The sequence below is a fragment of the Tursiops truncatus genome, chromosome 19, assembly GCF_011762595.2.
Source record: "Tursiops truncatus isolate mTurTru1 chromosome 19, mTurTru1.mat.Y, whole genome shotgun sequence".
NCBI classification, from domain to species: domain Eukaryota; kingdom Metazoa; phylum Chordata; class Mammalia; order Artiodactyla; family Delphinidae; genus Tursiops; species Tursiops truncatus.
Window position 1 is genome coordinate 44,544,963 of NC_047052.1, and position 569,606 is coordinate 45,114,568.

At 47.2% G+C, this 569,606-nt stretch overlaps 14 protein-coding genes, 1 non-coding gene and 5 pseudogenes across 100 annotated transcripts in view; 11 read left to right on the plus strand and 9 right to left on the minus strand.

Annotated features, from left to right (window-relative positions):
- The first annotated feature begins 2,408 nt into the window (after positions 1 to 2,408).
- LOC141277193 (glycine cleavage system H protein, mitochondrial-like) lies at positions 2,409 to 4,382 on the plus strand (annotated as a pseudogene).
- Positions 4,383 to 30,406: 26,024 nt separating this feature from the next.
- Positions 30,407 to 69,674, minus strand: LOC109550857 (large ribosomal subunit protein P1 pseudogene; annotated as a pseudogene).
- LOC117308969 (uncharacterized) lies at positions 32,345 to 35,621 on the plus strand (annotated as a pseudogene).
- LOC101326725 (eukaryotic translation initiation factor 1 pseudogene) lies at positions 63,562 to 63,995 on the plus strand (annotated as a pseudogene).
- Positions 69,675 to 70,319: 645 nt separating the features above from the next.
- On the minus strand, positions 70,320 to 90,076 carry ZFP30 (ZFP30 zinc finger protein). Of its 17 annotated transcripts, none has more exons than XM_019941127.3 (8): positions 89,924 to 90,076; positions 89,413 to 89,483; positions 87,995 to 88,134; positions 87,422 to 87,582; positions 84,484 to 84,571; positions 81,115 to 81,241; positions 80,030 to 80,128; positions 70,320 to 74,122 (listed from the first exon to the last, which is right to left on the minus strand). In XM_019941127.3, the coding sequence occupies exons 5-8, from the start codon at positions 84,490 to 84,492 to the stop codon at positions 72,753 to 72,755; spliced, it is 1,605 nt and encodes a 534-aa protein (XP_019796686.1). In that variant the 5' UTR covers positions 84,493 to 84,571; positions 87,422 to 87,582; positions 87,995 to 88,134; positions 89,413 to 89,483; positions 89,924 to 90,076; the 3' UTR covers positions 70,320 to 72,752. The 17 variants fall into 17 exon arrangements, with proteins under 17 accessions (XP_019796686.1, XP_033700162.1, XP_073652659.1 ...); XM_033844271.2 differs by having other exon boundaries at positions 87,995 to 88,279; XM_073796558.1 differs by having other exon boundaries at positions 87,995 to 89,041.
- A 12,730-nt stretch (positions 90,077 to 102,806) lies between these two features.
- On the plus strand, positions 102,807 to 141,537 carry LOC117309116 (uncharacterized). Its single transcript, XM_073795783.1, has 5 exons — positions 102,807 to 102,886; positions 120,945 to 121,027; positions 124,067 to 124,193; positions 125,290 to 125,388; positions 134,982 to 141,537. The coding sequence occupies exons 2-5, from the start codon at positions 121,019 to 121,021 to the stop codon at positions 136,025 to 136,027; spliced, it is 1,281 nt and encodes a 426-aa protein (XP_073651884.1). The 5' UTR covers positions 102,807 to 102,886; positions 120,945 to 121,018; the 3' UTR covers positions 136,028 to 141,537.
- LOC109550837 (small ribosomal subunit protein uS10-like) lies at positions 122,539 to 122,908 on the minus strand (annotated as a pseudogene).
- A 21,552-nt stretch (positions 141,538 to 163,089) lies between the features above and the next one.
- WDR87 (WD repeat domain 87) lies at positions 163,090 to 179,118 on the minus strand. 2 transcript variants are annotated; one of them, XM_019941153.3, is made up of 7 exons: positions 178,990 to 179,118; positions 176,843 to 177,201; positions 174,293 to 174,413; positions 173,134 to 173,304; positions 169,888 to 172,763; positions 169,145 to 169,416; positions 163,090 to 168,752 (listed from the first exon to the last, which is right to left on the minus strand). In XM_019941153.3, exons 3-7 carry the CDS (start codon positions 174,365 to 174,367, stop codon positions 163,270 to 163,272), a joined length of 8,877 nt encoding a protein of 2,958 aa, XP_019796712.2. In that variant the 5' UTR covers positions 174,368 to 174,413; positions 176,843 to 177,201; positions 178,990 to 179,118; the 3' UTR covers positions 163,090 to 163,269. The 2 variants fall into 2 exon arrangements, with proteins under 2 accessions (XP_019796712.2, XP_033700728.1); XM_033844837.2 differs by lacking the exon at positions 173,134 to 173,304.
- A 606-nt stretch (positions 179,119 to 179,724) lies between these two features.
- On the plus strand, positions 179,725 to 415,496 carry SIPA1L3 (signal induced proliferation associated 1 like 3). Of its 16 annotated transcripts, none has more exons than XM_033844840.2 (22): positions 179,725 to 179,887; positions 274,010 to 274,132; positions 317,404 to 319,233; positions 323,084 to 323,214; positions 331,237 to 331,425; positions 332,657 to 332,831; positions 334,904 to 335,007; positions 337,832 to 337,989; positions 343,831 to 344,407; positions 350,979 to 351,253; positions 358,673 to 358,924; positions 359,746 to 359,883; positions 368,367 to 368,494; positions 373,769 to 373,887; positions 376,472 to 376,899; positions 389,286 to 389,507; positions 400,796 to 400,961; positions 401,828 to 402,071; positions 406,722 to 406,865; positions 410,040 to 410,175; positions 411,888 to 411,969; positions 413,252 to 415,496. In XM_033844840.2, the coding sequence occupies exons 3-22, from the start codon at positions 317,712 to 317,714 to the stop codon at positions 413,393 to 413,395; spliced, it is 5,334 nt and encodes a 1,777-aa protein (XP_033700731.1). In that variant the 5' UTR covers positions 179,725 to 179,887; positions 274,010 to 274,132; positions 317,404 to 317,711; the 3' UTR covers positions 413,396 to 415,496. The 16 variants fall into 16 exon arrangements, 12 of the variants coding, with proteins under 12 accessions (XP_033700731.1, XP_033700729.1, XP_033700735.1 ...); XM_033844838.2 differs by having other exon boundaries at positions 274,010 to 274,076; XM_033844844.2 differs by having other exon boundaries at positions 274,010 to 274,076; positions 410,079 to 410,175.
- TRNAR-UCU (transfer RNA arginine (anticodon UCU)) lies at positions 290,180 to 290,252 on the minus strand. Its single transcript has one exon. It is a non-coding gene; the product is annotated as a tRNA-Arg (tRNA).
- Positions 415,497 to 417,931: 2,435 nt separating the features above from the next.
- On the minus strand, positions 417,932 to 430,906 carry DPF1 (double PHD fingers 1). 8 transcript variants are annotated; one of them, XM_033844849.2, is made up of 12 exons: positions 430,793 to 430,906; positions 425,062 to 425,222; positions 424,880 to 424,987; positions 423,341 to 423,468; positions 422,971 to 423,060; positions 422,498 to 422,576; positions 422,171 to 422,302; positions 421,223 to 421,273; positions 421,012 to 421,131; positions 419,816 to 419,928; positions 419,183 to 419,264; positions 417,932 to 419,047 (listed from the first exon to the last, which is right to left on the minus strand). In XM_033844849.2, the coding sequence occupies exons 1-12, from the start codon at positions 430,822 to 430,824 to the stop codon at positions 418,977 to 418,979; spliced, it is 1,167 nt and encodes a 388-aa protein (XP_033700740.1). In that variant the 5' UTR covers positions 430,825 to 430,906; the 3' UTR covers positions 417,932 to 418,976. The 8 variants fall into 8 exon arrangements, with proteins under 8 accessions (XP_033700740.1, XP_033700739.1, XP_073651889.1 ...); XM_033844848.2 differs by having other exon boundaries at positions 419,183 to 419,294; XM_073795788.1 differs by lacking the exon at positions 430,793 to 430,906 and adding an exon at positions 426,636 to 427,200 and having other exon boundaries at positions 419,183 to 419,294.
- Positions 430,907 to 442,651: 11,745 nt separating this feature from the next.
- Positions 442,652 to 447,149, minus strand: PPP1R14A (protein phosphatase 1 regulatory inhibitor subunit 14A). 2 transcript variants are annotated; one of them, XM_033844528.2, is made up of 4 exons: positions 446,680 to 447,142; positions 444,443 to 444,523; positions 443,792 to 443,824; positions 442,656 to 442,902 (listed from the first exon to the last, which is right to left on the minus strand). In XM_033844528.2, exons 1-4 carry the CDS (start codon positions 446,878 to 446,880, stop codon positions 442,774 to 442,776), a joined length of 444 nt encoding a protein of 147 aa, XP_033700419.1. In that variant the 5' UTR covers positions 446,881 to 447,142; the 3' UTR covers positions 442,656 to 442,773. The 2 variants fall into 2 exon arrangements, with proteins under 2 accessions (XP_073651895.1, XP_033700419.1); XM_073795794.1 differs by lacking the exon at positions 443,792 to 443,824 and having other exon boundaries at positions 442,652 to 442,902; positions 446,680 to 447,149.
- Positions 447,150 to 452,929: 5,780 nt separating this feature from the next.
- Positions 452,930 to 479,540, plus strand: SPINT2 (serine peptidase inhibitor, Kunitz type 2). Of its 2 annotated transcripts, XM_033846289.2 has the most exons (7): positions 452,935 to 453,290; positions 471,674 to 471,844; positions 475,064 to 475,117; positions 476,362 to 476,415; positions 476,981 to 477,142; positions 477,503 to 477,538; positions 478,867 to 479,540. In XM_033846289.2, the coding sequence occupies exons 1-7, from the start codon at positions 453,185 to 453,187 to the stop codon at positions 479,031 to 479,033; spliced, it is 750 nt and encodes a 249-aa protein (XP_033702180.1). In that variant the 5' UTR covers positions 452,935 to 453,184; the 3' UTR covers positions 479,034 to 479,540. The 2 variants fall into 2 exon arrangements, with proteins under 2 accessions (XP_033702181.1, XP_033702180.1); XM_033846290.2 differs by lacking the exon at positions 471,674 to 471,844 and having other exon boundaries at positions 452,930 to 453,290.
- Positions 479,541 to 487,189: 7,649 nt separating this feature from the next.
- C19H19orf33 (chromosome 19 C19orf33 homolog) lies at positions 487,190 to 488,143 on the plus strand. Of its 2 annotated transcripts, XM_033844747.2 has the most exons (4): positions 487,194 to 487,348; positions 487,470 to 487,564; positions 487,690 to 487,818; positions 487,936 to 488,143. In XM_033844747.2, the coding sequence occupies exons 1-4, from the start codon at positions 487,327 to 487,329 to the stop codon at positions 488,104 to 488,106; spliced, it is 417 nt and encodes a 138-aa protein (XP_033700638.1). In that variant the 5' UTR covers positions 487,194 to 487,326; the 3' UTR covers positions 488,107 to 488,143. The 2 variants fall into 2 exon arrangements, with proteins under 2 accessions (XP_033700639.1, XP_033700638.1); XM_033844748.2 differs by lacking the exon at positions 487,690 to 487,818 and having other exon boundaries at positions 487,190 to 487,348.
- A 95-nt stretch (positions 488,144 to 488,238) lies between these two features.
- Positions 488,239 to 498,970, minus strand: YIF1B (Yip1 interacting factor homolog B, membrane trafficking protein). Of its 8 annotated transcripts, none has more exons than XM_033844740.2 (8): positions 496,055 to 496,384; positions 491,530 to 491,768; positions 491,344 to 491,448; positions 491,116 to 491,194; positions 490,938 to 490,995; positions 489,770 to 489,925; positions 489,591 to 489,684; positions 488,239 to 488,606 (listed from the first exon to the last, which is right to left on the minus strand). In XM_033844740.2, the coding sequence occupies exons 1-8, from the start codon at positions 496,104 to 496,106 to the stop codon at positions 488,451 to 488,453; spliced, it is 939 nt and encodes a 312-aa protein (XP_033700631.1). In that variant the 5' UTR covers positions 496,107 to 496,384; the 3' UTR covers positions 488,239 to 488,450. The 8 variants fall into 8 exon arrangements, with proteins under 8 accessions (XP_033700631.1, XP_033700636.1, XP_033700632.1 ...); XM_033844745.2 differs by having other exon boundaries at positions 496,064 to 496,381; XM_033844741.2 differs by lacking the exon at positions 496,055 to 496,384 and adding exons at positions 497,407 to 497,457; positions 498,836 to 498,970 and having other exon boundaries at positions 488,468 to 489,684; positions 491,344 to 491,768.
- KCNK6 (potassium two pore domain channel subfamily K member 6) lies at positions 497,471 to 510,032 on the plus strand. The gene is made up of 3 exons (XM_033844746.2): positions 497,471 to 499,106; positions 505,432 to 505,827; positions 505,993 to 510,032. Exons 1-3 carry the CDS (start codon positions 498,785 to 498,787, stop codon positions 506,214 to 506,216), a joined length of 942 nt encoding a protein of 313 aa, XP_033700637.1. The 5' UTR covers positions 497,471 to 498,784; the 3' UTR covers positions 506,217 to 510,032.
- Positions 510,033 to 512,355: 2,323 nt separating this feature from the next.
- On the plus strand, positions 512,356 to 540,226 carry CATSPERG (cation channel sperm associated auxiliary subunit gamma). Of its 28 annotated transcripts, XM_033843940.2 has the most exons (28): positions 512,367 to 513,176; positions 513,264 to 513,317; positions 517,934 to 518,078; positions 518,430 to 518,556; positions 518,720 to 518,792; positions 519,782 to 519,937; positions 525,183 to 525,354; positions 526,588 to 526,725; positions 528,445 to 528,504; positions 528,736 to 528,855; positions 529,444 to 529,494; positions 529,600 to 529,729; positions 530,267 to 530,378; positions 531,335 to 531,493; positions 531,570 to 531,682; positions 532,470 to 532,683; positions 533,022 to 533,084; positions 533,187 to 533,373; positions 533,458 to 533,576; positions 533,719 to 533,799; positions 533,887 to 533,943; positions 537,156 to 537,312; positions 537,516 to 537,579; positions 537,722 to 537,817; positions 538,087 to 538,176; positions 539,352 to 539,444; positions 539,534 to 539,633; positions 539,718 to 540,226. In XM_033843940.2, exons 1-28 carry the CDS (start codon positions 512,922 to 512,924, stop codon positions 540,000 to 540,002), a joined length of 3,471 nt encoding a protein of 1,156 aa, XP_033699831.1. In that variant the 5' UTR covers positions 512,367 to 512,921; the 3' UTR covers positions 540,003 to 540,226. The 28 variants fall into 28 exon arrangements, 20 of the variants coding, with proteins under 20 accessions (XP_073651911.1, XP_073651907.1, XP_073651904.1 ...); XM_073795797.1 differs by having other exon boundaries at positions 512,365 to 513,176; positions 533,022 to 533,373; XM_073795801.1 differs by having other exon boundaries at positions 512,368 to 513,317.
- An 8,518-nt stretch (positions 540,227 to 548,744) lies between these two features.
- On the plus strand, positions 548,745 to 554,455 carry PSMD8 (proteasome 26S subunit, non-ATPase 8). Its single transcript, XM_004330150.4, has 7 exons — positions 548,745 to 549,122; positions 550,160 to 550,232; positions 550,360 to 550,462; positions 551,678 to 551,843; positions 552,816 to 552,916; positions 553,442 to 553,553; positions 554,220 to 554,455. Exons 1-7 carry the CDS (start codon positions 548,760 to 548,762, stop codon positions 554,355 to 554,357), a joined length of 1,056 nt encoding a protein of 351 aa, XP_004330198.1. The 5' UTR covers positions 548,745 to 548,759; the 3' UTR covers positions 554,358 to 554,455.
- Positions 554,456 to 554,930: 475 nt separating this feature from the next.
- On the minus strand, positions 554,931 to 559,202 carry GGN (gametogenetin). 2 transcript variants are annotated; one of them, XM_073795813.1, is made up of 3 exons: positions 558,988 to 559,202; positions 556,356 to 558,227; positions 554,932 to 555,436 (listed from the first exon to the last, which is right to left on the minus strand). In XM_073795813.1, the coding sequence occupies exons 2-3, from the start codon at positions 558,206 to 558,208 to the stop codon at positions 555,319 to 555,321; spliced, it is 1,971 nt and encodes a 656-aa protein (XP_073651914.1). In that variant the 5' UTR covers positions 558,209 to 558,227; positions 558,988 to 559,202; the 3' UTR covers positions 554,932 to 555,318. The 2 variants fall into 2 exon arrangements, with proteins under 2 accessions (XP_033700429.1, XP_073651914.1); XM_033844538.2 differs by lacking the exon at positions 558,988 to 559,202 and having other exon boundaries at positions 554,931 to 555,436; positions 556,356 to 558,981.
- Positions 559,203 to 559,337: 135 nt separating this feature from the next.
- Positions 559,338 to 569,606, plus strand: part of SPRED3 (sprouty related EVH1 domain containing 3) — a 12,396-nt gene continuing 2,127 nt past the window's right edge. Inside the window, exons 1-6 of one of the 9 annotated variants that reach the window (XM_033844592.2) lie at positions 559,338 to 560,079; positions 561,628 to 561,808; positions 562,953 to 563,121; positions 563,231 to 563,310; positions 565,461 to 565,604; positions 566,340 to 569,606. The exon at positions 566,340 to 569,606 is cut by the window's right edge and continues 2,127 nt beyond it. In XM_033844592.2, the coding sequence (XP_033700483.1) occupies positions 561,632 to 561,808; positions 562,953 to 563,121; positions 563,231 to 563,310; positions 565,461 to 565,604; positions 566,340 to 567,005 (1,236 nt within the window). In that variant the 5' untranslated portion in view covers positions 559,338 to 560,079; positions 561,628 to 561,631 and the 3' untranslated portion in view covers positions 567,006 to 569,606. Of the gene's footprint in view, positions 560,080 to 560,778; positions 561,418 to 561,627; positions 561,809 to 561,860; positions 563,122 to 563,230; positions 563,311 to 565,460; positions 565,605 to 566,339 lie in introns of those variants that run through there. The other 8 variants (XM_073795817.1, XM_033844594.2, XM_073795820.1 and 5 more) reach the window with 8 other exon arrangements.

Below are 569,606 nucleotides of genomic sequence, written 5' to 3' on the forward strand. Positions count from 1 at the left end.
TAGAGAGGAGGTCAAATCGTTGGGGCTCGTGCTGTAGCACAAGGGAGCAAAGACGAGGAACAGGCACCCTTGCTCACTCCCTGAGAGGAGCTGCTTTGGTCCTTAAATGGGGTAACAATGGGAGCAGATCCATGGGTTGGGTAGGAGGCGTAGCCTAGGTGGTCAGCCCACCCCCTTGGTTGTGCTGTGTACCACGCTTTTGCTCCCAGCCCCTCAGAAACGGCAGTTGGTTTGTGGCTTTTTGTATTTTTGTTCATAATTGCCCCAACTGCGTGTGTGTGCAGTTATTGTTAGTCCCTTATAGTTTCGTTGTATTCCGTTGCTCAAGGAGATGTCTGTCCAGGTGCACGCACTCTGGTAGAGGGTCCCAGGTCCCAGCCTATCTCAGAAGGACCCATAGGACATTTCTGGAGAAACGAAGGCAGTGAACGGCCTCAGGGGTGACCAGCTGCAGTGTCAGAACTGCAGCGTATCCAGAGCTGTGAACCCAGACATTCTAGTCTTCTACTTTCTTTGCGTGCATGTGAAAGTGAGGGGCAGAGATGGTAGTGGAGACTGGGTTTTGACCAATCTTCAAAAAGACCAGATATCTCAGGCAACCCTTTCCCTGGCTACTGCCATTCTCCACAGAAGTCATGTGAGAAGGAGAGAATTGCTGCTGTACATCAAAAAATCAAATTCAAGGTGAGTTTGTGCTTCCTCTTTGTTCCATGAAATGCATTTCGTGTTTCAGTATGTGGAAACATCTGGTGTCCTCCTGAAACATTTTCATTGATTTACCCTTAAGTCTTCCTTCCACAGGGAAAGTCACAGGTCCTGGGGATAGATCCCATTCCCCAGTGCACCCAGATGTCCTTCTGGTTAATTATTTGCATTTTGCAAATAATTTAATTCTTCCTGTTGACTCTCTTTTATTAAACATTTCTTAGGCTGTAGAGATGCAACTCTGGAGGATAATAGACTATTATTTTAGACAGTGATTTATTAATGAAGAGAATATACCTGCTTGGAATCACACTGGATATTCTTAATCTTCTACAAAGGCTTGAGATCAAAAGTAAATAGGGTAGGAGATGGTTTGACTCATTTCAATCAGTGACAAGGACCTTGCTTTGTGAAACTTTTAAGAGTACAAATGTAATTGGTGGTTTGAGAGGTCTGTTTCAACTAGGGTGTAGATCCCACCACCACTCTACTCCAGAATACCTAATGGTAGTTTTTGTAGTACTGGCCAGGTCTGCTTCCTGGTTTGTCAGCATAACTTTGTTTCAGGTCACATTTTTGTGTGATGTGTGAGCAGTATGGTATAATGGCTAAGAGTGTGGGTCTAATACCTGGGTTAAAATCCTAGCTCTAACGCTTGCTAGGTGTGTGAGCTGCTTGGGTAGTTTATTCAACCTCTCCTTGCCATAGTTTCTTTTTTTTTTCCAAAATATTTTGTAAAGACTATTTTTTTTTAAGAGCAGTTTTAGGTTTACAACAAAATTGAGAGGAAAGTACCGACATTTCCTATATATCCCCCGTCCCAATACATACATAGCTTACCCCATTATTAATAACCCCCACCAGAGTGGTACCTTTTTTTTTTTTTAACCAAGGATGAACCTACATCAACGCATAAGTCACCCAAAGTCCATAATTTACCTTACTGTTGTACCTTAGTGTTGTACATTCTGTGGTTTGGGACAAATGTATAGTGACATATATCCATCATTCCAACGTCATAGAGTGTTTTCATTACCTGAAAAGTCCTCTGTGCTCTGCTGATTCATCTCCACCCACCCCCCACAAACACTGATCTTTTTATTGTCTCCATGGATTTCCTTTTTCCAGAATGTCATATAGTTGGAAGCAGACAGTATGTAACCTCTTCAGATCAGCTTCTTTCACTCAGTACCGTGCATTTAAGTCTCCTTCATGTGTTTTCATGGCTTGATGGCTTATTTCTTTTCTAGCACTGAATAATAGTCCATTGTCTGGAGGGACCACAGTTTATCCATTCACCTACTGAAAGTCATCTTGGTTGTTTCTAAGTTTGGGCAATTATAAGAAAGCTGCTGTAAACACCTGTGTGCAGGTTTTTGTGTGAATATGTTTTCATCTACTTAGGGTAAATACCAAAGATCTTTATTACTGGGTTGTATGGTAAGAAAGAGTATGTTTAGTTTTGTAAAAAACCACCAAACTTTCTTCCAAGGTGGCTATGCCATTGTTTCTTAACTGGAAAATACCTACCGTGTAGCATTATTATGAGGGTTAGATGAGTTAATAGTGTAAAGTCCTTAGAATAGGCCCTGGCACATACTAAAAGCTCAGAAAACATTGCCTGTTATGATGTGGTAATTCTGGGTCGTTCCCCCTCAGCTTTGTGCAGATCAGGAACAATGACAGTGTAAACTTAAATTTCTTGGCACTTGTAGGTAAGAAAATGAAGCAAATGCCAAAGTCCTGTAGAGTGGCATTTAACTCTATGCCATTTACCTTCCTTTATGGGATTCCAGGCAAAAACTGAATCCTTGATTTCCCCCCCCACACACATTTATTGAGATATACTTGGCATATAACATTGTGTAAGTTTATGGTGTACAGTGTGAAGATTTGGTAAATGTATACATGGTGAAATGATTACTACATAGTTAGCTCTGTGCGTGTATGTGTGGTGAGAACGTTTAAAATCTACTCTTTTAGCAACTTTCAAGTGTACAGTACAGAATTGTTAACTATAGTCACCAAGCTGGACATTAGATCCCCAGTTAGATCTTCTAACTGGAAGTCTGTACCCTTTAACCAACATCTTCCCATTTCCCCAGTGCCCTAGCACCTGGCAGACTCCATCCACTTTTTGTTTCAATGAGTTTGGTTTTCTTAGACTCCACATATAAGTGAGGTCATACAGTATTTGTCTTTTTCTGACTTATTTCACTTACTGTAATGCTTTCAAGGTTCATTCATGTTGTCCCAAATGACAGGATTTCCTTCTTTTTTTGGGCTAATATTCCATTGTGTGTGTTTATATCTATATAAAGAAAATGTGTTGTATGCACATATCACATGTACATTTAACCCATTTTCTTTATCCATTTATTGGTGGACAGACAAGCTGGTTGCATGTTTTGGCTACTGTAAATAATGCTACAGTGAGCACCCCTGCGAACATGGCATTGCGAGCGGTGCGGAGCGTGCGGCCCGTGGTCTACAGCCTGTGCGCCGTCTCTGCGCCCAACGCGCCCTGCCCGCCGCGGCCCTGGGGACTGCGGGCAGGCGCCATCAGGGCGCTGCGCACCGGACCCGCTCTGCTGTCGGGTCGTAAATTCACAGACAGACATGAATGGGTAATAATAGAAAAAGGTGTTGGAACAGTGGGAATCAGCAATTTTGCACAGGAAGCTTTGGGAGATGTTGTTTACTGTAGTCTGCCTGAAGTTGGGACAAAATTGAACAAACGAGGAATTCGGTGCTTTGGAAAGTGTGAAAGCTGCTAGCGAACTATTCTCCTCTATCAGGAGAAGTAACTGAAATTAATGAAGCTCTAGCAGAAAATCCAGGACTTGTCAACAAATCTTGTTATGAAGATGGTTGGCAGATCAAGAATACACTCAGTAACCCTTCAGAACTAGATGAACTAATGAGTGAAGAAGCATATGAGCAATACATAAAATTTATTGAGGAGTGAAAATGGAACCCCTAAATAAACTAGTTTGAAACAACTTAATCTAGCATAGTTGTCTTAAATTAATGGTGGATAGATTTTTTAAAAGAACCTTTTAGCAAAAGAAACTACTTGCAACAATGTTGCCTGAAGAAAATACCCCTAAACTGCCTAATGACTTCAGATAAACACCACATCTTTTTCACAACACCCTATAATTTTTTTTTTTTTGGCGGTACGCGGGCCTCTCACTGCTGTGGCCTCTCCCGTTGCGGAGCACAGGCTGCGGACGCGCAGGCTCAGCAGCCATGGCTCACGGGCCCAGCCGCTCCGCAGCACGTGGGATCCTCCCAGACCGGGGCACGAACCGGTGCCCCCTGCCTCGGCAGGCGAACTCTCAACCACAGCACCACCAGGGAAGCCCCTCAACACCCTATAATTTTTAGGCTAATCTCCAGTTATAATATTTAGAATTCCTGAAATTATCTGTGGTAAAACTAGTTATAAAAATTATGTAATTCAAGAATAACATTGTTATCTTAACCTTGTATAATATTGTAACTTGCTTACAGCCATCCCTGGATTTGGGTCAAAATACTCAATGAACTTCCCACTGGAAATAAATGGCAGTGGAGAAAAGTTTGTTAGTTGTATAGTGTCCAGTGAAGAACATTACTATCTTAATTTTGCAGTATACTGTGTTTGCTTGTGCTACTTCTATACAGTGAAGCAACAGCCTTGCAGGAAAATAAGAAACAGTTTAATAATAAAATATTCAACTTCTTAATAAAAAAAATAATGCTGCAGTGAACGTGGGGGTACAAATAAATCTCTTTGAGATAGTGATTTCATTTCCTTTGTGTATATACCCAGAAGTGGGATTGCTGGATCATTTGATTGTTCTATTTTTAAGTTTTTGAGGAACTGCCATACAGTTTTCTATAATGGCTGCACAAATTTACATTTCTACCAACAGTGTACAAGGGCATCCTTTTCTCCACATCCTTGACAACACCTGTTATCTTGTCTTCCTAGGGATAGACATTTCTAACAGGTGTGAGGTGATATCTCATTGTGCTTTTGATTTGCATTTCCCTGATTAGTGATGTCAAGCATCTTTTCACATACCTGTTGACCATTTGTATGTCTTTGGGAAAATGTCTATTTAGGTCTTCTGCCTTTTATTTATTTATGTTTTGGTTGTGCTGTGCAGCATGTGGGAATCTTAGTTCCCCAGCCAGGGATTGAACCCATGCCCCCTGCAGTGGAAGCACAGAGTCTTAACCACTGGAAGGGAAGTCCCTTCTGCCCATTTTTTAATCAGATTTTTTTCTCTTGAGTTGTATGTGCTTCTTATATGTTTGAGTTATTAATCCCTTATCACATGTATGGTTTGCAAATATTTTCTTCCATTCTGAAGCCTGCCTTTTTATTTTGTTAATGGTTTCTTTTGCTGTGCAGAAGTTTTTTAGTCTGATGGAGTCCTACTTGTTTATTTTTTCTGCTGTGGCCTGTGCTTTTGGTGTCATGTCCAAAATATCATTGCCAAGGGAATTCCCTGGCAGTCCAGTGGTTAGGACTCCCCAGTTCCACTCCTGGGGGCCTGGGTTCGATTCCTGGTTGGGGAACTAAGATCCTGCAAGCTGTGCAGTGCAGCCTATATGTATGTGTGCGTGTGTGTGTGTGCGTGTGTGTGTGTGTGTATCATTGCCAACACCAGTTTTCCTAGTGTTTTCTCCTAGTAGTTTTATGTTTTCAGGTCTTACATTTAAGTCTCTAATTCAATGAATTAGAGACTTAATTTTTGTTAGTGGTGTAAGATACGGGTCCAGTTTCATCCTCTTGCATGTGAATATATCCAGTTTTCCCAGCACCATTTATTGAGGAGGCTTCCTTTCCCTATTGTGTATTTTTGGCTCCTTTATCAACTATCAGTTGACTGAATATTTGTGGGTTTATTTCAGAGCTCTTAATTCTATTCTGTTGGTCTATGTGTCTGTTGTTATGTCAGTATTAAACTGTTTTGACTAGCTATGTAGTATAGTTTGAAATCAGGACATGTGATGTCTCCAGCTTTGTTCTTCTTTTTCAAGATTGTTTCGGCTATTCAAGGTCTTTTGGTTTCCATACCTATTTTAGAATTGTTTTTTCTATTTCTGTGAAAATGCCAGTGGAATTTTGATAGGGATTGCATTGAATCTATAGATAACTTTGGGTAGTATGGACATTTTAACAATATTAATTCTTCTGATCCATGAACGCAGAATATCTTTCATTAATTTGTGTCTTCTTCAGTTTCTTTCATCAGTGTCATAGTTTTCACTGTACAGATCTCTCATTTCCTTGGTAAAATTTATTCCCAAATATTTTCTTGTTTTGATGCTATTTTAAATGGAATTGTTTTCTTTATTTCTTTTTCAGATACTTCAGTGTTACTGCATAGAAATACAACTGATTTTTGTATGTTGGTTTTATATTCTGCAGTTTTACTCAATTTGTGTATTAGTTCTATCAGTTTTTGGTGGAGTCTTTAGGATTTTTCTACATATAAGTTCATGTCATCAACAGACAAATTTTACTTCTTCAGTTTTGATTAGGATGCTTTTTATTTATTTTTCTTGCCTGATTGCTCTAGCACTTCCAGTACTATGTTGAATAGGATTGGTGAGAGAGGGCACCCTTACATTTTTCCTGATCTTAGAGGAAAAGCTGTCAACCTTTCACTACTGAGTATGATATTGGCTGTGAGTTTGTTGTATATGGCCTTTATTATTTTGAGATATATTCCTTCTATACCCAGGTTTTTTTTGTTTTTTGGGGTTTTTTTTGTGGTACGCGGGCCTCTCACTGTTATGGCCTCTCCCATTGTGGAGCACAGGCTCTGGATGTGCAGGCTCAGCGGCCATGGCTCACGGGCCCAGCCGCTCCGTGGCATGTGGGATCTTCCTGGACCGGGGCATGAACCCGTGTCCCCTGCATCGGCAGCCGGACTCTCAACCACTGCGCCACCAGGGAAGCCCTATACCCAGTTTTTTGAGAGTTCTTATCATGAAAGGAATTTTAATTTTGTCAATGCTTTTTCTGCATCTAATAAGGTGATCCTATGGTTTTTATCCTTCAGTCTATTAATGTGGTACACCACATTTATTGATTTGCATCCCAGGGGTTTATTCTTGCATTCCAGGGATAAATCCCACTTGATCAATCCCACTATGATCCTCTTAATGTACTGTTGAATTGGGCTTATTAGTATTTTGTTTAGAATATTTGCATTTATATTTATCAAAGATATTGGCCTGTCATTTTCTTTTCTTGTAGTGTCCTTATCTGGCTTTGGTCTCAGAGTAATGCTGGCCTTGTAAAATGAGTTTGGAAGTGTCCTTTCCTTTTCCATTTTTGGAAGGGTTTGAGAAGGCATGACATTAACTCTTCTATAAATGTTTGGTGGGATTCACTACTGAAACCATCTGATCCTGAGCTTTTCAGTATTGGGAAGTTTTTTGTTTTTTGTGTTTTTTAAAATATTTATTTATTTATTTGTTGCACTCGGTCTTAGTTGCAGCAGGCAGGCTCTTTAGTTGTGGCACACGGGCTCCTTAGTTGTGGCATGCATGTTGGATCTAGTTCCCAGACCAGGGATTGAACCCAGACCTCCTGCATTGGGAGTGCAGAGTGTTAACCACTGCACCACCAGGGAAGTCCCAGTATTGGGAAGTTTTTGATAACTGATTCAATCTCCTTACTTGTTGGTGGTCTATTTACATTTCCTATTTCTTCATGATTTAGTATGGGTAGGTGTATGTTTCTAGGATTTATTTCTTCTAGGTTATACAGTTGTTTATGTATAATTGTTCATAATAGTCTCTTATCTTTGATATCAGTTGTAATGTCTCCTCTTTCATTTATAATTTTGTTCGAGTCCTCTCTTGTTGAGTATAGCTACAGGTTTCTCAATTTGGTTCATCTTTTCTAACAGCCAATTCTTAGTCTCATTGATTTTTTTTCTGTTTGCCTTTCTAGTGCCTATTTCATTTCTGCTCTTTTGATAAGATTTTGCTCTTCTGTCTGCTACTTTAGTCCTACTCTGTTCTTTTTCTAGTTCCTTGAGATGTAAAGTTAGGTTAATTATTTTGGATCTTTCTTTTTTCTTAATGTAGACATTTATCACTATAAACTTCCCTCTTAGAATTGCTTTTGCTGCATCCCACTTGCTCAGTTCTCTTAATGAATAATATGCAGAAAGGAGCATACTTATTAATTTAAAGGAGACCAGGACTTCCAACTAGTCAATTAAACCTCTGTGTGTGTAAGAAGGAAATACTAGTAATCCTCATCTGATTTGACAAGCCTTATACGTATTTACACCTTAAAGATTATAGAGATGTCACTAGAATAGCAAGTTACCAAGATAGTCATTCAGAATTTCTTACTTTTTTAGAGATGTGAGGTTATTCTCATAGATTTTAGCAATAATCTCTGAAGTCCAGGTATCTTACAAGATTCCATGATAGGAACAATTCCAAGGATATATTTTTAATAATATTAGAAAACATAGTAAGGTGCTTATAGTTATAAATATTCACGTGCTCTGTATTGGACAGGGTAACAAAGCTAAGCCTTTGTTAATATTCTCTATTTGTCATTTTATCACATCAGAAATTTTATAAGGTAAGAATGATATCTCTTTCATTGTAAATTCTAAGGTTGGGGAGGGGACATCACCTTTTTCTTCTGAGAAACTGTTTTGCTAATATTGTTAATTAAATAGGTTTGCATTCTCCAGACAGATCTCTGAAATTTATTAATTAGTATTATTAGACATGGCTATCAAATCCCACAGAACCTACAAAAAGGATTCTTGGAACTAATAGAAATTTTAGCAGGATCACAGAGTACAAAATCAGTATACAGAAGTCAGTCATGGACTTCCCTGGTGGCGCAGTGGTTAAGAATCTGCCTGCCAATGCAGTGGACACGGGTTTGATACCTGGTCCAGGAAGATCCCACATGCTGCAGAGCAACTAAGCCCGTGCACCACAACTACTGAGCCTGCGCTCTAGAGCCCACAAGCCACAACTGTTGAGCCCATGCACCACAACGACCAAAGCCCACGCACCCTAGAGCCTGTGTGTCACAACTACTGAGCCCATGTGCAACAACTACTGAAGCCTGCGCACTCTAGGGCCCGCATGCCACAGCTACTGAGCCTGTGCTCTGCAACAAGAGAATCCACCACAATGAGAAGCCCGTGCACTGCAGCAAAGAGTATCCCCCACTTGCTGCAACTAGACAAAGCCCGTGCACAATAATGAAGACCCAATGCAGCCAAAAAAAAATCTTTTTTAATTTAAGAAAAAGTCAATCATCTTTGGGACTTCCCCGGTGGTCCAGTGGTTAAGAGTCCACCTTCCAACGCTGGGAGCAGGGGTTCAATCCCGGTTGGGGAACTAAGATCCCACGTGCCGTGCAGTGTGGCCAAAATCTTTTAAAAATAATAAAAAATTTAAAAAACAGTCATTCTTTCTATACTAGCAATGAACACCTAGAAGTTGAATTTAAAAAAACAATACCTATATGTGTATGTATAACTGATTTACTTTGCTGTACACCTGAAACTAACACAACATTGTAGATCAACTATACTCCAATAAAAAATTTTTAAATATAAACATTTTTTAAAAGACATACTTAGGAAATTTCAAGTATTCGATACAGTATGGTTAACTGTAGTTGACATGCTGCACATTATCTCTCTAGAATTTCTTCATTTTGCACAACTAAAACCTCGTACTCCAGTTATTTGTGTTAAATGTAGATTCTGTTCATGTCTTGAAAATATTAAATATTTATATTCAATAAAATATAAGTTTAAAAAAAATAAAAAACAATACCATTTTCAATAGCAACCCAAAAGGTGAAATGCTTAGGTATAAATCTAACAAAATATTTACAAAATCTATGTGGAGAACTACAAAAGAATGATAGAATTCAACTACCTAAATAAATATATTTATTTATGTTTTCACATATAGATTTTTTTGTTCGTGAATATTCAAAGCAGTTTTATTATCACTGGACAAAAACTATAACTCAAATGTCCATCAAAAAGTAAACGGATAGGGCTTCCCTGGTGGCGCAGTGGTTGAGGGTCCGCCTGCCGATGCAGGGGATGCGGGTTCATGCCCCAGTCCGGGAGGATCCCACATGCCGTGGAACGGCTGGGCCCGTGAGCCATGGCCGCTGAGCCTGCGCGTCCGGAGCCTGGGCTCCACAGCGGGGGAGGCCAGGGCAGTGAGAGGCCCGCGTACCACCAAAAAAAAAAAAAAAAGGATAAAGACATTTTTGTACATCCACAAAATGGAATACAGAACAGCAACATAAAAGGGATGAATGTCAAAATAATTATGTTAAATGTAACAAACAAAATACCACTTACATAAAATTGTCTAAAATTTATACTAATATATAGTCACAAAGATCAGTTCTTGCTTGGGGATAAGGAATAGAAAGGAGGATATATACAAAAATGCACCAAGAAACTTTTGCAGGTGATGAATACATCCATTATCTTGATATTTTTGCAGGTATATACACATGTAAAAACACAACAGACTACACTTAATTTTTTTTTTTTTTTTTGGCTGTATTGGGTCTTTGTTGCTATGCACAGGCTTTTCTCTAGTTGTGGTGAGTGGGGGCTACTCTTCGTTGCAGCACGCGGGCTTCTCATTGCAGTGGCTTCTCGTTACAGAGCATGGGCTCTAGGCGCGTGGGCTTCAGTAGTTGTGACACGTGGGCTCTGGAGTGCAGGCTCAGTAGTTGTGGCACATGGGCTTAGTGGCTCCACGGTATGTGGGATCTTCCCAGACCAGGGCTCAAACCCATATCTCCTGCATTGGCAGGTGGATTCTTAACTACTGTGCCACCAGGAAAGCCCTATTTTTAAAAAATTTTTATTTTATACTGGAGTATACTTGATTAACAATGTTGTGTTAGTTTCAGGTGTACAGCAAGGTGATTCAGTTATACATATATATGTATCTCTTCTTTTTCAAATTCTTTTCCCGTGTAGGTTATTACAGAATATTGAGCTGAGTTCCCTCTGCTATACAGTAGAACTTTGTTGGTTATCTATTTTAAATATAGTAGTGTGTGTATGTCAATCCCAAATTCCCAGTTTATCCCTCCCCCACCACATATAGATTTTTATTCATGTATTGGATCACTCAATATTGTTAAGGTGTCAGTTCTTTCCAATTTGAGCTATAGATTTAAGTCAATTCAAATGAAAATACCAGAAGTCTTTTTTGTAGATATCAACAAGTTGATGCTAAAATTTTATGGAAAGGCAAAGGAACAGAAATAGCCAATACAATTCTGGAAAAAAAAGTTGTAAGATTCACATTATCTGATTTCAAGACTTAATGTAAAGCTACGATAATCAAAGCAGCATGTTATTAGTGAAAGAATAGACATATAGATCAAGGGAATAGAATAGAGACTCCGGAAATAGACTCATGTCTATATGGTCAATTGATTTTTTTTTTTCAGTATAGCACGAAGGCAGTTCAATGGAGAACGGCTAAGTCATTTCAAAACATGATGCTGGAATAATTGAATGTCCATATGCAAAAGGATAAAAAAAAGTAACCCTGACACAGACCTTATCCCTTAATAAAAAATTAACTCAAAATGAATTATAGACCCAAACATAAAATGCTATAAAACTTAGAAAATAGGAAAAATTCTGCATGGCTTTGGGTTTAGCAGTAAGTCAGGTATTTTGTAGGATATTCATCAGTTTGGATTTATCTAATGTTTTCTCATGATTAGATTGAATTGATAGATTTTGAAGGGAAGAATACCTCAGTGGTGATGTACCCTCTTCAGCACATTACATCAAGGGATACAATATGTACTATTACTGGTGATGTTAGCCTTGATCACTTGGTTACTTGATCACTTGTCTGTTAGATTTTCCATTGTAAATTTACTGTTTTTCGCTTTGGAGTTAATAAATTTGGGGAGATACTTTGAAGCTACATGACTATCTTGTTTCTCATTAAACTTTCATTCACTGATTTTAACATTCATTAGTGGATCTTGCCTGCAACAATTAAAATTGTGATTAGCTAATGATGACTTTTTTTACCTTCCTGATTTCTTCTATATTTACTAATAAGAATCCTTCTATAAGGAACTGTTGTTCCTACCTCATTTATATGTGTGTATGTCATTTATATGTGTATGGGTCCATAAATATTTATTATAATACACAGACAGATACACAATCCAACATTGTTATTGGGGGGGTGTCAAATTGTTCCTTTAGCCTTCAGGAGCTATTCTATTTTTTATTCTCTTAATTTTTATTTTATATTGGAGTATAGTTGATTTACAATGCTGTGTTAGTTTCAGGTGTACAGCAAAGTGATTTATTTATACATGTACATATATCTATTCTTTTTCAAATTCTTTTCCCATTTAAGTCATTATAGAATATTGAGTAGAGTTCCCTGTGCTTTACAGTAGGTCTTTGTTGGTTATCTATTTAAAAAAAAAAAAAAAAAACTGGTATAGGGAAGTTTATAGCAGCTTTATTCATGATTGCCAAAACTTGGAAGTAACCAAGATGTCCTTCAGTAAGTGAATGGATAAATGAACTGTGGAATATCCAGACAATGGGCCATGTGGCATGAGGGGTCTAGTTCCCTAAGCAGGGATCAAATTCATGCCCCCTGCAGTGGAAGCATGGAGTCCTAACCACTGGACTGCCAGGGAATTCCCTAGTTATCTATTTTAAATATAGTGGTGCATATATGTAAATCCCAAACTCCCAATTTATCCCTCCCCACAACCTTTCCCCTTTGGTAACTGTAAGTTTGTTTTCTAAATCTGTGAGTCTGTTTCTGTTTTGTAAATAAGTTCATTTGTATCTTTTTTTTTTTTAGATTCCACATATAAGTGGTATCATATGGTATTTGTCTCTCTGACTTACTTCACTTAGTATGATAAACTCCAGGTCCATCCATGTTGCTGCAGATAGCATTATTTCATTCTTGTTAATGCCTAAGTAGTATTCCATTGTATATATGTACCACATTTTCTTTATCCATTCATCTGTCAATGGACATTTAGGTTGCTTCCATGTCTTAGCTATTGTAAACAGTGTTGCAATGAACATTGGGGTGCACGTATCTTTTCGAATTACGGTTTTCTCCAGATATATGCCCAGGAGTGGGATTGCAGGATCATATGGTAGCTCTATTTTTAGTTTTTTAAGGAACCTCCATACTGTTCTCTACAGTGGCTGTACCAATTTACATTCCATCCAACAGTATAGGAGGGTTCACTTCTCTCCATACTCTCTCCAGCATTTATTATTTGTGGGTTTTATTTATTTATTTTTGGCCGTGCCACATGGCATGTGGGATCTTAGTTCCCTGACCAAGCATCCATGCCATGCCCCCTGCATTGGGAGCTCAGAGTCTTAACCACTGGACTGCCAGGGAAGTCCTGTTTGTGGATTTTTTGATGATAACCATTCTTACTGGTGTGAGTTGATATCTCGTTGTAGTTTTCATTTGCATTTCTCTAATAGTGACGTTGAACATCTTTTCATGTGCTTCTTGGCCATCTGTATGTCTTCTTTGGAGAAATGTCTATTTAGGTCTTCTGCCCATTTTTGAATTGGGTTGTTTGTTTTTATGATATTAAGCAGCATGAGCTGTTTGTAAATCTTGGAGACTAATTCCTTGTCGGTCATGTTGTTTGCAAATACTCTCTCCCATTCTGTGGGTTGTATTTTGAAAAAGATACTGTTGCAATTTGTCAGAGAGTGTTCTGCCTTAGTTTTCCTCTAAGAGTTTTATAGAAACTCACATTTAGATCTTTAATCCATTTTGAGTTTATTTTTGTATATGGTGTTAAGGAGTGTTCTAATTTCATTATTTTACATGTAGCTGTCCAGTTTTCCCAGCACCATTTATTGAAGAGAATGCCTTTCCTCCATTGTATGGTCTTGCCTTCTTTGCCATAGATTAATTGGCCATAGGTGTGTGGGTTTATTTCTGGGTTTTCTATCCTGATCCATTGATCTACATGTCTATTTTTGTGCCAGTACCATACTGTTTTGATGACTATAGCTTTGTAGTATAGCCTGAAGTCAGGGAGCCTGATTGCTCCAGCTCTGTTTTTCTTTCTCAAGATTGCTTTGGCTATTCAAGGTCTTTTGTGTCTCCATACATATTTTAAGGTGTTTTTTTTTTTGTTGTTCTAGTTCTGTGAAAAATGCCACTGGTAAGTTGATAGGGACTGTATTGAATCTGTAGATTGCCTTGGGTAGTATAGTTATTTTGACAGTATTGATTCTTCCAATCCTAGAACATGGTATATTTTTCCATCTCTTTGTGTCATCTCCCACTTCTTTAATCAGTGTTTTATAGTTTTTAGAGTATGGGTCTTTTGTCTCCTTGGGTAGGTTTATTCCTAGGTATTTTATTCTTTTTTGATGTGATGGTAAATGGGATTGTTTCTTTAATTCCTCTTTCTGATCTTTTGTTGTTAGAAATGCAACAGATTTCTGTGTTTTAATTTTGTAACCTGCAACTTTACTGAATTCATTGATGAGCTCTAGTAGTTTTCTGGTAGTGTGTTTAGGATTTTCTATGTATAGTATCATGTCATCTGCAAACAGTGACAGTTTTCCTTCTTCTTTCCCTATTTGGATTCCTTTTATTTCTTTTTCTTCTCTGACTGCCATAGCTAGGACTTCCAAAACTATGTTGAATGAAAGTGGTGAGCATGGACATCCTTGTCTTGTTCCTGATTTTAGAAGAAATGCTTTCAGCTTTTCACCACTGAGTATGATGTTAGCTGTAGATTTTTTGTATATGACCTTTATTGTGTTGAGATTTGTTCCCTCTGTGCCCACTTTCTGGAGAGTTTTTATCATAAATTGGTATTGAATTTTGTCAAAATATTTTTCTGCATTTATTGAGATGATCATATGGTTTTACTCTTCTGTTTGTTAATGTGGTGTGTCACACTGATTGATTTGTGGATATTGAAAAATCCTTGCATCCCTAGGATGAATCCCACTTGATTGTGGTGTATGATCATTTTAATATATTGTTGGATTTGGTTTGCTAGTATTTTGTTGAAGATTTTTGCCTATGTTCATCAGTGATATTAGCCTGTAATTTTCTTTTTTTGTGATATCTTTGTCTGGTTTTGGTATCAGGGTGAGAGTGGCCTCATAGAATGAGTTTGGGAGTGTTCCTTTCTCTGCAATTTTTTGGAATAGTTTCAGAAGGATAGGAGTTAATTCTTCTCTAAATGTGTGATAGAATTCGCTTGTGAAGCCATTTGGTCCTGGACTTCTGTTTGTTGGGAGTTTTTATTTTATTTTATTTATTTATTTTTGGCCACATTGGGTCTTCGTTGCTGCTCGCAGGCTTTCTCTAGTTGCAGCAAGTGGGGGCTCTTCTTTGTTGTGGTGCGTGGGCCTCTCATTGTGGTGGCTTCTCTTGTTGTGGAGCACAGGCTTTAGGCATGCGGGCTTCAGTAGTTGTGGCACTTGGGGTCAGTAGTTGTGGCTCGTGGGCTCTAGAGCACAGGCTCAGTAGTTGTGGCACACAGGCTTAGTTGCTCCGTGGCATGTGGGATCTTCCAGGACCAGGGCTCAAACCCGTGTCCCCTGCATTCGCAGGCGGGTTCTTAACCACTGTGCCACCCAGGAAGTCCCTGTTTGGGAGTTTTTAAATCACGGTTTCAATTTCAGTACTTATGAGTTGTTCATATTTTCTGTTTCTTCTTGGTCCAGTCTTGGGAGATTGTACCTTTCTAAGAATTTGTCCATTTCTTCTGTGTTGTCCATTTTATTGGCACATAGTTGCTTGTATTAGTCTCTTATGATCCTTTGTATTTTTGTGGTGCCCATTATGACTTCTCCTTTTTCATTTCTAATTTTATGGATTTGAGCCCTCTCCCTTTTTTTCTTCATGAGTCTGGCTAAAGGTTTATCAATTTTGCTTATCTTTTCAAAGAACTGGCTTTTAGTTTCATTGGTCTTTGCTATTATTTTCTTCGTCTCTGTTTCATTTATTTCTGCTCTAATCTTTATGATTTCTTTCCTTCTACTAACTTTGGGGTTTGTTTGGTCTTTCTCTGGTTGCTTTAGGTGTAAGTTTAGGTTGTTTATTTGAGATTTTTCTTGTTCCTGAGGTAAGTTTGTATTGCTATAAACTTCCTTCTTAGAACTGCTTTTGCTGCATTCCATAGGTTTTGGATCATTGTGCTTTTGTTTTCATTTGTCTCTAGGTATTTTTTGATTTTGTCTTTGATTTCTTCAGTGATCCATTGGTTGTTTAGTAGCATGTTGTTTAGCCTCCACATGTTTGTGTTTTTTACAGTTTTTTTCTTGTAGTTGATTTCTAATCTCACAGCATTGTGACTGGAAAAGATGCTTGATATGATTTCAGTTTTCTTAAATTTACCGAGGCTTGCTTTGTGGCCCAGTGTATGGTCAATCCTGGAGAAAGTTCCATGTGCACTTAAAAAAAATATGTATTCTGCTGCTTTTGGATGGAATGCTCTATAAATATCAGTTAAGTCCATCTGCTCTAATGTGTCATTTAAGGCCTGTGTTTCCTTACTGATTTTATGTCTGGATAATCTGTCATTGATGAAAGTGGGGTGTTAAAATCCCCCACTATTATTGTGTTACTGTCGATTTCTCCTTTTATGGCTGTTAGTATTTGCCTTATATATTGAAATGCTCCTGTGTTGGGTACATATTTATTTAAAATTATTATATCTTCTTGGATTGATCCCTTGATCATTTCGTAGTGTTCTTCTTTGTCTCTTGTAACAGTCTTTATTTTAAAGTCTATTATGTCTGATAAAAGTATTGCTACTCCAACTTTCTTTTGATTTCCATTTACATGGAATACCTCTTTCCATCCCCTTACTTTCAGTCTGTATGTGTCCCTAGATCTCAAGTGGGTCTCTTTTACCCATATATATGGGTATTGTTTTTGTATCCATTCAGTGAGTTTATGCCTTTTGGTTGGAGCATTTAATCCATTCACATTTAAGGTAATTATCGACATGTATGTTCTTACCGCCATTTTGTTAATTGTTTTGGATTTATTTTTGTACATCTTTTTGCTCCCCTTCCTCTTTTGTTCTTTGTGATTTGATGACCATCTTTAGTGCTACGTTTGGATTGCTTTTTCTTTTTTGTGTGTGTATCTATTATAGTTTTGGGGTTTGCTGTTCCCATGAGGTTTTGATATAGCAGTCTATAAATGTATTGATACAAGATTGTTTTAAGTTGTTGTCTCTTTCCTGCCTAGAGAAGTACCTTTAGCATTTGTTGCAAAGCTGGTCTGGTGGTGCTAAATTCTCTTAGTTTTTGCTTGTTTGTAAAGTTTTTGATTTCTCTGTTGAATCCGAATGAGAGCCTTGCTGGGTAGAGTGTTCTTGGCTGTAAGTTCTTCCCTTTCATCACTTCTAAATATATTGTGCAACTGCCTTCCGGCCTGCAGAGTTTCTGCTGAAAAATCAGCTGATAATTTTATGGGAATTTCCTTGCATGTTATTTGTTGCTTTTCCCTTGTTGCTTTTTAATATTTTCTCTTTGTCTTTATTTTTTTTAAATAAATATATTTATTTATTTAGTTTTGGCTGTGTTGGGGCTTTGTTGCTGTGCATGGGCTTTCTCTAGTTGTGGCAAGCGGGGGGCTACTCTTTGTTGCAGTGCACGGGCTTCTCATTGCGGTGGCTTCTCTTGTTGTGGAGCACGGGTTCTAGGCACGCAGGCTTCAGTAATGGTGGCACGTGGGTTCAGTAGTTGTGGTTCGCGGGCTCTAGAGCACAGGCTCAGTAGTTGTGGTGCGTGGGCTTATTTGCTCCGCAGCATGTGGGATCTTCCCAGACCAGGGCTCAAACCCGTGTCCCCTGCATTGGCAGGTGGGTTCTTAACCACTGCACCACCAAGGAAGCCCTTGTCTTTAATTTTTGTCAATTTGATTAATATGTGTCTCAGCATGTTCTTCCTTGGGTTTATCCTGCCTGGTACTCTGTGCTTCCTGGACTTGGGTGACTGTTTCCCATGTTAGGGACATTTTCAGCTATTATCTCTTCAGATATTTTCTCAGGTACTTTCTCTCTCTCTTCTCCTTCTGGACCCCTATAATGAGAATGTTGGTGCATTTAATGTTTTTCCAGAAGTCTCTTAGACTGTCCTCATTTCTTTTCATTCTTTTTTCTTCATCCTGTTCCACAGCAGTGATTTCCACCATTCTGTCTTCCAGATCACTTATCCATACTTCTGCCTCTTTATTCTGCTGTTGAGTCCTTATAGTGTAGTTTTCATTTCAGTTATTGTATTGTTCATCTCTGTTCCTTAGATCTTGTAGCTGTTTATTAAACATTTCTCATATCTTCTCAGTCTGTGTATCTTAACTCTTACATGGCCAGGGTGGAACTTTTTGACATTCCAAAACTGATTCTTGCATGCCTAATTAGAGAAAGTGGGCTTAATAAAACATCTTTTCAAAATTCTGACCCTGAGAGAACAAAAGTAATTTTGGGAGAAAGTTTGAAGTTGTAACTCTTATCATGTCCTTGAAATGTAAACACATCCTACATTTCCTGAGACTACAGTCTTAGCTCAACTAGTAGAAACTAAAACTGAAAAAAGAAAAAAAAAGGGAAAAGAGGCCTTTTAAAACTCGAGCAGGAAAACTATGAGACCTCTGTGTCTATTTGGATATATGTATGTCTGTGTGTACATTATAAATATGATATGTCCCTACCTCCAGATGATATTACCAAAAATAATTTGTAAAAGAGCTGTATTTAATTGACTTAAAAGTGAGTACTTAGAAATCAAATACTTCTGAATGTAACTCAAGCTATCCAAAATTTTTAAGTGTTCATATGATCTAAGATTAATCTTTAATAAGTGAAAACAAGTTTTAGTTGATGGTTTAATTAATATAGACACATCTTTAAAGTAATCAACATTAAATATAATACTTTTATTGTACCTAGGTTTACTAAATGCCAGTAAGCTCATGTTACCTCTGTTATAAAATTTGTCAACAAGATAATTAACTTGGTATGATGATACTTTCATAAGTAATGAAATAGAGATAAATGGGATCAAAGTATTTGGGTGAACTCTTTAAGAATGATTACATTTTATGATGTGTCTACCTGAAAACAGTTTCTCCAGATTTTTGTTAACTTGAAACTTCACAGTTCTGCTACATTAAGTTAAATGATGGCAATTCATTGACTGTCTAGATCACTTTTTTTTTTTTTTGCGGTACGCGGGCCTCTCACTGTTGTGGCCTCTCCCGTTATGGAGCACAGGCTCCGGACGCGCAGGCTCAGCGGCCATGGCTCACGGGTCCAGCCACTCCGTGGCATGTGGGATCTTCCCGGACCGGGGCACGAACCCGTGTCCCCTGCATCGGCAGGTGGACTCTCAACCACTGCCCCACCAGGGAAGCCCTAGATCACTTTTAATAGGATAAAATACTGAAACATTTATTGCTAAAGAAATCTATATTGACCTACTTTAGACCTCTTATTACAGAGAGACTAAATATGTTTGAGATTATTAATAAATAATTTGTGCATTATTTTTGTACATGTATCTTTTGCATTATTATTGAAAGATTGTACTATGAAGTGGCATATACTTCTAGAAATTCATTTAAAAAAGGGAACTGTGAGGGACTTCCCTGGTGATCCAGTGGTTAAGTCTCCATGCTCTCAGTGCAGGAGGCCTGGGTTCGATCTCTTGTCAGGAAACTAGATCCCACATACCGCAACTAAAGGATCCTGCGTGCCGCAGCTAAGATCCGGCGCAGCCAAATAAATAAATAAATATTTAAAATAAAAATACTTCAGGACTTCCCTGGTGGCACAGTGGTTAAGAATCCACCTGCCAATGCAGGGCACATGGGTTCGATCCCTGGTCCAGGAAGATCCCACATGCCACGGAATAACTAAGCCTGTGCACCACAACTACTGAACCTGTGCTCTAGAGCCCACGAGCCACAACTGCTGAGCCTGTGTGCTGCAGCTACTGAAGCCCATGCACCTAGAGCCTGTGCTCTGCAAGAAGAGAAGCCACTGCAATGAGAAGCCTACGCACCACCACGAGGAGTAGCCCACGCTCTCCACAGCTAGAGAAAGCCCACGCTCAACAATAAAGATCCAATGCAGCCAAAAAATAAATTAAAAAATTTTTAAATAATAAAAAGGGAACTGTGAGAAAAGAGTTTTAGGCATGGTCAGGACTAAGATTAGATTGAATTTAATTAAAGGGATGAATTTTAATATTGAAAATAAAATGGTACAAAACTAGAATTTGTTTTTTTCTCTGTAAAGAGGATAAAATTTTCTTGTACTATTGATCTGATTTGATAGCATATTGTACAGTTTCTTTACCTCTTAGGCAGTCTGTTGTATCTTTCTGAATTTGCCCTTGAAATCTTTTATTGTCACTTTGGTTAAATGAATAAGTATTGTTTCACAGTGACTTATGATCTTACTTGGCCACGTGTTTAAAACCTTTTGATATCTTTGAAAAACTTCCTCAAATCAAATTCTAAATGAAGTTCTTCTGATCTCTAGCTAACTTTGGGATGCTTCAGAGGGCCCCTGAACATCTCAAAGGGAAATATTAAACTACTTAGATTTATCTGGTATGTTAAATTACCTGGGAAATGTGGTGAAGTGAGTAATGATAAACCTTCTTAGATTATATTGTATGGGTTGTTAATATAAATATTCTAGAAATTATATGAAGTTCCTAAAATTTGAAATGTCCTGGTGTGTAGTCAGTCATAATTCTAGTTATTATCTTAAAATGTATGTCACAGAAATAGTGAAATTTCCATGACAGTGGCATTGTAATCAGGTCTTCAACCATGTTTTGTGTTTTTTTTAATATTTATTAGTCTGCGCTGGGTCTTAGTTGCAGCATGTGGGATCTTCGTTGCCATGTGCAGGATCTTCACTCTGGCATGCAAGATCCTTCAGTTGCTTCATGCAGGATATTTTAGTTGTGGCATGTGGACTCTTAGTTGTGGCATGCATGTGGGATCTAGTTCCCTGACCAGGGATTGAACCCAGGCGCCCTGCATTGGGAGCATGGCATCCTAACCACTGGACCACCAGGGAAGTCACTAACCATGCTTTAAATTTTAAGTCTTTTTTCATTTATAGGCAGTTGCTGTCTTACTCTTATGCTTTTGCAAAAATGCTTATAGATGAATTGCCTTTATGCTCCAAAGCAAAATTAGACCCAGAAGTGAAAGGACTTTCACTTTTTATGAGGGCTGTTTCAACAGTGGCTTGCTTGTGTAAGGTTACTGAAGAAATAGAAATGGGGTCTCCTTTAACTATTTATTTTATGTCCCACACTCAGTTGAGAGTCTTCTAAACTCTTACCACACTCAGCAGTATTCTGTAAGCTGACTTAACTTCTTATGAAATATTGTTGCTTTCTGCACCTAATATTACTTTGGTTCAATGTAATAACCTTAACCTTGCAACTTTGCTTCCAGAACCACAGAAAGAAAACACATGACTTCATTTTGTTAACTGATTATCATCTTGCTCCCAGGAATGAATTACAAAAAGCTCCTATTGGTAATGCTGGTCTAATTTGAATTACAGATGGGTCCTACTTAAAGAATGAGCAGGTACATTATGAAGTTGGATATGTAGTAATGCCCACAGTGGACATAAATGAAAGCTCTTATATACCAAAAACAAAGTCAGCAGAATAACCTCTATTAATTGCCTTAACCAGAGCTTGCCAGCTAAGACCAGATAGCAATTATACTGACAGTCACTATGCCTTTGGAGTAGCACATGACTTTTGAATCCTATGGAAACAATGAGATTTTTAACCTCTTCAAGACAACCTATTTTTTTTAATTTTTAAATTTAATTTTATTTATTTTTTTGTAGAGCAGGTTCTTATTAGTCATCAATTTTATACACGTCAGTGGATACGTGTCTATCCCAATTGCACAATTCATCACACCACCACTCGCACCACCCTGCCGCCTTCCCTGCTTGGTGTCCATAGTTTGTTCTCTACATCTATGTCTCAATTTCTGCCCTGAAAACTGGTTCATCTGTACCATTTTTCTAGGTTCCACATATATGCATTAATATACGATATTTGTCTTTCTCTTTCTGACTTCCTTCACTCTGTATGACAGTCTCTATATCCATCCACGTCTCAACAAATGACCCAATTTCGTTCCTTTTATGGCTGAGTAATATTCCACTGTATATATGTACCACATCTTTATCCATTCATCTGTCGATGGGCATTTAGGTTGCTTCCATAACCTGGCTATTGTAAATAGTGCTGCAGTGAATATTGGGGTGCATGTGTCTTTTTGAATTTTGGTTTTCCCTGGGTATATGCCCAGTACTGGGATTGCTGGATCATATGGTAATTCTATTTTTAGTTTTTTAAGGAACCTCCATACTATTCTCCATAGTGGCTGTACCAATTTACATTCCCACCAACAGTGCAAGAGAGTTCCCTTTTCTTCACACCCTCTCCAGCATTTGTTGTTTGTAGATTTTCTGATGATGCCCATTCTAACTGGTGTGAGGTGATAACCTCACTGCAGTTTTGATTTGCATTTCTCTAATAATTAGTGATATTGAGCAGTTTTTCATGTGCTTCTTGGCCATCTGTATGTCTTTTTTGGAGAAATGTCTATTTAGTTCTTCTGCCCATTTTTGGATTGGGTGGTTTGTTTTTTTAATATTGAGCTGCATGAGCTGTTTATATATTTTGGAGATTAATACTTTGTTGATTCATTTGCAAATATTTTTTCCCATTCTGAGGATTCTCTTTTCATCTTGTTTATGGTTTCCTTTGCTGTGCAAAAGCTTTTAAGTTTCATTAGGTCCTATTTGTTTATTTTTGTTTTTATTTCCATTACTCTAGGAGGTGGATCAAAAAAGATCTTGCTGTGATTTATGTCAGAGTGTTCTTCCTATGTTTTCCTCTAAGAGTTTTATAGTGTCTGGTCTTACATTTAGGTCTCTAATCTATTTTGAGTTTATTTTTGTGTATGGTGTTAGGGAGTATTCTAATTTCATTCTTTTACATGTAGCTGTCCTGTTTTCCCAGCACCACTTATTGAAGAGGCTGTCTTTTTTCCACTATATATTCTTGCCTCCTTTCTCAAAGGTAAGTGACCATATGTGCGTGAGTTTATCTCTGGGCTTTCTATCATGTTCCATTGATCTGTATTTCTGTTTTTGTGCCAGTACCATGCTGTCTTGATTACTGTAGCTTTGTAGTATAGTCTGAAATCAGGGCGCCTGATTCCTCCAGCTCCGTTTTTCTTTCTCAAGATTGCTTTGGCTATTCGGGATCTTTTGTATTTCCATACAGATTGTGAAATTTTTTGTTCTAGTTCTGTGCCAGTGGTATGTTTGATAGGGATTGCATTGAATCTGTAGATTGCTTTGGGTAGTAGAGTCATTTTCACAATGTTGATTCTTCCAATCCAAGAACATGGTATATCTCTGCATCTATTTGTATCATCTTTAATTTCTTTCATCAGTGTCTTATAATTTTCTGCATACAGGTCTTTTGTCTCCTTAGGTAGGTTTATTCCTAGATATTTTATTCTTTTTGTTGCAGTGGTAAATGGGAATGTTGTCTTAATTTCACTTTCAGATTTTTCATCATTAGTGTATAGGAATGCAAGATTTCTGTGCATTAATTTTGTATCCTGCTACTTTACCAAATTCATTGATTAGCTCTAGTAGTTTTTTGGTACCACCTTTAGGATTCTCTATGTATAGTATCATGTCATCTGCAAACAGTGACAGCTTTACTTCTTCTTTTCTGATTTGGATTCCTTTTATTTCTTCTCTGATTGCTGTGGCTAAAACTTCCAAAACTATGTTGACTAATAGTGGTGAGAGTGGACAACCTTATCCTGTTCCTGATCTTAGTGGAAATGGTTTCAGTTTTTCACCATTGAGGACGATGTTGGCTGTGTGTTTGTCATATATGGCCTTTATTATGTTGAGGAAAGTTCCCTCTATACCTACATTCTGGAGGGTTTTTATCATAAATCGGTGTTGAATTTTGTCAAAAGCTTTCTCTGCATCTATTAAGATGATCATATGCTTTTTCTCCTTCAATTTGTTAATATGGTGTATCACATTGATTGATTTGCGTATATTGAAGAATCCTTGCATTCCTGGGATAAACTCAACTTGATCATGTTGTGTGATCTTTTTAATGTGCTGTTAGATTCTGTTTGCTAGTTTTTTGTTGAGGATTTTTGCATCTATGTTCATCAGTGATATTGGCCTGTAGTTTTCTTTCTTTGTGACATCTTTGTCTGGTTTTGGTATCAGAGTGATGCTGGCCTCGTACAATGAGTTTGGGAGTCTTCCTCCCTCTGCTATATTTTGGAAGAGTTTGAGAAGGGTAAGTGTTAGCTCTTCTCTAAATGTTTGATACAATTCACCTGTGAAGCCCTCTGGGCCTGGGCTTTTGTGTTTTGGAAGATTTTTAATCACAGTTTCAGTTTCAGTGCTTGTGATTGGTCTGTTCATATTTTCTATTTCTTCCTGGTTCAGTCTCGGAAGGTTGTGCATTTCTAAGAATTTGTCCATTTCTTCCAGTTTGTCCATTTTTTTGGCATATAGTTGCTTGTAGTAATCTCTCATGATCCTTTGTATTTCTGCAGTGTCAGTTGTTACTTCTCCTTTTTCATTTCGAATTCTATTGATTTGAGTCTTCTCCCATTTTTTCTTGATGAGTCTGGCTAATGGTTTATTGATGTTGTTCATCTTCTCAAAGTACCAGCTTTTAGTTTTATTGATCTTTGCTATTGTTTCCTTCATTTCTTTTTCATTTATTTCTGATCTGATCTTTATGATTTCTTTCCTTCTTCTAACTTTGGGGTTTTTTTGTTCTTCTCTCTCTAGTTGCTTTAGGTGTAAGGTTAAGTTGTTTATTTGAGATGTTTCTTGTTTCTTGAGGTAGGATTGTATTGCTATAAACTTCCCTCTTAGAACTGCTTTTGCTGCATCCCATAGGTTTTGGGTCGTCATGTTTTCACTGTCATTTGTTTCTAGGTATTTTTTAATTTCCTCTTTCATTCCTTCAGTGATCTGTTTGTCATTAAGTACTGTATTGTTTAGTCTCCATGTATTTGTATTTTTTACAGATTTTTTTTCCTGTAATTGATATCTAGTATCATAGCATTGTGGTCAGAAAAGATACTTGATATGATTTCAATTTTCTTAAATTTACCAAGGCTTGATTTGTGACCCAAGATATGATTTATCCTGGAGAATGTTCCATGAGCACTTGAGAAGATAGTGTATTCTGTTGTCTTTGGTTGGAATGTCCTATAAATATCAATTAAGCCCATCTTATTTAATGTATCATTTAAAGCTTGTGTTTCCTTATTTATTTTCATTTTGGATGATCTGTCCATTGGTGAAAGTAGGTTGTTAAAGTTCCCTACTATGATTGTGTTCCCATTGATTTCCCCTTTTATGGCTGTTAGTATTTGCCTTATGTATTGAGGTGCTCCTATGTTGGGTGCATAAATATTTACAATTGTTATATCTTCTTCTTGGATTGATCCCTTGATCATTATGTAGTGTCCTTTTATGTCTCTTGTAATAGTCTTTGTTTTAAAGTCTATTTTGTCTGATATGAGAGTTGCTACTCCAGCTTTCTTTTGATTTCCATTTGCATGGAATATCTTTTTCCATCCCCTCACTTTCAGTTTGTATGTGTCCCTAGGTCTCAAGTGGGTCTCTTGTAGACAGCATATGTATGGGTCTTGTTTTTGTATCCATTCAGCCAGTATGTGTCTTTTGGTTGGAGCATTTAATCCATTTACATTTAAGGTAATTATTGATATGTATGTTCCTATTACCATTTTCTTAATTGTTTTGGGTTTGTTATTGTAGGTCTTTTCCTTCTGTTGTGTTTCTTGCCTAGAGAAGTTCCTTTAGCATTTGTTGTAAAAGCTGGTTTGGTGGTGCTGAATTCTCTTAGCTTTTGCTTGTCTTTAAAGGTTTTAACTTCTCCATCAAATCTGAATGAGATCCTTGCTGGGTAGAGTAATCTTGGTTGTAGGTTTTTCTCCTTCATCACTTTAAATATGTCCTGCCACTCCCTTCTGGCTTGCAGAGTTTCTGCTGAAAGATCAGCTGTTAACCTTATGGGGATTCCCTTGTGTGTTATTTGTTGTTTTTCCCTTGCTGCTTTTAATATTTTTTCTTTGTATTTAATTTTTGATAGTTTGATTAATATGTGTCTTGGTGTGTTTCTCCTTGGATTTATCTTGTATGGGACTGTCTGTGCTTCCTGGACTTGATTAACTATTTCCTTTCCCATATTAGGTAAGTTTTCAACTAAATCTCTTCAAATATTTTCTCAGTCCCTTTCTTTTTCTCTTTTTCTTCTGGGACCCCTGTAATTCGAATATTGGTGCGTTTAATGTTGTCCCAGAGGTCTCTGAGACTGTCCTCAATTCTCTTTATTCTTTATTCTGCTCTGCAGTAGTTATTTCCACTATTTTATCTTCCAGGTCACTTATCCGTTCTTCTGCCTCAGTTATTCTGCTATGACCCCTTCTAGAGAATTTTTAATTTCATTTATTGTGTTGTTCATCACTGTTTGCTCTTTAGTTCTTCTAGGTCCTTGTTAAACGTTTCTTTTATTTTCTCCATTCTATTTAGAAGATTTTGGATCATCTTTACTATCATTATTCTGAATTCTTTTTCAGGTAGACTGCCTATTTCCTCTTCATTTGTTAGGTCTGGTGGGTTTCTGCCTTGTTCCTTCATCTGCTGTGTGTTTCTCTGTCTTCTCATTTTGCTTAACTTACTGTGTTTGGGGTCTCCTTTTCGCAGGCTGCTAGTTCGTAGTTTCCGTTGTTTTTGGTGTCTGTCCCCAGTGGCTAAAGTTGGTTCAGTGGGTTGTGTAGGCTTCCTGGTGGAGGGGATTAGTGCCTGTGTTCTGGTGGATGAGGCTGGATCTTGTCTTTCTGGTGGGCAGGTGCATGTCTGGTGGTGTGTTTTGGGGTGTGTGTGGCCTTATTATGACCATATAATTTTATCATATGATTTTATGGTTTTGGGGTGTGTGTGGCCTTATTATGATTTTCTGCTAATGGATGGGGTTGTGTTCCTGTCTTGCTAGTTATTTGGCATAGGGTGTCCAGCACTGTACCTTGCTGGTCATTGAGTGGAGCTGGGTCTTGGTGTTGAGATGGAAATCTCTGGGAGATATTTGCCGTTTGATATTATGTGGAGCTGGGAGGTCTCTTGTGGACCAGTGTCCTGAACTTGGCTCTCCCACCTCAGAGGCACAGCCCTGTCACCTGGCTGGAGCACCAAGAGCCTGTCGTCCACACGACTCAGAATAAAAGGGAGAAAAAAAAAAAGAAAGAAAGAAAGAAGAAGATAAAATAAAAAAGTTATTTAAAAAGATAAGTATTTAAAAAAATTTTTTTATGTAATTAAAAAAAAGAAGGCAAGAGAGAAGAGAGCAACCAAACCAAAAAACAAATCTACCAATGATAACAAGTGCTAACAATTATACTAAAAACAAATACAAACCAAAAAAAAAGGACAGACAGAACCCTAGGATAAATGGTAAAAGCAAAGCTATACAGAGAAAATCACACACAGAAGCATACACATACACACTCACAAAATGAGGAAAAGGGAAAACAATATATATGTCGTTGCTCCCAAAGTCCACCTCCTCAATTTGGGATGATTCGTTGTGTATTCATGTATTCCACAGGTGCAGGGTACATCAAGTTGATTGTGGAGATTTAATCCGCTGCTTCTGAGGCTGCTGGGAGAAATTTCCCTTTCTGTTCTTTGTTCGCACAGCTCCTGGGGTTCAGCTTTGGATTTGGACCCGCCTCTGCGTGTAGGGCACCTGAGGGCGTCTGTTCTTTGCTCAGACAGGATGGGGTTAAAGGAGCAGCTGATTCGGGGGCTCTGGCTCACTCAGGCCATGGAGAGGGAGGGGTACGGAGAGCAGGGCAAGCCTGCGGCGGCAGAGGCAGGCATGACGTTGCAGCAGCCTGAGGCATGCCGTGTGTTCTTCTGGGGAAGTTGTCCCTGGATCACGGAACCCTAGCAGTGGCAGGCTGCACGGGCTCCCCAGAAGGTGGGTGTGGATAGTGACCTGTGCTCGCACACAGGCTTCTTGATGGCAGCAGCAGCAGCCTTAGCGTCTCATGCCCGTCTCTGGCGTCTGCAGTGATAGCTGCGCCTCGCGCCAGTCTCTGGAGCTCCTTTAAGTGGCGCTCTTAATCCCCTCTTCTCACGCAACAGGAAACAAAGAGGCAAGAAAAAGTCTCTTGCCTCTTCGGCAGCTCCAGACTTTTTCCCAGACTCCCTCCCGGTTAGCTGTGGCGCACTAGCCCCTTCAGGCTGTGTTCACGCAGCCAACACCAGTCCTCTCCCTGGGATCCCCCTGAAGCCAGAGCCTCAGCTCCCAGCCCCAACCCATTCCGGCGGGTGAGCAGACAAGCCTCTCAGGCTGGTGAGTGCTGGTCAGCACTGATCCTCTGTGCAGGAATCTCTCCACTTTGTCCTCTGCACCCCTGTTGCTGTGCTATTCTCTGTGGCTCTGAAGCTTCCCTCTTCCCCCACCCGCAGTCTCTGTCCATGAAGGGGCTTCCTAACGTGTGGAAACCTTTCCTCCTTCACAGCTCCCTCCCACTGGTGCAGGTCCCGTCCCTATTCTTTTGTCTCTGTTTTTTCTTTTTTCTTTTGCCCAACCCATGTATGTGGGGAGTTTCTTGCCTTTTGGGCAGTCTGAGGTCTTCTGCCAGCGTTCAGTAGGTGTTCTGTAGGAATTGTTCCACATGTAGATGTATTTCTGATGTATTTGTATTTCTTGCCTTTTGGGCAGTCTGAGGTCTTCTGCCAGTGTTCAGTAGGTGTTCTGTAGGAATTGTTCCACATGTAGATGTATTTCTGATGTATTTGTGGGGAGGAAGATGATGTCCATGTCTTACTCTTCTGCCATCTTGAAGCTCCTCCTCTTGTTATATTCTAATTGGCCTTACATTACATTTCTTAATGAACTAACATCTTTATGATGTTTAGTCTTCCAATTGTTTACCTAAAACAATATATCAGCTAGTTATTTTACCAGCAAAATGGGTTTATTTGGGAACAGCAAAGAATTGCGATTCAGGACATGCAATCTATGGCAAACCACAGGCAAGTCCAAAGGAGAGTTGTTTTGTTTTGTTTTGTTTTATAGAGGAGAAGAGGGAGTGGGAGTGGGTATTACGAAGAGTTCATTGGAGGAAACCAGGAATTTGAAGTGAGTGGCATTTTATTGGCTGAGTTGTGACAGTCGCTCACTGGCTGGGCTGTTGCCAGGAAAGGAAAAATTCTTCCTCCTACTTGGTAGTAAAGTAGTATCCTTCTTCCTGTTGGAGATGCAAAGTACCTCTCTTCCTATTGGGTATGCAATTGACATGAGTGGTTGGTTTTAAGAACTCCGCCTCCTGGCCTCCCAACTCCTTTTAAAATTAGTTTGTTAATTTTCACATTTTCCCCTTTTGATCATGATCTTTCTCTGACACCTGAAACTAACACAGCATTGTAAATCAACTGTACTTCAGTTAAAAAAATAAAAGATCTCTCTGAAAGCATTGCTGATCAAGAGTCAGGTTTTTCCTGGTTCAGCAGCCTTTTCTCCCTCAGTGCCAGGAAGGACCTTTCCTGGGTGTCCTCACACTGGATGGAAAGTGCACAGATTGGAAATCTGTTGAGATTTGAGTAACAAATACATTTGAGTAACAAGGAGTATATTTACAAATTTTTGTTAAGTGTCTACTTAGGAGTGGAATTTGGTGACACTGGATATATATGTTGAACTGTAATACTTTCAATTTTCCTAAGCAGCTTTGCTAGCGTGCATTCCCACTACTAGTGTATAAGAGAATTCTTCTTGTTATGCAACCTTAAAGGCATTTGATATTGTTTCTCTCCCATCTTTTCATTTTAGCTATCCTGTTGAGTAGTTGGTAGCATTGTGTTTTAATTCGCATCTCCCTGAAAATTACAGTACTGCTTTATTTTTGTTGACTATTTGGATACCCTCTTTTAAGAAATGCCCATTGAAGTCTTCCACACAGTGTTCTGTTTGGCTGGCTGGGGTTTTTCTTACTGGTTTTTAGGAGTTGATTTTTATTCTGGGTACAACTTGAGATATATCTGTATCTATATAGCTAAATATCTATGTATAGCTATCCCTATCTATGTATAACTATATCTCCACACATTAATCTACCCATCACCCATTAATCTTTGAAATCTTCCTTGCTTTTTTGGTACAGGAAATCCTGGACTCAACTCATACCTTCTCTGCTTCAGATCAGAAATCCACAAGTACTCCAAAGAAACTAGGGTTGGGGTGTATGTGTGTATTTCATATATAATATCTTGCATATGATGGCTTACCTTTTACTTTCTTATTGATGACTTTGAACAGTAGTTCTTAATTTAGAAAAGCAGAAAATGTGCTTTTTTTTCCTTTTGAACTATCAACTTTCCAAGTACAGTTATTTAAATAGCCACCTTGCTGACATTGGAAATGCTCTTTCACATATATATATATATATATATATATATATATATATATATATATATATATATTCATTGATTAAATGCATTTCAATGAATGATCATCCATCTCCCTCCCTCACTCTTGGTCTCTCCTGTTGTCTCACTGTTAGCCTGGGTTGCTTCTTAAGCTGTTTCCTATGTTATTTTGACATCACTCACTAATCTGTGCAATCTTCCTTACTTTTTGGCATGGGAAATCATGGACACACATACCTTCCTTGCTTTAGATTAGGAATCTGCAAATTCTCCAAAGAGCTCAGGTTGATATTAGTAGGGAATAATACTTAAAGACCACAGTTTGGATGATAGGAATGTGCATTACTGTTACCTTTCCTAGGGAATAATTCGTTGACAGGCTTCTCTGTTCCTTCAAGAGAAGTTGGTCTATTTACATTTTATTTTTTTATTTTATTTTTTTGCGGTACGCGGGTCTCTCACCACTGTGGCCTCTCCCATTGTGGAGCACAGGCTCTGGACGTGCAGGCTCAGCAGCCATGGCTCACGGGCCTAGCTGCTCCACGGCATGTGGGATCTTCCTGAACCAGGGCACGAACCTGTGTCCCCTGCATCAGCAGGCAGACTCTCAACCACTGCGCCACCAGGGAAGCCCAACACTGTATCTTTTTTAGAGTTGGTTTTGATCAGTTCTTTTCCTAAAAATAAAAAACTATTTCACATATAGATTAAAATTTATTTACAAAATAATCTTGCATAATTAAAAATATATATTCTTTTAGACATTTCCCCTTTGTCATTTAAAAGTTTTCTCTTCCTCTTTTTTCTTTATTAGGTAGACCAAGAATTTATTTCTTACTGATTTGTTTTTAAGAATGAGCTATTTTATTTGTTTACCCCATCTTTTTGTATTTTTTGACTGATTACATTTTGTCTTTATTCCTTTCTTTTGCTTTACTTCAGCTTACATTCCTTTTTTATCTTTTTTTAGGGTGCTTAGTTCAGTCTTATATTTAGGTTAATATAACCATTTAAGTCTTTGACTTTTTTTCTGAGCACTAAATTAGTCTGCCATCCATTCTGATGTTGTTTTTGTCTCAAAATTTTCTAGAAAGTCTGATATTTTAATTGTTTTTAATATTTATTTATTTATTTAGGCTGTGCCGGGTCTTAGTTGTGGCACACAGGATCTTTGCTGCGGCATGCAAACTCTTAGTTGTGGCATGCATGCAGGTTCTAGTTCCCCAGCCAGGGATCAAACCCAGGCCCCCTGCATTGGGAGCACAGAGTCTTACCCACTGGACCACCAGGGAAGTCCCTGATATTTTAATTTGTATTTCCTCATTGAAACAACAGTGGCTTAGTTAAGTACATTGTTTACAAATAGAAAAGCTTTTAATTTTTTGCTGTTATTATTTAAATTTTTATTGTGTTATATTCAGAGATTGTTTTGTTTCAAACACCCTCCTTTTAAATTTTTTTTAGTTTTTTATTTTATTTTATTTTTTTGGTGGTACGCGGGCCTCTCACTGTTGTGGCCTCTCCCGTTGTGAAGCGCAGGCTCTGGACGTGCAGGCTCAGCAGCCATGGCTCACAGGCCCAGCCGCTCGGCAGCATGTGGGATCTTCCCGGACCGGGGCACGAACCCGTGTCCCCTGCCTCGGCAGGCGGACTCTCAACCACTGCGCCACCAGGGAAGCCCCCTCCCTCCATTTTTATACTTATATTGTAATCACAGAAAATTTCTTCTCCATTCATTTCAAATTGAACCTTACATCCACTATTTAGATTTTTCGTAGGCTCTTCTTTTATCTAGATTGCCACCCTCCAGGTTTTATCCCAAATATCCTTTTTAATAGATTCCCTGACACTCCTAGTTTCCCCAGACAATTTCCTCATACCATTCACTTACTCTCCTCTCTCCAAAATTATGGTCTCCTTGTTCAGTTTTTAAATAACTGTTCAATATGATACATAACTGCTATAATATCTAAAAATCATTCAGATACTTTTCCATAAAGAATAAGAATGGTTGGTTCTAGATGTAAGGGGATAGAAGGGAAATCTGTGAAATGTTATGAAGTAAGCAGACTGAGCATCTAGGAGGGTTGAATAATAGTGAAACTCAACTGAATATATGTTAATTATACACATCTCTATGCACAGCAGGGAATGAACAATATTGGTGGAGACATCTGTTTGATTGGATAACTGCTTAAAGAATTATTAGGTAAAACAAGGACCTTTTTCCTTTTACACATTTGGCTGAGCTACCTTGAATTTCCTTTAGTCCCTATATATATATAGGAAGTAAAGTAGGAAAAAGTGCACTTAATCACTGCAGTAATGTATGAGAGATTAGAGGTAGGGAGAAATGTCTTTTGAGTGTTGTGAAATTATTTAAGTGATTATTATGATATTCAACTGCATTACAGTGACTTTGTAATATTTTCATCTAGTATCATAGTTTGACAGTTATCATTTTATTCTAAATTTATTATTCTAAATTTATTTATTCTAAATAAATTTATTATTTATTCTAAATTCTAAAGTTAATCATTTAACACCTGCTATGTCCCAGTCAATTTACTTATTTTGAACGAAATAGGAATTATATCTTCCTTTGGGATGGTTTGGGAATCAGAAACAGCAAAGCAAAGCGAAAATTTATGTATATGTGTTGAAAACTGTGACATGAAGAAAAGAATCATGATGTTGTGATTGAGAATAAACATGGATCTGCTTATAGTCAGCAGGGCAAGCATTTCTTTGCAAGAAATGTTTAACCTAAGATGAAAGGATGAATAGTCAGCCTTTCATTGAGCCCAGGAGAGGTGATTCTTAGGAGATGAAATAGCCTGTAAAAAGCTGTATGAAATGGAAAGGTTGTGGGCATAATCTAGGAGCTGAACAGTAGCAAGTGTCCTAAGAGAGTAAAGAGGACAGTTTCTTCCAGAGAAGTCTTTAGGTAAGCAAAGGCCATATTATATTCTATGGTAACATGTTTGGATTTTATTCTAAGAGTAAAGGAAATGATTAATATTATTAAATGGGAACTCCTAAACTTTGATTTATATTGGAATCATCTTGTGAAGTTATTAAACATGTAGATGCCCAATTACTCCTTTAGATTTGATTCACCTTGGTCTGGGGTGGTACCCAAATAGCTGTACTTGTAAGAAGCTCTCCAGATTATTCTGATTGACACCTAAATTTCAAATCACCACAATCTTACATAATCTCTCATTATTCTCTCAGCTCATATTGTTTTGATTTAAAACTACCTAATTATATTGAAAGTTCTTTAAGCCATTTATTTCTTTTCAAGAATTGTTTTCATTTTGTATCCTATTTTTAAGATAGAAACTGTATGTTTTGCTGGCTGCTAGAAAGTTATCTTTGTTTGCTTTTTTGTTTTCTTTTAGGTTTACTCTCCAGGTATAAGACCAAGAAGTTATCGCCAGAGGACATTTATGAAATCAGTTTATCCTGATGGAAGATAATAGGAGGAAGTAAAACTCCTTGTCTTAAAGGATCTATTTTGAGAAATGAGTGGCAGAGCAAAAGTGAGTTTGAGGGTCAACAGGGACTTCGAGATAGATATTTCAGTCAAATGAAAATCATCTATAACATGCCAACATGTAGAAAACATTCATCTTTTACTCTGAATCAGAGAATTCATAATAGTCAGAAACTTCATGAATATAGGGAATGTGGAAAACCCTTTAGTTGTGGCTCAAATTTTGTTCAACATGAGGAAATTCATTCTGGTGATAAACTTTTGATTGTAAAGAATGTGGGAATACCTTTAATAGTGTCTATCGGGAGTTCCCTAGCTGTCCAGTAGTTAGGACTCGGTGCTTTCACTGCCGTCGGCCCAGGTTCAATCCCTGGTCGGGGAACTAGGATCCCGCAAGCTATGCAGTGTGGCCAAAAAAAAAAAAAAAAAAAAAAGTGTCTAAGTGTACATCAGCAAATTCATACTGGTGAGAAACTATGAATGTAATGTATATGGGAAGGTCTTTAGTTGTAGCTATCAGCTTACTCTGCATCGGAGATTTCATACTGGTGAGAAACCCTATGAATGTCAAGATTGTGGAAAAGCTTTTCTACTTGTTTTTTTCCTTACACAGCATCAGAAAATTCATACAGGCAAGAAACCCTGTGAATGTAAGGAATGTGGGAAAACTTTTAGTGCATGTGGTCAACTTACCTGTCAGCAGAAAATTCATACAGGCAAGAAGCCCTGTGAATGTTAAGGAATGTGGGAAGGCCTTTAGACTTGATTTTTACCTCATTGAACACAGAAGAATACATACAGGTAAGAAACCTTATGAATGTAAGCAATATGAAAAAACCTTTAGTGTGTGTGAACAGTTTAATTGACATAAAACAGTTCATACTGGTATAAAACCTTTTGACTGTAAGGTATGTGGGAAGGCTTTTAGTTGTAATGGCAACCTTAGAGTACATCATAGAATGCATACTGGTAAGAAATCATATGAATGTAAGGAATGTGGGAAGACTTGTGGGAGTATATTCTCAAGCTAGTGTACATAAGAAAATTCATACTGATGTGAAACCCTACAAATGTATAGAATGCGGGAAGGCCTTTAAATTTAGTTTCTATTTTACTGAGCATCAGATAATTCACACTGGTGAAAAGCCCTATGAATGTAAAGAACGTGGAAAGGCCTTTATTCATAGAACAGATCTAAAAGAACATCTGAGAATTCATTCTGGTTTAAAACTCTATGTATGTAAAGAATGTGATAAGGCCTTTAGTTGATGTGGACAGTTGACTCAACAGCAGAAAATTCATACGGGTATAAAACCCTATGAATGTAAGGAATGTGGAAAGGCCTTTAGTCATAGTGGAGACCTTAGACCATATCAAAGAATTCATATTGGTGAGAAATCCTGTGAGTGTAAAGAATGTGGGAAGGCCTTTAGAATTAATTCATACTTTACTGAACATCAGAGTTTTCTACTGCTGAGAAACCCTATAAGTTATGTAGGAAGGTCTTTAGACAACATTCACATCTTTATTGGCATCAGAGAATTCAGAATGTAACGGAATATAGGAAAGCCTTTCCATGTCATTTTCTGTTTACAGAATAGCAAAATATTCATGCCAGAAAGAAATTCTGTGAATGTGACTCTTTCCAGACATGTTAATTTAATAAGTGTGTAACAGCCTTCTAATACCTCTCAATCCTTCTTAAATTTTAGGAAGTTCGTATTAGGAAATAAACCTGTTAATGTAACTGTTAACCAAGAATTCCAAGAACAGAGACCTGGTTGAAGAAAAAAAGGAAAAAAGCGCTTTTATTTGGGGTTTGTTAGAACTGCAGCCCAAGAAACACAACCCACTCGAATTGTGTTCTGCTGGACTATAAAATGGGGTAGGCTTAAAAAGGTAAAAAACTGCAAAGTTACATAAGTTGTCAAGAATTAGGATGTGAGCTGGCAAGAGGTAAGGGTGCTTGTTAAACAAGGATGCTTTGGGGTTACATAATTGTGTCGGGGGTGGGAGACTTTTAAACTACAAGGTTGCAACTAGCAGCTGCTAGCAAATACTGTTTTGAAAACAGCTGGTGCTGTCCTTGAGTTTAATACAATTCAGAGAAAATTCAAGTTCTCAGTGATGCATGAATGTGTCTCAGACCAGATCCTCAGTGTCTGCCAGATTACATTTTTGTATGCCTGAACTATGAATACTCCATTATAATTTCAATTTGTCATCAAAATAATTGTGGGGAAGTTTTTAATCAATGACATATACTTATCATCATTGCCTTTACTATCTGTGTGATAGTGGGCAACACATTTACCCTTCTGTGTGTCATTTATAAAGCGGTACCCACCTAAAAGTGTGGTTGATAGTTTATAACATGTACAATTTTGCAAAAACTACCTGGCCAAAAAACTCCTTTGAATGAAAAATAGATATGATAATTTTTATTATTATCAACATTATACTTAATGAGTTTCTTAATATAAAGACATAATGAAGGTAACAAATTTAGAAAGCCATTCATCACTTATTGTATTTCAGGAAATTCATCTTTGATAAAATCCATAAGAATATAAAGAACATGTAAAGATCAAATGCAGACTTCATTGCTTAAGTTCTACCAGAAAATTAGAGCTGAAAAGTAACCCTAAGGATTTAATGAGTGTGAGAATATTAAGAATATAGCTGGTGAAACATCAGGGAATGGTGTGAAGGATTTTACCAATAATATAGAAGTTAAAAGGATAACAAAGAGCAAACTGCCTAGAAAATATTTACCAACTTTATTATGAAAAATTTCTGACAAAAACGTAGAACACATTCTGTAATGAACATCCATTTACCCTTCACCTAGATTTGAAAATTTACACTTTGTATATTTGCTTCATTTTTCTATAAAATATAATTTTTGCTGTACCATTTAATAATAAATTGTAAACATTGTATCACTTTACCCTCAATAAATCAGTTTGTATCCTAGAAGTTAGGATATTACCAAAATATTATAATCATACCTTAAAAATTAATTCTATACATTCTAATATTCTGTCCATATTTAATTTTCCCTAATATTCTCAAGAATATCTTTTAACAAGGATTCACTCTCCAGGCTCATACTTGTTAGTTGTTATGTCACTTTTAAACTGAACAGCACTCCCCCATCTTTGTTTCATGGTTATGTTTTTTTGAAGAATCCATCACAGTTGTCTTAGAATGTCTTAAGTTCTTGGTTTGTCAAATTTATTTCCTCATAATGTTGTTCATCTTGTTACACTGTTTCTAAATTGGAACTTAAGTAGAAGCTTGATTTGCCTCTTGTTAAACATTTTTAGCAAGAACACTTCACAGGTATCTGTGACTGCCAGATCTCTCATTATAAAAATAGCTTATTTTTTTGCAATTCGTAAGTAATTGGGTAATAATTTGCACCTCCTGTTGGAAATGTATAATAATCTATATGTATAAAACAAGTAATAGATTAAACTGAAAGTCAAATTTTAAATTATAACCCATTCAGAGAGGACTGGTACTAAAATGTTTGTATTTCAAAATTTGTGAGATGTAGCCAAACCTCTACTCAGTGTGAAATTAACATCCTTCGATGCATACAGAAAACTAAAATTAAGGGATGGGACTTTTTGTTATCTCCCACCTCAGCTCCTATTCCAGTGTCTTTCTCATATATTAGGCACTTGATAAAACTTGAAAAAAATAAGCAGTCAAGTGAAAAAGTTAAAATAAAACGAATGCTAACAGAAGGAAGTAGTTAATGCAATTTAAACTAGAAATTAATTTTAAAAAACACTCGTAGACTTACCCAATTTTTCCAATTTAAATTAGAAATTAATTTTAAAAAATACTCGTAGACTTACCCAATTTTTCCAATTTGATAAAAGAAAAATGACACAATTATAGCAGCATGAATAACAAGAGGGATATTATTAACACAGATACTGATGTTGTTCTTTGTGAGGAAATATCATGTAAATTTATTTCAATATATACAAAATTCCAGTTAATGAATTATTGTCTAGGAAGTGAACTTTATTGAAATTGATAAAACATAATCAAGCCTGAAAAGACCATTAATGAGTGGGAAAGTTAAATTTAGCAAAAAAGCTCCTTTTTATGAGCCAGCACTTACAATCTGTTAGCTCCTTGGATAAAAACTTCAAGGAGATAATCCTTAACAGAATTTTCCCAGTTCATGCTGCATGACTGATGTAATCCAGATGACAAAACTAGAGAATAGTTATTAAAAGGCAAATCTAGATGAGTTCTAATTAAATAGAAAAGGCAAAAAGCTAAATAGAATATTTGTCAGCAAAATGATATAAAAACATTATGCAGTAAATTCTCATTTATTTGAAATAAACCAGCATTGGAAATTTCTAATTATGTACATATCTAGCTTAAATGATTGAAAACAGAACTTGATTAATTCTCTTTTATCTTCTAGATTCATTCTCTTAGCCTTACTATCACTGATATTGTCCTGATTTCTCAAAATGAAAAAGTGCTCTCTCATTTTAACATTTTGAAGGTGATACAATTTAACAATCAGTGGCATCCTGTAATTACTTTCAAGTAAATACCAACCAAGATTTTTATGTGTATGAAAAGCTTTCATTGGTATTTTCTGGTAAGATCAACAGTGTTCCAGTATCAAAACATTTTATATTTGATGGAATGTATTGTATGTATATACACTTGCCTATACACACTCTAGACATAAGGATTTAAATTTAATTCTTTATAAGAGTTTCTTGAAAACAACCGCCAAAACAAAGGCACTTCAATGTTTTTGTTTAGATTTTAATAAATGGTGCTGGGACTCTTATACATACAATGCATACCACATACAGGCAGCTCCTGAAAATCTAAATAACTTCTGGTGAATATCAGAGAATACCTGAAGTACTTGGCGTTAGATCATCTAAGGAAAGCCGATGATCTAAGACCAGAACACGAGAGAATATACACCACAATTTAAAAAGTAAGTGTGGCATAATGTGATCTATGTCTAGGGTTTGTCACAAGGAGCATGAGTGGAGACAATGGCAACAGTGAGATTGCTGGGAGAAGTAATTTCACCTAGCATATCACCCTTTCTTAAACTAGTTAGTAAGTACTATTGTTTGCTTCTGGGAGAATGTGAGAGGCTACTGATTGGTGGTATTCTGGAAAAAACAGGAGCATCCCTATACTTAGGACTAGCTGGCAAGGAATTTTGTACCACATTAGCCCTCCTGCTAGCCTGTCTCTCTCTAAAAACAAATCAGAGTACAAATCAAGGCAGCACATCCTAGTCCTGCCCTGAGGCAGATTACATCAAAAGGATCCTCAAGTGTAAAACTGAGTATATGTCAGAATACCAAACATTTGATAAAAGTAGATTCTCATATAATAGAGAAACAAAGCTAACCAACTGGAAATACTACCAGTAGAATAAACAGAACAGGACTTTTAAGTATGAATAGCATCCTCAAAATGATGTGAACATATATACTATATCCCCAAAACAGAATCTACTAGAGATTACACAAGTTATTTAAATGTTTTTGCGAAAATAACTCAGTAGAGGGACTTCTGTTTCTAAAAAGATGGAATACATGTCCTTTTCCCTGTTCTTCCTGCTAAATACAACTCAAAACTCTGGACATTATATATAAAACATACAAGATGACTCTCAAAGATGAAGAGAAGCTAGGGACCACAGGACCTAAGGAGCAACATGGGGTGAGTTCCACAGGTTTCATTTTTATCCCAAACTTGGAGCTAAAGAAGCTGGTAATTGAAATGCTAATGTGCAGAGACTGAAAAAAAAGTCTCAAGAAAAGCCTGTTCTCTCCAACCAGAGAAACAGGAAAGGACAGCCTAACAAGACATGAAACTTTTAAACAACTGCTCTACTTCAGGCAAACACCACCAAAAAATCTGTGGCCCTATCCCCACCACTGACACCAGAGGCCAAATGGAGACTCTAGCCCTCTGACCTTTATTAGGTTGTAAAAAGTATCCCCAATGTCCCCACCAGATTGTGTCAGAAAAAGTTGAGCATGAAGTCCACCCTTTAATGGGCCCCTCCACTACCAGTACAATGTCAATGGTGCCTAAATGGGGAGCCTGACCTTCCATAACCAATGAAAATATTGTTCAGGAAATGAGAAATCGAGAACAGCCTCAGATGAAAATGATTTTTAACAACAGGCATACCCTCAAAGAATGACTTCCAGGATTTGTTGCCAACAAAACTATCCCCAAAGAATGCCTAAAGAAATACCTGTAAACAAAAATGAAACATTAAAGAATTGTGGAAAACAAGGAAGGTAGACAGAACACCATAAGAGCAAAACTGTGGGTAAAACAGATTTTCCTTTCCTTAATTATGTTTGACAGTTTAAAAAAAAATCATAACACTGTCTAATGTGGTCTTCAAGAAATATTCAAGTCAATTAGAAATGAGAGAGAAGAAAGGAAAGTAAGGTTTCTACACTTACAGTGGATAAATGTTGAACCATTATACTTCAGTATGTACAGCTGGCCCTCCATGTCTGTGGGTTCCATATCCACAGGTTGAAAATACTTGAAAAAAAAATTCCAGAAAGTTCCAAAAAGCTAAACTTAAATTTGCCACATGCTGGCAACTATTTACATAGCATTTACATTGTATTCCCAACTATTTACATAACATTTATATTTTATTAAGTATTATAAGTAGTCTAGAGATAATTTATAGTATACAAGCATGTGTGTAGGTTATATGCAAGTACTACACCATTTTATGTAAGTAGGGAATTGGGCATCTGTGGATTTTGGTATATGCAGTGGGTCCAGGCATTAATACACTGTACCAGGGGACAACTGTATATATTATGTCATGCCTAGAACAACTCCTAAAAAAAAATATAAGAGACCCCACAAATACTCTAAACAGAAAAATAGCAGAGTAGGAAACAACAGCAGTCCATCCAACCACAAAAAGTAATTAATAGACTGGCAAAAACAGAATCAACTTTTTCAAAAATCTGGTAACTAATCAGAAGTGAACAGCATTCAGAGAACTTCTGAATCAAGAGAAAAACAAGTGTTATCATAATAAGTGAAGTAAGAAAGACAAATACCATATGATATCACTTACATATGTAGTCTAAAATATAACACAAATGAACTTATCTATGAAACAGAAACAGACTCAAAGGTATAGAGAACAGACTTATGGTTGCCAAGCGGGTGGGGTGGGGTGGGGTGGGGGAGGGATGGATTGAGAGTTTGGGATTAGTACATGCAAACTATTATATATAGAATGCATAAACAAGTTCCTACTATACAGCACAAAGAACTATATTCAATATCCTGTAATAAACCATAATGGAAAAGAAAAAATAACCAAGTGAATCTCAGAGCTTTGTGGTATTTTAATTTACCCTGGTCCCATGCCTCATTCCCCAGCTCAGCAGCAGTCTTGACTACAACAGCCCACACTCCCAATACTGCTACCTAGAATCTATAGGAAAGGGGAAATCACAATAGGAAAGGCAAATATATATTAAGGATTGAAGATTACTTAAATAACCCAGTATGTAGATTAAAAATAAATTTTTAAAATTGTAAAAGTGATAACTACAATAAACAGTAAAAGGATAAACATGAAGATATAAAAGAGAACATCAAAATAAAGTCTGGGAGGAGGGAAATATAAAAATATATATCTTTTAGAACATGACTAACTTGAATGATTATCAGTTTAAAGCAAGTAGATATAGTTATGGGTCAACATACTTGAACTCCACAGTAACTACAAAGCAAAAACATACAATAGATTCACAAAATATAAAAAGAAAGGAACTCAAGCATATCACAAAAGAAAATCATCAGAAAAAAAAAAAGGACTGCAAAAACAACTGCAAAACAAGGATTAAATGGCAATAAATATACACCTATCAATAATTACTTTAAACATCATTGGACTAAATGCTCCAATCAAAAGATATAGAGTGGCAGATTGGGGGAAAAAGAAAAAGAACCTGCAATATGCTGCCTAAAGACACTCACTTCAGGGCAAGAGACACAGACTGAAAGTAAGGGGATGGATAAAGATATGTCATGCAAATAGAAAAGAAAAAGGGGGTAGCAATACCCATATCAAACAAAATAAAGCCATAAAGAAAGACAAAGGCATTACATAATGATATAGGGATAAATACAAGAGGAGGATATTACATTTGTTAACATGTACATACCCAAAACAGGAACACCTAAATATATACAGCAAATACAGACATAGAGGAAGAAATTGACAATGCAATATTATGAGACTTTAACACCCCACTAACATCAATGGATGGATCATACAGACAGAAAATAAATAAGGCAAGAGAGATCCTAAATGACACCAGTTGTACTTCATTGATATCTACAGGACACTATATCCAAAACAAACAAAAACAAACAGAATACACATTCTTTTCAAGCACCCATGGAATGTTTTCTAGGATAGACCACATACTAGGTCACAAAAGCCTTAGAAAAGAAGAGGATAGAAATTATTTCAAGCATCTTTTCTGACCACAACGTATGAAACTAGAAATCACTGACAGAAAGAAAACAGGAAAAGAAGGAAAACATAGAGACTAAACAACATGCTACTTTAAAACCAATGGATCAATGATGAAATCTAAGAAATCAGAAAACTTGTGGCAAAAGAAAATGAAAACACAACATTACCAAATCTATGATGCACCAAAAACAGTTCTAGGAGGGAAGTTCATAATGATACAGGACTTCCTCAAGAAATAAGAAAAAAATCTCAAAAAAAAAAAACCCAAAAAACAACCTAGGGACTTCCCTGGTGGTCCAGTGGTAATGAATCCACCTTACAGTGCAGGGGACATGGGTTCGATCCCTCGTCAGGGAACTAAGATCCCACATGCCGTGGGGCAACTAAGCTCGCACGCCACAACTACTGAGCTTGCATGCTTCAACTACAGAGGCTGCAAACTACTGGGCCCACACACCCTGGAGCCTGCGCACCACAACTAGAGAGAGAAAACCCACATGCCACACCTAGAGAGAAGCCCACACACTGCAACAAAAGATCCCACATACCTTGACAAATATCCCGTGTGCCACAACTAAGACCCGACACAGCCAAAAATAAATAAAATAAATAATAAATGAATCTTAAAAAAAAAACCCAACCTAAACTACCACCTAAAACAATTAGAAAAAGAACAAACAAAGCCCCAAGTCAGCAGAAGAAAGGAAGTAATAAAGATCAGAGAGGAAATAAATAAGAGATTTTTAAGGTTCCCTGGTGGCACAGTGGTTAAGAATCCGCCTGCAGGGGTTCGAGCTGTGGTCTGGGAAGATCCCACATGCCACGGAGCAACAGCCTGTGCACCACAACTACTGAGCCTGTGAACCACAACTACTGAGTCCACATGCTATAACTACTGAAGCCCGCGTGCCTGGAGCCTTGCTCTGCAACAAGAGAAGCCATCGCAGTGAGAAGCCCACGCACCGCAATGAAGAGTAGCCCCCATTCGCCACAACTAGAGAAAGCCTGCGAACAGAAATGAAGACCCAATGCAGCCAAAAATAATTAAATTAAAAAAATAGAAAAGATCAATAAAACCAATAACAGGTTCTGTGAAAAGTTTTTAAAAATGGACAAACCTTTAGCCACACTCACCAAAAATAAGAGAGACAGGATCCAAATAAAATAATGAAAGAGGAGAAATAACCAACACCACAGAAATACAAGAAATCATGACAGAATACTATGAACAGTTATATGCCAACAAATTGGACAAGCTAGAAGAAAGGGACAAGTTTCTAGAAACAGAGAGCCTGCCAAGAATGAGTCAATAAGAAACGTAATTTGAATAAACTGATCACTAGAAGTGAAATAGAATCTGTAATTTTAAAAACTCCCTACAAACAGAAGTCCAGGACTGGATGGCTTCACTGGGGAATTCTACAAAACATGTAAAGAAAATTTAATACCTATCCTCAAACTATTCCAAAAAATTTAAGAGGAACACTCCCAAATTCATTTTTACAAGGCCAAAACGGGACAAAGACACTACAAAAAAAGAAATTACAGGTCAATATATTTGATGAATATAGATGCAAAAATCCTAAATGTATTAGCAAACCAAATCCAACAATACATAAAAAGGATCATACACTGTGATCAAGTTTGATTTATTCCAGGGTCACAGGGATGGTTCAACATTAGCAAATCAATCAATATGATACACCACATTAACAAAAGGAAGAATAAAAATCACATGATCATCTCAACAGACACAGAAAATCCATTTGACAGCATTCAACATCCATTCATGATAAAAAATTGCTATCAAAGTATGAGAGTGTATATGGAACATATCTCAGTAAAATGAAGGCCATTTATGACAAACCTACAATTAACATAATACTCAATGTGAAAAGCTGAAAACCTTTCCTCTGAATATTCAGAAACAAGTAAAGGACACCTGCTCTTGCCACTTCTATTTAATATAGTGTTGGAAATCTTAGCCACTGCAATCAGATAAGAAGAACTAAAATGTATCCAAATTGGAAAGGAAAGGAACCATTTGCAGATGACATGTTAATCTATATAGAAAACGCCAAAGTGCCTACCCCAAAAATATAAAAAGTAATAAATGAATTCAGCAAAGCTGCAGGATACAAGATTAATATACAGAAATCTATGGTGTTTCTTTAATAATGAAATGTAAGAAAAAGTGGAAAAAAATCCCATCTAAAAGTGTCAAAAACAATAAAATAACTAGGAATAACCTTAACCAACGGGGTGAAAGACCTATACACTGAAAACTATAAAACACTGATGAAGGAATTTGAAGATGATACAAAGAAATGGAAAGATACCACCATTCTTGGAAGAATTAATATTGTTAAAATGGCCATACTTCCCAAAGCAATCTACAGATTCAATGCAGTCCCTGTCAAAATACCCATGACATTTTCCACAGAACTAGGACAAATAATCCTAAAATTCAAATGGAACCACAAAAGACCCAGAATCGCCTAAGCAATCCTGAGAAAAATAACAAAGCTGGACGCGTCACCTTCCTTGACTTCAGACTATACTACAAAACTCCAGTAATCAAAACAGCATGATAAACTTCACTGTAGCACTATTTACAATAGCCAAGACATGGAAGCAACCTAAATGTCCATCAAGACATGAATGGAGGGGGCTTCCCTGGTGGCACAGTGGTTAGAAATCCACCTGCCAATGCAGGGGTCACAGGTCCAAGCCCTGGTCCGGGAAGATCCCACATGCTGCAGAGCAACTAAGCCCATGTGCCCACAACTAATGAGCCTGTGCTCTAGAGCCTGTGAGCCACAACTACTGAGCCCGCATGCCACAACTCCTGAAACCCATGCACCGCACCTAGAGCCCATGCTCCGCAACAAGAGAAGCTACCGCAATGAGAAACCTGCATACCACAACGAAGAGTAGCCTCCACTTCCTGCAGCTAGAGAAAGCCCGTGTGCAGCAACGAAGACCCAATGCAGCCAAAAATAAATAAATTTTAAAAAGAGAGAGAGGAATGGATAAAGAAGATATGGTATATATATACAATGGAATATTACTCAGCCATAAAAAAAGAATGAAATAATCCTATTTGCTGCAACATGGATGGACCTCAAGATTATCATACTAAATAAAAGTAGTAAGCCAGACAGGAAAAGGCAAGTATCATATGATATCACTTATATGTGGAATATTAAAAAATAATACAGGGACTTCCCTGGTGGTCCAGTGGTTAAGACTCCATGCTCCCAGTGCAGGGGGTCCAGGTTCAACTCCTGCTCAGGGAACTAGACCCTGCATGCTGCAATGAAGACCTTGCATGCAGCAACAAATATGCTGCACACCGCAACTAAGACCCAGGGCAGCCAATAAATAAATAGATAAATATTGTTTTAAAAAGATACAAATGAACTTATTTACAAAACAGAAGTATACCCACAGATACAGAAAACAAACTTATAGTTACCAAAGGTGAAGTGGGGGAGAGATAAATTAGGAGTTTCGGATTAACATGTACACACTACTATATATAAAACAGATAACCAACACGGGTCTACTGTATAGCACAGGGAACTATACTTAATATTTTGTAATAACCTATAAGGGAAAAGAATCTGAAAGATGTTATATGTATAACTGAATCACTTTGCTCTACACCTGGAACTAACAACATTGTAAATCAACAATTCGTCAGTAAAAAAAAAAACAACAACAAAAACAACAACAACAAAACAGCATGGTATTGGCACAAAAATAGTCATGCAGGTCAATGGAGCAGAAGAGAGTCCAGAAATAAACCTACGCACCTATGGTCAATTAATCTATGATAAAGGAGGCAAGAATATACAATGGAGAAAAGACAGTCTCTTCAACTAGTTGTGCTGGGAAAACTGGACAGCTAAATGTAGGACAATGAGATTAGAACATTTACCTCACAACATATACAGGAAAACTCAAAACGGATCAAGAACCTAAATGTAAGACCGGAAACCATAAACTCCTAGAAGAGAACCTAGGCGAAACATGTTTTGACATAAATCATCACAATATTTTCTTAGATCAGACTCCCAAGGCAAAAGAAATAAAAGCAAAAAAAACCAAATGGGACCTTGTTTAACTTAAAAGCTTTTGTACAGCAAAGGAAACTTTCAAAAAGACAAAAGGACAACCTACAGAGTGGGTGAAAATATTTGCAAGCAATTCAACCAACAAGGGGTTAATATTCCAAAATACACAAACAGCTCATATAAATCAATATGAAAAAACAAACAACCCAATCAAAACATGGGCAGAAGACCTAAATAGACATTTCTCCCAAGAAGACATACAGATGGCCAACAGGCACATGAAAAGATGCTCAACATCACTAATTCTTAGAGAAATGCCAATAAAAACAACAATGAGATATCACCTCACAATGGTCAGAATAGTTATCATCCAAAAGTCTACAAATAAATGCTGGAGAGAGTGTGGAGAAAAGGGAATCCTCCTACAGTGCTGGTTGGAATGTAAATTGGTACAGCCACTATGGAGAACAGTATGGAAGTTCCTCAAAAAACTAAAAATAGGCTACCATCTGATCCAGCAATTCTATCCCTGGTATATATTTGGAAAAAACTAAAAACACTAATCAGAAAAGGTACATGCACCCCAATGTTCACTGCAGCACTATTTACAACAGCCAAGCTATAGAAACAACCCAATTGCCCATGAACAGATGAATGGATAAAGAAGTTATGGTAGAAAACAAATGCTGGAGAGGGTGTGGAGAAAAGGGAACCCTCTTGCACTGTTGGTGGGAATGTAAATTGGTACAGCCACTATGGAGAACAGTATGGAGGTTCCTTAAAAAACTAAAAATAGAACTACCATATGACCCAGCAAGCCCACTACTGGACATATACCCTGAGAAAACCATAATTCAAAAACAGACATGTACCACAATGTTCATTGCAGCACTATTTACAATAGCCAGGACATGGAAGCAACCTAAGTGTCCATCAGCAGATGAATGGATAAAGAAGTTGCGGCACATATATACAATGGAATATTAGTCATCCATGAAAAGAAACGAAACTGAGTTATTTGTAGTAAGGTGGATGGACCTAGAGTCTGTCATACAGAGTGAAGTAAGTCAGAAAGAGAAAAACAAATACCATCTGCTAACACATATATAAGGAATCTAAAAAACAAAAATGGTTCTGATGAACCTAGGGGCAGGACAGGAATAAAGACACAGACGTAGAGAATGGACTTGAGGACATGGGGAGGGGGAAGGGTAAGCTGGGACAAAGTAAGAGAGTAGCACTGACATATATACACTACCAAATGTAAAATAGATAGCTAGTGGAAGCAGCTGCATGGCACAGGGAGATCAGCTCGGGGCTTTGCCACCACCTAGAGGGGTGGGATAAGGAGGGTGGGAGGGAGATGCAAGAGGGAGGGGATATGGGGATATACATATGCATATAGCGGATTTACTTTGTTATACAGCAGAAACTAACACAACACTGTAAAGTAATTATACTCCAATAAAGATGTTTAAAAAAAGAAAATGTTATGGTAGAGATTGGTTCAAGATGGTGTAGTAGAAGGACGTGTGCTCACTCCCTCTTGCGAGAGAAGTGGAATCACAACTAACTGCTGAACAGTTATCAACAGAAAAACACTGGAACTCACCATAAAAGATACCCCACATCCAAAGACAAAGGAGAAGCCTCAATGAGATGGTACAAGGGGTGCAATCACAATAAAATCAAATCCCATAACTACTGGGTGGGTGACTCACAAACTGGAGAACAATTATGCCACAGAAGTCCACCCACTGGGGTGAAGGTTCTGAGCCCTACAGAGGGTTTCCCAACCTGGGGGTCTGGAAATGGGAGGAGAAATCCCCAGAAATCAGACTCTGAAGGCCAGTGGAATTTGATGGCAGGACATCAACAGGACTGGGGGAAACAGAGACTCCACTCTTGGAGGGCACACACAAAGTAGGACCCAGGGGGAAGGATCAGTGACCCTATAGAGACTGAACCAGACCTACGTGCTAGTGTTGGAGGGTCTCCTGCAGAGGCAGGGGGTGGCTGTGGCTCACCACAGGGACAAGGACACTGGCAGCAGAAGTTCTGGGAAGTACTCATTGGCGGGAGCCCTCCCGGAGTAGAGTCCACACACCATTAGCCCCACCAAACAGCCTGTAGGTTCCAGTGCTGGGTTGCCTCAGGGCAAACAACCAAAAGGGAGGGAACTCAGCCCCACCCACCAGCAGAGAAGTGGCTTAAAGTTTTACTAAGTTCTGCCCACCAGAGCAACACCCAGGTCTACACACCAACAAGTCCCTCCCATCAGGAAGCTTGCACAAGCTTCTTAGCCTCATCCACCAGAAGGCAGACAGGAGAAACAAGAAGAACTACAATCCTGCAGCCTGCAGAATGAAAACCATAATCACAGAAAGAAAGACAAAATGAAAAGGCAGAGGACTATGTCCCAGATGAAGGAACAAGATAAAACCCCTGAAAACAACAAAATGAAGTGGAGATAGGCAAACTTCCAGAAAACAAAATTCAGAATAATGACAGTGAAGATGATCCAGGACCTCAGAAAAAGAATGCAGGCAAAGATTGAGAAGATGCAGGAAACGGTTCACAAAGACCAAGAAGAATTAAAGAAAAAACAGAGATGAACAATACAATAAGTGAAATGAAAAATACACTGGAAGGAATCAGTAGCAGAATAACTGAGGCAGAAGGATAAGTGACCTGGAAGACAGAATGGAAATCACTGCCACAGAACAAAGAAAAAACAATGAAAAGAAATGAAAACAGCCTAAGAGACATCTGGGACAACACTAAACACACCAACATTCACATTATAGGGGTCACAGAAGGAGAAGTGAGAGAGAAAGGACCCAAGAAAATATTTGAAGAGATTATAGTCAAAAACTTCCCTAACATGGCAAAGGAAATAGCCACCCAAGTCCAGGAAGCAGAGAGTCCCCTACAGTATAAAACCAAGGAGAAACACACCAAGACACATAGTAATCAAATTGATAAATAAAAGACAAAGAAAAATTATTAAAAGCAACAAGAGAAAAACGACAAACAACATACAAGGGAACTCCCATAAGGTTAACAGCTGATTTCTCAGCAGAAACTCTATAAGCCAGAAGGGAGTGGCAAGATATATTTAAAGTGATGAAAGGGAAGAACCTACAACCAAGATTACTCTACCCAGCAAGGATCTCATTCAGATTCAGCAGAAAAATCAAAAGCTTTACAAACAAAAACTAAGAGAATTCAGCACTACCAAACCAGCTCTACAACAAATGCTAAAGGAATTTCTCTAAGTGGGAAACACAAAGAGAAGAAAAAGACCTACAAAAACAAACCCAAAACAATTAAGAAAATGGTAATAGGTACATATCGATAATTACCTTAAATGTAAATGGATTAAATGCTCCAACCAAAAGACACAGACTTGCTGAATGGATACAAAAACAAGACCCATATATATGCTGTCTACAAGAGACTTACTTCAGACCTAGGGACACATACAGACTGAAAGGGAGGGGATGGAAAAAGATATTCCATGCAAATGGAAATCAAAAGAAAGCTGGAGTAGCAATACTCATATCAGATAAAATAGACTTTAAAATAAAGAATGTTACAAGAGACAAGGAAGGACACTACATAATGATCAAGGGATCAATCCAAGAAGAAGATATAACAATTGTAAATATTTATGCACCCAACATAGGAGCACCTCAATACATAAGGCAAATGCTAACAGCTATAAAAGAGGAAATCAACAGTAATAAAATAATAGTGGGGGACTTTAACCCTCACTTACACCAATGGGCAGATCATCCAGACAGAAAATTAATAAGGAAACACAAACTTTAAATGACATAACAGACCAGATAGATTTAATTGATATTTATGGGACATTCTATCCGAAAACAGCAGATTACACTTTCTTCTCAAGTGCACATGAAACATTCTCCAGGATAAATCACATCTTGGGTCACAAATCAAGCCTTGGTAAATTTAAGAAAATTGAAATTGTATCAAACATCTTTTCTGACCACAATGCTATGAGATTAGAAATAAATTACAGGGAAAAAAAAGTAAAAACACAAACACATGCAGGCTACATGATACGCTACTAAATATCCAAGAGATCACTGAAGAAATCAAAGAGGAAATAAATACCTAGAGACAAATGACAATGAAAACACGACAATCCAAAACCTATGGGATGCAGCAAAAGCAGTTCTAAGAGGAAAGTTTATAGCAATACAATCCTACCTCAAGAAACAAGAAACACCTCAAATAAACAATCTAACCTTACACCTAAAGGAACTAGAGAAAGAAGAACAAACAAAACCCAAAGTTAGTCGAAGGAAAGAAATCATAAAGATCAGAGCAGAAATAAATGAAATAGAAACAAAACAATAGCAAAGATCAATAAAACTAAAAGCTGGTACTTTGAGAAGATAAACAAAATTGATAAAATTTTAGCCAGACTTATTAAGAAAAAGAGGGAGAGGAGTCAAATCAACAAAATTAGAAATGAACAAGAGGAAGTTACAACAGACACCACAGAAATACAAAGCATCATAAGAGACTACTACAAGCAACTCTATGCCAATAAAATGGACAACCTGGAAGAAATGGACAAATACTTAGAAAGGTATAACCTTCCAAAACCAGGAAGAAATAGAAAATATGAACAGACCAATCACAAGTAACGAAATTGAAACTGTGATTAAAAATCTTCCAACAAACAGAAGTCCAGGACCAGATGGCTTCATAGGTGAATTCTATAACACATTTAGAGAAGAGCTAACACCCATCCTTCTCAAACTCTTCCAGAAAACTGCAGAGGAAGGAACACTCCCAAACTCATTCTACGAGGCTACCATCACCCTGATACCAAAACCAGACAAAGATACTACAAAAAAAGAAAATTACAGACCAATATCACTGATGAATATAGATGCAAAAATCCTCAACAAAATACAAGCAAACAGAATTCAACAACACATTAAAAGGATCATACACCATGATCAATTGGGATTTATCCCAAGGATGCAAGTATTCTGCAATATACACAAATCAATCAATATGATACACCATATTAACAAATTGAAGAATAAAAACCATATGATCATCTCAATAGATGCAGAAAAAGCTTTTCACAAAATTCAACACACATTTATGATAAAAACTCTCCAGAGGGACTTCACTGGTGGTGCAGTGCTTAAGAATCTGCCTGCCAATGAAAGGGACATGGGTCCGAGCCCCGGTCCGGGAAGATCCCACATACCATGGAGCAACTAAGCCCATGTGCCACAACTACTGAGCCTGAGTGCCACAACTACTGAAGCCTATGTGCTTAGAGCCCGTGCTCTGCAACAAGAGAAGCCACTGCAATGAAAAGCCCGTGCACCACAACAAAGAGTAGCCCCTGCTTGCCACAGCTAGAGAAAGCCCACACGCAGCAATGAAGACCCAATGCAGCCATAAATAAATAACCAAATAATTTTATTTATTTATTTATTTAAAAAAAGAGTCTCCAGAAATTGGACGTAGAGGGAACCTACCTGAACATAATAAAGGCCATATATGACAAACCCACAGCAAACATCATTCTCTATGGTAAAAAACTGAAAGCATTTCCTCTAAGATCAGCAACAAGACAAGGATGTCCACTCTCACCACTATTATTCAGCATAGTTTTGGAAGTCCTAGCCATAGCAATCAGAAAAGGAAATGAAATAAAAGGAATCCAAATCAGAAAAGAAGAAGTAAAACTGTCACTGTTTGCAGATGACATGATACTATACATAGAGAATCCTAAACATGCCACCAGGAAACTACTAGAGGTAATCAATGAATTTGGTAAAGTTGCAGGATACAAAATTAATGCACAGAAATCTCCTGCATTCCTATACACTAACAATGAAAGATCAGAAAGAGAAATTAAGGAAACAATCCCATTCACTATTGCAAGAAAAAGAATAAAATACCTAGGAATAAACCTACCTAAGGAGGTAAAAGACCTGTACTCAGAAAACTATAAGACACTGATGAAAGAAATCAGAGATGATACAAACAAATGGAGAGATATACCATGTTCTTGGATTGGAAGAATATTGTGAAAATGACTATACTGCCTAAAGCAATCTACAAATTCAATGCAATCCCTATCAAATTACCAATGGTATTTTTCACAGAACTACAACAAAAAAATCTTAAGCTTTGTATGGCAACACAAAAGACCCCAAACAGCCAAAGCAATCTTGAGGGAAAAAGTCTGAGCTGGAGGAATCAGGCTCCCCAATTTCAGACTATACTACAAAGCTACAATAATCAAGACAGTATGGTACTGGCACAAAAACAGAAATACAGATCAATGGAACAGGATAGAAAGCCCAGAGATAAACCCATGTACCTATGGTCAACTAATCTATGACAAACGAGGCAATGATATACAATGGAGAAAAGACAGTCTCTTCAATAAGTGGTGCTGGGAAAACTGGACAGCTACATGTAAAAGAATGAAATTAGAACACTCCCTAGACCATACACACAAAGAAAACCTCAAAATGGATTAAAGACCTAAATGTAAGATTGGACACTATAAAACTCTTAGAGGAAAACATAGGAAGAACACTCTTTGATATAAATCACAGCAAGATCTTTTTTGACCCACCTCCTAGAATGGAAATAAAAACAAAAATAAACAAATGGGACCTAATGAAACTTAAAAGCTTTTGCACAGCAAAGGAAGCTATAAACAAAATGAAAAGACAACCCTCAGAAAGGGAGAAAATATTTGCAAATGAATCAATGGATAAAGGATTAACCTCCAAAATATATAAACAGCTCATGTAGCTCAATATCAAAACAACAACCCAGTCAAAAAATGGGCAGAAGACCTAAATAGACATTTCTCCAAAGAAGACATACAGATGGCCAACAAACACATGAAAAAATGCTCAACATCACTAATTATTAGAGAAGAGCAAATCAAAACTACAATGAGGTATCACCTCACACCTGTTAGAATGGGCATCATCAGAAAATCTACAAACAATAAATGCTGGAGAGTGTGGAGAAAAGGCAACCCTCTTGCACTGTTGGTGGGAATGTAAATTGATACAGCCACTATGGAGAACATTGTGGAGGTTCCTTAAAAAACTAAAACTAGAATTACTGTATGACCCAGCAATTGCACAACTGGGGATATACCCAGAGAAAACCATAATTCAAAAACACACATGCACCCCAATATTTATTGCAGCACTATTACGATAGCCAGGACATGGAAACAACCAAGATGTCCATCAACAGAGGAATGAATAAAGAAGATGTGGTACATATATACAGTGGAATATTACTCAGCCATACAAAGGAATGAAATTGGGTCATTTGTACAGATGTGGATGGACCTGGAGACTGTCATACAGAGTGACGTAAGTCAGAAAGAAAAAAACCAAATATTGTATATTAACACATATATGTGGAATCTAGAAAAATGGTACAGATGAACCGGTTTGAAGGCAAAAATAGAGACACAGATGTAGAGAAAAAATGTATGGACACCAAGGGGGAAGGGTGGGGGAGAGATGAATTGGGAGATTGGGATTCACATATATACATTAATATGTATAAAATAGGTAACTCATAAGAGCCTGCTGTATAGAAAAACAAATAAAATTCAAAAAAACCCAAAAACCTGCTGTATAGCACAGGGAACTCCACTTCACTGTACAGTAGAAACTAACACAACATTGTAAAACAACTATACTCTAATAGAAAAAAAAGTTATGCTATATATACACAATAGAATACTTTTCAGCCATAAAAACGTATGAAATTCTGCCATTTGCAGCAACATGGATGGACCTAGGGAATATTATGCTTAGGGAAGTAAGTCAGAGAGTGAAAGACAAATACTCTATGATACCACTTATATGTGGAATCTAAAAAATAAAAGGAGAAACTAGTGTATATGTAAAACAGAGACTGACTCACAGATAAAGCAAAAAAAAAAAAAAAAAAAAAACTAGAGGGTACCAAAGGGGAGAGGAAAGAGGGAGGGGCAAATTAGGAGTATGGGATTAAGAGATACAAACTACTATGCATAAAATAGATAAGCAATAAGGATATATTGTATACACAGGAGATTATAGCCATTATCTTGTAATAAACTTTAATGGAGTATAATCTGCAAAAATACTGAAGCACTATGCTGTACACCTGAAACGAGTATGATACTGTGAATGAATTATACAAATAAATAAATAACAAGGCATAATAAATAAAACAATAAATGAATCATATTACATGGATCAATTTAATGAAAAACAAATGAATACTAATCATTATGAAATAGATAATTTGAATAGCCCTATATATTAAGGAAATTGAATTCATAATTTAAAGTCTCCCCCAAATACAATCTATAGGCTCAGATAATTTTGGTAGAGAATTCTACTGAACTTTTTTTTTTCCTTTCATTTTAGCTTTCCACAGGATCAGTTGAACTGCCAAACATTTAAAGAACCAACTCCAATTCTAGACAATCTCTTCAAGAAGCATAGGATCACTTATGAAGCCAGTAAGAACTTTATACCAAATGCCAGTATTCATTCTATGAAGCCAGTATTGACATGACACCAAAACCAGACAGTCCAAAAAAGAAAACTACCAACAAATATTTCTCATGAATATAGATGCAAACTCCTTAGCAAAATACTAATAGAATTTAGCAGCATATAAAGAATTACTATTAACCATGACAAGTAGGGTTCATTCAATACATGCAAGGCTGGTTCAATATTTGAAAATCAATGTAATCTGCCATATTAACAGACTAGAAAATTACTTGATCATATCAATTGATGTAGAAAATGTATTTGACAAAATTCAAAACCCATTCATGATTTAAAAAAAAAAAACTTTCTGAAGCTAGGAATGATTGGGTAGCTTCTTCAACTTGATAAAGAGTATCTACAACAAATCTACAGTTATCATCATAGGTAATGGTGAATGACTGAATGCTTTACCCATAAGACTGGGAACAAGGCAAGGATGTTCACTCTCACCACTGCTACTCAACATAACTCCGTAAGTTCTACGCAGTGAAGTAAGGCACAATAGGGATTTAAACATTTACAGCTCAGAAAGGAGTGCCTAAAACTGTCTCTTTTTGCAGATGATGTGATGATTTATGTAGAAAATCCCACAGAATCTACTACAGATGAACTTCTAGAAATAAGTGATTTTAGCAATGTCATAAGATACTAGATCAACTTGCAAAATCAGTTGTATTTCTATTACTAGAAATGAACACGTGGAAACAAAAATACAATACCATTTACAACTGTGTCAAGAATTAAATACATAGGTGCAAATCAAACAAAACAAGTACAGAACTTATAAGCAGATAAGTACAAAACACTGATAAGAAATTTAAGATCTAAATAAATAGGTATTCCTTGTTAAGAGATTGGAAATTCAACATAGTCAAATGTCAGTTCTCCCCTAACTGATATACAGGTTTAATGCAATTCCTATCAAAATCTCAGCAAGGTTTTTAATACAATATTCTAAAATTTATGTGGAGAGACAAACAGCAGTAGCTAATACAATTCTGAAAAAGAAGAATAAAGTGGTAAGACACCCTCTACCCAGTTTTAAGGCTAATTACATAGCTATAGTACTCTACTGTATGATATTGGCAGGGGTTGGGTATAAAGTCAATGCAACAGAACAGAGGATAAAGAAATAGCCCTACATGAGTATGGAAAATGGATTTTTGACAAAGATGTAACTCAGTACAATGGAAGATGGATAGTCTTTTCAACAAATGGTGCTGGAACAATTGAATATCCATAGGCAAAATAATCTACCTAAAAATTACACCATATACAAAATTTAGCTTACAATAGATAATAAATTGTAAAAGTATAAAACTTTTAGAAGATAAAACAGAAAATATTTCTGACCTAATTGGTGGTGACACGTTACACATGACACCAAAAGCATGATCATAAAAGAAATAAGGGATAAATTAGACTTTATCAAAATATAAAACTTTTGCTCGGCTAAAACCTTGTTAAGCAGATGAAAAGACAGGCTACAGACTGGAAGAAAGTATTTGCATGTCCAACCAGAAATCCAACAAATCCCAATAATCTAACAGAGAACTCATAAATAGAATATATAATGCGCCCAAAACTCAGCAGTTAAAAACAACAACAACAACATTATATTTAGAAGATGGGCAAAAGGCATGAAGAGATATTTCACCAAAGAGAATTTATGGATGGCAAATGAGTACATGAAATGATATTCGGTGTCACCAGCTATTAACTAAAAGCAAAATTAAAACCACAATGAGAAACCACCACATGCCTATTAGAAAATCCAAAATTGAAAATAACAACAATACTATAAATTCTGACAAGGATGTTGAGAAACAGATCTCTTGCATATTCCTGGTGGGAATGTAATATGGTACAGCCACTGTGGAAAAATAGTTTGGCAATTCTTTAAAAAATAAATGGCGGGGGTGGGGAGTAAATTAAGAGTTTGGGATTAACAAATACATACTATATGAAACAGATAAGCAAGGACCTACTGTATAGCACAGGGAACTATATTCAGTATCTTGTACTAACCCATAGTGGAGAGGAATCTGAAAGAGAATATATATATGTACACACACAAACTGAATCACTTTGGTGTACACCTGAAACTAACACAGCACTGTAAATCAACTATACTTCATTTTAAAATACATATATATATATATATATATATATATATATATATATATAAACTTACCGTATAACTCAGCAGTTGTACTCCTGGACATTTATCCCAGAGAAATGAAAGAATTTGCCCACATAGCATTGCGTGCCTGATTGTTCATAGCAGCTTTATCTGTAGTAGCCTAAAATGGAAACAACAAAAATGGTTCTCCATACCATGTAATACTACTTAGCATTAAAAAGGAATAAATTATTGATACATGTAACAATTTAGATAGATCTCAAGAACATTATGTTTAGTTCTGGAAGCCAATCTCTATGGGTCATGTACTACACAATTCCATTTATATAACATCCTTGAAATGATGAAATTATAGAGATGTGAAACATTAATGGTTTCCAGGGATTAGGGATGGTGGGGTGGGGTGCAGGTGTGACTTATAAAGGGGTACAGAAACATCTTTGTGGGGGTGGAATAGTTCTGTATGTTGATTGCAGTGGTGATTACATGAATCTATGCACATGATAAAATGACATAACTATATAAACACATTGTACCAATGTCTAATTCTGGGCTTTGATATTGTACTGTAATTATGTAAGATGTAACCATTGGTAAAAACTGCGTGAAGTATAATCAGGACTATCTCTGCACTATCTTGCAACTCCCTGTGTATCTATAATTATTTCAAAGTTTAAAAGTTAAAAAAAAAACTTCAATAAATGGGCTGAAAAGCAGAATGCACACAGCTGAATTGTGAACTAGGAAGCCAGGGGTTAAATTGCTATACAGCCCAGAAGAAACCAAATGTAACAAAGAGATGCAATGTATGGAACAAAACGACATAAAAGATAGAAACTGATTTTCCTCCAACCATTTAATATAAGTCCCGGAAGACAATAGAGCTAATTGAGGAGAGATAGTAGTAATCAATGAAAATTACCTCAAAATAAAGAAGGATGTAAGTCCTTAATTTGAGAGAGGCCTACCAAGTTAATAAAATTCTATTCAATAATTATTCTGACATATTTTTCATTTTAACATCTATGAAACTGAAATGCATCTTTATATCCGAGACATGTCATAGTTTAATTCAATGTTTTCTTTCCTTTTCAATGGTACATAAAATAACTGTGGTCCTAAACGTGACATCTATGAAAAAATTAAGTAAAAAATAAGTACCAGGCTTCCCTTGTGGCGCAGTGGTTGAGAATCCGCCTGCCGATGCAAGGGACACAGGTTCGTGTCCCGGTCCGGGAGGATTCCACATGCCGCGGAGCGGCTGGGCCCGTGAGCCATGGCCGCTGAGCCTGCCCGTCCGGAGCCTGTGATCCGCAATGGGAGAGGCCACAACAGTGAGAGGCCCGCGTACCGAGAAAAAAAAAAAAAGTACCTACATCTAGGCACATTTTAGCAAAATTTCCAAAGAGAAATAAAAAGATAAAATACTGAAAGCTTCAAGAAAGATTTTTAAAGTTTACTTTCATGGGAATAAGAAATCAGTTTGGGACAGAAATCTGTTTGCAGCTGAACTTGGTCCTCTCCCTCTCAGACTGCAGTGAAGGTGTCAGCTGGGGCAGCAGTCACCTCAAGGCTCAAATGGGGAAGGATCTGCTTCAAAACTCACTCATATAGTTGCTGATAGAATTCGGAGTGTGAGCCTTGGTTCCTCACTGGCTGTTGGCCAGAGATCATCCTTAGATCACAGCATGGAAACTTGCTTCATCAGAGAAAGCAAGAAGAACCAGAGTGTTGTGAGCAAGACAAAGTTACAGACCCTAATCTCAACAGTGAGCTCCCATCACTTTTGCCATATTTTATTCATTAGAAGCAAGTCACTAAATCTAACCCACACTAAAGCAAAGGAGATTACAGAAGGATGTGAATACCTGGAAGCAGGGATCAGTGGGAGCCATTTTAGAAGCATCCTATCTATCGTATCTTATTACTTGCTACTCCATCTCCCATCCCCCCCAGACAATTTTCTCATTTCTGAGCCAGAGAATACTGTTACAGGTTAATCCAGAGTCACACATATATCACCTGAAATCAGGACATGCTCTTCAGATACAAAATGGACCCTACTATAGGTTTTCACCTCTCAGGAATTCCCAGCATGGATCTGTAAGCAGGCTCTAAATCATTTCCTTGCCCACCCCTAAAGGCCTCACAAAGCCTGGGATTGCACCACATTCTTTTTTTGTTTTGTTTTGTTTTAGAGAGTTCAGCTTTTTATTGAACATGTAACAAAAGAGGTTTAGTCAAAGAGATCAAAGCCCATGTCAACATCAGACTCCTCAAATTCTTCTTTCTTTGCTTCCACTTTCTCCTCCTCAGCTGGGGCAGAAGTGGTGGAGGGGGGAGGACCTCCTGCTCGTGCAGGATCAGCTGCTGGGACAGGTCCCTTAGCCCTTATATTGCAGATGAGGCTCCCAATGCCAGAGCCTTTGCAAACAAACCTGGCTAGAAAGGTCCAACATTTACACTGGCTGCTATAATTAGGGCATTGATCTTATCCTCCATGACTGTAACCTCATCGTTGTTCAGGATGAAGGCCCAGTAGATGCAGGTGAGCTCTGAGATGGAGGCCATGGTGTGGGCGAATGCTAAGCGGGGAATGCTGGGCGCAGTGCTAGCCTCAGGATGAAGTGAGGGCCTAAAGCCTAAAGCAGCCTGCAGCTTCCTCAGAAGGACTGAGCACCTTAGCAGCAGCTGAGGCCAATCAACACTAAATCCTATTTTATCTACAGACATGGGTCTATGGAAAAGTTCAGAACTTTCCCATGTGCAAACGAAATCATCCTTTATCATCAAATTGCAGAACTGACAAGAGATGGTCAAGTATCTCTCTGAAGGGACTTTGTTTTTGCTTCACCTCTGGTCTAGACAGAAGACTGAGTACCTAGGAGATGCTGATTTCTCCAGTACACATTTGAACAGTGGTTTGAGAAGATGGGGGCACAGAGGAGGGACCTGGAGTGCATTCCTCCAAAAATAGGAGGAACTGGGGAAGTTTCAGAATAAAAAATTAAGGTCTTCACATAACCTAAAAAATGACAGAATTTAACACCGAAAACCAACTTACATGACCCATGAGTTTAGAATTGCAAGAATTAGACAGTCTTCCTTGGAATTCATCTACTCAAGAATCCTAGAATCCAGGGAAGTCTTATCTGGGAGGAGGAAAAAAATAAGGCAATGAGACCAGATTTGCCATGGAGTTCACAAAATGTCAAGGTTTTTCTCCTCCATTTTTTTCTTCCAAACCACCCTCCCCCCATATATACATTGGGAAGATAAGGTGGAGCCTAGGGACCTCTATGCTTTCTGCAAACCCCAGGGAACGCTGATGTAAACAGATGGATTCCTAGCAGATGTTCTCCTACATTAAAACAAAAGTGTGGGCACTTTAACAGGATTTCCACCAGTACTGCATTCTGGGATGCTGAGCTACGCTTGGGACTAGACTGTTCAAACTTGCTCTTCCAGGCCAGAGGAGGGGCCGTATCATCCATATAGAACTTCCTTTAAGGTTTCTGGAGCCTGGTTGATCTTCCACATCTGAAGTGAGAAAACTGCACAGACCATGCATTCTTCTAAGCCTACATTACAACTCTCAGATTCTCATGGCTCATCACTCTCATTTAGTATCCAGACTGGGAAGGATGAAATCATGCCCACTGTAGCCAGCCAAAAATGAATACATTTTTGTCTTTTTTTCTCTTTTAGTCCTAATCATCAGACCCTGCAATGAGATTAAGAACCATCAATTAGCAGGCTTTGTTGAAGGGCCAGGTGTCCATGAGCCACACACATTAATCTACACTAGGGAGACATCAAGAGTCTATTATTAAATGCCCCCATCCTTCTCCCCCTTGATTATTTAAATTGAAGTATAATACACATAAAGTATGTAAAAGACACTGATCTTAAGTATACAGCTTGATTATTTTACGTGTATAGGAGGGTGACTACCACCCAGATTGAGATACAGGGTTTTTCTAACATACAAGTTTCAGTCATGCCCCTTCCTGGTCTATACCACCCGGGTGACAAATATTCTGACTTCTATCATAATTGGTTAGTTTTACCTACTTTTGAACTTCACATAAATGAAATCATACAGTACATACTCTTTTGTGACTGACTTCTTTCACTCAGCATAATACCTTTAAGATTCATCTATGTAAATGTACCAGTACTTTCTTTTTTCATATTGTTATGTAGTACAATTTTCTTATGCATCCTGCTAGGGCATTTTGGTTGGTAACATTTTTGGGTTAAAATAAAGCTGCTATTAACATCCTTACCCATATAACTTTGTGGATAAATGTAATCATTTCTCTTGAATATATACTTAGAAGTGGCATTGGGACTTCCCTCGCGGTGCAGTGGTTGAGAATCCGCCTGCCAATGCAGGGGACACGGATTCGATCCCTGGCCTGGGAAGATCCCACATGCTGCGGAGCAACTAAGCCCATGTGCCACAACTACTGAGCCTGCGTGCCACAACTACTGAAGCCCACGTGTCTAGAGCCTATGCTCTGCAACAAGAGAAGTCACCACAATGAGAAGCCCACGCACCACAACGAAGAATAGCCTCCGCTCGCCACAACTAGAGGAAGCCAGCGCACAGCAATAAAGACCCAATGCAGCCAAAAATAAATATATAAATTATATAAAAAAAGAAGTGGCATTAAGGATCATAGGATAGTATATCTTTCTCTTGATTTCGTAGAAAAGTTAAAGATACTCTTATAAGAGCTAGTGTATTTATGCTGAATGACTTTTCTTTACCCCTTCGTGTTCCAAATACATATCTGAACAAATCTATGTTTCCTAAGTATAACTATGTTGGATTACTGGGTAGAAAAGTATGGCTAGAAGTTCCTAAGTAATGAATGTATTGATTAAGTCTCATTGCTGTTTTTCTTCATATCTTCCTGATCTTCTAGCCGTAATGTTCTTCAAAAGCTGCTGAAACATCTTATACTAATAATCTCACTTTGCATCTAACATCAGTGTAATACAAAATGTAAAAGACGTGTAGCTTGCTGCATGAATCCATTCATTTCCAGAGAGTCCATGAATTCAAAATAATTTTCAGCTTGCTAGAATGTCTTCCATCTATATCTTCAGAGGTATATCATCTTAATTTAGTCTAGAGGTCTTTATCACCCCCTACTTTAGATTTATTCCTGTAAGGATTACATTTTTCTTGCTCAATTATAAAGATCTGAAGGATAGCAACTACACTTTTAATGCTAATCTTCAAACACTAGCCCAGGGCCTGCCATATTGTTAGCAATTACTAAATACCTGATAGTCATTCAGAAATATAACTTCTAGGAAACTGTCATTGGGAAAGAGTTATAAAATGCACAGTGATACATGCACAAGGATGTATATCAAAGAATGATGTACAATAAGCACAAGTTAGAAACGTAAATACCTAATAAAAGATTAAATAAATTATTATCACCAGTAAGGTGATATATTATGCCATCAATAGTGATGGCATATTCCACAGATCTGTTAATTCATCATATTCCTGATGAAGTACTGAGATGGAAGGCATTAAAAAATGCATGACATTGAGAGGTGATATTCAATCATAATTTTTTTTAATGGGCTTTGTCAAACTTCTCAGATGTGAATCTCAGCTATCACAATAACCATGTGCCCTTGGACAATTTAGTTTTGGGGGCCAATTTCATCATCTTACTTTAAAATGGAGATAATAATTTAGGGCTAAGTAAAATACAATGAACAGGTTTTAAACACACACAATTGAAGACGCAGAGGGAGAAAAGGGGCAGAAGAATATTTGAAAAAATATTAGCTGAAAAATGTCCCAAACTAAATCCATCAGGCCATAGTTCAAAGAAGCTGTCAAAAGGCCAAGAAGAATAAATACAAAGAAAACTCTGTTGAAAAACCAAAGAAAAAGGAAATCATAAAAAGTAGTGAATGGGGCTTCCCTGGTGGTGCAGCGGCTAAGAATCCACCTGCCAATGCAGGGGACACGGGTTCAAGCCCTGATCTGGGAAGATCCCACATGCCGTGAAGCAACTAAGCTCCTGTGCCACAACTACTGAGCCTGTACTTTAGAGCCCGTGAGCCACAACTACTGAAGCCCGCGCACCTAGAGCCCATGCTCCGCAACAAGAGAAGCCACCGCAATGAGAAGCCCGCACACCGCAACGAAGAGTAGCCCCCACTCACTGCAACTACAGAAAGCCGGCACGCAGCAACGAAGACCCAACGCAGTCAAAAATAAAATAAGTTAAAAAAAAAAAGTAGTAAGGAATCACTAAGCCGCTGCCATGGACTAAGCAGCCTCCCCCTCGAGCCCCCTCGCTTCCCGACGCTCAGTCCTCCGCGCCCGCTTTCTCCAGCCGCGGCCTTCCGCAGGCCGTTTCCACAGAGGAAAAGGAATTGTATCGTATGTCTGCTATCCAGAACCTCCACTCTTTCGACCCCTTTGCTGATGCAAGTAAGGGAGATGATCTGCTTCCTGCCGGCACTGGGGATTATATTGATAAAAGAATTCAACGGAGAACCGGCAGGAAGACCCTTACTACAGTCCAAGGGATCGCTGATTACGATAAAAAGAAACTAGTGAAGGCATTTAGGAAGAAATTTGCCTGAAATGGTACTGTAATTGAGCATCCAGAATATAGAGAAGTAATTCAGCTACAGGGTGAAAAGTGCAAGAACATATGCCAGTTCCTTGTAGAGATTGGACTGGCTACGGACGACCAGTTCATGGGTTTTAAGTGCGTTTGGCTCACTGAAGCTTAAGTGAGGATTTCCTTGCAATGTGTAGAATTTCCCTTCTGGCCCTTGTCACAAGTTTAAAAACCTCACAGCTTGTATAATGTAACCATCTGGGGTCTGCTTTTAACTTGGACTAGTGTAACAAAAAAAAAAAAGTAGTGAGAAGTAACACTAAGACTGAGAACTGACTTCTCCAAATCAACAAAACTAAAGCCGTAACAATTAAGTAATCTGGGACTTCCCTGGCGATCCAGTGGTTAAGACTGTGCTTCCACTGCAGGGGGCACAGGTTCGATCCCTGGGTAGGGGAAATAAGATTCCACATGCCACGGGGTGTGGACCAAAAAAAACAAAACAAAACAAAACCAAAAAAAAAAAAAACATTAAGTGATGTCTTCAATATGCTGTATAAATGTCAAACCAGAATTCTATACTACATAAAAACAGCCTTCAAAGAAGTGGACTGGGCACTTATTCTTGAATTAGGTTTGCCTTATCTCACTTATAATTCCACAAAACTGAATGTATTGTTCATCATATTATCCCACTCAACACTGATTTTGACGATGGAACTTACTGTACAGAAAAAGTGAATCAATGAGCTAAAATCCATGGATTCACTAGGTTTAGGTATACATCTCCTCAATTAACTGATATTATACAATGGTGGAAAGAACTACTAAAGAGTCAATTATGTTGTCAGCTAAGAGGAATACCATGTGATGTTGGGGCACTATCCTGTAAAATGTATTTACTTGAACCAGAGATCAGTACATGGTACTATTTCTCCAATAAACTTTTATACATGGATAGGTTCAGGTAGCAAGGGTAGAAGGAAGTCAGACTAGATATTCTGTGGCTCACCACAAATTTTGGTTCCCATCAATATTGGGTTACGCTAATTTAGAGATCTTACTGGTATTTCGATAAAATTGAAATTCTCACTTTCCATTCCTAGCCAAAAAGAATCACAATATACAAGATAAAGACCTTTTGTACTTTTTGATACAAGCAGATGCTATCATTCGTGGAAGATGTGCCAGATGGCTAAAACGGTCACCACCCTCTGCCAGCAATAATGAGGCAGCTCCATGACACAGTCTATGGAAATCTGCTAAGGCTGTGAGTTTTGAGCAGAATCCTGACTGCCAATCTGTCCCAGGAATAACCTGCCTATGTCTTCCTCCCAGCTGGTGGACAACTTCAAATGCTACGTGTACATGGAGCCTGTCTACTACCCTGACCTTGCAGTAACTAGGAACATGATTTAAGTGTGAAATAGAGACTCATAAAATAAAACCCCAAATATCCAGGATACAATAATTACACACACACACACATGCGTATCAAGAACTAGGGAAAATCTCAAAGTGGATGATAAAACATAATCAACGGGTATCAACAGGAAGTTAACACAGATATTGGAATTATCTGACATGGATTTTAAACTATGAAAACTCATCCAGACGAATAGTCTGATAACTATTAATTAAATCCATAATTTACCATCTTCAGAAGAAGAAATCTCCAGGCCTGTATTAGGGTTCTTCAGAGAAACAGTACCAATATGATATCAAAGGAGATTTGTTTTAAGGAATTGGCTTATATGATTATGGAGGCTGAGAAATCCCACGATCTGCCATCTGCAAAATGGAGACCCAGAAAAGCCAGTGGTGTAATTCAGTCAACAGCCCAAAGGCCTGAGAATGAGAGGAGCCAATGATGTAAATAAACCCCAGTCTGAGGGCAGAAGATGAGGTGAGATGTCTCAGCTCAGAAAATAGGGGAGGGGAGAATTCCTCTTTCCTCTGCATTTTTGTTCTATTCAGGCCCTCAGCAGATTGAATAATGCCCACCCACATAGAAGAGGGCAAACTCACTTTACCAAGCTCACTGATTCAGATGCTGATCTCATTCGGAAACATCCTGACACACCCAGAAATAATGTTTAGCTCGGTATCTGGGCATCCTCTGATCCAGCCGAGCTGACACATAAATTTAACTCTTACAAATGCACACTGTCAAATCGGCACTCATACCGCTCTCCTTAAACCATACTTAATCTCCAAATAAAAACAATAACAAGGTCATAATTTCACCTAACATGATACAGCTATTCTGGGTACAACTGAAAACTCAGTAAATTTTTCCCAGAAGAGGATGCAAAGTCCTTGGGTGATCTTTACACTTCTTCTAGGTACCCTGTAATTTAAATATGATGATGTAAAATTAACAACGTTAAATACTATGATATAAAGTCAATACTTGAATACTGTGATGTAAAGTTACAAGGTATGGGATCAAGAAAGAAAAGACTATAAGCATAAACAAACAGGTTCATAACAAAACAAGGAGGAATACTCATGACAATTACAGTCCTCATTTCTGTAACTGGTCACATGATTATGCTTCTTTACCTGGTGGAGTGACACAAATTTTCATTCCTGCAGGGTCTGGATCATTGGTAGTCCTGCCCGGATTGGGTTGTTGTTTTCCACTGACCTTAGTCACAGGGCCATGGTGATAAGAGATGCCCTAAGTGATCTCTTGTATTCCAGATGTATTCTTCCTTACCTCCATTGTGGGATAGTAGTCCAATTTCCCCTCAGTAGTCAGGATCGATCATCCTAGCCAACACCGTAACTCTCCTTTGCCTGTTGATTCAGAGGTATGAGACCAAGGTGGCCAGGTGGCAGTCTGAACATCCAATTCACTGGAATCATTACTGTGCCACCCGCTGGAAGCAGTCTTCCTTCTGGAACTAAAACCTCTAACCCAGAAGGGCATAAAGTCATGGGAATGGGAAGCAAAAATTTTGATAGTGGATCACTAGGGGTAATAGTTTTACCACTACCATTTCCACCTGTAAAGGAAAACCCACAGTTCTTCCCTGTGTTTCTTCCTTGTGCGTCTTCTTTACTATTCACACAGAACACTTCACTTCTGGTCGCCAAATGTCGGGGGTGGGGCCGCGGTGCATGGCGGGGTGGGGGGGGTCAGCTGGGTGTCCTACAATTTAGTGTCAGACACACAGGTTAAGGGCTCAGTCCCACAAGGCTGCGCACCACTTCAGATGCCAATTACAAGTAGTAGGTCCCCATGTTACAACTTCTGTCTGATTTGGCTACAAATTCAAGGTTCCCACGACCCCCTCCTCAGGTTCAGGTAATTTGCTAGAGCAGCTCATGGAACTCAAGAAAGCACTTACATTTACCAGTTTACTGAAGGATGTGATAAAAGGATACAGATGAACGGCCAGATGAAGAGAAACACAGGGTAAGGTGTGGGAGGTCCCAAGCACAGGAGCTTCTGTCCTTGTGGAATTTGGGTGTCACCCTCCCAGTGTGGATGTGGTCACCAGCCTGGAAGTTCTTTGAACCCTGTATTTTGGGGATTTTTATGGAGGTTTCTTCATGGAGGCATGATGGATCATTAACCCCATTTCCAGCTATTCTCCCTTCTCAAGAGAAAGGTGAGCAGGGTTGAAAATTCCAACGTTCTAATCATGCCTCCTCAGTCTTTCTGGAGACCAGCCCTCATCCAAGGACCATCAAGGAGCCCACCCAGAGTTGCCTCATTAGAACAGAAGATACTCCTATCACCTAGGAAATTACAAGGATTTCAACAGCCCTTTGTCAGGAGCCAGGTCAAGGACAAAATATTAGAGTAAGAGATGCCCCTAGTGTTCTTATCACTTAGGAAATTACCAGAGTTTTAGGAGCTCTGGGCCAGGAACTAGAGGCAGAGACCAACATATATACAGTTAACCCTTGAATGGGTTTGAACTGTGAGGGTCCACTTATACATGGATTTTTTTCAATAAATACCACAGTACTACACAATCCAAAGTTGGTTGAATCCACGGATGCAGAAACACAAATACAGAGGGCCGACTATAAAGCAGTATGCAGATTTCTGACGGCACGGGGTATCGGCACCCCTAAACCCTGGGCTGTTCAAAGGTCAACTGAATTTTGTTATCTCACACTATTCCTCGACTCCTGTATCCATGAATCCTGGCTACTAGAGAAACTATCACATATTGGATTCTGCTTCAGAGCATATACAGCCTTCTGGAGAACCCAGACTCAGCCTGCAAGGTACTGCCACCAGCTGGATCTATAACTGAGTCTTCAAAAGGCCATGCCACCATTCTATCAAGCTAGCTGCTTCAGGATGGTGGAGAACATGTTAAGACCAGTGGATTGCATGAGCATGGACCCATTGCTGCAGTTATTTTACTGTGAAAGGAGTTCCTTGATCAGAGGTGATGCTGTGTGGAATACCATGACAGTGGATAAGGCACTGTATGTATGTAAGTCCATGGATGGCAGTTTTGGCAGAAGCACTGCATGCAGGGATGGCAAATCTGTATCCAGAGTAAGTCTCTATTCTAATAAGGACAAAGCGCTGCCCCTTGCACAATGTAAGTGATACAATGTACTCAACCTGCCACCAGGTAGCTGGTTGAACACCTCTCAGGGAATGCTGCTATATTAGGGATTCAGTGCTTGTCTCTGCTGGCAGAATGAGCGCCCAGCAGTGGCCACAGTCAGGTGGGCCCTGGTGGGTGGAAGTCCATGTTTCTGAGCCCATGCATAATGTCCATCCCTGCCACCACTATGTTCCTAAGCCCACTGGATGATAATGGGGGTAGCTGGGAAAAGAAACTGTTATCCACAGAACAGGCCATCCTATCCACTTGATTATTAAAGTCCTCTCTGCTGAGGTCACCCTTTAGTAGGTATTTATACAGGGCACAAATACCTTCAAATGTTTTGCCCAGAGTGGTCTATCCACACATCTCTTTCCCAGATTTCACTGTCACCAAGTTTCCAATCATGTTCCTTCCACCATTATTCCACATCCTTAGTATCCATTCCCATACTTGTTCCCTAGATTTGCCTGTAAAAATTAGAAAACTCAAGTAATTCTTTTGGAGTGTAGCACACCTCCTCCTGGGTCACACTTTGTACTTCACCTTTAGGAGTCTGCTGGGATTTGAGTCTAGTGATAGGCCCATCACCATCATCTTGCATGGCCACTGCCTCAGGGGAGGTCATGGTTTCTTCAGGCAATGCGGGCTTAATCCCCTCAAATGGAGGTGGAAATGCCATTGCCACTGTGGATGGGGATGCCACTTCCATTAGTAAAGCAGACTCTAAACTCAGGAGCTCAATGTCCCCAGTTTCATCCCACATGTCTCCCAACCAACTTATAGGATGCTATTCTTTCCCAATCTATGCCCTCACTTTAACACTATTTACTCAGCTAAGAATTTTCCAAATCTTTACATTCTGCTTCAAAAACTCCATCTTTAAGTCATTTCTCTCTTCTTGCACTTCATTATAATCAGCCAGGAGGAGGAAAGCCACACATTAAATTTCATTGCTCAGAAGATCTACTTTCCACAAAATACTAGAACACAAACACAATTTAGCCCTGTTCTTTGCCACTATAAAAAGAATGACCTTTCCTCCAGTTTCCAATAATACGTTCCTCATTTCCATCTAAGACTGCGGCAGAATGGTCTTTACTGTCCATATTTCTACTAACATTTTGTTCATGATTATTTCCTAAGACTGAGGTTTTCTCTTCAGCTCTCCTCTTTTCTGAGATTTCACCAGAATCACCCTTAACATCCGTTATTTTTTGCATGCACGTCAAAACTCTTTTCAGCCTTTATCCACTCACTATTCAGTTCCAAAGCCACTTCCATGTCTTTTACATTAGTACCCACTTCTAGTACAAACTTGTCTTATTCAGCTTGGGCTGCTATAACATGGTACCACAGACTGGGTAGCTTGTAAACAAATTTATTTCTCACAGGTTTGGAGGCTGGAAGTCTGACATTAGGGTGCTAGCACAGTTAGTTTTGGTGAGAAACATCTTCCAGATTGAAAACTGTCATCTTCTTGTTGTATCCTCCTCACATGGCAGGAGAGGGTGAGAGAACTCTCTGGGGTCACTTTTATAAGGGTACTAATCTCATTCAGAAGGGCTCCACCCTCATGACCTAATTATCTCTTGAGAGGCCCCACCTCCTAATACCATCACATTGGGGGTTAGGATGTCATCACATTTTAAGGAGACACATTCAGTCCATTGCAAGGCCCAAATGGTTTCACTGGAATATTCTACCATTCAAAGAATAATTAACACCAATTCTACACTACCTCTTCCAGAAATTAAAAGGAAGCAACATTTCCAAACTCACGTTATGAGAACACCATCAACCTGATACCAAATGAGACAAAAATAGAACAAAACTATAGACCAGTATCCTTCATGAATACAGATGCAAAAATCCTCAACAAAACATTAGTAAATCATAGCAATCACAGCAAGTACAGCAATATATATATATATTTAAAGTACACACTACAGACAAATGGAGTTTACTCCAGTGATATAAGGCTTAATATTTGAAAATCCATGAAGGTAATCCATCATATTAACAGAGTAAAAAAAAAATCATTCTATTCATTATATCGATTGGTGCATATTTCAAGTAGAATTTCAAGGAAATAGAGGGTTCATGACAGTGTTTACAGGTAGCAAAGGGTTCTCAAAGTTATAATGGGCCTGAGAGGGGAGGAAAACTCAAATATGTGGTGCTGTCCTGAAAATGTCACCCCAGGGTAAAGATAAAGCCAACTTGCATCCTTTCTGTGAAACAGCGTGGCTTCTAAGAATTTCAAAGTCGTTTTTCCACAGTAGCCTCACAGGGAACCCAATACAGAGAAGAGCCTGTTGATCTTTTGTCTAATTGAATGAACCCTAATAAAAATCATAGAAAATACAGTCTTAAAGAGAATTGTACTACTTGAAGCACTGCAAGCTTGAACTTAGTGGGAAACAGTATAAAGTAAAAAAGTGCCTTTGGATGCCGAAACATCTACAGGCTATAAACAGTCTGAGAAAACTACTCAGCTGTAAACACAGGCAACGTTTTATGAAAAGAAAAAAAAATTCAGCATGACTTGGGGTAGAACCAAAGAGACCAAAGTGTGTAAACATGCTGCTACTTGGGAGCAGAGACATACTTAAATTGGGTTCTGTATTATGCAGTAATGCAATCCGCTGAATATCACAGCTTCCCAACAACAGCAGAGAAATGCTGTGAGAAACTGACCTGTTAGATATTTTTTTAGAAGTATTCAAAACCTGTGTGTTTTTTACACTTAACACCATCTTAATTTGTACTAACCGCAATTCAGGCTCTCAATAGCTCAATTTTAAGTGTTCAACATGTTGCCAGCAGCTACCTTATCAGATAAAACAGTTCTATTCCATTAATTTCCACAAGTAGTTGTAATTGCTCTTTTTACTCACTCTTGAAATATACGAAGTACCATGGGACAGGCACTACAACAGATGTAGCATTAGGTGAACTAGATAAAATCTGGATCCTCAATCTTAATTTCCCAAATACATTATAGCACATTTAATATCCCTGTGTGTAAAACTTTAGCAACATCCATAAGTTCTGATATGTAGCCATTTACAAACATCATTCACTTTAAGTGGGTTATAATTTCACAGATACTTTATCTTTAAAAAAAATTATGGAAAATTTAAAATACATGAAAATAGAGAAAAGAGCAAAAACAAAATAAGCAAAAACCACACACCTGACTCATCTTACCATGATTTTGACAAACAAGTTATCCATCTTCAATTTTCTTTTGCATGAGCATTTTAAAGGTAATTCTAGACATATCATTTCATGTGTATAAACTTGCTAATTTATCTCTAAGACACTTTTACATAAACACAATGCTATTTGCACATCTAACAAGAACATAATTCTTAATATTATCTAATACTGTCAATAGTCCCATTTCCCCAACTGTCATAAAAATGTCTTTTTTACACTTGTTCAACTTGTGATCTAAATGAGAACCACTCATTCATTGCATTTGGTTGATACACCTCTTAAGACTCTTAATATCTAAGAGTTCCACCTCCCTTTTTCAATCCATTTTATTGGTTGAGAAGCTGTCATTACTCTTGTAGAATTACCCACATTTTAGATTTGTCTGCTTCTTGCTGTATCATGTAATTTGTTCCTGTTTCCTGAATTTTCTCTAAACTGGGAGTTAGATCTTGATGCTTTAATTAGATTCAGGTTCAATATTTTTTGTCAATGGTATGTCTTATTGTATCATATCAGGAGGCACAAAATGTTTTGTCCTATTTTTGATGAGATTAAAATTGATCAGTGGGTTCAGATGCTGTCAACCTGATCTATTCACTATGAAGTTGACATCAACCATTCACCTAATGGTCTTAACACCTCTACTGAGAATTGTGCCTAGATCCATTATTTCATTATGTCCTATAAAAATCTCTAATAAAGAACTTTACCTCATCAACTTCTAGTTGCCTTGAAATATAGTTTATACAGGAAATGCAGGCTAAATCACATTTCCTTCCTTTTATTTATCAATTTCCAGAATGAGTTGGTGCCCTGGCAACTTCCATAGGTATACTGTACAGATGAAAGAACAGAGGTGATAACAGGTAAGATCAAAAGCTTTTCCACATTCACTCCTTTAAGAGAGTTTCTTTCTAGAAAGAACTTCCTAAGGTTTAACATGGTTTGAATGGTGACGAAATATTTCTATATATTAATTAAATTAACCTATTCTTTTAAAACCTCTTATTTTAATTTTGAGCATGAAGCAAAAGGGATTCCTACATTCAAACACTTTTCCTCCAGGATTTATTTTCTACTGCCCCTTAACACAAAATTCACAATGGATGGCTTTCTAATAATTATTTAGTGACCTTATGAACTCGCTGATGGTAAGTAAGATGTGAATGTTGTCTAAATGCCTTCTTACATTCCTTACATTTGTATGGTTTCTCACCAGAATGAATTCTCTGATGTTGAATAAGTGATGAATGTAGTCTAAAGGCCTTTCCACATTCCTTACAGTCATAGGGTTTCTCACCAGTATGAATACTCTGATGTTGAGTAAGTTGGGAGAGCAGTCTAAAAGTCTTCTCACATTCCTTACATTTATAAGGTTTCTCACCAAAATGAATACTCTGATGTTGAGTAAGTTGTGAGAACAGTCTGAAGGCCTTCCCACATTCCTTACAATCATAGGGTTTCTCTCCAATATGAATACCCTGATGTGAAATAAGTTCTGAGTAACGACGAAAGAACTTCTGACATTCCTTACATTCATAAGGTTTCTCACCAGTATGAATTCTCTGATGGAGAGTTAGATGATAGGCACGACTAAAAGTCTTCCCACATTCCTTACAATCATAGGGTTTCTCGCCAGTATGAATTCTCTGATGGAGAGTAAGTTGTTGCCGTACTCTAAAGGCCTTCCCACACTCCTTACAGTCATAGGGTTTCTCACCAGTATGAAGTTTGTGATGTACTCTAAGGCCTGTACTACACAGAAAAGCCTGCCCACATTCCCTACATTCATAGCATTTCTCAGCAATATTAAGTCTTTGATGTCGAGTAAGGTGTGCATATTGTCTAAAGGTCTTCCCACATTCCTTACATTCATAGGGTTTCTCACCAGTATGAATCCTTTGATGGAGATTAAGTTGTCCTCGCACTCTAAAGGCCTTCCCACATTCCTTACAGTCATAAGGCTTCTCACCAACGTGAATTCTCTGATGTACACGAAGATCTGCACCACATGTAAAGATTTTTCCACATCTTTTACATTCAAGGAGTTTGTCAGAAGCATGAATTCTCTGATGTCGACTAAGGTGGGCACACTGTCTAAAGGCTTTTCCACATTCTTTACATTCATAGGGTTTCTCACCAGTATGAATTCTCTGATGGAAAGTGAGTTGTTGGCGTACTCTAAAAGCCTTCCCACAATCCCCACATTCATAGGGTTTCTCTCTAGTGTGAATTCTCTGATACAGAGTAAGAGATGTGCGTTTTTTGTTCTTGGGCATTTTTTCAGAGGTGGTTTTTTTCACTTGCCTGAAATACGCCTCCTGAGGACCCTCTTGTCCCTCAAACTTTTTATATTCACAATCTTTCCTGAAAAAGGAATCTTCAAGGCCACAACTTCTAATTCTTTCCATTATCTCCCACTGAAATACATTCATTTCACAAACATCCTTTACTTCAAATAATTTTTTAGTGCCATATCTGGATTCCAAATCTGAAAGAAAATAAGATAAACACATGTTATTTTCTTATTCTAGAAAAAGTAAACAAATAAGCAAATAAAAATTTTATAATAGGAAAGTCCAGTTGAAGAAAATGTGCTTAAGAACTCTTTAAAAATCATGTAGCTTGAAAAAAGCTAAGAGGAATAAAGAAAATGAGTTAAGACCAGATAATTCAGAAGCAAATCAAAGTCTGAGATCTCTACCTAAACTTTTTAATGATTTCTCTTTTTAATAAGAATACAGTAGAAACACTTTATTATGAATAACATGGCCTTTGTTTACCAAAAGATGTCATCTCAAGCTACTGCCCCCTTTGCACCCTACATCTGTCACACTTACCTCCTTTCAGTTGCTAAAATATGTTACAATCTTTCCATTTCTTAGAGCTTTTTACTGGCTGTTAAATCTCCCAGGAATGCTGGCGGGCTCTCCACATGGTTGGGTTCCTTTCATCCTTTAGGTATCATGATAAAAGTCAGAAAAAATACCTGTGCTGACTTCATCTAATTTATATCCTTTATTTTCTATCCTAATAACTTGTTCCTTGCTTAAAACTTTTTTTCAATTCTGCTGTGGTATATTCATTAACTTTCCCAGTTTTTATTCTATTTTCTTACCCCAAGGGCAGAAACAATCTTTCACTTATCACTGAATAACAAACCCATAGCACACAGTAACTATTAATTATTAAATTTCAATAATTAGTTAATAGTAAAAATGTATATTTTGCCTTGCCTCCAATCTTACACCTTCTTTTTTATCACTTCCTATAGAGATGGGAAACAAAAGCACATCTAAGCTATCTCAATCAAATACATACATGGAAAAATTTCTTTACACCTGATCATCCTTCCAATGGCCTCTCCACTTTCACTTGCAGATATCTCCACTTCAGTTCATTTTCTACGTTGCATAGTTGTGAGTGAACCTCACTTTCACGATCAAGGTAATAAAAGGTTCTACTTATTTATCTTCATTTGAGTTTATTAACTATACACACTATGTTACAAATACTCAACCTGTTTTGTTCCTTCATACCCTTTCCTATATTCTCCCTGAAGTCTTCATAGCCAATGCCATTTAGGTACTGCCTAAAAATATATTAGTGATTTTTCAGTCACAGCAACAGGTTTACAAAAGAGTAACATGCTAATGAAATTCTGAGCAGAGACGTATTTTTCTCAAATGTATATTTTCTCAAAATTTTTGAAATAAGATTTCAATATTTTTCAAAAAGAAAAAGGTATTTTAAAAAATCTACAATACAGCAACATTATTTTTAATATACCCAAACTGGAAAGAATCTAAGTGTTCATCAACAGAAGAATGACAAAGAAAATTAAGATATGTGGATACAATGCAATAAGAGCAATGAGACAAACTGTAACAGCAATGAGAATGAATAATCTACAAGTACACACAACAACATGGATCATTCTCACAAACATAATGGTGAGTAAACAAAGCCAGGCATAAAAGAATTTATACTATTCCATTTTTATAAAGCTTGAAAACAGTAAAACTAATCTATGGACTTGTTAGAAGTCAGGTTAGTAGTTAACTTTGGTAGGGAGGAATGACTGGAGAAAGTTAGGGGGGAGCTTCTGATATACTAGTAAAGCTCTATTTCTGAATCAATGTGTAATTACTTTGTGACAATTCAGTGAGCCACATATTATAATTCTGTATTTTTTATATCTGTTCGTATTTCAATAAGTTTACTTTAAAAAGGATATACTAAAAAGACGTTAAAAGGCAATAATGATTTAAATAGTGTAGATAATTTGTGAGCAGAGACAAAAAAATGAATGGCACAGAAAATACTCCTATGAAATCTGAGTGTCTTTCTCCATGCTTCCCCCTCCCTTCCCTCTCTCCTGTTCTCCTTCCTTTACTCCTCTCTTTCTCTTTCTCCCCCTCCCTCTCTCTCCTCCTGTCTGTCTGTCTCTATCTCCCCATTCAAGAAAGCAATATAAAACTACGACAATTTTGTAGAAATTTGGGGGAAAAAAACAATTTAAGGTCTCATTAAGACAAATAAGATATAAATTATACATAAAATGAACAGTAATTAGCTAGTCATAACAGTAGTAAATAAGCAGGCAGGTACAAAAGTATGACAGTTGTTATTAAGATGGTGATTTCAAAGGATTTACTTGCAAATTAAAAATTAAAAACCAGTGATCTAAAGGAAAGTCACAGTCAAAACCAAAAGTGAAGGCCCAAACATTTGTAAGAAAAATGAGAAATTGTATACAGCAGAAAAGCCCATACAAACTGTATAAGAAACATTAAACAATGGAAAAAGTAATGGAATAAAGGAAGTGAGTAGAAAATGCACAAAATAAAAGTATAAACAAACTTAGGGCAAAATGTCCATATTCACTCATAAAAAACAAAGCAGAAGTTATAAAACTTATCCTATAGAAGTTGAACATTTTAATTTAAAGAACAAACAAAATATTCCCAGTGTGGATATAGAGACGCTTATATGGCTTCCCCACCTAAATGACGTGTCAGATTAAGGCTTTGGCACGCTGAACATTCTCATCTAGGAGACTATACTACAGTTGACCCTTGAACATAGGGGTTAGAGGGGACAATACCACCCCCTCCCCCGCCCCCCCACTGAAAATCTGTGTGTAACTTTACAGTTGGACCTCCATATCCGCAGTTCTGCATCCACAGATTCAACCAACCCCAGGTCATGCAGTACTGTAATACACATTTATTTTTTTAAACCCATGTATAAATGGACCCATGCAGTTTAAACCCATGTTGTTCAAGGGTCAGCTGCATAAACAACTGAAGTGTTATCTTAAGATTTCTGTTAAAAGTCAGCCATAATTGTTCCCAAATTTGTTTATGCCAGTTCTTTCCCCTTCAAGAAACTGAAAGACAACCATTTCTATCTATGAAAACTAGGTTCAGTGCTTTGCAAGTTCTGGCTAGGGATGCACATTGCATTGTTCTCAAAATAGGCATGAGTGAGAAAATAGTAAAGATTGATGGGAAATGTAAAGAGTCATGAAGGATTCTGCACACAGTTTGCTTTACAAGTATCTTTAGATTCTTGTTCTACTTTAAATAAATTGAAACTGGAAATAATAGCCTATGCATTATATGTATGATTTAATCAAGAAAAAACTGACTGGACCAACTCTAAAACAAAAGGCCAAACTAAACATCAAAAGACATATATAAAATATTTAACTACTCAAAATTAATAAACCAAATATTAGTTTGTATTCTACTGAATCAAAGGACTTTATTCTAGTAAATAATGCTAATGTGAAAGCAAAATATTAACCTATCTTAAAGCAATGTAAAAGGAGAAATATTATTTCCATTTGCAGGATACCAGCTTTAATTAAAAAGAAAATATGAATTACCTGTTCATAGAGTTAATTAGTTTCCTGAGATACGATGTCTTCAATAACCTTTGCTGATACAAGATGATACGGATACAGAATATTTATGACAGAGGCAGTTTTAGGCACATTAACACCAGGGTAAATGCAACCAGAGATCTGTAAATGTTAAAACCCTATAACCACAGAACTGTACTTCTGAAAATCAAAACTGATCAAATATGGTGTTGGCCTAAAAGTTCATTCCGGTTTTTCCATAAGATGTTATGGAAAAACCCAAATGAACTTTTTGGCCAACTCAATATTAAATAATCCATACTGAATTCCAAATAACCTTCACATTCTGCTGATAATTTTACTGCTAATTTCATTAAGAAATAAGAAGCAATTTAAAGAAAAATGTTATTCTCCCCTTCACCACGTTATCCAACCAACCTGTGTCCATATTCTTATCATATGCATTGGTTTTCCTTCATAAATTGATTCCTACCCATTTACTGAAAGCCATTGCTTACAGAATTCCCTCTTTCTCTACTCCATCAATTTTCCCTCTTTGAAATCATTCCCTTCAGCCTATATACATGTTCTAATACCTCATCACATCTTAAGATACTTTCCCTGTACCCCATGTGTCTGCTTTTATGGCAAAATTCCTCCAAGAGTTATATATATTTATTTTCATCACTGCCTCACTTCTCACTTTCTTTTCAACTCCCAATAACTTTAAAAGAAACAAAATTTTATTACAGAGCATATCTGACATACACAAAAGGAGAAGAGTAATTATAAATGTCCATGTATCTATGGCCAGCCTCAGCAACCACCAACCAAGCCCAGTACTGGCCTATGCAGACCCTAATCCACTCTCCTCACATTTTCTGAAGCAAATCCCATAATCTAATGTTTTTTGTTATCACTTCAGGATGTATCTCTAAAAGGATTTAAAAAAATAATCATAATACCATTATCCAAACCTGAAAAAATGAACAGTAATTCTTTAAGAACATCAAAAGTCAGTGTTCACACTTCCAATTACCTCATACATAAAATTTTAAACAATTTAAAAATAATAACTGATCCAAAGCCCATAATGTACAATGGTTGACATGTCTTCTACATGTCTAAAACCTACAGACTGTCCTACTATCTTTTAAAAATATTTATTTATTTATTTATTTATGGCTGCATTGGGTCTTTGTTGCTGCACGCAAGCAGGTGCTACTCTTCGTTGTGGTGCACGGGCTTCTCATTTCAGCGGCTTCTCTTGCCGCGGAGCATGGGTTGTAGGCGTGCAGGCTCAGTAATTGTGGCATACGGGCTTAGTTGCTCTGCGGCATGTGGGATCTTCCCGGACCAGGGATCAAACCCATGTCCCCCGCATTGGCAGGCAGATTCTTAACAACTGCGCTGCCAGGGAAGTCCCTGTCCTACTATCTTTTGATTTCCCTTACAATTTATTTGTTGAAGAACTGTTTTTGACCCTATAGCATTTCTCATATTCTGAATTTTTCTGACTATATTCCCAAGGTGTAATAGAACATGCTCCTCTATCTTCCTCCAATAAATTGGTGGCTTTAGATGCTCCATTAGACTTAGGCCCACTTCATAGGTCATATTGTATCCTTTCATTCACCCCTTCATTCATTGTCTCTATTTCTATGACGCTATCAGCACTGATGTTCAGTGCCTAGAACCAATAGCTCACTATGGGTTCCAAAGTGATAATATCCTATCATTCTTCATTTATTCACTGAATACTTTTATTAAGAAAAACATCCCTCCATCTATTACCTATTGGTACAGTTCTTACAAGGAAGACAGGATAAACGCTTCTTTTTTCTTTTAAATTTATGCTTTCCAAATAAGTTAGTTCTTTAGTAGTTTCCAATAGTGAACAATCTGCTGTTAGCATCATTAAGAATTTATGGAATTAAGCATGCGGTATTTTATGTGGTTGCAATACATTGCAGTTATGTATACAGATGCTCAAATGATTCCATCTTTGACAAGTTGAAGAGCCTCTGCTAACTGGTTCTTCTTCCCTGACCACCCTATCTAAAATTACCCCATTAACCCATCATAATTCTCCATATTCTTATCCTACTCACTTTTCTTTATAATACTTAATCACTTCATGATATTTAGTAATCCACTTGTTTATTGTATGATTACCCTACTAAAACGTAAACTCCATGAAAAGAAGGCAATGAAGAAATACATACATAAAAGCCAAATACAAAAGATGAGCTGGAAAGAAATTAGATGCAAAATACAGGTAAAATGGTGGTCTTTGGTGAAGAAAGCTTTCCCCCATTGAAATGAGAAAGAAACAGGACAGTGAAGAAAGAAGAGGTAAATGGAAGTAAAGATGGAATTTCTTTGGTGGTTGAGGCTGAAATCTAAGTTTTCTTCCCAGGTTTCAGGTCTCTCCTTCATAATCAACACCTAAGTGGTGTGTCTCCTTCCCAACCAGCAGGAATATGCCATGCCACAATAGCTTACCTTTCCTTATTATCACTTACTCACCTAGGCTCCGTCTTCTTTTCTCATCCCTCACAACCATCCAGGGTTCTTTCCCTTGCTCTAACAGAGTAATTACATCTGGTTTAGAAACGGAACATCCTCCTTGAGAAAACATAATACAGAAAGGATATACTTGACTAAGCCTTCAGAACAAAGAAGAGTAAATGAACAGAAAAACATTGATATTAGAGTTACTTCAGGATCACAAGAACAGAGAGATAGGAATAGTGCCTTATTTTAATTGCCAATTCATACAGCCTCTGTCTCTTGAGAAAGTAACCACTGACAGCAGTGGTTTCAAATCCTGCCTCTGTCACCTGAACAACTTACGGCTTCAGTTTTCTCAGTTGGAAAAATAATATATACCCATATGTAAATAATATATAAAATAATACATAAAAATATATAAAATAATAATGTATACCATTATTATAATAATGTATAGGATTGTGTGAGGTTTGACTTAATAAACAAAGTGCTTGGATGAGTGCCTAGTACATAGTAAGCAGTCTACATGTTTATTAGGTACTATTTTTGCTTTTCTTTAAATACTTTGCTAAAAGGAATATAGTTTCTTGCCAGTATATTCATCCAATGTTAAATGCAAAGTTCATATATTTTAAACTTTTAATCGTAAATCAATTAAAAGATAATGTTTGTTGCAATAAATTGAATGTGTCCACTTGAGTTTTTACAAACTACTGATTTAACCCAGTATCATATACATTGTATAAGCTTTTTCAATAGGTATGTAGAGCCAGACACCTCTGTCTTCCTACTCACATTGCAGGTAAGTTAATAGATAATAGACCATCTACAGCAGTATGAAACCAGATTTCTTTGAAAATGGTTTTGCTCTGAGCGTCTAAGAATTTATATCAAACTGTCATTCAAGAGAAGCAATTATGGAAAAGGCAAAGGAAAATGTAAATGTCACTGATTTATGGGGAAGCTAAAGGTGCTATTTAATAGTTTAACAGCTGAAGGTGCCTATTCCCAAACTACAAAGCAGACATTTAGCTTTTAGAAGGATAGCCCTGAAATTCAGTCATGTGAATTTCTACATTACTTGACACAGATAAACTTACCCAGTGACACCAGGTTGCTATAGTTCTCTAATATCACATCTCTGTACAAATTCCTCTGATTTGAGTTCAGACATTCCCACTCTTCCTGAGAAAAGTCTACAGTTACATCTCTGAACATCACCAAATCCTGAAATGACAAACCCATGTTTTATTTGTAAAATTATTTATTTCTGTATAGGGCCACATGCCACATATTGTCACTATTTGTATATCCTTCTCCTTTCCCTACTTTTTTAAAACAATTCTTTCAAAAAGTAATTAACTCATAGATTGTACAAAAACAGGCCATGAGTTGAATCTGGCTCACAAGCTGTAGTTTGCCTACTACTGCTACAGACGAAACTTCCTATATAACTGTGGGATACCTAATTTTACTTATTTCCAGATACGTTCAGGTAATTAATCAGAGTTTCACTAAATTGTAGCAATATTTTCTTAGATCAGTCTCCAACAGCAAAAGAAATAAAAGCAAAAACAAACAAATGGGACCTAATCAAACTTAAAAGCTTTTGCACAGTAAAGGAAACCATCAATCTTCTGTTGATGGGCACAAAAGGAAACAAAACAAAAAGACAGCCTACCAAATGGGAGAAAATATTGGCAAACGAAGTGACCGACAAGGGGTTGATATACAAAAAATACAAACAGCTCATACAACTCAGTACCAAAAAAACAAACAACCAAATCAAAAATGGGCAGAAGACCTAGCTAGACGTTTCTCCAAAGAAGACATCCAGATGGCTAACAGGCACATGAAAAGATGCTCAACATCACCAATTATTAGAGAAATGCAAACCAAAACCACAATGAGGTATCACCTCACACCAGTCAGAATGATTATCATCCAAAAGTCTACAAATAATAAATGCTAGAGAGAGTGTGGAGAAAAGGGAACCCTCCTACACTGTTGGTGGGAATGTAAATTGGTGCAGCCACTATGGAGAACAGAATGGAGGTTCCTTAAAAAACTAAAAATAGAGCTACCATATGATCTAGCAATCCCACTCCCGGGTATATATCTGGAGAAAACAAAAACTCGAAAATACAAAAATTTGAAAAGATACATGAACCCCAATGTTCATAGCAGCACTATTTACAATAGCTGAAACATGGAAAACAACTCAAGTGCTGATCAACAGAAGACTGGCTTAAGATGTACAACTGAATGCTAGCCATAAAAATGACTGAAATTTTGTCATTTGCAGCAACATGAATGAATCTAGAGAATATCACACTAAGTGAAGTAAATCAGAAAAAGACAAATACTATATGATATCACTAATATGTGTAATCTAAAAAAATAATACAAATGAATTACATACAAAACAGAAACAAACTTATGGTTACCAAAGGGGGGGGGGAGGGAGGGAGAGACAAATTAGGAGTATTAACAGGTACAAACTACTCTATATACATAAAATAGATAAGCAACAGGATTTACTGTATATCACAGAGAATTATATTCATTATCTTGTAATAACCTATAATAGAATATAACCTGAAAAAAAATAATTGAATCACTTTGCTGTACACCTTAAACTAACACAATATTGTAAATAAAAAAGAAAAGAATTTCACAATTAATTGAAAGTGTCCATAAAAATACTGCTAGCAACGGGCCTAAAAAAAATAAATATGATTTACTATAGGGACTTCCCTGGCGGTCCAGTGGTTAAGACTCCACACTCCCACTGCAGGGGGCATGGGTTCAAAACCTGGTTGGGGAGGTAAGATCCCACATGCTGCAAGGTGCGGCCAAAAACAGAAATGTGATTTACTCTAATCGCTTTCCCTTTAAGGGTTAGAAAAAAATAATCAATGGAATTTTTCCCCCCAGATGAACCATAAAATCTCTATTTTTAAAAAGTAGAGTTTGCACAAAATTAAAGAATTTCTTCCAGACCCAATTTCATCACTATATGTATCATTAGCACTTTCCCTTAATATAACAAATCTTTTTTTTTTTTTTTTTTTTTCCGTACGTGGGCCTCTCACTGCTGTGGCCTCTCCCGTTGCGGAGCACAGGCTCCAGATGCACAGGCTCAGCGGCCATGGCTCACGGGCCTAGCCGCTCCAGGGCATGTGGGATCTTCCTGGACCGGGGCATGAACCCGTGTCCCCTGCATCGGCAGGTGGACTCTCAACCACTGCGCCACCAGGGAAGCCCTATAACAAATCTTTTATTGAATATTTTAAACTTATTATAAAATACTCCATTTAATAGATATGTTGGACTTAATAATGACTCTATTTAGATTATTTCTATACTCTTAAACATATTAAATTATATTTACAATTTAGGTTACACAAAATTTCTAAAGCTACAATGTCCAATATGCTACCTTAGACACATGGTTACTGAGCACTTGAACTGTAGCTAGTACAAATTTAGATGTGCTGTAACTATAAAATATACACCAGATATTGAAGACTTTAGAGAAAAAAAAGAATGTAAAATACCTCAATAATTTTTATACTGATTACATTTTGAAATGATAGTATCTTGCTATATTGGGTTAAATAAAGCATTAAAATTAACTGCACGTTTCTTTTTAAAATATGACACTAGAGACTTCCCTAGTGGCACACTGGTTAAGAATCTGCCTGCCAATGCAAGGGACACTGGTTGCAGCCCTGGTCTGGGAAGATCCTACATGCCGCGGAGCAACTAAGCCCATGTGCCACAACTACTGAGCCTGCACTCTAGAACCCTTGAGCCACAACTACTGAGCCCATGTGCAGCAACTACTGAAGCCCACGCGTCTAGAGCCTGTGCTCTGCAACAAGAGAAGCCACCGCAATGAGAGCCTGCGCACCACAAGAAAGAGTAGTCCCTGCTCGCCAAAACACTAGAGAAAGGCCCACGCGCAGCAACGAAGACCCAAGGCAGCCAAATAAAATAAAATTAATTAAAAAAATTTTTTTAATAATAAATAAAACGTGACACAAAAGATTACATATGTGCCTTGCATATTATTCTCTACTTATTATGAGACTGCCATGAGGCCTACTGTGCTAATAAGGCACGAATTTTGTATTTTTAATATTGGACAGTGCTGCTCTAAAGTGTTCTCCAGTCCTGAGAGTCTCCTATCAGTTGTCTCCCTCTAGGGACTTCATTTCTGCTTTATCTCTGCTCTAGACAAAGAATGAACACACAGGAGACCCTGAGTAATTTGGTCAATTCACACAGAGAGGGGCACACAGGAGGGGCCAGGCTGTCTGGCTCCATCCTTCACTAGAGTGGGAGCAACTAGGGAAAAGCTGTTGGATGGGGCTCTGTTAGGAAGTTTTGGGATAATTAATGAAAATGCTTACATAACCTGAAAACAATTACAGCATTTCAAAAAGAGAGAAATATCAACTTACATGAGCCATGATTTCAGATTTGCAAGAAACTGGTTAGTTTTTCTCAAGGGTCATTTGCTGGAGAAGCAGAGTCCACAGAAGCTAAGAGCTGGGGGAAGAATATGAAGCCATAAGAACAAAATTGCCTCACAGCTCCCAAATTTTAAAAACTCACACCACTTTTCCATTCCTACATGCAACACCCCTCTACCCGCCCCTCCCAACACACAAACAAGTGATGAAAGGTAAGAGGTAATCTAGACAAATACATGCCCTCCCCAAAATGACAGGAAAATCGTTGCACAAGGATAGACATAGAGCAGACGCCCCTGCATGGTAGGACATATCCAGCCATTTTAGCAGGAGAGATTCCAGTTACTTCCCCACCCCAGCGAGGCCCATCTGGACCTGAGCATAGGCTGTCCAGACCTGTCCTGAGCAGAGCCACCTCCCCTCGTTCCCACCTTCCCCAGCTGAGAAGTGGCTACATCATCTAAACCAGAACTTCCTTCTGAGAGTCAGGAATCTGACTTGCCTCCCTAACCCTGAAGGCAGAAAACAGTACAGACAAGAATTTCCCAAACTTTGCCACACACTGGAATCACCAGCAGATCTTTAAAGTATACTGATGCCTAACTCCCATCCCCCAAACATTCTGATTTAATTAGCAGGGAGTGTGACCCGGGAATCAGAATTTTTAAACCTTCCCCAAGTGATCATAATGGGCAGGTTTGGTAATCAAACTTTGTATGCATCAGATCATCTGAAAGGCTTATTAAAATACAGTTTGCAGGCCCCCACTCCTCAAGGTTGGCATTTACTAGGTCTGGGGTTGGGCTTGAGAATTTGCCTTTCGAAAAAATTCCTAAGTTGATACCGATGCTGCTGGTCCAAATGCCACAATTTGAGAATCACTTGCACAGATCATGCCTAGCAGTTTTTATAATGGCAAGACTACTTGCACACTGGGATCCCATCCTCAAGGCTGAACTATCTTTCCCAGAATCCTCAGAGCTCACTGTTCACCATTTTCCTATTAAGAATCATCAATACTGCCTACATGATCTCATTTACCAACCCAGTTCTCTTGGTATCCAGGCTGGGGAAAAGTGAATTTGTAAAAGTGAGTACAGATAATTCTCTAGAAAGTAGAAATAACCCACTAGTTAAAACTGACTAGTAACTAAGGAGTTGAATTTAAAGGAATTTGATTAGCAGATTTTAAAAACTGATAATACTTCAGAGTATCACTAAGGCTGTGGAGAAATGGACACTTGTGGTATGCAGTAAAAAGAATGAAATGATATGTGGAAAATGGTTATAATGGGACCAAAAAAGCCAGAAAGAACCTAAATATCCTTCAACAAGGTTAAATAAATTATCATGCATTCACACAACAGAAAACTAAACACCCACTAAAAATACAAAGGTAAAATTCTTATTTGATGTCATGGAAAGATGGTCACTACATATCGTTGGGAGAAGAAGATAGTTTAGAAAATAGTATTGTGTGTGATTCTATTTTTGGCAAGAAAACTACATACATATGCATACATGTATATATTATGCATGTGCATGAAAGTCTGTGGATGGACTTGGAATAAAATTTTATCATGTTACCTCTACTGGATGGTATCCCAGGTGATCTTTATTTTGTTCTCCTCTGGAGTCTCTTAATTTTTTAATCAAAAAATTTTAAATTTGTATCACTTGTACCTGGCCATAAATTTAAAACAACCCTACAAGGAATATCACAAAAAGCCCCAACAATTCCATCCCTGCTACTCTTTCTCCCATCTTCCAAATCAAGAGGCAACAATTTTCACCTCTTTTAGCTTTTTTTTTTGTTACTTAAACACCATATATTCAAATAACATGCTAATATTGCTACCTCTGAATTTTCAGTTTTAACCATTATCTACTGACTTCCTACTATGGAAAGCACAGTTCTGGCTGTCTTTTATCCACCCATCTCCCACTGCACGTATGCGTAGCTCCATCTCCCTATCCTTCCAATATGGTTTTGTTCTATTACAGGGTAAATGGATATTCAATTTCCATTATTATGACTATGTAAATACCATTTCCAACTGAGCTATACAGTATAATTAGATTATTTCGCCTTCCTTTCCCAAGTCTTCTCTGAGGTTAAAATAATTTTGTTTTTTGTAAGATTATCATTAATTCATTTCTCAAACTCTCACTCAAATGAAGGATCAGGAGGATGAAGCTTCTGGCATAAAATAGCAGAACTGTCCATTTCATATTCTAAGACTCTTTCAGAAATTCAGCCAAATACTTCAGAGTTATCACCTGAACCCCAACTTGGCAAAAGTCAATGCCATGTTCCTAAATGTTCCTACCTCTGAAATCCCAAGTGACCTTGAAGTGAAAAGCTGATTAAGTAATAGGACCTAAGAAAGGCTGTTTAAGGAATTGCTTAGGCAGTTTTGAACATCACTTCCCAACAACTGATTTCTTAAATAATTTATAAAACATCCACAAAATAGAATAAAGTAATCATTAAATGCTAAGTTTTAGAAAACTGTTAAGGAATGGAAAATATCCAAGAAACAAATGAAAAAAAATCAGTTTAAAAAATATATGGGGCTTCCCTGGTGGCGCAGTGGTTGAGAGTCCGCCTGCCGATGCAGGGGACGCGGGTTCGTGCCCCGGTTCAGGAAGATCCCGCATGCCGCGGAGAGGATGGGCCCGTGAGCCATGGCCGCTGAGCCTGCGCGTCCGGAGCCTGTGCTCCGCAACGGGAGAGGCCACAACAGTGAGAGCCCCGCGAACCGGAAAAAAAAAAAAAAAAAAAAAAAAGCTATTCCCATTAAAAATAATTTTTTAATGATTTGGGAAGGTGGGTACCTTATAGTCATTAAAAAAAACTGATTAAATAGGCCTGCATAAGTAGTAACAACAGGGAACTCAATGTCACTGAAAAAATAATTCTTACCAGTTCTTCAATGTTGTAGTTCATTAACACCCAGAGATCCTTCTGTGAAGGATCACAAAGCTGGTTCGTGACATTTCCAAAGATTAAGAGACAGTATGCACAGCAGACAGAAAAAAATGCTTATTTCACAGCAGCTGCTCAATCATTTGAGTTAACCCCTCCTGCGTGCCAACGAATAACCAATTATTAAATCCTTGCAAAAGATCTTGTTAATCCTTACCTTAGCGTTCAGGACACATATGTAACTTAACAATTTCTTTAAAATTTTTTATTCAGAACAATAAGTACTTCCCAATATTACATTATATGGTTTTTTCTTATGACTTTATAAACCTAATCTTTATTATCGCATAACATTCCATCACATGTATGGACTGTGAGTTACTTAACCAAATTGCTAGATACTAATTTTTTAAGATTATCCCAAAAGTCATTCCCAGTTATCCCAGACTTTGATTCTAGACCAGTGAGAATCAATCTTGTTGGGTCTTATACAACTCTGATAATATGAAATGATAGACTTCTTCCCCCAAATTACCCATTGACAAATATATACAATATTTCTGTATATACCTTAGATTTTTCTTGTCCTGAAAACTCATAAACAGAGTCCAAAGACTTCATATTAAGAATCCCTGTTCTGGTCCACCTGAGCGGGATTCATTTTCCTGCTTGCAAGTATTCATCCTAATTAACTTCACGTTTTCATTATTCTTGGGAATATACAAAGTTGATAGGGAAAGACTAAGAATCATCACTAACAGCAACAGCTAATATTAATTAAGCACTCTTCTAATGTGCCAGGTAATCTTCTAAGAGGTTTAACGGATATTAATTCAGGTAATCTTCAAAACAACCCTGTGAGGTATATAATAATTCCGATTTTACATATTAAGAAACTGCAACACAGAAAGACTGCCCAAACTCACTCAGATTTAAGTGGTTGTCAGGATTAAAACTCTCTAGGTTCAAAATTTTCAACCACTACACACACCTCTCTTCCTCTATCCAAAGACATACCCAAAACAAACTACAAACTTTCAGTTATAAGATAAATAAGTTCAGTTATAAGATAAATAATGCACAGCATGGTTACTATAGATAATAATAATAATGTATTATATACTAGACATTTGTCAAGACAGTATATCTTAAGTATTCGTGTCACACACACAAAAAAAGGTAACTAAGAGAGGTAATGGATATGTTAATTAGTCGGTGTGGTTAGCATTCCATTCCACAATGTGTACATATATGAAAACATGTTGTACACCTTAAATACATACAATTTTTCATTTGTCAAAAATAAATAAAACAAACTCATGCTATCAAACCTCTAACTACATCAGGCTGGTACCAAAAATTTCCACTCATGGATTCCCCTGGGAAAAAAAAATCCCCACTCATACTCCGTAATAATTACAGATGTCTAAAGCCCTAAACTACTACTCAACAAATCACAGTCAAAAAGAAAACATAGGCTTCCCTGGTGGCGCAGTGGTTGAGAGTCCGCCTGCCGATGCAGGGAACACGGGTTCGTGCCCCGGTCCGGGAGGATCCCACGTGCCGCGGAGCGGCTGGGCCCGTGAGCCATGGCCGCTGAGCCTGCGCGTCCGGAGCCTGTGCTCCACAACGGGCGAGGCCACAACAGTGAGAGGCCCGCGTACCGCAAAAAAAAAAAAAAAGAAAACATAAACGTTAACTTCCAATAGGGCTATTTCCATCATTAGAATCCTTGGAAAAGCTGTGCTCACAGAGCAACTTAATTTATAGCACATGGTTAACTAACTGCAGAACTGAATTAAGTGGGCACTAGAATGAGAATCTATAAATTAGGTCCCTGCCCTTAATGAGGTAGAGAAATCCTCAGGCCCAAATCAATAAGTAGATCATTCTTTTAAGCAGGATATTCCAAGGGAAGGAAATAAAAAAATCTCGTGTCCTGAAAACCAAATGCATTTCACGGAAACAAAGAAGCAGCACAAACTCACAAAGAACCTGGCTTTTAGAGCTGCAGCAGCGATTCGGTTCACTTCACAGGCCTCCTCTGGAGACTGACGGGCTGGGGAAGCAAACAGGGTTCATTACACCGCAGGCGTTTCTTGTCTCGGTCAACAAACGTCCACGTCCCCTTGACCCTCGCTACCCACCACCTGCATACAGGAAATGGAAACAGGGAGACGGAGGAAGGTCCTTGGTCACCCTTGTCCGGGTTCGCGGCTCTGGGTCCGCTGTAGTTCCGACACCACAACCGCCCACCCCCGGGGCTGCCCACCGCGTCTTTGCAGGGCACTTTCACCCAGAGGCTCCACCTCCCACTTCCTTCCCAGACCTTTTCTCTACGCCTGGGCCTGGGTAGGTGAGGCGAGGAAAGTGAAGCGCAGGACCTCCGGGTCGCGCATTACAGAATAGGCCGGGGAGGCGCCCGATTACCGCCGCCAGAGCTTAATCCCGCGGCTCCCGGTCTCAGAACTACAAGCCCTCACTCCGGAGGAAACGCACAGTGGCCTGAGGCCCTCGATCTCGTCCGCAGAACCTGGCCTGTCCCGCGCTCGTTTCCTTCAGAAGAGAAGCGGCCGCCTCCGAGCCTGCCTCGCCTGCCTCGCCTGCCTCGGAGGACAGCCCAGCGCTCAAGACTTCGGCGCTGGAACTCCGGGGAGTTCCTTCTCAGTCCCGGGTGCGCAGGCGCGCAGGGGGCGGGGGCAAGTCCCCAGGCTCCTCACTTAGCGCTTGGAGAGACGGATGGGGCCAGATCCCCGTGGGGCGGGGCGGGCAGAGAAGCAGGGTTTCCTAATAGGCCGGCTCCCCGCCTGTAAAGGTGACCTTGTGAGTGACCCATGCTGTCGAGCTGACCTGCTCCCCTATTGGAACTGTAGTCCAAAATCAGAGCAACTGTATATTCCGCCTTTTCTCACTTGGTTCTTGGCTCTGCAACGGGCGCAGGCCCGGAGCTCCGCCCCCACCCACGAGAGTCCTGCGCTCAGGCTCCTGGGAGGTGCTGTTTCTGTCCCGCGTGCGCAAGCGCACGGGTGGACCCGTTCGAACCTGGGGTTCTCCGTGGGGCTGAGGATGCTCTTGCGGCGACACACGTTGAGGGCTGGAGGGTGGGATGAGTAAGGGGGGCCGGTATGAAGAGGTTGGGGCCAGGATTCCAAGTTGGTCTAGGGTGTCCAGATCTTTAGGCTTTTAAGAGTGATTGTGATATCCCAGTGTCCCAAGCATGGTCCCTGTGATATTTGCCAAGGGACTGGCGTTGGCGTGGTGCCCCGTGCGCCTGAGTGTGTGATCATGGATGGGGTTGTGTTTTCATGCATGGAGTTGTTTACTGAGTGTGTGCCACTCATTGGATGCTGGACTGAAATGGTGCCACAGAGAAATGAAACTAAGCAGGACACTGTGGGGCCCTCCTGGCTGCAAAACCCTTTCAGTTTCAGCCTCCTACAACTTTCCAGAGTACCAAAGGGCAGATTGAAACAGTTGCTAATCAGAAAAGTGAGGCAATGCAGAAACAAAGGAGAAGCAAATCAAGAAATGATAGTGCAGGGACTTCCCTGGTGGCGCAGTGGTTAAGAATCCGCCTGCCAATGCAGGGGACATGGGTTTGAGCCCTGCTCCAGGAAGATCCCACATGCCACGGAGCAGCTAAGCCCGTGTGCCACAACTACTGAGCCCACGTGCCACAACTACTGAAGCCGGCGCGCCTAGAGCCCATGCCCCACAATAGCAGCAGCTACCGCAATGAGAAACGTGCACACCACAACAAAGAGTAGCCCCCGCTCGCCGCAACCAGAGAAAGCCGCACGCAGCAACGAAGACCCAATGTGATGAAAAATAAATTAAATTAAATTTTAAAAAAAAGTGCAGCAGTAAAACAGTGCTAGTCCTTCCTCGAGGAATACACATAATAATATATCTTTGAGTTCTTCTGCAGGAACTAAACCCACCCCCACCCCCCCACCTCCCAGTTGGAGGATGGCAACTTCAGGCTGAGCACAAATGTCCTGGGACATTGTCCTGTTCTCTCACCACCAACCGATCAGAAGAAAGTCACACACCATGCAGCCCTCACCCCAAATTTTGCCTATAAAAACTTCTCCCAGAAAACCATTAGGGAGTTTGGGGTTTCTGAGCACGAGCCACCTGTTCTACTTGCTTGTCCCTACAATAAACCTTTCTTTGTTCCGACGTTTCGGTTTGGCCTCACTGTGCTTTGGGTGCACAAACTTGTGTTGGACGACAGAAGGTTGCATGCTTTTACGCTGGACTGTGACGCCGGGTTTAGGGGTGTCTGGTTGTGTCGAGGAGGAGGAAATTTTCCTCCATGCTTCCAAGTTCTGTCTGGTCTTATTACCTGAAAACTGGGTTCGCCTCTTGGTGGGTGTCGAGCCCACCAAGACACAACCAAGCCAAAGGTTGGGAGAAGGAAGGAATTCTTACTTGCAGCATGTAAGGAGAATACTGGGATCTTTCCCAATGTAGTGTCTCCCTAAACAGCAAAACTGGGGAAGTTTTAAGTTAAGGGTACATGCATATTCATGAAGGGGCTTGAGCAGAGGAGAATTCAACATAGAATTGGGGCAAAGGTCAACAGAGTCCAAGCTTTAGTTGACTGGTCAACATCATCATTCTGTCCTCCACCTCAGGTGGTGGGGCCTTAATTCCTGCAGAACTCAAAGATATGTTATTATTCATATCTGAGGCAGGAGACAGATGGGCTTCAGGCTGGGCATTTACAACTGACCTCCTGTTTACATTTCTTGGGGCAGAAAAAGATGCCTTCAGACTGGACACTTAGAACTAGCCTCCTGTTTGCATTTCCTGAGAACAGGAGATAGGTGGGCTCCAGGTTAGATATTTACACCCAGTCTCCTGTTTGTACTTCGAAATAGAAACAACAACAGAAACAGAGTAAATAGCCAGGCTTTGCCTCCTGAGGACACTTGAAGATAACGGTCATGGCAGGAACAGAGAGGGGCTAAACCCTGTCTGGGTAAAGGATCAAGAGGTCATAGATCTCCCATCCTTGGGGCAACAGAGACATTGCACATGCACAGAAAGCCTCCTCAGGGTCAAAAAGGAGCGGTCACCGCCCCAGAATAGGTGGTGCCAAGGCCTCCCACAGGCCTCTGGGCTGGAATCCATCTTGGAAAACAGTTGCACACATATGTTGGGGAGGGTCCTAGGGCAGGTCAGGTGCGGAAAAAGAAATCATATAGTTGGCCAAAGGTAAACAAGGAGAGGATGACCACATCCTTTCTCTCTGGGTGTGTATCTCTGCCCTGCTTCTGTCTTAACTAAACAAAGTCTTTCTCTGTGTGCTCTCCCACTTGTTGTGCTGTGTCTCTAATAATAAACTTTGGACCTGTTTTTACAGTTTTTGCCTCGAGAAATGCAGTTTTCAATGGAGGTGAGAGCCAGGGAAATTTTGCTTCTAGCCTCTAGCCCTTGCTGGTTTAGTGGCTAGGATTCCTGGTTTTCATCCAGGCTACCCAGGTTCAATTTCTGGGCAGGGAACTAAGATCTCGCTTCACGCCACCGCTCACTGCTGCTGCCTCTCCAATATCATATCCCTTGAGGAGGAACTAGGACTCTGTTTTATCACTACACTATTGTTTGACTGCCTTTTCTCTGTTCCTACATTCCTTTGTTCCCTTAAGATCATTTATTACTTAGCCTGTTCAAGAGCAAGTATTGTGGCCAGGCTCAGATCACAAAATGGCTTAGGCCAAAATTGCCTCTCTTATGTCAAGAAAGCCATTCCTGGTTCTCTTTCTCCAGGGACCCCTTACCCTATCTGCTTACAGTCTAAGAGTTAAGTTGACATGAGACAGGTTAACAGAATAAAATCAAACAAAATTTTAATAACATGTATACTTGGGAGAGATCCAGGAAAACTAAGTAACTTGCCAAAATAGCTGAAGCCCTTCAGCTAAAGACAAAAGAGGATGTTGGGGGTAGTGGTTTGGGACTTCAAAGGGAAAGAAGGCAATTCACACGGAAAAGCAAACATTTGGTAAGCAAATGTTTGCTGAGCTACTCAGAAACAATGGGACTTGTAGTGGACTCATCTCCAGCCCCTGCCAAGAGTTTCCCCACCACACTTAGCCCCTGTTCTTTGCAGATATCTCTGGTGAGATATCTGCTCTATTCTGGGAACAGCCCTTTATCTAAACTCTTTAGGCAGCTCAGGAGGAGGTAAAAAGAAAAACTTCCCAAGTCTTCTGTTTCTTAAAAATAATCTGCCTGAATTAATCCTCATGCCAAAGATACACATTTTGGCGTGGCAAAGTTTGCTGCCCTACAGTTGCTTCCTCGTGAAGTGCCTGAGATTATGTGTATCTGTGAAGACTGTGCCCTGAAGGAAACCACAGTGTGTCACCCCAACATATGCCTCTTTGACATAAAAATAGTTTTAAGGGCTTCCCTGGTGGCGCAGTGGTTAAGGATCCGCCTGCCAATGCAGGAGACAAGGGTTCGAGCCCTGGTCCAGGAAGATCCCACATGCCGCAGAGCAACTAAGCCCATGCGCCACAACTACTGAGCCTGCGCTCTAGAGCCCGCGAGCCACAACGACTGAAGCCCGTGTGCCTAGAGCCCGTGCTCTGCAACAAGAGAAGCCACCGCAATGAGAAGCCCACGCACCACAACGAAGAGTAGCCCCCGCTCACCTCAACTAGAGAAAGCCCACACGCAGCAATGAAGACCAAACGCAGCCAAAAATAAAAATAAATTAATAAATAAAAATTTAAAAAAAGAACAGTTTTGAGCCAAGGGCAATTTAGAAGCATCAAATGCAGGAAAAGCTCTCTCTACCCTCCCCCATTTCTGCCTAAAAGCAGGATATAAATTCTCCTTTACTGGAGACAACTCTAGATTCTTAGCCCATAGATGGCACCAAAGGAATCTACAAATAAACTTTACTCCATTAGTTTCCTCCCACAGTTTGCCACCCTTGGAAGCTGAAAACTGCTTTTCTTTATCCTGTCATTTCTCTATAAATTTATGTTCTTTGTTGAAGATGCTATAAGAGATGGAGTTCTAAGCCATACTTTGAATTGCTCTTGTTAAGGCTTTCCCATATGACATGTGCACACAAATTAATAAATTGTTTTTCTCCTGTTAATCTTTTTTAAAGGGCCCCTGCTGAGAACGTAAGATGGCTAGAGGTAAGATTTTTCTTCTCTTATAGCCCTATTGTGTGTTATTTCTGGGATGGTTTTGATAGGCCAGCACTTCTGGTTCTTGCTTTCCATGGGCACTGTGTTTGAGGGTCACTGTGTTACTGGGTGTTAGATTTTTGATGATCAGTGTCTTAAGCGTACCCTCAGGAATGTGGTGATTTGGCAGTTGGATGAGTAATTGCAAGCACAGGCAAGACTGGAAAAGAAGAGGCAAGGTTATCATTATTGCTGAGACCTAGAATTGTAGGAGTATACTGATGAGAGAGATTTTCACACATTGAGGTATGGGGAAATCCTTCTGGCTTATACATGATTTAACTCAAACTTTATGCTAACTAAAACAGGCTGTTTGTGGCCTATCAAACATACATTGTACATCTGCTTCAGTTATTAAAGAAAAAGGTGCCGTGATCAGAAGAATGTCTGCTTTAAAGATAAATATTAAATGCTTCCCTTCCTGAGATGCCAATGTTGGTACTCCTTTGACAATAAGACAATAAGACTCACTTCCTCGGTGCCAAGGCCATACTGACTCACTGTGTACATGCTGATCTGTTTTTGTTTTGTTTTCTTGAAACCTTGAAGGAATGTATCCCTGACTTGTTTGGTGTTCTTTGTTCTGACAAGATATAAAACTGTGCTGAAAACCATGTTTCTCCAGAGCAGTTCCTCCAAGTTATCTGAGAGGCTGTCTTCAAGAATATAGTCAGTTTGGCTCAAATAAAATTCTTTTCTGTTCCTATTATAGTTTATTCATCATTTTTGTGGACAATTAATCAGAAAGTAAAGTTGAAATTAATAGGACTTCATAAAACAAAAGAGAGGGGCACTTTATTTTCTCTCATAATTGCACTTGTAATACTCCTCTGTGGTTGAGGGGTATTTTTCCCCCTGCTCCTAGATGAAATCTTGGATGAATTCAATGTCTTCACTGGATAATAAAAGTTTCTTTGAACAGTTTTTGTTTGTTTGCGGTACGCAGGCCTCTCACTGTTGTGGCCTCTCCCGTTGCGGAGCACAGGCTCCGAACGCGCAAGCTCAGTGGCCATGGCTCACGGGCCTAGCCGCTCCGCGGCATGTGGGATCTTCCCGGACCGGGGCACGAACCCGCGTCCCCTGCATCGGCAGGTGGACTCTCAACCACTGCGCCACCAGGGAAGCCCTCTTTGAACAGTTTTAAGTTAAAAGATCAGTCTCATTTTAGTAGTTAAAAATATCCTTAGTGTCAACTGAAAAAAAATATGTACAACCTAAATGTTGAGAATTTTATTCAGGACATTACTGAGGAAGATAGCCTGGGATACAGCCTCTCAGGTAGCTCTGAGGAATTGTCCCAAAGAGGTAAGGGAGGAGCCAGGAGGTATAAGAGTTTTTTGCTGAAAGAAAACAAAAATCAAAAACAATAAAAGGAGTCAAACATCAAAATATTACTGCTAGGGCTTCCCTGGTGGCGCAGTGGTTGAGAGTCCGCCTGCCAATGCAGGGGACACGGGTTCGTGCCCCGGTCCGGGAAGATCCCACATGCCGCAGAGCGGCTGGGCCCGTGAGCCATGGCCGCTGAGCCTGCGCGTCCAGAGCCTGTGCTCCGCAACGGGAGAGGCCACAGCAGTGAGAGGCCCGCGTACCGCAAAAATATATATATATATATTACTGCTAATCACAAAAACCAGATATGTCAAGTTAATGATTTTAGTGCTTTTCTGTGTATGGGAAGATGCAAGAGTCTGGGTTCATTGAGATGATTCCTTTGATATGCATCTTGACTATCTAGGGCCAGTATCCTGTTTTCCTCCATCCTGAATTCTCCACAGGTCTCACCTTCGGGTGTGGCTGCAATGGCAGATGGCTTGATGGTGGGCAATATTTTCTGTTTACTGAAACGGCAGGCAACATTTTTTTGTCCACCTTAGCAATAAAAATGTACAGTGTAACAATCAGTACTTCATTTAAAGCAAAACAACTTCTACCTTCTTGTTTCTCCTTGACCACCTTCAAATATGGTTATATCTCAATTATTGGTTATGTCAATATACTAATTATGTAAATTATTTTAAATTCAAAACCAAGTATATTTTTTCAAAGATACATTTTTGTTTATTAAGGATTTAGTTAGCTTCCTTTGTACCTGTTGCTAGTTTTTAGAGATGTTCCAGTGGATGTGTTAAGTGTCCACTGATTTTTTTTTCAGTTGTTCAAATATCCAATTAGAATCTCTCAGGCTTCCATTCTGTGGCTCTCATTTCAAGACTGTACACTTATCATGAAACTTACTTCCATTGTCTTCCTGAATTGGATTCCTGTTTCCTGGAATTAAGTTAATTTTCGCTAATTTTTCATTTCTGCTCAAGTTCTTTTTCCAACAGCTTCCTTAAGATGCACGTGTTAGAGGGAATTCTCTGGCGGTCCAGTGGTTAATACTCTGCCCTTCCGAGGGCCCGAGTTTCAATCCCTGGTCGGGACACTAAGATCCCACAAGCCGCGCTGCCCAAAAAAAAAAAAAAAAGATGCGTGTGTTACAGATCAATTTTTGAGTCTTTTGTGCTTGAACATGTCTTTATTCTACCTCACACTTTGCCAGTATTCACAATTTGGAAACATTACTTCAAAGTTTTCTGGTAGCTCATGTTGTCAAGTCTAATGCCAATTGTTTTCTCTTCCTTTGTATGTAATCTTATGACTCCTTCTCGTTCACCTCCCAATACTTACTGCTATTTATATCCCCAATATACTGAGATTTCATGATTTATGTTGTGGATTTTTAAACATTTTTTATGCTAGGTATAAGTGAGCACTTTCAGTCTATAGGATCTAGTTCTGTGGGTGTTTCTTGTATTTTTGCTTTTTGACAGTCTTCTCTATTTCAAGTTTTTTGTTCTCTTCCTGGAATTAGTATTTGATAGAAGAATTTTTCATGAGTTGTGCCTAATTTTTCCTTCTTCATAGCTTTCTATTCTTATTTACAGAAGCAATGTAATCTCTGATCTCTCAGAGAGTAATTATACTTGTTTAAACTTTCCTTGTCCATTTTTGCCTTTTATGTCCAAATCAAAAAAAAAATTAATTTTTTGAATTCTTCTCTCCCTTTTACATTGAATACTTTCCTGAAACGTGTAGCAATTCTTGCCTCCAGTCAGGAGGTAAAACTTCTCAACTGGTAGACTTCAGAGCCAGCCTTTTCATTGGGATACTGCCAGAGCTCTGTTCTCTGTTTTTTAGTTTAGAGCAGAGAACAGTTCCAGTCTCCTAAGTTACTGGTGTTTGGGGCCAGGATGGGGAAGGTCCTGAGAGGACCAAAGTCTGGGGTATGGTTTTTCACTCTGTCTATCCCTCAGTACTGTCTTTCTTTGTGCAGGTATACGTCCTCTCCAGGTCAATACATCCAGAGATCAAACCCCCCGTTTAGTGTATTTGATTACATAAGACAAGAAAGTAAAGCAGGAGAGCAACCAGTTGTGTACAAATCTTCAACCACTCTCCTGTTTTCAGATCCAATATCTCTACAGGGTCATCACTTTCGTACCTGAGCCTTCAGAGGTTTTATACAGTTAAATTGCCTCACAAATAGATGTCTAACTGTGTAGGGCCTTTGATACCAGAGTTCTTCAACAGTTCCTATTTGCTGTCATCCTCATTTTCTTTGGTTCTCACATGTTAATACATTTTGTATTTCTCAACTAAATGAACTCACTTTAATCTTTTTTTTTTTTTTTTGCTAAAGGAAAAATGGGAAATAAATGCATCCACTTGTTCTGTTTGTGGGGAAGCCTTTCTTACTCTTCTTAAATAATAAGATTTTGCTTTTTGACTAGAAATTTTTTCTCTTATACCACATTTGTTCTTTTAGCTACTGCTTTCCTTATCCATTTCATTAATTTCCACTTACATCTCTATTAATTTCATCTTACCACTCTCTCAGAGTATATTTTGTCAATGAAAAACAAATTAATACTCAATCTAAGAAAGAAATAGAGGGACTTCCCTGGTGGTGCAATGGTTAAGAATCCGCCTGCCAATGCAGGGGAAACGGGTACGAACCCCACTCTGGGAAGATCTCACATGCAGGGGAACAACAAAACCCATATGACACAACTACTGAGACTGTGCTGTAGAGCCCTGGAAGCCACAAATACTGAACCCGCGAACCTAGACCCCATACTCCACAACAAGAGAAGCCACTGCAATGAGAAACCCCTGCACCACAAAGAAGAGTACCCCAGCTTGATGCAAATAGAGAGACACCCTCGCAGTAAGAAGACCAAACGGAGCCATAAATAAATAAGTAAATGAATGAATGAATAAATAAATAAAGCATTGATTATAACCCCTGTTGACAGAGGAAGGTGCCAGGAAAATCGTGTGCTCCACTTTGGCTCCAAACAAATGACTTTAGCTCCAATAACTCTGTTCTTTTCCTATAATGGATTGTTTCTTGATGATAATCATCATCAGATGGATGTATGGTTCAAAAGGCAAGAAGGACTGACGGATGAGTAGATGGACGGATTGTTGGGGCTCCCAAGAGTGGAGGAAAGGCCGGCAAGGGCCAGCCCAGGCTTACCAAGCAGGATGGAGTGGGAGGGGCGCCGGGGGGCGTAGAAGGTGGGGGCTAGTTGGGAAGAACTGTGCGGAGTAGGGCCTTGCATCACATCCCTGCAAGGCACTGGGAGAGGCAGAGGCAGGGACCCCCGTCTCACCCGCCACCCCAAACCAGTGTGGCACCAGGGCATGGGCCTCCTCTGCCCACGTCTAGGGGAGGTACCACTTTCGGGGTCACTGGATTTTCTGGTGACACGACCACAGTTCACATTTCGAGCCGGGACTCTGGGATGTTCCTCGCCCCCGCCTCACCAGATGAGATCGCACACCCTCTTCCCATTTGACACCATTCCCACCCATGCCGATCGACATTTGGATACGCAGAGGTACCCGGCGTGCTTTGGTCTGCCCACCAGCTTTGGCAGCCACTGGCGGAGACGGTGGCAGAGACCAAGAGATCTAGGATGTCCAGAACCTGAGGACAGGAGGGCTGGCGCACACTCCCTACATCCCTCGCTGCCCTCCGTCCTCCTCTCTCCCCTCCCTGGGCTCTGACAACCAGCATTCTACTGGTGGAAGTCTGCCCTCGAACCACGCGGGCGCAGACAAACGCCTTCGTTGCCCCGGGTTTCCCGTTTGTTGCACTGCCAGGTTACTCAGTAAACGGGGGCGGGGCTCTGCGTGATAAGGGCGCGCCCTCTGGCGGCTGGCCGGCCTAGGGGCAGGCGCCGCCTGCGGCCCCTGTGCCTTTGGCACATGGATGGAAGCAAGGATAAATGAGCGGATGGAAGCAGGTAAGGAAGGAAGGGAGGAAGGAAGGGAGGGAGGGAGGGAGGAAGGAAGGAATGAAGGAAGGAAGGAAGGAAGGGAGGGAGGGAGGAGGGAAGGAAGAAAGGAAGAAGGCTGGCTGACTGGCTGGCTGGCTGGAAAGAAGGAAGGAAGGAGGGAAGGAAGGAAGGAGGGTGGGAAGGAAGGAAGAAAGGAAGAAGGCTGGCTGGCTGGCTGGCTCGGGCCGTGTCCAGTGCTCTAGGAAGGGCCTGGGGCCTAAGTCTTCCAGTGGTCTAGCAGATCGATAGACGGAAGAAAGGATGGACGGATCCACGGCTCAATGGAAGGCTGGAGGAATATACGGACCGATTGTTGGGGCCTCGCAGAGTGGAGGAAAGCCTTGCCGAGGGGCGGCAAGGGGAAGGGAGGAGAAGAGAGGGGACTGGATGGGAGGGGAGAAGGAGGCGGGGAGAGGTTGGGGGCCTAGTGTGGAAGAATGGCGGAAAGAAGGGGCTTTCCACAGTTTCCTGCAAAGCAATGTAAGAGGCAGAGAACCCGCCCAGTGTGGTGGCAGGGCACGGGCGGCCTCTGCCCAAGTCTAGAGGAGGTTACCGCGCTCTCTCCGGGTCAGTGGTTTTCCCGGCAACGTGACCGTCAGTTTGAGCGGGGACATGGGGATCTTCATGCCGCTCGCCGCCTCACCAGGCGCCAGATTCCAAGCCACTCCCCTTTCTCCATACAATGGACTCCAACAGTATCAACTTATTAGGCTCATAAAGAGGATGATCCAGCTGCACTCAAGCCTTCAGAAAACTGCAGCCTCATGGGAAACCCCAAGCCATAATTGCCCAGCCACCTATTCCCAAAATTCTGACCTGTAAAAATGATGAGAGATAATAAATGTTACCGGTGTTGCTCAGGAGTAGATATTACAGAACGTGTTAATTAAATTAAAATATCCGACAGATCTCATGGTGTGAATGTTGCAGGCATAAACAAGCAAGAATCCCTATCTTTTGTGAATTTATCTCTATTTCAAATTGTCTGATATTCGATTAATACATGAGTGACAATTGGAAGCTCTTTTATGTTGAGTAGATTATATTATCAATTCTTTGATATGAGAAAATTTGGAGTATTTGCTAAGAGTTGGAATATTTGCTGAAGGCCTATCAATATAATTCATAATCAGAAATTTCCCAGTAGTAGGAATTATCTGATGCTAAGCAGAGATTGGCTATGCCTAAAGGAATTCCTATATTCCTTATATTCTAATCAATTCAGACCAATATGAATAACTCGATGTGCTTTAAGGGCTGAACCATCTCTAATGGCCAACCCACATTTCTTTCACCTATAGGTTTTATCACTAATATGAATTTCTCATGTTGAACAAGATGTGAGACATGATGAAAGGCCTTCCTTCATTCCTTTCATTCATAGGGTTTCCCACCAGTATAACTTTTTGATGTTAAGGCTCCCATGTACTCTAAGCACCTTTCCACATTCCTTACATTTCTGGAATTTTACATAATTTTAATTCTCTTTTGTATAATAAGGGTTGAAGTAAATGCAAAAATCTTCCAACGTTCAAAGTATTTCAGATCAGTATGAATATTCTCATATTCAGGAACTTGACAGTCACTTATAAAAGCCTTTCCACATTTCTTAAATTTATAGGGTCTTCCACCAATATGAATCCACCTATGTCAAACAGGTCGAGAGGCATATGTAATGCTTTCCTACATTCCTCATGTTTAGATTTTCACACCACTATGAATTTCTGTGTTGGGTAGGTTTTTCATGCATTCTGTATTTCTTTTCACATTTCCTATATTCACAAGGTTTTATATCATCATGAATTCTTTTATGTGCATTAAGGTTTGAACTAAGTTTAAAGGCCTTCTTGTGCTTCTTGTGATCATTTCTAACCAGGAAATATTTTTCCATGCTTCAATAAGAAATTAACCCTTACAAAGGCCTTCCCACAGCGTGTTTCTTTTTTTTTTAATAGCTTCTCTTTTTTTTCCTTTAATTTTATTATTTTTTAAATTTTTGACTGCTTTGGGTCTTTGTTGCTGTGTGTGAGCTTTCTCTAGTTGTGGTGAGGGGGGCTACTCTTCGTTGCAGTGTGCAGGCTTCTCATTGCGGTGGCTTCTCTTGTTGCAGAGCACAGGGTCTAGGCACGTGGGCTTCAGTAGTTGTGGCTGGCGGGCTCTAGAGCGCAGGCTCAGTAGTTGTGGCACACGGGCTTAGTTGCTCCACGGCATTTGGGATCTTCCCAAACCAGGGCTCGAACCCGTGTCCGCTGCATTGGCAGGAGGATTCTTAACCACTACACCACCAGGGAAGACCATCATTAACTTTGAAAAAAGATTTCAACCTTTGTATTTGATGTGAACTCTCAAGGGGAGTTAAGTAAATAAAAACTCAGTATCTCATTTGAAAAGAACACATGGCTGTGCATAAGAGGGAGTGAACCACAGTGGGGGAGACATTTGTAATTTTTAGTGGCATTGTAATTATAGAATCACCATGGTAGGAGTATTTACACTGTGAACACTGGTAAGCACTAAAAAACAGGGGTGTCTCTCTGTGTGTGTAGAGCTGGTTGTTAAATACTTAACAGCACTTCACTCCATAAAATGTTTTTTTGAGCTCTCCTTTCAGTATTTCAAATTTTATAACTGTTCTCTGACCCATCTCTACTGGGGAAGATTTTGAAATTTCTATTAATTGTACTATAGAACATTTCCTTTTTCTTGCCATGGAATGGTAATACTTTTTTTCTCATTTAGTTTAGATTTGGATTCAAGTTATATAATAATCAGCCATAGAAGAACGTTTATATATGAAAAATATTCATCTCTTTTTCTGTATCAGATAATTCATAGTGGTGAGAAGCCCTATGAAGATGAAGAATGTGGGAAGGCCTTTAGTTGTGCCTCAAACCTTGCTCAACATGGAAGAGTTCATATTGGTGAGAAATCCTGTGTATGTAAGGAATGTGGTAAGGCCTTTAGTGATGCTCCAATTCTTAGATTACATCATAGAATTCATAGTGGTGCGAAACCTTTTGAATGTGACAAACGTGGGAAATCTTAAGTACATTTCAAGCCTTAAAGCACACCTGAGAATTCATACTGGTGAGACAACCCTATGAATGTAAGGAATGTGGGAAGACCTTTAGTGTATATGGACTTACTCGGCATTAGTATTTGTACTGATGAGAAACCGTATGAATGTAACACGTGTGGGAAGTTCTTTAGTGCAAGTTCAACCCTTAAAATACATAAGAGGATTCATACTGGTGAGAAACCCTATGACCATAAGAAATGTGGAAAGGTCTTTAGAAGATGTGAAGGACTTATTTGACATAATAGTGTTCATACTGGTGAGAAGCCCTATAAATGTAACAAGTGTGGGAAGTCCTTTAGTGCCAGTTCAACCCTTAAAGTACCTCAGAGGATTCATACTTGTGAGAAACCTTATGAATGTAAGGAATGTGGGAAAGCCTTTCACACTGCCTCATACCTTGTTATATATAAGAGAATTCATACTGGTGAAAAAACTTTTGTGTGTCAGGAGCTTTGGAAAGCTTTTAGTTACAGCTATCAACTTACTATACATTATGGAGTTCATAGTGGTGAGAAATCTTATGAATGTAAGGAATGTGGGAAGACCTCTGGTCTGTGTGGAAGACTCACCAGGCATCAAACTACTCATAGTTGTAAGAAACGCTTTAGGGCTTCCCTGGTGGCACAGTGATTGAGAGTCTGCCTGCCGATGCAGGGGACGAGGGTTCGTGACCCGGTCTGGGAGGATCCCACATGCCGCGGAGCGGCTGGGCCCGTGAGCCATGGCCACTGGGCCTGCATGTCTGGAGCCTGTGCTCCGCAACGGGAGAGGCCACAACAGCGAGAGGCCCACTTACCGCAAAAAAAAAAAAAAAAAAAAAAAAAAATTGTGATTTGATATAGCATATTAACACATATATGTGGAATCTGAAATAATTGTTATAGACGATCTTATTTACAAAGCAGAAATAGAGACACAGATGTAGAGAACAAATGTATGGATACCAATGGGGAAACAGGGGGTGGGGGTGGGATGAACTGGGAGATTGAAATCAACATATATACACTATTGATATTATGTATAAAATAGATACCTAATGAGAACCTACTGTATAGCACAGGGAACTCTACTCAATCCTCTGTGGTGACCTAAATGAGAAGGAAATCCAAAAAAGAGGGGATGTATGTATAGCTGATTTACTTTGCTGTACAGTATAAGCTAACACAATAATGTAAAGCAACTATACTCCAATAAAAAATAAATAAAATAAAAATTGTGATTTGACTTAACATAAATGTTAGACAAAATTTGATATTTATTTTTAACAATTAAAATGAACACACAGATAATTTTAATATTTTTCATTCAATAAGATAATGGTGAATAGTCTAAGAATAGGGAATGAGGATAAGTTCACTATTTAAAACACTAGAAATACAAATTATCAAGGTATATATCAGTGTCAAAATTAACCATTTAGGTTCATCCTGCTCTCCATAATGAGTAACTTGTAAAATGTTGATGACTTCTTTTTCCTCAACTCACTTCATGCTCCTGGATCAATAGATGAATTTTCATGTTCTATTTTTTTTTAGCATTTTATAAATTTATTTATTTATTCTTGGCTGCATTGGGTCTTTGTTGCTGCGCAGGCTTTCTCTAGTTTTAGTGAGCGGGGGCTACTCTTCATTGCAATGTGTGGGCTTCTCACTGTGGTGGCTTCTCTTGTTGTGGAGCACAGGCTCTAGGCACGTGGGCTTCTGTAATTGTGGCACACAGGTTCTGTAGTTGTGGCTTGCAGGCTCTAGAGCGCAGGCTCAGTAGTTGTGGCGCACGGGCTTAGTTGCTCTGCGGCATGTGGGATCTTCCCGGACCAGGGCTCGAACCCATGTCCCCTGCATTGGCGGGCGGATTCTTAACCACTGCGCCACCAGGGAAGTCCCTCATTGTTTTTCATAATTACTTTCTGTAGCTTCTTTCTCCTCAGCTGAGACATTGCCTACATTCTCTATACTTTTTAATAAGTCATGCAGTCTCCTCATTAGCATCTTTAGTGAATTCCATATGTGTGATGACAGTAAAAGGATAAATTATCAATGAAGTTTCCCTTCAGTTCTTCCCATTAATGAAGAAACTCCTGCACCTAGCAACAGTCCAGGAGGTATTCATTACACTTTAGTCAGGTTAAACAAGAAAACAAAATCTGAACTCTTCCTTTCAGTTTTCAAATGTAATGAGCATGGAGTCACAACGATAAGTCAGAAATACCTGACGCATGGTTAGGCAGAGTGAGGACTTTGTGCTCTCTCACAAGAAGATGAGGTTGTTCAGTCATATTGAGGAAAGAGCATATCTCAAATGGAAGTAAGAGGGTTAGGTTGTGAGGTCTTGAGAAGTGGTTCCAAGCCCTGACCAAATCAGTGGCCTCAAGTACTATGAGTAGAGTAAGTTGTTGGAATTGAGAGGCAACCTACTACCCTTCCACATTCACAAATCCTGACATGGGGCATACTTAGGGAATAAAAACAAAAGGAGAACCTGGGCAAATTAATACCTCAATCATCACCACACACACCAGAGGCTAATTTTAAAATTTGACAGTATTAACTGTCAAAAGAAAGTGATGTTTTGTGAATTATGATATATTTTGGGACTGTGAATAGTTTATTTACTTTGGGGGAAATAGAGCAACATCTAGTGAAGCTGAAGATAGTAACCAGGATACATACACGAGAATGTTCACAGCACTGTTTTTTTGGTAAGTTCCAAAAATGGGAACCACATTCATTATTAATCTTTTTTTATTTTGCATAATTTTATTTCTTAAAAGCAGTTTAAGTTTTAGAACAAATTTGAGAGGGAGGTACGGAGATTTCCTATAGAGTCACTGCCCCCACACATGCATGGCTTCACACATTATCAACATCATTCACCAGAGCGGTACATTTTTTACCAAGGATGAACACATCATAACCACCTAACGTCCATAGCTTATCTTAGGGATCACTCTTGGTGTTGCACATTCTATGGATTTGAATAAATGCATAACGATATACATACATTATACATACATACATTATAATACCAAAGTTTAACGTGTGTGTGTGTGTGTATATACACACACAAATACAATATACAGAGGATAGTCACTGCCTTCTAAATCCTTTGTGTTGGGACTTCCTTGGTGGTGCATTGGTTAAGAATACGCCTGCCAATGCAGGGGACACGGGTTCAATCCCTGGTCCAGGAAGATCCCACATGCTGCAGAGCAAATAAGCTGGTGTGCCATAACTACTGAGCCTGTGCTCTAGTGTCTGTGAGCCACAACTACTGAAGCCCACATGCCTAGAGCCCACACACTGCAACAAGAGAAGCCACCACAATAAGAAGCCTGCGCACCACAACGAAGAGTAGCCCCTGCTTGCCGCAACTAGAGAAAGCCCGTGCATAGCAACGAAGACCCAAAGCAGACAAAAATAAATAAATTTATTTTTTAAAAAATCCTTTGTGCTTTCCCTATTCATCTGTCTCCTCCTTTGGCAACCACTAGTCTTTTTATTGTGTCCTTTTCCAGAATATCTCATAGTTGGAATCATAGCAGTATATGGCTTTTAAAACTTGGATTCTTTGACTTAGCAATATGCCTTTAAGGTTCCTCCATGTCTTTTTATGGTGTGATAGATAATTTCTACTTAGTGCTGAATAATAATATTCCATTATCTGGATGTTTCACAATGTATTTATCCATTCACCTACTGAAGGACATCTTGGTTGCATCCAAGTTTGAGCAATTATGATTAAAGCTGGTATAATCATTTGTGTGCAGGTTTTTGTGTTGACATAGTTTTCAACTACTTTGGGTAAGTACCAAGGAGTGCAATTGCTGGACTGTATGCAAAGAGTATGTTTAGTTTTGTAAGAAACTTCAAAATCTCTTCCAAAGTAGTTGTAGCATTTTCCATTCCCATTAGCAGTGGATGACAGTTCCTGGTAATCCACCTCCTCACCAGTTTTTGGTGTTGTCAGTATTTTGGAATTTGACCATTCTAATAAGTGTGTGGTGGTATTTCCATGTTTTAATTTGTACTTCCCTAATGACATATGATGGTGAATACCTTAACATATGCTTATTTGGCATCTGTATATCTTTGGTAATGTTTCCAGGTGTTTTGCCCATTTTTTAATCCATTTGTTTTCTTTTTCTTTTTTTATAACTGATAGAATTAACATGTAACACTATATTCGTTCCAAGTGTACAGCATAATGATTCTTGCGTACGTTGTGAAACAATCAACACTATAAGTCTAGTTAACATGGGTCATCGTTCATAGTTACAATTTTTTTCTTGTGATGAGAACTTTTAAGATCTCTCTTAGGAGCAGACAGCCAGGACTCCAAGGTGGCATCAGTTGTACCACTGAAGAAGCTCCTGGATGTCAAATTAAGGGAGCTGCCAAGCTGGATACTAATGCAGGATTTCATCCCTAAAGGCATTGCTGGAGCATTCAAAGAGGCCAGAGCCTTATGGGCATGTGTAAATAAAAGCAAATCTCTGGGTATTTCATGTCTCTTTTTGCTCTGAATTAATCTGGCCAGTAAAAGCCTTCTCAGATCAGTAAGTTATGTAGAGAAGGACAGGGTGAGATTGTTAGCTCTTGAATTTCCATGTTTGATGGGTCCTATCAAAGGCTGGCTCTGAGGTATTTCAGACAAGGAATGTTTTCTGTTGCTTAGAATCAGTACCACTGCCTCCATCCATCTTAAAGAAATGTCATAAGACTTGGGGAAAATGAGTTTGAAACATAAGGAGACATCATTCTGTCTCCCTGCCAGACAAAACTGAGACGAATATTTGAAATGGTCTATCCCTCAGCTCTGTGCATTTTAAAGTGCAGGACTAGTCAGATCAGTCCTGTGGAAGCCACGTCATCATCCTTTAGGGGCCTGCGTGGTCGCCAGCCTCCTCAGGGCCCCCCCTCCTTCTGTGTTTTTCTTTATAATTTTGGTCACCCTGTGGCTCTCTTTTGCGTACTGTTTCCTCCTTCCCTGAGGCCTTTCCTCAGCTTTGCCCTCTCATATTAGAAGGTGTAGAGTGTGCCCTCAGAGAAGTGACTTCCTTTCCTGTTTGCAGGTTATTACTGGTATTACAACAAGTACTTCAACATGAAGAAAGGGAGCGTTGCTGGGCCTTCTATGGTGCCGGCAGCTTATGTGCTTTTCAACTACTGACATTCTTACAAGGAATTTAGTGAGTCTCTTGGGTTGCTTTGTCTTTGGTGGGGTTTCCCTTGACAGGGTGGTATTGGTTCCCTGTCAAATTGACAAGTCCTTCATTCTCCTGACAACTGAAGAATTGGAAGGACTTATCAGAATACAGCATACTTTAAGTGAGAAAATTGTGGCAAAGACAAAGATAGGAAAAATAAGATGAAGCTGGGATAAAGGTAATACTTAGGAAGCATTCTATAAGATACTGTAGGCTCTACCAAAGGTTGGTGGAAAACTTGGCTTTATCTTCCTAGCAGCCAGTGTGAAGAGGGAAATAGGTCAGTGCTACAGTCCGATGTCTGTGTAGTGCTCTGGAAAAGCCTGGCTATTCCTGGTTCTGAGACCTGAGGGGAGTTTGTCCGGCGGGAGATGCTGGGAACAGTTTCAGTGGTGGCCACTGGCTGGGCTTCATGGGCCCTTTCTGACAGCATTCAGCCCCTTGCTAGTCTGTTGCATCCAGAGCAATGAAAGATGGGCTCTTGGGTGCTGTTTTTCTGAGTTGGGTGTTCCTTCAGGGAAGGAAGAAGCTGGCCAGGTGGCAGATCAGCTCCTAATTCCTCAAGCGGGTTCTGGATCATCTCCTGAAAGGAATTTTCAGGATGGCTTCATGTGATCTTAGCCTGTTGCCTTCCCCGGCATCCTGTGCTTTCACCATACCTTTGAAGAAACTTACCATTTTGCCCTTCTAACTTCAGAACATGATCGGCCAAGCGAGTACCACTGAAGAGGGCGCACTCTGCATTCCTGACCATGACCTTTGCGGGGCACCCCTGAATCCTTTCATAACCTAATGGATAGCTAACACCCAATAAAAGATGACTGGTTAAAAAAAAAAGATCTCTCTTAGCAACTTTCAAGTATGTAATACAGTATTATTAACTATAATCACCATTCTGTATGTTACATCCCCGTGACTTATTTTATAATTGGAAGTCTGTAGCTTTTGGCCACCTTCACCCATTTCCCCCGCTGCCTCCGGCAACCATCAATCTGTTCTCTGTATCTATGGCTTTGGTTTCGTTTTTTTGTTTCTGATTTTTTTTTTTTTTAGATTTCACATATAAATGAGGTCATACAGTATTGGTATTTGTCTTTGTCTAACTTCACTTAGTACAATGCCCTCAAGATCCACCCATGTTGTCACAAATTGCAGGATTTCCTTCTTTTTATGATTGAATAATAATTGTATATATGCCACATTTTTTAAAAATCCATTCATCTCTTGATGAACTCTTGTTGTTTCCATGTCTTGGCTATTGTAAATAATGCTGCATTGAACATTGGAGTGCAGATATATTTTCAAGATAGTGATTTTGTTTCCTTTGGTTAAATACCAAGAAGTGGAACTGCTGGGTTATATGGTAGTTCTAATTTTTTTGAGGAATCTCCATACTGTTTTCCATAATAGCTGCACTAATTTACATTCCCTCCAGCAGTACATAAGGGTTCCCTTTTCTCCACATTCTTTCCCACACTTATTTCTTGTCTTTTTGGTAATAGACATTCTTACAGGTGTGAGGTGATATTTTTATTGTAGTTTTGATTTGCATTTCCCTGATGATTAGTGATGTTGAGCACCTTTTCCTGTACCTGTTGGCCATTTGTATGTCTTCTTTGGAAAAATGTCTATTCAGAGCCTCTCCCTATTTTTTAATTGGGTTGTTTGTTTGCCTTTCTATTAAGTTGTATAAGGTTTTATTTCTTAATATATTGTGGATTGTAAATCAACTATACTCCATTATAAAATAAAAATTAAAAAAATATATTGTAGAAATTGTTTTATCATGATACTTAGTGCCAAAAGCAGGAGATATTATATACTAAGTAGCAGTGCATTTAAATGTACATCAAAAAAATCCTTGTAAGAAACATTTTGAAATGTTCACACAGGTTTTTATACAAGAACTGTATTATGCATTTGATTCTCCTTTATGTTGTTTTCCAAAATTTCTTAGATAATTTTATTAATTTTTGTTATGAAATCACAAGAGAGCAAACATTTCACGTGCTTCCCTCCTTCTCTTGTATTGCAAGGCCTAAAATTTCATGTGCTGTCTTAATATCTTTGAACCTCTCAGGGCCCGTAGGCCTAACCATGAGTTCCCCTCTTCTCACCAGACATGCCCACCAAGCAGTGGGAAGAAAACTAACCACGCTGTTAGTTCCCGTATCAGCCAAATCATGTCCCTGTCAGCCACAAATTAATCAAAGAAGCCAATCACATCCTTGCACAGCAACCAGGGGGCACCTCATCCTCTTGTTAGTAGAAATCCTGCTCCCAAGTGACACCACCCTGTGACATGTTGTGTCCTTCTCCTGTAGGATTTGAGGATACTCGACTCAGACTGCTGTCAATCTCATCTGTCTAGAATCTAGGTGTGTGTTAGGATATCTTCAGAACCCTAGGGCAGGACTCTCTCCATCACCGCTAGCTGAAAAAACACCTGCCTACTCATTTTTACTGCTGTTCCGTGAGTTTTCAGTACCTACACTGAGAAAGATTTTATAAAGCTCAAGTAACCTTCAAATAGGAACGCTAGATCATGTTGTCAGCCTGTATGTTTGTGATTGAAATTTTATTTTGCTGAGCCTACAAACTAATATTAAACTTTTGCCCTATTTGTAAGACAGATAAGGCTAAAATTATAGGTATTATAGGTACGTATCCCTCATTAAGCTTGGACTCAAATGGAAAAGGAGTCTTTTAGATTATTTCTTCAGGTTGGGTGAAAGTGGAGCTTTAGAATTAGAAGTGCGAGTTAAAGGGGGAGAGAGGGAAAAAAAGAACTAAGCGTTAAAATGGGAAAATGTTGGTAGCAGAAACAGATATTCTTACACTGCTGTGAATATGTAAAATGGTATAATCACAGTGAGAAATTTGTCAGTATCACAAGTTAATGTGCAAAAAGCAAGACCACTTTCGAGAACTTAAGTTACATGTAAGCCTACATAGGTGCAAACTGAAGTTTATGGAGGGATATTAACTGAGCATTGGTTGTGAGAAAAAAATAGGAAAATCCATAATATTTATTTGTAGAGTTTTGTTTCTTAGAGAAGGTTTCAGCTACACATACTGTGGTCTATTTTGCAGTTGTTGAAAATGATGACACTCCTTAAGTACTGATATGGAAACACATTTGTGTGAAGAAAAAGAAATACATACTTTCATATGCATATAGCATACATAGTATTTGAAATTACATATACATTTTGTATTCATATGTGTGTGTGTAACATTGTATATTTTATTTTAAAATAACTTATCTGGGGGCTTCCCTGGTGGCACAGTGGTTAAGAATCCGACTGCCAATGCAGGGAACACGGGTTCGAGCCCTGGTCCGTGAAGATTCCACATGCCGTGGAGCAACTAATCCTGTGAGCCACAACTACTGAGCCTGCAGTCTAGAGCCTGTGCTCCGCAACAAGAGAAGCCCGCGCGCAACGAAGAGTAGCCCCTGCTCGCCGCAACTAGAGAAAGTCCGCACGCAGCAACGAAGACCCATTGCAGCCAAAAATAAATAAATAAAATAAATAAATTAATAAAAATAAAATAACTTATCTGAAACAACAAGGTCCTACTGTATAGCACAGGGAACTAAATTCAATATCCTATGATTAAACCATAACAGAAAAGAATATGAAAAAGTATATATATATATGTATAACTGAGTCACTTTGTTGTACAGAAATTAACACAACATTGTAAATCAATTTTACTTCAATAATATTTTTTTAAATGTCAAATTATTTTATGAGAAAAAAATAAAATAACGTCTGGAAGGCTATATACACTAAAATCAAAATGCTGTGCATGCTAAGGTTAGCTACTATATGTCTGAAATATATGGCAGAAGAGGTTGATCGCATTTTTAGTTAAACTTTATATCCTTTTGAAATGTTAATCTATGCGTGGATTGCATATTTAAAATATGTTGTAATGCTGATAACTGAAATATGGGCATCCTTTGATGAGAACTTTACATTTCCCATTTGCTTACTCATGAACTCACTCATGAATCTAAATATATATATGTGTAATGCAACCTTAATTCTTCTGATAGCCCAGAATAATCTTCCTCCTTTCAGATTTTGAGTCTGATTTATCTTCACTGCCCAAACAACTGAGAAGCAAAGTATTTTTCAATGAGATGTCATGACCAGGCATTACGAATTAAAAGATGTTTCTCAACCTGTGGGCTTTTAAAAATGCAGTCAAGCTCGCCACTTCACAATAGAGCAGAGAGGGATGAAAAGAATCGCTTAACAACAATTTCTGGTGGACATAATATTGTAAAATGTAAATAAGGTATTGCTTTTTGTTCTAGTTTTCAGAGAACTGCAATCAGTATTCTTGAAAAAGGGACCAAAACTCATTCTCCCTTTTTCTACAATGAGAATATATTATAAAGTCTCACTGTATCCAGGTTTTCTCACCTGGAAACACGTCTTTGCTAATCAACAGTATAATGTTATACACCTTATGTAAACTCAGAGGCTTCAGCTCTAAAACCGGAGTAGTCAGCACCTGTGGCATTGCGAGTGGAATGAGCGTTTTAGGGAAGGGATACATTCACCTGCACACTCGTAACACACGACACAAACACGCACAGTTTGGTTGGATCATGAACCCACTTCAAGAGCTCGCACTGGATGGCCCTCGAGGTCATATTACTTGATTCAACGGGACAGACCCTTCACACGCAAGCCTGAAGCCTTGGAAAAGAAGAGCTCCGCAGGCCCCTCCTCACAATCCTCTGGTCCGGCCGCACCCTCACTCGCCGCCTCCTGGCCCTGGGAACAGCTGAACCCGCCTTCCGCCTCAGGTTGGGCCTCCGGGCGTTGGGACACCAGCGCTGCGCAGGCGCAGTGGGGCGGTCATTCCCAGAAATCTCCAGGCCCGGCCCGGCAGTTGCTTTGCTTCAGGACTTTAACAACCTGGAACCTCACGTCCCACAGACGGCGAGGTGACTTTGACCTCCGGTTCCTTTTCCGTGTCCCGTGTTGCGTACTGCGCGTGAGTGGCACCCGTCCGAGGAAGAATCCGCTTGGGTCGCCGCGAAGACGGCTGCGCAGACGTAGCTGGCGCCCATGAGGGACAGCCAGTGGCGGTGAGACTGGGATTGCGGGAGGCGCTCAAAGCGTGGACGGCCGGAGCGCAGCCACGCGAGTCCGCCCGCCCCGTCGGGGCTGTGGGCGCTTGAGCAGCGGGGAGGGTGATTTTATCTCTTAGAGTGAGTGCGATTGTGAGACTGAGAGAGGTGTGTGTTCCTCCTTGTGTGACGGAGACACAGGGTGCATGTCCTTTTTGTGAATGTGGATTGCAGTGGCTCTACGGTGTCATGTGACACATAGCTCTTTTTCCCCTTTGCTGCTTCTAGGCTTCTCTCAAACATGTACTTCTCCCAAAGAATGTGGGCGCAGTTGGGAAATCTGGTTTTGAGTCCTACAAGACACCTTCCAGCAAGAAAGTACATACCAGCTGCTGAGATCGGAATTTTAAATCAACAATTGCCCCTGAGACAGGCTCCTAGGAACGTATGGATAAAAAGACTCCCAAGATTAGGATTCCTTCCTCGGATTACCCTCCCTGGCACTTCTCTGGGGCTCATTTATGTATTTGAGTATGAAAGCATTTGAGTATGAAACTATGAGCTCTGACGGGAGAAACCTGTGAGCCCTGATACAGATCGCACAATCCTACTTAATTCTGGTTATAGGTATGAGGTCACAGCGGGTTTAGTAGTCTTGAAGGATGGCACACAATAAATGCTCAACATTGTCTTTATTCTGTGTCATTCACCCTTCAGATTCTATAAATCAGTGATGAAAATATGGTGTTAATGTGTTGAGTGCTTGCATGTCAAAGGGCTAGTGGACGCTAGTTTTCCAGAACAAGTGTTCTGATCCAGGGATCCTTTGTATTTTGGGGCCTACAGGGGACCACAAATCCCTTGTGCTTGTATAGAATTACTGCATATATTTGGAAAGATGCATTTTTCAAAGGTGTGATAACCCAAAAGATTAGACCTGGGTAATTGATATGCAATTAAAGACTGTTATACCTTGGGATGGTTTTGCACAAAATTAATGATTATACTAATGGAATGGTTAAGAAAATCACACGATATCCATGAGATAGAATATTATGTAGATAATAAAATTCCTGTTTATAAGAATTAGCCGTTACAAGAAAAAAAATGGCTATGATCTAATATTAAGCAATCTTAATATGTAGATAATAGTAGTCAAGAAAATTTGAAATTATATATGCAACTCATTTTAAAAAAAGAATTTTGTAAAAACTTTTGCAAGGATTATATCCAAAATGATAGTTTAATTGGTTTTTCAGAGAAGAATGAAAATGTTTAGCCACACTTATTGAGCATTTTCTGTGTACCCAGAACTTTTCTACCTATTTGGTATACATATTCACATTAATTTGCAAAGGCAATTTCCTTTTCCATTGATGTTAGAGTGTTTATAGGGAAATGTCTCTAATTATATCAGTGCAGTACAGCTAAAGGATATTCAAGAAGTGAATATACTTAAGTGGTATTTATTTTATTTATTTATTTTTATTCGAGTATAGTTGCTTTACACTGCTGTGTCAGTTTCTGCTGTACAGCAAAGTGAATCAGCCATACGTATACATACATCCCCTCTTTTTTGGATTTCCTTCCCATTTAGGTCACCACAGAGCACCGAGTAGAGTTCCCTGTGCTATGTGGTTGGTCCTCATTAGTTATCTATTTTATACATAGTGTATATATGTCAATTCCAATCTCCCAATTCATCTCACTCTCCCTCCCCCTTGGTATCCATACGTTTGTTCTCTATGTCTGAGTCTCTATTTCTTCTTTGCAAATAAGATCCTCTTTACCATTTTTCTAGATTCCACATATATGCGTTAACATACGATATTTGTTTTTCTGACCTACTTCACTCTGTATGACAGTCTCTAGGTCCATCCATGTCTCTGCAAATGACACAATTTCATTCCTTTTTATGGTTGATATTCCATTGTATATGTACCACATCTTCTTTATCCATTCCTCTGTTGATGGACATTTAGGTTGCTTCCCTGTCCTGGCTATTGTAAATAGTGCTGCAATGAACATTGGGGTGCATGTATCTTTTTGATTATGGTTTTCTCCTGGTATATGCCCAGTAGTGGGATTGCTGGGTCATATCGTAGTTCTATTTTTAGGTTTTTTTTTAATAAACTTATTTATTTATTTAGGGCTGTGTTGGGTCTTTGTTGCTGTGCGTGGGCTTTCTCTAGTTGCGGCGAGAGGGGCCTACTCTTCTTTGTGGTGCACGGGCTTCTCATCACGGTGGCTTCTCTTGTTGCGGAGCACAGGCTCTAGGCACATGGGCTTCAGTAGTTGTGGCATGCAGGCTCAGTAGTTGTGGCTCATGGGCTCTAGAGCACAGGCTAAGTCGTTGTGGCACATGGGCTTAGTTGCTCTGCGGCAGGTGGGGTCTTCCTGGACCAGGGATTGAACCCGTGTCCCCTGCATTGGCCGGCGGATTCTTAACCACTGCGCCACCAGGGAAGTCCCCTATTTTTAGTTTTTTAAGGAACCTCCATACTGTTCTCCATAGTGGCTGTATCAATTTACATTCCCACCAACAGTGTAAGAAGGTTCCCTTTTCTCCACACCCTCTCCGGCATTTATTGTTTGTAGATTTTTTGATGATGGTCATTCTGACCGGTGTGAGGTGGTACCTCACTATAGTTTTGATTTACATTTCTCTAATAATTAGTGATGTTAAGCATCTTTTCATGTGTCTGTTGGCCATCTGTATGTCTTCTTTGGAGAAATGTCTATTTAGGTCTTCCACCCATTTTTTGATTGGGTTGTTTGCTTTTTCGATATTGAGCTGCATGAGCTGTTTGTATATTTTGGAGATTAATCCTTTGTCAGTTGCTTCACTTGCAAATATTTTCTCCCATTTTCTTCTCGTCTTGTTTATGGTTTGCTGTGCAAAAGCTTTTAAGTTTAATTGGGTCCCATTTGTTTATTTTTGTTTTTATTTTCATTACTCTCGGAGGTGGGTCAAAAAAGATCTTTCTGCAATTTATGTCAAAGAGTGTTCTGCCTATGTTTTCCTCTAAGAGTTTTATAGTGTCTGGCCTTACATTTAGGTCTTTAATCCATTTTGAGTTTATTTTTGTGTATGGTGTTAGGGAGTGTTCTAATTTCATTCTTTTACATGTAGCTGTCCAGTTTTCCCAGCACCACTTATTGAAGAGGCGGTCTTTTCTCCACTGTATAGTCTTGTCTCCTTTGTCATAGATTAGGTGACCATAGGTGCATGGGTTTATCTCTGGGCTTTCCATCCTGTTCCATTGATCTATATTTCTGTTTTTGTGCTAGTACACTACTATGCGGATTTTAGTTCCCTAACTAGGGATCGAACCCGGGTCCTCTGCAGTGGAAGCATTGGGTCCTAACCACTGGACGGCCAGGGAATTCCCTTAACTGGTATTTATTTTATTTTATTTTATTTATTTATTTTTTTTGGTATTTATTTTAATCACATTGATTTTTTTTCATTGTCATATTAACAGATTTTTAAAATGAGGAATATATGGCCTCTTCCCAAGTGATGTCTATACATATTTTAATACTTTGAAATATCTTTATATATTTTATTTATGATGATGGAATTAATACAGGCTTATTGCAAAAAATTTTCATTTCTTTAGGGAATTTACTGAGAAGAAAGCAAGGATAACCCATTATCTCCCTGCTTAGAGATAGTCACTTTAACATTTTGGTGTATATTTTTCCAATTTTGTGTGGTTTTGTTTTGGCAGAATAAAATTGATCAAATAAAGGAGATAAGGTTCAACTCATAGTTCAAAAAAGAAATCTAATCCAATGATAGTTTTCTTTATACCCCTGTACATGTAGGGAGAAGAGGGAAGGGCAGAGAATCTTGTGTGAAAAGCATTACAAGTAGTTAAACCTTTTAGTTATTACAAATGTTATTTAAAACTTAATTACCAGGGCACCATATTACTAAGTAAGACATGCTTTCAGAGTTAATAATTTAGAGATTTAAGCTTGTTTTCAGAAAAAATAACACTAATCTCTGATTTCCAGGTGTCTTACAAGTACAAACAATATTTCCAAACATTGTTGTTATACCAGAAAATAAAGATTATATTTATAAATATTTACATAAATCTCTATACTGTGCAAAGAATAAGATTCCATTCTCCAGTTAGTTTTCCCAGTTTTATCATGATGTTCTTTGAACAGGTTTATGATTCTGAACAGTTTTTCTTGCTCTCTATAGCTGCTGGGGACTGAGGAAGGGGACATTTTCTCTCTTCTTGTCTGATCTCTCTCTCTCTCTTTTTAATTAATGATTTTATTAAGCAGAAATCTGCTTTTTCAAACGTACCTCCTAAAATTTTAAATACTAGAATTAGAAGAAAGAGGACACCCAAGAAGCACAAGTTTTAATATAATAAAACCAGGAAGCACCAGAATTAGCTTCCTTTTATAATAAAAGATTAAGGAACATGGAATGATTTTGTTCTTCAATAATGATAGATAATTTACATTAGTCATCATGATATACAATTTAGTGTGTATTTGAATTATTTTGCCTAGTCTTCAAACTAGTCATATATCGTATGTGATATTTTTATCCCTACTTTGCTGATGAGGAAATCGGCATTGAAATATTTTTCTTAATTTCAACGGGATGCCACCTCTTAAATTATGCATACTTTTTTAGACCTGCCTTCTTCACCGAGCAATTCTTTTAATATTGTTTTCCGTCAATTATATGGTTTAATATCGTTCTTATTAAGAATGGCATGGGGGGACTTCCCTGGTGGCGCAGTGGTTAAGAATCCTCCTGCCAGTGCAGGGGAAAGGGGTTCAAGCCCTGGTCCGGGAAGATCCCACCTGCTGCAGAACAACTAAGTCCATGAGCCACAACTACTGAGCCTGCGTTCTAGAACCCACGAGCCACAACTAGTTAGACCTTTTGCCACAACTACTGAAGCCCGCGTGCCTACAGCCCATGCTCAGCAACAAGAGAAGCCACCGCAGTGAGAAGCACACGTACTGCAACGAGGAGCAGCCTCCGCTCGCTGCAACTAGAGAAAGCCCATGCAGCAACAAAGACCCAATGCACCCAAAAAAAAAAAAAAAAAAAAAAGGCATAGTATGTCACAATATAGCAGACTATAATATAGTTAACCTGTTTGCCTGCTGTGAGATTTTTATGTTTTTAATTTTGGACTATCAAAAATTATTCTCTGATGAACATTCTTGTGCATATACCTTGTGAACTTCTGTAAGTTATTTCCTTTAAAATTTTTCTAAAAGTGGTATTTTGTAGTCAAAAATCATACTTCTTTTAATTGTTTAAAATATGTCAGACCTGGAAAGTATAATATTTGAAGTAATACAGCCACTAAAAAGACATAATTACGTCCTTCAGAGTACATATAATCTGTGAAGGAAGTTAAAATCTGAATATGAATAATTGAAAGCTAGTGTGTGATAAAGGCCACTGGTGAGAGTTAGGTGACCTGCCTAAAGGAGACATCAGTGTGACTATAGTGACAGTAAGCATATAAACAAGTAATACTGAACACATGGGATCTGTATGGCAATAAGTGGATTTTTTTACTATAACCTTTATATTTTGTAGATTTCATTCTAATGATATTAGATGTATAGCAAAATTAATAGGTAAGATAATTCAGCAGCTATCTGGAGGATATCACGACAAAACTGACAGGTTCAGAAACAAGATAAATTCTTCTGTTGAAAAGATCTGAAATAAAGCTGTATTGAGACTGTCATCACTTCACAAAAGAGATTACTCAGGGACTGTTCCCAAGTTTTTTGTGGTCAGAATTCCAACATAACTGAGAAGAAATTATAAAATGAGATATTGGGATCCAAAGGAAACAAAATATAAGCCATATAGTAAAATGATCTGAATTTATTTATTTAAAATAATTGTTTTAAAGTTTTTTGATGTGGACCATTTTTAAAGTCTTTATTGAGTTTGTTACAATATTGCTTCTTGGTTTTTTGGCCCCAAGGCATGTGGGATCTTAGCTCCCCAACCAGGGATCGAACCTGCACCCCCTGCATTGGAAGGTGAAGTCTTTTTTTTTTCTTAATATTTATTTATTTATTTGGTTACCTTGGTCTTACTTGCGGCAGAAGGGCTCCTTAGTTGTGGCTTGCGGGCTCCTTAATTGTGGCATGTGAACTCTTAGTTGCGGCATACATGTGGGATCTAGTTCCCTGACCCGGGATAGAACGTGAGCTGCCTGCATTGGGAGCATGGAGTCTTATCCACTGTGCCACCAGGGAAGTCCCTGAAAGGTGAAGTCTTAACCACTGGACTGCCAGAGACATCCCAATGATCTGAATTTAAAGAACAAAGAACTTTGTGGACGTCTTCACCTTAACAAATTTAGAAAAAAACATATTTTGGACTTCCCTGGTGGCACAGTGGTTAAGAATCCTCCTGCCAATGCAGGGGACATGGGTCTGAGCCTTGGTTGGGGAAGATCCCACATGCTGAGGAGCAACTAAGCCCCTGCGCCACAACTATAGAGCCTGCCCTCTAGAGCCTGTGCACCGCAACAAGAGAAGCCACCGCAATGAGAAGCCCGTGCACCGCAATGAAAAGTAGCCCCTGCTCGCCGCAACTACAGAAAGCCCATGTGCAGCAACAAATAAATTAAAAAAAAAAATTTCAAGTTCTTATGTCAATTGTTACAATGATTATGAAGTAACCTTAAAAAAAAACCCAAAACTCAAGATCTAAGCAAAAAGATAGGGATTGCCGATGTCAAATTCTGATCATGGCAAAGGTATAATTTATGTCTTCACTAGTTTTGATTGTTTCATGTATGAACTAAAAACAACTGAATACCCAGTACTTCATTCCTAAAAACACCCCCTAAAAAACAAAACAATAAAAACATAACCAAAAATATAATAGCTGTTAATATATGGCCATATATATTTCCAGACTTTTCTATTTTCTGTTTTATGATTGTCATTCTTTTCTCTGTATTGATTAATATGCTCTTATATTTTATAAATAGAAATATATTAGTCAACCTGATTTTTCTATTGACATTATATATGGAACATTTTCCACGTCCTTAAATATTCTTCCCAATTTAACATTGAATGACTACTTGTATAATCTAGTATAATATTGGTCATATATTTAACTAATAAGCTTTGCTGGACTCAGAATGCTGAACATTACTTGTCCATCTCTAATATTTTGATCAACTTCACCCACTTTCAAGCCCAGAAAGAGGTTCTGATTTGGATTATGTGGCCTCTTTTCTCTTGAAGTTGGGAATGGAGAGAAGAAGATCTGCTCAGAGCAGGACAGAGCTGCCCAATCTTAGTTTCACGTCAACCTGGTAACAATGGTACATTGGCCAGAAAATTTTCTACTGAAGTATCTGGGTCTGGTTTCAATGCAGAAATGACTGCAGCTGAGACTCCTAGGAATTGAGTGAGGAAATGGATTTGTCCAGAATCCTAACTTACCCAAGTTGTGTGTGATATGAAGTAATTTGGAATCTGGAATGGAAGAGCATAAATGGTAATATTAACTTAAACCCAGTGAGGAAACACTAAAATACAACTGGTCTCAAGGTCTTTCTCTTCTCCCAGGTCTGGATTTTCTGGACTCTGCTTTTCTGGTAGAGGAGCCCAGAGGACTGATCATCTCTTGCAGGTCTAAAACCATGGCCCATGTAAGTTGATGTTTCTCTCCTTCTTGAAATATGTGTATTTTTTTTTTTTTTGGTCATGTAAGTATTTTCATTAATTTTCCTGATGTTTCCTAACAGAAAGTTCCCTCAAATAACCTGTTTCCTAGCTATTGTTCCAGAGAAATATGTGGCCAAATTACCTGGCACTGTCTCCGTATGGCCCATTCAAAACTAACTAGTGTTCATGTAATTATTGTCCAAAATTTTCAATATATTTTAAGTGCCCATTCTTCAATTAAGGGCAGTGATGGAACAGTGGGGTAAGTTCTTTGAAGTAGAAATTTATGCTATGCAGGTCAGATCTGTAGTTTGGAGATGGAGACAATGGTTCTGTTTAACTATCCATGGTAAGACTTTGAAGTTTTCCACAGATCCGAGATTTCCAGGTAGATGAGGTGGAACTTATCATTGAATGACCTGAATCTTAATATGGTATGAAATTCCTGCTTTGTATGGATGAGTAGTATATGATTGGGGCTTTGAACATGGAGGTCATGGATTTGGTAGGAAAGCCATGAGACATAAACACTAAGGCTATTTTGTTGTTGAATGAGACATGCTAAGTTTGTGTAACATCTATATAATTGACCAGCCTTCTTCAGTATCATTTAAATCAATGAATTATCTTTTAGTGCATAATGAGTTACTCTGAAACATAGCATCTTAAAGCAGCAACCGTTTATCTCACAGTTTCAGTGAGTTAGATATCTGGATGTTGCTTAGCTTGGCTCTCCTGCTCTGTGTCTCTTACAGGGTTATAATGTGTTGGTCAGGGTTTGCAGTCATTTTAAAGCTCAACTTTGAGTGGATCTGCATCCGAACTCATTGAAGTGGTTGTTGACTTGATCCAGTTCTTCATGGCTGTTGCATTGAGGGCCTCACTTCCTCAGTAGCTGTTGGCTGGCGACTGCTCTTCGTTTATTGTTTTTTTGTTTTGTTTTGTTGTTTTTTGTCTATAAAATTTATTAACAAAGTTTCAAAAACATTTTGAAATTTTTCAAATTTAAAAGGAGTTATGACAAACTGGCAGAGCCAGGGCTGGAATTTAAGATCTATTTTCCCTGAGTTACTTGCCCTCTAGTACCTTAGGTTCTTAACCATGGCTGTACACATTAGAATCACCCCAGAAACTTTTGATAGTACCCCATATCAATTAAATCGGATTTTCCAGAGTAGAACCCAGACACATGTTCCCTGGAAAAGCTCCAATAGGCAGCCAGAACTGTATATATTCATCATCAACACAAGGTCTCACATGTTATTTAGCTAAGACATTTCAGTTTTCAAATAATGTCAAATGTAAACTAATTTAGTGGCCCCTGGAAAATATAATGAAAAAGAGTAAAACATAGGTTACCCATCTAATTTTAATTATTCTACTTAAAAGGTGGAATGAATTCCATAGCACAACTCTATTCCCAAGACCTGTCAGTATTATGAATAAAAGTCAACAATATTTAACAACTGATTATCAATTTATTAAAAATGTTGATTTAAGCATCTGCAATGGTGACTTCAGCCTCGACTCCTGGCTCAATACTGATGGAAGTGATCTGCTTGACAATCTCAGAAGGACTGCAGGTCAGTGAGTCGCTTGTGGATCCTCATCTGGAAACGATCCCAAATATTAGAACCTTCACCACAAGGAGTTTTCCTTGTAGTTATTCTCAGAGTCTTGGTAGGCATCCGAACCGGTCCTTTCACTTTGAGATTCTTTTCCTTCGCGCCTCTGCTCAGATCAGCACATACCTTCTTCAAAGACTTCACGTTGCGACTGGTGAGGGTGATTCTAATCCAGTGAATCGCCACCTCGGGCTCCACGGGAGTCTTCCCGGTATCTTGACGCGCAGGCTCAGCGGCCATGGCTCACCGGCCCAGCCGCTCTGCGGCATGTGGGATCCTCCCGGACCGGGGCACGAACCCACGTCCCCTGCATCGGCAGGCGGACTCCCAACTACTGCGCCACCAGGGAAGCCCCTTTCCCGGTATCTTTAAAAGCCATAGCTGCGGTGCGGCTTCCTGACCAACTTGTTCCTCCGCGAGAGCGAACGGCAGTGAATCAGGAGCAGGAGTGGACGGCCCGAGGCTCCGCTACAGCGGCGACCGCGTCTTCCTCCAAAAGAGGTTTATTATGTGGGGCTTTCCTTAGGGCAGCTCACACGTGGTAGCTGGCTTCATCAGAGTGACCGAGACAGCAAGAGAGAATAAGCAATGTGGAAATCATAGTTTTTTATAAGCTAATGTTGGATGTGACATTCCATCACTTTTCTATATTTGTTGGAAATAATTCTCTCTCACTGGGTTCAGACCACATTCAAAGGGAGAGGATTACATTAGGACATAAATACCAGGAAATGGAGATCACTGGTAATCAATGAGGTTACCTACTACACTCAGAATCAGGAAAGTGTTCAGTGAGAAATGGTAGATGGCAACAAAAATGCATATCATTATATGTAGTTGGTGAAAATAGAACCTTACAATTGTGGAAAACCTTCCAAATGTGCATCTAATTGTATAAATTATTAAATCTGATTTATTTATAAAATACAATGTCATATGCCAAAATAATAAATGGATTTATTGAATCAAGCAAAAATGCTTATGGCAAGATCTAACATAATAGTACTTGATACTTGAAGAAAATCGTATTAATTTTATGCAACCCAGTTTTTAAAATTTGGAGAAATATTTATTTATTGAGAATTTTTGAGGCAGATACCATTTGGACATTACTCTTGTATATACGCTTTTTAATTTAGGAGGGAAACATTATTTTGCCCATTTCCAAATGGTTCAGATATTTAGAAGTATCCCAGAATACTGAAGACATTTGACCTGTGTTGGCAGGCTTCTTAAAAAATATGTATACTTTGTGCTTAAGTCTCCTTCCACATCATAGATTGCCAGCCTACATACTTTCATTTTCTCTTTTCCTATGGAGAAGTCCATCAACGCCTGCTTCTGCTTTCAAAGTATTTTCTTTAATTTGCCCAGTGATACATGTGTTTACTGTTTCAGGGATCACTGACATTCAGTGATGTGGCCATAGGCTTCTCTCAGCAGGAGTGGGAATGTCTTGACCTCGTTCAGAAGACTTTGTACCGGGATGTGATGATGGAGAACTATGGTAACTTGGTCTCACTGGGTATGTTCATCCGCTTCAAATAATTTAGATTAATTTAGAATCTGCTCTATAGGCTGTGTATTTTTTTCTACTGTAATTTTCAGGGCTGCCTTTCCAGAAACTAGTTAAATTTGCTTTTTTTCCTCTTCCCAAAAACATGGTCTGAGCTTTGTCAGGTTAGAAATGGCAGCTCCATTAAACACTTTTATCTTCCCTATCCTTCAATCATATTCACATCTCCATGTGTTCTTTTTTTATATTTGCATCTCTTCCATAATGACCAAGCAGCTAAATTAGGTATTTGTGGCATATACTGTATAACCATGGTCAAAGGATCCAAGTTTTTTATTCATTTGTGCTCCAGATTGCTCTAATACTCCATTTTAAGATCTGAAACAGTTTCAGGGATATCAGCTTGACAGAGGGTCCTAAATTGCTCTCGGTATCAAAAGAGCCTCTACAGTTTATATGGTGATGGATTGCATAATTGGGATTTATTTAAAACTGTACCAAAAGCAGTTCATTTCTTAAAACGAAGTTCATCTGATTTGTGGTTGCAAGTTGTAATACATGAAAATTACATTCAAAATGGAATGAATATCTTATAGCTCTCTTTTCTTGTATCCTCTAGTGACATTAGAGCATAAGAATAATGTTAATAGCTAACATTTTGATTACTGTGTAGTAGTCATTATTCTAAGCACATTATGTGATTTAACTGATTAAAATAACTGAGAGTATTAACTGATTTAATTCCCCCAGCAGTACTATTATTATCCCCATTTTATAAATGAGAATACTGAGGTATAGTGGGTTTAAGTGAATTATTCGAGGTTATACCCACCTGGAAGGTAGCAAAGGCAGGAATTGATCCCAGGCTTCAAAATATGTTTTTAACCACATTATGTTTGCTCTCTAGAGTTAGAGGACATATGAGTTTGAATTTTAAATACAGCAAAACAACAACTTTGCCTTACCTAACTGACTCTTATCCTTTAATTTTCTCATTCTCTAAAATAGTCAATATCATTATGATCTTTTATTATCATAATTATAATTTTACCTTGACTAGTTACAATTTATTTCTGCAACCTGTGGCATTCTGTTTTCTTTAAAGCAGGCCATTCCATTTCTAAGCCAAATGTAATTACCTTACTGGAGCAAGGAAAAGAACCCTGGATGTTTATGAGAGAAAAAACAAGAAGTTGGTGTACAGGTACGTAAGAGCAGGTCAGGCAGAAGTCATTTGTGCAAGTGATAGCCCAGGTGGTAAATACACTTGGTAAACACATCCTTGAAACATTAATTGGAAAGCTCTCTTCTCAGTGAAGGAAAGTCTTGTAATGTGAAGAGGAAGTATCTCAACTTCATCTTAAGCTCATTAATCATTCACCATGTTATTTTTCTCATATTCCCCTCCCAATTTCAGGCTAGTCCCTTTCCTTCCATGGTGTAGCCATTTACCTGTATTTTGGACCAGATTCTTTCCAGATCCTCTTTTTCAATGTGACTCTTGTCTAAAAATACATTCATTCCTATACCTGGAAAATATTTGAATAGTCTGAGCTGGCACTGTGCTTGGCATAATCAACCCAGTAATACTGAATAGGGCAGATAATGTTCTTGCAGTAATGGAGATTATACCATGTTAAGGAAGAAATTAACATGAAATAAATAGATAAATAATATAAGGTAGTGAAATATGTTATAAAGGACACTAACAAAGAACACAGCAAATTTAGGTAAGGTAGCATGATCAAGAACCCTTTCCTAACGTTTGTGCAGAGACAGGAAGTAAGGTCACAGGCTTTTTGACTGTATGAGAAAGCACAACCAAGGAGAGTGAACCACACATGCAAAGGCCCTCAAGGGGGATGAGGTTTGCGTGTTTGAGTAGTAGCATCTAGATCAGTTAGTGAATGGTGACTAACAGGACATGAAGCTAGTATGTTAGGAAGGAAAAGATCCTATTAGATTTTGTGGATCCTTATGAAGAATTAGTAGAATTGTTTTCTAAGAGTAGTTAGGATCCCTAATGTGATTTAGGTTTTTTGTCTTCGTTTTTTAAATATGATTTTCACCTTTTCTTTAATCATAAGACTTACACAGAAGCCTAGATAAAACAACTATAGGTTAAACTGTAATTCATTTTCATATCCTTCTCAAATATTTCTTTATTCTTATTTGTGTTAACATTGATCTGTTGGATTTATTCTCATATTCTTTCTAGGTTCGTATTCTTTCATTATTTTTCATTTATTTGAAATTTACTTGTGAGCTCTATCACCCAATTCTGAGTTTTTCTAATTCTCATTTATGATTTTTCTTATCTAAAAGTTTTTTCTTGTCTTTTAGCATGTTATTGAATAGTATGGTATAGTATTTTTCCTTGTTTTCAGGGCATTTGCTTTAGATGTATATATATATTGTCTCTATAACTGTCATTAACTTTAGTCATATAATTTCTTGTATAGAAGTTGACCTTGGGCCTTTTTGGGGGATGGGGGGTCATTTATATATGAGATTAATTTTCCTCAGTTTTGAGAAAGGAGTCAAGATTCTGGATGCCTTTTCTAAATTTGTGATTTTTAAGGGCTCCCTCTTCTGTTTATTTTATTTTATGGTTTTTTATTTATTTATTTTTTTTTGCGGTACGCGGGCCTCTCACTGTTGTGGCCTCTCCCGTTGCGGAGCACAGGCTCTGGATGCGCAGGCTCGGCGGCCATGGCTCACAGGCCCAGCCGCTCCGCGGCATGTGGGATCTTCCCGGACCGGGGCACGAACCCGTGTCCCCTGCATCGGCAGGCGAACTCTCAACCAGCGCCACCAGGGAAGCCCTGTTTATTTTTTTTAAGCATTCAAATTATCTTGGCTTGGGGAATGAATGGAACTATTCAGTAGCATAGTTTTTTATAATATTATAATTAAGATGGTATTGATCAGATTTAAATTGTTACAGATTAAGATGTTAATTGTAATTCCCAGGAAAACCGTTAAGAAAATAACTAAAAAATATATAGTAAAAGAAATAATAAAGGAAATCAAATGGCATCCTAGAACATATCTATTTAACACAAAAGAAGGTAATAATTAAGAGATAGAAGGGGAAGAAAGGCTTAAGACACATAGAAAATATGTAACAAATTTTAACCATAAATTCTATCAGTAATTATATTAAAGGTAAATTGAGTGCACACTCCATTTAAATGACCAACGTAGGCAGAATGGTTTAAAAATAAAAAACATGATGCAACTGTAAGAAATACATTTTAGAGTCAGAAACACAAATAGGTTAAAATAAAGGTCCAGCCACATGGGGAAGCAGCTGGTCAGTTTCTTAAAACGTTAAACTTGGAGTTACCATCCAGTCAATAGGGTGCACTCCCTTATAGTCTTTAGATCTTTGCCCAAATATCATCCTTTTAGTGGGGTTTTGCAGTGAGCCTTTCCCCTGATCCTAGCCATCCTGAGTCTTCTTTCCAATTTCATTTTCTTCTTTAGCAATTTCCATCTTCTGGCATGCCATGTGATTTACTTATTTTTCAAGCTAATGAAGGTCATGCTTTTCTTCTCATCACTTTCCTTCATAGCTAGCTACCTACTCTAGAAAATTGGAAATGTACATCTCACAAAAGCTTGTACATGGTTGCTCACAGCAGCATTGTGTATTAATGGTCAAAAAGTGTAAACAACCCAGATTTCCCACTATAATCAAGATACACAACATTTACAGTACATGAAAGGTTTCCATTGTTTCCCTTCCCAATTAATTTCCACGCCCCATGCCCACTCCCATTCAAACTACCACTGATCAACTTTCTGTCAATGTACATTAGATTAGCCTTTTAAAATAATTTTATAAATATGGAATCATACATTATATATTCTGTTATGTTTTGCTTCCATTGGTCAGTATAATGACTTTGGGGTATGTCTATATTGTTGCGTGTATCACTACTTTGTTCAATTTTTTGTTAAGTAGTATTCTGTTGTATGGATAGACCACAATTTATGTTTCTGTTCACCTACTGATGGACTTTTGTGTTGTTTCCGGTTTGGGACTAGTTATAAGTAGAACTGTTATGAATATTTGTGTACGTGTATTTTTATAGGATGAATACCTAAGAGTGGAATTGTTGAGTAGTAACTACATGTTTAACAATTTTAGAAATTTTGCACTGCTCCATTCCACTTACTCCATTTTCTTTCCAACACTTGGTATTGTCAGTCCTTTAAATTCTAGACATTATAGTTGGTATGTAGTGGTATCTTTTTGCATTTCCATGATGACTAATGATCTTGAGTTTCTTTTATTTACTGATCATTCATATTTTTTGGAGTGTTTATCCAAATCTTTAGCCATTTGAAATCATTATTTTCTTATATTTGAGGGTAACTGTTCTTTATTTTGAAACAAAAGGAAGTCCTTTTGGAACATTAAAAACTTTTTGCCACAGTGTGACTTACCTATTAATTTTATTAACAATATCTTACAAGGAGTTTTTAAATTGTTATGAATTCCAATTTATCAAATTTCTCTTTAATGATTTTTTTGGGGTATACTATCCAAGAAATCTTTGCCTACCCCAAGGTGGCAAAGATTTTTCCCTGCTTTTGCGTGACTTTTTATAATTTTTGCTTTTATGTTTAGTTCTATTATATATCCATTTTGAGTTAATTTTTTATTACGGTGTGAGTAGGGTTCAGGACTCATGTTTTCCCTATGGATACCCAGTTATTCCAGCACCATTTAAAAAAAAAAAGAATTTCCTTTCCCCTTTGGATTGCTTTGGCGCCTTTGTCAGAAGTGAAATCACTGTATGTATCTGTATCTGTTTCTGGTCTCTACTATGTTTTTCATGTTGGCATAGAAAGTGGAAGTCTTAAAAAAAAGGAAAGTCTTGTAGGTTTTTTCATTTGTGACCTTTGTTGAATTGAGGTAGTTTTCTTTTGTTCCTAGTTTGCTGATTTTTTTTTTTAAAACTATGAATGGGTGTTCAATTTTGTCAAATGCTTTATCTGAATCTATTAAAATGATTTTTTTCAAAACTTTGCATTTCTTGTCCCTTCGTAATCTTCCTCCTCTGTCTTCCTCCAACTTCCTTAGGTATGCAATGATCTACTTTCTACTTCTATCACAATAGAGTTGATTGCATTTTCTGTGGTTTTATACAAACAGAATGATAGTGTGAAGTTTTTCATCTTCCTTCAGTCAGCATAATTAGGTTGAAGTTCATCCATGTTGTTATGTGTGTTTTACTCAGTACTATACCAGTATTTGGTTATACCACAATTTGTTTATTCATTATCTGCTGAAGGACATTTTTGGTCTTTAGCAATAACAAATTAAGATGCTGTAGACATTTGTTTATAAGTCTTTGAATGAATATATGCTTTCATTTCTTTTGGCCAAATACCGAGCAGTTGAATGCCTGGATTGTATGGTTAAATTTGTAAGATTTTAAATTTAGATTTAGATAAATAAGATTATAAATTTAAATTTGTAAGAAACTATTTTACAGTGTTTCTATACCATTTCACATTTCCACCAGCTGTAAGAGAGATCTGGATCCTCCATATCTTATGAACAATTGGTATGGTCAATCTTTTTAATTCTGGCCTTTCAAGTAAGTATATAGTGTCATTTTGTTGTGGTTTTAATCTGTTTCTCCATAATAACTAACGATGTTGAGGATCTTATTTGCTATCTTCTTTAGTGCAGTATCTTTTAAAATCTTTTGTCTGTTTTATCAGGTTGTTTGTTTTCTTATTGAACTTGTAAGTTATTTTTCATATTCTACATTAAAAGATATCCTTTTTGAATATTCTCTTGTTTACTGTGATTTTTCCTTTCATTCTTGTAGCAGCGTGTTTGGGAGAACAGAAGTTTTGAACTTTGACACAATCAAGTTTATCCATTTATTCTTTATGAATCTTGGTTTTTGGTGTTGTATCTAAGAATTCTTTGCCTAGCCCAAGGTCACACATTTTTTCCTGTTTTCTTCCAAAAGTTTTACAGTTTTATGTTTTACATTCAGGTCTGTGATCCATTTTTTAGTTCATTTTTGTTTATCAAAGTATGGATTCTTTTTTGGCATATGGATATCCCAATTGTTCCTGCATCATTTCTTGAAAAGACTATCCTTTCTTCACTCTATTGCCTTTGAAATGATGAAAGTAAGTTTTTCATATATGTATGGATCTATTTCTGATCATCTGTTCCATTAATTGACATGTCTTGACACATAAATTTCCTGATTAGTGTATCTTCATAAGTCTTATAATTAAGTAGTGTTATTTAGTCTTTGTACTGTGTTCTTTTCAAAGTTGTTTTGACTATTCTAGATCCTTTGCATTTCCCTATAAATTTTAGGATCAGCTTGTCAATTTCATCATAGACCACAAAAAAGTCTGCTGGGATTTTTATTGGAATTACATTGAATCTATAAATCAATTCAGCAATAATTATTGACAGCTTAACAGTATCAAGTTTTACATTCCATAAACATGATATGTCTCTCCATTTATTTATACCTTTAACTCTTCTCAGCAGTGTTTTATAGTTTATAGTGTACAGGTCTTACATATCTTTTGTGAGATATATCCCTCACTATGTCCTATTTTTGATACTACTTTAAATTGTATTTTTAAAAATTGAATTCCTGAGTGTTCGCTCATATTTACATATTGGTTGTATATACTTCAGCCTTGCTAAACTCAATTACTATTTTCTAGTAACTGTTTTATAGTTTACATTTGACTTTCTACACATATGATTAAGTAATCTATGATTAAGGACATTTTTGTTTCTTAAATTTTCTCCTGCATGCCTTTATTTATTTTTTGATTTATTGCACTGCCTGGAACCTCTAGTCCAATGTTGAGTAGAAGTGGTGAGGGCATAACTTTTTATTGTTCTGATCATAAGTGGTAGGCATAATTCTCTCACCGTTGGATATGGTGTTAGCTGTGGGTTTTTTGCAGATGATCTTTATTAGGATAAGTTCTTTTTATGAGGGATGGATGTGGCTTTTATTAAATGCTTTTTTTAAAAAAAATTTTAGACCTGATCCATATGGGTTTTATAAATTTTATTGTGTTAATATAATAAATTATATTGATGAAATTTTCAAATATTAAACCAATCTTGTATTCCTGAGATTGATCATCACTACGGTCTGAATGTTTCTACCCCCCAGTATTATACTGAAATCCGAACCCCCAAAGATGATGGCCTTAAGAGGGAAAGCCTTTGGGAGATGCTTAGGTCATGAAGGTGGAGCACTCATGAGTGGAATTAGTGTTCTTATTAAGAGTTACCACAGAGATTCCTCACCCCTTACACCATATGAGGATGCATTGAGAAGGCACTGGCTATGAACCAGGAAGAAGGCCTTCACCAGAATATGACCATACTGGTCCCTTGATCTTGGACTTCTCCGCCTCTGGAACTGTGAGAAATAAATTTCTGTTGTTTATAAGCTACCCAGTCTTTATTTTTTGTTATAGTAGCCCAAAAGGACTAAGACAGGCATTACGTATTACCTTTTTTATATATTGATGGATTCTGTTAGTTAAGATAGTGTTTAGTATTTTGCAGATATGTTTACAAGGTTTTATAGTATGTAATTTTCACTTCTTATACTGTTTTTCTCCTGTTTGGTATCAGAGTAACTAGCTGCATAGACTAATTCACTCCTCAATTTTCTGGAATAGTTTTGTTTAGAACTGGTAGTACTTCTTCACTAGGTATTTGAAACAGTTCACCAGTGAAACTGCCTGTGCTGGGAATTTTCTTTGTGGGAAGGTTTTCAAATTGTTTACTAGGTATAGTGTTGCCACACTGATTCATATCCTTCTCATGCATGTGCTGTTGTTGGTAAGAGTGAATGTTGTACTGATCTATACCCAAATACCAAATTAGGAAATCTTCTCTGGCTGTTTTTGTCCCAGCATTCCCCCCCTTTGCTTTCCAGTTTGGCAGTGCTCCCTCTCATTGTTCTTATAGCCAGAAACATTGTGGAGTTTCTATTGGAATTTTTGTAGCCCATGCTTACCCCACAATAACTGGGATCTGCCCTTGAAGCAAGGACATGAGAGTGAGTTAAGCAAGAAACTCAGCTCAGTCTGGATTGCTTTGTATAGTCTGACTCCTTTCCAAAGCCCTCCTGCTTTTATTTACAGCCCTTATGTAGTTAATTTTTGTATTTTGTCAAGTGTTAATAGTTGAAATCAGAGAGGGGGCAGGCTGTAGGAACTTCATGCTACCATACTGGAACTAGAACTTCTTCAATTAAGGAGTTATTTAATGATGAGAAATAATTTTTTTCTCTTGTATCATTGCTGATTTCATTGCTTTTTATTGCATGGTTTATTATCTGTCACAATCATTTTTATGCTACTGTCTTTTTAGTTTTGGCCAGTCAAAACTCTCCAAGCCTTTGAATTCTTCCTCTCTTTTTGGCATAAGATTTCTAGGGTTATGCCTGCTGGCTTCCTAAATTTTCCCTTTGTCCAGTTATGCTGTATCCATATTTTAGATCTAGATATTGAGAAATTACAATATAGGTGTTGAAGTATGCTTATGACACTTCTTCTTAATTTTTTCCTGGCAGCTGTTTTTCTGTTTATTCTGTAGCATCTGGTTGATTTAGGCTTTCTCTTCTGTGTTCAATTTTAATAAATTTTCCTAGAAAGTTATTCATACTTTCAAAAGTATTCACATAGTACCCTTGTAATTTAAATTAATTCCTCTGTGGTTCTTTTTTTTTTTTTTTTTTAGATTATTTATTTATTTATTTTTGGCTGTGTCAGGTCTTAGTTGTGGCATGTAGGATCTTCTGTTGCGGCACACAGGTTCTTTGTTGAGGCATGCAGTGTTCTCTCTAGTTGTGACATGCAGGCTCCAGAGCACATGGGCTCAGTAGTTGTGGCACATGGGCCCAAGGGTGCGTGGGCTCTGTAGTTGTGGTGCACAGGCTCCACAGTGTGTGGGCTGCATAGTTGCAGCACATGGTCTCTCTAGTTGTGGCACGTGGGCTCAGTAGTTGCAGCACGTGGGCTTAGTTGCTCCACAGCACATGGGATCTCAGTTACCCGACAAGGGATCGAACCCGCATCCCCTGCATTGGAAGGCAGATTCTTAACCACTGGACCACCAGGGAAGTCCCCCTCTGTGGTTCTTGTTTTCCTCTTTTCTTATTTTTATTTGTTTTTAACTGTCTTTAATTGGTTTATCTAATATTTCTTATAATGATTTTTTTAAAGCACCAGCTCTTTATTTGTTAATGTTACTGTTTTCTAACTCATTATGTTCTCCTTTTATCTTTATTTTTATGCCTTCCTCTATTTTGTTGTTTATTTTCTACATATTAGGCTTTGATTCTCAACTCACCTTTTTTTTTTTTTTTTTTTTGGTGGTACGTGGGCCTCTCACTGCTGCGGCCTCTCCCGCTGCGGAGCACAGGCTCCAGACGTGCAGGCCCAGCCGCCCCGTGGCACGTGAGATCCTCCGGGACCGGGGCACAAACCCACACCCCCCGCATTGGCAGGCAGACCCCCAACCACTGCGCCACCAGGGAAGCCCTCAACTCACCTTTTTTATAGAGATAATTATTTTAAGTTTTGAGTTCTCTGCATGGTGAAATTGAATGCCCAAAATTCTGATATGTGCTTATTTTCTGTGTAGTCCATTTACTAGAACTCTTTTAGTTCAGTTTTTTCTTTCCATAGTGATCTAGCATTTTTGGAGAGGGCATTTCCATTTCTAGATGAAAGGGTTTTTGGTTTTCTAATATTTATTAATTTCTATTGTTACTCAATTTTGAAGATTGTTGTTAATATTATTTCAACTTTTTGTACACATACCATACTCTAGTTACAAGAAGATTTTTTTTGCCCTCAACTCATAGCTCCCTCATTAAACGCTTTGGATTTTGCTCACGGTACTTCATACAGATTTTTGTCATTCAGCCCACAACTGCCAATTCTTTTTAATATAATTTTTGGCATTCTTCTAGACTTTTCTATATAATTCAAGTTCCCTCTTTTGCCCAAAGTCCCTAAATGTTCAAAATACCATACAACTGGTATACCTGGTATATGTCAGAGAATTGATGGACATACTTTTCTGGGGATGACCAGAATGGTTGGCCTTGGTTAAAAGGGAAAGCTAGAGAGGACCTGAGAAAAGATATGAAGGAATGAAACAGGTTGAACATATGTAAGGATCATAAATAATAAAGTGTCAGGGGAGGAATAACTAAGTAAAGACTCTCAATATCTTAATGTGTTATGAAGAACAAATAAAAGCACACATGGCTATGCATAGGAGGGAAAGAGTCACAGTGGCAGAAATGTGTATTTTTAGGGGAATTGTAATTGAAGAATGATCAGGTATAATTGCTTTTTTAAATTTTATATGTGTATATATTTATATTTTAGATGGAAGTGGTATTTAGAGCTGGCTGATACTGGCTCTCTAGGGACAAGATTTTACTTATCATCCCTAAGTCCAGGTTCAGTTACATTACACTGATAGCTTGGAATTGCCTGTGGTGGGAGTATTTACACCATAGACATTGGCAAACACTACAAATCAGGGCTGGATGTGTTCTGTGCGTGTCTTTGTCTACCAGTGCTCTACTGCATAAATTTACTTTTTCTGAGCCCTCCTTTTAAATTTTCAAGTTTTATAACTGTATTTTAGAGTTCTTTAAACCATCTCTAATGGGTGAAATTTTCAGTTTTCTCTTAATTCTATAAAATGTTTTGTGGTCAAAGAAACTTTTTTTTTCCTATTTGTCGTAGATTTGGACTCAAGATACGAAATAATCAGCAATGGAAAAACATACATTTATACAAAATGTTCATCTCTTACTCTACATCACAGAATTGATAATGGAGAGAAACCATATGAATGTAAGGAATGTGGGAAGGCCTTTAGTCATCATACAGACCTAAGAGTACATCAAATAATTCATACTGGTGAGAAACCATATGAATGTAAGGAATGTGGCAAGGCGTTTAGTCGTCATACAGACCTAAGAGTACATCAAATAATTCATACTGGTGAGAAACCATATGAATGTAGGGAATGTGGCAAGGCCTTTAGTCGTCTTACAGACTTTAAAGTACATAAGAGAATTCATACTGGTGAGAAACCCTATGAATGTGAAGAATGTGGGAAGGCCTTTAGTCGTGCCTCAAACCTTGCTCAACATGGAAGAGTTCATACTGGTGAGAAATCCTATGGATGTAAGGAATGTGGGAAGGCCTTTAGTGACGTTGGAACACTTAGAATACATCAGAGAATTCATACTGGTGAGAAGCCCTATGAATGTAAGGAATGTGGGAAGGCCTTTAGTCAAGCCTCAAACCTTATACAACATGACAGGATTCATACTGGTGAAAAACCCTATGAATGTAAAGATTGTGGGAAGGCTTTTAGTCATGCTTCACATCTTGTTAGACATGAGAGAATTCATACTGGTGAGAAACCCTATGAATGTAAGGAGTGTGGAAAGACTTTTAGGAGTAGCCATCAACTTACTATACACCACAGATTTCATACTGGTGAGAAACCCTATGAATGTAAGGCATGTGGGAAGGCGTTTAGTGTGTATGGACGCCTTACTCGACATCAGAGTATTCACAGTGGTGAGAAACCTTTTGAGTGTAACAAATGCGGGAAGTCCTTTAGGCTCAGTTCAAGCCTTAAAGTACATCAGAGTATTCACACTGGTGAAAAACCCTTTGGATGCCACAAATGCGGGAAGTCCTTTAGACTTAGTTCAATGCTTAAGGTACATCACAGAATTCATACTGGAGAGAGACTTTATGGGATATATGTATAGTAGACAGTGGAATTATACCACTTGAGAAACAATTTAAATGAAGAGAATATGAGAAGGATTTTACATGGTTCAGTTCTTATAAAGCATCAAATAATTTAGGCTGGCAGGAACTCCTTGGAATTTAAACAATGTTTTAAGTTTTTCAGTTATGATCCAAATACTGTTCACCTTCAGAGAATTTATACTGTACTTTATATTAGAAAGTCATTTATGGCATTCCCCCTTTTTCACTATTTACTGAGTGTCCAGGCTCTTTGGCCAAGGTTGCAAGGCAGATAAGTGCCACCAAGAAAAAGACCAGTGCATGATTTGAGGTCATGGAGAATAGTAAAAATACACCCCAGGATGAAGTAGAACAGCGTTTACTTATAGCAAGAGAGAAGATAGGATGCACAAGTTCTAGTTCCTTGCAATGTGTCAGTAACCCATAGCCAGCCGATCAACTCCACATCTGACAACGGCAATACAGTTGCACACAGCCCACTTTGTTCTGCAGTGGCAGGACACAAACTCCTTCCCTGTGGGGTGTGACATCCAGAAAACTGGGGGCATGCCTGAGTGCCACTAACACCCGTGATTAAGCAGAACAAAGGAGTACGCATTAAGTCTGACACAGAGATAGCTATTCATGGCAGTAAGCCCAGCAGAGGCTGTGAGGTTTCTGTATTTTTTGGTAAAGACGTATACAGCCCCAACAAGGACCATCTTTTTTTCCCACCAGCTTTACTGAAGTATGATTGACAAAGAAAACTAAATTTAAGGCATACAAGTGGTGCTAAAGGGGAATGTTTGGCTATAAATGCTTATATTAAAAAACAAGAGAGGTCTCAAATTAGCAACCTAACTTTACAGCTTAAAGAACTAGAAAAAGAACAAACAACACAAAGCTAGCAGAAGGAGAAATAAAGAATAGAGCAGTGGTATATGAAATAAGAGAACAGAATAACAACAGAGAAAATCTTGAAACCAGAAGTTCTTCAAAAAGATCAACAAAATTGGCAAACCTTTAGCTAAATGAGCTAAGAAAAAAGGGAGGAGACTCAAATTACTAAAATCAAAAGTGAAAGTGGGTAAATTAACTATACTTGAATTAAAAAAAAGTTGTGATACAAAATTAAAAAATAAATTCACACACAAAAAAGTGTAAGTGGGGAGACATTACTACCAATTATACAGAAATAAAGGGATTATGAGAGTACTATGAACAATTGTATGCCAAAAATTGGATAGCCTAGGTGAAATGGACAAATTCCTAGAAACAAAACCATGGAGTTAAACATGAATAAATAGAAAACCTGAATAGCTGGTAACTACTCTATAAGTAGTAAGGAAATTGACTCAGTCACAAAAAAAGTCTTCCAATAGGGAGTTCACTGGTGGCCTAGTGGTTAGGATTCCAGGCTTTCACTGCCATGGCCTGGGTTCAATCCCTGGTTGGAGAACTAAGATCCTGCAAGCCATGAAGCATGGCCAAAAAAATACCTCCCAACAAAGAAAAGTCCTGGATCTGGTGGCTTCACTGGTGAATTTAAACAAGTACTAATACTAATCTTTCTCAAACTTTTCAAAAAAGTTGAAGAGGAGGGAATACTTCCTACCTGATTCTTTGAGACCAGCACAACCCTGTTACCAAAGCTACTCAAAAACACTGCAAGAAAGAAAACTACAGAACATTGTCTCTTATGATCATTGATTTTAAAATCCTCAACAGAGTACTAGCAAAAAATTCAGCAGCATATTAAAAGAATTATACAAAATGACCAAATGGGATTTATTACTGAAATGCAAGGATGGTTCATCATATGAAAGTTCATCAGTGTAATATGTCACATCAACAAAATGAAGGAAGAAAACGATCATCTCAATTAATGCAGAAAAAACATTTGACAGAATTCAACACCCTTTTATGATAAAAACACTCAACAAAATAGGAACAGAAGGAAATCATCTCAATCATAACAAAAGCTATATATGAAGCTATCTCCACAAAATAAAAGCTATATGAAAGACCCACAGCAAACATAATATTTGATAAACGTCAAGATTTTATCTAATATCAGGAAACAAGACAAGCATGCCTGCTTTCACCACTTCTATTCAATGTAGTACTGGAAGTTCTCAGCAGATCATTTATGCAAGAAAAATAAAGGCATCCAAATTCGAAAGGAAGAAGTAAAATCATCTCTGTTTATAGGTGACATGATGTTATATGTAGAAAACCCTCAGGATTCCATAAGAAAGCTGTTAGATCTAATAAATGAATTCAGCAAAGTTTCAGGATGCAAAGTCAACATGTAAAAATCAATTGCGTTTCTATACACTAACAATGAACAATATGAAAAGGAAATTTCAAAAACAAGTCCATTTACAGTAGCATCAAAAAGAATGAAATAGTGGAATTAACCAAGGAAGTAAAAGATTTGTACAATGAAAGCTGCAAAACATTGCTGAAAGAAACTATAGAAGACATAAATAAATGGAAACACATCCCACGTTCATGGATTAGAAGACTTAATGTTATTAAAATGCCAGTACTAATGAAAGCAATCTACAGATTCAATGCAATTCCTATCAAAATCCCAATGATGTTTTTGGCAGAAATACAAAAACCCACTCTAAAATTCATATGGAATCTCAAAGGACTGCCAGTAGCCATAACAATCTTGAACAAATCTGGAGGACTCACACTTCTTGATTTCAAAACTTACTACAAAGCACCAGTAATCAAAACAGTGTGGTACTTGCATAAAGACAGACATATCAACAAATGGAATAGAACAGAGAGCCCACAAGTAATCCCTTATGTATATGGTCAAGTGATTTTTTTTTTTTTTTGCGGTACACGGGCCTCTCACTGTTGTGGCCTCTCCCCTTGTGGAACACAGGCTCCGGATGCGCAGGCTCAGCGGCCATGGCTCACGGGCCCAGCCGCTCCGTGGCGTGTGGGATCCTCCCAGACCGGGGCACGAACCCGTGTCCCCTGCATTGGCAGGCAGGCTCTCAACCACTGTGCCACCAGGGGACCCCGAAAAGAGGACTTTTAAAACTCAAATGAGTAAACTTAAACTTATTCCAACTGTTGTTTATAAACTAATAAGTTTTATATTGAAATACTTGATTCATGACTAGGTTTTAAAATGAAGCTATGAGATCTCTGATTCTATCTTTATGTAAAAATTAATTCATAAATGAGCTCTAATTGGCTTAAAGGAAAATAAGTGCTTACAAGTCAAACATTTCTAAATACAACAAATTAAAGTTTGAAAGGATCACATGATCCAGGACTGATTTTTAATGAGTGAAAACACGTTTAAGTTTGTTGGTTTAATTAATACAGACATGTTTTTAAAGTCATCAATACTAAGTATAATACGTTGGATGTACTAGGTTTACTGAAAGTCTGTAAATTCATAATATTTCTGTCACAAAATTTATCAGTAAGAAGCGTTGTTATGATAATATTTACATAAATAATAATAGAGATAAATGGAATAGAAGATTTTAGGTGAACTCTTTAGAAATAAGTATGTTTTAGTTTTTCCAGATTTTTGGTAACAAAACTCTAGAAGATGTAATAGGCGTACAGAAAGGGATGCTTTGTGAGGCTTCAGTGTGAGCTCTGCACTTCAGTTAAGAGAAGGGAACTCAGCACACCGGGGGAAATGGCACCTGTGTAACTAGTAGATTTTTTGTTTTGTTTTTCTTTGCTTTTATTGACATGAATCATTGTTTACTACTCATTTAAAAATTTCTAGAAGATCCAACTTTTTTTTTTTTTTGGCCTCGCCGTGCTGGCATGTGGGATCCTAGTTCCTCAACCAGGAATTGAATCTGCGTGCCCCCCTTACCCCCCATCTCCATCCCCGCAGTGGAAACTCAGAAACTTAACCACTGGATCGCCAGGGAAGTGCCCAATACAACTTTTTTTGATCAAAGAAAATTCCTGTATTTCTAGTAGATGTGGACACATTCACAAGTATCCCTGAAGCTTTGAACCTTGTTGAATTCTTTAAGGAGGGCTGGAGAAAGTTTTCCTCAGCAAACTGCCTAAAATCACCATTGTTAACTGCTTCTGCTTCCAGTCTACAGCTCCACATATCTGATTCTGGCTCCTCAAAAATAAGTAATAGGTTTTCAAAATGATTTAGGAGTATTAGGAATTTCTCTGCTTGAGACATTATCCCTATGGTAGAAGCCTGTTTTGGGAAAAGATCTTGAAATCAACTTAATGCATCTGTCTGTTGTCTTGTTCATTCCATTGCAGTTGAGATAGAAAATGTTATGAAACTTACCCAATATCCCCTTTCAGTCCCAGGTGGTTTTTTCCAATTCCAGAAATTACTGGGGCCCCCGAGTCTCAGATTATCTCGCTGTCAAGGAAGAAATAAATAAATCAACTAGTTCAATGTGATTCTGATGAGATCTAGTTCTTCTGATGTTTAACACGACCTGATGATGTATGCCCATTCCAGAAAAGAGAATCACCATAGATGCAGTAGTTCTGTGAATATCTTGTGGGAGGAGAATATCTATTATTTAATGTTGTTTTTTTTCTTTTATATTTAAACTAGTAAAAGGGTAAAAGAAAAAGAATTGGCATAAAATAAGAAAGGAGTGGGCTTCTCTTTAGCTTTGAGTAGAGTTCTTGAAATCTATATACCCCAGGTGTTCTCTCCTGCAATGATTCCCATTGTAATTGCATTTCAAGACTAGAGCTCCAAAATTATTCTTAAAAAAAATAGTAATTAGTTATGGTAGCACAGCTGAACTCAGAATTTTTATAGTTCTGGTGGAAATTTTAATTAGGAGTCATTAAAAAATTATTTCTCTGGTCATTTTATCTTACCAATCTATCGTAAGAAAGTAGTCCAAAATATGCAGGGAAGTCTTCTGTATAAATATATATTAATATCAGCATTGTTTACAACCACATAATATTGGAAACAACTAAATGCCCCAAAGATTGGGATTGTTAAATAAATAATGAAACACCCCTAATATAATTATTCAGTCATTAAATGTTTGTTAATGTGCTTTTTTTAATGAGAAAGTTTTGTTTGTTTGTTTGTTTTTGTTTGCTTGGGGTTTTTTTGCTATGGTACTAAGGGCCAAAGCAGGAGATACTACATACTAAGTACTTGTGCTTCAAAATGCACACCAAAAAATCCGTAGAACACACATACTAGAAAATTCTGGGAAGATGATATAGTAGAAACATCAGGAATCTGTCTCTCCACGTAGACAACAATTGCACTGCAGAATCTGTCTGGATGTAATGATTTTGGAACTGGAGTCTATTAAAGGCATGCAACTTACAACTGAAGGCTTGGTTAATTTCAGGGATCTGTGCCCTAAAAATGGTTAAGATGGTAAATTTTATATGTGTATTTTATCACAATAAAAAATATCGGAAAAAACATTAAAATATTTATATTGGTTTTTATTGTACAGGTGTATTATGAATGATTAGTCTCTCCCTGTTTTTTATGTCCACATTTTGAGATACAGTATTCCCCGCTTCAGAGTGGTGGCGCTTTCCATGGTCACATGCATTGTGAAATAATAAATGGAAATCTTCAGAAATAGACAACTCATGTCTTAAATTGTGTGCCTTTCTGAGTAGCGTGATGAAATTTCACACCACCTGCTCTGACCTAGTCTGGATACGAATCATTCCTTTATCCAGCATACCCTGCCTGTTGGACACTTAGTAGCCATCTCGAATCGAGAGTCACCGTATCACAGTGCTTGTGTTCAAGTATTAAGTAACCTTTATTTTACTTAATAATGGCCCCAAAATGCAAGAGTAATAATGCTGGCAGTTCAGATATACCACAAAGTGCTGCTTTCAAGTGAAAAGATTAAAATTCCCCACATAGTAAGGAGAGAAATAAAATCATCTTCTGAGGTTGCTAAGATCTATAATAAGGACAAATTTTCCACGCATGAAACTGTGAAGAAGGAAAAAGAAATTCATGCTAGTTTTGTTGTTGTACCTCAAAGACAGAGACTGAACTGAAAGGAAAATGGAGACACAAGACGCTGCAGACAAACGTTACGGCAACAGTGCATGATAAGCACTTAGTTAAGATGGAAAAGGCATTAAACTTCTACAATAAAATATTTCGAGAGAGAGAGAAAGACCACATTTACATAACTTTTATTACAGTATATTGTTATAATTGCTCTATTTTATTATGAGTTATTGCTGTTAATCTCTTACTGAGCTTAATTTATAAACTTTATCATAGATATTTATAGAAAAAAACATAGTATATATAGGGTTCAGTACTGTTCATGGTTTCAGGCATCTACTGGGGGTCTTGGAACATCTCCCCGGAGGATAAGGGGGGACTACTGTAATATTAATTTTTATAATGAAATCACTAAAGAGCAAATATTTCATGTTGCTTCCTTCTTTCTCCTGTATTGTAAGGCCTAAATTTTCATGTGTTGTCTTAATGTATTTGAGCCTCACAGGGTCTCAAACCCCTAATCATTACATACATATATATAGAAAGTACATATTTGTATATGATAATAACTTCTCCAGAAGGATACACACCAAAATCAAATTGTTGTTGACTTTAAGGTGAGCTGATGTATGACTGGGATACATGTAAGGAAATGTTGCTTATCTTTTATTTAAACATTTCTATGCCTTTTGAATTGTTATGCGTTACACATTTCAAATACATAATAGTGGTGACAACTAAAATATGGACATTCTTTGATGACTGACTTTATATTTCCCATTTGCTCAACTTCCTCATGAATCTAAATACATATGGATGTAACCTTGATTCTCCTGATAACACCTTCTTCTTCCCAAATTTTAAGTCTGTGTCCACAATTTATATTACTGTCACATGCCTAAGAAGCGAGATATTTTTCAATGGGATCTCATGACCAGGAATACAAATTAAAGACGTTTCTCCATCTATGGGCTTTTATGTAGTCAAGCCCACCCATGCATAAAACAACAGAGGGCTGAAAAATTTCACTGTAACAAAAAGTTTCTGGTGGGCATAATATTGTGAAATGTGAAAAAGTATTTATTTTCCTAAGTTTCTAAGATTTCCTACAGTCGGTGACCTTAAAAAGGACCCAAACTCACTCTCTCCTTTTCTACAATGAGAATACATTACACGGTAGAGTCTTACTTTATCCAGCTTATCCCAACCTGGAAACATGGTTTTGCCACTAAACAGTGTAACTTTGTACCTGTTTTGATCTCAGAAGCATCGACTCTAAAATGGAAATATAGTAAGCACCTGTGATTTCAGGTGTAATGGGAATTTTAGGAAAGATACATACACCCCAACATGCATACACACACAAATACATACACAAACATACAGCATGGTTAGATCATAAACCCAAGTTCAGGTGCTCACCTGTCAAGTGCTCCATAACCCTGGTGGGGGAGGGGGTCACATCACTGACTCAACAGGGTGAACCCTCACACACAGGCCTGAGCCCTCGGAAAATAAGAGCTCCGCCGTCCCCTCCTCACAATTCGCTGGTGCGGTGCCACCAGGACTAGCCTCCCCCTGGCCGTGGGAACCAGTGAGCTCGCCCTCAGCCTGGGGTCAGGCCTCCAGTGGACCTAGATCTGTGCTGCGCACGCGCAGTCCGGAAGTCACTCCCAGAAGTCTCTCGGCCGGGCCGGGGCGGCAGCTTTGCTTTAGGAATTTTGCTACCGTGTACTGTACCTCCCACAGTCGACGAGGTGTCTTTGACTTCGGGCCTTTTTTCCGTGTCCCTTGTTGCGCGCTGCGCGAGTGGCACCCGTCCGAGGAAGAAACCGGCGTGGGTCGCCCCGGAAACGACTGTGCAGACGTAGCCCGAGCCCGTGGGGGATGGTGAGTGGCGCTGAGGGTGGGATTGCGGGAGGCGCTCAAAGCGTGCGTGGACTTTGGGAGCGCAGCCTTGCGAGTCCGCCCGCCCCCTCGGGGCTGTGGGCGCTTGAGCAGCGGGGACGGTGGTTGCAGCCCTGGGAGAAAATCGGGAAGCGTGCGTGTTTGTGAGAGGCCGTATTGCGTGCGAAGGGCCGCGGGGTGGTGTCGGGCGGTGAGTTCCCGTAGTGAGACTGAGAGGTGCATGGTTATCCTTGCATGACGCGGACGTAAGATGCGTGTCCTTTATGTGAGCGTGGGTTGCGGTGGACTTGTGGGGAATGTCTCAGGGACCCATGGCCCTAGGTTCTCTGCTGCTTTCTCCACCCTCCTGTCAGGCACATACGACTGCCACGGAGAAATGACTCCAAGGGGGAAACCACATGCTAAGCCCTCGATGAAGGTTTTTGGTGAGAAGGCACAGAATGGCTTTTAGGATGGGAATTTTAGATTAGGGATTGCCCCTGAGTCAGGATTCTAGAAACGAATGGATAGAGAGACTCCAAGAATGGGATTCTTTCCTGGGATTGTTGTTCCTAGGAGTCCTCTGAAGTTCATTTGTGTATTTGAGGATGACAGCGTTTCTGGAGCTCTGACGGCAGGAACCTACTGTGAACGCCCATTTCTTACTTCATTTTGGTTTTATGTATGAGGTCACAGCGGATGTAGCCACGGAGGATGTATTTTAATACACGCTCAGCGTTGTGGTGACTGATTATTCCCCTGCAGGTTTCAGTAGTTAAGAAGCAACGAAAATGTGAGGTTAATTGTGACTTGTGCTTGCAAATAAAGCGACTGAGCCAGAATTCAAGTGTCCAGAACAGGAGTTCTTAACCAGGGTTCCTTTGTGTGTATTTATGGGTGTAGAGGGGACCACAACCCCCAGAATTTTATAGATAATCGCTGTATATTCGTACATTTCCATTCTTCAAAGGTGTACACAATTCAAAAGATTTAGACCTGGGTTTTTATCTAGAATCAAAAATTGTTATACCTTGGGACAGTTTTGTACAAAATTAGTGGCCAAACAGCAGAAATTAACACAACATTGTAAAGCAATTATATGCCAATAAAAAAAAAAGAAAAAAAATTAGTGGCCAGGATAATGAGAATGATTAAGAAACCCACATGACATCCATGAGACAATATTATGTAGATAATAAAATTTCTGTTTATAAAAGTTAGTCATGATAAGGAAAAATGGCCATGATCTAATGTTAAATCATCTTCATAGTTGTAGATAATAGTACCCAAGAAAATTTAAAATTATATATGGCGTTCATTTTTTAAAACAGAATTTTGTAAAACCCTTTTGCAAGGATTGTATCCAAAATGATATTTTAATAGGTTATTCAGAAGAGAATAGAAAGTGCATAGTCATTTATTGAACACCTTCTGTGTATTCAAAACTTTTCTGCCCATTTTGCATACAACCCTAATCTGCAAAGGCTATTTCCCTTTCTAGTAGTGGAAAAATCTTTATAGTGGTATGTGTCTGGTTATATAAGTGTGATACAGCTAAAGGATATTCAAGAATAGGTAAGTGGTAGTTGTTTCAGTCATAGCAATACTTCATGGCAGGCCTGCTATTTATAGACTTTTTTAAATGATGAAAATATAGCCTCTGCCATAATAATGACTTAAAATATTTCGAATACTTTGAAATATCTTTATGTTTTATTTATGATGATGGAATTAATGCAGACTTATTACCAAAATTTTAATTTCCTAAGAAATTAGGAAGAAGAAATTAAGAATACCTCTTATTCCCACTGCCTGGAAATAATCCACCTGCCAATGCAGGGGACACAGGTTCGAGCCCTGGTCCAGGGATATCCCACATACTGCGGAGCAACTAAGCCCGTGTGCCATAACTACTGAGCCTGCGCTCCAGAGCCACAAGCCACAACTACTGAAGCCTGTGCACCTAGAGCCTGTGGTCCACAACGAGAAGCCACCGCAATGAGAAGCCCGCACACTGTAACGAAGAGTAGCCCCTGCGCACCACAATGAGAGAAAGCCCGTGCACAGCAACGAAGACACAACGCAGCCAAAAATAAAATAAATTTTTAAAAAGACTGTTATAAATTTAAGATATTTTATGTAATCAAAATGGTAACCACAAAGAAAATATCTATAGAATATACACAAAAGGAAATTAGAAGGGAATCAAAGCATGTCACTACAAAAAAATCAATGAGGGACTTGCTGCGGGGCCTGCGGCCAGGCCGGGACCAGATTCGCAGTTGGGTTGCTGGAAACAGCCGTGTGGATGAAAGGCTCTTGGTGCTGCAGCCAGGAGTCAGTGCTGTGCCTCTGAGGTGGGAGAGCCAACTTCAGGACACTGGTCCACACGAGACCTCCCAGCTCCATGTAATATCAAATGGTGAAAATCTCCCAGAGATCTCCATCTCAACACCAGCACCCAGCTTCACTCAACGACCAGCAAGCTACAGTGCTGAACATCCTATGCCACACAACTAGCAAGACAGGAACACAACCCCACCCTTTAGCAGAGAGGCTGCCTAAAATCACAGTAAGCCCACAGACACCCCCAAACACACCACCAGACGTGGACCTGTTAACCAGAAAGACAAGATCCAGCCTCATCCACCAGAACACAGGGACTAGTCCCCTCCACCAGGAAGCCTACACAACCCACTGAACTAACCTTAGCCACTGGGGACAAACACCAAAAACAATGGGAACTACGAACCTGCAGCCTGCAAAAAGGAGACCCCAAACATCTCATATCTCATTTTGATAAGCAAAATGAGAAGACAGAAAAACACACAGCAGATGAAAGAGCAAGATAGAAACCCACCAGACCTAACAAATGAAGAGGAAATAGGCAGTCTACCTGAAAAAGAATTCAGAATAATGATAGTAAAGATGATCCAAAATCTTGGAAACAGAATAGACAAAATGCAAGAAACATTCAACAAGGACCTAGAAGAACTAAAGATGAAACAAACAATAAATGAAATGAAAAATACTCTAGATGGGATCAATAGCAGAATAACTGAGGCAGAAGAACGGATAAGTGACCTGGAAGATAAAATAGTGGAAATAACTACTGCAGAGCAGAATAAAGAAAAAAGAATGAAAAGAACTGAGGACAGTCTCAGAGACCTCTGGGACAACATTAAACGCACCAACATTCGAATTATAGGGGTTCCAGAAGAAGAAGAGAAAAAGAAAGGACTGAGAAAATATTTGAAGAGATTATAGTTGAAAACTGCCCTAATATGGGAAAGGAAATAGTTAGTCAAGTCCAGGAAGCATAGAGAGTCCCATACAGGATAAATCCCAGGAGAAATACGCCAAGACACATATTAATCAAACTGTCAAAAATTAAATACAAAGAAAACATATTAAAAGCAGCAAGGGAAAAACAACAAATAACACACAAGGGAATCCCCATAAGCATAACAGCTGATCTTTCAGCAGAAACTCTGCAAACCAGAAGGGAGTGGTAGGACATATTGAAAGTGTTGAAGGAGAAAAACCTGCAACCAAGATTACTCTACCCAGCAAGGATCTCATTCAGATTTGATGGAGAAATTAAAACCTTTACAGACAAGCAAAAGCTGAGAGAGTTCAGCACCACCAAACCAGCTTTACAACAACTGCTAAAGGAACTTCTCTATGCAAGAAACACAAGAGAAGGAAAAGACCTACAATAACGAACCCAAAACAATTAAGAAAACGGGAATAGGAACATACATATCAATAATTACCTTAAATGTAAATGGACTAAATGCTCCAACCAAAAGACACAGATTGGCTGAATGGATACAAAAACAAGACCCATATATTTGCTGTCTACAAGAGACCTACTTCAGACCTAGAGACACATACAGACTGAAAGTAAGGGGATGGAAAAAGATATTCCATGCAAATGGAAACCAAAAGAAAGCTGGAATAGCAATTCTCATATCAGACAAAATAGACTTTAAAATAAAGACTATTAGAAGAGACAGAGAAGGACACTACATAATGATCAAGGGATCGATCCAGGAAGATATAACAACTGTAAATATTTATGCACCCAACATAGGAGCACCTCAATACATAAGGCAAATACTAACAGCCATAAAAGGGGAAATCAACAGTAACACATTCATAGTAAGGGACTTTAACACCCCACTTTCACCAATGGACAGATCATCCAAAATGAAAATAAATAAGGAAACACAGCTTTAAATGATACATTAAACAAGATGGACTTAATTGTTATTTATAGGACATTCCATCCAAAAACAACAGAATACACATTTTTCTCTAGTGCTCATAGAACATTCTCCAGGATAGATCATATCTTGGGTCACAAATCAGTCCTTGGTAAATTTAAGAAAATTGAAATTGTATCAAGTATCTTTTCTGACCACAATGCTATGAGACTAGATATCAATTACAGGAAAAGATCTGTAAAAAATACAAACACATGGAGGCTAAACAATACACTACTTAATAATGAAGTGATCACTGAAGAAATCAAAGAGGAAATTAAAAAATACCTAGAAACAAATGACAATGAAAACACGACGACCCAAAACCTATGGGACGCAGAAAAAGCAGTTCTAAGAGGGAAGTTTATAGCAATACAATCCTACCTTAAGAAACAGGAAACATCTCAAATAAACAATCTAAACTTGCACCTAAAGCTATTAGAGAAAGAAGAACAAAAAAACCCCAAAGTTAGCAGAAGGAAAGAAATCATAAAAATCAGATCAGAAATAAATGAAAAAGAAATGAAGGAAATGATAGCAAAGATCAATAAAACTAAAAGCTGGTTCTTTGGGAAGATAAACAAAATTGATAAACCACTAGCCAGACTCATCAAGAAAAAAAGAGACGACTCAAATCAATAGAATTAGAAATGAAAAAGGAGAAGTAACAACTGACACTGCAGAAATACAAAAGATCATGAGAGATTACTACAAGCAACTCTATGCCAATAAAATGGACAACCTGGAAGAAATGGACAAATTCTTAGAAATGCACAATCTGCCAAGACTGAATCAGGAAGAAATAGAAAATATGAACAGACCAATCACAAGCACTGAAATTGAAACTGTGATTAAAAATCTTCCAACAAACAAAAGCCCAGGCCCAGATGGCTTCACAGGTGAATTCTATCAAACATTTAGAGAAGAGCTAACACCTATCCTTCTCAGACTCTTCCAAAATATAGCAGAGGGAAGAACACTCCCAAACTCATTCTATGAGGCCACCATCACCCTGATACCAAAACCAGACAACGATGTCACAAAGAAAGAAAACTACAGGCCAATATCACTGATGAACATAGATGCAAAAATCCTCAACAAAATACTAGCAAACAGAATCCAACAGCACATTAAACGGATCATACACCATGATCAAGTGGGGTTTATTCCAGGAATGCAAGGATTCTTCAGTACATGCAATCAATGTGATACACCATATCAACAAATTGAAGGAGAAAAACCATATGATCATCTCAACAGATTCAGAGAAAGCTTTTGACAAAATTCAACACCCATTTATGATAAAAACCCTCCAGAATGTAGGCATAGAGGGAACTTTCCTCAACATAATAAAGGCCATATATGACAAACCCACAGCCAACATCGTCCTCAATGGTGAAAAACTGAAAGCATTTCCATTAAGATCAGGAACAAGACAAGGTGGCCCACGCTCACCACTCTTATTCAACATAATTTTGGAAGTTTTAGCCACAGCAATCAGAGAAGAAGAGGAAATAAAAGTAATCCATATCGGAAAAGAAGTAAAGCTGTCACTGTTTGCAGATGACATGATACTATACGTAGAGAATCCTAAAGATGCTACCAGAAAACTACTAGAGCTAATCAATGAATTTGGTAAAGTAGCAGGATACAAAATTAATGCACAGAAATCTCTGGCATTCCTATACACTAATGATGAAAAATCTGAAAGTGAAATCAAGAAAACACTCCCATTTACCACTGCAACAAAAAGAATAAAATATCTAGGAATAAACCTACCTAAGGACACAAAAGACCTGTATGCAGGAAATTATAAGACACTGATGAAAGAAATTAAAGATGATACAAATAGATGCAGAGATATACCATGTTCTTGGATTGGAAGAATCAACATTGTGAAAATGACTCTACTACCCAAAGCAATTTACAGATTGAATGCAATCCCTATCAAACTACCACTGGCATTTTTCACAGAACTAGAACAAAAAATTTCACAATTTGTATGGAAACACAAAAGTCCCTGAATAGCCAAAGCAATCTTGAGAACATTTCTCCAAAGAAGATATACAGACTGCCAACAAACACTTGAAAGAATGCTCAACATCATTAATCACTAGGGAAATGCAAATCAAAACTACAATGAGATATCGTCTCACACCAGTCAGAATGGCCATCATCAAAAAATCTAGAAACAATAAATGCTGGAGAGGGTGTGGAGAAAAGGGAACACTCCTGCACTGCTGGTGGGAATGTGAATTGGTACAGCCACTATGGAGAACAGTATGGAGGTTCCTTAAAAAACTACAAATAGAACTACCATATAACCCAGCAATCCCACTACTGGGCATATACCCTGAGAAAACCATAATTCAAAAAGAATCATGTACCAAAATGTTCATTGCAGCTCTATTTACAATAGCCCGGAGATGGAAACAACCTAAGTGCCCATCATCGGATGAATGGATAAAGAAGACATGGCACATATATTCAATGGAATATTACTCAGCCATAAAAAGAAACGAAATTGAGCTATTTGTAATGAGGTGGATAGACCTAGAGTCTGTCATACAGAGTGAAGTAAGTCAGAAAGAGAAAGACAAATACCGTATGCTAACACATATATATGGAATTTAAGGAAAAAAATGTCATGAAGAACCTAGGGGTAAGACAGGAATAAAGACACAGACCTACTGGAGAATGGACTTGAGGATATGGGGAGGGGGAAGGGTGAGCTGTGACAAAGCGAGAGAGAGGCATGGACATATATACACTACCAAACGTAAGGTAGATAGCTAGTGGGAAGCAGCTGCATAGCACAGGGATACCAGCTCGGTGCTTTGTGACCACCTGGAGGGGTGGGATAGGGAGGGTGGGAGGGAGCAAGATGCAAGAGGGAAGAGATATGGGAACATATGTATGTGTATAACTGATTCACTTTGTTATAAAGCAGAAACTAACACACCATTGTAAAGCGATTATACCCCAATAAAGATGTTAAAAAAAAATGAATAAAGTATAGTTGTATGCTGTTAGTAAGAGACAAATCTAAAATTCAAAAACATAGACGCTTTAAAGTATCATTATTACCATGGTCTTCTGTTCTGAAAATCATCTAAAAGCAATAAAGAGAATGAAAAGATCTTTGCAAACTCCACATTCAGCAAAACCAGGAGATAAGTATATTTGGTAGATAATAAATTACATGTAAGGGCTGACAAAAGCAGCTGAAATCAGGGGCAGTTATGAAATAGAAACTGGAAACAAGAAACTATACAGAGAAATTTGAGCGTAAAGAGGGACAAATAGAGGCAGATCTAAAAAAAAATGAGGAAAATTACATGTCCTAAAGGAGAGGTTTCCACCATCAGGGACCTCCTACTTGTAACTACAACTGCAAGAAACTGGGAAGCAGAAGAGGAAGAGGGCTATTCAATCCCTTATAAAAGCCTTATATGTGACAGAGGACAAGAAGTGAGCTTTAATGTTGTGAAAACCAGATGGCCAGGAACTTTACCCTGACCCCTTCAACACACCCAGGAACTTCTTACAAAGAACTAGTCCAAGAAAACCCAACTCACACAATGATGTGTAAGAAGAAAGGAACAAGTACAACATTAATCCAAAGCTACAAAAAGAACTATGAAGGAACAAAGAAAGAAAGAAAGAAAAAAACAAAACCATTCACTAGAAAACTGCTACAATGGATCAGATAAAAATTTAAGTAAATATTTTTCATGAATTTTTAAAAAATAATAATTCAATTGACTCTATGATGGAAGACCAAAAAGCAAAAATGTAAGAACTTAGGAAAGAGATGGTGAAACAACAGAGTAAGATAAAAGGTGAGCAGGCAGAAGTGGAAGAATAATCAAATACCACAAATAGAAGGACAAACCTGGAAGAAACACAAAGGAGAAAAACTCAAACATAGAGAATAAAAATGGGAAAAACAAAAAGAAACAAAAATAGAAAGAATTACTTAGAAAATAATATATATTTTCAACAAATGGTACTGGGAGAATTGACTATCCACATGCAAACGAATGAATTTGTACCCCTATCTCACACCATACACAAACATTAGCTCAACATGGATCGAATACCTAAATGTAAGAGCTAAAACTCTAAAACCTTTTAGAAAAAAACATAGGTATAAATCTTTCTGACCTTGGAGTAGACAATGGTTTCGTAGATATGATATCTAAACCACAAGCAACCAAAGGGGGAAAAAAAAAAGATAAACTGAACTTCATCAAAACCTGCTGTACATCAAAGGACACTATCAAAAAAGTAAAAAGACAACCCACAGAATGGGAGAAAATATTTGCAAATCATCTATCTGATGAGGGTATAATATCTAGAATATATAAAGGACTGTTACAACTGAATAAAAAGCCAAATAACCCAAATTAAAAATAGGCTAAGGATTTGAAAAGACATTTCTCCAAAGAAGAAATACAAATGGCCAATATCCACGTGAAAAGATGCTCAACAACATTAGTCATTAGGGAAATGCAAATCAAAACAACGAGATATCACCTAACATCCACTAGAATGGCTATAATTTATTTTAAATGGAAAATAAGTGTTGACAAGGATGTGGAGAAATTAAAGCCAAACTGTCAAAACTTGGAAGACATCCTTTGATAGATAAATGAATAAATAAACTGCAGTACCTCCAGACAGTGGAATATTATTCCATTATACTTTGCCCAAACCTGTAGGATGCACACCAAGAGTGAACTCTAAGGCATGGACTTTGGATGATTATGATGTATCAATCTGTAGGTTCCTCCTTGATTAAAAATGTACCATTCTGGTGAGTGATGATACTGAGGGGGAGGTGGGGACAGGGAATATATGGGAAATCTCTGTACCTTCCTCTCAATTTTGTTATAAAACTGAAAGTGCTCTAAAAATTAGTTTTTAAAATATCTTCACTCAAAAACTTTTATATAAGTGTTCGCAGTAGCATTATTCATAATAGCCCCAAAGTATAAACAATCTAAATGTCCATCAACTGATGAATGAATAAAAAATTTTTTTTATTCAGCCATAAAAAGGAGGGAGTACTGGTACATGCTACAACATGGATGAACCTTGAAAATACTATATTATGCTAAAATATTATGTCTGGATGAAAGCATCCAGACACTGAATAATTACACAAAAACTAATTACAATGAATTTCAAATGTGAAATTCGGAGCTGTGGGGTCATGAGTATTTGCTCTATTATTTATACTTTTCTGCAACTTCTCTAAATTGTAAACAGGGAATTCCCTGGTGGTCCAGTGGTTAGAACTTGACGTTTCCACTGCCGGGGCCCGGGTTCAGTCCTTGGTCGGGAAACTAAGATCCCGCAAGCCGTGCAGTGCACGGCCAATGACAACGAGAAAAGCTAATTCCAAAATAGTCAACAAATGTTTGTTGAGATTCTACTTTATAAGATGTATTTCGCTATCCACTGGATATCCTAAGATCAAAATCAGTCACTCTCCTCAAGGAACTTCAATTGTTAAAATTTGGTAATTGCTGTAATGGAACACCTGAAGCTGCATGGGACAGACTCTAGGGAGGAGATGCAGGTACTCAGCGTGGGAGAAGCATAAGGGGGCTGCCAGGCAGATAAGGCTTACTAAAGCATTCCAGGAGGAGAGAATGGCACAGACACTTCAAGTGTGATTTATGCCAAAAACTACATAGGAGTTAAATATTTGTACAGCACAAAGTTCAAGAGGGTAGGGGAAGAAAAATGTCTAGATAGGTGGGAGTCAATATTAAGTACCATATTAAGGAGTTCAGTTTTTATCCTGAGTAGGTGTTAGAGAAACACCAAAAACAACTTTATATAATCTAATTTAGAGCAGTGGGAAAGGCAAAGCCAATTATGAGAGCAATATAAAATACTTAGAGGTTAGACTCTGTGGGTCTTGAAGATTAGTTGGGGTGGAGAGTCAGGAAGAGAGAAGTCTGTAATGGTTCGTGGGTTTCTGAGCTAGGCTCTGAATGCAATTTTGTGCATTCAGATGGACTAAAGAGTAAGAGTAAAAAAAAAAAAAAAAAGTAAGAGTAGGTATGGAGGAGAGAAGGTCAGTTTGATTTTGGATTTGTTGAGGTGGTTATGGAATATCTAAATGAAGGCAACTGGATATGTGGGTCTGGAGATCAGGAAAAGGTCTGGGTTGGAAACAAATATGAAAATGATCAACCTATAGGGACAGCTGAAGCCAGGCACCTGGAGGAGTATGCCCACAGGGGAATACGCAGCATGAGAAGGAGACTTGATAACAAGATAATTATGGGAAGCACTCTGAGAAAGAACAACTATAGAAAGATAGGATGTTCTCTCAGAAACCAGAGGAGAGTTTCATGAAGGTAAATCAACTGTAACAGAGAGGTCAAGTAAGATGAACCAAAGAGTGGATTTGGTAAATGATACTGGTGTCTTTCATGAGAACAGGATCACAGAAGAGTGGTTCTTGAAGTTAGATTGGAGGGAGCTGAGGACTAAATGAAAAGTAAGAAACTTAAGTGCAGCTCTTCAAAAGCTTGGGGATGATGGGGAGAGAGGGAGGAGGGGAGAAAGTGAGAGAGAGGGAGAGAGGTAGAAGAGAATATAGGGTCAAGGAAAGTTTTTTTTAACTCCAGATTTTTCATTAAGTTCAATAGACATAAGATTACTCTGTCAAATTGCTATAAAAGTTACTAAATACTTTCTCTGAATTTCTGTACTTATCTTGTTGAGGACCAGAGCAAACAGCTCTTGGATGGCACTAGAGTGCTAAGGGATTACTATTCCTTAGGGATTCCTATTCCTAGCTGAACAATTCCACCTAGCAACAGTTACTACCTCACTTCAATTTCTACCACGAGTAAACTTTAAACTTTCCGAAATCCTGCATATGACTCTCAAAGACATGGGAAGACCAAATGATTGGCCCCTGGAGAGAAGGATTGTTTTAAATGAGATAATTAAACATGTTTAAATGTCAGGAGGGAGAGTGCAGATACAGAAAAGAGAGGATGGGCTGCTACATCAAGCTGATGTAAAGAGAAATGATGGTCAGATCCCACAATCTCAGAGACTCCCTAAAGTTTCCTCTGGTTATTTAAGACTTGGAGCTCTGGCTAGGGAAATGGAATATGCCCGACACTTCTGTCTAAATCCTGGGCTAGGGAATTCCCTGGCGATCCAGTGGTTAGGACTCAGCTCTTTCACTGCCAGGGCTGGGTTCAATCCCTGGTAGAGGAACTAAGATCCCGCAAGCCTCGTGGCAAAATAATAATAATAATTATCCTGGGCTAACAGTACATTTCACCAGGTTTGCCGTGAGAGTCAGGCATTTCCCTTTAACCCCTCTTGGCCTCAGAGAGGAATGCCCCTCTCTTTTTCCCTATGAAAGCCTTTAAAAAGTAAAATGAGATAATGAAATTCAAGAGGCTTTATAATGAAAAAGTACAATATAAATTCAGGTGCTATTATTGTGAGAGAAATGAAGGGGTATGCTGCGATTGATGGAGAATAGGAGAGATGAAAAACGACATTTGAGAATCAAATAGACTTAAATTTATAATCCTAGGTTCTGCCACTTCAGTGTCTTCTTTTTTCCTTTAGACGTCTCAGACTGAACAAAGTCTTCTTTCACATATGAGACATCTTAATGAGCTCAGTGGGAAGAATGCCACTCAATATACATTCTCCAAGTTGGGAACCTGTTACTAACATCCTATAACATCAAAGCCTTCCCATTCCCTCTGTATTCCCTCCTAGCTCACACACCTTTATCCTCCTCAGAAGATAACATGCCCCTAATTCTATAAGAGACGGACTCTAGTCACAGCTTCCTGTGGAAAGAGTGTCACTAGCTCCAACATCATAATGGTTCAGCCCCCCCACCCCGGCCCACTTGTGTCCAGTGATGCAGCACCAACATTACTAAGAACCTCAGAATCCTCACATGCATGTGAGGAGTGCTGGGAAGCAGGGAGGATCTGGCCCTTTGTGAGAGTGGAGTGGGGTCACTATCATGCAGTGGGGTAAAGGGGGCGTGTAAGCTGGCCTCGTGTGACAGAGTGGCTTTCTGAGGGCTGGCCATTTCAGATAGTACAGCCAGATGACTAAAGACACTAATGTGCTGGGACGTGATGTGGAGTTTGGCCGTTTTATATAACCTTTATTGCATGTTTATACATGCCAGGCACTATTCTAAAGTCTGTTCATGCACTGCTGCAATAATGCCTTAAATCAGGGTTGCCAGATAAAATACAATTATATTTGAATTTGATTCCCAGTTAAAATTTGAACTTCAGATAAACAATATTTGGGACTTACTTATGCTAAAAAAATTATCTGTCTTTTAACTGAAATTCAAACTTAACTGGAGACCCCGCATTTCCCTACTTTAAGGTACTGTGATGCCTTCCTCCAGCCACACAGCTAGAACGTGGCAGGGCCGGAGAGTCAGAGTCCAGTCATGTTCTTAGCTGTTATGCCACTGTCACCGGATCTGCGGAGATGCGCGTGGGAGGCTCTGGCTTTTATGACAGAGGCTGTGCATCAGCGGCCTGCGTGCGCAGCTGCCCCTTTGTGGTTATAAAGGGGCTCCTCGAGCCTTGTACGACGCCAGTGCCCGAGCCCCACCAGGCCTGATGAAGCCACAAAGCAAAACCTTTTATAAAAACACCGGTGGTAGGAAACAGAGCAGACAGTACCCAGACATTTCTCTGTCTTCTTGCTGCACCACCCCTCACAGAGGCAAACAGGCAGGGCGGCCACTGGAAGCGCTGAGACAGTGCGCCCCGGCCCCCTCCCTCTTGTCTCTGCCTTCGGTGTAGAGTACCTGAGGAAACCGATATCTGGAGCGGGTTGGTCTGGACGCACGTCTGAATCGCAGCAATCGCTCCCTTCCGCGCCGCCCAGCCCTCTGCGAGGGCCTCACTCCCACCGTACTTGGGCCCGGAAGCGCCGCGACCGCATTTCGGCGGGAAAAAACGCGAGACCCACCGACTACGCGTGCGTGTGGGCACGGGGGCGGACTAGGACTAGCGCGGAGACCAGGAGTGAGGAACGCGCGTGCCCACGCTGGCGACATGCGTCGCCGACCCAAGGGCCCTGCTCCACCCCACACTCCACTTACCACACCCGAAGCCCCGCGAGGCTCGCTTCGCCTCCTCCCGCTCGACGGCTTCCTTCCTTGGGCTTTCTTGATCTCTCAGGCACTCTTCTGCCTTCTTTCTCCACGGGTCTCGAGGATTTCCCCCTCTTCAGTTTGGAGACGCCAGAAGCGAGGGACAGGGAGAACGGTGTGAAAGGGTGGCTAGTAATGCGCTATCTCCCTCAGGGCGGGAGACTTCGTCCCTCCGCGCAGGGGTCTCAGAACAACACCCACGACGGCAAATGGACTCTTAGTTTGGGCCGGAGAGGCGGGACTGCATTTCCCAGCGTCCGTGCAGCGCTTCCTAGGCTAGGCCTCTCTCCGTCTCCTGGGGACGAGGCGGCTAGAGGATTGGATTTTCCAGTGTGCAGCTCTGTCCGGCGCTGGGGAAACTGCAGTTTCCAATACCATCCGTCCCAGGTTCCGTAAGTTCCGCCTTTCCCTTCAGTCTAGCCTGTTCCCCAGCGTCCCCGGGCCATAGTAGAGGAGGGAAAGGCCGGGGGACTGAAGTTCCCAGCATGCCTCTCCTTGGGGACTACAATTCCCAGTATGCTCGTGGGGAAGCTCCTTGGACTTTACCTCTCCATCAGACCAATGCACTTACCCAGTGTTGGCCTGCGACAAGTATCAACAGATAGCGGTGGAGGCTGTGTTGGGAGTGGACGGGAACTATAGCCCCTAACATACGCGATGTTGGGAAACGAGTTCCCAGTGTGCGTCTTCTGTAGTTCCTGGTGTTTTGTGGAGGTGGCAGGTGGATGTCAGCTCTCAGGAAATCCTGGGAGAGAGGGAGCTTTCCCAGCAGGTCCCGCGTGGTCATTTCTCTCCCTAAGTAGCCCAACTGGACCCTGGCCCGAACCTCAAATCATTCTTAACGCTTCTCAGCAAACACTCTGTTTTTTGTTTTTCTAAGTCCATTCACTTACATACACAACTTTTCAAACACATACTCCCATTCCCTTTCCCTCTACTAACAAACTCTGCTTCTCACTTCACTGAGAAAATGGAAGTTGTCAGAAGAGAATCTACACAGACTCACCCACCTACCTACCAATCTACATCTTTGCCCATTTATGTACGTACGCTCTCATCCCACAGCTGAACTAACTATATATATAGTTTTTTTGCGGTACACGGGCCTCTCACTGTTGTGGCCTCTCCCGTTGCGGAGCGCAGGCTCTGGATGCGCAGGCTCAGCGGCCATGGCTCACGGGCCTAGCCACTCCGTGGCATGTGGGATCTTCCCGAACCGGGGCACGAACCCGTGTCCCCTGCAATGGCAGGCGGACTCTCAACCACTGTGCCACCAGGGAAGCCCAAACTAACTATATTTTTTATCTAACTCTAGTCCCTCCACTTGGGCACTAGATCTCACCGTCTTTTGTTTATCAAGTGTTTTTTTCTTTTTTCTTTTTTTTTTGGCTGTGTGGCTTGTGGGATCTTAGTTCCCCCACCAAGGACTGAACTGCGGCCAGCAGTGCAAGCGTGGAGTCCTAACCACTGGACAGCCAGGGAATTCCCTATTTATCAAGTTCTTGACTCCAGCAATCCCCTCACCTTGAAAACAAACAGCTCACACAGCTTTTATTTATTCCCCTTCTCTCATCAACTACTGTCTCATTTCTAACAAAACTCCTAGAAAATATTATCTATATTTCCTGCTTCCAATTTCTTTTCTTGCGTTCTCTTTTGAAAGCAGTCTAATCAGACTTTTGCACCCATCACTTTACCAAAACTGCTCTGGTCAGGGTTACTAATAATCTTCATCTTGCTGAATCTAATGGTTGACTTTCAATTATTTTCTGCTTGACCTGTTAGCAGCACTTGACACAATTGATCATTCCCTCCTCCTTGGTACGCTTTCTTCACTTAGTTTCTGTGACACCAAGGGTTTCTTGATTTTCCTTCTACCCATTAGTGCTCCTCAGTTTCCTATGCTGACCTCTCCCTGACCTCTTAATGTTAGAGCTTCTCATGCTACAATCCTTATTCCTCTTCCTTATCCACATCCACTCCCTTGGTCATCTCATCCAGTCTCTTGGCTTTAAGTATCATGTATATACCAGTGATTGCCAAATTTATGACTCCAGTACGAACCTGTCTCCTGAACTCCAGACTTATATACCCAATTGCCTACTAGACATCCTCTCTTAAATGTTTAATAGGCATCTCAATCTCAATTTGCCCAAAACTGATCTCATGAACTCCTAGTCTTCCTCCTAGTACCAACTCCCTTGTTAATCTTCCCCAACTAACCTGATGGTGTCTCCAGCTTTCCACCTGGTCAAGCCAAAAACCTTGGAGTCGTCTTTGACTCCTTTCTGTCACATTCACATCCAATCTATCAGCAAATCCCGATGGCTCTACCTCCAAATAGGTCCAGAACTGCCCAATACTCCTCACTTCTACTGCCTCTTTCTCCTCTGTTCAAGTCCACTACCTTATTTCCTCTGAATTATTGTAGTAACCACCTCATTCATCTCCCTGCTTCCATCCCTGCCCCCAATCTCTGACTCCCTTACCACAATACCACAGCCATCAGGGTGCTTTTTGAATATGTAAATTAGGTTTTTTCTGGCCGAGCTGCACCAGGTTTGTGGGGTGTTAGTTCCCCGGCCAGGGATCAAACCCACGCCCTCGGCAGTGAAAGTGCAGAGTACTAACCACTGGACCACCAGGGAATTCCCTGTAAATTAGATTTTTATCACTCATCTGCTCAGAACCTTCCTATGGTTTCCATCAAATGCAGAGTAAAAGCCAAAGGCCTTAAAATGGCCCCAAAGCCATTATAAGATATAAGAAAAATCTATATGTTACCCTAGAACTGAGAGAGAGTACCCAAAGCAGAACAAACTTGGAAGGATGCTCCCTCTCCAAGGCAGTGGGTGGGGGAATACCTAGCACATACGAACAATTCTTTTTATCTAATTTCAGGAGTTTCATACCCTTGAAGCACATCCAGATCTCATTTAGCAAAACTCTGCTCAATCAGAAAACTACATGGGAGGGGCTTCCCTGGTGGTGCAGTGGTGGAGAGTCCGCCTGCCGATGCAGGGGACACGGGTTCGTGCCCCGGTCCGGGAGGATCCCACGTGCCGCGGAGTGGCTGGGCCCGTGAGCCATGGCCACTGGGCCTGCGCGTCCGGAGCCTGTGCTCCGCAACGGGAGAGGCCACAACAGTGAGAGGCCCGCGTACCGCAAAAAAAAAAAAAAAAAAGAAAACTACATGGGAGAAATCTACAGGATAATTGATTCAATGTCTTCAACAAAGACACTGAATGAAAAAACTGAAAAACTGGAGAGAGGGGAGTATAAATATTTAAGATTAAAATAGTCTTAGGGGGACTTCCCTAGTGGTCCAGTGGTTAAGACTCCAAACTTTCACTGCAGGGGGTGCGGGTTTGGTCCCTGGTCAGGGAATTAAGATCCCACATGACGCACGGCACGTCCAAAAGAAAAAAAAAATAAAGTCTTAGGAAGCATAACAATAAAATCCAGTGTGTAGACCTTGTTTGAATTCTGATTCAAACAAATTAAGCATAAAAGGACATTTTTTGGGACAACCAGGAAAATCTGCATAGAGCATTGGATAATATTAAGGAATTATTCATTTTGTTAGATGTGAAAATTATTATATAAGAAAATTTTATTTTTTAGAGATGAGTATCAAAGTATTTAGGGTTGGAATATCATGATGTCTGGGATTTATTTTAAAATACTTCAACAAAGGAAAAGTTAGATGAAGCAATTTTTAAAAAATATTTATTTTTGGCTGCGTTGGGCCTTTGTTGCTGCGCGCGGTTTCCCTAGTTGCGGCGAGTGGGATCTACTCTTTGTTGTAGTGCACAGGCTTCTCATTGAGGTGGCTTCTCTTGTTGTGGAGCACGGGCTCTAGGCGCATGGGCTTCAGTAGTTGTGGCACGCGGGCTCAGTAGTTGTGGCATGTGGGCTCTAGAGCACAGGCTCAGTAGTTGTGGTGCACGGGCTTAGTTGCCCCGCAGCATGTGGGATCTTCCCGGACCAGTGATGGAACCTGTGTCCCCTGCATTGGCAGGTGGATTCTTAACCACTGCACCACCAGGGAAGTCCCAGATGAAGCAATTTTTGCAAGATGTTTACAATTAAATGATGGGGGTCTGGGGGTTCATTACAATACTCTCTTCTACTTTAGTGATTGAAATTTCTCATAATAAAAAGAAAATACAAACAAGCCCTAGTCTCTGCAATTCTGGCAAAGGCAAAATAATATCTAGGTTGTTGTAGCCAGTACCAAGGTTTTGAGGCTTCCTGAAGAGCCATCCATAGACTTCCTGACCCTGGGACAACAGTTAAGACTATTTTTGTCACTGTGTTTTGTTTGTTTGTTTGTTGACCAGAGGACCCACTGATATCCTGCAAAATGAATTTGTTAGGTATTACTATTCCCTTTCTGGATCTTTCAAGGAATTTGTCCTTTTCATCTGTGTTGTCAAATTTATGGCCCTAGAGTTGTTCATATTGGTCTTCATCCTTTTAATGTCTGTAGGGTCTGTAGTGATGTCCCCTCTGCCATGCCTTATATTTGTAATATGTTCATTTTCCTCTTTTTGACACAGACAAATAAACAGAGGCCAAAAAGGAGAAATGATTCAGGTCAAGGCTGCAGAGCCAGCTGGACCATCCTTACTTCTGCTGCCTTGCCTGGCTGCTGCGTCAATCATCCTTTTTGAGGCTCCCTGTCCCCAGCCCACAGCTTTCATATACTCCATGTGGCCTGATATGTAGTCTGACATGGAAGAGCCCAACTACACACTCAGGGCTCTCATTACCCTTGGCCTTCAAGGTGAATCCAACTTCTCAAAATGTTCTCTTGCCCTCTATTCCTGGCTTCCCCACAAAAGCAAACTCAGGTGGAGGGAGTAGAATAATAAAGGAGAGGTTGGGATGGAGGGTGGCAAATGGCATAGATGGGCTACTTGCTAAAATCTGTTGGCTCAGCTTACCTGGAAAGAGGCAGTTTTGAAGTCTCTATAGTGGGGAGAGGAGATCGGGGAGGAACAGTATTACTGGCAGTGACAACTTCCTCCACTTTACTACCTCTTTCCCTTTAACTGTTGTCTTCTATATTGCTAGAGGGAATGATCATAAGTCCCTAGATAGCTGGGGGCCTATGTGAGCTTACACCTAATCTTTCAAATTCTCATTCTATCATCCTACCCAAAACCCATGTCCAGGTTGGCAAAGGAAGTGAAAGATATAGGCTTCCCTCCTTTTCTTCCTGCTTTAACCTCAAATGGCCTCATCTCTTAATGCCATCCGGTAATGAGGTCACCAGCTGGTACTGGCTAGAACTTACTGAAGTTTTTCCTGTTCTCTGAGGATCTCCTCAACACCCACCATAACTGCTGTTTGGTACTCAAGTCATCAGCATGCAGAACTATGGTCAGGAAAGAGTCTGCCTCCACTGTGTACCCCCCAAAACCAAGGGGCAAAATACTGGGTCTTCTGATCCTAAAATCCATTTTCTTTCCATTATATCAAGGCCTCTTATATTAATGCCAAATATACATTTTTGTGCCAGGTGCTTTCCTTCCTATGGTCTTTAAGGGAGAATGGTGAGGGGCAAGGAAGGAAGAGGACAAGGACAGACTCTTCTGCCTGAAGGCCTCCAGAGGGTGAGTGAGCACCACTGGCTTTGGGGAAGTCTTCCCACTCTCAAGAGTATGTGAGTATCTGGTCTCCCTGGCTACCTTTCTGGAGAAGCAACATTTGAGGAAAAGGGACACATCACAGTGCTTGTTATAAATGAGAATCTCCTCTTTATTCCACATATAAAAGCTGGTTTCTGGAACTAGATAGGGAAAGAACTTTGGCATGGCTCTACCTCTGTGTGGGCCCTAGGGATAAAGGTCTAAATTCTGGTGACAAGGCCTTTCTCCAGGTGGGAATGAAAAGTCCTGCCCCTTCAGTCCCAGATTAGGGGGTAGGAGCAACGTTGTAGGGCAATTCCTTGGTGAGGTGTACATCAGCTTGCGGCAGGCTCTTCCAGGCAAGTTCTAAGATCCCATACTGGGCAATGCCCATAGGGAGCATGGTACGTACATTGTTCTTCCCTGGGAGGGGAACCACCTCCTGGAACTCCAGAGGACCTTTAGGGGTGTGAGAGCCACCACAGAACAGGTGGTAGAACAACCGCTCCCCAGGAACTAGCTCCGTGGCCTTTAGGGCCTCTTTGTAAATGATCTCTTGGGATTGGGGTGCCCCTCTCAATAGCAGTTCCTGTAGTAGCCTCTGGATTCGGGGGGACTTAAGCTGGTACAGGTCCATGAGACGGTAGAACTGTTCCATCCAAGCAGCACTGTCTTTCGCGTATCGCTCCTGCAACATCCGCAAAACATGGTACATTGCCACAAATGTCTCCCATAGAGGCACCTTGTCCTTTTTTTTAGAGATGGGCTGTGCCTTCTTTTCCAACTTGGGCAATTTGGCAGACCTGCCCTTATCCTTAAAAGCCCAGAAGTCCTTTTGAAACATCAGTGCTAGGGTTTGTTTTTCCACAGGGTCAAGGGCACCTGTGAAAATGTCTCTTGTTGGAGGATAATGGTGTTGCATCTCCATCTCCTTGCGAGCAGTGGATATCTGCTCTGCCCGCACACTCCTGTAAGGCTCTCCTAGAAGATGCCAATTTATAGCTTTCAGGTCTGGAATCATTTTGGTAGCTAATGGGGACTTTGGTGTGGTGACAGCCAAAGGTTTTAGCCAGCTTTCCTTTTCCTTTCCTTTTATAGGAGGGATCACTTTCAGGTATTTTGGACCCATGGGCTCCTTACTGGGTTTTGAGATACTTGTGCTTCGTGATTCCAAGTTCTGCTTGTGACGGTACACAATGGCTTCAAGTTTGGCCAGATGCATCCACTCTAAGTTTTCCTTTGCAGTGAGGTCTTTGAGAAGCTGGCACAATCTGTGGAAACTATCCCTGGAAAGCGGTTCTCCTGCCTCCATCTGTTCTAGGACATGGTGGATCCACTCTACATCTGAGAGGCTGATGTCTGCATATATTTCCTCAGCCAGGATTTTGGACACAGGTAATTGTACCTCAGTCTGTCCCTTCAGAGATGGATGACGCTGCAGAAGCCACTGCCACTTGGCCCCTAGTTGTTTGCCTTGGAGTTTATGAGCTTCCATGGTCTTCTTCAATATGTAGGATAAATATGGGGTCTTTAAGTCAGGCTCTTGGGACTCCAAAACTGTATCCAAAACTTGTAGAGGTATGGGCTTATATTTCTTCAACAGTTCTTCTTGTTTATCCATAAACCCTGTCCCTGGGAATACCCTGGACGTCTCAAGTACTGTGGCCTTATCTTCCCAGGATATTTGTTTAGTTGACCCTGGCACTGGTATCTTCTCTTCCCTCCCCAGAACTACTGAGATCAGTTGCTTGGGAGGGCTTTTGAGAACTTCAAGTTTTATAGCTCTGCCTTTGACCTTGGGGATTCTTTTCTCAGTAGAAGGGACTGCTTCTCTTCCTTTTAAGTCCTTTTTTCTTTCTCCTGGTAACTTAAATAGTTTTTCTTTTTTAAAGATCTCTTTCTTCTTGTCTACCTCTTCTTCCAATGAGCTTCTCTCCTCTTCCTCCCCCTCTTTCTCACTCAAACGCTCCATCTCTTCCTCACTCATGCTTTCCTCCTTCTCAAACACTTCCTCCTCCTGCACCTTCTTCTTCTTTTTCTTCTTCTTCTCCTTCCCTTCCTCTTCTTCCTCCTCTTCCATTTCCTCCTCTTCCTCCTCCTCCTCCTCTTCAGACAAACTCTCTCGCTCTATTTCATCTAATAAGCTTTCCATTTCTTCAGAAAAGCTCTCTTCACTTTTCACACTTTTCACCTCATCCTCTTGACTGAGAAACTCTTCCTGTTGCAAATCAACTCTCTTTAGCTTTTTTCTCTTTCTTGACCTTTGTTTAAGGAATGGCTTTGCCTCTTCTTCCTCTGTTATTTCATCCTCCTCTTCTTCCTGTATGACTTCTCTGTGTTGCCTGGCCAATCTGCTTTCTTCCTCAGTCATCTTTTTCTCTTTCTTTATCAGTCTTCTCATTTCCTTGGCCAGTTCTCTCTGCCTCTTAGCCAGTTTCTTCTCATCTGTGGCAATTTCTGGTTGTTCCTCAGAAAAATCCCACTCCTTGGCATCAAGTTCATTCTGTACCTTGTTCAATTCCTTTTCCTTAGTAATGAAAGACCTCTTTAACTTTGTCATCTCTATTTCTTCCTGGGTTAGTTTCCTTTCTTTTTTGATAAGGCCTTGAAGTATCTTTAAGATTTTGCTGCTTACTTTTAATGGTTCCTTGGAAATGCCCTTGCTTTCTTTAGCCATCTTCCTTATTAATTTGGCTAGCTTCCTTTCTTCCTGGGCACATACTCTCCCTCCTCTAGTAAACTCCAGTTCTCCTTTGGTAATGTCTGTTTGCTCTGTGGCCAGTATCCTATCTTCATAGACCAGTATCTTTTCCTCTAGTGACAATTTCCTCTTAATTAGTTCTAGTTCATCCTTAATTGGTCTTCCCTGTCTTGAAGTTTCTTGAGTCTCTTTTTTAAAGAGAGTTGCCTTTCCCTCAGCCAGTCTCACCTTCTCCCAGGCCAATTTCTTTATTTCCATGCCCAATGCCTTTCCTTCCTTAGTAATAGACCAGTCACCTCTGAGCTGTTTCAGTGCTTGGAATATCACCCTCTTTTCCATAGCTAATTTCATTTTGTCCTGGGCTATTTGGTGCTGTTCCTCAGCCAGCCTTTCCTCTAATTGGGTCAGTTTTTCCTCTATAGCAGCCAATTTCTCCTTCTTCTGGAAAAGTTTCTCCTTTTTCTCCATCAGCTTCTTCTCTATCTGAACCAGTCTCTTCTTGTACATGTCCAGTTTCTCCTTTTCTTGGTCTGATTTCTTTCTCTTCTCAGTGAGGCTTTCTTTGAGCTGGATTAAGTTTTCTTTCCTCTGAGCCAGTTTCACCTTCTCCTGAGCCAGAGTCTTCTGCCTCCAGGCTAGTATCTCCTTGGTTTTGGGGAGTTCTTCCTTGCTCTGGACCAATTTATTCCTTTCCTGGGCCAGTTTTTGCTTATTCTTTATCAATTGTTCCCTTTTCTGGACAAGTCTTGCCTCCTCCCCAGGCAGTGTTTCCATGTCCTGGGTCAGTTTCTTCTCATCCTGGATCAGTAGCTCTTCTTCTTGGGCCAATTTCTGCTTGTTCTCCATCAGTTGCTCCCTTTTCTGGCCAAGTCTTTCCTCTTCTTCAGGAAATTTTACATTGTCCTGGGCCAGTTTCTTCTCTTCCTGGATCAGCAGCTCTTCTTCCTGGGCCAACTTTTGCTTATTCTCCATCAATTGCTCCCTTTTCTGGCCAAGTCTTTCCTTTTCCTCAGCCAGTTTTTCCTTGTCCTGGACCAGTTTCTCCTCTTTCTGGATCAGCAGTTCTTCTTCCTGGACCACTTCTTTCTCTTCCACATTTAGTTTCTCCTCTTGAGAGGCCAGTGTCATCTCCTCCTGATCCAGTCTCTCCTCTTCATTGACCAGTTCCTCCTCTTCCTGATTCAGTTCCTCCTCTTCCCATGCCAGGTCCTCCAATTCCTGGGCTAGTTCCTTTTCTTGCCATGCTACATCTTGCTCCTTCTGGGCCAGTTTTTCCAATTTCTGGACCAATATCTTTTTTACCTCAGCTAGCTTCCCTCCTTTCTTTGCTTTTTTCTCTTCTTCTTGAGCCAGTTTCTCCAATTTCATGGCCAGTTTCTTCCTTTGCTGGGCCAATTTCTCTGCTTCCTGGGTTAGCATCTCCTCTCTTTGGGCTAGTTTTTCCTCATTCTGGATAAACTTCCTCTCTACCTGGACCATTTTCCTGTCTTTCTGGGCCAGTTTCTCATAGTCTCTGGCCATGTTTCTCTCTTCCTGAGCCAGTTTTCTCTCTTCCTGTGCTAGCTTCTCTACTTCTTGTGCCAGCTTCCTCTCTTCTTGGGCTCGTTTTATTTCAACTTGGGCCCGTTTCCTCTCAACCTGTGCCTGTTTATATTCTTGATGGATCTGTCTCTGCTCTTCTGTCATCAGCTCTTCTTCTTCTTCTGCTGCTGCTGCTTCTTCTCCTTCCCACTCCTGAGACAATTCTTCCTCCAGGGTCACTTCCTCCTCATCCTCCAACAATTGCTCCCTGGCCCTGGCTGACATCTTTTCCCAGATCTGTGACCATTTATCCCATGTCTGCTTCTTCTTGTCCCTCTCCAGCTCTTCCTCATCTGGGAACAGCTTTTCTTCTTCCTCATGGAGCTTCTCCTCTTCCTGAAGACGCCTGCTTTCCCAGGCTTTCTTCCATTCATCCCAGGATATCCTCGTCTCACTGTTGGCCTGTTTCCACTGATCCCAGAGCTTCTTCCACTGCTGCCAAGACAGTTTTGTCTCTTCCTTAACTGGTCTTCCTTCTTGCTCAACCACTTTCTCCTCTAATTTGGCCTTTTCCCCCACTTCCTGACTCACGTCCGTCTCCTCTTCTTTGGTTTTTTTCCTCTCTTTTTTATCCACTTTTATTTCCTGCTGGACTGCTTTCCCCTCCTGCTTAGAAGGCTTCTTAGAGGGTTTCTTCTCTTCTTTCTTTGATATTCGTTTTCCCTTGGTTACGTCTGGTTCTAAAAAAACAACTTTCTTTTTCTTGCCTTTGTCTGGAATCACCTGGGTTTCCCACAAGTCCAGCACATCCCTTTCTTTCTTTCGCTCTTGCTCCTCTTTTGTCTCCTCTTCCTTGTCACTGATCACCATGTCCTCTCTAATTGCTCCTGCATGAGGAAAAACTGGTTTCTCCTCTGGCCAGGCTACATCCCAGTCAAGGTCCTCAAGCCGTTCCTTACTTTCTTTCTTCAACAGGGGGCAGATCTCCTGAAAGAGCTCCCAGCTGGGCCGTCGATCTGCCAGCACCGCCTGAGCCATGGTCACTAGCTCAGTGTTTAGAGCTTCTGACATTTTTGTCTGGGAACCAGATATCCTCAGGGTCACAAGACGACATAGATCGTCCCGCCATGATGAGCCATCTCCAGGGGTAGTCCTGTGGCCAGGAGCTCCAGAGGCACTCTGCCCTCTGACTTCCACCAGCTTCCCAACTGATTCTCTCCTTATAGGATATGGAGGGTCCTCAACTGTAACTTCAGCGTCTATTGTCTTCCTCTTGCGCCTCTCTATGGGTTTCTGAAGTGTTGCTTTCCTGCCTCTTTTGTCATGTATCTTCCTCAGCATCTTCAATGCAACATGATCCTTTGAGGCATCTATCCCTGGAGGCTCTTGTTCGTCATCTTTTGAAATCTTTAGTGTACTGGAGGTTGAAGACCTACACTCCTCCCTCTCAGTTGGTGCAGCTTCACTCTGATCACCTTCACCCTCTAAGGGACCTGGCTCTGTGCCAGTCTCTTTCATCTTCTTGAGGCTCTGCAAAAATTTTCGGGCTATAGGGAGAATCAGGAGATGTAGATAAGGGAAGCTTGGGAGGCTTAAATGAAGCCCTTCCCAAAATCTGATATGAGCTAAGAGATAGCCATAACAGATGTAGCAACAGAGGGGGCTGAGGCCTTTTTTTTAAAAAAAAGGCATTCTCCTTGCTTTATTCCCAGTCCCTTCCCTCCTCCCTCCCCTGCCTCCCCGACTTCTGTCAAGTCTTACAGAGATAGGTTTTGGAGTCTCTCTGAATTTGGGTGGATTCTTCCTAGGAAGGTTCTTTTCTGTGAAAGGATCTTTCCACTTACCTCTGTTCCTATCTGATACCTCTTGACCCAAGTTAGCCTTAACTACCCTGCCTCTTGGGGACCCTGAGGCATTAACCAGATCACCCCATACATACTATGCTTTCTGCCGCCTACTCGGCCCCATCTTTGGCCTTTGCTGGGCTTGTAGGCAACTTCAGGTTCTTCAGGAGCTGTATCAAGTTGGTTGGAAAGGGCGGTAAGTTCAGAAGCCCCTGAGACATCTAAAGAAAAAGTAGGCTTTTCATCACCCAGTGATAAGATCAGGTTTTCATTCAATCGCTGCTCCACTTGGGTATGAAGGATTTGGAGATCTGTGGCCTGCATTCCCAGCAGATGGTCCAGGGTTTCTTCCCCAATCATTTCCTGCCTATGAAAGTCAAAGGAGAGGAAGGACCATGCTGAATCAGGGACAAGAGGGAGAATGAGAAGGAAAGAACAGCTATGGAACAGGCAGGGGACTTGACAACATGACCAACAGAGACAGAGTATGTAGAGGTAAAGAATGGCGAAGAAGAAAGAAAAAGTCTAGGAAGCCAAGATGGTAATGCATGGCGTGACCTGTATGGGGCCTTCAAGGGTAGGAGAAGAGGGTGAAAAAGGGGCACTTGAAGAGGTAGGGGACAAACAGGAATAGGAGAAGAAATGGAGAAAGGAGTGAGCAGTTAGGGGATCATCAGGATAGTATAGGAATGGAAAAAGACTATGAACAAGGAAAAAGGACAGAAAGAGCTAATGAACAGAGATGAAGAGACAGTGAAGGCAGAGAAGGGAAAAATGGGAAAGGGGAAGAAGAAAATCAGAAGCTAGTAAAGAACTGAGGAAGGCACAAAGAACTTACTGCATCTCCCGGAAAGTATCTTCGTTCTGGATCAAGTTTAAGAGTGAGGTCTTAGAGTGGATTCCAGTCTCAGCCATGAGGCTCAGGGCCTTATTCCTTACTCTTTCATCTTTGTCCATTAGTCTTTGGGCCAGAGGCACGGCAAAGAGATGTGTAATCATTCCTAGACACTTCAGCCCTTCCCAGGCTAGCTCTCGGATCAGTGGATTGGAATTGGTTGTATCATCCAACAGACGACGGGCTGTTTCAGCACGCAGGAGTGGAGGAACCTGGTAAGAGGCAAAGATTTGCCCTAGTGTACCAATACAGCACTGGTACTTCAGTGGAGAAGCATGGATCATAATATTGAGAATTGTCTCTATCAGGCTATTGATAGCTACTTCACTCATCTTTCTTCCCAGCCAACTGCAGTTTGCTGAGTCTGTAAGGACACTGTAAGTTATATCCTTTGACGCTCTTATTTCAAGGAAGTCTTCATCCTCCTTTTCACGTGCATATTCTCCTACATCACTTATAGCTCTTGCCCTACCATGCCAGAAGAAGAATTGTTGAGAATTGTCCCGTTCCAGGTCCCGCATGGGTGAGTGCAGGTTGCACTGTAGGTATATTGGGCTGCCCTGTGGCCAAAGACGGGCACGAATCACTGAGTTAGGAATGTAGCAATCAGGAGCCAAGAGCCATTTCTGCCCATGGCCAAAGTAGTATTGCAGTATCTGGTAAGGGTTGAGTCCATCCCAGGTAGTCAGCTGTAGCTGGGGAGGAAGAACATAATGGGAATGCAGAGGTTTTTTCACCTGTGTCCAATCAGCTTCCTTATACAAGGAATCGTGTCTGAAGGAAGACAGTAACACAGGGCTCCCTTGCTCATCTTCTATGACGTGTGGCACATTATGATCAAAGGCGATGGCCCGATTATTGACAAGGTTCTCCAGACCCACTAATTGCTGTTGCCCTTGTCCAAAGTAGATATACTTGGGCACAAACATGGTCTCAAAGGAGAAGAAGAAGCTTGGTATGAAAGGCTTAGGAACTTCTAGCACTTCATCTGTCAAACCTATAAGGGAAAGGCGAGCCAGCAGGGCTGAGGGAAGCAGTTTTAAACAGGACACCAGATAAAGACTCTGGTTGAAAGTGACTAGCAGGTCACCCCGGTCATTTGCAAAGCAGAGTGGGCCAAAGTGCAATGATGAGTCCAGCATGGCTATGAGTCTACCATGGAAGTTCCAGATCCGGACAGAGCCATCACTGCCACCCGTGACAAAAAGACTCAAGGATAGGCAGACATCAAAAGATGTGATGGTACACTGGTGCAGAGGCAATGTGTCTATGAACGTTGAGCCTTCCTGTGACCCAGAGGACAGAAAGTCATGGAACTTCCAGAGACGCAGGCAGTTAGTCTCCGTGATGGCACTCACAGACTTGGGCAAGAGTATCAAGTGTGTTAGCTTACAGCTGCTGAGAATGCTGGCAAGGGGCTGCAGCTGCACTCTCACCCCTTCAAGCACAGCTTCTGATAGGTGTACATAGTCATCCATTCCATAGGAACAGAGCAAAGAGTTTTCTCGGCAACCAGAAAGCCCTCCAGGCAGTGTAGAGAGTGCTAATACAGCCCCGAAGTGCGTGAGTTTCTCTATTTGGGCACAGCTGTGCTGGGAAAGCACTCTGATCACACCACTCTGGTGTCCAGAGAACATTAGTCCTTCTAGACCCCGACCCAGGTGGAAATGCCCATAAGCCAGGCATTGTACCAAGTCCTGAGAATCTGGTGAGGTGCATATAAGATACTTGGCTGGGCAAGGGCAGCGGGTTGTGTCAAATACCAGCACATCTGAGCTGCCTGTTGCTACAAAGAGCTCCTCTTTATCTGGGTCATAGGCCCAATCCACAGCCCGGTCCAGGATTGAGAAGGGCCAGGTGATAACCAGAAGATTCCCTGTTAGTGGGGACACAAAGCGCAACAAGCCATCCTCAGTAGTGCACAGGATCCGGAACCAGTTATTGCCACAGCGGACCCGACGTATCTGCTTGGGAGCAGAGCCACAGACATTGAAGAGGTTATAGAAGCACGGCAGACTGCGCAAGGAGAAAGAATGGGTAGTCTGGCAGAAGAAAGTAGTGCTATCAATAAACTGGAGTTGATACAGTTCCTCGCCAAGTTCTAGCTGCCGCAGCAGACTCCCTGAAGTCAGGTTCCACTCCTTGATTAAGCCTTCTTGGCCAGCTGTTAGCAGGGTGTGGGCTTCTGGCCGGCTGCGGATACATATCACCGATGAGAAATGGGCCTTGAAACTGTGGAGTGCGTGCCCCTGATTGAGGCTCCACACTTGGATTTCCCCAGTCCTGTTTCCAGCATAGAGAAAGCCCTGCTCAAAACAGGTGAAGCAGCAGGTGATTGAAGAGCCACTGGTGGTGGAAGGGAACCTCTTCACCTCTGCCAGCCGGCCGTGGCCCTGGCGCTCAAGGACCCTCACCACAGTCTCACATAGGGCTACAAGGGAGCCATTGGGGCCGTTCAACATGATGTTGTGGACAAGCTCATCACCAGGCATGGAAACCATGTGGGCTATTTGGAGACCCTTGCCACTCTGCTCCATGATCCAGGTGACCACTGCCCCCAGGATTCCCGACAGAAGCATCTTCATTTCTGGGTCATAGCAGAGGCAGCTGATGTTAAAGCGGCAGGGCACTATACCTAGGGGTTTGAATGACTGAAAGTGGTCCCCAAAGAGCCGCAGGAGCAGGTCACCACAGTAGACCACGAGGATATGAAAGGAACCTGTGTGAACCATGGACTGGATGGGCGGCAGTCGTTCAGTCATGGAGAATGTTCTCTTCTGCACCATGTCCTCAGTTTTGCTCTTCATCCATACCACAGCCTAGAAGAGAAAAAGATGGGAACTGCCTAGAAAAGATAGTGGAAGAAGAAAGGGCAGAATACTCAGCTATTTTTCTCTTGCTAAGGAGAAACTGGAAGACTCTAGAGTGATTTTACCCCCTGGTTTTGGGAGTTGGAAATATTGTAGAAGCAGGAAACCTAGGACTCTTTCCCTAACCTTGGCCTACTTTAGGAGAACCATAAAATCTGTTCAACACAGAGACTGTAATTGGAGAAAGGATGAACGGGGAATCCTGGATCCAGGTCACTTTCATTCAAGGGGTGTATCTTTTTGGGTTAATCTAGGGTCAGAACTTACATGGGCATGGCCCCTGTAGAATGGGCTAAGAAGAAAGGCTGGGTAGTTTTACCTGTATTTCTTTTGTGCTTGTTATCACCCACGGGAGGGAAGCAAAGAAGTGGGCATCACTGAAGTAATAGCATATAAGTGGCATATTTTGAGGATGGCGAGACTCTTTGAACAGGATCTGGGACCGGTCACTCAACACAACTACATCAATCTTTGGGTCATCTAAAGTTTGCTGGGGAGAGGCATGGCATAAACTAAGAGACCAGGACACATATACACTAAATATATTCTCATGCAAGTCACAATTAAAGCAGTTCTCAAAGTTATGCCTCAGCCCCAAGAATCACTCCTGTGGCTCCCACACAAGGACAATTTATCACCTGTGGGACACTATACTTCACAAGCATGTAACAAAACCCCCAACACAATAGCGAACCAAACCGCTATAGGGCCTGTATGGGCAAACTTTATGGTGTGAGCACAGGAGAAAACTGATGTTCTTCCCAACATGTCCTCTAACATTCTCCCTCCTGTCTAAAAGGTACATATGTCATAAAAGACACATTTAACAGATTACAAAGGCAAGTGCACTGCCATATGCCCACATGTAAAGTAACACAGTATCCCAAAAGTCAGCACAGCTTTATTAAAGCCTAAAACTGCACTAAGTAAGACTTTTAGGACACCCTATCTGGCCTTGAAGTTTGACAGAGGAAAATTTTTTTATGTATATATATATATATATATACACACACACACATACACAAATACATATACACACACTTAATATATATATATAGACACACACTATATGTGTGTGTGTGTGTGTGTGTGTGTGTGTATTATCCCACTGTGATAGAGCATGTGCTATGAAACATGCACCTGGGATCCTTTTACACAGAGCCAGCCATAGCAAAACTGAGGTTGGCAGATGTTCTCTCTGGTGCCTTCTCCATTCTCTTTTAGAAAAATCTCTCTTCCCAGAGGGTTGGTTCTTCTGAAATGCTTCAAAGTGTTAACCTCTCGCCATCAAAATGTCCTTGCAAGAGGCCTCTAGACTCATTTGGAAGTTGATGGCCCACTTTCTACTAAGGGGACAGTTGTCTTTATCATCTACCCTGCCTGCTTCCTGCATAGTGGATCTATGCTCCCCTGAAGTGCTCATAAATCTTAAGATAGATAGAGGCCAGTAACATGTTTATGTTCTACATATACATTACCTTGCTTTTATGTATCATGTCATTTATAAGGTATTTAAAATCCTTCCACACGGGAATGAGTCTGGGGGAAGTCATCACCTTGATTATCCCCTGGTCCTCCTCAGGACCACTGTTTAAAAACCTGTAGGAATACAAAAGAGGCCAGCTTAGCCACTGATACTTTTTGAGGAGCTAGAAATCAGAAGGCAAGGTCCATGAACTCATGTTTATTGGACACTTTTTGAATGTCAGGAACTATGCATAAGATACCCTCTCATTTAATCCTCACTGCAGCCCAGTGAGGTAGGTATTACCTCATTTGAGAAAACTGAGGCTTGGAGAGGGTAAATAAAGGAGTTGGAAGTTGAATCTTAGCATTGGCTATCATCCAATAGGATATTATGGGGGAGGGAAGCAGAGAAATTTAAGAGGGGCTGGAAAGGAATACTGTCACAGGCAAATAATTGTTCCTTGCTGGTGATGGGCTGTCAAGGGATCTTTTTGCAAGAACTAGTAGTTCCCAAAGTGTGGACCCTGGACCTCCTGTACCGGGATTCCTGGGGGAGAGGTACATCTTAAAATGCAGATCCTTAGGTACTGAAGCAGAACCATGGTGGTGGGCCCCTGAGCGCTTCCCTTGTAACAAGCTCCCTAGGTGATTCTGTGGACCTTGAAGTCTGACTACTGAAACAGGAAATCGAGATAAAGGGTGCCCAGGACAAAGAGTCAGCTCCGTGTAGCCCAGCTGGAGAAAGGATCCAGCCATTGGGCCTTGCAGGCTTTCCCAGGCTTGTGGAATCAAGTAGCTCTCTTGAATGTGATACATCTGCTATTCATCCTCCTCCTCCCCATTCCCTTCTCTTTGGCCTTCATGAGGACAAACCTCTACTTTTCTTAGTTGGATGGTGAATAAATCCTACTTTTAACAAGTTCCCTCTGTCAGGGGGTCTGTCATTACTGATCTGACGATGCGCTTGTTTTCCTCATTTGTAAAATGAAAATGCCAGATCCTTGCAACTTCACAGGATTGTTGCAAGGATAGACTAAGATAATTCCTGTGAATACTTTTTAAAGTATACTCTAAAGCAACAAACAATTATGACTGCTGTTTTTAGGCTGGTTTGGTTCTCAGAGAAGTACTAGTTTTTTCCTTCCAACCTATACTTTGTACTTTTCAGTTGCTCTGGAAACATTACAGCTAAATTTAATAGTCTGGCCAGCAGAGGGCAGTGGAAGCCATCCTTGCGCCTGCCAGACGAAGGAAAACTGATGGACTTTCAGTTTAAAGTGGTCCCCAAACTGCGATCCTCAGGACAGCAGCATCAGCATCACCTGGGAACTTGTTAGAAATGCAAATTATCAGGCCCCACCCTAGACCTACTAAATCAGAAACTCCGAGAGTAGGGCCCCAAAATCTGAGTTTTAACAAGTTCTCCAGCTGGTCTTAAAGTCTGAGAAACACTGGTTTGGAGAGCTGTTGGAGTTCCAGATCATTTGGCCTGGGCCTCCTGAGGCAAGGTCAGCAGAACCCACCCTCTGGCACGGCTAAGACTAGGCCCTGTGTTGCCACAGAGACTTGATGGCTGGATCTGCGGGGGGGAAGCAACAGGTAAAACTTATCATCATCTCATGTGTAGGGTGGTTTAGTGCCCACAAAAAAAAGCTTTCACAGGGACTTCCCTGGCGGTCCAGTGGTTAAGACTCTGCGCTTCCACTGTAGGGGGCGCGGGTTGGATCTGTGGTCAGGGAACTAAGATCCCGCATGCCTCACGGTGCGGCCAAAAAAAAAAAAAAAAGCTTTCACATCAATCACTTCATTAGTTCTTGAAAGAATTCTGAGAGGCAGATACCACCGTCTCCATTGTACATATAAGGAATGTGAATTCAGAGAGGAAGAGGGATGTGTTCAAAGCTACACAGGGCAGCTTCAAGACTAAGATCCAACTCACAGTTCAAGATTCTTCTATCATTTGAGAGAAGTAAAAGGTTCTCCCAGCTAATGCTAAGTGAGCTCTCTTCCCCACAAACCCACTAATGGGAACTGGGGACTGGCTTTCAGACATTAGCATCCCCTATGTCTTTCCACTCTCCCCAAGGCTGCATGCTGCCCTCCTGCCATATCTTTTTCCATTCTATTCTCCTGTAACCCTGCACTTGCTGCTCTTTTGGACCACCTTTCAGGAGCCACTGTGATCAGCTGAAATGGATCGGTGGATGGCCCTACGGGCCAGGGCCCCACAGCTCAGATTTACCCAACCAGCTCCTTCTTGGGGGCCCAGAGCTGCTGAGAGAGTAGTCATTTGTAGTCAACAAATTTGCAGTCATTGACATCAGTTTCCATTTTTCCTAATTATCTCCTCTGGGTCCAACTTCTCTTGACCAGCCTATAAAAAGCAAGCGGTTGGAACCCTTTGGGGGCATATTCTTTGGAGGTTAAGTGAGAAGGAAGGCCTTCAACCCCCATACCTATGTTTGTTGTTGTTGTTGCCACTCTCTCCCATCCCATATACCAGTTTCCTTAGAGGAAACCTCTCCTAAAATGCCCCACATTTGATTCCCTAATCCCCTTACCTGTCCTTAAAAGCAAGTCCATAGAGAGCGCCAGATGCCTTAATCCCAAATGGTCTTGACTTTTTAATATCTTGATAACCCAAAGATGATCTAAAGGGAGAATTCAAGTCCTGCAGCCAACTGAGAGGAGTCAGAATTTGGGGGCTGAGATATGGTATCTGACTAGCTGACTATAGAGACAAACCAGGTCTATGATTGGGCATTGATGCTGGTGCCACATCCTTTTTCTTAGTTGCAGTCCATTCCAAGGTACTGTGTCGGTGGTGGTGGGATGGAAAGCCAGCATCCCATGAGCCCTGCCTTTGTAATACAGAGAATTGGCTCTAGGGGGTACTGCACTCCGTGACACTATTGGGCCCCTGTTGAAGAAGGAAAAGAACAAAGTATTGTGAGTACATATAACAAGGAGACCTGACCACCCAAAAGAAGAGTGATGTGTGCTCCACACTTTGAGGTAAAGCCCAGCACGGATCCTACAGCCTTGCAGGTGGCTCTCACGTTTGGGGACAAGGATGCAGAAAGCCCAGCTGGCATCAGTTGACTGTAAAGTCAGAGGGACTGTAAAGCCCGAGGGCAATCTTGGCTTACTCTGTTTTTTTGAATTACTGTTAAGGAGCCCAAGTCTGTCCCCAGGCCTGGGACTGCTACTCTGGCCTTATAAGTGAGTTCACAGCTAGGGCTGGGACTGGAATGCACTTAACTTTACAGAAAGAAACAATTTTCCAGGACACACATATATTACCAGGGTGGGCTAGTTTCTATTGAGTGAAGAATTATCCAGCATGGGAGTAGTGATAGCATCCAGAACTGATTAAGGTTGTAAAGTGGTTGCCAGGCATTTTACATACATTGTTTCATTTAATTCTTATACAATGATTCTATGACTTAGCTATCATCCTCCATTAATGAAACAACTTTTAAAAATGGACATGGTAAAAATACTCAAAACATACCAAGGAACATATACTGAAGAGAAAGTCACCTGTCCTGTTCCCCTTCAGAAAGGTAACCCTGGTTGTGTCTTTCTTCAGCTGTTCTGTACACACACAAGCATGTATGTAAAAAATATTATTTTTCTTACACAAATGGTAGTATGCTATATACACTTTTCTCACTTAATAATCTTAAAGATTAACTCATATTAAAACATACAGCTCTGTCTCATTTTTCAACAGCTGTCAGCTGCAGTGTATTCCACTGCGTGGCTGAACTACCATTTATTTATTTAAACTTCTATTAATGGAAATTGGGCAGTTTCCAACCTTTTGCTATAACCCATGCCACAAATGAATATCTTTTTAATGCCTCAGAGTTTTAATTAACTTAAATTTTAAAACTGAAGCAATGTACATCTTTTATTCATTAAGCATAACTTATTTTAGGTATACTGGCTTAAATAAATTATTAAAATTAATTTCACCTGTTTCTTTTTAATGTAAATTTTAAAATTGCATATTTGGCTTGCATTATATTTCTATTAGATAGTACTGCTTTAAATTATCACCGTCTGGTGGTGGTGTGGATTTCACTCCTTGAGAGTAGGAACCCAATTTATCTTGATTTCTCCCGTGTCCTCATTATCACCCAACCTGGCATGAAGTAGGTGCTTAATACATTTTTGTTGAATGAATGAGCAAATGAATGACCCTCTGCCCTCTCTCAGGAAGAAGAAATATATGCTTCCCAGCTCAAGTCTTACTGAGCATCTTCTTGGAAGGAAGATGAGGTGCGAAGGGTATTGACTGGGTTTTCTTGACCAGAGAACCTTGCAATTCTAGCCAGTTCCCTCGGTAACCTCTAGTGGAGTAGGAGTGGCAACATTCATTTTTTGAAAAAAAGAGTCGGATCCTTGATTATGCCAGCAGGTGGACTAAATTTGAACAAAATTTTCCAGGCCGTAAGTACTCAACAAACACTGGTTACCCTAAGAATGTGCTATAAACGAATGAATGGTAGGTAACCGGGCCTCCAGGGCAACCCCCTGGGTGATGGTCATGAGACTCCCGTCGAAGGCAGAGTTCCGGAGCCGCCTACTACGGGGAGAGGCGACCAGACACGAATCCCAACACATTCGGTCGTCCCAGCTCTCCGCGCCGGAGGGAAGAAGGGCGTGTCCGCCTCTTCAAGACCGGGGCCGCGCCTGTTACCTGCGACGACTGCATTCCCGACTAGGGAGGGCACGGCGTGTGTGGCGGCTCTCAGAAGCTACGTGAAGGATCAGACCTAGAATAGGAGGGCCTGACGAGCGACCTTGGGGATGCTGCGAGAAGACTCTGCCAACAGGACGGTTAGCTCCCCAGCCCCGCGCCCGGTGGACGGACCGAGGCGAGGGGAGTGAGCGCGCGTGCGCACTGGCGCGCGCCCGGCAGGAAAAAGCCCAGCGCGAGGCCCCGCGCGCGCTCGAAAGGAAAAAAAAAAAGTCCTCCCCGTGGGGGCCCGCGGCAATTTAGGCCGGAGTTGGCCGGCGAGCGCGCGTGCGCGAGCGCGCATAGACGCCCTTCTCCACGGCTCCCCTCGGTTGGGGGTCTAGCGCGCTGCTCCGCTATTCCCGCCTCTCCCGAGGCTCGCGCCCTCGGTGTAAGTATCTCGCGCGCGCTTTGCGGAGAGGGAGGAAGAGGGTCCACTGAAGGAAGGGAGGAGGCGGACAGGGCTTGGAAAAAGGGAAAAACCGCCCTCGCCGAGCGAGGAGCGCGGTCAACGGGCTGGAGTAGGCAGAAGACACGCCTCTATCCCTCACGCCCCTCGGGGCTGCGGAAGTACTCTGGAGACTCCAGAGGCACTGAGGCGACAGGTGGACTACAATTCCCAGAAGGCAGCGCGGCCCCGCGCCTACAGCTCCCGGCAGCACCTGGGCACCAGGCCTTTTTCAGCTTGCTGCCGCCTAGGGCGAAACTACAGTTCCCAGGAGGCGTCGCGCGAAGCGGCTTGGAAGTGGGCAGCCTGGAAGTCACTCGGGCCACAGGAGCTGGCGGCGTCTCCAGCAAGCGGCGCGGATCTGGATACCGTGGTCGTGGGGCCCGCTGCGCGGGCAGCTGGGACGCCCAGGTATGTGGCTCCGGGTGCAGGGTCGGCCTCGCGCAAGGGTGGTGGGGAATCGGTGTCCCCTCGGACCCCGAGGGTCAGCGCGGGCGGGCGACTGGGCGGACGGCCGGGTGTGGGGACCGGTTGTTGGGGGCGGCGGCGGCGGCGGCGGCGGCGGGACTCTAGCCCTCTAGACCTGGCCGGTCTCTTGCCCGCATGCTTCAACTTTCCAGACGAGCTACCTGGCGCTGTTGCCGAAGAGCGTGGCATGGGAGTCGGGTAGCAGTGAGTTCGGGTCCTGGCTCTGCCACTCTGGAGGTGCGATATAGGGAAACGGCGCCGAACCTCAGTTTCCCCTTTCAGTCTAACCGGGGAAGAATAGTGTCTGTCTTTTGTTGGGAATTCTGTTGAAATGTTGAGATCTGGTGAATAAAGCATTTGGCACATAGAAGGCACTTATTACGTGTTTGCATTATTGTTAGCTCCCGAGAAATGGTGTGAAGGTATTATCCACCGAATGTGGTAAGTTGAGGGTGAGCCGAGTCCATAGTTAGCCTTCAATGCAGGGTGACTGCTGTTAACTGAAATTATTTTGTTAAGAGCTTTGGTTTGGGAGGCAGAACCAAGTTCAACCATTAGGTTCTACCATTTACTAGCTGTGTGACCTTGAGCGACAGACTTCACTGCTCTGTGTCTTCGTTTCTCTGTCTATAAAATGGGATTTTAATAGCAGCCACCTCGTAGAGTCGTTTTGAGGATGCAGTGAGAATACCATTTGTGAAGTGCTTAGAGCAGCAGCTGGCACATAGTCAGCGTTTAATAAATGGTACCATTTATTCAGCGTTTTCCCAGTTTCTCAGAGACCCCCCTGAGGGTGGGGCTCTGGCTGTAGTGTTGGTCTTCCAGTGGGCCAGACTCAAAACTGGTCTGGTTGACTTCTCCTGCAGCCTCAGGTTCCATCTATGTAAAATGGGGTAACAATATCAGCCTCAGAGGGTTGTAAGGATTTGCTGAGATTGTATTCCTAGTCCAGAGCCATCTCTCACTAAGTAGCAGCTCTTATATATTATAATTGTTCTTCTTCAATGTTCTCCATCTGGCCCAGAGACTGCCTGACTATGGTGGGATGTGACATGACAGCTCTGAGCTACCCCACATGTTCCCTCCCAGCCTCAATGTCCCATCTGTGAAATGGTAGTGATAGGACATTTGTGCTAGGGTTGTTTTGATGATCCTAGGAGACAATTCATATTTAGTGTTCAGCACAGGGCCAGGTGCATAGTAAGCACTTAACAAACATGTCTTCTTTTTCTTGATAGGTCTTTGCTGCTTATGTTTGTATTTACAGGGCAGAGCAGGGACAAGGTTAATGTCTCCCCCCCGCCCCCACCGCCCCAATTTTTATTCACCAGAGGTTAAATTGTGGAACATACTGCAGTATAAGGGCCTGAGAAGAAATGGTACTGACTTGCTCTCAGCAGCCCCCTGCTCAGCTCTCACACACTCCTCCCCGCAAGCCAACACATTCACTCTAGGGCTTTATGTACTGTACCACTGCTGCCAGCACTTGACTCTGTCTCAAAGCCCTGTTAGCACCCTCAGCTCCAGTTCCAGATGTGGAGCCTGTGCTCCTTGATGTCCTCTGGTGACTGTTCCCTTGGGTACCATGAACTCAAAATGTTCAACCTAAACTCCTTTTTCCTCTCAGACCCAGTAGTCACCATCTTGGCAAATGGGCCAAGCCAGAAACTTGGGAGTTGCTCTTCTCCCCCAGGCTTCCCGGGTCTAATTCATTGGCAAGAAGGATGGAGCTGTCTTATTTCATAGCAACCATTTCATTGGCCCTTCTTGATCTCCCATCTTGTGGGCACTGAAATTCTCCCTTGGCCACTGAATATGGACTTTTCCAACAACGTTGAGTTGTTTCTTTCAAGTCACCAAGGATTGATGTATGTGAAACATTGTATTCATAGGGTGCCGAGAAGGCACTATGGACTTGGCCAGATTGCAATGGCCACAAGTCGGGAGTAAAGCCCTGGCTTTCAGGGGGCCCATTTCTACAGTTTTAGCCTGGCAAAGCTCGGCTGAGTTGCTAAATTTCTTTCTGAAAAGTTACACCGTGTCAGCGGCTTAGAATATCCTCTGTGGGAAGGGCCATCCTGGGCATTTTGGGAGGTAGCATACATACCAGGGAAGAGGCTGGGCAGGGAAATTCATTAGCTCTCCGTTTAGGGTGAGTCTGTTGTCAGATCTTTCATTGTAATTTCACTTGGAGATGGGAACCGGTGGTCTCAAATTTGTGCTGACCACTAAATTTGCCTAAGTGCTTTTTTATTATTTATTTATTTATTAAGTTAATTAATTAATCATTTATGGCCGCACCACAGGGCTTGCCAGGATCATAGTTCCCCAACCAGGGATCGAACCAGGGCCTGGACAGTGAAAGCACCGAGTCCTAACCTGGACTGCCAGGGAATTCCCCCTAAGTGCTTTTTTAAATCTGAGGAAATAAAGCAATGGCTTAAAAAAATCTTGGTCTTAATTGTTAGTGACAACAGCATGTGGGTTTTTTAGCAGTCTGTGTGGAATGGTCAGAGTTAAACATGAGCCTGTTTTTCAGACATTGCAGTTGTTAGGCGGTAAATCAAAAATGGAATTTAGAACGTGCAGTGATTGGTGCCTTTTTTTCCCTGTAAAAGGTATTTTGCGGTTATATTTCAAACTTCGGTGTAAAAAAATGACACAGGTTATGATAACAGCTTAACCTTGTTATGTGTTTAATTCCCCAAATCTAAATTAAATGTATGTTTTAATAAAAGAATTGAACAGTCATTTCCTCTAAAGTAAAGGGTTTGTTTTTAGCTGTTAGAATCAGATGCTATTGGACCAGTTTGTGCATTTGTGCTTTCTTTAAGACTGACACTGCTGTTTCTTAGAACTGCTCTGGTCATGGCTTTAATTTGTGTGTGTGTGTGTGAATTGGTTGAATTTGGCTTTTCAAAAGTTATGCTGAGATATACATGCTCATAGTAACATGTCAATACAGAGATACGTAAAGAAGACGATAGGTGCCACCCTCCACTCCAAAATCCCATCCCCCGAAGACAACCATTTATTCAGACAGTGAGTATTTACTGAGTATCCAGTGTCAGGTTTTGGAGATGTCTGAGAGAACAAAGTAGATTCTCTGCCCTTGGAAATTCGGGTAGATGCTCTCACTTACCTCTTTCTATACTTATATGGATGTATGTATGCAAATATTGACTGTTTTCTTCCTTCTCCCTCACCACTCCCCAAAAAAGGAGGGATCAAGACACACATATTTGTAACTTGATTTTTAAAATATTTGATAGGGCCTATCTCTTCAAGTCATTACATATCTGAATGATTCTTTTTTTTTTTTAAATATTATTTATTTATTTGGCTGCACCGGGTCTTAGTTGCAGCATGCGGGATCTTTAGTTGCGGCGTGCGGAATCTTTTAGTTGCGACATGAGAACTCTTAGTTGCAGCATGTGGGATCTAGTTCCCCAACCAGGGATCGAACCCGGGCCCCCTACATTGGGAGTGTGGCGTCTAAGCCACTGGACCGCCAGGGAAGTCCCTGACTCATTCTTTTTAACAGCTAGACACGCATTCTTCAGTGTGGACAGACCATGCTCCACACCACCGTCTCCCTATTGCTGGACATTTAAGTTCTTTCTGGGATTTCTTTTACATTCACAAACACACATCCAGTAAGCATTCTGGTACATAGTCAGTGTAGTGTAGTGGCTAAAAGCATAAACTCTGGATAGTGAACAAGACAGACAAGATCCTTGCTCTCCTAGGGTTTACATTCTAGCTGAGGGGACACACAATAAACAAGGAAACTTCCGGTGGTTTTAATTTCAGATGGAGGAAATAACAGGGTGGGGGGTATGGAGAGAGGGGTTGGGGCAGACTGGCGGTGGGGAAGGGATTTTTTTTTTTAATGAAGTATGCTTTCCTCTTCAAATTTTTTTAATGTTTATATTTTATTTACTTATTTTTATGGCTGCATCCGGTCTTCGTTGCAGCACGCGGGCTCTTCGTTGCGGCACACAGACTCCCTAGTTGAGGCACGTGAGCTCAGTAGTTGCAGTGCGCGGGCTTAGTTGCCCCACAGCATGTGGGATCTTAGTTCCCCGACCAGGGATCGAACCCGAGACCCCTGCATTGGAAGGCAGATCCTTTACCACTGGACCACCAGGGAAGTCCCAGGGATGGTTACTTTAGCTTGTGTGGCCCGGGAAGGCCTCCCAGGCCTTTCTGAAGGGGAGTCACGTGAGAAGAGGCACCAGCTGTGCCAGGAGCTGGGTGGAAAGACCATTTCCAGGCAGAGGGAACAGCAAGTGCAAAGGCTCAGATGTGAGAATGAGTTTGCTACAAAAACAGTATCGTGGCTGGAGAAGAGTGAACTCCCATTGTTTGAGTTCACACTACTTTAATTTTTGTAAAATAATAATGATGATGATAATAGCAGCTAACATTTCCTAGTACTTTACTCTGTACTTGGTGTTCTTCTAAGCATTTCACACTTTTCCTCAGTTAATCCTCACAAGAGTCCGGGATAGATAACTCACTTTACAGACGAGGAAGCTGACTCCAGGGTCCAGGCTCTTCCCCATATGCCAAACTCCTCTTCCCAGGCCCTCCTTAGCAGGCTGAGGCAAGTTTAAGAAGTGGATGCAGCATTTCCCTTCCATGTTGTTTGACATGCAAAGCACTGTGGACTATATTTAGTACCTCATTCATGTGGCAGCAGGAGTGGTCTGGGGATGTGGCATCGTTTCCACTGACAGTGAGACACGATGGGGTCAGTTTCTGTTGGGATGTTTAATTGGTTGTTTCAAAACTGAAGGCCCTTGAGCAGAGCCTGTCCTCAAATAAAACAAGGTTGACTGCGTGGCTGCCACACCAGACGCAAGTTAGCAAGAAATGAGGTGTGGTGTCGAAGGAGCATGAACAAGGCGGTGTCCCATTTGGGTGAGCTTTGCAAGAGGACTTGGGCCAGCCAGGGAAAGAGTGTTTCTAAGCACCAGACCAGCCTTATGGACTGTTAAAGTATTAAAATACAGTCCAGTAATTAAGGTGGTGATGCCTGGCCCTGCAGGGGCTCTGGGACCCTGTTCCAGCCACCATGACTATGTCCATTTTGATTTGGTGTAGCTTTGACCTTAAGGGCTGTGCAGTATTTTGAATGAAGGGCAGGCCTGGTTAGATGTGAAGATGGCAGTGGTTGCTTTTAAGACTAGGAAAAGTATGGAGAGCATCTTTCATCCAGCCATCTGTGAAACATTTTTTTCTACCCAGCCTATGTGCCGGGCACCATGCTAGACACTGACGGTATGAAGTCAAATAAGACTCTGGTTCTCAAGGGTCTGCACCAGTACTGTCCATTAGAAATATAATGTGAGCCACCAATGTGAGCCATATACATAATTTAAGATTTTATGGGGAATCACATTTAAAAGAGTAAAAAGAAACAGGAAATTGATTTTAATACTATATTTTATTTAATCCAAAATAGTATCATTTTGGACTTCCCTGGTGGTCCAGTGGTTAAGACTATGCTTCCAGTGCAGAGGTCATGGGTTCGATACCTGGTCAGGGAACTAAGATCGGTGTGGCGTGGCCAAAAAAACAAAAAAAACCCATCATTTCAACACGTAGTCAGTATAAAAATTATTGAGATACTTTACATTCTTTTTTTTTCACATTAAGTCTTCAAAATACAATGTGTATTTTACACCTTCAGCATCTCCATTTGTACTGGCCACATCTCAAGTGCTCAGTAGCCACAGGTATTGGACAGTGTGGACCTAGGGTATGAGACTCATACCCTAGGTGATAGGTCAAAGATGCCATCCCTGTTTTATCTTGGTGAATAAGGGCAGATGAATGATGAAAAGCATATTTATCATAGGCAGGGGTCGCTAAACTCACAGCTGTCATCATCAAAGGCACCTTCTGGGCCTGGCAGTGTGCTTGGCGTGTGTGACCTGTATTGTGAGGTGGCAGGGACTCTAATCATCCCCGCTCTACAGATGAAGAAGCTGAGGTCTGGCAACGAGAGGCCACTTGCTCACGGTTAGGAAGTGATGGAGGCAGAATTTGAACTCAGGTGCGTACTCTTAAATCTCTTCAGTCTCTGTTGTATATGTTGTGTTCGTGTTTGTTTGAGGGTTTGAGGGATGGGGTCTGAGCTTTGAGCCACAAAAACCATAGGAAGGACTCATCACACAAAATGCATTCCCAGAGCTTGTCAGCGTCGATCCTCGAGTTTTATATTGGTGCTGGAGTGCTGGTTTAGACCTGAGTGACTGGCTGATCCCCTCCTTACGATGAGCTCGAGGTTTCCTGGGAACAGGTCTTTGCTTCCCAGGAAGGAGAAGGGTCTTTGGGCACTGAGGACGGTGGGCAGGGTGAGTGAAGGAAACGAGAAAAGGACGCAGCCTACTGAAAGCCCATTCTGAGCAAGCAGCTTATTTGGGTGTGAAGCCTCTCTTCTCTTTTGTCTGCCTCCTGTGGGAGCTGTGTGGCCTTTTCCTGTGAGCTCAGCGATAGCAGAGTTTACCCAGTGTGTGAATCTTGCCCTTGCTGTGATCCAGAGGCATTGCTGGGTTGGGGGATAGCAGGAAGGGGACTCTTTCATCTATGGGAGTCATTGTTCTAGACCTTTAATTACTCTCTTGGTTCAGGGCTCCCCATCTCAGGAGCAAGGAGTGCTTGTTTCTCCTACTCAGACAAGGCAGGTGCTGGAGATTCTGAGTCTGTTCATGTCCTCAGGTGGTTGACCTCGTGCCAGCCCCTGTTTCCAGGTGGTAATTCATGAGAGCTTTAACCTCGTAACCACCCTTATCTCCTACTGCTGGACAGTGCCTGGCATGTAAAAGATGCTCACTGAGTGTCTGTTGGCTGAATTATTAATACGACCCAGCATTCATTGAGCTCTTACTGTGTACAAGGCACTGCTCCAAGTGCTTTTCATGTAATAGCTCACTTAATCCTCAAAACTACTCCATGGTGTAGGTACTCTTATTATTCACATTTCCTACATAAAGAAACTCAGATCTTCAGAAGTGCAAATCACAAAGCTGGTGAGTGTGAAAGTCAGGATTCAAATCCAAGCCAAGTCCAGGCTCTTAAACGCTCATTCTGCGGTCTCTCCGTGGACGACAGACAACCGAATGGGGTGGTCAAGCAAGACCACACTGACTAGTTGCAGCCTCTCTATTCCACGTGTGGTCTCTGCTCTCCTGGTCCAGGTAGCCCCGCAGCAAGTCTCAGGCCCCTTTGGGCCTGGAGGCTTGACCATCACTCTGGTTGTGGGGTTTTTCTGTGATTTTGGAACCTGCACTTCCCCTTTCTTTATTCTTTTATTTTTAATTTTTTTTGGGCCATGTTGTGTGACATGTGGGGTCTTAGGTCCCTGACCAGGGATTGAACCTGCACCCCGCTGCCTTGGAAGCGCAGAGTCTTAACCCCTGGACTACCAGGGAAGTCACCCTTTTAAATAACAAAAACGCACTGGATATTTGACATTATTAAGGAATTCTTGTTAATTTTTTAGGTGTGATAATGATACTGTGGTTCTGCTTAAGAAAAAGTCCTTATCTTTAAGACTTATATTCTTTTTTTTATAAGTTTACTTATTTTATTTTTGGCTGTGTTGCGTCTTTGTTGTGGCGCACGGGCTTCTCATTGCGGTGGCTTCTCTTGTGGAGCACGAGCTCTAGGTGCACGGGCTTTGGTAGTTGTGGCACACAGGCTCAGTAGTTGTGGCTCGCGGGCTCTAGAGTGCAGGCTCAGTAGTTGTGGTGCACAGGCTTAGTTGCTCTGCAGCATGTGGGATCTTCCCAGACCAGGGCTCGAGCCCGTGTCCCCTGCATTGGCAGGTGGATTCTTAACCACTTCGCCACCAGGGAAACCAAGACTTATATTCTGAAATACCTATGAACTGTTAAAGACATCTGAGATTTGCTTCAAAATAATATGGATGGATGGGCAGGGAGATGGAGGGGGTTTATTATACTCTTCTTTTCACCTTTGTGTGCTTGAAACATCTCACCATGAAAAGTTAGAAGCAAGTATAACAAATTTCACTCAGCGTTTGTGTGTTTCAAGCTCGAGTGTAGTATGGAGGAATTCCCTGCCTCTGCCCAGTTCACTTACATAATAAAAAGGAATTTTGTTTTTTCTTTTCATCATACGAGTCAATACTTGGCTCAGAGCTTTGGAAACCCCTTTGGTAAAGCAGCATCTGGCCACAGCGAGGGCATCAGTGAGCCTGCAGAGGCCACACGCTTCCCCAGCTGCTCTGAGCACTGACCACGAGGGTGCTCGTTCTCTGAGTCAGTTTGCAGAAGTCCCTCTTCCCTGAGATCTGGTTCCCTCCAGCACCTGACCGTGGGGCGCCTCCCACATTTTTTCCAAAGACGTGTTCCAGCAGGAGGCCTCAGATCCTCCTCCCATTCTCCCCTCAGGACAGCCGTGCACAGATCCTTCCTCTGATGTGTCTTTGTCAGGGCCCCACATGGAACCAGAATCCAGCATTTGGTTTGCCTCCAGCCCTGCAGCGGGAGGCAGGGAAAGTGCCCCCTTTCAGTTCTGACTTTTGACTTTTGACAAAGCTGCAAGATGCAGCATGTGCGGGTGCTGCGGACCTGATGATATTTCTCATCAAGACAGCAGATAAAACTCCTTGACAACAAACGTTCACTTTGCCCCACTTCACATCAAGCAGAGACTCCTGTTGCATTTGTTCTTTTGGGGTCTCTAACTGAACAGCAAGTCAGTGCAGGGCAGAAACCCTTGTGTGAAAGTGGCAGGAAAAGAGGGCACCCTTATTTGGGGGTTTCTGCTCGAGGTTTGCTTGCTAGATGGGTAGCAATGGTTGATGTGAACAGGAGCTCGGCACTGATCCTGCCCGAGGCTGGCGGCATTTGTTCTGATGCTTAGCTCTTTATACCACGGTGGGGAGGAAGGCAGGCGGAGTCCTGCAGCCCCTCCGGCTCCCTCAAGCATCTGCCTCCAGCACCTTCATCAGTTCTGCCTTTACTTTTCCTTCACAGGCTCTGAGGTGCGTCCAGCATGGAGAGAACATTAGTATCACTGTCACCAGTTTAGGCAGCTTGCTTTTTCCGGGTTTCCCAGTATAGACCTGGCACATGTTGGATCTGAGGGTGGCAAACCCCAAACACTGACACCAATTCTGAGTTTTTATTTATTTATTTATTTTTATATTATTTTGGCTGCGCTGGGTCTTTGTCGTGGTGTGCAGGCTCTTCGCTATGGTGCATGGGCTCTAGAGCGCCGGGCTCAGTAGTTGCGGCGCGTGGGCTTAGTTGCCCCGTGGCATGTGGGATCTTAGTTCCCCGACCAGGGATCGAACCCGTGTCCCCTGCATTGGAAAGCGGATTCTTGACCACTGGACTAGCAGGGAAGTCCCTGACTTTTAAACTTACTCATTCAACAGGTATTCACCCAGCTGAATGCTCTTCTAGGTACTAGGTTTATAGCAGTGAGCAAGGCAGACATGGCTTCTCCCCTTCCGGGGCTCTCATTCAAGTGGGGAATTCAGACAGTAGATAGATAAACAAGATGTATACTGTGTTAGATGGTAATAAATGCTAAGCAGAAAAAATTAAGAAAGGGGATGTGAGGTATTAGGGTGGAGGGTGTTTAAATTTTAGACAGGGTGGCCAGGGATGGCCTCCCTGGGAGGTGGCTTGAGTTCATGCCTAAAGGTGAGGCAGTGTGAGCAGTGGAGGTTTCTGGGCAGAGGGAGCAGCCAGTGCAAAGGCCCTGAGACAGTGGCTAAGAGCAGAGTGGAGGAGGATAGAGTGGGAGGGCACGAGGGCAGAGAGGTGTCGGGTTTGCATCTAGCGCAGCCTTGTCTTTTCTCTGAGATGGGCCATATTGCAGGGTTGATTGAGTTATTGAGAAAGTTGTGTCAGTTGGTATGCCTTTGGCTGCAAACGATAGTTAATAGTAACAACAGCAGCAGCAAATAGGTCATTTATACAGTGTCTGCTGTATGCTAAGCACTGTGCTCGGCGCGTCCCACAAAGTGACTCATTTAAGCCTCCCAACAACGCTGTAAGTATGTTTATTACTCCCCTTTTGCAGATGAGGCAACTAAATTTAAATAACTTGCCCAACAGCTAGACAGTGGTGGTGACAGGATTTGGATCCCAGGAACCTGACTCCAGAGGCCACACTCTCAACATTTTATCACTTTGTGCTACTCAAACCTGAGCAGGCTCCGGAGTCCCCTGGAGGGCTTGTTAAAACACATTGCCGGGCCCCACCCAGTGTCTCTGATTCAGTAGGTCTGGCTTGAGAATTTGTATTTCTAACAAGTCCCCCGGTGATACTGGTGCTCCTGGGCCTGGGAGCACATTTTGAGAACTGCTGATCTACTATAATTAGGAAGCCCAAGTGAAACTGGCCTGAAATCAGGAGTTTACGATCTGTAACAAGCCCATAGATAGGCAGCACCAGGGTAGAATAATTAAGCAGTTCCACAATGCCTGTAAGAAGCCCAGCCCTCTCTACCATCCTTGGCGTGTCTTCTGTGTCCTCAGGATGTCCTCGTGGCCACAGGATGACTGTCACAGCTCCGGTCATCACACCCTGACAAGGCTATATCCAGCAGCAGAAAGAGAGCATCTCTCACTGTGTCTCTCTTAGGAGCATGGAAACCTTTCAAAGACGCCCCGCCTCCCAGATTCCCCTCATATCTCATTGGCGAGCATTGTGACACATGACCATGCTTGGGCAAATCACAGGCGAGGGCCAATCAGGATTTACTGTCCCCGCTGGGGCTAAAACCATCCTCACCTGAAGCACAGGACTGCCGGGAAGAGTGCTGCTACAGGAATAAAATTGGAGTACTATTTAGGAAAAGACTGGGAGAGGGGTATGGATATTGGGTAGGCAAACAATTGGATCTGCTACAGAAGTTAGGGAAACAAAGTGGAAGCATAGTACCTATATGTTTTTGTGCCATTGTCCTTACCAACTTCATTTTGTAATTACCTGATTCAGGACATAGCTTTTTGTTCTCTAATCATTTCTACCTTCAAGAATGTGTATATAGGGCTTCCCTGGTGGCGCAGTGGTTGAGAGTCCGCCTGCCGATGCAGGGGACACGGGTTCGTGCCCCGGTCCAGGAAGATCCCACATGCCGTGGAGCGGCTGGGCCCGTGAGCCATGGCCTCTGAGCCTGCGCGTCCGGAGCCTGTGCTCCCCAACGGGAGAGGCCACGACAGTGAGAGGTCTGCGTACCGCAAAAAAAAAAAAAAAAAAAAAGAATGTGGCCCCTCTGGGCATATACCCAGAGAAAACCATAATTCAAAAAGACACATCTACCCCAATGTTCATTGCAGCACTATTTACAATAGCCAGGTCATGGAAGCAACCTAAATGCCCATCGACAGACAAATGGATAAAGAAGATGTGGTACATATATACAATGCAATATTAGTCAGCCATAAAAAGGAACGAAATTGGGTCATTTGTAGAGACATGGATGGGCCTAGAGACTGTCATACAAAGTGAAGTCAGAAAGAGAAAAACAAATATTGTATATTAACGCATATATGTGGAATCTAGAAAAATGGTACAGATGAACCAGTTTGCAAGGCAGAAATAGAGACACAGATGTAGAGAACAAACGTTTGGATACTAAGGGGGAAAAGTGGCAGGGGTGGTGGTGGTGGTGGGATGAATTGGGAGATTGAGATTGACATATATACACTAATATGTATAAAATAGATAACTAATAAGAACCTGCTGTATAAAAAAGTAAAATAAAAATTTTAAAAATGGCAAAAAAAATTTTTTTCTTGGAATTAAAAAAAAAGAATGTGGCCCCTGCTATTAACGTATTAAATGTGACATTAATTGAACAGTTATAATTTAATAATTCCACCCTCTCCTCCCAACAACACGTGAAAGTGACCGTTCATTTTGCAGACTGACATTTCCTGTGGGTGCCTGTTGCTACTGCTTATGGACCCAGTGTAAAGCCGTTGCCCTGCAGGACTGCCGAGGGACTGAGGAATGAAGCGCAGGTTGTGGAGCCAGACTACTTGGGCGTAAGTCCTGGTTCCATCTCAGGCTCCCATGTGACCTTGGGCAAGCCACTAGCCTTGCAGTGCCTCAGTTTCCATATCTTTAAGGTGGTAATGGTACTGTCCTCCTAGGTTGTTGAGGGAGTTCAGTGCATTCAGGCACGTAAAGCATTTAGAGCACTGCAGCGCCGGGCCCACAGTGACCACTCAGTACACGTGCTGTATCTGTTGTTCTTGCAATATTTTGTGCCAGTTTACTCACAGGGAACTGTTAGCTCCCTGAGGGCAGGGTTTATGTGGTTTTTGTTTATCACTGTGTCCTAGTGCAGGACTCAGAGTAGATGTTTTGTATATTTTTTCTGTGGACGAAAGGAAGGGCAGTAAGTGTCGGTTTTTTGTTTTTTTTTTTTCATTCCCTTCAGCTGCCCAGAATTTAAACTCCGTGACTATAATTACCCCGTTTTGAAGATAAAAGCTGAACCTGATTGAATCTGAGGGCAGCATGTGATAACTGCAGCTGGTATTTATTGAGCATTTTTGTGCGTTAGGGCTAAGCGCTCACTCTAAGCTCTCACTGATACCCCGTGCTCACCCCATTTTACGGATGAGGAAACTGAGGCCCAGTTGGGGGGACCTGTCTTTCCTCTTGAGAGGAGATGTAGTGCAGTGGTTAACAACTGGAAACCCAGAGTTGCTCTGCTTGGCTTGACCCTCTGCCCCACCACTTTCTTGCTGGGTGACCTTTAGCCTGTGACTTCTCTGTTCTTGAACTTTCTTTTATGTAAAATAGGAATGCTAATAGTGCTGACTTAGAGGGTGGCTGTGAGGGTTGGGGGAGGTAATTCACGTGAGGTGCTCAGAACAGTGTTTGTGCAGAGTGAGCGTGGGTGGCAGGGTGCGGGGAGGGGTTTGGGGTTCTGGGGGCTGTTATTTTAGGTAGAACCGTTCCGTTGTGCTTCCCAAGCTGGCTGGAGGAGTCCAACAGCAGTGCTTAATCCTTAAGCGACGCTGCCCCTGCGAGCTAGCAGGGGAAAGGAGCCCACCTTTGGTTTGTGCGGCTGTGAATGAAGCGGGCAAGCCCAGGGCAGGCGATGCTGTGGGCGCCGATCCAGCCCCGGCTCTGTCAGCGAACAGGTGGCCCGTTCCTGGATCCCAGGTAACCGACCAGCCGCCTTTGTTACCTTGAGCTTTCACTTAAGCCCATTCAGGCTCCTCAGACCACGTGCCTGATGAGTAAGGAGTCCTTTTATTTCCCGCCCGCACAGGGACCCTTGGCAAAACAGCCCGCTTTGGGAACTCGCCTGTTCGCAGAGACCAGCCATCTCTCGGGGAACTCCGGTGGCTGGCGTGTTGTTCTCGCGGCTGTTGAGTAAGTCGCTGTTAGAAGCCGGCACGGCAGGTTCCCGTTTCCGCATTCCAGACACCCAGAGCGGGCTTGGGGGAGGCACCACCCACCCAACGGGGAGGGCGAGGGCGGGACGGCCTGCTGAGCGCAGGCAGGTGGCCTTGGCCTGGACGGGACTGGAGCCGAGAGCCTGGAGCTCCCCTCATAGTCACCTGCCTACTTTGTGATCCAGGCTGTGCTCGGGACATCTTTCAGGTGAGTGGTGTTTGTTAAGTTTGGTAGTGACTTGTAGAGGAGAGGAAGTTAATAGTGTGTTTTCTCCTTTCGGGAATTAGACCTGTGGTTTTTTGGTTTTCTTTTTCCCTCCTCTCCCATGAAATGTTTACCTGTCTGCTGCTAACTGTGAAGAAGGGGTGGACGGAGCGTTGAGGGAGTGAGAAGGAAATGGGGGACATTTCTCCCTGGAGAAGGCATCGTGAATGTTGAGCTCCTAGGGGATGCAAACTTATGTACCAGTGGGGCATCCCAGCCTGGTACAGATGAGCTGTGTGGTCTCAGGAGAGTTCCTTTCCCTCTCAGTTTCCTCATCCGATGAAGTGAGAAGTAGCAGTACCCACTCACCTTTCCAATGAATCACCTATGTAAAGTGCTCACAGCCTGGGCACAGAGTGGTGCACAGTGTCAGCTATTCCCGCCCCCAGCCCCCCAAATTCCCTGTCTGACCTTGTCTCTGACTTCTCAACTGCTGCTGGCTGTACTCCAGCTACACTGGCCTCCTGCTGTTCCTGCCTCAGGGCCTTTGCCCTGGCTGTTCCCTCTGCCTGGAACACTTCCTTGGTATCCCCAAAGCTCCCACCCGCTTCAGGTCTCTGCTCAAATGTCACCTTCTCAGTGAGGCCTCTCTTCTCGTTAAATAGCACCTTCTCCATCACACTCTGGCCCTTTACTCTGCTTTAGTTTTCTTCATGGCATGACCACTTGATATGTTTATTATCCCCTCCTCCCCCACTGTAGGCTCCAGGAAAGCACAGGTACTTCTGTCTCTCCTTGTAGAACAGTTCCTGGCATGTGGTAGGTGTGGGATAAACTGTTTTATGAGTGAATTTATGATGGTGTCCGAGCAAAGGGCTGTTCCTATCTGGGTTTTGAGGAGAAAGTCAACACATCCTCAGATCTGCAACTGAGGGTGGGGCGGTAGCGTGCACACACACACCCCCTTGGTCACCCACTGGTCCTCTGGCCTCCCTGCAGTGTCCGGCCCTCCGACTTCCCGTCTCTCAGCCCCTCCCGTCTGTGCAGCCTGGGCCCTGGCAGTGGCATGGGTGCATGTGGCATGGAACAGACGGCCTTGGCCCTAGTGAGTGCAGAGGATGTGTGCAGGTTAGTTCAGGTGAGGAAGGCTTTATCAAAGACACCACACACACACACACACACACACACCCGTGTATATGGAACGCCGGCTTTATTATCAGGCCCTCTTGAGTGTTCCTGCAGTAGTGGGGGTCAGGGAATGCCTTGGAAATAAGAATTAACTGTCCAGGCAGAGTTTATCGGTCTCCCCTGCTTTAAAAGGCAATAATTCTTGCTCTGGGGCTGAACAGGTTTTAACTAAATGGTGAACCTCCAAGAGTCTGTGTAATAGCTGACACCTCCTCATCTGTTTCCTCCCGGTGTCAGCAATCGATTCTGTAAAAATATCTTGGGCAGGGCTTCCCAAAGCTCCACAGAGCGAGCTCAGCAGCCCTCTCGGGTTTCTCCCAACAGCATGAGGTACTGAGGGACTGAGGTGTGTGCTGCCTTCACGCACATCAGCACACCTCAGTGCCTGCTGCTGCTAGAAGAATGTGCAGAGTGTCAGAGGAGCAGCGCCTACAACATCTGACTGTGTCCTTTGAGCTCCAAGTGCAGTGGTTTTGGAGTTGTGTCGGGGACCCTCTTGCACATAATGTTCAAGTCCCAGCACTGCCCGAGCTCTAGGCATAGCACTTATCTTCACTAAACCTCGGTTTCCTTATCTGGAAAATGGGAATAATTAATAGTACCCGCCTTAAATGAGAAGTTAAAAGTGAGATGGGGTGACCTAGTTAGCAGTGCGTCTAGTGCATTGAGCACTCACTAAATGGGGATAATAATTATTTTTATGAATTGGTTTCAAGCCCTTTAAAATTTTTTCCAGTCCCTTTTTTTGTGGGCTCCTCTCTACCCCACCCCCATGTCAAGCATCTTCCCACAATCCTTCACCCTTGGGAACAATCGAGTACTGTATGTGTCTTTCTACATAATTTTCCATGGTTATATAATCCTATGGGGGAAATATTATCCTATAAGGGATAATATTGCTGTCAATTTCCCACATTTTGCTTTTCTTACATGGCAGTACTGTGTGGAAATGCCTCCAGGTTCTCAGGGAAATACTTGAATTTGCTCTTTTTAAGGGCTGTGTAACACATGGAGGTGTGGGTGTACCATAATTTCTTTGACCTGGCTGTTACTAATGTGCATTCCCTTTGTTTCCAGTTGTTTTTTTCCCTCCAAATTATTATTTTTATTGATAGCTTTTAAAAATTAGATTGCAGACATCCAGGCTGCTTAGCCACTTTGTTAAGCTCTAAGCCTTTGAGAATGAATAGGAAGTAGCATTAGTATAATGAGGCCTCTTGCCCAGATAGGAGATGTATTTTCTGAGGGTTCTCACCAGGTCCAGCACAATGTTGAACCACGTACTTTATTTTTTTATTTTATTTATTTTATTTATTTGGTTGCATGGGGTCTTATTTGTGGCAGGCGGGCTCCTTAGTTGCGGCTTGCCAGCTCCTTAGTTGTAGCATGTGGGCTACTTAGTTGCAGCTCCAGGGCTCCTTAGTTGTGGCTTGCCAGCTCCTTATTTGCAGCACGTGGGCTCCTTAGTTGCGGCATGCGGGCTCCTTAGTTGTGGCACGTGAACTCTTAGTCACGGCATGCCTGTGGGATCTAGTTCCCTGACCAGGGATTGAACCCGGACCCCCTGCGTTGGGAGTGCGGAGTCTTATCCACTGCGCCACCAGGGAAGTCCCTGAACCATCAACTTTAAATGCTTTTTAATTACAAAAGTGATTAATAGATTCCTCATGCTTAATATAGATTAGTTGTGCTTAATGAGTACTTATTGCCAAATAAGAGAGAGAAAACTTCAAGTTTTTTCCTATTTCCCAATCTTTGTTGGAAATCAAAACGCACGAGAGGAGTTTGTGATCTATTGGCAAGTTTCTTTTTTAGGTGGTACTTTACTTAAGAAATATATTTGGTTTCCTGGAACTTGTGCAGTGGCGTACCCACTTAGAGGTCTGTTTCAGTTCTCTGCTGCTATATAACAAGCGACCCCAAACTTAATGCCTTAAAATGACAGCAGTTTATTATTTCTCATGAATCTCTGATTGACTGAGGCTCGATGGGTCTTCTGCTGGGTTTTTTTTTTTTTTTTCAGTGTTTATTTATTTATTTGGCTGCCCCGGGTCTTAGTTGCGGCATGTGGGATCTTTAGTTGAGGCGTGCAGGCTTTTCACTCGCGGCATGCAGACTCTCTTAGTTGCGGCATGCATGCGGGATCTAGTTCCCCGACCAGGTGATCGAACCTGGACCCCCGGCATTGGGAGTGCGGAGTCTTAGCCACTGGACCACTGGGGAAGTCCCTCTTCTGCTGGTTTTGATTGGGGTCTCTCGTGTGGCTGGAGTCAGAAGATGGATGGGCTGGAATATGCTCAAGATGGTTTTACTCACATGGCACCTTGGAGATGGCTGGACCCCTCTCTCTAGTCTCAGAACCTCTCCTTCCACATGGTCTCGCCAGCCAGTAGCTGGATTTAGAACGTGGCAGCCCGGGGCTTCCTATACCTTCTTATGGTGTAGGTCCAGCATCAGCCCAGATTCAGTGTGGGAAGGAAGACACAAGACTTGAATTCTGGAAGGTGGGGCCTCTTGGGGCCCCTCTTTGGAGACCAGCACAGCCTTTGTTCTCTCACACAAGGAGAAATGCAGAGGTCATCAGGACCAGGTGGTGCTGCAGTTTAGCATCTCCAGTGCCCCAGGCTCCTGTTTATCTGCATTGCTGCCCTTAGCCTAGTAGGGATAAGAAGGCGGCGCCCATCTCCAGCCCCACATCCTACTACAGGCAGAAAGAAGCAAAGTTCTGAGGAAAAGAGATAGCACCTCTGTCAGGAAACCAAAGCCTTCCCTGAAATCCTTAGCAGACTTTTGCTTCCGTCTCTTTGGCTAGAACTTTGTGACAAGACCATCCCTTGCCAAAAGGAAGTCTCGGAAATGCAAGTTTTAAGCTGTGCTTATTACCACCCCTGACAGAGGGGCAGTTAAGGAAGCAACGGGGAGAAAGGACATGCTGGGTAGGCATCTAGGAGTGGTGTGTTCAGACAGCCAAAGACATGATGGGTAAACTGAGGCAGCGTGCATTCATTTATCAACCGTTTAGTAAGTACCTGGAATGGGCGAGGCACTGGGCTTCTTACAGAGGCTACAAGGATCGGAGAAGTGGACACATTTGGGGCTAAAACTGACCAGGATCATTTGCTGGTCTGGACCAGATACTTGCTTAGCTCTTGTCTCCCATGTAGATGTTTGGAGTTGACTAAATATCATAACAATAGCCAATCTCATCAAGGGTTTAATTTGTGAAGAGGAGCTATGAACCAACTCATTTAATCTAATGGCCCAGTAGGCACTGTTATCATCACCCCCTTTTCCGAAGCAGAAACAGAGGTACAGAGAAATTAAATAACGTGCCATACGGCTAAGGAGTAGTAGAGTCGACATGCAGTCTCTGGTGGTCAGGCTCAAGAGTGTGTACTGAACCACTGCGCTCTACTGCTTTTGTTTGTTTATTACGAGAAACGATTCTTCCTGAAAGAATATGTAAGTGACAGCAGAACAAAACATGAGATAGAAACCATTTACTACTCCATCCCTCACTCCTGCGTCCTGCCGCATTGGTCTTATCTGTCAGTAACCTGGTGTATGTTCTTCTCACCTCTTTGTAAATGCATTCCGTTTTTTAAAGACGGCCTTTGGACACACAGAATCAGATTAATCATAATCCTTGGTGCATGGTACAATGGTGTTTTTAGTCTGTACAGAAATGTCTATTACAATGAATAGCCTTTAACCTACTACCTGCCCAAGAACTAGAACATTACCTACCAGTAACTTATACTGTGGTATTTCCCATTCAATCCCCAGTCTGCTCTCCCAGGGGTGACCACCATCTTGAATTTTTTATCATTCTTTGTCTTAAAATAATTATTTTTGAACTTTTACAAATGATATTGTAGTCTTCTGGGACTTGCATTTTTCAGTTAATACTGTGATTGATCCAGACCATTTGGTATAGTGGTATTTCATTTTTTACTGCTATGTAATATTCCACTGGCTGAATATACCACATCTTTGTTTAAGTCATTTCCATGACAATGCACATTTCAATAGTTTCCAGATTTTTTTGCTATTCATGGGCTACTGTGAATGTTGTTACACACATTTCCTTATGTGCACGGACAAGAATTTCTTTGAGGTATGTACTAGGCACAAGATTGGTGGGTGTAGGATATGAACATCTTTAACTTTGCCAAATATCATCAAACTGTTCTCTAAACATTCTCTCCGAGGATGTATAAGAGTTCCTGTTGTTCTGTGTCCTGTTATACTTGGTTTTGTAAAAGCTTTTTTTATTTTTGTCAGTCTGATGGATATGAAATGAAATCTCATTGTGGTTTTAATTTGTATTCTTCTGAAGACTAGTAAGGCAGTCTTTTCATTTATGTTTCTTCTTTTGGATATAGGCTGTTCATGCTTTTTGCTTCTTTTTCTTTTTCTTATTGGTTTGTAAGTGTTCTTTATATAGTCTGGTTACTCATCCTGGGGCTGCAGCCTATTTAACCTAATGAAAGTTTTATGATTCTCATGTCCCCGTTTCCTTGGTTGTCTCTGCTTGTTCTCTCTCTCCCCAACTTCATGATACCTCTTTGTGTACTCCAGCTCACAGTGACTCTCTCTGGAACGGTTCTCAAATTATGGGCATTTTTATACATTTGTATAGATATATGACTATACTTGTTCCACCCACTGTAACATAGCTTTGTAATTCCAGGTGTATCAGGATTAGGTTCAACTGTATATAACAGAATTATTTATTTATTTCTCTCTCACATAAAGGAGCCCAGTGATAAGGAGGCCAGGGCTGCACTCTAATCAGGGACTCAGGTTCCTTCTCCCTTTTTGCTCCACCGTCCTTGTGCTGTCACCTCATGGTTCAAGATGGCTGCTCAAGCTCCAGCCATTATATCTCAGCAAGCAAGAAAGAAGGGATGAAGATGGGCACCCCTACTTAATGGAAGTTGCACACAATAATTCTGCTTACAGACTCTTGCCCAGAACTTAGTCACAGTACCATATATAGTTATAAGGGAATCTGGGAAATGTGTTTCACATGGCCTTGTTCTTAGTTAAAAATCAGACAATATTACTAAGTTAAAAGGGGAGACTAGGGCTTCCCTGGTGGTGCAGTGGTTGAGAGTCCGCCTGCCGATGCAGGGGACATGGGTTCGTGCCCCAGTCCGGAAGATCCCACATGCCGCGGAGCGGCTGGGCCCGTGAGCCGTGACCACTGAGCCTGCGTGTCCGGAGCCTGTGCTCCGCAACGGGAGAGGCCACAACAGTGAGAGGCCCGCGTACCGCAAAAAAAATAAAAAAGGGGGAGACTAAATACTGGATTAGGCAAACAACAACTTTACTAGTTCTGAAATGTTCCCTAAAAATGGCTCTTAAAGGAGTTGCCACACACCAGGATAGTACCTCTAGATGATGCACCCACCTTTTTTTTAAAATTTATTATTTTTGGCTGCGTTGGGTCTTCGTTGCTGTGTGCAGGCTTTTTATAGTTGGGGCGAGCAGGGCTACTGTTTGTTGTCTGCGGGATTCTCATCGTGGTGGCTTCTCTTGTTGTGGAGCATGGGCTCTGGGTGCATGGGCTTCAGTAGTTGCAGCACGCGGCTTCAGTAGTTGTGGTGCGTGAGCTCAGTAGTTGTGGTGTGCGGGCTCAGTAGTTGTGGCTCACGGGCTCTGGAGCGCAGGCTCAGTAGTTGTGGTGCACGGGCTTAGTTGCTCCACGGCACGTGGGATCTTCCCGGGCCAGGGATAGAACCCGTGTCCCTTGCATTGGCAGGTAGATTCATAACCACTGCACCACCAGGGAAGTCCCATAAATATCTTTTTAGAATTGATTTGTTCCAACCAAGACCCAACAAGTTTCACTGTTGGATTTGGTTCACATGCCTATTATGTGTTGTTTAGTCTGCAGGTTCCCCCCCTCCCTTTTTTTTTTTCTTTTATAGTTTATTTGTTGAGAGAAGCCATGTCATTTGTCTTGTAGATTTTGTACATCTGTGTCTGGCTGATTGTATACCTGTGGTGGTATTTTAACGAGTTCTTCCGTCCCTGTGTTTCCTATGAATGGGTAGTGGATTCCGAGACCAGATCAGATTCATATTTGAGATGTACACACACACACACATGTGTGTTGCTGGTGTGTGTATATCCATTAGGGTACGTAAAGCCTGTTTTCTCTTTCTGTGATGTTCTGTAGAGTTAACTGTAAATGACCATTGCCTAGACCCATGCTTTCACTTGGGGTTTGCAAAAATTGCAAACCTCCTCTTCATTTATTAGCTGGAATATTCCTCTAGAAAGAAACCTCCCTCATCTATTATTCAGTTATCCTGAGGGTACTGACCCTTTTGACTTTTGTTTACATTAGAAATGAGTAGTGAACAATTGGGCTGGTGGTTTCTAATCGGCCGATTTTTCCTTCACTGATTCCAGTCTTCTGTCTTTGTTTTTGTGTTGTTTGTGATATTTACTGGTTTCTGCTACTGCCCACGTCCGTCTTGGATTTGGGAACAAACAGATGCGCCATGGTCACAGTCATCTCAATGTGTAGGCATGGCTGCCTCAGGCCTTACCTTTGACCAGGTGGAGCCCTACGTGCTTGTCAGTGTAACCAGGGAGAGTCGGCTCTAGACTGTTGACATTTTCATTTTTTCCCCCCTCTCTTTCCTGGCCATGTATTTTCAAACCTACAGCCTCTGGAGAGTTCCTGCTCTGTGCCAGGGTATAAACCTTTATGCTTGGGGCAAGAGGTGTTCGAGCGTTTGAATTTATTCTGGTCTGAAACTGCATTCCTAGACAAAAGAACAGTAAAGGGCTGTGCTCCATTGGAAAGGCCAGTCCTTCTCGTAGCCTGGCCGGGGCGAGCTCTGACTCCAGCCACTGTTGTCTGGGTCATAAATTCTTAAGAGCGCAACACGCTTGAAATCATTTGGGTGCCTTGGGATCAGTTACACACTATATACCTGAGGATTTTCTTTCCTGCTGGAGATTACAACACATTTATTCCCTCTGGGTGGGGAGAGAAGATTTGATGTGGAATGATGCAGAATTCCTTCGTTCATTCAGTCAGTGACTTGTTCATTTGGCAAATATTTATTGAGCTTCACGTGCTCCAAGTGCTGGGGTCAGAGCCCGCGAAGGTCCATACTCTTGGAGTTTATGTTCGCGTTGAAGGACACAGATGATAAAGTAGTAAACAAATTGATCCGATATTGTACTTTCGGGTGGGGACGAATAGTGCTCTGAAGTCACTGAAGCAGAATGTGAGAGGACACACCTGGTGGAAGGTGGAGGGGGGCTGTGGGAGGCTGGATAGCTGGGGTGCTTGGGGGAGAGCTTTGCCGGGGTAGTGGTATGTCAGCTGAGTCTGGGATGGTACAAAGGTGGCAGCCTTGTGAACGACCTGGGGGAAGAGCCTTCCTGACAGAAGGAGCAGCGAATGAAGAGGTGGGAGTGAGTTTGGCGCGGCAGGGAACAGCAGAGGACACAACATGGCTGGAGCGCAGGAGGATGGGGTTGGAGGATGGACAGGGATGACAGCCTGGTGGAGAATTTGGGTTTGATTCTGAGCGTCATGTCTCTCATTCCCTCTGGCTGCTGTGAGGAGCATAGATGGCAGAGGTGGGGGTGGAAGTGAGGTGATGAGGGTGGTGGAGTGAGCAGAGGGGTGTGGTGTCAGACCTGAATGGTCTCATTGGTGCTGGAGAGAAGCTCACAGCTGGACAGAACTTGCCAGGGGATTGGTCAGAGTGGGCGGTGAGTGAGGTGAAAGGTTTTCCAGGGGCTTTGGGCTTTGGTCTGCAGGTTTGGGTGGCAGTCATAACAGTCCCAGGCCCCCTTTAACGTGGGCTGAGGGTCCTACTCACACATGTCTCGTTTAACCATCATTGCAGTAGACTCTTATTCCCCATTTCACAGATGAGGACACTGAGGCCCAGGGAAGGGAAGCCCTTGATCCTTGTCATCCAGCTACTTGGGGCTGGGCTTGGAACCTGGCTAGCCCGACCCACAGTCTGACCTTGCTCCCCTTTTCTCTCACTGCATCCACAGCAGTTAATTCATTATGTTGACACAGTCTGTGCCTAGGAGGAGCTGAATGTCAGTGTCCTACGTTTATGAAATCGGGGTGGAAGGGATCAAGTCTACATCGGTGGCCCTTCCACCTTCCTGCTAACCTGGATGCTGACACGCCTTTTATTACAGTATTTATTACAGGGCAGAAAACAGGGACTTTCTGGTTGCTGACACAGATGTAACTTGATGTTTGTAACTTGACACTTGGGCCAGATAAGGTGTATATAGGCCCCGGACTTTGAGCTCCCGAGCCTGCTTCACTGATGGGGCAGAAAGTCTCCCCAATCATCAGATCCTTTTTATCTTCTCCTCCAGAGCTCCACGTGTCAAGGGAGCTCACTCCCCACGAGGTGTGTCCTGTGTGATGCCTCAGCCAGACACATGGCTTTGCTTGGTGTCCTCTAGGGGAGAGGTGTGACCCCCACCTCCCTCTGTGTCGTGGCTCCTGGGAAAGGTGGCGTGGAGTCTGGTCCCGCTCACCACCTACCCTTTAACAGCACTGATAGCTGCTGATCAGCTGCTCCCACCTGCATTTAGGGCAGGTGGCAAAATTTTGTATTGATCGGTCTTTTAAAATTCTACTTAAAAAAATCTTTGTTGATTTAACACTTACAGAAACCATACACTGGTTGTAAAACAGTTCACAGAGTAGAGCAGCACGTAAAGCGTGGAAGTTCCGCATTCCCATTGTGGCCCCGGCACCTGGCCTTCTCCTCGCCTCCCTCACCTGCCCAGAGGGACATGAAGTGCACGCTTCCTTGCTGTGTGTACTGTGGATTGTGTGTGCTAAGAGCCCGGGCTCTGGAGCCACAGTGCTTGGGTTCAAATCCCAGTTTTGCCGTGTGCTGACTTGGGCCTTGACTTAATCACTCTGTGCCTCAGTTTCCCCATCTGTAAAATGGTGGTGATGGTTCTTGGCTAGTAAGGATTCATTGCATTGAGTATGTAACAGAGTGGCACCTTGCGAGTGACATGCACTTACACGTTAACTATTTTTACTACACACATATATGCATATGTTGTTTTACACACATATTTCTTCTGGGTATATTGTTCTGCAGGTTGCACTTTCCTTTAATAGTCTATCTTGGAGAGCCTCCTGGGTCAAGGTCAGCCACATTCCCCCCCCCCCCCCCCCCCCCCCCCCCGCCGCTTTTAAAATTTATATATATATTTATTTAAAATTATTTATTTATTTATTTATTTATTTTTGGCTGCGTTGGGTCTTTGTTGCTACGCACAGGTTTTCTCTAGTTGTGGCGAGCGGGGGCTACTCTTGGTTGCAGTGCACGGGCTTCTCATTGTGGTGGCTTCTCTTGTTGTGGAACACAGGCTCTAGGCGCGCAGGCTTCAGTAGTTGTGGCCCGCGGGCTCAGTAGTTGTGGCTTGCGGGCCCCAGAGCTCAGGCTCAGTAGTTGTGGTGCACGGGCTTAGTTGCTCCGCGGCATGTGGGATCTTCCCGGACCAGGACTCGAACCCGTGTCCCCTGCATTGGTAGGTGGATTCTTAACCACTAAGCCACCAGGGAAGACCTGCCGTGTTCTTTTTAATAACTTCACAGTGTTCCATCCTGTCAGTGCCCTGTTATCAAACACAGTTTGTTTCCAACCTTTATTGTTATAACTCTGAACATCTCACACACAAAAACCTTTGTTTGCTTCTTAGATTTTTCTTGGAACAAAGTCCTGGCGTTGCAATTACTGCAACAAAGTGAATAAATATATTTAAAGACTTGTGATATTTATTGCCAACTTGTCTTCTGGGATCTGTTTATTAACCATATGTATTCCTTGTTCCTATTTTTCTAGGGTTTTTTTTTTTCTTACAGATTTGTAGGGGATCTTTACATTGTTGAAGGTATGAATCATTTGTTATATGTTGCAAATTTAATTTTTTTTAATTAAAAAAATTTTTTGGCCATGCCACGCAGCTTACAGGGACTTAGCTCCCCAACCAGGGATTGAACCCAGGTCCGGCAGTGAAAGTGCTGAATCCTAACCACTAGACCACCAGGGGATTCCTTATGCTGCAAGTTTATATTCCTACTTAGTTTACTTTTAAATTTTTTTATGTTATTAAACATACTGAGACTTTTTTTTTTAAGCTTTGACCTTTAAGATAAATATATTCCTAGTTATTTTATGGCTTCATTTTTTACATCCAATATCTGTAAATTTTTTTGGTGTTAGGTGTGGGATAAAGATCTTAAATCCACTCTTCACCCACCCCCGACCAGTAGTTAAGCAGTTATCCCCATCATATGGTCTGAATAATCCATCCTTTCCCACTAACTTGAAAATCTTATTAGCCAGGCCCCAGTCTAAGTGTTTGAACATTTACCTTTCGGTCCCCTGCCATAACTCGGTGAAGCAGGTTGGTAATATCTCCATTCTCAGGGAGGAAACTGAAGCACAAAGAGGTGACCTTGCTTGCTTAATGTCTCACAGCATGGATGAGGCAGAATCTGGCTTGCAATATTGTGGATTTATTCAGTAATGAGCTTCCTTATTTCTAATATATTTTCAGCAGCTTTTCCTGCAGTTTCTTGGCAGACCTTCCTTTTGTCCACTAGTAATAGGCATTTCGATTGCTCCTGGGCTCTTCTCTGCCTCATTGCCCTGGACAGGACTTTCGTGACAGTGTTAAACACCAATGGGGGCTGCAGACAGGCATGGGTACCTCAAGATGTTTTATCCTTCAGGTCCCCCCTCCATGGGGGCCTAGTTAGGCAGGGACCAGAAAAGTGGCAATGTCAGTACAATGAAGGACTCATCTGTCCCCATGGCTGGGCCAAACCAGGGAAGAAGCTGGCATCAAGGGTCATAACTTGAGTACAAGCGGCAGTGGACAACATTCTGGGGCCTTGATTAATACGAAGGGGGGAGAAAAAAAGGGTCCAGCAGCGAGGATGTGTGGAGCCCAGCAAGGAGCTAGCACAGTGAACCCAAACGTGGGGAGGGCAGCCTCAGAGTTGGCTGCTGGCTCTGTGGAACTGGTTCCCCACCTGGATCTCATGAGGCCTGACATCAGACTACCAGCTTCACACTGCACCCTTGCCTCGTCCAGGCGGGTGGCCTTGGACAAGCATCTTACCGTCTCTGTGCCTCAGCTTCACCTTCTGTAAAATGGAATAATTGGAGCTTTTACCTTAGGTTTTTGTGAGGATTAAATGATCCATGTAAAGTGCTTGGAACTGTGGTTGGCACATAGTAAACACTCAAATAAATGTTAGTCATTATTTCTTCTCTGCTAAGAATAGATCAGGGCAAAGGCTGGAGAGTGTCTGAGGCTCCTATTTCAGCAGAGGTGATCAAGGCAGACCTCTGAATGTTTGGTCAAGACCTCAGAGATAAGGAGCCAGCTATGGAGACATCAGGGAAAGAGCATTCCAGACAGCGTGGCAAGTGCAAAGGCCCTGAGGCCGGAGCTTGCAGAGCATGTTCTTAGAAGTACAAAGAGGCCACTGTGGCCAGAGGGGAGTGAGGGAAGGGAAGATAAAGGAGATGAGGTCAGAGAGGATGCCAGCTGGGAAGTTCTTAGCCTAGGTTCTTTTGGTTGAAAATAACAGAAACCCAGGTCAGATCCACTGAAGCCTAAAAGAGTTCTGAAATGCCTTTTGAAACCTGGACTGGTATCATCATCGGCTGGTGTCATGATCAGTAAATAGGCCCAGGGCCCACAGAGTTTTCTCTCTTCCCTTCCCACCTTTGCCTCTTCTTTCTCTTTGCTTCCTTCCCTCTCTGGGTTTCTCCAGGCATTTGGCTGTTCCATAGCTCCTTCCTTATATGGTCTCCAGTTCCCAGCCACCAGCAAAGACTCGACTGGCTGTCTCCATCCCAGGAAGGGGGCCTGATTGGCCCAGCTTTGGTCAGATGGCTCTCTCTCATCCAGTGAGCTATGGTGAGGCAATAAGCATGGCGCACACACTTCTCATAAAATGAGGGCTTTCGGAAGCCCAGCAGACCCACTCCTGTGCTCTCTTGGCCTAGGGCATCACTGCTCTTCTTACGTATGAAACATCATCATGCTGTTGAATATGGACCAGATGGCCTGGATTCAAAGCTCAACCAGTTGCTAGTTCTGTGACCTTGTGTCTATCACTTCACCTCTCAGGGCCTAAGACTCCTTACCTGTAAAATATGGATGATAAAGACTTCTACCTAAAGGGGTGACTAAGAGTATTAAATACACTTATGGAAAGTATTTATCGATAGTTTAAGCCTGATGCACTGTAAGCACTCAGGAAGTATTAGTTATCATCCCCATCATTATCCTTATTTTTTCTTCCCAAGACTGGATAGTGTGCTATTGTTCAGGCTGGGACTTGGGGATGAAGAATCAGGAATTGATCTCAGCTCTACCACCAACTAGCTCTGTGACCTTGGCCAAGTGAGTAACTTCTGAAGGAGCTTTGGGTTCTTCATCTGCAAAGTAGGGAGAATAACAAGTGGACAGGGCTCATTCCCTGGATGTATGTGTGTTGTCTGAGGTTTGGGGTGACTGTGGAAATTCAGGAGATCCCAGGTGTTTGGGCTCAGTGCAGCCCAGGTTCCTGATCATACACCCCACGAATGTGAGCTGATGGCGAGGGTGGTGTTAGGACCTGCCTCTCCTCCTTCACAGAGGTTTGTGCAGGGCTCTTCTGCACGTGGCGTGGCACCATACCTGTTCCCTGGAAGCCCATCTGCTGCCCCCGGACTGTGAGAGGAGCACCATGTCTGACCCAGCCGTTCCCAGTCCCCTGGCATCAGTGCTGAGCGGGAATTCAGGACGCTCACCCTCTTCAGGCTTCTTCTCTGGTGAAAGACAGATCTGGAAAACAGAGTCTCAGGAAATGCTGTGTTTGTATCTGTTCATACCCATTCCCCAGACAGTGGTGCTTCTGAAACCTGGCTGGGAATTCGCCTCACCTGGGGAATCTTATTAACAGTTGGGCTTGTCTGGCTTCACTCCTGGAGCTCCTGTTTGGGCAGGCGTAGAAGATGACCGTCTGCTGGTTTGGCCGCCTGGCAACCATTCACCGTTCTTTTGAGGTTTTCCTCTGGGGAACTGCTTCCTCCATCATCCGATCCATTCATTTACTGAGCCCTACTGTATGTACGATGCCACGTTACTCTAGCACCGGGGCTGGGGCAGTGAATCAGACACTGAAAGCCCTGCCCTTGAAAATGGAATGAGATGACAGTATCTTGTAAGTTATAAATTATCTTGTAAGTTAAATATTAAGTAATTATACATTAGATAACAGTCATTTTCTGATTTCATATCACCGTCACTTTCTGATTTCAATAATTGTACCATGATTGGGCATTTTCTTTGGAAACAACCACTGACTTCTGTAGGGGATAAAGAGAACAAATTCTTAGAAAAAGGAAGGCAAACCAGTATTAGCTGAACAATCATAAAATTGACTAAAAATATTTATCTTTTTTCAGTTTGTGGGTATTGTCATGAACACTCAGCCATAACAAAATGCTTTGTTGTACATAATACGTTTCTGTTGAAGAAATCAGTGCTCATATGCACAGTTTTGAGTTTAAAGGTTCTAAAAACATTAGTTGGTAGGAAGTTTATAGATTCTTTTCTTTCTTTACACGTCTATGTATTTTTCACATTTTCTAGAAGGAACTTCCGGAAATAGGAGTAAAAAACAGCTTTTAAAAAAAAAAGCCCCTCCCGCCTCGTGGACCAATCTGGTCCTTGTGGTTTGGCTGTGGAACCGCCTCAGGAGCAGGCATGGGCCCTTCCCATCGGTCCCCCCCTCCCATCGGTCCCCACCACAGTGATTGGCTCCCCGCCACAGTGATTGGCTCAGGAAAGGGCTCCCATTAGACCACTCAGAATTAACACGTCTTCTGCTGGAAAGCACCAGGAAAGAGGTGCTTTCTTTCTGCTTAAGTCCTAAGTTGTGGGGCAGAAAACTAATGCCGCTGGGGACCATTTTTCCCAAAGGGTCAGATAGAAGGGACACGGAAATGATTGGTTCCTGATAAACTCTCTGGGTAACTGGGGACTTCCATGATGGCGCAGTGGTTAAGAATCCGCCTGCCAATGCAGGGGGCGTGGGTGCGAGCCCTGGTCCAGGAAGATCCCACATGCCACAGAGCAACTAAACCCGTGCACCACAACTACTGAGCCTGCGCTCTAGAGCCCACGAGCCCCTACTACTGAGCCCACGTGCCGCAACTACCGAAGCCCGCGCCCTCTAGAGCCCGTGCTCCGCAACAAAGGAAGCTACCACAATGAGAAGCCTGCGCACCGCAACGAAGAGTGACAAAGTGAGAGAGTGGCATGGACATATATACACTACCAAACGTAGAATAGATAGCTAGTGGGAAGCAGCCGCATAGCACTGGGAGCTCGGTGCTTTGTGACCACCTAGAGGGGTGGGATAGGGAAGGTGAGAGGGAGGGAGATGCAAGAGGGAAGAGATATGGGAACATGTGTATATGTATAACTGATTCACTTTGTTATAAAGCAGAAACTAACACACCATTGTAAAGCAATTATACTCCAATAAAGATGTGGAAAAAAAAAATGAGTGGCCCCCGCTCGCGGCAACTAGAGAAAGCCCACGTGCAGCAACAAAGACCCAAAGCAGCCAAAAAGTAAAAATAAATAAATTTTAAAAAACCCAAAAAACTCTTTGGGTAACTGGAAGTTGGAATAACCTCTGCACTTGTCAGTATGGTGAGCCAGAAAGTTGCTTTTTTTTTTTCCTCGAGCCAGTTTGAGTTGGGTCTTGGCCACTTGCAACCAAAAAAGCCCTGTAAGTAACACAATAATCTTAGTGGGCCCTAGAATCTGTAGCTTAAAAATTTTCCACAAACGATTTGTATGAAGTTTGAGAACCTCTTTGCTGGAGTTTTCTGAGTGGTGGTTCTCAGACTTAAGTGAGCAGCAGACTTGCCTAGGGGGTGGTCTCATTAAAACTACTGAGCCTCTATTCCAAACTGCTGGAGATTCTGATCTGGAGCCTGGGGCCAAGGGATCTGAGTATTGAGCAGCATCCTGGGTGATGGGATGCACATCAGAGTTTGAGAACCACTCTGATAAAGGGCAGGGATCATGCCCCGTCTAAGGCTTTACCTGTAGAGGGGGCCCAGGGTCTTTCTCAAATGAATGAAAGTAGAATTTGAGTTTAGATCTTCTTTGGAAAATCATTCCTTTCCTGCCTGTTACCCAGCCTTGCACGCTACGTCATGTTTTAAAAAATCTAACCAAAGGAACTATGGTTAGATACGTGAGCTTTATTAATGTAATGGTTTAACCAGCGTGGAACCCCTCAAGTAACTTGGAAACAGGTGGATTATTGTGTCTGCTGAAATTGTTGCTTCAGATTCAGAACAAAGTCTGCTCTTGAGGAAAGATTTTGGTAGTGGCGGAAAATGTTCAAGAGGGTAATTACTGACTTAGTCTGAGGTAATTTACGGTGAATGCTTCCCTCACGTGTATGTGTGTGTGTGTGCACGCGCACGCACGCGTATGTGTACATGTGTACCCATACTTACTTGGCTGTGAAGGAAGGGCCACAGCCGTTTTACTTGGGTGAAAGGGAATCTTTTGAGTTGACCCATTAGGCCAGAAAATCCCTTTTCAAATACTGTCTTGTAGCAGCTTTGCTTTTGAGACCCCTGAGAGCAGGGGGAAAGGGGGTGTGGAGCCTGAATGACATGCCCTGTTGGCCCTAACCCCAGGCACGTGTGACTTTGCCATTGTCTGAAGTATTTTTTCCCCCAGGCCTTGTACCCCATGCTGAGTTCCTGTAGCTCAGCCATCAGGAATTAGGGTGTGGGTTGGCCAGGATTATGCAAATTTAAACTGATCATCTTCAAATATTTTTGTTTGTGTCCCCTCAAGAGAATTTTATAGTGTACCCCTCCGTGTACATTATAAAGCTAACATCTAAAATAATTTTATGGGAACTTAAGATTTTTCTTATTTGTGGGAGAAAGAAAAGAGCGCATATTTTGTAAGGCGAGGTAAGATGAAGATTGACTGTAACTGAAATCAATATTCTAGGATATGATTAGATAAAGTAGGTTTTCACTACCTTATTAAATAAAGCCCACAGAATCTGAAAGAAATCAATTTTTTCCCTGGGAATTTTTTCTGGTGGATTTCAAAAAGTTTGGTGGTCCTGAAAAACATTCCATTTAAATGAATTCCAAGGCCACTAACCTATACCGCTTTGACTGTTCTGAATTTATGAGATCCCAGCATAGGCCAAAATATTATGTTTTTAAAGCCAAGTTTCATATTTAACAGAAATAAGTCGGGGAAAGACAGGCAAGTCTAGGAGCTTAAGGAGCTTTATTATTCATTAAAGACTACTTCCCTGAAACCAGTATTTTGATGCTTCCTGTTGTTTGGAGTCCTAGAGATTTTATACACCCACCCTGGGGTGCTTTTTGGGAAGAGGTGGGCGGTTGTGCAGTGGGGGATGGACAGCTGAGAAGGCTGATTGCTTCACAGATCAGTTTCAGGAAAGGAAACTTGTGACAATGGAGGATCTCTTCCCTGAGAGACAGTTGTCCTCTGGGATCCATTGAAAGTCTCTGTAAACCCCTGGGGATAAGCACTTCCAAGCCTGAAGACTCAGCTGAAAGAATCTCACTGTTTCTTATCTCATAGAACAGGAAGTCCAGAGGTAGCTAGGTTACAGAGATGGTTGACTGGTTCACCACCACCACTACCATCATCCTTGCAGATCCAGTTGATCTCATCTCCTGGCCCTACAGACTTCCTCCTCCTGTGTGCCGCCCCAGCGTGGTCCAGGGAGTACTTGCTTGGACATCCTGGCCAGATAGGATAATGTGTAAAGGAGAAGGAAGCCGGCATCTGTCTCCAGAAACCCCAGCCAGTCTCTTCTTGCTTCTTCTTGGCCCCACTGGCTTAGGCCAGCCCATCTCCTACAGATAAGTAACAGACTATCATGTTAGTATGTAAAAGTTCAAAACATCACTTCTTGATCACTAATCAATATGGTGGCTAAAAAACAGCTGTCACATGCCTTCACACCATTATTCCCCTCCAGTCAACAATGTCTACATTTGCATCACCTATGTTTGTCTTGATCACCTGTTTCGTGTCCACATATGGTTCTGACCTTCTGATTGTATTTAAAATGTAACCCCTTGAGTCTTTTTCTGCTCATCATTTTGTTAAAAATGTTGTAATGAGGGACTTCCCTGGTGGCACAGTGGTTAAGAATCCGCCTGCCAATGCAGGGGACACGGGTTCGATCCTTGGTCTGGGAAGATCCCACACGCTGTGGAGCAACTAAGCCTGTGAGCCACAACTACTGAGCCTGCACTCTAGAACCCGTGAGCCACAACTACTGAGCCCATGTGCCACAACTACTGAAGCTGGTGCGCACCTAGAGCCTGTACTCCGCAACGAGAGAAGCCACTGCAATGAGAAGCCCGCGCACCGCAACGAAGAGTAGCCCCCACTCACCGCAACTAGAGAAAGCCCACACGTAGTAATGAAGACCCAATGCAGCCAAAAATAAATAAGTAAATTAATTTTTTTAAAAAGTTATAATGAGTTTTGAGAGCATAAATTTTTCCTACATAAAAATTAGGTGAGAACACATCAAGAACTATTTACACTCCGTGAAGTTCAAGTATTAAAAACCAAAGAGGCATTTTACTGGGAAAAAAACGTTAACCTGGAAGACACTCTTTGCAGTGGTACCTGCAGTGGTACCTGGCTCATAATAAGCCCTCAATAAATGTTAGTTGTTATTTTTACTGGGAGGGTGTTTGTTAAAATCTGTAATACCCTTCTTCCCCTAAACTAACAGTGTCTAATAAAGTAGCCATTCAGAAAATATTTGTTGAGTGAATTAGGGGGAAGCAAAGGGTAGTGATTGAATTGACAGCACTGGAATTAGACCTAAATTCGAATCCCACCTCTGCCATCTTTTAACTGTGTTTTTGAACAGATCATTTAACTTATCTGAGCCTTGGTTAATTTTCTAGTAAGAACAGGATTAACTCAAAGGGTACTGAATCAATAAGGATAGGCTAGTTTATGCTGCTAACAAATAACGCTAGTATCTCAGTGACTTAAAAGACAGGGATCGAGTTCTCATTACTACCCCATGTTCCTCATGGATTGGTAGCGTTTCCCCGTTCTACATCATCCTCGTTCAGGCCCCCAGGTTTCACCATCTGGAACAGGTTCACTCATGGAAGAAGGGGAGGATAGGGGATTGTACATCAGCTCTCAGAGGATCCCACGCGGAGCCAGCCCACATTGTTTCTACTCATATTTCACTGGCCAGTGCAAGTCTTCAGGGTGGTGGGGAATTGTAGTCCTACTCTGTGCCTGAAAGGTGAATCAGAACTAATACAGTTGCTAATGATGTTTAAATAAGGTAAAATTGTGAAGCATCATTTTTTTAAAAAATAAATTTATTTATTTAGTTTTGGCTGCGTTGGGTGTCCGTTGCTGTGCGCGGGCTTTTCTCTAGTTGTGGCGAGCCAGGGCTACTCTTCGTTGCGGTGTGCAGACTTCTCATTGCAGTGGCTTCTCATGTTGCGGAGCACGGGCTCTAGGCACGTGGGCTTCAGTAGTTGTGGCATGAAGGCTTCAGTAGTTGTGGCTTGAGGGCTCTAGAGCACAGGCTCAGTAGTTGTGGTGCACAGGCTTAGTTGCTCCACGGCATGTGGGATCTTCCCAGACCGGGACTCGAACCCGTGTCCCCTGCATTGACAGGCATTCTTAACCACTGCGCCACCAGGGAAGCCCGAAGCATCATATTTTAAGTAGGAAATGTAAGTGCTATTTTGTTATGGTTGACAATGATGATAGGAGAATAAGTGGTTTTTATATTAATCCTGCAAATTGCAGTGAGGTCTGGTGGGTGAGCTTGGTGACTGAGGTGTTGGCTTGGGTTCCAAAGTCAATTCCCCTACTTGCTAATAACCCTGTCATTGAAGAGTGGTTATAGTAGTGAACTCCTGGGGACGTGGGGATTTGATGTTCGTGCATGGAAGGGATCAGTCCAGAGCCTGCGTTAGACACAACCAAAAGTAGATTGTTACTGTTGTCACCTCTTAGCTGGCCCTGAATTATCCTACATAGAGTAAATTTAAAATTACTTACCTTTTCTCTTCTGCTGCTTTCCCCCTATACCCCATTCACTCCACCCATATCCTACAGGTTTTGATATGTCATTTCTCATGAATCATTCATTTCTAAATGATTAGCAATTTTTAATTACCTTTATTGAGGTACAACTTTTTATACCTGGCTTCTGTCACTTAGCAATATGTTTTTTAGGCTCTCCATGTTATAACATGTATCAGTTCACTCCCTTTGTTGCTGAATAGTATCCTATTGTATGGGTATACCACACTTTGTTTATCCATTCACCAGTTGATAGATATTTGGATTGTTTCCAGTGTCGGGCTAGTATGAGTAATGCTGTTATGAACATTCATGTAGGAGTCTCTGTGTGGACATATGTTTTCACTTCCACCTAGGAGTGGAATTGCCAGGTCATTTGGTAACTTTGTGTTTAACTTCTTAAGAAACTGCCAGATTGTTTTCCAAAGTGACCACACCATTTTATAGTCCCACCAGCAATGTATTGAGGATTCCAGTTTTTCCGTCTTCTCACCAATACTTGTTATTATAGTCATCCTGGTGGATGTGCAGTGGTATCTCATTGTGGTTTTGATTCATTTCCCTAATGTCTAAGGATGCTGAGCACCTTTTTATGTGCTTGTTGGCCATGTTTATATCTTCTTCAGTGAGATGTCTCTTCGAGTCTTTTACTCATTCTTATTGGGTTGTGAGACTTCTTTTATGTTGTGGATAACAGTCACTCATCAGATACATAATTTGCGAATAATTTCCCCCAGACTGGGATTTGTCTTTTCATTTTCTTAATGATGTCTTTTGAAGTGCAGAAGTTTTAAATTTTGGTAAATCAAGTTTATCAACTTGTTCTTTTATGGAACCTGCTTTTGTGTCATGTCTAAGAACTCTGCCTGCTCCAGTGTCACAAAGATTTTTTTCTTATGTTTTCTCCTTGAAGTTTCAGACTTTTAGTGGAATCTTACCTAAAGCTCTGTAAATCCATTTTGACATCGTTTTTGTGCATTATTTGAGGTAAGAGTCTAAATTTATCTTTTTGCATGTGACTATCCAATTGTCTCAGCACCATTTGTTGAAAAAAGACCATATTACCCCCACTGAATTGTGTTGTGGGCACTTTTGTTGAAAATAAGTTGACTTTTCATATCAAGTTATGTTTCTGGACTCTCAGTTTTTCTGTTGTTGTTGCTTTTTTTTTTTGGTTGTGCCTCACGGCTTGTGGGATCTTATTTCCCTGACCAGGAATTGAACCTGGGCCACCACCACAGTGAAAGTGCCGAGTCCTAATCACTGGACTGCCAGGGAATTCCCTGGACTCTCAGTTCTGATCCATTGATCTAAATTTGTGTTTACAGATGTTAAATCAACTTTGCATTCCTGGGATAAATCCCTCTTGGTCATGTTGCTGGATTCAGTTGCTAATATTTGTTGAGGATTTTGGTGTGTATATTCATGAATCATATTGGTATGAAGTTGGTTTGTTTGTTTTTTTATGATTTTATCTGACTTTGGTCGCAGGGTAACACTGGTTCCACAGCATGAATTGGAAGTATCCCCGCCTCCTATATAGTCTTTAGAAATTTGTGAAGGATTGGTGTTATATCTTCTGTACTCCTTTCATAGAATTAGCCAGTGAAGGCATCTGGGCTGAGCTTTTCTTTGTGGGAGGATTTTAAGTTACTAACTCATTTTCTTGTTAGGTCTACTCAGATTCTTTTCTTTTCTTTTTTTTTTTTTTTTTAAATGTAAGTTTTGGTAATTTGCATCCTTCTAGGAATTTGTCCACTTCATCTAAGTTGACTAATTTCTTGGCATAAAAGTTGTTCTTCATAGTATTCCCTTATATTCCTTTTAGTTTCTGTAAGGTTGGGATATTTTTTCATTCCTCATATTTTCTATCTTTTCTCTCTCTCTCTCTTTTTTCTTTTTGGTTAGTCTAGCTAAAGATTTGTTCATTTTGTTGATCTTTTCAGCAAGAACCAACTTTTAGTTTAATTGACTTTTCTGTTTTGTCAGTTTTTAATTTTATTGATTTATTTTTTTATTGAAGTATGTTGACATATAACATTATATTAGTTACAGGTTTCAAATCATTACAATATAATATTTTGATATTTGTATGTATTGTGAAGTGATGAACACCGTAAGTCTAGTTACATCCATTATCATACATAGTTACAAAAATTTTTTCTCGTGATAAGAACTTTTAAGATTTACTCTTAGTAACTTTCAAATATGCAATATAGTATTATTAACTATATTCACCATACTGTATGTTACAGCCCCATGACTTATTTATTTTACAAGTGGAAGTTTGTACCTTTTGACTAACTTCATCCATTCTGCCATCCCCACTCCCCACCTCTGGCAGCCCCCAGTTTGTTTTCTGTATCTGTGAAGTTGTTTTCTGTTTGTTTAGGTTCCACGTGTAAGTGAGATCATACGGTATTTGTCTTTTTCTGACTTATTTCACTTAGCATAATGCCTTCAAGGGCCATCTGTGTTGTCACCAATGGCAAGATTTTGTTCTTTTTACGGCTGAAAAGTATTCCTTTGTATATATACCACATTTTCTTTATGCATTCATCCATTGAAGGAAACTTATGTTTCCATATCTTGGCTATTGTAAATAATGTCTGCAGTGAACACGGGGGAGCATATATCTTTTTGAATTAGCATTTTTGTTTTCTTTGGATAAACACTGAGAAGTGGAATTGCTGGATCATATGGTAGTTCTATTTTTAATTTTTTGGGGAACTGCCGTACTCTCAATTTCATTGATCTCTGCTCTGTCCTTTAATATTGTCTTCTTTCTGCTTGCTTTGAGTTTAGTTTGCTTATCTATTTCTAGTTTCTTCAGATGAAAGCTTAAATTATTATTTTTTAAAAATTTATTTATTTTTGCCTTCATTGGGTCTTCGTTGCTGCGTGCAGGCTTTCTCTAGTTGTGGCGAGCAGGGGCTACTCTTTGCTGCGGTGCTCAGGCTTTTCATTGTGGTGGCTTCTCTTGTTGCAGAGCATGGGCTCTAGGCATGCAGGCTTCAGTAGTTGGGGCACGTGGGCTCAGTAGTTGTGGCTCGCAGGCTCTAGAGCGCAGGCTCAGTAGTTGTGGCACACAGGCTTAGTTGCTCCACGGCGTGTGGGATCTTCCCAGAGCACGGCCTGCATTGCCGGGAGGATTCTTAACCACTGCGCCACCAGGGAAGTCTGAAAGCTTAAATTATTGATTTGAACTCTTTCTTCTTTTCTAATGTAGGTATTTAAAGCTATAAATTTCCTTCCAAATACTGCTTTAACTTATATTCCATAAATGTTGATGTGTCGTGTTTTTTATTTTATTCAGTTTAAAATATTTTCTAATTTCCCTTGTGATTTCTTCTTTGACTCCTGAGTTATTTAAAAGTATCTTGTTTAATCCAAATATTTGGAGGTTTATCAAATTTCTTTCTGTTGTTGATTTTCAATTTAATTCCATTGTGATGGAATACCATTCTTTGTATCATTTCAGTCCTTTTAAAAAATTATTTTACTTAAGAAAATTTTTAAGTCTCACAAGAAAATATAAAAATACCACAGGTGGAACAAATGGTTATCTACATGCCAAAGAATGAAGTTAGATCCTTACCTCACTCCATATACAAAATTACCTCAAAATAGATCATAGACCTAAATGTAAGAACTAAAACTATAAAGCTCCTAGAAGAAAACATAGGAGTATGTCTTCATGACCTTGGGATAGGTAGTGGTTTCTTGGTTTCTTATTTATTTATTTATTAAAATTTTTTTTTTATTTATGTATGTATTTATTTTGGCTGCTCTGGGTCTTAGTTGTGGCACGTGAGGTCTTTGTTGTGACATGCAAGCTCCTTAGTTGTGGCATATGAACTCTTAGTTGTGGCATGCATGCAGGATCTAGTTCCCTGACCAGGGATCAAACCCGGGCCCCCTGCATTGGGAGCTCAGAGTCTTACCCATTGGCCCACCAAGGAAGTCCCAGGTAGTGGTTTCTTAGATATGACACTAAAAGTACAAGCAACAAAAGAAAAAAAATAGATATATTGGACTTCGTCAAAATAAAAAATTTTTATGTGATTCAAAGGACACATCAAGAATGTAAAAACACAAACCATAGAATGGGAGAAGATATTTGCAAATCATATGTCTCATAAGGGATTTGTGTCCAGAATTTACAAAGAACTCTTGCAACTTGACAATATAAAAACAAATAACCCCATTTAAAAATGGACAAAGGATTTGAATGGATATTTCTCCCCTAAAGATATATAAATGGCTTATAAGCACATGAAAAGATGCTCAATACCATTAGACATTAGGGTAATTCTAATCAAAACCACAATGAGATTCCACTTCATTAGAATGGCTGTAACAAAAAAGATGGACGATAATAAGTGTTGCCAAGGAGGTGCGGAAACTGGAATCCTTATATATGGCCGGTGGGATTGTAAAATGGTGTAGTCACTTTGGAAAATAGTTTGACAGTTCCTTAAAAAGTTACACCAAATTACCATATGACCCAATAATTCCACTCCTAGGTATATACCCAAGAGAAAACATATGTACACACAAAAACCTATACACAAATGTTCATAGCAGCATTATTCATAATAGCCCAGAAGTAGAAACAACCCAAATGTTCATTAACTGGTGATAGGATAAACAAAATATGGCATATACACACAACAATATATTATTCTACCATAGAAAGGAATGAAGTACTGATATATACCACAACGTGGATGAACCTTGAAAACGTTATGGCAGATGAAGGAAACCAGACACAAAAGACCACATATTATATGATTCCATTTATATGAAATGTTCAGAGTAAGCAAATCCATAGACAGAAAATAGATTAGTGTTTGACTAAGCTGGGAATGAATGGTGTGAGGGGTGAATGAGAAGTGATTGCTTTTATCAGTTTATTTTTGGGGTGATGAAAATGTTCTAAGCTTAGGTTATGGTGATGGTTGCACAACTTTGAATATACTAAAAACCAGTGAATGAGTGAATTTCATTCATTCACATTTGATGTAATTATGGATATATTTGGATTAACATGTCTTTTTGCTATTTGTTTTCTGTATGTCTCATGTCTTTCTTTTTCCCTCTGTTCCTCCTTTACTGCCTTCTTTCCGATAAGTACATATTTCCTAGTGTTTTAGTTTAATTCCTTTGGGTTTTTAAAAACTCTTTTTCTTATTATTTCCTTAGTAGGTCTCTAGGGATTACAATATGCATCTTAATTTATCACAGTCTACTTCAGATTAATATTAAAACTTAGAGTTAGGGCTTCCCTGGTGGCACAGTGGTTGAGAATCCACCTGCCAATGCAGTGGACACAGGTTCAAGCCCTGGTCCGGGAAGATCCCACAGGCTGCAGAGCAGCTAAGCCCGTGTGCCACAACTACTGAGCCTGCTCTCTAGAGCCCACAAGCCACAACTACTGAGCTCATGTGCCACAACTACTGAAGCCCGTGCACCTAGAGCCTGTGCTCCTCAACAAGAGAAGCCACCGCAATGAGAAGCCCATGCACCGCAACAAAGAGTAGCCTCCGCTCGCCACAACTAGAGAAAGCCCAGGTGCAGCAATGAAGACCCAAAGCAGCCAAAAATAAATAAATAAATTTATAAGGAAAAAAACCAACTTAGAGTTAAATATAGAAACTTTGCTCTGATATAGCACCATTTCCTCTTCCCTCTTTTGTGTTATTATTGTCATGTATATTTTTATATGTTACAAGTTTCACAGTAGAGTTTTATAACTGTTTTATGAAATATTACATCTTTTAAATCAGTCAAGAAAGGAAAAGAAAAAATACTCTTGCAGTCCTTTCTATTTACTACCTATTTAGCCTTTCTGGTATTCTTTATTTCTTCTTGTCAGTTTGGAGTTACCATATGGTGTCTTTTTCTTTCACCCTAAAGGACTTCCAGTAGTATTTCTTGCAAATAAAATCTGGTAGCAGTGAATTCTCTGTCTTTGTTTGGTAGTGCCTTGATTTTTGAAGGATAGTTTTGCTGGATATAGAATTTTTGTTTGATAGGATTTTCTTTTTTTCAGCATTTTGGATATGTTATCCTGATGCATTTTGGCCTTCATTATTTTTGGTGGGAAACTAGCTATCGATTGCACTGATGCTCCCTGTGCATGATAACCTGTTTCTCTCTTCCTACTTTAAAGATTTTCTCCTTTGTCTTTCAACAACTTATGTGTGTCTAGATGTGGCTGTCTTTTTAGTTATCCTATGTGGAGTTTGTTGGACTTCCTGGACATGTAGACTAATGTTTTTCATTAAATCTGAGATGTTTTGGCCATTAGTTATTCAGATTTTTTTCCTGCCCTTTTCTCTTTCCTCCTCTTCTGGGGCTTCCATTATGCCTATGTTAATGTCCTTGATAGTATCCCATATGTCTCTGAGATTCTGTTTATTTTGATTCATTTTTCCCCCTTCTTTGTTGCTGTTTCAGATTTGATAAGTTTTGTTGATCCATCTTTAAGCTCACTGGTTATTTCTTCTGCCATTTGAAATCTGCTGTTGAGCCCCTCAAGTGAATTTTTCATTGCAGTTATTATAATATTCAACTTTAGAAGTTCCTTTTCTTAAAAGTTTCTATTTCTTCATTTCTCTACTTTTAATTCTTTTTTGTTTTTTTAATATTTAGTTAGTTAGCTAGTTAGTTAGTTAGTTATTGGCTATGTTGGGTCTTTGTTGCTACGCACGGGCTTTCTCTAGTTACAGCGAGCAGGGGCTACTCTTTTTTTTTTTTTTGCGGTACGCGGGCCTCTCACTGCTGTGGCCTCTCCCGCTGCAGAGCACAAGCTCTGGACGCGCAGGCTCAGTGGCCATGGCTCGTGGGCCCAGCCGCTCCGCGGCATGTGGGAATCCTCCCGGACCAGGGCACGAGCCCATGTCACCTGCATCGGCAGGTGGACTCTCAACCACTGCACCACCAGGGAAGCCCGGGGGGCTACTCTTCATTGCAGTGCATGGGCTTCTCATTGCTGTGGCTTCACTTGTTGTGGAGCACGGACTCTAGGTGCACAGGCTTCAGTAGTTGTGGCACGTGGGCCCAGAGTGCCTCGGCTTCAGTAGTTGCGGTGCATGGGCTCAGTAGTTGTGGCACACAGGCTCTAGGGCACGTGGGCTTCAGTAGTTGTGGTGTGCAGGCTCAGTAGTTGTGGCTCATGGGCTCTAGAGCACAGGCTCAGTAGTTGTGGCGCACGGGCTTAGATGTTCCATGGCGTGTGGGATCTTCCCGGCCCAGGAATCGAACCCATGTCCCCTGCATGGGCAGTTGGATTCTTAACCACTGTGCCACCAGGGAAGTCCTCTACTTTTAATTCTTTAAACATGATTTCCTTTAGTTTGTTAACATATTTGTAGTAGATATTTGAACTCTTTGTTTGCCAAGTTTAACTTCTGAACCCTCTCAAAGACAGTTTCTATTACCTGCTGCTTTTCCTGAGTGTGGGTCACACCTTACTGTTTCTATGTGTCTGTCACAATTTTTTTGTTGTTGAGAAAATTTCAGATCATATATTGTAGCAATTCTGGATTCTGATCCCTCCTTCCACAGGCCATTGTTATTATTTTTTTAAGTTGTTTTGTTCTTTTTGTTCATTTAATGACTTTCATGGCTAATTCTTTGTGTCTCTTTCTCTCTTTCGTGGTACCGAGACTGATGGCTATGCTCTTAAAAAAAAAAAAAAAAGTCTTACCTTAATTTTAATCTTTAGTTGCTAGGGGTTGCCCTTGGTTCAGTATGATTTAGTGGTCAGCTAATGCTTGATCATAGGTTGTGCTGAAAAACCTTGAGCCAGTGGATCTCTGTGTGGGTTGGGGAATATTTTCAAAGTTCAAGCAGTCTATGAATTTGCCCCAGTTACTGCTTTATGCCTGGCCATCTGGTGTCTTCTTTGCACACTCTGAAGGGCTCATGTTCAGCCACACATATATGGATAGCTAAGGCCCTCTCTAGTCTCTTTGGAGATTGCATACAGCCTTGTATATATGTACATTCTTCCAGACCAATAGGGATACACAGGAGCTTACCAAGGCCCAGTATGGCTGTCTCATTCCCTGGATCTTCCTGTGACATTTCTGGTTAGTCTGCAGGTCTGTTGCTTGCTCCAACCAGATTGTAACCACAGTCCAGCTGTGATGGTAGTGTTTCCCATCAGTTTGCCACTGAGACTGCTGCTGTTTCAACAATGCCCAGGGGTGTGGGGTTTTGCCTTGCCCCGCTCCAATTCAGTCAGCCTCTCCAGCAGTGAAGTTTTCATAGCTTGCTCTGCTTTGGTTAAACTATAGCACAGATGGAGCATGTGATGGAAGTAACCTAAGTTAAATATCACATACTCCCACTGTTCTTACTCAGAGTTCAGCAGTTTTTCTTGAATAAATGCTTCTCAGGTTGTTGTATGCCTATGGGTGATTTCTAGTTTCCTCAAATATTGTATTTAATAGTTTTATCCATTTTTTTCATTGGTTTTTGGGAAAAAGAATTTTCTGAGCTCCTCATTTCACCACTCCAGAAGTTTGGTTGGCTCTTTTGACTTTTGATTTCCTCTTTAACTTAAGACATACCCACAAGTATTTACAAATTTACAGATTTCAATTATGTAACCCTGGCTATACATTTTGATCCATTGGAGAACTTTTAAAATTGTTTTTGGTTTTTTACATTTTACTTTCTATCATGAACAATTGCAAACATGTAGAAGTACAGCACATGTAATCTAATCATGACCGATCTTATTAATGTTCTGATTTCGCCTGCCCCCCCACCCATTATTTTGAAACAAGTGTTATACATCATATCCAAACCACAAATATTTCAGTATGTAGTTCTACAAAGAGAAGGGTCACTTTTTAAAAACATAACCACAATACCATTATTACAACTAAAACAATTAATAGCAATTGCTTAATATCATCAAATAGATTTGGGGAACTTTGAAAAATAAGGTGCCCAGTCCAATGAAATCAGACCCTCTGTGGATGAGCATCAGGATATAGTATTAATCTCCCCAGGTAATTGTGACATGTCACTGAGGTTGAGAACCATTAAGTTCGATTTCTCTTTATCCTTTTCCAAAATTGTGTTCATTTCTAGTTTAAATGCATTAGGGTCAGTGTATTGTGATAGGAAAAACTCTCTTTGGGGGGAATTTGAGAATTTTCTTAACATAGGATCAGTTTTTATGAATATTCAGTGGGTATTTTATAAAGAATGAATCTCATCTGCTTTCTGGTAAAGCGTTTTATATCAGCCTTTGAAACCAAGTTGCTACCAACAAGGACCTACTGTGTAGCACAGGGAACTCTGCTCAGTATTCTGCAGTAACCTAAATGGGAAAAGAATTTGAAAAAGAATAGATACATACGTATGTATAACTGAATCACTTTGCTGTACACCTGAGACTAACACAACATTGTTAATCAACTATAATCCAATAGGAAAAAAAAAAACATGTTGCTGATTTGTGTTATTCAGATTCTCTCTAGCCTTATTTTTGGTCGATGTATCTATTGTCACTCTCCTGAAGCATGTGTGTATTTCCCACAGTGATCATGATTCTGTCAGTTCTTATATTTCTAATGGCTTCTGTTTTAAATGGTTAGATTCATATTTCCCTCATAACTTTTTGCCACGAAAAGTTGAGGCAAACCACAGCAGACTGTCTCCTACCCAGCCCCCAGTTCCTTCATTTCCAAATCCTTAATTGTAGTTGGAATGTTCTCTGATGTCGGTGTCATCAAATGTGTTGGGTGACATCAAATGCCATTTCAGTCCTTTTGTAATAGGCCCTGTCAATCCAAGGTTCATCTTAGGGTCCCAGCCTTTGACTGTGCCTCAGTATGTCTGGACATTGCCACCTCCTGCCCACCTCAAAAGCACCTGCCGCATTTCTGATCTTTGTGCGTGGTGGGCGCTTTGGGGAAGTGTGCACATTAGAAGCAGCAAGCTGTGATTTAACACCTGATTTTGCATGGCTCGGGTGTGTGCTGGGCTAGCTCCTCACCCCCTCTGTTGTTACCATTTGGTCCAGACACAGAGTCGTCGGCCCCCCACCCCACTCCCCTGCAGTGTGATCCACAGCTCACTGTTTTTCCCGAAATAAGTGCTAATTGGTTTTCAATTCCACTTGGAGTTTAAAAACTGCCCACTTCAGCCTTGTCCAGAAACACTGATCTGTTTGAAGAAATGCTCCTCAGGAGAAGGAATCAGCATTGCGGGGAGCTGGCAGCCTCTGCTCTTCCCAGCTTGCTGTGGTGGCCATGGGCCTTTGCCAGTCACATGTGCCACCTGCTTAGGCTCAGCAAGGGATGTTTTGCAGAGACTTGCTCACAATGGCGAGGACAGGTTTGGACAGAGCTCCTTTTCCTCCATGTGTGGAGAGTGACCGGGCCTTGGTTGGTAGGCGCTGGAGGAATGTCATTCGACCAGCTTGGGGTGGTGGGTCGTGGACTCCTGATCTGGGATCCAGGAGCATTCCTGTGTCTTCTGGACAGCTCCTGCAAGAGGCTAACCTCCCTCCGCATCCCCCATCTGGGGCCGGCTCCGTTCTCCGGTCTGCCGCGGAAGAGGCTGGATCGTGCCGTGCCAGCCATCTGCGGTGGGGAGGTGATTTTGATCTGCCTCCACCCTCCTCTCTAGTGTTTACTCCTGTGCAGAATACTGTCCAGGATTGCCCCGCTTCTGTGCTGTTTCCAGAGGCCTGCACCTCTGCAGCTGTTCTTTCATTCTTCTCATTCATCCAGGCTTTGCGGGGGCGGGGAGGCAGATGTCAGTCGTTCAGATGGAGAACTGGAGGGGCCTGGGGCTTTTCTAGACCCCAGGGTGGGGGATGGAGCAGTTCCCACAGGCCGGAGGAGCAGTGCAGTGGTTGGAAACATGGCCTCCCAAGGTAGAAGACCTCGCACCTCCACCGGTGGCTGGGGAATTTGGTGCAGGTGACCATACCCCTCTGGGCCTCAGATTCCTCTTTATGGTATTAGTTTGCTCAAGCTGCCGTAACCAAGTACCATGAACTGGGTGGCTTAAACAACTAAAATGTATCCTCTCACAGTTCTAGAGGCTAGAAGTCCAAGACTGAGGTGTTGGCAGGGTTAATTGTTTCTGAGGAGCATGAGGAAGAATCTGTGCCATGCCTCCTCCTAGCTCCTGGTGCTTTGCTGGCAGTATTTGGTGTTCCCTGGCTTCTGGTGCATCACTTCGATCTGTCTTCATCTTCTCATGATGTTCTCCCTGAATGTATGTGTGTGTCCAAATTTCTCCTTCTTCTAAGGACACCAGTCATACTGGATTAGGGGCCCACCCTGTTCCAGGATAACTTTATTCTAACTTAACCAGTTGTATCTACAACAACTCTATCTCCAAATAAGGTCACATTCTGAGATACTGTAGATTAGGACTTCAGCACATGAATTTTGGAGGGACACAGTTCAACCCATACCAGAAAACAGCAGCATTAATACTACTACTCATGCACTAGGGTTGTTAGGTTATAAATTAAAGCACTTACTTCCTATTACATAGTAAGTGCTCAGTAAATGTTAGTCTTATTAATGGGCTCTGGTGACCTCATCTCTCAGTGAGACTATTAAAGTAGCCTCCTAATTGGCTCACTGCTTCTCTTCTTGCTTCCTTGATTCATTCTCCAAATATAGAAATAAAGTCATGTTATACCCCATATGTAAACCCTTCAGTGGTTTCCCATTTCTAGTAGTCAGGAAATCAGGGTCGCAAGTGACAGAAAACCCAATCCAAACTGGCTTAGGGAAATTCAGAAATAATTGGCATGACATAATTGAAGTCCAAGGGCAATCTGCTTTAGGTGCAACTTGATCCAGAGCTCAAATCATGCTATTACCAATACTGAGTTTTTCTCCTTGATCTCTCAGTTGGTTCCTCTGAGCTGTTTTTACTCATAACAGTTCTGACACCAAATGTGTGGGTGTTTCCCTCATACCAACCAATTCTCCAGCTCTCTGGACACTAACTGGGTGTCCAACGATTCAATCGAGTTCTGAAAATAGCTTCCCCGGGGTTGGTGCAGACCCCACAGGTGAAGGGCTCAGTTCCACATCGCTGCCCTCACTTCAGATGCCAGGTGCAAGTCCCAGGTTGCCACCTGTCCTGCTGACCAACCGGCTATAAATCGGGGCTTCCAGTGACCCTTTCCTCAGGTTTGATAATTTGCTAGAACAGCTCACAGAAGTCAGGAAAACACTGTGCTTATATTTACCTGTTTATTATAAAGAATACAACACAGGAAGAGCCAAATGGTGGAAGGGGTGCACGGGCCAGCACATGGGAGGAGGGGCACAGAGCTTCCATGATTTCTTGGCACCACACTCCCAGCGCCTCCACCTGTTCACCAGCCTGGAAGCTCTCCAGACCCGTTGTTTAGGGTTTTATGGAGAGCTTAGCATGTAGGTGCGGTTGATTAAATCATTGGCCTTTGGTGATTATCTCAACCTCCAGCCCCTCTCCCTTCCTGTAGGTCAAGGGGTGAGGCTGACAGTTCCAACCCTTCGATCGTGCCTTGGTCTTTCTAATGACCGACCCCCGTCCTGAAGCTCTCCAGGGGCCTCTCTCTCAGTCAAGAGTCACTTTATTAGTGTCAGCTCACGTATAGTTACACATAGCACAAGTTGTGTTCCTATCACCCCTGTCATTCAGGAAATTCCAAGGGTTTTAGAAGCTCTGTGTCAGCAACTGGGGACAAAGACCAAATATATATTTATCACAGTTCCAGTCTTAAATTGGTTGTTCTCTGATAGTTATGATTACAACAACTCTAGCCTCAAATTATGAGGCTCAAGTCCAGCGGTAAAAGAGCTTTCTTGAGCCTTTTTTTTTTTTTTTTTTGGTATGTGGGAATTTCTACAAAAGTTCTGAAGTTCACTATGAGCCAGCGTAGGTCATGTGAGCAAGTATTACCATCACCATGACCAGGGGAAGTTGGGACACCTTGATGGGCTTAGTCCTGGGTCAGGGCTAGAGCCCCACTGACATCTTCTGGCCTGAAAGTGGGGGCCATCTGGGCTCCAAGTGCAAATAAGGTGCTTTGTGGGAAAAGAGACAGTGGCTTCCAGTGGGGAACAAAGAACAGTTACCTACTAATTTACTCCTGTACTTAAAATAACTTTGAGAAATCCTTATTGTGGCCAGGACTTACCTGGCAGTCCAATGGTTAAGACTCAGCGCTTCCACTGCAGGGGCACGAGTTCTGTCCCTGGTCGGGGAACTAGGATCCTGCATGCCACGTGGTGTGGCAAAAAAAAAAAATTCCTCATCGTGGCCTACAAGGTGCCCCACGATGCAGCCCCTGCTGGCCTCATGGCATACCAGCCAGTCTTTCATTTAGTTTCTCAAACAAGTCAAGCTTTTCTGACCTCAGAGCCTTTGTATGTGCTCTTCCTTGTCCTTGAAATGCTTTTCCTGATGGCTTTTCTCCTAGCCTTCTTTTTCATCCCTTAGACTGCAGCTTAAATGGCAAGGCTTCTAAGAGGCCCTCCTTAGACCATCCTGAACCTAAACCACGTCCCCTGTTATCCTTGCCTGGCAAACCTTCAGAGCAGTTATCATAATATTTAATTATATGTTATGTTTGCCTTCACATGTTTAATGTCTGTCTTCTCCACTGGGCTGTAAGTCTCAGCAGGTCAAGCCCAGGCCCATTTTTATTTCCACCCATTGCATCCCCAGTACATACTAGATGCTTCAAAACAAATCTTTATTAAATGAATATGGTTGAAGTGGAAAGGTTTACTCATTTAAAATTAGGATTAACCTGTTATTGAACTGAGTTCAATAACAATGAACTGACAGGAACAGGAAAAAATGACTGACCGGAAGTTTTTAAAAGCCTGGCAGTGAAATTTCAAAGTGAAAGTTTTACTAGTAGATTAAATGAAATGCCTGCTTCAGCCGTGTTTTTTATAGGCTTCTTGGTATTAATGATGCCCAAAGTGACCTTCCTTTTGGGGTCTTAGGGCCAGTTGAGGTGATATATCTCCTAACAATAAAAGCTTCACCACCGTTAACTAGAGAAGGATGATTAACACACATTTTTAATTAGCCTGTTAGTCATTTTGTATCTGAGGAGGTCAGGGAGTGGGAAGCTAAGGTCAGGCGTCTTAACACTTGGTTATTCAAATACCTTCAAGGAACTATCCCATGCTGCTGGCACTGACACCATCCTGAATCTCTGCAGGCCATCAGGGCTCCTGCAGTCAGAAGCCTTTTTCCAGATGGGTCTGTTCTCTCCTAAAGCCACAGTCAGCCTCTCAGTGCAGAGTGGAGAGGTCACCAACCTGGCATGACAGCCAAGGTTGCTGAACCCTCCTTTTCTGCAGGAGGCAGGGGTGGGGACACTTGAGGTTGGGGGTGTGCATCTCATGGAAGAGTTAGTTTTGGCTAAGAGAATTAGTCATCGAGTAAAAGCAAAAGTGCTGTAGAGTCAGATCACCTTGGGCTTTCTCTTAAGATATTGGGTATTATTGGACAAAACTATAATTCAAAAAGATACATGCACCCCTATGTTCACAGCAGCACTGTTCACAATAGCCAAAACACGGAAACAATCTAACTGTCCCTCACAGATGAATGGATAAAGAAGATGTGGTACATACATACAATGGAATTCTACTCAGCCACGAAAAAGAACAAAGTAATGCCATTTGCAGCAACATGGATGCAACTAGAGATTATCATACTAAGTGAAATAAGTCAGAAAGAGAATGACAAATACCATATGATACCACTTATGTGTAGGATCTAAAATATGGCGCAAATGAACCTGTCTACAAAACAGAAACAGACTCACAGACATAGAGAACAGACTTGTGGTTGCCAAGGGGGGAAGGGGGAGAGGGATGGACTGGGAGTTTGGGGTTGGTAGATGCAAACTATTACATTTAGAATGGATAAACAACAAGGTCCTAATGTATAGCACAGGGAACTGTATTCAATATCCTGTGATAAACCATAATGGAAAAGAAAATTTAAAAAAGAATGTATGTATGTGTATCACTGAGTCACTTTGCTGTACAGCAGAGATTGGTACAACATGGTAAATCAACTCTACTTCAATTAAAAAAAAAAAAAAAAGGTGTCGGGTATTAGTTGAATGTAGGTTTGGCTGCTGTAACAGACCCAGAATAGCAGTGGCATCAACGAGAGAGCAATTGATTTCTCTCTCCTGAAACGTTTGACAGTGAGCAGCCCAGGGCCAACAAGGCAGCTCCATAGTCTTGGGGACCCAGGCTCTTGCCATCTTCTTGCTCCCCATTCCTGGGATTTTGCCCTCATCTCCATGGTCCAGAATGACTCTCCACCATCACCACGTGTACCTTGCAGCCCATGAGAAGGGAAGATGTAAGAGAAGAGGGTGCCTCCCCTTCTTCTTAAAGCAGGAGTTACTTCTGTTTTGAGAGAGAATTCACGTACCGTAAAAGTTACCCTTTTAAAATGTACAGTTCAGTGGTTTTTAGTGTATTCACAAGGTTGTGCAGTTATCTAATCTGGTTGCACAACATTTTCATCAACCCCAAAAAAGAAACCCTGACCCCATTTACTCCCCATTTCCCCCTCCTCTCAGCCCCTGGCAACCACTAATCTACTTTGTGTGTCTGTGGATTTACCTTTTCTGAACATTTCATGTAAACTTAATGATGAAATATATGGCCTTCTGTGTCTTCTGTGCCTTCTCTAACTTAGCATAATGTTTTCAAGTTTCATCCCTGTCGTAGCATGTATCAATACTTCATTCCTTTCTATGCCTGAATAGTATTCCATTGTACAGCTACACCATGTTCTGTTTATCCATTCATCAGTTGATGGACATTTGGGTTGTTTTCACTTTTCGGCTTTTATGAATAAGTAATGCTGCTGTGAATGTTTGTGTGCAAGTTTTTGCATGAGCATATTTTTCAGTTTTCTTGGATATATACCTAAGAGTGGAATTGCTGGGTCATGTAGTAACTATGTTCAACTTTTTGAAGAACAGAGCAGAGATTCTTAACATTTGTGTGCCATGGACTCTGTGACATCGACTTCTCACCGTCATGTTTTCAGATTCATAAAATACGTGGGATTACAAAGTAAACCAGTTGTGTTGAAATATAATTTTCGAAATAGGAAGATAACAAATTTGTGTTGCAGTATGGCAAAACCCAGTGACAGGCCTAATAACTACATGATTTCAAAGTACTAAAGGGCATCGACACTATTTTGAGATGGTTGTAAGTACTCTAGTGTGATTTAAAAGAAAACCCTGTGATTTCTGTTGTTGGTGACAAATTCACAGGTGTGAAAACTACTGTGGTTTGCCTATGTTAATAATGGAAGGAAATGCTGAATTTCAGTTAGAAGCTAGTGAAAAGAAAGAGGTAATTTCACCCCTCTAAATTAATGGAGCTCCTGAATTCTATCGCACTTCCAAGGGTTGATCCAGAAGTCGAATATACCTCTTCCACTCTGTCCTGTTGGGCTGAACTTAGTCACATGACCACACCTAGCTGCAAGGGAGGCAGGGAAATGCAGTCTTCATTCACATCAGCCGTGTCTGGCTAAAATGTAGGAGTTCAGTTATTAAAGAAAAAAAAGGAGAACGTGTATTGAGGGACAACAAAAAATATTACACTACACTCCCTACAGCCAATTTCTTGCCCCGGTTCAGAACATGCATTCTTCTTTCTGATGAGCACCTGCCAAAGGAGTTGGTTTGCCTTTAGAGGCCGTGTTGTATGGAAAGTGTGCATCTTGAAACACCGGGATGCTGCTCAGAGTGGTGAGCTGCTCCATAAGGAAGAGCTGAGCCTGCCTGAGGGAATAGCATATGCTTGACTCCCATCTCACATTCACACCAGAGCAAATGCTCATGAAGTGGAAGGCTGGACATCTGTTCCACCTTAATGATTTGTCCTTTGAAGGGGAGGAGGGGTCACTTGCATCATTAAGTATGTGTGAGGTAAATAAACATTAGATGCAACCCCTTGGTACCTCTTGACTGTGCCATAAGATGTGCAGTTGGCTTCTGAAATGGCTGGAAGTTGATGTTATATTGGAACGCTTGATTTTAGGTGTCAGAACTCATCTTAGATCACCCAGGGCAGAAGAGGGACTAATTTGTTGGCTCTGAATCCAAGGTCAGCAACAGAGAGTGCGGACAGCTTAGGCATCAAAGGTAGGAGGTCACAGGACACGTGCGGCCCATTGGCAAGGTGACCTCCCATTATCTCGGTCGTAGGCGTAAAGAGCAGTGATGCTGATCATGATAATGGTAACAGGTAGTCTTTACTGAGCGCTTACTGTGTGCCTAGCAGTGTTCATGGGTGAACTAGTTTTACAACAACCTTATGAGCTGGATCCTGCTGTATCCCCATTTTCCTGATGCATGGGGGTTAATTGGCCCGTGCAAGATCACATAGTTACTTATTCATGGCAGAGATGGGATTTGAACATAGAAGATGCGGTTCTGGCCTGTGCTCTTAATTAACCCTATTGTCATGAGGACAGCAGGCGAAATGCAGGAGTAGAAAGCTTGAAATTCTGGACGGAGGAGCATGTTTACTTTCATGCTTTTGTTTCCCCCAGTATTTATTTTTATTCTGACTTATGAGTTTCCATGGTGGCGCCACCACAGACTCCCTTCCCTCTGTTCCAGCGCCCAGTGGTGCATCCCCACTTCCTCAGCTCCGCCACTCAAATGCTCAAGCATCTCTGTTGATCTCTGTCTCCCTCGGTTCTAGGCCAGCCCTTCACCCTGGTTTCAGTTTTAAGGGCCAGTGTTTTGCTGTCCTAGTTTTAAATGTGAATTTTTAAAAAGTGGTTGATTTGTTACTCAGCTAGTATTTCCAGGGGCCAGATCTGGGCCACCAGACACAGGTACATCATTAAAAAAGTCCCTGCCTTCATGGAATTGACAGTCTAGAGGGGAGGCGAAATACTCAGGCACTCAACAGATTACTTCACCTGCACTGATTGCCGCTGTGACAAATGCCATTAAGGAAAAATACAGGGAGCTCGGAGGGCATATGAACCTGTGGAATGCAGGTCCTGGGTCGGGGGAGGGCGGTAGGAGGGCTTCCTGAGGAGGCGCACGTCTGTCTGTGCCGAGGCCTAAGGCTGATCGGTGGTGAGTGGGCAGCATCCAGACAGAGGAGAAGCAGACCACCTGCTGGGCGAACTGGAAAGCCCTGGACACTGGTCATAATCCTGGTCCCACTGGACTCTGAGGAGACTGCCTCCAAGCGAGGCCCCCCCACCTACGAGCAAGTCCTGCAGCCTATCCAGGCCCGGTTTCCTCATCTGTAAGATGGCAGTGACCTTGGTCATGGTGCCCACTTCATTGGTGGCTGTGAGGGTTAAATGAGTTGCTAGATGTAGGACGTTTAGAACAGCTCCTGGCATGTAGCAGGGGCTCTCTCCTTGTTAACAAGTAATGAAAACTTGTGTGTTGTGGGACTAATAGAAAATCAGAGAACCCAGCCTAAGGCCAGAATCCAAGTTCGGAAAGAGCTGGACAGGGGCTACCAGACCGGGGACTTGGTGTGGGGCTCAGGGCTGCAGCCATTGGAAACCATTCCCAGGAGGCATTCAGCAGTGTGTGGGGTGGTTTTGGTCTCACAGTGAAGTGGCAGCGACACCACAGGAGTTTAGGACCTGGGGACCAAGGATGCTACAATGCAGAGGATTGGTCTAGTAACAAAGTTGTTCCACCCCGAATGCCAACAGCAGTCCCTTGGGGAGAGTTCTCCCCTAATGTTTCTCCTTGATTCTCCCCTTGCTCTCTGTTTCCTGTTGGGTTCTCCCCCTGCCTTCCCCCCCTTTCTCCCCGCTGTGGAAAGAGGCTGCTCTTGCAGCTGCAGGCTGCCCCCAAATGCCCTGACCACCAACCTCACCTCCTAAAATGTTTATAAGCTGCCCCTGCCCTGTAGCACTTGGAAGCATTTTCTGCCCATCTGGCAGAAAGTGTGAAACCAATTCCTGGTTTATCAATCAGGGTTCTTGGGTTGCAAGCAACAGAAACCAGCTTGGGCCACCTGCAGTAAAAGAGAAACCGGGGTCAAGCAGCCCTGGGGCACCTCGAGGTGGGTGTTCAGGGCCAGCCCAGGGGTAGAGGAGCCAGTGGAGAGTAGCAGTGAAAAGCTCTGACTCTGGAGCTGGCCTCCTGGGCATGAATCCCAACCTCACTACTAATTCATAAGTTCCCCAACCTTTCTGTGCCTCAGTTTGTCAGCTGTAAGATGGGGATAAGAATAGAAGGGTCGGGCTTCCCTGGTGGTGCAGTGGTTAAGAATCCGCCTGCCAATGCAGGGGACACGGGTTTGATCCCTGGTCTGGGAAGATCCCACATGCCGCGGAGCAGCTAAGCCCGTATGCCACAACTACTGAGCCTGCGTTCTAGAGTCCTCATGCCACAACTACTGAAGCCCATGCGCCTAGAGCGTGTGCTCCACAACAAGAGAAGCCACCGCAATGAGAAGCCCGTGCACCACATCGAAGAGTAGCCTCGCTCGCTGCAACTAGAGAAAGCCCACACGCAGCAACAAAGACCCAACACAACCAAAAATAAATTTAAAAAATAAAATAAAATTTCCATCCTGTTGGGAAGAAGTCTCTTGATTCTCCCCTCAGCTTTAAAAAAAAAAAAAAGCAGCTGATTGGCCTAAGCTTGTATTGTGTGGGTGGGCAGGGTCTCATGATTGACAGCCCTCTCCTCCCCAAGCTAGGAGGAAATGGGGAGGAACTGTTGTCCTAGGAAAAGTGGGCTGCTGTCACCTGAAGTTGGGGCACAGATAACAGGTAGGCCCAGACCCCAGGTGTCCTCCATGCTCAGTAATTTGACCCAATAAATGTTGTTATTTGCATGCTTTGTACCATGGCCGGTGCTAAGTACAGAGGACAGAGAAGGAACAATGATGTGCAAGATCTTTTCCTGACAGGTCTCAAAGTTCAGAGGGAAACAGCTGAAAAATGAGGGTCCTGGTTAAGACCAAGAGCTTAGAACAATGCCTGGCTCTTAGGAGGTCAGTATATATTTGTTGAATGAATAAACACACAGAGAAATGCAAGAGGTTTGCAGGAGCACACAATCAATGAGTCTACCCTCCCTCTGGTCTCATCAGTTGTTTTAAAAGAAGCCCATGTTTGCACCTGCAGCCCCTCCAGGGCAGGGTGCAGAGGGGTGTCTACCTGCATATCCTGGCACACTGTAGGCGTTTAATAAATGGGCACTGAGTGATCTCATGGGTGCACGGCCCTGCAGTCCACCCAGTGTGATAGTCAGGGACAGACCCTGGGTTGGGAAGCTGTCTGCTTTCTCTGCTGAACAGGATGTGCAGACGTGGCTCCAGGATGCATCTTTGTGGAATGTGGTTGCTAATACAAATGAGCTTCCTCACGTCGTCACAAGGCATCCATTATGTGGACAGTTGGATGACTCGCTGTGGGACTGGGAGGCTCTTGAGGGGAATTTCATAGCCGCAGTCGTGTTTCAGGCTTCCCTTCGGAGAAGGGCTTTTCCCCATGAATGACTCTTAATGAGAAAGATAATAATAGCCGGCACTTTCCAGGTACCTGACACTGTGCAGAAGGCTTAACCCATGGAATCTCCCAACAGCCCATGAAGCCAATGCTAATATTATCCCCGTGTGCTGAGGCTCAGAGAGGGAAAATAACTTGCCTGTTGGGTTCACAGCAAGTGAGGAAAAGTTTGGGATTCTTATTCCAGAGCGTGGGCTCTTAACCCCATACACAGCCTCCTTTCTCGTTTAAGTACTAACTTTATTTTATTTTATTTATTTATTTTTGGCCGCATCAGGTCTTAGTTGTGGCACGCAGGATCTTTCGTTGCGGCAGGCGGGCTCTTCATTGCAGCACGCAGGCTTCTCTCTAGCTGTGGCACGTGGGCTCAGTAGTTGTGGCGTGTGGGCTTAGTTGCCCTGAGGCATGTGGGATCTTAGTTCCCCGACCAGGGATTGAAGCCCCGTCCTCTGCATTGGAAGGCAGATTCTTAACCACTGGATCACCAGCAAGTCCCAGTACTAACTTTAAAGCAATATTTCGTTAACTTGTATGTGGTACATTATTTAAGAATAAAAAAGTGAGCTTCCTTCCCATCTCTGAAGCCTCCATAAAATTAGCCATTGTGACCTAACTCCTTCCAGAAATTCTCTGTGTATATACAACAAACATAAACAAGGTAGCTGTTTACACCAAGGGCAGCAGTCTGCAGCCTATTGGCCATTCGGCCCACCTCCTGTTTTGTTTTGTATTGTTTTTATTTTTTTATTTTATATTGGAGCATAGTTGATTAGCAGTGTTGTGTTAGTTTCAGGTATAGCAAAGTGATTCAGTTATGCATATACATATATCCTTTTTCAAATTCTTTTCCCATTTAGGTTCTTACAGAATATTGAGCAGGGTTCCCTGTGCTATACAATAGGTGTTGTTGGTTATCTATTTCGAATACAGCAGTGTGTACATGTCAGTCCCAAACTCCCAATCTATTCCCACCCCCCCACACCGCCCTCCACTGCCTGTTTTTGTACGGCCCAGGAGCTAAGAATGGTTTTTTACATTTTTAAATGGTTAAAAAAAAAATCAAAAGAATATTTTGTGACATGTAAAATTAGATGAACTTGGGGTTTCAGTGCCCATGAGTAAAGTCGTGTTGGAACACAGCCACGCTTATATTGCCAGGGCTGCTTTCACACTGCAGGGCAGAGTTGCGTACTTGAAACAGAACCGTGTGGTCCCCCCAAACTTAAAATATTTACTCTCTGGCCATTTACAGGAAAAGGTTTCTGATCCCTGCACGAGGCAGTGTGTCTTCGAGCTCTTTTCTTGTGCAGTAACTGTGTTCCCGTCCCCCTCACCCATTAATTTATTTCACGGAAACAGGCAAGCAGTGAGTGGGCTAAGCCCAGGTGTGTGGCTAGAGGTGGGTTGGATGGTGTGTCCACTCCCGCTCACTCTGAGCATTTCTCGGGCACCAGCTGCGTGGGAGGCCCCTGACTGGCAGCCCGAGCATGTCCAGGCTTGACCTCAGGAGTCCGCAGGCCACTGGGGGAGTCAGACATTATCAAGCAGTCCCACAGATGGATGTATTCTGATCTGCGGTCACAGACCACCTCTGACTCTCTGCCCATCGCTTCTGCCTGGTTTTTATTTGTGACACTTTTAAAAAAGTAGGTCATACGTCTGTATGCTTCAAAAGTCAATTCTGTGTGCATGCCTCTGTGTGTGAGTGCGCATGTGTAGATGTACACACTGAGCAGCTCTCCTACCCCTTTCCCTGCCCACCTTGTTCTCCACCCCTTAAGTAATCATTTGTATTAGTCTCTTGCATATCCTTTTAAGGTTTCCTTATGCAAATACGAATGTCTATTTTTATCTTCCCCTCCTTTCTTATACAAAATGCACCCTACTCCATACCCTGTCCTGCACTTTGCTTTTTTTTTTTTTAACTTACCGGCACAACCTGAGATCTCTCGTTATCCAGCCCAGTGGCTAAACACTGAAGGATGGGTAGGAGTTAATTAAGGGAGAGGGAAAGATGTGTACCAGGGCAAGGGGGGCATGAGGAAGAGCATTCTAGGCCAGGAGAACAGTGTGTGTCGAGGTCCTGGGGAGTGTGGCTTCCCCCAGAGCAGAGAGGAGGCCTGTGAGACTACAGCAAGAGGGGAGGGGCCTACTCTAGCTGCAAGGGCCTGATGGTCAAGGGAGGGACTGTGGCCTTGATTCTAGGAGCACCTGGGTGTGGGGTTCTGCTCTGTTTCCTTTGATGCCCTGCTTTTCTCTGGGGCCAAGTACACATGGCCTTTATCACACATGGCCAAGGAGAGGCCAAGAATGTCCTTGAGAACAGGTTACTGAGTGTGGTTAATAATGAAAGAAAATGTCTCCTGCCAGCTGTTTCCAGGAGGCGTGATCTGGTGTCTAGGGGTTTACAGTCCTGTACCTCCGACCTCCATGGTCCTTAACAGTCAATCATGTGACAGAGGTCAAGTCCAATCACCTCTCAGCTTTTCAGTGGACATGGTCATGGTGTGTTTGGAGGGTAACACACACTGGGCTTGGTTCTAAGGTTGCCACATAGTAGTGGCTCAGTATGTGGCAGTGATAGCTTCGATTATTTTTACAGGGCTGCCTCAGGCTCAAACTTCGTTAGTGTAGCTCACAGTGAAGACTTTTGATTGGGAAGCCTGGTCACCTGGGTTCTAGTAGTCCCTCTACATTTACTGTCTATGTTGGGCAGGTTACTTAAACTCTTTGTACTTGATTTTGGTCATCTGTAAATGAAGGTGGTAATACCTGCTTTTTGGTCCTGTGCTAAAGATGAAATGAGGTAACATTTGTATTGCACTTAAAATAGTGCACAGCAAGTAGTGACATCAGGGGATGCCAGCTATTATTATCACATTACTGTACACCCTCTGCTTTCCATCCGGAGGTCTGTCCACTGTATACTCAGGGGAACTTGATGTCAGTGATGGCAGTACCACCACCATTTCAGGAGAGCAGTTCCCTTCATTTGCAGTAACATCTTTTCCAAAGAACATCTGCAGATACCTGGAGAAAAGGAATGTCCATTTAGTCAGGAATGATAATTCCACCAGACTTCCCTTTATGTTATTGGCCATATAAAGTCACGTGACCACTCTTAACTGCAAGGAGGGCTGGGAAATAGTTTCCTAATTGTCTCTCCCAGTAGAATACAAATAACATAATCACAGACATGCTCAGTGAATATTTGCAAGCATATAAACTCATTTACCAGTCTAGCCATCATGAGGCATCCCAGCATTTTACACGTGTCCGTGTTGTGGTCAGTTTGCAGAAAGTGACCCGTGGAATGTGGCAAAACAGCTGGCCCCCAATCTAAAGTGCTGGAAGGAAGCTTGTGAGGGACACAGTTTTAAAGCCTCCTGAGTTGTATCTATCTAATCAGGGAAATAATTATACCTCCTAGACCAAAGTCGAGGGGTAGGCTCTGGGAACTGGGCCCAGAGCAGCCAGAGAAAGGCTGCAGAACCGGTTTCTTAAATTTATGATTGCCAAGGGGGGAAAGCAGGGGAGGGACAAATTGGGAGATTGGGATTGACGTATACAGGCTACTGTATATAAAATAGATAACTAATAAGGACCTACTATATAGCACAGGGAACCCTAAATACTCTGAATTTGAAAGAATCTAAAAAAGACTGATATATGTATAACTGATTCACTTTGCTGTACAGCAGAAACTAACACAACATTGTAAATCAACTATACTCCAATTAAAAACAAAAACAAAAACTGGTTTCTTGGGGCAGGTCTGTTTACCTGCTTGTCTGATTCCTAGTGAACAATCCCATTGGCTCCCAGAGGCCTCCCAGATCGGCTCCTCCCTTGGGCTGGACCTCTCTTTGCAGATGACTAAGCCCCCTGGGGCCACGGAGTGCCTACTGTGTGTCTGGTGCTGTCCGAAGTGCTGGAGATAAAATAATAGGTAACATTTACTGGGTGCTCACCGTATGCCAGGCATTGCAGGTGCTTAACTCATTTAATCTTCTCAGTAGCCCCATGAGGTGGGTCTTGTGTTAGGCCCATTACAGATGTGTAAAAAATAAAGTTTGTTTGTTTGTTTTTTCCTTTATTAAAGTATAGTTGATTTATGATATTGTGTTAGTTTCAGGTATACAGCAAAGTGATTCAGTTATTTCAGATTCTTTTCCCTTATAGATTATTACAAGATATTGAGTATAGTTTTCTGTGCTATACAGTGGGTCCTTGTTTGTTATCTGTTTTATGTATAGTAGTATGTATATGTTAATCCCAAACTCCTAATTTATCTCTGCCTCCCGTTTCCCCCTTAGGTAACCATACATTTGTTTTCTATGTCTGTGAGTCTATTTCTGTTTTATAAATAAGTTCATTCCTATCATTTTTTTAAGATTAAGTTTGGGGTTTTTTAATTGAGGTATAGTTGATATAACATTACATTAGTTTCAGATGTACAATGTAGTGATTTGATACTTGTATATATTGCAAAATGATCCTCAAGTCTTTATTTAAAAACCCTTATTTTACATAATGCTCAATGTTTTAAAATTATATTTGTTATCTCACAATAACATAAGCCTTTTCAATGATGGCTTATTTTGTTAGATTGATTTTTTTAAAAATAAACTTTTAATTTAAAAAATTAATTAATTAAATTTTGGCTGCGCTGGGTCTTTGTTGCTTCATGAGGGCTTTCTCTAGTTGCGGCGAGCAGGGGCTACTCTTCGTTGCAGTGCATGGGCTTCTCATTGCGATGGCTTCTCTTGTTGCAGAGCATGGGCTCTAGGCGCGTGGGCTTCAGTAGTTGTGGCACATGGGCTCAGTAGTTGTGGTGCATGGGCTTAATTGCTCCGCAGCATGTGGGATCTTCCTGAGCCAGGGTTCAAACCCGTGTCCCCTGCATTGGCAGGTAGATTCTTAACCACTGTGCCTCCAGGGAAGCCCCTCTCCTATTTTATCTTCTAAGAGTTTCATAGTTTTTCATTTTACATTTAGGTCTGTGACCCATTTTGAGTTTACTTTTGTGAAAGGTGTAAGCTCTGTGTCTAGATTTTTTTTTTTTTGCATGTGGATGTCCAACTATTCTAACACCATTTGTTGAAAAGATTATCTTTGCTCCATTGTATTGCCTTTGGTCCTTTATCAAAGATCAGTTGACTGTATTTATGTGCATCTATTTCTGGGCTTTCCATTCTGTTCTGTTAATCTATTTATCTATTCTTCAGCCAATACCACACTGTCTTGACTATTGTAGCTTTGTAGGGAGTCTTGAAGTCAGTTAGTGTCAGTCTTCCCACTTTGTTCTTCTCCTTCAGTATTGTGTTGGCTCTCCTGGGTCTTTTGCCTCTCCATATAAACTTTTGAATCAGTTTGTCAATATCCATAAAATAATTTGCTGAGATTATGTAGAATCTATAAATCAAGCTAGGAAGGACTGATATCTTGACCATATTGAAGCTTACTGTTTATGAACATGGAATATCTCTCTCCTTATTTAGTTCTTTGATATCTTTCATCAGAATTTTGTAGTTTTCCTCATATAGTGTTCTTTTTTTAAAAAAAATACATTTATTTATTTATTTTTGGCTGCATTGGGTCTTCGTTGCTTCACGTGGGGTTTCTCTAGTTGCGGCGAGCAGGGGCTAATCTTGGTTGCGGTGTGTGGGCTTCTCGTTGCGGTGGCTTCTCTTGTTGCAGAGCATGGGCTCTAGGCACGTGGACTTCAGTAGTTGTGGCACACGGGCTTAGTAGTTGTGTCTCACGGGCTCTAGCGCGCAGGCTCAGTAGTTGTGGCGCACAGGCTTAGTTGCTCCGCAGCATGTGGGATCTTCCTGGACCAGAGCTCGAACCTGTGTCGCCTGCATTGGCAGGCGGATTCTTAACCACTGTGCCACCAGGGAAACCCTCATATAGCACTCTTATATGTATTTTATTGTATCTTTACCTAAGTATTTCATTTTGGGTGGTGCTAATGTAAATGATAATTGTGCTTTTTTTGTTTGTTCTTTTGGTGCTTTGGGTCTTCGTTGCTGCATGCAGGCTTTCTCTAGTTGTGGTGAGCGGGGGCTACTCTTCATTTTGGTGCATGGGCTTCTCGTGGCAGGGGCTTCTCTTGTTGGGGAGCACGGGCTCTAGGCATGCGGGCTTCAGTAGTTGTGACACACAGGCTCAGTAGTTGTGGCTCATGAGCTCTAGAGTACAATCTCGGTAGTTGTGGCACACAGGCTTAGTTGCTCTGCGGCATGTGGGATCTTCCCGGACCGGGTGTCGAACCAGTGTCCCCTGCATTGGCAGGAGGACCACTGCACCACCAGGGAAGTCCCGATAATTGTCTTTTTAATTTCAGATTCCACTTGTCAGTTGCTGGTATATAGGAAAGTGATTGACTTTTTTATATTAACTTTATATCCTGCAACCTTGCTATAATCACTTCCAGGAGGTCATTTTTTCCCCCCTCAATTCTTTAGGATTTTTGACATATGATCATGTCATCTGCAAACAAAGGCAGTTTTGCTTCTTCCTTCCTAATCTGTATTTTTAAAATTTCCTTTTCTTGTCTTATTACATTAGCTAGGACTGCCAATACAATGTTGAAAAGCAGTGGTGAGAAGGGACATCCTTGTCTTGTTCCTGATCTTAGTGGCAAAGCTTTGAGTTTCTCACTATTAAGTATGATGTTATGAAATTGACTTTTCTCTCATTTGTCCCCCTAAGCCAAACATTTGGAGGGTGGGGGTGTTGCATCTACTTCCCTTAGCCCAATCCTGACCATGTAATCGGTTTTAAAAACATGTCAATGAATGAGTAAATAATTGACTCTAGTGGTACAGCGAACAGCTAAACAGAACTTACTTGCAATATTTTCTGGGCAGATGTCAAATCAGAGTTAGATAGGCAGTGGAGGGTAGTGATTGTCAATAGAGTTTGGAGCCATGGGCTGGTGTTCAAATCTGTAGTTGTGAGGTTTAAATAAATTGGAATTTTAAAGTGTCTGGAAAACAGGCACATGTGTGAGAGTTATCTACTGCTGTTAGGTGTTATGTGGTAGTTTTGACTGTGAAGAATAGTTGAGTCTTAGCTTCAGGTGTGTAGAGAGACAAGCTCAATTCCAGGGGAGATGAAGTTCAACTCATGAACCTGAGAACAAGTGATTTCAGCCAAAAATGGCTGCTTGGCACTGATGTGGAATTGTAAATCCAGCCCTGATCAACATGTTTGCTTAGTACAGGTATGATTAGAGTTGGAATTTTTGGAGTTGTGTTCTTTGTGGGAGAAGTTGGGAGAAAGACACAGCCTGGCTGAATCTCCTGAGAACAGTGAGTCACTTTCCCAGATGCCCTGTCGTTCCAGTCTTAGGGAGCACTGCCATACACCCTGTGCAGCGTGGGGCAGGGCAGTGGGTAAGGGCTCTGCACTGTATTCAGTCCTTGATAAAGTGTGACCTTGGGCAAGTGACATAGCCTTTCCAAGCTTTGGTGTCCGTCTCTGCAAAACAACGAGAAAAACAAGATACTACATCTCAAGCCTATTAGTGAACTTTGAACTAGTAAAGCACCTTGCACAGTTTCTGACACGTAGTAAGTACACATTAAATGTTAGCCGCAATACTGTTATTATAATTGTAATTGTTACTATCATGCTTTAAATTGCTGTGGAACATGGCTGGTCTGCTATTCCACAAATATCTCCTATGCAGGCCACTCTGTAGCAAACCAGAGTGTCGTAGTCTTGGTGAACCCGCAAGAAGATAATAGTTATTTATTTCATTAACCTGAATAGAAATAAAGATTCATGTATTCATTCAACAAATATATATATACACACACACACACATATGTATGTATGTGTGTGTGTGTGTATATATATATGTGTGTGTATATATATATATATATATATATGCCTTCTACTCCACGCCAAGCACTGTTGTAAGGTTGTAAGCCCCAAGTACACAGTGGACAAGACAGGCCCAGTCCCTGCCCTCCTGGAGTGCAAGGTCCGGTTGGGGAGGCAGACTAGAAATAAACAGTGTATATCGGAGGTGATTGGTAGTGCTAAACTAAACTGAAGCAGGATACTGAGATGTGAGCGGTGGTAGGAGGGCTACCTTGGCTAGTGGGGTCAGGAAGATGTCATTTGATCTGAGACTTGAAGGATAAAAAGGTGCCAGCCATGCAAAGAGGTGAAGAAAGAAGGTGCCTGGCAGAGAGAACAGCAAGTGCAAAGGCCCTGAGGTGGGAATGAGCTTGGCAAGTTGTAGGAAAAGAAAGGAGGCTGTCCTGGCTTCAGTTAGGTGAACAAGGGTGAGAATGTGTGGGAGGGATTTGTAGGCCCTGAGTTTGCTCCCTGAAGCCTGTGCTTTCTTCCATCCCTGGGAGTGTTTAAAGAGAAGGGCTGTGGAGGGCTGACTTCAGCACCTAGAAGGAGGCATGCGGGGACCAGAGGCCTGGCCCCTGCCTCACTCTTACCGACTTTCTCAAAGCCCTAACCCAGGGATTTCAGGCCATGAGGAAGAGACCCTTTGCCCCACGGCTGAGTTCTCCGACTTCCCAGCCAAGAATGCGGTTTGCATTTTTTTTTGTCTCAAAGGTGGCCTAGCCATGCTGTTGTGCACAGCAAAGTCTCAGTGCTGTGTGCCGGAAGCCCACTTTCTTCTTCCGCAAAGGAGGACAGCTGAAAGCTAGCTGCCCTGGAGAAGTGCCAGGAAGCAACCTGGCCACACCGAGCCTGCTTCTTGAGGATGTGGGGGATTCTTCGTACTGAAGGTGAGGAAGGTATTAAAGCCCCAGGTCTTGGTGGGAGAGACCAGAGCAGCAGGGAGGAGCCTAGACTCTGGGATTCCACTCTGGCTTCACCACCTACCAGCTGTGTGACCTTTGGGCAAGGAGCTCACCTGTGCCTTGCCTTAGCTTTCTCATCTGTAGAATAGGGAAAATAGCTCCTATGCTTAGAAACGTGCACACAGGAAGTGCTGGCTATCATTATCATTACCTTCCGATTTGAAACCACAGTGAGATAAGTTCCTCTTCCTTCTAGTTTCTTGTGCACAGTTAAGACGCTTGGATTTACTCCTGTTTCTCCACATAGGCCTAGTTCTTGCCCAGGAGCTTGGCATCTGGCAGACAGCCAGGCTCTGGGTGCCAAAAGCACCGCTGCTTCTGGGGGACAGGTTATTCAATGCCAGGAAGCTGAGAGTTGATAGGGTGTTTGTCACCAGGGGTCAGGGGTTGTGTGGCGCCTCTACAGGGTGACTGCTCCTACCTGCCAGGGAGAAAAGACTGCTTCCTCCAGGGCAGTGCTTCTGTGCTTCTCAACCCTGAGACTGAGTTGTTATTGAATTGGGAGGGTGGAGCTGGACTATTAAAACCTAACCCGCCCCCCCCCAAAAAAAAACTTCCCCAGGCCTTCCCCCGCCCCCCACCATGTGAAGGGCCTGAGGCTCAAGCAGGGAGAATCTTTTCAGTGCTCCCTAAGGTGCCACCAGGATTTCCAATCACTGAATGTACCTGGGAATCTTGTTAAAATGCAGATTCTGATTCAGCAGGTCTGGGGAGGGGCGAGTGTCTGCATTTCTAAGGCGCTCCCAGGTGTTATTGATGCCGCTGCTCCCTGGACCACAACTCTGAGGTTCAAGAGTCTAGAAGTTGGCGTCACAGCCTGCAGAATCTCAGACCCCCACACGGAATCCCAGTCTGCATTTTTACCGACTCCCCTGGTGATTCAACCTTCTTTACAGTTTGAGAGCCTAGACCCAGGGTTGCTCAGCTTCGACACTGTCGACCGTTGAGGGCAGATCATTCTTTGTTGTGGGGCTGTCCTGTGCATCGTGGAACAGTTAGCAGCATCCCTGGCCACTACCCATGAGACGCCAGTAGCAGCCCCCCACCGCCAGCCATGATATTCAAAAATGCAACTGTCCCTGGGGTAGGGGTGGCGAAATTGCCCTCAGAAGCAAACCAGTGGCCTAAAGCCCTCAAGCTTAGCCATGCCTGGGAATCTCTGGGCCAGGTGGGCACACAGGTGTGTGTCCAGGCCCCGCAGCAGAGGTCATGGCTGCTTTAGTTCTGGGTGGGGTCAGAATTCGTACGAAGAATAAACACACAAACCTCCAAGCAAGCCAAATAATTATAAGTGGACCATAATTACTGCTGTCTCACAGCTGGTCAGCAGGAGCCAAGAACCCTACCCCAACTCTAGGCGACTGTGCCCTTTGCCACCAGCAGGCCAGTGGGCTCCTTTGAGAGAATCTGCTTTTTTAAAAAATATGTAGCTGGTGGGTAATCACAGCGTCTTAGAGGCCGGGTGGAAATCTCTGCCCTCGCAGTGGGTGTGAATGTGCTTAACTGGGCCACTCTTAACTACAGTAGCAAACACTTATGTAGCTCTTAGCACCAGGCCCTACTCTAAGTGTTTTTTTTTTTTTTTTTTGCGTTACGCGGGCCTCTCACTGTCGTGGCCTCTCCCGCTGCGGAGCACAGGCTCCGGACGCGCAGGCTCAGCGGCCATGGCTCACGGGCCCAGCCGCTCCACGGCACGTGGGATCTTCCCGGACCGGGGCACGAACCCGTGTCCCCTACATCGGCAGGCGGACTCTCAACCACTGCGCCACCAGGGAAGCCCCCTAAGTGTTTTTAAATCCCCACAACAACCCATGACATTGGTACCATTATTATCCCCTTTTTCCAGATGAGGAACTAAGACACAGAGAGGGGAGATAACTTGTCTGAGGTCCCACAGCTGGTAAGTGGCAAAGTTGGGATTTGAACCCAGGCCATCTGGTTTCAGAGTCCTTGCTCTTAAGCACCCTGTGGACATATCGGGAGGTTGGACAGGACTGAGATTGCTCACTGCTTGATCTCTCTGGGGATGTGAGAAAGGCCCTGCCAGTGCAGCAAGGAGCAGTCCCAATTCCAGACCTTCAGGGAAGAAACAGCTCCCCACGTCCCCAGAACAAAGGCCGTGGAGTACACCTGAAAGTAGCACAACATTGTTAATCAACTATACTCCAATATAAAATAAAAATTAAAAAAAAAGAAAATTAATAGGAAAAAGTCAGGCAAGATTATTCATTAAAAAAGAGAGAAGGCTTAAAGAAAATTAAAAAGCAAAAAAGAACACAAGTATAGATGCTGCAGAGATTAAACATATATTGTGAATAACTTTATGCCAATCAAGCTCAGAATTCACAGGAAACAGATCCACTCCTAGAGAGAGAAAACTTACCCAAAATTACTCTGTAGAAATAACAAACTGAACAGTACTAAAATAATTAACAAAAATTAATTAGACACTGATGGTTGTACAACATTGTGAATGTGGTTAATGCCACTGAATTGTATGTTTAAAAGTCATTACATTGCAAATTATATGTTATATATATTTTACTACAATTTAAAAAAATAAAACCCTCAGTCTAGAAGACAACAACAACAACAACAAAGGCCGTGGAGAAAACTTAAGGGCAGGGCTGGGGAGAGAGCATTGTCACTGGCCGGTCATCTTCATCCTGGAAAGCCCTAGCCTGGCTGCTGGGCCCCACCTGCACCTGAGTTCAGTGGGCTCATTACTGAGAAGGGGGAACAGCGCAGAGCAGCAGTTACCAGGCGGTGTGCAGCTGCCGAGCTGTATCCTGCCCTCGGAATTGACCAGGGCTCCCTGGCACTGTGATGCCCTGTAGCAGAGATGACAGTCCACCGTGATTTCTTGGAATTAGAGACCGATTTCTCTTAGGGGGCTTGCTGGAAACAGGGTGGAGATTTGGGACGTTTGGAATTTGGGTGTGAGGCTGCAGAGGCTTTCAGCTAATGGCTTTGGAGTCACACTGTAGGCACTAGGCTCTTTGTTTTTATTTATTTTTATTTTATTATTATTTTTTTTTAATTATTTTTTTGCGGTACGCGGGCCTCTCACTGCTGTGGCCTCTCCCGTTGCGGAGCACAGGCTCCGGACGCGCAGGCTCAGCGGCCATGGCTCACGTGCCCAGCCGTTCCGCGGCACGTGGGATCTTCCCGGACCAGGGGCATGAACCCATGTCCCCTGCATCGGCAGGCGGACTCTCAACCACTGCACCACCAGGGAAGCCCTATTTTTAAAATATTTCTTTATTTCCTTATTTCTTTGGCTGTGCCACGTCTTAGTTGCAGCTTCAGCCTCTATGGAGCCACATTTGTTCATCCTAAAACAAGGATTATGCTAGTCCCTACTTCATAATGATGCTGTGAGCATTCGGTGAGCCAGAACCTGTGAGGCAGTTAGCACAGGGCCTGGTGCTCATAGCCCCACAAGCATTAGCTATCATGATTTAATTATCAATCAAGAATGGGCCTGAGGCCTAGCAACCAGGGGAGGAGAAAACCTTGCACAGAATAATGTTATGAATGTGCCGGTTTTAGAAAACTCCACTTTGGTCAGCCAGCTTCCCTTTAGGCACAAGAGACAGTGACATGAGGCTCTGTCTGGTTGTGTCAGGGACTCTTTTCCTCCTTTGAGAGGAGAGTTGGCCTCTTGGGGCTGAATAACTTGAGCTAAAAGGGGACGTGAGGAAGCCGGGGAGTGGAGGTGCACCAGGGCCTCAGGCCCGAGTTCCACTCCGGTTCCCTTATGTGCTGGCTGCGTGGGCAGTTATGCAGGGCGAGGGTGAGCGTGGGGATTGGCCAGCCTGGATTCCAGCTCCTAGCTGCATGACTTTAGGCAAATTCCTCAATGTCAGTGTTCAGTCGGCACAGAGCTTGGTCAGCGCTGGCTGTTCTGGGGGCAGCAGGGTAGTGAGGAGGTTAGGAGGGTGGGCCCCTGGGTTAGTCACCTGGATTCAACCCCGGCTGTGTCACATCCACACTGGGGGACCTTGAGCAAGTGACTTAATCCCTTCTGAACCTCAGTTTCCTCATCTGTGAACTGAGGGTGATACTGCTTTACATGGGGCCATGTGAGGATCATGCGTTTTTCTATATAAAGTCCTTAAAGCAGTACGTAGCGCAGGGGAAGTCTTTAGTGCACATTGGCTATTATTATTATTATTATTAAAAACCCATCCTGGAAGACAATGTAAGTGAAAAGTATGAACCATGGATCTATTCCAGGGGGACAGAGCCCGAATGAGGGAGTTTGGGAGAGATCTCAGTCTCCAGAGGGGTTGTTTACAGCTAGCATTGGAGCTTTTGTGTTTCTAGAATGTAAGTGGAAGAATGTGCAAAGGAAAGGGGAGCGGGGTAGGAGCTGCTGACTAGCAATGATGTCCTATTGCCATAGGGACAGGTTTCCCAAAGTCAGATCATTCCACTAGATAATTTGAGGTGGTGGTATGAATAAACACCTTACACATTTTAATAGCTGTACTTTTATTTTCATGTGTAACAGGAAAAGAATTTCAATAGCTCGTCAAACCCAGTATCCCATGGCTGTTTCTGCTTTGGGTGAGGCTAACGATGGTATGCAAGCCAAAATAAAAGTGAGTGCAGTTAAAGAAAAATGCAAAGTAAGTCATATTACAGGTGGTCTGAGGATATGGCAAAAATGGTGTCAGTGCGTACAGATTCTTTTAACCTTGTTTTTCAGCCTTGGAAAGCCTGAGCCTCCCTCGGGAGGCTGCTGAGCTTTTAGACCCCCTTTGCCTCTCTTCTCCTTGGCTGTCTCATGCCACTGAAGGAGGGGTTGTAGCTGCCTCAGCGTAGGGCAGCAGCCCTGGTGACTGTAGTTCCCTCCGTCAGAGGCAGCAGGACGGGTGCTGAAATGTACCAGGTGTCTGCAGCTGGCACCTGCTCTCTCTGCCATGGGATGTGGAAGCTGTGGTATGGCCTCGAGCAGCTTATTGTGATAATGGTAATGATCTTTAACCAACATCGACTGAGCGCCAACAAGCACTCATACTAAGCACTTTACACGCATGATGGCGTTGAAACCCCGCTCTGTGAGGTGATATGTCAGTGAGGACACGTGGGGCTGCAAGAAACAAGATGCCTGGTGAATCTTGGCTGAGCGGTAGAGACGAGTGATTCTCTCATTGCAAAGTGTGGTTGGCTCCACAGTGGGTACAGAGGTTCAGTGACACCTCCGAGAACTGGGTGCTTTCTCTCCTTCTGTTTCACAGCCCTCTGTGTACATGTGTTTCATCCTGATGTTGCATGGTCATGGGATGGCCACCCCAGCCCTATGATCACATCCTTATGCACAGTATCCTAAGTAGGGAGAAGAGGCAGGGGGAAAGGCTTTCTCTTCTTGTGCCTTTCCTCTCTAAAGGGAATATGTGCCCATAGACACCCCTAACCCCAGCAGACGTCTCTGTCTCTCATTGGTTGTAAAGGAGTCACTGGCTGCCCCTAGCTGCAAGGGAGGCTGGGAGAGTGGATGCCTGTATGGTGGGAGGAAGCACAAGAAGTGGGAGTTGGGAATGGCCATAAGCTATACCACCAACTGTCTGCTGCGGGTGTGTTCTCTTACTACCCCCTCGGAGGATGAGAAAAATCAAGGATCAGAGAGGTGAGAAGATGACTTGCTTGCCCAGGATCTCATAGAGCTTGTGGTGGCAGAGCAGGATTTGAACCCACGTCTTTCCTTCTGCGGAGCCTGCGGTCTTAACCTCTGTACGGTACTGCCTTGCCGGCAGGGGACACCCAGATGGTTGTAATGCAGGGTGTTGAGTGGTGAACCCCAGGTGCTGGGAGAACTCAGAGGAAAGAGAAATTCTGCTTGGGTATGGTCAGGGAGAGCGAGCTGTAGAGAAGAGAGAAGAGTGTGTAGAGAATCATGGCCAGTATTGGGCTGGCCTTTGAAAGGTGCATTGGGGTTCTGCCAGGTGCATAGGGATAATGGCATGAGGAGGGTGGGCCCCAGGCAGAGGGTACAGCATAAACAAAAGTGGGGGGATGGGACAGTGCATGCTGGGTGGGTTAATCAAGGCTCTTTTGATTGTGAGATGAATTTGTCTTCTGTCACTGGGAAGTCTGGAGGGCGGAGCTTCACACCTAGCCGGATAAGGGGGCTCTGTCGCTTTTCCTTGCTCTGCTTGGCTTCACTGTACAGACTGTCTGGGTTCAGGTGAAAATTCTCCTGCTTTATCAACCCAGTGAAAAGAGGCTTTCTTGTCCTCAGGTTCTTTAAATCTGCTCTGACAAAAATACCATAGACTAGGTAACTTACAAACAATAGAAATTTCTTTTTTCACAATTCTAGAGCCTGCGAAGTCCAAGGTCAAGGCGCTGCAGATTCGGTGTCTGGTGAGGATCCACCTCCTGGTTCACAGATGACCATCTTTTTGCCATGTCCTCACATGGAAGAAGGGGCAAGCGAACTCCCTGGGACCTCCTTTATAAGGATACTAATCCCATTCATGAGGGCTGTGCCCTCCAGGCCTAATTACTTCCCAACGGCCCCACCTCTTAATACCATCACATTGGAGATTAGGTTTCAACATATGAATTTGGTGGGGGGGGGCACAGAACATGCAGTTTGTAGCAGTAGGTCATGTGCCTATCTCTGAAGGTGGTGTCTAAAGCAGGGTTGAAGGATGAGCAGTGCGCCACAGCCTTGCCAGGATAGAGGAGTGTGACCTTCAGCCGCCGTACTCAGTTTCCTCATCTGAAAAATGGGACTAATATAATTATCCCTACCTCATACGTAGGGTCTGCGGTAGATTCCACATAGAGAGTGTTCACCAGTGCAGGTAGGAAGTGTTCTGTGGAACCTAGAGCAGTGGCCTCCCAAGTGTAAGGCCCTGAATGCTACCTTGCCGGGACCCGGCGTTGTCATTTAAACCTTGCTTGCTTGCATACGACTATCAGCTCTGGCACGTAAGAGCTGTGCAACCCTGAGCAGATGACTTTGCCTCTCTGTACCTCAATTTCCACATCTGTACCAGGGAGAAAAATGCTTAGGACACTGCCAGGCACATGGTAGACATCAGTAATTTTTTTTTTTTCTTTTTTTTGGTCTTTTGGTTTGGCCACACTGCGCGGCATGTGGGATCTTAGTTCCCCAATCAGGGATCAAACCCACTCCCCCTGCAGTGGAAGCACAGAGTCTTAACCACTGGACTGCCAGGGAAGTCCCAGTAAATATTTTTTTTTTGATGAGTACATGAATAGAAGAGCTGAGTCAGAAGATACATGCAGGTTGTTAAGCCTTTTTGGATCCGCATTGCCAAGAGGTCCTGCAGAAAGGCATTACTCCATCATAGAAGCTGAGATGACCCATTTCCCTACTCCTTAGTCAACACTAGGTCTTACCTTCTAGGAAAAAATTCATTGTTATTTTGGTCAGTAAAGAAACCAGCTTAATATTGTGGACACATAAGAAGGTATCTGTATATTTCAGACCTGCAGACTGAAACATGTAAAGGTGAGATGACGTAATGTCTGGGATTTACTTTTCTAAAAAAATATTTATTTGTTTGTTTGTTTATTTGTTTAGCTGCGACACACGGAATCTTCGTTGCCGTTGCCGCGTGCGAGATCTTTGTTGCAGCATGTGGAATCTTTTAGTTGCTTCATGTGGGCTTTTAGTTGTGGCATGCATGCGGGGTCCAGTTCCACGACTGGGGATGGAACCCAGGCCCCCTGCATTGGCAGTGAGGAGTCTTAACCACTGGACCACCAGGGAAGTCCCTAGGGTTTACTTTAAAGTACTTCAGGCGGAAGAAGAAGGGAAGAAAAGGAATGGATAGGGAGTAGATGAAGCTAATAGGGCAGACTTTTTGATAACTACTGAATCTTCATTTGAGTACATTGGGAGTTCATTGTACCTTTCTCTCTCTACTTTTTTAGAATGTTGACAAAATTGAGAAAACCAGCACCCCCAACACACACACACACACACACACACACACACGCACACACACACACACACACACAGAAAGCCTGAAGATTGGACAGTTGTGAAACATTACTGAGCCCCCGCTGTACACAGGCATTGAGAAGTACCCCGGGGCCCAGGTGGGTGTTGGAAAAATGACAGCCTTATAGCCCTCTGTTACCCCAGCCTTTCTCTGCATGGATCCCCTTTGAGGGGAGATCCTTTTGGCTCAGCACCTGGAAGGATAGTAGCTCTCAGACCCCAAGGCGCAACTTCTCATCTCCTTCCCTGATGCAGGCATTCAGGGACCTTTTCCTGAAATGGAGGTTTTCCCTTCCTAGCCTGGAGGGAAGACAAACTCTCTAGTGATTACCTCCTGGGAAAACCCCTCTTGGTTGTGCATCTGGTTTTGACTTGGGGTAAAGGGAGTCAGGAGCTGCTTTTCTCCAAAGATCTATGTGATGTTGGCAAAAACATAACTGGCTGATCCTCCACAGTGACTAAATATTGACTCTAGCCCTACTAAGCCTCTGAACATGCAAGAGCAGTCCTTGCCCATCCCTGTCAAATAGCTGTGGTCCCTAGCCCTTTCTCCAGATTCACATGTAAATAGGTGGTAGGCTGTGAGTTTTCCAGGCTGTTCTCTATCCCGTTGCGAGGTGAAGTTAGGGTGGGGCTTTCACAACCCATCTGACACTGGGTGGGGTCTCAGTCAGTGGAGGGTGATCCACCCAGTAACTGACCCCTGGTCCCCTCCAGAAAGGTCATCTTTTAAGAATGTTACTTAGGCAGCTCAGCAGAGATCCACGTGTGCATGTGGTCAGCTGTAGCTTCCGGCTGTCTCACTTCTGCTGAATTTCAGCAATTTCTTATTTCCTTTGGGAAACAAAATGAGTCTGGAGAGAAGTATGAATAATCATGATGACAAACTTGGCAATAGGGACGTTGGGAACCTTGCCCTGAAGCTCATAGTCGGTGTCATTGTTACCAGGTTCTTGAGCAGTTGGACCAGGGGAAAGAGGGCACCTGGGGCCAGATGGCCTGGGTTCAAATCCCAGCACCACCACTTAACGGCCATGTGACCTCGGGAAAGTCGCTTAACCTCTCTGCCTCAGTTTCCTCATCTATAAAATGATAATAGTACCTGCCTTATAGGACTGTAAAGGTTAAATTAAATACTCTGTAAAATGTTTAAAATGGCATCTTCTAAAGTAGTTGCTCAGTTAATAGTGGTGGTGGCGATTATTATATCTTACTGTTACGGTCATGCAGAGTTAGGATTGAGAACCACTGGTCTGTAATAGTGGTTCAGATGGAAACAGAAGTTGGAGGATCAGCAGAGGGGAGCATTCTTCCTTCCCGAGTCTGTAGTTTGGGGAAATAGACTTAATTTCGCCATTTAAAAATATTTTTCATTTGATGTTTAAAATCTAGAAAAGAACAGGTGAAAGACTTAAAGGGGAAAAATCTCTTCACTTCTCTGTACATGTACCACACACACCAGAAAAAAAAGACCAGGAGGAAATGAGCTAACGTCTTTACAGTGGTCGTTATTTGGTGGGGAGATTATGCATAACTTCATAGTCTTCTTTGCACATTTATTTTCCAAGTTTTTTGTATGTATATGTAAGCATATACCACTTTCATAAGCAAGAAAAATATTTAAAAAGGTAAGGAATCATGTGAGCTCTGGCTTTTGGGGAAGTTGGGTGGAATTCTCCCAGAATGGAGCTGTCTGTTTAATGTTTTTTTGTTTGTTTGTTTTGTGGTATGCGGGCCTCTCACTGTTGTGGCCTCTCCTGTTGCGGAGCACAGGCTCTGGACGCGCAGGCCCAGCGGCCATGGCCCACATGCCCAGCTGCTCCGCGGCATGTGGGATCCTCCCGGACCGGCGCACGAACCCGTGTCCCCTGCATCGGCAGGCGGACTCTCAACCACTGCGCCACCAGGGAAGCCCCTGTTTAATGTTTGAGAAGCTTGTGTTCTAGCCTTCCTTGACGAGATGTCCTCCGGCCCTAGAAAATTTCTACTCAGAAAATTCTTGATATCAAAGCTAGTTCCTCAACATCCATCCCTCCAGCTGCCCAGCCTTGCTGTAGGTATTCACGCTGTCTCCCATTCTTCTCTTGAGATTAAAGAACTCCAGTTTTTTTGTGGCTCTGACCTTGAGGAGGAGGCTTATTTTTTAAACAGGCCTGACAGTAGTAAGTACCTCATGCATGAGGTGTCGTGCATCTCAGCTCACTACCCTGTGGATACAGGTGCTTGCCTGTTAGCTGAAGTTATGAATAGCTATAAAATTGGAAACAAAGCAGTTGATTTATTTATTCGCTGAACATTGAATTGGTACCTAGTTGAAGACTAGGTACCAGTGAGCAAGGCAGACACAGTCTGCCCCATCACAGAGGGGGAGGACGCAAGAAACACTTGGCTACACTGCTAAGCCCCAGGTTCGGAACATTCAGAAGAAGGATAAGACTTTTTGAGCCATAGAACAGAGGCTTCCCAGAGGCTCTCCAAGTAAGTAAAGTTTAAGTAACATATTCCGGATGCAAATGGAAAAAATGGACTTGGTGTACATCTCTAGATAAGCTCGCTTCCGAATGTTTCCAGCTGTGGGCAGGGATCTCCAGATGGGCGTTGCTATGGAAGCATCTTCCAGTTCTCACTTCCTGACTGAGTTTATTTCCGACTTTCCTGTGCCCATGCCAGTTCCCAGCTGTAGATACAGACGTGGCAGGGTCCAGTCTTCCTGCTGCCTCATAGCTGTGCGGACAACGGATGTGGCTGGAAGCCAGCCAGGAGCCTCCTCCCGACTGAGTTAGTTGTGGAACCTGCCATGTCGTGGTTTCACTTGCATCCGGGCTCTTTCCTTTGTCCTCTCGTGGGACTGTGCCAGCATGTTCCAGCCTGTGTTTTGAAACTTTAGACGCCAGCTTGTATTTGATGGAGAAATGAGCTCATGAGGGCTTCCTCCGCCACCAGCTACAGGAGAAGTTGAGTCAAATCTCTTTCATTCAGATCCCCCACTGAGGCCAGATTTGCCACCCTCCTGACAGAAACTGGGCTGGCTGTTTGTTCTTTGGGACTGTTTGTGAATAAAGGACTTGATGACCTAAACAAAGGAATAGCAAACAAGATGGGGGAGGGCTGTAGCTAATTGCTTTCTGGGCTTGAGACCTTTCAGCTACCCTTCAATGCTTTAGAGTAATCATTGCTAACCTGTTGAGAATTTACAATGTGCTAGGTATTCTTGAAATCATTTGTAATCCTCTTAACCCAATGAAGTGTTTATTATTATTATCCCCATTTTACAGCTGGGTAAACTGTGGCAAGAGACAAGTTATGTTGTTGACCAAATTGCTGTATTGCTCTCTTAGAGCTCCTTAAGGCCTGCCATTTTAGCAGCTTAGGCAAAACAGGAGGATTTAACTAGAGGGTGCTGGGATGGCCCAGAGAACCAAAGCAAGACCTCAGGAAGGACTGCGTACCAGTTACTTGGTTACAAGTAACAGAAACACCATCTCAAATGGGCATAAACCCTAGGGGAAAGGATTGACTCTCAACCAGAAAGCCCAGAGGTGGGGCAAGCTTCTGGGCTGGTTGGCCAGAGCTCAGGGCCATCACCAGTGACCCACTTTCTTTCTGTCCTTCCATTCTACCCTCTGCTGTCCGCGTCATCCTCAAACCTGGCTCCCTTGGAAGTAGCAGACTGGCTGCCAGCACTGGTCCAGGCTTTTGTCTTCTCATCCTTGGCCTGAGAGATAGAGAGGGTGTCTTGTCCTTCAGCCATAGTGCAAAGCTTCAGAGCTCCTATCTTGTTGGACTAGCACAGGTTATGTGACCCTCCCTGAACCAATCCCTGTGGCAAAGGGGTGGGGCATCCTACCAGGCTGGTTGCTCCCACCCAAAACCACTCATGGGGAAGGGTGGCATGGGTGCTGGGAAGCAGCCGACCTGTGGATTGGAACCAGAACACAAATGCCACGAGCAGGATTCTCTTCCTTGTTACTGCCCTGATTCCTTGTCTGCCTTATTCATTCTTTCATATCCATAGTCTCTCTTTCTGCCTTTCCCTCTGCTGTGTGACGACCACCCACAGACTAAGCTGTACACCTTGCAGTACAGGCTCAAAGAGCCCAAAACAACCCAAGGAGAGGAAACTGTCTCCCTTTGGACTCATTAACCAGGGCCAGGGAAGGGTTTCTTGAGACAGGCCAGTTGAGGTCAGGTGCTCTTTCTGGGCCAATCAGCTGTGGGCAGGGTTGGGGTCATTGTTCCCTCTGTCCAACCCCGCCCCCCCCGCCCCCCTGCCCCGTACCTACTGTATCCTTTTCCCAGGACCTCTGGGCTGGGAGTCATTTAAGCAGGACCCCTGAGGATACCAGTTGGGCTGCACTTCCTGACTGACTGTAGTGACACTAAAACCTCATTTTATTCCCAAGCCCCTGGAGGATGAAGGGTGTCCCTTGTGTTTTCCACATTCCCAGAGCAGTTCTCTGCGGAAAGGCCAACTCTTCAACACAGCCCGGCAGGCCAAGCTTGCTACGGTCCCCGCTGGCTGCCGGCCGCTGGTCCCCAGCCTCATCCCGCAGCGCACTCATGGCCCTCCAGCCACCTGGCCATGCTTTCGGTTCCTTCAACGCATGGCATTTGTTCCCTATCCCTGGAGTCCTCCCTCTTCTCCCCTGTCTTGCTCCCCACACCCCACCCCCATTATGGCCTACCCGTGCCACTCCTCTTTTAGGTCTCCCCTGAGACATCTCTTCAGGGGGCCTGCCCTGACCGCACACCCCACTCTTCTGCCCTGAACTACTCAGCTTGCATATTCAGGGCCTTTCATCCTCTCGGTGATGTCAGCTCCATAAAGGCAGCGATCAGATCTGTTTGGTGAAAGGTGTAACCCCTTCCGTCAAAGATATGCCTTACTAAGTTTTGCTGAGGGAATGAATGAGGCCATAATAGTAACATAATTAACAGTAGCTGGCTTTTGAGTGGCTGCTTCCTAATAGGCACTGTACTAAGCTCTTTTACCTACAAAACCTTTAAATGGTTACTCCCATTTAACAAAATGTAATGATGATGACAGTCATTGATTGAGCCCTGTCAGCCATTGTCCCAAGTCCCTTACCTGTGTCATCTCATTGAATCCTGACAACAGCGCCCTGAGGCCAGTATTGCCATCATCCCAACTTCACAGTCAGGAAATGGTGCACAGTGACCTTGCCCTGATCACTCAGCTAGGAAGTGGCAAAGCTGGGATGCCAGCCCAGACTGTGTACCCGCTATCCAGTCTCCCTGCACTGATGGTGACACAGTCCTAGAGAGCTCTAGTCACTTGACCAAGACCACACAGGTAGGAGGTGGTAAGAGCCCACCGTTTACCCATCAGCCATTTTTGGTGGGATCGAGTCACACACCAGCGTGCTGTGTATATGTGTAAGGGAAAGACACACTTCTCCTGTGTGTGCCCTTGACTCACACACTATTGCAGCACTACTTCATTTCTGACACCAAAGGGGTGGGGTTTCCACATCAAGCGACTAAGTCGATTCTGACACTCTCTATAGCATCAGACCCCACAGGCTACGGGCTCAGTCCTACAAGGTGTCCCCTCACCCCCAATCTCCTCACCTGTGCTTCTGACCCACCACCTGTACATCGGAGGTTCCCACAGCCGCCTCCTTTGGGTTCAGTTCATTTGCTTCAGCGGCTAGCCACAGAACTCAGGAAGACATTCACTTACTAGATTGCGGGTTTGTTAAAAAGGATGTAATTCAGGAACAGCCAGGAGAAGGTGCACAGGGCGAGTTATGGGAAGGGGCATGGAGCTTCCGGGCCCTCTCGAGGGTGCCACTCTCCCTGCACCTCCATGGGTCTGCCAGCACGGAAGCTCTCCCAACCTCATCCTTTCAGGTTTTTTCTGGAGGCTTCACTACAGAGACATGATTGATTGTGGCAATTGAACTCAATCTCCAGTCCCTCTCCCGTCCTCGCAGGTCGAGGGATGGGGCTGAAAGTTCCAACCCACTAATCCAGGTTGGTCCTCCGGGCAGCCAGGCACCACCCCGCATGCCCCTATCCTTAGGTTACCCTAGGGGCCTTTCCATTAATCAACCCCTTCACAAACTCTGGTGTGGTTGAAAGGGGCTTGTTCTGAATTAACAGGACACTCCTTTCACCTTTATCACTCTGAAGCTATTTTAGGAATTTAGGACAAAAGACCAAATAATGCAAAACAAAAGATTCCCTTTGCTCTTATCACTTAGGAAATTACCAGGGTTTTAGGAGCTCTGTGCCAGAAACAAAGGCCAACAATATTTCTTACTATAAATCACAATACCACAATATGTATTTCTGTACATTCTATGTGTGTATTCTATATATATTCAACATGGTGTATAATAGTAGAAATGCCAGTTAAAGTCATGCTGAGATAATAGTTTTCACTTCTCCGAAGGGCAGGAGCAACAGGTGAGATGCTGGCAGTGGTGTGGGGAAGCAGGAAGGCTTGTCCAGTGCTGGGGGTGAAAGCAGGACCGTCACTTTGGAGGGACTTGGGCAATGTCAGCACGGCCTTTGCACAACCCTCCCTTTGCCCCAGCACTCCCACTTTGAGGGATTTTTTTTTTTTTTTTTTTTTTTGCGGTACGTGGGCCTCTCACTGTTGTGGCCTCTCCCGTTGCGGAGCACAGGCTCCGGACGTGCAGGCTCAGCGGCCATGGCTCACGGGCCCAGCCGCTCCGTGGCATGTGGGATCTTCCTGGACCGGGGCACGAACCCGCGTCCCCTGCATCGGCAGGCGGACTCTCAACCACTGCGCCACCAGGGTAGCCCACTTTGAGGAATTTTTGCCTACAGATATTCCTGAGTGTGAGACGTGATGTGTGTCCAAGGTAGTTCATGACAGTACCGTTTGGCAGAGCAGAAGCTGGGAACTGTCCTACATGTCCAGCACCACGAGGGGACTGGATGAATCAGTGAGGCTCATCTGTACAGTGGAGCACTGTGCAGCTTTGCAGGGGGGTGGGGTCCTGATCGGAGCACCTTCTGTGTCTGTGGTTCACTGCCAAGTATGAAAAAGGGAAGGAAAAGGAACACCTTTTACAAGTAATCCTCGGTTGGGAAAGGCATATTGGAACCTGGGGGAAGAGTGTAGGTTTTATGAAGATTCCAATCCCAGGCAGCCCTAGAGCACGCATCACTATCAAACTAGATACCTTAGGTTTCCATAGCAGGGGCTGTGTTCTTGGCTCTGTGCATGTGTGTATATTATACAGACAGACAGACAGCCATATCCAAGATTATGTGTATGTATGGCTATGTATGTACATATAATTTCACTACTCTATTCAGGTCTCGGCCTTCCTGAGCACCCCGTCTAGAACGGTCCCTGCTCTATTTTCCTTCATAGCCTTTGTCACCTTCTGCTGTCATACGTTTGTTTGCTTCCTGCGCCATCCTCCTGAGCTCTGAGGGCAGCGATCATGGTTTCATTCCTTGCTATATCTCAGCATTTAGAGCAGTGTCTGGCCCATAGTGGTTGCTTAGTAAGTATGTGCTGAATGAATGGGAACGAGCCTATAGTGAAAATTACCCCCATGGTAGATGCGGACCTGAGGCCCCCAGAGGCCTTGCCCTTCTTGCATGGAACAAGCTATGGACCCACTGCTCTTCTGACTGGGGGAAGAGGCAAGAAGTTGCCCTAGACTGCCGTGAAAGACACGGATGCAGGCCGGGGTCTCTTCAGGGGGGCAGGGGGACACTGCCTGTGAAGCACTGAAAAACGTGCCTTTACTGTTCTCATTTGATGCCCACTTCCCCGACTCTTTGGGGCCCGTCTCTCCTCTCTGGCTTGCATGATGCTTGTTCCGGGCAGCGATGCCATGGAGAATAGGTAGAGGGAGAGAGAAACTTTCGACCTGATGGCCTCTCTCCTCTGGAGGACCCTTCACTTCAGCCCTATGCTTGATATTATCAGAGTCCAGTTTGGCCAAGGGGTGTCGTCAGACTTACTATTTCTTCATTGTTTCAGTTATAACAGTTTTGCTTGACATCTTTTAGGGCTCCTTCTGTGCCAGGCATTTTTCCAGTCCCTTGATCCCTGTTACCTCATTTAACCCTCCCAACAGGCCTGTTCAGGGGTGGAAATTACCCTCCCCCCCCCCCTTTACTGGTAAGCAGGCTTGGACTCAGAAAGGTCTAGTAATGAGTAATGGGTCACCCAGCTGCTGAGAGCCAGGGCTGGGATTTGATGCTGGCTCTCGCTGACCACCGTGAAGGCATTCTCACAGCCACGTGGCCTACTGCTTCCCCGTCTGCTTTTGGGATTCTCCCAGTGGCCAGTGGAAGAGGGTCTGATTTCCTACAGTGTGATACGGATTGTTAATCATGTTGCAAAGCCCTGCTGGCCAGCATGAGGCCTTGATGGGCTGGAGGAAGTGGGTGGAGAGCCTTCTGCTTGTTTATTTCTCATAGACATTTGCCACACAAATGACCAAACTTCTGTTTCTCTTCGAGATTGGTTTCCACGTTGGGCAGGGGAGCGGGTTAGATAGCATCCAGAGGAACCCTGTTACCACCCAATCAGATCTGTCCCTCCTCTCCTGGGAACCCTCCATGGCTCCCTGTTACCCAGAGTAAGAGCCAAAGTCCTCACCGTCCCCAACCAGACCCCACGCGATCTGCCTCCATTACCTCCCACTCCTCTCCTCACTTGCTCTGCTCCTTACATGGCACCAGGGTATGTGCCTGCCCCAGGACCCTTGCACTGGCTCTTCCTGCTACTAGGAAGGCTCTTCTCTCATACTCACGTGGTTCACTCCCTTACATCCTTCAAACCTTTGTTCATACATTGTCTTCTCAGGGAGGTCCCTATCTCCCTTCTCTGTTTTTCTCTATAGCACTTACCTAACATGTTATATCTTTTAGTTATTTTGTTTATTGTTCAGCTTCCCTACTAGAATTATCAGCTCCAGTGTCCTGTTCACCTGAATCCCTGGTGCCTAGCACAGTGCCTGGCACCAAATAGACACTCAGTAGACATTTCTTGAAAGAATGAATCATTGGATCCTGTCATTATGGTGCTGGGTCGGGGGGCAGGTAGGAGATGGGAAGGGGGGTTGGTTTTGCTCATCAGGCCTCAGTGAGACTCTCCCATGTGCCAGGCTGCAGCTCTGGGTTCCAGACACCAAGGTGAATAAGCCCTGGTTCTGCAGGCAAATTTAAGCCGTGGAGGAAGGGTGCATCTGCTGAGGAGGGCCCAGATCCTGTGCCCATGGCCTGGCTGCAAGAAAGGCAGTAAGAGTCAGTTCCCAGCCTTCATAATATTTTACCTTGAGAGGCAGGCCCGTCCTCCTGCAAAGGATCATAGGTAAGAAATTCCCAAATCATAGGAAAGATTACGGGCTGCCAAAATGTTTTAATTCTTTAAACTTTTTATTAAACTGTAATATACATCCAGAAAAAGACAAGGGCACATATTAAAAGTGTATGTAGCTAGAAGAACTTTAACAAACGACACACTCATGTAACCAGCTCTAAAAGCAATATTTCCAGGCCCCAGAAGTCCCTTTCCTACTCTCTCCGAGTCACTCCTACCTTCCAAGCAAAACCACTTTGAACTTTGTGTAAATGCAGTCATACTTTATATAGATGCTCCTTTGTGTCTGGCCTTTCTGTTCAACATTACATCTGTGAGATGTCCATGTCGTTGCATGTAGTTAGCTTTCATGTCTACTCATTACTGTCTACAGTCACCCGGAGACCTGACTGGCAGATCTGGAGAATAGCTAGGGCAAAATGTGCAAAGGCCCTGGGGTAGGAATAAGCTTAGAAGGCAAAAAAGGCCAGTGTGATGGGAGCATTTGGGTGAGGGATAAAGTAGAAGGGGACGAGCTCCTAGAGGTGTTGAAGAATTTTAAGCAGGAAGGCGATCTGATATGATCCCTGTTTTATTTGATCCCTCTGTGTGTAGAGAGTAGAAGCTAGGAAGGCAAGAGTGGACTCAGGGAGACCAGTGGGGGATGTCATGGAGTTGTCCAGGTGAAGGATGGTGCTGGCAGCTTGGCCTACAAAGAAGGAGAAAGGAAATGGATTCAGGATCTATTTTGGAGGTAGTGGCAGCAGGACTTGCTCATAGACCTGTCACGGAGGATAAGGGAAGGAGAGACATAAAGGATTCCGTTGTGTGTCTGCATCGCACTTTGTTGGCCCTTGCCTGCTGATGATCACTCAGGTCATCTCCCATTCTCCCTGCTCACAGAGGCCTCTCCGGCCAGCACTCATATGCACACATCCTTGATGAGCTGAGTCTCGAAGGATCAAGGGCAAGTGCATTCCAGGTAGTGGGAACCATTAGAACTAAGCCTGGGGCCTCCCCCACACCTGGCTCAGCTCGTGCCAGAGTGTAGGCTGCAGAACGGTAGCACACGGCCTCAATCCACCACCTGAATCGTGTGGACCCGCTGCTGATTTTGAGACGTTTTTTCATGCTCTCCCATCCCGCACCTTCCCCGAGTTGCTTTCTCCTCTGGCCACGTCCAGTCCCCTCCCCGCTGCAGGTTAGTCCAGAGCTCCAGCCAGCGTTGCTGCAGCAGGTGTGTTCAGTTGGCGTTGCTGCCATGCTCGGGGGCCCTGCCTCTCTGCACTGGCTCAGCTTTGTCGTCCTGTTGCGTGAGCCACAGTGGGGCTTAAAAACAGTGGCCGGTGAGGCCTTTGGTTCTGGGCCGGCCCTGGAGGCTGACGGACCTGTAGGAAGTGAACAAGAAGACCTCTTGTTTGTCTGAGCTGGATTCTTGCGTGTTCTTCATCCCCCCATTCCCTCCTGTTTCTCATCCCTGGCCTTGTTCTTGAGAATACAGGGCCTACGGGCAGCAGCTGCTCCTGCCGGCCTCCCTTGCCCTTTCTCAGAGGCTTTGGGCGTTTGGGGGCTCTAGGCCCACTCAGCTCATGAGGCAGCTCAGCCAGCAGGAGTTTAAAACAGCGTGACCTGCGAGCACATGAGGAGAGAGCGCCCTGCTTCTGTTTTTGCCATTGGTTCCCTTGGGTCACTGAAGACCGGCTCCCACCCTGGCTTGGGTTTCTCTCTTGTGCTGTTGGGAGGTGCCAGCCAGGCTGACTTGTCAAAATTAATATCTCTGGCAGTTTGCTTTCTGCCTGCCCAAGGGTTGTAGAATTGGACGCATTGTGGCTATCGTGAGCAGGTGAAATTTGACGTTTGAGCTTGCAGTAGGTCAAAAAAACAGGGGATGGGGGGACAACCTTGAAGGAGAAAATATAGGGCATTAATGAGCTCAACTGAGTATTCTCCCAAGTTGCCGGAGGACATGTGACTCATCGCAACCTTTTTAGAAGACAGCCTAAAAAAGAAATCTTGTTTATTTTTGAATGAGCAGTCCATGCACGTGGTAAAGCAGTCAGATGACACAAAAAACCATGTACAGTGAAAATTAAGTCTCCCTCCCCTGTCCACTGTCACCCAGTTACCCTCCCGTGAGGACACCCATTTCGTCTGTATTCTTCCAGAGATACTCAGTACCGAAACAAGCGCATATTATACATACAGTTCTATCCTTTGATCTTGGAAGCCATTCTCTAACGTAGCTATGTAATACTCCATCAGTAGCCTTTGATGCAGAACCACCACGCCTGAGAACCTACCCTACAGAAAAAAATGGCCCCAGTACAAAAGGTTATTTACCACAGCATTCTTTGCAGTGGCCAAACAAAAAACAAAGTGAAACCCTGGAAGTAAAATGAATGCCCATTTTTCAGGGAACGATTGGTAACATATGGTACCTCCACACTATGGAATATCAGCTGCTGAAGAGAGTGGGTAAGAGCACTACCAGTTGATTTGGAGGCGTTTCTGCGATGCAGCCGAGGGAAAGCAAGATTCCAAGAAGTCAATGTGATGTGGTCCTGATTATGTAAAATGCAGTGGCGAAAGTCTGTCAGTTGTGCTGGAGTGGTGGGTATAGTACTCATGCTCTTCTGCATCACACGGCCCAGCACTCTGTCTGGGAGACTTTGCAGTGTCCTCAGTTGTGGTCAAAACAAACTTCACATGTTGGACAACACTAGAGGCCCCCTTGGGAGGGTATCTGGCCCACAGGTGGAGAGCCCATGACGTCGGTGTTGGGAAAGGCTCCCCTGGACCTCTGTCAGCCTAGGAGGGGCTAATGTGGTGCGTAGTGAGAAGTCGCTTCTAACTGACTGTGACAGGCTATTTTGACCTACTTCCCAGGCATTTGGTGGAATGAAATAAGGACAGAGTTTGGTCAGCTGTGTGAAGCGTGCAGCGCCACCAAGTCTGCCCCTTGTGAGAATAAGGCAGAGGAATTACAGAAACGCTGAAGTCGAGGCATCAGGTCAGGTCCCGATGAAGCTGCACAGGGCAGGCGGCACCCACAGCCCACCACACAGAGCCACCCAGTGGGGTGCTTCTCACATCCCGCTCCTAAAACGGACGAGCCCTATTGCCGGGGAGAGTGGACCTGGAAGGAAGGTGTTGGGTGGACACACACCCACAGGACCACTGCGTCTCGCCACTCCTGGGGCTCTGTTTGCACTGTGGTCTGTCATCGTGGTGGCCCTGGAGTTGTTCTCTGTGAAGCTCGGCTTCCCTTCCCCTTTCCTGCTCCTAGGCCCCGGATAAGGATGCATTCCTCCAGGGTTCTGGCGTTCCCCTCGGTATGGATGTGGCTGTCAGTGGGGTAGGGGCTCATGACCCCTTTGAGTCATAACTTGTCTCCTGCTGGGCTTCACTTGCAGTAGCTGTTCTCAGACTGAGGCTTCTCCCCTCGGCTAGACCACGTTTATTCACAGTGCTTTCTCCCCACTCTTGACCATGTTCCTTACCCTGTCACCACCACCGAAAAGAAAGAACACTTCCTATCTCTGGAGCAGCATCTCTTCCTCTGTTTCCTCTCCTACTGGTCATTCATCAGAAGTGAGAGCTCAGTTCTCACTGGCTAATCTATTTCTCTGCCCCCCTCAGAGAAGGAAGGACCTGGTTGTTAGTGACCCCAAGGCTTTATCTTGCCTCTGTGTGTGTGTGTGTGTGTGTGTGTGTGTGTGTGTGTGTGTGTGTGTATGTATGAATATTCTCAGGTTTCTGGTTTGGGTAGTTGATGGTGTCTAGTGGACCTCTATCTACCCGTGGATGGGAGAGAAACAGGTACAATTAAGGATATTACATGGAGAGAGAGAGAGAATATATGTGTGTGTGTGTGTGTGTGTGTGTGTGTGTGCGCGTGCACACACACACACACATGGAGAGAGAGAATTCATATCTTTATTGAAAATACAAAAATATGCCCTACAGAAAATTAGGCAGTGACTGGTCATTTATTGAAATTCATTTAACAGGCATTTGCTGATCTGCCCTTATTGTGCTGTGTACAATTTGAATCTGGCAGAAAACCACTTTGGGAAAACTCATAAGACCGTGTGAAGATCACTCTCGAATCTCCCTTTTCTGCCTCACCCCCAACGGCCAGTCCATCAGCAAGGCTTGTTTGTCCTTGACCTGAAACAGATCTTCACCAGCCTCCTCCTTTCCATTCTGTTGCCCTCCCCCCCCCCCGCTCCCAGCCACCACCATCTCTCCTTGGGTGTCACAGCAGCCACTTCACTGATCTCCCTGCTTCTTTTCAAGCCCGACAGTCTCTGTGCAACAGCCAGAAGGGTCTTTCAAAAATGTCAGTCAGAACACATCATTCTCCTCCTCCCCGTCATACTTAGAATAAAGAGCATATGGCCGACTGTGGCTCACACAGCCCGCGAGCTTCTGCCACATCTCCTAGCACCCCTCCCTCCCTCTCCACAGCAATCTAGGCAAGAGGGCCTCCTATGAGTTTCTTTAACAGATTTCCTCCATCCTCCTCCATCTCCTGGAATATTCTGTTTGTTTTTTTTTTTTTAACTTTCATTAGAGACTTTATTACCAATCCAGTAATTCGGTCTGGGTAGCCCTTTGAGTGTCTTTTAATTGCGAAATAATTCACATACCGTAAAATTCACCCTTTTAAAGTCTACATTTCAGTGGTTTTTAGTGTTTTCATAAGATTGTGCAGCCATCACCAGTATCTAATTCCGGTACATTTTCATCAACCCAGAAAGACACCGTGTACCCACTAGCGGTTACTCTCCTTCTGTGTCCCCCTCCTCCAGCCCCTGGCAACCACTACTCTACTTTCTGTCTCTCTGGATTTGCCTATTCTAGACATTTAATATAAGTGGAATCCTATAATGTGTGGTCTTCTGTGACTGGCCTCTTTCACTCAGCATGATGTTCTCAGTGTTCATCCATGTTGTACACAAATCAGTACTTCCTTCTTTTTATAGCTGAACAATATTCCACTGTACGGGTGTGCTGTGTGTTGTTTATCCATTCTCCATTTGATGGCCATTCTGGGATATTCTTACTTCCATTCTCCACATGGCTTCCTTCTCCTTTCTCTTCAGTTCTGTGTTGAAACTCACTCTGGTTTCCTACATAGTATTTCTTACCGTTTGTACTTACGAATATATTTGTTTCCCTGTTTGTTTATCTTCTGTCCCCTGTTCTGGACTGTGCATTTTGTAAGGGCGTGGACTCTATCTGCTTTTGTTCACTGTGTCTACCACCCTGCCCTGCACAGTGCCCAGCGCAGGGTACTGCTTAATAGTTGCTGGATGAATGACTCAGTGTATCTCATCTTGTTCTCATTTTACCTCCTCCTAAGGCAAAATGATTGTAACCCTGTTCTGTGGGAAATTCCATATCTAGCTTTCTACTTGCTGTATCTAGCTCTCTACTTTAAATAGTGGCAGGCTGCTGGAAGGATTTCTGCGGTGTAAAACACTGCTCCGTTGGTCATCTGCTGCGTAAGTCCACGGTATCATTTGAAAGTGCATGTGGCTGCCAGTAGGAGAGATCAGAAGTAACAATGGTGTAAACTCAATGGAAGGTGGTTTCTCTTGTGAGTAAAATGTCCTGAGATCTGCAGTCTGGGGCTGGGCTGGCAGCTCCACAGTCCTCAGGTAAAGCAAGATCCTTCTGTCTTTCTGCTTAACCATTGCTAGCACGAAGCTTTCAACCTTAAGGTGGCTTCATGGTCCACTGTGACTGCCGGAGTCCAGCCAGTGAGTCTGTAGTCCAGGTGGGAATCGGGGTAGGGAACGGGCACAAAAGTGTAGTCCAGCTCTTTGTTCTTGGTGAGGAATTTTCCTTGAAGTCCCACAACAATGTCTGCCTACCTCTTGTTGACCATCCCTAGCTGCAGGGGAGTTTGGGAGATGTAGTCTTAGCTAAGCATCCGAGAAGAAGGGGGAGAATGGCTACTGGCTGGGCAGCTAGCACCAGCAGGTCTGTTTCCTGCCCCTGGTACCCTGGGCCATGGCAGCCAGCTTCTGCCCATTGGCCTGGGCCTTCAAGCCTCCTCCTTCCGCAAGTGGCCAGAATCAGAGCAGTGACTGTTTCTGTCAGGCTGACCAGAGGGTGAGGTTTTGAAGCCCCTCAAGGGCCTTCAGTCGAAAACACTGACCATGTCGCCAGCAATAAGAATGATGGTAGCTCACCTTTGTTGAACCCTTACTACATGCTAAATCCTGCTCTAAACATTTTTCATGGAGTCATTTACTTCATCCTCATCTCCATTTTACAGATGAGGAAACTGAGGCACAGAGAGGTTAAGTAACCCTAGACATTCTCGCTGTTAATAATGTTGTTTTTGTTCATTCTTCCCTTTCAATATATATAATGAATAAGAGGATTAAAAATAAAGCCTGACCTATTTTGGTAGATTGACCAGTGTTCTGTCTCCCATCTGATGAGCTGAGGTCTAGAGAGTGCTTTGTGGAAAAGCACTCGGCAGTTGAAGCCACACTGACAGACTGGTTTTATAGGAGTGCAGGAAGGGGCTTAACTCTTGGCACATCCAGCAAATGCCTGGTGACAGGAGGAAAAAGGATCCACAAGCTATGCAGGATTTCCCCGGCCCCTGAGCCTGCGGCCAGCAGACCACAAAGCAGTTGTGCCAGTGGGCTGGGCTTGGCCTTTAAAATCATGGTCTACCTGACTGCTTTTAGAGGTCTGTGGGGTGAAAGAAGGCTGTCTCCATTTCAGGTCCTCTGAGAATTAATTCAGGCACCAGGTCATCTTTCTGGATGCCTCTGATCAGCCATGCTTGGTGGAAATTTGTGATTCCCAAAGTTGACCTCTGAGTTGAGTCTTTTCGAGACACCTTCAGGTCCCTGTTAGTGGCTGTTTGCAGACTCTCTGGGGTGATGGCACAGCACGTGGCCGCTGGAGTCTGGAGGTAGCAGGTGTTTCGGTTAGGAGTGCATTTGGCTGCAAGTATCAGACTACACAGGTGGCATTGTCACTTTAACACATTGGAGGTTGTTTGTGTCTTATAGCATCTGGAGGGAGATAATGTGGCTCAATGGCTTGGCAGAGTGAATGCCAGTGCTGCTCTGACTCTCTTGCCCCCTCATGGCCACAAGACGGCTGCTGCACCCCCCTTCCCCAGTGGGCCGGGGGACCCTGAGAGTTGAGCCCTTCTATTCTGAGTAGTGTTCTGGGGACAAGAGGGACCCTCTCAAATCCTGGTGTCATGTCCACATTCCAAGCTGGAAAAAGGCAGACTGACGAAGAGGCAGAGGACTGTGTGGATGAGTCTGACCCTCTTTGTGAAGAGAACAAACACGTTCCCAGATTCCCTGAATGAGAAACCTTCGCTTACCCCAATGTGAAGATATGCTTCTGCATTGTCTAGATACACTCGTATTTTCCTTTTGCATTTAGGTCTTGGATCCATCTGAAAACAATGTCTGAATGTAGAATGAGATGGGGCTCAAGGCTGAGCCTTTCTTCTTAACTCTGTGTTTGGGAAGCGGCATTGTTGGTAGTTCTGGAGCCAGACGCACTGAGTTCGAATCCTTCCTGGCTGTGCCACCTGCTTGGCTGTGGGATCTTGGGTAGGCTGCCCCACTCTGTGCAGCAGTTTTCTGGTCTGTTAAAATGGGGAATGCTGGTAGACCCGACTCCACAGGGTTGTTATGATGGTTAAATGAGTTGCTAGTTAACTTGAAAACAGTGCCTGGCATGTAGCAAAATCAAAGCAAAAACCTCGTGCTTCAAGCCAGAATGAGAATTTGCAAGGCCACGTAGGTCTGGGAATCCCAGACCCCAGTCAGCTGGGAAGGCGAAGCATGTCACTGAGGTCACCATCTCTTTCTCTTGACAAGAAATTGTCAAACTGTTACGAAGATGTCTGTTCCAGTGTACACTCCCACCTGCAGTGACTTCTCCTTATTCCATAACTTCAGTACGTTTGGCGGTGTCAAACTCTGATGTTTTGGCCAATCTGCTGTGCATGAGATGGTCATGCATTGATGCTTTTCCTGAGCAGTTTCTCTGCAGGGGTCTGTCGTGTGCCACTGTACCGCAGAGTTACTTGGGCTGGGCTGGAGGCAGGGCAGCCATTAGACCCTCCGGCACAGTGAAGTCCTCAGAGCCCCGTGTTCAGAGCCCATTACCATGATGCTTCCCTTGTGGGAGGGGAGGGGCTGGGGAGAGGACAGAAGATGAGGATGTAAGACCCTCGTAGTCAGCAGTACAGCCTTAGTCACATTTGTGGACTGAATCAATCAGTGAAAGAACCAGTGCTGAATCGTTAGCGTATGTTATTAATAGAATATAGGTCATAAGAGAAAACATGATTAATTACAAGGTGATCCCAGCAGCTGTCATACAGGATCGTGATTGAGGGCTTAGATTTTCCCAAGGCAAAGTCCTCTCTTCGCAAAGCAACGTTTCTTTGTTGGCAGGTGGGTAGAGGCAGTTAAATGAATGGAGATTTTCCTAAGTCACTGTTTCAAAGACAGGATGGGGATGGGTATAATGGGAATCTTCTCTAAATGAAGGACGACTGAACCACTTTATTAGTAGGGGAGTAGGTCCCCGATGCCGCAATGTGAATCTCTGGTAAAGTCTAAAAAGGAGAATGCAACTTGTAGCAGAAGGCCCCTGTGGGCTTGCTTCTCCTTCAGCTCAAATCTGAATGCCTAGATCAGCCACTTAGACACCTGGCCGCTCCCATCACCGCTTGGTCAGGAGGGGTGCATGTGGCCAGGCCCTCTTAGAGGTTGGGCGCCCAGGGGGTGTGTCCTGTTCCGAGACAGAAAGAAGAGAAAGCTGCCGTCTCTGGGCGCAGGGAGAGAAAAGAGCTAGTAGCCCTGGTCCCAGTCTTTGGGGCTCTTAATTCTGTGCACTGGAAAGGCGGGTGCCAGCAACAGTCACAGGCTCTGACCAGTCAGATTAGCCACCCCTTCTTCCTTCCTTGGTCTTCGTGGTGAGATGCGAATGGATGGTCTTTTCCATGTGAGTTGAGATGAAATACGAGGGAAGGAGTGCAGGAACAGGAAGGCTCAGGTGCACGGGCTGAGTCTGCCTTGGGGTCAGGAGAGCAGCGCCCTGGCTGGCTGGCTGGCCCTGCAGAAGCACCTCGCCCGGAGCCATGGCATGCAATAATGCCGGCTTCACAGGATTTCAGCGAGGCTGGAAACCAAGGTCATTAACATGTAAATACTTTGAAATGGGATATAAGCGATTGGTTTTCAGGATGTTGTTTGTGGAATAATGGAACTTTTGTCAGACACTTCCCTGAAAGCCCATTTTTAAAAACAGAAAAAAGTGGAGCTGCTGTAGGTGAATGGGGATGCAGAGACCTGGAGCCTCGCCCGCTACCCCCCTTACCCTCTGCTGTCTCCCCAAGGACCATACTCAGGGGAGTTCAAGGTGAAACCTCCTGGGACTCTAGGGAGGCCTGGCTCTGCCTCCAGCTGGCCCTGGGCCCCAAGCAAGTCATCTCAGCATTCTGAACCTCAGTTTTCTTATCTGTCAAGTGGGCAGATCAGACTAGATTGGAAGAGTTCTTCACCCAGTTCCTATGAACAGAGGCTTCAGAGATCTTTGACATCCTTGAAATAGGTGTGTGTGTGTGTGTGTGTGTGTGTGTGTGTGTGTGTGTGTGTGTGTGTGTTTCCTGGAGAGACACGCCATAGTTTTGTTTTGTCAGCTCCTCACAAGGATTGTATTCACTGGAACATGAAGGAGCGCTGTATTGATTTCTGAGGTCCCTTCCAGTTCTATCAGTCAGTTATTTCTGTTGTAAATGACAGAAGCTCCCCAACTCAAACTGTCTTAAACTGCAAAGGGAAGTTAATGGCTCTGGGACCTGAAATCTCAGAGCTAGCCTGACTGGAGTCTGCACTCAGGTATTCTTGTCAGGAATACACCCTTCACCACTGCTGGATCTGCTTCTTTCACCTTTGACTTTGTTCTTAGGTGTCCATCCCCTCCCTCAGGTGGCAAAGAAGCCTTCAATAGCCCCTGCCTTACACCCGTTTCTTTCCCCCAGTAATCCAGCAAAATTTCCAGGGCCAACTCTGATTGGCCTTGCTTGGATCATGTGTCTCTCCCAGAGCCAATCACTGTGGCTGAGGGGAGGAACCATCAGGCTCCGAGTCAGGGCCGGACCCGCTCTCACTCCCAGGTTCTCTCATCTTGGCTTCTACTTCTTGGTATACACCCTGGGAAGCGAGGTGTGCAGCCCTGTGACTGTGACTTATGTGACAGATGAGCGAGGGCTGTTGCTCTGGTAGGTGCTGGAGCTGCTGAAGCAATTCCAAGGGCATCTTCCCTTCCCAGGTGGTGTAAGAGGGGCTCTGGGATGTCTGGGGTCCTGGCTGAATTCCTGGCGCTGTAGCCTGCCTTTGCTGCCATTTCTACAACCCTTCAGCATCTGCTGCGGCCCCTCCTGTGTATCAGGGACCTCAAACTGATGGACATCACAGCTTCCTCCACTTGACAGGGAGTAGATTCTCAGCTCAGAGGGACGTGGCAGCACTGCACGTCACTGCTAATGTGCCTTTAAAGAGCCATGAACATCACTCTAGAGAAAGAAAGGGGGGAAAATGAGTGGCAGAAAAGCAATTTCTGATGCAATTTAAAAGGCAGTGATTACAATTTTACAGGAGCTTTATTGCAGGGGCTTTCTGATCATCCCAGGAATTTTTTTAATGGGAAGTCTGGTGATAAAGGAAAATGTTCTGGGTACTTCTGGTTCCCTCCTGGCCTGCCAAGCATCTTGAAAATCAAAATTGTTAGTGTTTCATAGACCAGCTTTAGGGATTGCAACTACCCAAGGTGCTGTTTCTGATCTTTCAAAGAGTGTGTGTTTTTCTGTATTTGCTGATTCAATGTATAGTAACTGTTTCTAATTTTATTTTATGCTTTCCTAAGTGGCTTGGTCGTAAGCTCTGGGAATTGTCAAGAACCCTACTCACTTCTTCCCTTCTATGTTAGTTGAGAGTCATTCGGTTGCGTGAACAAATAGAAATTCAGGTCAGCCTGCATAAGTATAAAAGGAAATGTTTGAACTCACAGCCTGGAACATTCTATGTGTAATGGCTTCAGGGCTGCCAGGACCCTGTTTTCTTCCATCTCTTGGCTGCAGTCCGTTGTTGGTTTTATGGTCAGATAGGCTCTGAGGCAGCTCCACATATATATGCAACCAATTTAGCAGCCCCAGAGATTTCCCCGTAATCCCAGCACATGTCCTGAGACTGTTTAGTGGACCTAATCAGCCCAGCTTTGGTTCCAGGGCCACCCTGAGCCATGTCTGAGGCTGGGGACGGGGAAGAGGAGATGCGGTGGCTTTATTGGCCAGGCCTGGGTTTTGTGACACCACTCTCTCCCCTACCAACCCATGGATTGGGTCATTCCCACAGGAATTCCATGGGCTGAGTGAGAAAGATGAGGTTCGGAGGGCCGACCTGGAAAGGGAAATGGATGCAGGATGAACCAAAACCACCAATGCTCAGGACCCCTTCCCATACGAAACTCACGAGGATCTGAATCTGCCACACACCCCCTAGTTGTTACGTTCCCTGGGCACATGCTCCACCTTTACCCTGTCTCAGGGCTAGCATAGGGGTTCTTAATCTCAGGTCCACGGACCCTTGAAGGGTCCTTGGATGGAATTTAGAGGATTGTGAAGTTGACTGGGGAAAAAATTACATCTTTATTTTCTCTACTATCTAACTAAAATTTAGCATTTCCATTCCTTCTGAACAAGGGCCAAAAACCACGTTGTATCAGCAACGCCTGTGACTTTGTCGCTGCTAGAGATCAAAACGTTTTCCATGGGCTTCCCTGGTGGAGTAGTGGTTGAGAGTCCTCCTGCCAATGCAGGGGACATGGGTTCGTGCCCCGGTCCGGGAAGATCGCACATGCCATGGAGCGGCTGGACCCGTGAGTCATGGCCGCTGGACCTGCGCGTCTGGAGCCTGTGCTCCGCAACGGAAGAGGCCACAACAGTGAGAGGCCCACGTACCGCAAAAAAAACAAAAAACAAAAAACCAACGTTTTCCATGTCACATTACAGTTGTTGTAGATATTACAAGGTACTGTTTACACTCATCTCTTTCTAAATTACTGTAGTTATTGGACCCACCACTAAGATCTCATAATTTAAAGCATTCACAAAGAAGCACAAATATTACTGTATCTCAGGTTAGGTTTTGTTTTACAGATATTTTCTTTCATCCCACCTGCAGCGTACTTTTGACTGGCTGGGCAGCCTCTAGGGTTACTGGGGGAGCGAAATGAGTCGGCACGTTCTGCTAGGATGGAGCCTGGCACATAGGGAGTGAGAGTCATTGTTTAGCGTACAGGAAGGTTCTAGGTTGTCCTCTCAGATCTCATCTCCCTGGCTTAGTAAGTGCCTGGCCTAAACCAAAACGTGATGGTGAGCAATGCAGACAGTAGCTTCTTGGCCTGGAGACATTCATTCATCCATGAAATACCCACTCAAATATGCACAACCATACTCAATATTCAAAAACATAAATTAATAATACAAAGTTACTGGGACTTCCCTGGTGGCGCAGTGGTTGAGAGTCCGCCTGCCGATGCAGGGGACGCGGGTTCGTGCCCCGGTCCGGGAAGATCCCACATGCCGCGGAGCGGCTGGGCCCATGAGCCATGGCTGCTGGGCCTGCGCGTCCGGAGCCTGTGCTCCGCAACAGGAGAGGCCACAACAATGAGAGGCCCGCGTACCACCAAAAAAAAAAAATTAAAAAAAAAAAAAATAATACAAAGTTACAAGCCAGTGCTTTTTCTCTGCCACTCCTCTGCTCACAGTTGTCTGAAGGCAGTGTCTTTATAATGGGCTTCCATCTGCCCCGTCACCTCCCTGCCCTCATGTCCTTCTCTCTCTCTCTCTCTCTCTCCACAACCCCCCCCACCACTGCCCTCCTGCCTCAGGTCCTGTGCAGTGGCTGTCCCTGTGCCTGGAAGGCTCTTTCCTAGATAGTCACCCAATTCGTGGTCTCCTGTCTTCAGGTCTCTGTCCTCAGGCCTCCTCTGACCTCCCTGTGAAGCAGCAGCCCGTTGCTCTCCTCAGCCTACTTAGTCTCCATCAAGGTGCCGCCGCTCCCTGGCTGAGGATTGCGTTTGTTCAGTGTCTCCCTCCCCTGTTGGAGTGTCTGCCCCCTGAGGACAGCGACTTTGTCTTGGTCATGGGTGTACCCTCGGTGCCTGGCACGCAGCAGGCGTTCAATAAATATTTGTTGAGGGAGTGACTTCGTGAATGACAGGTGGATACTACAGCAGGAAGGCTCATGCTGGCCAAAGATATAACCTCGTTTTTTTTCTCTCCGCAGATGCACAGTCTTTGACCTCGGCCCTCCTGGGACCCTCAAGGAGCACTAGTGTCCAGAACATACTAAGGTTGAGTACTGAGATTCGTGTGACTTTCATTTGCTTAAGTTTTACGGCTCATACATGTAAACCTCTTTATTATTTAAAAAAATTTTTGTTTGAAAGAGTGCCAAGGGAAAGATGTGTGACTCCTTCCCTGTCCCTCCCAACACCCACAGTCTGACATCTTCCCTCCGAGGTCATTGCAGTCAGTAGTTGGGTGGGTGTCTGGCTGGACCTTTCTTCCTGCTCGTGAACATTCCTCCTTATCCAAATACACCCTCATTATTTTAATTTCTTACATAGAGAAAAAAGAAGCTGTGCTAGATGACGCTTCTGCAGCATGTTTCCCACTGTCCCCAGTGGTAGTGTATCTTGAAGATCTTCGTTCATAGCATCCATCAGTGTATCACAGTCTTTTTTTTTTTAACTTTTCAATTTCCATTTTAAATTTTACACAGAGTGGAATTCACTTTTTGGTCTATGGTTCTTTGAGTTTAGGCAAATGCATGCCGTCGTGTGACTGCCACCACAGTTAAGATACAGAATGGCCCCATCACCCCATGTGTGGATGCGCTGTTTATCTATAGGCTAAAAGTATAGTGTAGGTAGTTACACGAAATTAAACTATGTACACATGATAAGTACTTACCTGTAATATAAAGATTTTGAATGTGTTATAATTAGGTTTCTGGGTTTCTTGCTAGTGAGCACCCTCTTTGGTTTCTTTGGCCCCGACCAAGTAAAGAAGGGGGCCTCAGGGTGTGGGGCAGTCCAGGTGGTAGTGGGGCATTCCTAAACGAGGATGCCAACCCTTGTTGGCAGGATGCCACAAGGGGCTTGGGAGAGGGGGTGCTGTCTGATCCTTGAATCACCAAGAGACCCCAGTAGCGTGGCAAGTGGGAGAACAGAAGATTCTGGCGTCCAGACTCTGGACGCAGATAGTGGTGTTGGCTGAGTTGCAGGGACCAGTCAGTCGTGTTTGGGAACTGAGTGCATCTAGACAGGGGGACTTCCCCAGCGGTCCATTGGTTAGGACTCTGCACTCTCACTGCCGAGGGCCTGGGTTCGATCCCTGGTCGGGGAACTAAGATCCCGTAAGCCGTGTGGCGTGGCCAAAAACAAAAGTTAAAAAAAAAAAATCTAGACAGTATCCTCTCCCTTGGCTGTTTCTTAGGTCCCTTCATGTTCCTTCATCCTGGCCTAAGGCTCTGCCCGGGTACCTGGAGCTTGTTTGTGGGACAGTCTCTTGGGGCCAGATTTCCATTAAGGGATGTTTCTTGGCACAATTCTGGTTTTTTTAAACATCTTTATTGGAGTATAATTGCTTTACAATGGTGTGTTAGTTTCTGCTTTATAACAAAGTGAGTCAGCTATACATATACATATATCCCCATATCTCCTCCCTCTTGCGTCTCCCTCCCACCCTCCCTATCCCACCCCTCTAGGTGGTCATAAAGCACTGAGCTGATCTCCCTGTGCTATGTGGCTGCTTCCCACTAGCTATCTGTTTTACATTTGGTAGTGTATATATGTCCATGCCACTCTCTCACTTCGTCCTAGCTTACCCTTCCCCCTTCCCGTGTCCTCAAGTCCATTCTCTATGTCTGCATCTTTATTACTGTCCTGCCCCTAGGTTCATCAGAACCTTTTTTTTTTAAGATTCCATATATATGTGTTAGCATACGGTATTTATTTTTCTCTTTCTGACTTACTTCACTCTGTATGACATTCTCTAGGTCCATCCACCTCACTACAAATAACTCAATTTCGTTTCTTTTTATGGCTGAGTAATATTCCATTGTATATATGTGCCACATCTTCTTTATCCATTCATCTGTCGATGGACACTTAGGTTGCTTCCACGTCCTGGCTATTGTAAATAGAGCTGCAGTGAACATTCTGGTACATGACTCTTTTTGAATTATCGTTTTCTCAGGGTATATGCCCAGCAATGGGATTGCTGGGTCGTATGGTAGTTCTATTTTTGGTATTTTAAGGAACCTCCATACTGTTCTCCATAGCGGCTGTATCAATTTACATTCCCACCAACAGTGCAAGAGGGTTCCCTTTTCTCCACACCCTCTCCAGCATTTATTGTTTGTAGACTTTTTGATGATGGCCATACAATTCTGTATTAACTTCTTTATTTTAAAGGAATTTTAGACTTACAAAAAGTGACAAAAATAGTACAGAGAGTTCACATTATCTACCCTTCACCCAGCATCCCCAAATGCTACCATCTTATACAACTGTAGCACAACTATTAAAACTAGGAAATGAACACTGGTCTAGTACTATGAACTAAGTTATAGGCTTCAGTCATATTTCAACTAGTTTTTCTACGATGTCCTTTCTCTTTTCCAAGACGCTATCCAGGATCCTTACTGCATTTAGTTGTCATGTCTCTTTAATCCTCCTCCAATCCGCATCGGTTCCTCAGTCTTTCCTTGTCTTTTATGACCGTGACACTCTGGAAGAGAGCTGTCCTGCTATTTTGTGGATTGTCTCAGTTTGGCTTTGTCTGATGTTTCCTCGTGACAGGGCTGAGCTTATGCATTATTTGGCAGAGGTGAGGGGCCCGCCTCGGTGCACGGCACCAACGGGTCCACGTGTCTCATCACTGGTGCTGTTAACCTGGATCACTTCATCCAGGTGCTGTCTGCTGGGTTACTCCACTGCCCAGTGTCTGCTGGGTTACTCCAGCAGGTACTGTCTGCTGGGTTACTCCACTGCCCAGTAACTGGTTTTTCCCTTTGCAATTGATAGTTATCTCGGGGGAGGTGCTCTGAGACTACACTTGTTTCTCCTTGAACTTGCACCTGCTCATTTTGGCATGCATTGGTAGGGTGAATCTTGCCTGCAACAGTTATCACTGTGGTATCTCCCTAATGGTGAATTTTGTACGTCCCTCATTTCTTCTATATTTATGAATTGTCCACATAATTCGTTCTGTTAAGGGAGACCTGTCCCTTCTCCCTCATTTATTTCAGTTATTCGGTTATTAGCATATATCTGTGTGGCGTCATAGATATTCATTTTAATCTAGCTCGTCCCTTTTTAATGCGGTAAAAGGTTCCAGTTTCTGAGTGAATTCCTAGTATTGCCTCTTAAACCGCAGGAGGACCAGCGTCATTCCTACATGGTAACGAGCACCTTAGGGACTGGAAAGCAGGAGACAGGGTTTCATTTGTTCCTTCATTCATTTCTTTCCTTCACTCAACAAAGGCCTCTGAGCACCTACTGTTATGGTCCAGGCGCTGGGGATTCAGGAATGAACAAAACAAACACAATCTTTTCCCTACAGGAACTGACATCCTACTGGAGGATAAAACAATAAGCAGACAAACGAGTAAATGTGGGGATAAGTACTACAGGGATCAGTAAAGCAGGAAAGAGGACTGACTGGGAGCAATAGTGATTTGATTTGATTTTAATTTTTATTTTTTTTGGCCACACCGTGCGGCATGTGGGATCTTAGTTCCCCAACCAGGGATCGAACCTATGCCCCCGGCATTGGGAGCACGGAGTCTTAACCAATGGATCACCAGGGAAGTCCAAGGGGGTGATTTTAGACCAGGTGATCCAGGAAGGCCTCTCTGAGGAGGCCCTGAAGGGAAGGAACAAGGCAGGACCCCGACCTAATTCTTCCATCTGCCAGCCAGGAGAGCTAAACGAATTCTCTCACTTCTGAACAGGGTTTCAGGAATTGTGGCAAACAGGAAAACGTGTTACCTCTCTGAGGGGCAGCCCCTACTGAGCTCTAGCCCATTTGTTGCCCTGGGGAAATGCCAAGTCTTGCCAGATCTGCTGATTTTTTTTCCCCAATAGAAGACAGAAATGAGGAATTCTTGCTTGTCCATCGAACCCAAATTATGCTACATCAGCTAACTTTCAGGGATATGTGGATGAATATCTTTTGTTCATTTTCACTGTATTTATTTATTTACTTATTTATCTATTTATTTATTTTAAATATTTATTTATTGGGCTGTGCCAGGTCTTAGTTGCGGCATGCACGATCTAGTTCCCCAACCAGGGATCGAACCCAGGCCCCCTGCATTGGAAGCGTGGAGTCTTAGCCACTGGACCACCAGGGAATTCCCTCATTGTATTTATTCATTAAGTTACCTTCGGAACAAAAGATACCAGTTTTTTGTTTTGGTAGGAATGTAGATTTTGTTTTACATATATGTATATATATTCAAGTTTAAAAGTGAGTTGATTTAAAGGAACTATTAAGTAAGTAATTGTACAGCTGGGACATAGATGCAGTTGAAAAGGAAGGGTGAAGCACAGCTAGTGAGGCTTGGTAAACGCTGTCCTGTCTTGACCTTCCTTCCACTCTTTCTCCTCTGGATCAGGGGTTCTCAGCCGGGGACCTGAACTGAGGCTGGCAAACCATGACCATGGACATGTGCCCTGAGCCATTTGTGTCATGATGGGTGTATCAGCCAGGAATGCTTTCAGCGGCAAAAACAGAAAACCCAGCTCACAGCAGCTTAAACAAATGAGGCTCAATTTCTCTCCCATAACAACAAACCCAGAGGTACTTGGCTGCCGATGTTCAGAGGCTGAGGGACGTCCGGGCTGGGGCCTCCTTGATTCCCTTGGCCTTTCCCTCATGGTTGCAAGGTTGCTGCTTGCAGCTACAACTGGAACAAGGAAGGGGGAGAGTCAACTCCAAGCAGTGTGGTTTTCTTTCAGTTCTGAACCACTTCAGCAATCCCAGAATCCCCCTCCCCAGAAGATTCCACTTACATCTCATTGACCAGAAATGGGTCACATAGCCTCTCCCTATTCCAAGGAAGGTGAGAAATGTTGTTTGGCTTTTCAGCCTCTCCTGAGGAGGAAGCCAGAGAAAAAGGGAACTGAGAGTGTCAGTTGGGTTATCCAGCCAACAGTGTCTGGCTCCACAGGGGAACAAAAACAACAATAATGAACATTAATGGGTGCAGACTCTATGCCGAGCCCTGCTGTAAGCACTTTACGTACATGATCTCATTCAGTCCTTCCACCCACCCTATGATGTCACTGCTGTGATCTCTCCATAGTAATGACTTGGAAACTGAGGCAGAGAGTGGTGACGCCCTTTATCAAGCAGAGGAGCCAGGGTGGGAACCTTTGCAGTGTCTCCAGAGCCCTCGCTCTTGGCCACTACACTTTGTCGCTTCGTAAGAGGTCCTGGGGTCCCAGACTGCTAGCTATCTGACCTCAGTTTAAATTCATCTAGGAAGGGAGGGACAGGGCAGCATATTTTGCTTTAGGGAAGCTTTGATCATTAAAAAGCTTCCTCATGAATCACATCCGTTCTGTGTAACTGTCTCTCACTGGTTCTGGTCCAGTCCTGATGAGGGGCACCAGCCACACATCTTCCTCCTGGCAGCCCTTGGTGGCTTGCAGATGGCAGAGTCTTCTCCTGGCCTCCTTTTCCAAACACACTGTACCTGTGCTTTTAACTCTTCTTCCCAGAATGACGCTTCCAGCCTTCTTTCCTTTCTTGGGGTTCTGCTGGTCGATTCAACACACATTTACTTTGCGCCCCCTCGGTGCCCATCCCTGTAGTGTAGTGGTGTGGGTGAGACGGCCTCATGGCTCAGCGGACCCTGTACTTGGGGGGCTCCTCGTCCAGGGAGGGAGCAGGCCCTCAGACAGTGACAGCCCAGGGTGGTCAGGGCTGTATGCGGGAACCCCAGGGGCTGATGAGAGCCCACAGGAAGTGCCCAGGCAAGCCTGGGGGTCAGGGAGGTCTCCTGGAAGCAGCTTTGGGCTTTGAAGGAAGAATAGAGATTTGTCAAGGAGCAATTTCCCCCCTCTTCTCCACCTCCCCTTTCTCCAGTGAAACTCTTTCACTGCAGCTCTCCTTGCTGAATCTCCACCCCCTTCCTCTGTAAGATGAAGGGTTTGGACTTGGGTTTCCATCCGTCCATCCAGCAAACATATCCCATTTGAGCACTAGGCTTACAGGGATACCCTCTTGGATAGAGAGTATTTGGGGAAAGCTCTGTCGTGAGAGTCATGAGAGTCCTAAGAGGGAAAGCCACAGGGCCATGGGAGCTCTGAGGAGACACCTGACACTGGCTTGGGGCTTCAGGGCCAGCTTCTTGAAGGCTGCGAAATCAATCACAACGGGCTGACACAGTGGCCGAGAGCACAGAGTCCAGCTAACCTGGGGTCTAGTCTTAGCTTGATCACTGACGAGCCCCAAGTAGGGAGCCTAACTCTGGGAGCTTCTGTTTCCTCCTAAGGTTGTTTTGGGAATTACAACGTGACTGTGAATCTCAAGTACTTCGTGCCTGGCCGAAGTAGTCGTATAACAGATGAGATGGTGCTGGTGGCCACTTAGATTCATTAGCCTTTACTGCATGTCAGAAGTTAGGCAGCCTAGTCACCAGCCTGGAAGAGAATAATAAGCACTCACTGCTGCTGTTAGGATTATTTATTCAGCAAATAGGAGTGTTTACCTCGTGCCCAGCCCTGAGCTAGCATGGTGCCTGGATATAGCTGGACTGTGCTCTGGAAACAGGGCTTGTACAACGGAGGCCTGGGCCAGAAATTTTACGGGAGAAGAGAGGAGTTTCCTTGGTGGGTATTGGAAACCCATAGCTTCCGGTCTCCCAGTCCCCTTTCCAATTAGTCCCCAGGCCTTTCGCATTGGCCTCCAGCGTGTGGGCTGCCCTTGACCTCTGTGGCCAGAACGCATGGATGCTCTCTCTGCTCAACCCATCAGCCGAGTCCCAAATTAGACCTGACAGTGTGATTTATTCTCTGGGATGGAGCTGGGAGGGCAGAGCCCCAGTGGGTGATTCCGAGGGAAGGTTGTCAGCCCGAATTAGCCCAGGCCCTTCATGCAGCCTTGCTGTTTCAGCTTCCCCTAACTAATAGGGTTTTCCCAGGGTGTTGCTGGCTTCTGAGCAGCCTCTTCCCAATTCCCAGGGGCTGAGACTTGGCTGTGATCCCTTAGGAGCTGTGTTTGATGAGCGCCCGGAGGCCTCAGGCTCTGTCTGAAGGGAGTGGGGGCTCTGGGTCCTTTCATCTGCCTCATCAGGCACTGAAAGTGGCGATTCCCCGGGGAGTAGTTATGCAGTCTGCCCCTCTCGCCCTGAGTTCAGAACTGCCAGCTGAAGGCCACCGCCTTGCTCCTCACCTCCCAGTCTGTAATCACAGTTGTGTCTGCCTTCATTCATTCACACAGAATGCCAGTGAGAGACAAGATTCCGCTGCAGGAGCAAATTAACCCTGAAATCCTAGAGGTTGAACACAGCAAATGTCTATTTCTTACTCATGACCCAAGTCAGCTCCGCTGGGGGCTTTGCCTTGAACCTCAGGGACCCAGGATGGGGCGGGGGGGGGCTCCCCTGTCTTGTAGCATCACAACTGGAACACACAGTCTCCAGGGTCACCACGGCAGTACAGGGGAACTAGAGGGTCACACCGTAGCACTTAGATGCCAAGGCCAGAGTGACGCAGGCCACCTCTGCTCACACCCAGAACTAGCCGTGTGGCCTTGCCTAACTAACTGCAAGGGGCTGGGATGTGGGAGCATGTGGGTATTCAGTGAGCAGTAAATATCCTGGCCACAATAGGCAAGTGTGGTATTTATTAAGCACCTACTGTGTGCCGGGTTTTCTAAGAGGGCTCTGGAAGTACAGAGGTTCGGTGGAGGAAACAGAACCTCAGTAAGAATTCATAGAAGCCGCTGTGTCATTACATCTGCACTAAGTGCCCTGATGGAGGAGCCATGACAGCCTATCCGGGGGGACCTGACATGTTTCGAGAAGTCAGGAGATGTCTCTCATAAGGACTGCCGTTTGAGGGGAGGCCTGAGGATGTGTAGACCTTAGTGGATGGGGGCAGCAGTCCCAGTAGAGGGAACAGCATCAGTGGAGTTCTGGAGCTGGGAAGGAGCTTGGTTCTGGGAAGGAACTGGAAGGTGGCCAGCAACACTGTAGGATACGGAGTTGGGGGAGAGGAAGCTGGGGGCAGACCATGCAGGGTCTGCGTGGCTGTGAGGAGGAGTTTGGTATTTGTTAACACCTACCTTTTGGAGCTGTTGAAAGAATCAAATGAGCTCAATCATTCTTTCAGCAAATGCTGAGTTTCAGCTCTTTGGCAGACGGTGTTTCAGGTCCGAGGGACGTAACTATGGACAACACGGACAAATGTCCCTGCTCTCACGGAGCTGGCATTCTTGAAGGGGAGACAGATAAGAAACCAGAAGAGAAACAAATAATATAATTTTACTTCGTGAAAAAACTTCTGAGCAATGAAATAGGGTCATTTAATAGAGAGCATTTAGTTTGGATTCTTTGGGCTATAAGTAGTAGCAAACCCCATTTGTGCTGGCTTAAGCTGTCAGGAAATGTGTGGGCTCCCCAACCCCAAGTCCAAGTGTTTTGGGGCTGCCTTCTGGGCTGGTGATTCGGCAGCTCAACACGGACGGCGTGGTGGAGAACCCAGGTTCATTCTGCAGCAGCTGGGCTGTCCATGATGCAGTTTTACCTTAAGACAGGTCCCTTCCATGATCATTGGGTGGCAGTTGGGACATTGCAGGGAGTCTCAGGGGTGGGAACAGAAGCTTTTTAAAACTCTGTGTGTCCCAAGGATCTCTGGAGTCCACCTTTGTAGGCAGTGAATTTATAGGGCCAGTGGGAGAGCAGGGAGGAGGCTTCTGCCATAGTCCAGACGGGAGACAGTGGAGGACAGAGCCAGGATGGGAGGGAGTGGAGGGTGAGGAGGGGGGCAGGTTAGGAGGTAGAATGGCCAGGACTTGCTAACAACATGGCTGCTGGAAAGAAAGGATGCTGAGCACACACGCTCGCGCGCACTAGCGCGCGCACACACACACACACACACACACACACGCACGCACACAGAGATATCTATCCACCTTGTACTGTGTCCTCCTCTTGTAAAAGTCTTGGTACACATTTGCATAGTACAGGCTCTGAGAAATCTTGCAGGGAAGAAACCTGCTTCTTTGACTATGGAACCTTTTTATTTTCTGAAAGGCACTTAGTAACATGTTCTGCAGAAAAATTTGAAAATTTTTGCTTTAATAATAATTCTCATCTTTGTGGCATATTAGAGTCATGTGGGGAGCTTTAAGAAACCCCAAGGCCTGGGCCCCACCCCAGAACATTTCACTAGAGTCACCAAGGGTAGGACCAGGCGTGGGATGGGTTTTTTTTTTAAAAGCTCCCCAGATGTTTCCAGGGTGCGGCTGAGGGTGGGAACTGTTGCTTTACTGTGCCCTTCGGTGAGCTTCACGTTATAAAGCTGTGTTGTTTATATGCATGTCTGATTATCAAAGTAATACTTGCTTGTTGTTTAAAAAAAAGATATCAAAGGACCCAGACTCTGCCAAGATAATCACTTTTTCAAGCCTGGAGTGTTCCTTCCAGATTTAAAAAATATATATTTGCACTAAAAAAAAAAAAATACTGTGTGTATCCCAAGACAAGATGATTCCCCATCTTTCCAAAGAGAAAAATTTTTTTTAAGTTTTGGGGTCTGCTTGAAATGTTTAGGGACATTGACGACATAATCAGCTGCCTATCTGTATTTTTCAATTTATTAATTTTGTGACACATTTAGAATCATGACATCAAAAATGTTGAATTCAAAATGTGGCTCAGATCCTCTCACATCATAAAATGTTACACTCTTCACAGGCCTCTTATCATCATTAGAGCCCCTTTTCTGAGTCATCTCCCCATATTTCCAGAATACATCATTTCCACCTCCATCTGAATTGCTTGTGATGTGGTACTTCTTGAATCTGTGTATTAAGTTGTTGCTGGAAACTGTATCCCAAGCAGTCATATATCATTAGACAACTTTTTTAAATTCCCCTTTTAGTTGTATATTGGTGATCTCTACAGTGTAGCCAATAACTTTTACTATGTTACATTAAGGGAGAAAAACACTTTGTTTTTTTTTTTTAAGACAGTTACTGAAAATGAATAAATGAAAAAATGGGAACATTTAAAAGCAGTTACATAAGCACTCATTTTTGAGTCAATCAGACTAATGATTCCGATATGAATAATAAATGACAGTTTAGGAAAATTCAGTTTCATCCCACACAGCAGCACTTTGCCTCAAGATAGTTTTCAGTCCTACTTTCCACAGTCTTTTTTCAGTTTTCAAAATTCTAGTTAATTAAATGAATGTTGCTTACAATTATTTGTCCCTATCTTGCTCTCTATCTTTAAAGGGCCTCTTTAAGTGACTTATAACACTTGGAATCGTGAGGTCAAGCCCTCGGGAACAGTTCCTGAGTCTATTATAATATATGCCTCCTTTTTCATTGTTCCCAAAACTAGCATCACTGAAATCTTGAGATGCTAATGTGGCTTTTCCCAAATTGCACTTTGTTCATCAAGATAAAATAATATGAAAACTTTGAAACACAGCTCTTATTGCTGAGGGTCATTTTTCAGGGGGGAAATCTTGCTTTATATTTCGATAGGTCTTGTATTCAAACTAAATTAAGTAGGTTAAACACATACAGTTAGCTCAGTGGTATTTGATCTTCCTGCCGTGAGCAGTAACTTCTTGGAAAGCCTGAGTTCTCTCACTTGCCCAGCTTAATCTCATTCATTCATTCATTCATTCAGTATTGATTAATTTCCTGTCAGCTACCCTAAAAACCAGTAAAGAGGACGGTAGTACAAAAGGCCCGTGTTGGAATCCCAGCCTTCCACTTCTACCTGTGCAAGTGTGGCCAAGGCACTTAACCTTCCCATGCCTCAGTTTCCCCATCTATAAACGAGAGATGATAACACTGCCTGCCTCGCAAAGTGGTTGTGGGGATTCAGGGGTTTAATACAGATCCACAATCCCAGGTGGAATGCTACCCCAATAGACAGATGATCATCACTGCAGAAATGTTGATGTGACGGATGCTTCCCTAGACCCTGCTGGGTATAAGCTCTCCATTGCTTTTCTAAAATCAAATCATCCAGAATCCCAGAACTCATTTGGCCTAGGAGGTTTGGAAAGGGCAGCTGTATATATAAAACACTTAGCGGCTGGGCCCGTGAGCCATGGCCGCTGAGCCTGCGCGTCCGGAGCCTGTGCTCCGCAACGGGAGAGGCCACAGCAGTGAGAGGCCCGCGTACCGCAAAAAACAAAACAAAACAAAAAAACACTTAGCATAGTGCCTGGCACATAATAAGTTCTGTGTAAATGGTAACCATTTGTTATTGTTATTATTATTTAAAGTACCTGCCTCACCATCCTTAATCATCATCAAGGAAATGCAGGTGCTAACCACAATGACATGCCATTACACACCCACCTCAGTAGGTGAAATAAAGACAACATGGGAGGCGATGAGGTCAGAGAGTTACACGTGAGGCCTTATAGGGACTGAGGCTTTTTCCTGAATGTATAGTGGGACGGTTCCGAGCAGTGGAGGGATATGTTCTGACCCAAGTTAGCAGAGTCACTCTGGTTGTGTGTGGGACCAGGGGAGGGAGCCAGGAAATCAGGGAGGGAGCTCCTGCTACAGTTCATGGTCCAGGCTGCCGGGGGTGGGAGGTGAAGCAGGGCGAAGCGGGCAGATCCTAACCATGATTTGAAGCTGGAGCCAATACTAACTATGAATGGACTGAATGTGGGGTTGAGAGAAGGAGGATGGCACTGAGGTTTTGGCCTGAGCACCAGGTGATTAGTGAAGGCGTTGAGTTGAGAGCCAGCAGAGTGGAGATTTGCGAGGAGAAGGTGAAGATGGTGGGAGAATCAAGGATAGAGCTGATGGGAGTGGATTCAAGAGAAACACAGCTTTGCTTTTTTTTTTTTAAGAGCAGTTTTAAAAGGTGTACAGAAGATTGATCATGAAATACAGAGAGTTCCCACGAACTCCCTCTCTGCCCACTCTACATAAAAGTTTCCCCTTTTATTTACATTCGTATTAGTGTGGTACATTGTTTTAAGAACTGATGAACCAATACTGATACATCGTTGTTAACTAAAGTACATAGTTTACAGTTGGGGTTCATGCTTTGTGTTCTACATGCTGTGGGTTTTGACATGTGTGCTATGTGTCCACTGTTACAGCATCATACAGGGTAGCTTCACAGCCCTGCCTATTTGTTTGCACCCTTCCACCCTCTGCCCCCCCTCCACACACACACACACAAAACCACTGATCTGTTTACTGCAGAACAACAGGACTTTGTATCCATCTCCCTGGCAGACACGAGCCTGTGAATGTGTCGTCCGTCATCGCCCCCCCCCCGCCCCGCCGTGTGTTTTGTTTGTTGCTGTGTCTCTAGTGCTTTGGCCACACCTGACACACAGTAGCTGCACAATAAAAATATGCTCAGTTAGTATCTTGTTGGATTGGGGAGGGATTCGAACCAGAAGGAGCCCTTGGAATCAGAGGCTATCGTGCCAGAGTGTGAGTGACAGTAGTGTGTTCCGTGGACCTGGGCTTCCCAGTGGGCTCCCCTCCACACACCGTGGGTATTAGGGGGAAGGAATAATTGAAAGTGTAACCCAGACATCCGTGTGCCCTCTCCCAAACTAACCATTTGCTGAGTGCCTGGCCCGTGAACAGGACTGATACGGCTTCCCCATCTGTAAATTAGGATAATGAGAGTATTGACCTCATAGAGCTATTGTAAGGGGTCCGTGAGACAATGCTGTAAGACACCTGTAGGTGTTCCATAAACGTGATGAGCTTTTAGTCTGACTTCATGGCATTCCCCATCTACTGGGGGGAGATAGATATCAAATAATCACTCAAATAACCACGTAATTTAACTGGTAATTAAACTCTAAAAGAAAAGCCCAGAATGCCTTTGAAAGAGAGTAACAGGGCTGGAGGTGGGGTCTTATTCAAGGCTGGAGTGGGGTTGGGAGTGTCTGAGAAGAAGTGACCTGTAAGCCTCGACTTGAAGGATAAGTGGGAACTTGCCCAGGGGCAGGCTGGAGGCTGGTGTTTGGGGGCAGGAAGAAGAGCCTGTACAAAGGCCCTGAGATGTGCTGGAGGAACAGAGGCTGGTGTGGCCTGAGCAGAGGGATGGGGGGACAGGTTAGCAGCCTGGGTCATACTGGGCCTGGCGAGCCATCCATAATGATTTGGACCTCTTCCCGTGGCCCCGAGACCCATGATGCTGGTTTGGTTTGCTTTAGCTTTTTAGCTCCTGTGTGCACTTTCAAGGCCTGGTGTCCTGACTCCCTCCTCCCCCAGAACACTTTGTACCAACTGCTGCAAGCCAGGGTCAGGGTCAGAGACTGCAGCCCTCCCCTGTCACCTTGAAGTGCTGTGCTGCCTTCTGGCCCTCAGTCTGCAGTCTGCATAAGGAGAAGGTGCCCTGGTTCCAGACTCATCAGTCCTTAGGAAAGAAGCAGCTTGCTGATCCATCCCGGCCACTGGGAGGCCCGCAAAACAGGTCACTGCAGCATCGCCTCTTCCTCAGAAAGGCTCGGGGCCTCGCTGATTCATGATCCCATCCTCTCAGAGAAGGGACCCCAGCCTGCCCCCCTCAAAGATGGCCTTGTTTCCTCCTGGGCCTGGAGCTGCCAATAGCTCCACCCCCACCCATTTCCCTATTTCTTTTGTAAGATGCCAACCAATACGCTTCTGTCAGTTCCCTCTTGTGGGCCAGGCCCTGGAGAGAGGTAGGACAGAGTAGAGAGGAGAGTTTCCAGATTACCTTTGTCTCCTCAGCTCTGCACAGGAAATGGCTGTTTTGTGGGCCAAGAGTTTGGGGAGGCCCTGTGCCCCAGCCCCTCAGCAAGGGCTCAGATGAGTCCTCCAGCCTGGGAATGGTGTCAGATTCCCAGGGTATATGGAGAGGCCCAGGTACCCTGAGCAGTTCCTCTGATCCTGTCCTGGCATCTCCTCTGCTGGAGTGGCCTCTGCCAGTTGCTGGGTAAGTGGAGGGCCTTGCTGTCCCTTCTTCTGTCGTGTCCATGGCCGCCCATTCCCAGAGCTCCCAGAGCGGGACTCTGACCCTTGCGGGGCGGGGGTGGGCGGTCTTCCTTCTGAGCACTTGGGTGCATCCTGTCTCGAGAAACCCACAAAACTTTTAAGTGTGGCTTCTCAGCAATGCGGTAGTTCAGAGGCTCTTATAGAGACTTTTGAACTGATGGAGTCCACATCCAGACCCGAGTGGCTGGCCCGGTGGCACTCAGGATCTTGTTCAGTCCTCCCAACAACCCTAGGAGGTAGGTATTCATAGGAACCAGATGAGGAAACCAGGGCACAGATAGGTCAGGTCACTTGCCCAAGCCCCACAGCTGGGAAGTGGTGGAGTCAGGATTTGAACCCAGGCTGTGTGGCTTCATAATCACTGTGCTGTGCCGCCTTCCTGCCCACTCTCCTTATCATATCACTGTTTATTTTCTTCTTAGCACTTACTCAGTTTGTTGACTTGTGTTCTGCCTATCTACACCACTTAGGATGTAAGCTCCTATTTGATAATGTGAATTATGTGTCTTGTTTGGTGGTGTAAACCCAACATCTAGTACCTGGCACGCAGGAGCTGCTCAATAATATCTGTCGAATGAATGATCCAGAGTTGCCAGTGACAAGGATGTGGAGGAACTGGGTCTCTCATACTTTGCTGGTGGGAATGTCAAGTGGTACAGCCGCTCTGGAAAACAGATTGGCACTTTCTTAAAAACTAAGTGTGCAACTGTCATATGACCCGGCCATTGCACTCTTTTTTTTTTTTTTAATTCATTTATTTTTGGCTGCGTTGGGTCTTCGTTGCTACACGCGGGCTTTCTCTAGTTGAGGTGAGAGGGGGCTACTCTTCGTTGTGGTGCGTGGGCTTCTCATTGCGGTGACTTCTCTTGTTGCGGAGAACGGGCTTCAGTAGTTGTGGCACGTGGGCTCAGTAGTTGCGGCTTGCCGGCTCTAGAGCGCAGGCTCAGTAGTTGTGGTGCACAGGCTTAGTTGCTCTGAAGCATGTGGGATCTCCCCAGACCAGGGCTCGAACCCGTGTCCCCTGCATTTACAGGCGGACTCTAAACGACTGCACCACCAGGGAAGCCCCTATACAACATTTTTAAATGGCCAGATCATACAAATGGAGAACATATTGGTGGTTGTCAGGGGTTAGGGATAGGGGGTTATGAAGGAGTGAGTGTGATTATAAAAGGTAACATGAGGGATCTATCTTTGTGATAATGAAACTGCTCATATCTTGGTTGTGATAGTGGATACATAGACATACACAGGTGATGAAGTGGCATAGAACAGAAGACACACACACAAATGAATACAGGAAATCTGAATACAGTCTGTAGATTGTTTCAATGTCCATTTCCTGGTTATGATATTGTACTTCATTTTTGCAGAAAGTTACCATTGGCCAAACTGGGTAAAGTGTATATAGTATCTCTCTGTATCATATCTTACAAGTGTACGTGAGTTTACAATTACCTCAGTAAAAATGGATATTAAAAAAAGTTTCCAGTGAGATGGGAAGAGAGAGAAAGGGGGATCTGGATCTGTCTGCAGAGGTGAGGGAGATGGGCAGGGCAGGGCAGAGCATAGGGCCTGTAGGCCAAGGGAGGGGTTGAGGGTTTACCCTGAGGTCAGCCCCCGGAAGGGTTTCAGGCAGGAGAGGGACCTGGTCAGATCTGCATTTTTAAGTGATAACTGTGGCTGCCACACTGAGAGATTGGGGTCAGGGAAACTGGAGGACAGAGCCTGCAGCAAGTGGGCCTGAATGCAGATGAAAGCGAACTGGCGAGAGAGCCTTGTAGGTCTTCAACAGACCAGTCTGTGAAGAAGAGGGTCAGGGATGACTCCTGGAACAAGGCGCTCAGTTAATGTGTGTGGTTGGCAGCCTCTACATCTTGTTTGGGGTGTGAGTTACACAGGTGTAGACATGTGTCAGAATTCATCAAACAGGTACATGTTACTGTACGTAATTATACTTTATTAGATAGATACCATGAGATCATAATGATAATAAAATAGCTCACATTTCTTAAAGCTATTTACTCTGTGCCAGGCTCCATGCTAAGCACTTTGCACGTGTTAGTTCATTTTATCCGTACAACAGTTCTGTGAGATGGGTACTTCTGTTCTTATTTTATTTTATTTTTTACATTTTTATTAAAATTTTTTTTTCTTTTTGGCCGCACTGCACGGCATGCAGAACTTCCCCAACCAGGGATCGAACTTGTGCCCCCTGCAGTAGAAGTGCAGAGTCTTAACCACTGGACCACCAGGGAAGTCCCTGTTCTTGATTTATAGATGAGGCAGCTCGAATGAAATCACTTGTCAAGGGTCACAATGGCAGAGAGGCCATTGGCACCAGGGCAGGCCAGCTCCAGAGGGCAGGTCTCCTTGACTCCCCTTTCCTCTCATTTGGGGCTTTCCCTTGATTCCGATGCGGTAGTGAGGCACCGCAGCTGGTGGGGTCTCCTCGCTGAAGTCCTCAGGCCGTGTGCCATGTCAGAGAGTCCAGCTGTGCTCAGATATCAGGGTACCTACATCCAGACGTCCAGCCTTTGATTCAGGAACAGAGTCGCTGCAGGAGAGCCAGGCTGGGCTTCTTGTCCTGTCTCTCATCCTCAGCTCCAGCCAGCTGGGGAATAACCCCCTGCCGTTTTCAGGAGAAATAGAACATAGGAAACTGGCTGCAACTGGGTTCTTGTGAAGAATGAAGGAAACGAAGTAACCCACTGCTGAAGGTTTCCGGACCCCTTGTGTGCCAGGGACAGCGCCACTGCCTGTTTCTGTGGCATCGCATGTGTGGTGCTGACCCAACAGGCAGGGGACATGCACCTGGAGACTTGTAAATGTTCTCTGTACTCTGGGATTCAGCATCCCTTCCCGTTGGTGTCTCAGATGCCCCATTTCCCTCTTGCAGGGATTTTCCTCGTTTAACAGTCGAAAAATGGCTGCCAGTTTGTGGTTCTCGGTTAGGATGCGTTTAGTTGCAAGTAACAAAAACACTGACATCACCTGGCCAGCGGTAAAGACATTTAATATGTCTTGGGAGTCTAGAAGTGAGTGGGCGGCAGGCGAGGTAGGGTCAGCAGCTCAAATGTCTGCCATCAAGGTTCTCAGTGTTAGCTTCATCCTAGAGCTTTCTCTCTCTCTTGCTCGCTCTCTCTCTCTCTCTCTCTCTCTCTCTCTCTCGCTCTCTCGCTCTCGCTCTCTCTCTCTCTCTCTATATATATATGTGTGCCTCTTGGCCCCAAGATGGCTGCCAGTGACAGGGCCACCTGCTTTCTTGTCCACAGACATCAGGAGAGAGAGAGAGAAAAAAAAGAGCCCAGTCCCTCATGGGTTATAAATACTTCCCTTTAGTCTAGGATTGGTCCAGCTGAGGTCATGTGTTCTCCTTACCAGGCCAGTCAACTCCACAGAGGAATGCCATGTCCTGATTGCCTTTGACCAGTTGGGGTCCATCTTCCAGGGGAAGAGGGGAGTGGGTATTGAGTAGACAACCAGATGCCTGCCACAGCTGAGAAAGGCCTCCAGACTCAGTCCCTGACCGAGGCAAAGTTAACAAATTGTGTCAGGCCCAACAGACCATGGCATTTGAGAGCAAAGATTTTCTTTTGAAGAAGTGTAGTGATTTGTGTCCAGTTTCTGCCTTCTGCCTCTTCTTCCGCCCTCACGTAACCCCAGAAATTGGAGGGCAAGTCAAGTCCTGCTCCCACAGACTACTTGTCTGTTGGTGGAAACGATGTGTGTGTTGCCTCCCGTGTCACTGGGTAAACTTTTGTTGTTATTTTTTCCTTCTTCATCCTCTAGCCCTCCTTCCATCCCCTCCCCCACTCTGGGGTGATTGTGTGTCTGTAGCTAGGTACATATCCTTGCAAAATATATATTGAGGTTTGAGGAAAGCATCTGCTTCCAGAAATGGTTTTGGGCTCCATATCTAATTCTTTCTTTTTCTTCCGGTTTTCACCAAATGCCGTGTTTTTGAGGTCTCGTTGCCCTGTGGGCTCCAGTGCTTTACGTCTGCCTGCTGAACAGTCATATGTGACGTGCATCCACCACCCTCACATTTCTAGTCCCCTGGTGTTCAAGTCACCCCCAGCTCCACACCACCACGGCCAGTACTTTAGTGAGCACCCACATACCTGTGTCCTTCTGAACCCCTGGGGTTTATGTCCAGGGGTCCCATTGTGGCTGGAGACAGGCATTCTCTCTTCCCCCAGGGATAGCCAGGGTTGCCCTCTGTGCTGCTGCTCTGGCCCACGCTCTCCCCGGCGGGCAGGAGGGTCCAGCCTTCCCATTGGCTCCTCACCACTTGCTGTCATCATCCTACTTCCTAATCTGCATCACCCCAGTAAAGTGGGGTCTCGGGTTTTAATGCTCTGATTACTAGTCTGGCTGAATGCATCTTCATGCCTCTTCCTGCACCTCTTACCCTGAGTCAGGCTTCCCTTTCTGTGAGTGGCCCCTTCAGAGCTGAGGCGAGGCAGGAGGGCATGGTCATGAGGGGCAAATTCTGGAGCCAGATGGCCTAGGTTCGAATCCTGACCCTGCCATTTAACCCAGCGAGTGAATTAACCTCTCTGAGCCTCAGAATTTCCTTAAATAGAAAACAGGAATGGTAATAGGATCTATATCCTAAAATATTTTGAGGACTTAACAAGATAATATATATAAAGCACTTAGGACAGGGACTTCCCTGGTGGCACAGTGGTTAAGAATTCGCCTGCCAGTGCAGGGGACACGGGTTCGATCCCTGGTCCAGGAAGATCCCACATGCTGCCGAGCAACTAAGTCCACGTGCCGCAACTACTGAGCCCACCTGCCACAACTCCTGAAGCCCGCGCGCCTAGAGGCCATGCTCTGCAACAAGAGAAGCCACTGCAGTGAGAAGCCTGCGCAACGCAACGAAGAATCGTCCCCGCTCGCCGCAACTAGAGAAAGCCCACGTGCAGCAACGGAGACCCAATGCAGCCAAAAAGTTTTTAAAAAGCACTTAGGACAGTATCTAGCATACATATGATATGAAAATATCAGCAATTATTATTATCACTATCATCATCATTATTGGGTGTTTAAACGTTTCTAGGGAATTCTCTGGCAGCGCAGTGGTTAGGACGCGGGCTTTCACTGCCATGGATCCAGGTTCTATCCCTAGTCAGGGAGCTAAGATCCCACAAGCTGCACGGTGCGGCCAAAAAAAAAAAAAAAGGTTTCTAACGATTCAAATATTTTATCCTCTCTTCTTCTCATTCACATCAGAATGTCTACCTGTGCAGGCACTTCTGGCTTCTCTGTGGTGTCTCCTTAGGAACCATGAGAGACAGTGAAGCTTGTAAAAGACAAATCAGGTCTAGATATACTCCTTCCTCCCACATTTGAGTTGGGTGGTATATGTTCATTTCCATGTAACTCGTTTTTAATTTTTAAAACTATGATATATTTTAAGAAATTATAAAGCATTATAAAAGCCTATGAAGTAAAAATCCGAAGTCTCACTCCTCCTTTCCCTGTACCCCACCCCCAGTCTCACTTTCTGGAGGTAAAACAACCATGGTAAAGGGTTTGCTGTGCCAGCCATGTTGTTAAGGGTATGGGCTCTGGAGCCCTGCCGGCCTGGGCTCAAATCCTGGTTCCAGCACCGACTGGCTGTGTGACCTAGTTATATTAGTTTGCTATTGCTGCCATAACAAAAAAAACACAGACTGGGTGGTTTAAACAACAGTTTTTTTTTTCCAGTTCTGGAGGCTAGAAGTCCAGGATCGAGGTGCCAGCAGAGTTGGTTTCCTCCAAGGCCTCTCTCCTCGGCTTGCTGGTAGCCGCCCTGTTGCTGTCTCTCCACATGGCCGTGCCTCTGTGTGTGTAATTACCTCTTTGGCTTTATGTCCAAATACAGTCACATTCTGAGGTACTGGGGCTTAGGACTTCAACATGTATCTTTGACAATTCTGTGCCTCAGTTTCCTTATCTGTAAAATGGAGACAGTAATTGGATCTACCTTATAGGGTTTTCTGAACATGATATGTAACATACATACATATATACACACACACACACACACACACACACACACACACACACACCACACACACACATATATATAAAGTGCTGGCACATGGTAAATGCTAGATTCATATTTGTAGATATTATTATTATTACTATTTATCAGACTTTTTCCTCCAGATGTCACATACTTTTATATATATGTATGTATGTAGGTATATATGTATGTGTGTATATATGTGATAATACTGTTTCTCCACGGCTTGGTTTGTCCCTTATCAATGTCTCTTGGGCTTTTTACCCTATCAGCATGTTAGATGTGCCCTCATTCTTTTTAATGGCTTCCTGGGGTTGTATTATATGGATTTATCAAAATGCATTTAATCAGTTCTTTAGTGAGGGGCTTTCAGGTTGCCTTCATTTTGTTCTGTCTCAAGCAGCGGGGGGGACTTGTCCAGGCAGCTTTGGGTTCTTGGGCCAGCATTTCTCTTGGTTTTGGAATCACTGGATCCACAGACGTGCATGGTTTTAATCTAATTGACAAATTACCTTCAAAAAAGGTTCTGCCAGTTTGTACCCCCAACAACAGAATAGGGACCGGTTTTCCCTTACGTGTTGGGTTTTTTTTTTTTAATAACTTTGTTTTATTTATTTTTGGCTGCGTTGGATCTTCGTTGCTGTGCGCGGGTTTTCTCTAGTTGCGGCGAGCGGGGGCTACTCTTCATTGCGGTGGGCGGGCTTCTCATTGCAGTGTCTTCTCTTGTTGCGGAGCACGGGCTCTAGGTGCGCGGGCTTCAGTAGTTGTGGCATATGAGCTCAGTAGTTGTGGCTCGTGGGCTCTAGAGCACAGGCTCAGTAGTTGTGGCACATGGGCTTAGTCGCTCCCTGGCATGTGGGATCTTCCCGGGCCAGGGCTTGAACCCGTGTCCCCTGCATTGGCAGGTGGATTCTTAACCACTACACCACCAGGGAACCCCGTACGTGTTGGTTTTGATTAATGGAAAATTTCAAACATATACAGCGGTAGTAAGAAGAGTGTACAGAGCCTGTCTCCAAATCCCGCAGTTTTCATCACACAATCAATCTCGCTTCATCCATCCCCCTGTCTCTGGATTATTTTGAAGCAAATCTCAAACATTGTATCATTTCATTTGGGGCATTTTAAACTCCACACCCTCAACGCGCCTGTACATTATGGAAGAGAGGCGTTTCCATAAGATAATCCTTGCTTTGCATGGTGCTCTTCACTTTCCAAGTGTATCGTCTCCTTTCATTATCAGGTGCTCCTAAAATGTAGTCAAGGCAGGTGTATCTGTCAGGAAAACAAAATCCACTCTAGGTGTTTCAGGCAGAGGGAATTCAACATAGAGAATTTGGTTAAATTAGTGCTGGAGGAGCAGAGAAGCCAAACAGGGGCAGAGGGGCAAGCAACCAGAGCTGGAGGGATGCAAGAGGGAGGGGTGATTACCAGCTCCCAGGGCTTTGAGGGGAGTGGGGAGGCACGTCCTACCCGAGATGCTGTCCAAGGTGGAGGGACAAGAGGGAGAACCATCCTGGCTTCTCGATTCCTCCACCATCCAGGTTTCTGCCAGTGACGCCCATTGGTGGAACCTAGCCAGAATTCTGGGAAATGTAGTTCCCTGTGATCCGGAGCAGGTCAGGCAATGGGTCAATCAGGGAAGTTTATCCCATTTTATTCATTTATTTATTTATTGACCGCGCCGTGTGGCATGCGGGATCTTAGTTTCCCGACCAGGGATCGAACCTGAGTCCCCTGGAGTGGTAGCGTGGAGTCTTAACCACTGGACGACCAGGGAAGTCCCTGACCCCATTTTATAGACGAGAAAGCCAGAGGTCTAAATGACCTGGTCAGGGGCACGTCGCTTAGGGATAAGCACCATCTCAGACACTGTGGTCCCTTGGTTGCCAGGGAAAGCTGTGGCAGCTCTGTGGTCACTGCTGCCTGGGACAGGCCTCCCTTGGGAGGCTCCTGGCTGTTTGCCCATGGTTACGCGTTCTTCCTTTGCTGGAGGAATCCTCTCCAAGCTTCCCAATCCCACGCTCAGAGCAGACACTTGCTTTTGTTCCGGGTCAGAGGATCGTGTGCCCTGACATAAGGAGGGCCCTCCTGAGGACACTCTGTGCCCACAAGCAGAGCGGCTCCTCTTGATGGGAGAGTTATGGATGGTGTGGTGTTCTCGGGGAGCCCCTGCGTGAGGTGCCTGTGTCCTGGGCCAGGAGAGAGGCCAGAGGAGTGTCACACCACTGAGCAACGCCAGCGGACATTTAGCGGGCAGCTGCACACCCAGCTGGGCGCTGGGCTTGTGGGAGGGGCAGGGTGTGCTGTGCGCCCTCCTGGAGCTGATGGTTCCCTGGAGGTGGGGAGCCTTGGGGGGGAGGGGTCGTGCCAGATCTGCAGACAAGGAAGTTAAACAGCAACGTGAGGGTTAAATACAAGTGTAGAAGGTCAGTCACACAAGAGAGCCCCCACTCAGAAATGATGAGGATCGCCAACCTCCACTGGGCCCTTCTTAGAAAGCGGGCCTGGTTTCAAGTACGTGACACTTCACATGGATTAACTTATTTAATTCGCATGATAATCTTTTGAAGGAGGTATTACTAGTAGCCCCGTCTTAGGAGAAAGGCAGAGGATTAAGTAACTTGCCCAAGGTCACACATCTAGGAAGGGGTGTACCAGGAGTCCATATACCAGTAGTGGTAATAGCAGCTAACACTTCTTGGTGGTGACCTGTGCCAGGCACTGCCCTCAGAGCTTTATATATTAACTTGCTTAATCTTCACGTCAACCCCGTGAGAGAAGTACTTTTGTTATTTCCATTTTACAGATGAGATAACTGAGGCACAAAGAGGTTAAGTGACTTGCCCAAGGTCACATGGCAGAGCTGGGATTCAAACCCAGGCAGCCTGAGTTCACAATCCATGCTCTTAACTGCCACACTGCACTAAGTCAAAAATAAGAATTAACGTTTGCTTGTAGGAAGCTTTATACTGTACTTTTTCAGATTTTATCTCATTAGAGCAGAGACAGATCATGGTAGCCGTTCGCCAGGCAAGGAAACTGAGAGGATAAAAGAGGCTGATAGAAGCTACCATGCAGCCCTGGCGTCACACCAGGTCCTGCGCTAAGTGCTCCACACGTATGGATACTGATGTTTCCTCCGGAAGCCTCACAGATGAGGAAACTAAAGCTCAGAGAGATGAAGTGCCCTGTTTGGAGCTGGAAGGTAGTGTAGTTGGCAATCAGACCGTAGCGCCTGTGCTCCCAACACAGTATACGCTCTCCAGAGACATCATTCAGGATCATTCACCACATGTTGCCTGTGTGCCCGCTGTGCCAGGCACTGTGCTGGTGCTGAGACACAACAGTGCACACCACTGGCACTGATCCCAGCCCTCAAGGAGCTCCCGTTCGAGTAATCAGATACAAGCAAGGCTGCTGTTCACCAGCCGCCACCTGTTCTGATTGCCTGTTGCCTGTGCCATATGGGGTTCTAAATAGTTTATATCTCAACCTGGTATATAAGTAACACAGACTCAACTCACAGTGGCTTATTCAGCTAGAAAGTCCAGAGAAAAGGCAGTTCTGGGATTGGTTCCACAGCTGCACATTGTCAGGGCCCCAAGTGCGTGCTTCTGAAATCAGCTTGACCTTTCCTCATGGTTGCAAGATGGTGGCTGGGGCTCCAGGTAACACAGCCATGAGGCAGAAAGCAGGAAGCCAGCTAGGACGATGGTACTGCTCTTTTATGAGGAAGGATTCGTACCTTCTAGCAGACTTCTCAGCTGGAAAAGTGAGTGTCTGGTTTTCAGCCTCAATACTGGCAGGTTAGCAAAGAAGAAGGGGGTTGGAATGCGGGGAGACCGGTTGAGAGTGTTTGTTCTGGCTTAGGGGGAAAATAGTGAGCTTTGCCTTCCACTCAAGCCTGGCCCCGGGTGGCTCTCTTCATGCCGTGGACATTTGTACATTTATTCATACAACGAGGGAAGAGAGCCTAGAGGTTAAGAGCGTGGACTCTGGGGTCAGTCTTCAGGATTTGAACTCAGCTTTGCCATTAACCAACAGTGTGACCTTGGGCAAGTTACCTCACTCTATGCCTCAATTTCCTCATGTGTAAAGTAGGGTTGATAACAGTACCTCTCTCAAAGGATTGTTGCGCCGGGACTTCCCTGGTGGTCCAGTGGGTAAGACTCTGTGCTCCCAATGCAGGGGGCCCGGCTTCAATCCGTGGTCGGGGAGCTAGATCCCGCATGCATACCGCAACTAAGAGTCCGCATGCCACAACTAAGACCTGGCGCAGCCAAAATGAATTAAATAAATAAATAATTTTTAAAAAAGGAATTGTTGTGCTGATCAAATGAGCTAATACACATAAAGTGCTTAGAACAATGCCGGGCACATAATAGGCCCCATATAAACACTAGGCAGCGTGATTATCCATTCTCCTGTTCATTAGATGGACTTGAGCATGTCCTCAAGGTGCCAGCACTCCTGGGAGAGTCGATACAGACCCCAAGACCACAGGAGCCGCTCTTGTGGGGGGGCTGATGCACGTACATACAGCACCCAACAGGCATGCCAGGCAGTCGGCCTTTCCAGACACCACATCAGGCAGCGGATGGGCCAGGCGGGGCCCCAGTAACTTTCCTGAGGGGCAGTGCCAGATGGGCTGGGGAAATCAGAGAAGGCCTCACCCAGGAGGCGGCTTGGGAACTGGCCTAAGGAAGAGGAAGGATTGGTGTACACAGCAGTTACTGCAAGCAGAACACAAGGCCAAGGCCAAGGCTGGGAGGTGAGGAGGCTGCTCCCGTTACAGAGCAGCTGGGAATTCGTGGGGAATGCTGTGGGTATTTGGCCTGTGAGTTATAGCTAGTTTGTGTAGAGAAATCATTTTTGTGTCCAAGTTTTAAAAAAGAATCCTCTAGAGATGATGAACCCTTTTGGTCACGAGGAGAGGTCTTTGGAAGAGGAGATCCACGTTATACCCCTGTGTTGGTAATAATGGAACCAGTTATTAGGCACTAACTGGACACCCTGCCCTGTGCTTTCCGTTCATCCCTCATTGAACCCTCACAGCCTCCTGTGAAGCCAGTGGTGGCGTTCCCATTTTCCAGAAGAGTCAGTCCATCTTGCCATGCATTCGGTCATTGCTCTTTTGGGGGGGGGTGGGGTTTGAGCACCCGCCACCAGCCCAGCGCTGTTCTAGGTGGCAGAGAGCAAGCGGAGCGAAGGGAGCGCATGCTTCCAGTGAGGGGGAGATGGGCAAACAAACTACTAAATGGAGAAGTGAATTGAAGCCAAGTTTTCTCCAAAGCTAGTATTCTTCAGTAGGATTCAAGGAGCTACTATGAAGTGGTTAGGAATACAGGCTCACATTCCAGCCTCATCTCTTCCGGGCTCTATGTGACCTTGGGCTAGTGACACTCCCTCGCTCCCTCGCAGAGCTTCTATTTCCTTATCTGTAAAATGAGGATCTGGGTAGGACCTCTATCAGTCAAGATTGTACTCTGCTACAAGTAACAGAAAGCCAGGGAGCAGCGACATAAATAAGGCAACTAGTCATGAGAAGGAAAGGGAGTGTGGGTGGACCAGGGCAGAGCCACTGGCTGGGAGAATGGGCTCCGTCTGAATCCTTGTGCTGCCGTCCTCAATTCAGCCTCACAATTACAAGATGGCTGCCACACCTCCAGATATGGTATCCACGTTCCAGGAAGGAGAATGATGCAAAGGTTGTGCTGCTTTTTATTGGAAAGCAGTAGCTTTACCAGAAGGCCCCTTCGCCCATCCCCAGCAGACTTCGGCTTAACCTCTCGTTGGCCAGAATGGGACCCATATTTAGCCATAGCTGCAAGGGAACCTGCAAAAGCAAGCTTTTTGGATGGGCATCCTGCTGCTCCAAACAAATTCAGACTTCTCTCAAGGAAGAAGAGGAGAGTGGGTTTGGATTTGACAACCAGCAGTGATGTCCATGCAGCCATGAGCGTGAAGCATTCAGTGTCGTGCTTAACACGGGAGCAGGCCGGGGTAGAGGGTCACAGTATTCTCACACTGAAGGCCTGAGTTCTTGCTCTTGTTATCAAGAAGCACAACCACTTTGTGCCCAGTTTCCTCATCTGCCCCCTGGGAGTGATTCTCCTTGCCTTAGGGTCCGCTGAGCAGCATACTTGTGGAAGCCTGGCTGGGAAGGATTTTGAAATACATCCCACCTAGTAAGAGGGCGGGGACTGGCTTTTGTTTGGAAAACTGTCAGATTTCTTAAAGCTGAGTCCAGCCCTACCAGGTGACTGTCAGCCCAAACACATTGCCCTGTAATGGCTCATTTGTTCATCTGTGTTCCCCTCTGGTCTGAGCAGTGTAGGTGTGAGAGCAGGAGGGGTGACCTGCATCTCTCTGACCTGTACCCACCTGGTACTCCGTTTAGGACTGAATGCCCTGGAGCTCCTCTTCATGTGAGGAAGCAACCAAATCGTCTCCAGTCTACCTGCTTCTTTATGTCAGCACCACCCCTGTTCTGGACCAGGCCACTCCTGCGCTTCCCAGGGACGGCTACCCCAGCTCCCAGTGGGACTACACTGTGCTGCTCATCGGGTTAATCAGCTACGCGGCAGGCAGATCGGGTCACTGCCTCCTAAACCTGCAATGGAGGGCAACTCCCGACTCCTAAATACTCCAGGGTCTTTGCACTTGCTGTTCATCTGTACCCCTCACCTGCTACCACCCCTTTCCCTGCTCAACTTCGAATCCTTCAGGACTTAAACACCACTGCTTCTGAGAAGCCTTCCTTGACCAACCACACCCTGTTCCTGTCCTCTGTCAGTTTATCCTTTCTTTGCATTGTTTATGCTGACATGCTATTTGGTAAGGGCACTTAATTTATATGCGTCTCCCCCTCCAGCCATAGGGCAGAGAGGGGCTACCTCATTCGCTGCTTTATTACATAGTCAGATTTCAGGAAACATTCATCTAATGAATGGAAATCAATTAAATGAATGAAAACTTACTGCTTTTTCCCCTTGATTTTGAAAACATGTTCATTAAAGGCAATTTGGGAAAATATAGGAAGGTATAAAGAACACGTTTTCAAAAATCACTGGTAGTCCCAGCACCAAAACGTAACCCCAGTGAACATTTCAGAGGTTTTTTTCCAATCTTTTTTCTGTGACTGCATCCTTAATGTCATAAGGATGTGCGGTAATTTATTTAACCATTCTGTTGTTGGACGTTGAAGTTGGACCTTTTTTTTCCCCCCCTTTATAACCAATGCCATGAATTTCTTTGGGATCAATTTCCAGAAGCAGCACTGCTGGTTCAGAGGGTAAGAACATTTTTAAAAGCTGTTGCCAGATTGCCTCTAAAAGGTTTCCACCAACTGTGACCATTTAAAAAAAAAAAAAAAAGTTTGTTGTCCTGGAAGTGAGTTGCTGATTTCCTAGTGTCCTGGCTTCCTTTGAGCTCACAGAGAGCCCCCGCCCTAGTCTCCTAAGGGCCCGGTGCCCCCTTCCAGCCTGTCTTCCTCTGCATTGGCCTTGGTCTGAGTACCCATCCTGCGTGCAGTCGTGGGGCAGGATGTTTGATCACAGTGTTGTTCAAACAGAGCTGCAGGCCCTCCCCAACTGTCAGCCAGTCCATGGGCCCAAGAGGAGGCTGGGTACCCAGTCTAGGGTCAGGAGCCCTTCTAGTGCTCAGTGGTATCACTGCAGGGGCAGGGCTGGCATGCATGCTCCTTACGGCAGCCTGGCCCCATAGCCTTATGCCCTGGAAGCCCTCCTGTATTTCTCAGGTGGGCGCCAGTCCCTCCCACTCTGTCCCCTGCTGTCACTTGGTGAGTTGTCCAGAAACTGCTGCTATGAGATAACCCTGCCCTCCCTGCCTGCCCCCTGCCCCCACCTCGGGGCTAGGAGGAAGTACACGTTCCCCCAGCCTGCCCAGGTTGTTTGTGTACATACAGGCGATGTGGCCCTGCAGGTTCTGGGAAGTGGAAACCTTTTATAGCAGAGAAAGTGAGCCAGGAGAGTGAGAGTGACTGGGATGGCTGTGTGTGTGTGTGTGTGTGTGTGTGTCTGTTTGTATGCACTGCACACAAAGGCATGAAACTGATTCTCAGGTCTTCAAAGTGGGTCTGCAAAGATCAAACAACTGAGACTTTTAAATTGTTTACCTGTTTTTAAAAATTACATATGTAATACAAGAGTACGATCTCATTTTAAAAACCAATTCATACAATGCAAAAGACGTTTAAAAACTTGTTACTGGGAAATGTAACACATGCACAGGGAAGTACATCAGATGTAAATATACAGTTTAGCAAATAATTACAAGGCAAGCATTCCTGTAACCCCCAGATCAAGAAGAGAATCTTGCCGGAACCCGCAGAAGCCACTCCCTCCCCCAGAAGCCACTACTCTCGGGACTTCCGTTCGCCATTTCTTGCTTTCGAAGTTGGGTCACCTGTGTGAACAACCCTGCGTAACATGGTTCCATTTTGCCTGTTTTTGAACTTTATAGAAGTGGAATCATAACCCATATTACGTTCCGCGTCTGGCTTTTTTTTTTGCTCAGGATCATGTCTGGGAGCTGCCTCCTGGTTTTGATATCAGTGCATTTCTGGTATTAAAGCTCGTTTTCATTGATGTACAGACAAGCCTTACGAATTCTCATGTTTGTGCATTTTGTTTGATGAGTATTAGAAAAAAATAATGACTCCAACACTGATATTATTAAGGCTTTAATAAACGAGTTGGTTGAAAGGACCGTCTTAAGTAAATAATAGTACAGGTGGTCTGTTAAGTAAATAATAGTACAGGTGGTCTGCGATCGTGTCAGTGGAGGTATGTGACTTCGGGAAGTTTGGGAGCTTCAGGGTCTAGGACAGGATGATCACATGTACACACACGCCACTCCCCTCCCTGGGGTCACTGCTTACAGCTGGAGCTCAGCCTTTCAGATTTTAGCTCTGTGTTGACCTAGGTGGCTATATAGATATAAAATAGGTAGCTGGGGATTTTTTTTTAATACTAATTTTTTTTTTTTTTGGTAAGAGGGTGTGCCATTCTTCTAAATTACTTCTTGGGATTTCTGAGTTTGTTCTCTGATTAAAGCAGCCAGTTTCCTTATAAGATTGTATACTTCAGGAGGGGGGTGAGACTGGATATATATACATATATATGGTCTTGGCCTGCAGATGTTGGGAACTTGGAATCTGGAAGGGAGTTAACAGAGGGACCAGGCAGAGGCTGCCGGCCTGGAGCACATGACCAGTGGCGAGTTAACATGGGATTGTGGCTCGGGCCTGAGATGTGCACGGCTGTGGTGTGGCCATCTGTGCGTGCACATGTGTGAGAGAGACACACAGAGGAACAAGGGCAGGGACATGGAGAGACGGGGACAGGGACACAGAGAGGTAGAGCAGAGACACAGAAGCATGGGACCAGTTGGCTGGCTGACTTGCTGGGTGGCTGGCTGGTTAGTCGGCTATCTGGCTTGGTGGCTGACTGGGTGTCTGGTTGGTTTTGGTTTTGAGGTGTTTTTTTTTTTTATGGACTCAGGAAATCCAGGACTCCCTGGACTGTGGAGGGCTTCCCCTGATCTCGGCGCTGCTGTGAACCTAGGGATAGAGAGATTAACAGTGGCTGCAGGCCTTTGGGTGTCTGATCGCCCCTCCCGCCATGGAGGTACTTGGAGTGCAGCTGCTTTGTCTTCATTATTACTGTGTTCTGTTTTGTTTTGTTCTGTTTTTTTCTTTAATCCTGGATGAGGATGTACGAGTGCTTATTATGTGCCATTACTGTGGGGAGTGGGGCCTTATGGGAACATCTTGGGCTCCTCCAGCAGTCCAGTGAGGTGGCACTGTTATCCTCTCTGGTCTGCGTTGGGGCCGGGATTTAATCCCAGGAGATCTGACTCCAGAGCAGAAGCCTAACTTCTGCCATAAAATTACCCAGGGACAGAGGGCAGGCACTTATCAAAGACCCACCATGTTCACGGCTCTATCCCTGCTTTTTAGAGATGACAGTAGTTACGATGGCCTTAGAGTCACCCACCTGGGTTCGAGCCCCACCTCTGCCTTTTCCCTCACTGGGTGATCTCAAACAGGTAACTTGCCGCTCTGAGCCTCAGTGTTCCTTTCTGCAGTGTGGGGCAGAATGGTAGAGCCTTCCCCCTGGGAGGCCGCATGGGTTGAGTTAGGGCCAGGTGTGAGGCCAGTGCTTCTTAGCGGGGCTGCCGTTGTTAAGTGTAGCTGAGAGAACTGGACCATGGGAGCAGGCCTCCAGCCTGGGCTCCTGGCTCCGTAAGTGCCAGATTTTGCTCTCACTTTTGACAACTTGGACTCCTGTCCGTGAGTGGTCTCAGGACAGACTCTGGAGTGAGTCAGAGTTCAGAGTTCTGAGACCCAGGTTCAGACCCCTGCTCCTCCGACCTTGGGCAGGTAATGTCCCCTCTCAGAACCTTGCTTTCCCCATTCTGAAATGGAGGTGATGAGAACACTGCCTCCACTGGTCACTAGGAAACTTGAATTCAGTGTTTTGTGGCACGTACTCTGCAGGGGGGCCTGGCACTCTGGATGGGGGAGGGGGGCAGTTAGGATGGTTACTGTTGGCAGCTGGGTGCCACCCAGGCTAACAAGGCCCAGCTATGTGTGTCCCCCTCACGCCCCTCCCCTCCCACCACGGGGAGCCTTCCTGGCCGTGGTGTCCCTGGTGGGCTCCACTGCTCCCCGCCCCTCACCCCAGAGTCGTCCTCAGGTGAGGACAGGCAGAGCCCGAGACACCTCCGGCCTGGCCCCCCAAGAGCAGGATGGAAAGAACAGGGCTTTAACAGATGTTCTTTGCCAAGGATTCCCTGGCTCTGTTTAATCAAGATTGTCAAATATTGATTTAATCTCTAGACCCAACAGATGTGATCTTAGCAGGTTTCAGTGGCAATTAGCTGGGATTAGTTAGCAAGTCAGGCACCAAGCTGACAAGGCAACCATCTTCTAAAGGAAGTTTGGCCTGGCCACAGGAGTGAGCCCTGCGGGGGAACGTACTGAATATTTAACCACCAGTCCGACCTGGGCAGCAGCAGCCACGAGAGCAGCCTCAGAAGTGGGGTCCTGGAAGCCTCTGTGGGCCCAGCGTTGCCCCACACAGTGATAGCGGGAACACTCGGGGTTTCGAGGCAGCAGCCGTAGACCAAAAAGCTTCAATATCAAAATAAACGGCACGGCCATACCAGTGCGTGTGGCTTGACATTGGGCCTGGCTAGAGCCAGGAGATCCCTCGAGGGATGTCCAGCTCCCTGGAGCAGGGGTTGTGCCCCTGATTAAGTCTTCCCAGAAGGGGCTCCCCTGACCACAGAGGCCCGTAGCCCAGCTCTGTCACTGTATCCCCACTCCACGAGCATGGCTGCAGCTCCTGGGTGGGCCTGGTGCATGTGCCTGTACTTCAGGAAGCATCCTTTTTTTTTTTGGGGTACACGGGCCTCTCACTGTTGTGGTCTCTCCCGTTGCGGAGCAGAGGCTCGGGACGCGCAGGCTCAGCAGCCATGGCTCACGGCCCCAGCCGCTCCGCGGCACGTGGGATCTTCCCGGACTGGGGCACGAACCCGTGTCCCCTGCATCGGCAGGCGGACTCGCAACCACTGTGCCACCAGGGAAGCCCAGAAGTAACCACTTTTAATGGTTTGGTGGATGTCTTCCTAGACCCTTTCTTGTACATTTTATAGAATTTATGTATATACACACTCACACTAACAAAATCTGTCCCCCTCTTATTTAAACCAAATGGGGTCATGCTACACAAACTATTCCACAACTTGCTGCTTTTCCTTCCCAAGTGGCAGCATAGAGTAAAAGAGTATAAGGTAGGAAGCTGGATAGCCTTGGTTCAAATCCCAGTGCTACTGGATCCTAGCTGAGTGACCTTGGGCAAGTTACTCAGCCTCTCTGGACTGAGTTGCATTGGCTTTAAATGAGCATGGTCCCTCAGGCTTGTCATGAAGATTAAATGGGTGAATGTGTGTAAGCATTTCACCTGGTGCACAGTAAGCACTCAGTAAGTATGAGCCATGCTCATTCCCTTCAGGCCGTGTGGACAGTCCGCATGCACGACACCACATGGTGCTACCTCACTGTTTGTCACAGCTGCGGCACCTTCCCTGGAATAGAGGCACCCAGTTCACTTAACCCATCCTCTGCTCGTGGGCATTGGGGCTGTTCCCAGCGCTTCCATATTACAGCAGTGCGGCAGTGTGAGCACCCCTGCGGTTGAACCACCTTGAGTCTGTCTTTCAAGGTGCGAGAAAGACTGGGGTGAATATCCGAGGAAGAGATTCCTAGAAGGGGAATTGCTGGATACAAATAAAAACAATATGCACACCTACATTTTCAATGCATAATTCCAGTTCATTCTTCTATTTCCCCAAGGGGAAAAAACCGATACCGATTTAACTCTGACTTGTGTGGGACCCTCACCTGTTTTGAGCGTAATAGCTGTACATGGCTGCCCTTGCCCCTGTGGGGACTGCTCTTGACTCCTAGGTAGGAATGTGGAGCCCTCCTGGATGCCTGGGAAAGTTTAAATTAGAAACACCCATCCGCTGGGCTCTGACATTAAATATGAAAGTGCAGGTTCTCACAGCGTGATACTGTGATATAATGAGAAAAATATTTTGGTCTTCATTCAGGTTCCTGGCACAAGAGCTTCTAAAACCCTTGGAATTTCCTGAGAGATATGGGTGATACTGTCTTTTGTTATTCAAAATAAGCTCCTTTGAACCGTACCTGAGTTTATGCTAAAGAGGTGACTCTTGGTGGAACCCTGAATATCTTCAGGATGGGGCTGGTTGCCAGAGGAACCAACCACGTGATTAGAGGCTTGGGACTTTCAGCCCCACCCTCCTGACCTCTGGCAAGGGAGAGGGGCTGCAGATTAAATCACCAATAGCCAGTGATTTCATCCATCAGGCCTTCATAACAGAACCTCCATGAAGCCCTAAACAACACGGTTCAGAGAGCTTCTAGGTTGGTGAACGCATGCACATGCTGGGAGGGCGGCACACCCCAAACTCCACAGGAACAGAAGCTTCTGCACTCAGGACCCTTCTAGACCTCATCCTGTGTATCTCTTCATCTGACTGTTCATCTGTATCCTTTATAATAAACCAGGAGTAGTAAGTAGTGTTTCCTGAGTTATGTGAGCTGTTATAGCTAATTATTGAACTTGAGGAGGGGGTCGTGGGAACCTCTGATTTGTAGCCAAGTCAGACAGAAGTGTGGGTAACCTAGGGACCCACTGCTTGCAGTTGGGGTCTGAAGTGGGGACGGTCTTATGGGACTGAGCCCTTTACCTATGGGGTTTGTGCTCACGCTGGGTAGTTAGTGTCAGGATTGAGTTAAATTGTGGGACACCCAGCCCTACGAGAATTGCTTGGTATGGAAAACCCACACATCGGATGTCAGAGTTGTTGAGCATACGAAACATCACAGTAGTATATGGCCATGGTCAAGGCCCTGCTCATTGTTCTTTGGGCTGATGGAGCAGTCTCTGCCATGATACTTTCTAATGAGATTTCTGAGATTTCCATCCACCTTGTTTCCTGGGGGAGCTCTAAAGTGGTCCTGGGTATGCTCAGGTTTCCAATAAAGTGGGGAAAGATATAGCGGGGAGGAAACAGATTCTTAATCTGAAATCTGCTGAGGTGTTGCTGACATTCCAGAGCTTTGTCCTTATGAATTGATTTCAAAGATACTTGCGTCATTCATGTATTCACACAACACACCCATTGCACCTGCTGTATCTTTTATTTAGAGCATAGATGTGGGAGCCAGACTGTCGAGGTTTGAATCCCAGCTGTGTGACTTGGCCATGTTACCCTTGCCTCATCTGTAACACGGGCATGCTAGGGTCCCTACTTAATAGGGTTATCATGACACACAAGTTAATACACCCCACGAGGGTAGCCCCGTACCTGGCCCATCAGGAGAACTCATTAGTATTGGCCTTATTGTTATAAGCATCACCACCATATCATTCCTCCCCTCTACCTGACCCATGTGGCAAGAACAAACATTAGACCTCAGTCCACGACAAACTTGGAGCTGTTCAAGGTCTAAGGAGAGCAAAAGATACTCAGAGGCTTAAAAATCCTGTGGGCTAACTCTTGTAGTCCAGAGCCCTGGGAGCTCAGGGAGGGGAGGACAAAGGTGATTCTGCCTGGGGTGTGGAGGGGCTGGCGGGAGGCGTGCTGGCCAGCAGCACCGGGGACAAGGGGCGTGGACAAGGCTCCCTGGAGCGGCAGTCCCCCGAAGTACCTCCTGCAGTGGTCACAGTGCCCTTCAGACCAGTAATTGTCACCAAAGGTGACCCTCTCAGCAGCATCCAGTCTGTGAACCACCTGGTCCTCCCCAGACCACACCCCCCCTCCAGGGCCTCTCGCACACCTGCCCTCCTGCCCCTCTGCCTGGGCCCGCTGTGGCCAGTGTGCTCACTCCCTCTGACATTTGCGGCCTCTCGAGGCTTGGTGTCAGACGCTCCTCTCTTTGCTCTGTCCATTTCTTCCTCTCTCCTCAGCCCTGGCTGCATGTTGGAATCAGCTGCAGAGCTTTTAAAAGACACTCAGGGGCTTCCCTGGTGGCGCAGTGGTTGAGAGTCCGCCTGCCGATGCAGGGGACATGGGTTCGTGCCCCGGTCCGGGAAGATCCCACATGCCGCGGAGCAGCTGGGCCCGTGAGCCATGGCCGCTGAGCCTGCGCTCCGCAACAGGAAAAAAAAAAAAAAAAAAAAAAGACACTCAGGCCTGGGCCCCACCCCAAACCAGCTGATCCAGACTCTCTAGGGGTGGGGTGTGAACACCCGTATTTTTATTAAGCTCCCTGGTGCCTCTAATGGACAGCTGGGGGAGAGAACCACCGTCTCAGACAACCCAAGAGAGCCTTGTATATGGGCCGCTCCCAGCTTTCCTGCCCCAGCACGTCAGCCTCGCTCATCAGCACACCTGGGGCACGGCAGGCGCCCTCTCTTGATGCAGACCCCAGGTCAGAGGGCACCCCCTCTCTGAGCCTTCAGGGTGGGACCTCCTCCCAACCTGTCACAGCATTACATTTTATTCCTTTATGTGGCTGACTACCCTTTGAAGTTCCCTTGTTTTCTGTCTTTGTTTACTTATTTCTCTGGCTTCCTTCTACTGGAAGTAAGTTCTTAAGGGGTGGGGAGCGTGGTCTGCCCTGCTCAGGGCTATATCTTCAGCTCCTATAACAGCACATAGTAGATGCTTTAAGAAATTTATTGAATAAATTAATGGATTTTAAGTGCTTAGTGTTTGTGGAATAAGTGAGTTATATATGCCTAGTAAATGGTGAATAAGTGAATAAGTTTTCAGTGCTTTTTTTGACTGAATGAATTTTTTGGACTGAATGATTTGTAAGAACGTGATAGATGTGGGAATTCCCTGGCGGTCCAGCGGTTAGGGCTCCGCGCTTTCACTGCCAAGGGCCCAGGTTTCATCCCTGGTCGGGCAACTAAGATCCCACAAGCCCAGCAGTGCGGCCAAAAAAAAAGAATGTGGTAGGTGTTTGTTATATGAGTGAGTGAATGAATGAATGAGTTTTAAGGACTAACTAGTTCTTTTTTTTTTTTTTAATTTATTATTTTTGGCTGCGTTGGGTCTTTGTTGCTGCCCGCAGGCTTTCTCTAGTTGTGGCGAGTGGGGGCTACTCTTCGTTGCGGTGCGCGGGCTTCTCACTGCAGTGGCTTCTCTTGTTGCAGAGCACGGGCTCTAGGCGCACAGGCTTCCATAGTTATGGCGTGCAGGCTTCAGTAGCTGTGGCTCGCGGGCTCTAGAGCGCAGGCTTACTAGTTGTAGCGCACTGGCTTAGTTGCTCCGCGGCATGTGGGATCTTCCTGGACCAGGTCTCGGACCCATGTCCCCTGCATTGGCAGGCAGATTCTTAACCACTGCACCACCAGGGAAGCCCAAGGACTAACTAGTTCTTACTGGACAAATGAATGACTTGTATGTGCCCCGAAACTGCTGAATCGCCACTGTGTCCCTGGAGGAGTCATTGTTCTCCGTGAGCCTCTGAGAGTAGCCCTCAGACTTGGTGCCACAACGCTGAGCTATCCAGAGCTCACGGGTCCCACTGAGCCCCCATCACAATGACTGGGTCGTGTTTCCATAAAGGAGAAACATCTGGAGTAGACCAGGGCAGCCCTGGACACAGAGGCTGTATAGGATGGAGGCCCTGGATGCCTACTTAGCAACCCTCTCATCTAAGGCCTGTGAAGGGGCAGCACACATACACACACACACACAGACACTGTCTCTCCCCCCAACACATTACTTTCAGCTTCTTCCCAGGGGCAGACACACTTGGGCACCAAGCAAGCCCTACCTACCCTCAGGTCACGGACCCCAACTGAGACGGTGCTTCCTGGTCCAGAATGAAGTCATTCATCCACTCATTTATTTAGCAGATATTTATTAATGGCCTACTGTGCGTCAGGCTTGTGCCACAGGTGCAGGCAGTGACTCACATTCAGTGCCTCACAAACTTCACATATGGGAAACAATTAATTACGTGGTAAATTACTTACATATATGTATATATTTTTAATATTTATTCATTTTTGTCTGCATTGGGTCTTAGTTGGGGCATGCAAGGGCTTCCTTGTGGCATGCGGGCTCTTCATTGTGGCGCGTGGGCTTCTGTCTAGTTGTGGCAGGCGGGCTCCAGAGTGTGTGGGCTCTGTGGTTGCGGCACGTGGGCTCTTTAGTTGAGGCACGTGGGCTCAGTAGTTGCGGCGCGTGGGCTTAGTTGCCCCGCAGCATGTGGGATTTTAGTTCCCCAGCCAGGGATCGAACCCAGGGATCAAACCCATGTCCCCTGCATTGGAAGGCGGATTCTTAACCCTGGACCACCAGGGAGGTCTCTACTTACATATATTGATGCAGGTACCACCAAAGGGAAATGCAGAGAGCTCAGGTTGGGGATTGAACTGGTTGGTGAGAAACGAAGCTTAGGTGGAGAAAGTGTCATTTGTCCTGAGTCTTGAGAAAGAATTACCTAGGTAAAGGAAGGCGAGCAGGAATGGCATGTACAAAGGTCCTGAGACAGCAGGGAAGATGGGTGTGAGGGGAACTGAAAGAGGGACATTGTGGCCTGGGCTCCAAGAGCAAGGGGAAGAGGAAAGGGAGCCTGGAGGACTGAGAGGAAGATTTTGAATTTTTTTGTGTGGAAAAGGGCCCTTAGGAGCACAGGAACAGAAGCAGAGACACCAGTGAGGCTGTGGTGTAGTGAACCGGTGAAAGTCACAGCAGCTCAGACCAGAGGGCTGGTGGGAGAGAAAGATGGATTCGGATATGCTGTGGGGAGAGTCAACAGGACGTGGGGTGGTGAATTGGACGTGTGGAGTGAGGGAGAGGAAGTGTGAAGGATGACATTGACGTTTCCAGTTTGAGCCCTTGGGTGGAAGTAAGTGCCTTTTGCTGAGATGCAGAGGAAGCAGATGGCCAGTTGCATTCCTGTTCTGACAGATACTCTGGTGTACCACCCTGCTGACATCTCTTGTCTTGATTTGGCCAATAAAATGTAGTTTGCAGAAGTGACACGTGTCATTCCTGAGCAGGAACTTTAAGGGCCATTGCATGGTTCAACCATGTCTTTTCCCTCTGAGATTGGCAGGGTCTCAGGTGAAGGGCTACTCCCTCAACTGGGAACAAAGCTGACATGAGCGGGGCCCTTGGCCAACCCATGATGGATATGCAGTATGAACAAGAAACAAACCCTTGCTGTGTAAGCCTCTGAGCACTTGGGGTCCTTTGTTAGTGTAATGTAGCTCAGCCCGTCCTGACTGTCCTGAGAAGGGGCAAGTTTTGTGGTTGGGAGAGGTCAAGAGTCAGGCTGGGAATGTTCAGTTTGCAGTGCATATGAGATACAGACATGGTGGTGTCAAGTAAGCAGGTAAGTACCTGAGTTTGGAACTCAGAAGAGCAGTTGTATGTGGAGATCATTTCTTGTGTGTCACCACTGAAGAAAAGGAGAATCACGAGGCGCAGGAGGCTGCCTGTGATCACTGGGAGGGCTGGTGCCTGAGCTCAGGACTGCCTCACTTCAGGAATGAAGCAGCTGGGGTCAGTCCCAACTCTGCCACCTCACGGTCATATGGTCTGGGACACATTCCTTCCTTCCTGTTTCCTCGTGTGTAAGCTGGAGATAATAATGATATCTACCTCATGGAGCTGCTGTGAGGGTTAAGAGAAATAACAAATGTCGGGTGCTTAGACAAGGACCTGGACCACAGAAGGGTCATACGTGGTAGCTGTTGTTACAGATGTTGTTTTGTTGTTGTTTTGTCATGTAACTAAAATGTTCAGAGGTGGGAAGTGGAATCGGGTTGGCTTCAGGTCCAGGCTTGATGTAGAGACTCAAATGATGACTACAGCCCCCAGATGGTCTGTAACTCTCAGCCCCTTTCACAGATGGTTCTCCCCTCATGGTCACAAGATGGCTGCAGTGATTCCATCTTTCACATCCTCTCTGGCTCGGGGTAAAAGGGAAAAGCACAGTCTTCAGCCCCAGCACTTCTAGCAAAGACATCACTAGGTCTCTGGTTCTGATTGAGTTGTGTGATTTGTTCCTGACCTTGAGAAGAAGCCCTCCTCTAGCCCATTGGGTGGAGGTCAGAGCGGGCAGGTTCTCAAAGGGAAATCTGGGCTGTTGTTGGAAAAAGGAGTCATGGAGGCTAGGGGAGCAAACTACAAATGTCTAACACTGGAAGGCTTGTGTTTTTCCCTTTTCCTCTGCTCTGTGAGGTTCCGGCAGATATTGTGACCCCACAGAGCAGGGCCCTTCAGAGCCAGGACACTGGGGCCATGGTGCTGGCCTGTCCGCCTGCTGTTCTAGCCTCCAGGCTTTGGGGGCCTGATAAGGAAACATCCTCTCAGGTCAGAGTTCCCCAGCTTCTTTACAAATGACAGTCTGGGAGCTCTTACACAGATACACCATTAGTTGCCCGCTCTTCTAACAGACCCTGACGTTTTCTGGGAACCAGTGTGGCCAGCCCCAGGGATGAGTCCTCAGTGGCCCATGGGCAATCAGGATGATCATAGACTCTGGCTGGCTTCACCAGCTTCTCTGGCAACCGGAGTGGCCATAAGGGACCACATCCTGGCCAATGAGACATAAAAGAATGTCTGTGGAGGGAGGGGCAATGTTCTGGCAATGTTCTCCTTCCTGATTAGGGTCAGATCGGTAAGAACACTCTTACATCATCCCTTTCTTTACCCCTCGCCAGTAGTTCAGTGAGAGGCATGGCTGTGGCTGCCAGCTTGTGACCACGGGGCCACAAGCCAAAGATGTAAGCCAGCAGCACACTGCGGGATGGCAGTGGGGGAGAAAGAGAAAACGCCTGACGTCATTTCCCTGTACCAAGCGTGGAGCTGCCATATCTGGCCTCCTTGTTACATGAGATAATGAAGTGTCTTCATTGCCCAAGACACCATTGGACGGTATTGTTACTTGCAGCCAAATGCCTCCCACCTGACTCACCCACTGTCGCTTGCTTCTCATTGTGCCACTGCCTTGGCCCCATTTGTTCCCCTCCACCATCCACAGGTGCCTTCTTTGCACACAGCACCGTGTCTTAGTCAAGGTCCTCAGATGCCGGCAGCAAAAGCCTTGCTTGACAGTCTTGGGCAGAGGCAGATTTATCAGTGGCTTACAGAATCAACAGGAGGCCAGAGGAGCAATTGTAGAAAACAGGCAGGAGCCAAGCAACACTGGAAGAAAGGAACACCAGGGCCCCTAGCAAGTGACATGTAGGAAAAGTCAGATCCACATCCCCCGCTACTGCAGGACACCCTCCAGCCTTTTATGCTCTGCTGAGGTCCTGTGCCCACCCCTGGCTGTGCTTCTGTAATTGCGGGGAAGAACTCCTGCCAAAGATATGCGAAGGAACGGTGATAATAGCAGGGACCATGAGGTAGATGGTATTATCCCCATTTTACGGATTGAAATTGAGTCACAGTTTCAGTAACCAGTCCGTGGCACACCAGTATCTGAACCCAGGCAGTCTGGCTCTCATAACAAGAGGTTCCCCATCAGGAAGATCAGAGTGCTTCTAGGAAGAGGGAGTTCGACAGAGACAGCTAGAAAGGGACCAGTGTGCACCGGTCCCTGAATCCCAGAGAGGCTGTGGGTATCATACACTCAGTCTGTGAATGTCACAAGGAGACTCAGCTGCACCTGCTCGGGGAAGGGATTTGTGCAGAGACTGGGGCCTCAAGAACATCTGTGTGTTTTCATAGAAGGGAGCAAAGCGAATTGGGGGTTTCCGACTGAGCTGAAACAAAATGCCATCAGCAAAGCCCATCTGTCAGAGGTGTTTGCACAAGCAAGTCAGGGTCGCATCGGGGCCACTGCGTTTCCCAGCCAGCCCAAACGTGACCTCAAAGGACTAATCCTCTGCCAGGCTGACCCAAGGGCACAGCTGGGCTGCCAAGCGGCGCCAACAGTGCCCTCAGCTGGTCGGGATACCCCAGCCTGGCCTGGGTTCCGGGGCCTAGCAGAGTTTGGGGCTGCCCTCAGGCCCTCATCTCTGGCGAAGCTGAAGACCAGTCACCGAAAGTCACAAACCAGCAGCCCCTGCTCAAATCAGGCCCACATACTTACTTTGTTGGCCCTCGTTGTGGTGTGTGTTGGTAATTCATCTGTTGACTAAGAATACATGTAAGTAATGCAAGTGGTAGCCAGTGGTGTGCAATAAAAAGTAAGGCTCCTTTCTGCCCCTTCTTCCAAAACACAGATCCTGGGGATACACAGTAGCTCACATTCTTTTTTTTTTTTTTTTAACATCTTTATTGGGGTATAATTGCTTTACAATGGTGTGTTAGTTTCTGCTTTATAACAAAGTGAATCAGTTATACAAGCTCACATTCTTATGGGGGGAGGGAGGCCAGGAATAAATCAGAGACATAAGTGAGTATAAGTACTAAAGAAAATAAATGAAGCAGGGATGGGGCTGGGAGTGGAGAGGAAAGATACCCAGTTTCCCTCCCCAGGGGCAACCACCGTGAGCAGTTTCTTGAAAGTCCTTTTAGAGGTCATCTCTGCATGTTAGTTTGTTGCTGTCGTAGCTGTTGTTTTTGTTTTTCAGGTTGGGAGATGTTGCATACAGTTCTAGATTTCTGGTTTCTCTTGAAAAATCCCATGATCAGGCATCCACATGCCCGCAAGGCTTGGTTGCAGAAGCTGAGGCCCAGCTGCCTCTTTAGAGGACGCTCTGCTGTCCAGGTCCCCACGGCTTCACCTGGCCTCCATCTCCCCTAACCAGCCCAACCCTGGGTACTCTCCACTTTCCTGCCCCTTCTCTGCCACCTCCCCTGTATGCCTCCCTATGGTACCTTCAGGAATGCTCATGGGGAACCAGGAAGAGGGCGCTTTGCGCCCCAGCCCCACCTCTCCCCTCACCTGGTTCTCACTTTCTCAGAGGCTATAGGCTCCCCTTCTTTTTTGCTCCATGAATCTGCTTCATGCTTCCCCGGCGGTGCCTCTCTGCCAGCTAACTCCATACCTCTAGGCATGAGTTGTGAAATGCCTCCTACACGTGTACACGTGCGCGTACACACACACTCATACACGTGCTCACACAGGAGGCCTTCCACTCACTCAGAAAGCACCAACACTCACTGACTCACATGAGTCAGGCACATCACTCACAATGGCCATGTCCAGTTCCACATTCCAAGGGAAAGTAATTGTTAGTCACCTTGAGTCAGATGCCCAGGCCGACCCAGCACTCTGCTGCCCTGAATAAAATCAGTACTGTTGGCAGGAGAAAGAGGCACAGCTGCTGGGACAAGCAGCAGGTTCTGCCACAGGCCATGATCCACTTTCCCCTTCCTTCCCCACTGAGGGTTTCATCTTCCAGAAGCTCAGGGTAGAGACAAAGGGAAGTGATCCTGCAGAGTACTTTATGTTGCCGGGCAGAAGAAGAATGAACTCCCTTCCCCAGAGGTGCGCAAGTCAGGATGCACTAAACACATCAGGTCAGGTGGAGGCTGTCTGTTCGCTCATTCATACACTTGTGAACAAGTGTCCTGGACACTATTCCAGGAGCTGGGGCTACATCAGTGAACAACACAGATCGCCCTGCCGTTCTGGAACTGATAATTTAGTGATGGAGATAACCAGTAAATAGCAAACTAATTTCAATTAGTGGTAACCTCTAAGGAAAAAGAAGAGAGCAGAGTGACAGAGAAAGGCTCCTAGAGTGGTTTGGGAAGGCTTCATTAAAGAATGAATATCAAGTTAGGGAACCAGCCTGGTGAAGGACCGAGGAAGGATACCCACACATCCTGGATGGGGCCTGATATGTCAGAAGAACAGAAAAGAAGGCCAGTGTGATGGGAGAGGCACATCCCTTAGTTGGGGCTGGGGAGAGGCAACAGGGAGACTGGCCAGTCCTGTGGGGCTCATGAGCCAGTGGAAGGAATTTGGATTTTATTCTAATGCAGTAAGAAGCCACTGGGGACCTGTCAGCAAAGAAGCAATAGGAGCTGATCTGCCAGCTCTCATAGTATCAATATTTATTAATCACATAGATTTCTAGAGACATTCCCTCCCCCAAATCCACCAGTGCTCATGGTGACTCCTCCATCTTTTTCACTTCCTTTCTGGCGGGGTGGCTGGTCAGGTGGACTACAAAACAGATGGACAACTGTGCAGCCTCTGTGTACAACCACCAGTAGACAGGACTCATGGGGGGCAGAGGAACATGTGCAGTGACACCACAGGGAACAGTCAGCCAGATCCTGAAAGTGAGAAGCGCCGCAGGACAAGTGACCTCATTCCTTCCATAAGTAAATAGCATCAAGATGGGGGAGGGGGGGTTGTAGAGTAGTGGAGACTTAAGAAATATATATGCCAAAGCAGGGTACAGATCTTGTTTGGATCCTGATTTGAACAAGTCAACTTTCAAAAGACATCTTTGAGACAGTGCGGGGAAATGTAATGCAGTTGGGGTATTACATGACATTAAAGAATTCTTATTTATTTAGATGGGTATGATAAAGGTATCGTGGTTACTTTTTTTTTTTTTTGAAGGCCTTATATGCTAGAGATACAAGCTAAATTATTTATAGGTAAAATGGCCTGATGTCTGGGATTTATTCTAAAATATTGTGCCAGAAACAAAGTGGAGGAGTAGGGGAACAGATGAAACAGGAATGGCCAATAGTTAATAGTGTTGAAGCTGGTGGGGTGGCTTATCGTGTCCTCCTCTCTGCTTTGGGGTATGTTTGAAATTTTCCATAGTAAAACGGTTTTTGTGGTTTTGTTTGTTTTTAAATGAGTAAAGCTGTCAAAAACAAAAGGTCATTCTCTGGGAGCAGTATAACGTCACATCTCACCTTTGCCTTTTCTCCCTTTTCAGCATGGCAGGGAAGGCACCCCTGCAGCCTGCCAGCCCTCGCGCACACCTGCTGCTTGCTCGGCCCCGCTGAGCCACTCAGTCTGGAGGCCCCAGGACAGCGCCTGCCTCGTGAGGTTGTCCTGGCTCAGTTGTCCACAGCGATGGTGGAGAACTGGACTCCACAGGCTCACAACCTTCCCGACAGGCTTCAGGGGCCAGAATCCTTCATCCTGGGACTGGTGGCCCTGAACAATGGCTGAGGGCCAGGGGACCCCATAAAGTTAGTCTACAGCTTTCAGGGGCCAGTAGCACTCCAGTGCCCGTGGACTATGGCCACCTATCGGCCCATTCCCAACGATGGTGTGGACCTGGCCGTCAGCTGTGGGACCAGGGCAGCCGATGTCCTCCCCGGCCCGCACACAGGGGACTACGCTCCCATGGGATTCTGGGTCCAGAACGGCAGCATGCCCCAGGCTGTGGGTGAGAGCCCGGCCAGTGCCACCACCCGCCCCAGTCCCACCACCCCCGCGGTGCCCAAGATGGGCGTGCGGGCAAGAGTGGCCGACTGGCCACCCAAGCGGGAGGCCCTGAGAGAACAGAACAACCCCAGCCCCTCACAGGACACAGATGGCACAAAGGCCACAAAGGTGGCCCATTCCATGAGAAGCGTACAGAACGGACAGCCCCCCACCAGCACCCCGGCTTCCTCAGGGTCCAAAGCCTTGCACCGACTCTCCAGGAGAAGGTCTAAGGATGTGGAGTTCCAGGACGGGTGGCCCCGGTCCCCCGGCAGGGCCTTCCTCCCGCTGCGGCACCGCAGCAGCAGCGAGATCACCCTCAGCGAGTGCGACCTGGAGGACGCGGCGGAGCCCCGGGGCGCCCGGCACACGGGGGCGCTGCCGCTCTTCCGCGAGTATGGGAGCACGTCCTCCATCGACGTGCAGGGTGTGCCCGAGCAGAGCTTCTTCGACATCCTCAATGAGTTCCGCAGCGAGCAGCCCGAGGCCCGGGGTGCCCCGAGCCTCACTGAGCTCCTGCGGGCCGATCCCGGCCGACACGTGGCGGGGGGCGGCAGTGGAGCCAAGGGGGACGCCCGCAACGGGCAGCCCGCCAAGGACGGCCTGCTGCCACTGCAGCCCATGAAGGAGAAGGAGAAGGCCCGGAAGAAGTCCACGCGGGGCCTGGGCAGTGGGGATGCGGTGGACTCGTCCATCTTCCGGAAGCTGCGGAGCAGTAAAGCCGAGGGCGAAGCGGCCCGGTGCCCCGGGGAGGCCGAGGACGGCCGGAGCCCCCCGGAGGCCAGCAGGCCGTGGGTCTGCCAGAAGAGCTTCGCCCATTTCGACGTGCAGAGTATGCTGTTTGACCTCAACGAGGCGGCCGCCAACCGGGCGTCCACGGCCCAGCGGCGGAACACGACCACCGGGGCCTCGGCCGCCTCGGCCATGGCGTCCCTCACGGCGTCGCGGGCCCACAGCCTCGGCGGCCTGGACCCCGCCTTCACCAGCACGGAGGACTTGAACTGCAAGGAGAACCTGGAGCAGGATCTCGGCGACGACAACAGCAACGACCTGCTGCTCAGCTGCCCGCACTTCCGCAACGAGATCGGCGGTGAGTGCGAGCGCAACGTGAGCTTCTCCCGGGCGGCCGCGGGCTCCACAGGCAGCAGCGGTGGGGGCGGCGGAGAGGGCCGCCCTCCGGAGCCCACCCTGAGCGCCTACCGCACGAACGCCAGCATCTCGGTGCTGGAGGTGCCCAAGGAACAGCAGAGGACGCAGAGTCGCCCGCGGCAGTACAGCATCGAGCACGTGGACCTGGGCGCCCGCTACTACCAGGACTACTTCGTGGGCAAAGGTGAGGTGGGGGCAGACAGGTGGGCAGCACCTGGTCTCTGAGACTGTCACTGCTCATTCATTCGCTGCCAGGCCCTTCCTTGGGCACCGAGGGTGCAGAAAGACACAAGACCTCCCTCAGAGAGGGGCTGTGACGATGCAGGGAGTCCAGCCTCATGACACATGGGTAGCACCTTAAAACCCCGAGCTACATGAAACAGTAGATATGCATTAACTTAGCAAATATGTGCTTGGGTCAGCTATGTGCCAGGGCACTTTCTAGAGCTGGGGGATACAGTATTGACCAGCTTGAAACAAAAACCTTGTCTTCCTAATGTCTTAGTGGGGTAAGACAAACAATAAAACTAGATAAATACGTAAGGTGTGGTGAGTGGCAAGTGCGGTGGAGAAAAGTAAAGCAGGGAAGAGGGAAACAGTGTCAGTGCTGGGAGTTGCATTTTCAGTAGGGAATGGTCAGGGAGGGCCTCCTAGTGAGTGCCCTTTGAGTACTGAGGTGAAGGAGGTGAGGGAGGGAGGCTTGTGGAGATTGAGGACAGTGTTCCTGACACGGGAAACAAGTGCAATAGTCCTGGAACACTGGAGGAATAGGATGGAGGCCAGTGTTGCTGGGACAGAGTGACTGAGGGAGAGTGGAAGGAGCTGAGACAGGTGACAGGGGCAGATCAAGTGGGACTTTGTGAGCCACAGTGAGGACTCTCACTTTTACCCTGAGTGAGATGGGGCCGCAGGAAAGTTCTGAACAGGAGAGGGCCTTGATCTGACTCAGGTATTCTCAGCCTCCCTCTAGGGAACAGGCTGTGGGGGCAGGGGGAGCTGGGAGACCGAGGAGGAGGCTGCTGCAATGGTCCAGGCAGGAGATGGTGATAGGGAGGTCTAGGGGAGCCTAGGAGGGGGGAAGAAGCTGGCAGGTTCTGGATTCCCTTTGACGGCGGAGCCGTTGATGTTTGGAGGGTGTTAACACAGGCATCACACATGGTGAAGTTCATTAGTGCTGATGAGGCAATCCTAGGAGGCAGCAGAGCATAGTGCAGAGACCACAAACCCAGGCAGCCCCGGGGACCAGGCAGGAGACAATAGAGGGAAGCAAACCAGGCAGGGACTGCACAAAGGGCAGCTCCTGCTCAGCTCCAGCTCACTGTTGTCATCAGGAAGTATAGACAAGCTCAGTGTTGCCAGCCTTTCCAATTTTTCTAGATTCTCCTGAAATTCAGATTTTTTTAGTATGGATTCTCCTATATCAATTCAGAATTGAATTGATATAGTAACAGGCTTAAAACAACATAGAAGTTTATTTGTCTCACATAAAGAAGTCTGGAGATGTGCAGCCCAGGACTGGTATGGTTACTCCTCAGAAACAGTGGAATGCCAGCCTTAGTGCAATGGCCTCTGAGCCCTCAGGGTGGTCTCCTGGTCCAAGATGGCTGCTGGAGTTCCAGCCATCACATCCATGATTCCAGGCAAAGAAAAGGAGGAAAGGATTCGGGCAAAATGTCAACTCAGCACCCCTACCTTTTTTTTTTTTCAAGTCAGCCCCTTGTAAAGAACATTTTTAGAAGTCCCAGCCAACTGCTTCTGGTTATTGGCCACACCTGTCTGCAAGGCAGGCTGGGAAATGCTAGTTTTCAGGTAGACATAGCCCCTCTCTTTTCTTCCTCCAAGAACAGAGGGTTTCTCTTAAAATGAAAGAAGGGAAGAATAGGTAACCGATAGGCAGCCAGTACTCCACAGCAACTAGTTTAAAATTTTTTTAAAGCAGTATCCTAGTCAAATACAACAAATGTCAACTAGATCGTCCAGAGTACAGTCTCTGGAGGTCCACCAGTGTTGGAGTCCGACAGCCCTGGGTTTGGGATGTCTTTTTCATAGCTTATTAGCTACGTGACACATTTTACCCCTTGGACTCCGTGTCCTCATGTGAGGAACAGAGATGATTGTAGCAGCATCACATGCCCAGAAACAAAATGACACAGAGACTGAAAATTAAGGGGTGAAAAAAGAAGTTCAGACAGTCACTAACCAAGAGAAAACTGGTGAGGTGACATCAGTATCACACAAAATAGATTTCAAGGCTAAAAGCTTTGTTTGAAGAACCAAAAGGGCCATTTCTTATTGACTTTCTAAAAATTTACCCAGAAACTGTAATAGTTTTGAACCTTTGTATACCTGGCAACCTGTTTGAGGGGTATATAAATAAAAAACTAATACAGCGACAGGGAGACGTGAACAAATCCACAACCCATGGGAGAAGTTGACAGGGTCGCTCTTTGAAATTGACGAATCCAGTAGCCAGAAAGTAAGGCTGAGAGGATTTGAAACCTGGTTTTGCATTTATACTATATTAATTTTCTACCTAACCAACAGAGAACACGTTCTTTTCAACTTGCACGTAGGAATACCTACACGGAAGGACTGTGGTTAGGATCAAATAAGATTGTACATCAAAACAGTTCTTCATCAGGCAGATAGTGAGTGCTTATCATGGAGCATTAAAAAGAAGCTTTTCTTTAAAAGAATGATTTCTTTGTAGTCCTGGAAACTCATAAATAAGTTAGTCATTGGTCAGTGTTTATCGATTGCCTATTCTATGCTAAGACCGCAAGGTGCTGGGTATGCATTGGCGGAAAACGAAACAGATCCTGCAGCTGTTTCAGGAATGAACTGATATCTGTGGAGCACACTTACTCTGTTCTCTGACCAGCTGGGGAGATTGTTTAACCCACTGCAGGTGCTGTTCTTATTGGGACCATTAATTAACACACATTTGAGCCTTAGATAAGCCTTTGAATCACCAAGAGCATCTTATGAGAATAGGAACCAACATTTAAATATTGAGAGCGCTGGGGTGGGAAGGAATCTCTGGCAGTGCGGAGCTGCTGACTTCACGGACTTAAGACAGACTGCTGGCAGGCATCTACCACAAGCAGGAGATACTTGGGTTATATATCAATTAGAACTGTTTGCCTGGAAGGATTATAAGACAGCAGCATGTTTTTTTAAAAAGGGGAGACAGCTGTCATTTTGGGGAGAGAACAGGAGACTTCCTCCATGACTTGGTAAAGTCTCTGTCACCATAAGGAAAAAAAGAGTAGTGTTTAAGTTTCCTACATCTATAGAAATATGGTTAGATAAAGGTGACGCTTGGGGACTGGAATCATGGTCCTTTTCTGTGACAAACATCATGCCCTGGGGGTAGTACTAGCCAACACATCTCATGTGCTTACTCTGTGCCCGGCCCTGTGCTGAGTGCTCCATGCTTATTGACCTGTTTAGTCCTTACAACCGGCTGAGAGAGGGCTCCATCCTTCCTGACACCGTTGTACAGATGAGAATGCCGTCAAGCGACTTGGGCCACACATCTAATGAGTCCAGGGCCCGGATTTCAGCCGGGCAAAAGCCTCTCTAGACTAGAATCTAACCACTTCACGAGGGCTAATTGGCAGCTAAGCTGCTGAACATTTGCAAATATGGGATAATCACAGCGAAGCTAGTTTTATAACATGGCACGCACTGCACTAAGCGTTTTTGGTTCGTAGCCTCGTTTCACTCTCACATCGGCTCTATGAATCATGGGTAGCGTGAGGGCCCCCCATTTCCCAGATGAGAGCGCTGAGACTCAGGAGATTTCTGTGGGGTATAGTAAGGTGGGCTTTAACCTCTTAACGGTCTCTCCATTGAGTGTGATCGTGACCAGCCATGAGGTTTGTGTGACCAGGATCCCAAGAGCCTGCGCAAGAGCTCTGTACGGGTTGCACAAGAGCCTTCCCCGGCTGTCCTCTCAGCAGCCCTGCCGTGGGACGTCACCCCTCCTTCCCAGAGAGCTGACTCTGAGCTCACCTGCTCTTCCCTCTCAGAGCATGCCAATTACTTTGGCGTGGACGAGAAGCTGGGACCAGTGGCCGTGAGCATCAAGCGGGAGAAGCTGGAGGACCACAAGGACCACGGGCCTCAGTACCAGTACAGGATCATCTTCCGGACCCGCGAGGTAGGTCCCATTGCTATTGTTATTATTACATAAATCACAGCCACTCACATCTATGAGCCCTTACTCTGTGCCAGGTTCTGTGGGTAAGTGCTTCCCCTGTTTCAACTCGTAATCCTTCCAACAGCCTCAGGAGAACAATCCTGTCAGTCTCCCCATTTTACAGAAGGGAAGACTGAGACTCAGAAACATGTCTGAAATCGGTGACTAAGTGGCCAGGATTGGAATCCAGTGTGTCTGACTGCAGAGCCCAAGATTCTGACATTTGCAAAAGATTAACTGTGATGAGTATAAAAAAGAAAGGGAGAGATATAGGGGATTCTTTCAGGATTGTGAGATGCCCTGCAGAGTGGAAAGGAGAACTAAGGCAGCAGGTCTCGGGCAGGGCAGGAATTGGGGAATCTCAGCAGCAGGCACTGCCGTTGATGTTGATCAGCTCAAAACAGGCCCAGCCTGCCTACTTTCCTTCAGAATAGAGGATCCCATTGTCCTGGCTTGGTCAGAGGTCTTCCCTTGGAGTAAATGTCAGCTGTGGCTAGGGAACAAGGCCCGTTGGGGGCACCCTGCTCGATTAGGACTCTTAAGTTGTAAGTGGCAGAAATCTACTTCTATCTGGTTTAAGCCAGAAATAGAACTCATTGGTTTATGTAACTGCAAATCCAGGGGTAGGAATGGCTTCAGGCATAGCTGGACCCAGGCACTCAAATGATGTCACCAGAACTCTGCCTCCTTATCTCTCCCGCTCAGCTGGCTCTGCTGCTTTTTGCATTGTGAATGTCATCCTCTCCTGCTACCAATAAGCTCTCTCCATGTCATGGGAAAATGGGGACCGGCTGCTCAAATCTTTTCCATCTTTATACTTTCTCCTCCGCGTTCTTATCTGCTGAATCTCTGGGAAGGACTCTGATCGGCTCTGCTTGGATCACAAGTGTGGGCCAGTCACTGTTGTCAGGGATGATAGAGGACTCTGTCTAGATCTAGGACATGTGCTCCACCCTGGGTCCAGGGGCCGGGCTGGGCACTGTGATCGACAGTTCTGTCAGAGCCACCCACAGGTGGTGGTAGGGGGGTGGTTCCTCAGCAAAAGGTGGGGAGCTAGGCCAGTAGAAATGATAGAGACTTCCAAAAGACCTCAAAGGAAGACCTTTTCAGAAAAGGAGCAATCATCAGCTGGGCAGGCCCCCCCAGTGGATCTCCCTCACCCCTGCATTACCCCATCCCCCTTGGGCCTGGGCTTTTGCACAGACATGGGAGCCCAACAGGCAGGCACTGCCAGGGAGTTTGGATGTGGGGCCGGCCGATCCTGGACCTCATCCAGGCCGGCAGATGCTGCACCGAGGGCCGTGGCCGCATCCCCTCGCGAAGACCTTCCCGCTGAGGGGGAGTGAGATGACACAGATGGCAGCGTAGGGGAGGCAGCCCCAAAACCTTTGTGCCCCAGATCACAGGTGGTCACCGGCCCCGGAGTCTCCCCAGCATCTTCCTCCTTCCCTCTCCTCACCTTTCTGGCCAGATGAACACCAGGGCAGAATGTGAGGTGACAGCTCACACTGTATCCAAGTGTTGCAGGACACGTGGGGAGCTGCCAGGTGAGATGACAACGGCCATCATATACTAATCAATAGTATTACAGCTGCTGTTGTGTTGTAGATTTATTCCACACTGTGTGCCGGGCATTTTCTACACCGATTATGTATATTCACTCCCTTTGCTGTGGTTCCTATTCAGTAGGTTGGAAACTGGCTTGGTGCCATTCCTGGCTCGTTCCTGCTTCCGTTCACTTCCCACGCCCAGCGCCCACACACTAGCCTCTGATCCACCCCAGGCTGGGCACAGGGCCTTCGCAGCTCAGGGGCACAGGCCTGGGGTTCATCCACTCCACGGAGATTCACTCAGCACCACCACCGGCCAGCACTGTGCTGGGCACTGAGGAAACAGTGTAAATAAGGCAGCAGAGATGCTCATGGGACTGCATTTTTGCTGGGGAGGCAGACAATACGTAGATACTCTTGTAAATTATACTACGTGGTACATGATGACAAGGTGGAAAGTAAAGCAAGGAAGAGAGATAAGTGCGGGGGTGGTAAGATTTTTAGACAGGATTGTCAAGGGAGGTGTTACTCGGAAGGGAACATTTGAGTAAAAGACCTGAAGAAGATGAGAGGAGCCATGTGGACATCTGGAAGAGTGTTCCAGACACAGGGAACATCCAGTGCAAAGGTCCTGAGGCAGGACCAGGCCTGGCACAGTCACTCAGCAGCTGTGAAACCTTGGGCACGTGGCTTCTTCTCTCAGAGCCTCTGTTTCCCCCATGGGAATCCCACTCTCACAGGACCATAGTGTGGGCTTGGTGAGGTTGCCCATATAAAATAGGCAGTGCTGGGCCTGGCACTCGGGGAGAGCCCAGTGAGGATAGCCGTTGGGAGAGGTCTCAGTTTCCTGTCCCCTTGTCACATTCAGTCAGCCCTGTTGACTTTTGGCCCACCGTGAGGTTCATGGCCACAAGCAGGCCTTTCTCTGCCCCTCACACACATGCAGGCCACACGTGTACTCAGTCCTGGCCCCAGCCCCTTGCAGAGCCGCCTATTGGGCACTAAGGCCTGAGGACCTCGTCATCCTGTCATCTGGAGGTAGGGGCAGGGGCCAACAAGGTTCGCCTTGCCCCTTCCTAAGGCCCTTCCTGCCATGGAGGCAGAGAGTCACATAACCCGAAAGTAGTAATGACAGTAGTAATAAGAACAGCTAACACTTAGCACATATTCCTGCCAGGCACTCTTCCGAGTGTTTTATATGCATTGACCCTTCAGATTCTCTCAGTAGTCCCACGATGTGGGTCCCATTCCCCACATTCTACAGATGAGGACTCTTGAGGCCTAGGGCTGTCACTCGTGAGGGTCCCCCAGTGGCAGAGCCAGGATATGAACGCAGACTGCCTGTGTCCCCAGCCCGTGCTCTTAACCACTCCCCACGCCCTGTGGGGTTGAGTTTGTATTCTGGCTCTGGGAACAGACAGCTTGGGGTTCGGTTGGGCTCTGCCACTCACTAGCCTTGTGAGCTTAGGCAGATGGCTTTACCCCTGGATGCCTCAGTTTCTTCATCTGTAAAATAGACTTTGTACCGTTTGTTCCTTGTGTCCTGGAGAGGCGGGAAGGTTCTCCTGGACCGGCACGCACGAGGTGGCATAGCACAAGGCTGCAGGGTGGTGAGTGCTCTGAGCGGCAGATACTGTGATGACGCTGCTGTCGTGTTGTCACTGTTTCCCGTAAGGTCAGAGGGCCTTTCTGGGGAGTGAAGGTTCAGCTTATGGTCAGAGTTCTGCCCTTCTCCTGTCGACACACACATCTCGGGCTCCGGTTAACCAAGGCATGGGGGCCAGAGCGAAGGGCCCAGGCTGTTTTCCAAGCCAGCCGGCTGGCCTGCCCCAGATGGCCGCCCCCGGCCGCCAAGCAGACCGAGTGGGCTCACATCTCCCAGCAGATGGGATGGGAGTGTTGGCAGCTCTGAGCCTCCCGCTGGGGCGGGAACAGACTGGAGCTGGGCTTCAGGACCACACGCCGAAACATCAGCCCCACCCACCCTGAGCCTGGACAGGACAAGCTCCAGGCCAGGGCTGCCCTGTCCTGAGCCCCTTGCCGGCAGGACACAAGGAATGCCAACTAGCCGAGGACTCTTTGGCCCAGCAGGCTCGGTGGGTTCCCTTTGGCCCCAGATATGAGTTTTTGACAAGCCTTAGTTTTGTGAGGGTTAGAGGTTTAGATTTTTTTTTTCTTTCTTTATTGAAAAAGTAACTGTCACTCATTAAGAATTTAAACAGTGTATATGTATACAAAGCAGAAAAGGAAGAACCTTGTATTAAGTGTAAAAAGCAAGTGTAGTAGCGAACCTCATTTGGGACCTCACTTGTGTTCAGTAGGCACCGATGATGGTGTGATGTCATCTCCAAAGCATACTGTTAAGTGGGGGGAGAAACAAACTGTAGCTTCCTATTAAGGTTAACTTTTTTTTAAATTTTTAACTACACATATGGCTTTGTGTAAAAACATCCGACGTGTGTGATGTGGTAATGGCGAACACATGTATTGAGTGCTCACTGTATGCCAGACACAGTGGTAGAAAAGCACTGTACATGGACTATCTTCTTGAATCTTTATAACCCTTTGCGACAGGCACTGTTACTCCCCATTTTATAGATAAGGGAACAGGCACAGAGAAATTCAGCAGCTTGCCCAGAGTCACACAGCTAGAGAAGGGGGAGAGCCGGGATTTGAACCAAGGCAGACTGACTCCCAAGTGACCTCCCAGGAAGAGCTCTTGGAGGGTGGACGCAGCACAGGGGAAGGCAGGGATGCATCTGAGTCAGTAGCTGGTGGAGAACAACCTGTGCCGATGGTTAGTTGCTGATGTGGCCCTGAATCCCTTTCACAGCTCAGTGAGATGATGCCAGATGTCATCAAGGGTCAGAGCACACAGGGTCTCGCAGCCTGAGCAGCGAGTGTAGTTTTGTTTGGTTTTGTTTTAAGGCAAGGGTTTTTTTTTTTTAATTTTTCTTTTGGCCGTGTCGGGTTTTAGTGGCAGCACGCGGGATGTTCGTTGAGGCATGCAGGATCTTCCATTGCGACGTGCGGGCTTTTCTCTTCTCTAGTTGTATGTGGGTTCTAGGGCACGTGGGCTCTGTAGTTGTGGCGCACAGGCTCCAGAGCACGTGGGCTCTGTAGTTTGCGGCAGGCGGGCTCTCTGGTTGAGGCATGCAAGCTCAGTAGTTGTGGCATGTGGGCTTAGTTGCCCCGTGGCATGTGGGATCTTAGTTCCCTGACCAGGGATCGAACCCACGTCCCCTGCATTGTAAGGCGGATTCTTTGCCACTGGACCACCAGGGAAGTCCTGCGAGTGTAGATTTTATTGGGAGAGAGACGGAACGCTGTCAGCAGGTTCTGCACAGAGGAGAGACACCATCTGACTCAAGCTGCTGCGGGAAGAATGGACCGGCGTGGGGTGGTGGTGGGGCAGGTGCAGGGAGACTGGGAAAAGGCTGCTGTCACAGTCCAGGTAGGACATGATGGTGGACAGGACCAGGTGGAGAGCAGAGGTGGCCACACGTTGCAGCCTGCCAGCGCCCTACTTATTATCGCCAGCAGAGAAGGAAAAGCTGGGAGCTTTTCAAGTAGTGGCTTTTGGTCAAGTCTTCAGAGCCAAAAATGTGACGGTAGGCCACCTGTCTCGAGTGTTGGAAGAGAATGAGGATTTCTGGTCCACGCTGTCTCTTGGCCCCAGCAGAGGGCACTGTGGGGCAGTGTCAGCAGGATAGAAAGGCGCTGATCCCGTTGGTGCGTTCATTGAAATTCACAATCCCAGGGCCACCCAGATTGGCAGGGCAGAGCATCCACACCACAGTTTTTCGTGATGTACTTCAAGACTATCCGGCTTATCCTAAGAGAGGTTTGTTTATTAATTCCCAAAGCCAGAACTGGGAACTCCCAACCATGAGATCATTCATTCCTAACACGCATGCCTCTTGCCCAGGTCCTGTTTGGCAGGGTTAGGCTGTATGCTTAGAGGCAGTGTCATGACACGTCATTTTTGCCACCTCTTGCATCTGTTGACTTTTTGGGGTGAGCGTGTTTTTCCAGTTAACGTTGATCCTCCCTAGTCTTTAAACCGTAGCCCCAAGTGTATTTTGGGTGCTGACAGCAATCCCCGTGGGGGAGGATTTTTTTTCCCTGCTCTGCTGCAGACTAGGGAGTCTTCTCGCTGTGGTGCTGGAGCTGCCGTGCCTCACCCAGAGCACAGCGGAGCCTGGCGGCCAGCAGCACAGCGTAGATGGAAGCCTGCGCTAGTGATAGTGAGGACGGGAAGCAGCAGGGGCTCTCAGACGGGGCTGGCGGGGTGTAAATTGGTACAGCCACTTGGAAAACGATTTGGCAGTTCAGTAAAATTGAAGATTAACATGCCTGGTGACTCAGCAATTTCTCTCCTAGGTATAAACCCAGACGAAAATGTGTCCATGTGCACTAGGAGATGCTTCCGTGAATGTTCCTAACAGCACTGCTCACAGTTGTCAAACGCTGGAAGCAGTTTCCGTGCTCGTCAGCAGTAGGATGGATTAAATCCATTGGGGTAAAAACGTCAGCCTCTTACTGCAACATGGTCGTATCTCACATCCATAGCATTGAGAGAAAGAAGCCAGATAGAAAAGAATACAAACGACATGAAGCTCAGAAGCAGGCAGAAATAAATTCTGGTGTGAAAAGTCAGGATGGGGTTGCCATTAGGGAGGTGGGAAGGGGCACGAAAGAGTTTCCGGAGTCTAGTAGTGTGTTTCTTGGTCTGGGTGGTGATACCTAGGTATTCACTCTGTGATCATTCCTTGAGCTGTACTTATATGTGTTGTAGACTTTTCTGTATACGGATTATATTTCACAGTTAAAAAAATATTTCAAAGAGAAGAATCATGAGCTTTGGAGACGTCAGACCTGGGTTGGAATCCTGGTTCAGCCACTTAGCTGTGGTGACCTTGGCTAAGACACCTAACCTCTTAGAGCTTCAGTTTTCTTATCTGTAAAATGGAGATAGTAAAACCTCCCCTGAACAGACCTGTACCTAGATAGCTGCTATCATTCCTGGAATACAGTGCAGTGAACTATGCCTTCATAATTGTGACTCGTTATTAAGATGAATCTGTTAGAAATTGCTTTGTCTGCAAAGTAACAGAAAACATGACTAACAATAGCTAAAACAAATACGGGGTTATTTTAATTATCTAGCAAGAAGTCTGGGGGTAGGCAGTGGCAGGAGATGACTTCTGTGTAATTTTTGTTGTTGTTGTCTCTTTACTTACGATCACAAGATGGCTTCCACAGCTCCAAACATCTTATCCTTATACCATTGTCCTTAGAAAAAATGGGCAGGTGGAAAGGGGCTTTCCTTTTACCAGGGAAGAAAATCTGCCCTAGACGTCCTCCCCAAGCTGAATTCCATCCCATCTCATTGCCTGGAACTAGTCATGTAGCCAACTATAGGAAAAACTTGGAAAGCAACATCTGCGTAAGAGGAATGAGATGGTCATGATTGGCTTGACTCAGGTTTTCAACCCTGGCTTCACATCAGAATCACCTGAGTAGTATTAAAAGAGACAGAGAGGGGCTTCCCTGGTGGCGCAGTGTTTGGGAGTCCGCCTGCCGATGCAGGAGACACGGGTTCGTGCTCCGGTCCCGGAAGATCCCACATGCCGCTGGGCGGCTGGGCTCGTGAGCCATGGCCGCTGAGCCTGCGCGTCCGGAGCCTGTGCTCTGCAACGGGAGAGGCCACAACAGTGAGAGGCCTGCATACCACAAAAAAAAAAGAGAGAGAGAGAGAGAGAGAGAGTGAGTGAGTGTGTGTGTATAAGTATACAAATATGTAAGTGTGTGTATACATACATACGTGCGTGTATACATACATGTCTGGGCCCCACCACAGACCAGCCGAATCAGAACCACTGGTAGTGATTTTATCAGGAAACCAGGTTGAAAACCAGTGTCACAATTCAAGATCCAAGCTGGTACCGGTGTCCAGGGCAGGCAGGTGTTTTACATAAGAGCTTATGGTAATAAGTGTACACATAATATTATTTCTGATAATGACAGTAAGAGTGTTTGTTTGAGTGTCTACATTGTGGAGCTTGTTTTATCCATTATACCTCTTATTACCTGACATAATCCATCTCCTCACCCGCACGTCGGCTCCAGGAAGACAGGGGTCTTTCTTCTTTCATCATTCGTTGAACAAATGAAGGATGTTCCATCCACCGTCTCATTTAGTTCTCCCAACAGTCCTTGGAAGCTGAGGCTCACAGATGGGCAGTCACTTGGTCGAGAACACACAGCCAGGAGACAGCAAGTTCAAGTTGGTCCAGACCTAGTGCTTTCTGGCAGAGCCCAGGCTACTAACCATCCCACGTGTTGCTTTGAGAACAGGACACCCTCATGTGCTCTCATCCCTTCCCGAGTCCTGAGAGCCTCCTAACCTTCCCTCCTCTTCCTCGAGCAGCTCACCACCCTGCGGGGCTCCATCCTGGAGGATGCCACACCCACAGCTATGAAGCATGGGACAGGGCGGGGCCTGCCCCTGAAGGACGCCCTGGAGTATGTCATCCCCGAGCTCAACATCCACTGCCTGCGGCTGGCTCTCAACACTCCCAAGGTGACGGAGCAGCTGCTGAAGCTCGACGAGCAAGGGGTGAGCCGGGGCCCAGGGAGGGGGGTGGGGGGACACTGGGGCAGCAGCCTGCAGCCCCACTCCCGGTACCTCCTTCTGTCTTGGTCACTTGTTTTTTTCTCCAAAGAACAGAAACCCACTCAGGTTAGTTCCAGTAAAAGGAGTGGTCTCCTATCAAATTCTAGGGGTGCCAAGAGCCGGAACGTGACTGGGTCTTAGGAGGGAAATAGTCTAGGAACAAAACAGCCACCAGGTTCCCGTGTGTGTGTGCGTGCTCCCTCTCCCTCACTGCACACTGCCTCCCTCTGCTTCTCTGGCCCTCCCACAGCTCACAGAATTACTGTTAGGATTATAGGCACATGCAGGCCCCAGTTAGCTGACTCTCAGCCCCAGTAGAGCCTCTGACTGGCCCACCCTTAGGTCACATGACTGTCGATGGTCCAGTCACCAGTGAACAGAGGAATCAGGGATACATAAAAAAAACATGGAGGACTTTCCTGGTGGCACAATGATAAGAATCTGCCTGCCAACGCAGGGGACACGGGTTCGAGCTCTGGTCCGGGAGGATCCCACATGCCGCGGAGCAACTAAGCCCATGCGCCACAACTACTGAGCCTGCACTGTAGAGCCCTTGAGCCACAACTACTGAGCCCGCGAGCCACAACTACTGAAGCCCGTGCTCCTAGAGCCTGTGCTATGCAAAGAGAGAAGCCACCACAGTGAGAAGCCCACGCACCGCCACAAAGAGTAGCCCCCACTCGCCGCAACTAGAGAAAGCCCGCGCACAGCAACGAAGACCCAACGCACCAAAAATAAATAAATAAAATTAATTAATTAAAAAAAGAAAAAACACGGTTATCAAGGGCTCACCCCCTAAAAAACAATGTCGACTAGACTGAGCCCTCCAGAATTTCCTTTTGCAGAACCTTAGCCAGGTCCGGTCCACCTACTGTGGGAAGCCGGCCAAGGTCTTTCCCTTGAGAGAATGGTGTCGCCAGCCGCCCTCGGCCCTCATGTAGAAAGCATGAGAATGGCGGCACCAGCACCTTGTTGTGCCTCCCTGGAATGGCAGGGTGGGAGAGGGACAACTGGGACGTGCCCCCATGCCTTTTTTCTTCTCTGGCTGTAGCACTGAATTCCTGTGTGACCCCGGCAGCTCCCTGGGCTCCGCGCCCGAGAGAGCCTGCTTTGTTCCATGCCCCCGCTCCATTCTGCCTGGCCTGCCTCCCTGATGCCGCTCTCGCCTCCGCAGCTCTGCCGGAAACACAAAGTGGGCATCCTCTACTGCAAGGCTGGCCAGAGCTCGGAGGAGGAGATGTACAACAACGAGGAGGCCGGGCCGGCCTTTGAGGAGTTCCTCTCCCTCATCGGAGAGAAGGTCTGCCTGAAGGGCTTCACCAAGTACGCCGCCCAGCTGGACGTCAAGAGTAAGTGGCAGTGGCGGGTGGCCTTGCTGGGGGGAGCAGGGTGAGTCCCAACCGTACCCTCATCCCGTGAGCTAAGGCCCAAAGGCCTGGTGATACCCAGGTGAGGACTCCGGGCAGCGGGAGCTCGAGGACTCCATTGGTGGGAGTGCGGGCAGTGCAGCCACTCTGGACAGCAGTACCTCCTGTTCTGGTAGAGTCTGAAGACTCACTTGCTTTGTGTATCAGCCCTTGTGCTCCTAGACACATCCTCTGAGATCCTGTGCACATGTGCGCTGGGAGACGTCCTAAGGGGTCATAGCCACAGACACCCGCATGGTGCCCAGTGTACACGAGGACCCCGGGGAAGACAGTGCTCCTGGCCAGTGTCCCCAACTAACAGGCAGGGCTGCCCTGGCCTCACAGCCACCTGGAGGTCACCTGGCTCTGGCACTGGCCAACCAAGGCTTCAGTGACCTCACCTGTCACAGCTTCTCCCCTAGGATGGAAGCCCACAAGAACAGGGATTCCTCGGTCTGTTTTACTGCTGTTTCCCCTGCACCTACAGTTAAATAAAGCTGGTGGACCTCAGTGCTCAAAAAGGCCAAGGAATAGGCTTCCAGGGGTGAGTGTGACACCCTGGAGTTACTTGCAGTGTGGTTTGTGGGTTCACTCACACATCCAGCAAAAACAACCTCCTGGCTGTCCTCCCTGGGCAGGAAGGAGCAGTTCAAGAGGATACGATCAAATATGGGGAACCCAGCCTCATGTGGGGGCTGGGCCTCAAGAACATGGCATGTGACCCGAGAGGGATGAGTTGGAATAAAATAGGCAAAGAGGGAGCAGGAAGTGCGTTCCAGGGAGAAAGAACAGCACGTGCGAAAACCCTGGACCCTGAGGTCTAAAGGCTGTTGTTCAGGGAATTAATGTGAAGGAGGAAGTGAGGGAGGCAGGCGGGGGCCTTACCGTGCAGGACCTTTAGGGCTAAAGATTAGGGATTTTGGTCTGTTTCCTATGAGAATTTTGAAACTCATAAGAAGCAGCATTGAATACTGTTAAGGAAACACTCTGGAGTCAGATAGCCTGAGTTCCAGTCCAGACGCCACCACTGACTGAAGTGTGCGTGACCTTGGGCAAGTCACTCCCTCCCTGTGCCTCAGTTTCCCCCATAGAGCCCCTAATCAGGTGTTTCTCCCTGGTCATAACTCCCTCCCATTAGAGATGAACAGTATTCTGACTCGTACGATTATCGTTTCCTTCTTTTCGTCATAGTTTTGCCATCTTCATACGCATCTCTAAATAATATAATTCGTTTTGCCTGTTTGACAACATAATGTGAATGGAATCATACGGTTTGTGCTCCTTTGTGTCTGGCCATTGTATTCGTGGGATTTGCCCATGTGATGGCTGTGACTCATTTCTTTTCACGGCCGTGTACTTTTCCACATTATGAACTGTTTATCTATTCCTTGGACTAACATTTGGAGGATACTTGTACCCGTATTCCGGGGCATCTGTGTACAATTTCTCTAGGCTGTGATCCTAGGAGATGAAGTGCTGGGTCATCAATTAAGCCTATCTGCAGGTTCAGTCGATCTTACTAAAGAGTTTTCCGAAGTGGTTGTACCACCTGACCAGCCACACAGAAGGTTCCAGTTGCCCCACATCCCCACCAACCCTTGGCACTGTCAGACTCTTAAATGTTTACCAGTCTGGTGGGTGCTTAATGTATGGCTTCCTTTTTATCTAAATTTACTGGATTTTAAAGGGTGGAGTTAAGTGAAAACATCAAGTTGAAAACTAACACAGGGCTTCCCTGGTGGTGCAGTGGTTGAGAGTCCGCCTGCCGATGCAGGGGACACGGGTTCGTGCCCCGGTCCAGGAAGATCCCACATGCCGCGGAGTGGCTGGGCCCGTGAGCCATGGCCGCTGAGCCTGCGTGTCTGGAGCCTCTGCTCTGCAACGGGAGAGGCCGCAACAGTGAGAGGCCCGCGTACCGCAAAAAAAAAAAAAAAAACTAACACAGATGGCATGTGGGATATGGCAGGAGCCCAGGGGTTTTGGAGGCGTGGTGCTAACTGGTGTTTCTGTTTCAGCTGACTCCACGGGAACCCACTCCCTCTACACGACTTACCAGGACTATGAGATCATGTTCCATGTCTCCACCCTGCTCCCTTATACCCCCAACAACAGGCAGCAGGTCAGTGGGGCCCAGGGTGGGGGCCCCAGGTGACTTCCAGTGGGTACACAGCTGAAGCCATGGCGCTCTCCCTCCCCACAGCTGTTAGCTGGCTGCCTGCCTGGCACTGGCTCCCCTGGCACCATCCTTTGCAGCACGTGGAGGCCTTTGGCCCTGGAGACCCTCTGCATCACAGTCTCATCACCTGGGGGTTGGAGACTAGGTCAGGTGTCATTCACTGTCAGTTTTCTTCTGTTTCCTTGGCCATCCTTCTACCCCAACTCCCCTCAAGAGTCTCTTGAGTCATCAGGGATCCTATGGAAAAAAAAAAGTGAATCAGTCAACATTATTTCGACTGCAAGTGATAGAAGCACAAATCAAACTGGCAAAAGCAAAAAATGGGATTTACTGGGTTAGGTAATTCTCAAGTACTGGGAGAGGGCTGGCTTTAGGTATGGCCGGATCCAGGAGCTCAAACAATGTTAGGAATTCTTTGCATTTCTCGCCTCTGGTTTTCTTCGTAGTGGCCTTATTCACAGACCTTCCCAAGTAGTGCAGAGTCGCCCCCCAGCAGCCCTCGCCTTACATCCCACCAGCTTTGCTACCACGGGAGAAAGAGAGCTGTGCCTTGCAGAAGTCCCAGAAACGTTTCAGGAATGAATCTCATTGGATCACTCACTTGCCAGGCCCAGGGCAGGGATGGAATGGGCTGACTGGCCAAGCCTGAAGGACATGCCCACCCCTAGAGAGGGCGAGTGAGGTCAGCTCAGCTTGAAACATTGACAGAGATCAGGGAGGTGCTTTCCCAAAGGGGATGGACACAACTGCCAGAAGGAAGAGGAGGAGGTGCTAGGTGGGTGCAACAGCTGACGCCCACCACCAGGAGCCTCCTCACCTGGACACGCCATGCATGCTCAGTCTGGAAGCAGTTTCTAATGAACAGAAACCCCACAGACTTATGGTTTAGTGTATATATTTTTTTCCATTGGTACAGGTGATGTTGTAGATTTTACTGGCCGAAAATGGTCAAATATCGGTGATTTCAGAAGGGTCACCTAATAGCAGCTGTAAGAGCATTGCTGTCATTAAGCCTGGGTTGGAGTTCTTTCTCTGCCACTTCCTAGCTGTGTAATCTCACCTCCCTGAGCCTCAGATCCCTCCTCTGTAAAATGGGCGGAATGGTAGCACCCATGTCGCAGGGTCATTGGGAAAGGACCCTGTACTCATGCATGAAACTGGGGCTTGAGTCAGGGCCTGACATGGGAGGCGCACAGGAAGCAGACAGAAACCTACTCCTGGACGTCTGGGAGGCATGGTGGGCAAAGCTTGGGTTGTGGAGTCCAGCAGAAGCAGGTTCAAATCCTGGCTGTTTCCCTCCATGACTGTGTGACTTAGGGCAAGACGTTTAACCCCCGGGAACCTAACTTTTCTCATCGGTAAAAGGAGGTAGGATGAGTTAATGACTCACAGCCTTGTTGTAAAGATGAAACGAGGACTTCCCTGGTGGCGCGGTTGTTAAGAATCCGCCTGCCAATGCAGGGGACACGGGTGCTATCCCTGGTCCGGGAGGATCCCACATGCCGTGGAGCAGCTAAGCCCGTGCACTGCAACAATTTAGCCTGCGCTCTAGAGCCGGCGAGCCACAACTACTGAGCCCGCACACCCTAGAGCCCGCATGCAGCAAAGAAGACCCAGTGCAGCCCCCAAATAAATAAATAAATAAAAATTTAAAAAAAAAAGATGAAACGAGGTTGCAGCTTTCAGATGTGGATGTAAAATGCCTAGTACAGGGCCGGCCACAGTAAATGGGTACTTTATCTAGCAATTTAATTTCATCCAGTGTAAAACACACATAAAGAGCTAAGAGTTCCACAGTGTGAGTTGTGCCACTCTGTGTGACTGGATTTCACACCACGGGCCACCTCATGTAGAGCTACACGTGTCTCCCATCTGCGGACCTCACGTGGCCAATGGGGATTCCTAACAGTTACATGAAGACTAAACTTGTACAAATAAGAACAATGTAATTTCAGCAAACAAGTAAAATGTCGTGAGTACATCATCGCCTACAAAGATGACAGAGTTTTTATCAGAGACCGTGACAGGCAGGGGAGAAAGGACAGGGTTCCTGTGGGCTGGTCTGAAGCTGCTGCCCCAGCCTTCTCAACTCAGGTGTCCGAGAAGGGGCGGCAGCAGGGATGGGCCCTGCCAGTGGTCTCGGGTCTGACTCTGCCATCGTCTGTGAGCATGGCCTTGAGCAAGTCGAAAGCCGCCAGCCCATGCTCTTCTCCAAGAGATGTTTCTTGAGCAGCTGCTGTGTGCCAGGCTCTGCTCTAGGCACTGAGGATACAGCAGGGGGCAGCAAACAAAGCAGACAAAACCCTTGTTCTCACGGAGCTGACATGGTGGTGGGAAAAGACAGACAAGAAACAAAAGGAAGAGGGGAAGCCGCTGTACGCTAAGTGTTAAGTAATAAAGGCAGAAAAGCCGCTGTACGCTAAGTGTTAAGTAATAAAGGCAGAAAAGCAGAGGGGGTGACATCATGGATAAGACAGTCAGCGAAGGCCTTGTGGGAGGGTGACATTTCAGCCAAGACCTGAAAGGAGGGAGGGCGGGAGCGAGCCATGTGGGGATCTGGGGGAAGAACGTTCCAGGCAGCGGGAAGAGTCAGGGCAGGGGCCTTGAGGAGGAAATGTCTCTGGAGTGTTTGAAGGGCAGCAGGAGGCCAGTGCGGCTGGAGCAGAGTGAGCGAGGGGGAGCACCGAAGGAGACGGCAGGGAGGTGACAGGGCAGATCGTGAGCCTTGAGCCGACCGTGACGTTTTCCTCTCCCCGCCGTTTACCAGCTACTAAGGAAGAGGCACATAGGAAACGACATCGTGACGATCATCTTCCAGGAGCCCGGGGCGCTGCCTTTTACCCCCAAGAACATCCGCTCCCACTTTCAGCACGTCTTCATCATTGTCCGAGTCCACAAGCCCTGCACCGATAGCGTCTGCTACAGGTACGCGCCTGCACCCTACCCCTGCATGCACCGGAGACCACAAAAGCTGGTTTCCAGCATCCAGGCAGCGTGCGGCAGAGAGAGAGAGTGGGGACAGCTTGCGGCAGAGAGAGAGTGGGGGGACAGCTGGCCCAGGTGGGCTGCCTCCTGCGTTTCTTGTTTGTGCTTCAGTAGGGGAGCTCTGTTCACACCTTCCCACACCTTCTGAGAGAGTGATTCTTAACCAGAAAGGGGCATGTCACCCCAGTTTCGATAAGCAAACCATCAGGGATTTGTATTTGCCTGGAATCTTTTGCTTGCAAGTGACAGAAAACCCACCTCAAAAAGGCAGTTATGTACGTTGGTTCTCATAAATGACACGTTCGGGCCTAGCCGGATGTGCTCCACTTCCCTGTCTGTCACTTCGTTTGCTGGCAGCTCCAAGCTTAACATCTTCCCAGCTGCAAATCCAGCAAAAAGACAGCTTTCCTTTCCCAGGAAAAGAAGCCCCAGGATTGAGGCTCATTGACCTGCTTGGGGTCACGTGCCCATCCTAGAGTAAGACCACCAGCTGTGCCTGGGCACAGGGCGCATGGGCTGAGAGGCACAGGAAAATCGGAATATGGAAGGATGGAGACAGGGCAGGCAGGGGCCCCCCTCGGGAGGCAGAGCTGAGGCTTCTCTTAGTTCGCAGATCAAGAAGTGACACAAGCCTCAGACCCATTCAGCGTCCTTCCAAAGCACCAGTTCTCACCTGGGGGCGTGGCTGGCCCCCAAAGGGCAAGTGGAAAGCTCTCTGGCCTCTCACCTCTGACCCCCAACCACCCTGTTGCCTGTCACAGAGGCAACTACTATTAGCTATTTCTCACGTATCCTGATACCTTCGGGCCATACAGGCAAATGCTTACAAGTATTCCTTTTCCACCTTTTAACACACATGGTACCATATCCCACACACTGTTCTGCATCCTGTATTTCTTCACTCAACAGCCTTTGAGAACTTGGCACACCAGTCCTTAAAGTGCCTCTTCCTTCTTTATGACTGCATATTAGTCCATCATGTGGATGCCTGAGAACCTCCCCCCATCCCTTATCAGTGGGCGTTTGGGTTGTTTCCTGTTGCCTGCTGTTACACTCCCTGCTGCAGTGCATAACCTAGTTTTGTGGGGGGTTTTTGTTTTTTGTTTTTGTGTTTTGGCCATGCTGTGGTGCTTGTGGGATCTTAGTTCCCTGACCAGGGATTGAACCCGGGCCCTCAGCAGTGAAAGCACTGAGTCCTAACCACTGGACTGCCAGGGAAGTCTCCATAACCTAGTTTAGACTGTCATCGCACACGCGTCCAAGTACACAGCTGGGATAGATAAAGTCCCGAGCATGGAGTTACTGGGCCAAAGGGTATGTGCGTAGGTACACTGGGTGGTCTCAGTGGAATTGCCAGAATCTACCAGTTTCTTCTTGGCCAAATGTGTGAGAGAAGGGAGGTGGATTCCAATATGCAGGACGTGCTGTTTGACCACCAGGCTAGATGTGTTGCCCAGTGGCCACTGGGAGCCAGTACACCGCATGACAGGGCCTTCACATGGCCCAGGCCCAGGCCTGCAGCCCCCCTCCCTCACCCCCACCCATTTGTTCCCGGGACGGAGCAGCAGCTACGAGGCCCTGCACCTCCAGGCTCCATGTGGGCCTGAGGTTACTGAGATGCTGTCGATGTTCCTCAGCAGCTCAAAGGTAGCCCTGGTGAGCAAAGATGGAGTTGTTCTCGAGCTCACACACACATACACACAGACACAGAAGGACACAGCTCTCCTGTAGCACATCAGAAGCAGGGGGCTGCTGGGTGGGCCTTTCTCCCCTCTCTCCTAACTGTGAGCTCCCCTCTTCCACCTGGTTTATCACAGGAGCCTGCGGCTGACCTCCTGCCTTTCCAGGCCGGCCTTCACGTGGTTTCCAGAACGATCTCTTTTTTTCTGATGCTCGAAGCTTTCTTGTTTTTTTTGCAGTTTAATTTGAAATATTTTTATTATGCAATGTTTTAAACGTTCTGAAAAGTACAGAGGATAATATAACAGACACCCATGTGCCTAGCACCCAATCTAACAGATGTTAACACTTTGCCACATTTGCTTCAGCTCTCCCTTTATTTCTGAAGAAAGAAAATGTTAGAGATACAACCAAAGCTGCCTCTCCTGCAACCCCTTCCTTCCCCTCCTCTCCTTCCCCACACGCAGCTGCTCTCTGGACTGACCTTCCCCTGTCCCCACTCCCACCCCCCGGTGTCTCCAAACACGTTTCTGTCTCAGCATTCATCACCCTGTAGGAACAAACTGTTGATGTGACTCTCGCCTCCCTCGAGGGTAACCCCACGTCATACTCACCTTCATACATCTATGCTGGCCCGGCGCTTGCCATGTAGAGGACCGCAAAGACGCCTTTGCCAACTAGACACATGCCTGGCCCAAACATTGTAGGCCCTGAGAAGATAGTTGTTGAATAAATAATTATGAGTGTTCTAGAAATACTGAGCTACAGCGACCAGGTGACCTGGTGGTCGCACCATCTCCTGGCTGCATAAGGAGGTGCCGCCCTTTCCCGCTCGCTTCAAGTGCGTACTTTCTGCATAGCGCACCGGCATCCCTGCAGCCTGTGGGCTGGGGAAATCCCATCCCTCCTGCTGGGGAAGTGAGGGACCAGCTGTTCTGATTGTCCAGAAACCTTCGGCAGCTTGCAGTTTCATAATTCTTAAAATCATGAATCAGGACTATGGGAAGAGCCCAAATCTGTCACTATAAGTAGCCACGTCCTGAATGAAAAAGTTGCAGAGCCATTCACATCTGTAAAGCACAGTCTGAACAGGGCTTTAATTAGAGTAGAGAGACTGGCGAGGTTGTCTTATCCATCCCCCTGCCTGGAGGCAAGGCCACGCCCACAGGGTTTCCCACAGAGGAAAAGCTGCCTGGTTTGTGTGGCCTTTGAAGAACCTCTCCACCGGGAAATGCCTTTTTCTGTCAAACCTACCCATTGGTAGGAATCTGTTTCTTCTTGGTCTGTCTGCTCAAGTTTAAATCATTACTTTAATCGGTATTGAACACCTGTGCTGGCTCTGGGGCATCAGCTGAGCCCAGGTGGGTGGCACCCGCCCACACACATTCCCGGGATGTAGAGAAGGTTTCACTGCCCAGTGAACCGTGGAGGTGGAGAGCAAGGGGCCTGGCCTGACCCACCTGGGTCTGCACTAGCTCCTTCCATGGTCTCCTGCACATTCTCTGGTCCCGCCCATCCCTTTCTTCATGGGGCAGCCACGGTGATCCTTACAGATGGTCAGCCTGGCACCTGCATTCATCAGGGACCCGCAAGAAGCAGGTGCCCCCCACTCTGGGTTTTAACTGAGGGATTAATGAACAGACTAATAGGTGTGGGTATGTTAAGGGAACCAATACAGGAGAATGAGACATCCAGGGACCAGCAACAGCAGGGAGCCATTACCCCACCCCCAGGGATGAGGTCAGAAGGGGATGGGAGAAGTTTCTGGAAACTAGGGAGAACTATGGCTTTGGGAGAGGGGCTGCACAGCAGAAGCTGTGGCTGTTGAGTAAAGGGCCCAGGACTACAGCCACTGCCGCCGTCCGAGCCCAGCAGGGAGGCAGTGAAGAGAAATAAATACTCCACCTTCTCTCCTCTCCCCTTCCCGTAGCCTGGCCAGGGGAACCCAGTGAAGGTCGCACAGCCTGTAGAAACCCACCTTCCAGGGCAGAAAATGGTAGAGACTGCGTCTGGGGGCACAGGCGGTGAATAGCCAGCCCAGATGGTAAAATGGTTGCTTGTTTCGGGATGAAAAGCGCTAACTCGCCATCAAGGCCCTGCCTGGCCTGGTCCCTGGTGACCTCACCAGCCTTCCACCCTTCACTGCCTGGGCTCCGGGCACCCCGGCCTCACCTCGCCCTGCACGTGCTCTTTCCTGTCGGGCCTTGTTCCTCCCATGCCCACTGCCTGCACGGCCCTTCCCTTAGCTCTTCCTCTGTCTCCTACTCAGCTGCAGATGCCAGTGTAGTTTCTCTTCCTCACAGCGGCCTTCCCAGAACACTAAATCCCCAGGGCCCAAGAGGGGGCGCGTCCCAGAAGCGCTGGTCAAACAAATGCATGAATGTCACCCTGTCCTCTTGTCAAGTTGGGTGGGGGCTTGGGAATCGAAACCTGAACAAGCCTTTCATTGTGATTGGGTTTCACAATACAGGTTTTAATCAAGAATCTCATTATTTTAAAAATTGTCTTATGGTGTGAAATCTCTCCCAACACCGTACTCACAAGCTGACATTTCTATAGAAGGTGAAGGCAGTACTCTCTAAGGAAAACCTCATTTTCAGCACCTCATACTGTTTGTTAATCGTCATTATGTAAACAGCACAACTCATGGTGTCTCTGGAGCCCCTTTAAATGTCTTTCCTTGAGAGCTGTCTTCCCCTGCACCCTGGGTGTTCACTCTGGCAGGTGCTATAGCCTTTCTGCCTAATACTAGAAATCGTCTAACTTGTAGCCAGCCACTGGGTCTCGAATGTCACAGACGAGGTTCATCAGGTCTAAACTTGACTTATCAGCACATCTCCTGCCTCCCAGCTCAGGATTGCCTCTGCCTGGGAACCTCGGTGGATGGGGAGCCTGCTTCCCTGTCCTCTGTTTCCCTGCCTTGCACTTCCCCTCCCCCAGACCTGCTCGCTGCCAGTTTCTGACCTGTCCAGGGTTGGAGCACAAGGAGAAAACGGGAGACAGGGAAATGTCACTGGGGCTCTGGTCACAGCGGGCTGCGTGCTCTCTGGGCTCTGCGGGGGCTCCCTGCCCACCTTCTAGATCTCCCAGGCAGGAGCAGACCCAAGTCTCCTCCCAAATATAAGGGTCACCTAGGGACAGCCCCTATTCATGGGGCCACTTTCTCCAAAGATTTTCCTCCCAAGGAGATCCTCCCTCTCTAATTTGCGTAGTGGGTGAGAAGGTTATTTGGGGGAACAGGTTTTAGATCATTTCCTTTTTACTTTCTCACTCAGTTGCTATCTGATTTCGATCATAATAGCATCTCAGTCAAAACTGAAGTAGGAAGAGCCCCATCCTAACTTCCCCATACAATGAATTTTCAGAACAACCTTTGTAGAGATGATTTATAAAGTGTGTTAGTCTGACACAAGTGTCTGAAAGAAGTAAATCACAGAACGTTCCACGTCATTCAGGTGTTCCTACAATGCTGCTGCTTAACAAACCACCCCAAAGCTCAGTGGCTCACAAACATCATCATTTCTTCTTGGCTCACACATCTGCAGGTCAGCTGAGGTCTGGCTGGCCCTGGCTGCAGGTTTGCTCCAGGTGTCCTCATCCTCCTGGACCAGTAGGCCCCGGGGCATGTTCACGTCATGGTGAGGGCAGGTGCATAGGAGGTGGGCCTGGCCCGCACACACATTTGTGCCTTTGCTCGAAAGCCATTGGCCAAATCAAGTCACATGACCAGGCTCAGGCTTAATGGGGTGGGGATGTACCTGCCCACAAAGGTAGAGAGGAAGGGGTGAATTTTTGCCAAACTATAATTTACCGCAAGCCTGTATGTATGTAAAACAAGATTAACTGAAGTTGAACAATGCTAGGAAAATTATCCTTTGAATATCAGTGGATGTTCTAACATCTGTGGTATAGGAAGTAAAAATGCATGCATGCGCCCTAAGACTTTCTCCAGTTTCCAGTCTAGTCGGCTGGCAACTTACTAGTTAGACGTAGACTTCCGTTCTTAGAAAGGAAACTCCTCCTTCTGGTCATGTATTGTCTTTCTAAAGGAACTCTCAAGTGCCTATCTTTCTACCATGTAAATAATTTCTCCCTCCTCAGTATGGCTGTGACCCGATCCAAAGACGCTCCTCCTTTCGGACCCCCCATCCCCAGTGGAACCACATTCCGCAAATCTGATGTCTTCAGAGACTTCTTGCTGGCCAAGGTGATTAATGCTGAGAATGCCGCGCACAAGTCCGACAAGTTCCACACCATGGCCACCAGGACCCGCCAGGAGTACCTCAAGGACCTGGCTGAAAACTGTGTCTCCAACACACCCATCGACTCCACCGGCAAGTTCAACCTCATCTCCCTGACCTCCAAGAAGAAGGAGAAGACAAAAGCCCGGGCAGGCGCTGAGCAGCACAGCGCTGGGGCCATCGCCTGGAGGGTGGCGGCTGAGGACTTCGCCCAGGGGGTAGAAATCGACTGCATTTTGGGAATTTCCAACGAGTTTGTGGTGCTCCTGGATCTACGCACCAAGGAGGTGGTGTTCAACTGCTACTGCGGGGATGTCATCGGCTGGACCCCAGACTCCTCGACGCTCAAAATCTTCTACGGGCGAGGGGACCACATCTTCCTAAAGGCCTCTGAGGGTTCTGTGGAGGACATAAGGGAAATTGTCCAGAGGCTGAAGGTAAGGGAGAGAGCTTCTCAAGGGTGCTGCAGTTCTGTGGCCTGGCAGAGGCCTTAGGAACCACTAAAATGCCTCCCTGAGCCCAGGCAGTTAGGCCAGGACACTCATCGGCCCCAAGAAAATCAGAATTGTCACTTACACACCAGGGGTCTAGTGGGTCCCACAGCCTGGGTTCTTTGTGGGGAAGGTGTCCGAGGCTCTCCGTGCCATCACCTTGGGAGGACAAAAGGCATATTTACTCACTCAAGATGTTGATAGGAAAGATAAGTTTAAACTCATGTTCAAAATGTAAGGATACTTTCCAGAAGAATTAAAACAGAATAAAAGGTTTCCAGACCATTAAAATATAGGACAGAAGCAGGATGTTGCGGTGGGGAGTATACAAAAGCATAATAAAAGAAACAAAACAAACAGAAAATTATATGGCAGGAATAATTCCACATCAGTAATCACAATAAACGTGAGTGGTTTAACATCTCCTGTTAAAAAACAAAGACTCACAGTCTGGATAAAAATCTTAACCCTAAGCTCTCGGTAGCTCAGGCTCAGACTGTTGCCAAACCAAGGGTAGCAGATTGGTTTCAAGTCACATGACAACTTAGTTGGTAATGGCTGTTTGACGCATTGGGCTAAGAAGTACTAAGGCCACATCTGAGCCCCGTGTGAAGGAACGCTGTGGTCGGTGATTGGCTCTCAGTGGGTTTAGCAGAATGGCATGTCATGCGTGGAATAGAGAAGGCAGTGTATCACGGGAGTTAACACAGGTTCTTGAATCAGAAGGCCTGGCTTCAACTCCCGGCACTGCCACTTACCAGCTGTGTAACCTCACCCTGTTACTTAACCGCTGGGTGACTCAGTTTCCCCATCTGAAAAATGGGAACAGTAATCATCCTACATCATGTAAAAGTTTTAAGGATTGAATGAATTATGTGGCCCAGGCAAGCTGGCCTGACTTGGGAGGCCGTGACCTCCAGAGGCCACTGTGACAGCTGGCTGTCCTCACCCTTCTAGGCCTTTGCACTTGCTCTTTGAGTTCAGTTGGATCGGTAAAGCCCTGCTCTCAGCTTCCCTGACTCCAAAATTCATGCCCCGCCTTAGACTACCACAGTAGCTTGTGTGTGGATTTCCCATTAGGGTGGGAGGTCCGTGAACGAGGGCCTCTGACTGTTTTGCTCACTTGCTTATCTCATGTGCACAGATCAGAGCTGGCACATAGCAGGTGGTCAGTAAATGCTGATTAGTTGGTTAGTTGAATGAGATGACTGAACCCTGACTCTGTGCTAATGAGCCATTTACGTGCATGACCTCACAGTTCTTCACCCACCCCGTGGAATGTAGGCACTGTTTTTATCCCCACTTGACAGATGAGAAATGCAAGGTTCAGAGAGGTATAGATACTCACAGAAGGTCATACAGTAGGTGGCAGACTGGGATCTGATCCAGATTTTTCTGACTCCAAAACCTGTTTGTGCCCAGACTTGAGGCTGATAACTAACTGCTTGCCCGGCATCTCCACTCGACCTTGAAACTTAACATGTCTAAGAGCAAGCTCCGGGCTTCCCAGGTGGCGCAGTGGCTGAGAGTCCGCCTGCCGATGCAGGGGACACGGGTTCGTGCCCCGGTCCGGGAAGATCCCACATGCCGCGGAGCGGCTGGGCCCGTGAGCCATGGCCGCTGAGCCCGTGCATCCGGAGCCTGTCCTCCACAGCGGGAGAGGCCACAGCAGTGAGGGGCCCATGTACCGCAAAAAAAAAAAAAAAAAAAAATCTGATTTAAGAGCAAGCTCCTAGTTTCCTGTCCCCACGCCTCCCAGGGTTCTCCTGTGTCAGCAGAGGACAAGCCCGTCACTTATTTGTGGGATCAGAGGCCTCAGCTCAGCCTCACTCCTCTTTCTCTCACACCCACATCCAATCTGTCAGCTCCATCTCCAGTAGGCAGGCTCCACTACTTCTCCCCCTTCCATAGCCCCTCCTGGCCTATCCGGTAGCCTCCTCGCTGGTCTCTGCATCAACACTTGCTTCCCTGTGGTCTCTTCTCGCTAAGGTCGTCAGAGGGATCCGATCATGTCACTGCTCTGCTCAAACCCCTCAGCTCACTCTGGGTAAAAGCCCAGTTCCTTACGGTGGCCCCTGAGGCCCTGCATGGCCTCTCTGTCAGCCTCTCTGGTCTTGTCTCCCCTTGCTCTCTCTGCTCCAGGCACACAGACCTCTGCTGTTTCCCGAGTGTGCTCATCAGGCATCCAGCCTCAGGGCCTTTGCACTGACTGTGCCCTCCTGCTGGAACACTCTCCCTCATCCCCACATGGCTCCCTCCCCTTCTATATGCCTTTAGTCAGATGTCACCTGTCAGTGAGGCCTCATTATCCAAAATTGCAAACTCCCCTCCCCACCTCGGCCCTGAGCTTATTCCACCCACTTTCCCCACTTTAATTTTCTCGATAGCGCCTACCACCACCTGACGTGTATTTTTATGTATTTGTTGTTTGCCGCTGTGTCCTCAGCACCTAGGCCAGCGTCTGGTGTGCAGTAGGCACTCAGTGACCGCGGACTGAATACTCGCATGCGTGCTACCCTGTAGTAATAGCAAAAGTGGCCATTCATGGGGGCCTGACTGTCTGACTGCTTGCAGCCTTGCACAACCTTGCATTTCTTCTTCCCAAAAGCCCAGTGAGGGAGATACTGTTATCACCCCCGATTCACAGATGAGGAAGCTGAGGCCCAGAGAGGTAAAAGGGACTTGCCCAGGGCCCAGAGAGAGTGAAGGGCCTGGGTTCTTAAACATGAGAGGTCTTCCTCCAAAAATCCTGACGGCAGCTTGCGTTTCTTGAGCAGTGACCGTGCCAGGCACTGTGCCAGGCTACATGGTTTACCCACATCCTCTCTGTCCCACGCCCACCCCCGTGCCTACTGTTGGTGCAGTGCTTTTAGAGCACATTTCCACAGCCCCCCTCACAATCTCAATGCCCCAAAGCCCGCTGAGAAACCGGGCAGCCAGGAAGTGATGACATAAGCCATCTTCTGTGAAGCGACAGGGCCATCTTAAATGGCTCACAAGGTGAGTCTTTCTTTATGAAGTCCTTCAGGGTGAGGGGTCCACACCCTCCCCTGGCACAGCTGGGATTCAGACATTATGTGCCGGGCCCTGGGCCGGGCAGTGCTGGGACTCAGCAGTGACCATAGTGGGCCCAGGCTCCCATCTGAGGCAGACACTGAACAGGAATCACAAGTGCCAAGAGGCTAAAAGGCAGAGTGTTGAGGATGCCACGGGAGCCTATCATGGTGGGCAGTCTCAAACCCACAGATGGGATGCAGCCCCCAGACATATTTAATTAGTTACCAATGCTTAACATTCCGAGGATTTCGTATGAACCTAGCTTTCTGGCTTCTCTTGGAAAACTGGGGGATCTGGCTATCCAGGGCCTATGTTTATACTGGTCAGGAGTCAGCTGAAGCAGGGTGTTGGGTGCCCCCTTGACACAGGGTGTGAGTGCACCATTTGACCATGGTTGTCACCAGCCTGCATCTCCCATTACCCACCAAGCACCCCAGCTTGTGAGCCTTGGCCCGGGGTAGAGCGAGGCTTCCCTGAGGAAATGACTTAAACTGAAACTAGAGTAGTAAGTAGGAATCATCCTGGTGAAGAATGAGGGGGAAAATAAATAAAAGAGAAAAAAAAAAAAAAAAGGCAGGGGAAGCAGCACAGGGGCTAAAAGATAGAGTTAAGGAGTCAGATCTGCTTTATGACCTTGGGCCACTGACATGCCTCAGATTCCCCAGCTGTAAAACAAGCAAATTATTGTATGTACATCATAAGTGAGATGTTAGAGAAACTGGGCATTGAAAGGACTTAACCAATGCCTGGCACACAAAGATCGGTCCCCAAGAAAATTAGCTTTAAAGGGGGCAGGGTGGCCGCATGACACAGCAGAGGTTCCTCTGAACTCGCTGTGTGTTTGGTCTCATAAGGTGTTCCGTGTGCCATGGAGCTTTTCTGGAAGCTTGTGAACATCGGGAATGGTGTTCTTCTTTGGGTGGGGCTGCCTTCGGATTGTAAACAAAAGCAAATGGCACAGAAGTTTCAGGACACTAAGCCGGAGCAGCGCGAGTTCCCCTACTGGCTCTCTCCCCCATCCAGAATGACCCAAAGCAGCTATACTGGGTAGTTGCATGCTGAGCTGCTAAAAGAAAGAGAGAGAGAGACTGAGAAATCCAGTGGCTGAAATAAGAGGGGAGTTTATTTTTTTTGTAGTTAGCGCTCAGCCTGCTCAAAGCTGGCAGAGACAGCTCAGGGACTCACGTCCCTTCCACCTGTGGCTCCTTCTTTCCCTTCGATATTGTACTTTTCAGCATGGTCAACGTGGAGTCACTCCATATCCATGTTCCTGTCTGCAGGAAGGGAGAAAGTGTCAGCGTGGAGGACAAGCAATTTTATTTTTAAACACACTGTTCCATCACTGCCCAAAACCAAGACATGTCCACACCCAGCTGCAAGGGAAGCTGAAAAATGTGGTTCCTAACCAGGTGGCCATGCACCCATCAAAACTCTTGATTTGCGGTGGGCAGGGGAGTCTCATTACTCAAAGGAAGAAGGGGAGGATGGAGAGTAGAAGGCACTCGGCAGTCCTGCACAGCAGTGCCTGAGCCGTCGGGGCCTCTGCGGGGGGCTGGCTCTCAGAACAGCCCGGGACTCCCAGGGCTGCTGCTGCCTAATCGGGCACAGGCACGGACACACAGGACTCTCCTGTGAATCCCCCACAGCCAGATTCTTCGGACACAAGGGTGACGGCTTCAAAGGGAAGAAGTTTGACTCCCAAAGCAGAAGTAGTGGTCTAGGCTGGAGCCACCCACAGCTTTCTCCTTTGAGACACTGAACAGTAGACTTTCCTTTCCAACCAACTTTTTTAAACTTATTAATCGTGGAAATTTTCAAACATACAGAAAAGTAAAGAGACTCACACGGTGAACTTGCAGCTCCATCACCAGTTTCCATAGTTATCAGCCCGTGGCCCGTCTTGATTTTCCCTTCCTTCCCTTCTCTTCCCCTGATTATTTTGAAACAAATCCTAGACATCCTATCATTTCATTGGTAAACATCTCAACATTTATCTCTAAAACATATGGCCTCTGTAAAAATAACTATTTTGTCATTATCATACATAAAAAATGAACAGTAACTCCTTATTTTTTTGTCATGTAAACAAGTTGGGTTATGAAATCAATTACTGGGTCTCAACCAACAATTCTCAAAGATAGCGTAGAAAAGATTGAAACGTATCCAAGCGGATCCCAGTGGGGAAGGACTTGGTTTCGTGGAGCTTTGTTCCAGTGTTACACGTTTCCTCACTTCCCAAATTCTCACTGTCCAGACCAGGAACAAATGTGTTTACATTTTCAGGCAAGTCTTTTGCCATCCAAACTCATTTCTCGCTACCCACACTCGGGAATGTCAGTGTGGACTGCAAGGAATATTTTTGTGTATATGGATACGTGCGTAAATGTGTGAATGCATAGCGTGGCTTGTGACATAAAATTCTTTCTTACGGTGCTGCTCTAATAGGTACATCAGGTAGCCTTCTAGCCAGGGAATGACTTCTCACGGGAAACGTGAACCATTACACGAACGCTTTCCTTAATGCAGTTGTAGGATAGGGCAGACAAATCCTGATGTAACTTGTTTAACAGCTACGGCTTGTTAAGTTAATCTTTTTGTCCCAGGAAGAGGAGGGAATCCCTCAGGACCTGCTGAAGAACCAGGGGTTCTGTTCAGTCAGTGGCTTCTCATATCTATGGTAATCATGACGAAAGTCTCATACAAATGAAGCAGGGAGTAAATTGGAGGCATGGCCCTGTGTGGTCTGGTCGGCTCCAGGATGGGGGACGATCTGGGAAGGAGATTGGGAAGGGGTTTGTACCTCTAAGAATGATGTCATGAAGTAAAAAATATGGCCCGAGTCCCCAACCTAGAAAAGGTCGCAGGATCTCTGGTCTGTCGCCTCTCTGGCTTTTGCTCTGGTCACAGTCACCGTATCGGTCAGGATGCATTATTAGTGGCTTCAGATAACAAACGTTTATGTCACTCCCACCACGTATCCATCTTAGGTTCAGCTGGTGCCTGTGCTCCACGTTATTCTAACTTCGGGACCCTAGCTGACCAAACAACCACTCTCCGGAATAATCCTAGAGGCTGTGGCTGAGGGGAAAGGCCTGCAAAGGGTCTTGAATGGGCAGTGAAATGCCCCAGCCCAGACAGTATGCCATTTCCATTCCACACTTGATTGGCCAGAACAAGTCCCAGAGACCACCAACGGTGGGGCGGGGGGTGGGGGGAGGGCATTTGGAGATCACAGCTCATGACCGCCACCTCTGTGTGAGGTATCCACGTTTCTCCACAAGTCAGGAACCCCGGGCTGGGACTAGGTGGGTGTTTGCGCTCCCGTACCCTGACATCACCTGGGAGGGTAGACGGGGGTCAGCAGGGTCTTTGGCCTCAAAGGGCAGAATCTGACCAGGGATCTCCCACAAGAGCTGACCCCGAGCAGCTTGTGAGGCTAGACCCCACGTGTTGCCTGCAGGTGATGACCAATGGCTGGGAGACGGTGGACATGACCCTGCGGCGGAACGGGCTCGGGCAGCTGGGCTTCCACGTGAAGTACGACGGGACCGTGGCCGAGGTGGAGGACTACGGGTTTGCCTGGCAGGCCGGCCTCCGGCAGGGCAGCCGCCTGGTGGAGATCTGCAAGGTGGCCGTGGTCACGCTGACCCACGACCAGATGATCGACCTGCTGCGCACCTCCGTCACCGTCAAGGTGGTCATCATCCCGCCTTTCGACGACGGCACGCCCCGGAGGTAAGTCTGTCCACCCTGAAAGGTCGGCAGCTCCCCAGGTGCTGGCACTTGAAGCCCTCCCTCGGTAGGAAAAGTGATAGTGGTGACGGGGTCAGAGCTAATATCTGTGGAACCCCTCCTGCAAGCCAGTCGCGGTCGAAGCTCTCCACGTGCGTGCTGTCCCATCCAGCCTCCACAACAGCCCTGTGAGGCGGGCGACCTCCTTAGTCGCACACAGCGTCAAGAGTCCTTGACTGAGGGCACGTGGCACATCACTCACTTGTTCAGCACATACGTGTTGAGCCCCTACTGTGTGCACGCTCCATTTGAAGTGCTCAGGATACAGCGATGGACAAAATAAAGTTCCCTTGGAGTTTGTGTCCTGAGGGAAGGACAGGCAATCATCAGATAGATGTATAATACAGGACCTGGCAGTGATGAGGTCTGAGAAGAGAAAGTGGGGTCGTTGAAGGGTTTGCAGCGTGGCAGGAGAGTGGCTTACGGGGTAGTCAGGGAAGGCTCCCGGGTGGAGGCCACCATGTAGTTTTCCGGGCTAGCGGGTCCGAGACAGGAACAAGCCAGGACAGGGTCTCCAAAGTGTCAGTGTGTGTGGTGTATTCCTGCAGCACAGGGAGGCCGGTGTGGCTGGAGCACAGAGAGCAAGGCTGCGAGATGGGAGAGACGGACAGACTGGGGGGCCCTTTCTGGACATGGTGATGAGCTTGGGTTTTGTTCACTAGGAAGCCAGTGCAGTGTTTGTTTCTTTTCGTTTTGTTTTCTTTTGTTTTAATGGAACATTTCAAACATATGAAAAGTATGCTGAGCCCCTTTTTTCAACATTTATCAACATGTGGCCAGTTCTTGTTTTGTTTTTTGTTTGCTTTTTAAATATTTATTTATTTGGTTGCTCTGGGTGTTAGGTGCAGCAGGCGGGCTCCTTAGTTGCGGCTCATCGGCTCCTTAGTTGCAGCACGCAGGCTCTTTAGTTGTGGTTTGCCGGCTCCTCAGTTGTGGCATGCAAACTCTTAGTTACAGCATGCATGTGGGATCTAGTTCCCTGACCGGGGATTGAACCTGGGCCCCCTGCATTGGGAGCATGGAGTTGTATCCACTGTGCCACCGGGGAAGTCCCAGTTTTTGTTTTTTTTTTAATTCCATACCTCCCCACCTTGGATTATTTGAAGCAATCCCAACTCCTTGGAATGTATCTCTACCCAGTCAGGACCTTTAAAAAATTATTATTACACTTAAAAAATGTAGCAGAAAGTCAGCATCAAGTGCCCAGTCTATCTTTCACTTCTTTTGTATCAGAGAGAGATTTTTTTAAAAACAGTTGTTTTGTTACTCAGGCTCCTCCTGTGGCATTTGGTTGATGTGCCTCTTCAGGCTTTTCTAATCTGTAAGTTTCCCCTCCCTCTTACTTTTTTCTTACAGCTTACTTTGGGAGGAAACCAGGTCACTTGTCCTTTAGAGTTTCCCACGTCCTGGCTTTAGCTGCTTGGACACCACCCCTCTGGTGTCCTTTAACCTGTTTTTCTAGCATGTATATTTCCTATAAACTGAAGTTCAGCATAGAAGCTCGATCAGATTCTGGTTGAATTTCTTTTGGTAACGGCACTTCCCAGGTGTGCATACATTAGGAGGCATCAAATGTCTGGTTGTCCCTGTGTGAGTGATACCAAGGGCGCTCAGAGGGTTCAGATGGTGGCAACCTGACCCTTGACCATACGTTTCCCTTCAGCTCTCAGCAGCCATTCGTGATCATTGCCTGGATCCCCTATGTCATTACAGGTCACATTGAAGTGATGTCCTCATTTCTGTCATTCTTGTGTTATTTATTGGCTGGAATTCTTCCCTTTTTTTTTTTTTTTAATTTTTATTTTATTTTTTGGCCGTCCCGTGATATGCGGGATCTTAGTTCCCCGACCAGGGATCGAACCTGTGCCCCCTGCGTTGGAAGCCCAGAGTCTTAACCACTGGACTGCCAGGGACGTCCCTGGAATTCTTCTAAAAACAACTATCCTTGGGCTTCCCTGGTGGCGCAGTGGTTGAGAGTCTGCCTGCCGATGCAGGGGACACGGGTTCGTGCCCCGGTCCAGGAAGATCCCACATGCCGCGGAGCGGCTGGGCCCGTGAGCCGTGGCCGCTGAGCCTGTGTGTCCGGAGCCTGTGCTCCGCAACGGGAGAGGCCACAACAGTGAGAGGCCCGCGTACCGCCAAAAAAAAAGAAGAACTATCCTTCAGCAACTATATGATTCTTCTGAGGTATAATTTGTACAGGGAAGGCAGGATAGGTGCAGTTCTTAGAATAATGAGTTGGTACCCTCACAACCTCCAGAGGGGTCTGGAGACAGTGATTCTCTCTAGAATCACTACATTCCAAGGGTCGGAAACACAGCTGCACAGAGGACAGTCAAGGCCTGGGCCCTCACAGCCCTGCTGTATGGATCGGGGGAGACAAACAGTAAACAAGTAAGCAAGTGAGATGGTTCATATAGCCAAAGGGGGAGGCAGCTGAGCGTAGTGGGAAGGCAGGCTCTGCAGGGAGCTTGCCTACGTTTGACTCCAAGCTCCTCCTCCTATTAACTGTGACCCTGGGCAAGTGGCCTCACCACTCTCTGCCTGTTTCCTCATTTGTAAAATAGGGACAAGAATAGATCTTTCCCTAGAGGTGGTTGTGAGGTCGGGGGAGGTAAGGCCTATAGAGCACACGGAACAGGACTTGGCCTGTAGGAGGCACTCTGAAGACACCAGCTGTGAGATCCTGTGTGTGAGGAGCATAAAGGGTGTGACGCGACATCGGGTAAGGGCTGGGGAAGGCCTGGAGACGCGAAGGAGCCAGGGGAGGGGCCTTGCGGGCAGGGAGTGGCCATCACAAAGGTGAGGACAGAGGCCCTTGGCTTGTTGATGGACGAGAAAGAGGGTCATGTGGCTGGAGCTGAGTGAGCCACGAGAGGCACGAGATGAGGTGACACTGGGTGCTTATATACATGACCTCGCAGGGCTGGTATGATCCCCGCTTTACCAGTGAGAAGGCTGGCGCCCAGAGTGGCCCAGTGTCTTGTGCAGAGTTGTACGGCTACTGAGTGGCGAGCAAAACTCAGTCCAGCTTCTGTGTCCAGATCCTCAGCTGCCTCTGAAAGCGATTGCGAGCTGTGGGCGTGTGCGTTCCGGCTGCACCAGCCCCATCTTCTTGAGTCTTTTTGCTCTGACCTTGGTGGGGGCTGGTTCTGGGCAGGCTTAAACCCTGCTGCAGCCAAGGGCTTAGCCACCCACACCCCAGCCCACCAGCCTCGGGACTCCGGTCAGGCCCCAGGCGTCCCCTCTTCCCAGCCCTCTTCCGGGGCCTCCTTCACCCCTGCACAGAGCCGAGGCCTGGCCACACCTGCTCTGAGCTCTGCAGGGACAAGTCAAGCTGAGGTAACCCCACAGGCGAGCACACACACACGCACCACACACACATCACACGCACATCTCTCTCTCTCACACACACACACACACACACGCACACACATGAAATACCCTACCTTCAAAACTTGGGAGCGCCAGAGGCTACAAAGGCGTCCTTGGACCAACAGGCAGGGACCAGCTGAGGCAAAAGGAAATGTCTGCAGGCTCCCTTCTCCAGCTCTGGGGAGATGGGGCCAGGAGGGTGGCTCCGCTCCCTGCCCTATTTAGGAGAAAAACTATCATCCGGCTCCCTTTACAAGGCGGCCTCCGAAACAGGATCTCCTGTTTACAGGGACGGGTGTGGGTTGGGACTTGCGTGGTTTTTGTTGTTCTTCAAGTGCAGAGGCGTCTGGCTGGCCTCATTTGCAGAGCTGATAACCCCAGCGCTGGGGTCCCTCCAGCCTCTTGCTGCAACCCTGGCCTCCTGGCTCAAATGTCACGATAAGCTCTGAGGGGAAACACACCAGGATGAGCAGAGGGTTCTCCCTGCCTCCAGCCAGGCTCTGTATGGCGTGTGTCTGGACCCCATGTTCTTCAGACACCGAGCAGAATACAGGGGATCATCCTCACACCCCCCAGGCCGCAAGGCTGGGGTTCTCAAGTGAGCCCTGCACTGCCAGGCTGGGCAATTGCCAGGCGGGGCCAGGTCGCCAGGAGGACATTCCAGAGCCCCCAGCGAGTGTGTCGTCGTGACCTTGGGTGCTTGCACAGACTCAGAAGGGATGTTCTCCTCTTGCCGTCTCTCGCTGCCTGACGGGGAAGGCGATCTGGGATGCTTTTGTCCTCTTCAGTTGGACTTAGATGTCTGAAGGGCGAGGGGGTAGAAACTCCTCCCTGAGAAGGGAAATTGAAACCCCACAAGTCAGTGAGTAGTAGAGATAAGAAAGGAGTCCCCATGGCCCCCAGAAACTAGGCTGTCAGGAATCAAGGACAAGGAGGCAGAGAGGAAAAGCGGTCTGCAAACCAGGGGCATCCGCCCTCAGATGTCTCCCGCACGTAGCTGAGGGCAGCGTGGTTGGTCAAGCAAAACACTAGAAGAAACCTCAATATCCAGCCGCAGGGGACTGGCTGAGTAGATCCCAGGTCATCCACGTGATGGAACAGTCATGGGTTGTTTATAAAGAGAATGCAGTGAGGCTCTTTGTGCTGAGAGTTCAGAAATGCCGAACTCTCTGGTGAGAAATGTCGTTAATTGGGAAGAATGAAAAAAAGCAAGATGGGATCTGGAGTTAAGTGTAATATTCTTTTTATTTCTATTTTAAATCATCTTTACGTATGTGCACAGGCTATTTCTGTAAGAATATGTAAAAACCTGGCAGCTGTGGGTGCGACTGGGGGGCGGAGACGGGGACAGGGATGCCCTTTTATACCACTTTAATTTCTAAGAACAATTCAAAAACGAAATAAGTGAAATGGGCTTCGTAAACTTTTCCTCATGTCAGCATCATCCGTGGCAGCTTGGTAAAACGCAGCTTCCTGGACCCCACCTCCAAGAGGACTCTGCTTCAGAGGAGCCGAGATGGGGCCCAGGAATCTGTGTTCCTTTACTGAGCGCTCAGGGGTAATTTAGATGCTGACGGATCTCAGATCACTGGGAAGGAATTTGTTCCAGAGCCCCCAGGTGGGTGTGGTTGGACTTCAGAAGGCAGAAGGGAGACTTTCACTTCTGAGCGTGTGGGAATGGCAGGTAGACAGTCCACAGAATCGGCTGGGGAAGGCGACAACAGCAAGAGCTCCTGTTTGTCAAGCACTTGGCACGCGCCAGACTTTCTGCTAATGCTCGCAGCCATCTTACAGGTTAGGAAACTGAAGCTCTGAGAAGGAAAATCCCTCACCCAAGGCCACACAGGCCGTAAGTGGCAGAGCTGGGATCCGAACCAGCCGTCTGGCCTCAGAGCCCTGGCTCTCCATCACTCTGTGCTGCCTTCAAGATGACTGTTTCCCTCTTTGACGTCATGCCCAGGGACTCTTGACCAAAGATGAAGCTGTCAGTAACTGGGGCAGAAGGGACCCAAAAAATCTACTCACTGGTTCCCAAACCACTGTTCAGTGGGCCAGTGTATATGGTGGTTAAAGCTGTGGGCTTTCAAGTCAGCTTACTATCCAGTTTCCGGGAATTCCCTTGCAGTCCAGTGGTTAGGACTCCGCACTTTCACTGCCAAGGGTGTGGGTTCGATCCCTGGTTGGGGAACTAAGATCCCACAAGCCATGTGGCATGGCCAAAAAAAGAAAAAAGAATAGATACATACACACATACATACATACATACATGGGTACATAGATAAGTACATGGATACATAGATAAATCCAGTTTCCACCTCTTACTGGCTGTGTGACCTTGGATAGATTACTTAACTTCTCTGTGCCTCGATTTACTTCTCTCTTCAGTGTATCTACTGATTAGAATTCTGGTTACCAGCAACAGAGGTGAAGCAAAAGAGAGACTTTACTAGCTAATGCAACTGATAAGACTAAGAGATGGGGCAAGATTTAAGTGTGGCTTTATGCAGGGACATCTTCATCAGGAATCTTTATCACCTGTCTCCTTTTGTGCGTTGCTGTTATTCTCAAGCCATCTCCCACTTCACGGGGACAAAGATGACCTCTCCCTCCTCACAGCTCCAGCTTAGGTCTCCCCAGCTCAGCAGCCCAGGGAAATAGATCTTTCCTCCGGTAGTTCCAGAGCTGATGCTCACCGTCTCTGATTGACTCAGCTCGGGGCACATGACAATCCTGTGCCTGTCATTGTGTCCAGAGAGAGAAGAGTTTCTGACCAGCAGGCCTGGGTCATGTGCTCGTACCTGGAGCCAAGAAGTGGGGTCAGCTCCACCTAGAGCACACAGACCTGTTCTCAGGAGAAGGGGTGTAGAAGCTGAGCAGGCAGGAGTAGCAGGTGTGCACTGCCTGGGGCCACGATGGTACCCCCTCCGCCTCTGCTCAGGCCTGGCGTATCTGTGGGTTCTGGTAGACATTTGTATGTTGTCATTCCTCACCTGGTACCTTGTGCTAATCCAGAGCGTCTGCTGGAAGGAGCTACTGAACGTCAGCTCAGCTCCGACTCTAGTGCTACTGAGCGGCACTGTGTGTCTGACCCCGGTGCCAGAACACATCCTCAGGTCACCTTTTGATGACTCCTTAGCAGACATGACCTGGGCCCATAGGCGCCCAGCCACCAAGTCCGCCAGATCTTTTGCTGGATGCCCTGAAAGTTCCCCAGGCTCCAGGGGACTCAGGAGAACCACAGAGGATCGGCTCAGTGTGGGCAGGAGAACTTCCAGGCCAAGGGCTCCTCTGAGCTCAGCTCCCACAGCTGCTGGGAGGTGGATTTTGTGAGCACGGCCCCCTCCTTGGGCTCAGAGCCCCCTTCCGTGCTGCACTGCAGCAGTGGTGGAGATGCCAGCCCAGCCTGTGGATCTCCGCAGCTAGAGCCAGGAACGCTGTGGTGCGTGTGTGCCGGCCTGGTCTGGGGGAATTCACGGGCCGTTCTGCATCTATTTCAAGGTTCTGGATTCCGGGGCTTTTTTTTTTTTTTTTTTAACCACCCTGCAAAGTAGGTCACCTGCTCCTCTTCCAGCTGCCTTTGAGCTTCTTCGGAACAAGGCAGATACTGTCCTCTGATTCCGAGGGCATCCGCCTTCCTGGCCCCGAGAACCACCAAGGGGGGCCGAGCCAGCCCATGGAGGACTCTGGCCGACCCAAGGCCTGGGTCAGGGAGAAGGGAGAGGAAGGGAGATGAGAGAGGAAGAGGAGGGGAGAGGAGATGAGGTAGAGAGCGCCAAGCGTTGGAGCCACATTGTTGGGCCCTGTCCCGGTTGAGGCCTCCACGCTGCTACATGTCAGACCAGTTTAAAGGGTACCTACTGGGCCTTTAAAATAGACCGTGTCCGTTCAGATTGGGTGGGAAAGCCCAGCCCGTGCTGGTGCCATGCTCGGCAGGCGTGCGCGCTGGTGGGCCGGGGCCTGTCTGAGTAACGCAGTTTTTCTTCCCAGGGGGTGGCCAGAGACCTACGACATGAATACCTCGGAGCCCAAGACGGAGCTGGAGAGCCTGGTCGCGGGGGGCCGGCCCCCCTACCGCAGCAACGCTCCCTGGCAGTGGAGCGGGCCCGCGTCCCACAACTCTCTCCCAGCCTCCAAGTGGGCCACTCCCACCGCCCCCGGGCACGCCCAGTCCCTGAGCCGGCCCCCGAAGCAGACCCCCATGGTCCCCTTCCGGGAGTCCCAGCCCCTGCACAGCAAGAGGTAAGGACTCCCCCCGCACCCCACCCGGGGCACCAGCCCAGCCCGCACCTCCCTCCTGTCTGCAGCCGCCCTTTGCCCTTTTCTCTCTCCTTCCCCTGCCGTCCAGTCTCTTCCTCTCCTCAGTCTTCCTCCTTTTCTTCTTGTGCTTCTATGCCCCCCACTTCCTCCTTCCCTTAAGCTTGCCTTATGAGCCTCTTGTGTGAGGGCCCAGGGCTGGGGAGCTCAGGGTCTGAGGTTGGAAATCCACCCTAATGTATATGATTAAAACTATATTTTTTTTTAAAAGGTCAAAGGACTGATAAGCACAAAATTTAGGACAGTGATTCCTTCTGGCAGGGAGGTGGGAAGGGGAGGAGCCCACCAGTGGGCAGGTATTGCCACCACCCTAGCTCTTGGGTTGGGTGGTAGCGTCAGGGAGTTTGTTTTATTATGATGGCATATACCTTAAAGATAAATGCTTTTGAATATATTATATATTAAAAGATAAAGAAAATTTTCCAAGTAATGAAGGAATCCACCTTGCAGAGGAGCGTCTTGTCCCAGGCGTGGGCGGGAACGGTCTTCGCAGCCCCATCAGAGCCCCGTCAGGCCACAGAAGCTGAGGGGCAGGCTCAGCTGCAGTGGGAAGGCAGGCAAGGGGTGCCCTGGCTTCCTGCTGCCCTTTGCTCAGCAGCCCTCTCTCTGTCCCCATGGGAGGATAGCAGGTGAATCAGATGGGATGTGGTTGGGCCTAGGGAGAGGTGTGGCTGTCGCTCCTCGGAGGGCAGGGGTATCCTCCCCGCTCACCCCCACTGCCTTCCTCCCTCCTATCTCTGTTCCAGGCCCGTCAGCTTCCCAGAAACCCCTTACACAGCATCACCAGCAGGGGTCGACAAAGTCCCTCCCTACCGACAGCCTTCTGGGAGCTTCTCCACCCCCGGCTCGGCCACCTACGCAAGATACAAGCCATCCCCAGAAAGGTCAGAGTCTCTTCGCTCTTTTCAGTTAAGGAAGCTGGTGAAAGCCAGAATCCTTCTTCCTCAGGAAATGCACTTACCCCACAGGTTTATTTGCCATTTTATGGGGCTTCTGGACCCCTGAAGGTCATCAGAGGACCTCCAGGAGGGTGGGCTGTGTGTGTTAAGATGCAGGGCCAAGCCGGCCTGGGCAGGACTTGCTGTGCCTGTCCTTGCAGCAGCATTTCCATTGCCGTTTTCCTGACACCTGAATCACTTGTCTGAGCAACAGCAGGCGCCCTCCAGAACAAGCATTCATCTGACTCCAGCCTGTGCGCCCCAGGACCAGGCCACCAGCATTACCCAGTTTTCATGGCCTGTCGGGCTTCAGTCCTGTCCCCTTCTCCAGTCTGGCAGCCTGAGGGATCCTCCCAGCTCCTCCCTGGCTCCCCAGCGCCCTCGGGATACACCCAAGCTCTCTAGCTTGCTCTCCAGCAGCCTTCAGCCCTGGTGCCCTATAACCTTCCTCCTCCAGGGTCCCTGTCTGAGGGTCAGCCCCACCACTGCCCTGTCTTCAGGCCAGAGCCGTGCACCTCATCCTGGATGTGTCCCTTCCCCCCCTCCCCTCTACTGCGGTCCACCCCTTCCACCTCCTGAGCATCTCCGCCCCCTCCTCCTTTCCCCAGTGCCCCACCCTGGCCACCTCCCTGAGCCCCCAGCCTCTGTGCCACCTCCTCTGGTCCACCCCCCACTCAGTAACTGGGAGGTCTTTGCATATCTGGCCATGTCTGTCCCCTACTCCAAACCCTCCTTGTGTCCTGGAGCCCTCAGGACACAGCCTCCATGCCTCACTCTGGCCACTGGGACGCACCCGCCTCTCCAGCCTTGTGCAGTGCCCTGCACATGAGCCGCCCTGGCCACTTCTGATTTCCTAGGCAGGCTGTGTGCATTTCAGAATCCTCCCCACGGAAATTCTTCATGAGCTTCACCCCCACCCACTCCACAGACACCAGTGTGGGTGCTGCTTCTCCTCCTCCAGGAAGGCTTCCCTGCACCTCCCCCCACACTAGGTGACGTGCTGCCCCTGTGCCCTTGGCTTCATGTGTATTTCCTGACCATGGCCTTGAGCGCTCTCCGTTCTGTTAGCCCAGTTAAGCGTGTGTGCACACACACGTGCATGCATACTCACGTATGTGTGCGCGAACAAGCCTGCTCTCCAAGATACGATACCTTTCCAGGCCGTTTTGTATAATATTATTACCATCACACAGCACAGGGTCTGGCACATGGTAGATCCTTGGTATATATTTGATGAAAATGGATTGAGTGAGTGAGTTGGTTTAAATAGTGAGCTTCAGAATCACCCGGAGGGAGGGCTTGTTAAAGTACAGATTACTGGTCTTACCCCTGAGTTTCCAGCTTGGTAGGACTGGGGTAGAGCATGCGATACCAAGGCTGCTGGTCCAGGGAACACACTTTGAGAGCCACCACACTAAACATCGTTTGATTCTAAGCCTCTGTTGTAAAACTGGGGAAAACATACTCAGTCTTTCATCTTCTAGTGGCCACCATTTAGCTTTCATCAGCAAAGGATCCCCAGAGCCTTCCATGTGCCAGGTGTCAGAAGAAATATTTGAGATACTCACTTACCCCAGGGGTTCCTGTTGTCAGTGCTGCTGTGGTGGAGAGAGGGTCTTAGAAGGGTTGTGCACTCTGATGAGAGCTCTAATAGACTCAGGCCTCAGAGGAGGGAGCTCAGCCCAGCGTCAGGTCTAGGCTGGCTGCCAGGAGGAAGTGGCATTTGAATAAGGCTTTGAGAAATTAATAGGAGTTTGCCACAGAGAAGAGGGAGAAGGTCATTCCAGACAGCAAAGGCTACAGATCTGAGTAAGCAGAATGGTGTGGAATGCAGGGGGAAAAAAAAGTTGAACTCAAAGAAACAGAGTAGAATGGTGGTTGCCTGGGGGTGGGGGAAATGGAGCGATGTTGGTCAAAGGGCACAAACTTTGGGTTATGAGATGAATAAGTTCTGAGGATTTAACGTGTAGCATGGTGGCTGTAGTTAATAATTCTGTACTGTACACTTAAAATCTGCTAAAAGAGTAGATCTTAAGCATTCTCACCCAAAACAAGATAACTATGTGAGATAATTAACTCAATTGTGGTAATCATTTCACAATGTATACATAATTCATTACTCTGTACACTTTAAATATATTGCAGTTTTATTTGTCAGTTACACCTCAGTAAAGCTCCGGGCCGTGGGCGAGAGATGTTTCTAAGAGTGCTATTTACTCAAGGAGTTGAGAACATTGTTATTTCTGTGAAGGGGTATGCTGACCATTCTGTGTTATGTGTAGAGAAGTGTTTAGGAAGAAAAGAGAATACAATTGCTTACTTTGTGGTAAGTCCATTTTTAGTTTTAAAAAGAGCTGCCGAACTGTTTTCCAGAGTGGTTGTACCATTGTCCATTCCCACTGGCAAGGTATGAGTCATCCGGTTTCTCCACATCCTTGTCGCTCTCTGGTGTCATCACCGTTTTTCGTTGCAGCTATTCTCATAGGTGTGTGATGGTATCTCATTGTGGGGTTTTTTTGTCTGTTTTGCTTTTGGCTGCGACGGATCTTCATTGCTGAGTGTGGGCTTTCTGTAGTTGCAATGAGCGGGGGCTACTCTTCGTTGCGGTGTGCGGGCTGCTCATTGCATTGGCTTCTCTTGTTGCGGAGCACGGGCTCTAGGCGCACAGGCTTCAGTAGTTGTGGCACGCGGGCTCAGTAGTTGTGGCTCGCGGGCTCTAGAGCGCAGACTCAGTAGTTGTGGCGCATGGGCTTAGTTGCTTCGCAGCACGTGGCATCTTCCCGGACCCGGGCTCGAACCCGTGTCCCCTGCATTGGCAGGCAGATTCTTAACCACTGTGCCACCTGGGAAGCCCTCATTGTGGTTTTAATTTGCATTTCTCTAACGGCTAATGATGTTGAACATCTTTGTTTTTCAATGTTTATATATTCTAGATACAAGTCCTTTGTTAGCTTTGTGGTTTGCAAATATTTTCTCCCAGTCATTAGTTTGTCTTTTCATCTTCATAACAGGGTCTTTCACAAAAGTTTTTAATTTTGACGAGCTCCAAATTATCATTGTTTTCCTGTTATGGATCATATGCTTCTGGTGTTAAATCTTAGAGCTCTGCCTAGTCCTGAGTCCTGAAGATTTTTTTTCCTAGAAGTTTTTCCTTTTTTTTTTTTTTTTTGCCATGCTGTGCAGCATGCAGGATCTTAGTTCCCCGACCAGGGATCAAACCCGTGCCCCCTGCAATGGAAGCGCGGAATCCCAACCACTGGACCGCCAGGGAATTCCCTTCCTAGAAGTTTTAATTGTTTTCTATTTTACATTTAAGTTCATGATCCACTTTGAGTTTTTCAAAGCTAGTTTTTGCCTAAGGTGAAAGGTTTAGGTTGAGGTTCCTTTTTTTGCCTGCCGATGTCCAGTACCATCGGACATCGGGCTCTCCCTCCTCCAGTGTATTGCTTTTGCTTCTTAAAGCAAAAATTCATTGGAAGGGGAAATTAATTGGGCACATTTGTGTGAGTCTATTTCTGTAATCTCTAGACTGTTCCACTGAGCTACCCGCATGATCTCAACGCGTGCTTCCAGCAATTCTATGAGGTGGGCAGCGTGTCCCATTTTACAGAGGGAAAGGGAAAACTGAGGCTCAACAAGGTGAATCCACTTGGCCAAGGTTGGCCAAGATCACTTTTCCAGGAACCCAGGCCTATGTGATTCCAAGGGACCAACTCTGACCCAGAGCTGTCCTGCCTGCCCACGAGACTCTGAGCGCATCCTCCAAATCAGGGTGACATGCATGGTCCTTACTGGAGTCCCCACCCCACAGTGACACTTGATGGCTGTGATTTTGTGTTTCAGGCTTTCTGGCATTGGCAAGTGAAAAACTCTCACTTTTCCCTTGGATTCCAACTCTTCCCAGCCCACCCCTCTCTTCCCAGGGCACCAATGGAGCCTGACTCGGCTCTCTGTGGCCTAGGTCTCAGCAATTTTTATCTCTGTCAACAGCTAAGTTCCAAATTTTGCCAACCATTCCTAGCACACCTCAGCCCCTAAACCCCCAAAAGTGTGTCTCATGGCCAGTCACCAGCCGGCGATAAGAGGCCCGGGAACAAGTCAGGCTGCCCCAGTGGCCTTTGGCCCCAGCTCCTTTCCCCCTTTTCCTGCCGCACAGTTGACATCCTGGAGCCTGTGTGACCCAAGCCAGACATTCCAGCCCAGCCGCGGACATTCCCCCCTCAGGACTCCTGTGTCTCCTGCTGTCTTCTCCAGCGGGCCTGCAACTTGCCAAATTCATCAGGCTTTTTGGAGCTCGAAGGCCCTCATAGACAGAACCTGTCCTGTGGCCCATTTTAGATTTACTGAGACAGAAGGGCAAGATGGCCTGCACCTCATCAGCCATGTGAGAGTGGGCTTCACCTCTCTGCCCCTCAGTTTGCTCACATGTAAAACATCTGCCCTTGGTGGTCCAATGGTTAGGGCTCTGCACTTCCACTGCAGGGGGCACAAGTTCCATTCCTGGTCAGGGGACTAGGATCCCTCATGCCACACAGCAAGGCCCAAAAAAAAAGAAAAGAGAAATTAGCTGTTAAAAAAAAAAGTCTGCCTCTGAGCAGTGTTGAGGACATTCTAGGAGGGAATCTCTCTCGAGCACTTAGGACTGAGCCCGGCACACAGTAGGTGCTCTGTGAGGGTTCTGACTGTTACTGCTGCACGCAGGGCTGTGCCGGCAGCTGCAGATGCGGTCCCCGTCCTCAGGAGTTTGCCACTCTCGTGTGCAACATGAGCAAACCTCCAAACTCAGTACAGAGCGCTAAGACAGAATTGTGCACCCAGCTCAGCACCCTGCGGGGCTGGCGTGGACCCCAGACATTTGCCCATGAGGCCACCTGGCTCGCTTTTTTTTTTTTTCCTTTGTTTTTCTCTGCCACTTCCATAAAGAGCGGTATATCAGTTAGGCGGCATTTGACTTCAGACAAAATACCTAACTCAAGAAGGCATGAGCATCGGGGGGATTTATCATCATCATGTAATAAGTCCAGAGGTGGGGTGGGTCTAGGGCTGGTTAATCGTACAGGGTCGCCCTCAGGGACCTGGCTCCGTTCATGACCCCCAAGGGCTACTGTGGCCCCAGGCAAAACCGGTGCCCTGCAGAAAAAGGAGGAAGAGCTTCTCTCTGTTTCTAACAGTAAAGGAACTCGGTCACTTGCCCACCCCTGAACTAACCCCTGGCAAGGTCCCATTGGACCCCCATGACTGTCTTAAACCATCAGGATGTACACAAGTCGCGTGTCAGAGGGATGGCCGCCAGAGCAGAATCTGGACGCCACCAGCAGAGGCAAAGAAGGTGATGCTGACTGGGGTGACAGCTAGCGGTGGCTGCATCGTCCGTGCACCCTTTCCCCAGTCCTCCTGTAACGCACCCATCCACCGTTCCATCCAGGCCTGGAGCCCTGCCCTCAGGAGTTCAGTTCCGTCTTGGTACTTTCCTATATGGCGGAGTGGGAAGTTCAAAGCCAAGATCCTGGCAGCCCAAACCTGCTTCTGGGAAGTTTTGCCCAGAGCTATGCATGGTGAGATTCTGGAATGTTCCAGTTTCCAGTCAGCTTGACCAGGATGTGGTAATGATAGAAATGGCCCCAAATAGGACATATTCAGCACCTAAAGAATGGTCAACATAGGTCATTCAGTTTGCACTGGGATAATAAGAAGGCTTTTTAGTGAGAGAATTACATAAATGGACAAAGTACAGGTTGCCTTGACTGGGGACAGTTAGCTGAGAGATGAAGCTGGTAACATATATCCAGCTAAAGACAGTCCATCAGGGGACTCCTCCGGCGGTCCAGTGGTTAGGATGCGGCGCTTTCACTGCCAGGGCCCAGGTTCAATCCCTGGTCGGGGAACTAAGATCCCGTAAGCCACGCAGTGCAGCCAAAAAAAAAAAAAAAAGTTGGGATTGGGTTTGGCTGCTCCTCCTCGCCGACGTTCTGTCACCCTTGGCCTGTGGCCTACTGATCTTAAGGTGGCTGCTCAGCCTTAAGGAGATAATGAGGTAAAGGCACCCACCGCACACTTCCAGAGGCTGCCTGGGAGTCACGTGCAGTACTCTTATCTCATTGGCCAGGACTGCAAGGGAGCCTGGGAAATGTAGTTTGTTAGCCGATCACATCGCTGCCCCCAGTACAGTTGGGATTCCGTTATCAAGGTGGAAGCAGAGAGTAGACACTGAGGGAGCAGCCTGCGGCATCTACCACTGGGACCTTCCGCTTTCCTTTAGCTGATCCCAGCCACTGCCGTCTTCCTTTAGTACTCAGAATTCGATATGGACATTTTGAGACAATGGAATAAACACATCAACACTGCGGTTTCCAGCTGTGCTGGAGCCACATTTTACCAGGAGGTTGGCTGGCTGCTACGCTGAAGACTGCCTCTGCTTTTTTATTGTTTTGACTCTTTTTTTCCTGGAGGCATCAGAGTTCAAGGTCTGGAGAAGCAGGGATACTATGTATTTTCTTGGCAGGTGAGTCAAGATGAGATATCAGGAAGTCCAGTGCACCTCTGCAGCACCCCTCTGCTGCCCTGGAGGCGTTGAAGCCAAGGGTTTAGAGGTGGTCTCTACAGAGACAGCCCTGGCTGAGGGCTGGCAGGGTGACCCTGGAGAAGTCAGTTAACTCCTCTTTTGGATTTGGGGGGGTCCTGGTTTATCATCCTCTCAAGTTGCAAGTATAGGCACAGGAGCCAGATGGGGAATCACAGTATCAGCTTGATTAATGGAGGCTCAGCGACTCCTGCAAAGTCCAGGGCTTATGTCAATGGAATGTTTCTGGTGGCAAGTAGCCAAAACTTGGCTGACTCAGAATGCTGTAGGAATGTGTTATGTCACAGCAAAGAAGGTTCAGAGGCAGAGCAGGCTCCAGGGAGGGTTAATCCAGCATCCCGACAACATCATCAAGGGCCCAGTGCCTACTCCCTTCCACGCTCAGCACTGGCCTTGTTCTCAGGCTGGTTGGGAGAGGGTGACAGCGGCTCTGAGCCCAGCAACACCTGGTGAAGAAGAGAGGCCATCTTTCCATGTCAGCTCCCTTCGGAGCAAGGAGACTTTTCCCCAAAGCTCCTCAGCAGACTTCCCCCATTTCAGTCAGGTTATGCCGGGTAACAGATGCCTGAAAATTGCAGTGACCAAAGCCAGCGAAGGTTTATTTTGCACCCACACCGCAGGTCCAGCACTGGTTGGACCTCTCAGGACGCAGGCTGCCTCACAGCTCACTGGTGAGAACTAGTCACACAGTCCCAGCCAGCCGTCTCAGGGGGCAAGGAAGTGTGGTCCTGCCATGTGCTTGCCAGGTGAAGAGCCAGAAGTATTTCATGGGAGTCTTAATCACTCACATCCTCTCACATCTCATGTGTCTGTCCCTAACCAACCCCAGGCAGGGAGAAGGTTTCCGCCATGACTGGCTCTGATCTGAGGTGGAGTGGACGTTGGGAGGCGCCCACAGGATTCACTCCGGGTTCATAGAGAATGTCTGTGGGACCTGAGGCCACAGAGAACCTTTTGCCAATCCCTCCGTTAAATCTCAGCCCTTGCCTGCGGGCGTGCAGGGCCAGCCTCCAAGAGAATCTCTGTCTAGGAGACAACTTTGTTATTTCATTCCTCCACGACCCTGTGAAGCAGAAAGTGTCATTTTTCAGACAGGAAAACGGCAGCTCAAACTGATGAGCGCTTGCCCAACCAAGGTCACGCAGCTAGTAAGGGATGGAGCTGGGGTTGAGCCCAGACCTGCCTTGTTCTGAAGCCTGAGCCCACAGCTTCTCCTCTGCAGCTCTTTCCTCCACCGGAGAGACATACACAGTTCCGGCCTGTCAGCCTCAGGCTAAGCTCTGGACACACAGGACGACATTCAGTCCTGCAAGGAAGGACCTACTGCAGTTGCCTCTTGACAACTAGGGAAACTGAGGCTCAGGGCAAGGGAGTGACTGTACCTGGCTGGGCAAGAGGCCGAGGGGAGGTTTGATCACCAGGCCGCCAGGTTCCAGGCCTCCTACACCTACAAACGCAGCCTTATCCTGCCCTCCTCCACCAGAGATAAAGGGAGCCCAAGACAGGCCTGGAGGCGGGGGCTGCTGATGACAGCTCACCCCGTTTCGCAGCCAAGAAACGGGACCCCAGAGGAGCCTCTGGGTAGGGCTGTTGCCCAGGTGCCTTCTGCCCCCTCCTTCCTTGAGGACCCCACCTGGCCCACACGCCCTGCCACCACCGGCTCCCTGGCATGCTTCCCGTGCAGAACTCACTCCTGACCCTCAGTTAATAGCACGTTTCCAGGCTTCCTCACCTAGCCTCCCCTCTGCACGGGGCTTCCCGTGTATTTAAAACCCCACATCGAGGAAGTCTCACTGGTTTTGACACACCAGCCCTTCACCCTGTGTTTGGTCCTCTTACTCCCCTGCAGGTACACAGCCGCCCCACACCCACTGCTGTCTTTTGATCCCCACTTCAGCCACGACGGGACGTCCAGCGGCGAGTCCTCCTCAGGCGGCCTGACCAGCCAGGAGAGCACCATGGAGCGCCAGAAGCCAGGTAAGGTCTCCGCAGGCCAGCTGTGCCCCTGGCCTCACCCTGCACAACCTCTTAGTCACAGCGTGACAGGTGACACCCCTCATCCTGTCAGTGATGGATAAAACACAAAAGAACGCTGTAAGTGCCACACGTTAAGATTAGAGAGGTCGCCCGGGAGAGCGGCAGGGACCAGTGAGCCAGATCCATCTCCACCCGGGCAGGGCATCAGCGGACGGGGTCTGCCGACACTGTCGGCCAGGAGCCAGGGCACAGGTGTGTGTGCGGCTTGGAGGTGGGGACCACCGGGGAAGTCGTTGAAAAGGGCTGGAAGTGGTGCTCTCAGGGGAGCCGAGCCGGCAACGTTCTGAGGCTGCTCGTTACATAAAGCTTCCCGTGTTGCTTCTCGACTGCTGTGCTGAGAAACGAGCCCAGATCTGGAGCATCTAGTGTGATAGCGTATCTCAAAGTGAACACGCCCATGTTCCACACCCAGGGCAAGAGACAGACCTGGCCAGCCTCCTGGAGGGCCCCAGCCCCTCCCAATCAGTATCCCCAAAGGCCACCCCTGTCTTGCTTCCCACGACCAGACTTAATCTTGCCTGGTTTTGAACTTCACGCATATGGAATGTAGACTCCCACTGGATGCACTGTGTGTGTGTGTGTGTGTGTGTGTGTGTGTGTGTGTGTGTGTGTGTGTGTGGCTTCTGTTGCTCAGTATTGTGTTGGTAAGGGTCGGCCACGTGGTTGTGTGTAGCCACGCCATTTCTGAGTAGCATATCCATTGTCTGAATGACCCACAATTTCTTGCTTGAGTCTAACGTTGAAGGACATTTGGATGGTTTCCAGTTAGGGGCTGCTTAGAATAGTGCTGCCAGGAATACCCTCATACCTGTCTTTTGATGAACACATACTCACATTTCTGCAGGGAGTATACCTAGGAGTGGAATTGCGTTTAACTTTATAAGAGACTGCCAAACCATTTACACCACTCCCACCAACGACAGAGAGAGAGCTCTATGTGCTCCGTCCTCACCAGCCTTTTCATTTCAGCCTTCCTAGTGGGCACGTAGTAGTATCATGTTGTGTTTTTAATTTGCATTTTTCTGATGCCTGATGAGACTGAGCATCTTCTCATCTGTCTGTTCTTCTATGTATAAGTATTAATCATGGGCATGTACTACTTAGAAGAATGTCTTAAACACGATTCCTCATAACAAAGTTGTAGCCCCTTTGAAGTGTGAGAACCAGCAGGTGATTGGTGGGTTCAAAAGAAAGACAATCAGTGAAGCGTCAGAGAGCGCTGACCTCAGAGGGGCAGGAGATGGAGGTGTCCACGCAGCGGGTGTTCGAGAGTATCCAGGCAGCTCTCGGCGGGGAGGACCATGGCAGCCCATCACCGGCTCCCCCGGGCACTGTGGGGCAGGGGAGAGGTTGCCTGCCCCAGGATTAGGGGCCTGGAGAATTCCTCAGCACCCCCGCCCCATGGTTCTCTTAAACCAGGGACAACGGTTGGACTGCAGGCAAGCAGATCGCCCCAACCCCCAACTGTCCGCCACTGCTGCTGCCTCCGGGACCTGCAGACATGGGTTCGCTCCTCTCCTCAGCACGCTTGCTCCTGCCCGCAGTCTGTGATCTTTGCTCCAGCACAGGCAGATTTGCATCCTTTTCCCCCCACCCCACCCAGTTGAGACGAAGAGAAACGCGTTGCTTGGCGATGTCATTACACCAAAGTGTAGAATAAGAAGGAAATGTTTCCAGCATTCACCATGGGCCCCAAATAAGGAGTCACAGAAGCTCACCGTGGTCCCTCCTTTCTTTCCTCTTCTGTCCCCTAGAGCTCGTCTCCCCTCTCACTTCCTTGAGACCTTGTTATAAGTTGACTAACCCCTCCCTGCACACACACACATCAGGGCAGTCTGTGTCTAGGAGTTGTCATAAAGTTTAGAATGTATTCAAGACCAGGGTGGGGGAATCAGGTGCCACGATGGATGTGGGGATGTGCCCAGCCCTGGTCAGATGACCGTGATTGCAGTGACAGCAGTACGGTTTCCGGTGCTGTACACTCCCTCCTGTTTAATCATCTCAGGAACACGACAGATTGGGTGCCGTGACTGCCCTGTTTTAGAAACGAGGAAGATGAGGCACAGAAAGGTTGTCCCTTGTCAGAGGTCCCTGCTGGTAAGTAGTTTCATTGAGATTTGAACCAAGACCTATTGGTTCTAGAACCCTCCTTAACCCTCATCACCCACAGACAACACCACAGTCCCTCACCACAGAGTGAGTGTTTCTCAAGCCTCAGCGCACCCAGGTTAGGAAGGTGGCCCCAGAGCCACCAGCTGCCCCAGGCCCGTGCCTGGCCGTGTCTTCAGCACGTCTCTCACAGCCACGTCCATGTCTGTCACCCACCCAGGTGTGTCAAGAGTGAAGCAGGAGCGCCAGAAGGTCACTGGGGCCCAGTTCAGAGGGCCGGTGAAGGGCCCAGGATCAGGGCCTGCTAAGGGCAGGGCTAGGGACAAAGGGGACACTGGGGCGGCCAAGGAGGGGCAGGAACCTAGCCCTTCATCCCTCCATTCATTCAACACGTCACCAATGATATGTGCCAGGCTGGGTGCCAGGGATACAGTGTGAGCCAGACAGGCGTGTCCCCTGCCTTCTTTTTTTTTTTTTTTTTTTTTTTCTCCCCCTGCCTTCTTGGTGCTGACAGTTGGTGGGAGAGACAGGCAATAGCAGGAGCACCGAGTAATAAATACTCACTAATAATGCTGAGTATTAAGTGGAAACAAACACAGCGCCTAGAGAGCTTGGTAGGGTCTGGGGGTGAGGGTGTCTCTGAGCAAATCACATTTTAGGCGAGGCTAGAAGAATGCAGAGGAGCCAACTGGGAGGAGAACATTCCAGGGAAAGGGAGCTGGTTGCAGACCCTGAGGTAGCAGGGGATGTGGTGTTGGTTGAACAGGAAAGAGGCCGAGTGGCTGGATAAGTGAGAGATGAGGCCAGGGAGGTGACGGGGAGAGCATGGTGGGGACTCCGTCCTTCACTCAGAACCACGGGACTCAGTTCTTCTGAGCACAGGAGGGATGGGATCTGACTCGGGTGTTCACAGGGTCCCTCTAGCTACAGATTCTTGCAGGGTGGGGCCAGTGGAGAGGGAGAGATGGGCAGGTTCTGGATATGGTCCTTTGGAGGTAAAGTTAGAATTCCCTGATGCTCAAGGATGATAACCAGTTTCTGACCCGAGCAGCTGAAAGGATGGAGATGATGAGAGATGCAGGTTTGGGGCCAGATAAGGAGTTGGCTTTGGCCGTGTCCAGTGGGAAGTGCCCAGCAGACACCCAGTGGAGGCGTGTGAGGGAGCCACGTATACAAGTCTGAAGTTACGGGGAGAGGTCCAGCCAGAGACAGAAGTGTGGGAGCCACTGGTGTCATAGGTGGTAGAGAAGGCTGGGTGTGAATGCCATGGGCTTGGCTCTCTGCAGAAATGTGGTCTCCTGGCATGGTCTGCCCACTTCCCAGGGGACCAGAGCCTCCTGGGCGTGTCGGATGCTTCCAGGGAGGAAAAGCGTCTGTAGAGGTAAAGTAGGTGGACAAAGCAGCCAGCCCGCCCACTCTCATGACCATGGTTCCCAAATGAAAGCCACGTGGGCAGTGACACCCTCGGCAATGTCCAGCCAAGCTGCTCTCTGCCGTGTCCCTGAGTGCCGTGCCTGGCCCTCCAGGCCCACCTTCCCCAGCAGGAACATGGGCCCAGAGCCCTCTGGGGCTGCACTGGGGGCAGCAGTGTGTATGGTTGTGAGCTCAGCCTCCGACAGGCCTGGTGAGAAGTTCTGAGTCGGCTGTGTGACCTTGGCGGTGACCTCCTCTCTCCCAGCCTCAGGTCCCTCTGCTGTGGCGGACACCCTAAGTGTCTCTCCTTGCAGGGTGCTTTCGGGGTCCAGTGGGATCACACCTGCCCAGCCCTCGGCACAGGACCCAGCCCATCACGAAGGGAATGACGACTTCTGCTTCTCGAGCACTCACTGTGCACTGTCACTGGAGTTGTCATTATTGGGGAAGCACAGAGAGGGTACAGGGGTTGAGAGCACAGGTCTGAAGCTCTTTCTTACTTTGTGACCTTGGACCAGTTACTTAACCTCTCTGAGTCTTAATGTTCTCTTTCATCTATTACACTGGTCCTAATATCCACCTCACAGTATCACTGAGAGGATGTAGCAAGGTAATGCGTGCAAAGCACTTATAGTAATACCTGATACAGACGTGTGCTTAATAATAATTATCGTTATTATAATTATTCAGCACTGATCAAAATTGTGGGCTCTGGTGTTAGACCGCCTGGGTTTGGGTCCTCTGTTAGTGCATTTGCAAGTTTGATAGATACCAACTAGCCCTCCACCGGGGTTGTGTGTTTTTTTAAGATCCGATGCTCCATTCAGGCACACTGGCTAGCCTTGGGAATTTAGACTAATTTACACCCACACCAGCCATCATGATTTTAAACCTGTTTCACCTTTGAACCAGCCATTCCACTTAGAGAATTCTGTCCCAAACATAATTCCACACTTGCTCAAAGTTGGGTATAGAGGGAAGGCCACAAGAACATTAAGAAAAATCAAAAATAACCGGAATGTCCAATCAGCAGGAAACTGGTTAAATCATTGATGTCCATTCACATGATGGAATACTGTGCAGCTATTAAAAATAAGGTAACTTCATGTTCAGTTAACTTATGTGAAGATGTATTATGAAGATACAGAGCAAAAAGCAAGTGTAAGTATTATTTATTTGTAAAGTAAGAAATCAAGTTGTGAGACATTGCTTATTATGATTCCACTTTAATTTAACCAAAAAAAGCTACGCACGTTTAAGCAACAAAGGAATGCGACCTCGGTTACATAAAGAATCTTATTCACCAAAAGACGGTCAGTCTCATAGAAAAATGGGTAAAGGATATGAGCAAGTAATTTACAAAATAGGAAATGCAAATGGCCAGTAAGGATGAAAAGGTGCTCAAGCTCCTTTGTGGGTGGAGGGCTGTTGGAGGGCTTCGCGAACTTAACGCATGTCAAGCACTAGAATGGTGCCTGGCACACGGTAAGTGCTCAGTAAACATTCTGTTACCGAGTGTTGTTAGGCCCCAAGACATGAGTTGATGGGGGTCGTGGCCGTGTGTGAGCTGAGCAGACAAGCTGGCAGAGGGGTGGGACCATCCAACCACATTAAGGACCAGATTCTTTGGGTGAACTTGGGCCAGAGCCTGAGTCATCTCTGACCACTGGTGTGTCTCCTGTCTTAATGCAGAGCCTTTGTGGCATGTGCCCGCCCAGGCCCGGCTCTCGGCCATGACTGGAAGCAGCGGGAGCAAGCACACCTCCAGGCAGGACACAGCAGGCAAAGATTCCCCCAACAGGCATTCCAAGGTGAGTCTGGGCCCCGCCTGCCAACCCCGGGGGCCACCTTACCCGCCCTGACTGCCTAGGGCTGGGCGGCTTCACCTGGGTGTGGGCCTCTGAGCAGCACACATGAGCACATGCTCCACCTCTGCCCGCTTCTGCTCCAGCAGAGGGGCGAGATGCCTGGTCTGGAGTTAGACCCAGCCAGGCGCACATCCTGGCTCCAGCCCCTGCCATCCACGTCATCTTGAGCAAAGACCTTCAGCCCCTGAAGCCACAGTTTCCTCATTACCTCAGCTGTGGTAGGTGTCTTCACCAGCTCGGGCTGCTGTAAGAAAAATGCCACAGGCTGGGTGGCTGATGAGCAACAGAAATTTATGTCTTACAGTTCTGGAGGCTGGGAAGTCCAAGGTCAAGGCGCAGGGAGATTCAGCGTCTGGTGAGAACCTGCCTCCTGGTTCACAGACGGCCTTCCCTCCACCTCATGTGTGAAGGGAGCTCTCTGTGCTCCCTTTTATAAGGATATAAATACATATATGGATTTTATAACCCCATTCATGAGGAATATATAAACATATATAGGATAAATATGTGAAAATATATAGCGGTTTTATAATCCCATTCATGAGGGCTCTACCCTCATAACCACCTAATCACTTCCCAAAGGCCCTCCCTCCTAATACCATCCCACTGGAGATGAGGATTCAGCCTATGAATATTGGGGGAACACAGACTATTCAATCTATAGCAATAGGTTAACTGCTATAACAGACAGCCCCCAGATCTCAGTGACCTCACACAATAGAAGTTTATTCCCCTTTCAAATAACAATTCAGTGTGGGTACTCGGTGAGCAGCTTTCCACATGGTGATTCAGGAACCCAGGCTCCCTCCCTCTTGTAGCTGTCCCTCAGGGCCTCAGAGCCCTCCCCTGGGTCCCTGCCTCTTTGCAGCAGATGAGGGTAGGAGGGAAAGGGAAGGTTTTTGTGGCTCAGACCTGGAAATGGCATAAGTCACTTTTTTTTTCTGGCTGCGTTGGGTCTTCGTTGCTGCGTGCAGGCTTCTCATTCCTTGAGGTGGATTCTCTTGTTGCAGAGCTCAGGCTCTAGGCGCACGGGCTCAGTAGTTGTGGCGCACGGGCTTAGTTGCTCCGCGGCATGTGGGATCTTCCCGGACCAGGGCTCGAACCCATGTCCGCTGCATTGGCAGGCGGATTCTTAACCACTCTGCCACCAGGGAAGCCCCGACATAAATCACTTTTACCTATATTGCACTGGCCAGGACTCTTATCACGTGGCCACAGGTCACTGCAGGAGGAACTGGGAAATGTAGTCCTGTGTACACGCCCAGGAGAAAGAGATAGTTTTGGTGAGCAGTTGGAAGTCTCTTCACATCTATTCATTCAGTGGGTGTTTGATGGGCCCATACAGTGTGCCAGGCATTGGGACCACAGTGTTGAAGAGGGCAGATGCACCCCTGTACTCACAAAGTTGGCATCCCAGCGGGGGCAACAAGCAGTAAGCAAAGAAACAGATTTCATTATATAATGGTAAGAACCAATTCTTGCTGTGAAAGAAAAACAAAGTACAGTCAAGGGAAAAGAGTGTCAAGCACAGCTACTTTAGGATGAGGTGGTCAGAGAAGGCCTTTGAGGAGGTAACCTTTAAGCAAAATCTTGGATGAAGTAAGGAGCAACCCATGAAAATATCTGAGGGAAGAGCATTGTAGACAGAGGGAACAGCAAGTGCAAAGGCCCTGAGGGGGCAGTGTGCCTGGCATACTCAAAGAACAGCGAGAAGGCCAGTGTGGCTCGAGGAGAGTGATCAAGAGGGAGGCGGGAGATAAAGTTAGAGACCAGAACCTGGAACCAGATCACACAGGGCCTCAGAGGCCATGGTGAGGACTCTTGCTTTTCCCCTGAGTGAGCAGGGAGAGGACATGAACTGACGCAAGTGTTCACAGCCTGTCTCTGGCTGCGTGTAGGGAACAGATGGGGGGCCGGGGGTGAGGGGAGACAGGGACAGGGAGTTGGGAGACCAGGGAGGAGGCTCCTGCCATGGTCCAGCAGGAGGCAGTGGTGGACAGGACCGGGGGGGGGGGGGCGGGGGGGAGCCACAGAGGGAGGAGAAGTGGCAGGTTTGCATCTGTTCCGAAGATTCAGGCGACAGGATTTGCTGTTGGACTAGATACGGGTGTGAGAGCAAAAGCAGCATCGAGTGACTCCACGGCTCTTGGGTGGAGCAGCTGAAAGGACGGAGGTGCCGTTGTGAGACAGGCAAGAGGCGAATTCAGGAGGGAAGGCCAGGAGCTCAGTTTCAGATGTGTTCAGCTTAAGCTGTGGGCAGCACGTTGCGTATGTGCTGTCATTTATCCCTCTGATCAACCTCATGGGGCAGGGTTATTATCAACCCATTTTACAGATGTGGAAACTGAGGCACAGGGAAGTTCAGTCAGTTGCCCAAGATAGCAAGGCCAGTAAGTGGGGGAGCCAGAGTTCGAAGCTGTCCGGCTCCAGGGTTCACACTTAGGGGTAGGGAGGACCCAGAGAAGGAAGTTTGCCCCCCGCCCCCCCACCCCGAGTCTAGGAATGACACACTTCTCCTGCCTTCCAGGGAGAGCCTCAGTACTCCAGTCATTCCAGCAGCAATACCCTCTCCAGCAACGCATCCAGCAGCCACAGCGATGATCGCTGGTTCGACCCCCTGGACCCACTGGAGCCAGAGCAAGACCCTCTCTCCAAGGGCGGCTCCAGTGACAGTGGCATTGACACCACCCTCTACACCTCTAGCCCCAGCTGCTTGTCCCTGGCCAAGACGTCTCGGCCGGCCAAGCCACACAAGCCCCCGGGAAGTATGGGCCTCTGTGGAGGCGGGCGCGAGGCTGCCGGGCGGTCCCACCATACAGACCGGCGTCGGGAGGTCTCGCCCGCCCCTGGGGTCACTGGCCAGAACAAGGGCTACCGACCGAAGCTGTACTCCTCAGGCTCCAGCACCCCTACAGGCCTGGCTGGGGGCAGCCGCGACCCACCGAGGCAATCCAGGTAAGACACTGAATCTAGTCCAAGTCCTTCAGGGGGACCCTGACCACCACCTGCATCCCTCACAGTCCTGACAGTGGTGTTCCCCTCCCCAGAAACATGCTCACAGATGGGAATGCTCGCACCTTAGTTTGCTTACAGAGTTGGGAGACTTGTGGACCACCCCCTGCTGCCATCCATTGGCCTTTAAGGATGCCAGTAGAGGGAGGTAGATCCCTGGCTGGCTGTCTCATCTGTCTCTGGTTCAGTCTGACCCTCAGTCTCTTTCCTTTTCTCTCTCCTGAGACTAGTAGTTTTTACACTTTCTGGGAGCCACAGACTGTTTCTGTTAGGAGTGCATTTGTCTGGAGGTAATAGGAGACCTGACCCACAGTGGCTTAAACAAATAGAGGTTTAATAGTCCCCTTTTGGGAAGTCCAGAGAGGGCAGAGCTGGGCTGGTGCAGCAGCAGCTCAGGGAGGGCCTCAAGGCCTAGCAGCCTGTGTCTTCCTGCTCCATCACCCTCCTCATGCTGGCTGTGACTTCCTGGTCTCCAGATGGCTGTGGTGCCCCTGGGGGACATGGGGACAGAGAACAGAGGAAAGACGGCAGCGTCTGTGTAGCTCCATGTCTGTGGAGAAAGCAAAAGCTTTCCCAGAACCCCCTTCAGCAGGCAGTGTCACATGGCCATCTCAGCTACAAGGAAGTCTGGGAGATCACGGGTTAGCCTTCCAGCCTTCATAGTAAAGGGCAGTGTGGTCTCCAGACAGTCCACTGGAGGGCTGTTCAACACAGATTCCCCTGACCTACTGGGTGGGGCCTGAGAGTATGCGTTTTTACAGAGTTCCATGTAGATGCTGATGTTGCTGGTCCCGGGACCACGCTTCGAGAACCACTGGTAGAGAGGCAGACAGGGTAATAAGTGAGAACGAACAGGCATTGACTAACCAACAACCTGGAGTCTGGACCACACACACTGCGAATGTGATGAAAGCCACGAACTGCCTCCTGGAAAAGTTCTGCCGTCACAGGACTCAGCCCGGTCCAGGGGCCCCCTCAGAGGTCTGCGGCCCCAGGCAGGGATTACTGTGCTGCAGTCCCCAGTGTGCACCCCTGAGGCCACCACCTCCTTTCTCCTCCCTGACCTCACCTGAGCAGGGCCAGCCCGTGTCCAGGGCCTCCATTAGGGGCCTTCATCTCCCTTGGCTTCCTGACACCTTGGCCCGTCCCCAGACCTGCGCCTCTCTCCACACAGGACACGTGCCCCCAGGCGGTGGCCTCAGACCTCCTTGACCACAACCCACAGTGGACTTGGGTCTTTGACTATACAGAAATATCTATATATTTTAAAAAGGTGAAGCAAAAATCTCCCTAGCAGTTCCTAGCCTGGCCGTGCAAAGCCCTTTAATCCAGTCTGCTCTGTTGAGAAGGTTTGAGCGCTGCTCCCTACCTCCTTAAAGGATCTCATGACCGAGCGGCGGTTCTCTTGTTACCAAATTCAGGTTCTGCTGCTTGACACTCGAAAGCCAATATTGGAGAGACAGGTGTTGATCGGAAAGGAAAATATGCAGAAGCGTGAGGGAGTTTAGCTGTTGTAGAAGTTAAAGTATTTAACTAGATTCTAAGACCAAGGGGCTGCTTACCCTCTGACAGACTTGGAAACCACGGTATTTGAGAGTGTCCGTCTGTCAGTGCTTTCCCTCACTGTGGCCCTGGTCCCCCTGGAGTCAGGAGCCAGGAGAAGGGTGAGGGTGGAGAGAAAGGGTGCCCCAGGGAGTTAGGTCTCTGTCTGAGCCAGCCTCCCTAGACAGATAGATGTTAATCATTTGAACTCACGGACTCTTTTGAACAGCTCATTCATTTATTTATCCATTCATTTCATTCACAAATATTTCTCAGGGATTTGTTGTGTCCCAGGGACTACGCTGAGAGCTAAGGAGAAGTAACGAGCAAATTCAGACGAGGCCCCCAGCCCTCACCTCACCCACCATCTGTTGAGGGAGACAGAGTAGAATCAGGTCATCACTGAGACAGATGTCAAAGTGCGCCCACCGAGAGGGCCTCAGTGCTCTGCGGGTCCCAGGTCCCGGCTGTGGTAGGCCCCGTGTTGGGCACAGGCCCATGTCAGTAAGGCTCCGTAGCTGTAAGGTTTTGGAGTCTGTGATATAAAGGCAGCGGTGCTGGGGAGTAGACTATGTCTGAGGCAGCGGGGTGGGTATAAAATTACTCTGCGTCTGAGAGAAGGATTTGCTGAACCCAGAAATGAAGGGAATAAAATGGGAGAGGAACCTGCTACAAAAGAGGGCCCTGCGGTTGGGAGCTTTAATTTGCATACAGACAATTGATGCTAATTGCAAATCATTCTTATCTACTCATTAAAGCTGCTTCCTGAAGTTTTCTCCTAGGCAACCAGGCTTTAGTGTGAAGCAGCATTTCCCAAAATGGGGTGCTTGAGGTGATTTGGGTGGTGTGGGGAGGAAAATGTTTTATTTTAAATGGATATTAGGAAAAGTGTTATCAACCCATCCCCTGATTTTACAGATATTGCCTTGGACAAATTAAGGAAGATTAAATGAGTTGATTTAAAGAAACAAATGTGTTCATGGTAGATGAGAACGTGGACTCCAGAGTCAGCCCACTGGGGTTTGAGCGCCACCCCACACCGCCTTGTCTTGGCTGTGTGGCCTTGGGCAAATTACTGAACCTCTCTGGGCCTCAGTTTCCTCATCTGTGAAATGGGGGCCCTGTCACTGTCCCTAACTAAGGCCATGTCGATGTCCCTAGCTAAGGCCCTGACACTGTCCCTAACAGCCTGAGCTGTCCCTAACTAAAACTCTGACGCTGTCCGTAAGAAAGGCCCTGACTCTGTCATTAAGGCCTTGATGCTGTCCCTAACTAAGGACCTGAGCTGTTTCTAACTAATGGCCTGAGCTGTCCCTAACTAAAGCTTGACGCTCTCCCTAACTAAGGGCCTGATGCTTTTCCCAACCAAGGCCCTGAATCTATCCCTAAGACGCTGAATCTGTCCCTAACTAAGGCCATGACGCTGTCCCTAACTAAAAGCCTGACTCTGTCTTACCTAAGAACCTGAGCATCAGCACTTTATTTAGGGACAGCGCCAGGGCCTTAGTGAGGGCTCAAAGTCAATGGGGGAGACATATCCCTCCCCAGACAGTGACAGCCCATAGTGGTCAGGGCCAGGGTGAGGGAAGCGTTCAGGGTGTGGGAGCCCAAAGGAGGGGCCTGACCCAGTATGGGAGGTGCTTTCCTAAAGGAAAGAGGGTAAGCTACTGGAAACTAGGAGGGCAGAGTGTTCTAGGCAGAGAAGATGTGCAGGTCCCACCTCACCCTGCCAGTCCTCCCAGAATCTTCCCATCTCAGTAGGTACAAGTTCCCAGCAGGTCACTGAGCACCTGTGCTCAGTAGGTACAAGTTCCCAGCAGGTCACTGAGCACCTGTGCCCACACGTGCCTCTGCCTGCCGCTAGCCACACTGCCCCTTGCTCAGGGCAGCCCAGCAGCCCTGTGCATCTGCTGTCATCCGTCCATTCCCTGGGGCCGAGTCGGAATGACAACCTGCTGCCCAGCCTTGGCTCCCCAAAGAGAGGCACAAGCGCTCCATAGCTGCCCTTGTGTCTACTTCCAGGCCCTTTGTAGCCCAGCACTTTGCGTTCGTTCATACAGAAGGCGCCTACTGAATGCTCAGCCCTCTGCCGCAGAGGACCCCGGCCGTCCTGGCACTGACAGGGTGCCAGGGGAGACAGCAAGCAAATAATTACAAAAGCAATGAATCAATTATGCTAGGGGAAAGCCTTGAAGGGAGACCTCCTGGGATCTGAGAGTGGATGTGGTGCAGGGACTGGAGGGGGTGTCTAATCTAGGCGGGGGGTTGGGGGGCAGGGATAATTCCCCTGAGGAGGTGTCATTTCTGCCACAGATGAGAGGGATAAGGAGGAGGGAGCAGGTGAAGTGGTTTCAGGGGGACCGATGATATACTCTTGATGCAGTTATGTGGGTGTTTGCTTTGTAAGTGTTTGTTAAATTGTACATACATGTTTTGTACACTTTGTTCTATGTGGGCTATTTTACAATGTTTTCTTTAAAAGAGAAAAAGGAAAGATGATGTGTGGAGACGGCATCCCTATGAGAGGGAGTAGCATGTGCAAAGGCCCTGGGGTGGGGAGGAGGGTGGGTGCCATCAGGTCACTGAACACAGGCCCCTTGGGTCAAGTATAGAAATTGAGGGGGGCAGCTGATGGGAGGTTGGCAGGGACCAGATCACGCAAGGCGCTGTCAGCCACATTACAGAGTTTGGATTTGATCCTAAGAGCTGTGGGCAGCAAGGAAAGGCTTCAGCAGAAAGGATAATGCAGGGAGATAGATGTTTTGAAAGATGGTGCTGGAGGCGCAATTGCAGAAGTCTCAGGGATGGGTCTGAGGCCGAGATGTGAGTGAGAAGGAAGGGGACCTTGACTAGAGGACAGAGCAACTGTGGATGTGTCAACAGGTGGCAGCACCAGGACCTAAGGAGGGAGGGAGGCAAGAGTCCAGGACAGTGTCTGCTGCAGTGTCGGGAGGCTGCTGCAGATGGGGAATGTTGAGATTCTTGAGAGAGAAGAGGAGAGCAGGGCTGGGCAGGCCTGAGAGGAATGTTATTCTCACATTCCCTGACACCAAAGCACCCACTGTGTGCCGGGTACCGTTCCAAACACGGCGATACAGAAGGGGGCAAAGTCGAGCCCTCTTTTGTGGAGCTGATGTTCTCCTGGAGAGAGAGTGAGGCAGACAGACAACTGAGCAACCGTGTAATATTAATATGCCAGGTGGAGATAAGGTCTGGGGAGAAAACCAAACCGGGCAGAGGTCCCAGAAGGCCTCTAGGAGGAGGTGATATTTTGCAGGAAGCATGGAAGTGATCCAGGCAGGGAAAATAGCAAATGCTGAGGCCCTGAAGGTAAACTCGTTTGCAGTGCTCTGGAAATGCTCTGGTGGCCAGACAGGCCAAAGGAAGGCAAGAGGTCTGATTTGCAAGGTGGGCAGGGGCCCAGCTCTGGCAGGCTTACCAACCACGGGCGGATGCTGGGATTTGATTCTGAGGGACGTGGGAGCCATGGGAGCACATAATCTGACTTATGTTTTAAGTAGATCACCCTGGGCTACTCGGGGGGAAAGTGGACTGTTTCAGGGGTGGGCGGGGATTGAGTTCACCGGCATAGTGCGAGGACTGCCAGGAAAGGGATGGGCCCTGCCATGCCCAAATCCCCTACCCACTCCCTCCCTGCGCTGCAGCCCTCTCCGTGGAAGCCACCGCAGCCTGTAGCAGCTTGTGCCCGTGGATGATTCCACTGACTTCACAGACTCTCCCCCGAGACGTTCGTCATGGGAGCCCGGCTTCCAGGCACAGTGCCAGGCGCCAGTGCCTGCTGTGGGCATCGCGATGGGCTGAGTGATCCCAGGCGGGCAGCCACCTGCCCCCCACCCACCCCCCCGCCCTCTCTCGAGGCAGCGTACACTCCAAAGCTTCCTGGGCTTCCTGAGCAGTTTGTCAAGAGCTGTTTAAAGGCACTGAGAGGCTCTCCGCCCCATGTGGAGCCGACATCGCCGGGTGTTCCCAGGCAGGCAGGAAGCACGTGGCCTTGCTTCCGTGGGTGGGGCTGCGGTCTCCGGGATACCCTTCTGGGCGCATAGCCCTGAAAGGTGATGTGAGGGCCTTGGCATCCACTGGGGCCAACCCCACCTCTGTTGGCTAGGAAGCCGGGGTCACGCAACAGACCTACTCGGAGAGTCGCAGTCAGCTTGGGAAGAGGAACGCAGGCCATCTCCAGGAACTCAAGGGAAGGAGGGAACCTTGCAGAGATCTTGGGGCTGGGGCAGGGAGGAGTGCAAAGGCCTTGAGGTGGGAAGGTTTCTGGTGTGTTTGGGGAACAGCTTCCATGTGGCCAGAGCAGCGTGAGCAAGAGGCAGAGTGGGAGGATCTGAGGGCAGAGAGGGGTCGGCACAGATGGTGTGGGGCCTTGTGGACCAGGGGAGAGCTCTGACTCACCCTGAGCAGAGGAGGGCGGTGGTTGCACTCAGGCATTCACAGCCTCCCTCTGGCTGTGTTTGGGGCGAGGGCAGGAGGAGGCCGCTGTGACGATACAGGTGCGCGGTGGTTGGTGGAGGTGGCCAGTGGTGGTTGGATTCCGCATCGATTTTGTGCCAGTGAGTTTTTCTCCCATGTCATCTCTGCTTCCACCTCCTGAAGACCTACTGTTTTTGCTCACAGGCTGCAGGGCAGAATGTTGCTGCATATGGCTCCTACACTGAGCCTGATAATTCCAGCCATGTGCAGGGACTGATTCAACTCTCACGCCCCTGCCAGACACCTGGGAGAGAGGGCGAGATCAGTCCAGCAGTTAAGGCCCCACAGGGGTCCACCTGGGGTTACCTGGGTGAGCAGTGTGATTTCCCAGCCTCTGGCCTCTGGCTGCCTGTGTCCAGGTCACAGCTCCACCACTCACCAACGGTGTGATCTCCACCAGGCTCCTTAGTTCCTCTGAGGTTCAGTTTCCTCCTCTGTAAAATGGGGGTGAAGATGCGCTCTGTGGTCCAAGGCTGCGAAGATGAACCTACACCATGTGTTTAAAGTAGTTAGCACAGGGCCTGAGACATAGCTGGTCCACATATATCAGCTGCTGTTTGGTTTTATTTTCATGTATTGTGTATTTATCATGACTACCGTTGTCATTGAAAGTATAGGTTGGTGGTTAAACACAGTGTCTCTTGAGCCACACTGCCTGGCTTTGTATCCTGGCTGTATCCCTGGCCAGCTATGTTATTGGGGGCAAGTTATTTAATCTCTCTGGGCCTCGGTTTCCCCACATGGAACTTGCGGGAGGTGGTAGCTTCTGCCTCGTGGGGTTGCTGGGGCAACTAGATGAAGTGATGCCTGTGAGATGCTTAGAACAGGGCCTGGCCGTGTTCACAGGCTCAGCGCGGTCACCACCATCACTGCCACCTGCTCCGTCACTGCTCTTCCTCCTAAAGGCAAGGGCACAGCTCCCTTTGTGCCTGTTGCCCACCCTGGGCCCACCCATCAGCGTCCCTGGGGGTGAAGAGACCAAAGCATCACGCATGCCCAGGCAGCTGTGCGATTTCTCCATCCAGCCTACAGTTTTTTAGCTTTTTTTTGTAAGCCACAGAACCTTTTACTCCAACAAAATCTTAACTGCTCCTCTGAGATACAACACAGATAAACGCACAGCCTCTCTGGGTGAGGGTGGGGTCGGAGCAGGATGCCCCCCGCCCCCGCCAGTCCTGGCTGAGCCCAGAGCCCAGGCTTTTAGCCCCTGGACGCACCACGTCCCTGTATATCTGCAGCTCGGGGAGCACGCCCCGGTGCCCGGGCCTGTGCTGAGCACCGTGCACATAATGATCTTGTGAGGCAGGTGCTGTCATTGCCTCAATTCTCAGAGGAGGAAACCGAGGCTCGCTGAGGGGAAGGGGCTCGAGCAAAGAGCACAGTGTGTCAGGGGAGCAGCATGGCCCATGTTCTCATCCACCACGAGGTGCTGCTTCGTGTTTCAAGCTGAGGCCCGGGGAGGGCACCTGGCCTCACCGGTGCTTCAGAAGGAAAGTGATTGGCAGGTGGGGTAAGAGCTCCACCCTGTACTCGTGGTCCAGGGGACGTGTGAGAAGGGGCGCCCACCTCAGAGGGCCGGGTCAAGAGGCACAGCATATTCAGAATAGTTTTTTGTTGCCCTACTGTGTGGGGGACACCAGCCATTCCTGAGGTTGGTAGAGGTTGAAAACAGGGGAAGTCACGGGAATGCCTTTGCCTCCAAGCAACAAGAAATCCCAGCTCAATGGGAGGAAGTCTGTTATCTCTCAGAACGTGAAGGCACAAGGTAGGAAGGGCCCCACGACTGGGTAATTCATTGACTTGAGGACTCCTATAGACTGGCTCCCCTCACAGCCTCAAAGTGGCTGTCATTCAACCAGAGAGTCACAGTGTCCAGTGGAAGAACGGGGGATATTTGCTGCAAGTGGTCTGTGTTAGTTTTCTAGTGAAGAAATCTTCCCCAGAAGTCCCCTAGCACACAGTCCACACTCACACACCTGATGTCTCACTGGCCAGAAGTAGATCGCAGACCTACCCCAGACCCATTGCAGACAAGTGGCGGCAGCCATTCAGGATTTGTGCCCTGGGCTGGGTGCCAGCCAGGTCACCTTCCTTAAGGATGAGTACAGTCAGCCTTCATTTACAGGGTAATGGGATTAGCATGACACCCAGTGCCGGCCACAGGCCTGAGGAGAGGGCGAACCCCTCCCAAAAGAGGCAATGGCTGGAGCCAGCTGGCAGACACAGAGGCAAAGCGTGTTCATCTTATTCCCTTCCTTTTTTTTTCAATCATCTCTTGTTTTTCTCAGCTCGTAAAAGCTGAACATGCCTGATGACAAGGTAGAGAAATACGTACCGTAGAAAGTAAAAGTTAGGGTGAAAATCAATTAGGATATATTCGTAGAGTGGGCCCTCTGCAGCTGTTGAAGGGAGAGGGGCTTGTGTGGACTGACACGGAGAAGTCTCCAGAGCGCCGTGTTAAGGTTAAAGCCAGGTGCAGAACAAGCTCAGGATAGGCTGCCATTTATGTTACGAAGGAAGGTTGTGCTTGTGCGTACTAGGCTCTCTGTGGAAAAAGAAGAAAGGGGGAGGGGCAAGGTTGCCTCGAAGGAGACTGAGGTGTCAGAGGACACTTCCTTCCTATCCTGCACCTTTTATATGGTTTCATTTCCCCCATCATTACTATCTCCAGAGGTAATCAGTTAGTGTACACTCCCCCAGAGATTTTTCTCCAAACCTGTACCAGCCCAGATCTTTCACATATTTTTGGCCATTACCCAAAACAGGAAAAGCATTTTATACTACAATCCAGCGTGGACATCCAGAATAAGGTTTCACAAAACCACTTATCCTTACCTCACAAGAGGTGCACTGAAGTTTTTCATTCTAGTCTATTTCTTTTTTATTTTCCTCTTAGTAACAGTCAAGATCCACTAAGTTGATTTCATGACCCACAGTGGAGGAAAAAAGTGTACATTTCCTTTTCATAAAAAGATCCCCCCAAAAAAGCCCAGTAATCATATAGTATACATACTTTTTTTTTTAATAAATTTATTTATTTATTTTTGGCTGTGTTGGGTCTTTGTTGCTGCCTGCAGGCTTTCTCTAGTTGCGGCGAGCTGGGGGGGGCTGCTCTTTGTTGCCATGTGCGGGCTTCTCTTGTTGCGGAGCACAGGCTCTAGGCACGCAGGCTTCAGTAGTTGTGGCGCTCGGGCTCAGCAGTGTGGCGCACAGGCTTAGTTGCTCCATGACATGTAGGGTCTTCCTGGACCAGGGCTCGAACCCGTGTCCCCTACATTGGCAGGCGGATTCTTAACCACTGTGCCACCTGGGAAGCCCCCTATATATACATTTTAAGAGAAGAAAAAGCATGCTTTACACAATGGCTTTTTTCCACTTACTGTAGCTCAGACATCTGTCCTCACCCATAAACAGAAATTGACCTCATTCTTCGCACTGGCTGCATAGGTTTTGATCATATGTATGTGCTTGGAACAATCTGTTAATCCCCAGTTAAAAGACATTCAGTCCATGTCCATGTTTTCTTGATTACACACAGCACTGCAGTGACAATCCTTGGGCTTTTCTGTGGTGTGGATGTCTGGGAGGTCAGATCTGTTAGACTAAGTAAGGCTGTATCTCCTTCAGTTCTCAGCTCAGACACCGTTGCCTCGTTGGGGAAGCCCCTGACCACCCCAGACAAAGTCCAATCCCGATGTTACATGCTCCATGGCTCCCTGGACATCCCCCCACCAATGTGCAACCTTGGGCCTGTTAGTAGATGTTGCTGAATTATAGAAAGTATATATAAGTCAGTCAGAGCTTGCTTTTTTAAATCCAGTCTGACAATCTGCCTTAGAATTGGGGTGTTTCAGCATTCACATTTAATGAAGTTACTGATAATGATTGGATTTATATTTGCCGTTTTCCTCTTTGTTTTCTGTATGTTTACTGTTTTTCTTGCTCCTCTTTTCTTCCTTTACTGCTGCCTTTTGTGTTAAATAAATGCATTTTAAGGCAGCATTTGGATTCCTCTTGATTTTTTGGACTATTTTTTTTTAGTTGTTATAGTACGTGCCTTTTCAGTGTAATTCAGATAATACTAACTTAATTCCAATAAAGTATGGAGAATTTTTTCCAATATAGCCCCATTCCATTTCCCCTCCTTTGTGCTATTTTTGTCATCTATATTATTACATCCATACGTGTTATTAACCCAACAGTATAGTGTTGTTATTATTGCCTTATACAGTCTTATGTTTAAGGAAGTTAAAGAAGAAATAAGGAAACATAAGTCTATAGAGTTTTTTATTCTAATCCACAGATTTACCATCTTGGATCCTTCCTTTCTCCGAATGGATTCAGGTCACCATCTGCAGTCATTTCCTTTCGGCCCAAGGACTTATTTTATTATCTATTAGGCAGATGTGCTAGCAATGAATTCTCTGAGTCTCTGTTTATCCGGGGACATCTTTACTTTGCCTTCATTTGTGAAGGATACTTTGGCTGGACATAAAAGTCTTGGTTGACAGTTTTTTCTCTCAGCACTTTGAAAAGATCATTCCATTCCATTGTTTCAAGTGACAAGTCGGCACTTAATTGTATTGTGCTCCTCTGTATGTGATGAATCCTTTTCTCTTGGTGCTTTCAGGGGTTTTGTCTTAATGTTTGACCTGTTTTTCTGGATGATGTCTTAATATTGATCCTGGTGGGGATGTGTTGGAGTTTCTTAGATGTGTAGATGAATGTTTCTTTGTCCAGTTTGAGGAGTTTTCAGCCATTATTTTTTCAAACCTTTCTTCTGCCCCTTTCTCTCTTCTCCTTCTGAAACTCTCAGTGAGCATGTTTCGATATGTTTGATGCAGCCCCAGAGGTTCCACTGTGGCAGAACCTGCCTGTTCACTGAGCTGGGCAGAGCCCCCAGGCCACAGTGTCAGATTCCCTCTGTTCTTACCTGAAGTTCCGTTTTTCAGGCATAAACGATACTTGGATTCTTGCATGCCCTTGGTCAGTTTCCAGAGTGCTGAAATGATTGTTTTTGTCGATTTTGTGCTTTGGGGGAAAGAATTTGCCAATCTCCTCATTCTGCCATAGTCAGAATCCCACCCCTTCAATATTGCTAAATTGACCTTCAATAAGGATTTATTGACTTGCGCTCCCAGGACGTTAATTTTCCCATTAAAGACCTCTTACTTGAAGTGGAATTGGAATTTTATTTAAAAGTTTTACAAGCTGATTCGCCTCAGTGGGATCAACAGTTGGGTCCCCACGAGTCAGGTCCTAGTTAACAGCGTGAGGTTCATTGTAGCATTAACTTCACAGGAATCCAGCATTTGGGATATCGAGCTGTGGTTTTAGATTAGATCAGCTGGAGCGGTGTCCGTCGTGTAGTAGTGCGCAAAAAATATTTGAATGAAGAGGCGTGGCAAGGTATAAGTTAAAAAAAAAAGAAACACATAAGTTACAGAGCAAGTTATTAGCACAATCCCAGTTATATATAAAAACAATTCTCCCACCCCTCAAAAAAAAGCTCCTGTTTTCTGATTATATGCACTTTGTTTATTTGTTTTTGGCTGCAACATGCAGTTCGTGGGATCTTAGTTCCCCGACCAGGGGTCTAACCCAGGAACCCCAGCAGTGAAAGTGCTGCGTCCTAACCATTGGACCACCAGGGAATTCCCAACACGTGTGTTTTTGTTTTTGCGGTACGCGGGCCTCTCACTGTTGTGGCCTCTCCCGTTGCGGAGCACAGGCTCCGGACGCGCAGGCTCAGCGGCCATGGCTCACGGGCCCAGCCGCTCCGCGGCATGTGGGATCCTCCCGGACCGGGGCACGAACCCGCGTCCCCTGCATCGGCAGGCGGACTCTCAATCACTGCGCCACCAGGGAAGCCCCACGTGTGTTTTTAATCATAAGAAAGGGTTAAGAAGGAAATAGAGCAAGCCGTAAACCACGGTCACATCCAGAGACAGGCAGGTGGGACCCCCACCTTCAGCTGTGTAGGTTGTGCCTAGGAGACAGGGAATCTCTGGGGCGGGGTGGGAGCATCCACCCATGGGGGGTGACTTTTTAGATTCACATAGAGGCACCAGCTGTGCTAGAAGGGCATCCCTGGGGTGGGATCGGGCCTATGAAGGCAGCTTTACGTTTTCTCCACGTAGACATCTATGTATTGGAATTTTCCACAGCAGTAAAGTACTTGTATCTCTCCTGGGTGAATGAAGTTTTGTTTCCCAAGAGGAAATTTAAACAGATCGGTTTTTCAAAAAGTGGGATGGAATTGGCTTATTTCTCTCATTTTCACATTGCAGCGACATGAGCTCGAGGGCCGGCTACCCCACTCAGGTTCACAAGACGGCCAGCGCAGAGACCCCGCGGCCCTCACAGCTGGCCCAGCCCAGCGCCTTCCAGCTCTCCGCCTCTGTCCCCAAGTCCTTCTTCTCCAAGCAGCCCGTGCGCAACAAGCATCCAACGGGGTGGAAGAGAACAGACGAGCCCCCACCGCGGCCGCTCCCCTTCACTGACCCAAAGAAGTAAGTGCCTGGACGCCCGGTGAGACACTGCCGGAGCTGAGCTCGGGCGTCTCGGGGTGGGGAGGAGGGTGACACCTCGCTCCCTCATTCATCAGGACGCCGTGCCGGTCTACACACTGGGAATACAACTGTGAACAGGCGGACAGGGATCCCTGTCAGCTCGGGGAGCTGACGATGCCTTTTGGGGAGGCGGACAGCAAATAGGGTAACTAAGAAAAGCATGCAGCAGGTCAGATGGTGGCTAGCACTGTGTGGCATGTAAATGAAGGCTGTTCCAGGCAGAGGGAACAGCAGCTGCACAGACCCTGAGGCAGGAGCATGCTTGGTCTGCTGGAGGAGGGCCAGTGTGGCTGGGATCATGTGAGCACGTGAGGTCAGAGAGGCGATGGACACAGACTGGGAGGGTCTTGTGGGCCCCACATAAGGGCCTGGGCGTCTGCTGTGAGTGAGGGGGAGCCGCGGGAGGATCTGGAACAGAGGAGGGACATGACCTAAGTTGGGTGTCCACAGGGTCCCTGTGGCTGCGTGCGGAGCACGGCCTGCGTGGGGCAGGGAGACCAGCGAGGTGCTGCTGCGATGGTCCAGGCAGGAGACGAGGGGCCTGGAGCAGGATGGAGGCCAGGGTGGGTCAAGGGGGCGGTTTCAGGAAAGATTCTCTGACGTGGGAGCAGGCAGGCTTTGCTGGCAGATTGGCTGTGGTGTGAGAGAAAATGAGGTTGAACATGATCCCAGGTCTCGCAGCCTGAAGGATGGATGGACTCTCCTCAGGCTGAGACGGGGACTGAGTGGGGAGGAGGCTCAGGGGAGCTCAGAGCTCAGTCCTGGACAGGTTAAGTTTGCAACTAGAAGACGTGGAGGAGGCAGTCGGGTAAGGAGTCTGGAGCTCGGGGGAGAGGTCAGGCTGGAGAGAGAAATCTGGGCGTCGTCAGCATAAAGGCACGAGGCTGGAGAGGAAGGGAGGTGTAAGACTCAGCCTGAGACCCCTCAGTGTTCATACGAGGAGGAGCCCGGGGTGACGACTGTGAGCCGTCAGCGGGACGAGCCCGGGAACTGAGCGTCGGTTGAGCCTCACAGAGGTGACTGCAGGGTGCGGGAGAGAAGGCAGGGCAGCACAGGAGGCAGCTGGTTTGCGGCATTTTGCTGTGAAGCGAGAGAGAGAGCAGAGGAGTCATCAGTGAAGACAGGGTTTTTGTGTTTCCAAGTTAGAACGTGATGATACCGAACATTTATCGAGTACTCACTGTGTGCCAGTCTCGGTTCCGAGCTCTCGTCCGTGAATTTATTCACCGAATCCTCCTCAACAACAGCTCCGGGAGGTGGACCTGTTATTCGTCCAGTTTTACTGATGAGGCACCTGAGGCCCAGAGGCTCAGAGCTGGGAAGGGACGGAGCTTGGATCAGAGCCTAGGAAGCTCGGGCCAAGGCTCCTCTTCAGTTGGGTTGGGGGGGGATCTGCCCTCCCCCATCCTGTTCTCGGTGATGTCCTCTTTCATGACCTGGTTGGGGCCATTCAGATGTGTGCTGGCACAGAGCTCCTAAGGAGAGAGGTGTCAGGAGACAGAAACGGGATCCCTGGAGATGTGGGCAGGGAAGCAAGCTGAGAATCCAGTTCACGCACCTCACTAACAGCTGGGGGCACCCGGAAAACTAGATTTGGATCCTTCGCTCCCCTGATTAAAACCTCCAGTGGCTTGCCCCACTCCCAGGATTAATGATGAAGGCTCACATTTACAGAGCACATACATCGTACCAGGCACTAGGGCACCGTGTGCTTTGCCTAAAATGCCACCTGGACCCTGCATGACCCGCCCCGTCACCCCTCTGCCCTCATCCCCTCCCACTCTCGCCTGCACTCACTCCACTCCAGCCACCTGGCCTCTCCCCACTCCTCAGACTTGCCAAGTACAGGCTGACCTCAGGGCCATTGCACTGGCTCTCTCTGGTCCCTGGAATGCTCTTCCCCACATCTTGTGGCTGTCTCGGGGAGGGGAGGGGTTTGGTCCAATGCCACCTCCTCAGACGGGCCTTCCCAGCCTTCTGTAGCCCCTGCCGTCATTCTATCACTGGTCTCTGTTCCACTGCTCATTTCTCCCACTGGAAAACAGGTGACTCTGTCTTGACTTGTAGCCACCTGGCACTGTGTGGGTGCTCCGTCAGTGAATGGAAGGTATGAGACTCATATCTCACTTCATTCTCACTGTAACCCCAAAAATACAGTAAGGCTCCCACTTTTCAGGGTGGCCGGAGGGTCAGGCCCTGTTGACCCCACTGTGCTCCTCCATGAGGGCAGCTCCCCTGGCCTTCCCTGGTGTGTGTGCTGTTCCTCCTGCCCGGGTCCCCCCCAGCCCCACCTGGCTCACTCCTGCCCATCTGTAGTTTGCTAGGGCTGCCATAAAAAAGTACCGCAGGGCTTCCCTGGTGGCGCAGTGGTTGAGAGTCCACCTACCAATGCAGGGGACACGGGTTCGTGCCCGGTCCAGGAGGATCCCACATGCCGCGGAGCGGCTGGGCCCGTGAGCCATGGCCGCTGAGCCTGCGCGTCCGGAGCCTGTGCTCCGCAACGGGAGAGGCCACAACAGTGAGAGGCCCGCGTACCGCAAAAAAAAAAAAAAAAAAGTACCGCAGACCAAGTGGCTCAACAGCAGAAATGTATTTTCCCAGAGTTCTGGAGGCTGGAAGTCGGAGTCAGGGTGTCAGCAGGGTTGGTTCCCTCTGCGGGCTGCGAGGAAGGCTCTGTTCCACGCCTCTCTCCCAGCTTCTGGTTGACTTGCTGGCAATCTGGGGGATTTCTAGGCGTGTAGGTGCATCACCCCAACCCCTGCCTTCGTGTTCACGTGACCTTCTCCCTGTGTGCCTGTCTCTGTGTTCACATCTCCTCTTTTTATAAGGACACCAGTCGTTAGATTAGGGTCGATCCTAATTGCCTCATTTTGCCTTGATGACCTCCGTAAAGACCCTATTGCCAAATCAGGTCACCTTCTGAGACACTAGGGGTTAGGATTTCAACATCTCTTTTGCTTGGGGGACCCGTAACACCACCCCTCAGGTCTCAACACAGACACGCCGTCCTCGAAGAAGCTCTCCCATCCCCCACACCAGGCTTATCCCTCCCACTGACCCCACGCTTCTTCCCTTCCTCAGCCTCTGTCGCAGGACACATCAGGCAGTCGTTTCCTAGAGACTTGCTCCCTCCCTGTCAGCCCACCGGACTGAGGGTTCTGGGAGAGCAGAGACACCCGAGCCCCATCCAGGGCCTAGCACATACACAGTAGGCACTCAGAAAACATACCTGGATACATGACAGCTGTAAAGAAACAGCAGCCCCCCCTTTCCCAACATAAAATCCAAAGAAGGCTTTTTACATATGTATGTGTGTTGTGTAAACATGTAAACTAAATATATAAAATACTGGGGGGACACAAAATAGGTTCATGGTTTCTTATGTTTATTAATTTAGTTACAGATACATTTTTAAAATCACATGCATAAAATAACATGTTAATTTAGAATTCATGCTTTTGTCCACACGCTCCCATTTCGGAAAGCTGTTTTATTCAAACTCTCCCTGAGCATTTTGGAGACAATATCTTTGTCGTTTAAAGACACTTCTGAGTCACCTAACCTAGTTTTCCAGAAAACATTGTCTTTACTTCCAGCTAAATTATTTGAGGCTAAAAGGTTTTTTTTTTTTTAATCTGTAATTCTGTTGCTGAAATTTTATCCCAAGGCAAAAGAACTCATTTGCATAACTTATTTACCTACATTTTCTGATACCTCCCCTGCCAAGTACTGTCATAAGCCCTGTACCTACTTTAACCCATTTAATCTTCACTACAGAACAATGAGGTGTAGGTACTTTGTATCCCATTTTCCAGATAAGAAAAATCGAGGTACAGAACGGTGAAGTCACTTGCCCAAATTCACTCAGTTAGTTAAGGTCAACAACTGCAAATATTATGGTTGTTGGTTTTATAATCTGTCGCTACAGGTCACCACATATTATGAGATTGTCCCCAAAGGAGTAATTACCAAACCTGCCTCCTTTCTCATTGATTCTGGTCAGGGACCTAATGTATCCCCAGTGGAATGGAAAATGGCTGCGGCCGACATGGGGGCGCTGCCTTTCAGCCAGGCTGCTGGCTAGGGCTGTACAACCTGGCCCCCTTGATCCTCACGGCGACTTCCAGAGGAAGAGGCCGAGGCCCAGCCGGAAGTGTGTAGCCCAGGTCACCTAGCTGCAAGTGGCAGAACCAGGACTCACGCCCAGAAAGACAACTACCAGAGCATCTCGTCCTAGGAGAGACTCAGGGAAGACTCGCTTGCATCCAGGGCAGTGACGTGCATTTTCTGAGGACTGACTTCTTGGATTTGGGCACGTGGTCTGTTAAACGAAAGACAGAACGAGCTGGTGAAGGACAGAGGGGACCGAGAGCACCTGCCACGGAAGGTCCCTCACCTCGGCCCCTCTGCTGCAGGCCCTGGTCAACTCTGGGGGACGGGCCAGCAGGTCTCCCTCGGGAGATGGCTGGACAGCCCCGTTTTGACCGCTTTGTCCCAAGACACTGAAGTTACTGGACTGCCTTCTCCCAACCAGGAGAGGAGCAGAACAGCATGGGGGTCGGGGTGGGACTCGGCTGCTTACCCGCTCCTAAACCCCTCAGTTCCCCTCTCTTTAAAGTGGCCTGACGGTCCTCCCTACCTCCCAGTTGTGAGGATTTCCTGAGTTAATCCATGTGAGGGCCCCAGCACTGAGGTTGAGCTGCACAGGGCTTAGCGGTGAGGGGCGACTAGGCCGATGGGTTGCCAGGCTGGAGCCCGCAGAGCAGGAGGCAGAACCAGTGGCCCTGCGTCCTCAGCCGTCCTGGGCACCTCCTCCCCGCCAGGCTGGTCTCAGCCCAACTGAAAGGCTGGCGTGTTGCTGCCCTGCTGGCCCCCATCCCTGCTGGCAGGCCCAGTGAGGAGGGGGCAGGCCCGAGGAAACAGCCTGTTTGTTGCCTTAAGGTGGAGTGGTGGTTGGGAGGCCAACCCCCAGGTCACGCCTGAGGACCCAGGCCCTGAACGTCCTCATTCTTAAGAAGGGCAGCCCTAGGGCTTCCCTGATGACGCAGTGGTTAAGAATCCGCCTGCCAGTGCAGGGGACACGGGTTTGATCTCTGGTCCAGGAAGATCCCACATGCCGCAGAGCAGCTAAGCCCATGCGCCGCGACTACTGAGCCTGCGCTCTAGAGCCCGTGAGCCACAACTACTGAACCCGCGTGCCACAACTCCTGAAGCCTGCGTGCCTAGGGCCCGTGCTCTGCAACAAGAGAAGCCACCGCAATGAGAAACCCGCACACCGCGGCGAAGAGTAGCCCCCGCTGGCCACAACTAGAGAAATCCCATGCGCAGCAACGAAGACCCAACGCAGCCAAAAATTAATTAATTAATTAATTTTTTTAAAAAAGGCAGCCCTGCCTCATGTAGGGCCACTGAGGGGATGAGATGAAATAATGTGTGTGAAGGGCAGCCTGGGGCCTGAGAGAGGGTGAGCACTCAGCAGGTGAGCTTTGCTGCTGCTGCAGTTACCACCCCTGCAGTCAAGAGCAGTCTCCCGAGTCAAGCCCACAATGTGACTCTGCTGTCGCCGTTTCAGAACGGTGCTCTCAGAGCATCAGCGCTCCCAGCAGTAGAGCGATGGAGGTGATGGAGGTGATGGCTGTGAGAAAGGAGAGTAGCCCCGTGGGACGCACCAGCCCCAGGGTGAGGCCCCACATCCCCCAGAGCCGCCGTCACCATGTTCCAGGCACACTGAGCACCGTGTTCGTCATGAGCAAACCTCGGGCGGCTCAGCGCATCAGGCCGATGTGGGTTCTGCGTGTCCTCAACTCACTGTGCCTCGGTCCCCCGGCCTCAAAGGGGAAGACAGGAGTGCCTACCTCCCAGAGGTGGCGTGAGGATGCAGTGAGGCATAGGGAAGTGCCCGGTCAGCCTCGGCTGGGCTGACAGGCACTGGCATCTAGTGGTTGACACCTGGCTTTCGGGCTCCCTCCTTCCTTGAGTTTAGGGGCCCTGGGGCCAGCTCAGTGCAGCCACGGAAGGAGCAGCATCCCCACCCCACGGCAGGGTTGTCCCCCACTCCCGCTGGCCTCTTCCAGCCATCCTTCCAGGAAAATCCACCTGCTGCCTGAGATGCAGACCTGGTGAGTGTCCTCACCAGCGAGGTTGGCAGAACCCCCGGCTCGGGCTGGCTGACAGTGGTGCTAATTAGCTTAATTAACCCGGCCCCAAGGGAGCCGCTCCAGTTGGAGGCCAGAGCTCCAAGTCAGCTGGGATCGGGCCCAGACAAGTCGGAGCCATTGGTCGCCTTCCACTCCTGGCCCTTCTGTCACGGGAGAAAGAAGTTGCTGTTGTCCGGGTCCTAACTGCAGAGCCTTCTTTGTAGTTTTTGTCTTCCTTTTTCTTTTCTAACGTGAGTGGTTTAATTCCACAATGTGGCAAATGCAAGTTCAGACAACGTGAGCAAATTAGAGGCTCTGTCCGATGCTGTCAGTCAGAACCTTGAGAGAGGGTACCTCCTCCTGGATGTTTTTTTGCATTTGTGTTTTAGAAGGTAAGACATGCACAGGATAAAAACCAAACTAGTACAAAAGGGTTTGTAGTGAAAACCAGGCCTCTCTCCCTTCCCTGGCCCCCTGCCATCCAGCTCCCCTCCCCAGAAGCAACCATTGTTTCATTCATTCTGCATCCTTACAGAAATGTTCCGAACATGACTGAGCACACGTGATGGAGTGTGCTTCCTTTACGCCCCTTTTTATTTATCCATGTGGTCACCTCCTGTCTGTGCTCCAGCCTTTTTCACTTACTCTTAGCTCAGCGACAGTTCCGTATTAGTACATAGAAGTTGATCTCATTCTTTTTAGCAGTCAGAGAATAGTCCATTTTATCCTCAGAGGTCATTAGGTTTAAGCATTTATGGAGACCAGAGATCTTGAGAAGAAGGAAATGGATCAGAGATGCACAAGCCCAGTTTGGTGTTTTGGTTTTTTTTTTAACCTGGAATTAATGCCATTATAAATTATTGCTTAAAATTTTCAATTTAGAAAATACATTGGGGGACTTCCCCGGTGGTGCAGTGGTTAAGAATCCACCTGCCAACGCAGGGGACACGGGTTTGATCCCTGGCCTGGGAAGATCCCACATGCCGCAGAGCAACTAAGCCCGTGCCCCACAACTACTGAGCCTGTGCTCTAGAGCCCGCAAACCACAACTACTGAGCCAACACGCCACAACTACTGAAGCCCGCATGCCCTAGAGCCCACATGCTGCAACTACTGAAGCCTGCATGCTCTGGGGCCCACGCACCACAACAAAGAGTAGCCCCCACTCACCACAGCTAGAGAAAGCCTGCGTGCAGCAACGAAGACCCAACGTAGCCAAAAATAAATTAAAAAAAAGAAAATACATTGGAACATTCTTTCAGAAGAAAGCGAATAAGGGCAAAAATGATCAGTTTGACTCTCCAAACTGAATTTCATCATACTTTTTCTCTTTAGACATGTCCCAACAGCCCACTAACAGTGTCAGCCATGTGGAACTTGCAGTGGATAGGTAGGTACAGAGTTGAGGGTCAGGGGAGAAGGTTCTAGCAGGATTTCTTCCAGTGAGCCAGCCTTCCGCTGTAGAATTAGGAGTCCTGGAGGTCCTGGGAGCTGGGAAGGCAATTTAGCAAATGAACCCAAACACAGCAGGGAAGGAATAGTTCTGTTCTTTTGGCTTGACTTTTTAAAGTATAGAGAGTAAAGTATCTCTATACTTTTTCCTGTTTTATAAAAGTCATTTAAGCTTGCTGGAAAAAGAAAGGAGAGAGTAAGGAAGGTTAGAAGGAAGGAAGAAGATGGGTAGGGAGGTTGGCTGGTTGGTTGGAAGGAAGGTTGGTTCCATGTGATACACATTTAACCACTAATCTGGAGTGCCTGCAATGTGGCAGGCCTTGTTCCCAACACTGGACATAGAATACAGAAGGCTCTGAGTCAGGTGGGAGGAGTGGAACCACAAACACAAGCACACAGAACAAATCATCACGAGATGGATACAGTGAAGAAGTAGCACAGGATTGCGTGTTGGAACTCACCTGGGCTGGGAGGGAGCTCCAGAAGGTCAAGTGGCCAGGGGAGGTGAGAAGGTGACAGTTGAGCCAAGCTGGATGGATGAGAAGCTGCCATTCACGGGGAATGCCGGGGAGGGCGCTCTAGGCAGACAGAGCAGCCAGTGCAAAGGCCCTGAGGCAGGAACATGCCTGGCATGTTTAAGGAACCTTGGGAAGCCTGTGTGGGAGGAGATGAGGGCTGAGACCGGGCAGGACAGATTGTTTCGGACCTCGTGGGCTGTGGTGAGGAACATTTTTAGAAAGTGAATCCCCACATATCCACCTTTGGAGCTGAGACTTTGGTAAACTTCAGTATACCAAGCTAAGCTGTGTGCGAGTTTTGTTTTCTAAAAATGATTTCGCACCATAAATACCACTTCTTTATTCCCATGACACATATCTGGGCGAACCTCTTCCCATGTCATGTGGACCAACTCCACTTCTCTTCAGCAGCAGTGATGCCACTGTCCCTCCCTGTGGGGCCTCGCCCTTCCCCTGCTGGCCAATTCTGTTTGCTCCAGAGACAGGACCCCATGAAGTGTCCCCACACACCAGGCACACATGGGTCCCCATACACCTGGCACATTAAAGGACACACTCCCAGATGTAGAACTCCCAGGGTAGAGAAAGCGCACGTGTTAAAGTTTTCAGCAGGTCATTTTACACCCCTCGCAGAGGGGAGCCTCGGGGACAGCGCCGGTTTATTGCGGTGGATGAGCTGGAGGCCCGGCCTGCTCCCACACCAGGTTGATGGGCTCAGGCGCGCCCTGCGCTGAGTCACATACTCCCCTTGTGCAGAGGATTCCGGGAAATGGCAAAATCAAAAGGGAAGAGGGAGGGGTGAATCCCCTTCCAGCTCCCAAGGGAGCAGCACGTACTCTGGGGTATATACGTCTCTTTCTGTCTTTGTATCTCTATTTCTCTCTTTTGGATAGGATGCTTTTCCTTTGCCCAAAGAGCATACTTCCCTAATAATGACAGAGCCAGAATTACCCTAGACCTGGAATTCTCATTTGAGAAGGAATACGACCTAACAAGAAAAAACTTACTACCTTTTCTTCCTTCCTTTGTTAAAATCCCAAGGCTGGCAGCTGAGAAAATGAGAAAAAACGTAGACTTCAATCCCCTCAAGAGCCCAAGATATCTTATTTCTTCCTGGGTTCAAAGATTCTTTTTCTTTCTTGAGTTACAAAATGATGACGTCTAGGTGCCAGCTCTAGTTTTTATATTATTATTGTTATAACACATGATTATAGCAAAATAAATTCAGACAGTTCAGAAGGGTGTTGGTATCAGATGAAAAGTAAAAATCTCATTTTTTCCATCTCCTAATAAGACTCCTACTTCCCAGAGGTAATCGTTCATAATTTCTTCCAGAATTTTTTTTCAGCATATAAAAGCCTATTATTAAACCAAATGTGATTGTATTCCACATACTGTACAGCTCTCCTATGCCATCTCTATGGTACAAACGTGACCGCCAAGCGTGATCGTGACACCGTGGGCTCGGAGGCCTGGTGGCCTTGGCTGGCATCCTGGCTCCTCCACTCATAGGCTGTGTGACTTTGGACAGTTACTTTCTCTCTCTGTGCCTCAGTTTCCCACCTGTAAAATGGAGATGCTCGTAGTAGCGGCTCCCAGGGAGGGCTGCTGTGCAGGTTTCATAGGTTAGCACACGTGGAGCCCTCGGGCTGGCGGCTCATGCCCGGTGCTGTGCTCCTCTTAGCTGTCGTTCTCTCTCTCCTGGGGAGTGGCAACACCTCAGGGGAGGGATCTGGTTTTCACTGGGGAAGTAAAACCTGATCCCAAAGGCTGGGCCGGAATCAGAAGGCAAGAGGAGATCTCAGGGGAGGTCCCAGGGGTGGAGGACACAGAGCCCCCAGGAGCCAGCCTTGGCCAGGAGAGGGCCAGGGAGCCGGGGATGACGGCCTGCGGAGCCAGCGGAGGGGATGGGAGCAGCAGGAGAGGACTGTGTGCAGCTCGGGGTGCCGGGCAGCCTCAGGTAAACAGTTCTAAGAGCAGCTCTCATTTCCCCATTGTCTGTCCTGTGAGGTGCTGGCCAAGCGCTTTGCAGCAAACCCCAAAATGCTATGAGGTCAGCGTGTTTTCCAGATGAGCAAACCAAGGATCAGAGAGGTGGTGTGACTTGCCCAGGGTCCCACAGCAAGAACAGGTGCAGGTACCTCATGTCTAGATCCTCCCAGCCACCCCGTGACGTGTGAGCTGTCTTACCCCACGTGGTGGATGAGGAAACCAAAGTTAGGGAGATCTGGTGCCAGGCCCTGGAACACTCAGACCAGCGGTCTGCTGCCTTTGGCCCTGCACTTGCCCAAAGGGACTGGTCCCTTTGGGGGATTCTCCCTCTTCTGTGGTTGGAACCCCTGGTCCAGGCCACCTCAGTCTCCCACTTGAACAACTGCCTCCCTTCCTCACTGTCTCCCTGCTTCCATGAGGGTCACTTTTCTGTCTGAGACCCTTCTAAAATGCACATCAGGACCTAGCACTCACCACATCAGAGGCTCCCTAGATGCAACCCCAAGTCCCCTCTGTGGCTCATGAGTTCCAGCACATCTGCCCCAGCGCCTCCCAGGCCTCACCTCCTCCTCCTCAGCTACTCATCCCCGCCGCTCCGCAAGCTCACCGAGCCTGTTCCCACCCCACAGCCCAACAATTGCTGTTCCCTCTGCCCTGTGTCCTCTTCTACATACCAGGTGGATTCCTGCCTTCCTCTCCAAGTTTCTGCTCCGATGTCATCCCCTCAGAAAAGCCAGCCTCCATCCCCAGCAATCCCTATCCGTTTACCCAGCTTTATTTCTCTTCAGAATACCTCTCTCTACCTCACATTATGGGGTCTCTGTCTTTGTTCATTTATTCATTGTCAGTCTCTCTGACTAGAGTCCGCTTCACGTTCACCGCTGTATCCCCCCCTCCCCCCGCCAAGAACATGCATGGCACAGGGTAGGTTCCCAGGCAACATCTGTGGGATGAGCGAGTCGAGAGAATAAACCAAGTCTCTCCTCTGTCCCACTTTCACCAGATGTTGTGGAGAAGCTGCGGTCACTCGCCCAGCGGCGGCCAGCCTTCCCTGTGTCAGGACAACCTTGAGAAGCAGCTTGAGCCTCCCGAGACCCCTCTGACCTTGACCATGACCCTCTCATTCCAGGCAGGTGGACAGCAACACCAAAAACGTCTTTGGGCAGCCGCGGTTGAGGGCCTCCCTCCGAGACCTCCGCTCTCCCCGGAAGAACTACAAGTCCACCATCGAGGACGACCTGAAGAAACTCATCATCATGGACAACCTGGCACCCGAGCAGGAGAGAGACGCCAGAGTACGTAGAGGCTGCCCCGCCCCTGCCCCCCTACACACGCACACAATCAGACAGGCTGGTGGGGGGAGGAGGACTGCCTCTGCCTGCCCACCGCCTCTGCCCGCGGCACCTGCCGGCCTGTTTGGGTGTGTGGCTCCGCAGCCAGGAGTCAGGACGTCGAGCTGGTCAGGGGCAGGGTCACAGCGTGAGCCAGCCTGGCAGGCTTGCAGGGGATTTATCTCCGCTGTAGCTCACGCGACTGGACCGGGATGCTCTTACTGGCTCTCACGTCCTTCTCGTGGAGCCCAGGCTGGAAGCAACCCCCAGCCCCCACCCCCGGACCACAGAACCAGGAGGAGTGCAGGGGCGGGGCCCAGGGGGCATTTAGGCTCTTGTGACCCAGGGGTGGGGGGCCCAAAGCAGCAGGCGTCCTCAGTCCCTTCACACACGCCCTGCTTCTTTTCCCTCTTGTCCCTCCCTCCCTCATGTTGGCTGCGAGCTCTCTTGTGGGGACCTGGGTGGCAGCAGTCTCTCCGGGGTTCCCTCCCACCAGCCTGAGCTCTGGGGGAAGCCAGCACTCTGTCCCGCGTGGTCCCCACCAATGACTGGCTCTCAAGCTCCAGCTCGGGTCACCCCTGCCTCCCCTGACCTCACCTGGAGCTGGAGGGTGGGGTCGGCCCTCCAGAATAAGGTGGGCTGCAGAGGGGGTAGGAGGGATCCCCAGGAGAAAATTGGAGTACGTTGACCAAAAAGGGAGCAGAAATGGTTGGTGGTTGGGTAAAGACCGCAGACGTCCAGGACGGGAAGAAGCCCCTGAGGACGGCGACCCTGGCTGGGCCTGGCCGTGACCGCGCCGGGCGTCCCGCCTCCCACCCCTGTCTTGGCAGCAGTCGCCACAGAAGAGCCTGCAGCGGACGCTGTCGGACGAGAGCCTGTGCAGCGGGCGTCGGGAGCCCAGCTTTGCCAACCCTGCCGGCCTGGAGCCGGGCCTGCCCAGCGACGTGCTCTTCACCAGCACCTGCGCCTTCCCCTCCAGCACGCTGCCCGCCCGCCGCCAGCACCAGCACGCCCACCCGCCCGGCGGCCCCAGCACCACCCCTGCCACCGGCAACGGCTTCCCGGAGAAGAAATGTGAGCCCGGGCACCCGGGAGCTGGGTGAGGGTGAGGGGGTGGGAGAAGGGGGCACGAGCACGCAGCTCACCTAGAGATCAAAGGCTGGGGGTCATCAGTGTCAGTCAGCTGACGGAGGGAACTGAAGCGCACGGGAGCTTCGGGGGCCCTGATGATGGAGCACCGGCTGTCACGCACAGAACAAGGGCTTGTTGGCCAAGCATCAGGGGTCTCCCGGGGGTCACCTAGGGATGGGGGCACCCAAGGACTGGGGTCATCTGAGACCAGAGAGAGGGTGTTAGTCTCTCTAGGTGTCTCCAGACTGGAGAGCTCATCCCTAGGGTCCTGACCCCTCTTCCAGCACCAAGCAGATCGCCTCGTGAATATTTATTTGCGTAAGTGACGTCCCCCAGGCCTGCCAGCTCTGGACGGGAAGGGGGTACAGGGGTGTGACCAGCATCAGCAAATAATTACTGAAGGGGGCGCTGTGCACACGGCCCCCGTCAAAAAGCTGTGCGCTGGCTGGGGTTGGCCGTACCTTCAGCCCAGCCTGTAATCCCTTATCCACAGCCCCAAAGGCTCTGAAACTGAAAGGCCAAGCAGAAGTTTGGGCCAGGCTCGCTGGGCAGCAGTGCTCGACCTGAACGGATGTGAGGCATTTATGGTCCTCCTTCACCCCACGTGGTGTGAGCGATCCGTTGCTTCGTTGAGGAGCGCTAGTGTGTTGAATAGGGGTACTGCCGACCTTTCTGGGTTTGTATGTATACATAGCGCATCATACTTTATCAAATCCCAACGAGTCTTGACTTCAGAGATGTGTCCACCCCAAGGGTTTCAACTGAGGACCTGTGCCCCTGTAGCATCTAGATGGAACCCTTTTGTACATTGCAGGGGATGGGTTGGAGGAGGCTCTGGGACTTTTTTGAGGGGTTCTATCTCCCCCCTTAAAATTCTTCCATGGCTCCTCATTAACCTAGTATCTGGGTCCATGCTCCTTGCCTGGTGTTTTGCCCCATGGGGGGAGCCCCACCTCAGTCCCTCCACTTCACAGTACCCTCCCTTAGATCCTTCTGTCCGCCACTCTCTCGCCTCAGGGCATTCCACATGGCTGGTCTCTCTGCTGGCCACGCTCTTCCCCTAACCCTGTTCTCGATAACTAACTCCTGCTTCTCCTTCAGGGCTTTGCTCAGTTATCGCTCTGGAGGCCTCCCTTAAGCTCCAGCCTGCGTCATCCCTCCCGTCTTAAACTCCAGAGCACCCGGCCTGCCCCTCTGTTGCCTTCGTTCCACGGATGTTTCTTGAGCACCTGCTCTGGGCCGAGCTCTGCTCTAGGCACGAGGCACACAGCGGGAGCGCGTCAGAGCAGCCCTGCCCTTGTGGGGCTGAGCTTCTTGGCAGTTCCTCTCGCAGCTTCACTCTGTGTCTCCTTCATTTGCATCTTGCCTGTACTGCCCTGTCCGTGCTGCAGGCAGGACCCGACACGTAGTAGGCATTTGACACATCGTGAGGAGAAGGCAAGAGGGGCCAGGGCAGGGGTAATGTGCACAAAGGTCACAGACCCACACAGGGCAGACAGAATGCCCCTGAGTAGCTCTGCTTCATCCTTTCAGTCTCGCCTAAGATGCCACTGCCAGGACTTCCCTGGCAGTCCAGTGGTTAAGACTTCGCCTTCTAGTGCCAGGGTTGCGGGTTCGATCCCTGGTCGGGGAGCTAAGATCCCACATGCCTTTGGGCCAAAAAAAAAACAAAAAAATAAAACAGAGGCAATACTGTAACAAATCCAACAAAGACTTTAAAAATGGTCTGCATCGGAGACTTCCCTGGTAGCGCAGTGATTAAGAATCCACCTGCCAGTGCAGGGGACACGGGTTCAACCCCTGGTCCAGGAAGATCCCACGTGCCGTGAAGCAACTAAGCCTGTGCATCACAACTACTGAGTCTGCACTCTAGAGCCCACGAGCTACAACTACTGAGCCTGCGTGCCGTAACTCCTGAAGCCCATGTGCCTAGAGCCTGTGCTCCGCAACAAGAGAAGCCACCGCAGTGAGAAGCCCGTGCAGCACAATGAACAGTAGCCCCCGCTCGCCGCAACTAGAGAACGCCCACATGCAGCAACAAAGACCCAACACAGCCAAAAATAAATTAATTAATTAATTTTTTAAAAAATGGCCTACATCAAAAAAAAAAAAAAAAGATGCTGCTGCCTCCAGGAAATCCTCCTTCCCCAGCCAGGCTGCCAGGCTGAGTCAGACGCCTCCTCTGGGCCCCCACAGCCCCCTGGCTTGCTCCCATCCCATCCTGCTCACTCTGCCTTATGTTTTCCCATCACAGCCCCACTCACTCCGGGCTGTCACTGTGTGGGAATGAGTCTGTCTCCCCTGTTGGACTGGGGGCTCCCTACGAGCCGGGTCCAGGTTGTCTGGGTCCCTACGGGGACCACAGCCCAGGGCCCTCTGTCTCAGGAAGCACACACATATACCTCTCTTTGCCCGTCTGACTCCCCTGTCCCCCTGAACCACAGAGAGTCCCATCTGGCCTCAGTGTGGCCGGGGGCACTGGGCCTGTCCACCTCTCCATGCCTGCTCGAGAGCCCTTCCCAAGCCACGTCGGGGCTGAAGAGATGCCGTCAGCCAAGGCCTGGGCTTCACGGATGAAGGGCTCTCCATGCCAAGGAGCCTCTCACAGCAGCGCCCGCTGATAGCTTGCCTGGCTGTGGCAGCTGCTCCCGCAACCCTCACCCGCTCAGTAGTGAGATGCTAGGAGGCTGGAGATGGAGAGCATGGAGGTCAAGGGCTCGGCATCCTTCCTGCCCTCATTCATTCCCCTGAGCTTTCATTCACTGGGCAACACTTACTAGCACCACACGTCCTGAGAGCTGGATGGCCCAAGTTTGTAGCCCAGGTCCTGAAGTTACAGCTGGAACCTATCTGTGCCTGTGAAAACGTGGGCAAAAACAGTGCCCACTTCACTGGGTTAATCCGAGAATCCAACAAGTTCTTCATGGAAAACACTAAGCTCAATGCCTGATATGCAGTAAGCGCTGAAAAAAACAGCTGTTTACGTATTTTTCTGTTAGTGTGCTGTCACCAGGAGCGAGCATTCTAATCCGTTATCAGTCAGGTTTGTGCCTCTGGACTAGAGAGCAGGGTTAAAATAGGATATTAACAGGGACCCTCTGAACACCAGAGCCGTGTGGGGTTGGGCTTAGAGCAGGGTCAGTGTCAGACCCCACGTGTCACACCCAAGTGCCACCACTGGCGAGCAGAGTCTGCATGCAGGGGAGCTTCCCGTTGAGTGTAGGCTGCCCCCTCTGCCTCACAGGGTCATAGCAGCACCTCCCTCCCGGCTAATTGGAGGTGGGACTGTGAGATGATCCCTGTAACACCCAGCGTGGTGCCCGCAGAGAGGACACGCTCCTTGGGGACATGGCTCTTCCTGCCTGAGTCACCTCCTGACCTCTATGCTTCACTGTCATCCTCTCTCCCCTTCCCTTTAGGGGCTGTGAGGCCTCGGTGAGCTGAGGCCGGGGGCCTAAGCCCAGCACGGGGGACTCGCTCTATCTCTGCAGCAAATGCAGCTGTTGGTGCGGTGCTTGTGCCGTCTGTCCCTTCCAACACCCTGAGACTCTTTCTCTACCCAGCGTGTCATACCTGAACCGACCAGGTCTCCCCACGGTGACCCTGCCACGTCTAAACGTCATCCGTACACTGAAGCGCCCCACATTGTATCTGCAGCCTGGCACTCGCTCCTCCACTCCAAAACTCACGTGGCCAGCGCCCCACGGGTGTCTGAGGCATCTCACACGCCCCCAGAAACTAACTTTCGGTCCCACCCCCAGCCTTCCCCGTCTCGGTACCAGCTCCAAGATCTTTAAGTCATCCTGGACCCTTCTCTGTCTCACGCCCACATCTGCTCTCAGGAAATACTATTGACTCCACCTATAAAATAGACCCAGGATCCGTCCACTTGTCCCTGCAGCCCCACCTGGTCCTGTCCGCCCTCATCTCACTCCCTGGACCATCGCAGGGGCCTCCCCACTGCCTCCCTGCTCCCCGCTCCCCCCGCCTACCGTCTGTCCCCCACACGAAGCCAGAGGGACCCTTTGGACACCTGTGACAGGTCACACCCCTCCCTGCTCAGGGCCCACCTGTGGCTCCGTGTCACCCAGGTGAAGAGAGAAAGTTCTCGTCGTGGCCCACAGGGCCTCACGCAGTCCAGCACTGTCACCTGGGACTTCACCTCCCACTGCTCTCTGCCTCTCCTTCTGTCCCAGCCACGCGGGCCCCCTCAATGTTTCTGAAACCTCGAGGCATGTTCCTGCCTCAGGGCTTTTTCAGCTGCCCAGAATGCTCTTCCCCCAAGTGCCCCCGCCCCGCCCCCCCTTCCTTCAGAGCTTTGTGCAAAGGCCATCTTCTCAGCGAGGCCTCCCCCAGCACCCTAAAATCGTACCTACGTAAACATCCAACGCTCCTACCCCCTTACCCTGCTGGGTGTTTTCCCTGGCATTTATCGTCTAATAAATATAATGTACTCGTTTAATTATACGTTAACAGGTATAACAGTTACATAATGTTACATAATTGTATATGAAGTGTAACATAATGTGTTAATTTCTTTGTTTCTCACACGTTGTCACTCACCCATCTCCCCTCTCCGCTGTCCCCCCGCAGCCACCATCTCAGCCTCCGAGCTCTCGCTGGCCGATGGGCGGGACCGGCCCCTGCGGCGCCTGGACCCAGGGATGATGCCGCTGCCCGACACGGCTGCTGGCCTTGAGTGGTCCAGCCTCGTAAACGCAGCCAAGGCATATGAAGGTAGGCGCCTTCCACCCAGGCCCGCCAGATCCCTACTCCCTTCTCTCTTCTGGAAGTATCCACGGAGGGTCTTGGGGCTTTGAAGGGGGACACACTCGGGTTCCAGAATGAGGGGGAGCGGGGTTCACATCCTGCCCTGTCCCTTGGTCACTGTGCAGTCCTGGGCAAATGTCTTCATCTGTCTGATTCCCCCAGTTACCTTGTCTACAAAACTGGGATGAGACTGCACCCACTGCCTGGAGCCGCGGGGAGGAGTCTGTGTGTAAAACGTGTCGGGCACAGAACACGCTCTCAGCAGACAGTACTTTCTGTTATTATTACAGTGTGCAGAGTTGCCATAATCCAAATTGTACTTAGACATACTTTGGCTGCAAATGGCAGAAAATCCAAATTAACAGTGACTTAAACAAACAAGATTGTATGCAGCAAAAATTCCTGGGCTGGGCAGTCTGGGGCTGGCAAGGCATTTCCACAGACGCATTAGAGCTCAAGCCCCTTCTGCGCCTGCTCTGCCGTTCCTGGGGTGCCTCACCCTCACAGTCAGGCCACTAGAGCTCTGGCCATCACGTCCAGCTCTGAGGACATTTCCCAAAGCCTTATACTCCTCCTACACTCGCTTCCCATTGGTCAGAGTGTCACGGCCACACCTTGTTGCAGGGCCAGGGCAAGCTGGGGTGTGAGGCCATGCACGAGGCCGAAATTTGTGATGTGCTATTACCGAGAAGGGGAAGGAAAAGCCATGAGGGACGGCTGGCGGTCTCTGCCACTTCTCTCCCGTGTGACTTTGGGCAAGCGGCTTTACCTTTCTAAGCCTCGGTTCCCTCATCTGTGAAACCCTGACAGACAAGACCATATTCTTCTGGCTCATTTTTCATCTTTTAGGCCACAGCTTTGCTGTCCCTCCTCCAGGAAGCCTTCCCTGATATCCCTTAGTCTGGATCAGGCACCTCCTCTGGGCTCCTATAGCCCTGACCCCTCTGCCTGTGCCCTTGCTTTCTAATGATGGCAAGACCCGGGGCTGTCTCAGTCACCACTGGGTGCCCAGCATGGGCCTGGCGCAGGGCAGGATCTGTTAAACCAGACCCATACGATACACATCCTTCTTATTTCCACGTGTGAGCCAGCCCGCGTCTGACAGGTGGCCCTGGAGGAAGCTCCTCCCTCTTTGCTTCCATTCATTGCTTCCATCCTGTCCTGCAGCCTCTCCCCAAGCCACGGGATGAAGGCAGTCAGGCCTCTGGGGTGGGGAGGGCACGGCAGGAGGGAGAGCAACGGAGAATACAAGGCCCGGCCTCAGGGATACCCCAGCCTCACACTCCAGAACCACTGGGGAGTGGCTGCCAGGCAGTGGCCCAGCGCTGCTGTCCAGAGGCCTGATGAGCTCGGGGGTGGGAGGCGCTTCCTGAAGGAGGTAACTCTGCAGCCACAGTGACATTACGGAGCATCTCCTCAGCCGGCACGTTATCACTTTACAAACATCGTCTCTTCTGCGCTTCAGTCTGAGGGATGTATTAGGATCCCATTTACAGATGAGGCGACTGAGGCTCGGCTGCCACCGTCACCGGGCCAGATGGTACACTTTCCAGCGTGCGCAGTTGGTTGTATGTTGGTTAAACCACAATAAGCTGTTTTTAAAACGTAAAGGAGAAGAGTGATCAGGGGAATAAAAAAACCAAAGAGAGTGCAGGGGAGGGAACCAGAGTATGTTGAAAAGTGTTGAAACTGGCGATGGGTTCATGAGGACCCATGATGCTCTTTTCTCTGCTTTGGGGCCTGTTTGAAACTGTTTATAGAAAAGTATTTTCGAAGAGAAGAAATATTGTATCCAAGACGGAAAACCACAGCTATAAAGGATGTTATTTAGAGAATTGGAGAAATTTCAAGATGACTATCTATTAGACAGTAATACCATATAAATGTTAAATTTCCTGAGTACGATGTTGTTTCATGATTATATAGGAGCATGTCTTTACTTTTTGGAGATGGGTAGTGAAGTACACAGAGATGAAGTACCAGGATGTCGGCAATTTACTCTCAAATGGTTAGGGAATAAAATACACACACACACAGGGCTTCCCTGGTGGCGCAGTGGTTGAGAGTCCGCCTGCCAATGCAGGGGACACAGGTTCGTGCCCCGGTCCGGGAAGATCCCACATGCCGCGGAGCGGCTGGGCTCGTGAGCCACGGCCGCTGAGCCTGCGCGTCCGGAGCCTGTGCTCCGCAACGAGAGAGGCCACAATAGTGAGAGGCCCGCGTACTGCAAAAAAAAAAAAAAAGTACACACACACACACACACACACACACACACACGCAGAAAGTAAGTGTGGCAAACCGTTAACAGTGGGTGGGTCTTGGGGAAGGGTATTTGGGTTTTCACTGTGCTGTTCTTTGAGCACAGAGATGTAAAGGAGCCCGCCTTTGCCAGGTAGCGGTGCCCTCTCCCCACGGGGCGACACGCAGCCCCACCTCTGGTGGTTCGCTCCCCGCACATTCCATTGTCTGGCTGTCCTAGGGCTCACTCAGCCAGCTGCTTTTTGGATGCATCAGGACTGTCACCAGTTCTTGCCATTATAGAAGGATCACCTAATGGTCCCATCTGAACATGCAGGTGCTCGGGCCCCTCCCCCAGAGCCAATCACGTGTCTGGGGTGGGACCCGGGAAGCTTTGCTTTAACAGGCAGCCCCCTGTGATTTTCTTCTCTCTTCCGTATACCTGATATCCTCTGTTTCGCTTTCCTTTTTGCTTTTGAAATTTTACATTCTCAGAACTAGGATGATGAATCCCCACATCCTCGTCACCCGGCGTCAGCCCCATCCACTTCTGGCCACTTTTCCCCCTACCGTTTATTTATTGACGGTACCAGGTCACTTCTGCCCAGTTGGGGTGGTCACTTCCCCACACCGCAACTTAATTTCTTTCTCCGTCCCTTGTATTTTGTATAAGCTGGTCATCGGGTCTGGAGGCTTGCTCAGAATCAGGACAGGTTATTGTTGTTTGTGTCCTGATTTGGTTTGGTATTTTGGCAAGAATCCATCCTACGTGCCTGTGTGATCTCACCGGGGTGTGATTGGCAGTGTCCTGGAGTTTCCAGGGAGGGCTTGGTCACTGGGGGAGGGGGTGGGGTGAGGAGGAGCCGGGAGCCCTGCCGACCACCGCCCCCCTCTGCCCGGCAGTGCAAAGAGCCGTCTCGCTCTTCTCTCTCAACGACCCAGCTCTGAGCCCGGACATCCCGCCAGCGCACAGTCCTGTCCACAGCCACCTGAGCCTGGAGAGGGGGCCCCCGACCCCCAGGACTACCCCTACCATGAGGTGAGGTTCCTTCCCCCACGCTGGGTGAGAGGCCGCCGGGCAGGTCACCCCACCACCCCCTAGGCAGTAGCTGCAGGAGCAACCGCCCCTCTCACCTGACAGACTTTGGACTAACCCACGTGCTGGGGCCCAGCAGGGACCAAGTCGGGGTCAGCCCTGTGATCAGCACTCAGGATTGTTTCACTGCCAACTTGCAGAATCGCTAAGTAGTGCCCCCCAGTCTCCCCCCCGCCCCCGGGCCTCTCGTCTGCCCCCTCTGTCAGCCCGCTCCCGGCCTTCAGCCTCCCGTCTGTCTGCTCCCGGGTCTCCTCCTCTGCAGGTTCCTGAATTACGCATGTGTTCCCCTGACATTTACCTCTCACTCTTCCCCGGCAGGCCCCGTGCTGGGCTGTCTGGGGACACAGCGGTGATGGAGGCCCAAGCCCTGCCCTCACGAGGCTTCCGGGGGAGGAAGGAGGACGGGGAGGCGGGCATCTCACATGTAGTGCAGCAGATTCATCCGCACCAGCTTGGCAGAAAATAGAACTACAAAGAGGGAGAGAGGATGGAAATGGCATGTTTGCATGTCCGTGGATTTCAGTAGTGCATTTCACACTCATCTGCACACCTCACCGTGCAGAGTTCTGTATACAGCAGTCGTGCACTGTACTTTATGGGCAGTTGAAGCAATTTTCGAGGGTGGTTTTGACTCTCCTTGTTTTTTGCTTCACACAGTGACTTTAGAACTCAACCTCCACCAAAGATTGGCCCCACTCTAATAGCAGAACTGGGTGGTTACAGATGGGGCACCATGGCAGGGGTGGGAGCAGGGTGGGTGTGGAAATGGCGGGACCTCCGGGCACGCTCCCGGACGCCTTTTGCCCTGAACTGTTGACCTCCCTCCACCTGCCTCCTGTCTCCCATTGTGGCTGCAGCTCCCCAAGATGCAGCACCAGCAGGGAGGAAAGGGTGGGAGAGGCGGGAGGGCCGAGTCCTCTCCCCTTCTTGGGCGGAGACCCCACCCCCACCCCCGTCTCCCTCTCGTCTGCTGCAGCCCACGCGCCTCCCCGACCCCGGCATCCCTACCAGGTGTGTGCCTTCCCACAGCTTCCAGTGGAGGCTTCTCGGCTGCCTGCCCTCCTCTGCAGGGGCCAGGCGGGCCCAGGCCTGGGGAATCTGCACAGAGGGGGAGCCACAGGCTGGGGTCCTGGGTGCAGAGCCCCCGCCTGAGCCTGGGTTTCCCCTCTGTCCAGTGGGGAAACCACCGTCCGCCCTGTGAGGTGAAACCTCACACGGTACAGGGTGGGCTCTCGGTAGCGGGGGGCTGTTATTGTCCGTATCGTTACTGGTCCTGTCCACCAGTCAGGCTCTCCCGTCCGTTTGCCCACTTACATGCCCCATGTGCCGGAGCGATGCTCGGGCCTGCCGGGGGCTCGGTGGATGGGCGTGGGGGGGTGTTCTTTGTGCTGTGCCACCTGAGGTGGTCACACGTGGGGGGAGTTTCTCCCAAAAGCACACGCATGGTCCATCCTCTGGAGGAGTGCACACACAGCAGGCCTGGTGCTCCCACGACCCACATCGACATCCACAGACGTGCCCTCGCCAGGTGGAGCGTGGCCTTCTCCTCCAGCAAGAAAAGGACTCCCCAGATCCTCAGGGACAAGAGGGAGCCTGTATCCCGGGCTCCTCCCAGCTGTGGGCCAAGAGCCTGACCCTGCCCCCTGTCCTTCCAGTGAGGAGCCACCCCTGGATCTGACAGGCAAGGTGTACCAACTGGAAGTGATGCTGAAACAGCTGCACACGGACCTCCAGAAGGTAAGGCCGCCAAGCGGCCGCCTCACGTGGCGCGCACCTCCCCATCGCAATTCCAGGCCCCCCCGGAGGGTGGCGGGGGACAGCGAGGCTGAGGCACCCGTCCCCACCCACACCCCATCTATTCTAGGGGAGGCCGCCCAGCTTCGAATGTAGTCATGAGTGAAGAGTAAAAAGTGACAGTAGGGAACGCTGGTAAAGCACACAGAGAAACCCTCATACCCTCTTGGCGGGAGAATAAATTGGCCCAGCCTTTTTGGAGGGCAGTCGGACAATATTTGTCAAAACTGTAATTGCGTACCTTGTCGACCCAGCAGTTTCACTGTGGGAACTTGTCCAACAGAATTTCAAGCACGGGCACGAAGAGACCCATGAGCAGGGATGTTCGCTGCTGCACCGCTGGCGATAAAAAATTGGAGCCAGTGCAGCTGTCCGTCGACAGGAGAGTGGTTATATAAATGACAGGACACCCGCGCAGCGGAACGGTCTGCAGGCAATTAAAGTAGTCACAGAGATCTGTGTATTTACTAACATACAAAAGAAGTCCAGTAACTCAAGCAGAAGATTCAGCAAGTGGCAAGACCGTTTCCTAGAACATCGTCATACTTAAAACATGTTTAAGAGCTGTGGGTCAGAGGGATAGCTAGAAGGCGACGTTCGAGATTGTTCCTTGTACTTATCTCCAGGGTGTGGAAGAGTGAGGGGAAATAAGAGTGGAAGAGGCTTTCACTTGTCGTTTTATATGTGTTTGGGTAAAAAGCCAAAAGGTGGCCGAGTCGAACATGGGAGCCTCAAGCACGGGGGTCATAGGGGCCCAGGTTCACATCCCACCCGACCCCTTGATGCTGTGTGACCTGGCACAGGTCACTGCCTGAGCATCTTACACTGTCCTGGAAGGGCAGCCCTGCAGCCACATCCCAGCCCCCTACGTGCTGTGTGAGGTCCGGTCTCCTCTTCCAGGAAAATGGGGGTAACAACAGTCCCCAACCCTTGGGTGGCTGTGAGTGTGGAATGAGTGCTCCTAATTAGTGATGCTTGTCAGTTACTGCACGTCAGGCTGTGTTCTAAGAGCTCAACACCTGTGACCTCAGGGAGGCCTCTCAACTGCCCCTTTTAGAGCGGAGGAACCTGGGGCCGAGACTTGCCCAAGGTTGCTCAGCTGTTGAGAAGCAGAGCTGGGATTTGAACCCTGGCAGCCTGGCTCTAAACCACGGCCTAGCAGGGCTCGCAGGCCCCGGGGAGCCATTCAAGGTGCGCCCGCTGATGCCAGCCCCCGCCCCCGCAGGAGAAGCAAGACAAGGCAGTGCTGCAGTCGGAGGTGGCCAGCCTGAGGCAGAACAACCAGCGGCTGCAGGAGGAGTCCCAGGCCGCCAGCGAGCAGCTGCGCAAGTTCGCCGAGATCTTCTGCAGGGAAAAGAAGGAACTCTGAGGTGGAGAGGCCGCCACCTGCCCCCCTCCGCCTGAGCAGACCGGGGGCTCCTGCTGTCCTCTCCTTCAGGCCGGCTTCTGGTTGCAGGTGTGACCGAGCTATGCAGCCAGGGCCCCACCGCCCTCCCGTGGACACGGACACTCGGGGTGGCAGTGGGACCTGAGGGAGGCCTCACGGGGCTGTGAGCTGGGGTCCACTCCTGGCCCTCGAGCCCCAGAGGGCGACGTGGTCTCCCTCTGAGCCGCCATCTGAGGTTCCTGGGGGCTGGGCCACGCCCACACTGCCCCCAGGGTCCCATCCTGCCATCCACATCCAGCCTCTTCCTAGGACCAAGCCACTGGAAGCTGTAGGAAGGGGGTGGAGGGCAGGAGTGAGTCTCCAAACCCCACAGCTCCAGGAATCCCCGAACCGGGTTTCTTCACCACATACAGCAGCATCTGGGCTTATGGGGCCAAGACCCCTGCCTGAGAAATCACAGCGGGAAACCATCCCGCTCTCCCCTCACGCCCAGAGAGGTGCGGGCCGGCGTGGAAGTGGGCCAGGGCTCTCGGTCCCTGGTGCACTGGCTCCAGAAAGCATGGACATTGCCCCCTCCCTACCCTGTCCTCCAAAAAGCAACCAGGAGCACTTTCTTAGAGTTTCATTTATTGTCCTGGGAGGTCCCAGGGTGGAGCGAGGAAACCCCAGCATCCAGTGAACTTCTTTGAGGGGGAAGGTATTTGCACGCTCGGGACCATTTCTCCAGCCTTTGTCTACCAGTCCCTTGACTGCCAGAGGCCACGGCACCTGGGCCCCTCCGCCTGCGAGCTGCTGACCCGGCCAGGCCCAGCGGCAGAGCCGGCACAGCCCACCCCTCCTCCTCCCCAGCTCGTCAGCCCCGGCCCCTCCCGGGCACCGGGAGGGGCTCCACGGAGCCGTCAGGTCCGGGCCGGAGGGAGGCAGCCTCCCTCTCCTCTCCGCTTTTGTTTCCCTTTGCAAAGCCCCTCGGCCCATCTCGTAGGCCCCGCAGTAGCAGCAGCAACGTCGGACACCGTCACTGTGCTCCCCGGGGAGCGCCTTGCTGTGCTAACCCCACAAGACGCTGGTTCTCTCGAGGCAATAAGGGGCGGCTGGCCAGGCAGCCAGGCCGGTGTGGTACTACGCTGTTCACCCAGGAAACAGTTTCTTTTTTTCCTTTAAAAACAAACAAACAAAAATATATATATATATATTTATTTTTTCATGTGGAGTTGCGCCAGAACAAGTCTGTACGGCCACAGTCTGTGGATTCCCCCAACCTCAAGCTGAGGACCGAGGCGCGTCCCCCGTGGGCTGGGGACGAAAGCAGGGTGGGCAGGCGGGCGGGGGGGCCCAGCTGAGAGCGGCTCGCTCCGGCGGGGGGCCAGCACCGGGCGGTCCAGTCCCGTCCGGAGACCCCGCCGCCTCCTCTCTGGGGCCGGAGACCTCAGGGAAGGAGGCTCTGGGCACCGACCGCACAGGACACAGACGTTGAAGGAGCAAGAGAAAAGGACCCTCGTCGTGCCTCCCTGCCATCAACCTCTGGCCCCTCGGCAGCACTGCAGTCCCGCGAGAAAGGCCCTCAGGTCTGCCATCTCCTCTCCCTCACCTGTGGTTTGCGAGGGGCGCCTGCCTGCCGGGTCCTCAGCCCTGGCCAGCTACTGTGATGTCTCTGCCCCTCCCGGGTCCCTTTTGGGGAGGGTTCTCCAGGACCACTTACCACCCCACCCTTTCCTCAGACCCTAACCTGGGGCTCACCCCTCCCCCACCCGTTTTTGTTTTTTTAAGTTGTCTCCTCACATCTTCAGATCATTTGAATCATTTTGGGGACCTAATCATGTACATCGACAAGTGTAAATTATGATTTGGGGTTTTGTTGTCTGTTATTTCTAAAGGATCTCTGCAAAGCACATTTAATTTGAGTTTGGTGTTCTATCTGATGGCTGAAGATAGCAGCAGGGTTTTTTTTTTTTTATGTTGATTTGTTTCATTTGGATTTTTTTATTCTTTATTATCTCCCCCCACCCCCCACCCCATCCCCGTCTTGAGATTTTCTGGCATGTTTCTGGAGGTTTTAAAGGAAATAAATGTTTCATAGAAGTGGCTTGTGTCTTCGCTAGCTGAGCAGCTGCCTGGACTCCCTGAGAGGCGGGTGTGATCCAGCGTCAGCCCCCTCCTCCTGTCCCCCTTGTCCCAAACGCCGTCACCCCCCCCCCGATGCACGCACACACCCCTAAGAACCAGGGAGCACCATTCTCTTTCTCTTGAAACCCAAGTGACAGAAATCCAACACTCAGAATGTAAGGAATTTAATGAGAGCACGGAGTCCCTAACCACTGCACCGCCGGGGAGTTCCCCCGAATGCAAGAAATTCTTAAGTTAAAAAGAGGAAGGTTTTACCTCAGAATTCATATACTTGAGGCCTAAAAGCCAGACCCGGCCCATGGAGTTGTGTTGGTTTTAAAATTAATGGTCAACTTTTTAAAATCTGGAGATGGTACAGAAAGAAAGCTGGATTTCGAGCTTGGTAACTCTGTCCTCTGCAGCAAGACTCGGAACTGAGGGGCCCTGCCTCCTTGAGCGGGGCTGTCGCCCCAGGCCACACCCTGCCGGTGCCAGCTCATTGGCACCGCACCCGCCCTCGGTGGGAGTAGGCCTCCCTCTGCCAGTCAGCCAGTCGGTGGTTTGGAGTGAAGAGCAGCCCCTGCTTCCAGGCCCCGGGGGCTCGGGGAGAGGTGGAGGTGTCCGGGGACCTCAGCCCCGGGCCTAGGGGCTCTCCTAGCTGGGAGCGGTCTTAAACTCCTGGGCCCAGATCTGCAGCTGCCCTGGCGAAACACTTTCGCAGTTTGACCCGGGGATCAGGGTCAAACTTATTTTCCAGACCTCGAAATTTCATGTGAGAATCCCAAGGTCCGGCTTCTGGTGGGAAGTCTAGGTCCAGCTCCACCTGGATCTGAGAAGCAGCCCCTTCTCTTGACAGGGCTGGCCCCACGGCTGGGGCTTTCTGGCCCACCTAGACATTTACCTGTGATGGAGTTTACCGTTTCCGTGCTCAAACCTGATGCTTCTGTAACCTAGACTCTCCCGCACACACACACCCGCCCCCCCCACACACAACAAATCTTTTTCCAAAACGGTTATATATCCTTTTTCCAGAGGAGGTGGACCAGCTATTTCCACATCTCCTAAAAATTCTAGAGTGTTCCAGACACTCTCCCTGTCTCCGCCCTCCCTGAGGCCCCATCCTCAACCCATGCTGCCCTCCCCCCTCCAGCACGGAAACGGCGGAACAAGCTGTTCTCACATCCTCTCCTGGCGCCTGTGACACACACCAACTTCCAACACCCCACAACTCGCACACGCCAGCCTGCGCGCTCGCCTGAACTGTGCCCTGCTCGTCCCTTCCCCATCTTGCCCCAGTTTTCCACTTCCTCTGCCTGTCCCCCTCTCGCGGGCCCGGGCGCCCTCCTCGACCCTCCCCCAGTCTCCTCTGCCTCCCACCCCGCCTCTGGCTCTCCCCTCACCCAGGCTCTGAATCCCTTCCCGCTCTTGGCTCTCTCCAGATTTTTCTATTGTCTCCCTAAATTCTTTGTGTCCTCTCCCCTGAAATCTCATCTCTGTGGCATTGTCCTAGGACTTCGCCTGTGCTGGGTCCTAACTTCATCTCTCTCCCCAAATGTGCCTCCCCGCTCTTAGTCTCTCTTCCGCTCTCCTATTTTACGTGCCCTGGTTCCCTGCCTCCCCACATGGAATCTCTTCTGCTTCTCTCTCCAGATCCCTGTACTTCCTCCTCTGTCTCTCCCCATGTGTCTGCTGTTTTTTATTACTATTATTGCCTCTCTCCCACTAAATCATCTCTTCTGTCCTCTTCCACCATAATTCCTCTGGCCCTCTTCATCTACATCTCCCTCCAGGTCTGCGTCTTCCCTCTCCTGCTCTTTTTCTCATTCTCTATAAATGTGTGACTCCTGTCTGTCTCTCTCCTGACTGTTCTTGTGTCCTGGTTCTCACTCCTCACCTCACCTCACCCAAATCTGTCTTCCTCCTAATGTCCCTGGATCTATATCCCATGGCCCATTCCCCTCTGTTCTTTGCCCCACATCGGGATAGGGAGCTCCAGGTGACGTCTGGGTGTAGGGTGAGGCGCCCCTGGCACCCCTGATCCCTACCAACGGCCCCGAGGGGAGGGGCCAGCCCCCAGTCTTCATCTTTCCATCCCTTCCCTTCCCCCAGTCCCCAGCTTCCCGCCTCCCTCCTCACTGCTTCCCCGTTGCAGCTGCAGCAGTCCGTTGCCAGGGCAACCACAGCTGGCTGGGTGGGAGCCCCCTCCACCCCATCCCCCCCCTTCTCCTTTCCAGCGAGGCAGGGAGGAGATGGGACAAAGCCAGAGAAAGGCGGGGTGCAGAGGGGAGCTGGAGGGAGATGGACGTAGGGCCAGCTCCAGCTGTTAACCTCGGTTGCTTCTCCCCCAGTGAGGCCCCATCTCCCCTTCTTGGTGATGCCCCAAACCAGCCTGGAGAACGAGGCAGACGACGTGGGCAGAGGGGTCAGGCCCAGTTTAATACACGGAACAAGTTAATTCACAGCAGAGGCAGGCAATAAAGGAGACTCGTTTACAAGGGGGGACACGCCTGGATCGGGGGAGACCCCCCCAAACCCACCACCTCCCCCACTTGCAGTCTCAATTTCCCTTTTTTTTTTAAACCCGAACAACAAACACACACAACCACAAGAAACAACCACGCCCCCTCGCGACCCGAAAATGGCCAGCGAGGGTGGCAGGGGGCAGCCCGGCCTGGCCGGTAGGGAATCGGGGCGGGGGGAGGAGGAAAATCTAGTCCGTTGCAGAGTCTGTGCTTCTCATTCCAGCAGGCGCTGGGCAGGGGCCCGCCTTGCCAAGGCAGGCACGGAGTGGGCTCGGGGCGGGGCTCTCGGGGAGGGAGCAGGAACGGAGTTCAAAACCGTGGTTCACATCATGCAGTATCCACAGTGGGCACCGAGAGGGCGGGGGTGGACACCACACCCTCCTGCCCTGGGCACAAGGGGGGAATGGCGCCCACCTTGGGTGGGGAGGTGGGAGAGCTGCAACGCCAGGGACTTGGGGGGAGGAGCCGCCAGGCAGGAAACTGGCGTAGACTGGTGCCCAGTAGATGCGCTCAGCAGTGCCCCCTCCACCCAGCCAGACCTTATAGGACTCTTTGTTATATATTAATTTCTTTTTTTTTTTAACTTTTTGACTTTTTCTTTAGAAAAAGGCTTTGTCCGTGCCCCCAGCTGGCATCCACCACCCCTCGTGCCCGCCCAGAGGCGGGGTATGGCTTTGAGGGGAGCAGAAGCCCCTGGTGCCCATTTGCGAAGGGGTGAGGCAGGAAGGAGGAAGGGAGAGGACCCTGCTGGGCCCACCAACCCACAGGGCAAACATTCCACTTGCACAGAGGGGAGGGGTGACCCAGCCCCCTCTCAGGCTCCCCCCACCCCCGGCCCCTTCCACTGTGGGGCATTAAGGATGGGGAGAGACTGGAGGAGCTCCAAGAGGCAGGTAGGCAAGCATCACCCCAGAGGTCCAGGTGAGCCAGAGCCAGGCCTAGGTGAGGGTGATGTAGGCAGAGGCCTTCTCTTTCAGGTGCCGAAGACAGAGGTGACAACTCCAGCTCCCTGTGGCGCGGCCGGAGGACAGGGAGTTAGGCCCAGGTCTGGGCAGGGCTGCCCCGACCCCCTCCCACCCAGCGGACAGCAGGACAACCACTGTCCAACACCCCACCCCCGTGTCCGGCCCTCCTCTTCTCTCACCTTCCGGGGGCTCCGCCATGGGGGGACTCAGGCAGTACATGTGGTAACCCCGATCGCAGTCGTCACAAAACAGCAGCTGGTCCTGGGAGGTGAGACCCGCCCAGCTGGCACCCTGGGGGCACGGGCACCAGAAACCGGGGTGGGGGGCGGGGGCAGGGGCCAGGTCAAAGGGGCTGGGGGAGGCAGTCCCTTGCAAGACAAAGGGCTCTGAGAAGGTCATCTTTGCAAAACCCTACTGGGCGACGAGCAAAACACCCCTGAGGACTGTCGGTTTGCAGTTTGTAGTTTAGGTTTTATAGGACTCTGTGGAACACTTAAAATGACACGAAGATGGTCTGGAAGTCATGGACGTGGGTTCAGGTCCCAGCCGTACCATTTTCCTGGCTGGGTGACCTTGGGCAAGTCTAGTCCCCTCTCTGAGCTCGGTTTCTTCTCTGTGAAGTGGGAACGAGATCACCTACCTCAGGGCAGTTGGAAGGAGTCAGAGAGTGAAGAGTATTAAGTGCCGGGCTCAATTAATGGACACTAACAATAACCATAATACAGGTTACTGGTGTTCACCAGGGAGGGGGCTCCAGGGAAAGGAGGCCGCCTGGGGGCATGTCCCGGGGAAGGGGGCACGTGGGCACTCACGTCGTTCTCCGAGGTGCCACACAGGCTGCAGGACTTGCACTCGATGCACTGCCAGCGGTAGGTCCGCACAGCTGCCGTCATGTTCACCGTGAACTGTAAACACGAGGGGTGTCCTGGGGGCCAAGGGGCAGGGATGCGGTTAGGGGTCATCGTGCCCCTGGTGGCTGCTGACCCCCGGGGAAGCAATGGCTCAGCCCCCATCCTTAGCTCACAAGGCCCACAGCCCGACCCCACCCAGCCCACGGTGCCCAGACCCTGTCCCGCAGGCAATGCTGCCCTGGCCACCAGTCTCCTACCCAGCCACCATGGCAACCACACTCTGCTCCCCAGGACACCATGGCAACCGCATTCCATTACCCACGGTGCCGTGGCAACCACTTTCTACCACCCACAGCACCGGGGCAGCCACATTCCATTCCGTTACCCACAGCAGAATGGCCAACCGGTTCCATTCCATTAACCGCAGTACGTGGCAACCACAGTCTCCCAGCCACGATGCCATGGCAACCGCCTTCCACAGAGGGGTCCCCACACCCTGGTTTTCCCTGCAACCCAAGCCCATTACACACGAAGCCCCAGCAACCACACTGTTACCCACATGACTCTGCAGGGTGCTAACCCACTGGTCAGCCCACCACCCCAGTACAGATGCGCAGCCACTACCCCAGGCCACGACCACCACCTTCCACTGCACCCAATCGCCATGACAACCATATTTCACTACCCATAATACCATGACAACCACAATTCATTAGCCACCGTGCTGAGGCAACCACCATCTATTACCCACAAGTCCACCTCGGGAAACCACAGTCTATTACCCACAGCTCCATGGCAATGGCAAGCACCCTCTGTGAGCCACAGAGCCCAGGCAGCGGCAATCCATGACTCGCTATCACAGCCCACTACCCACGATGTTTTGGCAACCATCTTTCACTGTTCCCCACGCCAGGTAAGCACATGCCGGTACCCACAGTGCCATGACTCCCGCATCCCATTGTTCCCAGAGCCTCCCTGACCCCGCTCAGTTTCCCACAATCCTCAGCAGTCGAGTCGGCTGTTTAGCCTCAGTGCCCCTGGGATGCTCTGCATACCCCACCACCAGTCCTCTCCCTCCTCTGCCTTCTCTCCTCCAGATCTGGACTCCTGGAGTCCTCTCCACCGCGGCCCCCAGAAACCTCAGGTGGGGGCATCACCTGATCGCCCACAGTCGGCACAGGAGATGAGGTCCTCGGGACACCCCGTCTTCTTGGAGCCACCCAGGCAGAAGTCACAGTAGCCGTTGGGGATGACAGTGCCATCAGGCGCCTTCTTGGCTGAAAGAGAGCAGGCAAGGGTTGGCATGGGAGGCAGGGACACCCAGTCAAAGGCTGCTGCAGAAGTAGGGGCAGAGGGAGGCGTCCCTACCTGTGTGTTTCCTCTGTGCCTCAGGGACCCAGGCCAATTCTTTGTAAAACTCTGGGGATGGGGGGAGAGAAAGAGGTGCTCTCACCATAGGCAAAGCTCCACCCTGCCCCCAGCCTCAGCCAAAGGGGTGGACCCCTTCTCCAGGCATGGAGGAGGTGGGGGGAGGGAGCAGCTACCCCAAGCTGTGGCCAGTAGCAAAAGAGAGCTGGGGGAGCCCAAATAATTCTCATCAGGACCCCCCCAACTCCTTGAGGGCAACTGATACATCCTCTTTATTAGGTAAAAACCTGGCAGATGCAGCTTTAGGAAGAACCCCCTGCTTCCCCGCCCATACACACTTCTACCAGACAGCCCCCCCAACTAAGCCCCGACTAAACAACAATTAGGTGGACACCACGGGCTGAGATCTGGTATGGAAACAGACATTCGGAAGGAAAATTCTGAACACAGAGGTGCCTCGGTGTGTGGTGGGGATGGGATGAAGAGACTGCCCTCTCCCACCGAGGGGTGGGTGGAAAGATGGTTTTTCCACTGGCAGAGCCTCCCCCCCAAGCCTTCCCCCATCCCTCAGCTGTCAGGGTTGGCACCGGATTGGCATGGGCGGTCACCAAGGGTTCCCAGGCCACGGACCCTGCCCCTCGGCCAAAGCTTAGCAGAGAAGGGAGAAAGGGAGGCAGGGAGGGAGGGGAATCATCTATCACCCCCCCTCCCCAAGCTCTAATTGAAACAATAAATCAGACCCAGAAATATTACGCCCGGCCAGGAGCGAGGGAGAGATGGTTGGTTGCCATGGCAACCTCAGAGCCAGCATCCCCCATGGTTGGTGGGGGGAGGGGACCGCTGAGCTGGAGATTTTCCAGAAATGTCTAATGTGCCCCCTCCCTCCCAGGCTCCTTAGCCCCCACTGCCAGGGCCCCTCACCACCCCACGCCCTGCCCGCCTGCTCACGTTTATGGTTGTTTTTCCGGTGGAAGGGCAGGGCGTGGCGTTCGGCGTTCTCCTCCCCCTCCTCCTCAGCCAGGTGGGTGTGGGTGTAGTGGTAGCTGAGCCCTGGCCGGTTCTTATACCGTTTCCCACAGACTGGAGAGTGAGCAGGAAGGGCCGGTCAGCCCTCCCAGCCCGCCTCTGCCCTGGCCTCCAGGATCACACCTCCACCCTCTGCCAGAGGCCTGAACATCCCCCAACCAGGGTCCAGAACAGAAGGGAGGGGGCCAGGAGGGGAGAGGTCTCTGGGCCCCACTCTCTCTCTCTTCCCCCCTCTTCAGAAAGACTCACTATCACAGACATACGGCTTGTCTCGGTCCTCCAGGGAAGCGGTGTCCTGGCGTTTCCGGAGACCCCCGATGCCATATGCCTAGGGGAAAAGGCATGAGTGAGGGGCCAAGAAAGGGAGGGAACTAAGAGAATTTTCATCATTTGGGCCGGAAAGTCAAATCGCAGCTCTGCCACTTCCTAGCTGTGGGCCTTGAGTAACTCCCTTGATCTCTCCAAGGTTCAGTTTCCTCATCCGTGACACAGGTATGAAGCTAGTTCTAACCCACTGTACAATCTCTGTTCTGCAAATGGTTTAATAGACCCAAGCCTCAATTTCCTCATCTGTAAAATGGGTATAAAAATCCCCTATCCCTTCAGGCTGCTCTGCGGATTAAATGAGGTCAAACTGGGGCAGGGTCTGAACATTGTACATACTCAGTAAATGGGATCTGCATTGAGCGGAGGAGTGATGGAGAGAAACTCTGGAGCGATACCTTTCCTTTGGCCCTGTTCTTCCTCCTGGGAATGTCATCCTCCAAGTCTTCCACTTCAAGATCATGTGGAAACTCCAGCAGCTGCTGTTTCTGGGCACCAGGAGAAGGGAGATTGGGGTTAAGAAAATGGGGTATTGTTCTGCTTTGCGGGTGGGGTGGCTCTGGGCGGACCGGAGACTGGGGGTGTCAGGGCAAGTCAGGAGGTCTTCCAAAAAAGAGATGACGTGTGGAAGAATAGAGACTTAGGATGCCCAAAGGCCCTAGGGAGCCAGGGGAGATTTCAGAGCAGGAGCAGGATGGGCCGGGGCAGGAGACAGGGGTGGGTGAGAGGGCAGCTGTGGCCCCTGGCGGGGGGGTGGGGGGATCCTACCTGGCAGTCCATAATGGTCTCCTCCTCCTTCAGCTCTATCTTCTTCTCCCCTGTCTCAGCACACAGTAGAGCCTCAAGGACCGGCCCTTCTGGGAGGCCGCCCTCCTTCTTCAATGGCGCCTCACAGTCTGGGGACAAGGGAGGAGGGTGTCAAGTGGAGAACTTGTTCCTGGAGGACTCCTCAAACTGCCCAGATTGGAGAATCATGCTCTTTGCTAGAGGGAAGAGGCTTGCCCACACTCAACCAGCAATAGACTCAAAGATTCAACCATACACCCTTCCAACAATACTTCCATACATCCTTTCCAAGGATGCCCAGACCCTGGGGAAGACACAGCCAGACCCTCAGAGCCACTTGGACACACTCAAGGGGAGACATGCCCAGACCCTCCTATATAACTACATACATACCTGTAGGAGACCCCACCCAGACCCTCACACCTGGAAAGAGCAGACACTCAAACAGGACACACATGGACATACACAGAGGAGATACACACAGGTCATCTGAGACAGCCAGACACACAAAGGAAGAGATACACCCAGACACTCAGATATCCCCAGACCCATGGAGGAGACATATCCAGACCCCTGGGTGTACTGGCACTCCCAGCAACACTACAAAAGAGAACATTAGACCACCAGATATACCCAGACCACATGGGGAAGACACGGCCAGACCCTAGCAAACACCTGAACATACTTAGGGGAGATAGAGACACACCTAGAGAGAGTCACTCAGGTGGATACACATACACACAGGAGATAGAGACAGTCCCTCCAATACACCTGGACCCACACAGATCCTTGGATATACCTGGACAGGGGAAGAGAAACAGCCAGTGACTCTAATAGTACTGGACACATTCAAGAAGTGATAAAACCAGACACTCATAGGGCAGCGCACGTGCAGAAATACATCTAATACACCAGACAGACACTCAGGGAAGAGATTCTCCCAGACATTCCAAAGCATCTGGCGCTCAAAGGAAGAGAGAGCCGGACCCCCTCATACACCCACATCAGGAGCCGCTGGACACTCTGATAGACCAGCCACACACAAGAGGAAACAAACCTTCTAATACACTTGGAAACACCTGAAAAAAGACACAGACACTGAGATACACTCTATTACAAAGGGAAAGAGTTACAACCTGACACTCTGATACATCCAGACACACTCAGACATCCACAGGAAGCAATACAGTCAGATACTCTGATACATCCCAGCTCACAAGGGAAGAGATACAGAGACTGGATACACCTGGACACACATAACAGATACCACTCTGTCCTGAACTACGCCTGGGCCCAAGTAGGATAAGATACAGTCCAAAGCTCAGTCACTCAGGGAAAACTGGAGAATCTCTGGACGACACCCAGACACACAACGGCAGACACAGCCAGCCACTCAGACACTGGCTAGGAGGGAAATAAGGGCGAATGCTCAGACGCACACCGGCATCACCACACACTTATCAGCGTGTGCTGTGGGCACCCACTGGGGCCACCGAAGGCACAGGACGGAGCTCCACCCACCAATCTTATACTCGCAGGGCCGGAGTCTGGGGTCTTCCAGGATGTTGAGTCTCCGTTTCTTTCTCCAACAGCGGGCGGGGTACGTGTAAATCTGTCCCGGGGCCAAACCTGGAGTGAGAAGGGCGGTAAGAACGCGGCCGCGAAGCCACCGCCCCGCCCCACCCCCAACCTCCCAGCCGTACCCGGGCCGCGGTGGGTCTTCTCCATCCAGATGTAGCAGTTGTTCTGGGCCACGCCGGTCTGCGAGTCGAGGAACGGCAGGCGCAGGCTGCGCTCGGCGCACAGGCGCGCGTTGTAGCTGCGGCAGTGCTCGATGGCTTCTCGGTAGAAGTCCTCGCCTAGGCTGCGAGGGGCGGGTGGGCGGGCGGGCGGCTGTCAGCAAGGGCAGGCGCACCGGGTCGCCCGGCACCCCTCCCCCAGCCCGCCCGTGGGGAATGGGTGGGCCGACTCCTCCAACCTCACCTCTCCCCCGCTGTCGTCGCTCCTGGACCCAGGAGCCCCCAACCCGGACTCAAGCAGGCCTTGAGCCAAGGAGTGGATACACACAGTATAGAAACAGATAAAAATACACCGGGACCCATCCATACAGGCACATATCCAAATACACAACACAAACAAGTCGCACATAGTCACACAGGATTCACACACAAAGAGAGACATATCCCAAGACTCACAAAGGAGAAACAGACACATCTCACATATGTGCTCCCACAAATATCTACTGAAAAACACAAGTATCTCAAGTCCCATAGTGTAGAAGCAGACAGATCACACACGTATACATGCACAAATATATATCACATATCCGAAGACACACAACATAAACAATCACCCACACAAAGACACACAACATGCAAACAGATGACACACCACACACAGACACATCCACTTACTCATCCATCCGAAGACACACACAGATACACAAATGTTAAAAAAGAAAAAATGTTAAAAACAAACTACCCACATATGCACTTACACGCATATCCAAAGACACAACACAAATCACACACACACACACAATCCAGATACACTATACAAAGAAATCACACAGATTCACACAGGATACACACACACATTCACGAAGATACACAATATAGAAACCAACATCTAAAATCCCACATACTCAAACACACAAAGATACACACATACACAACATAGAAACGGACAAATCCACCCATAGTCACACAAAAATTTGCACATAAATACATGCATACCTACATATCCAAAGACACAGAACATAAATGATGCAGAGTTTCAAAGGATATGTACACACACTCAAAGACCAAAATATCCAAAGACACCTAGTGTAGAATGTGAAAGAAATTAAATGCATATCCACACACATATCCAAAAAAAACCCAGAACCCGAACAAGTGACACACACTCCACAACCCAAGACAAAGGTAGTGTGGGCTTCACTCAAGTTTACCAAGGCTCCCGGGCCCCCGGGCCATTTCACCCTCTCTCCAACTCCGGGGGTCGCAGGGCGGGACATGACCCCCTTTCCCGAAGAGGGCGCCAATAGGGCTCCGAGTTCCCCATACTCCGCGCTCCTCCAGGAGCAGCGCGTCGGACACGGTTCTTGCCAGAGACCCACAGTCACACACATTCGCAACCCCGCGCAGCCCGGCCCACGGTGACAGCCCCCCAGACACCCCATCGGCCCCACCCCCAGCCGCCGCACACACACACACACACACACGCCCGCGCAGACCCGCTCGAGCGCCCTCCCCTGCCTCCCGCCTGCCCGCAGCACCTCAGGGGGCCGGGGATGACCGTGGCCATCTTGCTCCCAGGGTCCTGCCCCCAGCAGGTCCCCGCCGGGCCGGTCCTCCCAGCGCTCGGGCGGGCGCTGAGGCCGCCCATCCATTCATTCCCGGGGGGCGGGAGCACCGGGACCACAGCCAATCAGGGTGGCGGGGTGGGCCCACCCGGGCCATGCCGGGAGTGGTAGTTCTCCCCGCCCGGGGCTGGCGGGACCCCGCAGAGAAGCGGGTCAGAGGTGGGGCCGGAGGCACGCACAACCACTCCCGCGCGCTCACTCATGCACACCTCTCGAGTCTCACACATGGGCCTACACTCAACCATGCACACCTGGACTCGCACACACCCACACGCGGCAGCTTACACACACATTCACACGTATACTCACAGCGTCCCACGCAGACTCACGCACACTCCCTCTCCCACACCTTCGCACAGACTCACATACATTTACACTCACACAAACACTTCAGTGCCAGGAGATTTAGAGACACCTTACAGGTGCCCACACGAACGTCCCACCAACGCGTGGCTCACCGACACCTCCCCCTCCCCCTAGTCCCTCGTAGCTCGGGAGAATCCTCTCCGGTCCCCCTCGGAGCTGCCTCTCTCACAAGGACCCCGCCCTGCTCAACCCCTTCCCAGGCCTGACAGCTGCTGTGCTAGTTAGGAGATATAGCCACACCTCCTAGGTTCAAATCCTGGCTCTGCCACTTGGTGGCCATGTGACCTTGGGCAAATGACTTAACCTTTCTGGCCTCAGTTTCCTCATCTGTAAAATGCAGATGATGGCTCATGGGATTATTGTGAGGATTAAATGAGTAAGCATGGGTAAAGTGTTTTAAAAGGTACCTGGCAAGTAGTAGGTGTTCAATAAATTCATTCATTCCACAAAGAGGACCTGATATGTACTAAGATGTAAAATGGTGATAGCTAACCATTATTAGAAAGAATAATGCTGGGCACATAATAGATGCTTAATAAATATTTGTTGAATAGAAATATACTGAGTAGCCACCATGTGCCAGGCACAGTTCTTTAACAGAGATTAACTCACTTGATCCTCATCCTGACCCTCTGGGGTGATATTATCACTACCCCCATTTTCCAGATGAGGAGGTGAAGTCACATGCCCTCAGCTCCTGGTGGCTGTTTGAAGGTGGGACTAAGAGAAGGATTCACTCACCCAGATGTCTGTACCCAAGTGGTCACCTCCTTTCTCCCACTGTCACCCACACTGACTCTACCCTAAGGGATGCTCAGAGAGGGAGCTGACCTACCGAGTCACAACGATCACCAAGTCCCATGCACACACACCTGGAACACACCCCGCCCCCCAACCCCCGGCCCCCATCCAAAGTTCGTGTTCAAGTTTGAGCCCTTGCATGGATGAAAACGCCCACCAATGTCCTTGTCCACCAGGGGGCTCTCCAGCAGACAGAAGAGGCATAAGAGCCTTCACCTCCTCTTTTGTCACTCGACACCCCCACCTACACCCTGGTGAGAGAGACCCCCTCAGGGTCTTCCACACTCATGGTCAGTTCTGGACACACGCACACACACACGCACACACACACACACACACATACACACACACACCTCTAGTCTTAGACCCCTTCTACAGGCTCTTCCCCATCTCCCCCAGGTAAGGCCTTGACCTCCCCCTTCCCAAACCCAAACAGCAGGGAGTGGGTCTCTGCTTCACATCTGGCCTAGAGCAGATGGCAAGGGGAGTAAGTCCTGACACTCACTCTGGCCTCCAGGTCCCTACAGTGGCCACCCCATATCTCAGCCACGGTAAGCCCTGCCCCACTCCTCCCAACAGGCCAGCTCAGCTCAGAGTGCCCTTGCCACCTTCATCTCTCACCTTCCACCACCCTCACAGATCTTCCAGTATGCCCTTACACTTTCCCCCCACACCTCTAGCCTCAGACACCCCGCTCACTCCTGCCCCACCCCAGAACCTGTGCATCAGTTTCGGTCAGCTTGGAGCCTGACTGTAGAACACTCCATCACTTCCCTGGACGCCCTTGTCCACCAGCACAATTTGACCCGCAGCTGACATTTGGAGAGGGGTCTCCCTTCCCTTCCTTACCCCTAGTCACCTTCAGAGACCCCTCTCCCACACTTGAGCTCCCCTGCCCAAACAATCCTCCTGTCCCCATCCCCCAGTGCCCTGTGTGGAAGCTGGACCACAAATGAAATCAGTATTGATACTACCAATAATAATCACTACATTCAGTCAGTGTCAGGCTCAGTACCAAGCGCTTTACAAACATCACAGAAGCACCATGAGGTAATAAGAGCTGTTATGATTCCCCAATTCACAGGTGGTAACACTGAGGCTCGGGGCGGGTGGGGAGGGCAGGAAATTAGTGCTCAAGATGGGGTTTGTCAGAACTGAGAGCAGCACCCTCCACCTCCCACTCCCAAGGGGACCTGACTCGCATTCTCTCAGGAACCAGTCCCTGCCCTCACCCCTGCAGACCCCTAGGAAGGTGAGAGCAAAGAAGGGTGCTGGCGCTCCCACCCCCAAGCTTACTCTAGCCTTCATGTCCCTGCAATGGCTGCCCCATACCTCCTCCAAGAGGTCTGGGCCAGGGTCAGAGTGAGGATGTCTGGATACCCACAGATCCACCGACCTGCACAGGAACCCCGTCCCAGCCACTTTGAGGGTGTCCCTCATAGGGGAGACAAGTGTGTGTGGAAGACTTAGAGTAAGAGGGAAACAGAAGTGTTGTCACCGTTACACACCGTTTCACACTGACCCCCAGCCCCGTACACGCCCTCCAAGCCCCCTTTGCCCACCGCCAAGCCACACTTGTAGGCGCGTGCCTGTAAGGTTCAGCCCCCTCCTCTCCCAACTCTCCCCCCCCACACACACCTGAAACCAGAAGCTACTGGGCGCCTTCGGTCCGGCCACCTGGCACAGCCTTTCTGGAGGGCGGGGGCGGGGGATGGGGGGCGCCCCCGGGCCCCTCCCCCCCTCCCCCACCACCCCCCGCATAAGTTGCTCAGGGTCAAGGTGGCGGGTGCCAGGGGTTGGGGGAAGGGTGGGGGAGGTCGCCCAGGCCCCTTTGTGCGGCGCCGCGGGCGTTCGCCCTCCTCCTCCTCCCCACCAGGCCGGGGAGGAGGGGGAGGGGAGTGCCGCGCACGCCAACCCGGGAGGGAGAGCGGGAGCGGCCGCGCGCCTGTCACTCCCAGTCCGCCGTCACCGCCTGGGGAAGGGGGGTGGGGAGCGCTGGGACCCAGGAGTTCGGGATCCCGAGGAGGGAGCGAGAGAGATGGAGAGAGAGGGAAGAAGAGAGGTGGAGAGAGCGAGGGATGTCTAGGAGAGGTGAGGGCTGGAAGAGAGCTAGGTTTGAACCCAGGCGTCCAGGATCCCAGCCAGTGGGCCCGGGAGGAAGCTAACACTCGGAGGAGGGACGCGGACAGGGAGAAAGGGAGGGAATCCCCGGAGGCTGAGGGTGCTCCCAGCACCCTCTCCCGAGGCATCTAGTCCCCAAGGAGATGAGAGATGCTCTCGTTAGATGTGTACGGGAGGAGAGAGGGAGGGATCCCACGGTCTAAGCTGAACGGGGCGTCGGGGCTTTAGGTCCTGAAGACCCGGGAAGGGAAACAGCAGGGATCTAATCGGGGACCCCCGACGTCTAAGCTCCCACCCTGCGGTCGCGCGGACCGAGGTCCCCGAGATGGGGGGGGGGGAAGAGAGAAAGATGCTTTGATGAGGGGAAAGGATGGTGGAGACCCCGGAGACTGAGGTCTGGACTTAGGCGTACGTACTCCCAGCCCCATGCAGGGGCAGGCCCGGCGCCCCCAGAGACTCGGAGGAGGAGAGAGGGAGGAGGAGGAGAGGGAAGCCCCTACCCCCACTCTGGGTGGGGAAACGGCCTCCGCCACCCCCCAGCTCGCGCCACATTCCTTCACTGACAGCGACAAAGAAGAGGCGCCCCTGCGACCCCCGAGGGGCTCCCGCCCCCAGCCCCAGGGGGCGACAGGGGGTGGCGGGCCCCCCCAGGGGAGGGGGGCGCAAACTGGGGGCCCACATTCAACTGCCATCCGCCCACGGCGTCCCCCTCCCCAGCGAGGGCGGGGGAAGGGTTCGGGTAGGGGGCGGGATGGAGGGACGTGGACGGCGGGGACACTCACGACTTGAGCGGGTTCTGAATGGCGGTGGCCATGGCCCGCTCGGCTGGGCCGCCTCCGGCCCGGGGCGCCGCTGCCGCCGCGCGCGGGCCCAGCCCGGCCTGCGCCGCCCGCTCTGCCGCCCAGCGCGCTACGATTTCATTCATTCTTGGGGCTGCGGCGCGAGCGGAGCGGGGCGGGCAGGGGGCGGGGCTCGGCCAATCCCCTCACCTCCCGGCGCACGACGGGACGTGGAGTCTAGGGGCGCTCGGCGGCGCCCGAGGGCGCCCCTGTCCGGACTACACGTCCCAGGGGGCGTCGGGAGGACCGCACGCCCATTGGCTACTGGGGATACAGGGCGGGGCTGGGATCGCCCCAAGGCATCCTTTCCCCTCCCTGGGGGTGCTCCATCCCCAGCTCGGGTTCTCCATCCTCCAGGCACCGCGTGCGCGCAGGAGAAGGTGGTCCCTGGCTTCTGGGTCTCCCCTGGGTGTGTGGATGACCCCAGGGTCTGTCGTGTATTCTTGCCTTTGCCTACTTGTCTGGGTGCCTCTTCTGTGTAAGCCAGTCTGTAAACAAGCACAGGGGTTAATCAATGCCTTTGTTCATTTATTAAGTGCCTGCTATGTGCCAGGCACTCTTCTAGACACTGGGGATACCGCGTGACCAACAGGCAAAGTTGCTGCCCTCAAGGAGCTGACCTTTTAGTGGAGGAAAAAAGATGATAAACGAACAAATAAACTGATCATTTTAGAGAGTGATAAGTATTATAAAGAAAGTGGCTGCTCTGAGGAGGTGACATTTGAGCTGAGACCCGAGAAGCTGCCACCGTGCAATGGGAGGGGAAGGAGGAAAAGCTTGGCAAGTTCAAAGATCAGTGGGAAAGCTAGTGTAATGAGCAGAGTGAGTGGGGGGAGGCGGGGAGGGAGACAATATTAGGGAGACAGCAAGGATCCAGATTGTGTCGGGCCTTGTAGGCCATTATAAAGAAAACGGATTTTGTTCTAAGTGCAATCAGTCATCCTTGACTCTTCATTTTCACACACCCCCCAGACCCATCAGCAAATGCTGTTATCTCCACATTCACAAAATAGATCCAGAATCCACCCACTCTTCTCCCTTCACAGCCTCCATCCTGGTACTGCTCCCCCCCCCCCCCCGCCCCCACAGTCCATTTCTATTCTCTCCAGGGCAGCCAGAGTGAGCTGCTTGAAACAGCTGGCATCACAATGCGCTCTGGCTCAAAACCTCCAGTGGCTTCTTTCACACTTTTTAAAGAAATATTTATTGATCTATTTGGTCGCTCTGGTTCTTAGTTGCAGCAGGCGGGCTGCTTAGTTGCAGCTTGAGGGCTCTTCAGTGGTGACATGAGAATTCTTAGTTGAGGCATACATGGGAGATCTAGTTCCCTGACCAGGGATCAAACCCGGGTCCCCTGCATTGGGAGCACAGAGTCTTAACCACTGCAGCACCAGAGAAGTCCCTTCTTTCACACTTAGAAAAAAATTCGAAGTCTTTACTATGCCCTCTAGGCCCTACTCAAACCCGTTCCCAGGCCCCATCACACTTCTGATCTCACCGCCCTTCTTCCTTCCCTTGTCTAACTTTACTCCAGCCGCACTGGCCTCCTCCCTGTTCCTGGAACGTTCCACTCCCACTTCAGCCACAGGACCTTTGCACTTGCTGTTCTCACTGCCTAGAATGCTCCTCCCCCAGACACCTGCATGGCTCCAACTCTCACTTTATTCAGGTTTCTGAATGTCACCTTCTCAGAGACAACCTCAGCTAAGATGGCATCCCCCAGAATCTCTCTGTCCTCTTAAAAGCTTTCTCCTTCTCCCAACACTTACCATAACTCATCATCATGTTGTAGGCCTATTTAGTTAGTTGATTGAGTGTCTGTCTCCACTCCTTTGACTACCAGCTCTATGAGGCAGGGATTGTTGTTCATTCCACTGCTGTCTCCCCAGTGCTTAGAACAGGGCCTGAAAAATAGCAGGTGCTCAACAATTATTTGTTGAATAAATAAATGAATCAATTAGTCATTATCCTCCATGTCTCTCCCCACTGTCTGGCTCTGCAGAGTGCAAGCAGCAGGGAGAGAGAGTCATGCGGGCTCCAGGCTGTGCCTTCCCACACACTTGGACCATCTGAAGGGGACTTGGCGGGCGGGGGGCGGGGAGGGGTTGTATTAAGGAAACCTTCCCAGCAGAGGGTCCGGAGCTAAAGCTTCAAGGCAAAGAGAAGGGAGAGGTTAAGAGGCACATTCACTCATTTCTATAGAGTATCACTGTCACCAGCCCGGTGTGGGCATGCTGGGGACACAGCAATGATGTGTCTGATGGCCCTGCCCCAGGCAAAGCCGTAAGCTCACAGTCCAGTGGGGTAAAAGACCCATCACCACACGATGACAGCCAAGGGTGGGGGAAGCCAGGGCAGACGGCAGGGCTGGGATAGAGGAGGTACTCGGGGCTATGGGAGCCCAGAGGAGGCTCCTAACCCAGCCTGGGGGTCACGGAGGGCTCCTTGAAGGAAGTTCCAGGAGAGTCTTTTCAAGTCCTGACCCCCTGACCTCTCCAGACACAGGGCAAGTCCCTGTTCTGACCTCTTGGGGCTCTGGGGTCTACCTGTCACCCAAGTCTTGGGAACAAACAATTGCCAACGTTTGTTCTTGTCTCCTAACCTGGAATGCAAAGGTTTGGCCACCAGAGGGCACTGTGGCCTCAGTCTTTGTCCAGACAGACTGTTCGTGAATCCTCGGATCCTGGAGGGACATTGTGGGGCCAGTGGGACCAGCCAGTGGAGACACTGGTGCCCCCACTATGAGCTTCAGACCCTGCCCAGGACCTGGTCACCACGGTCTGAGTCCCTCCCCCCAGAGGCTCCTGTGGAATCAATAGACCCTCTCTGTCCCAGACCCCTGAGGGCCCAGCTTGGGCCTCCGAGGGAGACCCTTGCTAAGCCCCCCGATCCCTCTCTTCCCCGCTATTCTTCAGAGGGTACAGCCCTCCCCTAAGCTGCCCTTGGGATGTTCAGACATGACCCTCAGAAGTCTCCTACTCAGATGAGGATACTGAGGTACAGAGGACGTGAGGCTGGGGGGAGGTGGTCACACAATACCAGGGCAACAACAATAACAATTAATAATAATAACAACAGTACATAAGGTCCCGTTGACTTAGCTCCTCCTGTGTGTCAGGATGGCTCCTGAGCTTTTCACAGGTCTTACGTCACGATCATACAGACCGCAGTTGGGAAGCAGGACTCTCCACCTCAGAGTCAGACAAGGCAACTTGGGCTCATATAGACAATACCCCTGCCAAAAGTCCCCACCTGTCAAGGTGGGGAGAGCTGGGGCTTGAACCCCTGTCTCACTCAGAAGCTAAACCACAGGCCACCTCCCTGTGCTACTCTGAAGGGGGTTGCTGACTTCCTGTGTCAGAATCTGCTCAGGCCCTCCATGAAAATGCCATCCCTACCCACCCTCCCGCCCCCCAGTCCCAGGGATCCAGCATCCCTGAAGGCAGATCCCAGAACCCCAGGTCTCAGGAGGCAGCCCCCAAGTCTTTCTAATGACTGCAAAGCCCTGAGAATCGTGGTCTGTGTTTGGGCACAAAGGCAGAAAGAAGAAACAAAATGCAATTGAAGGGATGGTTCTCAAGCTCTCAGGCGGGGAGGGGGGAGGGTATGGGTTTGCAACAGAGGCCTTAGAGTCGGTGGTGGAGTGTGGGCTCCGCAGGCCACCTTCCTGTCTCCCCGGTAGCGCTGCTGGAACTTTTTGGTACTCTGGTTTTCTCATCTGCAAAATGGGAGTAATGGTTCCAACCTCACAGGTTCGTGGTGAGGATGCTTTGGGCCCTTGCAGAGCCCTTAGTGCTTGGCACACTTCAGCACACAATAAATACTCTCTGTGATCCTCACATCATCATTGCCTGTGGCTGAACACCTACTGTGTGCCACTCCCGGGCTGACGGCTTTACATACATAATCTCAACAGCCCAGAGACGTGCGGTCCCTGCCTGGAGATCACGAGGAAATCACGAAGTCTGGACTTGGACTCAGGTTTGCTGACCCAAAGCACCCTCTGTGCTGCCCTGATGGGCACTCTTACCTCTGCTGGGCAGGGCGCTAACGTGTACACTCACGTGACCCTCGCAACAATCCTGAGACCGGGGATAAGGTGAGACCATGTCAGGTAGGACCATAAAACCCAGGGTAAGGAGTTTGGGTTTGATTCTGAGGGTAGGGGGGAGACAGTGGATCGTTTTCAGCATGATCTCCTCCTGTTTTTTTTTTTTAATATTTATTTATTTGGCTGCGTTGGGTCTTAGTGGCAGCACACGGGATCTTCGTTGCAGCATGTGGTGCGCGGGCTTCTCTCTAGGTGTGGCACGTGGGCATGTGGGACCAGGGATCGAACCTACGTCCCCTGCATTGGAAGACAGATTCTTAACCACTGAACCACCAGGGAAGTCCCCATCTCCTTCTGTTTTTAGAAAGATCCTCATGGCTGCAAGTGTGGACCAGACTGTGGGGACAAGGTAGGAGGCGGGAGACCTGGGAGGGGGCTGAGATGGCTGGGGTGGGAGGATGGGGCCAGGGTCGGGGCAAGAAGGGGATGAGAGGCAACAGAATGCGGCTGCTGTAACAAATGACCATGAACTTGTCAGCTTAAAACAACAGAAATTCGACAGAGGCATGGATAAAGAAGATGTGGTACACATATACAATGAAATATTACTCAGCCATAAAAAGGAACGATATAATGTCATTTGCAACAACGTGGATGGACCTAGAGATTATCATACTGAGTGAAGTCAGAGAGAGAAAAACAAATATCATATGATATCACTTATATGTGGAATAAAAAAAATGGTACAAATGAACAAATTTACAAAACAGAAATAGAGTCACAGATGTAGAAAACAAACTTATGTTTAGCAGGGGGAAAAGGCGGGGAGGGAAAAATTGGGAGATTGGGATTGACATATACACACTACTATGTATAAAATAGATAACTAATAAGGACCTACTGTACAGCACAGGGAACCCTATTCAATACTCTTAATGGCCTATATGGGAAAAGAATCTAAAAAGGAGTAGATACATGTGTGTGTATAACTGATTCACTTTGCTGTACACCTGAAACTAACACTACATTTTAAATCAACTATACTCCAATAAAAATTTAAAAACAAAACAAAAAGCGCCCAGAAATTTATGCTCTCACAGTTCTGGAGGCCAGCAGTCAGAAATCAGTATCACTGAGTCGAAATCAAGGTGTCAGCAGGGCCACACTCCCCCTGGAGGCTGTAAGGGAATATCCATTCTTTGCCTCTTCCAGCTTCTGGTGGCGGTTGATGCTCCTGGGCTTGTGGCCTCATCACACCAGTCTTCAAGGTTCCATCTTCACATCACCTCCTCCTCTGTGTGTGTGCTTCTCACCCTCTGCTTTTGTCCTATAAGGATACTTATAAGTGATGGTATTTAGGGCCCACCTGGATAATCCAAGATATTCTTCCCATCTCAAGATCCTTAACTTCGTCACATCTGCAAAGACACTTTTCCCTATAAGGGATTAGAAACGGTAGCTTTGGGGCGCCATTGTTCTGCCTACTACAGCAGAGTGGGCAGAATTTGCAGATGGATAATTTATGGGGCGCATGGGAAAGAGTCCGTGGAGTGTCAAGGAGGACGCGAAGGCCCGTGGCCTGAGCAGCTGGAGGGATGGAGGTGCCGGCACTGAGATGGGGCTGGAGCCAGAGGGGCAGGTTTGGGAGAGCCCAGGAGCTCAGCTTCAGAAGCAGAAGCCTTGAGTTTGAGATGTACGTCAGGCATCCAAGGGGGGCTGCTGGGTAAGTCCGGACGTTGGGTTAAAGAGAGAAATTTGGGTGCATAAAGTGAGACTGGATGAGCTCTCCAGGGAGAGAGGAGGACCAAGGTGGAGACCTAGAGTTGACCATCAGTACCAGATCCAGAAGGTAAGGAGGAGCCAGTGGGGGCGCTGACAGGGAGCCGGCAGGGAGGCTAGAGAAAACCAGGAGGATGGCCGGTGTCTCAGGAGCAAAGGAGACAGGGGAGGATGACGGCTGATGGGTCAAGTAAGACGGCAACTGAAATGTGACTTGGATTACCACCAGGGGGACCCTGACAAGAGCACTTCCATGGAGCAGGGGATGATGGACAAGTAGAATGTGAACGTTTGATTGGAAAGAGTGCAGAAGGGAGCTGGAACCATCTCTGGGGAGACATTTTGCTGTAAAGGGGAGCCAAGAAACGGCTGTGGCTGGAGGAGGTCAAAGAGTTTTGTCTTCTGTTTTGTTTTAAGATGGGAGGAGTTACACTACATCTGTGTGCCAGCGGGAATGATCAGGAAGGTGACGATGCAGGGGAGAGGGGAGCATTGCTGGAGCAGTGATGGAGACAAGAGGAAACAAGCGAGTCCCCGAGTGGTGGGTCAGCCTTCGTGAGGCTTGATCCGTATCAGGAGGAGGAGAAGACGTGTGGAGCAGACGCCAGGAGGTGGGAGACTGAGGACGTTCTCTCCTATGGCTTCAGTGAAATGAGCTGGGAGCAGAGATGGGGGGAAAGAGAGAGGATGCACAGAAGACCCCTTGAGGGGCCGGTCAGGAACTCAAAGTTTTGAGCTCTTAGAAAAGGACAGAGGCGTGGAGTAGAGGCCAAGTTTGATTTAGCCAGATTGGGCGTTTCCCAAGTGAGAATAATAAAGAGAGGGAGTTGAGGGGGGATACAAGGGAGCCACTTTGGTGAGTGACCACAGACTTGCAGGGCTGAAGGACAGTGAGAGGGGAGGGGGATCAATGGGGCCGTAGGTCCTGTCAGGGTTGGGGGACTGGAGGGAGGGAGTTGAGAGAGAGGAGAAGGCGGATAGAGAGCGAGAAGCATGAAGCTGAGATTGGAGGGGCTGTGTTTATCGGGCATGGGCATGACGAGGTCCAGGGTGGCTGGAGGGGCCGGGGTTGGGCAGAGGACCAGATCCCTGGCAGAGAGGTGGTGGGGGCATGGGGAGGCTGGGGGAGGTCGAAGGAGCATCTGCCTGGATGTGAGGATTGTGTTAGGAGTGAGTGGTGAGCCAGGTGGAAAATGTAAGAGACCGTGATCCCCACGGCCACAGTGACCCCAGCACCCTCAGGAGGCATCCCTAACTGGAAAAGGGGACTTGGGTTCTACTGGATGGGCGGTCAGCTCTGGGAACGACATCTGCAGCTCCAGCTCCATCAAAGACCCACACGTGAAAGGTCAATCTATAAAGTTTATAGAAGAAAGTGTGGGTGACTTCCCTGGTGGCGCAGTGGTTAAGAATCCGCCTGCCAGTGCAGGGGACACGGGTTCAAGCCCTGGTCCGGGAAGATCCCACGTGCCACGGAGCAACTAAACCCGTGCGCCACAACTACTGAGCCTGCGCTCTAGAGCCCGCGCTCCACAGCTACTGAAGCCCGCGCGCCTAGAGTCCGTGCTCCACAGCACAGCAAGAGAGGCCACCGCAGTGAGAAGACCGCGCACCACAACAAAGAGTAGCCCCCGCTTGCATGCACAGCAACGAAAACCCAATGCGCCAAAAAAAAAAAAAAAAAAAAAGAATAGACACCAGAGAACTTGTTCTCTCTCTTTCTGCCATGTGAGGATTCAGTGGAAAGGCAGCGGTCTGCAAGCTAGGAAGACAGCCCTCACCAGAACCCAACCCTGCCGGCACCCTGATCTCGGACTTCCCAGCCTCCCAAACTGTGAGAGAATGAATTTCTGATGTTGAAACCACCTAGGCTATAGGAGTTCTTTATGGCAGCCTGAGCAGATGAATACACTCAGCGCCACTTCCATCACATTTTGTTTGTGAGAAGTGAATCCCTGAGGCTGGTCTGTTTTTAAGACAAGGGCAATGAGACACCACCTTTTGATGGAAAGTATAGCAAAAAATGTGTGGACATGTCACAATGATATTATTCTTCATTTTCTTGTATTAACTCCATAGTTTTATTCTTTACATTTAGGTCTTTACTTCATTTGGAGACTACCTGTGAGTCTGTTCTGTTCCTTTGCTGTATTCATCTGTTCTTCATCAATACCAGACTTTTTTTTTTTTTTGGTGGTACGCGGGCCTCTCACTGTTGTGGCCTCTCCCGTTGCGGAGCACAGGCTCCGGACGCGCAGGCTCAGCGGCCATGGCTCACGGGCCCAGCCGCTCCGCGGCATGTGGGATCCTCCCGGACCGGGGCACGAACCCGTGTCCCCTGCATCGGCAGGCAGACTCTCAACCGCTGCGCCACCAGGGAAGCCCAATACCACGCTTTTTATCCCTATGGCTTAACATTTGGTAGAGCAAGCCTTCCTCACTTTCTTTTTTATTGTTGGCTTGGTTATTTGTACATATTATGTACAACTGTTGTTCTTCCTCCATACAAATTTTAGAATAGACTTTACCAAGTATCTCAAAAAATCCACCCAGAATTCTGATTGAGATTGCTTTGAATTTATTGGCTAACTTGGAGAGAACTTACATGTGGATAATATTAAGATATCTTATGCAAAGGCATGGATGGTCTCATTTTTCCAAATTATCTTCTATATCCTTTATTGGCATATTAATGTTTTTTCAATCAAGGCCTTATATATCTTTGATTAAGTTGTTAGATAAACTATAGTTTTTGTAGCTATTGAGAACCGCACAAGTTTTTTGTTTTTTTTTTTGTTTGTTTGTTTTTTGGTGTTGAAGCCTGGGAACAAGCTTTTAAAATGATGTTTTAATTGGTTATTACAGTATTAGTGAAATGATATGGATACTCGTAGGCTTATAGCAACCATGATACACCCTTCGTGAAGAGCCTTCCTGCCCTCTTTATTTATTATGAAGTATTTCTAAAACGTTTTAGCCAGTTGTGAATACCAGTCATATCATCAATGCGACACCATTTCTAATGTTTATCATTCTGATTAGCAGAGTCTCTGGTGTTGATCTAAGACGGGCGAGTGCTTTGCTGTAGCGACTTCTGAAGCCAGCTCTTAAATAAATGCCAGCCGACCAGCCCTGGAGTAGCTGACCGTTGGGGTGTAGTTTATTTAAAACAACCCGCATAGCCACGAGAGGACGCTAAGGCTTCACTTCTAGTCGAAGAGGGTTGCTGTGCGCGGAGAATGCGGCCCCGTTATCGGGCAAGCACCCGCTGTGTGCCAGGCGCTGCTCCGGACGTTAGGAATACAGCCGTGCCTAAGGAGCTAATATTCTGAAGGTGGGGGGAGGGTAGACAGACAATAAAGTAAACTAATGCATAATTTCAGGGTGTAATAAATTCGTGGAGAAAATTAATTATTGTGACAGGATAGTGACAGAGGGTGGCTTCTTCCATAAGGGGCTCAAGAACACCTGTCTGGAATTACATCTAAATGATGATCCCTCACTTGGGCGGAGTACTCCGGGCAGAGAAACGTCCAAGGGTCCAGGAGGGGAAGAGTCTCGTGGGAGTGAGGGGGGTTGGCGGGGAGTGCAGGTGAGGGAGAGGAGAGGGATGAAGGATGACAGGTGGGCGGGTGGAGCGTGTAGGGGGAGACTTTGGTTTCTCCTCTGAAGCCAAAGGAAGCCTGTGGAGGGAGCAGGGTGGATGGAGACAAAAGCGAGAGGGCCTTCCCGGTGGTCTAGTGGTGAGTACTCTGCGCTTTCACTGCAGGGGCCGTGGGTTCGACCCCCGGTTGGGGGAACTAAGATCCTGCGAGCCGTGCAGCACAGCCAAAAAATAGATAAATAAAAAGTAAAGTGAGTGAGAAAAAGCATTATTGGGCTGCTAAGTGGGAAACAAGATCACAGGCCCTGGGAGGCAGCGTGAGGAGGTGAGTGTGGCAATTATGCAAGGGTGGTGGCTCAGGTACACCGTGTCCTTTGTGGCTTTTCCTAAGCAAAGCGCCTGTGATTCAGTGTTCCTAAGGGACATCTTACTGGCCAGGGATGGCGGCTGTAAGGGGCTAATGGTCCAGCCCCTCCCTACAATGATAAGGTTGATGATAACGCTTCCTTTGTGCCCGGCACTAGTCTACAATCTATGCATTTAAACCTCACAACCACCCTGGGAAGTAGGTACAATTATAATCATTTTCCAGATATGGAAACTTGAGGCACAGAGAGGTTAAGTGACTTGCTCAAGACCACACAGCTAGGAAGTAAGACAGATGGCATTTGAATCCAAGCACTAACCCCGGGGTCCATGCTCTTACCCACCATGGTATGCTGCTTCCCGATCCTTTTGTTGTAGCCTTGTTCTCAAATTGTCTTGCCCTTTAGACAGGCTATCTCAGAGAGCTGTCAGCAGTCACTAACACCTTAGTATGAATTAGTCCACCTCTTCTTGCCACTGAAGAATTGCAATGTATGCTAAAGCTATGGCTTACAGGGGCACTGTAGTGTAGAAATATTTGGGTTCTGGAGTCATAATGCCTGTGATTAAAACCCACTGCCACTTCCCAGCTGAGTGATTTTGGGCAAGTGTCATCACTAATCTGGGCCTCAGTTTCATCTTCTGTGAAGTCCCCATTTTCCAGATGAGGAAACTGAGAGGCTCAACACACGGCACACCCAAGACTTTGCTTGGGTGCGAGGAGGAGGGATTCCTCCATTACACTCTCTATCCAGTTGTGTGGAGGGGAGGGGGCACTGGAAGCCTGAGGTCTATCTGTACAGGGACAGCAAGGTCACCTGAAGGGCTCGACAGAGCAGATGCTCCTAGATACCCCTCTTCTTCAGGGTCGGCTTCTCTTCCTGCCAGATTAGAGCTGGGACCCCTGGGATGGGTGTCTGATCCTGGCAGGGCTTCTGGGCAGCACTGCATGGGCATGGGGCTCGGGGCCCCAATTTTAGGCAGTAGAGGTGAGATGGGAGGTGTGCTATGACCTTGGGGGAAGATTCCCCAGTTCCGGCCTGGCCCCAGTCCTAAGCACAGCCATAGTCCCACCCCATCTCCTGACTGTACACAGCTGGGACTACTATTGTTGAAATAATGAAACACTTCCACAGTCTTTAGTAAATAACCACTACCCACTTCTGATACCCTTGCCCTTCCCCTGAGACCCTTCAGGGCCCTCCGTTCCCCAGCATGAGCATGCCCCAGCCCAGGGGGCTTCCCTGATCCAGCTCTGAGGGACTTGCCCATCCTGACCGGTAGATGGGCCTGCCAATATTTGGTATCTTCCCTGGCTCAGCCCCAATATCAATCCCTCCTCCCACCAGTTCAGAGTCCTCTGATATGGGTACCCATTTCACACAAACTCCTATGCATCCTTCAAAGCCCTGCCTAAATGTCACTTTCTTCAGGAAGCACTCCTAGATTTCTTCACCACCCCAAGAGTGAACAGCTCCTCCTACTCCGTGGGCTCCCAAGTATCTTGGACCATGCAGCACACTTTGCTCGAATCCCCTGCCCACAGGCCCTTCTTCCCCACCACTGTGTGAGCACCTTGACGCCAGAGACTATCTTCTGCTATCTTTGTGTCCTCAATACTAATGGCCAGGGTAATCATACAGTAGGTGCCCAATAAAATCTATGGAGAGGATGAATGGTTTGTTCCCAGTGCACTGTGGTCACATCAGGCACATTCAGTCCTGTGCATCTCCTGTGGCCCAGGGACCACAGGCGGTCCTCCCTACAGGAGCCCCCCTGTGCCACCCACACACTGAGGCCCTGCTGGCTGGGACTGGGCCAAGGCTGGGGGAGGTGAGGCGAGGATGTGAGTCCCAGGCATGCAAGGTCAGCAGGGCCTGTTCTCATGCTCCCCGGCTGAGGAGTGATTCTCCATCTGCCCGGGCCAGCTGAGGGTGCTGGGACATGAGGAGACGCAGTAGGAGAGAGGGAGGTGCGGGGAGGAGCTCAGGGAAGCCCACAGTAACCAGGGAGAAGAAAAACAGGCACGCAGTGTTATTGTTACAGAACCATTAAATACAACTTATAAACAAGCCAGGATGGCGCTGGGGGGAGATGGAGGGGGGTCACAGAGGCCAGAGACGGTCAGGGCCGCGCAGTCCGGGCTCGGTCCTGGAGGGGGCTCAGGCTGCCGTCACCGGAGGGGCTGGGCTGGCGGAGGCCTGGCTGCTTGTGGAGGCCTCGTAGCTTCACCAGCAGCTCCTGGACGAAGTCCTGAGGACAAGGCGAGGGTGCTGAGAACACGGGAGGGCTGGGGGCACGCCCTGCCCTGCCCAGCCCTTCTGACCTGGGCCCCTCTATTTCCTGCCTCCTGGTCAGTGAGAGGGGGAAGGAGGTGGAGTTAAGGAGGGGTAGAGGCTACAGATGGAGAAGAACATGGGGGGGTGGGGGGAACAGGGAGAGAGAGATGGAGAGAGACAGAGACCCGTAGACAGAAACCAAGGCATAGATGCAGAGACAGAGAGAGATGCAGAGATAGAGAGAAATGAAGGGATAGGGAGAAACGAAGGGACAGAGTCACAGAGAGACAGGGAGATATTTCCCGAGCCAAGAGATTATCAGGAGCGTCCCCAGGGACAGAGGCCTGAGCTGGCTCCAGGGCAGACAGACACACAATGACGTTTGTCGCTCAGGCAGCCCAGAGCTGGTTAGAGGAACATGAATATTTTTCCCTTTTAAAGCAGGGAAGGAAGTGGGAGGGGCTAGGCCGCTCAGGGCCTGGAAGGATAGGGGGGCCCCTGAGAGGTGGGGAAGGGAGCCCCAGGGCGGTGGAGGCAGTAACGAGGGAGAGAGGCGGAGGGAGGTGAGCGGGCAGACAGAGCGCAGCAGTGGCAGAAATAGGAGACAGATGGGGCAGCATGTCAGCAGGGAGGCGATAATGGAGTCCCGGGGGCAGATGGGAAGAGAGGGGACAGGAGTGAGGAAGACAAAAGACGCCACTGGAGATGAGAAAACGGCCATGGGAGAGGCAGGGCTCCCAGAGTTCCCTCTGCTGGTCCTAGGCACAGCCAGCTTCTTCCCTCCTCCCCGGAGACCGCCCCCCAGCCCCCAGTCAAGGTGCAGGGGGCACAACAGGGCCTGGAATGGGGGATGGAAAACTCACCTCTGTGGGGTTTGTGCACGACTTTAGGAGTCCCTAAACAACCCCCCACAAAAAAAAAAAAAGAAAAGAAAATAGTAAATGACTAAAACATACGCCCCGCCAGCCCCTTCCATTTCCCAGCAAAGCCCCAAGGCAGCAAGACAAATGGTAGTCAGACTCCAGGTGGACTGGCCCCTGTGGCTTCAGGGGAGGAACAAGGCCCCAGCATCTTATACAGCAACTGGGGGCAGAGCTGGGTCAAGAAACTCAGCACCAAGACCAGCGCTAGATCCAGAGAGGGCCCGAAAGGCACACAGCATTTCCTGCCTCTAGGAGAGCACAGGCCGGAAGAGCAAGCACGCTGCGTCCAGGCTGCCTGGCTCTGACTCCCAGATATGCGCCTTCTGAGCTATGGGACCCTGGGCAAGTGATGAGATCTCGCTGGGCCTCATTTGCCTCAAGTGGAAAGCAGAGATAATAATAGTGATAATAGTGAGACGGAGATAATAAACCCTTCAGAGGGTTTTGTGAAGATTAAATGAGTTACTACGGGTAAAGCAATTGAAACAGCGCCTGGCACTTAGGAAGTGCTCAAGAAACACGTTAACTATTGATATGATTTGTAGGGAGGTGCAGGGTAGGGGGCTGGGGGCGGCTTTCCCCTCCAGCTACCTGGATTTTCCGGCTCCTCTCCTCTTCACTCTCTAATTCCAACAATTCATCGATGTTGACCTCGTCGGGCATGTCTGCCTCCTAAAAGGCGGAGAGGGAGGGGCGTCAGGGTCCCTTTCCCCTCCCTCCCCCGCCTTTGTCCAGGTCCCTGGAGGAGCCCCAAAGGCCCCGGGGCCCAGCTGGCGGGTTCTGGAGCAATAATGTGGCAGTCAGGGACAGCACCGCCAAGGCGGGACATCTGGGTGTTGGGGGGAGGGGTGACAGATGGGTCGACAGAGGCCCGGGAGCCTGTACCATCTCGGAGGCTGGCCCCTGGGCCTCGGGAGTCTTGGGCCTGGCACGGGTCTCTTGCCTTGGCCCTTACTCCCACAGCGGGAAACAGGCCTGGTGGAGTCTTGGAATGTCAGATTCCGGGATTCAGAAGAGGGGTTGGCTTTGCCCTTTCAAGGAAAAGTTTAAGCGCTAGGTGCAGGGGAGGGAAGCTGGCAGGCTAGAGCCTGCTGGGGGTGGCCCCTTGCCCCAGGGCACCCAAGCGGGGAGGGCTTGGGTCAGGAAGCCCCCCAAGGTGGGTGGGAGAGATAAGCCACAAGCCCAACTTTGAGCAGCCAAGAGGGGGACCCTTGGATGGCCTCTTGGGGCAAAGGGCAAATGCAGGCTGGCTCAGTAACCCTGTGGGGGGCAGAACCCAGCTGTCTGAGCAAAGAGATCCCAGGGGCTACAAAGTTTTGCCTCCCCTACGCAGTTTTGCTGACTCCACTGTGGGCTTCAGGCCTGGGTGGTCAGGGGATTGTGTGTGGCGTGGAGTGTCTGTAAGTGTGTTACCTGCCTGTGTGAGTCTCTGTGTGTGAGCCAGAGCCTGATGCCAAGGTGCCAGGGCCGGCACGAGGGTGCAGAGGTGTGTGACATCGTGCACGGCCTGTGCAGGGGCCTGTGGTCCTACGGGTGGGCAGTGGACGACTCTGGCTTTGCTGTATTTGTCTCACCGTCATGCGTCACTGTAGCATATGCTGATCAGTAAGTGACCACAGCTTGTGTCCCTGAGAGTCTGGCTAGCTGGAGTGCCCACTGTCGGAGGACGACCTCAGAGGATGCCACCTACCACTAGCAACTGTCCACCTGTGTGAGCCCACATGTGTCTGAGAACAGAGGGCCCTCGTGTCACTGCGAGGGGCCGTGGCTTCTCCCACCTTCGCACTGTGCTGCAGAGCATCTGTCGTCTTGTGTGTCTGTGTACCTGTGACCATGCTCCACAGCACGTGTGTGTTGTACAAAATGTGACTTCAGGCAGAGACCCGAGTGAGATGTCGTGTCTGTCTGTACCCCATGAGACAGCATAGGAGGCCATAGCTTGTGCCCTGTGTGTCCACCGGCAGCTGCAGTTTCTGCCATCGTATGTCTGGAGATGCCCATAGCTTACGTGGTTTTCTGTCTGGGTGTAGCTATAATTTCTGTTATTTTATGTCTGCACGTGGCTGCAGCATCTATCATTGCGTTTGCACGTGATTATCGTTTTTTGCCTTTAGGAGATAATGGATGGTCGTTACTTGAATCACTAGGTGTCCGGGGGTAGCTGTTGTAACTTGTACCGTCTGCGAGCCGCTACAGCCTGTGCTGTGTGTATCTATGAACAGCTGTAACTGGAGTCCTTTTGTGTGGGTGTAGTTGTGTTGTGTCTGCATATGGCTGTGGCCTGTGCTGTTGTGACTGTGAGAGCCTGCAGCTGTAGCATAGGTTGATCCGTAAGCGACCCCAGCCTGTGTCCTTGAGAGTCTGTGCATGGCTGTTGCTTCTGTCACTGTGTCTGCGAGTGGCCATAGCTCGTCACTGTGCACGTCTGTGAATGCTGATGCTTCCTTTGCTGTGCAGCTCCGTGTGGTTGTATCTCCCCTGCCACCATGTATATGTTTGGCTTTAAGACATCCCCCTCCCCCCACCCTTTCTCCAGATATGGCCACTCCAGTTCCCCAAGTTTGCCTCCTCACCTCCCATACGCTAAACCCCTGGTGCTCCCCTGGTGTTTGGACCCAAGTGTCTGTCTGTGTGCACAAGCAGAGTGCCATGGAGGGTGGACGGCGAGGCCCATGAGTCCAGGAGCGTGCGTCCTAACGTGCGAACGAGGCTGCACCAGCGCGCACCAGCGAGCACAAGCAACCAGAGGCCCTCAAGGCGTAGGGAGTCCGGGCTCAGGGTCTATCGGTCCGGGACTCCCCCTGCAACCCCACCTCTCCCCGTCTCACCCTGCCGCAATAGAGCTCCTCCAAGCGCCCGTCGATCCACTTCTCCACGTCCAGCCGCCGCTGCAGCTCCCGCCGGTCATACTTGACGGTGACACGCGCGTGTCGCTTCTGCAGCCCCCCGGGGCTGCCTCCCGGTCCCCGGGCCCGCGATGAAGCCTGCAGCTTGCTCAGCACCCGCTTGCCCAGCCGCTGAGCTGCCATCGCGGTCCTGGCCCCGGCCCCGGCTCCGCGCTGTGAGCTTTCGCCTGGCGGCCAGGGGACCTCTTACGGGCCGGGGCGGGGCCGACCGGGGGCGGGGGCTCGGACTCGCAGGGGGCCGGCCCCGCCCCGGCTGCCCCGGGCCTCAGTTTCCCTGCCTGCAAAGCGAGGACTGACCGCTGCGCCGGCGTGAAGCCCGCGGCCGTGCCTGGCTCAGGTATGGGCGGGATCCGGGAGTCCCCGGCCCGATCGGGCGACAGGGGCTCCCGGGGCCTGGATCCGGGGGGGCGGGTCCGGGATGGGCTCTAGGGAACCCGGCCTGTCTGCGCCCTCTGGCGGTTGCCAGGGACAGTGCACGAGCCCCTGTGCTACCTACTCTCTTTGCAAGGGAAGGTCAAGCCATAGTACCTAACGGTGCATCATTTGTTCCTTCTTTCATTTATTCACTCATCCATGCATTCATTCGTTCATATTCACTCACTCTACTCAACAAATATTCATTTGACATCATGACATCTGGGCTGTAACCGCCCCCCCCATATCAGACTCCTCATGCCAGATAGCATCCAGGGGTTCTCTGTGCCTCTGGTTATCACCAGGCTCCCCGTCCTGAACTTCCCTAGGCACTGGAGATAGAGCAGTGAACCAAACAGACAAGCCCAGTCCTCATGGAGCCGGCGGCATTCTTGCGGTGGAGGCAGGCAGTGACATAATAAGTAAGTACAGTGTATTATACAGTTTATTAGAATATGATTAGTTCTATGGAGAAATATGAAGCAGAAAATGAGAAATAGAGTGAGGGTGGGGTTACAGTTTTAGCCAGGGTAACCAGAGAAGTCTCTTAGCTCACAAGTCTTCCCACTTTAATTGAAAGCAGCAAGAATAACACTTCAAAACTGAAATGAAACTTAAATTTGGCCATGTCCCTCCCCTGCTTAAGACTATCCATAACTAGGCAATGGTTTCTTAAATATGACATCAAAATCAAAGCAACAAAAGAAAAAAAATAGGAAAATTGGATATCATCAAAATTTAAAACTTTCATTTTAAAGAACGTCATCAAGAAAGTGAAGAGACAACCCACAGAATGAGAGAAAAAAATTGCAAATCATATATCTGAAAAGGTACTTGTATCTAAAATAAATAAAGTTGTGTAATTCAATAGTAAGATGATCCAATTTAAAAACAGACAAAGGATCTGAATAGACATTTCTCTAAAAAGGATATAGAAAAGCCAATAAGTACATGAAAAGATGCTCAACATCATTAGTTATCAGGAAATTGCAAATCAAAATGACAACGAAATACCACTTCACACCCAGTAGGATGGCTATAATTTTTTTTAAATGGAAAATATCAAGTGAGCGTTGGCAAGAATGTGGAGGAAGCAGAACCCTCATACATTGATGGTGGGAATGTAAAATGGTGTAGCCACTTTGGAAAAGTCTGGCAGTTCCTTAAAAGGTTAAACTTAAAGTTACCATATGATCAAGTAATTCCATTCTTAGGTACATACCAGAGAATTGAAAACAATGCTCACACAAAAATTTGTACATGAATGTTCATAGCAGCCAATAGGTGGAAACAACCCAGCTCATCAACTGAAGAATGGATAAATAAAATATGATATATCCATATGATGGAGTGTTATTTGGCAATAAAAAGAAATTAGGTACTTATATATGCTACAACATGGATAAACCTTGAAAACATGCTAAGTCAGTGAAACGAGACACAGAAGGCCACATGTCACATGATTCTATTTACATGACATGTTCAGGATAGGCAAATCCATAGAGACAGAAAATAGATTGGTGGTTGCCTGTGGCTGACAAGATTGGGGGAAGTGGAGTGACTGCTAGAGAGTCAAGGGTTTCTTTTGAGGATGATGCAATTTTCTAAAATTGATCATGATGATAGTTACACAACTCTATGAATACACTAAAAACCATTGAATTGTACACATTAAAAGGGTGAGTTGTATGGTATGGGAGTTATATCTCAATAAAGCTGTTATATTAAAAAAAAATGCCCAGAGCTCCCCATTGTTCTGGGGCAATCAAAGCTCTGCCAAACACAGTCCCATGCCAGCACCTCTGCACTAGCTGTTCCTCTGTCTAGGAAAGCTCTTCCCTAGAATGTCAACAGGGCTCACTCCTTCATCTCCCTCAAATGTCACCTGTACAGTGAGTTCTTCTCTGACCACCCTATTTCATATGGCAATTCCCATCTCCCTTACCTGGCTCTATGTTTTATCCATAATGCTCACTGCCTTTTCACATTGTATATAATTTACTCATTTTATTTACTGTCTGTTTTCCAACTAGTAGTGTACCAAAGGGAGGGCAATAGGAGTGGTCCACCTTGGGTACAGGAAAAAAGGGGTGCACTGTCTGTGGAGAATTTTAAAATAATAATAAAACTGATCAAATTTGGCCAAGCTTTTATTATGCCATGTGACAAATTCTAAACAGTATCAGTGACAAAATAATGCTTCCACCCCCAGGAAAAAATTGTTTGGTGGTCTACTGACTGAATTGATGCAATACTGTTGAGTTTGTTTTTAATACTGTTGAGTTTTAATAATATATATGTAAGCTTCAAATTATTTTTATTACTCTATCCTTTAGTAAACATTGTATTTGTATTCGTTTTTTATTGCTGTGTAATAAATTAGCACAAACTTAGCATCTAAAACAGCCCATGTTTATTATCTCATAGTTTCTGTGGATCCAGTCCAGTCATGGCTTAGCTGGGCCCTCTGCTCCAGGGCCTCACCAGGCTGCAATCCATGGGTCAGCCAGGGCTGCTCTCTCATCAGAGACTCAACTGAAAAAAGATCTGTTTTCATCTGTTGAGGCTGTGGGGATGAGGTCTTCATTTTCTTGCTGGCTAACAGTGGGGTTTGCTCCTGGCTCCTAGAGGCCACCTACATTTCCTTGCCATGTGGCCTTCTCCATAGATCTTCTCACAACGTGGCGATTTATAGCTTTCAAAGCTAGCAATGGAGAATCTCTTTCTTTTCAGTCCACGAAGACAGAGTCTTACATAATATAATGTAAACCTCCTTTGCCATATTTAATTGGTAAGAAGCAAATCCCAGGTCGTGCTCACACTTGAGGGGATTATACAGGCCATGAACATGGGGACTGTCCAACATCTGTTTATCACAATATTCTACAGCAGCAGTTCCCAACTTTTTTGGCACCAGGGACCGGTTTTATGGAAGACAATTTTTCCACGGACCAGGGGGCAGGGGGTGATGGTTTCGGGATGACCGAAGCACATTACATTTATTGTGCACTTTATTTCTATTATTATTACATTGTAATATATAATGAAATAATTATACAGCTCATCATAATGCTGACAGAAGGCAGAGCTCAGGGCTCAGGTGGTGATGCGAGTGATGGAGAACAGCTGTACATACAGATGAAGCTTCACTTGCTCGCCCGCCCTCCACTCACCTCCTGCTGTGTGGTGTGGTTCCTAACAGGCCACGGACCGGTACCAGTCCGTGGCCCAGGGGCTGGGGACCCCTGTTCTATAGGGAAGTCAATATAGAGAACTCTCAGGTATACAGTTGACCTCTGACATATGAAGACTCAGCTCTGTGTGTTCATTTTGAAAATAAGTTCATAACAATTTGGAATCATTTGGGCTTGTTTCAGGTGTTTCTGTGATTCTACATATTCTTGCATTTAAATAATAGGTTAGAAATTTAAATGATAGCACACTGATTGTAAAGATGAAGAAACTTCTGTCATTCTACACGTCCTTTGGAGTTTTTGTGTTTAAAAATTTCAAAGAGTGAATCAGGGTATGAACTGTGAGGTATAATATTTTTATTTGGTAAGTACAAATTTTCATCCACACATGAAATATTTTACTGAATTTGAGTAATATCTTTAAAATGGAAATTTATTCATTTTCAATTATTAATTTTAAAATTAAAGAACACATAAAATAATGATTCTTACATGATTATTATCGAAAATAATTTCCTGGTAGAGAGGAGGTATAAAAAAATGATCCACCCCAGGTGTCGTTACAGAACTGAATGTGGGTTTGCTCGCCTGCCACACAAAACCAATTTACTGACACTGGGTTGTGGTAAAGGAAAGTACAGCATTTATTTGCAGGATGCCAAACAAGGAGGAGGGGCAGCTTGTGCTCAAAAGATGGGATCTCCCCGATGGCTTTCAAGGAAGGGGTTTTAAAAGCAACATTTGGGGTGAGGGTTGTAGCTCGTGGACTTTCCTCTGATTGGTTGGTGGTGAGGTAACAGGGTGATGTTTTGGGAATCTTAATCATCAACCTTCTGGTTCCAACCAGTCTGGGGTCTAGATGCTTGTGGTCAGCATTTAGTCACCATCCTCCACCTTAGTGGGGGTCTTAGTTTCTGCAAACAAAACTCAGAGATATGTGTCAGATTGTCATGTATATCCCTTGAGGAGGAACGGACTCTGTTTTATCACTGAACTATTGTTTCTTGCCCCTTTCCTTTGTTTCTGCATTCCTTTACTTCCCCAACTAGTAACTGTTGAGTCTGCTCTTTGGAACTCAAGGAAGGCCTAAGAGACCAAAGCCTTTTTCTACAAACAAGAAACAAAGGGCTTTTGTACCTGGGAGGGCCCCACAGGGTCCTGCTTGGTTTCAATCCCCCTTTTCTTTGATACTCCTCAATCCTGAAGGGCACAGGGGCAGGACAAGAAACGGAATAAAATTTTGGATAGAGAGGTTAATCATAAACTTGGTAGGTCCTCATTGCAAGATTAAAGAAGATGGCAGGCATAAAATCTTAATTGTTTAAGGTAAACACCACTTTGATAAGCCAGTTAAGGCTCTTCACATATTATGTCTGCAGGGAGGCCAAGTAGTGGGTGTGGCCCTGGCTCCTGTAACACACTGACGTCTTTCTTGCTTCAGGACTTTTGCATTTGCTGTTTGCTTAGAATGTTTGTTCATCAGCCTTTCTTATCCTTCAGGGTTCATATCAAAACCGTCTCCTCCACCACCTGTTCTCTGTTAATCCCAGCCCTTAATTCATCTCCTTCATAGCACTGTTAGGTGTTTTAAATAATAATACACTTATTTTAATTATCCTGTTGGCTACTCCTATGCCTGCCCTACTCCAACCTCTTTTCGAGATTCAGCTCATATATCCCTCTTCCAGGAAGCCCCCCCTGGCCCGGAAGCTGGTCAGATGCCTCCTCTGGGTTTTCCTCCTTTCAGGTCTGATTACTCTGCCTGTGCTTCCCCATCACAGCCCTGACACTTATCCTTCTCTGGTCAATTATCTGTCTTCATCTAAGTACTAGGAACTGTGGAGGCAGGGTCTGGGGCTCTTGTTCATTCATGGGTCTACGACCTCCTCTGGGAGCCCTCCGTGGCCCTCTCTCAGGCTGAATGGGAACTTGTCGGGGCTCCCAGGTCTTCCACCACGCAGCCTCTGATCACTTAGCCTGTGCTTGTGCTGTCTCATTCCTAATCACTCTGCCCTATGCTGCTGTCATCACTGCGCTGGGCTGTTCCTGTCTGGTGATGCAAGGACCACTCTGGCGTGGTCACCTCTGGGTAGGCGCTCACTGAACTTTGGAATTTAGGAAGAATAAACCCCTCGCCCTCAACGGAAGGTTGAAGCAAGATGGGCAAAAAACACAGGTTTCCAGTATGAGCACGTCTGCGGCCTCTCCTCCCACCCAGAGGCCCAATCCAAGAGAGAAGGTGCTCGGACGTGGTCAACAAGCCCACGCGCAAGGGCAACCGGAGCCCCGAGGTTCAACCTGCGAGCGCCGGCCCCTGGTCTAAGTCCCACCGGGGCGGAGGCGACGCAAGTCCCGCCCCTTTACCCCAGTGCCAGGGGCGGACCCAGGTGCGCCCAGGGAGGAGGACGGCCGCTCAGGTGCCTGCTCTCTGCGCCTGCGCTCTAACGCGTCCCGCCTCGCCAGGTGCGCCCCGCCCCTTCCCTGGCCTTCCACCTTCGGTAGCAGCTTCAAGGCAGCCGCCATTATCTCTGGCAACCGCGGAGTGTCTGGGGGGTGTGGCGGGGTTCTGAAGGGTGGGGGGAGTCCGGGGCAAGCGAGGAGCGAACTAAAGCATCGTGGGCGCAGGAGGCAGAGTGTCCGCACACCAAAGGACCGAGAAAGGTGCTTCCCGGAGACTTCCTGTGCGGCGAGGGAACGCGCACACCTGAACGCGACGCGCTCCAGTGCGCGTGCGCGGCAAGGGTCTTCCCGCACCTGATCGCGAGACCCCAACGGCGAGCAGCTCGAGGCCTCGCCTGGGCGGACCGGTGGAGCCAGTCATGGCGCAGCTCCGTGGGCTGAGGCGGTACTGGGCGCTCCTCGCCCTGCTGGCATCGCTGCTCCTCTCCGGGGCTGAGGCGGCCGACGAAGAAAGTGGCGTCCAAGGTGAGGGCCCGGGCGGGTCTCCTGGGAGCTGTGGAGGGCTGAGAGGCCGAAGGCGGGGCGTCAGGGGCAGGGTCGAGGGGGTAAGTGGGGGTCTGAGGAGGCCCTGGGCAGGGTCTGAGCGGGGAGAATTGGCGGGGGAGGAAGTTGGGGGCGACTTGGTGAAGCTCAGGGTGTGTAGCAAGACTGAACCTTGGGAAAGAGGTTTGGGGGCCCTTGGGAGTGAGGACAGGCGGAGGAGCCCGGCCTGGGAAAAGTTTCCTGTGAATGAGGGAGGAGACTAGCGCTGTTGACCAAGAAGAGCGGCAGTGCCCCTTCCTGTGGCAGGAAGGAGGTGAGGGGCCGAACAGAAGACCAGCCTCTTCCTGGCAGAGAAGAGTTCCAAGAAAGTCCAGGGAGGCCAGCCGCAGCGGGCGGGGCTTGGATTCGGTGACCTGGTGGCCGTTTTAGCCTCAGGAAAGAAGCCCTCACCCCCACCTTTTTGGATATTGGACAGCAGGCTCCTGAGAAACCTTTCTGGTTCAGCTGCAGCAGAATGCCTCCAAGAAGAAGGGTGTTTCTCAGTGATATCCAAAGGAAGGAAAAGAAAAGCAAAAGTGTTGGGGGGGAAAAACTTTGTCAGGGTGCAAGGCGGGGAGCCTCTTGGTATAAGAAGAATATTGGCATTGAGAAGCTGGACTTGGATTCCTTGGCCTGGTCCTTAGAGGTTGGTGGAGGGGAAGGCTCCGTTTAAACCTCTAAACTCTGTGGAAGTTTGGCCTGAAAGGTCTTTTTGAACAAGTGTCGGTCTAACCTTACTGCTTCAGACAGCCACAAGGAGGCTTTGAAAATAGACCTCTTGAAAGAAAAATTCGTTGGTTCAGCAAAATTTATTGAGCCCCTGTTATGTGTCAGGGGCAGTGCTGGCAGCAGTGATAACAGTTGGGACTCAGACAAGCCAGGTCCCTGCACTTAGAGAGCTTATATTCTAGTGGGATAGACAGAGACAGGGAGTAAACATTCAAATAAAGAGCATTCACCGCAGTATTAAATTACTAAGACGTAATTGAGCGGGGTGAAGTAGACAAACAGGGATGATGTAAGATGATGGGGGCCACTTTAGCTCTGGTTGTCAGGGGAGGTCTCAGGACAGTGACGGCTGAGGTCTAACATGAAGAATGAGCAAGTGGCAGCGACACAGAGGCTTCAGGATCCAACTGGAAGTAGTGGAGTTCAAAGGCCTTGAGGCTGGAGCAAGCTTGGTGGTACTGGAGGAAAAGAGATGACAGCGTGACTAGAGCAGGAGTGTGTTGGGCGGGAGAGGTGGGGGATTGGAGGAGGATGCCAAGTGGGGAAAATAGGCAGGAGCCAGGTGGCTTTACAGGCCAGCATTTTGGACGGAAAGAAAGAAAGCAGGATGTATGTGCACCAAGTCATCACCTGTGCTGTCTTCTGAAGACTGTTAATTTCCCTATGCCTGAGGCAGAGAGGAAAAATTGAGTTGTGGGGTGGGGAGTAGTGTTAAGAGCCAGTGGGGAGAGACTCAGCTCCAGGGAATTAGGAATGCAGGTGTTGATCATTCTTGTGGTCTGAACTAGAATTTGTCAGCCCTTCTGGATTTTTTTAGGGGAATTAATTATGTTAGGATATACCTTCCAGTTACCTGGCCTGGGACTTTATCAAAACTGAGTTTGGGGCTAACATGTGTTGCTTACTTTGAGCTCTTGTGCATCACTTAATCCTTGAAACAACCTGGCGGTGGTGGTGAAGTTACAGATCTTGCCTAAGGTCACACAATAGTAATTGACAAAGCCAGGTCGGGCTGCAGAGGCCTTTTCTGTTTGTTCCCAGTGGCTTCCCCAGCTGTTGCAGCTGGCTGGACCTACTGACCTTTCAGAAGTACTCCTATCTGGCTGGGTGAACTAATGCCCTTGCTTATCTGAAGTTCTGTTTGTATGAAAGGTTTCAACAGCTTAATTTGAGGCAGGAGGTAGTTTTTATCCCTCCACCCCTTCTGATTGCTTTGATTTTTCTCAGGAAGCAAGGTCATCCATTAAGAGTGAGGTGTTTCTCCAGCCACACACAGCTGCACAGGTACCTCCAGATGAGTATGGTGGAGCGGGGGAAGTGTGTAGTGAATGTGTATAGCGGGGTGATCATAATGATCTGTGTGAAGACATGAGGGGGCTGAGGGGTAGTGGAAAGGTGGTAGGGCCAGTGGATTGTTGGAGTTGAGATTTTGAAGAGACTGAACTAGGAAGCTAGGATACAATGGGCAGTGAGGGAGATGCATGAAACTGAGGTTCTGAAGAGGCTGCAATTATTGAGACAAGGTCTAGGTGTGACCATGGGAGGGAGCGGCTGCAGGGAGGGCAAGATCACTGAAGTAGAAGAGGTCTAGGAACCAAGAGGCCAGGGTGGTTGGAGGATCGCCTATCTGGATATGGAAATCACCAAGAATGATGATAGGAGCAGCAGCGGGAGTGACAGTGAGCCAGGAGCTAAAATCATGGAGAAGTGAGGAGTAGTGACCTGGATCAGCAAATGACCCACAAGGTGGGATACGATTTACTCTGATGATGAAATTCATAACTGGGTGTTGAGGGTGGAGGGGGAATGGTGTAGAAGCAGTGCCCACTTGGAAGGACACAAGAGAAGCTATATCTTCAGGGGAGAGCTGGGTTCAGTTAGAGTAAGAAAGTGACAAGAATGTTCAGAGAAGAGATTGAAGAAATGAGAGATTTTGCTTAAGATAGGCCATGAGTATCAGAGACTCCAGGAGTTGGGGGAAGGGAGATGCTGACAAAACAGGGTGATGAAGGGTAACTGGAGTCTGGGGCTGATGTGGTGATAAGCAAGTGATAGGAGTGTCACATGGTCTCGAGACTGACAATGTTGGTGAGGCACTGGGTGGTGGAGGGCAGAGAGGAAGGGGTGTGGGATACAGTGGACATTTGGAGGCTTGGCAAAGTGTCCTGACTCCAGACCTTTGCAGATGGAGGTGGGGGAAAGCTGATACTTCTATGGGTGTTCAGGTGTTCGTAGCATTCAGGGAGAGTGCTAGTCTGCATGGAAGCACGTAGAGATTATAAACTGGCTGTTCCCAGCAGGCCTCAAACAGGCTTTATGTGACTTGTACAGTTTCCAGGATTGATAATTTTTTATGAAATATTTTTATTTTTGGCTTTGCCTGAAAAATTTGTAGATCTGGCGGTGCCAGTCCAGTGTTCCCACATAGCACCCATGGGGTGGTGCCAAGTACTTCTTTTGGGAAGGACAAAGAAGACTGTCTTTCTCAGCCTGTATTTATTCACTTGGCCTGCCCTCTGTATCTTCTAAGACTTGTGACTCCCATGTTAAGAGTATGCCCCATTTAGGAAACAAAGGTAGATAAAACATAATAGCTACTTATAAATTGTACAGTGCAGTGAGTGTGTGTTATTGTTGTTAGGGAACACCCCTTATCAGGTGGCCACAAATGTGCATGATTTTTTAATCTCTTCTCGGGTGATAAGTCCTGGTATTTGGAGTGCCCCCAAATACACAATTTCGATCAATACAAGGGCAGATAATATATTCCTTTTCAGAGTAGAACCTCAAATATTCCTTTTAGGAGTGGTTAGTTAAGTGTGGTTCCTGCTGCCGATAACGTATGCATCAGAACTTGTGTTAGTGGTTCCTTGGGCATCAGAACTTGTGTTAATGGTTCCTTCGCCCGTAGCCCTTCGTTGATTGTTCTTGGGAATTTCCACTGGAGATAAGTGCAGCAGCATTCATGTGAGAGCCTCCACCACACTTTGAAGTGATCTTCCATGTGCATCAACCTCTTCGATTAATTAGTTTCCCCAGAACTTTGACTGAAAGAGTGAACTTTCCAGTAAATCTCCAAGAAGCATGTTATTAGTCACCACTCCTTTTTCTTCTCCTCACCCCCATGGATAGTTGTAAACTGAGTAGCCAAAGAGAAGATGACAGGTAAGAGGGAAAGTGCAGCTGGTGTTGGTGATCAGCTGGGAGTTCTCCAAAGTAGCATCTTGTATTCTTGTCCTTCACAGAAGAGGCACTTGTTTAACTTGCAGGCAAGACAGTTTCGTTCCAGGAGAGTTTAAAATATTTATTCAGCACATATTGAACACCTGCCAAGTGCCAGGCACAGTTTTAGGCCCTGGAAACAAAGCACTGAAATGAAACAGATGACACCCTCCCGCCCCAATCCATGGCAGTTACATTGTAATGAGAAGAAGATAATACAATAAATAAATGAACAATGAATAGATAACTTGGTGATGAGTACTATAAAGAAAAGTAAGGTGTGGGAGGGAGAAATTAGGAATTTGGGAGTAACAGATACACACTACTATATATAAAATAAACAACAAGGACCTACCGTATATCACAGGGAACTATATTCAATATCTTGTAATAACCTATAATGGACAAGAATCTGAAAAAGAATATATATATATATATATATATATATATATAAAAAACTGAATCACTTTGTTGTATACCTTGAAACATTGTAGATCAACTATACTTCAATTAAAAAAAAAGAAAAAAGTAAGGTAAGGTTTGGTGTGCTTAGTACTAAAAGCATGGCCTTTGAGGCTCAGATGGTGACTATACCTAAAGAACATTGAGGGGCTTGCCTGTAGGTCCACTGAGGGAAAGTGGACCCTTGCCACCAGAAACATTCCTTTGCCCTGGTCAGTATTTGAGAAGTCAGCCTGTAATAGAGAAAGCCAGCCCCCAACCTGTTTCTCATTTTACCTATCCCCAGAGTAATTTACAACATTCAGACTTGTCTTCAGGTAGTTGGCCAGGCAGCCAAACCTCCGTGTGCCACGTCCTGAGACTGACAGGCCAAATAAGGGGTGAGGTAGCTTGTGATTAATGTGAGGCAGGAGAGAACCCTGCAGGGGTCACACTGAAATGACTTAACCCCAGGAGGCCTTGGTGGCCCAATGATCACGTGACTAATGAGGAATTTGCAAATGACCCCAGAAGCATTAGTGTATGGATTATGGATGTCCTTGTGTGATCCTGGTCACAAATGTCATTTCACTTGTTTCTGACAAGACCTTTTTGAAAACTTATGAAGGAGTGCTGGAACTTGGATGCTGAGGCCCATGAACTTTGGAGTTAGTTACTTTGAAGTTTATTTGAAGCACATTTTTCATTATTGGAAAGCCATTTTAGAAATGAGGGCAAGTGTTTGAGATGGATCTCATCAATGGGGTCCTGGGTCCCTGGCCTCAGAAGCCCCGTAATCTGAAGTTCCTGAGTTCATATGTGGTACTTTGTCCATGTTTATTCCAGGGTCAGTCATTTAGAGTCTAGGGCGTGTTTGGGGTGGGGGTGGGGATGAAATAATATTAGATATAATAGTTTTTGACCTTTCAAAGGGCTACATAGATAGATATATGTCTGTGGTATTGAAATTTAGTGTGGTGCTTAGGAAAAACACGTCTACAAATGCTCCTGGGGTGGGGTGATAATGGAAAAAAAGGTTGAGAAACATTGCTCTAGGTAGAGGGCCTGTTAGCTGTAATCAGTTCCTGAAAATGGTCCATTTTTCAAAAAAGGTTAAGAACCCCTGAATGTGAATTAACAGACAATTCCATGAAAGACTTTGAAGCTACTGTTTGCTTACAAATTTTTTTTTTTTTTTAACATTTAGGACATTTTTCTAAAATTTGGTTTTTTTTTTTGGCTGCGTTGGGTCTTTGTTACTGCCCGCGGGCTTTCTCTAGTTGCGGTGAGCGGGCTTCTCATTGCGGTGGCTTCTCTTGTTGCGGAGAACGGGCTCTAGGCACACGGGCTTCGGTAGTTGTGGCACGTGGGCTCAGTAGTTGTACCTCACAGGCTCTAGAGCACAGGCTCAGTAGTTGTGGCACATGGGCTTAGTTGCTCCGTGACATGTGGGATCTTCCCGGACCAGGGCTCGAACCTGTGTCCACTGCACTGGCAAGTGGATTCCTAACTACTGTGCCACCAGGGAAGCCCTTCCTTACAAATTATTCAGATGGAGCACTGTGATTCTAGTTATGAATTTAGGTAAGGGTAGAATTTATAGTCCTGCTTGAGTGATGAGTATGAGGTGACAGTGGGTAGGGGTGGTGGTTTGCATTGTGCTGATAGTTTATGGAATGTAAACCTTTAAATCTAAATATTTTATATCTAAAATGCCAAGATTATATATCTAAAACAACAAGATTTTATGAGCCTTATAATTTAAGTTGGATTTGTTATTGTAAATGTTCTTTCCTCATAAACACCTAGGGGTTATTTTAAAGTTTCTGAATTACTTATCCTAATAACGACAACTTCCCGGCACCACAACCTAGAGGACGTGGGTAGTTAGTGGCTTTCTGTACTAGAAACAGAAGTCTTCAAGTATGTAGAACCTATCCAACTAAGCAAAATAGCTGGATTTGTAGATCACCTTGAAATAAGACTGATTGTAAAATAAATGTCAACTTCGGAATTTGGCACAGTAGAATTAAAGCAGCCTTGAATATCTGCCTCCCTGGTATTCAGTACCTCTTCACTCACACAGAACTTTAATATTCTCTCATTCCTTGGTGAAAAGATAACTTGAAGTCCAAATGGGTAACCAAGGCATAATTTTTCTTATTTTCTTGTCTCCGACCTCTTAATCTCCTGATACTGTAGTGTTGCAGGACTTTGATCTCTGTGATAGTCTGCCATTGTCTTACTGTAGGTGAAGATAAGGAATTTTGTGTCTTCAGGCATGGCAGGTGGTTGCACAGCAGAAAAACAAAGGGAAGGAGTGATGGTTGGATTGGTTTGATCAACTCACTGACTTGAGTTTGTACTTTGGTTTTCCATATCCCCTCTATCCTGTCAGTCACCACATTCAGTTGGACTTACTAGTGAAATGTGTCATCCTTCTCTTTATCTTCATTCCCACTGTTCCTACAGTAGTCTGGTCTTCATAAAAATATAATATCTACTACTTGCTCAAAACTTTGTGCCAAATGTTTTAAGCCCTTATAGTGGAGTAAAAAAACGCCTTTAATTTTCACAACACTCTTAATGATTGTTCCCTGTGTCAAAGAAGTCCCTTCCATTTGAATTGTTTTTAAGAAATGCATCTGCAAGTCCACAGAGTTTAACTCAATGGGACCTATGGAGGGAAAGCCAGCTGAATCTCCCCACTTTATTACTCACCAGTGAATTCAAATTACATTGAGCAAATGCCCTTTCCCAGACAGGCCATGGTCAAGATAACCTCAAGATTAATAAATGGTGCATTCCACAGCAGGAAACAAAAATCTAGGTGTCACAAAATGGGACTTATTGCTAACAAACTTGTCAAAAAACATTTTTATACTAAGTAGATCCAGAATGGGTACAAATCACACAGAGAGGCCTTCACTTCAACTTGGGCTGAGTTGTATTTATAATGTCCTCAAGTTAGTTCTCTTGCTAACATTTCAGCTTTCACTGTAACCTGAAGGAATTTTAAAGAGGAAACTCTCCTGTTTACTACAGAGAATATTTCTGATACAAGATGTGTGGGTTTTTCCACATCAAGCAGTTCTCAGCAGACATGGATTGGGTGTTTGGCAATTTAACTCAATTCTGAAACCGCAGGGCGTGAGCACAGATCCTGTAGGTTAAGGGCTCAGTCTCGTAAGACTCCCTCTGCCCCCTTCAAATGCCAGTCAAAGTCCGAGGTTGTCCCCTGTCATTTTCACCAACCTGCTATAAATCAAGGGCTGCCATGACCCCCTTGGATCCAATTTGCTAGAGTGGCTCACAGAACTCAGGGTAACACGTTTACCAGTTTATTATAAAGGATACAAATCAACAGCTAAATGAAGACAGAGGTCTGGAAGGGTCCTCAGTGTAGGAGCTTCTGTCCTTCTGTCCTTGTGTGAGCCACCCTTTTGGCACGTGGATGTGTTCACCAACCAGAAGCTCTTCTAACCCCTTCAATTGGGGTATTTTATGGAAGCTTCATCACATAGGCATGATTGATTATTAACTCAATATTCCACCCCTCTCCCCTCCCCGGAGAATAGGGGGTGGGGCTGAAAGGTCCAACCCTTTAATCTTGCCTTGGTTTTTCTGGCAACCAGCCCCCATCCTTTTTTTTGGCCGTGCCACAAGATTTGTGGGATCTTAGTTCACCAACCAGGGCCCTGTGCAGTTAAAGCGAGGAGTCCTAACTGCTGGACCGCCAGGGAATTCCCCCAGCCCCCACCCTGAAGCTTTCTAGGGCTCCCCCAGCCACTATCATCTCATTGGCATACAAAAAGACAATCGTACTACTCCAGAGATTGCCAGGGTTTTAGTTCTTGTGTCAGAAACATGGGTCCAAGAACGAACATTAGAATAGAACATGCTCCAGCTCTCAGGAAATTACAAGGGTTTTAGGAGCTCTGTATCAGGAAGGGCAGGCGGGGAGAGACCAAATACATATTTCTAATTATGTCACAGATATGATAGGTCTATAATCAGAGCTTTGCCTTATCTTCCTAAGCCCCCCAAGAGTCTGATTTAGATACTCTAAGCCTCTAAAATCTGCACTTTTTTTTGATTAGCCAGGCCTAAATCAGAGAATATGGGGCTTGCCGAATTGAAGAATACTGGGTTTATACATTTTCCAGCTTTATTGAGAGGTTTATACATTTTTGTTGCATGTATTATTGTTCCCTTATTATGAATGAGGAAATGGGTGTGCAGGGAGGTTAGGAAAGCTGCCTCCCATCCCCCCCCCCAAGACAGTGGGCTAGTAAGAGGCAACCAGGAATTCCTGCACACACTGGTCCTTTACCAGAACAGCTTCCTACAGGCCCTGTCCTCTCATCTGTCCTGCACACTTTTGCCAAGTGACTCTTCCTTATTGTGTCACTTCCCTATACCAGAGCCTTTGCTCATTTCCTTTGTACCTTGTGTGGCTTACAAGCTCTTTGAATTTAGGGTGTGATTGTAATATTTTACCTTGGGTGATTTTCTTTTTCTTCTTCTATCCAAGCCAGTCTTGTGGCTCTAACTTAATTGTAAACCCCTGGAGGTCAAGGACTACATTCCCAGTGGGTGCCTTCTATGTAGGATGGCTACTCAGCTCAGTTTACCTTGGAGGGTTCCAATTTATGCCACTGTGTTTCCCACGGTAACTATTAAGAATAACCCTTTTCGGGCTTCCCTGGTGGAACAGTGGTTGAGGGTCCGCCTGCCAATGCAGGGGGCGCGGGTTCGTGCCCTGGGCTGGGAGGATCCCACATGCCGCGGAGCGGCTGGGCCCGTGAGCCATGGCCGCTGAGCCTGTGCCTCCAGAGCCTGTGCTCCGCAACGGGAGAGGCCAAAACAGTGAGAGGCCCGCATACCGCAAAAAAAAAAGAATACCCCTTTTCACTCTGAAAAGTGTCTTGATCTGGAGGATAAATTATATGATCGCCCTATTTACATATATTAGCTATTCACCAAACACTTGTTGCTTACTACTGTTCAAGATACTAGGGAATTTAGTACATTCAGTTTTATTTACCATGAAAAATTTAACTGAAAAATTTAAGCAAACAAAAGTGATGACTATAATCCACTCTCCAGATAAAACCCTTAAAGAAAATAAAAGTAATGAATTCACAAAATTAGAATACTCAAATTTTACTAAAAGATACAGATGGAAAAGAAAAACTGGAAAAGCTTCTCCCTCCTTTAGTCTCTTTCCCTAAAGATAGATTCATATCTAAATTAAAAATTTAAAAAGGAATCATAATATGTAAAACATTCTTTTGCTTTTTTTCTCTCAGACACTTTTCTATACCAGCACATACGTAGTTGTCTATTTTATTTTATTTATTTATTTATTTTCTTTGCGGTACGCGGACCTCTCACTGTTGTGGCCTCTCCCGTTGCGGCTCCGGACGCGCAGGCTCAGCGGCCATGGCTCACGGGCCCAGCCGCTCCGCGGCATGTGGGATCTTCCCAGACCAGGGCACGAACCCGTGTCCCCTGCATTGACAGGCAGACTCTCAACCACTGCGCCACCAGGGAAGCCCCAGTTGTCTGTTTTAAACAGCTCTGAGTATTCGATTATGTGGATGTCTCACAAGTTATTTCACTAGCACGAACAGGGTGTTCTGGTGGTGAATTTTCAGTTATTGTAGGTCTGTGCGCACCAAGCCCTTTGTGGATGTGGTAATAGTTGCCCCTGTTCTTTGAAACTCTTGAATTAATTGATTCTTCCTTGTTTGCTTTTTGCTACTGAGGAATGAACTGTATGCTCTCCTATTTTTTTGTATAAAATAGTATTTTCAGATGTCTGAGGATTATTGTAGCAAATCATTTCCCTTTGGCCATTATCCTTAGAATTCTAAGTGGCTTTAATGAAAAGAGTAGAGCTGTTTTTAGTGATGGAAGGGTGTGCTGCAGCATTTTTGGCAAAGGATTAACCTGAGGAAGGCGTGGTCAGTGTTGTCATAGAAATGTGAGCCCTAGGAGTCTATGTGATAGCATCTGACCACACCTGTAGGACTGCTGAGTTCTGTGACATGACGGGGTGGGGGGTGTGGAAAATCTGAGCAGGGTGTTTTTAGCAACACTCTCTAAAGAGGTGATTGGCAAACTGCAGCTCGTAGTCACTGCCTACATATGGCCTACACTCTAAGTATGGCTTTTGCGTTTTTTTAATAGTTGAAAAAAATCAAAAGAATATTTTAAGGCGTAAAAGTTATATGAAATAAATTTTTATTGGAATGACAGCCATGGTCGTTCATTTACATATTGCCTTAGGCTGCTTTCATGCTACCATGACAGAGTTGAATAGTTAGGCTAGGTGACCCGTGAAGCTTGAAAGAAAGGCAGTCCATGCTTTGCACAGTTTTCAACATGCACAGATTTCAGTTACTACAATATATTAACTGTGAGTACTTGGGTACAGAACAAGTTTCAGCTACTAGCTCTTCAGTCACAAATCATTGTGTAAATTACACATATGCATAGTGATTGGTCACTGCACATCTGTTACTCAGTTCATGCACAGCAAAGCATGTAGTTGTGTTGCTTCCTTGTTTCCCAGTATACATGACAGTTTACAAAAATGGTTAATCACTAGAGGAAGTTGGCCAAAAAAAGCACCAAAGTGTAGCAAAGAGAAAAAGTGATAACGCTGGAAGGGAAATTCCAATTGAACATAAATGGAGTGATAGAAGAATGCGTTAACTGTGGGAATGTTGACACTGCTTGCCATTTGAGGCCAGATATGCAGCCAGAGGAGCTTATCGACAGAAATGAGGAAAGTAGTTGTGACAAAAAAAGGATGATCCAGTGGAAGTAATGCTGGCAGAAACTTCCACAAAAAGTCAAGCAACTCTCAGCAATTTTGTGTCATTGAAAGAGCAAAGGATAAAATGTTGGAAGCTGATCCAAACCTAGAAAGAGGTGTGACACTTCACTAAGGCGAACTGAAAAGATGCTTGCTCTGTATCATGAGTTATATGAGTAAAGACCTTCACAAGCACTGTATAGACTACTCTTGGTGACTTATTTATTTACAAAGAAGATTAAACACTTCGATTCTCAAGTTTCTTTTTTTTATTTTAAATAAACTTATTTATTTCATTTATTTATTTTTGGCTGTGTTGGGTCTGTTGATGCACACGGGCTTCTCATTGCGGTGGCTTCTTTTGTTGCGGAGCACGGGCTCCAGGTGCGCAGGCTTCAGTAGTTGTGGCGCACAGTTGCTCCGCGGCATGTGGGATCTTCCTGGACTGGAGATCGAACCCGTGTCCCCTGCATTGGCAGGCGGATTCTTAACCACTGTGCCACCAAGGAAGCCCCAATTCTCAAATTTCTAATGTTTTAACTTACAGTGTACTAAATAAATATTCATTTTATTTTATTTATTTTTATTATTCTATACATTTATAGCCCACAGTTTTTCATTTTAAAGGTCACGGAACAATCATGATTGTTCCCATTGCTCTGCGTGATTTCACACTATTCTGCCTGTATTTACTATTTGGCCCATCATTAAAAAAGTTTACTGACCTTCGCTCTAGAGAAAACAGATGAGGGGAGGAAAAGGACCATTTCATGAGTGGCTCCCAGCTTGTGATGTGATCCAGGGCTTTCTTATTAGTATACAGTGAGGCAAGAAGTTGGTGTTCTTCAGTTTATAGCACCCACAGGAGTAAAAAGTGTATCAAGGGACTTACCTGGTGGAGCGATGGTTAAGAATCCCCCTGCCAATGCAGGGGACACGGGTTTGATCCCTGGTCCGGGAAGATCCCACATGTCGCAGAGCAACTATGCCTGTGCACCACAACTACTGAGCCTGCGCTCTAGAGCCCGCGAGCCACAGCTACTGAAGCCCGCGCACCTTAGAGCCCGAGCTCTGCAACAAGAGAAGCAATGCAATGAGAAGCGCACACACTGCAACGAAGAGTAGTCCCCGCTCGCCGCAACTAGAGAATGCCTGCGAGCAGCAATTAAGACCCAACGCAGCCAAAATTAAATAAATAAATTTTAAAAAAAGCTCAAGCAACTTTAGAACCAGAGAAACCTGTTTTCTATGACAAAGACCGGTCTGTTTGGCAATTTTGTAATAGCCAGTGTTCAAAATGCCTGCCAGGGTTTTGTAATTTAGGTTCATATGTCAGATAATGTGTGATTTTAACCATTTTTAATACTTTTCCAAGAGAATGTTACTGTTTCTGAAAGGCAGGAATTCCATTTTTCCATATTCTGAAGCAAGTGTATCCAAATTTGGTGCCCTTCAGCTTTTCCCTGTTTTTCTTATTCTGTTTTGAAAACTTACAGAACATATTTAGTTTTGCACTAGCATTTGTGAGCACAGAAATAGAACTTGAAACATATTTTTCATGAATGTTTTCCAAAACTATTCTGAGACCAGTATATCATTTCGTCATCTCTTAATAAGAACAGTTATTTATTAAGGAATAACTTCCTGAAAATTTTCCAACCGAGTCCCCCTCAGCCTTGGCCAGTTCTTTGGTATGGCTGTTTATGACCCTGTCATTGAGTGTCACCATAAACAGGCATAGCAGAGGGCCTGGCCTTGGTGAGCCCTCCAGTTGTGATGAAGCCTTGAGGAATGTTTTGGCTTTTAGGCAACTTCAGTTTCATGTTTTTCCCACTGCCTGTCACTATAGTGGTTTTTTTCTTTCTTTCCATCCAAGGAGTCGTTTTGTTTGTGCCTGCGCTTTCTGATCAGACCCATTTGAATTCATATACAGGTCTGCTGCTTGCTTAGCTTAACCTACCCAAAGCCTCAGTGTTCTGCTTTGTAAAGGGCAGGGGTGGGGGTGTTACTGCATGAGTCACAGTTTTATTGTGACTATTAGAAATCGTGCATAGAATGTGCCTGGCATCAAGCTTAGTGAAGGCAATGAAATGGGGTGTCAAGAAATAAGTCATGCTCTGCATTTTGGTTCATTTTGATTTTAAGCTGGGTCTACCAAAGTATAGTATTTTGACTTTTTTGACTTTTTTTTTTTTTTTTTGTGGTACACGGGCCTCTAACTGTTGTGGCCTCTCCCACTGCGGAGCACAGGCTCCGGACACGCAGGCTTAGCGGCCATGGCTCACGGGCCCAGCCACTCCGCGGCATGTGGGATCTTCCCGGACCGGGGCATGAACCCGTGTCCCCAGCATTGGCAGGCGGACTCTCAACCGCTGCGCCACCAGGGAAGCCCTGAAGTTTTTTTAAGGAAGGTGATAAGTCATGGAAGTCATCTTACATACTAAAGTATTTCTGGCTTTTTGTACAAGATTTTTGGAGAACAACAAAAGAGAAAATGCACTGATGTTATTTGGAGTGAGGTGAACAACATGTGGCCTGTGTTTCCTAAAGGAACATTCTCTCCTTTGAAACGAACCAAGCAAGCAAACAAAAACAAAATCCTTTTTCATGAGATTACTTCCTTAAGCCTAGAGAGTAAAAATGTATATGATGGAAGCTTAAAAGCAGTTTAGTTAGTAAAAGCATGTGACAAAATGAGACTTTTCTCCATTTGACAAGGAGCCTCCATACTCAGAGAAGGGACTCTGTCTTGACACAGTAAGTGTGTGGTTAAATTTCATCTTAATTGAACCTAGCTTTGGCCAACTAATCTGCTCCTTAGAGCTCTTTTACTCTAATTAAATTTATTTTAAAAAGATCAGCTTTTACCCCAATTTTAAAAAAATAAAAACAAAATAAAGAGATTAGCTTTTTTCTGATTTTATTATAGGAATTTTCAAATGTACACAAAGGAGTGAAAACAGTTTTATGAGTGCCCATAGACCATCACTCAGCTTCAACAATTGTCAGCATTCTGTCTTTTCAGATATACTGTGTTTTTAGTCCAGGTTCTCTCCTAATAAAGAGACATTTCTAAATTCTCCTGGGACAAAAATGAAGTCACCCCCATCCCCTCCTACCCCACCCAAGCAACCTGAAACTGAAAATAAGGCTGCTTCTGAAACTTAAACTATGAGATCAATGTGTGATCATTGACAGCAGATATGAGCAGCCGTCTGAGACAGAATAGCCTCTGAGGCCCACAAAATTTATAATGAAGGAACCATCACATCTACAGAAAGAATGGTCCAGTCAGGAAGAGGCATTGGTCAGTGGTGGAAGTCAGAAAAGTAAGTGTTCCAGAGGCAGACCTTGACTGTGCTCTCTTGACCTAGCGCTTCCCGAGCTGTCTGCTGCAAGCCTCTAGTCTGCGTGGTAGATCCCAGTAGAGAGTAAGTTCACAGGAATCCTACGGAAAACTTCCTTACTGTGACTCCAAGTCACCTGCTCCATTTCAGCTTGCTATCCGAGGTGGTATGTTGGTACACATCCACCCCGCTGGACAGTTATTTTCTCAGTATCTTCCTGTGTGCTTTGTTAGTAAGATCAGCATCCCTGTGCCTCATCAGCTCTGGGGCACTGAGAGTGCCTGTCTGAGCCTACAAAGATGAGGGCCAGATTCTGTGCAGTGTTTACTTCACCAACGTAACTGCCCTCCATCCCTAGATGAGCTTTTCCCTCTTCCTCTCTATGCACCCTCAGGCTTCTATACCTGCACAGAATGTATCTGGCACCCTTGCTTATGAAAAGCCACCCAGTTCTCACCCTTTATACTGTGTTCGCCCTGCTGCGTTCTCTGCTGTGGTGTCTGGCAGTTCCCACCTGGCTGGCTTGAGCTTTGTTTGGCCCCTCTCAGGTGTTTGTTTCCATTGAGACATAATTCACGTTCTGTACAGTTGACCCATTTAAAGTGTACAATTCCCCCCTCAGGGTTTTTGTTTAAAAGATTGTACGTGAAGCTGCTCAGGAAGCAAGGACACAAAGCAGTCAATGATCCCCAGGGCTCTCAGCTTGGCAGGGCATTGGATAGGCTGTTGCCAAACCTCGGCAGCAGTGGGGTGCTCCCGCCTTGATGTTGTTTTCAGTTTGGGATCATAAGTGGATCACGTGTGGGTCCTCTCCATCTTGTCTTGTTTTTAGCAGTGCTGCCTCTGGCATTTGACAGCCATGTGGATTGGGCAGAAATATATACCAAAGAACTCTTCTCCTTCCGTGTCTTCCCTGGGCCTTGTTGATTGCGTTTGTTTTGTGACCTTTGCACATTGTCAAAAGTACCTGTTCCAGGTGCACACCCAGCTGGTTCTGGTTGATGTGTTATATGGACAAAAGGTGCCTGGGCCTATTTAAAAAAAAACTGATTTAGTAAAGTATTTACATACCATAAAATCACTTGTTTTAAGTATACAACCCAGGGCTTCCCTGGTGGCGCAGTGGTTGAGAGTCCCGCCTGCCGATGCAGGGGACACAGGTTCGTGCCCCGGTCCGGGAAGATCCTACATGCCGCGGAGCGGCTAGGCCCGTGAGCCATGGCCGCTGAGCCTGCGCGTCTGGAGCCTGTGTTCTGCAACGGGAGAGGCCACAACAGTGAGAGGCCCGCGTACCACAAAAAAAATAAATAAAAGTATACAACCCAATGACTTTTGGTACATTTACAGAGTTGTACAACCATCCCCCCAATCCAATTTTAGAACATTTCCATCAGCCCCAAAAGATCCATCCCTGTGCCCATTTGCAGTCATTCTCCGCTCCACACCCCCAACACCAGGCAAACACTAATCTACTTCCTGTCTCTATTGATTTGCCTTTTCTGAACATATCGTATGATTCCATTCATATGAAGTATCCAGATAAGGTACTTTTTTTTTTTGGTTGTGCTGGATCTTAGTTGAGGCTCATGGACTCCTTAGTTGCAGCAGGTGGGCTCCTTAGTTGCGGCAGGTGGGCTCCTTAGTTGTGGCATGCAAACTCTTAGTTGAGGCATGCATGTGGGATCTAGTCGAATCCGGGCCCCCTGCATTGGGAGTGCGGAGTCTTATCCACTGTGCCACCAGGGGTCCCCAGATAAGATACTTTCTAACTGGTGGTTTCATTGACGGTTGCTTGCAAATTAACAGAGCATTTTTTTTACTTCAGAGTATGCTTTTTCTGCTGTACTAGTTACCTGTGATTTATTGGTGTGTGTGTGAGTTTCTTGGGGTGTTTGTTTTGCATAGCACCAACCTTTTTTGTCCATAGATAGATGTTTTGTGGAACATTTGGTTTCTTGCCCATCGTTGTGATGTATTTTGGGAGACTCAGGAGAAGCACAAATCCTGCTCTCTGTGCTTTCGAAAGGTATCCCCTAGTTGGTGAGGTAAACCTAGCAAACATGAAAACAACTAGGGAGGAGTAAATGACAGCATATAACCAAGTTTTGGGCCCTAGGATGTTTTTATTTGAGATGTTTATGAAGCACCCTGTGCTAGGCCCAGGGCAGGGTGGAATGCCCTGATGCCAGAAGGCAGAGATGTAGGAGGCCAGGGTGTAGGGAGAGGTGATGTGGACTCGTGATGCCAGGAGGGGGTGATATGGTGGTGCAGAGCACACGTTGAATCACATGGTCAAGTTACTCCCTTTCCAAGTTGCTTTCAATCCTCCTGATTCCTCCAGGAGAAAGTTTCATTCTAGTGCAGGTGATACCTCCAGCACTTGTTTATCTGTCCCTTTTTAAGAGAGAGCAGATTTCTAGGCCTTCTGCAGGCAGATCTGTCTGGCTGCAATTGTAACATTGTTCTGTTTTCCTTGTACTAGAGTGGGGCCAGATTTTAGGACACCTTGTAACCCAGCCCATCTTGGTGTGCTCAGATTGGGGGAGCCATCATAAGCGCCGAAGCAGAGGAGTGACCTTAGTTGTCTCTGGAAGGTTGGCAGTTGGGGGAACTAACATTAGGGAGCTTCTTTCTGAGGCTCTTGTGGTAATTTGACTATGAAGTGGCCTATCCTGGCAGAGAGTAGACAGGAAAAGTTAGGAAAGGTCCTTCTGTGGGGCGCTAAGAGCACCAGGCCGTGCGTTTCCTTCCTGACTGTGCATTGCCAGCTCTGGGCTTTCATTTTTTTTTTTTAATTAATTAATTAATTAATTTTTGGCTGCTTTGGGTCTTCTTTGGTGCGTGCAGGCTTTCTGTAGTTGCAGCGAGCGGGGGCTACTCTTTGTTGTGGTGCACGGGCTTCTCATTGTGCTGGCTTCTCTTTTTTTTTTTTTTTTTTGGCGGTACGCGGGCCTCTCACTGTTGTGGCCTCTCCTGTTGCGGAGCACAGGCTCAGCGGCCATGGCTCACGGGCCCAGCCGCTCCACGGCATGTGGGATCTTCCCGGACCAGGACACGAACCCGTGTCCCTTTCATCGGCAGGTGGACTCTTAACCACTGCGCCACCAGGGAAGCCCGCTGGCTTCTCTTTGTTGTGGAGCACGGGCTCTAGGCACGTGGGCTTCAGTAGTTGTGGCATGTGGGCTCAGTAGTTGTGGCTCGTGGGCTCTAGAGTGCAGGCTCAGTAGTTGTGGTGCACAGGCTTAGTTGCTCCGTGACATGTGGGATCTTCCCAGACTAGGGCTCGAACCCTTGTCCCCTGCGTTGGCAGGTAGATCCTTAACCACTGTGCCACCAGGGAAGTCCCAGCTCTGGCCTTTCAGTGCTAAGCTCCCCTTGGCCCAGTGAGACGGGCACATATCCAGAAGGATCCTGCAGTCTGGTTTTTTGCCTTTGAAAGTCCTTTTTCTATACTGGATGTGTGTGTGTTTGATAATGGGGGCAGGGACCAAATCAACACGCAACTGAAATTCAGTTCAGTCTGGTGGGTTGGTGTCTTTGTTGTTAGATGATGCCTTCCTATACAAAGAAGGAATCACTAGGTAGGCCTGATGGCGACACTTCAGAAACAGCTCACAGAGGAACTGTGCTGAAACTTAAGGCTCTGGTTCTCCTCTTGGGGCTCTGGAAAGCTGTGGGCCTTCTCCTACAGGTCTGTGCATGTTCTGTCTTGCCAGAATTGCCCTGCCAAGCTAACTGGTCTCTGGTTGGTTGTGTTTTAGATTTTTGCCGAGTTTCAAAGAGTGTGGGAAAATGCCGGGCCTCCATCCCTAGGTGGTGGTACAATGTCACTGATGGATCCTGCCAGCAGTTTGTGTATGGAGGCTGTGGAGGGAATGACAATAATTACATGACCAAGGAGGAGTGTCTTGCAAAGTGTGCTGGTGTCACAGGTAAGACAGTGCTGTTGGGGAAGTTTTATTATCTAGAGACACTTTATTAATTGGGACATAGCTGCCTTTTGCTCTTTGCTAGTTCTTCACTGCTGAAACTGGGAGACGTTTTTAAAAGCAGAAGAAACAGGCACAGTGTGAAGGTCGCCCACACGGTGGTTTCACAGCGGTATCCTCCCTCCTCTTCCCAGAAAGGGGAGAGTAGGCCGCAGACTGGAGCCAGGGGAGGGGTGACATGACTGCGTCTTCTCCCCAACTTCCCTTCTCCCACTACTGAGAGCAGGTCCCACGCCAGGCCTGGTATGAGCAGAGTCCTCCAGGTCTACTCAGATGGGCTGCCCTCCTTGCTTCCTGGGCATTTGGGTTATTTTTACCTTTGGGACAAATGACTTGAGGAGCTCACCCAGCCAGCCAAGTTATGAATCAAGTTAAAACTAGAACATACTTCTGGAATCCATCCTTCTCTCAGCCTTCGTGAGTGACTCTGTGGAATCAAGATAATGTTGACCCTGAGAGCCTCCCAGTGTAAATAAAAACCTAAAGCCCCACAACAGTGTGCACTGGCTCTGAACGGAGCCTCGAGGGACTCCTTGAGACCTGATGGCAGTGCGATATTGGCCCTCTGGGGCCTGATCCTTCCTAGGTGTTCCAGAGACCCGCAGATTGGGCCAGCCAAACTGTCAAAGATTTTCATTGGCGATTTCCTTAACATTGTTACGGGACTTCTTGCATCCTTTCCTGACAGCTTGATGTCAGTGTTTGGACTCTGGATTATGATTCTGTGTCAGAATGTGCTGGTGCCCTCAGTGCTCACCGCACTGGCTGTAATCTCTCTTGGCTTTGAACTCTGCATTCAGAAATCAGATAAGCTTATTAAAGTTGTGTGTAAAGAGAGGAAGACAACAGTGGTCTTGGCTGTGAACTGAGGTTTAAAACATAATGCACAGACACACAAGCCCAGCAGTGACTGAGTGCCTTGAGGAACATTTTATTGATCTTTGTGTGCCCAGTGCCCGGAAGGCACTCAACAAGTGTGTGGAGAGCCGAGGTGGCTGGTATTAGTTTTGGATTGTACAGATGAGTTCCTCGTCTGTTTTGGGGCAGGGTGGGGGGGCAACTGGCAACCTTACCAGATGGTGATGGAGAAAAATACCATTTATTGTATGTGGTTTTCCGCCATCAGCTGTGATCCAGTGTCAGGGAAGGAATTAAGGGGAAGTGTTTTTTGCTACCTTTTCTGTCCTTTTCCAGTCAGGAGTTGACAGTAGCAAATGTACATGCCGTTCTGGTTACTCCTTGGTTTCTCAGGGGGAAAGTTAAGTTCTAAGAACACAAGCAGTGGACAGTGGGCATTAAGGCGGGATGTCTCTGCAAGGAGCCACAGGGTGTAGTGTTTTGCTGGGAGAAGGCAGACAGCTATCTATCTTCCTAGAGGTCAAGCCAGAGTCTGGCCCCAGCCTTGACGTCCCGGAAAGCTCATTTGCTGGCATCCGAGCGTGGCCGCACTGCACAGCTCCTGAGGCGTTCTCTTTGCCAACATATTTTCTCCCAGGCAGGCAAGCTCTGTGGGGAACCAAATGATAATGAGAATGCCAGTTTATTAATTAATTATAATGAGAACCAGAACCACCAAAGGGACCAGACACTTCTGTCCCTGTGCCTTCACCCTTAGTTTGTGTAGGCAAACCTCTCAGCGACATTCCCAGAACATTGCTTGATGAGGGGAGAGGCAGAACTGGAGGAGCTGGTTTGTGATGGGAATGTGTAATGGCATCAGGTTAGGCCAGCCCCACGCCTCTGCACAAGGGAGGGTTCCTCCCTCCTGGACCCTGCCAGCGCTCCCTTTTTTGCACTTGCACCCACGCTCTTAGCTTTGTGTGTGTGCAAGATAAAATATACATAACGTGGGCTTCCCTGGTGGCGCAGTGGTTGAGAGTCCGCCTGCTGTTGCAGGGGACACGGGTTCGTGCCCCGGTCTGAGAGGACCCCACATGCTGCGGAGCGGCTGGGCCCATGAGCTATGGCCGCTGAGCCTGCGCGTTTGGAGCCTGTGCTCAGCAACGGGAGAGGCCACAACAGTGAGAGGCCCGCGTACCACACACACACACACACACAAAATATATATATACACATAACGTATAATTTAGCATTTAACCATTTTTAAGTGCACAGTTTAGTAGCATGAAGTACATTCACAGTGCTGAGCACACCCTTCACTTTTCTAAAAATATTTATTTATTTATTTGGTTGTGCCGGGTCTTCGTTGTGGCACATGGGCTCCTTAGTTGCAACAGTCAGGCTTCTTTTTTGTGGCAGGTGGGCTTCTTAGTTGTGGCACACGGGCGCCTTAGTTGTGGCCTGCGAACTCTTAGTTGCAGCCTGCGAATTCTTAGTTGCAGCATGCATGTGGGATCGAGTTCCCTGACCAGGGATTGAACCCAGGCCCCCTGCATTGGGAGCGCATAGTCTTTTTTTTAACACACCTGCATCTTTTTTTAAAAAATAAATTTATTTATTTACTTATTTATTTATTTTTGGCTGCATTGAGTCCTCATTGCTGCACGGGCTTTCTCTAGTTGTGTCGAGCGGGGGCTACTCTTCATTGCAGTGCGCGGGCTTCTCATTGTGGTGGCTTCTCTTTGTTGCGGAGCACGGGCTCTAGGCACCCGGACTTCAGTAGTTGTGGCTCATGGGCTCTAGAGTGCAGGCTCAGTAATCAGTGCCTGCTCAGCTCAGCAGGCTCAGTTGCTCTGTGGCATGTGGGATCTTCCCAGACCAGGGCTCGAACCTGTGTCCCCTGCATTGGCAGGCGGGTTCTTAACCACTGGGGAGCGCATAGTCTTATCCACTGCGCCACCAGGGAAGTCCCACGCCCTTCACTTTTTTAATTCATTGGGTGAGTTAATACAGTTCCACAGGTTATTTGGCCCTGGAAGCCATTCTGTCTTTTTATAATGTCATTTCACACGTCTTTGCTCGGATTCCCAGCTGGTTGATCTTAAAATTTAACCCACAAGGGCAGTCTTGGTTCCTTATTTTCCAAGTTCTGGCAGGTTTGTGGTCCAGCATGTGCACTGAAGGGCCCACATAAAGGAGAAATGGGAGTCGCTGTGAGAGGCACACAGGACCAAGCCTCCTCAGGGATACAGCTTGTTTTGTTTCACCAGGCAATCTTGGAGGTACACTTTCTCACTGTGCTGTTTATTTGTCCTCTTGTAGTGAACACCATCAATGAACTGTCCAGGAATGGAGCAGATTCCTCTGTCCCAAGTGGTAAGTTCTTAAAAAGACCCAGGATGGAATGAGGGCCATCCAGATGGCTAATGTGAAAGGACATTTTTACTTTGGGCATTGTACAAGGGCTTCCACCTCCTGGTTCTGTTTACTCAGAACTGGCGAACAGGGGCTCTGCCTGGGCTGCCAGCTTCTGGCTCCTGGCCAGCATCCTTCCGCTGGGGAGTTCAGCAGACAAGAGGGCTGAGGGATTCTACAGTGCTTCCTGGCTGACCTCAGCTTCCTCCTGGGGGATAAGGGATTGTGGCTACTGCTGCATGTGGCTCAGACCCCTTCCCCCGCTTTGGGCTGGCTTCCAGTCCCCTGGCCTCAGCCTTCGTGCTGTCTTCACTGCCCTGTCCCACCTCCTTGCTTGCTGTATCTCCTTTGCTCCGTGTCGTCCTTGCTGTCCATCTCCCTCCCTGTGCTAAGAGTCCTCTGTCTTCTGCCACCCCCGCCTCCGTTCCCACTGCAGTTCTTGATCTGGAGCTTTGTGCTAGCTTGCTTTGTAGTGCTGACAGCAGCTGCCCCATTCCTCCTTTATGCTTAAAGGACTCTGCATCAGGAGCCGGGGGTGAGTGGTTCAGATGCACTCGTAAGTCCAGTCCAGCTTTCCCAAAGGCCAGTCCCCAGGCAGTGGGTTCTGCTGGGTGAGACCTGCTGTGGAGGGAGAGAGTCCCCCCCTACCCCATTTGAGGATGGCCCCCAGTCAGCCACTGGCCACACACTGGTTGCAGTCTTGATTCTGGTCCTTTGACTCTGACATCAGCACCCACGTGAGAGTGAGGCTAGGAATCCTGTGACTGTCCTGACCATTGCTTTGCCTGGGTTCATTGCTTATTCCCAAGCTGGCCTCTGCAAGGTCATGCAGAGCCATGGGGCGCTGGCATCGTAACTCTGGTTTCTGTCCTGTTTCAGAAGAAAATTCCCCCAAGAGAATAAGGGACCCTCCTCCCTGTGTCAGAGAGTGGACACCTCTGGTCTTCCTCATCACCCCAGAAACTGTGGCTGGGATTAGTTTCCATAGTAACCCCTGAGGTGACAGGCAGGCTTCCCCATCCGGCATTCATTCTGTGTGTGCCGTAGAGCCCATTAGGACTGGGAGGTGATGGAGCAAAGCTGCCCACAGAGAGGGGCTCCACTCCCTTCCAGGTACCTCAGTGGGCCCTTTTAGACTCAGCCCCAGCTAGGCGACGTGCCCTGTGTCCATTCCAGCCTCCCTGACGTGGATGTTTGTGTTTCAGTTCCCAGAAGGCAGGATTCTGATGACCTGTCCAGTGATATTTTCAACTATGAAGGTATAACTTTTAAAAAACATGTTTTCTTACTTAATTGGGAATTGAGACACACTTGAGGATTTCCATTAAGGGTATTGTAGAGCAGGGCTTCCCGACCTTTCCCAGGTGTTAGGACTCATGAGGATGCCCTGGGGCAGCAGGAAGCAGGATGTGACACAGCACACCCTTGGGAGGCTTTGCTCGAGAGGCAGCAGTGGTGTGCAGGCTCTGCCTCCCACCAGCTGTGCCCACGGGATACTGTAGCTCTGCCTCAGAGTCCCTGACTATGAAATGAGGGGCCTAGTTCAGACCTCTCTTGAAAGTTCAGAGACCGAGTTGACACATGTAGAGCCTGCAACAGTGACTGACATAGAATAACCTCCGTAACAGTGTAGTCTGGCCATAAAGAGAAAGAGATCTGAAAATGTGGGCCAGAATGGCCACGTCTATAATGGCCAAGTTTCTTTTAACAGAGAGATGTTTTCCGCATTGGCTGGCAGTCATATGACTGCTTGGGAGCATTCTAGCTCCATTCACCTCTCCTGGGCCCTGCTAATTTGTATCCCTTGGGCTGTCTCACTCCCAGAACACTGCACGGCCAAGGCCATCACTGGGCCTTGCCGCGCATCCTTCCCACGCTGGTACTTTAATGCCGAGAAGAACTCTTGTGATAACTTCATCTACGGCGGATGCCGGGGCAATAAAAACAGCTACCTCTCCAAGGAGGAGTGCATGCAGCGCTGCTTCGGTGAGTCTGCCTGACTCCTAAATCCAAGAAACAACCATGGGCAGATGAACCCTCCCGAGAGGACACCAGTCCCTTTCCTCATCCCTAAAATGAAGGCCTTGGAAATGCTGTCATTTGGACTCTGCCGTTAGTCTTCTCTGGCTCCCTGGTGGGGAAGGGGGTGGGCTGTGGCTCCAGCTGTTGGGCACATGTGCCCTAGGTCCCTACTGGGGTGGCAAGGTCTCAGAACCCTCAGAAGAGCTGGAAGAAGCCGTTCAGAAAGAGCGTGAAGGCCCAGGGCTGAGGGGAATCCTCAGGTGGCTGCAGCTGTGAGGGGAGGAGGGCTGAAAGCTGACTTCAGGGTTGTGTGTTTTCTTCCAGGCAAGCAGTTGTATCCTGCCCTGCCCCGCACTAAAGGTAAACGGCCTCTTGCCCCCTCCACCTGCCTGCCTTGACTAAGCTCAGCTGTGTTTTTTGCAGGCTCATGTTGTCTTGGACACATCATCCTTCACTGTAAACATCGTTTTGTTAGAAAGTCGTGTTTCTGCACGAGAACAGCCAGGCAGCTTGGAACATGTGGTGGATGTTTGTCCCACTGTACAGTGTACATAAACGGGTTAGGAGTGAGGCCACCTCTGCCTAGGCAGCCTGGGGGTGACTGGGGCCACCTCCTCCTGTTTGAGGTGTGTGGGATCTGCTGCACGCAGGCCTGGGACTAACTCCAGGTTTTGGGGGGGAACTTTACTGCCATGGGGTGTACAGAGTTGGTCATGGGTGATAACAAAGGAAGGTGGAAAGCCCTTGTCATGTGTGGGTGGAGCATGGCCCCAGCCAGTGCTGTTGTCCCCAAGCAGTCTGGTCTGACAAGGAGGCTAGGCCTCCTCTAGCTTTTGTTTCTGATTCTGAGCCTGAATCATGGATGGTAGTGTTTGCACAAAAGACCTGCCACACTGGTTTGGCCTCTTTCCACCTGTTTCCCTGTTAAGGAGTCCAGGCCTGGCCTGTGTGTCTGCTCTGCTTTAGAAGAGAAATGAAACTGGGACCTGGTTTGCCAGGCATAAGGATCTGGACGGTTGGAGATGGAGAGTGAATCGACCCTGTCCAATTCTGCAGCCAAGCGGGGAGAGGGAGCCGGGTAGCTGCCATAGGAGGCCACATTCCTTAGGTGGAGCCCCACCTGAAGAAAAAGCATCTTAACTGACCAGTGGGACTGCAGTGGGGCAACCACTATTAAATCTACCTGGGCAGTTAGGAGCATGAGGGTCCCCTCCCGGCCCTGCTCCGAATATACCCATGCCTCTGCCCTTCCCTCATTCCACAGGCAGCCACCCCAGCCAACTGCAGGGCCACATCTTTCTCTGTGGCTGGTTGGGGGAGGGGGGTGTGTGTTTGCACACACACACCGGAGGTGTGTGCTTTTCCTGTACAGATTGCCGCAGAGAGGTGGCAGGGTAGTACAGAGTTGAAGTGGGGATTTTTTGTTCAAAAAGGAGGAACACAAGGAGCCACTCTGTCCATGTGCACATAGCATAGCACCTCCTTTTTTCAGGAACCTACTTCTCAAGACTGTAGGGACTCTCCTTGAGGACTTCCTGTCAAGCAGTGTCAGTTCTCCAGAGCCTTCTGGGTTGGGGTGGGGGGACGTCTGGCCCAAGGGCTGCTGGTCTACCTCCCAAGCCCACGTGGACACTCTGGCTATGGCCCGCCTCGTCCTGCTGGTTCTGAGGCCTCTCTCTCATCCACAGTGGTGGTCCTGGCAGGGCTGTTCGTGATGGTCCTGTTCCTCTTGCTGGGAGCCTCCGTGGTCTGCCTGATCAGGGTGGCGCGGAGGAACCAGGAGCGCACCCTCCGTACTGTCTGGAGCTCTGGGGACGACAAGGAGCACCTGGTGAAGAACACTTACGTCCTGTGAACGCCCTGTCGCCAAGGGGCTGCCCTCCTCAACCCCCTGTTAAGAGAATCTGCGAAGGGAGGAGAGACAAGTGTCGAACACGTGTGCTTTTTCAAATAGAGTGATTTGTCTGTATTTGCGCGATCATTAGGGCTTTTGGCCTGTTTGTTAATCCAGAAGGTAAGAGGGCTGCTCCCTGGTCTCCCGGGATGGGTTTGCTTTGGAAATTCTCTTAGTGAAGGGCTGTGCACGTTGCAGATGTTCTAGCCCTAGATCGGAGTCGGTTCCTCTTCAATTTATTTCTTTGCTCCAGGTATAGTTTTCTTAGCTTATGTTGAATCCTGTTGCCTCCTTTCCCATCACAAAAGTGATGTTTTAATAGTTTCCTTTGTTTGTTTTCTGTTTGTTTTTTTTAAGTAAGCAGAAACATAAGTTTTTTTAATTAGGATTCTGAAAGGAAGAAAGTTAAATGTACAAGTTTAATAAAAATGGCCTTCCCTTTCAAAATAAATTTCAGCATGTGCTTTCTTTCTTTGTGGGACTGCTAATTTAAACTCTACCAAAGTTACCACAGGACACTACATGAGATGTCCCATTCCAGAAACAGACTTCTTAAAAAAACAGCATCTTTCAGATCTTCTTTTTTATTTATTTATTTATTTTTTGCGGTATGCGGGCCCCTCACTGGCCTCTCCCATTGCGGAGCATGGGCTCCGGACGCACAGGCCCAGCGGCCATGGCCCATGGGCCCAGCCGCTCCACGGCATGCGGGATCCCCCCTGGACCGGGGCACGAACCCGCGTCCCCCGCACCGGCAGGTGGACTCCCAACCACTGCGCCACCAGGGAAGCCCCTTTCAGATCTTCTTGAATGAAATACATCTTACATTCCAACTGAGTGCCCATAAAATTTCACCAAACAAGACTTAGCCTTACCACCTGTGGTAAGCTCTGATATTTTCTTATTCTATTTCACTTTTTAAAAATTTCAGCCTTAGGGACTTCCCTGGTGGCGCAGTGGTTAAGAATCCGCCTGCCAATGCAGGGGACACAGGTTTGTTGATCCCTACTCCGGGAAGATCCCACATACCGTGGAGCAACTAAGCCCAACTAAGCCTGCACTCTAGAGCCCGTGAGCCACAACTACCGAAGCCTGCATGCCTAGAGCCCGTGCTCCGCAACAAGAGAAGCCACCGCAACAAGAAGCCCACGCACCGCAATGAAGAGTAGCCCCTGCTCACCGCAACTAGAGGAAGCCCGCATGCAGCAACGAAGACCCAACACAGCCAAAATAAAATAAATAAAAAATTAATTGGGCTTCCCTGGTGGCGCAGTGGTTGAGAGTCCACCTGCCGATGCAGGGGACACGGGTTCGTGCCCCGGTCTGGGAAGATCCCACATGCTGCGGAGCGGCTAGGCCCGTGAGCCATGGCCGCTGAGCCTGCGCGTCCGGAGCCTGTGCTCAGCAACGGGAGAGGCCACAACAGTGAGAGGCCCGCGTACCACAATTAAAAAAAAAAAAAAAATTTAATTAAAAACAAAAAGGGAAAAAAATCGTAAAAAAAAAAATTTTGGTCATACCACGTTTTTTTTTTTAATGACCCACTTTGGTATCCATGATTTTTTTTTTTATTTAAAAATAAATTGGAACAAAAAGACAATAAGCCCTCCTTTCCTTGACCCTTCGTAGAAATCCCTTCAGGCCAAAAGGCCACATTCTATACAGACATACCTCCTGTTATTGCACTTTGCAGATACTGCAGGGGTTTTTTCGGGTTTTGTTTTTTGTTTTTTTACAAATTGAAGGTCTGTGGCAACCCTGCGTTGTCAGATGATGGTTAGCATTTAAAGTTTTTTTTTTTTTTTTAAAGAAGATGTTGGGGTTAGGAGTTTATTAATTAATTAATTTATTTTTGCTGTGTTGGGTCTTCGTTTCTGTGCGAGGGCTTTCTTTAATTGCGGCGAGCGGGGGCCTCTCACTATCGCGGCCTCTCACTATTGTGGCCTCTCTTGTTGCGGAGCACAGGCTCCAGATGCGCAGGCTCAGTAGTTGTGGCTCATGGGGCCTAGTTGCTCCACAGCATGTGGGATCTTCCCAGACCAGGGCTCGAACCCGTGTCCTCTGCATTAGCAGGCAGATTCTCAACCACTGCGCCACCAGGGAAGCCCTAAAGTATTTTTAAATTAAGGTATATACATTGTTTTTTTTTAGACACAAGCGATTGCACACTTAGTAGACTATAGTGTAAACATAAGTGTTATAATCACTGGGAAATCAAAAAATTCATGTGACTTTATTGTGATATTTGCTTTGTTGTGGTAGTCTGGAACTGAACACACAATATCTTGGAGGGATGACTGTACATTGGGGGAAAGGCTTGTGTCCATTAGGGCTTAGAAATCTATCCCAGAAGCAATTGGGTAAATACCTCATCCAGTTTCCCCCAGCCTCTCTGGTCCATGGTAGACGTTGCTCATGGATTCTGGCATTCTCCCTGCCAAGCCTTCCGGGCAACCTGGTGTTCCCAGGCCCTCACTGTGGTTGACTCAGAGTTGGTGAACAGGTGCCATATCCCAGACAAACTGGGACACCTGCCCCCGTTTCCCAAGCCCCCCACCTCCCCAGTGCTCCGCAAGAGCCTGTGGTCCAGGGAAAGAGGGCCTAGACATTGGGAAGAGACTCTCCGCCCACCACCCCCCTCCAGGTGTGCAACAGCAGGCAGGTCACTTAACTCCTTCGAACCTCCGGTTTCCTCACCTGTAAGATGGGTGGATGTGAGGATCACATGAGATCATAGATGTCAGGTTGCCCATGGGAAGTGGTGGCCACCTCTGCCCACCTACCTGTGTCCTCGTTCCTCCTTAGTAGTTGGTGGTTCTTCCATACACCACCCTGCCACCCCACGAGCAACTCTCAGGTCCACTCATGTATCTCTTTGGATTCAGGAACCTCAGACCCACTAATGCCTGTGGCCTTTCTCTACCTGCTTGAACAAGAGTTGTCTCTCCTTCATGTGAAGGAAAAAAGTAGTGTGTTTGGATTTTAAAAGAAACTGTTGGGAATCACTTCACTTTTTTTTGTTTATTTTTGCCGTGCCATGTGGTATGTGGGATATTAGTTCCCTGACCAGGGATCGAATTTGCACCCCCTGTATTGGAAGCGCAGAGTTTTAACCACTGGACCTCCAGGGAAGTCTGGGAATCACTTTTAAATAATTCTACTGTAGTAGGAAGATCATGAGGTGAATTCTCCTAACACCATCAAGGCCAGTCGAGTTTTCGCAGGTTTTTCATAGTGTATATGTTTTTGATGCAGAAGTTATCTCTGTGACTCACTTCTGCCAGAATTTGTCCTGTTCTGTCTTGTGGTTTGGGAGGCCCTGTGTCTCCACTTGCTCCTAGCAGATTGACAGCATGGGGCCTTGCGGCGCTCTTTGTCTGCCGGTGGTGTCTTGTCTCCCTTCTGTACTTTTCCGGGTTATGAGGCTGCTGTTCCAGTCTGGGCAGCCACCTCCTGCCACGCCACTATGGCGCTTGAAACTAAACTGCCATGTTTTCCACTTTCTAGACCATCTAAAGGCTGACGTTGGTCCTCTTTTCGTTGCAAAAGCTGCCTAACAGTAGGCCAGTAGCCAAGGTGTTCAATGGACATTTCATGGCCTTTGTCATCCTCAGACTGCTAGCATCATTCAGAGGTGGAATGGACTTCTAAAAAATCAACTCAGCAAAGATCTCTACCTCTTCCTGGTCCGTACACTTTAGTAAGGTAGTTTGGTCACTGAATGTGTTTGTCACCAGAAAGGATTTATCTCTATCTCCTGGGTAAAGATCAGGTCAAAGGGGTTGGGAGTTATATAGACTATTCCGAAAATTTGGAATTCTACCCTCATCATTCCTGTGTATGATGCATCTTTCTTCCCCCTAACAGCAAGCCCAGGTTCACCTGGTTGGTGCACCCTCTGGCTGGCAGCTGACCAAAGGGGGCCTCAGGAATTAATTCTGGTTCAGCCTCCAAGATTCTTTCTTGGATGCCTAGTCCCAGGTCATGAAAACAATCACTGGGTGCCCTGCCTGCCACTTCTCCCTACAGTGGCCCACATGGTCTCTGTAAATTTGTAAAAATGCTTGTTCCATTTACATCTGACCTTTCCAAACAAAAGGTCTGGGTGTGAGTAGGTGATGATAGAAGAGGTAAAGCTGTACCTTCTGGGATGGGAGTCACACTGATTTCGTGTCCTCGGAGGGAGAATAACAACCTGGCACCTGGCAAGGGAACACCTCAGACCCCAGGAGGTGTGGGGGGTGGGGAAGGAGGGGTGTAATCAGTGCTCTTTGTGCCCTCTAGATCCAACAGTGCAGCCTGCCAATCCCTCACCTGGTCCGCCTGAGCCCTGCAGCAGGCAGTGTGACGCATAGACGCAGCCAGTCCTGAACCATTCTGCTATACCCAGTGCCATCAGCAGCAACGCCTGAATGTGGGCCCCACCCATAGACGTTTACAAACACATGGACCTGCTCAGCTTTGTTCTAATCTGGCTGATAAAAGCACACACTTCTGATGCCAAGCAGCTCCGAGCTATGCCATGTATGGCAATTGAGGCCACAGCTACTCATGGCACTGCCCATGTGGCTTAACCAAACCAGTGCAGTGGTGTTCCAAGTCAAGTTTAATAACAAGTCCTGAACTGGAGTGCCTTGTGCCCAGTACTCTGTGTGTTTGCATGTGGGAAAGAACAAGTCACAATGTCTCTCCATTGGGCATGAGGGCCTGCTCGGGGGCCTTGTAATTATTGGCCGTGACACCAAAGATCAACAGGTCAGTCTGAAGTCCCTTGTGGGGTTCCTAATGGATAAGAGACTAGCCTTTGATTACATCCTGGCTGTCTGAAATAAGCCCTGCATGGTCACAGCTTGATGAGTCCAGGACACTGGATGGCAGGTTGGCCTCATCAACGGGAGTCACTGCTACTTGGAGTCCTGCTGACAGTAATTAAATGCCGTGTGAGACAAACTGTTGTTTGTTTCCCCGTCTCCCTTGCAGCTGGATGTGACCAGGTGTCTAAACCCAGACTGAAGGGATGTGTGCTGCCTCCAGGTCGGGTCCTTAAAAGGAAGTGGTGTGCCCTCCACTTGCCCTTTTCCTTCCTGAGAACCCGATGGTGGGGGCCAGGCTCCCCACAGGCCCAGGGACGACATCCTGGAGGAATGCAGAGCACCCAGACAGAGGGAGCCCGGTCCCTGGATGATCTTGCAGAGTCACCCACTCACCTGCTCTGGACTCCCACCAGCTCAGGTTTTCGTGGGAGAGAAAAGTGACGCTCTCTTGTTAAGCCTCTGTCTTCAGAGACTCTGAAAGCTGCCACATCCTTAATATAATATAGGAGCGAATAACCGGGGATCTGAAGGACCAGGCCAAGGTCTCCCTGGACCCATTCACTCACTCACCCCACAATTTTATTTAGCACAGCAGTGAAGAGCTACTACTTCCTCTTGAGTCTGGAAGGTCTCACACTGCTGTCCCACAACCCACTAGCCCAGTGTCCCACTGTACCTTTTAGGGCTCAACTACATATAACATGGGGATCCTATTGCCAGTTTCATAAGGAATCATGAGACTGTGTTTGTGAATCATAATAAAAACTAACACTTATCAAGTATCTATTTACCTTGTCCCAGGCACGCTCTGTGCAAAACCATGTACCTTATGAGGTAAGTTCCATTTGACAGAGGAGGACAATGAGGGCCAGACTGACTAACTTAATGTCCACAGAACAGTAAGGGGTAGAGCAAGGATTCACCTGTAAGCAGACTGACCTCCAGAACCCAAACTCGTAGCCACTCTAAAATTGCTCTAACCTGCCGTTGCCACACTGCCTGGCATCAGGTAACCCAATTCACCAAATGATAGGGAGCACCAACTCTGAGCCACACCGTTCCAGGCGCTGAGCAAAGCAACGAAGCTCCCACCCTCCTGAATTTACGTTCTGCCGGGAGACACAGGCACTTTCTCTCATATCCTGCACACGGTTGTCGGCAAAACCACAATCACTGTTCACCACCTCTTCTCAGAGTAAAGACCAAAGATCTTTGATTTACAAGACACTCCACCACCCACCCCAACCATCCCTCCTCTTCTACCTCTCTCCCTCCAGCTCTTCAGATACACAGGTACATTCCTGCCTCAGGGCCTTGGCACTTGCCACTCCCTCTGCCTAGCTAAGCCTCTGTGTTCTTACATGGCTTGTTTTCTCACCTTCAGATCTGTACTCAGAAAGGCTTCAGTGAGGCTTCCCTAGTAACTATCTGAAATCCAGCGTCTCCCAAACATACTACACAGTTATTCCCTGGTCTCCCCCTTCTTGCTGTATTTCTCTTCTTAACACATATTACTTTAAAAAAAAAATAGAGTTCATTGAGTTATAAGTTACATAAAACCCATTTCAAATATACAATTCAGTGATTTTTAATAATTTTACCAGGCAGTGCAACTATCACCATAAATCTGTTTTAGAACATTTTCATCCCCTTCCCCCCAGTAAGATCCCTCATGGCCATTTACAGCTAATCGCCATTCCCACACTCAGCTCCCAGCAACCACTAATCTACTTTGTCTCTCTAATTGCCTTTTCTGAATACTTCATGTGAATGATATCATACAACATGCAGTCTCTTGTGTCTGGCTTCTTTCACCCAGCATAATGTTTTTGAGGTTTATGTAGCTGTAGCGTATGTCGGGAGTTCATTCCTTTTTATTGCTGAATAGTATTCCATCGTATGGATAGATATATCACATTTTGTATATCTATTCACCAACTGACGGACAGTTTTGTTTCCAGCTTTTTCTAACATACTCTACATTTTGCCTTGTTCCCGGCACTAGAATGTCAATTCCACGGGGCTGGAATTTTTGCTGGTTTTGTTCAGCTCTGTGTCCCCAGAACTTGAACTGTGCTGGACACATGGTAGGTACTCAATAAATATATGCTGAAGGAACACGTGAGAATAAAGATAACCTCAGAGAGTGGTAAGCAAGGGCTATCTACGCTGGCCACGAGGCAGGGGAAAGGGGATGGAGTGACGAGGCTCCGTGGACCCAGCAGTCAGGGCAGTCTCCTCTAAGGAATGGACTTTGGAGCAGAGACCTGAACGCACAAGGCTGATTACTACACGTTCGTCATCATCCGCAGGCCTCAGCTACCTGCTCCTGCCTAAATGCCAGTCTTGCCTGCCACTCCTGCAGGTCCAGGCAGCCAACTTGGCAGCAGGGCTGGGCTGGAGAGGGACTTACAAGGACTAGCCTCACAGCCATCGGAACAGATGACGCAGGCCCCAGCTCCTCCCTGGGCCTAATCTGGGCCCTGCGCAGTGTGGGGAGGGAAGGCTGGGCTCGCCTGGCTGCCCCTTCTGCTGAGTGACCCCCAGGGTGAGACAAAGGGGTCAGGCACAGCCTTGGACTTGAGCTACACTGCCTGGGTTCGAATCTCAGTTCTAGCCTGTTCACAAGGAGCTAATTTTGTCCGTCATCTTAACTGGTCCCTCAGTTTTCTCATCTGTAAAATAGGGATAGCAACCATAGCTACCTTTTACTTAAAAGCCAAACATTATTTTATAAGCACTTACTCCTTGTAACTGTGTGCAGGCATGGTTGTGGGAAACTAATCCATTTGATTCTTACAACAGCTCCATATGGTAGCTGTTCTTTACAGATGAGGAAACTGAGGCCCAGAGAGGGGGAGTAACTTTCCCCAGGTCACTCTGCTACTAAGTAATACAGATGGGCTTCCAATCAGCAGACTGGTTCCAAGTGCATGCTCTTCACCCCTTCAGACACTGCTTCTCACCAGGCCAAAGGCATTGTCATAGTGAGTTAATGTATCTGAAGCCCTTGGAACAGCAGCCCAGCACGTAGTAAGTACACAAGGAGTGTCACTATTATCACAGAGGGCATGGGGAGGCACCCTCCCTCTCATTTCTTCAAAAGCAAGGATCTGACCCTTTCAGGGGAAGCTGATAAGAGCTCTAGCCCCTCAAATCTGCAACTGCCCACACATTCCTCCCCCAGCCCCACCCACCACTCACTTGCCAAGGCTCACTGGGTGGGTGGTGGTGTGGGGGAGACATAAGTTAACTGTCCACCCTCCCCATTTCCCAGAGGACCAGTTGGGCGGTGCCGGGGAGGGGCTGTGAGTCAGGGCTAAGGACTCTGAACAAAGGTCTCGGGTAGGGCTCCTCAGAACTTCCGGGGCTGGCCCACTGCCTCTCCCCAAGGCCGGTCCTCTGCCTTTGGCCGTGCAGACATACCTTCTCTCAGCACCATGGAGGTCGACCGGTCGGCAGGTGCGCTCCTGGGGAGTGGGGAGCTTGAGGGGCAGGGGGCCAGACTCAAACCCAGGGACTGCCTCCAACGGGGCATTCCCTGCGCTTGCACCAACGCACCCAATTTCTCTTCTCTCTGCAGCCCTGGAGTCCACCTCCAAGAAGCCCCACGGGGCAGGCCAGGTGGGAGACCCCAAGCACGCCCCCGACAAAGTTGAGGTAGCTGATAACCCGAAGGTAAGTCACTTCATTCTTAGGAGGGTGTTTTTGACCCCAGGGTCCCGCTAGGTCTGGGGCCTCCGACATGGGGGAATGGGAGCTGGGAAAGGGGTCCCTGGCCTCACTGCCATGCCTCCGACTAGCATCAGCACGGCCACGGCCACGGTCACGGTCACGGCCACGGTCACGGTCACGGTCACGGCCACGGCCACGGTCACGGAAGCTCCTCAGGTTCCGGCAGCAGCTCCAGCGACTCAGAAAATGAGGCGAAGGTAAGAGGCTTACCCCTCACTAGCGGGTGCCCGGCGCCCCAGCCCGGAATTCGGGCCGACGTCTCACAGGCGAACCCTCTCTCTCCTCTCCCTCCCCCACCGCCCTCCGCCCCACAGCCCAGCGCTGCCGGCTCCGAGCTATACAAAAGCGCCCCGGGCAAGGTCAAGAAGCCCAAGGTGAAAAAGGAGAAGAAGAAGGAGGAGAAGAAGGAGGAGAAGAAGGAAGAGAAGAAGGAGGAGAAGAAGGAGGGCAAGAAGAAGGAGGGGAAGAAGGAGGCTTCCCACTAACGGGCCTCTCCGGGGCTCAGTAAACCTTCTCTCGGCCTCCAGGTTGCCTTTTGTCCCCCGCCCTTCCCCATCCCCCTTCTCGGACCGGGCCTGCCCCCTGCTGGGCACCGCGCGCCAAGGAGAGGCTGCCCACGCCGTGCCCATTACGGTTTATTGTTTCTGGAACAGTGGCCGCACTGCTGGGGGGCGGCCTGTGCAGCTGGAGATCTCAGCACCTCGGCGAGGATGGGGAGGGAGGGACTCGGGCGGCGGGGTGGACCCTGTGGCCGGCAGGTGGCCGGGAGATGAGCGCGGCAGCGCGGTGGCCACCGGAAGCAGCAGCTGGAGGCGTTGTGGGGCCGCCCTCACCGCACCAGGTGGAAGGTGAGCCAGTACATGAGCAGGGGCTGCGCCGCCGCCACGGCCATGGTCAGGTACATGCGCAGCTGGTTCCGCGCCCCACGCACCGGGATGCCCTCGGCCGCCGCCTCGGCCAGGATCTTCAGCCGCAGCGTCCGGATCTGGGCGGGGGAGGGGTTCACTCTTGAGCCCGCACTCCTTCCAGACTCCAGTTTCCCCACCCCTCCATAGGGCAGCTGGGCTCAAGTCTCTGCTCTTGAGGAACCTTGGTTTCTCCCAAATCTCCTAACACACGTGGAGGACCTGCTCCTCCTCCCAGGCCTTGGGAGAAAATGTGAGGGTTCCAAACTCAAATGCTAGGCGAGGCCTCTTAAGTGAGTGAGGTGAGGAACTTCACTGTGAATACTCCACCTGAGGGGATGGCCAGGCTTGGCCCTTTGGCCGTCACCAGCTTGTGTTGACCCTTGACAATTTTTCAACACAAGCCAGAAATGCCTTCTTTTCCTTCTTAACTTTTTTCCCCTCCCCTCCCCCCGCCCAGAATTTTAAATAATGACATCTAAGTCGAAGTTTATCTGAGCAGATCTGGCCCACCAGCCACTAGTTTTTGCCCTCTGCTCCTCACACTGAATCCTCCCAGTACCCTGACGTGCAATTATCATCATCCCCATTTTACAGAAGGGGAAGCAGGTTTAAAGAGAGGAAGTGATCTGCCCAGGATCGAGCGAAGCCTGGGTTCAAACCCAGGCCTGGTGGATCCCAGTGCTCTTAACCAGCACCTCCACTCCAGCTGGATGAACTCTCAGAGAAGCTACTTTGAGGATACTGAACTCTTTTCATCCTAAAGGAAATTCTGGTAGGAGGCCCATCATGCAAGGCGAGTGGAGTGAGGGTGAGAGCCCACTCTAGCAGCCTGGCTGGCGCCTCCTCTTCCTTCAGGACCCCGCTTGGACACCCCCTCTTCCAGGAAGCTCTCCGGACCCTCAGGCTAGGGCAGCCACTCCAGGGCTCCTCAGTTCACCAGTGTGGGGCCTCTGGTCTAAACTCCCCACCTGACATCCCCTGCTTGGATGCCTCCAGGGACCCCCAACTCTGCCCAGGAGGCCTGTGCCCCGAGTCCCATCCTTCCCTGAGCCCCAGCTCACCATGAACACAAAGATGGACACACAGCACCAGCCCAGCACCAGGTAGTAGCCAATCTTTCCAAAGAGCAGGCCCATGAGGACCCCACCAATCATCCTGTGGGGGAAAGGGGAAGGCTGGTCTGAGGAAGAAGCCCCAGAGCTGGGGGCTGGCCGTGGGAAGGTGGAGGGGGGGTACTCACCCAACATATTTGTAGCCCAAGAAGGCCACCAGGTCGATAGTGGTGAGGTCTGTGTTGACAGTGACAAGGTAGAGGCTGAGCAGGATGGCCAGCACCTCCAGTGTCAGCCAGGCCAACGCCGAGCTCGCCTGCAGCCCCAGGAGGTCTGGGGAGAACCTGTCAGCACCCAATCTCTGTCATTCAGTTAGCTGGCTCAGACCCTCCCTAAGCATCTGCCTGGGGACAGCCTGTATGGGGGGGGCGGGGCATGCTGAAGACCCGGCAGGGGCCAAGATGGATCTGGGCCCTGTCCTGGAAATCCCATCCCCAGTGACAGCCCAGAAAGGTCAGGGCTGGGATGGGGAAAGCACCGGGCAGGGGAGGTGTGTGACCCCGTTGGGAGGTGGGTATCAGACACTTGAGCTAAGGCTTGAAGGAGTAAGGAGCTGATTGGGGAAGAAGGACCTTAGTCTCTGCCATATCCCCAGTGCCTCAACAATTAATTGACTCTAATGACAACCGTTTTCCATGCCACAAAGGAAATGAACAGGGGTCTATGAGTGAGAGGTGGGGGCCTGACGCAGGCTGGAGGGTGGAAAGGCTTCCCTGAGGAAGTAACATCGCAGTGGAGACATCATGAGTGAATAGGTGCTCAGCAGGTGATGTAGGGGAGGAACACACTCCCCAGCAAAGGGAACTGATGTGCAAAGGCCCTGGGGAGGCAACCCAGGTCCTCTGGAGAAACAGAAGGAGGACCAGAGTGGCACAGCAGAGTGAGGGAGAGGGGCAGGCAGTGCCAGGCTAAGGAGCTGGGGCTTGGTCTGGGGACAGGGGAGCTAGGGACAGCTTCTGAGCAGGGGGGGGACATGGCCAGGCTCACCTCCCAGCCAAGACCTTCCTGCTGGAGTGGGGGTGCAGGGGGTGTGTGTGGGCCGGGCAGCTGGTTAGGAGAGGCCAGGGGAAGGATGGATTTAGTGTCACCCAGCACAGGGTGTGGTGATGGGCTGCACACGGGTGGGAAAGAGGAAAGGGGCAAGGGTGACCCAGAGGGTGACCGTGCGGGCTCTGTCTTGGGCTAACTGGGAACATGGTGGGGCTCTTCTGAGACAGGGGAACCAAGAGACCTTCCTGACTGCCCCTCAGCTCCCCCAAACCCCACAACACTCTGCCTACTCCAGGCCACTCTTACCTATCCTGGGTCCCCAGCGCCAGGCCAGCCACCAAGACGTAGGTGATGAAAGCCATGGCTGTGAGAGGGAGACACACAGACACTAGTCAGCCCAGGGCCTCCGGGCACCTAAACCTCTGCCCGAGACAGGCCCACCCAGAGGGAGGAGGGCACCGGGCTGTGGTGGGTAGGGTGAAACCTGGAATGTAGAGGTCAGGAGCGTTGACATCAAAGCGCGGGGCCACTGGTGTGTCCTGCTGGTACTGCACCTCCCAGTCCTGTGGGGAGGGCGGAGGGGGCAGGCAGGACCAGAGCTGGGCTCCTGGCCCGCCTACAGGCCCTCTCTCGGCCTATCTTCCTGCCTCTCACGCCTGCCCCAGCCTGACCCACCCCTGTCTACAGGCTGCCACCCCGCTCAGATGCTCACCTGGTGCAGGTAGGGGAAGAAGAGCAGACCCAGCTTTTTGCCCACATACATGGTGTCCACAGCGAAGTAATACTTGAGCTTGGTGACGGGGATGAAGCGGTCGATCTGGGGAGGCAGAGCGCCAACCTGAAGCCCTGGCCCCAAGGCCCCTACCTGCCCCCACACCCACCAGCCCGGCCCACTCACGTTCTTATCCACCAGCTCCTTGCCCTGCGCGGCTAGGCTGCTCCCGTAGGCCATGGCCATGTTGGACACAGGATCACCCAGGAAGGCCGACTGGGGCGAGGCGGAGGCTGTAGGGTAGCCCAGGCCGCCAGGCGCCCGCTGGGCCCCATAGCCTCGGCTCTGGGCCGAACTCGTGTCATCAAAAAGCTGGTGGGGGTCAGCCATGCCTGGCTGGGACACAGGTACCCTCCGCTTCGAGGCTGCAGGGGGAGAAGGGTGGGGAGCCTCATTCATTTTGCAGGAGCTCTCCCTCCCACTTCTGCCACAGTGGGGCACTGGTTTTGCTGTCAGATGGGTTGTCTAGTCAGGTTTGGGCGGCCTCTGCCTGCCTGCCATCCATCCGTCCATCCAAATAACAATGATGAGGAGGAGGACGACGATGACGGCTACTATGTACTGGGGTTGACTGCACAGCATCCTGTGCTAAGCCTCTTACAAACAAGGTCTCTAGACAGACCTTCTCCCTGCACGTTCCCTCCTACTCATCCAGCTCCAGCCACACCGGCCTCAGTACTCAGTGAACACACCAGGCACATTCCCACCTCAGGGCCTCTTCACTGGCGGTTCCTCTGCCTGAACGCTCTTGCCCCAGACATCCTCAGGGCCCCCTCCTCTCCTCGAGGTCTTGGCTCCGTGGGGCCTTCCCCAGCCATCCTGTCTACAGCTGCATCTCCCTTGGTGCCATCCCCTCATCCCTCTTCCCCACTTCATTTATATCCACAGAACTCAGCAACAGCTGACACACTAGCTGTTTATTTTATTCACTGTCTGTCTCCCCCACTCAAATTTGAGCCCCAGCCAAGGTGAGGAGCTTTGTCTTGTTTGTGACTGAAGCCCCAGCCCCTAGAACAGGGTTAGAGTAGGTGCTTGATAAAAACCTGATGTAAAAATAAAAATAAATAAATAAATAAAAATAAATTTTAAAAAAGGGCTTCCCTGGTGGTGCAGTGGTTGGGGGTCCGCCTGCCAATGCAGGGGACACGGGTTTGGGCCCTGGTCCGGGAGGATCCCACATGCCGCGGAGCGGCTAGGCCTGTGCGCCGTAACTACTGACCAGTGCTCTGGAGCCTGCGAGCCACAACTATTGAGCCCGCGAGCCTGGAGCCCGTGCTCTGCAACAAGAGAAACCACTGCTCCCCGCAACTGGAGAGGGCCTGCGTGCAGCAATGAAGACCCAACGCAGCCAAAAATAAATAAAAATAAAAATAAATTTAAAAACCTGATGAATGAATAAATGGCCATGCCCATTTTACAGATGTGGAAACCGAGGCTCAGACAGGCTAAATGACTTGTGCAAAGGGCCAAAATGAGGGAGTGACAGAGCAGGATTCCAGCCCAGGTCACCCTGTTAAATATTGTAATAATTAAACCCCAGCTGAGCACTTAAACCACACACCAGGCCATGTTCTAAACACTGTGGATTAACTCATTTAATCCTCACAACAATCCATTCTGTGTTGGTGAGACTATCATCCCATTTTACAGATGGGAACCATGAGCCCCAAAGAGGCTCAGGCCCTTGCCCAGAGTCATACAGATGGTGTGAAGCAGAGCCTGGTTTCAAGTTTTCAAAAGATCCCTCCATTTCTTGCGGGGGAACAGACTGGGAAGGCGGGGACAAGATGAGGGGAGCGGAGGGGAGGGGAGGGGGGAGGAAGCTGCTGAGGTGGTCCAGGTGGGAGAACAGGATGGGGCGGGCAGGGGTGGGGTGGGGAGGGGAGGGGCTGCTTCTGGCAAATTTTGGAGGTAGGAGAGGCAGGATTGTTGGAGGTGTGCTTGGCTGCGGTAGGGTAAGGAAGATGAAGGAATTCACGCTGTCTTCCCAGATTCTGGTCTGAGTGATCAAGTGGATGGGAGTGCTGTCTACTGAGATGGGGAATATGGAGAGAGCAGATTTGAACCCAGCACTCAGGCTCCAGTACCCTGACCAATAAGCCATGCCACCGCAGCAAACGTTTACTGAGCTCCTCCTCTGTGCCAGGCGCCACAGTGGGAACAGGGTGGTAGGATTACAATGGGATGCGGAAGAGGAATCACATAGTCCATGTCGTGACTTTCTCTACACCTCAGTTTTCTCCTCTGCAGGATGGTGTCAACACTCCAGGGCAAAGTGACATAAACTCCTCACCCCCTGGCCTGGCCCATAAAAAAGTGGTCAATCCCGTCACCTATTATCAATAACTAGCCCCTCGACTCTTCCTCTTCATTATTTGTAGCCTGAAAACAGACCCAGGTAGTCCTCTATCCCAGAGCAAGCAGCACTGGCCCCGGCCCACTTGTCCCCAAGCACCACTTCTCTTTTCCCTCTCCCACTTCTGGCCAAAGGGCTGGCTTCCTGAAAGCTTTAGTGTAAGCACTTCCTCCCTCTTTGTTGCCCCCTCAGCCCTTGGCATTTGGGGTTCTGCTCTCACCGGTCCCCTAACTGCCTCTGCATTACCAGGCCAAGGCCGTTATTACTCTCCTCAGACTCAAGCTCCTCGGCAGCACTGAGGCCCTTGCTCCAACTGCCAACCTCCAACTCTCTGCTCTCTTGGCTTCTGAGACACTGTACTACCTCTTTCTCTTTCCTGTCGGAGCCCCACAAACATCGACTGAGCACCTCTGTGGGTTAGGCTGTGCTGCGGGTGAGGTGGATACAGCAGTGAACCAAAAGGGAAAAACTCATGGAGCTGATGTTCTGATCGGTTCTTCTCAATCAGTGATTTCTCTCCAGCTCCCTGAATTGTGTGCCCCAATTTTCCACCACCCTTACCCTTGTCTTCTCTCTCTCAACTAGGGCAATCTCACCACACCCATGGCTTTCACAGCCACCCACCCTGTGCCCTGGGCTGTCTCTAGCCACCACTTCCTGCCAAGGCCCCAGGGCCTTTACCTCTGACATCAGTTCTCACCCATCTGGTCTCAATGTCACCCTCCCTTCTCAGACTCTGTCATCTTGCACCTGACTTAAATGTCCTCCTACCAGCTTCCCCTGTTCATTCTTAGCCCCAACAACCTCCTTTCCAGTCAGCAGCCAGAATGATCTTTTTAAATGTAAAAGAGAATATTTCATGCCCTCTGCCTAAGATCGGTGCCCACTGCGCTGAGAACAAAATCCAAATGCCTAGGAGGCCCTGCATGACCCAGCCCTGCCAACCACCCTGGTGTGCTACCTCTCCTGGGACTCACTCCACCAGTCACAAGGGCCTCCTCCTCTCGGGCCCTGACCCTGCCAAGCTCCTTGCCCCCTCAGGCTTTTGAACATACAGTGCTCTCACCTTGGAACACCTTCCCACAATTAACACCTGACAATACAGCACTCAGGCCTCAGCTCAAAAGATTCCTTCTCAGAGAGACCTTCCTTACTCCTCAATATAAAGCACTAGCCCCACACTTTTCTTCTCATAACATCCAGTGGTTCTTTTTTCTCTTCCAAGTACTCGTCACAACTTCTGAATCTATATTCATTTGTCTAATTGCTTACTCAGCACAGGCCTCCCACGCTTTTCCCTCGCACCATAAATCCCCTTCCCCGGGCTAATTCCTCATCATTCGATGTTACCTCTTCCAGGAAGCTTCACTGACACGCCTGGGCTGGGTCATGTTTCCTAATCTGGGCTAACACAACACCTCCATCCCTGCCATAACCACTCCGATTGTGCTTCCCCCATCCCAGCCCTGACCCCTCTGCCTGCTCTTCTCTTATCACAGCTCCATGAAGACAGGAACCAGGACTGATGGGCACGGCTGTATCCCCAGCATCGCCCACCACAGGGCCAGTCAGGCATCTTACAAAGGTTGAGGGAGGAATGTAAGGCCTCCTCAACCCCTAGTCAGTTTCCGGCTTATTCCCTTTACAGTCCTAATCACTCCCGAAATTATCCTGCTGCCTAGTTTGCTTCCAAGTTTAGTGTCTGTCTTCCCACTAAACTCTGAGCTGTAAGTTGCCAAGTTGCTGGTTACTACTGGGTACCCAAATTGCAGCACAGGGCCTGGCACAAGGGAGCTGAAGTAAGATATTCTGAATGAATAAATGAGACGCACTCACACTCCCGGAGATGAAGAGGAACTTAAAGAGAGATACAAATTCACAGACATGGGAAAAGGGGATTAACAGCACAATAAACACAGGTTCAAATCTTAAATGAGGGGTAAACACGGCCCTCTGCGATCACGCAGGGCTTTGAACGCCGTCCTAAGGTGCGTGGGCAACAGCCCAAGGCCACGGAAGGGTGGGGAGAGGACAGACGGCTAACTGAAAATGAATGAAAGTCGCGTTGTTCTGCACATCACACAATATCCTGCCCAAACTTGTTTTCTTCTAAAGGAATTTCCTAAAGAAGAATCGAATCCAACACGCCCCTACCCGGACCTGGCATCCCTGCGCCGTGCACACCTCGTAGCTCCAGATCCCTGACCTCGTGACCTCCGACCTGCGGCGACCTCGCCAACCGCCGAGGCGGCCCCGCCATGCCCCGCCCTCCTAGCGCCCCGGTCGGCCACGTACGCCACTTACGCTGCCGGGGCGTCCCCGCCGCCGCCAAGCCTGCCGGGTGCATTTTTCGCTGCCGCCGCCGCCACCGCAGCCCCAGCCACGGTTCGAAATGTGCCCGCCCGGCTCCCGTAGCCACGCCTCACCGGCCACACGACAGCCAATGGGCGTCACGATCGCGCAGACGCCACGCCCCCTCACAGAGGCCCAGACAAGCTGGCGGGTAAGAGGCGAAGACTGGAGGCCGGTGACGTTAGGCGAGAGTCAGCCCTGCAGGGCAAGGAGGGCGGAGCCCGGAACAATCGAAGGAGTAGGCGGTGTCGTGCATGATGGGAAATGTAGGTGTCGAGCGAAGAGGGCGATGGGAAATGGAGTTCTCTATAGACAAACGCTCAATTTGGCTCTTGAGAACACTGGGGAGCGAGAGAAGGGTATGGAGCAGGAGAGGAGAGACCCGTTAGTGTTCCCCAGGGGCTAAGCAGAGTTGTGCGGGCTCTAGCGCTTATACAGTTTTGGCAGACTTTAGGTATTAAAGTGATTATTTAGAGGGAGAGAAGGATATCCAACAAGTTAGGTGGGAAGAACCAGGTGTCTTTCCTCAAGACGTATTGTTAAAAAACAAAATTAGGGACTTCCTTGGCGGTCCAGTGGTTAAGCCTCCGCGCTTCCACTGCAGGGGGCGTGGGTTCCATCCCTAGTTGGGGAACTAAGATCCCACATGCCAGCTTGATGCGGCTAAAACCAAAAAAAAAAAACCCCCACAAACAAAACAAACCAAAAAACCCCAAACTAAACCGAGTAAAATTTCTTAAATTAATTTTTTATTGGAGTATAGTTGCTTTACTAAACCGAGTAAATTTGAAGACCTATGGGATTTATTCAAAAATTTATGGGGGCTTCCCTGGTGGCGCGGTGTTTGGGAGTCCGCCTGCCGATGCAGGGTACACGGGTTCGTGCCCCGGTCCGGGAGCGGGAGGATCCCGCGTGCCGCTGAGCGGCTGGGCCCGTGGGCCATGGTCGCTGAGCCTGCGCGTCCGGAGCCTGTGCTCCGCAACGGGAGAGGCCACAGCGGTGAGAGGCCCGCGTACCGCAAAAAAAAAAAAAAAAAAAAAAAATTATGAATCGGGCGACATCCCATCTAGTAAATAGAACGGAGCTTGAAGGAGTTGTACAAAATGGAGGGTTTTTTATAGAAGGAGACAAGGAAGTTATTAGCAAGAGAAAAGAAAGAATTATTTCAGACCAGGTCACCTTCTTTTGGTGGGAGGGTGAGAATCTATCTTATAGAATACCTCTTCTTCCTTTGCGGGGGTAGGGGTGGGGGCGTGGGGAATGTAGAAATGGTGAGGTCCCACATGACAGATTACCTCGCTGGTGCTGACCAGGAAATTCCAGACTGGCCGATTAAGATTACCTTCCTGGGGAAGGACAAAATTGCAGTTAGGTCAGATGTTAAAATCTAGGTTTGGTATCATGGGCTTTAGCACGAGTGACGCCATTTGGGGTCTGTGGTTTTCTCTTTAACAACATCTTTAGACATTTTCCCAAAAAGTCATAAAAATGTTCCTGTGTTGCAACCTGGTTTCCCTGGTTTGCCAAAAAACATTATAATCCCCAGCAAGTGAGCACACACGGGCACACCTGCAAGTGAGGGGCCCTGAACATTAAGCTACCTTAGTCTCTCCTGTCTCTGCCCTCCATCTCCCCCTTTATCTAACCTGTCTCCCCCTCAGCCTCCCCTTTTCTGTCCCTCAGTCTCCTCCAGTTATCTCAGGCAAAGATAGTGGTAGAAATGACTTCTGGGGAGTGATAGCCCTCCGGAAGGATGTCAGCAAGTGACCGTGTCACTGTGGCTTTCCCTTTCCTCTTCTGAGACACTGTCTTTTCTGGGGACCTTGAAGACTGTTCTAGTCTCTCAGTTATGACTCCTGGCTGCACAGTCCTCTAGGCTTCACCATCCAAGCCCCTGTCACTCTGCCTGTGCTTCCCTTATCACAGCCCTGACCCTCTGGGCTGTCAGTCGGTTGAAGTGCGGGGAGCCCCCCCGCGAGGGCAGGGCCCAGGGACTGTCTTAGTCACTGCGTGTCCCCAGCATCACCCAGCAAAGCGCCAGGCACAAATTGAGGGCTGAGCAAAGATTTGGTGAATAGCTAAGGATCCCCACTCTGTGAGGGCACAGGTGACACCTGGCCCTGTGGTGTCCCCTTTGTGAGTTAGACAGGGGTTCCCTCCAGGTGGACGCAGCCCCACTCCAGAACGCACGACCTGGCGCGTGGAACGAGGGCTGGATTTCAGTTTGTCCCCTTGTCCCCTCAGCAACGCGCCCCGGTGCGGCGCACAACCTTCGCAGCCTTGAGCAATGGCCCTAAGGAGTCGGGGAGCGACTCCTCGGTCCGCGAGCCGAAAACAGACTTAGAATTCTCTCTGGCGTAGGGAGCCGCGGCTCCGGGGAGGAAGCAAAGGAAGGAAGGGGGAGGAAAGGAAGAATACCCCCAACCCAAGCATCCCGCCGGTCTCCTGGGTCCGGGAGCGCTGGTCTCCTCCCTCTCGGTCTTCACACCTGGCGGTGGGGCGTGCCTCAGTTTCCTCCACCCCGCCCCTCCCCTTTTTCCTCTTCTTCCTCTTTGGGGCGCCGGTGGCCGCGCGTCAAGCACTCCCGGAACTGAAGCTGGGCGCCTGGCGGTCGGGAGGCAGGGGCCACGTCAGCGGGGCGGCCGGGAGCTTGGCGGGCCGGCCGGCTGCGCCATGCGGCGGGGAGCGCTCCTGGCGGGCGCCCTGGCGGCGTACATCGCTTACCTGGTGCTGGGCGCGCTGCTGGTGGCGCGGCTGGAGCGGCCGCACGAAGACCGCCTCCGAGCTGAGCTGCAGACTCTGCGCCAGCAGCTGCTGCAGCGCAGCCCTTGTGTGGCTGCCCCCGCCCTAGACGCCTTCGTGGAACGGATGCTGGCGGCAGGACGGCTGGGGCGCGCAGCACTCGCCAACGCCTCGGGGTCCGCCAACGCCTCGGACCCCGCCTGGGACTTCGCCTCGGCGCTCTTCTTCGCCAGCACGCTGGTCACCACCGTGGGTACGTGGTCGCCCTCCCGAACCCCCGACCCGGGACCCCCCGGAGCCCCCGCCTCCCTAGGGACCCAGGAGCCGCCACGAAATACCCTGATCCCGGCGGATCATTCCCGATCTACTCTGAGCCCAGAATCCCCTCAAAACCCCCCAACGAGGACCTGGGACCCACACTCATGGGCTTCTTCACCTTGGGGGGCCTCCATCCATGCCTTTCCTCCCAGTAGGAAATCCACCAGTTCCCTCGGGGACCAGAGCCACCCTCAGAGTACCTTCCGGCGAGCATCTGGGGCCTCATTCCTCTGCCTTAACTCCCTTGGAGACCCGGGTCTGTCCAGTCCCCTCTGGGCCTAGAACTACCCTCAGAGACCTCCTGCGAGAACCCCGGACCCTCTGCCTGAGACCCTCGCCCCATCTGGACTGGGACCTCAGCCATGCTGAGCCAGCTCTCTCTGGCTCAGACCGCCATCCCCTCCAACACTGTCTCCTGGTTCTCCAGATACGTCCTTCTGGGTTGCCCCTTAGGAAGCCTTACCCCAATCTCCTCCCGACCCTGGTGCCCCAGTGAGGACCCTGAGTCTCCAGACCCTCTCCAGGTGCTATCCCTAAAGACCTTACTGCCAGTAGACATCCCTCAGCCAGAACCTGGGGCCCCTATCCCAGACTTCTAGCCCTCTGGACCTAGACCACTCCCCAGCAAGGGGCCCTGCCCTCCTCCTGACCAAGGACCACCCCCACCCTCATACTCCTCTGCAGGTAGCCCTGACTCCAGACACAGGGCCCCTCTTCACGTATCCCACTCCGTCTTAACATCTTTGTATTGAGGAGCCCTCAGTGCAGGGCTTTCCTCCCAATAGGGACACCCTGTTCCCTCTGAACGTGGGACTTCCAATTCAGCAGCCCCAGCTGTGGAAGTGCGTGAGAAAACTAGAGCACCTTCAGGAAGGGCCGCTGACTTTCCAACCAGAAGCTCCCTAGCCAGGACTCCCACCCCTCCAGTCCCAAAACGGCACCAGCAAAAACCCCTACTGTTTTCCAAGCCAGGGACTCCCCATGGGGACCCCTTTGTTTATTTATGTGGGCCCCCGCATGGATCTTTGTTCCCTGAACATAAACCCATGCCCCCTGCAGTGGAAGTGCGGAGTCCTAACCAGTGGACCACCAGGAAATTCTTTGCAGACCTCTTTGAACCCGAGAACCCCTAGCTGAGACTCTCACCACTCTCTGGACCCTGACACCCTTCGTAAGAACCCCAGAACCACCTGAGACCCCAGCGCCCTCCACACACGCTGTCCCTGAGAGCAGAATCGCCCCCCTCCCCAGGATGCCAGTGCAGGGAGCCGGCTCTCTGCACCTGCTACCCCTCCCCCGAGACCCCCTGCCCAACCTGAATTTCCCAAGAAAGGGAACCTCCTGGGGACCTGGGACCCCTTCAGTCTCCTCCAGACCCACAGCTGGGACCTTTCTCTCCACCCCAACCCTGCTGTAGTCTGCTCTGGACCTGAAGTTCTCCCTCCATCAAGGACACTCCAGGCTCTCTGTACCCCAGACCCCCCCACCACCACTGTCCACTCAAGACCATTCCCACTTTCCACCCTTGACACTCTCAGCCAGAACCTGAGACACACACACCCCTCCCATCCTCCCCGTAGCACTGTCTACCCCCATCATGTCCCCTCAGGCATCCTTGGGCTCAGAAGCCCCTTCTGCCTGAGGATTCCCCTTCCAATCCAGAAAACACCCACACTGGTGCCTGTCCCCCTTCTTCCTCTGGACCCAGGACCCCAGCCCCAAACCAGGATTCTTTTCAAACCAGGACACTGGCCTCTGATTTCAGATTACTGACTGGACCCCACAGATCCCCTTCTCTGGACCCCTACAGCCTCAGGTGGGACTGACGCCCCCTCCCAGCCCTACCCGGGAAATCTCTCACCTCAGGGCCCCTCAGACCTGGAAAATCCCTTTGTTGTCAGGCTCTGCTGGTCCTCCCACAGCCCCTCCCCAGCCCCCAAACTTCCTCTTTGCCTCTTTGCTAGGATTTGGATAGGGGAGGTGGCTGGGGCCTGGCTGGCCCAGACTCCTAACTCCCTTCACTGCCGGCAATAGCAGGCAGCCTTTGCCTTTTGTGCCCTGTCATCATTGTGTGGATCAGCAAACCAAGGCCCGGGGCAGCAGGGCTGGGTGCTTCTCACAGACTTTCCAGCTGCTGGCTGGGCCTGCATGACCTGCTCCCCGGCTTCACTCTCCCTCTGTCTCCTCCCGGATCCTGGCTTCGGAGAAGTTGTCCCAGGCAAGACAGGTGAAGAAGCCAAACTCAAGGCAGGCACTGTCTGGGGGATCTCTGATTCTCAGTGTCCTCCCTCATCTGTAAAATGGGGATAATAACACTCCCTGCTTCACAGTAATAGCAATACCTGGTAGAGGACTTAACCACATATGGACTTGGACTCACTCAGTACAATAAGCCTTGTGAGGCAGGTACCATTAGCGGTTCTATTTTTCAGCATTAGAAACTGAGGCCCGGAGAGGTTGGACAACTTGCCCAAGGCCACACAGTTAGGAAGTATAGCGTGCGGTTTTGAACTGAGGCTGTCAGGCCTCAGAGTCCCATGCTGTTAACCAACACACCACACTACCTCTTAGGCTTGCATGAATGAAGGAGGGTGATATATGTATATTAAAAAAAAATTATTCTGACATTCGTTAAAAATGGTAGGTTATGGCAACAGGGGAGAGAGACTGAACTCAATTCTGAATATAGCAAAGACAGCTGGAGAGATTTAGAGCTGAGAGCAAAGTGAAGGGGTCAGTGGATGGAAAATTACCAAGAGGAGCATGGAAGGTAGGGGGATTCTTGCTAAATACTGGCCAAGGCCTTCGCTATCAGTGGTGGATGGTGAGGAATCTGATCAGATATCAAGAGTGGGGGGATTCTCCCTAAACCAACTGAGGATTCCTGCTAAAACTGGGCTTAGTCAAGAAGAGGGCTCAGGACTTCCCTGGCGGTCCAGTGGTTTAGACTCTGCGCTTCCAATGCAGGGACGCAGGTTCGATCCCTGGTCAGGGAACTAAGATCCCACATGCCGCGCGGCACAGCCAAAAAAAGGGAAAAAAAGGAAGAGGGCTCAGAGGAGCTGACTAAAATTTGGTCAAGGTGGGAGTCTGTGTCCGTGTGAAGTGCCGGTAATAATAACTGAGACTGACAGAGCCTCGGTTATTATTATTGTTGCTGGTGAAGCCGGGAGCCCTGAATGTATCTGGAGAAATGGAAGACCGTATGTCATTCATAGAGACCTCTCCCACAGCGTCCCTGGTCTTGTCATAGGGCCTAGTCTTCTGAGGAAGACCTGGGGCCTGGAGCTGGTCCAGGCAGCCTTGCTGTGATTGAGGCCAGGGCTGGAGGAGTCGACTCACCTGCAACTGGGAATGGGGGGAGGGAGCGAGCATTACAGTCATGCTAACTCTTTCTATGCCCGTGCTAGGTGCTACACCCTGTCCCAACCTGCATTTGAGGAAGGCATTGTTTATGAGGCCATTTTGCAGTACTCTGAGGAAACTGAGGCTCAGAGAGGAGAAGTCACTTGGCCAAGGTGATGCAGGGACCAAATAACAAAGCACCGATTTGGACTTGGCTCTCTTGGAGGTAGCAAGTTGAGGCTCACAACCCCCATTCTATTCTAACTCTACGATTTTTCTGTTTATGAGGATTTCGTGTCATCTGCAAACCTGTCATTTCAGCTAGGCTGCTGGAGTTTCTCTATCAAAAGCCTTGTATTAATGAAGCTTGGAGCCATAAGTGATAAACCTCAAATAACAGCTGCTTAAATAAGATGGAAGTTTATTTCTTGCTCACATTCAAGGGAGTCAGTCCAAGACCAGGATGGTGCTGCATGGTCAGAGACCTTCGTGTTCCTTCATAACTCCTGGGCACGGTTTCCATTCCCAAGCCCATCTCATGGTCCCAGATGGCTGCTCACCTCCAGCCTTCATATCTGTGTTCCAGGCAGCAGGAGGAGGGAGGAACAAAGGAAGATACGCATCTCCCTTTCTCTAAGGACACTTCCTGGAAGTTGCCTGCTTCTTTCATATATACCTCATTGGCCATAAATTATTCCAGAGCCACACCTAGCTGCGCTGGAGGAGGGAATGTCTTTATTCCAGGTGGCCACCTGTCCAGCAAGAACTAGAGGATCCTTTATTTTTCCCCAGTTTTTTTTTTTTTTTTGCGACAAAATACACATAACATAAAATTTTCTATCTTAACCATTTTTAAGTGTACAGTTCAGTGGTATTAGGTACATTCATATTGTTGTGCAACTGTCACCACCATCCATCTCCAGAACTCTTCTTATCACACAAAACTGAATCTATACCCTTATGTACTAACTCCCCATTTGCCCCTCTCCTCAGCTACTGGCAGCCATCGTTCTACCTTCTTTTTCTTTTTTCTTTTTTGTCTGTGTTGGGTCTTTGTTGCTGCGTGCGGGTTTTCTCTAGTTGTGGCGAGCGGGGGCTACTCTTTGTTGTGGTGCGCGGGCTTCTCATTGCTGTGGCTTCTCTTGTTGCAGAGCATGGGCTCTAGGCGCGCGGGCTTCAGTAGCTGTGGCACGTGGGCTCAGTAGTTGTGGCTCGCGGGCTCTGGAGCACAGGTTCAGTAGTTGTGGCACACGGGCTTAGTTGCTCCGCGGCACGTGGGATCTTCCCAGACCAGGGCTCGAACCCGTGTCCCCTGCATTGGCAGGCGGATTCCTAACCACTGCGCCACCAGGGAAGTCCCCGTTCTACTTTCTGCCTCTATGATTTTGACTACACTAGGTACCACATATAAATGGAATCACAGAGGATTTGTCTTTTTGCGACTGACTTATTTCTCTTAGCATAATATCCTTAAGCTTCATCCATGTTGCAACATGTGTCAGAATTTCCTTCCTTTAAAAGGCTGAATAATATTCCATTGTTTGTATTTACATGTCATTGATCCATTCATCCATCTATGGACACTAGGGTTGTTTCCACCTTTTGGCTATTGTGAAGAATGCTGCTATGAACATGGGTGTACAGGTGTCTCTTCAAGCCTCTGCTTTCAATTCCTTTGAGTATATAAAAGCCAGGGGATCCTTTTGTACGGAAGAAGGGCTCAGGGGAAAGCCTGCTCGTAATGTGCAATTCTTCCACACTTTCTTACGGGTCACAGGGCTGGATCTGCAGTCTTCTGGGCAAGACATTTTACTGTCAGCATAAACCAGGCCCCTTACCACTCCAGTCATATCTCTGACCCTTTGGTTTGCTTTATTTGGGAAATCAAAAGAGATTTTCAATTACACACTGCCAAAGTGATCCAGTTTCACCCACACCTGAATTCCCCTTTATCGTGTTTCTGTTTGCAGAACTCACACCCACCCTGGCCTTCCTGTGTTCCCACGGTCTCCGGGAGCACAGTGGGGCTTGTCACACCCACTTTAGAGTAGAGGAAACTGAGGCTTTGAGCCAGGGTAAAGCCTGCACCCTTTATTCATTATTTTGACTATCGATCAAGTGCCCACTCTATGCCAGATACCAGGGCTACAGTAGTGAAGAAAACAGACAGAAGCCCCTGCCCTCCTGGAGCTGGTACCCTGTGGGGAGCCAGACAGTAACCACATAAATAAACCATACGGTATGCTAGAAGGCGTTCAGTGCTATGAAAACAAACTAAAAAGAAGAGTTGGGTAGCAGGGTGTAACAATTTAAAGTGGTGAGGGTGTCACTGAGAAGGTGACATTTGAGCACACCTGAAGGAGGGGAGTAAGGGAGCCATGTGGATACCTGGGGGAAGAGTGTTCCACCAGGAAAGAACAGCCAGTGCAAAGGCCCTGAGGTGGGAGCGTGCTGCCCTGGGTTGTGTGGTGCCCCGTGGGTCACCATAAGGACTTTGTCCTTTTACCTGAGTGAGATGGAGCCATGGGGGATTCTGAGCAGGGCGGGGACATGACCTGACTCACGTGTTCACAGGGTCCCTCTGGCTGCGTGAGGGGGGAAGGGAGACCAGGCAGGAGGCTGCTGGGTAGACAGGACCAGGATGGAGCCGTGGGGTGGAGTGGGGCGAGTCGGTGGGTTTTGGATCTGTCTGAAGGTTGAGACAACAGGCAGAAACTGGGTGTGAGTGACAAGGGAGTCGAGGATGACACCAGGCTCTTGGCCTGAACAGCAGGAAGGGTGGAGGTGCCGTCGCTGGAGATGAGAGATTCTAGGAGAGGTGGGTTCGAGAGTGAAATTAGTCCTTGGCTTAGAGTGGCCACAGACCCCGGAGTGGATGCCGAGTGGGCAGAAGGATTTCCCCCTCACTCCCACAGGGTACGGGTACACGACGCCGCTGACCGACGGGGGCAAGGCCTTCTCCATCGCCTTTGCGCTCCTGGGCGTGCCGGCCACCATGCTGCTGCTGACCGCCTCGGCCCAGCGCCTGTCCCTGCTGCTCTCCCACGCGCCCCTGTCCTGGCTGAGCCGGCGCTGGGGCTGCCACCCCCCGCAGGCGGCCCGCTGGCACCTGGCGGTCCTGCTGGGGGTCGTGGTGACCATCTGCTTCCTGGTGCCGGCCGCCGTCTTTGCCCACCTTGAGGAGGCCTGGAGCTTCCTGGACGCCTTCTACTTCTGCTTCATCTCTCTGTCCACCATTGGCCTGGGTGACTATGTACCTGGAGAGGCCCCTGGCCAGCCTTACCGGGCCCTCTACAAGGTGCTGGTCACAGGTGAGTGGGGTGGCTGGCCGGGGACCGAGGGCCGGGTCTGAGGGGGACCTGGCCCCAACCCAGGGGGGAGTTGAAAGTCACTGCCCAATCTTTGGGGGTCCTGTAGCCCCACGGCCATGACCTGGAGGTCTGAGTCCACCCATCGCCCCTCTGCCGTCTCTGCAGTCTACCTCTTCCTGGGCCTGGTCGCCATGGTGCTCGTGCTGCAGACTTTCCGCCGCGTGTCTGACCTTCATGGCCTCACAGAGCTCATCCTGCTGCCCAATCCATGCCCTACCAGCTTCAACGAGGATGGGGACGATCGGGTGGACATTCTGGGCCGCCAGCCAGAGCCACACCAGCAATTCGCCGCCGACTTGCACCCTGACTACGCCTCCATCCCCAGGTAGCTGGGGCAGGCGCCGCGAGGCTGCGGACCTGGCCTGCGGCTGAGGGGCCCAAGGGACTGGACTGACAGACTAGCACGTCCACAAGCACATGCAAGTGTTCCTGAGGCCCTGCCTCCGCTATCCGTCTGTCCTTTGTCTTACCTGCCTGAGCACCACCCGGATCCAGGAACCAGCATTGCCTAAGTTTCCCCTGCCCCTCCTCTCACCTCCCTGCACACTCTGTGCTTCCCTGGCTTTCTTACCGTCTCTGTCTTTCCCTCTCACCATCTCTTTGTTTCTCATTCTTTTACGCCATCTGCCACTCACCACCTGCTGATTCTCCCAGGCTCTGGACTCACACCTCATTTCAGGAGCTAGATCAGTCACTCCACTTTGGCCAAGTGGCCGGCCCTCTCAGAGCCTTGATCTCCTCATCTGTCAAGTGGAAAGAGTATATTCACTCACTCAAAACTCCCTCCTCTGTGCCAACCCATGCTGGGCAGTGCTAGGGACATAGTAGTGTTCCAGATGGTCTGCCCCCTGCTCTCATGGGGCTTGCCATCCTGTAAGGTAGACAGACCTGTCCTCACACAGTGACAGTCCATAACAGGCAGGACTTCAGTGGGGGGGTGAGGGTGGCGGTGGGCAGAGTGGTCAGGGCTAGGGTGGAGGGAGCACAGGGAATGTACCCAATCCAGCCTGGAAGGTCAGGGAGGGCTTCCTGGAGGAAGGCGCAACTGAACTCAGACCTGAAATCTGAGGAGTAGTCCGGGGAAGAAGGTGTACCTGACTCATTTTCCTCAAGTGTATCCAGGGAGCAAGACACATTTGGAGACTCCTGGGGTAGGCTTGTGTGATAGAATCTTCTTCAGCAGCCTGGCAGGCAGGAAGCTAAGGCACTGTTCTTTGTAAGACACCATTGTAACAGCTGTTCCCGTTTACCAAGGACTAATTACATTAGGTGCACTGGGCTCTGAAGCCAGCCTGCTTGGGCCCAAATCCAACTCAGTCCTGTCTGTGTCCTTGGGTGGTCACTTTGCCTCTGTGATTCTTGGTTTCCTCATCAGGAAAATGGCAATAACGAAAGATGATTTCACAGAGCCTGCCATGTTATTCTGTGATGCTTTCTTTGGCCAGGCCCTGTTCTGGGTACTTTACATATGAGGCAGATAATGATAATATTATCAGTGGACATGGGCATATCGTAAGCATCCTTAAAGGACCATCTTGGGAACTTGGCTTCTTTCTTGAGGGCACTAGAGAGCCATGGAAGGGTTTTGAGCAGGAGAGGACCATGGTTAGGTTTGGGTTTTCGCTGCTGTGTGCAGGGGGACACTGAGGCTGGGTGCCCAGGGGAGGCTGGGGCAGGAACAAAGCAGGAGACAGTGGGACTGGGTAGGGCCAAGGGAAGAGGAGGAGGGGGCGAGTCGAGGGATGCTCAGAAGGCCAAGTGGACAGGCCATAAGCCTTACAGACTTGGGAGGGATAAGGCCAGAGAAAGGTCCAAGGTTGGTCAGCTGCCCCTGAGGTGGGAGCCTGGGAGAAAGAACAGATTTGAAGGGAGATGCTGAGGCTTGTTTGGAACATGGTGGCTGTGAAGGGCTAATGGGACACACAGGGGAAGGCATCAGGAGGTTACAGGACCCTCAGGGCAAGGGCTCAGTGGGTGGTTGAGGCTGGAGACAGACAAGGAAACCAAGGCCATGAAGGTGGGTTTGACAGCTCTGGGTGGGAATGAAGAGAGAAGACCAGCCTTGAGAAATCAGCCTTAGGATGTTTATATATTTATATCAGTAAGGAAAGATTTGGGTTGCAAGTAACCAAATCCTGACTGGCACTGGCTGAAACGATGAGATGGTTGTATATTGTACATCACCAGAGTTGGGGACAGCTCCAGGCATGATACAATCCACAGCTCCAAGAAAGTCTTGTGGTCCCAGGTTCCCTCTTTCTCTGCTCTGTTACCCTCAGCTGAAGGCTTGGCTCCCACATGGGCTCTCCTCGTGGCCCCAGAGTGGCTGCCACAGATCCAGGCATCACAATCAGACATGTTAATTTTTATTACAGGAAGTTGGCGGGGTGTGGTGGTGGGGGCATCTCTTCCCATGGTACCTTTTTGGAAACAAGGAAACCTTTTCCCAGTGTCTCCCAGCAGCCTTCCTCTTCCATCTCATTGGCCAAAATTGGCTCACATGCACATCCTGACCCAATCATTGGCCAGAGTGATGGCATCACCATGATTAGCTTGGATGCCTCAGGATTCCCCCTGCCACACAGGTCTGAGGCTGGGGCTGAGGTTTTAGTTTGCAGGCTGGTGAATACTTGAACAAAACTGGGCTTCTATTAGAAAGGCAGAAAGTTGGGAGAATGGGCAGACATCAATAAACTAATCAGCCAAGGCAGTGATTTACAATTATGCAGGTTGAGACCTACATAAGGGATGCCTGGCTGGTAGGGTGGAAACAAATAGGGGCTGAAGTTCATGGCTGAATATGCCCAAAGGGGACTTCTTTTTCTAATTAACATAACAGCCCCATATGGTGAGCAGTGACCCTTCAACCAATGCCCTCCTACCCGAGAGAAGAGCTTACAAAGGAGACAGCAAAGGAGTTCTAGAGAGGAGTAGGAAAACCAGGAGGGTGGGGAGTATTGTAAGAGATGAGAGAATTTTAAGGAGGGAGGAGGCAACATTGTCAAATGATGCTAAGAAGTCACACAAAACTGTTTTAATAACAGTGATAGAAAACACTTATATAGGATTTGCTATGTGCCAGGCATTGTTCCAAGCCCCTGATACACAAGAATTTATTTAACCCTCTCAGCAACTCTGTGAGTCAGGTACATTCTCCATATTGCAGATGAGGAAAGGAGGCCCAGAGAGGTTAAATAACTTATCCAAGGTCACACAGGAAATACAAAACTGAGACTTGGACAAGGTTTTGGTTGGTCACCTTGTCCCACGGAGGCTCAGAAACACCCACTGTCTAGCTCTTTCTCAGTCTCCCAGCCTTCCTGGCTCCTCAGCATGGTCGTTGACCCTGCTGCTGAAGTCACTAGCTGGGTGGAAGGCAGGTGCTTGGGGGAGGTGCCTGTGTGATCTGGTTTCTGCTCCTCACCACTTCTCCTTCCAAATTCCCCCGGAAAAAGAAATCAGGCCCTGCTCAGTTCAAGATACTAAAAAAAAAAAAAAAAAAAAAAAAAGCACATGCTTAAAAATGGAAAAAGTAGAAAAGACTGTACAGTGAAAAGTAAGTCTTCCTCCTGTACTTGGGCTGTGTTGACAGATTTCTCAGGTCTCCTAGGCATGTACCAGCAATATACATGTGTGTGTATATGTGTGTTATTAATTTTTTTCTTTCACTCTACATAGTGGTACCTAGTACAGTGAGGTGGTTACAATCACAGACTCTGGAGGCAAAGTCCCTGGGTATAAATCTGAACTCTGTCACTTCTAGGCTCTGTGGTTTTGGGCAAGTGATTTCACCTTCCTGTGCCTGAGTTTGCCAATCTGTGAAATGGTATGATAACAGCACCTACCTCATGGACTTGTTGGAGAATGAAGCAATTTAATAAAGCTCTTAGAACAATGTCTGGTGCTCAGTAAAATGTCAGCTAATGGTTATTCTCATTTCTGCACCTTTTTCATATTATATGTTTCATATATACATGTATGCTTTTCTAATATTCTCTTTTCTGCACCTTGCTTTTTTCACCAACCCAGTGTCACTCGGAGATCATTCAAGAGGCACACAAGTAGGTCTCCTATCCTTTTTTACGTCTGTGGTGCCTCCTCTAGGACCCACATCCAATAAATTATTTCCACGTTTCATTAACGGACATGTGGGTGGCTGCCAGTCTTTTGCTGTCATAAGTGATGCTGTAGGGTGTACCCTGTGCATCAAGGTAACAGAGGCCCTCCCCTTGGTGGGGCTATATTCCTGAGTGTGGGGGGGTGCCATGAGGACACCCCAGTCTCTCTGCCTCTGTGAGTCTAGAAGGGCTCAGGTACACAGCTGCAGGATTTCTTCCCTCAGATGAAGTCACCCTCCATGGTCTGTGGGGATGGGCTGGGGGGTGGGGAGCACAGACCCCTGTCAGCTCTTCATTTACGTAGAACACCTATAATGTGCTGTGTTGCACAGAGTTGGGAACAAGTGACAGAGAAAGCCCTAGGCCCTACCCTCACGGAGCCTGTGATGCAGTGGGAAACAAAGACCCATTCCCAGATAGACATGGCCTAGCATGGTCAGGGGAAGGATGGGGGCTGCTCGCATATCATAGACAAGACCTGAAAGGAGCAAAGTGGTCAGCCGGTGACAAAGTAGGGAATTGCATTCCAGAGGGTGTTACAGCAAATGCACACTCTGGAGGAGAGCGAGCATGCTTGATCAAGGATATTCAAGTCGCTCCGTGTGACTAGGCTTTGGACTACAGAGGGAGAAAAGGTGCCTGGGCTAGGAAGGACTACAAGGATGAGATTATGCAGGGCTCTGGAAAACAATTGAGTTTGGATGTTTCCCTGGGGTCCTGGGGAGTCATGGAAGGTTCCCAGGGTGTTTTCCCCAGACCATTAGTATCAGCATCACCTGGAATCTTGCTGGAAATACAAATTCTCCAGCCCCATCTCAAAAGTTACTGAATCAAAACCCCTGGGGGTGGAGCCCAACAACCTGTTTTAACAAGCTCTTTTGGTGAGTCTAATGCATGCTAAGGTTTGAAAACCACTGGGGTTTAGAGTAAAGTCAGCTTTGCAGTTCATCAAAAAATCATCGTCTGGGGAATTCCCTGGCGGTCCAGTGGTTAGGACTCCACACTTTCATTGCAGAGGGCCCAGGTTCAATCCCTGGTCGGGGAACTAGGATCCCCGAAAAAAAAAAAAAGTCATGGTCTGAGTCCTTAACTGTTAGGCATCAGAATAACAATGAAAACTGTTAACTTATTGAATATTTACTTGTGCCAGGCATTCTTCACGTGCTATCTTATTGGCTTCCCGAAACAGCTCTATGAGATGGCTGCCTTTGTCCCTGTTCTGTAGAGAAGGGTGTTAAGCCGCAGTCAGATTAATTCCCATATGGAGACCAAATTGTTTTTCACTAGAATTGTGATATCAATGTCTGATTGGGTAGAAAGACAAGTAGGCGAGAACCACCAATAGGAACTCCTTGAAGGGCTTCCCATCGCAAACTTCGTCCCCAGCACCCTCTGCCGGCCAGGCCCCGCGCTACTGGGTGTTGAGCACCGCCCTCCCTCCGCCCCGCAAGCCGTAGGCGCTGGTTGGGGTGCGCGTTACCATGGAGACAGGCGGGCGAGGCAGGCGTGCCTCGAGAAAGGCAGAAGTCGGTTGTGGAAGTGTAGGCGGCCATTTTGAGACCGGGCAAGAGGGGCGGGACTGGAGCGGCCGAGTGACGGTTGACCGGTTCAACTTAGAGACTGGTACCACGGGGCGGGGAGAAGAGGGAGGTGCCTGGGGTCATGCCTGGGAGGGAAGGGTGGGGGGGCGGGGTTAAGAAGGGGAGGGGAGGGGGGAGGCGAGGAGGGGAAAGGCTGGGGAAAAGGAGGACAGTCCAGGGACGGGGCACAGGAGGGGCGGGGCGGAGAAAGGGCGGGGCGAGGAGTCGGGAGAGGCTAAGAGAAGAAGCGGGGCGATGAATAGGGTCGGGGCTAGAAGAGGCGGAGCGTAGAGCCAGGCTGTCCAGGGAATGGAAAGGGGTGGTGAAAAGGGAGGGGGCGAAAAGGTGTCGGGGTTCAGGGGGAAGGTGAGGATCAAGAAAGTGCTGACTGACAAGGTAGCGCCGACAAGGAACGAGGAGAAGTTGCAGGACGAGGAGAGGGTGCGGAGCGAGGGGAAGACCGGTGGCTAGGAGAGTTCCCAAGGCAAAGAAAGCGTCTCTAAAGAGAAGGGGCGGGGCCATAGGAGGGGGCGGGGCAAGGAGCTGGCTTGGGAAGAACAGCTCCCCCAGGATGAGGGGGAAGGGTGGGTCTATAAGGGGCGGGACGAGGAGCAGAAGCCGAGCGAGGAGCAAGCTCCAGGCGAGAAACAGGAGCGGGGACAGGGGAAGCGCGGGGCGTGGGGAAGGGGCGGGGAAGGTCCGGAAACAGGATCCGGAGAGGGGCGGGTCTAGAGGCAGGACCCGGTACCTGGGCAGGGCCCGAGCACGGACAATGGGGCGGTGCGAAGAGAAGTGGGGGGCGGGGCAAGAAGTGGGGGCGGAGCCACGTGCAGGTTCGCGACCAGAGGAACTGGGGAAAATAGGTGGGGCGCAGCTAAATCGAGAAACAGAAACCGAGACCCAGTGAAGAGTAGCGGTGGGAGGCAGAGCAGGGGCAAGAGGAAAGAAGTGTGGGGCAAGGTTAAGGGGAGAGGCCAGGAGGCCGGACGAAACCAGGAGTAGGGGCGTGGCCAGGAGCAACAAGAGGGGCGAGACCTGAAGTAGTAGCAGAGGCGGGGTCCAGAAGTGTAGTAGATGCAGGGTCTGGGGCAGGGCCGAGTTCTGGAGCAGAGGCGGAGCCAGGAACAAAACAAGGGTGGAGCCTGGAGCAAGAGCGGGAGAGGAGCGAGGAGCAAAAGTAGGAGTGGAGCGTCTGAGCAGAGGCGGGGCCAGGAGCAGGGACTGGACGAAGCACCGGAGCGAGGCGGGATCTCAGAAGGCGCCTACCAAGAACAGTCTTGCAGGCTGGTGACCTCCGCATTCTCCAGGTTGAAGCCACGTTATCCACTGCCCCGAGATGTCCCCTGCTGGCCCTGCGTGGCCGAGGCTCCGAGTCCTGCAGACGCTGTGGGCACTGCTGGTGGTGCTGTTGGCACCGTGGAGGTTGTGGGCGATAAAGAATACCCAGGAGTGCACCTGGCAAGTTGTCCTGAACAACTTTGAGACAGTAGGCAAGAAGGACGCGAGCGATCGTTTCGTCGATCAAGAGCCCTTGTACACAGTGGACAAAGTGTTCAGCCAGCTAGTGGACGCGCCCATCGACCCGGACGAGGTGAGGGGACTGGTGTCAGGCAAACGGGAGAGGTCCTGGACCTGCACCCCACTGGGCTCTGGACATTTGCCCACCCTCTCCTTGCAGACATACCTGGGCTTTCCTTACTACCTGAAGATCAACTACTCCTGCAAGGGAGAGGTGAGTGGGTGCAGAGGGGGTGGGTTCATTCTGTTGGGGCCTCAGTTTCTCCATCTCTAACATTTGAATAGCGGTGGCACCACCAGACCCTAGGGACCTTAAAGATTCAAGAAAATTCCCAGTATCCCACGAGGCACATAGTTGGTGCTCAAGTAAGCTTTCTATTTCCATGTTTTAAAATTGACGTATAGGGTCTTACCTGGCGGTCCAGTAGTTAAGACTCCGCGCTTTCACTGCAGGGGACACGGGTTCCATCCCTGGTCCGGGAACTAAGATCTCGCATGCCCCACATCGCGGCCAAACAAAACAAAATAACAACAACAAAACACTTTCCTCAATAAAGTGAAGAAAATATTTTTCGAAAATTGAGATATAGGGCTTCCCTGGTGGCGCAGTGGTTGAGAGTCTGCCTGCCGATGCAGGGGACGCGGGTTTGTGCCCCGGTCCGGGAGGATCCCACATGCCGCGGAGCGGCTAGGCCCGTGAGCCATGGCCGCGGAGCCTGTGCTCCGCAACGGGAGAGGCCACAACAGTGAGAGGCCCGCGCACCGCAAAAAAAAAAAAAAAAAAAAAAAAAAAATTGAGATATAATTCACATACCATAAGTTCACTATTTTAAAATATACAGTTCGGGAATTCCTTGGCGGTTCAGTGGTTACGACTCTGAGCTTCCACTGCAGGGGACACGGGTTCCATCCCTGGTTGGGGAAATGAGATCCTGCAAGCTGCGGGATACAGTTCAATAGTTTTTTGTATATTTACAAAGTTGTGCAACCATCACCATTATCTTGTTCCAGCACATTTTATTTTAAATTAATTAATTAATTTATTTATTTGGTTGCGCTGGGCCTTAGTTGCAGCATGTGGGCTCTAGTTCCCTGAGCAGGGATCAAACCCGGGCCCCCTGTATCGGGAGCGAGGAGTCTTAACCACTGCGCCACCAGGGAAGTCCCCCCAGCACATTTTTATCACCTCAAGAGGAAACCCTGTACCCCCATCCCTCCAGCCCCTGGAGACCACTAATCTACTTTTTTCCCCTATGAATTTGCTTATTCTGGACATTTCATATAAAGAATGGAATCAGGGGCTTCCCTGGTGGCGCAGTGGTTGGGAGTCCGCCTGCCGATGCAGGGGACGCGGGTTTGTGCCCCGGTCCGGGAAGATCCCACATGCCACGGAGCGGCTGGGCCCGTGAGCCATGGCCGCTGAGCCTGCGCGTCCGGAGCCTGTGCTCCACAACGGGAGAGGCCACAACAGTGAGAGGCCCGCGTACCGCAAAAAAAAAAAAAGAATGGAATCATACAATATGTGGCCTTTTGTATCTGACTTCTTCTCAAGGCTTCTCCATGTTGTAGCATGCGTTAGTATTTCCTTTTTATGGCTGAGTAATAATATTCAGTTGTATTGATGTGCTACGTTTTGCTTATCCATTCATTAATCGATGGACATTTGGGTTATTTCCACTTTTGAGGGGGGATGTTACGAATAATGCTGCTATGAACATGTCTGTACAAGTTTTTGTGTAAACATCTGTTTTCAGTTCTCTTCACTATATACCTAGGAAAGGAATTGCTGGGTCATATGTTAACTCTGCTTCTCCTCTGAGGAACTGCCAGCCTGTTCTGCAAAGCAGCTACACATCATTTTATATTCCCATCAACAATGTATGAAGGGTCCAGTTTTTTCTATATCCTCACTTGCTCTTGCTCATCTTTTTGATTATAGCCATCTGGTATGTCTAGTATCTAGTATGTGTGAAATGGTATCTCAGCGTGGTTTTGACTTGCATTTGCCTCGTAACTAGAGATGTTGAACATCTTTTCATATGCTCGTTGGCCATTTAACTTCTTTGGAGAAACGTCTATTCAGCTCCTTTGCCCATTTAAAAACTGGGTTATTTGTCTTTCTACTGTTGCATTGTAAAATTTCTTTTTATATACTGGATACTAGTTCCTTATCAGATATATAATTTGTAAATATTTTTCACATTCCATGTCTTTTCACTATCTTGATGATGTCCTTTAAAGCACAAAAGCTTTATGTTTATTGAGATATAATTCACGTATCATACAATAGCCCCAAAGTTTTTAATTTTGATAAAGTCCAATTTATCATTTTTTTTCACTTGTTGCTGGTGCTTTTGGTGTTGTCTAAAAAGGCTTTACCTAACCAAAGTCACGAAAATTTACTTCCATGTTTTCTTCTAAGAGTTGTTTGTTTGTTTTAGCTCTTACGTGTAGGCCTACGATCCATTTTGAGTTAGTTTTTGTATATGGTGTGAGGTAGGGGTCCAACTTCTACATGTGAATATCCAGTTATGCCAGTACCATTTGTTGAAAAGATTATTCTTTCCTCATTGAATTGTCTTGGCACCCTTGTCAAAAATCAATTGACCATAAATATAAGGGTTTATTTCTGGGTATAATTCTGTTCCGTTGCTCTATATGTCTATCCATATGCCAGTACGACACAGTCTTGATCACTGTAGTTTTGTATTAAGTTTTCAAATTGGGAAGTTTGAGTCCTCCAACTTTGTTCTTCTTTAAGACTGTTTTGGCTCAAGTAAGCTTTCTGAGGACAGTAGAATGTTGTGGTCTAGAACTGAAGTTCTGGAGGCTACAGACCTGGGTTTGAATCTGCCATTAGCTAACGTTACTTGGAGGAAGTATAGCATGATAGTGAATCCTTTGGGCTGTGGAGCCAGGCTGCCTGGCTTCAAATCCCAGCTCTGCTACATAATAGCTGTGTGATCTCAGGCAAGTTACTTAACTTCTCTGTACCAAAGTTTCCTCATCCTTAACAAGGGTCCAATAATGATCATACCCACTTCATAAAATGCTTAAGTAAGTGTGAAGCACTTAGCACAGTGCCTGGTTCATAGACAGGGCTCAGTGAATGCTAGCAACAAGTTTCTAGAGTGTGACCCTGGGCAGAGAGTTTACTCCATGAGCCTTCTCTCCTTATCTGTGAATTCCTTTTTCTGTTCATGCAACACCTGCTCTGAGTCAGATCCTCTTTTTTTTTTTCACAACGGGGTGGGGAAGGCAGTACAATGATAAACAACGTGGCCAGGTTTTTCTTCTGGATGCAGTCCACCAGGGAAACAGACAATTGGCAAGTAAATACATAAAATAATTTATTACAGTAATCAGTGCAAAGATGAAAATAAAATGAGGTGATATGTCAGAAAGGAGGGTGTTAGCTGGGGTGGTTGGGGAAGGTCTCTGAAAAGCTTGAGCAGAGACTGGAATGATGAAGAGGGACACACATGCGGAGAACTGGGGAAAACATCTGGGCTGAGGGAACAGCCAGGACGGAAGCCAGTGTGTATGGGGAACCGACCAGAGGCCTGTGTGGCTGGAAGAGAGTGAGCGAGGGGGAGAGTGGGAGGAGATAGTGAGGACCTGGCTTTCCCCCTGAGTGAGGTAGAGCCATGAGAAGGTTCTGAGCAGAGGAGGGATGTGATGGGACTCGGGTGTTCACAGGCTGAATGGGGGGCAGGGCAGCAGCAAGGAGACAGGGAGGGGGCTGATGCTCAGTCCGGGCAGGAGTTGAGGGTGGACAGCACCAGGGTGGTCAAGGCCACTGTAGCCCTGACGGGGAGGAGGTCCCCGCCCACCAGCACCTGCTACCTTATGATTGGAAACCCTGAGGCAGGGCTGAGGCCGGTGTAGGGGACAGGATTGAAAGGGCCCCGGCCTAGGCATTCCTCAGGATGAAGGCCTGTGCAAAAGGGGTCAGACCCGTTAAATCTCCCGCCCGCATCTCACAGCTGCCCCCACACCCCTGCCCACAGTGGCTTGAGCACAGCTGTCTCTTGGGGATGCCTCCAAGCCTTTGCTAGTGCTATTCTAGGGACTTCCCTGGTGGTCCAGTGGGCCCTCCCAGTGCGGGGGGCACGGGTTCAATCCCTGGTTGGGGAACTAAGATCCTGCATGCCGCACGGTGTGGCCAAAAAAAAAAAAAAATTAATGCTGTTCTATACCCTAGAACACCTATCTTCTCCTTCCATCTCCGCTCAAGCCCTGCCCTCCCTTCTTAGCCCAGCCAGGATCCTGGCATCTCTGGGAGGTTGTCCCTGGCTGCCCCGTCACCCTCTTCCCCAGTTCCTTTCTGTCTAACTGCCCCATCCCACCCTCAGCCCCAGGCCCCAGCCCACAAACCTGGTGGCGATGGCAGAGACTCTAATTTCTCTGGGTAGGGGGTGGGGTAGAAGCCTCAAGAATGGGACTTGAAATCCCTGAAGTGAGGGAAGAGGCTGCTAGTATTTTGGGTGCTAGGCACTCCCACCTTTACGTTTTTGCTTATCCCATGCTGTTTTTCCCCATGCATTCCCTACATCCAAATTCTGTCTGAGGACCTTGCTCTGGACTCGCCTCCTCCAGGAAGACCTCCTGACTCCCTCCACAGCCCAAAGCACTTCTGCTCATCTCCTAGCCTGGCCCATCCCCTGCCCCAGCCCCAAACCTAAACCATGTTCTCTAACCTTCCCTCAGTGGAGAGTCTGCTCTCCTGACCCAGCCCCAGGGAGAAGACAGGCTAGTAAAGGTAAGGTCAAGGCAGCGGGACCCACAGGCTATCTTAAGGACACACTTGTGGGGCCATCTCGCCCTCAGTCCTCTGAGGCCCTGGTCCGCAAGGGCCACCTGACGGGGCTGAAGCCGGTGGTGCTGGTCACCTTCCAGTCCCCAGTCAACTTCCATCGCTGGAAGATAGAGCAGCTGCAGATCCAGATGGAGGCAGCCCCCTTCCGCAGCAGAGGTGGGCCTGGAGGGCTCCTGGAGGGGTCACAGCATGGCGGGCATGTGGGGGCATTGCCAGGGACCTCAGCAGGGTTCATGACCTTGAGGGGAGGCTGGGACCATCAAAGGGGCCTCTGACCTGGTGGGCGTGGGGGTTTGTTGGGGGCCTCACAGAGGTGTCTGACCTGGAGGGGGGCCTGGGGAGGCGTCAGCAGGTTGCTTGGCCTAGATGGGACCGCACAGAGGCCCCAGTGGGGTCCATGGCTGAGGGGAGGCGTGGGGAGTTGCAGGGGGATCCCAGTGGTCTGTGGCCTCGGGGGCTTGCTGCTGGAAGGCCCCAGCAGCCTCAGTACCCCCTGCCTGCCAGCAGAGAGGTGTAATGCAGAGGAAGTGTGTCTCATGAGCTGGTACACACCCATGCCCATCAAGAACGGCAGCGTGGTCATGCGCGTGGACGTTAGCAGCAACGGCCTGGGGCCCTTCATTCCCAATAAAAGGTGCCCTTTCCCAAACCTGGGGCAGGGGGTAGTCTCTGGGAAGGGCTTCCTAATCCCCGGATCCCCAAAGAAGACAGGAGGAGCCCAAAGGGAGGGAACTGGACAGGGAGGTGGCAGTGAGCTGTAGCAGGAGCTGGAATGCATGCCCCACACCCACTTCCAGGTTTCAGGTGAATATCAACGGCTTCCTGGAGAGACAGCGAGACAACACACTCCAATTCACTGTGGGAAATGAGGTGAGGGGGGCCCGGATGGTGGGAAGGGTAGAAGAGGGGGTTAAAGACAGTAGGCTGGGGCCCTGAGTACTTCCCAAACGAGCGGCAGATTCCATTTACAGAGCAGTTACTGTGTGCTGGGCCCCTGGCGACGTGCCCTGCTAAATGCACAATCACATTAGGTCTTGACAGTGACCTGTGAGGGAAGGTACTCTCACATACCCATTTTAAAGAGGAGAAAACTGAGGCCCCAAAAGGGTGGAGCCATTTGCCCACAGGCTCTCGGCATGTACACATGGAACGAGACTTGAAACTGTGTCTGCCTGACTCCTGCACCCATATTCTTAACCACAGTGCATTCATTCATTCATTCATTCAGCAGGCACTTCCTGAGCACACAGTGTGGCACCATGGGAACATAACAGTGAACACACAGACCCAAACCCCTGTCCTCTCTTAGAGCTGACATTCTAGTGGGAGAGACAGACAGCAAACCAGTACACATGAAATCAGGTAAATTCTGTAGTAGGTTAAAAGGTAGTTAGTGCTCTGGAGAGAATTCAGAGTGAGGGGAACTGGGTCTGTGCAGGAGGGGACGGCAGTGTTTAATGGAATGCTCAAGAAAGGCATAACTGGTGGGAATTCCCCAGCAGTCCAGTGGGTAGGACTCTGTGCCTTCACTTCGGAGGGCCCAGGTTCGATCCCTGGTCGGGGATATAAGATCCCACAAGACCCCACAAGCCGCGCAGCGTGGCCAAAAAAAAAAAAAAAAAGGCGTAATTGAGAAGCTTGGCATTTGGGTAAAGGGAATCACGTGGCTACCAGGGGATACAGAGGGAGCAGTCTGTGCAAAGGCTCTGAGGAGCGGGAGACCCATGTGGCCGGGAGAGAGTGGGTGAGAGGGAGAGTGCTGGGGGATGAGATCAGAGAGGCGATGGGGCAAATAGACGGAACCGTGGGAGAGGGAAGGGAGGGGCGTGTTGAGCAGCCCTCCTGCCCCTGCCCCGCAGCTCTTCAATCTGATACCCCGGTACTTTGTGAATGTCCCGTCGAGGCCCTTGTGGTACACTGTGGACCAGGCACCTGTGTTCATCCTGGGCGGCATCCCTGAGGAGAAGGCCATCCTGCTGACTGACACAAACTTCAAGGACTTCTTTCTCGTGGAGGTGAGTTGATGTAGGGCAGATGGTGGTCTGGGCCTCAGCTCCTAAAATGGTGGGGGGGCCTGGGACCAGAGAAAGGTCCCCAAAGACCTACCACCAATGAGAGGCAAATAGCATGAATGAAAGACAAGACTGCAACCAGACAGCCTGGGTTCAGGTCCTGGTTCTGCCACCTCCTGGCTGTGTGATGTTGGCCAAGTCATTTTACCTGGGCCTCAGATTCCCCATCTGTAAAATGGGAGCAATACTTATATTTACCTCACAGACCATTGCGAGGATGGTATAAATTAATGTCAGCCGGACACAGAATGAGCACTACGTGAGTCAAAGCTATCATTACTTATAGGTCCACCATTTCTAATTCTGAAATCCAAAATCTTTGAAACGGCGTTTTCAGAAGTTTAGGGCTAAAATGTATTTGTTGAGAAACTCCGACCTGAGCTAACAAAGGCTACTTTTTTTAGTCTTTATGCATTCCATTTAGTGTTACTATTCAGATACTGCCCTGCAGAAATATTAAGGAGTTTGATTATGGGGTGTTGCCCCAGACCCCACTGGGGTTTGGATGGTATATATGTGCCATCTTACCTTCTAAACTGGAAAATTCTGAATTTCGATACACGTCTGGCCCCTAGGGTTTCAAGTTCAGCATTGTGAACCTATATTATTCCCGGAACAGGGAAGGAGTGTCTGAAGCAAGGTTCTTTTGGTGTGAACGACAAACACGTTTGAATTAATTGCAGCTGTAGGGAGAACTGCAAACCAGTTTGGTTTAAGCAGAGAAATGGATTTAGTAGGTGTGCCTAACTGCAAAGCCCAGACACAGCTCAGCCTGCATGCCTGGCTTGATTCAGGGCTCACATGAGGACTCCAGCTTTCGGTTCCACTTCTTCTGGATTAACTCCATCCTCAGTGTGATTCGTATCATCCCAACTCCCAGGCAGAGAGAAAGGGAGCGTCTGTTTCCCAAATAACTTTAAAAACAAACAAACAAACAAAAAACCCTTGAAATTTGTTTGCTTTGTCCTGATTGGCCCAGCTTGAGTCATGTGTCCCAAAAGAATGGAATGTGACAGCTGGCTTAGCACAGGTCATGAGATCCATCCTAGTGAGGACGGCAGCCGAGACAAGAGGCAGAGAAAGGATGGTTCCCCCAGAGTGAAATCAGGCTAGCTTTGCCACAGGTTGGGGGGATAAGATGCTGGTTGTTAATTGTGTCCAAGATAACAGCTGTGCAGACAGCAACCCCAAAAGATTGCCTTAGCCTCCTCCCCTTAAGGTTGAAAGCCCCGCACGTGATTTCTGACAACCCCACGTGGACTAATGTTCTCTCAGGTCCCTCTGGCCATGAATTCCGGCTTCTACTGATCTCATTTCATTGACAGTCTCCCTGTCCTGGGTCAGCTCTCTCGGTTCTGGCCCAAGTCTTTCCAGACCTTGCTCAGTTTTCACGCTCCTGACCCAAACACACCCACAGGAAGTATGTGGCCGATGTGGATTCTGCTGAAGAGATTTGGAGGACAGAGAAGGCGGTTTATGTCATGAGAATGAAAAGTGCAGTTTGAACTTCAGTCATCCTTGTTCTTTTTTTTTCTTTTTAATTTATCAAGATGAAACATAAAATTCACCACTTTTTTTTTTTTAAGATTTTTTTGATGTGGACCATTTTTTTAAACTCTCTATTGAATTTATTACAACACTGCCTCTGTTCCATGCCCTGGCCCTTTGGCCTCGAGGCACGTGGGATTCCAGCTCCCCGACCAGGGATCGAACCCACACCCCCTGCACTGGAAGGCGAAGTCCCAACCACTGGACCGCCAAGGAAGTCCCTAAAATTCACCACTTTAAAGTGAACCATTTAGTACCATTGATTACATTGATACTGTGCAACCACCAACTCTTGTTTCCAAAAAGTTTCCATCACTCCAAAATCGAAGCCTACTTATTCTCATTCTTTAATCACAGGGATTTTCCCCATATTGTTGTCTCCTCTCTGTTTTCCTTCCTCTTGTTTCACCTCACCACTCCCTTCTAGACGGCCCCTAGGGTCCCATAGGAATCCTCCCCCTACACGGCTCTCTTCGGCCCTGAGTTGGTCAGGTTTAGATGCTGTAACAGGAGTTCCCTGGTAGCCTAGTGGTTTGGATTCTGGGCTTTCAATGTCATGGCCTAGGTTCAATCCCTGGTCAGGGAACATCCTGCAAGCTGGGTGGCCAAAAAATAAAAATAAAAACCCTGTAACAAAGAGACTCCTGAGAGAGAATAGCTTAAATAGTTGCTGTTGCTCATTCCCCAAACAGTTCAGAAGTGAGAAACCACAGTCCCTTCTATTTTCCTGCTTTACCATCCTCTAGGCCCCAGGTGTTGATCTCATCAGTGTGATCAGAGCTGGGTCATGCCTGCGTCCATATTCCAGCCAACTGGGAAGGAGAAGGAGCAGAAATGAAGGGCAAGCTATTTTCTCTTAAGCAAGTTTCACTTCCACTCACATTCCATTACTGAGGAATTAGTTGCTTGGCTACATCCAACTGCAAAGGAGGCTGGGAAGTATAATTTCTATCTGGGTGGCACATGCCCTGCTAAAACTCAATTACCAAAGAATATGGGAGAAAGGGATTTGGGAGCCCAACTAGCCACCTGCCAAAAATGGAAGAGGAAATTTGTAAGTTTGTGTAACCAAAATATCCAGGACTTCAGGTCCGGCTTGACCCAGGATTTCAAACAATGTCACCAAGACTGAGTTGCTCTCTCTCCATCTCTCGGACCTGGTTCCTCTGTATTGACTTTATGCTCAAACATCTCTGTCCTTGGAATTGCAAAGGCTGCATCTCAGGCCCACATCCAGTGGGAAAGATCTTTCCCATTACCCTCTAACCCCCAAATCCCAAGATTCCTTCCACTTGGTGTGGCTCACCATTTGCTCACCTTGACTCAATCACTGCGGCCAGAGACACCCACCATGCTGCTTTTTGAGTTAAATGAGTCAGAACTCTCAAGCTCTGCTCAAATAAGAAATCCAGCTGACTCACAGCTTTTCTTTTTCTCACGTATGTGGGAGAAGGGAGATGTGATGATCCTTTTCTGGTTTAACAAAGAAAATTTCCAAGTATTTCTTCCAGAAAACAGAGGCAGCACTTTAAATATTAACAGGGCAATAGATGAAGTATGACAACCAATCAAAATGACACATTGAGAGGGTAGAGGCTAGTTTCACCGGGCACAGCAACAATGTCTGTAGTCTGTAGAAATCTTTTGTGTGCTGAATAGGGTAGGGAAGTGAGAATGTACTTGTTACCCTTAACTTGATGAAATTTCCCTCAGCATCAGAACTTAGAGTGTTACTTTGATATATGCTTTTTATTGGAAAAGTTAGTGAAAAATTCCACTTTTTAGTGGACAATTTCAATCAAACACAGAAGTAGAGAATTGTATAATGAACCCAGCTTCAATAATTAACATTTTGCCTTTTTTTTTTAATCCCACTATTTTTTTTTCCCTGGAATATTTTAAAGAAAATTCCAGCCATCATACCATTCACCTGTAAATTCTGGAAATAACTGAGGAAGTATCCCTAACACATGAGAACTTTTTTTTGGGCTTCTCACTGTTGTGGCCTCTCCCGTTGTGGAGCACAGGCTCTGGACGCTCACGGACCCAGCCGCTCCGCGGCATGTGGGATCTTCCCAGACCGGGGCACGAACCCGTGTCCCCTGCATCGGCAGGCGGACTCTCAACCACTGCGCCACCAGGGAAGCCCCACATGAGAACTTTTAAGAAATAAAACTACAATGCCATTATAATGCCCAGCAAAATTAACAGTAACCCCTTAATAGCATCTAACCCGGTCATAGTCAATTTTCCCCAATGATCCAAAAATGTGTTTTACAGTTGCTTTGTTTGAATCAGGACCCACACGTTGCATTTAGTTGTTACGTCTTTTAATACCCTACATTTTTTCAGGCAATTTAAGAAACCAGGCCTTTTGTCCCATAGAATTTGGCTGTTTGCTTCTTCACAAAATCGATTACAACTTGTTCCTCTGACCCTATGTATTGGTCTGCTCAGGCCGCCATAATAAAATACCATAGACTGGGTGGCTTGAACAACAGAAATTTATATTCTCATAGTTCTGGAGGCTGGAAGTCCAAGATCAATGTGTCAGCAGGGTTGGTTTCTCTCCTGGGTTTGCAGAAAGTACCTTCTCACTGTGTCCTCACATGGCCTTTTCTCTGTGGGCATGAGTGGAGAGAGAGATCTCAGGTGTCTCTTTCTCTTTTTATAAGGACACCAGTCTGATAGGATTAGGGCCCCACCCTTATGACCTTGTTGAACCTTAATTATCTCCTTAAAGGCCCAAATACAGTCATGATGGGGGCTAGGGCTTCAACATATAAATTCTGTCCATAACACCCTATATTGCCTATAAACTGGTAGCGAGTTCTAGAAGCTTGGTTAAACTTAGACTCAAAAAAAAAAAAAAAAAAAAGAGGGCTTCCCTGGTGGCGCAGTGGTTGAGAGTCCGCCTGCCGATGCAGGGGGCACGGGTTTGTGCCCCGGTCCGGGAGGATCCCACATGCCGCGGAGCGGCTAGGCCCATGAGCCATGGCCGCTGAGCCTGTGCATCCGGAGCCTGTGCTCCGCAACGGGAGAGGCCACAACAGTGAGAGGCCCGCGTACAGCAAAAAAAAAAAAAACAAAAACCAGGGAATTCCCTGGTGGTCCAGTGGTTAGGACTCCATGCTTCCACTGCAGGGGGCCCAGTTCGATCCTGGGTAGACTCAATCTTTTAGGCCCTTCATTGGTGGTACTTTCCCACTGTTAGTGATATTGCCAGTGCTGGTGATTGGTCATAAGTTCAGATGGTGTCAGCCTGACAGCCAATCGTGTTCGAGATAGAATAGGATTATTAAAAGTGTGCCTCGGGCAAACTTAGAATCTTTTGGATCCACGTGAGTACAGCCCTGACTGTGGCCCGGAGAACCAGGACTGCTGAGCACTGTTGAGTATGCTGTGTACTGCCCAACTCCAGGGAGCACAGAAAGCCCCAACTGCCTCTGGCCTGGGTCACCTGCTTGCAGGGGAAGTTTGGCCACCAAGATGCTGCTGCAGTGTGCGCAGGGAGGGGACCCTGGGGGCAGCCGCATGTGTTCATTCCAAGCAGTTGTCAGAGCTGGTGCCTCGAGGCAAGGGAGGACACAGGGGCTGAGACCAAGGCCACCTGCTTACCAGCGGCTCTACTCCCTTGCAGTTGAGCATTGACAGTTGCTGGGTAGGCTCCTTCTACTGCCCCCAGACCAGCTTCACTGCTACCATCTATGATGCCATCGCCACCGAGAGCACCCTCTTCATTCGGCAGAACCAGCTCATCTACTATTTCACGGGCACCTATACCACACTCCACGAAAGCAACCGTGGCAGCGGTGAGGGGGCCCTGGCCAGGTCACATACCCGTGTGTCCTTGGCATCCTAGGCAAGGGGACCTGCCTGTTGGAGCCCCAGGGAGGGCACCTCAGTGAATCCATCACTGGAGACGCCTGGGAATGGAATTTCCATGAGTGGGGAGGGGGATGTTGGAGGGACTTCCCAAGCCCCTGAAGCATCACTGCCGCCCTGCAGGGGCCTCCTCCTACCCTCTATATGCTGGGGTGAGGCTTTCATCCAGACCTTCCCAGGAGTTGTGAACCGACTAAGGGCAGAGAGAGGTGTGAGAGTGAAGGGAGGGAGCAGAGAGCAAGACACTCGGGTGCACGCGCACTCACACACACGTGCAGAGAGAGAAAGACAAACCGGAGAGAGTTGCATACCAAGCGAGAAATGTGTGGGGTTGGGGAGTGGCAGAGAGTCAGATAAAAGACGTACAAAGAGAGAAACAGAGATGGGCCGTTGGAGAGGCAGTGCCATGAGGGAGATTGATCAGAGAGGAAAAAGAGAGACTTCTGATTCAGCCTCATCTGTTAAATGATACCAAAGCCCTAGTTCTTCTCACCTTCTGCCCCTGCCCTATCTAAATGAAAGATGTCAACTTACAGAGTCACAGAAACTTGTACTGTAACCCATATTTCATTAGTTAGTAAGTGTTCCCAACAGCTTTATTTTTCTCCCTTTCTTTCTTAGGGCACTTTGACAGTGGGAAGGACCAAGTTAAAAGAGATTTAAGTCAAAGACGGGTGTTTATTGGCTTAGATAGCTGGAAAACTCAGGAGCATGTTGTTTTCAGGCACAGCTGGATCTCGGGGCTCACTGCAGCTGTTAGGCCCATCTTTGTGGTACTGCCCCCACTCCATCCAGCAACTGCAGGCTTTTATGCCGGGGGTGGAGGTGGGGGGCAGGAAAGAATATCTCTTTGTTAGCGGTTGCAGGCTGAGAACTGTCTCTGATTTGCCCAGCTTGGTCACATGCCCAGCTCAGAATCCATCCTCTGGCCAGGGGAATAGAAGAGTGGGGTCAGCCCAATCTGAACCTTGTGGGCAGAGTGTGAGCGGGGGTGGGGGGATTTTCGCAAAGGCAGCTGGGGCCCTATACCAAGGGCCCCTCAGACGCCACACTGAACAGTCACTCCAGTGGGAGAAGACAGATAACAGGCTCATTAAGGCCTGGAAAATGTGGATGGGGGCGCAGGTGCCAGGCCCAAATGTCTGTGCTGGCCCCCACAGGGAGATGGGTCCGTGTCCTGGCTAACGAGTGCATCAAGAAGTTGTGCCCTGTGCATTTCCATAGCAATGGCTCCGAGTATGTCATGGCCCTCACCACTGGCAAGCACGAAGGTTACGTCCACTTTGGGACCATCACGGGTAAGGTTGGTACCTGGTACCTCTGTACCCTCTCACTTCTAAGAATTCTGACCCCAGGCCCTCACCCCTCACCATATTCGTTCAGGAGGGGTCCCAGGCTGGAGGTTCTCCCTGTGAGTCGATATGGGCTTACGCCTTTGTAGGGGCAGGGCTTGGGGTGCGTTATGTATCTTTCACAATGTGTTTGGTTTCAAAGGGTAGAAGCCCAATTCAAAAATCACTTAAGCAGGGACTTCCCTGGCAGTCCAGTGGTTAAAACTCTGGGCTCCCACTGCAGGGGGTACAGGTTCGATCTCTGGTTGGGGAAATAAGATACTTACGTACTGCACGGTATGGCCAAAAAATTTTTTAAAAATCGTCTAAGCATAAAAAATGTGTAGACATATAAGTGAAAAGACCAGGAGCCAACGTCAGGCATAGCTGGATCCAGGGGCTTACAGGGTATATCCTCAGGACTCTGTCTCTTGGCAAGGTAGTATAGCATAGGGATTATAGCACGGGTTCTGGAGAGAGACTGCTCTAACACACCAGCTCAAGTCACTGGCGGCTCCGGATAGGTGACTTAACCTCTCTTTTTGGTCTCATATCCTCATTTGCAAAATGAGGCTGATAGTACTAACTAGTACCTGCCTCATCGTGTTGATATAAAGATTAAATAGACCTATATAGGGTCTTAGGAGAGTGCTAGGGACATGGTACTGTTCAAGGGTTTATCATTGTTAGCCCTGTGATTTGGCTTCATTTTCAGATAGATACTCCCCTCACGAGGGTTAGAGATGGCCTCCAGGAACTTGGGGCTCACATCTCCCACCAGTCTGAGTCACCCCGAGAGAGTGAGAGTGGACTCTTCCCCACTGGCTCTGGCACAGATCCCAGGGTGCATTCTGATTGGCCCATTCTGGGTCACATGCTCAGACCTGAGCCAAATACTGTGACCAGAGACAGACATATTCTCTTTTTTTAAACTTTTTAAAAGAATTTATTTATTTATTCTGGGCTGTGTTGGGTCTTCGTTCCTGCGTGCGGGTTTTCTCTATGCAGCGAGTGGGGGCTACTCTTCGTTGCAGTGTGTGGGCTTCTCATTGCGGTGGCTTCTCTTGTTGTGGAGCATAGGCTCTAGGCGCGCGGGCTTCAGCAGTTGCAGCACGCAGGCTCAGTAGTTGCAGCTCGTGGGCTCTAGAGCACAGGCTCAGTAGTTGTGGCACATGGGCTTAGTTGCTCGGTGGCATGTAGGATCTTCCCTGACCAGGGCTCGAACCTGTGCCCCCTGCATTAGCAGGTGGATTCTTGACCACTGCGCCACTAGGGAAGTCCAGGCAGACATATTCTTTTTTTTTTTTTTTTTTTTTTTTTGGGGTATGCGGGCCTCTCACTGTTGTGGCCTCTCCCGTTGCGGAGCAGAGGCTCTGGACGCGCAGGCTCAGCGGCTGTGGCTCATGGGCCCAGCCGCGGACGCGGCATGTGGGATCTTCCCAGACCGGGGCACGAACCCGTGTCCCCTGCATTGGCAGGCGGACTCCCAACCACTGCGCCACCAGGGAAGCCTGGCAGACATATTCTGATAGGCCAGTTGTGAATGACTGAAAGGCCAGTTGGGTGAGAGCTGCCCCAGGGAATCCTGGGACTAAGAAGGAGGCACAGGCATAATTGGAGAGCTGGTGTGGTGGGGTGCCAGACAGGCTGGGAAGGGCCTGAGCTTTGACCTGCCCTGCTCTGCAGATGGCCGCGTGTCCTTCGAGTTGCTGCCCAGGCAGCGGTCCGTGTGCAGTGGGATACTAGGTACCCAGCTCCCAGATGGGTCTGCAGTGGGCAGGGGGTGGGGTGGGTTTGGGGGGGTTGGGGGGAAATCGAAGGTGTGGGAGAGCAGCGAAGGGTGGGAGAGGTCATAGGACAGGATGGGCAATTTCTTGGGGATGGGTGGAGAGTCACTGGGATAGATGTGGCAGTCACAGAGACTATGGAGAAGGACGGGATCTGGGGGCTGCTCTGGACTTCTGCCTTCCCTACCAGTTGTCAACTGCTCCATAACCTGGGCCGTATTCATTGCTGGTGACTACAATCTACTGCTGCTGGTGGAGATCGAAGACCCCTCCACCAGGAAGTATTTCCAGGTGGTCAGCTATGACCTGGGTAAATGGGGCGCCACGGCGGGGGCAGGGGGCTGAGTGGGAAGGGGCAGGAGCTCGGAGTGTGAACTGCGGGCCCATCCTTTGGAATCTGTGCCCAGCAGACAGCTGGAGGGAAATGTTGCTCGTGCCACTGCTAGGTAAGGGGCAGTGGTGGAGAACAGGCCGTCTGGGCTGAAGAGCCTGAGAGGAAGTCAATGAGACTAGAACAGAGGGGAAAGGGGAGGAGGGAGATTGGAGATGTGGGCAGACGCCAGAGCTGGAAGGGCCTTGCGGCTCACAGTGAGGAGATTTGATTTGATTTGATGAAGTGAGAATAGGGCTGCCGTGTACAGCTGTTTAGGCTGTGCCTGGTGTTCCCCAGCCAAGGAGTCAGAGGAGGGAGGCAGGTCCTCCGCCCTAACAGGACTGTATCCTCTCAGAGGAAGTGTCTTTTTATTATTCACATAAAGAAATTCTAAAGATTAATGGGCCCAAACGGGAAGCTGTTGGAGGGTTTGGGGAGGGGTTGGGGAGCTGGGGACCTGCTCAGTTTCAGGTCTTGAAAGCTCAGGGCCTCAGGAGATTTTTGCTGTGTTTTCCCCACCTGTAGTCAGTGATTACCTGGTTGTCCTCTACACCATCCCGGAATTCATCCCTGACGGTAGGAGGGGAGGGAAGAGGGGGCTGAAAAAGTGGGGGGGAGGTTAGGAGGGGCCCAAGTGACCCCACCTCACTGCTGTGTCCACTCTGCCTCTGCCCCTGCCAGCTCGAGGCCTGGAGTTCCTGATGGTCCTAGGGACAGAGTCTTACACCAACTTCCCGATGGTACCCAAGGGCATGTCCTACAACCCGTATAACAACCTGCTGTTCATCTGGGGCAACTTCCTCCTGCAGAGGTATGCGGCCGGGTACAATTTGGCCTCCCCAACCCCACTAGGGTGGGGGTCCTTTCTGAAGTCACCAAGTTTTCAGAGTATGCCCAAGTCCAGAAGTTACCAGGACTGTGATGGGGGAAAAATGAGCTGGGGTGGGCAGAGATGGGATGGGGGAAGCTGATAGTTTAAAGCTGGGAGCCCTTTCTTAGATGAAACCTGATATGAGGACCTAACCTATGTGAGCAATAGAACGGCATTGTCTGGGGAAAGGTAAGGATGCTTTTCACCCCTCAGGAATCCAGGGGTCCCAGAGCCAACTCCATGGGCTGTTGGCAAACTGCCAGTTTGGTTGAACCTTCCTGTTCACTGATGGGCAGGTCAGCCAGAGGGTTTGGAGTGTGGCGCAGAAACTAGAGTCCCAGGCCTCCTTTGCGTGTTCTCACAAGGCTGGTGGAGAACTGAGTAAATGGTTCCTGCATCGTGTCAGGCCTAGTTGGGGAAGCAGATATTTCCCAGGGCTTTGCCTGGTGCCCCTACCTCCCACCTCTGCCCCTGCAGCTATAACAGTAAAAACTTCATCTACCTGGCGGACTTCCCCAAGGAGCTGTCCATCAAGTACCTGGTTAACTCGTTCTATGGGGACACGGCTATTGTCACAGAGACTGAGGAGGTGGGCTGCCCTGCCCCTCTCCCCACTTCCTTTCTGCCCACCCCCAAATCCCAAGGGTTTCCCTTCTTCCCCTGTCAGGGTAAAGGGGCCCAGGAGAGGGAACGTCCTCAGGGACCCAGGGGAAGGGCAACGAAAGCTCCATTTATAGCTGAGAACCCTCAAACTCAAAAAGGATAAGTATCTTTCCAAAGTCACTCAGCAGAGTGAAAAACCTGTGCTCAGAGTCATGATGTCATTTCCAGAGGGGGTCCTCTTTCATTCCATCGTGCAGTTCAGTTCATAAATATTGATCCAGTGCTGGAGACACAGTGGCCAATGAATCAGTCCTGGGCCCTGCCCTCACAGGGTCCCAGTCCAGTTGGGAAGATGGACTCATTCCCAGACTGTGATGGTTCAGAGCAGCCAGGGCTGCAGTGCGGAAACAGCATCTATGGAAGTTCAGACCCGGTCTGGGGGTGTGTGTGTCAGTGAGGGCTTCACAGAGGAGGCCACCTGGAGGGGGGACATGCTGGAGGCTGGAGGGGATCCTCCAGGTCGAAGCTAAGGAGGAGGTGAGATCTAGAGCAAAATGTGTTGGGGGATGAGACGGTGGGCAATAGTGCAGAGATGGGAAACTGAGGCCAAGGGGAGGGTGCAAAGAGTGAGAAGGAAAAACGAGGGCTCATTCCTTGGATCCCAGGCCTCCAGGGAGTGTATATATTAGGAATGGTTACATTGCAAGTAATAGAAACTCAAGCAGACTAAAACACTGAAGAAATTTATCATGGCGAGTGAGGGCTGTAAGCACAGGTGTTTGGGTCTGGGAAGTAGAGAGATGGCTTACCCGATCCCAGCTGGAGGTGAACTCCCAGGCTTCACCCCTCAGGGAATGGGGCCCTCACACTCGGCAGAGCGAGAGGTGGGGGTCACAGGGCCCATGACTCTCACACACACACACCCGGCTGTCTCACCCCCAGATCTGGTACCTCCTGGAGGGTAGCTACCAGGTGTACAAGCTGTTCCCATCCAAGGGCTGGGAGGTGCACGTCAGCCTACAGGTGATGCAGCAGTCCTCTCTCTACGCCCCCAATGAGACCATGGTCACCCTCTTCTACGAAGACCACGGACTGTACCAGGTGCTAAGCGGGGGACTATGGGGGAGACATGGGGAAGCTGCAGGACCGCTCATGTGGCCCTGCCTTCTCGCTGCAGCTGGTGTACCTTATAGACAACCAGCAGGGCAGGCTCGTCAAGAGGCTTGTGCCTGTGGAGCAGCTTCTGATGTACCAGCAGATCAGCAACGACTACCTCTTGGAGCGGCAAGGGTGAGGAGATACTGGACCACAGCAGCAGTCAGAGCCTTAGGCGCTGCCTGTGGGAAGCTCCCATTCGGGGGGTGGGGGTGGGGTGGAGATCAAGCCATCCCCAGTGACAACCGCTGGGCTCAAAGGAGGGGTCTGACCCAGCCTGGGGACAGGGTGCATCAGGGAGGGCTTCAAGGAGGAAGAGGTGCATGAGCTGTGACCTGAAGGGTGAGGAAGAATTGACCAGGTGATAGCATGGGGCAGGGTGTTTCAGGCAGGGAGAACCACATGTGCCAAGGCCCCGGGGAGGAAAGGAGATTGCCTGATCAAAGAACTGAGAGAATGCGGTGCTGTTAGAGTGCAGTGGTGGCGGGGTGGACAAGGTGAGCCTGGTGGTCACAGGGAGGAACTTGGACTTCATCTTGAGGGGCCTGGGGAACCACCATGGGACTAAGGGGAGGGGCTCCACGGTCAGATTTTACTGTGTTCAGCAGTGATCCTTTTGCTCACCTGCAGAGGAGCCCAGGGAGGCAGCGGGGGGAGGGGGGAGGGGGGAGGACACTTTGGAGGTGGAGTACCGTGGAGGGGGTGGGGGAGAGTCTAGGATGCGGTCCAGGACTCTGGCCTGTGCGGCCGAGGGCCGACCACGTGAACGTGTGCAGGGGCACCAGGGGCTGAGGCTGAGGGGGAAGGGCAGGGATGGATTAGCCTTGAGTAGTCAGCAGCGCAGGGCTGGTAAGGGGGCCTGCGGAGGCTCCTGGTGCACGCACGGAAAAGTCAGCCGCCGTCCTCCACTACCGCCGCTCAGGAGCCACCTGACGCTCTCCTTCACCAACTTCTGCCCCTTCACGGTGATGCGTCTGCGGGACCTGCCCAACCCGCAGATCTACACGCGCCAGGAGCGCTACCGGGCGCAGCCGCCGCGTGTCTTGGAGCCCGGGGGCTTCCACAGCGACAACTCGCTCGCTGTCTATCAGGGACTCGTCTACTACCTGCTTTGGCTGCACTCGAAGTACGACAAGGTGGGCGCCTGGCGGCGGCCGGGGCCATCGGGGCCGGGTCTTGTGTGAGGCGGGACCGCAGAGCCGTAGAAGGCAAGGCCTGCATGGCCGGGAGAACCGCCGCGGAGGGCGGAGCAGAGCAGAGCCGCCTCGGTGCGTCCGAGGCTAAGGCGGGCTGGAGAGGGGGTCGAGCACGGCTCACGGGGGATGGCTTTGGGGGTGTGGCGGTCGGGCTGAAAGCGGGGCTTGAGGCCGATTTCAGGGTCAGGGGCTGGGACTGAGGCTAGGAAGGGCTCGGAGGATACTGCCTGCCTGGGCACGCCCCTTGGCCCCCCTCAAGGTGCTGGCGGTCCCCGCAGCCATATGCGGACCCGGTGCACGACCCCACCTGGCGCTGGTGGAAGAACAAGAAGCAGGACCAGGTGCGTGGAGAGGGTGGCGAATCGGTGGGAGGGCCGAGCCCGGATCCCCCCTCACCGTCCCCCTGTCCGGGCACTGTCTTTGCCCCGCATCCCGTCCCTCAGGATTACTACTTCTACCTGGCCAGCAACTGGCGGAGCGCTGGCAGTGTGCACGTTGACATGGCCAGCTACGAAAAGATCTACGACCTTAAGGCTGAGAACGAGCTGCCCGAGCGCATCTTCCTGGACAAGGGCACCAGCTACCGCTTCTCGGTCTTCCTGACGGCCCGGGAGCCGGAGCCCCTGCACGGTCTGTGGGCGGGGCCGGGTGGAGCCTTAGGGGCGGGGCTTCTGTCGGGTGCGGCGCCCTGACCCCTCCCTCTGCTCCAAGCAGGCCCCTCCTTCCAGCTGCAGAGCAAGGTGGGCCTGGCTGTGGTGCTGGCCGACCCGGAATGCATCGAGGCGGTGGTGAAGGAGGAGGTCCTTGTTAATCGCAACTCGGTGCTTTTCTGGGTGAGACCAGGTGGAGGGGAGGAGCTGAGGTGACGGCGGAGCTACTGAGGCAGTGGACCTGTTAGAAGCCCGCGGTTATTTGAACTGTCCCTGGGTCCTCCCTCTGGCCCGCTGACCCCTTCATTTCTGCCCCCACCCCCAGGTTACGCTCAGTGATAAAAGGTTTTGCTTTGATCAGGGCATTAGTGGACATCACCTCATGAAAACCTCCATGCTCCTCAAGGTGCGTTCCCAGCCTGGAGGGGAGGGATGCGGATGAGGGAAAAGACTGGGCCCGTGGGGTCCACCAGTCATCATCTCCTACTCACAGGTGGTGGGCTCGTCCGGGCACTGCTTCCAGAACACGAACCAGGGGCCCCGCATGCAAGTATTGGACTTGGGGTACTGGGCCCTGTGCTGGGAGGGAAGGGGTTGGGTCGAGTCTCAACAGGGCAGAACCTGAGGGCTCCTTCTGGGAATTCCTTGAATGCCTTCCTAATTTCTTCTTTCTCGTTCACTTTCATCATTCACCCGCCCAGCCGCCCACTCCCTCCTTTAATCCATTCGTGTTTTCAGAAAGGGCTGCTCAGTGTAGGTTGCACGCAAGCTTGTATGTTCCTTCTGATACTTTTCTGCAGGGAGAAGGAAAGTATCTGCCACACAGGGCTTCTTTTTCCAATTGGCACAAAGGCGGCATGTGGGCCAGCTTGGCCCTTCCTTCATACCTCGCTCTTCCTTTGCCTGTTCACATGCGCCTTGTTCAAGCCTTTGGGTCCTTGGTTCTTCACTTGCTTACACATGCAGTATCCCCTTTGCATAGAGGCAAACACTGAGGCTCAGAGAGATGCAGACAAAATGCTCAGAGTAACCCTGGGGGCTAATAAGTGGTAGAGGAAGCCTTGTTCTCACCCACTTCCCTGCCCTCTCTCCAGGAGACAGACCCTGGTGCTTCTTCCTCCTGGGTTGGTATGACCCAGGGCAGTTAAAAAAAGGGGCTTGTCGGGCTTCCCTGGTGGCGCAGTGGTGGAGAGTCCGCCTGCGGATGCAGGGGACACGGGTTTGTGCCCCGGTCCGGGAAGATCCCACATGCCGCGGAGCGGCTGGGCCCGTGAGCCATGGCCGCTGAGCCTGCGCGTCCGGAGCCTGTGCTCTGCAACGGGAGAGGCCACAACAGTGAGAGGCCCGCGTACCACAAAAAAAAAAAAGGGGGGGGGGCTTGTAACAGCTCCCAACTCCTTGGATCACATGGAATATTTGGGGTCAAATTCAAGGAAGAGTGACTGACCTCGGCCCAATAACAATTTCCTTCTATCCTTAGTGATATGCATTATTTTTAAGGTCTTTACCTTAACCCTAGAAAGTCAAAGTTAACATCTCCATTTTTTTTTTTTTTTTTTTTTTGCGGTTCGCGGGCCTCTGGAGGTGCTGAGAGAGAATCTGTTCTGTACTCTCTCCTAGCTTCTGGTGGTCGTTGATGGCCCCTGACATTCATTGGCTTGTAAATGCATTGCTCCAATCTCTGTCTCCATCTTCACAAGGCCTCCTCCCTATGCGTCTGTGTCCAAATTTCCCTGTTCTTATAAGGACACTGGTCATTGGACTAGGGTCCACCCTAATCCAGTGTGACCTCATCTTAACTTGATTACATCTGTAAAGACCCTCTTCCAAATTAGGTCACATGGGCAGGTACCAGGGAATTAGGACTTCCCTGGTCCTAATATCTTTTTGGGACACACAATTCAACCCAGAACAGAGAGTCAGATAATAAGCAAGAGAAATAAAAGATATTGTATGTTAAGGGCAATGGGTGCTAGGAGAAAACAGTAGTGAGCAAGGGGCCTGGGGTAGGTTAGCATTTTCCATAGGATGGTTCAAGGAAGACCTGGCCGAGGAGGAAACATTTGAGCAAAGACTTGAAGGAGGGGAGGAAGTGAGCATGCAGTTATGTGCCGGAAAGCATGTCAGCGAGAGGGGACAGATGGCAGAGGCCTGGAGGCAGGAGTATGTTTCATGTGTTAGACTAAAGGAACAGCAGGGAGCAGGCATGGCTGGATCAGGGCTAGCAAGGAGGACCATGGAGAGAGATGAGGTCAAAGCGGTGATGGGCAGGTCACATGGGAGGCATCTGAGCAGAGGAGCAACTCAGGTGTTCACAGAGTCCCTCTGGCTGCATGTGGGAGACAGCCTGGGTGGAGGGGCGGGAGCAGGGAGGAAATGGGCCAGCCAGGGTGGAGCAGAGGAGTTGGGGGTTTGGGGAAGGGAATAGCTCTATTTTGAAGTTTAGAGACAACGGTATTTCTGGATGGACTGCATGTGGGGGTGAGAGAAAGAGAGGTTTCCAGGATGAGGCCAAGGCTTTTTAGCCTGAATTTGCAGGGGTGAGGCGCCATAAACAGAGGTGGCCTGTGGATAGATTGAATCTGAGACGCCCATTAGACGCCCCAGTGATTCAGTGGCTGATAGGTGTAAAGTCTTTGGCTCAGGCGAGCATGGGAACTGCTTAATCTGTGGCCACGACGCCTCTCCGCGGTAGACATCAAGCCCAGCCCACAGTCTCCAGATGTCCACGTCCTTTTGACAATTGGGTGAAATCCTTGGGCCCTACCCCCAGAATGGGCCAGAAGCCTTTCATTCCCAATGACAATGTCACGGGAGTTCCCAGATCCCTAACCCCCATCCTGGGCTCTACTTCCCTCATATACCCCATGCTTCCCCCAGCTCTACTGTCTGAGAATTCAGTCTCAACCTCAGCCCTTTGTTTTATTTTATTTTTTTATCTTTTTTTTTTTTTTTTTTTTTTTTGCGACACGCAGGCCTCTCACTGTTGTGGCCCCTCCCGCTGCGGAGCACAGGCTCCGGATGCGCAGGCTCAGCGGCCACGGCTCACGGGCCCAGCCGCTCCGCGGCAAGTGGGATCTTCCCGGATTGGGGCACGAACCCATATCCCCTGCATCGGCAGGCGGGCTCTCAACCACTGCGCCACCAGGAAAGCCCTGCGCCACCAGGAAAGCCCTATTTTATTTTTTAAAAATTAATTTTTTTTGCCATGCTGCGAGGCTTGCGGGATCTTAGTTCCTCGACCAGGGAGTGAACCTGGAGTCATGGCAGTGAAAACCCGGAGTCCCAGCCACTGAACTGCCAGGGAATTCCCTCAACCTTGCAAGTCCTTGCTTCATAGGTGCAGGTGTTAGTGGTTTTGTATGTCTTATTCTGGAGGCAGTTGGAAGCAACCTGTCTCAGTTTGAATCCCAGCTCTACCACTTACCAGCTGTGTGGCTTTGGATAATTAATAAGTGACTTGACCTCTCTGTGCTTCCCTTTTGCCATCTCTAAAATGGAGATATTAATGGTCTGTATCATACAAGGTTGTTTTGAGGATTAAATAAATTTGAGTATGTAAGGCACTGAGGCCATTCCTCAGTGCCTTGTGCATAGCAAGAGCTGCTTAAGTGTTTGCAGTTATTATTGTTTTAACGATCATAATAATGATCACCTTGCCCTCTGGTGAGAGTGAGCCTGGCAGGTAGGGGTGGTGTGTGTGGGAGGAGGGGCGTCTTCCCTGCCCCACCCCTAGAGCCAGGCTTTTCTCCTCCCATTCAGGGCAACCTGATGGTGCCAGTACTTATCGGCTGCCCCCCAGGCAAGCGCCTTGCCTTTGACATCACCTACACGCTGGAGTACAACCGCCTGCAGAACAAACACTACTTTGACTGCGTGCACGTCGACCCCGAGATGCCCTGTTTCCTCTTCCGCGACAGTGCGTGTCCAGCCCCCTCCTCTCAATGTTCAGTGTCCTCTGCCCCCACTACTTTGCCCTCCCAGGCCTTTCCTCCCTGCCCGCTCACTGCCCCAGCACCCTCTGCTCTTCCCCTTGGACCACTCGTCTCTCCTTCTTCCCCTCTCCATCCTCCACTTCCGAGCTAATTTCTCCTCCCCGCCTCAACTCCTCCGACCCCACAGTCTTCTACCCATTCTTCTTGATCCAAGATTTGGTGACGGGAGACTCTGGCAGTTTTCAGGGCAGGTAAAGTCGTGGCCAAGCCAGCGGCTGACAGGAGTGAGGTGGGGAGTCGGGGGGTGGGGAGAAGGGGGGAGGAAGTGGGGGTGGAGGTGGTAGAGGTGATGCAGGACTTTGGACAGTCCGTGCGCACCTCTGCTCCCGGCAGCTACGTGCTGAAGGTGGTGGGCGGCGGGCCCACCCTGGACACCATCAAGGAATACAGCGAGGAGGATATCTACCGCTTCAACAGCCCCCTGGACAAGTAATCCCTGTGGGCCGGGCCCATAATCGGCCTTTCTTCCCCTGCAGGCCCCTGCATCTTCCCAGCCACAGACCAACCCTGGGCTGCAAACCCCGCCCATCTTGGTGTCTCAGGCCCCACCCACAGCCCAGGCTCCTAGCATCCCACATACTCGGCCCCGCCCACGGCAGGAGGCTCCGCTCACCCAATCCCGCCCACTGCCCCCTCTCCCTTTGGGGCCTCTGCCCGCTGAGGCCCCGGCCCCACTGAGGTTACCGCTTCCAGCACAGGACTGGCAGCCTCATCTGGACCACAAGAAACACAACGACTACCGAGGACTCAGCCTTCAACATTTTGTCCCACAACAGTTTAGGCATTGAGTGAGTGCCGGCCGACTGCACGCCCCCTTCTCCCCTACAGTCTGTCGGGCCTGTCCATCCCTTCTGCCTCTGGGAGACCTCCTGGTCCTCAAGCTACACTGACTGCCTTTGCGGTCCTCAAATGAGACCGATCTCTACACAAGCTGGACCCTCTGTCTGCAGGACTGGTCCCTCTTAATCTTTCTTCAGGCCTTAGTTCAGATGCCACTTCAACCAGGAGGACTTTTCTGACTGTTCTAGATGGGACAGTTTTGCTCTCATGTCCTCTTGTACGTTCCCCATTCTCACCCTGACCCCTCTGCCTGTGCTTCCTCCTTCCCAGCCCTTACCCCTCTGAGCTGTCACTGTCTCCTGTGGGGTCTGTCTCCCTTATAGTCCAGGTCCAGAATAGACAAATAATATTTGTTGAATGAGACAATGAACAAGTTAATTCATCCATGGTAGACATTTATTGACATTTGAATGGAAGTATTAATGAATGAATAAAACAATGAAGGAATAAGTTAGTATAGGGGGAATTCTCTGGTGGTCCAGTGGTTAGGACTCAGTGCTTCCACGGCTGGGGGGGCCTGGGTTCAATCCCTGGTCGGGGAACTAAGATCCCGCAAGCTGTGAGGCACCGCCGAAAAAAAAAAAGCATGTAGGGCCTCAGTAACTGGCCCTATAATAATGAAAGGAATAATAATAATGAAAGGAAGAAAATGATGCCATGACCAAATGAAGGAAGTGAATGAATGAACAAAGTAGCCAACTTGCACCTATTCGGTATTCAACCTGTGTTTATTGAATATATGAATGAAGATGTGACTTTGTACCTCGTAGCTGCTCCAGATTCACTTGTGGGCTGAAGGAATAAAGGTAGCAAAGAATAAATGAGGGGGTGGCACCTAATAGGTATACCATCCACAATCTAGATGAACGCATAGTAACAGAGGAATTGACAGCTGGAGATGTAAAGACGTGAGGAAATGAATGAGTGAACAAACAGCCTGTCACCTGGGAGGGGTTCGGTCAGCCTTACTGGCTAAAGTGGGTGAAGGAGTGAATCAGGGAGAAAGGGAGGAGATTGCACCTAGTTAGTACTCACCCAGCGTCTGTGGGGTAGAGGGGAAGGTCAGGGAATGGCACGTGCTAGGCATGATTTGTACTACAAGTGCCTGAACTTGGGCCCCCAGGTGGCTCTGTATGGAGAACTCCCCGTGCCATGACACCATTCCACACAGCATCTTTGCCTCCGAGTTCTTCTTCAAGGTGTTGGTGAGCAATAGGTGAGCCAGACACATGGCCCAGGTGGGCTCAGGGGCTTCCTGTGGGGTGACCGCCTCCTCCCCCGATCCTGAACCCCATCCCCCAACAGAGGTGTGGACAAGAGCACATACTGCGACTACCAGCTCACCTTCCAGCTGCACATCCACGGGCTCCCACTCAGTGCCAGGCGGGCCTTCCTCATCCTCATGGTGAGTGGCTGCCCTGGAGCTGCCCTGCTGCGTGGATGGGGGCCCCCAGGCTGCCCACCCATGCCTGTTGTGTGGTGTCTGCAGGTGTCAGCCAGCCTGTTCGTTGGTCTGGTGATCCTCTACGTCATCTCCTGCCTCCTGTCGCCCTATGTGGTGAAGGTCTGCAACGTCCTCTGCTGGAAGATCAACAACATCATCGCCTGGGAATCTTACATCTACAGTATCGCCTCTGACACCGGGGCCTTCAGCAACACCTCTGGGATCAAATCTGGGGAGAGCTCTGGGGGCATCTCCAGAGTTGTCTCCAAGGTGGCAGGGGAGAACAGGACTGACACTAAGGAAACCTTGAGGAAGAAGCCAATATCCTGAGCCTCTTACCTGCCCCAACTGCCACCCACCCTCATCCCTCGTTTCCTGGGCCACTTTGAACATGCAACCTGTGGCTCGCTCATCCCAGGCCTTTCTCCCATTTTGCTTGAATTTTCACTTTGCATTTCAGCACCAGCTGCGGGACCTTGTGAGGACTCATGTTCAATTAGTTTGTACCACTCAGCCACATAAGTTATAAAATATCAAAATCCTTCTGTGCCAAACTGGTAAATACTGGCTTCTCTGTGTGCCTGCCTACTCAGCCTCTCCCCAGAGTGCCCCTGACCTCCCTACAGTCCAGCGGGGTCCTCCATGACCCAGGCCCGTTGCCATGACCTGCAGTCTGTTCTGATTGTTCAGTGCCCAGGTTTAACACTAGTTGCTAAATATTTTGAATGGCAACACGTATCTAGTGTCTATCTTAAGGAGGGGGCTCTGCAGAGGTTAGAATTTTTGTTTTGGTTGCAAGTAGCAAAAATTTCACTCAGTGGTCCATATGGAAATGGTAATTTACGGACTTTGTTAATATAGGCTTCAGGTACAGTTTGATCCAGAAGTCCTCAGTGTCCATAGGATTCTGGCTCCCTTTGTCTACCTTTCCCTGCTCCGCCCTTCTCTGAGGGTGGTCTCTGACCTCAGACCAGCCCACTTCACCGTCTGAGGCTGCACATCCACATGTCTTACTGTCCAGAGAAAAAAGGAGCTGAAGTCCAACATTCCCAGGCAAAAGTCCTGTCAGTCACTCTGATTGGGTGGGGTTGGGTCATAAGCTCACTACTTTACCACTCACTCTGCCAGACAGATGGGACCTTGATTGGGTTAAGCCCTTCAGAGCCCACCCCTGGAGCTGAGGGTTGTCAATCCCTCCCTAATCTCTTGCTTATGTGTGGGGAAAGGCAGCTCTTGTAAGGAACATGTGTGTCAAGAAGGGGAAAAGGACAGACCGAAAGGCCAAAAGCAAATGTGCCTTTGTACTCCACTCCCTGTCCACACAATAGGCTCAACTCCAGCCCCTCCCCAGAGGTCTTGGGTGAAGGGACTATGCAGGTCCTCTGATCAACCCCTCCACTCCTTCACTGTAGAAGCAGAGGCCCAGGGGACACACCCTCTGAGGGGACACCAGGGCAGACAGTTGGACCAGCTCGTCCGTGATGAGGCAGCATAGCTCCAGAGCAGGCGAGGCCACTGAGGTCACATTATAGAGCTTAGGAATTATCAGAAGAGCATTCAAGCTGAGAAGCTGAAGGACATGGTCAGATGTAGAAAGATGCTCTGGCTGCCCTGTGGAGGATGGCTCAAGACTCGAGGCAGTAGGCCAGGGACCTGGGCAGGAGGGGATGGTGCTGGACCGAAGCCTGGTGTGGGAAGGAGAAGAAGGGACAGGTGGGAGGGATGCTTAGGAGGCCAAGTGAACAGGCTGTGAAGCTGACAGGCCATGGAAGGAGTGGGAGCAAGGGGGGCATTTAGGAAAAGGCCCAGGCCTCTGCCCTGGGCACGGGGGACAAAGAGGCTGTCCCTGAGATGAGGACTGGGGAGAAGGAAGAGATTTGGGGGAGACAGGCCATTTGGGGTCATGGTTGGTGTGGGAGGTCTGACAGACTTCTAGAGGAGCCTGTCCAGGAGGCTGCGGGAACCCCAGGTCTGGGGCTCGGGAGGGAGGTCAGCGATGGCCAAGCAATACACACAACAGTCAGTGGTACAGATACATCTATCAACAAACTTCACTGTATTGCCGCAATTAAGGAGAATGTGATGAGATAACATCCTGGTGCTTTGTTGTGGTTTTTTGGGGTTTTTTTTTTTGTGGTACGCAGGCCTCTCACTGTTGTGGCCTCTCCCATTGCGGAGCACAGGCTCCGGACGCGCAGGCTCAGCGGCCATGGCTCACGGGCCCAGCCGCTCTGCGGCATGTGGGATCTTCCCGGACCGGGGCACGAACCCGTGTCCCCTGCACCAGCAGGAGGACTCTCAACCACTGTACCACCAGGGAAGCCCAACATCCTGTTTTGACCTAAGTCCATTCAGGCTGCTGTAACGGAAAACCATAGACTGGGTGGCTTACAAACAACAGAAATTTCTCAGAGTTCTGGAGGCTGGGAAGTCCAAGACCAAGGCGCTGGCAGATTCGGTGTCTGGTGAGAACCTGCTTCCTGGTTCATAGATGACCATCTTTTTACTGTGTCCTCACATGATAGAAGGGATGAGGAAGGTCACTGAGGTCTCTTTTATAAGGACATTATTAATCTCAAATATGAGGGTTCTGCCCTCACAGACTAATTGCCTCCTGATACCATTACATTGGGAGTTAGGTTTCAACATAGGAGTTTGTGGGGAACACAAACTTTCAGTCCATAGCAGATCCCTTTTCTTAGATTATCAAGTAATCTTCATGATGTTCTATCAGGAAAGTTCTATCATTGTCCCCATTTCATAGATGAAGAAACAGAGACTCAGGTGTGCAAACATGTATGATTACATGAATAGGTACCTGAAAAAGCTTTTTATAAAATTCGACATCCATTCCTTATATTAATTCTAAGTCAAATAGAAATAGAAGGAAACTGTTTGAGCAAGATTATCAAAGTACCTGATTACCAAAGACACATGGGACTTCCCTGGTGGCCCAGCGGTTGGGAATCCGCCTGCCAATGCAGGGGACACCGGTTCGAGCCCTGGTCCGGGAAGATCCCACATGCCGCGGAGCAGCTAAGCTTGTGCACCACAACTACTGAGCCTACACTGTAGAGCCTGCGAGCCACAACTACTGAGCCCACACGCCTAGAGCCCGTGCTCCACGGCAAAGCCACCACAATGAGAAGCACGTGCACTGCAACAAAGAGTAGCCCCCGCTCACCGCAACTAGAGAAAGCCCACGCGCAGCAACGAAGACCCAACACAGCCAAAAATAAATAAATAAATAAATAAACAAACAAGAAACAAAGACAGATGGCGTATGGCATATGGCATATGGCAGTTAAATGCCAAAGCCATTTTCATTAAAATTTTATAGGTAGAGTCCACACGTATGAAAAACTAGAGCTAATAAATGCATTCAGCAAAGTTGCAGTACACAAAATCAACACACAAACATCGGTCGCATTTCTATACACCAGCAATGAATATGCTGAAAAGGAAATTTTTAAAAAAAAAATCCTATTTACAACATCAACAACAAAAAGAATAAAAGTTTTAAGAATAAATTTATAGGGACTTCCCTGGTGGTCTAGCGGTTAAGACTCTGTGCTCCCAATGCAGGGGGCCCGGGTTTGATCCCTGGTCAGGGAGTTAGATCCCGCATGCTGCAACTAAAGATCCCGCGGGCCACAACTAAGACCCGGCGCAGCCAAATAAATAACTATTTAAAAAATAAATTTATGCAAGGAGGAAAAAGACTTGTATAGTGAAAGCTACAAAACATTGCTGAAAGAAATTAAAGAAGATTTAAATAAATGGAAAGATATCCCATGTTCATGAATTAATATTGTCGACAGTACTATCTGAATTAGTTTGCTAGGGCTGCCATAAGGAAATATCACAGACTGGATAGCTTAAACAACAGAAATTTATTTTCTCACAATTCTGGCCAGAAACTTAAGATCACAGTGTCAGCGGGTTTGGTTTCTGAGGCCTCTCTTCTTGGCTTGCTGATGGCTGCCCTCTTGCGGTGTCCCCACTGTCTTTCCTCTGTGTGGTCACATCACTGGTGTCTCTTCGTGTGTCCAAAGTGCTCCTCTTATAAAGACTCCTTTCAGGTTGGATTAGGGCCCATTGAGCCTCATTTTAAAGTAACCACATTTGGGGACTTCCCTGGAGGTCCAGAGGTTGACTCCGCGCTTCCACCGCAGGGGGCGCAGGTTTGATCCCTGGTTGGGGAACTAAGATCCCACATGGCATGCGTGGGGAGCGGCAGAAAGAAAGAAAGAGAAAGTAATCACCTTTTAAAAGGCCCTATCTCCAAATACAGTCCTGTTCTGAGGTACTGGGACTTTGGGCTTCAACATATACATTTTAGGGGAACACCATTTAGCCCATAACATGACCCAAAGTGAAATACAGATCCAGTGCAATCTCTATCAAAATCCCAATGGCAATTTTGCATACATATCCTAAAACTCATATGGAACTCCAAATAGCCAACACTATCTTGAAACAGAAGAACAAAGTTGGAGTACTCATACTTTCTAATCTCAAAACTGCGAAGCTGCAGTAATCAGAACAGTGTCTTACTGGCATAAAGACAGACATACAGACCAATGTAATAGAATAGAGAGCTCAGAATAAACCCTCACATATATAGTCAACTGATTTTTGACCAGGTGCCAAGACCATCCAAGGAGAAGAGACACTCTTAACAACAAATGGTACTGGGAAAACTGGATGTCCACATGTAAAAGAAAAAGTTGGACCCTTACCTTATACTGTGTACAAAAATTAACCAAAATCAGATCAGATTCCTATATTTAAGGGTGAAAACTATACTGGGAATTCCCTGGTGGTCCAGTGGTTAAGACTCAGCACTTTCACTGCCATGGGCCCAGGTTCGATCCCTGTCAGGGAACTAAGATCCCACAAGCCACGCAGGGTGGCCAAAAACAAAAACAGTTAAAACTATAAAACATAGGGGAAAATCTTGACCTTTGATTTGTCAGTGATTTCTTAACTATGATACCAAAAGTACAGGCGAAAAAAGAAAAAACAGATAAATTGAACCTCATCAAAATTAAAAACTTTTGTGAATCAAAGGATACCATCAAGAGAATGAAAAGCCAACCCACAGAGTGGGAGAAAATATTTGTAAATCATATACCTGATAAAGACTAGTATATAGAAAATGAAGAACTCCTATAACTCAACAACAAAAAACCACAGGCAACTCAATTTAAAATGGCAAAGGACTTGAACAGACATTTCTCCAAAATAGATATGTAAAATAACCAGTAAGCACATGAAAAGGGTTGTTCAACATCATTAGTTATCAGGGAAATGCAAGTCAAAACCACAGTGAGATATCACTTCACATACATTAGGATAGCTATAATAATTTAAAAACAACAGCAAATACAAATGTTGGCAAGGATGCAGAGAAATTGGAACCTTTGTATATTGCTGGTGGGAATGTAAAATTGTTCAGATGTCACGGAAAACAGTTTGGTCATTCCTCAAAAGGTTAAACATAGAATTACTGTAGGGGCTTCCCTGGTGGCACAGTGGTTGAGAGTCCGCCTGCCAATGCAGGGGACACACATTCGTGCCCCGGTCCGGGAAGATCCCACATGGCGCGGAGCGGCGGAGCCCGTGAGCCATGGCCGCTGAAAAAAAAAAAAAAAAAAGAATTACTGTATCATTCAGCAGTTCCACTCCAGGGTATATTACCCAGAAGAATTGAAAACATATTCTACAACAAGTACATGTACATGCATGTTCATATCAGCAGTATTCACAAAACCAAAAGGTGAAAACAGCTCAACTGTCCATCAGTGGATGAATAAACAAATGTATATCCACACAATAATACAATAGTATTCAGCCATAAAAAGGCATGAAGTACTGAAATACTCTGTAACATCTATGAACCTCAAAACCAATATGCTAAGTGAAAGGAGCCAGACGTCTAAGGTCACATATTTTATGATACCGTTTATATGAAATACCCAGAATAGGTAAATGCACAGAGACAGAATGCAGATTGGTGGTTACTAGGGGCAGGGAAAAGGAAGGAATGTAAGGCAACAGCTTAAGGGAAATGGGTTTCCTTCTGTGATGATGAAGATGTTTTGGAGGTTGATAGAGGTGGTATTTGCACAACAGTGTGGATGTAATAAATGCCACTGAATTGTTCACTTTAGGATGATTAATTTTATTTCCATTTCACCTCAACATAAAATATATATATATGTATATAAAAACCAGTACGGTATTTACCAAGAATAAATATTTAAAAACAGTGTGGGGACTTCCCTGGTGGTCCAGTGGTTAAAAATCTGCCTTCCAATGCGGGGGATGCAGGTTCGATCCCTGATCGGGTAACTAAGATCCCGCATGCTGTGGGGCAACTAAGCCCACACGCTGCAACTACTGAGCACGCGAACCACAACTAGAGAGACTGCATGCTACAACTACAGAGCCAACATGCTCTGGAGTCCGCATGTGGCAACTAAGACCCAATGCAGCCAAAAGTAAAAATTAAAAAAAAAAAAATTAAAAAAAAACAGTATGGTATTTACCAATAATAAATATAGACCAGTAGAATACAGTAGGTGACTTAAAATATGTGTGATTATTGAAGAGATTTAATATGATACAAATGTTTTTCACTTTGGTGAGAAAGTGATAGTTTAATAAATGTTTCTGAAAAAATTGACTGTGAGGATAAAATCGAATTTAGATCACTACTTCACACCATATGCAAAAATTAATTCAAGATTAATAATAAAAATCACATGTGGAAAAACACAAATACTTTACCAAAAAGTTTTGGAGACTATTTGTTTTACTTTGGCATGGGGAGAATTTCCTAAGCAAAAGGGAAAGAGAAATTTGACTATGTAATAATTAAAATTTTGGGGGCTTCCCTGGTGGCGCAGTGGTTGAGAATCTGCCTGCTAATGCAGGGGACACGGGTTCGAGTCCTGGTTTGGGAAGATCCCACATGCCGCGGAGTAACTACGCCCGTGAGCCACAACTGCTGAGCCTGCGTATCTGGAGCCTGTGCTCCACATCAAGAGAGGCCGCGATAGTGAGAGGCCCGCGCACCGCGATGAAGAGTGGCCCCCGCTTGCCACAACTAGAGAAAGCCCTCGCACAGAAACGAAGACCCAACACAGCAATAATTAATTAATTAATTAATAAACTCCTACCCCCAACATCTTCTAAAAAAAAATTAAAATTTTGCATGGCAAAAGATGAATAAATTATAAATGTATATATGTATATATATTCAGAAAATAAACACTAGACCAAAGAAAATAGTTGCAACATATATGATAAAACGTTTTATCTCCAATATGCACAAGTACCTAAAAATTTATAGAAAAATGCAATAACCCCACAGAAAATTTCAGAGAAGAGGAAATCCAGATGTTCAATAAACACAGGAAAGGATGCTCAACCTCATTAGTACAGAAATCCAAACTAAAGCAACAAAAAATTAGTGCTCGTCCCCTATCAGACTGGTAAAAGGAAAAAGCAGAAGCTATATAGCCCAATAGCAGTGATGCTGTCAGCACTTTCATTGCTGGTGGAACTGTGAACTGCTACAACTTTGGAAAGCAATCTTATGATGTCTATTAAAATGAAAAGAATATGCTTATCTCAACTCAGTAATCTTAATTCCTATGATCTGTCCCTTAGAAATAAAAAACTGTATTCAAAGAAATGCATTTAAGGATTTTTTTACACCGCCCCCCCCCCCAGTTTTACTGAGAAATAATTAACATATATCACTGTAAGTTTAAGCATGATGGTTTGATTTGCAGGTAATGTGAAGCGATTACTACAACAGGTCCAGCTTAAATCCATCTCTCATATAGATACAATAAAAAGAAAGAAAAAAGGCAAAAAATTTCTCCTTGTGATGAGAACCCATAAGATGTACTCTCTTATCAACTTCCCTATATATCATACAGCAGGGTTAGCTGTAGTCATCAAGTTGTACATTACATCCCAATTATTTATCCTATAACTGGAAATTTGTACCTTTTGACCACCTTCCTCCCATTCCCCCTCCCCTCCCCTTAAGGATCTTTACTGCAGCATTGTTAGAAGTGGCAAACAAGTAAACAAAAATAACACAAACATCAATATGGGCACCATTACATGAATTGTATATTCATGCTGTGGGATATTATGCAGCCGTTTTTGTTAAAGTGTCAGAAATATGCCCACTGATCTCCAGAGATGTCTTTAGTGTATTGCTAAAAAGCACTTGCTTTTTAGAAAATATGTATAGTACGATGCAGTTTTTCTTTAAAAACTTTTTTTAAAGACACAACTTCGGAATTCCCTGGCGGTCCAGTGGTTAGGACTCTGGGCTTTCACTGCTATGGCCCCAGGGTTCAATCCCTGGTGGGGGAATTAAGATCCCCGCAAGCCACCGGTGCAGCTTGCGGGGTGGGGCTGGGGAAGACACAACTTGTTTACACACCCACTCATTCAACAAATATTCATTGACTGTCTACCTCGTGCTGGGAATACAGCAGTAAAGAAAACCGATAAATATCCCTTCTCTCATGGAGCTGACATTCTAAATGATGGAGACAAGAGAATTGAGAAAAAGTGGAGATGTTAAATAGGCGGGTGTGATATAAATGGAAGAATCGGGGGTAGGGATAAAAAAAAATTGGGAATCCTCCGCATATATGGTGGCATTTAAAGTCATTAAGACTGGATGATTTTTGTAAAGTTTGTGCGTATTCGTACAAGCTCGGAGAAAGTGTGGAAGGATGCACTGAGAGACTAGAGAGAAAGACCTAAGGTCAAATCTCAGCCGTTAGTCTCTTGGAGGTTTACCCAGCCTCTCAAAGCCTGTCTGTAACATGGGAAGAATAACACAGCTATCCAAATGGCTCCACCACCGCCACCTCTTGGTTTAGAAAAGCTGCCACGCAGGTGTAATCTCCAATACAGAAACGTAGCATCTCGAAAGCCCAGGCTGAAGCTAGGCGGGGAAGCGTTGCCACCGCTGCCATTTTCAGTTAGGGCAGGTGGTGACTTCCGGTCGCCATCTTGAGTGACAGCAGAGGCGGAGCTCCGACTAACATGTTCCTTAAGAGCCGGGCTCCGAGGGCACCTCCCCGAGAGCGACTGAACGCTAACCCTGGCAGGCGGAGGCGGACAGTCGCAGCCCCGCCCCCGGCTTTGGGCTCCACCTCTCGGCCCCACTTCTGCCGGGCGAGGCGCAGTAGGCGTCGCTGCCGTAAATCGGGCGGGCGATTTGCCGCATCACGGAAGATGGCGGCCGCGGCGGTGAACGGGGTGGCGGGAGCCTCGAGCTCGGGGCCTGCGGCGGCCTCGGGCGCAGTCCTGCAGGCCGCGGCCGGCATGTACGAGCAACTCAAGGGCGAATGGAACCGTAAAAGCCCCAATCTTAGCAAGTGCGGGGAAGAGCTCGGCCGTCTCAAGGTAGGGATCGGCCGGGGGTGCTTCGAGGGGTCCAGACCCAGCCGAGTTCCGGGCGCGGGGGGAGGCCGCAGCGCCGACACTAGGACGGGCTGGGTGATCCAATAGGGTGAAGGATTCGGAACAGCCAAAGTGCGGGCTTGGAGGAATGAAGACGTGAGAGGGGCCTGGAATGGACCAAATGCGGCCCCACGGTGGGGGGAGACGGAAAGAGTGTTTCTGGCCCAGACGAGTGAGAAGTTAAAATTTTGGTGCTTGGAGACCTAGCTGGCTGGAGTGGCAGGATGGGGCTGTCAGAGTTTTTCTGATGGAGGATTCTGGACGACACCAAGTGGGGAATGAGGACTGGACAGGGTGATGGAAGAAGGAGGCTGAGATGATGGGGTTCGTGGTTAAGATCAGGTCAAGTTAGGGTCTGAGAAATCTGGGGCTTAGGGATGCGTCTGTGGGGAGAGGGGCCCAGCCAAGTTGTGAGGGCAATACTGAACTTAGGAAAAATATTCTCACAGTAGAGGACCAGAATGGGGCTCGGGTTGCTTCAGGCCAGGTGTGTTTGGGAGAGAGTACAAATACAGTGGGCTGGACCAAGTTGCTGAGGGGGGTGTATCTGATAAGGGATAGTGTGTGGGCTGGACTATGGGAAGAGGTTAGCCCCCTTTCCTCCCTGGTGCAGATGGAGGGGGGTAGCTGGGCCCAACCCACCAAAGTGTGGGAAAAGATTGCAGAAGAATTGAAGGTGCTAGTGTCTCCCCACCCCTTGATTCCATTGGGTCAGGCGTGGAGTGGCGTTACTGTTTCTCGAGTGGATCTGTTAATACTTGTAATATGAGGTCATCTTAAATGAGCCCTCATCATGTTCCCAGGCCCCGATCTGAGGGCTTTATGAGGACTGACTCCTTTAATACTCATAACAACCTTATGAGTCGGGGATGATGATTAGCTCCATTTTCTAGGACGGAAAACCAAGACCTAGAAAAAGGTAAGTAATCTGTACTTGAAGTCCCATCTTCTCTCCTTCCTTCCCCTGCCCTCCTCGTCAGCTGGTTCTGTTGGAGCTTAACTTCCTGCCAACCACAGGGACCAAACTGACCAAACAGCAGCTCATTCTGGCCCGTGAGTGTCACTGGGGTTGGTGGGGTAGCGGTGGGGGTTATGGGCTGTGGTCATGGCAGGAATGGCGGCAGTGGTGGTCAGGGTCGGACCACAGTCACCTCCTGAGAGCTTCCCCTGTTACCCACAGGTGACATACTGGAGATAGGCGCCCAGTGGAGTATCCTACGCAAGGACATCCCCTCCTTCGAGCGGTACATGGCCCAGCTCAAATGCTATTACTTCGATTACAAGTGAGGATGGGCCCTGCCCCTAATTTGGTTTGCGTGTGTGTGTGTGTGTGCGCGCGCGCGCGCGCGCGCGCGCGCGCGTGCGGGGTTGTTAGCAGCTTTTTATCCTTGTTGCTCTAGCCACTTGAGACATCTTCCTTCACTTTGGAATTACCCCTTTGCATAGCTGTGCGGCCAGAAGCCTCAGGGTTAGGGGTTGGCCTGGAGGTCCTGAGTCTGGGATTATACCATCCAGTCTCTGTTGCGCTCCAGTCTGTCTCCCCCTTCACATTCCCACTCTAAATTTCCACTCCCCAATGTAGCCACTATCCCCTTTTACCTGCCTTGGCCCCAGCCTTGTCCCCTCAGATTCATCCCCCCATGGTAGCCAGTAGGTTCTTTGTGACACTAAAATTTGACCATGTTTATCATCAGCTTAGAACCTGTCCTGGCTCCCCATAGCCTTCAGGTTTCAGACCAAGCTCTTTCCTGTGGCCTCCAATGCTGTATCAGCCCTGACCCGTCTGTCTGTGTCTCCCCATCCCAGCCCTGTCTCTCCCACTGGACTGTGAGTCTTCTATAAGCAGAAGGGTCTTAGTCACTGCTGTGTCCCAGCACTGCCTAGCATGGAGCCGGGCCCAGAGCAGGGACTCACTGGCTGTGTGTTGAATATGAAACTGAATGGCTTCATAACTGAATGGGGCTTGCATGGACTAATGATTAAGAATTTGACATCAGAAGCCAGACGAACCTGAGTTTGAAACTAATTTTGCCGCTTCCTGATTATATCGTCTTGGGCAAATGACTTTACTTCCCTAATCCTCAGTTTCCCCCCAAAACTGAGGGTGATGATTCTTAATATCATAATCATAATTAACACTTATATAGTATTTATTTGGGCTAGATACTGTTCTAATCACTACCTGTATTAAATCATTTAATAACTTAACCCTTATTTATTTAACCCACCTCTATCAGATGGGTACTGTGGTGATACCCATTTTACAGTTGGGGAAACTGAGGCTAAGTCACTTTACTGGTGTGAGATCACTTTCTAGGGCCCATATGATTGTGACTTCTTCATGTCTCTTTGGGCCTTAGTTTCATCTGAAAACCCAGGACCCGATACCCCTCCAAGGAGAGAGCACTGGGCAGTCGTCAGGGTCCCTGAAGCCTGGAGTGGGGGGCTTGGTCGGTACCTAAGCCCTCCTTACCTTGGTGTCCCACCCTGGTCCACAGGGAGCAGCTCCCAGAGTCAGCCTACATGCACCAGCTCTTGGGCCTCAACCTTCTCTTCCTGCTGTCCCAGAACCGGGTGGCTGAGTTCCACACAGAGTTGGAGCGGCTGCCTGCCAAGGACATCCAGACCAATGTATACATCAAGCATCCGGTGTCCCTCGAGCAAGTGAGGCTGAGGAAGGGGGAGGGGAGGGCCTGGCTAAAGGGAGTGGTACAGGGACAGACATTCGGGAGGGTATCTTCGCAAATGAGAGGGTTCACCCATCTTTCAGCCTATGGACTCCTTTGTCCAACCGATATTGAGCCCCAGCCCTGTACCAGGCACTGTGGTTGGTTTTCAGACTCAACAGTGAACAAAACAGTTAGAATCTCGATTTTGTGAGGATGACATTCAGGTGAGGAAGTGGACAATAAACAAAAAGATTAAATAACCTGTATATGGTCTGTCAGATGTGAAATGCTGTGGAGAAAAATAAAGCAGGAAGGAGGGTGGAGAGGCAGGGGCAGGGTGGTCAGGGAATGCCTTGTTGAAAAGATGAAACTTGAGAAATACTTTAAAGGGGTGAAGAACCCAACCACCTGGTCATCTGGGGGGGAAATGGTCCAGGTAGAGGGAGCAGCCAGTCCAAGGGTCCCAAGGCAGAAACATGCCTGGGGTGTTTGAGGGGCAGCGAAGAGGACAGTTTCTGGGACAAGGTGAGCAGAATCAAGGAAGAGCTGTAGTACCCAAGGTTAGGAAGTAGTTCTTAGAGCTGAGGTTTCATGGGAGGATTTCGCTGTGGGGAGAGGATGGGAGAGAGGGCGTTTATGGCAGGGGCAGCACGGCTTGGCAAAGATGCAGAGCAATGCGCTTGGGGTGGCTCCAGCTCTGCCTCCCTCCCGGAAAACAGATAATTAGATACTAACCAAGGGCAGGCTTGGGAGAGAGACAGAGAGACAGAGAGAGAGAAGAAACCAGGAAGGGCTTCCGGGGAGAGTAGGACCCAGTCTGCATGCGGAATGGGTGACTGTATTGCAGAGAGTGTTCTGGTAGAGTGTGGATTATGGAGGCACTGGGAGTATGGTGAGGCCTCAGCGGGTAAGCCCCTGTGCTGCCTCTTCCTCACCCTCTCTTCTTCCTCACCCCTGTCCTCTACAGTACCTGATGGAGGGCAGCTACAACAAGGTGTTCCTGGCCAAAGGCAACATCCCTGCTGAGAGCTATACCTTCTTCATCGATATCTTGCTTGACACTATCAGGTGTGTGGGGGGCCAGGGTCGTGTGGAGTTTAGAAAGAGCCTGGACTCTGGAGTCAGACAGCTCTGTGTTTAAATCCCATTCTGGCCACTTGTGATCTGGGGAAGCTGGGCACATCAGTTCTCCTTTTCTCTGAACTGGAACTGGTCATGAGATGGGGGTAAGAGCCCTCATCTCACTATGGGCTGTGTATGTGTGTGCCCGTGGACATCAGACCCTGAGCATGGACTTGGCACCCAGACAGCACTCAGCAGACAGAGACCCTGCTGCCTCTCATGGGAGTGCTCCACGAGTCATATGGCTTCACCTCAGAGTGTGGGCCCAGGAGTCCCAGAGATCTGAGTGTGGACCCTACTGTGGCCCTAGCTTTGCAACTCTAGTCAAGCTACTCTCCCCTGAGCCTTGATTGGTTGAACAGGGCAGGTAACACATTCCAGCCATCAGTGCTGAACTGCAGGGTCTGGCCTGAGAGGACAGGGCCTAGAGAGTTGTCTGTGCTCAGTAATGAGAATCTCGTCTTCCCCCAGGGATGAGATTGCTGGGTGCATCGAGAAGGCCTATGAAAAAATCCTCTTCACTGAGGCCACCCGGATCCTCTTCTTCAACACACCCAAAAAGATGACAGACTACGCCAAGAAGGTGGCTGGGGTGGAGGGCAGGGGACCATGGGGCCAGCGAGCCAAGGGGTACACTCACTAACAGCAGGGTGGGGTGGCCTGGAGGGACACTGGAACAAGACTGCCCAGGTTTAAATCCAGCTGTGTGACCTCAGGCAAGTTGCCGAATTTCTCCGAACTTCAATTTCCCTACGTGTAGAAAGGGGCTAGAGTTTAATATGTGGGATGAGCGTAGCCCAGCACCTGCCTCCAGGTGCAGGTGGAGGCTTAGCATATGTTGGTTGCTGGGCTTATCAGAATTCCTTGGAGGTTGCAGCTTTTCCCCACAAGACTTTGTTTCATTTGGTCTGGGGTATTGGTGTGGGAGCAGTGCCCCTGGAGATGCTGATGCATGGGGTGCAATAGCCCTGGTGACTGAAGAGGGTCAAGATCAGACTGGAAGAGGTGAAATTGAACTTGAGTGATTGTGACAGCTGATACTTAGTGATCGTTTACTCTGGTCCAAACACTGTTGGGAGACAGTTTCTTCAAACATGGAGAAACTGAGGCACAGAGAGGTGAAGTTACTTGCCTAGGGTTGTGCAAGGTAGAGTAGGGTTGGTGAGGAAAGCAATCCAGGGCCCACATGGGTAAGGGGAGGGTGCCTGTGTGATCACCCCACCCATCTCTCATCTCTCCCTTCTTGCAGCGAGGGTGGGTCCTGGGCCTCAACAACTACTACAGCTTTGCCAGCCAGCAGCAGAAGCCGGAAGATACCACCATCCCCTCCACGGAGCTGGCCAAGCAGGTCATCGAGTATGCCCGGCAGCTGGAGATGATCGTCTGAGCCCACCAGGCACTGGGGTGGAGCAGAGCTTGCATTGTTTAAGGCAGTTGCAGTGCAGGGTTTCCCCCAATAAAGGTGGATTGACATTTTCTCTCTTAGGCCCTTGTCTCCCCGAGTGGAATGGTAGGGACATAAGTTCTTATCTCTGAAGAACTTGGAGGTTTGGGGGCCCTAGGAGGTCTGAGGTAACCCTGGGCCAGCCTCTGTCCAGTGGCCATTGCTCAAGGTCTCAAACACAGATGTCCACTGTGGGGGCCCAGTGGCACAGCGGGGAGAGCACAGGCCCCGGGTAGAGGGACTGTTGCAGCCAGCTGTGGACACACAGAAAGGCCAGACCAACGTACCAGAGTGTTTCAGTGAAGGGGGCGAAGTGTCCTGATTTTGAAAAATGTTTGCAATGAATTAAACCAGTTTTTTAAAATGACATGCTGAATGGACCTCTGTGGAACAAAAGGCATGGGCCCTGGCATGGGCTTGCCTTGGTTCCCACTCTTCTGAGCCAGTGCTGTGACTTACGACCTCCTGCACCCCCCAGCCTATTTCCTGCCTTGAAGTCCTCAAGAAGGTGTTTAAGGCAGAGTCCAAATCTGGCTGAGCCATTTGTGGTTTGTGGGATTTTCAAGAAAGTCTCAGAGAGGGAATGATCATTCCTGCTTTCCAGAATGATTTGCACTGAACCCCTGAGCTTGGCACCAGATCGGCTTGGAAATGGGGCTGATGGTATTAAGGGGAATGAGAACATCTCACCCCTGGGTGCATCAGTCCGCATGCTGGTTGAATGGAACCTCCCTTATTGCTAGTCTGGGTCCAGCCTCGTGTTGCCAGGATGTGGTGCTTTCATGGAGACCTCTGCCCCGCCCCACCCCTTCAACCCTTAGCCAGTGACTGACAGGCTCTAGGCATCTGGATGGTTATTTTATTGTCAAGGAGGGGAAGGCAGAGGGCATTGAGCAGACTGCACTCAGTTGGAATGGGTAGCCTGCAAGTCGTAGTGCTCCAGCCCAGCTACCAGGGAGCCGGCCAGCTTGATGGTGGTGACCCAGGGTGGCTCACTCAGGTGGTTGGTGGGTGTGCTCAGCCTAGGGAGAAGGTAGAATCTTCAGGACCTGGCTATGTGGCCAGGCCCTTACCCCTTCTAGGCTCCACTTTCTCCATCTGTGTAAGGAACCATGTCTGAATATCCCAAAGGTAGTTTAGAGCCGGGCTGTATCCACTTAAACTTAGTAGAAAAGGGGGCTGAGGGTTGGTGATAGTAGTTCTCCCAACTCCCCCTTCAGGTCCCAGCTGAGCCCCAGAGGTACCAGGGAAGAGGGTCTCGCAGTTATTCAGGTTCCTCAGGAGCCAGGGTCAGACAGACCCTGATGACCAGATCCTGAGATTTAGGGGTGAAGGAGAGGTAATCGCAGGATGCAGTGTCTCCCCTGAATTTACGGAATCAGGAGTAACCTCTGCAGCACAAGGACTGGGATATCAGTGCCCTCTGGCGGTCAAAGTCTTGGGTTCGTCGGGAGAAGGTGCCAAAGGCTGGAGGGGTAAGGAGTCTGGGGGGCTAGGCCTGGGGCTTCCTTTGGAGGCCTGCATTTATACCCGTTTGGTTCCAGAAGACCATCATCTCCCATCCCATCCCTGAAGAGCCTGGGATGTGGTCCTTGATGTCACCAGGGACAGGGTCAATGCAGTGAATAGGGTCAGGCCAGCTGGGACCAGTTTTCCCTCCCTGATGGCTCCAGAGACTAATAAGAGGGCCAAGGGTCACGTTGGAGGTCTGGATACTAAGGAGCGGGGCCAAGGTGTTCTCTGTCAGGGATCAGCATGATATCAAGGCTCCTCTTGGTTCTGAAGGGTTGGAGCTCAGCTGGGTTTGAGATGCAGCCAAGGGGAGGGTCTAGGGTCAGCTGGGGTCAGGACGCCAAAGGGTTGAATGGGGCACTCCAGGAAAGTCGGGTTCAGGACTTGGAACGGTATAACTCCCCTCCCTACTCCCCGACCTCCCCTCACCAGGCAGACACGTTGCGTGGCAGGCGGCGATGGCGTGGCTGGTGGCGGCAGTAACACTTGAAGGGACAAGACTTAAGCACCTGGAAGGGTGGCCAGTGGCGCGTGGCGCCCGAGTTAACCGTCCCCGCTGGAGGAGCCCCGCTGCCACCCCCCCCTCCACCACCGCTGTCAGTCACAGTAGTTGCAGTACATTCGCGAGGACCATCTCCAGGCGCGCCATCCTCACGCGGAGCGGCCCGGGCTGCGCGGGGACCCCTGTTCCGGCGCGTGCGGACCTTGACGGGCGCGGGCGCAGGTGGCGATGGCTCAGCCACGGTGGGAGCTGGAGCCGGGGGTGAGGCCGGGCCTGGGGCCCGGTCAGCGGCCAAGGCGAGGGGCAGAGCGGGAGCCGGGGCGGGAGCCACGGCCGACTCCAAGTGGCCAGGGCTTGGGGTGGGCGGGAGCGCCACGGGCAGCCGCGTTGGCTGGAGTACTGGCGGCTGCGGCGCGGGAGGCGGCGTGGGTGGTGGCGTGGGCGGCGGCGGCGGCGCGGGCGGCGGCGGCAGCAACTCCTGCGGGCTGGGAGGCCCGGGGCGCACAGTCTCGCCATTGGTGGGCGCCGGGAAGATGAACACAGGCGGCGCCAGCAAGGTGGGTGCGGGCCTCCGGGGCCTGGGAGCTGGATGCATCCGCCCTGGCGGAGGCGGCGGGGAGCCCCTGGGCCCTGAGAGCGCGACTGCGCGCCGTCGGGGCGCCCCGACGCCTCCGCCAGCTCCACTGAAGCGAAATTGGCGTTCAGGGCCATCAGGGGGGCTCACCCAGTCAAATTTGGGCTTCGAGCCTACAAAGGTGGTGTAGGATGGAGGAGTAAGGGTCCGGGCGTGGGACGCAGGCGCCGAGGGTGGTCCAGAACACCCCTCGCCGTCTCCATCACCGCCTTCTGCTTCATGAGTTCCCCGAGGGACCTCTCCCGAGGGGCGAGAGGCCCCAGGAGCCAGGGGTCCCTGCTTCAGGACCTCAGCATAGGAGATGGTGCCCGAGGCGGCGGAGAAGAGTCCTCCTCCGCCGCCGCCCCCGAGAGAGGCTTTGGCCGCTAAGGAACTCGACGCTGCCGCAGGGGACAGCTGGGGCCCTGACTTGAAGGTGACTTTACACAACAGGCTCAGGCCGGGCTCGGAGGCCACAGGCCGGGCCATTTCGCCCTCGCCTGCTTGGGGAGGTGCCCCTCTGCCGGTCATCTGGCCCTCGCTACCGTGCCTGGCCTGGCTTTCTGTAGGGGTTGCGGCGGACGTGGCCAGAGCAGGAGTGCTTCTGCGTTCTGGGGGCTGCGGGTCGGAAGGTGTCGGTAGTGGCGGCTCCAAGGGCGGCGGAGTCGGGGATGGGGCCCTCGGGACAGGGTCGGGGTCCTCTCCGGTTAGTTGCTGGGGCGGCGGCGGCAGCGGGCGGAGGTTGGGAGGGTCGCCCTGGCTGCGATGGCTTGCCTCCAGCAGACCGCGGATCCGGGGCACCGAAGTGCCTGTGGGTTTTCGCCACTTAGATGGCGCGGGCAGCAGGGTCCCCACGGGGGACGGGGGTGGTGTGGAGACCGCGGCCGCAGTCGCCTCCTCTGAAGGGGGCGTCACTGGCGAGGGCAGTTCTAAGGTCAGGGGCAGGGGTGAGGGTGAGGCCTGGGGCTCTGGGGGTACCAGGAGGCCCGGGGACGTGGAGCTGCCAGGGAACCAGACGCCCAGCCCGCGAGCCAGGCGCATGGCCGGGGAGGAGGGGGTCCCCTTGGGCTCCAACAGTGATGTCCGGCGGGAGTCGGAGGACGGGTCCAAGGCCTGCTCTTTTCGGGAGCCCCCACCCGCGGACGACTCCGACTGCACGTTTCCCATTTCTGACGGAGGTCAGGGGCTGTGGTCAGAAAAACTTCCGCCAGTCAATCTGCCAGGGCTGTGGGAACCCCACGAGGCTGGCTGTACTTGGTCCTATCCGTCAGCGCCAACCCCGCCCTTGTCCTCCACGATCCACTCAGGCACTAGTCTCTCCCCGCATTTCTGTTCCGTGACTCTTGATGTTCACATCTTCTTCCCCGTGGCCCCATACAGTTGTTGTTCAGATACTTAGTCCTCCATCCTCCTAGTGTACTAAGGTTGGGTCCCTGTCTCCCTGGCTGGTCCCTCGTATCACATCCCTACACTTTGACCACGTCTCAGGTCTCTAAGCTCCAAGACACAGGTCTTTCCCGCTTTCCTGTCAGTCACTCGGGCCACATCACTCATGATGGTTGTGCTCTGTAGCCTATAAGGCCTACAAAGAGTTCAAGCTTTTCTCCCTGGACTCTAAATAGGCTCCAGAGGCCCAGGCCCCGCCCCCGCCCTGTGGTACCGCCCCGATTGTCAGAGAATCTGGCCTTCACAACACCCCCCGCCCCAGGTCTGGCCCCGCCTCCGCTTAACAAATTCCCGGTATTCTTGTCAGGCTAACCGCTCAGTCACCACCTCTAACCCTCAGATCTCTCTCTCTGTTGATCATTTGGTCCTGCCCTCTTCCCAGGCTTTAGTCCTAAATTTCTTTTCCCGCTCCTGGTCTAGCTGCAGGCCTCACTCTCAGGCCCCACCCCTTTACCCAAGCTCCGTCCTGGCTACTCCTTCGCTCAGAGGATCCCACTCACCGACTCCTCCAGCTGACCAAAGTTCAGACCGCGGCCCCCTGGGCCCAGGGCAGGGCGGGGAACGGCCGTAGCAGAAAATAACCGAAAAGAACGGGGTTGCGGGTGAAGGCAAGTGGGCGAGACTGCGAGGGCGGACCCCGAGATCTAGGCCACGCCCCCGGGCTCGAGGCCCCGCCCTCCTTGAGCCAGCTAGGGCACGGCCCCTTACGAACCCGGTTCTCCCTTTGAAATACTCGGGAGTCTTCTTCCCCGCCCCCAAGCCTTGTAGTCCTAGGCCCCACCCCTATAGACCGTTTTAAGCCCCTCCCCTTTATAATGCCCCGCCCCTCTCCGTTAGTCTCTCTCCCGAAGCCCCGCCCATTACAAACACTGCTACGTAGCTCCTCCCTTTTGGAGCTCTCCGTCGTCCAGCCCCTAAAGACAATTTACTTATAAGCTCCGCCCCCTTAGGACTTGGAAACCTCTCTTCCCTAGACCCTCTCCTTGCTCGGGCCCGCCCAGAAGGTCCTTCCTCCGTGGACCCGCCCCTTTCTTGACGCACGCGCTTGTCCGCGCCTTCGGCGTCCTCACCCTCTCCTTCCCCCTTTCCTTCCCCCAGGTCCTCCGACCCCGCCTCCTTGCAAATGCTCCCTTCTTGCCCCACCCCTTTTCGAACCTAGCCGGGCACCCAGCCCCTCCCATTTAGAACCCAAAACGTAGACCCTTGCCTCTTTAGAACCTTGAGACCAGGCTCCGTCCCGGACCCCTTCCTCATATCCTCAGGGACCAATGGCGCGGATGGGTGGGAAAGTAGGGGATCCTCTCTGGATCCTGAGAAAATGCGGGCTGGGGGGCTGTTCGCTGGAGCCAGTGCCGGGCTCTAGGACCCAGCGGGCAAGTGCGCCTGCCTCGCGCTTACCCCTCCCCCAAGCCGCCCCTTCCCCCCCACCCATCTTTCAGGTTCCCCCTCCCTCCCCCCTCGCCCCGGCTCCCGGTGCCCGTCTCTAGCGCCGCCGGAGCCAGCGAGGGAGCCGGAGCGAACAGGAGGAGGAGGAGGAGGAGGAGGAGGCCACGTCGCCACCGCTCGGAGCCCGGCCGGAGCCTCCCAGGCAGGTGCAGAGGGGGGCGAGGGGGCGGGGGCTGACAGACCGCCTGTCACGGTGAGGGGGCAGACAGCACCGCGCTGCGCCTCCTGCCCACCGGGGCACCCCCCCGGACCCTGGCTGGGAGGACAAGGGGGTGGGGGCCCCCAAACTGCGCGGCAGCCATTTGGGGTACCAGTGTCCATTTGGGGGGCCTGGACTTCCTCGGAGGACGCCCCATTCATAAAATTCCGTACTGGACCCTCACCGTTGGGGAACTCAGGGGACCACTCCCCCCGGGAAACAGATGTGTGGGGAGCGTAGGGCATCCAGAAAGCCCGGCGTCCCATCCCAGTAGGCCCTGGTGCGGGGGGGACCCCTGCCCTCTTTCTCTGCTTCACCTGTTGTCGGGGGAGGCGGGCGGACAAAGGAAGCAGCGTCACGTGACTGCTCATTCACAAAATCCCATCCCATTGAGAAAAGGGGGCTGGGGGCGCTGCGGCCGCCCCTTCCCCTCCCCAAGGGCTGGGGAAACCCGGCAGCCTGCAGGTGGGGGAAGGGGCTAGACCTCGTTGCTGGGGTCCCTAAGGCTGGGGCGCCAAGGTCCCTGCGCTCGGCGGTAGTGAGGGGTTGGACGCAGATCCCGATTACTGGGCGGAGGGCTACGTCCCTTGAGCTGGGGGGCGGGGTAAGATGGTTCTGAAAGATGCTGGGGCGGGGAGGGAGAGGAGGAGGGATCAATTCCCCCCGCCCCCCACCCCCCGCAATCTCTGCCCCTTGCCTTTCCTCGGCAGGGGCCTGAGAGAGCAGGCTTGATTTTTGTGAATGAAATGCTCTCTGGATGTGTCTCGGTCGCCCGTTTCTGGCTTCCTCTGCCTCCATCTCCCTTTCGGCCTGTCTCTGGCCATTTCTGGTTCTCTCCCTGCTCCCTGCCCATCTCCCGTTGCTGGGTGACTCAGTGAGCTTTGCATCCGGTCTCATTCATAAATCCGGGAAGGGGTGGGGGGGAAGAGAGCCTGGGTTTCTCACCCAGCCAGTGGCCTGGGCGGCAGGGTGCGGAGGCAGTGTAGGGGGGACTGGAGCTGAGTTGATGGGCTCTAAGAAAATACATATGCGCAGGCACCCAGCTGTGAGGGGGACGATGGGTGGGGCCGTGGGTACGTGCTGAGGGAGGAGAAGGAGACAGGGTTGATAGGGGATGAGCAGGAGGAGGAAGGGAAGTGGAAGAGCAAAGCTATGGGGGTGAGGATGGGAAAGATGGGGAAAGGGAGGAAAGGTGGGTATGGAGAAAAAAGGTAGATATGGAGAAGAAGGTAGGCATGGGAGAAAAGAGATGGCAAGAGGAAGAAAGAAGCCATGCTGGAAGAAGGTGGGCATAAGAGAGGTGACGGGTATGGGGAGACAGTGGGCCTAGGGGAGGAGGTGGGTGTGGAAGGTAAGGTGAGTAGGGGTGGCTAAGGGTGCAGTAGATCCAGCTGTGAGGGATGAAGAGCAGAGATGAGGGTTGGGGGAACACTGAATTGGAGAGCAGGATTGACGCTCACTGACCCTGTTGTCCCTGTCCCCCCACCTCCTCCAGGTACATGGTTCGGGTCCGAGCCGTGGTGATGGCCCGAGATGACTCCAGTGGGGGCTGGCTGCCTGTGGGGGGCGGGGGCCTCAGCCAGGTGAGCGTATGTCGGGTCCGAGGGGCCAGGCCCGAGGGGGGGGCCCGCCAGGGGCACTACGTCATCCACGGGGAGCGCCTCCGGGACCAGAAAGTGAGCCACCCTGGGGCGTGGGGGTAGGGTGAGGGTGTGGGGAAGTAGGGGAATGGGACTGGGGATGTAGAGGTGAGGTCAGGTCATCTCGCAGCACCGGGGTGTGGGATGGAGTTGGAAGCATATCTGTCCTCTGTCTGAGAGTGGGGAGTTTGGGGACTATTGGGGGTATTAAGCAGGTCCTGTCCACTGCCGTTGCCTGCTGGACTGTCACAGCAGCCTCGCACTGGTCTCTTTGCCCTTCTGCTGCTCCCTCCCCCAACCTCAGTCTGTTCAAAAGGGGCTGGGCTAACACCTGACTCAGATCCTATCCCTCCCCGGCTCGGAACCCTCCCCGTGGCTCCATCTTGCTCAGAGATTCTCATCACGAGGATTTTACACCACTGGCCCCTGTCTGCCCTAAGTGTATGGAGGCATTTGGTGGGGGGACCGTCTGGAAGTGTCCAGTAGGGTTTACAATCCTAATGTGGGTTCAGCAGGAATGTTCTGGGCTGTCTGGCCTGAAATGGAAAGAGAATGTTGACGTTGCAGCTGGGGGTGTAGTAGAAAGGTTTGGATCGTTTGAAAAGGCTTGGAGTAAGGGTTGAATTTCAGAGCAAGGATCGGAAGGAACAATGTAGGGGGGTTTGAAATGGTGTCAAAGAATAGAGTGTTGTTGGGCAAAAAGATGAGGGAACTTCTAGGGTGTTGACCAGCATCTGAGGGGAAATATGTGGGAGTTTGTTAAGAATTGGGGGATAATATTTGGGGAGCTTATTGGGGCATCAGAAGGGGATTAACAATAACATTTTGAGATGTTCAGTAAAATTTGGGGAGTATGATTGAGTCACATGGGGGATATTGGCTCTCAGAAAGAGGTTGACTCATTTTTTGAGGCATTCAATAAAATTTGGGATTCCTATTGAGATATGGGGCGGGGGTGGTTAGGAAAATGTAGGGATCAAGGGGTTTGGGGGAAATATTGGAGTATCAGAGGTGTGCCCAGTAAAGTTGGGGAGTGGTATTGGGGTGTTGATCAGGGTTCAAGGGTACACCTAGGGTTGAGAAATGAAGTTTGTGGGATGCTCTGGTATAGAGTCTGGGGAAGTCACAGGCATGGCTGGAAGGGGGGATATCTGACCTGGTCCCTTCCTGCCCCCCTCAGACCACCTTGGAGTGTACCCTGCGGCCAGGCTTGGTTTACAACAAGGTGAACCCCATCTTCCATCACTGGAGCCTGGGTGACTGCAAGTTTGGGCTGACGTTTCAGAGTCCGGCAGAGGCTGATGAGTTCCAGAAGAGCCTGCTGGCAGCACTGGCTGCACTGGGTCGAGGTGAGTGGTGCAGGTGGTGGGCATTGGTGGTGGTGGGGGGGGGGCTGGGGTGGAGGGTGGGAGAAGCCGGGCCCAGGGAACTCACTCTCTGCCTTTCTCCCTGCCCCAGGCTCGCTCACCCCCTCCTCCTCCTCCTCCTCTTCCTCCTCCCCTTCCCAGGATACCGCAGACACTCCCTGCCCTCTGACGGTGAGTCTCCAGGAGGCAGCTCTGCTGGGAGGGCAGGGGTTTCTTACTATGCTACAAACATTCTTGAGCACCTACTGTGTATCCAGCACCATGCCACGTGCTGGGCACACGAATTGGGGCCCAAACAATAGTGTCAATTTTGATCCCAGTTATTCTAGTTTTTCTGTTCTATCCTGATTTATATGTTCATTCAAGGGTATTTATTGAACACCTTGAATAAGAAGTGTTTTAAGCACTGGGGATACATCAGTGAACAAAACAAAGTCCCTTTCCTCGAGGAGCTTCTATTCTAGTGTGGAAAGGCAGAAAAAATATTAAGGTACACTATAAAAATGAATAAATATTAAAAGCAAATGGATGAACAAATTAATGGGAAATCCATCCTTCTTAGGGGTACAAACCTTGGAGTCATCCTTGCCTCCTCTCCTCTTTTATGCCCCTCATCTAATCTGTCAGCAAATATTGGCTCCACTTTCTTTCTTTTTTTTTTTAAATTTGGCCACACTGCATGGCTTGTGGGATCTTAGTTCCCAGACTGGGGATTGAACCCAGGCCCTGGCAGTGAAAGCGCTGAGTGCTAACCACTGGATTTCCAGGGAATTCCCTGGTTCCACTTTCAAAATGATCAGAATGTGCCTCCAACCTGGTTACTGTTCAACCTCATCTCCCCACTGGACCATCTCATCAACTGCCCCCTCCCCACCATCTCCTTTCCCCACACACAGAGAGGGACCCTATTGACATCTAAGTCAAATCATGGATATCTCCCACTTACAACCCTACCCAGGCTCCATCTCACTCGTGGTAAAGGACAAAGTCCTCACAGTGGCACATAAGATCCCACACAATCTGGCCTCCTATTACTCTCCCTCATGCTCACCTGGCTTTAGCCACACTGGCCTCCTACTGGTACTCCTAAAGGGCAGGCACATTCCTGTCTCAGCGCCTTTGCACTCGCCGTTCCTCTGTCTTAGAACACTCTTCCCCAAATTTCCACATGGCTTATTCCCTTATTTCCTTCAGGGCTTTACACACACATCACCTTAGTGAGGCCCTCCCTGAGTAACCTGTTTAAAATCTCCCAGTGCTCCTTATCCTACTCTTTATCCCCACCTTCTAAGATATTTTTTGTATTTCCTCTCCCAATAGACAGTTTTCTTATCAATGACTTTACTGTCCATCTCTCATGCTAGCATGTCAGCTCCAGGAGGGCAAGGATCTTTTGTTGCTTTCTTGCTGCATCTTCAATGCTTAAAACAGTGCCTGGTAGACAGTAAGTGTTCAGTAAATATGTGTTGAATAAATTGATTGAATGAATAAATGCACATAATGTCGGATTCGATTTGGCATTTGCTGGGGTACAGTGGGAGTTGCTCGAGAACACTTGGAAGAACAAAACTGGTTCCCTGGGCAGAAAAGGGAGATTCCCAGGGTAATGGGAGATGCAGGTGGGTCTACAAAGTCACACAGACAGGTCCCACTTATTGAGCACTTACTCAGGAAAGATGCTGTGCTCTCCATGCTCCATCTCACACCCTCCCGATGGCCTTTGTGAGCCTGGCATGTCGTGGGTGCTCAATGAATGTTTATTGAAGATAGTAATCGGATGAGGTGGGAATTATTCCCAAGTTACAGAAAGGAAACCAAGGGTCTGAGAAGCTCGTAAAGGACAGAGCTTGGTTTGGATGGGAAGGAACACATTCCAGGTGGGTGGAACTGCCCCAGTAAAGGTGTGGTGGTGGGAAGGAGGCAGGAAGGCAGCTGACAGCCAAGGGAGAGGGCTTCTGAGAAGGGAGGTTGGTTTGATGTTCTGTAGGTTGGTGAGCTGAGCAGATAAGAAGAGAAAGTCAAATAATAATAACCATTTCCAGCCCTTCCTGTACTTCAGGCATGTTTATGCCCTTTACAGTGGGTCCTAACCACATCGTTACGAATAGACAATATTATGATCCCCATTTTACAGAAGAGGAAACTGAGGCTCAAAGAGCTGAGCTCACTTGCCGGAGGTCACACAACCAGTCAGTGGCAGAGCCGGGGCTTGAACCCAGGCCTGTCTGGCCGCAGAGCCCTCGCTCACAATGGGAGGGGGTCTATGTAAGGGCATCGGCTGTGCCAGGGGTCCCGGCTCTGAGGCCGCCAATCTCCCCCAGTCCCACGTGGACAGCGACTCCTCCTCCAGTCACAGCCACCAGGAGACGCCTCCCACCGCAGCGGCGGCCCCCATCGTCACCGTGGAGTCAGCTTCTGGCTTCGGGCCGGCCACGCCCCCCCAGCGCCGCCGCTCGTCAGCTCAGGTGCGACCTCCGACCCCCGGTGAAATAAGGCCGGGCGCTGGGGTCCCGAAAGTGGGCGGGAACTGAGGCCGCAGAGGGGCAAGAAACCACAGATTCTAAGGGATGGCTGACCCGACTTATGGCGGGGGAGCTTAGGCCTGGGTTCCTCGGAAGGTTGGGTGAGGGCTTCCTGCGTCTCCTGCGCTCTTGGAGACTGGAAAGTTCTGAATTCCACAGAGGTTTAGGGGACGACTCGGACAATGACTACATTAGGAAGTTGGTGGTACTCGTGGAAGGAGTCCTTTAGTGCTTAATTCACGAGGGGTAGGGCTCAGTATCCAAGGGGTAAAAGGGACCTACCTGGGGACCAGACTCCTGCGTCCTGAAGGAGGAGACGGCTGGGGACCAGGAGTCTTGAATCTGAGAGTAGAGGGGGCTGGGTACTGGGACCCCGGATCTTGAGAGAGGGCAGGACTGAGAGCCTGGACCACTGGGTCCTTAAGGTGTGGGTTTGGTGCCCGGAGTCTTCTGCCGGTCCCTAGATGTCCTCTGTCCCTGGGAGGGGAGTGGGCTGAGGACTTACAAGTCTGAGTACCGGACCCAGGCAGTCAGGATACCAGGGCAGGATCCTAGGATGAATGACGCCTGTGGCTGGGTCTGTGGATTCTCGGGTCTTCTAAGGCCGGGATGGATTGTGGTGGGATGTGGGGCACCACAGACCCCGCTAACTTCTTCTCCTTTGTCTTCGTCCCGCAGAGCTACCCTCCGCTCCTACCGTTCACGGGGATTCCGGAGCCTTCAGAACCCCTGGCCGGGACAGGGGGGCTGGGCTGGGGCGGCCGCGGCTATGAGGATTACCGGCGAGCTGGGCCACCCGCACCCCTCGCCCTATCCACCTGCGTCGTGCGCTTCGCCAAGACCGGCGCGTTGAGGGGCGCAGCCCTGGGGCCCCCCACAGCCCTGCCCGCCCCTCTCACCGAGGCTGCGCCTCCAGCACCCCCGGTTCGCCCACCCCCGGGCCCCGGCCCGGCCCCTGCACCTACCAAGGCCTCCCCGGAGGCGGAGGAGGCGGCGCGCTGCGTGCACTGCCGCGCGCTCTTCCGCCGTCGCGCCGACGGGCGCGGCGGCCGCTGCGCCGAGGCCCCGGACCCGGGTCGCCGGCTGGTGCGCCGTCTCAGCTGCCTGTGGTGCGCCGAGAGCTTGCTCTACCACTGCCTGTCGGATGCCGAGGGCGACTTCTCGGACCCGTGCGCCTGCGAGCCGGGCCACCCGCGCCCCGCCGCGCGCTGGGCCGCGCTGGCCGCACTCTCCCTCGCCGTGCCCTGCCTCTGCTGCTACGCGCCCCTGCGCGCATGCCACTGGGTCGCAGCGCGATGCGGCTGCGCAGGCTGCGGGGGTCGCCACGAGGAGGCGGCGCGGTGAGGACGGCCTGGTGGGTCCGGTAGCCGGACCGAGGACCCAAAATTGAGGGTCCAGGACCCCGGACTCCGTTCGGACCCCAAACCCAAACCTAGACACACCCGGAACTTGGAGCTTGAGTTTGGATTGAGAGACCCCAGACCTGGAACCTGGACCCCAAATGTAGGACTGAGAGACCCCAGAACCAGCTTCATTGGGATGTCTGTCCAAGAGGTCCCAGGCATCCTGAGTTCTGGCGTCCCCGTTCTCCATCCCCACTCCGCCCCGCTCTGGCCTAGACTGAGCAGATTCCAGGGATGCCCAGACTCTTCACCTCAGGCAGGCAGGGGAGCACACGGATCCCTGAGAATTGGGCTCTGAATCCTGACTCACTGTTCAAATTACCAATCTAGACCCAGTCATGCCTGGCACCATGAACCCTCAAATTACAACCCCAGAATTAGGAGTTGCCGGTACCTGACCCTGCCTGTATACAATTACTCCCAGATCTTGAGACCCTAAGACCCAGAATCACCCCCAAATCGTTCCTGAATGCTCACCTAAAACTCGGAGCACCTGGATCTGAGATGTTCTTGTAGCCCCAGGACTTCTTAGATACCGAATCCTCTTAAGATACTCTGAGTCCTTGGATGTGCTCAAACGGATGTTCTCTGACCCAAATGACTCGGGAGACCCATCTCAGAGCCCCCCTCCCCACACGCACACTGCCCAAGATCCAGAATTAAGACTCCAAGATGCTCTGTGAGCCAGGGATCAAAGAAGTCTGTAGACCACCAACACCAAGCTGTGTTCCCAGGAGCTTTCGACTTCATGTGTAGGACTCTGAGATGCCTAGTCCCGCAGGTGTAAGACTGGAGGCAACCAACACCTCAGGGCCCAACACATTGGTCCCAACCCCTCAGATAGCCCTCTTCCAATCCTCCTTGGACTTGCATTTCAAGCCCCAGAATGTCCTGGAATCTTTGGCTTCTTCGTACCCACAAATTCCCCAATCCACTAAAGGCTGGGAGCCCAGCTCCCACAAGATGGGATGTTCATGGCAACTCAGACCTCTGACCCCTTGCCCCTGGGTGACCCCAAGGTGCTTTAGGAGCACTAGATCCAAGACCCCAAGGTGCCATTGACCCCCAAATTCAGCACTCAAGCCTACACAATATTGGGATCGTCCCTGACCCAAGACCTTGGTCCCTCCATACCAGAGACAAATCTGAGGCTCCCTGGGACCCTAGCACCTTCAGATCCCAGATTTCTTTGGACCCAAACCTCTCTAGCCTGATACTTGCCAGGCCCAGCTTGTGCATTCCCTGAGACCTGCTGCCCGTTGAATCCTGCCATCCATACGCCCCTGAAACCCCAAGTTCCCAGACACTGGAATTCTAGTCCCAAGGGCTCCAGCCCAAGCTCTCAGTATCCCACAGAACTACCCCTTTACCCTAAGGGGAAAAAAACATTTTGAGGTAATGTTCCTGGATTCCAGGACCAACCAAGAGCACCCCTGCTCCCATCTCTAGGACCCAGCATTGCTGTAGATGATTGTGCAGGCTGTTCATGAAGCAGAGGCACACAGCCAAGGTGGTGAGCGGGGCTGGCCATGCTGTGCCCTCAGCGGAAGGTGGGCATTGCACAAAGGCAACTAGATACGGCTCTATTGGCACAGAGACCACACACACACATGCCAACCTTGCAGACTCTCTTCCAAGCCCAACTTTGAGTCCTAGCCCTAGTCCAAGCCTTTTATGATCTGCCCCTCTGTTAACGCCTTCTCTTCCATTTCAGAGTTGGGGGTTGTTTCAGAAAGTTTGAAAGCGTGGTTCATGGCCCATTGAGAGTCCTCTTCTGGGGAAGGGGGATTCCAAGGTCACTTTCCCCTGAGTGGAATGGGACTTCTAGTGTACCACAGATCTGATGGCCTCCTGCGTGGCGGGGGGGTATCACAGTCTTGGAGCAACACAATCTCAATGTTGTACGGGCTTGGGACCTGCATCTGGTCCCGAGCACCTTGAAATGTGCACTTACCTTTCCTCATTACCCAGACTTGGATAGCCTTGTGGGGGTTCAAGGGATAGGTCAAGGGGGCCAGAGGGGTGGATCCTCCTGTCACTTCCTTTAAATTATTAACTATTTATTATATCCGGAACCTGTGAGATTCAGCTCTCTCAAGCAGACCCTGGGATGGGTGAGAGAAAAGGGGGGTGTCCCTCCCATCCCCACTCTGCCCAGCTCTCATCACTGTCAGACCCACCAGAGCTGAGGGCGGAGGGACTGGAGGCTGGGGCAGCCTGGGTCCCCATCCCCCTCTCTGTGCCTCGGTCTCCTCCCTTCCGTGGTGGGCGGGGGGAAGCTCCATTCTTAACCTACCTCGTTTTGGGGAGGGGTGGGACGGGGGACCAGAGTGCTGTAAGGTGCTGCGGGATCTGCGGATGAAGTGGGGGGCTGGGGGACGGTTCCCTGGCTCCCACCTCCCAGCACCGCCTCTCCCAGGTCTCCCAGTCCTGCTCCCTGCTGATACCCACCTCTGATCCATGATTACTCTTCATCACCCCTAGATCAGGGGTGCATGGAGGGATGACCCTGGGAGCCAGGAAGACCTCAGACCCTGGAGCC

Coding starts and splice junctions, on each gene's coding strand:
- ZFP30 (XM_033844276.2), bottom strand. Junction 80,129..81,114: donor TAGCAACCTGGTGTCACTGG/GTAAGTTTATCT, acceptor TGTTTTCTCAAG/GAGGATGTTCCGTTTCTAAA. Junction 74,123..80,029: donor GAAAAGAAGACGGAGCCTAG/GTGAGTAAGTGA, acceptor ATTTTCTTTCAG/ATTTGGAATCCAGATATGGC.
- LOC117309116 (XM_073795783.1), top strand. Junction 124,194..125,289: donor TGGTAACTTGGTCTCACTGG/GTATGTTCATCC, acceptor TTTTCTTTAAAG/CAGGCCATTCCATTTCTAAG. Junction 125,389..134,981: donor AACAAGAAGTTGGTGTACAG/GTACGTAAGAGC, acceptor TATTTGTCGTAG/ATTTGGACTCAAGATACGAA.
- WDR87 (XM_019941153.3), bottom strand. CDS start 174,367: ATGACTTCCCCCAGACTCATTCCCGTGTGGAAGGATTTTAAATACCTT. Junction 173,305..174,292: donor ACATGATACATAAAAGCAAG/GTAATGTATATG, acceptor GCCTCTCCCCAG/CAAACTTTAGATGACCCAAA. Junction 169,417..169,887: donor GATACTTTCCGGGAGATGCA/GTAAGTTCTTTG, acceptor TGACTTTCATAG/GCAGGAAATGATTGGGGAAG.
- SIPA1L3 (XM_033844840.2), top strand. CDS start 317,712: ATGGCCACCTATCGGCCCATTCCCAACGATGGTGTGGACCTGGCCGTC. Junction 331,426..332,656: donor TGAAGCTCGACGAGCAAGGG/GTGAGCCGGGGC, acceptor TCGCCTCCGCAG/CTCTGCCGGAAACACAAAGT. Junction 406,866..410,039: donor CGCAGCCAAGGCATATGAAG/GTAGGCGCCTTC, acceptor TCTGCCCGGCAG/TGCAAAGAGCCGTCTCGCTC.
- DPF1 (XM_073795788.1), bottom strand. CDS start 426,745: ATGGGCGGCCTCAGCGCCCGCCCGAGCGCTGGGAGGACCGGCCCGGCG. Junction 422,577..422,970: donor AGAACAGGGCCAAAGGAAAG/GTATCGCTCCAG, acceptor CTTTTCCCCTAG/GCATATGGCATCGGGGGTCT. Junction 419,295..419,815: donor GTGGCACCTCGGAGAACGAC/GTGAGTGCCCAC, acceptor CCGTGCCCCCAG/GGTGCCAGCTGGGCGGGTCT.
- PPP1R14A (XM_033844528.2), bottom strand. CDS start 446,880: ATGGCAGCTCAGCGGCTGGGCAAGCGGGTGCTGAGCAAGCTGCAGGCT. Junction 444,524..446,679: donor AGGAGCTCTATTGCGGCAGG/GTGAGACGGGGA, acceptor TCCGCCTTTTAG/GAGGCAGACATGCCCGACGA. Junction 443,825..444,442: donor AGAGGAGCCGGAAAATCCAG/GTAGCTGGAGGG, acceptor GGGGTTGTTTAG/GGACTCCTAAAGTCGTGCAC.
- SPINT2 (XM_033846289.2), top strand. CDS start 453,185: ATGGCGCAGCTCCGTGGGCTGAGGCGGTACTGGGCGCTCCTCGCCCTG. Junction 476,416..476,980: donor TGATATTTTCAACTATGAAG/GTATAACTTTTA, acceptor TCTCACTCCCAG/AACACTGCACGGCCAAGGCC. Junction 477,143..477,502: donor GTGCATGCAGCGCTGCTTCG/GTGAGTCTGCCT, acceptor GTTTTCTTCCAG/GCAAGCAGTTGTATCCTGCC.
- C19H19orf33 (XM_033844747.2), top strand. CDS start 487,327: ATGGAGGTCGACCGGTCGGCAG. Junction 487,349..487,469: donor GGAGGTCGACCGGTCGGCAG/GTGCGCTCCTGG, acceptor TTCTCTCTGCAG/CCCTGGAGTCCACCTCCAAG. Junction 487,819..487,935: donor ACTCAGAAAATGAGGCGAAG/GTAAGAGGCTTA, acceptor TCCGCCCCACAG/CCCAGCGCTGCCGGCTCCGA.
- YIF1B (XM_033844738.2), bottom strand. CDS start 496,106: ATGCACCCGGCAGGCTTGGCGGCGGCGGGGACGCCCCGGCAGCGTAAG. Junction 490,996..491,115: donor TCCTGACCTCTACATTCCAG/GTTTCACCCTAC, acceptor TCCCTCTCACAG/CCATGGCTTTCATCACCTAC. Junction 489,685..489,769: donor TTGGGCTACAAATATGTTGG/GTGAGTACCCCC, acceptor TTTCCCCCACAG/GATGATTGGTGGGGTCCTCA.
- KCNK6 (XM_033844746.2), top strand. CDS start 498,785: ATGCGGCGGGGAGCGCTCCTGGCGGGCGCCCTGGCGGCGTACATCGCT. Junction 499,107..505,431: donor CACGCTGGTCACCACCGTGG/GTACGTGGTCGC, acceptor TCACTCCCACAG/GGTACGGGTACACGACGCCG. Junction 505,828..505,992: donor CTACAAGGTGCTGGTCACAG/GTGAGTGGGGTG, acceptor CCGTCTCTGCAG/TCTACCTCTTCCTGGGCCTG.
- CATSPERG (XM_073795795.1), top strand. CDS start 512,922: ATGTCCCCTGCTGGCCCTGCGTGGCCGAGGCTCCGAGTCCTGCAGACG. Junction 529,495..529,599: donor CCCGGAATTCATCCCTGACG/GTAGGAGGGGAG, acceptor TGCCCCTGCCAG/CTCGAGGCCTGGAGTTCCTG. Junction 539,634..539,717: donor GGGCCTTCCTCATCCTCATG/GTGAGTGGCTGC, acceptor TGGTGTCTGCAG/GTGTCAGCCAGCCTGTTCGT.
- PSMD8 (XM_004330150.4), top strand. CDS start 548,760: ATGTTCCTTAAGAGCCGGGCTCCGAGGGCACCTCCCCGAGAGCGACTG. Junction 549,123..550,159: donor AAGAGCTCGGCCGTCTCAAG/GTAGGGATCGGC, acceptor CCTCCTCGTCAG/CTGGTTCTGTTGGAGCTTAA. Junction 551,844..552,815: donor ATCCGGTGTCCCTCGAGCAA/GTGAGGCTGAGG, acceptor TGTCCTCTACAG/TACCTGATGGAGGGCAGCTA.
- GGN (XM_033844538.2), bottom strand. CDS start 558,208: ATGGGAAACGTGCAGTCGGAGTCGTCCGCGGGTGGGGGCTCCCGAAAA. Junction 555,437..556,355: donor CCACGCAACGTGTCTGCCTG/GTGAGGGGAGGT, acceptor CCTTCTCCCTAG/GCTGAGCACACCCACCAACC.